This window comes from Cloeon dipterum, chromosome 1, assembly GCF_949628265.1.
Source record: "Cloeon dipterum chromosome 1, ieCloDipt1.1, whole genome shotgun sequence".
Lineage (NCBI taxonomy): Eukaryota > Metazoa > Arthropoda > Insecta > Ephemeroptera > Baetidae > Cloeon > Cloeon dipterum.
The window spans coordinates 32,299,620-32,842,157 of NC_088786.1; the positions used below are offsets into that span (position 1 = coordinate 32,299,620).

At 41.0% G+C, this 542,538-nt stretch overlaps 71 protein-coding genes, 4 long non-coding RNA genes and 2 other non-coding genes across 130 annotated transcripts; 38 read left to right on the forward strand and 39 right to left on the reverse strand.

Annotated features, from left to right (window-relative positions):
* The first annotated feature begins 202 nt into the window (after positions 1–202).
* Positions 203–3,177, forward strand: Karl (lipocalin/cytosolic fatty acid-binding protein Karl). Its single transcript, XM_065497410.1, has 4 exons — positions 203–263; positions 1,392–1,757; positions 2,418–2,652; positions 2,706–3,177. The coding sequence occupies exons 2-4, from the start codon at positions 1,572–1,574 to the stop codon at positions 3,008–3,010; spliced, it is 726 nt and encodes a 241-aa protein (XP_065353482.1). The 5' UTR covers positions 203–263; positions 1,392–1,571; the 3' UTR covers positions 3,011–3,177.
* A 191-nt stretch (positions 3,178–3,368) lies between these two features.
* On the reverse strand, positions 3,369–12,680 carry chico. 3 transcript variants are annotated; one of them, XM_065497400.1, is made up of 15 exons: positions 12,472–12,680; positions 10,597–10,738; positions 10,424–10,533; positions 10,115–10,317; positions 9,900–10,057; positions 9,518–9,818; positions 9,219–9,329; positions 7,630–7,940; positions 7,093–7,404; positions 6,944–7,028; positions 6,522–6,725; positions 6,310–6,413; positions 5,442–6,053; positions 4,556–5,284; positions 3,369–4,373 (listed from the first exon to the last, which is right to left on the reverse strand). In XM_065497400.1, the coding sequence occupies exons 2-15, from the start codon at positions 10,678–10,680 to the stop codon at positions 3,831–3,833; spliced, it is 3,867 nt and encodes a 1,288-aa protein (XP_065353472.1). In that variant the 5' UTR covers positions 10,681–10,738; positions 12,472–12,680; the 3' UTR covers positions 3,369–3,830. The 3 variants fall into 3 exon arrangements, with proteins under 3 accessions (XP_065353472.1, XP_065353473.1, XP_065353475.1); XM_065497401.1 differs by lacking the exon at positions 12,472–12,680 and adding an exon at positions 11,376–11,497; XM_065497403.1 differs by lacking the exon at positions 9,219–9,329.
* Positions 12,681–15,195: 2,515 nt separating this feature from the next.
* On the forward strand, positions 15,196–18,515 carry LOC135948232 (uncharacterized). The gene is made up of 3 exons (XM_065497411.1): positions 15,196–15,352; positions 16,137–16,515; positions 16,572–18,515. The coding sequence occupies exons 1-3, from the start codon at positions 15,348–15,350 to the stop codon at positions 16,905–16,907; spliced, it is 720 nt and encodes a 239-aa protein (XP_065353483.1). The 5' UTR covers positions 15,196–15,347; the 3' UTR covers positions 16,908–18,515.
* Positions 17,126–31,325, reverse strand: hts (adducin 1-like protein hts). Of its 6 annotated transcripts, XM_065497404.1 has the most exons (17): positions 31,178–31,325; positions 24,055–24,210; positions 23,521–23,790; positions 23,274–23,457; positions 22,645–23,000; positions 22,402–22,584; positions 22,212–22,348; positions 21,979–22,093; positions 21,571–21,594; positions 21,067–21,180; positions 20,206–20,298; positions 19,939–20,143; positions 19,763–19,882; positions 19,563–19,634; positions 19,159–19,257; positions 18,926–18,975; positions 17,126–18,869 (listed from the first exon to the last, which is right to left on the reverse strand). In XM_065497404.1, the coding sequence occupies exons 2-17, from the start codon at positions 24,196–24,198 to the stop codon at positions 18,744–18,746; spliced, it is 2,292 nt and encodes a 763-aa protein (XP_065353476.1). In that variant the 5' UTR covers positions 24,199–24,210; positions 31,178–31,325; the 3' UTR covers positions 17,126–18,743. The 6 variants fall into 6 exon arrangements, with proteins under 6 accessions (XP_065353476.1, XP_065353477.1, XP_065353478.1 ...); XM_065497405.1 differs by lacking the exon at positions 21,571–21,594; XM_065497406.1 differs by lacking the exon at positions 19,563–19,634.
* Positions 31,326–32,637: 1,312 nt separating this feature from the next.
* Positions 32,638–37,252, reverse strand: LOC135948531 (uncharacterized). The gene is made up of 11 exons (XM_065497845.1): positions 36,895–37,252; positions 36,768–36,830; positions 36,618–36,704; positions 36,206–36,381; positions 36,028–36,136; positions 35,775–35,863; positions 35,652–35,718; positions 35,505–35,588; positions 35,089–35,358; positions 34,717–35,031; positions 32,638–33,486 (listed from the first exon to the last, which is right to left on the reverse strand). The coding sequence occupies exons 1-11, from the start codon at positions 37,022–37,024 to the stop codon at positions 33,374–33,376; spliced, it is 1,503 nt and encodes a 500-aa protein (XP_065353917.1). The 5' UTR covers positions 37,025–37,252; the 3' UTR covers positions 32,638–33,373.
* Positions 37,253–37,398: 146 nt separating this feature from the next.
* Positions 37,399–46,538, reverse strand: LOC135940504 (calcineurin-binding protein cabin-1-like). The gene is made up of 19 exons (XM_065485432.1): positions 46,356–46,538; positions 46,074–46,157; positions 45,867–45,980; positions 45,582–45,809; positions 45,318–45,526; positions 45,049–45,262; positions 44,894–44,996; positions 44,669–44,843; positions 44,276–44,618; positions 43,430–43,903; positions 42,639–43,113; positions 41,895–42,552; positions 41,281–41,797; positions 40,596–40,959; positions 40,239–40,456; positions 40,020–40,183; positions 39,731–39,962; positions 39,491–39,673; positions 37,399–38,625 (listed from the first exon to the last, which is right to left on the reverse strand). Exons 1-19 carry the CDS (start codon positions 46,521–46,523, stop codon positions 37,492–37,494), a joined length of 6,057 nt encoding a protein of 2,018 aa, XP_065341504.1. The 5' UTR covers positions 46,524–46,538; the 3' UTR covers positions 37,399–37,491.
* Positions 46,539–46,845: 307 nt separating this feature from the next.
* Positions 46,846–50,502, reverse strand: LOC135947843 (FHF complex subunit HOOK interacting protein 2A-like). The gene is made up of 12 exons (XM_065496807.1): positions 50,267–50,502; positions 50,063–50,203; positions 49,866–50,004; positions 49,718–49,812; positions 49,399–49,659; positions 49,157–49,344; positions 49,015–49,102; positions 48,689–48,830; positions 48,341–48,640; positions 48,142–48,284; positions 47,443–47,918; positions 46,846–47,338 (listed from the first exon to the last, which is right to left on the reverse strand). Exons 1-12 carry the CDS (start codon positions 50,309–50,311, stop codon positions 47,233–47,235), a joined length of 2,124 nt encoding a protein of 707 aa, XP_065352879.1. The 5' UTR covers positions 50,312–50,502; the 3' UTR covers positions 46,846–47,232.
* A 1,609-nt stretch (positions 50,503–52,111) lies between these two features.
* LOC135941426 (cuticle protein 19-like) lies at positions 52,112–53,827 on the reverse strand. Its single transcript, XM_065486946.1, has 3 exons — positions 53,710–53,827; positions 52,650–52,946; positions 52,112–52,401 (listed from the first exon to the last, which is right to left on the reverse strand). Exons 1-3 carry the CDS (start codon positions 53,719–53,721, stop codon positions 52,168–52,170), a joined length of 543 nt encoding a protein of 180 aa, XP_065343018.1. The 5' UTR covers positions 53,722–53,827; the 3' UTR covers positions 52,112–52,167.
* Positions 53,828–54,926: 1,099 nt separating this feature from the next.
* On the forward strand, positions 54,927–58,710 carry LOC135947342 (acyloxyacyl hydrolase-like). Its single transcript, XM_065496134.1, has 9 exons — positions 54,927–55,209; positions 55,282–55,438; positions 55,494–55,632; positions 55,684–55,821; positions 55,884–56,276; positions 56,801–56,994; positions 57,806–58,097; positions 58,193–58,366; positions 58,424–58,710. Exons 1-9 carry the CDS (start codon positions 55,110–55,112, stop codon positions 58,550–58,552), a joined length of 1,716 nt encoding a protein of 571 aa, XP_065352206.1. The 5' UTR covers positions 54,927–55,109; the 3' UTR covers positions 58,553–58,710.
* On the reverse strand, positions 58,694–60,109 carry LOC135947376 (cytochrome c oxidase subunit 4 isoform 1, mitochondrial). Of its 2 annotated transcripts, none has more exons than XM_065496213.1 (3): positions 60,036–60,109; positions 59,182–59,570; positions 58,694–59,083 (listed from the first exon to the last, which is right to left on the reverse strand). In XM_065496213.1, the coding sequence occupies exons 2-3, from the start codon at positions 59,564–59,566 to the stop codon at positions 58,950–58,952; spliced, it is 519 nt and encodes a 172-aa protein (XP_065352285.1). In that variant the 5' UTR covers positions 59,567–59,570; positions 60,036–60,109; the 3' UTR covers positions 58,694–58,949. The 2 variants fall into 2 exon arrangements, with proteins under 2 accessions (XP_065352285.1, XP_065352294.1); XM_065496222.1 differs by having other exon boundaries at positions 59,979–60,047.
* Positions 60,110–60,815: 706 nt separating this feature from the next.
* On the forward strand, positions 60,816–68,452 carry LOC135947334 (E3 ubiquitin-protein ligase COP1-like). 2 transcript variants are annotated; one of them, XM_065496121.1, is made up of 10 exons: positions 60,816–60,986; positions 61,157–61,272; positions 65,990–66,147; positions 66,629–66,900; positions 66,955–67,138; positions 67,192–67,338; positions 67,398–67,589; positions 67,650–67,799; positions 68,031–68,107; positions 68,163–68,452. In XM_065496121.1, the coding sequence occupies exons 1-10, from the start codon at positions 60,891–60,893 to the stop codon at positions 68,310–68,312; spliced, it is 1,542 nt and encodes a 513-aa protein (XP_065352193.1). In that variant the 5' UTR covers positions 60,816–60,890; the 3' UTR covers positions 68,313–68,452. The 2 variants fall into 2 exon arrangements, with proteins under 2 accessions (XP_065352193.1, XP_065352182.1); XM_065496110.1 differs by lacking the exons at positions 65,990–66,147; positions 66,629–66,900; positions 66,955–67,138; ... (3 more) ...; positions 68,031–68,107; positions 68,163–68,452 and adding exons at positions 61,539–61,859; positions 62,310–62,853; positions 63,479–63,927; positions 64,062–65,909 and having other exon boundaries at positions 60,963–60,986.
* Positions 68,325–72,869, reverse strand: Pi4KIIalpha (phosphatidylinositol 4-kinase II alpha). Of its 2 annotated transcripts, none has more exons than XM_065496155.1 (8): positions 72,383–72,869; positions 71,822–71,940; positions 71,566–71,766; positions 71,097–71,228; positions 70,787–71,035; positions 70,190–70,411; positions 69,986–70,125; positions 68,325–69,335 (listed from the first exon to the last, which is right to left on the reverse strand). In XM_065496155.1, the coding sequence occupies exons 1-8, from the start codon at positions 72,714–72,716 to the stop codon at positions 69,236–69,238; spliced, it is 1,497 nt and encodes a 498-aa protein (XP_065352227.1). In that variant the 5' UTR covers positions 72,717–72,869; the 3' UTR covers positions 68,325–69,235. The 2 variants fall into 2 exon arrangements, with proteins under 2 accessions (XP_065352227.1, XP_065352218.1); XM_065496146.1 differs by having other exon boundaries at positions 70,190–70,414.
* A 34-nt stretch (positions 72,870–72,903) lies between these two features.
* On the forward strand, positions 72,904–74,091 carry LOC135947416 (uncharacterized). Its single transcript, XM_065496281.1, has 4 exons — positions 72,904–73,046; positions 73,103–73,184; positions 73,244–73,436; positions 73,492–74,091. The coding sequence occupies exons 1-4, from the start codon at positions 73,029–73,031 to the stop codon at positions 73,664–73,666; spliced, it is 468 nt and encodes a 155-aa protein (XP_065352353.1). The 5' UTR covers positions 72,904–73,028; the 3' UTR covers positions 73,667–74,091.
* On the reverse strand, positions 73,729–85,245 carry BNIP3 (BCL2 interacting protein 3). Of its 2 annotated transcripts, none has more exons than XM_065496181.1 (6): positions 85,084–85,245; positions 76,042–76,261; positions 75,901–75,982; positions 75,244–75,314; positions 75,028–75,183; positions 73,729–74,969 (listed from the first exon to the last, which is right to left on the reverse strand). In XM_065496181.1, exons 1-6 carry the CDS (start codon positions 85,127–85,129, stop codon positions 74,900–74,902), a joined length of 645 nt encoding a protein of 214 aa, XP_065352253.1. In that variant the 5' UTR covers positions 85,130–85,245; the 3' UTR covers positions 73,729–74,899. The 2 variants fall into 2 exon arrangements, with proteins under 2 accessions (XP_065352253.1, XP_065352242.1); XM_065496170.1 differs by having other exon boundaries at positions 76,042–76,273.
* Positions 85,246–85,420: 175 nt separating this feature from the next.
* On the forward strand, positions 85,421–87,719 carry Paip2 (polyA-binding protein interacting protein 2). Of its 5 annotated transcripts, none has more exons than XM_065496243.1 (5): positions 85,421–85,581; positions 86,023–86,200; positions 86,261–86,367; positions 86,426–86,495; positions 86,561–87,719. In XM_065496243.1, the coding sequence occupies exons 2-5, from the start codon at positions 86,027–86,029 to the stop codon at positions 86,633–86,635; spliced, it is 426 nt and encodes a 141-aa protein (XP_065352315.1). In that variant the 5' UTR covers positions 85,421–85,581; positions 86,023–86,026; the 3' UTR covers positions 86,636–87,719. The 5 variants fall into 5 exon arrangements, with proteins under 5 accessions (XP_065352315.1, XP_065352307.1, XP_065352323.1 ...); XM_065496235.1 differs by having other exon boundaries at positions 85,445–85,548; XM_065496251.1 differs by having other exon boundaries at positions 85,471–85,581; positions 86,026–86,200.
* Positions 87,720–88,227: 508 nt separating this feature from the next.
* mRpL49 (mitochondrial ribosomal protein L49) lies at positions 88,228–88,995 on the reverse strand. 2 transcript variants are annotated; one of them, XM_065496192.1, is made up of 2 exons: positions 88,880–88,995; positions 88,228–88,820 (listed from the first exon to the last, which is right to left on the reverse strand). In XM_065496192.1, the coding sequence occupies exon 2, from the start codon at positions 88,812–88,814 to the stop codon at positions 88,287–88,289; it is 528 nt and encodes a 175-aa protein (XP_065352264.1). In that variant the 5' UTR covers positions 88,815–88,820; positions 88,880–88,995; the 3' UTR covers positions 88,228–88,286. The 2 variants fall into 2 exon arrangements, with proteins under 2 accessions (XP_065352264.1, XP_065352273.1); XM_065496201.1 differs by having other exon boundaries at positions 88,228–88,835; positions 88,880–88,940.
* Positions 88,996–89,213: 218 nt separating this feature from the next.
* On the forward strand, positions 89,214–90,208 carry EMC6 (ER membrane protein complex subunit 6). Of its 3 annotated transcripts, none has more exons than XM_065476650.1 (5): positions 89,214–89,324; positions 89,385–89,477; positions 89,533–89,693; positions 89,858–89,970; positions 90,036–90,208. In XM_065476650.1, the coding sequence occupies exons 2-5, from the start codon at positions 89,399–89,401 to the stop codon at positions 90,064–90,066; spliced, it is 384 nt and encodes a 127-aa protein (XP_065332722.1). In that variant the 5' UTR covers positions 89,214–89,324; positions 89,385–89,398; the 3' UTR covers positions 90,067–90,208. The 3 variants fall into 3 exon arrangements, with proteins under 3 accessions (XP_065332722.1, XP_065332723.1, XP_065332721.1); XM_065476651.1 differs by having other exon boundaries at positions 89,229–89,319; positions 89,379–89,477; XM_065476649.1 differs by having other exon boundaries at positions 89,231–89,324; positions 89,379–89,477.
* Positions 90,205–97,663, reverse strand: slmb (beta-transducin repeat containing E3 ubiquitin protein ligase slmb). Of its 2 annotated transcripts, none has more exons than XM_065476646.1 (11): positions 97,474–97,663; positions 94,063–94,288; positions 93,760–93,946; positions 93,609–93,702; positions 93,372–93,542; positions 92,850–93,041; positions 92,651–92,794; positions 92,363–92,592; positions 91,678–91,756; positions 91,446–91,611; positions 90,205–91,220 (listed from the first exon to the last, which is right to left on the reverse strand). In XM_065476646.1, exons 1-11 carry the CDS (start codon positions 97,519–97,521, stop codon positions 91,210–91,212), a joined length of 1,548 nt encoding a protein of 515 aa, XP_065332718.1. In that variant the 5' UTR covers positions 97,522–97,663; the 3' UTR covers positions 90,205–91,209. The 2 variants fall into 2 exon arrangements, with proteins under 2 accessions (XP_065332718.1, XP_065332717.1); XM_065476645.1 differs by having other exon boundaries at positions 91,446–91,614; positions 97,474–97,662.
* Positions 97,664–98,136: 473 nt separating this feature from the next.
* Positions 98,137–98,286, forward strand: LOC135934897 (small nucleolar RNA SNORA53). Its single transcript, XR_010574156.1, has one exon. It is a non-coding gene; the product is annotated as a small nucleolar RNA SNORA53 (small nucleolar RNA).
* Positions 98,287–98,841: 555 nt separating this feature from the next.
* Positions 98,842–99,942, reverse strand: LOC135934710 (mpv17-like protein 2). The gene is made up of 2 exons (XM_065476647.1): positions 99,641–99,942; positions 98,842–99,579 (listed from the first exon to the last, which is right to left on the reverse strand). Exons 1-2 carry the CDS (start codon positions 99,712–99,714, stop codon positions 99,054–99,056), a joined length of 600 nt encoding a protein of 199 aa, XP_065332719.1. The 5' UTR covers positions 99,715–99,942; the 3' UTR covers positions 98,842–99,053.
* A 424-nt stretch (positions 99,943–100,366) lies between these two features.
* Nmdar1 (NMDA receptor 1) lies at positions 100,367–108,705 on the reverse strand. 2 transcript variants are annotated; one of them, XM_065476643.1, is made up of 17 exons: positions 108,479–108,705; positions 108,086–108,208; positions 107,896–108,024; positions 107,649–107,843; positions 107,497–107,597; positions 107,280–107,456; positions 107,118–107,231; positions 106,912–107,059; positions 106,755–106,856; positions 106,586–106,703; positions 106,390–106,527; positions 106,065–106,335; positions 105,708–105,978; positions 105,497–105,654; positions 105,264–105,436; positions 104,449–104,702; positions 100,367–101,114 (listed from the first exon to the last, which is right to left on the reverse strand). In XM_065476643.1, exons 1-17 carry the CDS (start codon positions 108,650–108,652, stop codon positions 100,908–100,910), a joined length of 2,853 nt encoding a protein of 950 aa, XP_065332715.1. In that variant the 5' UTR covers positions 108,653–108,705; the 3' UTR covers positions 100,367–100,907. The 2 variants fall into 2 exon arrangements, with proteins under 2 accessions (XP_065332715.1, XP_065332716.1); XM_065476644.1 differs by having other exon boundaries at positions 107,280–107,453; positions 108,479–108,704.
* Positions 108,706–110,447: 1,742 nt separating this feature from the next.
* On the reverse strand, positions 110,448–111,589 carry LOC135947778 (uncharacterized). The gene is made up of 7 exons (XM_065496714.1): positions 111,478–111,589; positions 111,198–111,426; positions 111,111–111,148; positions 110,968–111,003; positions 110,716–110,910; positions 110,639–110,657; positions 110,448–110,578 (listed from the first exon to the last, which is right to left on the reverse strand). Exons 2-7 carry the CDS (start codon positions 111,265–111,267, stop codon positions 110,505–110,507), a joined length of 432 nt encoding a protein of 143 aa, XP_065352786.1. The 5' UTR covers positions 111,268–111,426; positions 111,478–111,589; the 3' UTR covers positions 110,448–110,504.
* Positions 111,590–113,292: 1,703 nt separating this feature from the next.
* LOC135947882 (uncharacterized) lies at positions 113,293–114,579 on the reverse strand. The gene is made up of 10 exons (XM_065496859.1): positions 114,491–114,579; positions 114,407–114,440; positions 114,313–114,353; positions 114,112–114,184; positions 114,024–114,058; positions 113,930–113,965; positions 113,764–113,878; positions 113,599–113,702; positions 113,479–113,503; positions 113,293–113,420 (listed from the first exon to the last, which is right to left on the reverse strand). The coding sequence occupies exons 1-10, from the start codon at positions 114,551–114,553 to the stop codon at positions 113,353–113,355; spliced, it is 594 nt and encodes a 197-aa protein (XP_065352931.1). The 5' UTR covers positions 114,554–114,579; the 3' UTR covers positions 113,293–113,352.
* Positions 114,580–114,740: 161 nt separating this feature from the next.
* LOC135934129 (uncharacterized) lies at positions 114,741–117,495 on the reverse strand. The gene is made up of 9 exons (XM_065475663.1): positions 117,374–117,495; positions 117,272–117,319; positions 117,146–117,218; positions 117,060–117,091; positions 116,971–117,006; positions 116,789–116,915; positions 116,620–116,736; positions 115,891–116,561; positions 114,741–115,509 (listed from the first exon to the last, which is right to left on the reverse strand). The coding sequence occupies exons 1-9, from the start codon at positions 117,428–117,430 to the stop codon at positions 115,051–115,053; spliced, it is 1,620 nt and encodes a 539-aa protein (XP_065331735.1). The 5' UTR covers positions 117,431–117,495; the 3' UTR covers positions 114,741–115,050.
* A 211-nt stretch (positions 117,496–117,706) lies between these two features.
* Positions 117,707–118,959, reverse strand: LOC135944682 (trypsin-7-like). Its single transcript, XM_065491799.1, has 5 exons — positions 118,878–118,959; positions 118,636–118,825; positions 118,154–118,409; positions 117,944–118,093; positions 117,707–117,893 (listed from the first exon to the last, which is right to left on the reverse strand). Exons 1-5 carry the CDS (start codon positions 118,906–118,908, stop codon positions 117,744–117,746), a joined length of 777 nt encoding a protein of 258 aa, XP_065347871.1. The 5' UTR covers positions 118,909–118,959; the 3' UTR covers positions 117,707–117,743.
* Positions 118,960–119,144: 185 nt separating this feature from the next.
* On the reverse strand, positions 119,145–120,756 carry LOC135947969 (trypsin-7-like). Of its 2 annotated transcripts, XM_065496987.1 has the most exons (5): positions 120,601–120,756; positions 120,371–120,548; positions 119,898–120,156; positions 119,682–119,831; positions 119,145–119,520 (listed from the first exon to the last, which is right to left on the reverse strand). In XM_065496987.1, exons 1-5 carry the CDS (start codon positions 120,674–120,676, stop codon positions 119,374–119,376), a joined length of 810 nt encoding a protein of 269 aa, XP_065353059.1. In that variant the 5' UTR covers positions 120,677–120,756; the 3' UTR covers positions 119,145–119,373. The 2 variants fall into 2 exon arrangements, with proteins under 2 accessions (XP_065353059.1, XP_065353058.1); XM_065496986.1 differs by having other exon boundaries at positions 120,371–120,755.
* Positions 120,757–121,349: 593 nt separating this feature from the next.
* Positions 121,350–121,477, forward strand: LOC135934895 (U11 spliceosomal RNA). Its single transcript, XR_010574155.1, has one exon. It is a non-coding gene; the product is annotated as a U11 spliceosomal RNA (small nuclear RNA).
* Positions 121,478–122,127: 650 nt separating this feature from the next.
* LOC135946410 (uncharacterized) lies at positions 122,128–123,712 on the forward strand. The gene is made up of 5 exons (XR_010575511.1): positions 122,128–122,290; positions 122,415–122,538; positions 122,670–123,260; positions 123,318–123,441; positions 123,500–123,712. It is a non-coding gene; the product is annotated as an uncharacterized LOC135946410 (long non-coding RNA).
* Positions 123,713–124,063: 351 nt separating this feature from the next.
* Positions 124,064–125,447, forward strand: Prosalpha4 (proteasome alpha4 subunit). Its single transcript, XM_065497187.1, has 5 exons — positions 124,064–124,235; positions 124,366–124,492; positions 124,553–124,800; positions 125,039–125,221; positions 125,278–125,447. Exons 1-5 carry the CDS (start codon positions 124,131–124,133, stop codon positions 125,365–125,367), a joined length of 753 nt encoding a protein of 250 aa, XP_065353259.1. The 5' UTR covers positions 124,064–124,130; the 3' UTR covers positions 125,368–125,447.
* A 40-nt stretch (positions 125,448–125,487) lies between these two features.
* Positions 125,488–127,321, reverse strand: LOC135948107 (uncharacterized). 3 transcript variants are annotated; one of them, XM_065497183.1, is made up of 5 exons: positions 127,185–127,321; positions 125,991–126,661; positions 125,796–125,943; positions 125,659–125,746; positions 125,488–125,602 (listed from the first exon to the last, which is right to left on the reverse strand). In XM_065497183.1, the coding sequence occupies exons 2-5, from the start codon at positions 126,639–126,641 to the stop codon at positions 125,521–125,523; spliced, it is 969 nt and encodes a 322-aa protein (XP_065353255.1). In that variant the 5' UTR covers positions 126,642–126,661; positions 127,185–127,321; the 3' UTR covers positions 125,488–125,520. The 3 variants fall into 3 exon arrangements, with proteins under 3 accessions (XP_065353255.1, XP_065353257.1, XP_065353258.1); XM_065497185.1 differs by lacking the exon at positions 127,185–127,321 and having other exon boundaries at positions 125,991–126,682; XM_065497186.1 differs by lacking the exon at positions 125,659–125,746 and having other exon boundaries at positions 125,491–125,602.
* Positions 127,322–127,514: 193 nt separating this feature from the next.
* On the forward strand, positions 127,515–135,070 carry LOC135935287 (nascent polypeptide-associated complex subunit alpha, muscle-specific form). 4 transcript variants are annotated; one of them, XM_065477520.1, is made up of 8 exons: positions 127,515–128,288; positions 128,642–128,759; positions 129,001–129,295; positions 129,791–130,028; positions 130,086–130,323; positions 130,772–131,028; positions 131,080–131,440; positions 132,064–135,070. In XM_065477520.1, exons 1-8 carry the CDS (start codon positions 127,734–127,736, stop codon positions 132,189–132,191), a joined length of 2,190 nt encoding a protein of 729 aa, XP_065333592.1. In that variant the 5' UTR covers positions 127,515–127,733; the 3' UTR covers positions 132,192–135,070. The 4 variants fall into 4 exon arrangements, with proteins under 4 accessions (XP_065333592.1, XP_065333602.1, XP_065333609.1 ...); XM_065477530.1 differs by having other exon boundaries at positions 131,089–131,440; XM_065477537.1 differs by having other exon boundaries at positions 131,092–131,440.
* A 2,046-nt stretch (positions 135,071–137,116) lies between these two features.
* Positions 137,117–145,477, forward strand: Ras64B (ras-like protein 2). The gene is made up of 4 exons (XM_065475463.1): positions 137,117–137,482; positions 144,176–144,263; positions 144,323–144,534; positions 144,797–145,477. Exons 1-4 carry the CDS (start codon positions 137,393–137,395, stop codon positions 144,989–144,991), a joined length of 585 nt encoding a protein of 194 aa, XP_065331535.1. The 5' UTR covers positions 137,117–137,392; the 3' UTR covers positions 144,992–145,477.
* A 48-nt stretch (positions 145,478–145,525) lies between these two features.
* On the reverse strand, positions 145,526–180,056 carry LOC135933975 (A-kinase anchor protein 200-like). 4 transcript variants are annotated; one of them, XM_065475461.1, is made up of 8 exons: positions 179,780–180,056; positions 162,588–162,848; positions 159,614–159,850; positions 150,959–151,036; positions 150,703–150,771; positions 149,374–149,688; positions 148,947–149,129; positions 145,526–147,175 (listed from the first exon to the last, which is right to left on the reverse strand). In XM_065475461.1, exons 2-8 carry the CDS (start codon positions 162,777–162,779, stop codon positions 147,110–147,112), a joined length of 1,140 nt encoding a protein of 379 aa, XP_065331533.1. In that variant the 5' UTR covers positions 162,780–162,848; positions 179,780–180,056; the 3' UTR covers positions 145,526–147,109. The 4 variants fall into 4 exon arrangements, with proteins under 4 accessions (XP_065331533.1, XP_065331534.1, XP_065331530.1 ...); XM_065475462.1 differs by having other exon boundaries at positions 145,526–147,185; positions 149,374–149,682; positions 179,780–180,054; XM_065475458.1 differs by having other exon boundaries at positions 145,526–147,185; positions 179,780–180,054.
* Positions 180,057–180,258: 202 nt separating this feature from the next.
* On the reverse strand, positions 180,259–183,134 carry LOC135933974 (sphingosine-1-phosphate phosphatase 2-like). 2 transcript variants are annotated; one of them, XM_065475457.1, is made up of 9 exons: positions 182,931–183,134; positions 182,836–182,869; positions 182,681–182,765; positions 182,211–182,592; positions 181,884–182,047; positions 181,738–181,827; positions 181,515–181,687; positions 181,328–181,460; positions 180,259–181,272 (listed from the first exon to the last, which is right to left on the reverse strand). In XM_065475457.1, exons 4-9 carry the CDS (start codon positions 182,581–182,583, stop codon positions 180,994–180,996), a joined length of 1,212 nt encoding a protein of 403 aa, XP_065331529.1. In that variant the 5' UTR covers positions 182,584–182,592; positions 182,681–182,765; positions 182,836–182,869; positions 182,931–183,134; the 3' UTR covers positions 180,259–180,993. The 2 variants fall into 2 exon arrangements, with proteins under 2 accessions (XP_065331529.1, XP_065331528.1); XM_065475456.1 differs by having other exon boundaries at positions 182,681–182,779.
* A 907-nt stretch (positions 183,135–184,041) lies between these two features.
* LOC135948162 (uncharacterized) lies at positions 184,042–195,156 on the forward strand. Of its 4 annotated transcripts, XM_065497282.1 has the most exons (16): positions 184,043–184,315; positions 185,148–185,382; positions 185,443–185,614; positions 187,108–187,637; positions 188,340–188,768; positions 188,864–189,005; positions 189,079–189,251; positions 189,942–190,054; positions 190,106–190,166; positions 190,224–190,408; positions 190,464–190,596; positions 191,129–191,350; positions 191,509–191,826; positions 192,972–193,062; positions 193,513–194,487; positions 194,947–195,156. In XM_065497282.1, exons 2-15 carry the CDS (start codon positions 185,173–185,175, stop codon positions 193,836–193,838), a joined length of 3,105 nt encoding a protein of 1,034 aa, XP_065353354.1. In that variant the 5' UTR covers positions 184,043–184,315; positions 185,148–185,172; the 3' UTR covers positions 193,839–194,487; positions 194,947–195,156. The 4 variants fall into 4 exon arrangements, with proteins under 4 accessions (XP_065353352.1, XP_065353354.1, XP_065353355.1 ...); XM_065497280.1 differs by having other exon boundaries at positions 184,042–184,315; positions 189,942–190,166; XM_065497283.1 differs by having other exon boundaries at positions 184,047–184,315; positions 188,340–188,468; positions 189,942–190,166.
* A 699-nt stretch (positions 195,157–195,855) lies between these two features.
* Positions 195,856–206,447, forward strand: Ndg (Nidogen). Of its 2 annotated transcripts, XM_065484993.1 has the most exons (20): positions 195,856–196,158; positions 197,126–197,262; positions 197,884–198,025; positions 198,077–198,282; positions 198,338–198,432; positions 198,492–198,635; positions 199,363–199,596; positions 199,649–199,849; positions 199,904–200,122; positions 200,177–200,270; positions 200,758–200,927; positions 201,527–201,961; positions 202,017–202,154; positions 202,259–202,387; positions 202,444–202,572; positions 202,932–203,060; positions 203,118–203,332; positions 203,641–203,929; positions 204,304–204,661; positions 205,597–206,447. In XM_065484993.1, exons 1-20 carry the CDS (start codon positions 195,871–195,873, stop codon positions 206,075–206,077), a joined length of 4,233 nt encoding a protein of 1,410 aa, XP_065341065.1. In that variant the 5' UTR covers positions 195,856–195,870; the 3' UTR covers positions 206,078–206,447. The 2 variants fall into 2 exon arrangements, with proteins under 2 accessions (XP_065341065.1, XP_065341073.1); XM_065485001.1 differs by lacking the exon at positions 202,017–202,154.
* Positions 206,448–206,847: 400 nt separating this feature from the next.
* LOC135941644 (glycoprotein-N-acetylgalactosamine 3-beta-galactosyltransferase 1-like) lies at positions 206,848–209,339 on the forward strand. The gene is made up of 8 exons (XM_065487239.1): positions 206,848–206,927; positions 206,987–207,116; positions 207,168–207,277; positions 207,332–207,799; positions 207,850–207,989; positions 208,046–208,156; positions 208,416–208,570; positions 208,627–209,339. Exons 4-8 carry the CDS (start codon positions 207,717–207,719, stop codon positions 208,792–208,794), a joined length of 657 nt encoding a protein of 218 aa, XP_065343311.1. The 5' UTR covers positions 206,848–206,927; positions 206,987–207,116; positions 207,168–207,277; positions 207,332–207,716; the 3' UTR covers positions 208,795–209,339.
* An 881-nt stretch (positions 209,340–210,220) lies between these two features.
* On the forward strand, positions 210,221–211,121 carry LOC135947901 (glycoprotein-N-acetylgalactosamine 3-beta-galactosyltransferase 1-like). The gene is made up of 3 exons (XM_065496884.1): positions 210,221–210,350; positions 210,416–210,526; positions 210,952–211,121. Exons 1-3 carry the CDS (start codon positions 210,221–210,223, stop codon positions 211,119–211,121), a joined length of 411 nt encoding a protein of 136 aa, XP_065352956.1.
* A 389-nt stretch (positions 211,122–211,510) lies between these two features.
* Positions 211,511–214,196, forward strand: LOC135948423 (uncharacterized). Its single transcript, XR_010575817.1, has 4 exons — positions 211,511–211,918; positions 212,006–212,181; positions 213,114–213,447; positions 213,866–214,196. It is a non-coding gene; the product is annotated as an uncharacterized LOC135948423 (long non-coding RNA).
* A 1,304-nt stretch (positions 214,197–215,500) lies between these two features.
* On the reverse strand, positions 215,501–249,088 carry Rab3GAP1 (RAB3 GTPase activating protein subunit 1). Its single transcript, XM_065476769.1, has 16 exons — positions 248,717–249,088; positions 248,326–248,629; positions 248,132–248,268; positions 247,851–248,073; positions 247,553–247,788; positions 247,305–247,498; positions 247,187–247,249; positions 246,901–247,076; positions 218,983–219,037; positions 217,879–217,957; positions 217,622–217,818; positions 217,429–217,566; positions 216,436–216,630; positions 216,176–216,370; positions 215,904–216,116; positions 215,501–215,843 (listed from the first exon to the last, which is right to left on the reverse strand). Exons 1-16 carry the CDS (start codon positions 248,919–248,921, stop codon positions 215,634–215,636), a joined length of 2,820 nt encoding a protein of 939 aa, XP_065332841.1. The 5' UTR covers positions 248,922–249,088; the 3' UTR covers positions 215,501–215,633.
* On the forward strand, positions 231,427–246,878 carry haf (leucine-rich repeat and fibronectin type-III domain-containing protein hattifattener). Of its 4 annotated transcripts, XM_065476771.1 has the most exons (13): positions 231,427–231,691; positions 239,688–240,071; positions 240,843–241,184; positions 242,147–242,311; positions 242,771–243,086; positions 243,149–243,606; positions 243,660–243,839; positions 243,897–244,212; positions 244,619–244,762; positions 244,920–245,057; positions 245,397–245,489; positions 245,574–245,605; positions 246,002–246,190. In XM_065476771.1, the coding sequence occupies exons 2-13, from the start codon at positions 239,688–239,690 to the stop codon at positions 246,035–246,037; spliced, it is 2,604 nt and encodes an 867-aa protein (XP_065332843.1). In that variant the 5' UTR covers positions 231,427–231,691; the 3' UTR covers positions 246,038–246,190. The 4 variants fall into 4 exon arrangements, with proteins under 4 accessions (XP_065332843.1, XP_065332844.1, XP_065332845.1 ...); XM_065476772.1 differs by lacking the exon at positions 244,920–245,057; XM_065476770.1 differs by lacking the exon at positions 245,574–245,605 and having other exon boundaries at positions 231,428–231,691; positions 246,002–246,878.
* Positions 249,089–249,307: 219 nt separating the features above from the next.
* LOC135942441 (folate receptor beta-like) lies at positions 249,308–250,794 on the forward strand. The gene is made up of 5 exons (XM_065488563.1): positions 249,308–249,453; positions 249,765–249,929; positions 249,993–250,178; positions 250,239–250,457; positions 250,507–250,794. Exons 2-5 carry the CDS (start codon positions 249,777–249,779, stop codon positions 250,696–250,698), a joined length of 750 nt encoding a protein of 249 aa, XP_065344635.1. The 5' UTR covers positions 249,308–249,453; positions 249,765–249,776; the 3' UTR covers positions 250,699–250,794.
* RpL11 (ribosomal protein L11) lies at positions 250,781–252,427 on the reverse strand. The gene is made up of 5 exons (XM_065488574.1): positions 252,377–252,427; positions 251,810–252,000; positions 251,560–251,719; positions 250,932–251,174; positions 250,781–250,871 (listed from the first exon to the last, which is right to left on the reverse strand). Exons 1-5 carry the CDS (start codon positions 252,380–252,382, stop codon positions 250,836–250,838), a joined length of 636 nt encoding a protein of 211 aa, XP_065344646.1. The 5' UTR covers positions 252,383–252,427; the 3' UTR covers positions 250,781–250,835.
* Positions 252,428–252,955: 528 nt separating this feature from the next.
* LOC135942432 (nuclear pore complex protein DDB_G0274915-like) lies at positions 252,956–255,936 on the forward strand. The gene is made up of 6 exons (XM_065488553.1): positions 252,956–253,347; positions 253,480–253,582; positions 253,641–253,812; positions 253,868–253,945; positions 254,001–254,084; positions 254,135–255,936. Exons 1-6 carry the CDS (start codon positions 253,269–253,271, stop codon positions 255,416–255,418), a joined length of 1,800 nt encoding a protein of 599 aa, XP_065344625.1. The 5' UTR covers positions 252,956–253,268; the 3' UTR covers positions 255,419–255,936.
* A 728-nt stretch (positions 255,937–256,664) lies between these two features.
* Positions 256,665–275,323, reverse strand: Pino (Pinocchio). 2 transcript variants are annotated; one of them, XM_065481484.1, is made up of 6 exons: positions 275,012–275,323; positions 259,677–259,852; positions 259,095–259,143; positions 258,760–258,843; positions 258,292–258,421; positions 256,665–257,689 (listed from the first exon to the last, which is right to left on the reverse strand). In XM_065481484.1, the coding sequence occupies exons 2-6, from the start codon at positions 259,843–259,845 to the stop codon at positions 257,525–257,527; spliced, it is 597 nt and encodes a 198-aa protein (XP_065337556.1). In that variant the 5' UTR covers positions 259,846–259,852; positions 275,012–275,323; the 3' UTR covers positions 256,665–257,524. The 2 variants fall into 2 exon arrangements, with proteins under 2 accessions (XP_065337556.1, XP_065337565.1); XM_065481493.1 differs by lacking the exon at positions 275,012–275,323 and adding an exon at positions 266,487–266,631.
* Positions 275,324–276,907: 1,584 nt separating this feature from the next.
* viaf (viral IAP-associated factor) lies at positions 276,908–278,247 on the reverse strand. The gene is made up of 5 exons (XM_065496578.1): positions 278,104–278,247; positions 277,747–277,882; positions 277,466–277,694; positions 277,204–277,412; positions 276,908–277,148 (listed from the first exon to the last, which is right to left on the reverse strand). The coding sequence occupies exons 1-5, from the start codon at positions 278,107–278,109 to the stop codon at positions 277,015–277,017; spliced, it is 714 nt and encodes a 237-aa protein (XP_065352650.1). The 5' UTR covers positions 278,110–278,247; the 3' UTR covers positions 276,908–277,014.
* Positions 278,248–278,347: 100 nt separating this feature from the next.
* On the forward strand, positions 278,348–279,406 carry Rpb10 (DNA-directed RNA polymerases I, II, and III subunit Rpb10). Its single transcript, XM_065496580.1, has 3 exons — positions 278,348–278,478; positions 278,980–279,084; positions 279,141–279,406. Exons 2-3 carry the CDS (start codon positions 278,990–278,992, stop codon positions 279,250–279,252), a joined length of 207 nt encoding a protein of 68 aa, XP_065352652.1. The 5' UTR covers positions 278,348–278,478; positions 278,980–278,989; the 3' UTR covers positions 279,253–279,406.
* Positions 279,407–279,447: 41 nt separating this feature from the next.
* On the reverse strand, positions 279,448–301,682 carry LOC135947687 (uncharacterized). Its single transcript, XM_065496579.1, has 2 exons — positions 301,273–301,682; positions 279,448–280,180 (listed from the first exon to the last, which is right to left on the reverse strand). Exons 1-2 carry the CDS (start codon positions 301,582–301,584, stop codon positions 280,010–280,012), a joined length of 483 nt encoding a protein of 160 aa, XP_065352651.1. The 5' UTR covers positions 301,585–301,682; the 3' UTR covers positions 279,448–280,009.
* Positions 301,683–303,068: 1,386 nt separating this feature from the next.
* On the reverse strand, positions 303,069–305,426 carry LOC135948045 (sphingomyelin phosphodiesterase-like). The gene is made up of 10 exons (XM_065497105.1): positions 305,297–305,426; positions 305,082–305,246; positions 304,847–305,020; positions 304,560–304,787; positions 304,328–304,500; positions 304,080–304,274; positions 303,851–304,021; positions 303,534–303,726; positions 303,286–303,479; positions 303,069–303,231 (listed from the first exon to the last, which is right to left on the reverse strand). Exons 1-10 carry the CDS (start codon positions 305,366–305,368, stop codon positions 303,108–303,110), a joined length of 1,689 nt encoding a protein of 562 aa, XP_065353177.1. The 5' UTR covers positions 305,369–305,426; the 3' UTR covers positions 303,069–303,107.
* A 29-nt stretch (positions 305,427–305,455) lies between these two features.
* On the reverse strand, positions 305,456–308,792 carry Nmd3 (60S ribosomal export protein NMD3). The gene is made up of 9 exons (XM_065497106.1): positions 308,625–308,792; positions 308,432–308,566; positions 307,784–308,178; positions 307,579–307,729; positions 306,846–306,988; positions 306,644–306,792; positions 306,467–306,582; positions 305,795–305,965; positions 305,456–305,740 (listed from the first exon to the last, which is right to left on the reverse strand). Exons 1-9 carry the CDS (start codon positions 308,672–308,674, stop codon positions 305,524–305,526), a joined length of 1,527 nt encoding a protein of 508 aa, XP_065353178.1. The 5' UTR covers positions 308,675–308,792; the 3' UTR covers positions 305,456–305,523.
* A 2,082-nt stretch (positions 308,793–310,874) lies between these two features.
* Positions 310,875–320,037, forward strand: dmrt93B (doublesex-Mab related 93B). Its single transcript, XM_065496952.1, has 3 exons — positions 310,875–311,154; positions 316,491–316,686; positions 319,547–320,037. The coding sequence occupies exons 1-3, from the start codon at positions 310,996–310,998 to the stop codon at positions 320,035–320,037; spliced, it is 846 nt and encodes a 281-aa protein (XP_065353024.1). The 5' UTR covers positions 310,875–310,995.
* An 8,186-nt stretch (positions 320,038–328,223) lies between these two features.
* LOC135942708 (putative serine protease K12H4.7) lies at positions 328,224–330,746 on the forward strand. Its single transcript, XM_065488985.1, has 8 exons — positions 328,224–328,384; positions 328,438–328,622; positions 328,677–328,906; positions 328,970–329,111; positions 329,200–329,468; positions 329,841–329,970; positions 330,359–330,528; positions 330,582–330,746. The coding sequence occupies exons 1-8, from the start codon at positions 328,262–328,264 to the stop codon at positions 330,701–330,703; spliced, it is 1,371 nt and encodes a 456-aa protein (XP_065345057.1). The 5' UTR covers positions 328,224–328,261; the 3' UTR covers positions 330,704–330,746.
* Positions 330,747–336,856: 6,110 nt separating this feature from the next.
* Positions 336,857–346,047, forward strand: Nup205 (nuclear pore complex protein Nup205). The gene is made up of 29 exons (XM_065484797.1): positions 336,857–337,107; positions 337,170–337,338; positions 337,390–337,813; positions 337,892–337,995; positions 338,271–338,569; positions 338,630–338,731; positions 338,862–339,044; positions 339,101–339,291; positions 339,345–339,484; positions 339,539–339,777; positions 340,289–340,501; positions 340,557–340,742; positions 340,791–341,050; positions 341,279–341,628; positions 341,800–342,039; positions 342,092–342,271; positions 342,427–342,542; positions 342,595–342,738; positions 342,797–342,979; positions 343,241–343,490; positions 343,542–343,703; positions 343,864–344,021; positions 344,081–344,488; positions 344,586–344,836; positions 345,076–345,242; positions 345,301–345,443; positions 345,507–345,690; positions 345,743–345,858; positions 345,915–346,047. The coding sequence occupies exons 1-29, from the start codon at positions 336,925–336,927 to the stop codon at positions 345,993–345,995; spliced, it is 5,826 nt and encodes a 1,941-aa protein (XP_065340869.1). The 5' UTR covers positions 336,857–336,924; the 3' UTR covers positions 345,996–346,047.
* A 424-nt stretch (positions 346,048–346,471) lies between these two features.
* LOC135934127 (putative serine protease K12H4.7) lies at positions 346,472–348,398 on the forward strand. The gene is made up of 8 exons (XM_065475660.1): positions 346,472–346,626; positions 346,680–346,864; positions 346,915–347,144; positions 347,312–347,453; positions 347,503–347,771; positions 347,827–347,956; positions 348,022–348,191; positions 348,249–348,398. The coding sequence occupies exons 1-8, from the start codon at positions 346,507–346,509 to the stop codon at positions 348,365–348,367; spliced, it is 1,365 nt and encodes a 454-aa protein (XP_065331732.1). The 5' UTR covers positions 346,472–346,506; the 3' UTR covers positions 348,368–348,398.
* Positions 348,399–348,721: 323 nt separating this feature from the next.
* On the forward strand, positions 348,722–351,536 carry LOC135948158 (polyserase-2-like). Its single transcript, XM_065497276.1, has 14 exons — positions 348,722–348,814; positions 349,112–349,265; positions 349,323–349,500; positions 349,653–349,816; positions 349,883–349,990; positions 350,044–350,201; positions 350,261–350,420; positions 350,477–350,562; positions 350,612–350,806; positions 350,867–350,902; positions 350,950–351,079; positions 351,144–351,241; positions 351,303–351,318; positions 351,373–351,536. Exons 1-14 carry the CDS (start codon positions 348,770–348,772, stop codon positions 351,468–351,470), a joined length of 1,626 nt encoding a protein of 541 aa, XP_065353348.1. The 5' UTR covers positions 348,722–348,769; the 3' UTR covers positions 351,471–351,536.
* Positions 351,537–352,921: 1,385 nt separating this feature from the next.
* Positions 352,922–354,241, forward strand: LOC135934033 (hepatic lectin-like). 2 transcript variants are annotated; one of them, XM_065475540.1, is made up of 8 exons: positions 352,922–353,089; positions 353,147–353,166; positions 353,235–353,411; positions 353,465–353,498; positions 353,558–353,582; positions 353,639–353,700; positions 353,757–353,856; positions 353,911–354,241. In XM_065475540.1, the coding sequence occupies exons 1-8, from the start codon at positions 352,955–352,957 to the stop codon at positions 354,156–354,158; spliced, it is 801 nt and encodes a 266-aa protein (XP_065331612.1). In that variant the 5' UTR covers positions 352,922–352,954; the 3' UTR covers positions 354,159–354,241. The 2 variants fall into 2 exon arrangements, with proteins under 2 accessions (XP_065331612.1, XP_065331613.1); XM_065475541.1 differs by having other exon boundaries at positions 353,642–353,700.
* A 14-nt stretch (positions 354,242–354,255) lies between these two features.
* On the reverse strand, positions 354,256–356,875 carry LOC135934032 (uncharacterized). The gene is made up of 3 exons (XM_065475539.1): positions 356,598–356,875; positions 355,437–355,977; positions 354,256–354,762 (listed from the first exon to the last, which is right to left on the reverse strand). The coding sequence occupies exons 1-3, from the start codon at positions 356,867–356,869 to the stop codon at positions 354,334–354,336; spliced, it is 1,242 nt and encodes a 413-aa protein (XP_065331611.1). The 5' UTR covers positions 356,870–356,875; the 3' UTR covers positions 354,256–354,333.
* Positions 356,876–361,175: 4,300 nt separating this feature from the next.
* Positions 361,176–362,617, forward strand: LOC135948051 (uncharacterized). Its single transcript, XM_065497114.1, has 8 exons — positions 361,176–361,476; positions 361,536–361,564; positions 361,618–361,794; positions 361,856–361,889; positions 361,956–361,974; positions 362,037–362,113; positions 362,163–362,262; positions 362,316–362,617. The coding sequence occupies exons 1-8, from the start codon at positions 361,378–361,380 to the stop codon at positions 362,585–362,587; spliced, it is 807 nt and encodes a 268-aa protein (XP_065353186.1). The 5' UTR covers positions 361,176–361,377; the 3' UTR covers positions 362,588–362,617.
* Positions 362,618–363,381: 764 nt separating this feature from the next.
* Positions 363,382–364,690, forward strand: LOC135948276 (CD209 antigen-like protein E). Its single transcript, XM_065497484.1, has 8 exons — positions 363,382–363,557; positions 363,617–363,636; positions 363,694–363,870; positions 363,936–363,969; positions 364,021–364,045; positions 364,108–364,169; positions 364,233–364,332; positions 364,385–364,690. Exons 1-8 carry the CDS (start codon positions 363,420–363,422, stop codon positions 364,639–364,641), a joined length of 813 nt encoding a protein of 270 aa, XP_065353556.1. The 5' UTR covers positions 363,382–363,419; the 3' UTR covers positions 364,642–364,690.
* A 3,197-nt stretch (positions 364,691–367,887) lies between these two features.
* On the reverse strand, positions 367,888–368,360 carry LOC135947893 (uncharacterized). Its single transcript, XR_010575735.1, has 3 exons — positions 368,247–368,360; positions 368,112–368,140; positions 367,888–368,050 (listed from the first exon to the last, which is right to left on the reverse strand). It is a non-coding gene; the product is annotated as an uncharacterized LOC135947893 (long non-coding RNA).
* A 6,291-nt stretch (positions 368,361–374,651) lies between these two features.
* Positions 374,652–385,154, reverse strand: brun (trafficking protein particle complex subunit brun). The gene is made up of 17 exons (XM_065480429.1): positions 385,021–385,154; positions 384,712–384,965; positions 384,337–384,625; positions 382,450–382,732; positions 382,259–382,389; positions 382,136–382,205; positions 380,606–381,042; positions 379,049–379,322; positions 378,840–378,994; positions 378,695–378,780; positions 378,321–378,635; positions 377,847–377,938; positions 377,570–377,790; positions 377,265–377,517; positions 377,048–377,204; positions 376,266–376,673; positions 374,652–375,132 (listed from the first exon to the last, which is right to left on the reverse strand). Exons 1-17 carry the CDS (start codon positions 385,139–385,141, stop codon positions 374,968–374,970), a joined length of 3,711 nt encoding a protein of 1,236 aa, XP_065336501.1. The 5' UTR covers positions 385,142–385,154; the 3' UTR covers positions 374,652–374,967.
* A 223-nt stretch (positions 385,155–385,377) lies between these two features.
* LOC135937291 (MIT domain-containing protein 1-like) lies at positions 385,378–387,237 on the forward strand. Of its 2 annotated transcripts, none has more exons than XM_065480439.1 (5): positions 385,378–385,487; positions 385,622–385,779; positions 385,853–386,041; positions 386,382–386,553; positions 386,607–387,237. In XM_065480439.1, the coding sequence occupies exons 4-5, from the start codon at positions 386,418–386,420 to the stop codon at positions 387,179–387,181; spliced, it is 711 nt and encodes a 236-aa protein (XP_065336511.1). In that variant the 5' UTR covers positions 385,378–385,487; positions 385,622–385,779; positions 385,853–386,041; positions 386,382–386,417; the 3' UTR covers positions 387,182–387,237. The 2 variants fall into 2 exon arrangements, with proteins under 2 accessions (XP_065336511.1, XP_065336518.1); XM_065480446.1 differs by having other exon boundaries at positions 385,906–386,041.
* Positions 387,238–387,345: 108 nt separating this feature from the next.
* On the reverse strand, positions 387,346–393,575 carry fwd (phosphatidylinositol 4-kinase beta fwd). Of its 2 annotated transcripts, none has more exons than XM_065479596.1 (15): positions 393,282–393,575; positions 392,685–392,827; positions 392,352–392,502; positions 391,790–391,951; positions 391,326–391,527; positions 391,148–391,265; positions 391,002–391,096; positions 390,771–390,938; positions 390,573–390,706; positions 389,557–390,042; positions 388,700–388,881; positions 388,447–388,641; positions 388,178–388,396; positions 387,866–388,119; positions 387,346–387,667 (listed from the first exon to the last, which is right to left on the reverse strand). In XM_065479596.1, exons 2-15 carry the CDS (start codon positions 392,825–392,827, stop codon positions 387,483–387,485), a joined length of 2,694 nt encoding a protein of 897 aa, XP_065335668.1. In that variant the 5' UTR covers positions 393,282–393,575; the 3' UTR covers positions 387,346–387,482. The 2 variants fall into 2 exon arrangements, with proteins under 2 accessions (XP_065335668.1, XP_065335659.1); XM_065479587.1 differs by having other exon boundaries at positions 391,790–391,954; positions 393,282–393,574.
* Positions 393,576–394,152: 577 nt separating this feature from the next.
* stck (LIM zinc finger domain containing stck) lies at positions 394,153–397,756 on the reverse strand. Of its 2 annotated transcripts, none has more exons than XM_065479613.1 (7): positions 397,617–397,756; positions 396,573–396,686; positions 396,396–396,508; positions 396,150–396,342; positions 395,840–395,981; positions 395,668–395,784; positions 394,153–394,902 (listed from the first exon to the last, which is right to left on the reverse strand). In XM_065479613.1, the coding sequence occupies exons 1-7, from the start codon at positions 397,622–397,624 to the stop codon at positions 394,573–394,575; spliced, it is 1,017 nt and encodes a 338-aa protein (XP_065335685.1). In that variant the 5' UTR covers positions 397,625–397,756; the 3' UTR covers positions 394,153–394,572. The 2 variants fall into 2 exon arrangements, with proteins under 2 accessions (XP_065335685.1, XP_065335677.1); XM_065479605.1 differs by lacking the exon at positions 397,617–397,756 and adding an exon at positions 396,755–397,562.
* A 271-nt stretch (positions 397,757–398,027) lies between these two features.
* LOC135947787 (uncharacterized) lies at positions 398,028–403,348 on the forward strand. Of its 3 annotated transcripts, XR_010575719.1 has the most exons (7): positions 398,028–398,388; positions 398,447–398,502; positions 399,586–399,833; positions 400,081–401,150; positions 401,204–401,473; positions 401,531–401,683; positions 401,742–403,348. It is a non-coding gene; the product is annotated as an uncharacterized LOC135947787 (long non-coding RNA). The 3 variants fall into 3 exon arrangements; XR_010575717.1 differs by having other exon boundaries at positions 401,531–403,348; XR_010575718.1 differs by having other exon boundaries at positions 399,586–399,779; positions 401,531–403,348.
* On the reverse strand, positions 402,824–416,679 carry sim (single-minded). Of its 2 annotated transcripts, XM_065496723.1 has the most exons (10): positions 416,498–416,679; positions 412,785–412,867; positions 410,526–410,615; positions 409,887–410,013; positions 409,668–409,753; positions 407,233–407,432; positions 406,842–406,948; positions 405,129–405,276; positions 404,480–404,897; positions 402,824–404,219 (listed from the first exon to the last, which is right to left on the reverse strand). In XM_065496723.1, exons 1-10 carry the CDS (start codon positions 416,670–416,672, stop codon positions 403,866–403,868), a joined length of 1,788 nt encoding a protein of 595 aa, XP_065352795.1. In that variant the 5' UTR covers positions 416,673–416,679; the 3' UTR covers positions 402,824–403,865. The 2 variants fall into 2 exon arrangements, with proteins under 2 accessions (XP_065352795.1, XP_065352797.1); XM_065496725.1 differs by lacking the exon at positions 412,785–412,867 and having other exon boundaries at positions 416,498–416,613.
* Positions 416,680–428,088: 11,409 nt separating this feature from the next.
* On the forward strand, positions 428,089–431,647 carry Fdx2 (Ferredoxin 2). Its single transcript, XM_065487311.1, has 4 exons — positions 428,089–428,403; positions 428,461–428,573; positions 430,467–430,596; positions 430,657–431,647. The coding sequence occupies exons 1-4, from the start codon at positions 428,264–428,266 to the stop codon at positions 430,745–430,747; spliced, it is 474 nt and encodes a 157-aa protein (XP_065343383.1). The 5' UTR covers positions 428,089–428,263; the 3' UTR covers positions 430,748–431,647.
* LOC135941669 (uncharacterized) lies at positions 431,401–432,722 on the reverse strand. Its single transcript, XM_065487298.1, has 7 exons — positions 432,633–432,722; positions 432,446–432,581; positions 432,222–432,337; positions 432,043–432,155; positions 431,915–431,983; positions 431,676–431,854; positions 431,401–431,622 (listed from the first exon to the last, which is right to left on the reverse strand). The coding sequence occupies exons 3-7, from the start codon at positions 432,246–432,248 to the stop codon at positions 431,477–431,479; spliced, it is 534 nt and encodes a 177-aa protein (XP_065343370.1). The 5' UTR covers positions 432,249–432,337; positions 432,446–432,581; positions 432,633–432,722; the 3' UTR covers positions 431,401–431,476.
* Positions 432,723–432,847: 125 nt separating this feature from the next.
* Positions 432,848–436,255, forward strand: Zw10 (Zeste-white 10). The gene is made up of 9 exons (XM_065487285.1): positions 432,848–433,005; positions 433,079–433,142; positions 433,213–433,316; positions 433,383–434,080; positions 434,263–434,536; positions 434,590–434,738; positions 434,839–435,103; positions 435,214–435,692; positions 435,816–436,255. Exons 3-9 carry the CDS (start codon positions 433,283–433,285, stop codon positions 436,029–436,031), a joined length of 2,115 nt encoding a protein of 704 aa, XP_065343357.1. The 5' UTR covers positions 432,848–433,005; positions 433,079–433,142; positions 433,213–433,282; the 3' UTR covers positions 436,032–436,255.
* Positions 436,256–436,490: 235 nt separating this feature from the next.
* On the forward strand, positions 436,491–437,742 carry Blos3 (Biogenesis of lysosome-related organelles complex 1, subunit 3). The gene is made up of 3 exons (XM_065497828.1): positions 436,491–436,700; positions 436,762–437,014; positions 437,244–437,742. Exons 1-3 carry the CDS (start codon positions 436,623–436,625, stop codon positions 437,483–437,485), a joined length of 573 nt encoding a protein of 190 aa, XP_065353900.1. The 5' UTR covers positions 436,491–436,622; the 3' UTR covers positions 437,486–437,742.
* Positions 437,743–438,144: 402 nt separating this feature from the next.
* Positions 438,145–440,167, forward strand: Sbp2 (SECIS-binding protein 2). The gene is made up of 7 exons (XM_065496916.1): positions 438,145–438,288; positions 438,353–438,648; positions 438,707–439,147; positions 439,199–439,390; positions 439,453–439,667; positions 439,721–439,875; positions 439,930–440,167. Exons 1-7 carry the CDS (start codon positions 438,286–438,288, stop codon positions 440,161–440,163), a joined length of 1,536 nt encoding a protein of 511 aa, XP_065352988.1. The 5' UTR covers positions 438,145–438,285; the 3' UTR covers positions 440,164–440,167.
* A 13-nt stretch (positions 440,168–440,180) lies between these two features.
* Positions 440,181–446,608, reverse strand: LOC135947908 (PWWP domain-containing protein 2B-like). 2 transcript variants are annotated; one of them, XM_065496895.1, is made up of 7 exons: positions 446,397–446,607; positions 444,973–445,299; positions 444,609–444,816; positions 444,200–444,541; positions 443,052–443,465; positions 441,434–441,568; positions 440,181–441,240 (listed from the first exon to the last, which is right to left on the reverse strand). In XM_065496895.1, the coding sequence occupies exons 1-7, from the start codon at positions 446,546–446,548 to the stop codon at positions 441,082–441,084; spliced, it is 1,737 nt and encodes a 578-aa protein (XP_065352967.1). In that variant the 5' UTR covers positions 446,549–446,607; the 3' UTR covers positions 440,181–441,081. The 2 variants fall into 2 exon arrangements, with proteins under 2 accessions (XP_065352967.1, XP_065352977.1); XM_065496905.1 differs by lacking the exons at positions 440,181–441,240; positions 441,434–441,568 and adding an exon at positions 441,585–442,861 and having other exon boundaries at positions 446,397–446,608.
* A 116-nt stretch (positions 446,609–446,724) lies between these two features.
* On the forward strand, positions 446,725–448,471 carry Sfxn2 (sideroflexin 2). Its single transcript, XM_065496940.1, has 8 exons — positions 446,725–447,025; positions 447,089–447,259; positions 447,322–447,520; positions 447,576–447,701; positions 447,761–447,827; positions 447,881–447,980; positions 448,038–448,085; positions 448,141–448,471. The coding sequence occupies exons 1-8, from the start codon at positions 446,868–446,870 to the stop codon at positions 448,250–448,252; spliced, it is 981 nt and encodes a 326-aa protein (XP_065353012.1). The 5' UTR covers positions 446,725–446,867; the 3' UTR covers positions 448,253–448,471.
* Positions 448,472–448,476: 5 nt separating this feature from the next.
* LOC135947927 (peroxisomal membrane protein PEX13-like) lies at positions 448,477–451,970 on the reverse strand. Its single transcript, XM_065496928.1, has 7 exons — positions 451,702–451,970; positions 451,460–451,614; positions 451,132–451,336; positions 450,727–450,974; positions 450,456–450,671; positions 449,462–449,722; positions 448,477–448,766 (listed from the first exon to the last, which is right to left on the reverse strand). Exons 1-7 carry the CDS (start codon positions 451,797–451,799, stop codon positions 448,579–448,581), a joined length of 1,371 nt encoding a protein of 456 aa, XP_065353000.1. The 5' UTR covers positions 451,800–451,970; the 3' UTR covers positions 448,477–448,578.
* Positions 451,971–455,138: 3,168 nt separating this feature from the next.
* Positions 455,139–493,677, reverse strand: Cbp53E (Calbindin 53E). 3 transcript variants are annotated; one of them, XM_065493275.1, is made up of 13 exons: positions 493,574–493,677; positions 470,219–470,379; positions 469,958–470,043; positions 461,296–461,385; positions 459,647–459,733; positions 458,996–459,052; positions 457,225–457,308; positions 456,849–456,904; positions 456,247–456,292; positions 455,821–455,832; positions 455,484–455,540; positions 455,353–455,424; positions 455,139–455,299 (listed from the first exon to the last, which is right to left on the reverse strand). In XM_065493275.1, the coding sequence occupies exons 2-13, from the start codon at positions 470,367–470,369 to the stop codon at positions 455,153–455,155; spliced, it is 945 nt and encodes a 314-aa protein (XP_065349347.1). In that variant the 5' UTR covers positions 470,370–470,379; positions 493,574–493,677; the 3' UTR covers positions 455,139–455,152. The 3 variants fall into 3 exon arrangements, with proteins under 3 accessions (XP_065349347.1, XP_065349365.1, XP_065349356.1); XM_065493293.1 differs by lacking the exon at positions 455,821–455,832; XM_065493284.1 differs by lacking the exon at positions 455,821–455,832 and having other exon boundaries at positions 456,238–456,292.
* A 19,351-nt stretch (positions 493,678–513,028) lies between these two features.
* LOC135934185 (transforming growth factor beta receptor type 3-like) lies at positions 513,029–531,790 on the reverse strand. 2 transcript variants are annotated; one of them, XM_065475754.1, is made up of 16 exons: positions 531,571–531,790; positions 523,692–523,776; positions 523,272–523,481; positions 522,940–523,214; positions 521,453–521,805; positions 521,008–521,200; positions 520,757–520,943; positions 520,563–520,697; positions 520,109–520,346; positions 519,919–520,057; positions 519,198–519,369; positions 518,964–519,142; positions 518,811–518,909; positions 518,593–518,743; positions 518,140–518,364; positions 513,029–517,781 (listed from the first exon to the last, which is right to left on the reverse strand). In XM_065475754.1, exons 3-16 carry the CDS (start codon positions 523,432–523,434, stop codon positions 517,660–517,662), a joined length of 2,631 nt encoding a protein of 876 aa, XP_065331826.1. In that variant the 5' UTR covers positions 523,435–523,481; positions 523,692–523,776; positions 531,571–531,790; the 3' UTR covers positions 513,029–517,659. The 2 variants fall into 2 exon arrangements, with proteins under 2 accessions (XP_065331826.1, XP_065331815.1); XM_065475743.1 differs by having other exon boundaries at positions 520,563–520,700.
* A 3,751-nt stretch (positions 531,791–535,541) lies between these two features.
* On the forward strand, positions 535,542–540,950 carry Axs (Abnormal X segregation). 5 transcript variants are annotated; one of them, XM_065497021.1, is made up of 14 exons: positions 535,542–535,674; positions 537,608–537,852; positions 537,916–537,999; positions 538,052–538,181; positions 538,233–538,349; positions 538,409–538,593; positions 538,652–538,813; positions 538,906–539,016; positions 539,081–539,213; positions 539,273–539,403; positions 539,476–539,676; positions 539,881–540,141; positions 540,195–540,386; positions 540,631–540,950. In XM_065497021.1, exons 1-14 carry the CDS (start codon positions 535,668–535,670, stop codon positions 540,883–540,885), a joined length of 2,214 nt encoding a protein of 737 aa, XP_065353093.1. In that variant the 5' UTR covers positions 535,542–535,667; the 3' UTR covers positions 540,886–540,950. The 5 variants fall into 5 exon arrangements, with proteins under 5 accessions (XP_065353093.1, XP_065353090.1, XP_065353094.1 ...); XM_065497018.1 differs by lacking the exon at positions 535,542–535,674 and adding an exon at positions 535,927–536,062; XM_065497022.1 differs by lacking the exon at positions 535,542–535,674 and adding an exon at positions 535,927–536,062 and having other exon boundaries at positions 539,476–539,589.
* Positions 540,951–542,538: the final 1,588 nt, after the last annotated feature.

Below are 542,538 nucleotides of genomic sequence, written 5' to 3' on the forward strand. Positions count from 1 at the left end.
ATGGATCTAGCCTCCGTTTGGATCTTTAAATTTGATAATTTCTTGCTTGACGGGATTTTATTTATTTTTTAAAGTCTTTTGGCATTTTAAGTTCTTGAAATGCAAGAATTTCGTTCTTACATGAAAAATAAATTAATGCTATTTGAGATATTTGAAGTATCTCATGCCAAGCGGTATGTATGATGTAGCCTGCCGTCCTAAAACCCGGTTGAGTTAGTATTAGGTACAAGCGTTCACGGAGATGCATATGTTCTCCAAATAAGGTGGGTGCATTTTTTACATTTTTTATAGCGAGTCTTGCTGACAAATTCTCCAAAGTTAGCAGTTTCATGATCTTTTTAAAATTGCCTTGCAATTGTAATTACAAGAGCTCCTCAATTTTATATAACAGTTGTCTATATGTGCAATTTTATCGCCAATTAGGATAACCATTAGACAAGAGTGCGTTATTAGCCACCGCCGTTCATTTAAAATTACGGGTACCTCCACTGCGGTTTCAGATTCCAACCTGCTTAACGTAAAATAAACTTCATTTTATGTGGAGAAAATAAAAATGGTTTAAAGCCAATCGCGATTAAAATGACAGGAAATGTTTGAAAATTCTTAAAAAATTGTTATTTTAATTTCTCACTGCCTTTAAAGAGAATATTTCAGATCATTCATCGATTCGTCTCGTCAAAGATAGTCCACATACCAAATTTCACAATAATTATTGGACAAAATGTAGCAATTTAAAAAAATATCATGGTAGATTTGCGTTCAGAGCTGAGCCATGGTTCCGAAAAACCCAGTTTTTTTACATTTTGCCCCCACCTGGGTTATTGGGGGGTAATATGTTTTCTTGGGGGTTTCCTGGGTTTTTTCAGTTTTGCTATTTACTGCATTTTTTAAGAAACAAAGAAATTTATTCCCCATACCCCAGGGCTTGCCAATTTTTCAATGCGCAAAAATGCGCAGCATTAATTTTTTAGCGTTAAAAAAGGCAATTTTTTATTTTTGACACTGAAAATATTGGAGCTTGGGTAAAATAGTGGGTTTATTAGGGGTTTTTTAACCTGGTTAAAACAGAAAAACCCGGGTGTGGAAAATTCATAACCCTAAGCTCATTGTCAGCACATATTTGGTGCTAGATATAAACTTTTCATGGCTCATTTCCTTCAAATTTCATGAAAGTCAACAGGTCTGATGAATTTCGGAAGGTATTCGGGGTTTCCTTTTGAGCTTTACCAAGGCAAAAAAAAACAACCTTAAAAAGTGAATGCTGCAACTTGTGCATCTTGCCTGCTCTACAGGTCACATAACACATCCCTTTAATTACGTCTCTCCCCTCTTAACCTGCCCGTATACAAGCATTTTATTGTTACTCAATTAACTCCGATTGGCAATTCTAGAGAGGCTCAATCTGTTCTGCTGCTACTAGGCGGACGGCGCGGCTGAAAGACGGCGATAAGAGCAGCAGCAGGAAATTTGTATGCAACCGACGCAGCCCTTCGCAGTGGGTGGATCTTTATCTCTACAATTCTCGCTGCTCTCTCACACAGCAAAGTACGTGCTCTGCGGCCGGCGGCGACATGCAGTTTGCATCAGTCGCGACAAGAAGCATGTGGCACCTGCTTGTGACGGTGGCCGCTTTGGCCGTCGGGGCCGCCGTCCCGGCTGGAGCGGCCAGCAGCATGACCAACGCGCGAAAGCCCAGCTTGGTCGACGAAACGCTCTGCCCCAAGGTCAAGCCAATGCGGCACTTTGACCTCTCGCAAGTACTACACTGTTTTTCTGTTTCAACAATTTGAGAAATCAATTTTTCCACGAAATATTTCAGCTGGGTGTGAGGCAGGACAATATTAGAAGAAGAAATTTCATTTTAATGATATATTGCGCGGTTCTAACAGATTTAGAGAGTGCCTATTGCTTAACAACTTTACAATTATTGTAAAGCACTTTAAAAATTTGTAATAGATATTTCACGCCATCCCCGTTTTGGTAGCAACCAGTGAATTCTTTTGTAACCTGTCCTAATGTGAGCCATGTCGTACAGTGGTGGAAATATTTCGGACCTCACAATGGAATGAAAACTAGCTTCAAAATTCGATTTTAAATTATTTCCCGTGTTAGCCTTCTTGGTTCCATAACTCGCAAACTCGGACGAAACTAAATTTTTCCCCTAGGATGAATAATTATTTCTGAACTTGTTGCAAGAGATTTTAACAAAATTCGCCAAAAACAAACACGTCGAATCCTTTTTTTCTTAAAGCTTGTCCATCTTAAGGAAATCCTTTTAAAACTTATTGTGAGCCATTTGATAAAATTCATTTCATTAAAATGTTTTAAAAAATGTGAGTTTAGGACCGATTGTTCAAAATTGTACAATTTTATATATATTTTTATATTATGATTACAATTCGAGAACTCTTTTCTAGATTGAGGGCTCGTGGGTTTTCCAACAATACTTCGCGAGCTCTGAGGAAGCTCTGGCGTACCGGTGCATGCGCGGCGAAATGAACGTCGATTCGACCGCGGCAGGAATACTTATCACCATGACCTTCCGCTACGGTTACATCGACGACCCTGACGACGACGTAATCACAGGCAACATGACGTGGGTCATTCCCGACCTAAACCATCCTGCCCACTGGGAACACGCGGAACAGCCATGTATGTCGAGCATAATTCCCTTCCAGGACGCATTTTAAATTTTATTAATTCAGATGAGGGTGTGTACAACACCTACGTGCTGGACACGGACTACAAGGAGTGGTTGCTGCTGCTGCACTGCGCCGAGAAGAAGCAGACACCGCGTTACCTCTCCTCCATCATCATGTCCAGGAGTCCGGAGCCGCTGGGACCGGCGGTGCTGTCCTACCTCAGGGACAAGCTGGTCAGATACGACGTACCCTTAGAGTTTGTGTTTCCTGTAGAGCAGGAGGACTGCAGCCCCAAAGAGGCGACGGCCGGTGGAGGCCTAGTGTTTGGGCACAATTTGTACAGAATAACGGGAAGGAAGCGGTTTTAAAGAAACGCTTGGCCTGCGCAAACGTCGAAATGCATGCCATAAATTGACCGGACAGTCTCATTTTTCGGCTTGCGCGGGCCATTTTTAGTGAGCATCTTTTTTTAAGTTACTTGTGTACAGTTTCATGATGTTTTATTTGAAATATATCGCATCATCATCTCACACAATTTAACAAGTGTGATTCATCAATATTATTTACTCTTATACATATTTACAAAAAAAAAGAGAAAGAAAAAACAGCGACGAGAGAACGCGTCCTCCGTGTAAGTTTGTGTATAAATGTCTTTTTTTGGGGGGGGGAGGCGAAAGGGATGAGGAAGGAGGACAAAAAACAGAGGGTAAAGGGAAAGGGCAAGGAAACAAAGTTACCTCGGAATGAGGTTTGTTACAAAAAAGTTTCGAGCGCGAGAAACATTCAATTTAGAGTACACGAAGGGACTTCTCCGCGGGCTGCTCCGACTCTGGCTTCAGACGCGTCCTCATTGGCCGTGAGAAAGAGCTCAACTTCAGCTGCCGTTGCTAGTGGTATTATCCTACGTCTGCCAAGGCAAGCAATGAGGACGCGTGCGTTTCGAATTTTCGTTCCGAGCGGAGGAAAAACTGCGTGATTTCTAAGCCTGCATAAAAGCGCGGGATGCACAGACGGACAGATAGAGAGACAAATAGATAAAGAGTAACGCACGTAATCAACAGGTAAAACGAACGAACGGAGTGTAAAAAGCAGCTGGAATACTGCGCAAGCGTCCGAAACGACTGAGGAGACGAAAACTAAAAAAAGACAGAAGTAGCGTGTAAAAGTGACTTAGTAGAGAGCTGCTCGTTATTGCACTTTGCTCTTCTTGGCAGCTGCGTGCTGCTGTGGCTGCTTTTTCTTGCACTGCTGCTGCTGCTGCTGGGTGCGTTCGAAGTCGATCTGCGCGTACTGCGTGGGCGTCACGGTGGCCGAGGACGTCAGCACCGTGGCGGCCGACGACGAGCCCGCCGAGCAGACGGTGGTAGCGTCCGACTCGCCCGAGCTGTCCGACGAGAGGTTTCTGAGGAAGGGCGGCTGCTCCTCGGCACTCTCCTGAGACTCAAGGGATGCGTAGTTGAGCTCGGGCTGTTTGCCCGGTGGCTTCAGCGGCCGCGGCGACGTGGCAGCCCCCTTACTCGTCTCGAGCAACTCCTTGGCCACCACGGGGCTGTGCGCCGTCAGGGTGCTCGGCGGGTTGTTTAGGTGCAGGGACACGTCTGTGGTGAGAAGCATGGGCGGCTTGATAGCCGGCGTCATCACCACGTAGTCGTCCTTTGACAGCACCGCATAGTCGCCGTCGTCAGGCCTGCTAAGGGTCGTCACAGGGTGGACGCTCAACGTCTCTCCCTTCTGCAAAAACGATCAACACCAATTACTCTTTATTCTTGACCATTTTCATGCATTTTTCCATAATATAATTTTCAAGAAAATTATAAAATCTTTTTTCCCCATCAGACGCATGTGGGCTTTCATTAAATCAGAAGAAAATGCGCAATGAACAATTTCTATCTAAGACTCAAATCACTACTTACTTTAACAGGCTCCGAAGAAAGTCTCTTGACAGTTGGATCAGGAGATTTGGCGGCGTCCTTTACGTCCCTCAGCCTCAGAGTCTCCAAGGGCGTTCTCGAATGCTCCTCAGTGCGGTGGTGGTAGTGGTTGGGCGTTGAGGGCTCAAATAGAACAGGACTGTTTGTGCCATCACCTGGCATCATCAGAGCGTAGTCCGTGTCGAGTTCGGACGGCCCGAGAGATGGCATGGCCTGCATGATTTCCAGCGCCGATGGCACGGGTTTGAGCACAGACGACGGCTCCAGCTGGCCCGCTGGCGACATCTCCATCAGGGCGTAGTCTTCAGCCGCGGCGAGGGGGGCCTTGGCGGCCAGCGGCGAGGGCTTGGGCTCGGCTGCCGCCGCTGGAGGTTTCGCCTTGGGTTTGGCCGTCATCAGGGCGTAGTTGCCCTCGCCGTAGTTGTCGTCCTTGGTCAGCACCGATTCGGACTGCGCCTTGCGAGGCAGCACCACCTCATCACGTTTCGACGCTGGCTGCATCGGCACGTAGTCCGACTCGGAGGCAGAGTTGCGTGGCCGCAGCTGCTCGACCGGCGGCCGCTGCACGGTGCCTACGCGTCGCTCTATCACAGAAGGCTCCTCAATGTTCAGCTTGGCAAACTGCTCCTCAGGCACCAAAGTCTTGGACGGCGTCGACGGGCTGAACAAAAACACGCCCACCGGTGTCGTTGCCTCTGATTGCCTTTTTGCCTAGAAATCAAAATTTGTTCAGTATTTTGAATCAACTTCAAATTAAACTATCTTAACTCTTTTGAAGATTCAGATCTTTGATTAAAGCTAGTCTTACAGTGAGCCATTCATGGATCATAACAACGGGCTTAGTGAAAAGTTTCATGACAGACGATACCTTTTTCGCCCTTTTCCTTAGCGATGAGAATGGCGATGAAGAAGTGGATGGCTCTGGCGCCACCACAGCCTTGGGCGGTGTGCTGCTCGATAGTTTTCGGGACAAAAATCCCGACAGCCAGACCGGACTGGTAGAGGACTTGGTCTGCCCACCGATATTGATGGGCTGACTGCGTTTGCCGTCGACGCGCATCTCCACGTAAGAGTCCTCCGCGGTGTCGCTCTTGGAAAAGTCCAGCATGCTGAAATTGTCGTCGTCGTCGTGGCGGCGCAGCTGCTGCTGTTGCTGCTGCGTCTGCTGCTGGATTGTCTGAAGACGCCGAGGCACGCTACTTGTGGGCACCACGCAACCCGAGCCGGACCACGAGCTGGACAAGTAGGGCGGGGCGGTGTTCTTTCTGTTGCGCGAAGGGCTCCGGTGAGTCTGGGTCTTCGCACTCACCGGCCGCGTTTCAGTCCGAGGAATGGCCGTGGCCGCCGAACGCGTCACCTCTGGCCGTGAGCCAAGCGAGTAGGCACGCGTCGGCCGCAGCTGAGATGCTTCTAGGCTGGGCTGCAGGGACACGGAGGTGTGGTCCTCCTCATCCTCAGAGGGCACAAAGTAAGAACTCACCTAACAAGCAAAGACATACCATTTAGTGAGTTTGTCAAATCTCATTAAGGGTGTGGCCTCCATTTGAATAAAAAATTTTAAATTCTTAACTCTTACCCTGGCAATTTTCTTGCCGATAATATCTTAGGATTATGAAAATTCTGAACATAAAAAAGCTGTGCTCTCTTTAAATTTATTATTACATTGCGCTCATTTGGTGTAACAAAGTAAATTTGTTAATCTGAAGTTCCCAAAACCCAAAAAAATCGATCTATACCTTTTCAAGGTGAAACTCTGATGAGTAAGGATGGCTGAAATCTCCAGTGTTAGTCATTGAGTGAGTTCCTGACGTCAACGAGCAGCTGCTTCCTCCGATTGAGCCTGAAAGAGCAAAAATTCATCAAGACAACAGCAGATTGCCTTGCACTAAAGCCCAAAGAACTGAAAGAAGCCACAATGAAGCAAAATACCGGCTGCTGAGCAACAAACCTTTGCTGTGGTCGAGGTCCACGTAAGACTCTTGGCGGTGCTGCAGGGACATGGGAAGCATGGGCACATAGCCTAGGGGCGTGTCCTCAGCCATGCTGGACGCGCGACTGTGGTTGGCCGAGGAGATGCTGCCAGCGCCCGAAGACACGTACATGCCGAGGGAAAAAGAGGAGGCTTGTGGCGCCTGAGGAGTTATGTCCGCCCCTAGCAAACGCAAACTCTTAGCTTTTCCAGGGTGCCATGAAATCACATGCTTACAGGCCCATAGTAACAATCCTTTATTTGAAAATATAAAATAATAATATTTTTACAACCGCTTTACTTTGTCCCATAAATATTACCTATTAAAAAATGATTCGTTTTAATTTTTATCCTGTAATGGAAACGACATGCATCCATAAAACAAAAACCATAATTCTTACCTGGACTCATGACCATGTAGCCACCAGTGGTTTCCAATGGAGACGAGCTGCTCGGACTGTTGATGCTCATGTCCATGTAGCAGCCCTGACGAGAAACAAGAACAAGAGCAAAGTAAGCACCAAAAAAGAAGCCAAAATGTTGAAACAACCTCTGAAGGAGAACCGGCAGTCTTGGAAGTATCATATTTGTTGTTGTTATTGTTATTATTGTTGTTGTTGTTCATGGAGGAGACCAAGGGCAGGTTGAGTCTGGTCTGGCGCTCCATCGGCACGTACTCCTGCAGTTCCTCCTCGTGCGGACTCCACGGCATGTAGTCGGTGAGGCTCTCCTCCGCGATCGGACACGCCACAGACGACTCGTCTGGCGAGAGTAGGCTCTTGTACCGGCCGTTATCCAGGGCCGAGTAACGGGACGAGGGCGGCGTAAATCCACCCGCGCTATCACTAAAACTACTGCGCCCCTGCAATGCCGAAAACGTTTCATTTAGCATTTAAATCAATTTCTCAAATTGAAATAATTATTTATAATATTTGAAAAAAAACATTACTTCTCTGTAAGTTACTCAAAGGACCGCCTAGAGTCCTTTATAATTCGGACAATAGTGAGTGCCGGCTACACACATCACTGTCCAGCTGATAAAAATTTGCAGTCTGGACAAAAGCATGTCCCAACGCAAACCACTCACATGTTGGCGCGAGTGGTCAGCTGGCCAGGGGATGCTGCCGTCGATTTCATCGATGGACAACGAGCTGCCGGCACTGTCCGAGCGGTCGGTCGAGTGTTCGGCAGAAGTGGGGCTGACGGGGGAGCAGTCGATGGGGGGAGAAGGCTTGGCGTACATCGAGGCTGGCCGCTGGCCGGACATGACGTGTCCAAGCACACGCGTGTGGTGGTGCGGGGCACTGGAGGCAGGAACATAACTTTCGCTGGTAGTGCGTGTGCGCGGCGCGCATGGCAGAGAGTCGCACCGCTCGCGACTTCCGCTCGTTTCTGTACCTGAGGAAAATTCGGCGTATTTAGCGTTTCGTTAACTCAAATAAGACACCAAGGAGAGATGAGTTGCGGTAGAAAAAGACTAGATTGCTACTGATAGGTCACATCACGTGCCAATTGAGATGCTTCGACTCGTGAGGAATTTTTGAATGTCGAGCGAAATAATCAAAAACGAAAATAACCAAGCAGCAAAGGAATAAGCTTGACATGATTTAGTTCTATTGGCAAGGGATCCTTGGGTACGTTCCGCTCTAGCATGCAAATTTTTAGCCTAAAAGATGCAGACTTTTATGTTAATAAGAAAAAAATGATTAATAAAAATTTCCAATCTAGCATCAATTTTGAGTCAGGAAACCGGACATGGTTTCGCGCGTTAGGATATTCCCCTGATAAATTTATGAAAATAAGGGACCATTTTTAATCAAATCATAAAAACTTGGAATGCACTTTTTTACGAATTGATCGATATTAATTTTTTCAATATCTGAAAAAATCTTAGATTCCAACGATTTTTTGAGACCAAATGACTTTTAGCCTCCTATTAACTCAAGAAAAATTTAATTTATATTAGGTATTTAAATATTAAAAATTAAATATATCAATACATAGCAAATTTTACTTAATTGAAGTATATGTTCCGATTATTAGTAAAATTAAAAAAAAATCCCTAAAAAAGTCACCTAAAAGGCAAAAATCTGAGAAAGTCAAACATGATCTATCAATCGATTCGTCTCATAAGGGGGAGTCCATATAAAAAAAATCATCGCCATTGAGCAAAATTGTATATTGAAATTGATTGCGAAGTTTTTCCTAAAACATTAGTTCAGTCTGTAACTAAAAAAACGCTAGATTGAAAACTTTGGACTGGTGTTCCATAAAATTGAACGCAATTGAAGAAAAAACGTCATGTTCGAGCGGAACGTACCCAGGGTTTCCTTGTGATCAAAGTTTAAGCTTTCGATTTGAAAGGCGGAAATGTGAAATTATTTACAGAGGTTAGATAACAATTTTGATATGGATATTCGATAGTTACGCAATGCTGTCGGCAAAATAAATATGTACACCAAAAGAGCGCAATTAGTTCTGCGCATAAGCTGAGTTCAAGTAGTAGTGTTGTGGAAAAATACTAAATAATAATAATGAAAAAAATAAATAGCTGTTCCACAATATTTGTCACGAGCCGAATGGGTGCGGTTGGATATTCAGTGCAGGGTGCATTTTAGCATCGAAACGGGTAAAAATCGTTCCATGCGACACATTAGCAGGAGCAAAGGTCCTTACCAATATTTGTGTCTGTGGTAGCTGGGCTGGCAGTGTGTGAAGAAGAGAGCAAGGAAGTAGAGTTGGTGCTGGGTGTGGCTGCTCCCAGGTAGCCCAGCGAGGTCACCGAGTCTGTTGCACACAGACGGAAAACGATATTTACAAACCGTCACCAGGGAGCAGATGCCTTTGCATCTTTCCACATATTCAAGAGAATCAATTGGTGCAAGAAAAAAGATTTGGCTCAGAGGTCCGGAAAATACGCAGATAAATATATATACACAGAGCTGGGGAAATAAAAGAGATGAGTCTGAACATACCGTTGGCGTGGATTATCCTCCTCTGCTGCACGAGGATGGGCTTGGAGGATTCGGTGGCCGAACTCGATCTGTTTCGGGGCCTAGGGCCCAGCGAGTCCTGCTCGGGTTCGGCACTAGGAGGCGTGGCGCCCAGGGTCTTGTTTCCCTTGCTCATGGCACCTATGATGGCGCTATGCATGTGCTGGGCAATGTGGTTGTCCTCGGTCACCATCCAAAGTTCGCCGGCGCCGGTGACGCTCATGCGGCCCACTTCCATGTAGAAAAATCGTTCACTAGCCCCACACCGTCTTATACTACCCAGCTGAAACGTAACATTCGACTAAGTACTTCACGGAGCTCGTCACGACCGGCACGGGGAGAAAAAAAATTAGAAGGTACTTACAGGGAAATCGTAAAAATTCCGCTCCTCTTCAGCTCCATCCTTGCAATTCATTTTGAGTAGACTGAGAGACTTTGCCGTGAGGCACACGCGGTATGGCCCTAGAATTTCGTAATTGGCGCCGAGCCCTTTCTCCTGCATTTTGACTTCCCACACAAACTCTGTGCACGAAAAAAGTTTAGCCATAGCACGCAGCTAGATATAAGCGCGGCACAAACCAAAGGTGGGTTTGGGCACGACCCCAGGAACAGCGGAGCCACCATTCTGCAGTTCCAAGAGCTTGTTGAGCCAATCGTCAGCCTCTTCGGCTGTATCAAGGACGATGCAAAAACTGTCGTCCTTGGTGTACAATGCCAGGCAATGTTTCACCCTAGTGTCCGATCGCTTGTTGATGTTGAAGCACTTTTTCAAAGTTATGCTTCTGCAATGATTACGATTTAAGATACTTCAAGTAATTTCATAATAAGCAAAAATGAGCATCAGTCACTTACGATTTAACGTTTTAAATTAATTAAATTATTCCTAACCTTTTGGGCAATGCTCCGGCCTTGAACTTCTTTTCAGAGTCGTAGTACTCCAGCCTGGCTGGAAATTTGGCACTCTCTTTTCGAAGCAAAAAGTATTTCTTCTTCATAGTCTTTAACAAGAGAGAAAGGGCAGGTTGAGCATTTTGATTGCACCTCAACGCGAAACTTGTTACCTTTAGTTTTTTGAGGTAGCCAATACGAACAATGTCGTCGGTGGTGGAGGAGGAAGGACTCGCGTCCTCCACACGGGCTGCCATTTTTTTTCAACAGAGGGTCACTTGCGCGCGCGACAACTCACACCGCTTTTTTGCCTCCCTGAAATCAAAGTTTTATGCTTGAGGAATCTAAAGAGTGTGAAGAGCACTTTGGTGGAACGTTGACAAAAACAGGTTAAACAGAAACATGCGAATTGACAACAACTGAGATGAACGTAAAAGTTTTTTCACGCCAGTATCTTACATTTCACCCCTCATTGTAAATGTTAATTGAAATAGATTCGATTTCAATATCGTAGACGACACCATTTGGGTGTTGTGATTTTCCTGCGTATCGCTGAAACACGATCGTGGCAAAATATGCGCAGAAAGAGTCCTGCAATTTATCCACGTCACTGACACGCACATTGCCAAGGGTAGTGCGCAGCAAGTTGCAGACAACACAATTTGGCACATTTAATAGGAAAATTCCCAAAAACGACAGTTCTAATTACCGAGCAAGAATTTAATTTTAGTCTCAAAATTAAACCACGAATTTAATGTAAGTTGCGCAAAAAATCAATACTTTGTTCTCCGTCGATCACGAATATGAAAACCTGGAAAGACCCTAAAAGGCATGAATTGAAGCCACATCAGAAAACTGCGCGTAACTTTGCTGCAGGTTGAAGAGCGTCCCGAAATAGCCTGATTGTGAGTCTGAAAGCTCACTTGGCCTATTCATCCCCTGATTCAATTACGTTTTTCTTTTTGCGCGTTCCGAATCATCTTGTGTAAGTCTGGTGACGCATTTGCGGAGGCAGGAAGCGCCGGAGAAAGGTCACACGTCTATTCTGGAGCCGCAAAACGCACACACTGACAGAAAGCAGCGTGGGCGAGAGGAAAAGCCACGGATGCGGTGAAAAATTAGCTAGGTTGGAGATCGGCAAAAAAGCTCTTTCCGCGACACGAACGGATGGACGCCAGGCACTTTACTCACTCGCACTAAACAACGATTCATAAATGATGAATGAATGAGCGAGAGAGACAGTCGTAGTGTGTGTATGTGAGTGTGTGTGTGTGTCAGAGAGAGAGAGAGGCTCCCTTCCCTTCCTCCTTCATCCGAGCACCAAAACATTCGCGCATTTCATGCGTAGTAAGCCGACTGCGTGTCATTCGCGGGCTAAAGTGATGAAAACCCGATCGCAAGGGGTCGGATCGGCCGAAAAGGGCTAAGTTCCCGCCCGAGTGGGGTGTGAGGACGGGAGTCGATGGGACGGGTGACCGAAACCAAGACACGTGCCTGCCCTTTGCACTGCGGTGGCAAGTTTCGAAGGTGCAAAATAAACACGGCAGGAGCGAGATTGCCGAATTGGGGCACCGAAATGCACATTAGCCGCCGCGGAACGCGTGATTTTGGGCCGAAAGGGTTGAGTAGGAGACCAAACAGACGGGACCGGGTACCGCCCCCGAGACTGCCACCCCCGCGGGAACCACCCACTGGTGGAGGCGTGATGTTGGGCCAGCCGAGCCCCACGAGAGGGACGGTCCCCCTCGTTCGGTCCTCCGCCCGGATTCGAGCCGACCAACGCGACCGGTTGGGGTCGGTGTCCGCACTCGGCCTCCGAAGGCCACACAGCGGCAAAACAAACACGCGCAACTAACAACACGCCGCTCTCTCGGCCGCTTGACGCGCCGAAATGGCACCGAAATGAGTTCTACGACGTGCTATCACTAGCCAGACTGACGATGCTTCACGACGGGACGGCCGACGCGGCGTACCGACGGCCGAATGAGCCGAAAAGCGAAACTACGCACTAAGCTGGGGGCTGGTTAGTGGGTCGGAGTGTGTCGCACCTTCACATCGCGCTGCGTCGCCGTCGGCAGACTAGTCGCTTCTCCCGCTGCGCCGAGGCACTCGCCAACACATCGCCGTCGGCCGCCTGCCGACCAAACACGCGTGCAATCGGCTCGAATTGTGTGTGTCAGTGCGTGTGCACACACAAGAGCAGCAACATTGTCGCCTTCAGTTCAGCGGCGGCATCTACCACTGCAGTAAGACAGCGCTGCAAACGCTCAGATCAATCGCACCCGCCACGCCCTCTGCCTCGTGCGGCTGATGCGCGCCGCGGCCATCGTGGCCCGTATGCTCCGCGCCGCCAACATTCTGCCTGGTTCCGCCCGCAGGTGAACGACGCAGGCGCCTCGCCAAACAGCTCGAGGCGCTCGAGCGTCACGACCGCAGAGCAGACCGGAACCGGCCGACGTGCTCCTTCCGCCGGATCGTGCGCGCAATATTCAAAAATTGTATTCATTCACCGCGATTCGTGTACCGGTTCGTGTCGGTCAATGAGAGAGCACCGGATTGCAGTATTTGAAGCAACAATAATTTATTTCGTTCAATTTTGTTCTTTTCAATGCTTGCCCATTGCAAATTATTACGGATTGTTGCAAAAGTAAAGAAAAAGAAAATTATAACTCAAAATAAAAATAATAAACGATTCCAACCTAAAAAGCCTAAAAAGGTTAAAAATAATTAATACCTTTGGTGTCCTCTGTGTGTAGCCTTCTTTAAATTTAAAGGTTTTTTTATTTTATATACCCTAGGTATTTTCTCTTAATTCTCACACCGTCATTATATATTTTTCCTTCTTTCCTTGTTTGTTTCTTGGTTCAAACCAATTCAATTAAAATATTATATAATTATCTTGCACTGATATTTTTACTGTCGAGATTCAAAAATGATCAATGACTGATTTGCCAAATTAAAAACCTTTTTTAGTTTGGAATTTTTTGTTAAAACTTTTTTCTGTGGTTCGACAAAATTCCATCTGCGTCTTTCTTAGACGTTAGGAAAAAAGTTTTGAATCAAATCTTTTAAAAGTGATTTTAGGAAATATACGACTCAATTAGCTCTACAAGAAATAAAAATACAAAATATAATACGTAAAATATTTTATTTTAAATTTTGAACAGTTAAATTTTAAAAATATTTGTATCCGTTTTAAAACGTTACCAGCAAAAACGAATTCCTCTCTCTGTTATGACATTTTTTCAATATTTTAGTTTTCTTACGTATGCAATGTGCACAGCAAGAATGTGAAGCAGGTTGCATAAAATTCTGACAGATGGTGATATAGAAAAAAATTAAATAGAGAGCATTATAAAATCGATAAAATCAATAATTTATATCCCCAGTTTTAAATGATGCTTGTCAGATTGACAGCTTAAAAATTAATCCTTGTAAGTTATACTTTTTTATGATTTTCAACTTCGGCACCACTACAAAATTTAACACTGTATTGAGCAAAAAATTTCAAAGCGTTTCTCTTTAAAATATTAAAATGTTAAAACATAAAAAATAAATATTATGGAATCTAACAAATTAAATAAAAATCATTCTTGAGGCATTACTTTTTAAAAAAAATGGAGGGGCCGAAACGGCAAGCTGTGCAGAACGAAAACGTATGTGGGATTTATTTTTTCTTTCCTACATTTCCCTCTAGCCTTCTATCAATATTCAGCTCCAAGCGTAGAAAGTAAATTAAAATATATATTTTGGTCAATGTTTTTACTTTAGTGACTTTTGACCTTGGAGGTCCGATATAGATCTCCAAAATCATACATTGAATTTGTGCTTAACTCTCCGTCAACTCAAACACTTTTTACTGCATATATCAATTTTTCGCAATCAAAGCCAAACATGCACTTTCAACGCGCAACACTTCATCACAAAGTTATTAAATATCGCATATCCTGAAATCTGTTTTATTCAATAAAATACAGCAAAAAGAAGTCGTGTCTTTTTTTAAAGGTGTGGTCGTCGCGTTTAGCGATTTGAATTTGATTGTTTGAAACAAAAACGAGGAGTGCGTCTGCATTCATCGGACAGAAAAAAAGGACAATACGTGTATATAATGCCACTGCTCTTGACTTTGATTTCTCCTGCTGGCCTTACAATCGCGCTCGCTAACTGTATTTCGGCGCTCATTAAAGAGTCCAAGACGGCGCGCCGTGAATGCCAATTAGCCCCTGCGAAAGAGTGAATAGCAAATAAGAACAAGAGCAGATCAGGCGCTCACGTGCGCACCTCTATCGCACGGCCTTTTTCCGCAAAATCCCCGACACACTTACCAACAAAAAATAAACATATCGACCGCTGAAGAGCTGAGAAATGCAGGAACAGAGCCAGATTGCGAAAATATGGCGAACAAACGGCGCCAACTAACGTTGTTGCATTTTAATGTGACAGTGAATCTGTATGCTTTTTGCTACTCCCAGCCAGTTCCATATTTTTAAAAAGCGCGTGTTTAGTGAAATGGTTTTTATATTTAAAAAAATTCACTAACGACGCGTTCGATTCGAGGGCAATGTGACACTTCCGTTTGGAACATTTAGTATTCCAAATGAAGACCGGCGCGCAATTCATGCTATAAAAATGCACTGTATTGTTTTAAATTAAACAGCAACAACTGCTATATTATAACGTTTGGAGTTCGAATTAGAATAAATTATCATATGGTTGTGCCAGTTGAAATAATGTGGCATAAACGATCCGGATTAACAAGACAAAAGAAATTTCCGCGTGTGCCAAACACAATAATTGAACGCACCTTCGAGTTCCCCTCCAATTCTTGCTCGTCCCAAAGTGCGTGCCAGTGCCAATATAGCACTCTGCGATTCGCTTGACATTCCTCGTCTGTCACTCCAGGCAACAACACTATCAGTTTGCTATGCGGTAAGTGCCCGTACTAACATTCAATAATTATATATTTGCTAAAAAATATAATTATTATTTGCCAAAGAAGGCAAAATAACATCTTCAGCTTGAAAGCGAAATTTTCAACATTTATTTAAACTTGCAAGAGAGATATTAAATGGTAATCAACTATGCATTCAGTTCTAATAATTTAATATTTTTAATACGTAAAATACTCTAGTTTAATTGATTTATTAGTTTGTTTGTCCTACTAGTCATATAGCTGAGAATAAAATAAAATAGTGAAGTGACTTAAAAATCTTAAAAATTAATCGGTTAGGGAAGAATAAGCTGCAGACACTCTAGCATTTCTATAAAAACGATTTGTATTTAATGTCACCTCACGCTGTGCTGAGCCCTCAATTAATTTGCTTTCTAACATTTAATTTTTTAGATATTTGCTGGCTTTATCTTTATCCTGCTCTAGCCTACCTTTTTTAGTTTTTGACATGCAATCCAAAAATTTTTTTTTAAACAATTCTAAAATATCTAAAAAATCTCTTTCTCCGAGGATTCTGTGAGCCGGTCATGGCTACATACATATAAATGTTCTGAATTTTACACCCTCATTTCAATATTTTGAGCAGAATGACCTAGATAAATCATTTTAATTGAAATGAAAGTAGGCAACCTGTGCGTTACACATGCCACGAACTTTGCCTAAGCAAGTTGAGCGTAATTTTGAAAATCAGTTTAATTTACTTTTTCAAATATACCAAACAAAGATGCTCTTTTTAACTAACCCCGAATTAATTTCACACAGGTGGTGGCCAGCAGCCTTGTTGGCCCTTGCGGCGGCCGCGAGCTGCGCTGAAGACGTCGAAATTATCGAGGCGCAGCACCGGGAGTCGTCGCCGCGCGATTCTTACCTCGAAGCCTACCAGCAATCGCAAGGCGGCGGCCAACCGTCGCACCTGCCCCAAACGGACGGGGGCTTCCATGTGTACGGGGCCCCCGTGCCCCAATACGGTCCCGCGAAGGAGGAAATGTCGCTCTACGGCCCCCCATCGCCCCAGTACGGAGCTCCTCCCCTGAAACAGGTCAAGGAGCCCAACATGTACTACGGGGTGCCCCACTTTCACCACCACTACACGGTGTCGGAACCGCCGCCACCGGCGGAACTCATGGAACAACAGAGCGAGGTATGTTATTCACTTTTCAGGGGAAAATCTTGTATTTAATGTGGAAAATCCGACAGGGTCACGGCGGATTCGAGTTGAGCACCGTCCTCAAATTTTTGGCCAAGCTTTTCGTACTGAAGCTGCTGGTTAAGAAGATCTACCTGATCATGACCCTGCTGTGGCTGCCCAAGGTGAAACTGCTGGAGTGGCTGGTCAAGAAGAAGAAGACCAAGCCCGCCATCAACAAGCCAGACAAACCGGGCAAACCACCTCACAGCGACGAAGTCGACGACATTGAGGATGAGGACGACGACGACGTCATGAGCTTCTTCCGCAGCAGTTCCAGAGGACTCAACGACCTTGAACACCGGGTGACCACGGCCATCCACAAGCAGGCTCAAGACAACAATTGAACGACGGGAAATCGAGTTTGTGGCACAAATTTAGATTTGGGGAGTAGATTAGTCGGCAGCTAAAAAGGTGTGAGACATTTTTAGGTCACAAGTACACGGGAAGGGTTTTTGGAAAAGTGCCATCGAGTGAGTAACTGGAATTAACAATTAACTTATTTATTTTAGGATAGGAATCTTTGAATTGTATGACGTATTTATTTTTGAAATAAAACAGCAGATTGTTCGCTTGTAAGATGTTATAATTTTCCTTGCTACAATTTTACAGCTGATTCACAAGCACTTACACAATAAAAGTTAATTAGATAATAACTGCGTGTCTCTAGGATAAAAAACTTAGAGCTTTAAATTGCTGACAGGAGAGCTTTTGAGAGAAAAATTGAAGAGCATGAATGGCTACAGTCTAGTAATCTTTAAAAATCATGGTGCAGCAGCGGTAATTCTTGTTTTTCATCATCATCATTCATTTAAATATAATTATTTAATTTATTCTTATATGTCTTCTACAAACTACATGTGTGTGTGTGTGTTGTGTTTGTGTAATTAGAGTTGTTTCACCTCATCAATCATTATAGCGCGCGCGCGTAATTCTTCAAAAAATACACGAGATGACCTCCGCGAAAATCATCACATTCCAAAATACATGAAGTGCTACCACAAGCAGACCATGATAGGCACACAGAGGGGCTCTTACACAATAATTTAATAACCGCGACGAAAACAATCAATATAATCACTAATCATAATAGTAATAGTGCTCTTTCCTTATTTATCCTTCTTCTCATCAATGTTACGCGTCACGACCAATATAATGTAAAAAATCTCTGGACACCGTTTCAGTGTAAAAAATATTCAATAAACAAGGTTTGAGTCGGGAATGGGAAAAGGGGCGACGGGAAATGTGGTAGGGGAGGGTCGAGAGGGTAAAACACACTAGAAATGCAGCGCGGCGTCCACGAGACGGGCCCTCGGATTAATAATATCACTTCAAACGTAATTATTGTTAAAAGCTAACAATCTGGCCGATGGAGCGGCCGGTCGGCCCCACCCTCGGCCTCTGCTGGGTGCAGGGGTTGATCGACGCACCGATTGGCAGCAGAGGGGTGGGGGTAGCACGTAGCAGCCGCACACCAGCAGCAGCAGCAGCACCAGCGAGTGGTTTTTTTGTATTATATATTTTTGTTGTCATCCAAAGCAAGTGTTCGTTATTTTCTTTCCGCGCAGTGGCCTCGTACATCAAAGGAAAATCAATCAATTGTGCAGCCGACGGAGAAATGGGTGGATGAAAGAAAGAAAATGCACTTCTTGTGGTGCAGAACAGAGATAAAGCAGAGTCCGAGTGGGCGGTCCTCCGGTGTGTAGGCGTGTCCATGGCAGACAGCTGTGCACCTTGTCCGGTTCAATGACCTAATCAGCTAGCTGCCTCCGCGGATTACATTTCTCTCTTTCTCTACAGTTCCTTATCATTATAGTCAAAATTTTTTGCTCCATTCATTTGTTACACGTTCAAAAAATAGATAATAATCATTTAGCACTGAGGTTTGTCTAGAGATTAATACAGGCTCCAATTTAAAATCACGTACCTCATTAAAATGTTGAATTAAAAAAAAACAGGAGCACAAATAATTAACTGACTTTTTGTCCCCAGGCATTCAATAGCACGACATGCGCCGTTAGCGCAATAAATAATTTAGTCAGCAACCGCGGCGAAATTTTGACTGCTTTTGAGAGGAAAGAAATAATGAGAATGTTCATGCACAGTGTGATGCTGACTGATTATGGTCAGAAACCAAATGCTGTAGAGTTGCAAAATGAACGACGATCTCTGCTCCTTCTAGCTTACTCTGCCGACTTTTCGACCTTCTTTTTCTGCTTCTTTTTAAGGAAGGATGGAGTGCGCAAACCCTTCTTCTTTTTCTTGTCCTTCTTTGGCGACTCTTCCGACATATCCTTGGTCGGAGAGCCCTGCAATCGAAAAGTAAATTAAAAACACGCTCAACAAAATAACTAGAAACACTAACCTCTGAGAATGTAGACTGGTTGGCGTCGTCCCCGTTAACTGTGTTCTCTCCTGGAATAAAAATGTTTCCGATCAATTTCTGCTCGAAATTAAAGTCACCAAACACCAAAAGACGTGCCACAATAAGAGCCAACCCGAAGAGAGTTAAAAGCTGAGCGTGGGGACCAACGACGCGGGTCGTTTTCTCGTTTTTTCGAGGGGCGGGACGAGGAAGGCGTTCGGTAGTAGAAGTACCTTGCAGGGAAAATCGTGCAGACAGGGATCTAGTGACATTTCGAAGAATGGGCATCGTCTGCCGCTTGGTCAGCACCAGCACGGCGCCAGCCGTGTCTCCTACGACACACATATTAACATGCACATGCAGGTATTTAAATGCAACGATTCATGCGAAACAATGTGGACCGACGCCATTTGGACCAAAATTATATAGCAATTTTAATTGAATTAGATGCCAAACAAAAGCTACCTCATTAAAATTAAAAGCTACCTCATCTAGCACAAACATTCAATTTTGCAATAGTTGTAAAACAAAAAAAAACGAACAGATTCGCTTTCCAACCTGTGTCCAAATGGGGCGCCACAAAAATAATTCGTGCAAAAAAAGCATGCCAGCCGAAGCACAACTGCTGTCTACTAACCATCACTCAACACCACCTCCGCCTTGGAAGCGCGTGGCACCTGCTTTGTCTCGATCCTCAGCACCTGGTGGCCTGTGTACCGCCCAGAGAAAGTGTTAGAAAACCGCTTGTGTGTGACCAAAACCGAGTGATTAAAAAAATGTGTTTTCACCCCCCAAAATCCTTGAAACCCTGAAATGCGAGGAGGGGAAGAGGCTTACCGTCACGACTCTCTTCCTCTGTCTCCGAGGCTGGAGACAGAGGTGATGTTGGTGAGCGGAGTCGGCGGCCTTTCGAGTCCAGAGCGGACAAAGGCTCACTTTCCGAGGCATCTTCATCACCTGCAACAATCATTCAGTCAGCACGACGGCCCCTTCCTCGAGAGGTTAACACTTACAGGACTCTCCCCGCTGTTTCCTTTCCACGTCTCTCTTGTACTTCTCGATCTCCGCGTCCGAAATCTGGTCAAACGGATTCTTGGCGTACGGAGTCTTGTACACCATGGCGTTGTGCTGGAAGCCGCGCTGGATGATGCCTTTGGAGGCAGCACCCACCAGGATCACCTGGTCATTGTTGGTGGTCTGCGCAGCAGCGTTTGCCTCCTGCACAGCACGAAGCGTTAGTCGACGTTCAAACAAATAAATAAAAAATAAGCGGCATTTACCTGCAACTTCTTCGCCTCCTCCCAGGAAACGCCTTCCAAAATGTGCGACTGAGGGCCTGCGGAGATTTTGTCAGCTCTCCTGTTGTCTTTAATCTGTGCAGACAGCTTTGGTCAGTCAAGTGCGCTCACGCTCATTGGTTGGTTGTAATTCACTAGACTTTTGCGCGAGTAGATTGAAAGCAACCCCTCCCAATTTTATTAGATAGAGAGCATTGAATTCTATTTCTATTATAGTCTGGCAATCAATATCTGGTGTCTGTTGATTCAACGGAATATTATTGAGTGCCGCCCAATCTAGGTCTGTGGGTGCCAATTCGATTGGGACGCTTTGCATGCCACACATATCATCACGTGCGATTGGCCTAACTTTGGCTCCGTGGCAGATAACCCACAAAGATCGCAATTAGCATTCATAAAAGGCTGTTGGCACGCAGCCAGCCGGTTGGCCACCGCGCGCGACGGGCGTGACATCACAATCTGCCTGAGTGTGTCGTCTCTCATGTACACCCCGCAATATGTATTATCTCAATTAGCCATCTAAACTGCATTTTCTGCCAGTCTCACGCCACATCCAACATTTTCATCGTTGTAAGTCTCAATTTGCTTCACGGCAAGAGCCATAATTTGGTTGCGAATTTGCTGTGGTTCTTTTTGTTTATATTCTAATTTAAATTAATTAACACGAATTATCCTAGATTTTTGCACAGCTACTACACACCAGTCTCATTTTAGCATAATTTTGAATCGTATCTCATTCTCTCAAGCTTCCTCATAATTCCCTTTCAATTCCTTCGCAAAACTCGCCAGAATGAACGACCAACCAACCAACCGTTTCCGCCACCAGAGGATGCCATGACTCACCTGCTGTTGAAGCTTCTTGAACTCCTTGGGATTTGTATTCTTGGGCACAAACTGGAGCGCACAGTCGATTCTCACGGGCGTGCTTGTATGAGTCGGCGAGTTTTCAGCCACCCACTACAAAAGACAAAACCAGCATTAGGTGAAGTGAGACCTTCGAGTCTGTCATTCTAAAACATCAAACTAACTAGAGTTTTAGTGGCCGATGAACACGCCTGTTTCTTTATTTTTTTTCAAAAAAGTTTAAAAAGTTTGGAGACGCGAAGGTCGGACAACACTTAACGCAGTGGTTTTGTCTCGGCTGAGTAAAAAACAGGCAGTGCTTTTCAGCGACACGAAATAAGAGAAATGAAACACAGAAGGAACACAGCAGGAGACACTGTTATAGTCAAGTGGTTGAAATGCAAAAGTGGAAAGAATGCCAAAAGAAGACAAAACATTTCCCGCCATTCCGAAGGGTTATTAATCAAAAAACGAAAAATATCACGCTTTTCGGTCGGGCTTTACCTCCTCATTGCTCACATCCACCCACTAAAAACAAAAAAAGAAACCAAAATCAAACACTAAACTAGGGGGCTACAGAACACAAAATGGATTATGTCAAGTCCACACTTTTTGGTTGTAGGTAATGGTTGAAATGCATGGCTTTGTCTTTTTATTGTTTATTCTCTGTTGGAGTAGTAGCACGAGTGTAGGGCAGCAGTTAATCCAATAAAAATTAAAAATCCATCTAGCTCAATCGTGAATCAAAATAAATGCGCATTCAAAAATCCAGTTAAATATCTTTATGTATATTTTTATATGTGTAGGTAGAGAGTTGTTATATTATTGATAGGTTTGAATGCTTTCTAAGCCAAAATTGAGTTTGTCTGGCAGACAGCAGCTCTACTTCTGCTCAAACTTGATGACCTCTACCTTGGTGATTTTCTTGGGATCGGGAGTGCCCGTCTCCAGGATCTCCACCTTCTGGTACACATTGGGTGAGTTGAGCCACCTGGTGCGGTCGTTGCCCTTGCCAGAACGCCGGTACCTTCAATGCAGAATTATTTGAACTATGGTTAAAAGGTCGCGGAAAGTTTTCAGGTACATTTAATACAAAATTAGATTAGGAAATAAGAGTCGAGTAACAATATATTCGATGCACTCACCCTTGGCGGTACAATTCCTCCTCTTCGAGCAGGAATCCAAGTGAAGAAACGGCGGGCGGAACTTCAATATCATTTCTTGGTCGGGGTGGCTCATTCTTGATCAAAGGTTGGCGGTACAAGTAGCCAGTGCGGAAGCCCTGGGAAAAAACTAAATTAGACCAGACAGACATGCCAGCCACGAGGAGCTTACGGAATTGTCTAGCATCCGCATGAGGGCTTCAAACTCGATGTCGCCGATCTTGAGCCTCCTCTCTCTCTTTCCAGCACCGTCCTGTTGCTTGGCCTCAGCACCGTGAGCAGCATCGTACAGTTGTTTGCGAGACTCCTCGCTCAGGAGGGCCAGGTTTTCGATGCCGGCAGGCATCAGCTTCAGCTGCAAGAAGTCAGGACTTAGTAAATGGAGTTACAGGACAGGGAGAAAGGTGTAGCTTACCTGCGTTTCGCAAGCGAGCACCGTGTTGTAGACGTTGTAGAAGGCTTCCTCGATGGACTCGCCGCAGCAAATGGCGCCGTGGTTGTTGAGGAACATGACTTTGTTGATGGGGCCAAGGTTGCGGGCGATTTTGTCGCGCTCTTCCGCCTCGACGAGTCCGCCGATGTAGGGGTGCTGGCTCACCTCGCCGATCACCACTGACTCCTGGCACAAGGGCAACAGGCCACACTTGAGGCAGGAGACGGCCAGCACTGCTGGCGTGTGCACATGGATCACGCACTTGATGTCTGGACGCGCCGCGTGAATCGCAGAGTGCAGCAAGAAACCGGACACGTTCACGCCGAAATTGGTCGTGCCTGCAAGAGGATATTCATTAAATTTAACATAGCTGATGAAAGAGTTTGCATAAACCCGCATTTTTCAGTGAAGAACCCTACTGCATAGCGAAATTAAATAGGTTTATTTCATTTTTTTTTCTTAAAATATGCTTTTGATAAGAGGGTTCTTAAATTTTGATGTTGGATTACCAAAATACAATCGATATGAAAATAATTTGTTGTTAAAATTTAAAAGATTTGTTTATTCACTCTGTCTTTTTTGAGGCAAATAATGTTAGAATTAAACCTCACCAGACTCAATGACGACGCCCTGCATGTCAACCTTGATGAGGCTGGAGGCGGTGACCTCGTGGAAGAGGAGGCCATGCGCGTTGACCAGGAAGAGTTCCTGGTCCTGGTTGAGTCTGGCGGTGATGTGTCCGCTGATGCCCTGCGTCCAGCCGTACAGGTCGAGCAATCGATGAACAGCTGCCACCTGGAGTGTGAAAGTGAAAGGTGATGACGCACTGAGGCTCACGTCATTTGTGCATATTTATACCTTGCATCTGAGGAGCTTTTCGCCTTTGGCATAGGCCATACACTCTACGCCGCGGATGTCGTTGATGGGGAGGACGCACTGTCGAGGTCCGGCTCCCAACCCGCGCCCTCCTGACGCCCCGATGATGTCCGAGATCTGCTGCATGAGGCCGCCGGTGCCGCCTCCGCCGTCCCGCATCTGCACCTCGATGATGCGCTCCAGCTCCTCGCGGAAGAGACGCGAATTCATTATGGCCTCGACGCGCTTCCGACGCTCCATCTCCTTCATGTCCTGGAAAATGACGCAATGAATCGTGTCATCAAAGGCAGCTGTCAAAGGTCAAATTGATAAAACGGCATTCCAGATTTTTACAACCAGGTCTGAGAGTCTATTTCAAGGCTGTGAAATGCAATTATTACTATTTTCCAAGTTCAACTGAATTCCCAACGGTGCGAACTCAGCAACGTCGCGCATAAGCACATTATTTGATACAGAATTTTTGCGACTTCCAACCCACTTTTCAGCTAAAAAACTGAATAATGCAAAAAATCTCACAGCGTCAATGTCGGCCGGCCTAATCTTGGCCTTGTCATCCTCTTCTTCAGCAATGCCGTTGGTGTGCTCATTAGTGGTAGTGGTGGTGACCACGGTGGTCGTCACCACCTGCTGGTGCGACTCGGACTGGCTCGTGTCCGCCATCTCTCAGCTAGCCTGTGAAAAAAATAGCACCAAATATGAGTAAACACAAAAGGGCGAGCTGCGATTTACAAGCCTAATAATAAAAAGCAGGTTCTAGAAGTGAAATTAAAATAATATTACTCTCATCAAACACACAGGGTTGAGAAACGCGCAGCATGAATCACTGCACGCGTTCGCCTTTGTTTTAAGCGTACCAGGGAGAAACAAAGCACGGAATTCGAGTATAGGGGGGTTTGATTTTCTGTATGTCGCATGAGCGCGCGTCCACAGTCAATGCCTTTACAATTAAGCGGGCGGTACGCGTTGGATAAGAAGGGGGCAAGCGGAAAAAACTCGCGGGGCTTCTGGCTGCTGCAGTTCAAATCGCGCTCGAGCGCAATGTTTTCCTCAATAAAATAAATAAATTCGTATTTTATGGCAGCCAGACCAGAAGTGGCCCTTTATTGCCCTTGAGTAGGTGCAGCGAGGAATTAGGAAAGCCAGAGGGCATAACAGTGTGTTGCAATCAAAGCGTAGAGCCGCGCCGAAGGGGCTGCCGGAGACACACGAAAGGTGCTTTCAGCTGCCGCGTGTATTATTTCACGTTGCTGGCACCCACCCAAAAATGGGAAGATGCAGGAATGATCAAAATGCTGACCCCCGATGGCTGGCTCGTGTAGGAAAGCGAAAGCCGCTCTTGGCCAAGCTTCTGGATTCCTCACTTTTCTTTAAACATGTCTAGATGGCTCTTACAGAGCGCGAGCAACCTGGAGCCTGAGTTCAGAGAGCGGTAAAATTGCCAAATACGTCCTCGCTAAATTATAGGTTCTAGTTCTAATTAAAATTGAACCAGAATATTGACACGATTTAAATGCTATATAACCAAGGTTCATCAAGAGAGAAAAAGAGCAGGGTATTGTAAAAAAACTTGCTAACTCTATTTGTTCTCCGCGTGGCAATCGAGTGCTGAGCTCGCTTCTTATCATCAGTTTCTCGCGGCCTTCGCATATAGTGCGATCATCGTTAACATTGTTATTTGTATTTTGCGGCGAGGCGTGGCCTGCCGGCTCTTCTCGTGCCTTCGCTCTGACCGTCGCGTTCATCAGCAACGGTGCGCGCTGAAAACACTTTCATTCAAAAGCAGCGCCGGCACAAGATAATTTATGTCAACAAATTATATTGTTTTTCTTTGGCATGTTACGAAGTAAAAACAACTATAATCTCTTTCCGACAAAATAAAACAGGAAAAAATCAAGTTTTTTTAACGGTAACAAATTATGTTAATAAACAAGCAGTGACTAATTTAACGCTGTTTCCATTGAAAATTGAGTTTGATGGGCATACAAAGTATTTCATGCTGACAGGTGTCTTTCAATCTCGGATGCGTTGAGAGCGAGAAAAAAATAAATGCATTTTCATCGTCGTCGTAGTAAAACGGACTTCACGCTCCAAATAACCTTTTGAATGATTTCCGCTGGCCGTCGCTCGGCCGAAGTTGCGCGCGTTCCTCATTTTCAAGCGGTCTATGAGAGCGGGCTCAGGCCGCTTAGCGCGAAAACAGAAACCGCAAAAGTCAACCTTTTGCACAATCCAGCGTTCTCTTATAGCCGCGTTTTGGCACTAGCGTTCGCTGGCTCGACGACATCGCACTATTTAATCACGTCTAATTCGAGTTTGCTGTTCTCACACAGCTGGGATTCAAGCAAAATAAAAACACTATCTCCATGGTGCCGTGGTTTGGGAGAAAATAGCTTAATCCGTGGAACGAGCAAATTTTTCCATGAACGAAATGCACGAAGTTCATTTTGAAGAGCAAAATAAAAAAATATGTAACGCATGTCGTCATTTGGATAAATAAAGCGAGTACAAAAAGAGTTGAGAGTACGATTAACCTCATTTTTTTACAATTATCAGCAAGAGTTTACACAAGTTATCTCTTCCACTCTGACAACCTAAGCTAAATTAATAAAAAATTAGTATTGGTATTGCCTAATGGCGAGCATTGCAACGATAAACTGGAAAAAATAGCCGTGGAGCTGCATAAACGGTAATCATAATTCGTTATCTCACCTTACTCTTTCGCTGTTCAACGCACAAATAGAGTATAACTGATCACGAAACTCGCTACAAACTGATGGAATAGTTTAAAGACAATCTAGCAAGAGAGTTTTTCCTTCAGTCATAAAAGCCAATAAGCTTACGTTATATCATTATTATTTACCCTTTGTTTCCCAGATGAAGTCAACGCCCGAATAATGTAGAATTTGGCTTCGCAGTTTAGGCACTAAAGTGGCGACTTAAGGATTTGGGCCAGTAGCAGTCGTAGCATCGCCAAATCGAGCGAAAACAAAGGTGCGCGCGCGATTGCGTCTTGTTTGCCCGCAGCTAATCAAGAGGAACGCAAGAGTTTCTTTTGCTGCTGCTTATGTCACTGTTATTTTCGCCTTCGCCTGCATTCCGCGATCAAAGCAGCAAGCAGCGCTAGCGCTAGACCTTCGCATTTGAACGTCTCCAAGTTTATTTTGATACGGGACACCTCTCACGAGCGCCTTGTCACAATAATGGTAATTCAAAGCCGAAATTGATCTTCCCCTCGATTGCGTTTCTCGCTGCGGACGACACTATACATTTGTACTTGATGGAGATAAAGATTGTTGAGCCAAACACGGAAAATTGAGCTCGAATTTCGAATAACTGACACGTCTTTGTCATATCATGCGTGAGACTAAACCTCAGTTTGTGGGTCTAGTTGAGAGATAAAAGGCACAGCACGTTCCAATTATAAAAATACATAGGATAAAAAAGCAGCGAGCCAAGACCCCTCATAATCATGTACACTGTCGATGATGATAGCATCATTTAGTAATTCCTTTCCTGGAATTAGAGTTTGATAATATCTAAAAGCATTCAGAGACTAGAGGAGATTATGTTCAACGATTGATAATGACGAAAATGATAAATTTATAGTTTTTCATACTTCCTGAAATTTAGGTTCAATTTCAGATCAATTTCTTCCATTAATTTTGTTTCCAGTAGTCTAAAATTGCAAACTAATTCCGAAACTTTGTAAAAATATATTTCAATTGTGCCAAAACGTCAATGACCGCACCAGACTGATGCGAATTTTCACCCTTTCCGCTTTTTGGCAGACACGCTAGGCGGGCGGCTGTCCCACTTTCCACGTCCGCGTGTCTGTTGCTCGCCCGCACCTCACTCCTCTTTTCTTTCTTTCCCTTCCTGGCTGTGAATTTTCCAGCCGCTGCGTCAGCCGGGTATTGATTGTCTTCTTGCTCGCTCGTGGGTCGCGGGCGGGCGAGCGGGCACGGCTCGTGGGGCAGCCACAGCCAGACGGCGGCCGAGGCGAGGGGCATGCAGCGGCAGCGGCAGCAGGAAGGGAGGGAGGGAGGGAAGCGAGCGAGCGAGTGAGTCTCCAGCTAGCTGCATTCGCCTTGCGTGGCAACCGCATCGATCAGCGGCAGTTGCGCACTCCAGCCGATTGAACCGAACGGCTGGCTAGCTCGGGCCTGCCGATGCCGAGTGCCAACCCTTCCGCCCAGCTAGACTCGTGGCAGTGCAATTATAGGCAATGGCACGTGCTCGTTTTAAAATGAATGAACCGACAAGGAAAAGGAAAATAATCAACGCCAGTCATTAATTATGACTGATATGCTTTTTTGCAGGCGTTAAAGAGGAAAACCCTGGAAAATCCTTGGTACCACTGCATAAAATTGTTCAAAGGGATTCAGGAAAAGCCAAAATCGTAAATCTTTTTGTAAAAAATCAGCAAAGTTAGTGGTCCCTACTTGAAATAATATTTTATTGTACAACAACGAGTTTCCCTAAAGAGCGTCATGCACTGTTGGATAGATCTTGACGAGAGGAATCGCAATCTGCCAAAAAATTATGGTCGAGTGCTAAAAATTTGCAAAATTGAAAAGAGGATCTTGTTGTGCATCGTAGAACAAATCTATCGCCTGCTTATTGTAGCCATAAATTCCAATGATTTTCAATTTTTGCCCTGTATCAATCAATTTAATAGCTGGAAAGGACTTGTGAACTAATTTTTAGAGGCTAAACAAGCTGAAAAAGCTTAAAATTTAGAGGTGAAAAAAATATTTCTGAGCTTTTTCAGCAAATCGCAGTTTTACATTTATGAATTTCACTCCAACCAAATGCAGATTGAGATTGATTAAAAGCTAAACTATCATTAAACAAATAAATGATAAAAAAATATCAGCGTGAATTTAATGACGAGATCTGAGTATGGGCTGGAGTGCTTTCAAAGCTGCAGATTAGCATGATATGACGGCATCAACAACTGTTGAACCCGATGAAAAGTTAATGCACTGCCGTGGACACATCGTACACGCTGGATTTGCAGGTTTCGAGTGACGCGTGCAGCGGGCTTGCTAGAGGCGGCTCGCGCGGCCGGCTCGTGTAATGTAGCTAACTGTAATTATGCAACACGAATTCTGAGAATCGTGCTGAAAATCGAAACCGCCGGCGAGACGGCTGACTTGTTTTCACAGGAAAAAACGACCATTTGCTGCGACTTGGCCTCAATGGAAAAGCTTTGACTACGACAATAATTGAGTTCCAACTCTTGGAAGGAAAACTACCTGAGAATTTCTGTGCACAATTAATTGTGTAAAAAAACGACTCTATTATTGTGGCCGAAAATCGATCTGAGCGTGACTGAAGGCGTGTGAGAACGAGGGAAGGCTTATTCTGTGAACATGAGGACACTTTGCTCGTCGGCTCTTTACGCAAGCAAAGCAACGGCCGCGAACGAGAGACAAAAAAACAGGCAGGGAGGAGGAAGAGGAGACGCAATTCCTGGCGCCGTTCGTCTCCATAACGCGCCATTCATGCCAAAATGAGAAGTTTCCGCGAGCCTATCAGCCTAAGGCAACGTGTGAGAAACCTCTTTCTACTAAACCAAAGCTTGTAGCTTACAAATTTCAATTTTCATAGACGTGATGTCAATATTGTCAATTCTGATAAACCAGCACGGTAGTTGCCTCGGCTATTCACGGGTTTATTCTCGGAAATTTTGAAAGGGACAAAGTGGTGAATATTCAATATAAAATTTCCACGATTTTATGATTTTACGACTGGATTTAATGAGCAACACATATGGAGAGCGGACAACTTTCATCTCTCGCGAAGAGAGAAGGTTCACACGCGAGAGTTGGCTAAAAGTAAGTGACATTTGCACTTGTCGTCCTGCTCCTCTGGGCGCAATTGGCTAATTACACTCCTTTTAGAGGCGCACTTGTTGGAGCAAAGTGGTTGGACAATCAACGAGTGTCTCACGGACTGCATTCCCAGCTGGAAATGATTCGCTCACTTTTTGCGCGTGACGTCACCCCCGCGCGCCGCACACGTCCCAAAATAAATATCAATCAGTAAAAAGCACACGTCGTCCACTTTAAATCTCTCGGCGCGTCTTGCCGTTTTTTAAAAAGCAAACATGCCCATCGCGGGACCAAAAAATAATGCAACAACCGGTTTTTGCGGCTCGCGAATTTCACAGAAGGAATCTCAAACGCGAATCAGCGCTAAAATTACATTCATCATTCCTGTACAGCCGCGGCAATTAAACAAATTTCAAGTAGGCAGCGAAAAAGGAGTTGAGAGATTTGGTTTCGAGTGCCTGTGCGGCTCTGCTGCTGTTCTGATTTCGCAAAAGAGCGATAATGCACGGTGGAGGGTTCTGTTTTGCTAGCGCTCGACACGACAGCCAGCTGATCTCCAAATAATCCGCCGATTGCGCCGCGCCGCGCCACTCAGCCTGCTCACCACAAACCACTTTTTCGCCTTTGTCGCGCCCTCGCGGACACTTCTTTTTGTTCGACATAAAATCCCTTCTGGTCCTTTGTCAATCTGAATCAAGACCAATCAAGCTCAGCACTCCAGCATCAAAATCATTCACTAATCACATTTAGAGGCCTACGCTAACATTTATTTCCTCCTCCAAAAATCAATTAATCGCATTATATTATTTCATAAGTCTTGGACTAATTTTTTATTTCCGCCTTCTCCACATGGTCGTCGTTAATTTTATGGAAAAAATTACGTTTTTGAAGAACACGTGCTGTAAGGAATCTAGAAGCAGATCCAAGGTTTAAAAACAAGATCAAATTCGTGCTGACGCAGACATCGCCCCGAACTGATAATTCCGAATCGAACCGAAAAACGCCCTTTCTCCATTCCTGGCGTCTTATCAAAATTTATTGAGCTGCAGTAAACAAACACGGTCCCAATCAAACAAACCCCGGAAAAAACCACCCAATTCGTTGTTGACACGGCAAGTCTGGTTCTAGAGCTACGCCCGCCGCAGTTGCGGTTGCACCGGGCGCAAAAAACCAATGTCCGTAACCGTGTGGGCACCAATTGGAAAAAAGGCAAATTATCCGAATTAAAAACGTCTGACCGCAAGAAAGGAGTGGTCGCAACAATCGAAATAAAACCTGGGGGTCGAGGGTCACGGCAACCTGTCCCGACCTGCGGAGCGCCCTTTCCGGTCGGACACGGGCGGATTCGCGAGGCAGCTTTAGCAACACACGCCGTCCGCGTTTGGCTTCCTTTCCTTCACGGGCGACGGGCCGGGTCAAAATCCGGGACGGCCCCGAGTCCCGCGTTTCGGCCCAACAAGCAACAACGCCGAATTCGCCGAGCAGATTTATTTTGGGCGATGAGTCAGTTGTCAGTTGGTCGGACGCCCTCGGGGCACGGGCCCCGCCCCGTGTGTGTCGCGGTCGGCGAGCGGCCCTCCGAGGGCCGTCCGGACCCTGCTGAGAGCAGGGCGTGGTCCCGGGCGCCCTGTGACCTTTGGGCCGCGCCCGCCGACCCGTGAGAGAGTCGAAAAGCGACGGCGGACACACCCCTTTTAATGCCGGGGCCGAAGGGGGACCTCGCGTTCGGGCCCGAAGGGTTTCGCGCCGCCTGCCTGATCTACCGGGGTCCAGGGGGCCAAGGGAGCGGCTTGAACACTTACCGGTGCGAAAAATGCGAGCGATTGCGCTGGTCAAACTTGGGTTCATCAACTGTCAGTGCAAACACGCCAGAGGCCGCACAATCACTAATGGCCGCCGATACTCCGAGACACACACTGAGCTTAACCTTGGTCCGCACAGGAAGCGCATCCAGCGGCCATCTTTCAGTTTGAAATATGAGCGCCAACTCGGCGAGGAATTTCAGATCTTTAGATATAGATAAAGCAGAGAGCTATAAACTAAACAATAATTTATTGGCTGTTTTTTGCAGCGAGCATGAGTGACATAAATTATGACATCATGTTCGGCTAATTTTTAATGAATTTCAAATTCTAAAATATCGTTAAAAATCGGACACTCTCATCTCGAATTTTAATCCGATTAACAAATTGAAACAAAAATTGATGAGTCCAATTTTTGCGACCATATCAATAAATATTTGGCTTCGATCGAAGTAACCGATTATGACATAATTGTGCACAATTTTTAGACGAAATATAGTGGTATATTATGTATGTATCTATTATCACGTCATAGTTTTTACTGTTTGAATTTGATATTGGAGGTAATGTCTTTAAATAATAATAAAGGCTATAGACCCTAATATTCAAATTCCCAATTATGCACACTTAAATGATAAATATTAAATTCATATTCTCATATTTCACATTAGGTGTACTTTTTCGACTTTTTTTAAGTTTAAAGTATGTACAAAATTAAAATGAGTCGTGAAAATCTTTGAGGAAATGTCACGGTCATTTCAATGCGGCATGAAAACAAGGATTCTTCAAGGAGAATTAATAGTGCCAATATTTCAACAAAAATAAGCATCTTCTTTACTCTGCAAAATTCTATGAGAAAAGCGAGAAAGGTCTCCGAATCAAAATTTAGCGCCTTCCACAATGGCGGCTGCAATCTCATCTCCTAGTGAAAACTCTACCCCCTTCTCCCCTTTAAACCCGCCCGCCTCATTGTTGCGGATTGCGGATCCCTCCGCTGAATGGGACTGCCACCCCCGCCCAGCTGAAGTGATTTGGTTGTTTCTCATTTTCCTTGCCACTCTGGACTGAGGTCCGAACTGTTTGTAACTTAATGGCTTAATTTGGCTGATTCGTGCCGATGGCATGACTTCCACGAAAGTGGCAGCAGACAAGCGGGCTGACGGCACGTCACTTCCGCCAGCTAACTACCATTATTTTGTGGTTACGAACTGACTCTGTGTGCATGTGTAATCGGTTTTTCGCCGGCTTAACCGCACAATTGTATTTATAGAACTTTTGATGATAATTTTTTATCTATTTAAAATTTCGAAAATTTTATGGCAACAAAACAACATAATAATAATATGAAATTGTAATTTTTTATAAATATTTAATTAGTGAAGCTCTCAATGATTTAAAAATTGTATGATATAAGAAATATAGAGTTGAATTTCTCATGAGGTATTAAAAATGTTTTTAGATAAAATAATTACTAAACTGGAGATTTATTTTATTTTATTGGCTTTTATTGTTTTTCAACATTGTTTAAAAGCAAGCTGCTGTGCCTTTGGAAGGCTTATGCGTATAGAGGAAAAATTACTAAAAGTAAAAACCCTTAAAAAGCATAAAAATAATACAAAATATTTTACTTCATGCAGTCTTAAACCAACACAATAATCATTTGGTTTTAAAAGTAAAATATTAAAAAAATGATTATGAAGTTCATAATAAATATTGTGATAAATTGTCATTTCGACAACTTGAGCAAAAGGTTGATTAGTATTGAGCTTTTTTTCAAAAAATATTAATGCTTTTAGTTATCTAATTAGTAATACACCGTACGTACTTATTGGTCATTTGTGCTCCACAATACATTGCACTATGTATATAGTGCCACAAAAATTATGGCAATCATGGCTACAAATTACAAATGTTCCTGAACAAAGCGTAACACTAAGTGTGCCTTTGTGTGCTTTCACTGTTTTGTCTTAACATGTGAGCATTAAAAACGAATTTATCTGCTATCATTTGATTCCGTGTAGAATGACTCGTTGCTGTTGAAACTTTTGGCATTTAAGACGGCATTCAGATAATTATATACTAACAACTATTATATATTATATGGCAATTCCAACTGATGAAAAGCGCTGCAGTACTATAGAGTCACTTTTTGCCCAGTGTGATCACAAAAGAAAATTGCTCTGGCGGTCCAGTATCTCACGAGCACAGCTGTTGCGAGTATCTGAGGCACATTCCAAGGTTGTCCTCAGGGTTTTCCTCTCTAATGCCAGGGCCAAAGTGTACGGCGATGTTGAAAGGAAGGGTGCTACCTGAAAACATTATCAATGTGCGCCATTTGTACCAATTTTAACATTAATTGGTGAAGTTGGATCAATTTCAATATTTTTCGGTTCCAATCAAAACATATTTTTAGCGCTATGTCGAGCTTGTTGCGTGAATAAGTCAATAGGCTCTTTAAAGTGGAATGATACAGGCCAACAATTGATCGATAAACAATTTGTTCAACAATTTGCAATAGTAAAAAAGCACCTTTCTACAGTAAAAATTCAGATTTTGCCAATTTTCTCCAAAATTTACAGTGCTTGAACATATTTTCTTGGCATATTCCGATTCGTCTCGTCGAGATCTGTCCAACGGTGTATGCCACTTATTGGGGAAACTCTTGATTTTGAAATTAAATCGGATTTCGAGTAAGGAGACAGCCATTACCATTTGAGAAGCACGCTAACTTTCCAGCCAATTTTCTCAAAAAATTACAGCGCTCCTTAGGTCAATTTAGGTTTTAACTGAATCCTAAGAGACGAGTTTATGTATTGGCAACAAGCATTTTCCAGGCTTTTCCAGTATCATTCCTCTTTAAATCTTAGGATTCAACGTTTTAGTTTTTTTTAGTGAAATTATTGAAGCCATGTAATTCAACGAGTTAAACGATATTCCTGAGATATTTTTTATAATGTATTAAATATATATGCGAGTTATACAGCTCCAACGGATAAATTCGTAATGGATTTAAGATGGGAAATATTTCTTAACCGAAATGTGAGGCTAGTTTTCATTCAATTGTGATGATATTTTATTGGCAGACTCTATGCTTGACAAGACGGTGGGTCAATTCTGACTTTTTCCTGCAAATTCACTAGATTTTGGACTTTTGCCAGGAAATCGGCTAATGGCTCATTAACGGTTTTCAAACTTTCTGAGCTTACTGCCAGGTCGTGTATATCTATATCTTAATAAAATTTCAATTCCCTAAGTATTTTTGTTTTCCGAATCGGCAGAAATAAGCCAACGAACAGAATTTCTGCTAAATTGAGCTAAATCTGTATTTTTCAACCGATTATAAATTTAAAGTTTTAAAAAATCGCTAAAACCGGCAAATCAAAAAAATTCCACCACCGTACGTGATCCACATAAGGAAAGGCTACAAACGAATTCAGTATTCAGTGGTTTCACCAAAAATTAAAACGTCAAACCCAAGATTTTCCCTTTTAGTCAAAAAATTATAGTTACGATAAAAATAAAACGGTAAATTTGCTCACTTTCAATCCTGCACGCTGAAGTTCCAGGTATTGCTCCTTCAACCGAACAGAAAGAGTTTCCGCAGTGCAGAAGGTCGCAAATACCTGGTCCCCTGGGACTTTCAGGGATCAGGTCCTCGGAGTCACAGGGCATAACAATTCTGTCATCGCAATCTTGCGGACGAAGCTGCCGCTTTTCTCTGAATGACCGGAGAAAGGAAAAAATGCTGAAGCCGCCGCCCGTGTCGTCACCTGACCCTTCCAACGCGTCATCAGCGGCCGCGGGGTCGTCAGCGGCCGCCGGATCGTCAGCAGCCACAGCAGGGTCATCAGCAGCTGAAAATGATAACTTCCCTCAAACCTGATTGGTAGGAAAAGGAGATCCTCAAATACCTTCTAAAGGTGCGGTAAGAGGACCAGCAGCGCCCTGGCCAGGGAATCCGCCTCCTGGAAAGCCACCGGTTCCACCTACTCCGGGGAAGCCACCCGTTCCTCCAGGAAATCCACCGGTTCCCCCAGGAAATCCTCCCGTTCCTCCAGGAAAACCGCCTCCTGGGCCGAAATTTCCTCCCTGACCGAAACTTCCCCCATTATTGGGAGTCAAGCGGGGACCAATTTTAAACGAATTCTGGTCGCAAGGCTCGTACATGATGGAACACATATCTATACACAAAGGGAAAATAATTCGTAAAAACCTTATCGTAACTCATCTAATAAAAGTGCATTATGCGCTGACAAACTAAATTTTTAAACATTTAAATAATAAATTGCTAAAATATTTATTATAGAATTAATACTACAAAACTTACTATCTCCTTGTTTGATGCAAATATTGTAATCTTGGTCTGCTAAGTGGCGGCCATTGTCGGCAAAATTCATGGTTTGTAGCACGCCTGTAAATTTCAGGATTTTTATTTTTTTATTTAATATACTTAGCAAATTATTTTCTCTCATACCTGCTGTATCAGTGAAATATTGCAGACAGCCAGCTGGTGCGCGATTTTGAAATTCTATTTGGGTGATCTGTCGGTAAAAAGAAAATCAGATTTACCGACCCAAAATTAAAATTAACATTTTACCCTGATATCCCAAAAGCGGCTGATGTGATCCCTGGCCAGCTTAATTGTCAAATCAATGTCCTCGTCCATATCCTCAACGTCAAAGTAAACTACAAAATATATATAATTAAATTAGCTTACGGTAATTCCACTGATTGGTCAAGAAGTGATTTTGTCTTCGAGCGACGCGTGTGAGTCACCATTCAAGTTAAAGCTTTCAATGAACTGGAGCAGCGCCATAATAAATAATCAGCATTGTAAAAAAATCACTCACAATGCTGCCCTGTATTGTGGCCGCACAGTTTCAGCTGCCGGGAATTTCTGTTTCCTTTAAGCAAGAACTGGTCTTGCTCACACACGCCAGTCCGACGGTTCGGTTGACCCTACACGTATCATAAAATCAGAACAAATTAATTGAATATGTGACTGAAAACCAGAGGAGAATCGCGTACCAAAGTGAAATGAACCATGTCCAGCCTGATTTGGCTTATATCTGTAGAGGCCTTGCTGATCTTCAAGTGGCACTCCTCGTTGGACTCGCGTGCTCCTGGATGCAAAGGAGCAGGGTAGCCGGGATTGGTGAAGTATCCCATTCGCCCCGCGATCTTCCCGCCGCAAGATGTTTCGTCTGAATTATTTAATGTGATATAAATAAGTACCATCTACAAATCTTACTTATAAATCATTCAACGCTTTTCCAAATTAAATTAAATTTTTTGAACCTGGGGGTTTTGATAAATTCATTTTGATAGCTTTCGCGCATTATTTTGATGGGTATAGTGATTGATTAATATATTAATACATCGAAATAAGTTAAAGGTTCTCTCTTTTAAATATTATATAGACATAAAATGATATACTCACAAACGCAGCAGACTCCAAATCCAAAGGCGCACTCTCCTTTGGGTGTCCCCTCCAAAAGACGGCATTCATATGGATTTTGACAGATTCCTAGATAAAAATTAATAGCATATATATTACGATCAATACATTTTTTGAACAGCGCAAAGTAACCTTTTCTTCTGCCATCATCAGCCGCGCAATCGAGTGTTCCAGAAAATGGTAAGAAATTTAAAACTGTAAAAATACAATAAAATTGAGCAACGTGAGAGCGCGAACTGGGTCAGTGGTAAATTTTTACCTCGCGGATCCCTACTGCTCGCGTTATGTGCCGGGTCGGAAAAACTGCTGGCGACCAGAGGAGTGGCGGCCGCCGAGGCGATCAGCAGCAGCAGCAGCCCGATCAAGATGCTGCCAGTCCGCGTGCCCATCGTATTCTGGCATCCTCGCTCGTTCACGTGTGCGGTTCCGCGAGAATCGCTCGGCAAATGTACTGTTATTTGACACACCGTAATCGCTAACGTGTTTCGTCATTTGGTTCAGTGTGTAAATAGTTATATACACAAAATAAGATTGAGCTATTGGGCTGGAGTTAACGCGCAAAAAAATTCGGAAAGACCTAGAATGGCTAGAATTTGAGGCCCCATAGAAATGTTACGGTATTTTAATTTAGAATTGCGCGTGGTCGTTTCTAATCGTTGGTGATTAGAAAATTGTAATGAATTAGGGATGAAAGGGATCTTTTTTAATAAAATTTATGGTTTTTACCGTTGTTACCAAAAACCTAACGATTTTTTTTATTACAAACATTACATCATCACATTTTGAACACACGATAAGGACTAGGAAATTATAGATTGTACTTGTTTGATAATATCCTAGATGGGTTGTCGTTGGGTCAGTCAAGAATGATGATGTCATCTGAGAGCTTCCGCTTCTGCTGCTCTTTCGGCGGCTGCGGAGACGGTTTTGGGGGTTTAGGCGGTTGACTGGGCCCCGCGGGCGTCACCGAAATCGAGCTGGGCAAGTTGAACTGCTGATGCTGCTTGGTGTGCTGGATCACTGACGGCGATACTGAGATGTCGCTCGGGAAGCGGAAGTCCTTGCCGCCCGAGCTGAAGACAGTGGGCGCTCTGGAGGCCATGTGGGCTGGTTGGGGTCTGGGCAGCGTGGACTTCTGGGGCATCGGGGCCGCCAAAGGCCGGCCGAGCATCGAGGAGCCCATCATCTGCTTCTTTGGGGGCAAGTGCCGCTGCAGATTGGCCTTTGGTTGCCATGGTTGCGAGACTGGCGGCGACGGTCTGGGAGTGTATCCTTTTGGCGCTGGCGGCGGGTTGCTCCTGATCAGTTCGGCCGGAGAGGAGGGCAGCCGCGGCTTCACCAGGGATATCGGCGAGTTTTGCCCTGTATTGACTGAAGGGATTTTGGTCAGGGTCACCGGCATGTCCATTTTGGGCTTCTTGGGCATCATGGACGACATGCTTGGTTTCGGGGTGATGGCGGAGGCCACAATGCCCGGGGGCAGATTGGGCAGAGGAGACTGTTTCCTGGGAGATTGCTGCATCCTGCTGGCCGTCTCCAGCATCTTCCTGCTCTGCTCCAAAAGTTTCTTCACAGTCTTCTGGGTGTTGTGCTTCGGAAGTGGCGGCGGTTTCGGTCTCTCAGGAGTCACTGGAGTAACAGAAAGGCTCGGCCTGCACTTGGTTATTTTGTGCATGGAACGGTTCTGCGCCATTGAGGTCGACGTCGAAGGAGCAGTAGGCAAGGAGGCTGTGGCCGCAGCGGCCGACACTAAATTCTGCATTCCAGGGACTTGCGAAAACGCAGCCGAATATCCCTGCATCATCTTGAGCATAAACTCGTTCTGCAAGTAGTTCAGAGAGGCCGGGTCCAGCTGGTTATAGGGGAACAAGTTGGAGTATGGGTTGGACTTCGCCCTACCGCGACCAGCAGGAGTTGAGCCAGGAGGTCGGCTCAGGGGTGGCCGGCCTCGACGGGATGTTCCAGGCATTGATGGCAGTTTTCGAGCGGGCTGTGGATGCAAGAATTGAGAATAGAGTTTAATAAAACCCGCGATTTTATTCCGATAAATGCAGTGCCCGGTTTTTTTCATTTGTTACCAACATTTTGTAGACAACTTTTGTACTTCATAAGGAAACAACTCTTACTGGCCGAAATATAAAGTAAATTTTGCATCAGAAAAGTAGAATTTCATGAGAAGAAAAAGACCAATGAAACATTTATATCTAGCACCACAGGTGAGCTATAAAGGCAAACCTTTCACTATGGGAATTTCCATGTTAATTTTTTCAAAATAGGCAATTTTTGTCCAATCATTGAAATTTGGTATGCTTTGACGAGATCAATCAAACGCTCTGTAATTTCAAAAAATTGTATCACGCAAGAAATTGGTAAGAAAAAACCAGTAAATAAAAAATTATCACACAATATTTATATTTAAAACAAAGGGTTTTGGAATGGAAAGCAGGAACATAAAAGACTAGGAAGGAATTGTGTGAGATGCAAGAACTATTCAGGCACTCACAACTTCTAAATAATCCTAGCTTATTGTTTAATTTTGTCATAAATTGACTACAAACATGGTGAATTTTCCAGAACTTACCACAGAAGAGATTCTCAAGCAACACAAGCCAAGCAAGGCATTACAAAATAAAATAAATTTTCTGGCACTGCTGTAAACTAAAAAACAAATTGAGAAATTCATTTCAACGCTGGAGAAAATTTGAGTTACTCTAAATATTTTGTTTCTCACTTGGATTGTGTTGCTTGAGAGCTAGAAAGTGCTAGTGAATTCAAAATTATTTTGATAAGAATGACAGGGAATTGATAATTTTCTTAACTATCGTAACGAATTGCAGAATTGATTTAAGGTATACCTGAGGCATTGCAATTGAAGTTGCTGCTGTCGCTGGAGTTGTATTTGTATCAGAAACAGATGCACTGGAATTTGAAGCAGCCACTGACGATACTTCTGCTGCTCTTGCCGCTAACTTAGCACGCGCCAGTTCTTGTTGTGCAAATTTGGTGGCCGAGTCGACTGTAGTGGCTTTACCATCAATCTATTGAACAAAAGTTGATGAATTAACATTCTTTGTATTGATTTTCCCAACACCAACCTTTCCAAGAAGATGCAGGGAGTAAGCATCGCATAGAAGTTTGCCAAACGACTGTGGTGGCTCCTTGGTTAGCTGGGTTCTTTGGACCTTCTGCATCAGTTTGTAGATATCAACAATGAGCGAGGGCATTTCCTCAGGTTTGCTGTCCTTCATGATTTGCCTGATCACTTGAACGGCCAGCAGCAGCGCCTGCTCACATAAGTCTTTCCTCTCATTGTCCCGCAGGTATTTCCTACAAATAAAGTTCTCTAATCAGCAACAGTCAAATCACTGAGACAATTAAACCGACTTGTCAGGGTCAGGAGTTCTTTTAAGCATCAGACTCATGTCCACGAGCATTTTGTATTCCTTGATCTCTTTTACAAGCTCCATGGACAAAACCATCGAGCGATACATGTGAGAGGCAAAGCAGCCAGGCCTGTCAATTTCGTTGACAGGAATTCTCCACACACCCTGAAGGCAAGGTAATTTAATAAAAACAAAGTGGAAGACAAAAATGCATTCTCACGTTAAAAAAGTTGCTGGGTTTTCTGTCCTGGAAGAGGCCGTGAAGTTTGGTATTGGTGTGAGGTCCGAGAAGAAAGCTTTTGCACTTCTCTGTATTCTTTCTAAGTTTAGACTTAAAGAAGTAGTGGGCCAATCGGTACGTTGACTTGTAGTGCTCTGGGAACCGTACGGCACAATCTTCTAGGGCCTCCAGGCACATGTCAGCTAGCTCAGCGTGGTCTACAAATTTTAGCTCATCAGTGACAATTCGTGAATAATATGACGCAAATTCTTAAAATATTAATTGGTGAATAAAAAGCAGACAATCTACTGCATAGTAAAGACCCTGAAAAATATCCTCAGGCAATAGTACTGGTACCTTTCTTAGGGTCAAACGGCTCTTCCACAACTTTCGGAGGGGGCACATCTTTATCTTCCTTTCCATCGTCGCTGCTGGAGCTGCTGCTGTCGTCACTGGAGGAGGACGAACTAGATGTTGATGTAGAGGTAGTTGTTGTAGTGGTGGTTGTGGTACTCTCCTGGGAAACCCTCCTTGCAGGCTCATCGTCGGTGTTTGCTGGCTGGGCTTGCTCGACTGTGCTTATGACTGTGCTCTCGTCATTCTTCGCCTTTTTCACAGGATCATCATTCTCAGATTCCAATTTCCTCTTTAGAGCAGACGCTGACTCCCCGCCATCAGAGCTAAAGGGACCTCTTTTCTGCTCAAGCAGGATTTGTCTGATCTGGAATTTGATTTAGTTGATGAAATTTTGCGTAATTAAATTAATTAACAAAAATAAATACACGCAGGTAATTTTATAAAATTCAAATTATCGAATCGCTCATCACTGCTGGGATTTTTTCAGGATGGCTGGCGCTATTAGTGAAATTTTGAGAAAGATAAAACATTTTGATTATGTTTAAAAAACATTTTATATTTCATCTCATATTTTCCCTTAAGTATCAGCACAGAGCTGAGCCATTTGATAGTTTAAATTTGAACAATGATTTTACTGTCAGTTTAAATATATTGGAAAACACGTCAAACATAACAAAATAGTTACCTGTTTCTCGTCTGGCAGTGTTTTTCCTTCATATGTCTCAAGGTGTTTGAGGAGGCAAGTGTGAATGCGGTAGCGGATCTCGAGAGCCTCGATGCTCAGTTCGGAGGGAGTAGTGTAGCTGATCTTGGCGGGGAAGGCAGAACAGTGTTCTGCAAGGAGGTGTGCAGACCGTCTGTACTGCATCAGCGCCTGCCAGGGTTCATTGTGGCGCTTCTCGCTGACCTTGCCCAACATGTAGTGGTGCAGCCAGCGCTCGTCCTGGTCGTTTTCGGAGCCCTGCGTCCAGGAAGCTAAAGCCTTGCGGAAGCAAGACTCGGCTTTATCCAGCGTGGATCCCTTTTTAGCCTCCAGCACTTCAAACTGCTCTATGCTCAGGGTGTCGGTGGCTTGCTTCAGAAGACGCGAGCAGAAGGAGTGGACCATGTAAACGAAGGATCCGTACTCTATACAGATCACGGTGTGACTGCCCGCAGACAACACCATCGTTTGCTCAAAACAATTCTCCGCTTTTTCAGCCCTGAAATTCATTGAAACAAATTAATATTAGGAAACAAATAAAAAATAACTTGAATAAAACTGTGAGCAAATATTGCGGGAAAGGAAAATTTCCGTACCTGCTGATGAAATCAGTCTCGTTGATTGAATTGCAGGAGTTGAGCTGAGTCTCAAGGTGGCTGCCTCTGGCCAGGGCCATTCCCGCCCATGTGTCAAGCCTATGGGGGTTGTAGCAAAGGTCCAACATGTAGTACTTGACCGCCTTGGGAAGTTCATTGTTCTTAAAGTAGTAATCTGCCAGCAAGTAATGGATGTCCTTCAGTGCTTCAGGCAGAGGCTCGTGCTCTATCTTAGGGAACTTGTCCAGTTTGCCCTCAACAAACAGGCGCAGGTTCTCGAGAGTCTTCTGTGGATTGCACGCTGAAGGCACAAGTGAAATGATTTTCTTGAACAAGACTTCGGCATCGGCGCTGATTGAGCTGCCGCGGTACGCGTCAAATTCAGGCAACTCGTCTGGCCGGTAAAACTCGAAAAGCAACTGAGCCCTTTCAAAGGTTAATTCTATATGGGGAACTGAATGCTCTTGAAGGGCGGACCGTCCTTTGGGCTTTTTGTTGGCTGCTGGATACTCATAGAGACAGTAGAACATTTGCTCAATGTACGGAGACAGTTTTGAGCGGAACGGGGCAAACTCTTCGCTGCGAAGCTTTGGGACGATTTGCTCAAGCGCAAATAGCAAGAGCGAGCCATCGTCTGCGCAACACCAAGAACGCCGACCTAAAAAAGATTAAAACATTGACATCGTTTCACTGATTTAAATTGTTGTTAAAAATATGAAAAGTTTTAATTAAAAAGTTGCTTACCAAGGTGTTCGTGGGCAACAAAGACAACAGAGAGTGAGGCTGGTATTTCATTTACTTCCTCATCCTCTGCAAGAACCTGCAACTCAGCTTTGGACCAATTTTTCTCTTCGTGTACCAGAATTTGCTGCAGCAGAATCCAAGGGTCAACGCTCTCGATGGGCATGACCATATCTGAAGTCTCAAGCTGCGCACACACGATCTGGCAGAGGTCCTGGAAAAGCCTAGAGAGTCTGCCGCTGGGCAAACTGCCGATGGTGGCCTCTAAGCCATACTCCTCGAGACAGTATGCCAGGGTAGCGAGCAGTTTTTCTATACAGGTGGCCCACTGAGGTTGTTGATTGTTCAGGTAGTGGCTCACTGACTCGTGTAGGGCAGCTTCGCCCCACAAGAAACTCCGACCAGGCTCTTCTAATCGAACCAACGCGTCAGCAAGCATTTCCAGCTGCAGGTAGCGCAACTCAAACTGGCTTTGCATCTGTTTAAATAAAGCGGGTAAATTTTTAAAAGAGATAAATTCAACCTGTTAAAAATTATTCTAATGGTCTAGTCTTCATTCCAAGATTTTGTATACCTTGGGTGATCTAGTTTATTACGCGCCATAGAAATAGTTTCTATAATTTAATATGACAATGATTTAACAATTAAAATTCATATTCTCATGAAGGGCGTCAGTTAGAGCCGGAATATACCAAGAAAAAATAAATTCTAATCTTTTAAACAACGAGGACAAGTGCAATCATTTGCCTTTCCCTAAAACGTAAAAACTTTCGATAGAAAACTTAATGGATTACCTGAAAGCTGCCCTCAAGCAGCTCTGCCAGTTGATTCCACTGCTCCAGTCGCCAGAGCTGTTCCGCGCCAGCTAAGCTCTCACTGCATTCAAGCGAAGAGAGCAGGTGTTCCGCCTCCTCCTTGTTGATGCTGCCTTTACAGTTGACCACGCAGAGGCCCTCAGGGAAAGCTTCCAGCTGCTCAATGACTGCACGCAGGGAGCTGCACGCCCACTCGGTGCTCTTCTGAAGCATGGCCACTTGCGCTCGAGCCCAGTTCGCTCTGAGAGCCTCTTCAGGGGTCCAGCACGTCATGAGCTGCACCTGGGCGACATCCTCAAGCAAAATTAGCGGAGGAGATTGTCCTTTCTGGCGGCGCAGTCTGTCAGAGAGCAGTTCCGAGTGGAGGAAGGAGAGCCGAGCGTCAGCTTCGATCTCTTCGTCACTCAGTTCTCGTGCCAAGGGACTGGCATGCACAAGGGATTTCCTCATGATCTGCAAGTTTTTTTTAATTATTTTATTCATTTTTTTAACAAAATGTAATTGTATATTGTTTTAAATAAATTATTAATCTTAATATTTAAATTTCCTGCATTTTAACCGTTTAAATCTATTGAAAGAAGAGTGTATTTCCTAAACAAGAATATTTTAAAAACAAGAAAACCGGTATTGTATTGCAATTCCTATTTTTTTTTCAATACAAAAAACGAAATCGTTTTCGTCTTTATATTTTGTAAACTAGCTTATTTACCAAAGTTTTATATTTTTTTAATAAAAGACCAAAAAAGGAATCTACAATTGCAAATTTTTGTTCTAACTATTTCATTTAAGACATTTTGACAACAGCCAAGACGCAAATTCTCTCACCTGGTAGCATTCAATCCAAGTTGTGACCAGTTTATGGGGCCAGGTGAGTATGCTCTTTGCAGACAGCGTTTTGACCAAGTCTGTGACCAAATTGTAAATGCCCCAGTTGCTTTTGTGTTCTTCGATGAATTCAGAAATTTCCTGCTTTTCTTTCTCTGTGCCGAAATACTCCTCTTTTGCAATATTCTCAGCGATGCAGGCTGCAGTGTTTGCAGAGGGTCTTCTGGTGGACACCTTGGACGGAGTCTGATGCTTTTCCTCGTAGATTTTAAACATGTCCATGGTATCCATCGAGTTTTCATCCAGTGCCGAGCGTGGCGCGCCTTCCTTCAGGCAGTCAGGACTGAAAACCGGTGTTTTAATTTGGAAACAAACAAAAATGAGAGAAATTACAGCAGAGACATAGGAATGAGTCTCTTGAGGGATTCGGCTAGAGGTGTATCATCATCCTTTCTGGTGGTTGTGCGTACTCTGGCCGACCTCCTTTGACCTCCCAGCACCCAATTTTCCAAAAACAGTCTCTTTTGGTTTTTCTTGCTTCCACTGGAGACCAATTCTTCTGCATCGTCTTCACAATTTAAATTTAGTGTCGAGTAACATTAGATAATTCATTCCCACCTTGCTTTTTGTCATCAACCTCCATGTCCTCTTCCTCATCATCAAAATTGAAGCTCTCGTCAATCTCCTCGATCTTCTCAAAATCCACCATTTGGCTTGAGCTCTGTTTACATCAGTTTTAAAAAAAAGTTCCAATGATTATAGTTCTCGAGTACCGCATCAACTCCCTCAGCATTTATGTACTTGTAAAGCCGGAGAATCTCCTCCCCCAGGCTGAGCCAGGTCAAGGAACTTATTGGCTTTGTCAGTCCAATTGGGCCTCTTTCTTTGATCTTCCCAGATTCACTCCACCTTTTCCTCATCTCAATAGCTTCATCCAAGATTTCCTTAGTCACATCCTCATTAGCCTGTCCCTCCATGGACAACGTCCTTAAATTTAAAATTATGAACACCCAAACTAATGTGAAAATGCAATAATGCTCACAGATTGGGGAAGTATTCTTTATAGTGCTGGGCTAGGGAAGGCGTTTCCTTCAGCATGGCGTCCCGCAGCACCAGGCACTTTGTGTAGTCAGAATCTTTCTGCAACCCTTTTGCCACAAAGCTAAGGCATGTCAAATAGCCATTTGTGGCATAAAGGACTGTGATCAGCCTGTCCAAACATAGCCAGTGATTTGGACTACATTGCAGACCCTAAAATCCAACGATGAGAAACAAGAAAAACATAAAACTAAATTGGGTATCATACCTCGTGAAAAGAGACAGCTGCCAAGTCAAATCTGTTCAACTGCTCTGCAAGACAGCCAACCTTGTACAGGAGAGAGACATCAGTGTCGTCGAGCTGGACAGCCTGGAGGTAATAATCCAGGGCTTCACTTTTGTTTTCAGCCTTCAGTTCGAGATTGGCTAAATTTTTTAAGCAAGCATATTTGAGGGCAAGAAGTGGTTGGTATTGTTTGATGGATGACTTTTCCACCTGAAAGCAATTAAAAAAAATTAAAAAATCTTTTAAACGCTTTAAAATGTCAAATACCTCTTGCAAGAGATTGGTGCTTAGCAACTCTCTCAAGATATCTGCAGATTTGTTAACTTCCCCCTGCCTCTGCAGCTCAAGCGCCTCCTTGTATTGTGACACCGCTTGGTCCTCCTGAAAATATGAAAATATTTTAATTTTATGAGCTAGTGGTCGTTACCAAAAATGGATCTGGGACTGAATACGACGTGCAGTTAAAAAATGTACCTGTGCTTCTCTGGTTACTTGCTGGACTTCCTCCTCGTCACTTTCCTCGGAGGACTCTTCATTTAGGGCCACAATTTTGAACATCTGTTAAGGAAAAATATTAGATTACTTACACAAGTCAAACACACACATGGTATGTAACACTTTTTTAGCTATCATACAAAAAGTTTAATATATGTAATGTATTTTTTCGCTGTGTAGTCTCAAAATAAAAAAGCACATAATCGTGTAATTATTTAGATAATGCGGTTTGAAATAAGGTAAAATATACAATATGCTTACGATTATTTTAGTATTAACTTGGGTCCAGAATTTTAATTGTAATGCAGTCTTTTTCAGAGAATGTTTGCTGATACAGGATTTCGTGTTGTTGTTTACAATGTTCACGATCACGAGCCGGCAGCTGAAGCAATGATTCAACCAATAGGATTCGAGTGCGGAGACCAGCATTGGTTCTACCAGGTCACGTGGTCCGTTTCTTGCTGAATGACCGCGAAGTACTACATAGTTTCTTCATAATTATTATCTTGGGCGACGAATTCGAATGTAGCGCGCGCTCTTTTGAAGAAAAAAATTAGAATGTAGGTCAATTCAGATTGTTAAATTACTAAATATTAGAAAAGAGAAAAAATTTAGTAACGCTAATAACAGATGAAAAAAAGTGTAAATATTTAACCATGCTTTTAATTTATCTGGATTATATCTAATATATTTATTATTATCCTAGAGTTTTTTGTGTTTGTAAAGTAAAATTTTATAAACAAAATTATAATTATACTAGACTCTCATTCGTTTTATTCAGACTAGACAAGTGACTTTTCATACATGAAAAAGAAATCAAATGGTTTGGAACACACAAGTTGGTTTGTGAATCAACAAAACACACAAATTAACTAAGTGAAAAAAAGATACATTCCTATTTTTAGATCCATAAGTGAGTTACAAATTAAAGCTCGCGTTGACATAAAAACACTTCTTGACTTTGCACATTTAATTATATATTGTAGCTTTTCCCATCCTTTACAGTAATTTGATGCTTTGTGGTATGTCTTTTCAAGACTAGAGATGGTGCGTAGCAGATATTGTTGTTTCTGTGTTTTGTGCTTTTTACACTTCAGGGTAATTTGCCAGGTCACTAAAATTATAGAAATAAAACCAGCTACACTGGAGAATGAAGGTGGTATTTGACAAAGGTAATGGCTGAAAGCTCCTTGCAGAATTCTTCCAGGACGACTATGCTTTCCAATAGACTTTCTTGCTCATTTCTGTGGAAAAAATCGCATATTAAAGTTGATTGAAAAATCACAAGAGACCTAAATTATTAATTAATCAAAAATGGGTGCTAAATTCCTCAGAAAAAGCCACTTACGTTAATGGAGGCTGGTTGGGATTATCTTCACTGAGGCTTGGATCTCCAAGCAGCTTGTTTCTGGTGGACCTGAGCCTCTTCTGCAAGTTGGATACGCTTGGCGCCTCCTTGGCCAGTCTGAGCGCCAGTCTGCGCAAGGAGACGGCCAGACCGATGCCTGAGATGAGCTGCTCTGGGCTCTGGTTCGTGGGCGATACCTGTCCAGGCGAGAGCAACAGCTCGTAGAGACCTGCGTGAGGCAGAATGGCCAGTCGGGAGAGCAGGGAGGTCAGCTGCAGGTTCAGCTCGTACTCCTGCTCAGGGAATGTTTCGATACGGTGGAACAGAGTTTTCAGCACCGGTGGCACGCCGTCAGTGTGTTCGTCTTCAGGGCGAGAGTCACTGCTGTTGCCATCCTCCTCGGCAGCCACCACTTCCAACGGCCAGCCCAGACAGAGACATTTCTTCCACATTGCTTGGTACTGCCTCTGAGCGTCCTGCATTAATTTATTTTTATTTTTAAATAACTAATTATACAACTCGGAAATCAATGATGATGAAGTCTTGTTAGTCATTTACCACTAAAGACATAATTAGATTTAAAAATTGTTTTCAAAGCCAATTATTTACAAATAATGCTTAACTGAACCGCAATATTCATTATTGAAGAGTATTCTCGTAAAAAAATGATTAAAAATTTTAATGCCGCAATTAACGTACCTGAAGATAAGTCTCATATCCCGCTTCTGTTTCTCCAGTCCTCAAAAACGGTGGCAGAAGTTGAAGGAATCCTTCCAGAGTTGCTTGTACATTTTTTGGAGCAAATGTGAGGCTTGGCTGGTATTTACCTTCAAGGCTAACTTCTGTAAACATTAAATTCAGTACCTAATCTGGACATTTGACCTCTTCCTCTTCTTACCAAGCTCACTGGAAATATGCGCAGTGACCTTAAGAGGCGCAAAGTGCGAAAAAATAAGCGATTGCAGTGCAGGCTCAAAGGTTTCATCGACCATGACCTCCATCAGCCTCATCGTCTCCACCGCCAGGTCGCCGTGGGCAACCTCAAGCAGTCTAAGGATCGAGTCCCGCACGGAGGTATCAAGCACCGAGTGGGTCGTCACCCCCGCTATCCAGTGGCTCAGTCCTGTCCTCAACAACGGCGCTTTGCACTCCCTCAGCAACTTGCCCACATGGACAAGCGTGATCACCGAGTCCTGCACTGTATTTCACGTAAGTTTGCGAGAGTGGAATTAAAAGATATCTTTACATTGCTTTGGGTCTTCCTCTTCTGGATTGCTCGCGAGCTCGGCACCCGCGCAAATTCTGGTTTGCAACTGGCGCACAAGAAAGTGATCCTGGATGTTGCTCACCAGCGATCGACCAATTTCAGGCCGAGAATCCCCAACCATCTAATTGTACAAATAATTAATTGTTTAATGAATTCCACTATAGCGTGTAATCTCAAGAGTTTCCTTGACAATAGAAATTAATTTTAAGCGTAATCTGCATCAAATGTGAAGAACATCGGCAAAAATGTAAATGAGGATATCTATTACAGCATTTCTAGAATTGCTAGACGCTAATTAAAAATACCTTATCACAGAAATTCCACCAGGAAAGGTAAGCAGCGAGTTGCCTGCAGCCTGGGTAAGGTTCCCTCACATCCAAAGGGTTGTCCATCCTACGAATATTGAAAATTTAGGTCAAGCCAAAAAGTAGCCCCTCTAATGCCTACCCCCAAGAAGCGTGCATGTCCTCCAGTTCCGAGGGCTCAATGGAAGGTGGTACCTCGCAATGTAGCATGGCCAACCGAAGGGCGACAGTCTCAGCAAGAGTGGACTCTTCGGCTATCAAATGGGCGGTACTTGCGATGTTGGTCAGCACAAGCAGAGATTCACAGGTTTTGACCCTTAGCCGCCCATCCTGAAAAAATTAACCAGATTAATTTGAGCACCAATAAACCTATTTGAAACTCACAGCGCTGTCAATGAATTTTAGTAGCGCCTCGATAATCAAATTCTCATTACGACGCGAATCTTCGTGGATTGGGCTTGGTGTGGACTCTTGGGAAGAGGATGCAGACGTAGCGGGCGACCCAGGCACCGAGGTTGGCGCTTTGCAGAACAGACTGGCTAGATCTGGTTTCTGACCAATTACGGCTGCCAGAACGCACAGAAGTCGCACCTCCTGAGCTTCTGTGGGAGAGGCGGCAGTTTGGCCACACATTTTTACTATTTTCTGAAATATAATTGACTCGCTGCTGATTTAGGACATGGTAATCTTGATATTTCACTACCTGAATCGGCTCGTGGAGGGCAGGTTGACTTAGCAGCTGAGTGTAAGCCAGGGAGGTGAGCCGAGAGAAGAAAACCAAACCCAAATGTCTCATTCCTGATTTAAAAAAAAGAGTAAAACAGTTGTATTCAGTATTATATATTCCAGACCTGAAGGCGTGTCTGCCACTGTGAGCGAGGCGAGAAGATCGGGCACCCTGTGTTGAATCAGGTATTCTAAGCAAGGTCCAGAGTGCACCTCTGACCCTTCTTTGTACCTCCTCGACTCATCTTGCTCCTCTTGCAGAGCCTGATATCATGGTAATTAATAATACATTCTAAACAAGACAAAGACAAGAGCAAAATACCGTCAGCATTTGTTCCAGGTGAATAGGCAGGTGCGTCGACTCAATGGGCACGTTCAGTTCGTCGTCCTTGGTGTCATAGAAGCGCATCACCTGTTTCCAGTGGTAAATGAAATCCTGAAGCAACGGCACCGGCGGGGCAATCTGCGATCAAGCGATGGGAAATTTAGAGTGAGAAAATGAAAATGAAAAGTGGTAGGCGCCAACCGTATCCACGGCCGTCTGAAGGGCTGCCGAAATTCGACCCAGCATCGTTCCTTCTTGATTCGGCGTCGCTTTCGTGGTTTTAAATTCGTAATAATGTACTTGAACTAATGAAGTCGAGGGTTGTCACGCCTGACCGTGCGGTAGGATCCGATTTTCCATCACTTTTCCAAGCCCAAGCGCTTTGCCACCGTAGAGATTGTTTATATTGCCAGCTGGTTCAGCAACTACTGCGACGGCGGCGTCGATTGGTCAGAACATTACCACGTGAGATATTTCGCAACCATGCGCGCGAGGGGAATTTTATTTTTAGTCACAAGAAGCACACGCAAACGCTGATGACACTCCAGGTGCAAAAGGAAAACAATAATTATATAGATATGTGTACGTAAACACAGAAGTAGCATCAAACTCAGAATTTTTAATTATGTAAGTGCTTTAGAAAATTTGGCGAAAAACCCAAAAATCTTTTGGTGCAGTTCCTGATGTAATTTTTTAATTTCCTGCAATATTTTGCTCATTTTTCAGCATTAGTGTGCTAATTTTTGCATTTTCCTGCAATGTTTTGCACGCTTAATTTTGCATTTTCCTGCATTAGTTTGCTCATTATTCCATTTTCCTGCTATATTTTGCTCATTGTTGTATTTTACAGATTTATTTCTTTGCATTTTCTTGCAAAGATGGATTTTGGGGTGCAGCGACGAAACCGCTTGTCCAAAAGGGTTTTATCACCCAAAAAAAAACAGTTTCTGAACGACACGCGGTTGGAATTTCGATCCCACCCCAACCAAACTTTTCGGGGTGTTCAGTTCTTCTTGAATTTGCCTCTCCATTTATATGTATGATAACCCCATAATTTAACTTACATGCAGAGTCAGCGGGCCTAAATGAGATAAATAAAAGAGCTTTTTAATGTCCAAAAATATAAAATCACACCAAGAACTTAACCGGCAATTTCTTTAATGGAAGGAGTAAAAATGGATCATTAATATCTGGTTTTCTGTTTTGACCTCCATAACAATAAAATTTAAGTAGCCCAGCTCGATAATTAATGCTGACAGTATATTTACTTTTTACTCATTTTCTTAAAATATCTGTAGATTGAGGCGGGTCAAAAGGAATAAAAGGGCTGACCGAGTTGCGCGAGTATTATACTGTTTCTCACGCGTTTTTCTGGACGGCAGTCGCTGCTTCTCATGCAGCCTCTACTCAAATGTAACTGCATAAGCGCAGCCACCCTGCTTTGTGCTTCCGTTGAGTCTTGAGTCATCCCGTGAATTTTCTAGGCCCGAATCAGCTTTTAGTAACTCCACGAAAACGCCAAAACGAATTTGAGGTTTGCCGTCACAGCAGTCACCAGGACGATTCCTGTATCGAGAGCTGCGACGAGCGAGCACTTTACACCGATATGCTTTTCTCGCTCTCTGCTATATTTATGTATTCACTGTAAGTATACAGCCTACTTTACTTATATCACCTTTGAAGCGTAGCATGTGCTTTTAAAATGAATGAATATACATACATAAACTTCAAATCAGACCGGTTAGCTATTGCAAACACACCTAACAAATTCTTTCTGCGACCTCTTTACCCAACCCAACTATCCAAAGCGAGAGTGGGTCTGCAGGCACGAATTGGGGCAAATAAAGCCAGAGAGGTTCATGACAAATATATATTGACTTTAAAATTTTGCTTCATCAATTTAAAAAAATGATGATATTCTAGAAGACTCATGACATATCTGAAAAATGCATAAAACATGTATTTCACCGTCTTAGTGGTGACGGCAGTTTCTGCCAGTTTTCTGCAACGAATCTCAGCTCCAGAAAAATAATAATTCATGATAAATTAAGGGATAAGAATGTGTATTTTTATTGTTCCCAAAAAGAGGGCAATAAGAGCATTTACTGGGCGTAGATTACAGGAGAGGAATGGACGTTCTTCCCAATTTTCTTGACGACAGCGTTGAAGCCGTTGACAGCGTCAGCCGTGTAGCTGACCACTCGGATCGAACCATCGGGCTCCACAAGGCTGTACTCGCCCTTGACCACGTCTCCGTCACGAGTTTCCCACTGGCTCTTCTGGTCACCAGTGTGAGGGTCATTCACGCCGTAGCCGAAACTGTACTTGGGGTAGGTCTAATCGAACAGAATAAAATTTCACATATATTTTTTTATCGAGCAAAATGAATATTAATATTGTTTAATTTTAAGTCTATATAGTAGGAATTATATTTCATGTTTTTATTCATTTACTGTATAAAAATGCTATTAAAAAAAATTTGATTCTAAAGTTGAGCCAAGACATTTTTAATATTTGGAACTAAAAAATTTATATTCTTATCTTAACTTTCCATTGTCAGAATTAAAATAAATAGTTAACTCACATAGTAATCGATGGGTTGATGAGGGACCTGATGGACTGCCGTTTGGACAGGGTAGGTGAGGGTGGCAGCAGTGTGCAGAGGAGCGGCCACTTCATGCTGGTGCTGGTTGTGAGCGATCAGAACTGGCGACTGGACCAGAGGCTGGTGCGTCAGGTACTGGTGGTGGGGGTTGTAGAGCCTTGCGTTCAAGTTGACCGCTCCCAGCTGGTTGTAGGCCAGGTTAGCAGAAGGGTAGTGGAAGCCAGAAGGCGCGGCACCAGCTCGGCTCAGAGCCACTAACCCGAAAATCAGGAAAACCTGCGTGCATTTTTAGTAAATTTTATCTTTGTAAATAATTAAAAACTAAATACAAAAAATTAAAATATTCTTGCCCCATTATCACAAAAGGGCGGTTCATTAACCAGGACTAATTGTAAGCTGTTGTCAGTCATAAAAAGTCCATTATCGCATTGATTTTCCTATTTACTCTATCGCAAGTCTACAGTTGAAGACACCGGTAAAAATTATGTTTTTCAAATTCTCAATATATTTTAGTAACGCTAAAAGTTCATCATACACAACTGGATGATCTAATTTTGGCCTAAGATAACATCCCACTGCATGAAAATATATTAAAAATTAATGATTACAATTTTTCCATAGAATGATAATTAAAAATTTTCCCCAATTCATTATTGAAATAATACCCCCATTGGACGGGGAATATGCGTTTTTAGAACCAAGTTTTGGCTTGCGTAGTGACCTGGAATTGAAAACTATCGTAACAAAAATGTTTCAACTACGATAGTTGGATCAAAGATAAGTTTATGATTAAAACTGAAGGAATTTTCCAGGCCTCCACAATTCTGTAAAACACGTTTAATTAGATTATTGGAAATATCAGCAATACTTGAACAAATAGTGAATTTCAAGAACATGCAACTCTCTTTAAAAACTTATAGCTGAGTTAAGTCCCCCTTTCTTTAAAATAGTCCAAAGACTTTTTAAAAATCTTATATAATTATTAAAAAAAATCCATTATTAGTGAAGCAACTGAAAAAAAACTAGTTGTAATATTTACCTTGAACGCCATGGTCTTTCTTTAACAGGTGCCGGGGACGGAATGAGTTGATTGATTCCAACTTCTTGCTATTTATATCAACGCCAGCACAGACATTCAAATTTACACAGGTGGACAAAATAATTAGAAGGTGGGGCAGCTGCCTCTGCATGCTCGTCTGCAAAATTGTTGCTCAAAAATGACGAGCAAGGTCAGCAGCGATTACTTTTTTCGCTTTGATGCGAGTATTCAGGTGGCATACCATCACTTTTGTCCGGAAATTATCGAAACAAAGAGTGTGTCGTGTTACTGCAATGAGCAGCAAAGGCATCCTGCTGAGTGACAACGTTGTATGCATTTCTCTTTAGTCCTTAATGAAAACACGATTCAAGTGTCCACTCAAAAGTTGCATCACATCCGAGCATTCGCTAAATAATATATTTGAACTTTGTTCCACCCAAAAGCTATGCAAATTTGTAATATTTCTGGTTCATTTCATAAATTATATTTAGTCCAGCGCAGCAATTTCATAATAAAAATTAATCATTGGTTAACATAATTATTTATGCTATCTGCAAAACGTGTGGGTTTGGTAAAATAAATCCTACTTGCCTGCTGAGACGAATATTTAATTACTGGCGGTGAGATAGGTTGATGAAAAAATCAGAATCTGCGAGAAAAAGTTGTTTATTATATTATCAACAAAATGAGCTAAATATTAATATCAACAATATTTTATTTTATTGATTTTATTAAACTTTATATTCTATAGTTTCTGTCAAACAAGAGAGCAAACACACACGTAGCATAAATGCATAATTTACATAATTTAATCAAAATACTTAGTTTGACATGCACTTAAAACCAGCGGAAAATACCAAAAATTACGATATGCAAGAAGTGTTCAGAGTATTTTCTTCGTTCGCACACTGTAAAGCAATTAAAATGCTTGATTCACTGAACCAATTCACAACAATTTCCACTTCACTTTCGACAATTAAGCGAATTTTTAAAAAAAAATGAGAAAATAAAATAATTTCATCAGTTATAAACATTATCCTGATTAAACTACCATTAACCTGGTGAGCATTTTTTCTAAAAATAAATAATTGATAGGATTATTGTGTATATTGAGAAATTTCTTTATACAAATAAGCGATAATTTTCCCCTCGCGCGCCGCTCTGTTTGAATGCGATTGACAGACCAATCACCGATCGAATTCGCTCCACAAGACATCACTTGATCACCTTGTAAACAAGATTCAGAGTGCTCGTAATTCGCGGAAGAAAGACCATCTCCTGTCTTGCTCTTAGGATGTCGAATCTGTCGATTTGCGTGTGATTTTTGTTATGTAACGACTACAAAAGACGTACTTGTTCCAGTCTGCCCATAATTTAGAAGTGCGGCCCGAGCATAAAACATGTTGCCAAAGTGTGTTTTTGCTTTCTTTTTTATCTTTTGCCTCGTTAATTTCAACATTTCTGATGGACGCGGAATCAACGGAGGCATGGATTGCGCTGGTATGTATTTTATATTTTTTGCAATTTGGTTCAGCGTTGTGCAAATTTTAATACACGTTTGAATATTTTCAGTTTGCACCGTGGTGCTCGGCCTTTCAATCCAGGTCGCCCAAATCCATAACGACACAATCGTCGGTGCCTCCACAAAATTGTGTTCATTTTTACCCTCAGCAGCCGCATCTACTTGCAGGAAAATTGTGAAAACTCTGGAACCCGCCCTCCTCAGCGAGTATAATATAAGATTCATTTAAATATTTAGAAATAATTAAATTAAAAAATTATAGCGAGCTTTACGAACTTATCACTCCAGACGTCGTCTGCTATGGAATTGGCCTTTGTTACAAAACTCCAGGGGAAAATTACTGCCACCTTTTCCCAAAACCTAAGATGACTGGATTCCACCACGCAGTGACCAAAGTTAAGGTAAAGGATAAAATAGAAAATTTAAATTTTGTAGAATAATATTCCTCGCAGAAAAATTTAGGAGGCAACCTGAGATGGAACTTATGCTCTCTGCCTGGAATTAGGGATATCTGTGAAGACATAAATCGCAGTTTGGAAAGAATCGAGCCCGCTGTAGACGTCGATAAAGACTGGTTCAGTACTGTCCAGGTGACGCAATACATTTTCTTTGCGTCCCTACCAACCCAGATATTTAACGTCCCAATTTTTAGTCTGCCAGAGGCTCGTTCTGGCGTGGCAAAGACTGCGATGACGCCGACGCAGTGGCCTACCCTGGCCGACAGGCCGTGCTCGGTGACGCCTTCTCCGACTCGAACTGCAACGGAATCCACGGCATCGACCCCGCAACTGCGTCAGCCTGGGAGACCCAGTTGTGCTCTGGATCTGTCGGCAAAGGCCTAATTTACATGGGTGACTCAGTTGGCGCGCACTTCCACTTTCCGGAGAGGTGGATGGATCCTCTGCAGGTGGCGCAGATCGACCCTTGGGACATTCCCACTAGTCTGCTGCAGAACGTCACCCAGTGGATTTTAAACGAGGGGGACTGGCCTCAACTGGGCTTTGCCACCGGCTACCTGAACAACACACAGTCTAGTCTCATTCAGGTGAATTTTTGTGCTAATTTATATTAATGCTGGGAATAATTATGCTGGGAATGGATTTGCCAGGGAATGGGCGCTGGTTGCCAATGCGATATGCTGGGAAAAGGCGCTGCCACAGCGATTTGCTCGTTGGTGAAATTTAGTGACAGCTTGAAAAGTAGCATAAGCAGGGCAATGAGAAAGTGTCAATTAAAAAGGTTTTAAAATTAAAGGAAAAAATAGTCCTGGTGCATTCAGTGAGTTTTACCGTTTCCACTAGATTATTTCTTTAAAATAACCTGTAATCACAAACACCTTTATCTTTATTTTTTGTTTAATGTACTGGATGAACATTAAGAGCTTGAAGATACTGCCATATATATCTCTTTTAGTGCTACATACTTTTTAATAAAATCACGACAGCCTATGACAATAATACGATATTTCTTCCTATTGCGTGTATCCCATTTGATCCATTTCAAATCATTTTTTTTTAATTTTTATGATTTGCACGTTTCTAGACCAATAGATTAAATTTGTTTATTCAGGGTCCTGTGGACTCGATTTACCTGCGGATGCTGGCCATGAACAGGTGCAACCATCGAGATTTTCAAAATTTGTCTCGGAACGGTGCAGCCACAAACACAGTTCTCGCCTACATGCAGAGCGTAGCTAGGAATGCAACCAAAGACAGACCGGCCCTTTTCATCTACGGCCTCTACGGCAACGATGTTTGCAATAAGTAAGTATGACAAGTCTATCCAATTTGTCTCGTGGGAGGGTTCCTGATCTCGCAGTCAGAATTTGCTAATTTTGCAATGCGCTAAAATGCACACAGCCCGGAAATCTGTAATTTTGCGCTTTTAACCATGACCACAGAAAACTAAATTTAATTTTTTCCAGTCAAGTTTGGGATGAGGCTGGTCGTAAATTGCCGTATTTTAAAAATTGATTTCCAGGGATTTTCAACTTTAAAGTAAATTTTCTCTAAAAAAAAAACATCAACAATATTTTAACGCGTTGTTGCCATGTAATTAGGCTATTTTGTACTTTCCGAAATTTAATGCAGTAGGGTTTGCAAGATTTGTTGGAAAAATTCGACCTGATTTTAGAGCCCTACGAAGTTGGTCACCAAGGCTGATTTCTTTGGCGTCAAATGCAGAAAATTTCAAACATTTTTGACACCATTATAATCAATTATAATCTACCTCATATCCAGGCAAAAGCTATTATTCTTTGAATAAAATGCCCTTTCAAAAAACCGCAAACATAGGAGTACCTGTAAATTCCTGTAAATTTAGGTATTTTTGCCCAATATTTTTAAAGGTTCTACATAAACCCCTCAAGCAAATTTCGTCCAAACCCGAGGACTCATATCAATAGGGCGTTGACAGTATTTATTTCAAACCCTACTGATTGACCCTTTTCTGCTAGAAACCCTAAATTTCAAAAAATACTATAGTTTTTGCTCTATGCAATTACTCTCTCTTATGTGCAATTTTACAACTCGATTTTCGTGCAACACTAATTCCTAATTTAATTTCGCGGTCCAGCTATAAAGACACAATTAGCAACATGACGACGCCGGAAGAGCTGCGGAAGAACGTGATGGCGGTGCTCGAATTCATGGACACGGTACTTCCGGAGGGAAGCCACGCGCTGATCGTTGGCCTGGTTGACGCTTCATTCATCTACCCCGCCATGCGCGACCTAGTTCACCCCTTGGGCAGGCTGCACAACGACATCACCTACGGCGATCTTTACGAGTGGTTCTCCTGTATGCAGATTGGACCGTGCAATGGCTGGATGACCGCTAACGAAACGCTCAGAGCCATCACTTCTAAGGTATAACGGCGTTCAATACCAGGGAGGGATTTGTGTCTTCTTGTTCTAACAAGCTATTTTGGATTTGTGAAATAAATTAATTACTTCTCAATTAGGCATCAAAGCGGCTGTCAGCTGAATTGAAAAAGATAACCGCGACACAGACGTTCAATAACTTCAAACTTCACTACCTGGACAACCCATTGGGGGAAGTGATGGACGAGTGGGTGAAACAGGGACACAAAGTCGCTGAACTAGTCGACCCAATTGACAGCCTCCACCCCAGTCAAGTACCGATTGCCCACTGCCCTTTATTTTCTCATCCTGTATTTTCCTTTTATTTTCAGATGGCTCAAGCTCTGATAACAGAAGTTGCTTGGAGAAACATCAAGAAACAGTTCCCCTACATTTTGGGCGAGGAGAACCCCAATAATGATAAAATTATAGAACTGTTCGGTGACCAAGGCGGCCATTAATTTTAATTTCATTCCTGCGATGCCAAATAATATGTTATTGACAGTGCTTCAGAAACATTTCTTATGATAACAATGCCAAAGAAGCAGTGATATTAATGTTAAATTACTAACTGACGAGGCGCTGAAATAAAAAGCGAAATATTAACCTCTGTTTTAAATTAGTTATTTTTATTAGAATGTAGTAGCATCTACACGCACCTCATTCTTTATATACACAACAACTTTTTTCTCAACAAAGGGCGAAAGTAATGCGTCGTAGCCGAAATTTTGGGTGACAAGAGCGAGAACTTAGAACGGAATTGTTGAAAGAACCATGTAGGCACCTGAGCCGATAGCTGTTTACTGGGTGCTAAAATTTGGACTAATACGAAGTAGGCGAGCCAAGATTGAGCACAGCTTACTTCCACCTGTTGTTTTCGTAATCGTACTTGGATGTGAGACCTTCGATGGGGTCAACTCTGATGTCGATCATACGTTGCAGCTGTGCCTGAACCCTCTCTTCACTGAAGGTTTCGGGCAGAGGCTTGTAAACTACGGCACAATAATGTTTGTCGTTATTAATTCAGTTTAAAAAAATATTATTTCACTAACTTGTAAAATTAAAAGATAACAAATTTAATAATGCTCACCAAAGGTCTTCATGGCCATGTATATCCAGAGGGAGAGCGACGAGATCATTAAGGTCAGGCCGACGACGCTCTTCCACTGTCCGGTGGGGGCCTTCATTTCTGAGAAGGTCTGGCAGAAGCTCGCCCTGTAAAGAGCTTTCTTCTCCTCAAGGCTCAGCTTTTTCCAGTCACCCTTTTCCTTCTCTCTCAAAGCCAGGATGTCGGGGGTGTTCTCCAGGAAACGGACAGCCGGCATGGGGAAGTCGACGCGGTCAGCGTAGTTGTGCTGGCCGTTGAAGCCGTAGCCAACCACCTCGCGGGCCCCGGTCTTGGACACGCTCGAGCTCATGCATTTCTGCAGCTTCTGCGCCTGGCGCGACGTCAAACTCAGAAGTCGGCTGGCCATTTTCCTGCAAAATTAATTGTCTGTAAAATATTCTGACTTTGGCGCAAAGGATTCAGAAAATAAAGTTGACAGACTTAAAAATCAATGAAATAGGGGCATCCATATGCACAACATACAGACACAATTATTGAACCCCTAAGTTTTAAAAGCTATCTATCAGTTCTGGAAATACTACTTGGATCTAAGCCTTTAAAATAAATAGACGGAGGTTTTAGTTGAGAATTTAAATCTTCAAGAAGAAAGGAGGGTTACTTGCAAGTAGTTTTAGCACTTTTGAACAATACAAGCGAGTGCCGGCTGACTGAAGTGGAACATAAAATTGCCATTTCTCGAAAACAACAGTTAAAAATGATCCAGTTAACCTTCAGGATTGCTCAACATTTTGTTCAAAAGTTCAAATACTAAAGCTTACTCTTAATTTAGTTCTGCTTGTCAAGAAATTAGGAAAAATTTGGTGTTTCTTACTGACCTTCAGCTGCTATCGGTCCAAGATGGCGAAGGATCGGAAAAAAGCGGCTAGAGTCAACTGTGTGAAAAAGGGAATTATTTTGTTTAACGTCATAAAATGTGACTTTATAAATAGGAACGAAAAATTCAAATATTGTTTATCCTATTAAAATCTTGCAAAATATTTAAACTTATAATTTGTAATTGCGTACGGTTGAAGATGAGATTTACAGTAAATTTTGCGGGAAATTCAAAGCTCGTTTACAAGTTTGTCCTTGGCTTGGAATACGTGCTTGAGGTGGGATTGTGAGTGGCGATCGCAATCCAGGGCCAGGAGAAAGGGAACGATGGAAAAAGCTATGACGTGCAAGGCATTGATTTTGCTGACTCAATAAATCTTGATATACCATTTTATTCCGACTCTGAAATAAATTTCCATTGGTTTCAATTAAAAATATTTATTATTTATTAGGTTAAGTTGATTTTAAAAATTTCATATAATCGTACGCTGCTATAGTACACAACGAATTGTTTTTAAAACACGATTCCAATTTTTTTAATAATTTCAAATTATTTAAAATTTCAGTTTTCCACCTCAAAATAAAATAGCATGATAAAATCAATCAAATGCCTCTTTTAAATAAATTTATTACGGTGATTTTGTATGGATAAAACAGTCATGAAAATAAAAAAATGCTACGAATTTGCGGAATCTGCTATGATTTTGCTTGTTCTCATTCCCCATCACCCCGCCCACATTGATTGGACAACCCTCCGAACGGTGTGCGTACGAGCGCCTGTCAAGTTGTGGGGAGCAAAACAAAAGACTGGCGTTTTCACGACCGACGACCTGCTGGTCGTATGTTGATATTTTGTGATGGCCCAGAATTTGTTGGTTTTGCGTCGTTCAGCTCGAGTTTTCGGCGTCACCGTTACTAGGTCGTTCGGCGTGTCTTCTCAGCTACAAAACAAGGTGCGACTTGCTAGAATTTTGGTCTGCCTGAGCCGAAAATCGGCGCCGAACGGGCAGCCCAGCTGGGCGCATCATCCATTTGCTGGCCAACCGAGCTGCCCTTGCGGACAGTCGAGGGCGGCTCCTTGTTTCCATGTCTGATATCTTGATTGAAATTTTGTGTTTTGCAGACTGGCTTGGTATTGGGCGCGTACGTCGAGGACAAGAGTGGCCAGGCACTCCTCACACCTGCCGGACAGAAATTCGATCAATCGGTTAATGGACAATTGAGCAGCTTGATCCAGAGGTTTGTCTCTTTAACCCTTCATCATAGTCGCGATTTTTTATGAGAACTGGGCAACCACACAACTGTTTTATTATTTCCTCTGAGTTTTATTTCGGTTTTATTCAAATAGTTTACAAACCAAAATAGTTTTAATCAAAACGTCAGACTGAGTTGCTTTCCATTTTTATTTGCGCGGCTGTCGTCGAAGCAATCAATCGAACTGCCACGTGAACCGTTGATTTTGCGTCAATTTGCGGATTTCTCTCACCGGTCTGTGATTGTTTCAGACGCGCGTAAAAATGGAGGGCCGCTCGTCGACGCCGAATCCGTCGTCGGTGGAAAAGTCGCCGGCGCTGAGCCGGGCCGGCTCGTCCTCGTCGTTGCGGTCGCGCGCGGGCAAACGGCAGCACGGCGGCAGCTCGTCACTCAACGGCAGCCAGGGCAACCTGACTGCCGCCGAACTCATGTGCCCCGTGTGCTTCGAGCTGATCCAGGAGGCCCACATCACGCGGTGCGGCCACACCTTTTGCTACAGGTGCATAGCAAAGAGTCTCGAAACCTGTGGCCGCTGCCCAAAGTGCAGCTTCGTCGTTGGCGGAATCGATCAGGTAATTTATATTTTAATTTTTAAAAACGATAATGGGGAATGTTTAAATATTTTTGTATATTCCTGGTGTCTCAGTTTGATTTTCAATAATGGTGTTTTATTTTATCAGCAAAATCCCTGATTTTAACGTCACAGGCTTTTTAAAACCTTTTTTAATTAACTATAGTCTATTGCTACAATCTTAATAGTATTTAAATTGCAAAATTTTTAGTTCAGGGACTGCTCGGAATTTCTCAGAGATTTTATTTATTTAATTTCTTTTATCAATGTTCGTTTGGAACCCTAGGAAAAAATAATTGCTTTATTTTTGCTTTTTGAAGAATTAGAATGATCAAAAGTAGGTTGTTCGCCCTGAGGTGAAACCTTTTTATATTTAGCTCGTAAATAATTATTGTTATTACAAATTTAAAGAATTTCCCTGATGAACGCTCTAATCAATTTTCCCCTTCAGGTTTTCCCCAATTTCCTGCTCAATGACCTGGTTGCCAAACACAAAGTCTCGGTGGCAGCGGCGCAAGCGTCGGCGAGCGTGGGCGCCGACGAAACGGCGCTGAAAGAGTTTGTGACCACTGAGTCGCACCGGATGACCCTGCCAGACGTGAACGCAGTGCTAGAGCTGCTGAACCACCGGAAGCAGCTACTCGAGGCCGAGTCGTGCGCCGCGCAAAACAAACTGCTCAACGAGTTTCTGCACAATCTGCTGCAGCAGAAGGAAGAGCAGCTGGTGCGACTGGCCAAAGAGGTGTCACTTATCAAGAAAGACATTGGTGAGGTCGAAGTCATCCTCAAGGACGTGGAGGAGCAGGCGGGCAAGCTGCCGAGGATGGACTCGGAAGACGAGTCGGAGAGCCAGCCGCTGCCCAAACTCGAGTGTCCCACGCTCACTGCCAGGCGGAGGCGGATGCACGCGCACTTTGACGATTTTGTCCAGTGCTACTTCACGTCGAGGGCGAAGGAACTGATGTTCGGCGACGACGACACTACCAAGGGTTCAGGTGAGACAAAATCCGATTATATTTGTAGACACCGCAAAACTTGGCATTTAAACGGTCCTTTCTAACAAGGAAACTTTAAGGATTCGACATTTTAGTTTTTGCAAAAGCATTTAATTAGTTAGCGTTTGCTGATGTGAACGACGCACAGTGGGGAAATTATTTCGGTTGGACGATTTTAGCGATATTTTTAGATTTTAAGAACGCATGATCTAAATTTTCTTTGAAGGATTTGTTCCAGGCTTTGTAAGTGTTTACTAACCGAAGAGCACTAAATTACTAAAAATCTTCTGAAAGCTGATCAATTTTTCCGCACATTCCAACATTTTTTTAAAACCATTCTTCCATTTTCGAAATAATTAAAAATGGAAACTTTGAATTAAATTAATTAGATCAAATTAATTAAATTCTTTATATTTTTTAGTGCCGCCGTCCAACAACATGACACATTATTTCACGAATTCAATAATTTCGCCAATAACTAAAAGTTGAATGCTAAGAGTTTCCTTGTAACAAAAATTAATACGTACAGCAAAAAGAAGGCATTTTTCTCCTGTGTCGTAAAGTTCTATATTACATCAAGAAATGTATTTTTTTTATCATTAAAAAAATATTCATCTGCTTGTAGGCTTGGACATGTTCAGAGAAAATCTAGTAAAATTCTCGCGGTACAACTCGTTGCGGCCGCTGGCCTCTCTGAACTACTCAACGGGTCTGTACAACAACTCAACCATCGTCTCGAGCATCGAGTTCGACAAGGATGACGAGTTGTTCGCCATTGCTGGCGTTACGAAGAGGATCAAGGTGTTCGACTACGGCTCTGTGATCCGAGACGTCGTCGACATGCACTACCCCTGCATCGAAATGGTGTCCACGTCGAAAATCAGCTGCGTGTCGTGGAACGCGTATCACAAAAGCATGCTCGCCAGCTCCGACTACGAAGGCACCGTGACGGTCTGGGACGCCTGCACGGGCAAGAAGACCCTGGCCTTCCAGGAGCATGAGAAGCGCTGCTGGTCGGTCGACTTCAACCACGTCGACACTAGGCTGATTGCTTCAGGCTCTGATGATGCCAAGGTGCGTAGATGGGATGAATTAATTCAAACGGAAACCTTTTCCTTAGAAATTTCGGTTTAGGTCTAGCAATTTTTACCCAGTGCTGATTAAACTATTACTAAATTATCCTATTAACTAATGAAGTTTTCTCGCAGGTCAAATTGTGGTCGGTGAACCTGGAGCGGTCGATATCGTCCCTGGAGGCGAAGGCAAACGTGTGCTGCGTCAAGTTCAACCCTCGTTCGTCGTGCCACCTGGCGTTCGGCTCGGCCGACCACTGCGTGCACTATTACGACCTTCGCTCGCCTAAAGAGCCTCTGGCGCTATTCAAAGGCCACCGGAAGGCCGTGTCCTACGTCAAGTTCCTGTCCAACGAGGAGATCGTGTCCGCCTCGACGGACAGCCAGCTGAAGATGTGGTCAATCACGAAGCCGCACTGCCTGCGCTCCTTCACCGGCCACATCAACGAGAAGAACTTCGTAGGGCTGGCCACGGACGGCGACTACGTGGCGTGCGGCTCGGAGAACAACGCCCTCTTCGTCTACTACAAGGGCCTGAGCAAGCAGCTGTTCAACTTCAAGTTCGACGCCGGCCACGGCATCCTGGACAAGGAGCGCAAGGAGGAGGACGCTGGCGACTTTGTGTCCGCCGTCTGCTGGAAACGCAGCTCCAACGTCGTCGTCGCCGCTAACAGCCAGGGCATCATCAAGATCCTAGAACTCGTGTAAACTCCTCCTGGGTCTGACAAAAATATCAAGAGAGTGTGTTCCTGTGAAGCAATAGCCAATCAGATGACGCCAAACGGGGCGCTTTTGCCGTTCGACCCGGCCGAGGGGATGGCTGCTAAGTTTACTTTCTGTTGGCTGTGGCTGAACTAAGGTGTTGGCTTTTGTTACCACATTGCTGGTGGGACGAGATGAAGGTGACGGCTGACGTTCGCAGAAAATCGCTCTGCAATTTGTTATTTGGACTAATTTTTCAAGCTTGTTGAAAGTTGTGATGAGCGGCTTAAAAGTTTATCCTCAGTTTGGAATATTTTTAGATTTTTTACGTTTTTGTTTTCGTCTCTATTTTGATACTGACTCATAAATACTCATCTAAACTGCACACAAACTAAACGGCCTCGCAAATGTGCGCGCACAAAAGTACTTACTAGTTCAAGGGTTGAAGACAAACTAAATAAAACCCAGCGAACCCCGGGCCTAAAGCAGCAAGCTAAATTCCTCGGTTGCTTTCAATTATATTTATTCACAGCATTGCGGGAACGAATGAACAATGAACCTCTTCTCTATCTTTAAAACTCGATTTGCAAATGTAGTTTGTGGCTGTACTAATGTACTAGCGGCTTTGTAGCTCTTTTTCGCAGCTTCGCAATTTTGCTAGCCTTTGAAATGTATTGCGGGTTGAGATTTCTGTCCATAAAGTTTCGCTTTCTGCGACCCCCTTAGGCGTTAGTAAAGGCTCGCAGGTGTGCTCCTCCCCTGCTTACGCCTCCCCTAACTACTTACAAAACCGTTCAAGAAGCTCAATCACCAATTTTTCCGTAGTGTTGTAGGATACAATTCCCTGTGTAATCGACATGCGAACCTTGTCACCCACCCAATCGTTGCAAAACATATTCTAATGTCCGTCTGTCGTCCATTCAAGACTTACCTTGTTTTAGCGTTATTTTAAACTTGAATCAAGTTTTCCCTATACGACAACAACAACCATTGTTTCTGTTTTAAAAAATGTTGGTATGCATGCGTGTAAAAAATAGTTGTTGGTGGAAATAATAAAAAGACGCGAATATATTATTTGTGATGCGAAAACTTTGATAAATGTATCAAGTAATGTAAAGCATGAGAATGTGTGGCTATTGCACACTATTCCATCTTTGATGTGCCAATATTTCAAAATTAGATGAAGTATAAAATGGACACGATCAAACATACCACAAAGTTTCTGTGTTATTTGATGTAAAACTCAGTTCAAGACATGCAATAAAAAAAGGTTAAAACGAACATTCAGTTGTGTTTTTGCCCTTAAAATTAACTCTCCGTCCGCTTGGTTAAATTGTGTTCTAATTTTCTTGAATTTTCAGCTCTGGCAGTGCCATCAAAAAGGGCAAGAGTCGAGTGTTTTTCGGCCTCCCTGGATACACGGCAGTCGCAGTCACCGGACTCGGCAAGAAAGGACTCGGCTACAATGAGCAGGAAGACATCAACGAGGGTCTTGAGGCGGTCAGGGCGGCGGCGTCTGGTAATTAAATGATTTGAAAATTTATTAGTCTTAGCAGCAAAAATTTGTAAGAGATCTAGGCTCAAATTATAAAATTGGTTACTCTCAGTGTAAAAATAATTTTAAAATCGACATCCTGATGCTCAATTACCCTCATGCTCGCTTTTTTCGTGAAAAAACAACGTTTACCAAAAACTTAACCTACGAAATATGGGGCTGAAATTAACTCGTAAATTTGGAGGGAGAAATTTAATTAGTTTAAATTAATATAATTAGTGTTTTGTTGAGCAAAAAGGGTATTAGTGAAAAAACTGCGAAAGTACAGAGGTTTTATTTTACAAATTACCCATCAAATTTTTTGATATTTTTAGCCCTCTTAGTTTGGGCTAAATTTTCAGCAAAAAAGAGTTTTTTTTCAGTAAAGACATAGTCGACTATTTTGCCAAAAAAAGTCTAAAAATCAAAGCCCTATTTATTTATGCCTGACAACTTGTGTTGATAGCTGGATGCAGGTCTCTGCAGGAATTGGAGGTCGCCAAAATCCAAGTGGACAGTTTAGGCGATGCCGAGGCAGCAGCCGAAGGTGCCACTTTGGGCGTGTGGAAGTTCCAGGGGCCGAAAAGCAAAAAGGCCAAGTCCACGCCAGCACTGGAGCTGTACGGGGAGTCGGCTGACCTTTGGAACTCTGGCGTCTCCAAGGGCGAGGCGCAGAACTTTGCGAGAAGGCTAATGGACACTGCAGCAAATTTAATGACTCCCACCATTTTCGCTGATGTAATTTTTTACTATAGTTTATTCCTGAAAAATTAAAGGTTTTTTCCAAATCAGGAAGTTGGTGCAGCACTATCAAATTTGGGTGTGAAGGTCGATATTTATGATCAAAAGTGGGCTGAAGAAAAGAAAATGAGTTCTTTCCTGAGCGTGTCCAGAGGCTCTGACGAGCCGCCCCGATTTTTGGAACTGAACTACCTGGGAGCTGGGAAATCCGACAGCAAACCCGTAGTTTTAGTTGGTGAGTAGTTAAAGAGATGTAAAGTTTATTTTCACTAATCGCGGGGTCTTCAGGCAAAGGTGTAACCTTTGACACTGGCGGAATCAGCTTGAAACCCGCTTCGAAAATGGACGAGATGCGAGCTGACATGGGCGGAGCGGCTTGCGTCGTCGCCACCATCAAGGCAGCAGCCACCCTCAAGATCCCGATAAATGTTCGAGGTGAGAATTTATAGAATTTCTGGCATTTGGTCAATTTTACACTTGAAACTCAAATCCAGGATTGATTCCTCTGTGTGAAAACATGCCAAGTGGCAGGGCCACCAAGCCAGGCGACGTGGTGACCGCGATGAACGGCAAAACCATCCAAATCGACAACACGGACGCCGAGGGCAGACTGATTTTGGCGGACGCTTTGTGCCTTGCTTCCCAAAGTCCCAACAGAGTGATCGTTGACATGGCCACACTGACAGGTGATTTCGATTGAGCAGCTTTAAAGGATAACAGACTTAATTTTTATTTGCTAAATATAGGGGCAATGGTTGTGTGCTTGGGCAACGCGGCTGCAGGTGTTTTCTCCAATTCCACTCCAATGTGGGAAGAGCTGCGCAAAGCTGGCTGCCACGCTGGCGACAGGGTCTGGCGCTTCCCTCTGTGGAATTTCTACAGCAAACAGTTGAATGGTATGTGAAGCTGAATCAATTATTAATTTAAATCGAAAAGAATTGTCTTGTTGATTTAGATAGAAAGAATAGAATGTACAAACGTTTATATGACCCGAATAACATTCAAAGAAATCGGGATGGAAAGAAAAATTTTAAATTTGCAAACAATATCAAATCTCTCGTGGAAACACCCCTATTCCAAATTAATGTACTTGAAATCCGTTCAATAACTGAAATTAATTTGGTTAGAAATTCCTGGAGCTGACCTGAACAACATCGGAAAAGGACCTGGAGGTGGTTCTTGCACTGCCGCGGCTTTCCTCAAGGTAAAGTTTAACATTGCTTCTGACTTGAGACACTATATCGAGCATCTCTTGACAGGAATTTGTGGGTAACTCCACCTGGATGCACGTGGACATCGCCAGCGTCATGACGTCATCAGGCTCCGAGGTGCCATACCTGAGCAAAGGAATGGCGGGACGCCCAGTCAGGACTATGGTCCAGTTTTTGTCGCAACTGAGCAAGAAATAATGGAAGTCTGCATTTGGATAAATCTGATTTTATGTTTATTTAGACTTGCACAAACTCAGCATTTACCATAATGTACAGGTGCAGATAGTTTTCACAGTCATTTTGCCAATATTACAAATTAAACTTTGATTTTCAGGAAATCTCCTTTTCATTTTCACAGTATTTGAAACTTTGACCGCGCTTGGAACTCTCTCTGCTTGATATTTTAGCTTAGAAAATTGATTCAGCAAGCAGGCTAGATATTTACAAAATAAAAGCTAAAATGCATACAAATTATGAATTATATCACATGATAACTTGACATTAATCAGGTGGAGGTATCATATAATGTATAAACTTGCTCAGCAGTACAGTGCATGTAGTAGTTAAAATTGATTGGTTTGCTGGTGGGCCGAGTTGGTAATAATTATTATCTGTTCTACTTGTCATCAAAGTCTAACTACAATTCATTGATTAATTAACATTAGTTGAGCTCAATTGGTGGTGCCGAAGAATGATTTTTGACGTCGCTTTCGCACGAGAGTGAATTTTGAATTTCCGTCAGTCCAAATTGACAGTAAGTTTCTACTCCTTGACTGAAACTGGAACATTGAATGTTGGGCTGACTAGCAGTATTTTTAGGGCTCATGTACCATCAAAGGAGAGAAGATTTGCCATGCAGGTACCTCCTCTTACCAAAATAAGCAAAAGCGTTGGGAACACAAAGCAGCATCAGCGTCAAGAGAGCTGGATTGCGTCAGCTGGACAATGATCACAGTCTTTTGTGTGACGGAACACAAAAACTCGGATAGATAACGTGACAAGTCGTTCACGATGGAAACAAACGAATCATCACAAAACTGAAGCTTAACACAAAATATTATTTACAACGATGGCAGATTGAAAGATAAGCTCTGTCCGTTCTGATATCGTTCAAGCGGTGGTTAGCACCAAGAGAAGATCGGATTTCGCTTCTGGAATTTCTGGGTGAACTGGTTGCTGAAGTCTCGGAAACGCGAGGTTGTTCCAACATGCCCATTGGACCTGAAAATCATGAAAATCAAAAAATTTGTTCATAATGACCTACTGCTGCTACACATTAAAAAAATAGTCGAAAAGGATGTCTTCTAATTTCTAATATAAATTGTTGTGAAATTTAGATAATCAACTATTTTTTTCTTTATAGTGAGACCATCAAATGAGCACGAATCATGCAAATTTATGCCATTGGGCCCATTGGTCATACAATCCGTCTAAAAAGGACGACTATTTTCTGAAAAAACCTCGTTTTCACAGCCCTATTAATGAATAAATGAAAAACTAACAAGTCAAATCCTTTTCCAGTCAGCTAAAGAAATTAAGTGCTCCTAGCTAAAACCATTAATGAGTTTAAAAAACTCATTGCAGCAATGGCTCAACCGAATAAGATTACGTTTCAAGAAGTTGTTGAAAAAAGATTATAAAGCGACTGGTCATGTACCGTGTAAACAAAATTGGGAATGGATAATACATAAATATATATGTTTGTCAGTTGTCAAGACAAATGAAGAGGAAAACAATGTAAAGAAATATAATTTCACAATGGATAATTATGTACTTCACCAAAATAAAACTTATAGAACAGGAAATTCCTTGTAAATCTGTTATGATTTAACGGATAAACAATAAAAAATTAATAAAACAAGCAGCTGTACCTTTCCACAATGACTGCGGGCATTTGAACCAGCTGCACAGGACTCTTTCCGTCTTTCAAAGCTTGCGTCAGGTTAAGGATCTGTCCTCGCATCACTGACATCTGCCGCTCGAACAGGTGCCGATCGAAACCTTTATCTTGCTGCGAGTCAAAAACAAAACAAAAAACTATTCAAGATAGTGATTTGGGAATCAAGATGTTGCACCTTCAGTAGTTGATAGAGGTCGGCACAGAGGTCTTCGACAAAATCAGGATCCGAGAGCTGGGGGAGGACGAGTTCGCGCGTTTCGGCGCTGAAGGGCACTTTTGCCTGGGGCAACCACGCCCAGTGGTACGGGTAGGCACGCCACGAGTCGGGATGCTTGAACGGGAAAGCCAGCCCGTTGTCGATGGCCGCGATAATGATTTGCTGACTGCCTGACCAAGACTGCTGGAAAAGAGGACATGAGACTTAGTTGTTTTTTCGTTTCTTTTATTCTTGGCATGATGTGTTAGACATGAATTAAAAATTCCAATTTTATCTGCAAGGTAATTATTTCTGTTAAAAAAATAATTTCATGTTAAGATTAATTTGGAAAAGAGTTTCCTCAAAGTGTAAAATTTGAAAATTTCTAACTTACAATTACGTTAGCATTGAAAACAATTATTACATAAAAATCTAGGCAGCGTTGGCAATAATTATTATTGAGAACTTCCACGAAGTCACCGTATTATACAAGGGGAGCAAACTTGATTAGACGTGATAGCCGCAATATGTGATATGGCGCTAATAATGACAGACAACATTGATAAGGGTTATCACCGTCGTTTCCTGCAGCTCGCCAGGTTGGGGCGGCGCGGTGCCGTTTTTGGCCGTTGGCGAGTTGTAACGAATGAGCCAGTTGTCGTTGCCACGGTCCGTGTTGCGGATGATGTAGTCGAGCACCACAAGACGCTCGAACTGCAGCTGGAATTTGCGTTGCACGTCCACGTTTGGTGGCTCGCTCTCGAAGCGCCGCAGCCAGTAGTCGGCGTCCTTGTAACTGTCCACAAACAGCTGGAAGGAACCCACCTGCAGAAGAAAATAATACAAAATTATGAAAAATAATCACGATTGAAAATGTCACGCAAACCTTAGGACGAAGGCCGATGCGGTGAAAGTGGCGACCCACGTTCGGAAAGCGCTTGTCGATGTTTCGCTTCAGTTTCGCTTTTTGCCGGTCGATACGGGAATAATTGAAAGTTTCACTGACCAGTCTCACCACCTAAAAAGATTTTATTCTAGAATTAATCGATTTTTATTTAAACTGCGCACAAAATGATATTTAGGGTCAACACAAGGTCATAGGTTAAATTATTTAATTAGAAAAACTGAGTGTTAGTCACTCTTTGCTCGGTTAAATATAATTTTTTAATTAGATATAAGTTTGCTCAAAAATAAGCAAATAATTGAAAAAATAGTTTTGAAACTGATAGGAACATGAGAAAAACAACAGTGCCGTTAAAAATACGTGATACAAGGGATACAAATATTTATGACAGCCGGTGCTTCACAGGAAAACATGTTCATACAGCACAATTTTGTGTACAATTAAAATTTACCTTTGTGGTTGGCACAATGTTTAGGCCGAGTTTGGTGTCAACCAGGCTGGCCCCAGCTTCGGACAAGTAGCCCTGGTTGGGGATAAGACACGAGCGGCCGAAGCAGCACGGACAACACAGTTTGTGCATCCATTTGGTCCACTTGGGGTTCAGCCTGCCGTACGGTTCTTCGTCCTTCGGCTTGAACACTCCAATGGTTTTCTGAAATTTCCCGCACTGTTGACGACCGAGCAGTCGATTTCTACCTTACACTCACCCCTTCAATGTTTTTGACAAAGTAGCTTCCACTCGAGCCCTGGTAGATGCGTTCGGGGAGGATGCCCCGCTCGATGGCACTTTCTGCATTTTTCAACAAGTCCGTAAAATGCGGGTCCTCTGTAACAGGGAACAGGGAACGACGCCTGATTAAAATGCAAGTGGGTCAGACGTGCGTGATTGGTATTGATTGCACTTTCATCGGATTTGCAAGAATGGCAATCGATTGATTTTTTTTAACTTTCTAAGACAAAAATTTTAAAGCCAATAGAGGTTGACAAGGCCAGGCTGCTTAAGTGCTTGAAAGTCAAGGTTGTCGTGTTCAATGAGCCGAAAAAACGGAATTATGTCGTCGGTCTGCCTTAACATGTTGCATGTGGGTGAAGAAATCAACCTTAATTAAGACCACTACAACCATAACATGCACACGGTCACGGCGGGACTGCAGCCCTCTTTGTCGAGAGAGTGTGTATTAATTTGTGCAATGCAAGAAGGTACGGCCCTGAGTCCGCGTGACTTTTCCCTGACCACAGTTGCGTCATTAGATACATAAATTTAATACCAGGGAAATGGTTGAAGGTGATGTCGGACTCGGTGCGTCCGAGGAGGGGTTGCGACTCCCTGGTGTGTCTCGAGGGCGAGTCCATGGTCGGGGGCCCGATGGTAGGGGTGAAAGCGACGCTGGGCACCCCTGCTACTGCCGCCCCTTCGGCCTCCTCGTCGACCGAGCTCGAGGAGGAGAGCAGTCGTCTGCCCGAAATGGTGGCTGCGTCGTCCTCGACGACTGAGTCGGCCCGGCCAGGGCTGTTGTTGCTGCTGGTGGCGCGTCCCGAGGGAAGAGCTTCTGCTGCTGGCGGAGGGTCTTCGACGGGCGAGTGCCGCCCCTCACCGATCATTCAGCGCCCCTCCTCGTGTCTGCTCGGCCCGACAGTGACCTCGGCAGGCCTCGCGTGTCCCTTTGTTTGGTGATGCGGGCTTTTTTGCGACGTAATTCGGCCAACACGATTTATCTCTGTTGAACTACTTCACCTGCCTTTGACTTTACAACACAACTGCCAGCCATCACGTGAATCATATGGACTGAGGGCGGGGGCAGGGTGGGGGAAGCCAGGCGGGATGATTGCCGGGGAACTGTAGACTGGAGTGGAAAGCGCGCCAAATTTGAATCTGTGTTTATATCCTGATTGTGAGGTTTTCAGGAAAGTGACATGGAGTGTCATCCTGTGGTAGGGAATAATTCGAACGTCTTATAAAATTTTTATTTAACATTTTCCATTTATAGAGACTGGAATTGAGCCGCTATGGCTGCAGCAGTTCGAGAAAAATTGATCAAGCTTTCCGGCTCTTTTTGTATCTCTGCGAAGGTCCTTCGTCCTAACACTGACGTCAAAGTTCGCACTAATCAGGAGATTTTTTTCTTCAGAGCTGAGAGTTTGGGATATTTCGCACGACTACTCTCCTGATACAGATCTTATCTACATCCGGGCCAAGTTGCAGAAAGACGCAGACTTTGACGTTTTCGTCCCTCTGGACATGAACAGTGATGTCACTCCTCAAGGCCTGTGCGCTTTGCAGAGTGAACTCGGGGTAGAGTCGGATCATAAGCCACTCAAGAGGTATAAAAAAGCAACTTTTCAATCAAATTGAGATTTAAAAAATTATTCCTTTCAGCATCAAGTTGGCCTTTGTTGGTTCAGACAATTCAGTCATAATTTATGACATGATCCAGGGCGTCGCACCTTTCGTCTCTCGGCAGAAGAAAAAGATTGATGCCGAGTGTGCGTTAGCGCCTGCTGTGTGGCAATACGTGAAGGATAACAACGAGGACTTGGTAGGTCGGGATTGATTGCAATAGACTGAATGATCATTATGTGATGGATGATGGAACTTGACAGAAACAACTGCAAGTTTGCATTTTGTACTTTTTTATTACTGCATTATTCATCAAATATTGTTAACATTATGTTCAAGCTTAAACAGTGATAAGACATCGTGGATGATAGTGTCAGCAAAACATAAATATAAAAATCTAAGAATTAAGTCAAAAAGTGTGTGCACTTGACATTAAACCTAAAGGGTGACTAAGAGTTGTTAATCACTACCGATAATTCTTACAGAAAAGTTGCGGTTTAAACTTAGAAGAATCGGGTTGTTGTGATCTCTCAAAACTAAAAACAATACAAATCCCCATTACTTAATAGCATTTTCGGCTTCCAAGTTTAGAGCGCTACAAAGCAAAGCCGCGTAAAAAGCAGAGTCGATTATATAAAACCGCAATTGGAATGTTCTTAGTTGCTACAATTCGACATTGATCTTTCTGTCCTAACACCTAATTTTCATGATGAAAAGTTAGCAAAGTTGAGGAGTTACATTTGATATAGGTCAATCGCGTTGTAAGTTTTGATCAAATGGTAAATGGGGAATTTGCTGATAAAAATTTGCTTCATTTCTCGACAAATGTGGTAGTTTAAGTAAATATTTGAAAAAAGGGTCAGTCTGTAAAAATTCGGCTGCTTCTTTTGTCTCATCCCTTGACAACAGAATTGCGTTGAACTGATCGACTTGTACATTTCGGATTTCGGATCACAATTTTACCAAAATTTGACAAATGAGTATTTTGTCACGCGCGAATAGAAATTACGGCTAGGAGAGAGGGGTCAACACTTACATCTATAAAACTGATTTGCCAATTGATGAGGCACAACTACTCATTTTATAGTAAAGATTTGATAAATGTAAATATAAAGCGTTGGGGGAAAGGACCGAGGGTTAGGAAATTGTAATACAAAAGCGACTGCACGCTAGAGTTGTATCAAAATAGCAAAAATTACTAAGAATTTTCCTCGACTAATTCAGTGAAAAAATAATCGAGCAGTTTGATTTCTCTCTCTTTCTTTCTAAGTGATTGCGGCAATAAATTCAATAAATTAATACAAACCCTAATTAGCGAATTATATACGGTTGTAGTATATAGCAGTTTACAGTACTAGTTGGAGGATCCCTTTTCGCCAGAGATGTCCGAGGTCACAGAAGGATGAGAGCTCTTTGAACGAGGTCAAAGTGTGCGGCGATTGGTAAACTAATCAACCGACAGTGGCAAAATCGTCAATCCTCCCTCGATGGCAGGAGCTCTTTTGCAAATCCAGACACTGCAAATGAAAATAATCGTGATGTGACACTGTGCAAACTGCGACATGACGATCTTACCCAATGCCTGTGCCCAGGAGGAATGAGATGACGTTAGTCAGAACCAAAGTGTACAGCACTTCCCTCGAGAACAGTGAGGTTTTTCCCACTTTTGCGTGTCTAATGCTGTATGAACGGCGTCCCAGGGGAGGCGACGGATGTTTGAATTTCCATTCCCTATTAACAAATCAAAATCGGATTAATTTATTTATCAATTTAACCGTAATCCTTGCTTACTTGGGGGGTACTTGGTCTGGTCTGCTGCTCCAGTCCCAAACCCAATCTGTGCTCTTTGCCTCCTCTAGTTCCTGAAAATAATAATAAAACAACACTGTAATTGAATCTCATAAATTTTCGGAGCTTTGTAACAGAAAACAAGGCAATTTTCATGGAAAACGTTTTGAACTAATTGATATCTTAATTTTTTTCAGCAAAATTTGGAATTAAATTGTAAAGACAATATTTAATTAGTTAATATGGAAATAGCAGGAAATATTACCAGCTATAAAAGTTGTAAAATAGCCCTTGAGCAAGAAACTTTAGATTTTTTCATGGATATCGCGGGTAAATTATAAATCGATATTTTAATATTTTTTAGAACCCATCCCGTGGGCAATGAGCTCACCGGGTCCCAATAACAAAACCAAGTGGCCGCAAATAAGCTTGGGCCCAAAGTGGCCATCTATTCGCCTCCCCACACCGAGCTGTTTAAATTTAAACGCCAGATATTTGTCCCAAAACCCGTAGGAAAGGTTCGAAAACAGCTCGTGGTGAGTCGGCGCCCATTGAGCTTTATTCGCGTCACTTAACTAACCACCTTTAAGATAAATTCTCTGTTGGCAGCTTTGAATGCCAATAATAAAAATTAGTAAAAAAACTCGCATAATTACAAACCTGGTTAATGTAGTATCTGCTGTGAAGCTGGTCCTCGTCGCTGGAGAGCTCGTTGTTGGGGCTGTTGGGCGGCGACTTGGGGCTGCAACAGGGCAAGAAGCGTGAGTCCTGCGCTGATACAGCGCTCTCGACCCGACTCACCTTCCCCTAGGAGATCCTTTTCTCGACGATGCGATGGACACCCTGGCCGAGCTCTGGTTACTCTCGCGCTGCGCCTCGCGCAGCAGACGCAGGTACTCGGCGTCGGCACAAAGGGGCGAGGGCGCCATCAGGGGCGTCGGCGTTCCGCGTTCGCCGATGGCCGGCAGCTGTTGCGGCACCATGCTCGAGCTGCTCATTTCGTCCAGCTGCACCCACGATTCTGAAACACCAGCTATTTACGATTAGGATAATACCGCTGCTAAAATAAAGTTTTTAAAAATGTCAGAATGGGAAAATTTAAATTTTAAGCCACAATTTTGGACATTTGCATGAACCTGGATAGTTCTTTCTCACCGTCAAAATATCCGGTCCATCAATTTAATTGTAATTTTTTGGGAGTTTTTATTCTAAATATTACCTTTCTATTTGAAAAAAAATCTCGCTAAGTAAAACCGGTAAAACCACTTAAAATTTTATTAGCCCAGGATTTTTGCAAGCAGATAGAGTATCAAGAAATAGCCGCAAGGCCGTTTTTAAATTTAAATAATTTAAAGGCCAAACAAAAGATATTTTTTTTTAATTCTTGTTCTACGACAGAAACGAATCCAATTGAATATTTATTTAACTTTTACAAGGACATATGCAAATTGTTCAAATGAAACAATTCTATAGGCCGTTTAGAAATCGCTATGTGTTCCCCATTTAAGAAAAAGACAAGGCGAACAATGTGCGTTCCAAAGATAATCACTTTATTCTTAATAAAAGCCATTCTTCTGTCGTCGTGCGCAACTAGAGAGATCAATATATTACATTGTGTCGCAAAAACGAACACTTGGCGCTCTGTCGGCTGCATGAATATATCATTAGAGTCGTTTCCCAAGCGGTGCAACGCAAACAGAAATGTTGCCCCAGTCCCAGTAGCGCGGCTGGAGTCGCCTTTCACGCGGCGCGAAGCGAAAACGCAAATAAAAAAAGGCTAAAAATGAAAGAGGATAAGGGTTCTTTCATCTTGGCACAGTCTAATTGGAATTTATGGTGCACCACGGCTGTTGGCGGTCGTCGACTCATGGTGTGCTTTTTTACGCGGCGAGAATCGCGAACGTTGCACCGCGGCTGTTGCGAGGGGCGACTGCTTGCGTAGATAAGGCAAAAAAAGAAAAGAAAAACGTAGCTTCCGACCCGCACTTGTCTTGGCACAGACGGGCGACAGACGGTTTTATTTGTTTGTCCGAATGAAATTGATTTTTAGATAATCAAGGCAACGCGGGCAAGGGCCACGAAAATAGAATCAAATAGGCCTTGTTTTGATGTTTTCATATCTTAAAGATTTCGTGGCAAACTCTGCCACCGCATAAATTTAATTTTTGCCCCTGTTTTTTATTTGTTCAAAAATATTATCGGTCTCTTTTAAAAACCATAACAGGAGAGTAGATAAAAATATTAAAAATGGAGCACTAGAAAAGATAAAAACTAGTTTAAACCGATCTAAAAGTATTAAATTTTAATTTCGTTTTTCATATAGCAGCCGTGGAGTTCATGTTTCTCGTTTAGCGAGCCTCTTATGCATCTGGACTGCAAGACGATACTGAGAAGGGCGTCGAGTTGCAGCCGCGAAGCAGATTCAATTGAAGAAAAAAGAAAAACAAAGTGAATAACACCTTCCTTGCGACACGTACGAGCTTATTACTTATGCAGGGATAAAAAGCTCGTCATCGCGATTGCTCATTCGCATTTGGCCAAGTACGAGTGAGTGCGCACGCAAGCACAATCTAGATTTCGCAATTATAAAAAGGACGGATCTTCCTACCGACGAGAGGACGAAAAAGACAAATTGTGTGTTGAAGCTTATTCTCCCTAAATTGGAACCAAACAAACACAGACGCTTGCGAGCGTCGTTAAACATTGCGCTGAGTTGGCAAATTGTTCGAGACAAACAGAAAATGAAGAAGATTGTCAAGCGCAATAATTGGCGATCCCGTCACCGTTTAGCCTATAGCAAGGTAAACAAACAAATGCGGAAGACAAGAGAACAAGCATTTCTTCTGTAAAGGCGGTTTCGCGGCGGCGGCGGCGGCACTCGCTCGACCTTGGTTAACGCCGGGAGTCGAAGCAGCGCGCAATTCGCGTCCTTGGCCTTGCCGCAAGGGTGATTGGTCGAAGGGTGGCGTTTTACGCATTTCGGAGGCGCGTTGGACGCCTGCCAGGGTACGGACAAGCATGCACCGAGCTCGTGCACTTGCACCCGCGTAACAAATTGTCGATAGGCTGGCATCTCAAGTGCACGTTGATTCAAGAAATGTTAACGAGGGTTGGATACAAAAGCGAGAGTCATGCCAGCGGCACTATTTTTCGAGCTTTGATGACTCGTAATTGATAACCTTTGCCACATTGTTGGCAGGTCAAATTCTTGGGAGAGGATGAGGGCTGTTTGGCACCGGTTTTCGGCTTTGTGCGGGGGAATTTCGAATTCCTCGTTTTTCCTAATAAAATTTCAGTTTAAATTATTCTGGCTTGGTTAAGTTAAAAATTAAATCCAAAACAACCTTGGGATTAAATTGTGCAAGATGTTTTACATTGTTTCAGAATTAGATTGTTTTTTTGTTTAAGGTGACGAGATAAAAATCAATTAAAGACTGTCCATCATGGAAAGTATGAAAGTAAAACAATAGGCACTCTTAAAATGTTGTATGTCAGTCATGTTTAAAAAGGACCAGGAACTTAGGAACGGAAAACATTTATTATTAGGTTCCAGATAAATTAAAAAAACTGTTCGTTAACTAATTTCCATAAATTTAATATATTACGAAAATGACTAAGCGTATTGGGCCTTTGTTAGAACGAATACCCTGTTTTATAGATCTAATAATCGTTTCTAATGGTCTTGCGTGCTGTTGACGCAGCAGGTATTTCCAGCTAAATTTAGCACGCTTCTCACTGATTTGCACGTTTTGCGCCACACTGCTGCTTGACGGCAACGAACTCGGCGAATTAATCAGAATCGAGTAGATTTGATAACAATAGCATGAGCGCTGTGATAACAAGTGACAGTTCAGACGTACTGAGTCACGCAAACAACAACGAAAAAATCGTCAAAACAATCTAGAAGGGCATAACACGCCCGAGAGTTTCGAGCAAATAATCGATTGAGCAGGGAATTTCGCACTGGGATGCACACCAAGTGCTAATGCGCAATTGCTTTGCAGTCTGCACCCACGAACTCGGAGAGTGTCCCGCACAGACACGGTCTGCACAGCAAACGAAGTATATGTGTCCGTTGCCAAAGTGACCCGCGGGTAAAAGTTTCACGTTACACCCCTCAAAGTTCGCTCTTGGACGCGCATCCACCCAAGAATTTGGCACCGATCGTCGTCGGACGAACGACATGCCGGTTTTATTTCTGTGTTGTACAAGTGCATGAATTAATTTCGCTCGCGGTTTCCGCTAAACGGCGCTTCGGGCAAAGAGAGGCTAATTGCACGGAACGCGACGTTTTAATTTTAAACACGTAGCCGCAACAATGTTTCCGTCATCTAAAGCTTCCGCTTTGCAAACGAAAACAGAATCGAGAAAATTCCACTCAAGATCTGATTGAGTTGACATCTGCGCTCGCTCGCTCACCTAATTAAATAGCAGCAGGGAGCAAAGTGCTGTTTGCAGCTGCCCTAGGCTGCTGACACTCGCTCGTGTGCCAGTGCACCTTTCTAAGGCGCCGAATGCTTGTGCGTTGCGCGCTATTTGCTTGCTTATTTTCACGGCGAGTAGGTTGATGACCGCCCCAGTGAAATTTTCTGCGCGCCAAAGGTGCGACGCAGTAATTTTTACCTCTAAAATAACAAACATGACCTATTAACCAGTCGCTTCCTGATTTGTGTATTTTTGGTGTTACCACGAGAGATTTGATATATTATAAGCTTGCAATTTTGACATTCTTACTAAAGCACCATCCTGCTTTTTGGCATTTTTATGAGTTATCGAAATAACCAAGTTTTCCAGATAAATTTATTGCACCTTTTCCTGTAAATTGCATGAAATCGTTATAATTGGGCCTCTCGGCGTTCACAAAAATGAGAATATCTTTAGTTCTAATGATGTTAGAACATAAAACTTGGTGTAAAAAGATACCCAATTAGGCAGCAATAAATTTTAAAATATTTTTACTTCATTTTTTTGGAATTTTCCAAATTTGAATAAATTTTGAGTTTATTTTTCATCAACAAAATTTTCTTTATATGGTCTAGAAGATTTCAGGATGCTGAAACTAGCCGTTTTTGAAAAACAGAGGGTCAAATGTTGAAAAAAAAGGCGTTTTTGATTTCGGGGGTAAAGTGATTAAATAAAAATTGCACATCTGTTTGATTTTTACCCTCGGAACATATACTTGGTGTTACCCCTGACGTCAGATAAGACGATTTCTTAGGTAGAAACCTAAATAGGTGAAAAATCGAACCCTGGCGTCAGGGTAGCCCATATTAGTATGTATTTCCGGTGTCTTTAACTTTAACGGGCTCTGGTTTTTTCTTCATCTACAAGATCTGCAAACCGTTGGAATTATAAGAACTTTCAGAATTCAGAATAAGTGTGACCCATTAGAAGCCATCAGGGTTGCCAGGAACGAGATTATGGGCATTTCCTGAGCACGCTGAAGGCGTGGAAACACATTCTGCATTGTTTACCATGGCTGTGTTCGCTTCGTGTGAGACAAATATGGGCGTAATTGATTCTCATGATATTTAAATTTGTATGACATAATAACGACTATTCGTCGGATTAAAAAATTATTGAATGAGGCTCAAGCCGTTTTAAAAAATGCCGGATAAAGAATCTTAAAAATTAATAAACAAATTTATGAAAAAAAATCATTTGCAAGAATAAACAAATTAAGACCTTGAATTGGAAAATTTTGTTGTCTAAGCTTAAAATGCAAAATTCCCTTGAGGGTTAAATTTGAATTTTATCATTAATTTATCATTCCTAAAAATAAAGTAAGCAATGCAAAAGAGCTTTCGAAATAGCAGAAGTTAAAATAAAAATCAAGTTAATTTAGCGCAAAACCCGATCGCCAGCGGACTGCTGCGCAGCACCTTCCATGTTTACAAACAGAAAGACACCCTGTAGGCTGGATGGCGGCCTTGGGGCCGGCTCGTCAGGTGATAAGACCGGCGACAACAATGTCAGAGACGTGCGTCGCCGCCGAGTGCCCACGCCACGTACGGAGGCTACGGCGCCGCGTACATGGAAGAACGCTACAAAAATAGCGTCTATTTATGGTTTATGGGAAGAGCGGCTGTCCGCTTGGCAACAAATAATGATGATGTGCTCAATGTGCCACGACTCCAGCGGCGGCGTAGAAATGAGTAGTATGTGCATTCGAGCTGAATTTCGTTCTTGCGAGAGACCCATTGATATTCGACAGACGTGGGAACGGCTCGCGCCACATGTGCACATATGACCGAATAAGGCTCAGCTTTTGCTTCTCGGAACTCGTCTTAAGGGGCAAGCCTGGAACTTCGGAAATCTTGTGCCTCTCAACACTGATTCTGTTTTTTGAATATACAAAAATGTGTAGGAAAAATAAATATTTTTATTTAAATTTAAACAAGACAAATTTGCAAATATTAAAACATTATTTTCAACAATCCAGAAATTTCATCCTCTTACATAATCGCAGCCTCTTATCTCCGTCCTTTCAATATGTAATTCAAACGCATTTTATCAGCAGAAAATAAATAATTATCTCGAGAGCTAAACAATGACGCAGGACGCGCTGCGAGTGCGCGGATTCCCCCCAACGATTCGCGTGCATTTGGAAGCGTGCAGCTGTGAATTAAATGAAGCCCACGGACGGACGGATGGACGGACGCCTCGATTTCGAGCCAGGTGCCAATGATTTTGTGCGGCGTAAAATAAAAGCGGTGACGCCGCGCAAAGAACACGTCACCCTCCCTGTCAGCGCGAGTCTTCCGATTTCTCTGGCGCAGTTTCTTGACTCGCGCCACTTCGCCTCCAATCAATAGCTATATGTATCGCTTCGCAATTAAAGAGTTGCGTTACTTTCTTTGCTGCCACGGTCAGTTTTATGCATAGGAAAGAATGGAAGACTTGCTTTGAAGAGGAGCAGCACTGAAAAATTCTGAAAAAAATATACCTGTGCCTCAAATGAACTCTGACTATTAGGAATAAGCAATAATTTTTCCAGGTTGCTGTTTAAATTTACTGAGAAAAACAGTTCCGCTGATTGAAAATCATTAAGGGAAATTTGCCTTATAATTCGCACACCGTTGAATAGATCAAAATCAAGCAAAAAATCATTGACAAACCGATTTATTTTTCAAGAAATTTGATAAAATCTAAAAATTTCCGATATGATAATTTGCTAACCGCAGTCAACATTTCAAATTTAATTAAATTGTCCACTTAAAACAAATATATTTTTGCCGCAAGAAGCTAACATACGCTGGATTTACCGAATGGAAAAGAGTAGGCGGGTATTTCTCTAAAGAGATTCCGATGACTCACTAGAACAAAAACAAGCAACAGTGTAATTTAGATTTTGATAAAAACTGCAAGCTAGTTTTAGTTTTTCGCAACAGATAAATCAATGTTTTTACGATGTTAATCTTGTCTGTGTGTTAACTGTTTAATTTTTTTAATCGTGAGAGTTGGTAATCTCCAGCGTTGAAACACCTGATGCAACATTTAGATACAAAGCTTTTAACGGGCTTTTTCCACGCCTAGCAATAAAGCAATTTTTAAACATTGGCCTTTCGCCCAGAGTTAATTTAGTTGATGTATCTGCTCGGTGTCACTGAAATTCCTCATGAATCCTTTTTATTTGCGCAGAGTGAGTAATATGAAGCTCGTTCAAAATAATGACTTGGCGGTGCTAATGAACTTGGCCTCACGTCGCTTTGTTTTTGTTTGTGAGACTCGCGGCAGGAGGAAAAGTGCTGCGCGTTTCGAGTACAAGATGCGAGATAGATAACGTGTAATGAATCACGACTTGACTCGTTCCAGCTATCACTCACCCATATATGAATTGCAATTATGCAGATCTCGGTTTGTTTTCTCTCTGAGTGTAGCAACAAGCATCTCGGCAACTAGTGCACACGGGGTTTTACTCAAATTAGAGCGCTTTTCACTTCCTGCTAATTAACGATAAATAATTCAAGCATATTCATTAAGTTGCAATATTTTTTGATACGTAACTTATTAAAGTGGATCGATACAGGGCGACAGTTCAAACAATTATTTGTTCTACAATACGCAGCAGTAAAAAAAGACCTTGCTACAGTAAAAAAAAGACCTTGCTTCAGTAAAAATTCAAATTTTCTCCAAAATTTGCAGCGCTTGGATCGCATTTTCTTGGCAGATTTCGATTCCTCTCGTCGAGATCTGTCCAACAGTGTTTGCAACCTTTTAGGGAAACTCTTTGATGTGAAATAAAATTTAAGATTTCGAGTAAGGAGACAGTCCTCACCATTTGAAAAGCATGCTAACTTAGCAGCCACTTTAAAAAAATAAGATCTACTTAAGTCAATTTTGGCTTCAACTGAATCCTAAGGGATGAGTTCATGTATTGGCAACAAGCATTTTCCAGGCTTTTGCAGTATCAATCATCTTTAATTTGAATTCAATCCAATGAATATGAAGTTGCCAACAATTACCTGGTAGCATTTCAGCTTTTTTAACTTACCACCAATAATTCGAAATTTAAAAAAGGTTGTTGCCATTTGGAGGAATGATTTTGCAGTTTGGAACTTCCCGAAAATTGAGTATTTTGCGGAATTTACTGTTCATCCTTTTTTCACTTCATATAAAACAGATAATTCATTGCTGACGGAACAATAAGCAGCAATGTTTGAATTCAGACAGTAAAAACAAACGCACATAATTATTTTCAAATGCTGTGTAAAGCAAAATTGTTATATTGCTTATTTGTTTTGATGAAAATTTGCTTATTGTGATAAAATCTAATCAATCACTGACGTTAGAAGGGATTTTCTGTGAGTTGTGATTTTTTTACGATTTAAAACATAGAAACAAACGGCACAATTTCAAGATTTCATAACAGAGTCACACCCAAGCGCTTGATTTGCATTAGGTTTTGGCCTGGCTGGCACGTATTCCAGCTGGTGCCACCCACACGGTGGACCAGAAAATGAATGCACGCATCCGTCGTCGAGCGCCCCATCGTATTTGAGAGTAGTTCATTCCTGCTAAAAGCAACACGAACGGATCACGTGCAGCCAATCGGCCCAATTCAAGGCCGTGTACGAGCAATTTTATGTTTTAATACTTGCGGAAACGTTTTTTATTCTCACGAGTATGAAACTCTGTGAAGAGAAGGCAAACGCTGGCGGTATCGATAGACGAAATAATTTAATCCGATCGAAATGCTGAGGATTCGATTCATTGTTTCAGAGTGTTGCCAACGAAAGAGGAAAATAAATAATGCGTTTATCAAGTTGTTATCTCAGCAGGGTGTGAAAGAAAGCGCGTTAAATGGTAGCAGATATTGAAAGCCCCTTTTGTCTCCTATTGTCAGTCTTGACCAATTTGGCCTCAATTAAGCGAATCACAATAAAATAATAATTCAAGATTAGCTATCACATTATATTTGTAAATCAAAAATTTTAATATTATTTTATTCATTTTTTTCATAAAAAAATTGAAATCCCAATTTTATCAAATTGTTTGTAGACCGCCTCGAGACTACAGCGTTGAATTACGCCCAATCTAAATAATCCATAGAACTTCCTCCACAAGCCTTTCACTTTTCAGCGAGAAACCCTACAACCGAGCCCAAAAATAACGCAAAGAGCCAATTTTCTCTCTAAAAGTGGTCAAGACATGGGGAGAAAGTTAACAAGATAGAGTGCGCGGACCGAAATTTCCGCAGAAGCCCGATCAATTTTAAGGCACTTTAGGCGCGCAGCGTAACAACAAGTGAGCGAATGCGACGCAATGTAAACAATGGCGTTTTGACAGCTCGCAAGTTTCGTGTTTTCGCGTCTGGGCAACGGATTCGAGCGGGCCACTTACCTCCGAGGATGTCAACCAGCTTGCCGGGCGGTGTCGAAGTCATCATGTCCCGCGGAATGGACGCTGTGCAGAGAAAACGGGCGACTTTTCCGCCTTTACAACTCGGACCTCTCTGCACTCTGCGTTCAGATGTGGCTGCGGCCTTTTTGTTGTGACTGCCGTCGAGATCGTCAACAAAGTCACGTCACCTGCGCCAACCAATCACAGCGCGTCTAAAATCAAGTCTCAGTTAAACACTCGCAATTAAATTGAATTTGCTGATTTATTCGGAAAAATACGATAAAATAGTATTTTTATTAAAATCCTACGTCATTTCAGTGATTAAATGATTTTTTAAACCCTTTATTTGGCTGATTTCCGGAATTTAGTTGCGTCTATGATTCGCGCTTGCGCACTATCGCAACAGCTGATTCAGTTCTGCCAGTTTGATCTGTTTTTCCGAAGGTTTTGCGAATTTGCGTCCAGGTACTTGCGATAGTTGCTACTGAAATTTGCTTCGTAAGTTTCCTCGATGGTTTTCCTTTGCTCGGGTATCTTTTGCAACGCCTGACACCGCGATTCAAATTTTATTTTCCTAATTTTCGCGAGTGCAATGAGTCGGCCTTGTAAAACGATCGTGTTTTGCAACTTGTTTGTTTGTCATTTAATCCTTCTAGCGAATGTGCTTGATTAGACACGTATTTCCCATGCTATCTCGCGTTTGTCATTACAAACTATTTTGCCAAACATTGGGCATTTTCAAGCAATTTTATTTTGCAATATACAGCGCGCGAAACATGCAAGGCCCTCGAATTTGAAGGTCACAACTTGAGTTTTATAGATACAATAAGTGAAAGTCCGCGTCAGTGGTATTATTCATATTATTTATGATATCATATCCTGCTTTATGTTGATACGTGTTTCTAAAAATTGTATGTTTCAAGCTCATTATTTTTGCAGAAGAATGCTCACGAAAGTACCGTCGTCGGACGAAGACTTCTTCACCCACGAATACTTCATCTCCTCGTACATGTCAGATTCAGGGTCGTCTGACGATTTCTCGCTCGACTCGCCAGCCTTCGATGGTGACTTCTCTGAATATATGTGGATGGAAAATGAGGAAGAGTTTGAGAAAGAGGTAATGGCTAGAATCCACACAACAAATCTTTATTAATACATACAAATAAACCCCTTTCAGGTTATGCAGAAGCTTGAAGAAGAGGAGTTGACTGAGCAGTGTTTGGAAGCAATGCTTGAGGACGAGCGAGAAATCAGAAACATCAGGAATGCCTTGGAGTCTTGCGTGTAGGTTAAATTCCCCCAAAAATGAAATTTAATATTACATAAACCTTTTCCCCCATAGATCTGTTCCTGCAGCTCTTCCGCAGCAACTGCAGTCTACTCGAGTGTCAGATCCTCATCTTGTCAGCAAGGTTGCTTAACCCTGTAATGGTAATGAAGCGCCTTTGTTCTAATCTTGTGGAATTTTGCATTGCAGAGTTCTTTGAATCCGGACGCGGCCGAGTTTGTTCCGACACAAACGTCATCTTCAAAAAAGAGTCCCACGACCTAATATTCCTAGGCTAAGTAATAAATCTAAGACAAAATTTCCTTTCTAACTCGATGGTTACTAAAACCAAAAAAACTGGACTAACGTAATTGCTATGCATAATCCGCTACCATTTAAAGTTTTGAAGCTGCTGTATGACAGTCGAGGTTTATCAAATAATCTCAACCACTCTGAGTGAACCAAAGAAAGCTCCAAGGTCCTAAATTGCGTACGAAGGAGAGCGGGAATGAGGCCATAATTATAGCGCTAATGTTTGTTGCAAATCAATTGATGGTTGTGCTTTTTCTAACCTAATCAAATGATGATAATATGTATACTTTCCTTGTACTTAATACGCCCCAATTGGCCCTTCATGCGCTGGTGCATCTCTTTCTAAGATACAAATAATACGAATCGAGAGAATATTGAATTTCTGTGATGCGCGAGAGTGAATTTACATTTCCATTATTTTATTTGGAAATCAATTGAACTTGTTAGTCTTGTACAAAATGATGAGACAAACAAACAACATGGTTTTTCTGTTGTTTTTACCTTAGATTAAACAAGTGTACAAATTCCTTTAATGTGATTCTGACCAATAATCTCAGTTGCATAATTATGATAATTAATTCATGATCTGAACAGTTAAGACAAGTAGTATCTTTTTTTATATTAAATGCAGAGCAAATGATATTATATTATAATCCTAAGTCTTCAGCCATTTCTTTGGTCTGGCTAATTTCGGTTTGCACCGTGTACCACAAACCGCAATGCACACTCACAGAAACATAATTTTTGGCACAGCAATTTATTGTCGCTTTCATTAACAGCTTTGAAGTATAAAATATATATTAATTAGTTTGTTAGGTGTTAAGTACCTGTCGATGTCTTGATATATTGGAAAGGTCCAACGGATGGGAAGTTAAATTTGATGTGTAATAATTTCTTGCTGTGGAAAGTGAGAAAAGGAGGATAGTAGTTGTAAGCAGACTCTCTTTGTTAAAGTCGGGAGAGAAAAATATTGAAAATACCAAAAAATGTGATCGTAACTGTAACTATTTTCGTTTAACTGCTGTAGACCAAGACATTAAAAAAGTATAAATTTTCACCAAGCGGTGTTTTGTTGGAATGTACCCAAATGCAGTGTTGAGATACCAATGCTCGAAATTAAAATGTCGCTAAAATAGCATGAAAATCACTTGATTCCAAGATCATTTTTTGTTCAGGTTTGCCACAGCGCTTAATTTTTGTACCAAAATGATCGCCCTTGATGATTTAAAAAAGACAATTGAGCTCAACGCGCTGGATGAGCCAACAATCTCCAGTAATGGGCGTCAGGTTCCTTATTAGAGTTAAAAAGCTGTGCGTGTTTTTCCTAGGTTCTATTTTACGAGGAACTGAAATTCCGAAATTTTCCTGGAAGTGGACAAAAGAAATCTTTAATTACCCATAGTCTCGGTTTCTGCCGAACATGGAAAATAAATTAATAGCTTAATTAATCATCAGTTAAAAAAATATCTGATTCCTCATGAGAGGCCTTCAAACAGAAGCCGAAACTGTGGTTGAGCAATAAAAATTATGACGTTTGTTCGCTTTGAGGAAATTATCCATCTATACAGTTGTTTCAGCAGCACATTTTATTAACCACTCAACACTAATTACACTAAACCTCCAACTAGAATCCTTTTTCATCGTAAAACTCCATCACAACATTGTAGACGTCACCTGTAATCACAAGCTTTCCGTACATTTCGTTAACGTGAATTCCATGCTTCAAGCCGAGCCGTTCTTCGATGCGTTTGCTCAGGTCCTCTTTCAGCCTCCAAATGTCACCGGTGATGAACTTGATGATAGTGAACTTCTGGAAACCCCTCTCTTTGATCTTCAGATAAACGGAGGGCTGGTGGTTGCGGGAACGCCCGATGAAGTATGGTTCGTTCAGGGATTTTGCGTAGGTCGGTCTCCAGCCACTGGGCAGGGTTGTTTCTGTGGATGAACGTGGTGCAGGCACAGTTTTCATAGGAAGCAGCCGCTCCACGAAGCGCCATTCTGCAGGGTCACGCGACACTTCAACGTCAGGGTACTTTTTGAGAGGATCCACCACTGTACTGCCCAAATAACTCGAGTTTCTGGCAGGCTGCACGCTTAAAGCCGATCGTCTTGCGGCGTACGCTAGAGTTCTGCCCAGAACTTGTAATGACATTTTTATCTGCAATTTAAACAACTTGAATCATTACAGACACAAATCTCATGAAATCTATTACATACATCTTAAACTATCCGGTAATAACAGAGTTTGTGTTGTTGTTTTATTTTTCTGTCTTCTGGTGCGAAAATAATCTTTCAATGAAATGAAACGGCACGCCCATTTCTTTGCTTTTGACCGCAGCTGTTTTGTTTTTAGTTTTCAGTCTCACCAACAGTATCAATATCAAAACGGTGAATTTTTTCACTAAATATTTTAAATATGACTGTAATGTAATGATTTATCTTTAGAACTATTTAAATTTAAAAATTAAAGGTAATCCAAATTCTTAAAATTAGTTTTAGGAGCGAAAAACTTAAAAACCAATTTAATGTTTTGAATTAAACTGTTGGCAATACTTACTGATCTTTTGCCACGCCCACCGTCACTTAACAAATTTACCAACTAAAATTATGAAAGCAGAAGAATAACAAGAAAAACTTCCGTTGAATTACAATTTGCAGTACGGTACCGCTATTTTATTAATCAATCCTTCCTTAATCTTTCACAGCGTATTTTAAGTTCCAGATTCTTCAAATAAAATGTCACGAACAGCGAGGAACATGGGAGCAATGACTACCACGGGAGGCAGGGTAAAAACAAAGTTGACCAAGTCTGGAGGTTTGTATTGTAATTACATACCCTTTTCTCGTGGTTTACAATCATTTTTGTTTAGACATGATTGCGTACAGTGAAGGCGCAGTCAGAAATAACCACGCCGTCGTTGAGTATTGTCGGACGTCAATGAGTGCTCTGTCTGGCGGTACTGCTGGAATTTTGGGTCTCACTGGCTTCTACGGATTCGGATTCTACGTATTTGCCGTCGTCGGACTATGGGTAATTTTCAAATTATTATGGATGGGTCTTAGGTAGGCTTGTCACCTTAATTTTGAGCTGGAACAATGAGTGAGGGGACACTTGAGGTGATACGTAAGCCATCTCAGACTCGCCCTACGAAAAAGAATCCATAATTTAATAAGATGATGTTTTCCCCTATTTAGGCTCTCTTGCTTTTGAAGGCAGGCAGTCAATGGAAGAAATATTTTGTAAATCGGAGAAGTCTTTTGACAAGTGGATTCATTGGTGGCCTCTTCACATACATCCTCTTTTGGACGTAAGTCTTATTAATATTCTTATCAATTTTGCATTGGACATTTTATCCTTGACCATGTTTTTCAGATTTTTGTACGGAATGGTTCATGTTTACTAGATTACGAAGTCACCACCAGGATTGAATATCATCTATTCCACGTCTTCATTATTTATCGTTACGTTATTTGTCATTCCTGTTATTACCCAAATTGTTGTGCCTACAATGCCAATGAGGGCAAATTAAATTCCAACAGGATTAATTTAAACTTTTTTTATTCTATAACTTTTCAAGTCACATGCTGTCCAATGTTCAGATATCAGACAGTGAGTCTTTTTGCGGAGTAATATTCATCAATTTAAGGTTTGCTTCATCGTATTTGCCGTATTTGTCCAGAAAAAAAAATTGGTGGACAATTTCCATCTTCAATGCACAAGGGTCTGAACACAGAATACAATGATTGGGTTACACTTTTCACAAGAGGGAACATGAAAAAAAGCTCATTAAATGTCCTACTAACATGCTCCCAACAATTTTATGTACAAACAACTGTCTCATTTACCGGCTACCTTTGCAGATGCAGAAATAACAATTTTAATCTATCAAAAACAAATCTTTGCAATTATGTATTAAATAAACAAGTAAGTTTAATCTGCGAAGATGGTACTTTTTAAGCACAGAGTATTTTTGCCAAATGAAAATTGCTAGTTCTTTTGATTACTGGTGTCTATGTACAAACAACAAACAGAGCGTTACGGCCGAGCGAGCGCAGGTATTCCTCATTATCTTACACGTATTTTGGCAGAATAAAAAATCAATCAGGTTACATCACAATTATTAGGGAAACATCGATAGCAAGCTGCGAAATGAAAAATTGCACTTGACTTGTGCCCAACACAACGTTCGTACAAATTATTCTCATAATATTAAAAAGTTACAACAGCACACTTTCCAGTAGAGTTTGAGATCTTAAGCCCAAAAGCATAAATCGATAGTCACACGTTTTGTTTCGTTCAGCACAGATTTTCCTCTCGAAATGTTCTCTCACTCTCGGTGTATAATGATTTATAAAGTATCCTTGGAATGTGTTGTCTGCAAAAATGCACAAAGGGCCACACTTGGTTCCACTGCTCAGGGTCTACACGGGCAATTAAAATGAATTCCTTCAAGACTGTAGGAGCCACACACACACACACTGATGAATAATAGGACGTTTGCGCTTCTGGGCGTATCACAGGACCGCTGCTTTCAGTCAATTGGTCCTCAATCAAACGCTGAAAGCAGATAAAAACAAACAAATAGAAGCAAAGCCGTACTGAAAGCGTGCAGGATTTGGAAAAAATCAAATTATTTTGTCAGGCAAGCGGGTTTGAAGCTTCTCTATCTCTACTATGTATTTCATGTCGAGAATATTCTGATTATGTTTTTTCTTTCCCATCTTCCAAGTTAAAAGAACTGCTTGAATTTTGCCCTCGAGTGGCCTGGAGAAGAGTACGCACGTGAGGGGCTGCGGTTGTTGTTTGAGGAAGCGCTGGACGGTAGTTGCGCAGTGCCTTCGGGCGGAGCGCTGGAGTTGAGAAAGTCCCAGATAAGGATGGTGTCGTCATGAGAGCTGCTCACGATTTGGAACTCGTCAAACTGCAGCCGGAATACACGACCCGTGTGCTCCTGAAACAAGTACGAACCCACTATCAATAATCCGAAGTGGGAGACCAAAAACTTGACACTGACCACAAGAGTACGCAGGCACAGGGTGCTGGCTGGCGATCTCGGGTCCAGGGCGGCTACCAAGTCCCAAACTTTGATTTTGCTGAAATGCAGAAAGGCAAATTAGTGATTGTGCATAATTTTTATGATTTACAATAGTAATCGTTGACAGAATAAACGGTCACATTAATTAAAAATGTACTGTTTAATATTAAATTTAAATTATAATGTAAATAGATGGCATTTGAAGGAGCGAAATTATTTTAATTTCATAATTTTTGGAGCAGCATTAATTTAATTAGTCGTTTCAATGATATAGAGTCGCCAACAACATAAAATGTCCTTAAAAAACCTAACTTTTTAAACTGTCAAAAATTACTAAATGATTTAAGAGTCACAAAAAAGTTTTACAACTTTAAAACAAAATAATCTTTCAATTTTTAAAATACTTGGCTCTTAAATCCGTAGAACTTTGTGAATGAGTCAGGCTGGTTCACACCAAAGCAGGGTTTAAAGGTTCAATGAGATCATAATTTGACAACACGTTAAATCATTTTAAATATTAAGGGCAAAATCCAACCATGTACACAGCATTATCTAATTAAATATTTTAACACCTAAATGTGAATTCTTTAATGATTGTATGAGCATCTTGTATCTTTATGTTTTGATTCTTACATTTTGAGCTATGAAAAAAATAGGTGCGTACCCGTCGTAGGCGCCACTGACGATTCTCTTGTTGTCAAAGCGGATGCACCTGACCAACTCTTCATGTCCTTCCAACACGCGCAAACAAGCACCGCACTCAATGTCCCAGAGCCGGATGGTGTTGTCCGAGCTGCCGCTGACCACCAGTCGATCTCTGTATTGGAGACAAGCGATTCCCCTCTTGTGACCATTCAACGTACGAACGAATTCGCAAGAGGAAGTGCTCCACACCTGTGAGAACAGACGCAAAGTGAATTCCTCGCTTCTGCTAGTCAACTAAGACGCGCACCTTGATGGTCCTGTCTCCACTGGCGGAAACGATGTATTTCTCGTCAAAGTCGACAACGTTAACCGCGGCTCTGTGCCCGACCAGCACCCGTCTCATCGTGATTTCCGTAGGAGTAGTCATGTCCCACACGGCAATGGAGCGGTCCTAAGAGAGGGGATTTTTTTTAAAACATCAATTGATGGGCAGGTGCGATTTTTACTTTTGAGCAGGTGACCATCATGCCGTTGTTGAAGCGCAGGTGGAGGACGGCCTCGCAATGGTGGATGAGCGTGTTGACCATTTCGCCAGTGACCACGTCCCACACCCGAACGGTAGAGTCGCTCGAGCCTGAGATTATCACCTTGTCATCGTACTGCAGGCACAACACTGAGCCCGTGTGACCAGTCAGCACCTAAAAATTGGAAAGTTGGTAATTTGTTTAGTTTCGTCCGAGCCACCATAATGAAATTTCGCTGACACAATCAACATGCATTTTGTTTACCCATTAATATTTACAGCAAAATTATGAAATGAGATTAATTTTTATCTTGATGATAAACACTTGTGATAACGCCAGAAAAGAGCAGCGTAAATTTGGTGCTTCACTAGCCAAGCATTAAGCTCAGTACCAGCAGTGAAAACAAATTGATTATGTGCATACAAAGCTTGATGCAACGGAGAAGTTTGACACAGATTCTAAACAAGATGATTCCACACACAATTATCAATGGAGAAAACTGACCTTGACACAGTTGAGGTTGCTCCTGTCCCACACCTTGATGGTGTTGTCTCTGAGACCTGAGACGATTTTCTGGTCATCGTACTGAAGACAGTAGACGCCCTTAGAGTTTTCAGATCTGCAGTTGATACGTTGCAAGTTGTGTCGGCCCATCCGCCAGTTGTTTTCTATGCTCTGCGGGGGTGTAAAAATTAACAAAGGTTAATATCGGGTCTGCGGAGAAAAATATTTCATCTTTGCCTCAATATCTTGAATAATTTTTGGGTAGTGCGATCTGTAGAAAGAATGGACTCTGTTTGTTTCGCCAGGCTTTGGTTTGAATAAATATTGTATCCTAGAATTAAGAAAAATGTGAACACCACGGGGAGAAGACTTTGAAGTGGTTAGTTACCATCCTCTTCGCTCCGCCAGCCCTCTCCACAGCAGGTCAGTGCGTACTTTTCGTTCAATCAACTTCTTCCAGAGCATGCCTTCGGATATCACTCGGTACCACTCTTTGCACACCAGTTCGGCCGAACAAAGCGACTCGGCGTCCAGGTATGAAAGGATGTTCTCTGCTACGTGGTCCAGACCTTTTTCTAAAAATTTCAAAGCAATCAATATAACACCTCCTCAACAAAACTTGAAAATTTTTGGTAAATATTATTTAATTTTAAAAATGTTGTCTTTTGTTGAAATAATTTGAAACTCGTACTTGGAAGCAGCGAGACAAAATCTCTCTGGAGCATTGGCTTGAGGAACGTATTGATGTGGCCGTGTTGGTAGTGGCACATGCGGGCCAGCAGGTGCTCGACGAACTCTATCTGGTCCTGTTCGCCCCATCCCTCGAACTGGCGCAGGCACAGCTCCCGTTGTGACAGGTAGTGCACCGAGTGCTCCCGTTTCCGCACGGAGCCGTCGCACAGGATCGTCATTGGGTGCTGCGAAACACGAAACAAAATTATAAATCGCGTGCTCCAGACAGCCTCGGCAAAAGTGTTATGATTCCGAATGCGGCTCGCGTGCCAACTATTGAAGAGGTAGGGCGCGTCGAAGGCAAGAGTGCTACTACCGACCGCAAAATTGCCTCTAATTCTTTCAATCCGATTTGTAAGAATCAGTGAGCCGTTTCGTTTAATCTATCTAGAAATCAACCTAAAAATGGGCCCTATCAAAATACACACTTTAATTCACATCGATGGCAGTTGAAGGTAATTATACCAATTGTTTATGCGACGTCACGTTTTCAATCTCATTGGAACGATTTACATGTATTATTTTTTAGCTGCATTTATTTTTACGACATCCTTCATAGGCACCTACGAGTTAAAATTCAAATAGCATTATTTGTATATTAGATTCTAAAGTATACATCTGTTTCCTAGAGACGATTTTCACGATAAAATTTGAAACGTGAGATATTTTCAGACCGCTTTATCTATTTCAAATCAAAATTAGTGACGCAATCCGAATTTCCCCATTGAAGCCTTGTGCGCCTATGTAGGCAAGAGGCGGAAACATTCCAAGAAGAAAGTGCCACTGGACAAGAAAGGAAGCATTTCGACTCCAATATACGAAATCTCATTTTGAAACAAAAGGCACGAGCGGCGCTTTCGTTTGAGTGGGCCTCGTTGTTGCGGTGCGGACGGACGAGCAGACACCAAATTACAGATGCGCGTCTCGTGCCGGCCAAACAATTGTTGTTTGCAACACAGGCCTCGGCCAGGCCGGCCAGTCACGTCTCCTAACGCCGAATGGCGAGGCAATAAGTGCGAAATTCGCTAAGACGCACTCGGCCGAAGCACAGCGTTAATGCCGCCTTTCCGCTCGACAAGAGTGGACAAAAACAAAGCAGTAACGTTTCCCGAAAAATGAAATAGATGTCCATGACAGATGGGCTTGGAAGGAGAGACAATTTATCATCTGCTGCGGCAACAAATAGGAATGCGACTCAAATCAACTTTCGAGAGATAGAGATTGGAAATGGAGAAACATTCCTCTAGCCATTAGTCAAAAACCGAGTAGATAAAACTTAAAGAGGATTTAAACACGAAATCACTTCATATCACAACTGCGAGGGGCTAACAGGGAAAGAACACTGTTTATTATAGGATCTTTAAATCATTTTTTATTAATTACCACGAAGGAAAATAGAATAGTGTTACCGTGTTTCTTCCTTATTGTTATGCAATTTTCCAGGTAATTGAATAAAGCCGCAATAAACCTAGATCTCACAATCAGGACGCTCGCTTTGACACGTTTTCCATTTCAACCAGCACGCTCAGGATCAGTGGGCGGTAAACCAGGGCAGTTTCACCAGAAATTCGCGAATCTATTCGAGTGTGTGTATGCAAAAACTGAAGCCGGAGAGTGCTTTCGTTTTCCTGCCGACGTGCCGACAAAGGCTGGGTCATCTCTCGTGATGACGTCAGCCGCGAAATAAAGAAAGAAAGAAAGCAGCCAGCTAGAGCTGCTGTTCCCTGGCGGCGCTTCTTCTACCTGAACCTGGCTGGTTGGCTGACTGACTGACGAGAGCACATAACGGCAGAGGTCTGCTGCTGCAGCCACAGCCGCTTCTTCCGCGTGCAGCACGTGTGCAATCGGACGAATAATTTCACGAGAGAACATCGCATTGCGCCATTGTTGAAATTGCTACACTCCACAAGTCCACACTTTTTTAGCCTTGCGAAAATTTATTAGCTGGTTTTGAGGTTACTTTGCAGAAACAGGAAAAACAATTAAAGCAATATTCAATCGGCTTAAGTAATGAAATGAGCCACAAAGCTGATTTTAATTGGTTTTTTGTTAATGCTTGACAACCATTACGATTTAATTGCAAAGTGCAGCAAGTTCAACATTTTTTTGTTATCAAACAAGATTAAAAGTTAATAAAAGCATAATTTATAGAAGCAGATAAACAGACCAGTTTTAAGTCTAAGACGAAAACGTCATTAAATTTTTAAAACTTGCCAAACCTTGGCAAAGTAGTACCCATCGCTGGATTAATGTCTATAATTAATTAAGCCAGCAAAAAGTACTTCCAGTTGAAATTTAAAAAAGCATCTTGCTCTGTTTTTAAAGAGCTATTTATATTTCTACACATGATGTTGTCCCAAGCCTCATGAATAATTATAGTTAGGGATGCAACCAGGGCAACCAGCAAATGAATCTAGTTGTACAGGACATTTCTGTAGAAATGTGGAAAAATAAACAGCTCGCTACACAGCGAGGAAGCTGCTATTAATTTCTCCTGTAAAATAAAACAACCTAGAGTGCATCTACATAAATTATGCCTTCATAGGCATCTATGAACAAGAAACGTTATGCAAATTAAAACCACAATCGAACAAAAAATCACGTCCAAATGTGCCGAGTGAGTAGTGAGTGTTATTGAGACTGCAGTGACAATGAGGGACCCCCTTGATGGTGTCGGACCCCCTGCAGCCAAGTTTAGCAGACACAAGACGTTTTTAGGACAAATAAAATATTCCACTTTTGCACAACAAAATCCAAACCTCTAACTTTGCAAAATATTGTTTAAAACTCGCGATTTTTTTAGTACATATGAGAAGTTAATTCTTTTACACTAACACAGCAGTCACACCATGCCCTTGAATATCATTCAGAAAAGGATGCGAAAATAATTTTGGTTGCTCTCCAACAAAGCTCAAACCAGTCTGTTTCCGAGCAAGTGGAGGATTAAAAAAATAATGACGCTTTGTCAAGCGGGCCGCCTTTTCTAGGAAAACAATACTGTGACGTGAGAGCAAATTTGAGTTGAGCCGGTGGAAAATACCGCCCTTGGCCCCAAAACAAATTCACTAGCCAGTAATAAGCACGTACATACCTCGCTTATCGTAATAATAAAAATAAAATGCGCTGCGAGGTCACGACGACGGCTTACGGCGGCTTGCGCGAAGTCCACTAAAGGCACTTCGGGGCCCCTCCCTTCCAAAAAACCCGGCCAGTCGGAGCCTCAGGGTGAACCAACAACCGGATCGGACCTGAAACTCCGCCAGGCCGACGCGGAAGGCCGAATTTCGGGCTGATTTCGGGGGCAAAATGGCGGCTGGGTTTGTGTTTCACGCGAAGGGCTCTGTTGGGACGGCCCTTGGCCACAACTCACCTGCGGAGACGTCGGCGTGCAGTCGTCGGCGATCTTGTCCGTCTCCATTGTGCAAGGGGTGCGGCCAAAAATCCCGTTCAGTCGGACGCTTGCAATCCGTCAGTCAAAAAGAGTTGTCAGTGCTGTGTGAGCGAAGTCTTGTTTCGTCGCCGTATGTCTCTCTGACGTCATTGACCTCGTCCAGCTCTCTTCTCGTTCCTCGGCTCCCCCACCATCCGATTGCAATTTTAGCAGAACACGGCAAGATCAGACTAATATGCGCCATCTCTTTGTATATAAGTAAACTATTGGTTGTTTCGACCAATCAGATGCTGGTTTTCAAAATTATTTGCACCAATCGCACTGCTTGAAATGAAGTTGTCCACCATTAAGTAAATTTTGCAACTTCCGGCCCGAGAATTGAAGTAGGCAGCACCACGCTCAAATAATTCTCGACAAAATGCAGGCCGCTACCAGGGTTTTGAGCTCCAGGACCTGCTCCGTATTGCAGCGCAGGACCTTCAGGAACAGCAATGTTATTTCCGGACCCCCCGCAGTCCGCATTCCATTCCCCGTAAGTTTTCTTCTTCTGCACAATGCACGCACATGGTCGATTCGAACCATGACCTACCTATCTTTGGAAAATGGTTACCGTTTTTCCATTACGTTTAAATGAATAATAAATGCACGCTCCTTAGATCCACCGTTAGGTTTGTGTAAAAGCAAACTGCCATTGACGGTGAATGAGTCATAAGTGTGCTAGATCAATATACCTCTGCAGTGGCCATGCTGCTGGACATCACTGTCCAGTGATTGGGTCGTTGCAAGGACAATTAAAAATAAAATATAAATTATATTTTTTCACCCAGAGTTAACGGCAAAGGAAAGCGCTAATTTTTTATAACTGATTTCAGGAAAAGGTAGCTCACGGCCTGACCATCACCTGTGGTCTCCTGGCCACACCAGCCTACATCCTTGGAAACCTGAAGAATTACTCCAGCAAGTAGACTTCAAGCTGGATGCTTACTGAATCTCTTAGTCATGCTGCCTACTCGACTGATTTTCCTTTAATTTAATAATCCACTAAAGATGCCGTAGCGATTGTTGAGACTTACATACTCTTTTTCCTCTAGTCAACCAATGATTAAATATTTTTTTTAAATTGGCCAGTTCCATGAATACGCTGTGTTAAATTGACGACATCTTGACTGAAGCGAGTCTAGACTGTTTGGAAAAGGCTGCAAACTTGGCCTGTGATAATATAGTTACTTCCTTGTAACCTTTATTTGTTAGTAAATGAAATAATATCGTTGCTCATACAAACGTTTATAATTTATACAACCTCCTCAATAAATTCAATATAGGGGAAGCTGCATTTAAACCCTAGTGTTTCAATTTTCAAATTTATTGACAGTGACCAGCAGTGTCTAACACAAGGCTGGACTTAAAAAATTTAAGACCACCTTAGCCTTTACATTGTATTCGCCTGAGATGATGAGTGCATCACATAATTTAAAAATAAAATATGCAACTTTGCACGGCAAAGCCAGACTAATGTCCGTTAATCACAGTTTGGGTCAGAGGTGATTGCTTGCTTTTCGTCAGCTGTCCTCGTCTTCGTCGTCGTCATCTAAGGGCACCTCGTGCTTAATGTACGACGTGTAGACGTCATAACCGAGCGAGATGGTGTTATCGTACAAAACCCTGTAGCGCGTTGGCAGCCAGTAGAAGTTGATGACCTGCGCCGGCGGCCATATCATCCACTCAGCCGCGTACAGCATCCAACCCTTCTGCACGATCTCTTTCTTCACCTTGGCTGGCTTGGTGTGCTCCAAGACGCCGAGGGTAATAAAGAAAGCCGATATGCAGATGGGCGAAAACAAAATCTGGTCCACCACCACCTTCTGCACGACCCTCCTGAGGGTTCGCCCGGGCATTCTGTGGTCCAGGAATTGGTACCAAAAATGACAGATGACGCCGATGGGCAGGCCGGTAAGGGCCATGTTGCGCGTCCGCACGGGGTCCCACCGCTCCTGCTTCTTCTGCAGCACCTCATAGTTCTGCTGGAGGACGTCGCCGACTCCTGAAAGACCCAACGAAATGGTCGCGTTCGTAACCAGCAGATACCTTAAAGGTTGACAGGAATTCGTAAGCATGGGAAAATATATTTCCAATTAAAATGGCTCACTTTCGAAAGGCTATTCTGCCGAACTGTCGGCATCTCCGGACGAACTCTGTCCGAAACAGAGCTGCAGACTGCATGGCGCGACTGGCACGATTGAACGCCAGCACGCAAGAATTTAGACGCGAACGGCCGAAATAATGTGGCGGCCGACCTTCACGCGGCGAAAACGGATTAGGCCAGCATCGATTCGAGGCAAGATGTCGACATGTTTCGGTAAAATTCGCAACCGAAAGAGTTGAAAAATGCGATGTCCTTCAATCCATGGTGGCCATGTTTGTTTTCTTTTTGTCTCAAGGTGACAGGTAGCGCCACACGTGGGGAAAATGCGCGCGAAAGAGCACGCTCAAGCTGAAAGCTGAACAATGCCTCGCGAATAAGCGATAAATTGAACATTTAGGAAAAAGGTGAATTTGTAAAGTGAAACCCTAAAAACTTAAAAGGGCAATGATGTCAAAAAATTCATCGTGGAGAAGCTTTTTTGAAATTTGTTTTGCAGTTTTTATCGGTTTATTGATCTACAAAAGTCGATATAAAATATACGTTAAAAATATTCACTACTATTAACTGGCATAACGTATGAGAATTTTGAAATTTGATAAGATATCCTCAGCCTACGCAAAATGATCTTGATCTTGGCTCCTGCCTTATACGGACTAGAGAGCCAACCTCATTTCTCTTGTACAACTTAAGTGATGCGTTCTCAATAAATTTGGTTGAATAACTTGCTCGTTCGGTTTTTCATTCATTTTTATTTTTTAACATCAATAACGAACTCATTTTGAAACTCCTCCGCAGATTCTCCAGCTTTCAGCAATAAAAAGCGCATATATTTTTCAATAACTACACTTAGTTTTTTCTCTCTCTTTTCTCCCTGCTATTTATACTTCATGCATATTATATTAATGCCCGTTTTAGATAACATTCAACAATATCTTTTTTATATCCAGCATTTAGTTTTGTTTCATAAACTTTGAAACGCCCGTCTTTTGAATTACATTGATTTAAATATAGATTATGACACTCATTTATTATTTTACCGTTTTAAACTTGAGAGGGAATCAAAAAGAAACTTCGCTTTGGGCCAAAAAACTGCAGGAGTGCGTGTATGTTTGCGTGTGTCATCAACTTCAGAATAAAAACCAGTTCAAAAAATATGTCAATATGTCAATTATTTATCCCCGTGTTTGTGCGAGTAGGCCTGTCTCGTGTGTGCGAATTGCAGAATTGTAGAGTATTCGGAACGAATCGCAGGAGGGTGCTGAATGAGGGGTTAGTAAGGAACGGAGCTCTCGGGGTCGATGACCTCCTCGTCGGCGCTGCTGTTGCGGTGGCCGCGGAGGCGGAGGGGCGACGAGAGGGGCGACGGCCAGCCGGAGCCGCCGGCGGCCAGGTACTGGAGGCCCTCGACGGACAGCCGCTCGACGCCGTTGGGGCCGTACTTGCGCCGCTCGGCCGTCGCGCGCAGCGTCTTCCGCTTCTGCGAACACACAGGGGTGCGCACCCTCTCACTCATTTCGATAGCGTCCATCTCGCACGCATGCAGAATAATAACAACACCAAGAGATACTTTTCGAACAGGGTGTGTGGAACCAAAATAGCAGGGTTTCAGAGCGAGACTTGCGGGAAATCAACAGATAAAGGAAAAGAACGCAAAAAGTTTGGTTTGCCAACTGTCGATTTATTATAATTATAAGCCAACAGACACAACTGATTGCGGAAATAATTATTTGTGGATTATTAATATGTAGGGCTGTGAATTTTAGATGGATTTTATTGGAAAATATTCAACTGTATTTTTATACCGTTTTCCCGCTCAAATTAGACGGTTTGTGGGCCGATTTAAACGCGTTTTCGAGACATCGTTTCAGTCCAATGAGCAAATGATTATACGGTTATTAAAATTACGGGTTTGTCCCAATTTAAGGAGCACAATACTAAATTCACAAATTTTAAAGAGGTACAGAAATAAAAATTTTGATTGGTCCATATATTTCCGTCTAAACTGTAAAATAGTATAAAAAAACAAAGGGCGATTATTTTCTTTCTCTTTTGAGAATGAATCAAAACATTTTTTAATCATACTTGAGCACTAATTTGGTTTTATAATAAATTTTTTTCCATTATTGCACCAAAACGAACAAGAAGTGATTTTTCCATGTTGCAAAGATCTGTGAAAAGATTTGAAATTGATCTCAATGTTTCTTAAAATTAACCAAAACGAGGACAAAGTTTTGTATTTTTTTAACAGGTTTAAAATTTCAACAAATCTATACTTTCCCAAGCGTAAAATTTTTTAAAATAGACTGAAAAACTGATGAAAAATAATTGAACTTACAATCCCGCTAAAAAAATCAATGCGGGAGAGGGAAAAAGTGCACGTTTCCTTAGTTTTAAAACAATTTCGGACTGATTTGAGACGCATTTTAGACGCCTTTTAGTCGGATTAGGCAGTTTCAGACGGGTTCAAAATAATTTTTAAATAATAAAATGGCTTTAAATTGCATTATTTGTGCTCATTTATTGGTTCCGCAACGATTGAAAGCTCAGAAAAAATCGTCTATCGTCTAAATTTCACAGCCCTATTAAATATGTGTATGAATTACACGGCGTGTGTGTGCCTTGCGGCTCGCTTTTACATTTATTCTGGTAAAATATTTTATCTTTTTTATTTGGAATAGTGGAATCCGACTGATCTACTCACAGCGAGTTTTTTTTATTAATTTTAAAACAGTTTTTATGCGTGCTGATATACGACGGTTTCTTGCAGGTATTTTCAACCTGTTTGGATTTAAGCGGCAGCTATTATAGTGGCACCGGTGGATTTAGAAATCGAGAGATTTATACACTTTTTAAATTAGAATTCACACCAATCGCGAAAGCCCCTAGTGTACGAAGCCGCGAACTGCACCACTGTATATTTTCGAATTTATGGTAAGACTAAATTTTGCTGCTGTGCATTCAGCCCTTTAAACGCTCTCTTTTTATCTCCAAAAAGACTAAAATATAGGCAAAGCTAAAGAAACGGGAAAAAAACCTTTGCTGACATTTATTCCACGGCAATTGGTTGCACCGATATGTTTTTCAGTATATTAAAAGAAATCATTTCGAGAACAGAATACGCATCAGCAGGATTGAGTCTTAAATCGCAGGGGAAGTTCATTAAAATAGAAAGCAACCGCTGGCACCATTTATTGGTGGCTTCGAACACTAGGGAATTAAATAAACAGATTATTTAAGCGTCAAACTCGCACCCGGTGCTGACACTCAATAGCAGCGACTTTTTATCTTAAAACGAACGTTTATATTCCTACGTTAAGTTGCAGGAAACGTGGCCTCGGATTCCACTGGATGCAACAGAGAACGGAATAATTATAATTTTATTTATGTAAATTGGTTCTTAACACTCTTCGTCTCAAAATACTCCGTCACTGCCTGCATTTGTGTATTTTTATAACAGTTCTTTTTTCGGTTTGAAAGACGTACGCGCGCTTAATATGCCCTCCGCAGATTTCAGCAGGCTCCCAACTCTCTTTCTATAAAAAGTTATTGTCCACTACGCTAACTTTATTGTTCTGGTTGGAGTTTTTCGCCAATTTGAGCAATCGTTTTGGTAATCCTTCAGAGTTAAGATTTGGTATTTCAATATGGAGGGACCTTGCGTTCAACTACTTTTGTTTTAAATCACTATGTTTATCTTTTCCTCTTTTTTTTTCTTTAATATTTTCACAAGCCATTATGCTGATGAATGAGAGTGTCCTGCCAAAATTTCAAAATTTCCTTGTTCCTAAATACTGGTGTTTGTTTGATGCGGTTAAAATTGGTGCAAAAAGCAGAAAGTATGAGCGGAATATGCCTCAAGAAGCGGAAAGACGGAAGAAAGTTGAAATTAGAACAAAGCATGCGGATGTACATGCAAAGCAGCATTCCATAAAATTGAAGCACATCAATGCGATATCGCATAATAATTGTAACACAGCACCTACGCGCGTTAATTTCTAGCACTAAAGCGTTTACACGTTTATCTTTATCGTATTTAGTTAAAAGCTGTTTATGCACACTTAATTTTATGCGGATTGTACTCCAAGAAAAATGTAATTGGTTCCAAGAAAGAAAAATGTTTTTTCAACAGCAAATGAACGGAAAGGATGAGACTAAATAATGACAACGCGAGGCAACTCTTAGGATGTTGGTTAGCGGTGAATTAATTAAATTAGCGCATTTATTTAATTAAATTATTAGATTTTTGATTAATTTTTTTCTGGAAAGTGCAAGAAATTTTCGGTCTATATGAGATTAAATCTGCTTTTGGAACATAAAATTTACTGCGAGCCCAAAGCGAACCATTAAAAGAAAATTTTGGTGTTTTCCTAGACGTCAAAAATTACCCATTCACCGAATTGAAACAAATTTAAAGCTCAGTAAATCAAAAAATTTAACCATATAAATTTCAAAAAGCTACACAAAATTCCTGATATGAATTTTTTCTTGTCAAAAAATCGTAAGAGTTCCCTTTTAAGAAATATTTAAGTTTTGAACCTTTAAACAAAATTTAAAAATATTTGCAATTTACAGCGAAAAACCAAAATGGTGATCGTCTCATCCACAGAAAAAATGCCATGCGTTTATTTATGATCTAAATGTTAGTGAGAGCCATTGATATTTAGCGTGTATAGTTTTTAGTTTTATGAATCCCGGTGGAAAGGAGCTGCGTATACTTGATGTGCAGTTTCGAACGGAATAATTATATCAGAGTTAAGGAATCAGTATTTGCTGAGGATGTGCGCGCGAATGAGCCTTCGCCGGTGCTTTACCTCAATCACGCCGCGCCACTTGTCGGCCGCGTGGCGCGCCAGCTCCATGCGTTTCTGCTTGCGAATCTGATGCTTCTTGTAGGCCATCTCGATGACAATCAGGGCCACCCCGCCGATGATGCCAGCCCCCACCAGGATGAACACGCCCGCCATGTTTTTCAGCCCGAGGGTGTTCGGCGTTTTCTCGTCCCCTTCGCAATGCTGCGTGTTGCCCAGAAATATCCATTTGTTGTCCAACGACTCCATAAAGCCACCTGAAATACAAATTTTGTTAAAGTTTGAATAAAATACACTGAAACCGGCGTTGAGAAAAATAATTTATATTGTTCGAAAAATTTAAAAAATATTTTTTTCGTATTTTTTGTAACGTTTCTCCAATGATTTACTAACTAATTCCCTAATGGTCGCAATCATTCATTCACGAACAGGTTTTTCCTTGATTTTTTAATATTATTTTGCTTCGGAAAACTCAGGGTTCTTTTTTTTCTTCTCAGGGTGAACTTAAAAACTCTGTTAGATCTTACCATTTTCTTAGAGAAAAAACAGTGCAGTTTCGATTATTATAGAATTTATTGTCAAGCAAACTTTATATTAATTGACCGCTGAATGTCACCAAACGATTTTTTTTAAATTAAAACTGAAAATATTAACTCTCCTAATTAATAAAATTAGCAAAAATATTTTGCCACGCCCAGGAAACGAAAGGATTCAAAGTAATTGTGCTAGCAAACTGCTATTTCATCTGAATTAAAATTAATAATTTTCCATCAGTCAAGGAAGAAATTTAAATATCACTACAGAAATGGAGAACTCACTTTCATGGGCGTCCAGTATGTGCAGAGTAATAGAGTCAGTCCACGCTGACCCTTTCTGCAGGCCAATGCCGTACCCTGAGCGACCGAAAAGCTCTCCAGCGGTCACGAGCTCGCAGTCCTGGGCAGCCTCAAACTCGAGCCTCGAGCTGTCCCATATGAAAGCCATCAACTTCCTACAGAGCAACACCGTTTTTAAAAATAGGACCGAATTAAAAATTTAACCCTTCGCGCACCTGTCTTTCACGTCCTTGATGGCTTGCTCGGCGGTGTCGTAGTTGTTGGCCTCCATCGAGCGGTACATGTTGGACAACTCGACCTGCCGCCTGAAGTACATGTCCACGGCCGATCCTTTCACGGTGGCGCACGTCAGGTTCTCCATGGTGTTCCTCAGCTGAAAGCGAACAGCAGTTAATGTCTCAGTCGAAACCCTGACGCGGGTCTTACCCTGGCGTCGTTGATGCCTGTTAGCTTGGTCTTGGGCCGCTCGAGCACGAGGAAGGCGGCCAGGTTGGCGGTGTACGAGGCGACGATGATCATGGCGAAGCCGGCCCACACCATGCCCAGCACGCGCGCCGAGAAGCTGCGCGGCGTTCCCTCGCCGATGCCGCTGTTGAGCAGCACACCCCACGCGAACCAGATGGCACTCGACAGGTTCAAAGCGTCTTCCTCCGTCCCGTCTGAGTTGGCCAGCTTGAAGCGGCCAAACGGAGAAAATCTAAATAAGAAAAATTTGTATACATAAAAATTATTTTACAAAGATCTAATTAGAAAATAGGAGAATTTTTGCTATGTGAATTTCACCTGTCGAGGAGGTAGAGGACAAGGGCGACGACGTGCACGGACACCATGACCAGTATCCAGAGGGTGTTGCTGAAGGGCTGCAAGAACGACACGAGGGTCGAGCTGCGGGATGGCTTTTTCTCCAGGATCGTGATTCCTTGGTACTTGAACGGCTTGCTGAACTCGATGTACTCGGCGCGCTCCGGATTGATGGTCAGAGGGGCGACTATCATGTCCGCGCGGTCGTTGACCACCTCACCGATCAGTCCGGTCCACTCTTTTTTCCCTCCGACTGCAAGACGTCAGCGTTAAAAATCATGGAGAGACCAGAGATATATTTCATTACTTGAGTTATTTCTAACGATGTGGGAACCGAATTGGCCGTCGGGTGAGAGAGCCAGGTTGAAGGTGAAATTTATTTTCGAGGACAAGTGCAGCAGCAGGTCGATGCAGTAGCCTTTGCAGCAGAACATCCGTTCTGGATCTAGAATTGGCGAAAATCAGGTGTTTTTTTGGTGATAAATAGAGCTGAAATAACCAACCGTGCTCATTGGTGGTGTTAAACAGAGGACATCTCACTTCATCCGGCAGACAATCAGGAGTGTCTAAGTTGGTGAGCTCGCGAACGTACACGAACGGCTTCTCTTCGATGGTGAGCACCTGCAATTTAACAAAATTTAATATATTGTTAAATTATTTCTCCTGCCTGACCTTCAGGTGCGTGGGAAGGATGTAACCCTTTGGCTTCGTTCTTGATCGCCCTGGCCACACAACCTTTCTCTCGTTCAATCGCAAAGACATTCGGTCCAAGTCCTTTTAATGATTAAATTAATTTATAAATAAAAAAATTAAATTTCATTGTGCCTACCCGATGGAAAAAGTATCTGCCGACCGAGACCTGCTTCTGGTCTTCTTGAACGTTGATTATATCGTACTCGGCAAACATCCTATCACCATTATCATCAAAAGCCACTTTCCCAGTCGCGCCTTTAAACAGCACTTGCCGCCGGATGTAGCTGAAAAGTAGCATAATAATTCACTCTGCTCTCGAGCTTGAAATTGCATCGCGCTTACTCAAAGAGGGTTTTCCCGGTCTCCCAAATGGTGGCAGAGTCGTCGCAATTTGCCGGCGCCTCTGTGATGTTGACAGTCTTGTTCATTTCTTTGATCGCCGACGCCAGGACGTAGCTAAAGAATTAATAAAAAATTGTTCTTTAAAAAACAAATATGTCTTACATGCTGTCCTGGATGTGGTCAAACTCGCTGGTGGCGTTGATCAAGCGCAGGGCAAGCGCCCCCTCAGGCACATTTTTTGCCATCAGGGCCTGCTCCGTTAGAATCCAAACGTGCCCGTCTTCCGTCATGTTTTTGGATGCCGCCTCCCGGAAAATAACCTCAGCGTCCTCATGCCTACTGAATAAATTAATAATAATGTTGAAAAACGGAATTTTACCCTGAATACAGAAGATAGACCCTGGCTTGGGTGCCCTTGAGCTCGTTCAGTTGGTCTGCAAAGCTGTCCAGGCCTGGTTCAAACTCGATGACCAACTCAACCTTTGTGCAGAATTTTAAGTAAAATTTGGACGTGAACTGTCTAAAACTCACATTGACCCTGACTTCGACATCGTCCTCGGAAGACTGTGAGGCGGTCTGGAAGCGGCCCAAAAGGGCGCGGCCGTCGGTGTCCGAGCTGTGGATGAAGATGACCTTGATGAACGCGTAGTGGTTCAGCAGCTCGACCCAAACGTCGGCCTGGTGCGAGTACGGCGGCACGGTGCGCAGAAACGACACGTGGATGTTCTGCACGATATTAATTATTTCCAATTTGTTTTTTTTTATAATTTTTATTTACCTTGTCGGAAAAGGCCGAATCGCGGCTAGAAATGCCAATGACAGGAATGTGATAGAAGCCGCTGGTGTAGGACACCGCCGCTGGCGAAAGGTCGCCGATTAAAGGGTGTGACACGATTACAGCATACACCTTTAAATATTTTTATTTTTTAGTTCCAAGAGAAGAGTTTTCATGATTACTATCGGAATACCCGCTTGGAGATGAGATTTTTGCAAACGTTGAGCGCGGTGCGGATTGGATTCTGGTCCATTTGAATCGCTTCGGCTCTGTACGTGTTGCCTCGCTGCACATACTCGTTGTTGAAGTTCAAATGCTGGAAATAAATTTCTCTTTAATTTTGTTACAAGAACTGGCATTCATATGAGGAGCGATTTGCTTGGCTACACTTCAAGGCGGAGAAAAAGAAAACAAGGCTAGCTGTAGAGGCGCATCAAGTGATGCGAGACCAGAGCAAAGAGATCATTGGAATCAGATAGAACAAGCAACTCTCTACCTGCTGATCGCTTCAAAGGCCGTGCCAAACAAAAATAAAACTAACCAAGCAAAGAAAATAAAAAAAAATTAAAATAATAAAAAAACTGACCGCGATGATCTTCTCGAAATGCGCGGCGCTCTCGTTGCCGCTGAGCACGCCGCCGATGTTGAAGAGGCTTGGGTTCTTGGTGTTCTGGTTGAACGGCCGTCGATCGGGGCTCGCCGCCAGGGCCCCCGCCAGGGGTCCCAGCAGGCCCAGCAGCCAGCACAGCCGACGCAGCATCTCGCCGTCCTCGCCGCGCGCTGACCGACTGAGCACCTCGGCCTGCGCTGCGAGATCAATAGGCCGCCGCCCTGTGCAGCATCCCTCGCGCAAGCGCCCCCTGCCCGCACCCCCGTCGTGGTTACCTCACGGACGACCTTCCCAAATCCAATTTGTTTGTTTTTGCTCGGCGGCTGTGGCGGCGGCGGCCCAAAACGAAATCAACAACGCCTGCAGGTTGAGACGCACGCAACCCGCTCGGTACCGAGGTGGCGCGGGTTGCATATTGTGTCATTTCAGCCTTTTTATTGTTAATTGTTAATTGTAAATAAATGCCTTAACAGATTTTATATATATTATAAATATTGTTGGTTATGGCTAATAATCAACAATAAAATCGATAATATCTCACAATAATTATCACTCCCTTGTCAGTTTATCTCAATTAAAAAAGATACTCGTACTATACTAAGGGATGCTACTCAATGCAACGCAGACCATTTGAGAAATCATCAAAAACAAACGTTGAGCAAATTTTTCAAAAACGTTTTAAGCGATTGCCAAAATGTCCTAGAAAAAACACAAAACATTCAACAATTCTCTTTTGTATTAGCTCACGTATTTTTTTTTAAATTCCGTGTTATAACTCATGCAACGATTTATACTATTTGAGAAATTGTTAGAATTGAACGCCACGCGTTTTTGTCCGATGCAAGCTGCCAGCTTAAAACCTGGCTGAGTTAGTGTTGGAGATTGACGCGACAGAGATGTTCGCTCTCCGTGAGGTGAGGGACTCGTTGCACTAAAGGCTAGCTGACGAGGGTTTAATACCCGAAACGGCTGTCCTAGTCACGGGTGTTTGGCGACAATGAATGTTTTGTGTTTTTTCTAGGACATTTTGGCAATCGCTTAAAATGTTTTTGAAAAATTCGCTTAACGTTTGTTTTTGATGATTTCTCAAATGGTCTGCGTTGCATTGAGTAGCATCCCTTAGTATAGTACGAGTATCTTTTTTAATTGAGATAAATATTTTTGTTTGCACATGATTACCGTCGAATAATTTTTATCATTGGAATCACATGAACAAAGCCAAGAATTACAAGTCGATAATGAAATTGAGATTTCAAATTTTTCAATAGTTTTTACTGGAAGGATAATTTGAAATTGTTTTTACTTTATAATATTTAAAAATAAAGATTTCATGCCATTAAGAACTGAAAAACTTAAATGCTGATCTACCACAGTCATTATGAATTAAAAAGAAAGAGAAAAATCAACTCTAATGCCACTGCTTTTTAAAATAAATTGTAAATGGATGATATTATATTTTAATTTAATTTTTCAAACCCTCTGTATTGATTGGCGCAAAATATTATCTTTATAGAGGTTCAAATTGAGAAAAACGTTGAAGACCCAAAAATCGTGGGGGTTCCCTACTGGTTTTTACACAAAAAACTATGATTTGATGTATTTTTGCGCATTGCAACATTTGCGTCGCAGATCCAAAAGAGTAGTTCCGACAAACTTTAAACACGCCCAGAAGCAGATCATTTGTCCTTCAGTTAGCCTTGACCACATCTGATTTTTCCAGTAAAACAAGAACCCTCTTTTTGTAAATAGTTAAAATGTACTTTTAAATCTCAGCAAATATTCAATTTCCTGTACATACACATCTTTGCATTTTTTTCTGAGCTAAGGGTGCTACCCAAACATACATACATATATATATATATATATATAAAATATAAAATATATATATATATATATATATATATATATATATATATATTTATGCAAAAAAGGAAGACCAGGAAAATAGAATGCATTTTTTTATTCCGATTAAAAATCAGTTTCCAACAATTATAGTTCTTCCTTATTCCGTCAATCCGAACAATGATTTAAAATCACACGACTTCAAGGTTGTCAGGTCGTTCTTGCAAGTGTTGCCTGAAATGTAAAAAAGGAATTTATACAAATTTCTACGTAATTAAAAATTAAAGAACAAACTCAGATTGGTTGGCAGGGACTGGAAAATCAAATTTATTAAAATTTTCGTTTCGGAAATCTAATAGCCGCGCTCTTACTGGCAAATTCACGTTGACGCAGGCGGTAAAGAACGTGGCAGCCATGGTTGACAAGGTTTGATTTGAGGTCGAGCCGCCAATCAGGGACATTTGTTCGGTGCAATTGGCCGTGGCCGCCTGCACTGCGGTTTTCAAATTTTCAGGGGCACTTTGCAGGAAAGCGTTGCTTGCTTGAACACGGCCATCGCTCGAGAGCTTTACGTTTTTATTAATTTTAAAAGTAATAAAAATTATCTGTAATTATAGTCATACCAAATCGAAGTTCTTCAACATGCTTTCATTCAATTTCTAAACAGACTCGTGTGATTTATTTTAATTTTGAAACAAAAATGTAGCTAGTATTTAGAATCTTAATTTTTAATTATGAATGAATTTAAAAAAGTTAATCGACTTACCAAAAATTTGTTATTGACATTGCTGGAAGCATTTTGCGCTTCATTTAAAGATTAGTTAAAAACTTTTTGTAATAATTAATTCTTTACCGAGTGCTCTGACGTCTCTTACAAAATTCGATGGGATGCTTTTGACGCTTGAAATCGTGGAGAAATTCATCTTTTTAGCCGCATTGAAGACGTTCTTGAACAGTTGGGATGCACTTGTTTGCACCTTTTTCAGAGTGTTGGTGGCGTTTGACACCACGGAGCTTGTGAACGAAGTTGCTCTAGATGCGCTTCTCGAGGCTATCTGAGGCACAAAGCAGCTCGCTAGACTCTGTATCGATTAAATTAATTAGAAAGAAGGATAACAGCTTGAATGCCCCACCTTAAGCAGATCCGGGCTGCATTGCGATTGCGAGGCGTCTTGCGCCTCTGCGTTTACAATTAAAATTTATTTTATGAATTATGATAAATATAAATTCAAACCTGAAGAAGAGATCTGAAATATTGTGTGAATATTAGGAAGGAGAAGAATAATTAGTTCATATTGTTTCTTACGTAAACTGCTGCTACGAGCAGCAGGATTGCACCAGGACCAGCACGCAGTAATCTCATCTCGATTCGCAACTATGGTCTCTAGCCTTGCGTTCCGCGCATTTATAATGGCCAGCGAGCGCTACAGAGAAAATTACGTGGAAATGTGGTTGAAAAATGATGTAAACCGGAAGCTGATGGCACATGTTGCTCTTGGCGCAAGAGCGAAGGGTGTTATTAGACTGGAAAGTAATTTTGTTCTTGCTCAGGGAAAAAATAAATGCGTTTTTAATTCAAACATTAAAAACTCGTACATTCATGAAGCAATTCGTCCTGGTCCCGGCAAAATTGCGTAACTTTCAATAACCAAACGTGCGTTCTTCGGGAGCAAATTTTTCTCCCTGGGAGTCCCGCTCCCGAAAAAATGTTTCCTGTTACCGGAATTTCCTGGTGCCCTTACAAAATATTTTTCCCGGGAATTCCCGCTCCCGACTCTTATTTCCCGATTCTTCCCGCTCCCGATTTCCCGCCAAAAATTTTAAAATCGAAAGTAGACACCATGTGCGTTGATAACTTTTAATTCTTAGCTCGCATATTTACAAATATAAACTTACTATGCTCTTTTATTTTTCCGCGTTGAAGTTATAAATTATACTTTTCTTTGATAAAAAAAATCCACGGAGGCAATTTTTACTGGGCCATGTTAAATACTAAGTTTTAAATAAAATTCAATTTTTTGTAGATGCAGAGATTACTAAAACAACCTAAAAAACTTCATTTTATTTAGATCAAGAACTTTTCTCCCGACTTTTTTAAGTTGCGAGAATCATATCACACGTCAATGAAAGAAAATTCTGTAACATTTTTAGTTGTTGTGAATGTGAATGATAAAAAAGAAATATTGCAGCTTGAACTCCGCAAATTGAAATTAGGACAGTTAATAAAGTTATCAAACCGTGAGAAATATCTAATATACAAAACATTCCTAACAATTTTTTTAATCATTCTAGGAAAATTAAAAGCGAGTTGTGAATATGAATTTTGACTAGGTTCCCGGGAATTCCCGCTCCCGGCAAAACTTTCCTGCTCCCGTCCCGACCGTGGCTCCCGCTTAAAAATTTGGGTCCTGGCGCCGGGAATTCCCGGGAGATTCCGGGAGTCCTGAGACATTTCCGTCCCTGCGAACGCACTAAACCAAACGCGAATTTCCTTATTGCAAGAAAAGGTCAACAATCAATTTGACAATGAAATTTTGGGTGTTTGTTGAACGTTGCGCAATTTAGCCGGGACCAGGACGAATTAATGTTCTTAAGTAGAATTTATAAGCATATTTATATGGTCTTGACAAAATTAAATTGGCTTTTTTATTATTTTTTCATACAATTATACACAACAAAAGTTCCTAACAATTGAATAAAAAGTGCAAGTGACAAGCCACTTTGAAAATCTCATTTTTTAAGTGAAAAGTAGAAATTGTGTGCCGCAAATTGACAAAATAGCTGAAAATTGCACAGCATCAACATCCAATTTACTCTTTACCAGGTAAATTGCTCAATTTTTATGAATTACGCTTGGAGCGCGAGCTAATCAGAACTGAATTCAACGCCACGCATTTTAACGGACAATGCCAAGGTTTAACAGTATGACGAAATAACAAGCGAGAGTATAAGCATTGAATGAAACTGTGTGTGTTTATTTTCTGGCAAACATTTTTTTGTCGGTCTCGCTAGTTGAGCAAAAGGTTGAGCGGCGTCAACGTTTTCAACCTGGCGAAGTTTTCAGCACATTTCGGATCTGCCAAACATTTTTTTGTGATTAAAAATAAATTCCTGTGGAGAAATGAATCAAATACCTTTTCCAGAGATATTGCAAGTTTGCTGAAATTCACAAGAAATATCGAAATTAAGGAGCGAAATGAATTTAGTGCAAAATTTGTATGCCAAAAACTTTAAATTTATTTAAATGTACTCACAATTACGAACTGCTGTCTGATGCACACCCAGGCAAGCAAACCCTTTGGGTTACAGACGCTGACACCCGGTGGAGCTTGTGGAATCGGAATCGAATTGTTGAAATCTTAAACAGTTGCACAAAGAAATACTGTAATAATTCCTACGAATAATTTAGAGGCAAATACTTTCCACGTAGGAAGCGCAATAACTCGTTGCGTTGTCAGCCGCAGCGCTCAAAGACTTGGCTGCACCCTTGAATCTAGTTGCCAGAAACGTGTAATTCATGGTGGTTCCATTGAGCTAATGAATTTAGTTTTAAAAAATCCGTGGATGATAAATTAAATTAATTACATATGACATATATTTCATCGCACAGTCGAACCGACACTGCAAAAAATTCACATCATTTCCGTAATCGATATTCCTATACATTAAATAATAATACCATGCGTTTGAAAATCACACCCGACGAAGAATTGGCTAGGGCACGAAAACAATTTTTAGTTAATCTGCTGGAAAAAAAATGTGAATACCTTTCATTGTGCAGTTATCGTACGCCTGACGGTTTACCAAGCCTGGCCAGGGGCATGAGCACTCGCGTAAATTCTGCCGATTTATTGAAATAAAAAAAATTATTTACTAAAAAAATGAACTCATATCTTTTTCAAAATTTAATATTTTGAAATTTGCGAGTGGAAAAAATGAACTCAGAAAAAAGTTAATAGATAAATTACCCTGAGTAGGGCAGGTCCGTTCATGTTCCTTGGTAGGAGCGCTGCAAAGAGTTTAAATGAGAGTCTCGTTCAGATTTCTTCAGACTTTACGTACTTGCGTTAGTTCCGTTTACTGTTTGGGCTGCTGACTGGAAATACAAATATTTTGGCAGGGTAAAAAAAGAGCTAGAAAGTTCACCTGGTTCGCAAGGTACACCAGTACGAAGAGGATAACAATGGAGTAGCTTCTTCCGGGCTTCATGGTCGTGCTATAAGTGAGCGAATTTGCAGGGCTGCTCCGCTTTAAATCACGCGGGCGCCAATTTAAAGCCATGACTTGCCGAAATGCCCCGCAAAACTGACAAACCAACCAACAAAACGTTATGCATTTTGAAAAAGAAAATTGTTGTCTTTTTTATACAAAATTATTAAAACCAAATATGTTTGATTTCGCAAATTCCATTTTATTAATATAATAAATATACACGGTCTGCATATACTCAGGGAAAAGCAAACAGATTTTATGTAAATTTAAAAGGTTAATTAGTATAATAATGATTAAATTTTGCTTACAATGTGAAAATTGAGCAAGATTAAAAATATAATCCACGTTAAACATGTCTCTCAATGTAATTATAATTATGCACTGTAGCCTAAACATCTGATACCGTCTCCAATATTAAATTTAATTTTTTACCCTGTTAACACACAGCTTGGAGCTACAATTTTTAATAGTACATATCAGGAAAATTTTCAAATTCACTTTCCAGTGAGTTTGAGGTTGCTGAACTGCTTCGTGATCTCGTCAAGCCGTTCCTTGAGGTTCTGCTGAATGTTCAGCGCGAGCATTTTGGCGCTGCCGGTCGACTCGTCCTTGAGCTTCTGCAGACTCTTCAGCCCGTCGGTCAGCTGCGTGCTGAGGCTGGAGCTGGCGTCGATCAACTTCTGCGAGCTCTCCTGCCGCAGCTCCTCGAAGTTTTTCTTGACGTTGGACACGCTGGCCGAGACGTCGTCGCCGATCTTCTGCAGCTGCCCGATGCTCTCGAGGCCGAGCGACGCGATGCCGCTCTGCGCCGAGTTCACCCCCTCCCTGATCGTGTTGCCGGCGTCTTTGAGGCCGGTGCCCACGGCCGAGCCCAGGCCAACGGCCCCGGACGCCACGTCGATCGCAACTTTGGACACGTCTGAGCGGATCGTCTCACCCACGTCGGTTAAACCCTTTCAAACGATTAAAATAAATTCGAATTTTGTTGTTTTTAAATGAGAATGGTTTCATTTCATAAATTAATTTTAGGAGGAGGTTATCGTTGTTTTAAGAAATATTTTGTAGGGCAGGATAGATTTTTGTATAAAATATTTTGAATTGAAATTTTTAGGTCTTTCCAAAATAAAAAATTATTATTGGGCTTTTTCCATTTCTAGGTGACAAAAAGTTGGAGTTGATTATCAACCCTCTATAGGGATAGCTTTTAGGCTTAAATAAGCTTAAGCCGAAATTAGCGCCCTGGTATCGATTCCCATGTTTTTACCCCATTTTAGAACCTCAAATCTGAGGTTATATTTAATTTATCTTGAGTTTTTACTCCATTATTTTCAAACCTTTTGGATGTTGGTGGCAACCCTGAGTAGTTGGTCACGGACTGCGCCCACCTCGAGCACCAGCCTGCCGCTCAGCCCCTCGGCAAGGTTGAGGCTGTCGAAGGAGCCAAGGTCCGCGCGGATTTTGGCCAGCCTTGGCGCGACCTGCAGCACTTCCGGCCGCTCCTGTCCCAGCACCTCCACGTCCTCGGCGATCGTGTCGAGCTCGCGGCGCACCTGGCTGGCCAGGTCCTTGCGTGCCTGGGGAGTCTTCAGGGACTCGATGTCGCGGATGTGGCGCTGCACCGTCTCCAGCGAGCGGCCCATCTCTTCGATCTGCGGCACTTCGCCTGATTTCTCTTTGCCGGCTGGTTTTTCAGTGGTGGCACTCGTAGTTTTTGCTGTTGATTCTGTTGTTGCTGCTGCTTTTTCGGTTGTTGTGCTCGTCAGTTTGGTTGTTGATGCTATTTCGGTTGTTGTGCTTGTCAGTTTGGTTGTTGATGCTATTTCGGTTGTTGTGCTTGTCAATTTAGTTCTTTCTGCTTTATTTTCGCCTGAGTTTCTTTTGTTTGTGCCCGTCTTAGCTATCGCTTCGTCCGATATCACAGTTGGGTCGGTTTTTTTCGGGACCAATTCGAAAGGGTCGCATTTGTCTTTGATCAAGCTCAGCCGAAGTGCGCAGGAATTTGAGTCTTTTATAAAACAGATTTTTAATTTTAAAATAAATTTAAAACGCATCAATAAAATTACCAGTTTTTGGCCTGGCCAAGCGTGGGCAGTTTCCCAGCAAGTATCTTCGCACGCACAAAGCAAAAAGTGCAGGGAGAAGTCTGCAACCATTGCGCTGACCAGTTTGGATAGACGTATCTAATAATTTGAAATTAATTTTTGTCTCAGTTGGGTTGCGATTGTTTTCAACCCATGACCAATCTGTGGTGGCAAAGCACGACTGCCTCTTGCACCACTGGCTGCCAAATTTTTTCCGACAGTACTCTGTAAAATCTGTCGATCACGAAATCACGGTTGAGGGAGCCGTTTGGAAAAAGCTATATTATTGGACGAAAAGATAACAGCAAGATTTTGAAGATCCCTTGAACTCACATAGTTTTTGTTTTTGAAAACGCAGTCAAAGAGGCACTGAAATAGAAATAACGTAAAATAATAATTTTTGGTCTTTTTACTCGTCGTACAAATGGATCAGTTTCTAGAATTCCTTGGTTTTCTGCAATTTTTTGTCATTGAAATATTTACAGGAATTATATAATGGCATTCAAACCGTTTTTGATGCACGTTTTCAATGAGTACAGGGGCAGGATTGTCGGCAGGCTGCAGCAAGACGCGAGTTCAGGCTACATTAAAACATCAATCAATCACGTGACGAAACACATTTTAACTTTTATACGTCATAGAGCTCCATGCTGCACGCTTTCGGATTAACCTGGGCCCTGGCCTGTTATTTAATTTTTACTTCACACCCTTTGCCTTTTAAAATATCTCTGCTTACCTCTCCTAAAAGTAAAGCAAATAATATGCATACGGGGGAAAATGTAGCAGCAGCCATCGGTAAACGTGTGCACGCATGGACTAACAAAATAGTGTGCTGCGAGAACCATATGCAGCGCGCTTCCCCGCGCCGACCTCGTTCGAAGGACGTCAGCTTCATAAAATTGGTTCACCGGGGGACAGAGGAAGTAGAGCAAAGACAATAAAAATGCGAAAAAATGTTATCAGTGGCTGGCATTTTCAAAAATCTAACAGAATATTGAAATGTCTGACAAAAATTTCAAAAATTACATATAATTTTTTTGATATTTTTTTATTTTAATAAGCCTCAGAGTTTGTTGCTGCATCAATCGTTTATTTGTATCAAGAAGTTACACGCCAGTGTTTTCCCTGATCCAGTCGCGGTAAGAAGCGACCCTGGTGTAGACGCCAGGGAAGCCTTCAGCAGCGCAACCGTTCGCGGACCAGGACACCAAGCCCACCAGCAGGCCATCGACAAACAGGGGGCCGCCGGAGTCACCCTTAAAAAGTTTTATGAGTCGAACATCATCTAATCAGAAACAGTTCTTACGGAGCAAATGCCCTTGCCGCCTTCTGGCACGTCAGCGCAAATCTGCTCGGTGGTCACGTTGACATCGGGGGTGTAAATATTGAAGCAGTCCTGATAGTCCCTTACAACCTGGTCGACCTCCAGCAGGGAAGGGCTGACGGGGCCGTTCGTCTGCATATTAACTTTTAAATTTAAAATCGGTTCAAATCAAGTTATTAAATTAATAATTACATCGACGAATCCCCATCCGATGACAACGGCTGGGCTGCCGGCCGGCGTTTCGACGTCCTGCTCAGGCAGCACGGCTGGCTGAGCCGTCTCGCTGAATTCGAAAGGTGGAGTGACCTCGATGACCGCGATGTCCTCGCTGGTGAAGTCGCTGAAGTTAAAGCCGGCGTGCTGGATGAACCTGACCACTTCGTGCGAGGTGCCGTTGGTGATCAAGTGGTTCGAGTTGGCGTGGATTTCTAGCCAACCAGGCAACATCCTAGAAATTTGTTCAATCCATATGTTTGAAATATCAGGTGGCAAAAAATAAATCTTGATGCTAGAGGATTATCTTGAATTGGACTTTTGTAATTTTTATCGCTAATTTTCCAGACTTTGGTAAAATCTTATCTGCATTTTTTTGGGTTTTCCGCTGATCAAAAATTTAGTCATGTCTGCAGCGAATTAGGGAGTTTTAAATACAAAAATATTTAGGAGAATTTTACAATTCAACACAGTGGCCGGCGGTGAGGACCCAGTTTTCGCTGATGATGCTGGCGCCGCACGAGTGGCTGCCCAGCGCCCTGAGGGACACCTGCGAAGGGTACTCGGCAGGGTCGGCGGGGCTCCCACCCACGATGCGGCCGTTTCCGTAGGCCGTGCGGGACGAGGCCACGACCGCAGCGGCCAAACAGGCTGCAAGGGGAATTATTTGATCGGTCCTCGGTTTGCTATTAAATTATTTTACCCAAAAGTGCCACGCGAAGAAATCTTGCCATCTTTCCTTGAAATACGGGAGACTCCAAGTGATTTAGTGCCCCGCTTTTAATTGCTTTATCTTAATTGATAAGTGTGGCAGGTGCAGATTATTAAGAATGGACATTGTGATTTGAGATAAGATTTGGAAATATATAGGTGATGACTTTTTGCATTGAATGATTAATTAGATCAATATTAATTGGAAGCATTTTATCTTTAATAATCAAACGATTAAAGTATATTGATCATTATTTCTTTATTAGAGCTGTACAGAGACATTTTAATTAGCGTCCCATATAAAGTGGGGATTTTTCCAATATAAAATTAAGACACAATTTTAATCTCAAAAATCGCTTGTGAGTTCTGCGCGGTCACATCGTTCGATCGCGAGATAAGATGTGAAGCAGCGCACGCGGCGTTCTTGTGCATTTTGTTTCGGTCATTGTTCAATTGCTCTGCAGATAAGTTCAGAGCAAAATGCAGTCTCAAATGCCTGTATTGTCCCTGATCCAATCACGAAACGAGGACACTCGCGTGTACACGCTGGGGTAATCGTCTTCGCACTCGTTGGCCGACCAAGAAACTATTCCCACCACTTTGCCGCCGACGAACAAAGGCCCGCCTGAGTCTCCCTGGAAAGGAAAGAGTGAAATCAATTTACAAACGCAACACGAGGAAAAACTTTTAATAAATGAAGCAAGATAAAAATTGACCGATAGTTTGGTTGTTTCCTTTAAAATTATTTGTCTGGTATAACAGCTTATCACATTTAATCATTTTAATTTTTACGTACAGTGCAAATTCTATTCGCCTCCTCCAGGCTCTCAGCGCAAAACTGGGCTTCAGTCAGCGTCACTTCGGGATGAAATATTTCAAAGCACTCTTCGCGACTGCCCACTTGCTGCTGCCCTCGGATCAACAGCGGGCTCATCAGGCCTTTTTCCTGGACGAAATAAAATAAAAATAATAATTGGCAGGAGTTATCGGCGGCGACGTGTTGCTCACTGACAAGAAAGCCCCAGCCGGCGGTGGTCGCGTCCTCGTCCGCCGCCAACTCCTCGTCCTGCTCAGGCAGCAGCGCGGCTTGTGCGGTCGCGCCGAACACGAACGGCGGATTCACCTGCACCAGACCGATGTCCTCGCTCGTCAGGTCCTGCAGCACAAAGCCAGGGTGCCGCCGAACCCTGACCACGCTGTGCATCGTGCCGTTGCTGTCGGTCAGACTGTTGGAGTTGGCCCGCACTTTCAGAACGACACTTGGCAAAAGGCTGGAAATTAATTATTTCAATTTAATATGTTGATAAGTATTTTAAGATGAGAATTTTTTTCATATTTATGCAGAGTAATCTTTCAAAAATTAATATCAGGCTAAAAATATGAGAAAATTAAACTTCAAGCTATATATTTTTATCTTTAATGTAGCTTGGCTTACTTTGAATATTTGAGTATTTAATATATACACAAAAATAAGTTGGCACTAACACGTCAATGCAGTGGGCGGCAGTCAAAATCCATTGTTCCCCGATAATGGTGGCGCCGCACGAGTGGACGCCAAGGAAATGAATCGACACTTGCGAAGGAAAATCACCTAGTTGTGTCGAATTCTGTGGCATTGGTGCGTAATCATAGTAAATTAGGCGCAACAGCCACGCCACGGAACCTTGAATTAAAGAAATATGCAATGTTTTAGTGAAAATATGCAATGGACGAACCGAATATGGAGAACATGTGAGCGCGTGATGTTGCATGTGATGAAGGCTTTTGAGGCGGCAGACTCAATTTTGGCATTTATTTGATCGTCCAGTTTTGATAAGATATACGACTGAAATCTTTAGACCGCATTAAAGGTTTAATTTAGTGTACTTTTGTTTGTGAGTACGTTCATCCCCTCCAGTATATATATAAGAAGATAATTGTATATTTGCAGAGTATCCTTCAGAACAAGTGATTACTATATCGCTTCTTGACCGAATTCGCAACGAGTCGTGCCTGCCAGCCATTTGCCCTAATCTCAGCTGTGTGTGTAATCAATTTTTTAAGTCCGATCCCTCCGCCAGATCAAACACTCGTGAGATATTGAAAAAGAAGAAATCCTTTTAACCCATAAGTGCGATAAAATCGTGCCTAAAGCAAAGATCCAGCCAGCATCTCCCGTGCCCCCCTTTTGTTCTACTCATTTCGCGCGCTGGAATTTACAGCTTCCAATTTCATACGCTAGAGGGCATTCCAAATATTCTTATAAAATTGCTACAATTTTAATTAATATTAATCACTTCACGGTTTCTTTAATTCATTTTCAGTTAGCTTAACAAAAAGGAAAACACACTTATTTTACTTTCAGTCAAAGATTTGGAAATTTTTGAAATTTTAGGTTAAATTTTGATTTACAAATTTATCAAGCGCGACGTTAATTCTACAAGACTGTTTTTATAGATAATTGTTGGCACCCACCAACATGTTCGAAAAGGGTGTTTGCCGCTTACATGGCACATTGGCCAAATTGGTCAGTGGGGTATGGCAATCAAGACATACCGAACATGTAATTTTTGACCACAGGGGCTGTTGGTAGCCAAGTGCTCCGACGCCTCTCCCAATAAATGAAAATAAATTAGTAGAAGGAACGTACTCGTGTGGCGTATGTATTGTTTAATCATTAATTATACTGATGATTGCGAAGAATTCAAGACATGAAAGATGCATTAAAAACTAATAAGTTATCACGTGGAGTTAAAACAATGACACACAGTTCTTCATTTCCGGAAATTAAATAAAATAATGTTATAGTTTGAATTTCACTCCCAGCTGAAATTCCTGAAATTGCTTTCATCGTGTGGTTAAAACGAAATATTATTCACGTGTTTACCAGGTCATTTAACCAAGCACTTCCTTTCAGATTAAAAAGTTTGCATAATTGCTGGTAAAATTTTAGTTTGAACAGACGACTGGACGATTTAGTAGTAATACTAGTATGTGAATATTATTGAAATTACCAATGGTTGTGGTGAATTCAAGACTTGAAAGGTGCAAGTAGTTATGCTAATCAACCGTCAATCGGAGTTAAAGCTTCATTTCCGGGAACTAATATGATATGACGTGAAATAATATTAATTCCAGCTAAGATAAAATTCCTAAAATTGTTTTCGTCGTGGTCAGAATTAAATATTATTCACGTGTTTACCAGGTCATTTCCCGCGTCAGCCATGCACTTCCTTTCAGATTAAAAAGTTTATACAATTGCTGGAATTATCCAAGCAAACTTTTAGTTTGAACAGACGACTGGACGAAAATATGAAACGCACCGTTGGGTCTTGTGTTCTGTTGCTTCTGATAATAGCGAAACTCAATGCTCAAACTACCAGCCCTTCATCTAAGGTATCAAAGCAGGAGGTGAAAGATGCGTTGGTGAGATCATATATTCTATTTTTTAATTTGATACCGTAAATCATAAAAATCAATCTGCATAAACATTGATTTTTATATCAGTTTTTCCTCGTCGTGACATTATGTTCTCTGTGAGTGCATGTAGGCAGTTTATACACGCGATCGTGGCCTCTTAAAAATAATTGATGACGATTGCTACTGTTGCAAAACACTTAAGTGCATGATGGGAGAGGAAAAAGAATGCGACTACGTCGGTGATACTATAAAAGGTACGAAAATATAAGGTTCATAAGATGAATGAAAAAAAAGGAGTAAATTATGAGATTTTAATTACTGATGAAGTGAAAAATTTAATAATTCCAACAGAGATCGTCATAATATATCTTTTTCGTTTTCATAGGTATTGCTCAGCTTATGTTGAAAAATGATTGCCCGATGTGCCAGGGTAAAGAAAAGGATATTTTCAATATCGTGAAGCGATATATGAGCCAGCAATTTCCCATTGAATGGGCGAAAATTTTGAAATTGTATGGTTGATTATAAATGAAATGAATAATCTTGATGTTCAAATTGCGTGCCCAACATGCATCAAATATACAGAAATAGTTTAATCAATTTCTCAGGAATATGTGATGCTTGAATCGATTAATTGTTGAATAAATTATGATATAAAATTCATCAATAATTTTTAGCTACTATAATTTTAATTGGAAACACATGCATATTTATTCTGTGTCAACAACCACAAACCACGACATATATTATATTATCAGCACATCATATCCTTTCGTAACAGATAATGCCGCCAGTTTAGAAGGGAAAGCCAATTTAGTAGAAATACTGTGAAAGGGCTTAAATCAAAATGAAGTACCTACTTTTTGTCACTGTTGTTTCGGTTCTTTTCGGTTGCTGTTTAAATTTTGAAGAAGCTGCAACTGATTCGGAAAAAGTAGTCCAAACGGTAACCAAGGAGATGGTGAAGATATCATTAGTAAGTAAATTTAAAACAACCTTCTTCATTACACACAGTTTGATGCTTGTTCGACAGGCGAAACACACACGCGATTCTGCGCTTTTAAGGCTTGTGGATGACGACTGCTTTCTTTGCAAACAACTCAAATGCATCACTCTTGAAGAGCCTTGCACTCATTTTCTTGGACAAACATTTAAAAGTATGATAGATTACAACCTTATCAAATGGAGTAATATTCTGTTTATCCTTATTAAAAGGTGTTGCCCCATTGGTTTTGAAAAATAATTGCAAAAATTGCTCACCGACCGAACAAGACCTCGTGCGGATCACAACTTTATACATCAGTCAACGTTTTCCTAGTGAATGGAAAAAAATCTTGAAGCTGTATACTTAGGAATAGTGTTGGTAATTAATTTGTCAACGCTTATTGTCTTAAAACGTCAATACAGAGCAGAATTTAATAATAAATAAGACAAATACTGAAGAAACGATTATTTTCTGACCACATGACAGTTGACAATTCCCTCGTTTCCAAACATTTTTGTTTTTAATCACACAGAAACTCCACACTTTGTACTATCATGCTATCATGTGCTATTCGTAAAATGGCTTCGTCATTTTAGAACAAAGATACTGAAAAATAAAAGTTGAGAGAGCGAACTTTATAGTGAACAGTGAATACACAGTTCAGCAGCATCATTAAGCTACAAGGCACATTTTACAGTTTACAGACGGATCAGTTCCCCTCGCGCCACTGAGAATAAAATCTGGCAGCGCTTCAGTCGGAGCGCCAGTGGTGCCACCTTTTAAACCAAAAACAACAACATAACATACCAACATCACTTGCGGAGTTTGCTGATTCACGGGAAGAGAAGCGTATAATTTGAGATGAGTTCTTCACGTTACGACCGTGCTGTGACTGTATTTTCGCCTGATGGCCACCTTCTTCAGGTCGAATACGCACAAGAGGCCGTCAGAAAGGGCTCGACGGCGGTAAGTTTGCGAAAAAACCCGTAAGAGAGAAGAGAGTCGCCGCCGCTCTGTGCCGGCGTCCGCTCTTGCCTTGTCATCGCGTCTAGACTGAATTTTAAGATTTTAACCCGCATTATTTGGTTCTCTCCAGGTTGGTGTTCGCGGCAAGGACGTAGTAGTGCTCGGCGTGGAGAAAAAGTCTGTGGCGAAACTGCAGGAAGAGCGGACCGTCCGAAAGGTCTGCCTTCTGGATGACCACATCGTGATGGCTTTTGCTGGTGTGTATAATTTAAACAAGAATAATTATTGTTTCAAATAATATAATGTTTCTCCTTAAGGTCTGACTGCTGACGCGAGAGTTTTGATCAACCGCGCCCAGATCGAATGCCAGTCTCACAAGCTGACCGTCGAGGACCCTGCCACCTTGGAGTACATCACAAGGTACATCGCCGAACTCAAACAGGCGTACACACAGAGCAACGGCCGCAGGCCCTTCGGTATTTCATGCCTGCTTGGCGGATTTGACCCTGACGGCACCCCTCGTCTTTACCAGACTGAGCCCTCTGGCATCTACTACGAGTGGAAGGTAAAAACGATTTATTCCATTTAATAATTAATAAATAAAAATTATTTTTGAGCAATATGAACCATTTCAAACGTGATAATTAAACTGGAAAAAAACAATTAGGTTTTGAGATAAATTTAAATTAAAATCCGTTGAAAAAAAAGTTCGCTTTAATGTTTTTTTGCATTGATATTAATTTGTTGAATGTAATAAATAGGTATTTTAAGTGCTCCCTGATGAACAATTTAAAAATTTCTAGGCAAACGCAACTGGTCACAGCGCCAAGACGGTTTTGGAATTTTTAGAAAAATATTACACTCCAGAAGAAGTGTCTTCAGAGCGAGGAGCTGTTAAACTGGCCATCCGAGCCCTTCTAGAGGTTGTCCAGTCTGGTCTGAAGAACCTGGAAGTGGCCGTGATGCGTAAAGACGCTCTGCTAGAGGTTTGCTTTCAGCCATTATTTTTTATTTGTTTATTAATGAAGTTTATACAATTTAGATGTTGGATGCTGAGAAAATCAGTCAGTACGTTACTGAAATCGAGAAGGAAAAGGAAGAGGAAGCTGAGAAGAAGAAGCAGAAGAAGTAAAGGGAGGGCTATTAATTATCTCGCACGCAAGGCTTTGTAATATGTTAATTAATTAAACAGTTTTCATTTCATTCGAATAACATATTTAAATTTTTAAATTTAAAGTCATAACAGTTCCATAAACTTTTTAAATGTCAAACATAACTTGTCCAGTCAGAGCATTTCCACAATCTCTGACAAACTGATGTTGTGTTCTAAGGGCACCGCATCAAAGCTTAGTTCCAAGTAGTGGTTCCTGAAAATAGCCTAAATACATTGGAATTTAATTCCCAAACTAAAAAAATTCATTACCAAGGGGAAGCGATGAACGCGTTTGGGTTGAATTGTAAATACACAGGTGAAGGGGGGCAGTTTCCATTTAGCATCACCCTTTGAGGGTCTGCCATTCAATTAAATATATATTAACTAGCATTAAAATGAGAGTTTACCCCTTCTTGGTGGAAATGGGAACTTGACAGGCTTGTTTGAAACATCCAGATTGAAGGAACTCTCACTGCTTTGACTGCTGCTGGTGAGGCCTGTGGGTAACTGCAAAACTTTCATCACGTTGTCCTGCAGCACGCTTTTAAAATTTTCCTGCAAGGCTTAAATTAATGAAAAGTTCTACCATTATTTCATTTTACCCTTGCTTCTTCAACAAAAGAGGTGGTGGCTGTGTTTATTTGCTGCCTCAGTTGTGCAGGGTTTGCAGACGAAGTTTGTGGTGGCCAATTTTCGTACTTGCTTGAGTTGTGGGAGCTCGAGACTCTCATGTTTTCACTCTGCTCGCTGGAGGAGGAACTTGCTGCGTCCAGAAGGGCTGCCACGCTTCTCATCTTGGTCGCATTGCGGGCTGGCTGAGCCCTGGTTTTCACAGGCACGTTGCTGATGTCGCCAAGCACGGTTCGATGGCATTCATAGGCCGCGCGCCTCTTTTCCTTCTTGCCGCGTCTGCTTGTGCTGCCGGGAGGAGCAATCCTCCTTGTAAGTTTGGACAGCAGCTCAAATTGGCCCCTTCTGAAGTAAGGACTCGAGTAAATGATGTACTGGTCCATTCGGCTGTGCTGCAGCTGCTTGAAACCATACACGTTGAACTGCTTCGTGATGCTCAGCAGCTTTTTTGTTTTGAACTTGTTTGGCTGGCCCAGGCATTTTTTCATGAACAATTTCTTCTCCATGACGACGTCCTTGCCGTTCGGTGACCACTCGAGTCCATTTTTCTCCGAGCTGTGGATGAGCTTCCACAGCTTGTAGGGAAAGGTGCGATTCGGCATCTCATCATTTTGGTCAGACATTTATTTCCAGTCACCTTCAACTACAAAAACAAAAATAACATCAATTAAAATGCGTATTAACTTTAATATTCAATCTCAAAAAATTAAAAGCGGTCAACGAAAATCTATATGGGGTATGGGGTAAAAGAATTTCAAAAATTTAAATAAATGAAGTTTCCATTCGCTTTTGATTGGAATTCAAATTTGACACGCACGAACCCAGCAACTAAAATTATAAAATATTAAATTTTAGGATTTTTCCACGTCATGTCATATTATATATAATACATATATGTAACGTGTTAGCTATGCACCGATTTTTGTAATTCGATAATTGATCATTTCCGAAAATAATGTTTTTGATCATTTTCAAAATGTTGCCCATCTCCGTTAAAGATGTATACACATAATTCGTGTTTATAAATAAAATGTATATTCTGCATGCGCTTGCACAATGCACTAAAATCGTTAAAATAAAAAAAAACGATAATCAAACAGTTTAAAAAAAGAGTATAAAAAGGTTTAAAAATGTAAATTAATATGTAAGTAATTCGTTGCAATAACCTGAGAAGTCCACAGTCTAATAGTCCGCCCTGTCCACGAAGCACAGAGATCACGAAAACGAATGACGAATGTCGCGAATTTCCTTTCCCGCCAAGCCTAAAGTTTCCTCCGTTGCGATCTCCTTACTCCTGTCATTTTTCTTAACTACCACAAGTTAGGGTGTGTGGTGAGGAGTTGTACGTGAGATAATGGTAGAGCATCCTCGTTGCCATGGCAACGTGATTCAAAGGATTGGCGCCATATCCCGAGCAAAGATGGCAACCGCTGGTGGACTGGACGAACAAAACGCGATCGATTTTTTACCATCGCACACACACACTAGCAGCAGCACAGCAGCAGCAGCGACGAAGCAAGCAAAGCACGGGGTCGCTGGCTGCAACAGAACAGCAGCACGTAAAGACGGACATAGGGAGAAAGAGTGCAGTTCCACTGTTCTGGAGGCGGCCGAGCTGGTGGCCGCCGATCTGGGGTGGATGTCTCGCTCGTAGATCGTGACCGCTGCCCGCAAGTTCGCCGCGCTGAGACTGAGCACCCGATGTCTGGCAGATAATGGTGTTTAAGGAAGAGGTTGTGACGTTGTTTAAGGAGTACAGCAGCTATAAGCGAGTGGACCTGATGTGCACCCTGTTGAACATGTGCCTGCCCTTCGAGCTGCGCTTCCTGGGCACTTGTCTCGAAGAACTGGGAAAGCGGGACCACTCGCAGCTGAGGGAATCGGAGGCGCGCGCTAACAACCAGGCAGACCTGGCCGACGCTACCTGCGTCGCTGACAAGCACACCAGACGCATCCTCACCGTGTACCTGTCGCTGCTGCACTCGACCAACCAGGCGTGCTCGAATGTGGTCTTCAAGACGCTGGCCGCGCTCGCCGACCACGACTTCCACGAGCTCGTGCAGCTGCTGCGCAACGCCGACGACCTGCCTGAGGACAACACCCTCGAGGAGCTGCTTCTCCTCTACACCATGGCCCACAACCACCCTGCCTTCAGCTTCGAGCAGAAGACCCTCCTCGGCGAAGTGCTGCTCCGGCTGCAGAAGGAGGAGGCCAAGGTGGCCTTCCCACAGCACAAGCAGCCAGCCTTTTGCCTCAAGACTGGAATGCCTGTACGTCTTGGGTCCTCCGGCCCACGGCCCGCAATGTGATTTGGCCATTTCTTTTGTTTTACGTAGAAACTCTTGAAAAATTCAGCCTGTTTACAAATTCCTTTCTTCTGAGGAATTCAAAGAATCGAAGCAATTTAAATCCCAGCCTTGCACATTATGATCGCATCTCACCACCCAAAGAAAATAATCAGTGTACCGGTACTTGGAAATTCCCTCGCCATTGTGATGTCCGCAGGGGAAAAATAAAACAAATTTTTCGTATCTCGGTTGATAAGAGAATCGCCAAATCACTGCCCTTGTTAACATGTTTGGCATTCTGTCATGGGCCTCGTTAATTTTTACCTTTTTTCCAGTCCATGTACATGCCTTGCACACCATGCACCATAACTCCAGATGGCACCGGAGCTGTTGCCCAGCACTTTTCTGTGCCAGGAAAATCCTACCTGCTCCCAGCAACAGCTGTCGCCACAGGTTTGATTTCTGCATCTGCATGACTTAATTGAATAGAAAAAATCAACTCGATGACAGTTGGAATTACCAAAAATCATTGGTAACAGTAAATAGTATGAATGCAAAACCTTAATCCCATAAAAATTAATTAATTGCTGGCAATTATCACTGAACATCAAGTTTTTCAGTTCAGAATGTTCCCCGCCCCTTTATTCCCTAAAACCAACATCTTTTTTGAACGCGACAAAATCCTTTTTCGCAGGTGACGTGAGCAAAGGACTGCAAGAGATGACAGGACCATACATTCTGACCACTTCGATGTTCTGCAGCATGCCGCCGCCGAACATGGTTTCCCCCGTGCCTCCCCTCGCCGGCGCCCCCTCCGAGTTCGCCGTCTGCCAATCGGCGCCCTTTGGACTGCCGGCCATGTCCCAGCCGCCTTGTCCGCCGCCAGACCTAGTCACGGCCACAGTCAACTCCTCTTACCCAGTCAATGAAACCCTCTCTCCCTATGCTTCACCAAGTGCAAGTCCGACACGATCTCCCGACGCCAGCAGGTCAGTGGATTTTGCTGAATTGGTGGCGTTTTCATGTTTCCCATATGATGACTAATGCGTCCGAGGCGTCCTAAATTTTATTGAGGATGAATGACCTATCTGATGATAGGGTTGCGCTTAAGAGATTTAAGAAACTCGCTGATATTTAACACATTTTTTTAAAGCACTGAATTTTTCAATTTATATTTTGTCTGATTTTCATCGAAAACGATGAAAAATTGAATGGAATTGTGAACCAGTTGCCATACGTGAGCTTCTCTCTTAACAAGGAAACCCCAAGGTCCGACCGCCCCTAACACCAGTCATAAATTTTACATTTTTTTACTAGGCCTTACATTTAAAATTAAGAATTTTCAGGGAGCAGCAATTTCACGGTAAATAAGTTTTAATAAATTTCTAAATGAGCTAAAATATTGCGCAGCTTTTAAACTTTGTCAAATCCATTCGCATTAAAAAATTGCCTCCAGATTAAAAACCGAAATTACTTTGTCGCAGGTCTGAATCGCCAGTATGGAACACAAACGCTGGCCAGCCAACGACCAACTACAAAAACTGCTACACTTCCCCCAATCACAATGAAACCAGCAGCTCAAGCAGTACCTGCAGCGGAGGCAGCACTGGGGGCGGCACCTTCCGCAGCAACCGCTCCGTCAACCACCCCCGCAATAAACAAAGTTTACCTAACGGCCAAAAGGCTGGCGACGACTCGATTCACAACATGAAAATCGAGCCAGTGAGTTGAAACCCTTGCATATTGAATCATTCGATAAAAAAACTCTAACCGACGCAGCTGCGGATACCTGGCGAGGAGAACCTACCGGACATGATGTCTGGCATGGCCCTCGGGACCGTCAACGGGGTTGCAGACCCCGGTCGAGGGCAGCGGGTGCACTCAGATGACAAGCGGCTGTGGTCCTCACCAGGGGCGCCTCTAGTCCCGCACACTGGCTCTGCCGGCAGCAGTCAATCTGGGACTCCAAGTCCCCCAGGAACGCCTCCGCAGGAGGAACAGTGGGATAGTAGCAACTGTAAGTATTTTATTGGATGCGAAATTCAATGATTTTTCGCAGCCCCTTTATTTTTCTTTTTGATTGTTGTGTAATACAAAACAATTTTAAGTGAAGAATGCAAGCTGTCGCAAATTGAAGATAAGCAGATAAGAAGGAAATATTAAACTAGTCGTGTCAATCAAATTACCAGTGTTGATGGGCTTAATTACAACTATGATTTATTTGTTTTTCGCGATAATATTTATTTAGAGCTCATTAGTTTTCAATTGTCACAAATTGAGCTGGTCTTTAAGATAACACACTTTTTTGCTGGATGCTTTTCTTGCCTGACATGATGAAATGGTCTCAAAGGCATTGGGCTCTGAAAATAATTGAGGACGGACCATTCTGATCAATTGCTTGCGTCCAAAAGCCTCTTCAATTCTTGTCAACTTTTTTTTCTAAAATGTGTTTTTGTTGCACGCAGACAAAGAAGAGGCGCCCAGCGTGGCGCGATGGGAGAAGGGTCCAAGGGGCGGGGCCGGCATGGCGAACCCGGCGGCGAGGTACAATGCGCACCCGCGGGGTCCGCCGATGCGGAGGAACGTGCACATGGAGCAGAAGGTGCCGGACGCGCGACGGCAGGCGGCCGCCGCTGCGCAGCCGCCGCTCGTGCACTCGTCGTACATTCTGCCGGCCGCGATGCAGCACGTCCAGGGCAACACCACTGCCGCCTACTACCCTGTAAATATCGTGAGCAGCTTGATGAGCCGGCCGAGAAATTCTGACCGCAAGCTCTTTCAGCAGAGTCCCTTCTTCTTTCCGCTGATGACCGGCCCGGCAGGGTCAGGACCAGCCAGCTACCCTTCGTTCACGCCAAACGGCAACCTCCCCCCGCCGCCCCAGCCCGACTACATGCCGATGCAGCCCGCCTCGCAGAAGTCGCCCCCACCCTTCAACACCGTGCAGCAGCAGCAGCAGCAGCAGTCACAGTCGTATCTTCCTGCCAAACACAACTCGGCGCACTATGTCCACTCGGGCCTCTACCACCCGATGGGTTCGTCCAGTCACAAGAACTCGTGTTTCAACTGTGGCGCCATCGGCCACAGGGGAACCGACTGCTCAGACCCCACCATGCAGGACTTCCAGAATAAGGGTGAGATTTTCTCTTGTGTAAATTAAAAATTGTTTTAGTTTTTATTTCTCAATGATAAAAAACGGCGCTTTGCAGTCGGTTCAGAAATTCTCAAAACATTATCTCAAATTTAGATCATTTCCTGCAAAAGTTCAAAAAATTATGGACTTCTCCAAAACGTAAAAGATGACTGATTGATCGATTCGTCTTATCAAGAAGAGTCTTCCATTAAAATTTGACGATTGAATGAAAACTGGCTTTAAAATTTGACTTTGAATGATTTCCTTTGTTAAATCCTGCAAGGATTTTAACCTTCTTAGCTCCGTTACTCGCTAACTGCATCAAATCATAAATTTTGTCCCGCAGATATAACTTGTCAAATACAAAACGAATTAATTTATGCCAGCAACACCTAAAACGCCAAATCCTAAGAGTTTCCCTGTGTGAGTTAAAGATATAAATGAAAAATTATTTTGTACGTTCTCATACTAAACAGCAAAAAATATTCTTGTTTTATTTTTTGTTAGATCAGAGACTTGCAAGTCTGTTCCCCTCTATAGGCAGTGTAGAGGACTTTTTATCTTTTACACGCGGTAGCGTTTTTCGCACTCCTCTAACATTTTGTCGGTTCGTTTTGATTTCAGGCATGTACCACTTAGACTACTCTAGTCCGCAGTCGTCGGACGCGAGTGTCGCGCCGGCCGTTGTGATCGTAGGCGGCGGTGGGAGCGGCAGCGCGCCGCCGTCTGCTGCGCCCAGTCTGGAGAAGTGACAAAAGGGTTTGCCTCCGTTGCTGCCGCTGCCCAGCAGTCCCCCAGTGGGGCGGCACCGGCACCAAAGGTCGCTAGTCCCGTGGCCGCGGCGGCACCACCCGCGAACAAACAACAACCATTACGCCAACAACAACGTCATCAACAACAACTACCATCACAACCAGAGCAGCAGCAGCAGCAGCAGCAACTCGTCCCAGCAGCAGCAGCAGCAGCAGCCGGTCACATTCCTGCTGGTGTGGCCGCAGCAACAAAGCCAGTCCTGTTCGTCCTCGAGCCACCACGGTGGCAACCGCCAACGCAGCCATAGACTCCACTGACCGCCCCCTGTTCCCCCAACTGACCACTCTCCCCTCTTGGAGTCGTTACTCGCGCGTTTGATTCTAATCACTCTATGTTAATCTTTATTACAAAGAGGCGTCTCGAGGCCAGGTTGCTTTACTTTTATAAAGTCGCGGACGGAAATTCTTTTTTCGCTATTTCCTATGCAGCATCTCCCGTTCCCGATGCTGATTGGTTGAATGAGGCAGAATAATTCGCGTATTGTTGCATCTGGAGATTGGAAAGTTTAAATTCAATTTGATAAATATATATTTCTGAATTTGCGAAAAACTGGACAGATTACATTCAGCAGTTTTAGCGTTTATTTATCTAAAAAATCTAGAGTTGTGAATTGCTGAATTGGTATAAATTTGATTAATATTATTAGGTGTTGATCGCATTTTACGAAGGTGGAAAAAATTCTTTTGAGCTTGAATTCAGTCGGCGAATTGCGCTACGACCTGCGTTCTCTTTTAACAGCTGGATAATTAAAGATAAAAGTCGTGCTAAACCGGATGAAAAATCAAAACTAAATCAGTTTGGATGCATAACGCTTACGCGAAGCAATTTCCATAATTTGCTGGCCAGACTCGAGGCTGCCTCGGTTGAAGAACGTTAAAACTAGGTGTTCCTACTACTTAATGGCGTCAGTCACTGTGTGCTCTTTCAACTGTGGCTTACAAGAAGGGTTGTACACGCGACGGCGATTCAAGGGGTGTCGTGGCTTGAATCGGCGTTACTCGCGCGTGCACATCCATCAATCAATCACTCGAGAGGATTTTTACACACGTTACCCATCCAGTTGACTATTCCAAAGATATTAGCTCTATCTATAATTTGGGTTTTAGTACTTAGACGACTTGAATTTTAGTTGATAAGCTGTGTCTGTCTGTCTCTGTCCACCACCAGGGCCTGCGAATTCCTTCTCTGGCCTTGCGAACGCAGCATAGGTAAACAAAACATGAAAATGGGGAGTTTGTTTTTCTCAGACTTGATTGTGATGTTCACTCAGTATACCGGATTGCTCCATATTTTGCTCATGAATGTGGGTCGATGACTTTTCTGTCCCTATTAGGCCTCTCACCAGTAGAAAACAGATTGAAAAATTGTTGTTAAAAATGTTGTATTGCAGATCCGTCTTCGGATCGGATTTCTCGCCATCGGAACTTGTTGTGAAGTTTGACACATGTTTTAAAACGAGTTATGATGATCTGAGAAGGATTTTAAGTGAGTTCCTCTGTCGTTATACATTATTGCCATTGTGTGTTTTAGACAAGAACGTGGTCTGATGTAAATCGAGAGAAATTAAGAAACCCCCAATCGGCTTACTGCAAACTCATATCACTCTGCTTCATTCTTTACAACAACAACTACTGATTTAACAATGCCCCAACCTGATAAGCTTGAGCACAAATCTATCTACGCGCCTTTGGTTTAACAAGGCGACTTACCGCTGTAATTTATACACACCTAATTTATTTAGACACGAGAGAGATGCATTACACGTACGAAATTTCACATAAGACTAATGTTAATTTGTAGCACACACACACATACACATTTAATGTAAACTCTTAAGTTTCTAGTTCAAGTGCATGCCATTGCCAGCGTCGCGCGGCGCTCTCGTATTTTTACTTTAGCAGAGCGGCGGCTGCGCTTAAAGAAAAGTTTCCTCTCACAAACAATACACTTGCTGTAGAACGTTGTGCCATTTTAAATGATTTACCATTTGCAAGCAACAAATCTAGTGAACGTTTATGTTATATTAATTAGCTAATTTAAAGTTAGGTTAACGTGTAACTTCGCGGGGGGATCCATTCGTCGTCGTACAATTTTTCTGACACATTTCCTATGAATGGGTGAGCTGTTAACGTTTCGTGGCGCCACATCAAGATACTCCATGGAGGATAAACCTAAAAATTTGTTGATTTTTGGCTGTGTAAAGAGGCGAAATTGAGAATTGCACACACCTGATCCAAACCAAACCAAACAAACAAAGTAAGTTTTCGTGAGAAGACGCAAAGTGAGTGTGTAAATTCTGCTGTACATTCAATGGACCCACGGAAAGTGATAATAATTTGTGTTCTTCAGTCAGAAACACGCGAAATTGTTTAGAGTGAGAGAAAGAGAGTCAGTCCCTTATAGCTTGGCAAGAGATATCATCATTTTGTTATACTGAAAATGAAAAAAAAACTTTAATACCTTTAATACGGTACGAGTGTGTGTATATCAGATAATGCGCTTCACTGCTGTTTCGTCTTGATTAGGTCCGGGAACGGCGGGCGAGCGACGAGCGTAGCATTAATGATAGTCAAGCTCACCCGTACTATTTGTGATTTGTGTATAAAAGAAACAACAACTGAGCTGAGATTGAGATTTTATATTTTAAAACATTGAGCTGTTTGTTACATTCTCGTATGTACACGCCATCTGCATAAGGCCAGAAAATAATTAATTATAACTGATGGAATGCAAATTATATATATTATATATATTCTCAAAAGTCGCCAGGGAACGCAGCTAGCGGAGCCGAAAGCAACTGGTGTCGCGCTTGTCAGCCGCAAAATATATAAATATATATCAATTTATCGACCCTTTAAACTAGCATTAATTCGGATTTGACGCTGCTGTTGGTTGCCCACCGGTTGCTTTCCGCCCCGTACGAACTACAAAAGAGTGAGGAAAGAGAAAAAAGCAAACCAACTCGACAAACATCAAGGCGTTGTAGTAAACGCGCGGAATCTAATGAAACAATAACGATTACTGATAATAAATGAAACTAAGTTTAAGTCGAATCCACCATTTACAAAGGGTAAGGAAGAGAATATTCAGATCGTTTAGCTTTAATGAAAATGGTAAAAATGTTCTTTGTAAAATTCTCGTGGAATTTTTGTGTCTTTCAATTGACCACACAAACAAACAAACACACTCACGAACACAGACTCACACTTAACAAACACTACTTGAGACAAAACTGCTAAATTTGTAAGTAATCATTAAGGAAAGTGAAGAAAAAAAATGCATCAAACAACGTAGTGACAAGTTCCACGTGCGTCCGCCACCGACGAGTCCGTTTGTGCCGGACGATCTCTCCGTTATCAGAAACTGCTCGCCAGACGCGCGCGCGCGCGTGTGTGTGTTTAACATGGGGTTGACCGGTGCGATCGCGATAAAAAAAATCACCACTCACACACACCCCTACTGGATTAAATATATTTGTAACAATGCAGACAACAAAAACGTTATCATGATACAAGTGATAAAATTTGGATTAATTCACTATTGCAATTTTAAATGCTAATAATTATTATGATGTAATTATTTAAAAAAATAAAAAACTCTAAAAAATGTGTTCAAAAATGAATAAATTTTCGTATTTTATTGTTGGACTTCACCAAAAACTAATTAAAAAATCACTGACACTAAATTATCAGCAGCTTACACTGCGTGGCATGATGTTTTTTAGAGGTAAAAGCCGTAAAAGCGATCTTTTGGGACGAAATAGCCTCATTTTTACTGCATAAAATTGCATGCCATTTAATTTTTACCTCCCAAAATCTCACTTATAGCAATAGCCATCAATCCATCCGTTAATTAAAATTTTTTTTATTAAAAACTACACAGCGATTGTTTATTTTTTGTTTTTTAAATTACTTTGAAATGTAGGGCGTTTTTAGGAAATATTGCAAAATCTGTTAAGTATTATTGACTTGAATTGGTTTTCTTTGAAGCAAAACAAAATCATCCTTCTAAATAAATTTAATTTATAATTATTTTTAGGGAAAAAACAGCTTGTTATATATATTATTTTTCAATAATTTTTCGTTAGTTGAGGGTTTTATTGAATTGTAAAGCCTCAAATACAAATTTTAAACCAAGGGTTAATATAATTGGCACGTTTTAAAAGCTTTTATTGCACACCATTTCACATTATTTCAATAAGTTGTTCAGTTAGATGAGAGGGTTTTGCAGAGGTCCCCCCCCCTCCAGTTGCACCTTCCAATTGAATTTTTGCAAAGAAATGGTTTTCGAAGGGAAACGGACACGAAAAACAAAGATTTGGTAGCGATGAGCGCGTCAATATCAGGGCAGATTTTCTCGGAAAACATCAACATATCACTTTTATAAATATTTCACAAAATATTAATAGGTTTGAGCTGATTTTGAGGGAAACTTTATGTTTTAATGGACATTTTTTTAAATTTAAATCTTTTGAGTAAACATATTGAAGCAAAAATTTGAACCTTTGATCACACATTCAACATAATTCTACACGTCATATAGTTTTCTCTGCGCCCATTCATAAATCACATTATCTAATTTGGTCTGATTCGAACTTTAAACTTAAATTTTCGCTATCGTATTTATATCAGATAAACCGCATCATCGCTTTTGTCCCAAGATTCGCAGTGCAAGTTCGTGTGGCGGTCGGTGACGGCAGCACCGATTTGGGCTCGCTCCTCTCCTGTCCTGTCGCCCTCGAGCCTCGTCGATGAGCGATGTTCGAGATGAGAGCGGAAGCTGGGGGGAGGGGATCGCGAGCGAAAGGCAGAGGGGGGAACGAATGCGCACAGCCGACCCAAGCACCAGCACTACCATCAGCGAGCGAAGATAGAGACACTGAGACCGAGAGTTCAGTAAAGATCGGCTGTTTTTGTCTGCCAAACGCGAAATTCCCGAGTTTGCGAGAGAAGAAGACCAGGGATGATCGGCGGCAGGTGAAGCAGTTCTTCAGGTTGTTCGAACGAGCGTGGAACGTGCGATTCGGCCTGGACTGAATTCTGATTTCGAGTGCGGACAGCGTGCGGCCAGGTGCTGCGTCGGGCTTGTTTATGTGTCCCACCTGACTGTCGACTTTGTGGTGTTTGCAAGGACTGCCAGCATGTCCAACAGACAGGCCCAGACGTACAAAGTGGTGGTGGTCGGCGGCGGCGGCGTCGGCAAATCGGCCATCACCATCCAGTTCATACAGGTGAGACACAAATTTGATTAAATAAATAAACATCTGCAAAATTTGTTTGGCAGGAAGCCGGCTTTTTAACAAAATTTTCAGTTGGATAGTGCCCATTAAAATATATTAAACCCGGTCTGATTCCAGAAATAATTAATTTGTATTAATCGATTGATTTTGAGGAGCGCAGTGCAATAATTTAATTGGATTATGCCAGGTGCCGCGTGTCAATATAATTATCTTCGATTCGCGGCTGCATCGGAGGAATGCTGCCGTGTTGGGCGGCGAAGGTTGCTTATTTTCTCTAAATATTTACAATCAGGCGAGCTGCTCCGAATATGGAAGTGCGAGAGCGAGCCAGCGAATGAGCCGAGTGACTGAGGTCAACCAACGAAGCGATTATTGTGTCTGAAAACGGGAATTAGCCTCAACCGATTTGCTGCTCTCGCCACGCGCAGCCTTGTTGCATTCTAATAACTCACAAAGAACAGAGTCACAGGGCAAAGCGAAGCGACACAACTCAAGGCAAGGCACCGCACAATGAGTGACGAACGTCCCCTTTTTCTTGGAAACACGCGTTTCTTTTTATTCAATTTTTTCCTCTTGACTTAATAAGAGAAAAAAAGATACATAATTATGGTGGAAAAATCTTGCTAAAAATTTGCAGTGTTAAAAACCGTTTTTATTCACCAATTTCTTGCATTTTTCATGTTTGAACCTTAGTTTTCAATAATTTTCTTATTATTAGCTCATGGCCTTGACTTGAAAAAATTTAAAGATAAATTTTTGGAAAAATTGTGGCAACAAATAGCAATTTAAAAGAAAAAAATAGACAGTAGAGAAAATATTGACCTTTCCGACCGCAAATTTTAGATTTCTGGCATTTCTTGCGCAAGAAATTGGAAAAAATTCACCAGTTACATAAACCCTAAGTGTTCGAAGCCGCTAACAGATGGCGCCACCGTAGACTTTCGATTTTAAGGCACTTCCGCTGCGATTTCAAACTCAATCTAGCTACTGTTTATTCTTCAATTAATTTGCTATTTTTTGACGTGCTGAAAACCAAAATCGGTTCAGCCAATCGCCGTAGAATCGTGAAAAACTATTTTTTGAAATAAAAAAATCTTTTCCAACGTTTCTACGGTGAATGGCTGAACCGATTTTGGTTTTCAGCACGTCAAATAAAAACAAATTAATTAAAAAAAAGCAAAATAGCTAGATTGAGTCTGAAATCGCAGCGGAAATGCCTTAAAACCGTTTAAAACAAAATTTTTAAGAAAGTCTGTGGTTGCGCCATCTGTTGGTGGCTTCAATAACTAAGGGTTTATGCAACTGGTCAATTGAGTGGTGAAAAAAAACCCTGTGAAAGATGTATGATTAAAAATTTACTCTCACAAACTCTCTCAAGTGAAATTTAAAATTATTAAATAATTTTTAATAAATTAAATGTGTCAAACTGAATTAATTTTAAGGGAATTTTGGCGTCGAGACCGTGGGTGAATTATTATTGTGTGTGTCGGTCGGCTGCGCGCGATTAACAAAGATCGTTAGCTGGCAATTCGGGCGCAGCCAGGCGCTCCGGTCCGGACACAAAAGGTCGATTAATTTCAATTTGACGCCAGGTCCATCCATTATTGTTGGCGGTGTCTCGCTCTCGCGTTGACAAATAGCGATCTGCTCGGCTCAGACGACGGATGCGACCGCTTTTCTTTCGCCTTTTTGCGCGTGCACGTCATCGCGAGCATTCCGTTGCGGCACATTCTCCATTCCAATTGCATCTTTCGCTCGCTGTTCCGCGGCCGACCGACCGGCCGGCGGAGAAACAAGAAATTAGGCTGCCCGAGAGAGCGTGTGTGTTTGAGAGAGAAAGACGGCGTCTGCGTCTGGACCTTTTCCAACGCACAACTCATTCAGAAATAATAAATAAAGCGAGCGAGTGAGCGAGCGAGCGAACGGCGGTGTGCTCTCGGACATCGTTGCAAATTGGCCAACGGCCCGCACGCGCCTCATTAGCCCAAAGCTCACACGGCTTGCGTAATTTTCGCTGCAACGAAATTATTCTCTGTACAATTCACCACAGATGTAATCGGTTGTTGCAGCTCTATGTTCTTGAAAATGCGAAAAACAGGCCACGCAAATTAAGCTTCAGGCTGAAATACGCACTCTTGTCTTCGGGCAGTGTTGCGAATCTTAGAATTTCGCACGAGTAGTGGAGCTTAAATAATTGATGGGGCGAAACACGAAACACAAGACCTCAAAAACGTCCTAATCAAAGTCTGACGCAAACCTGTTTGCGAATTTGTTCCAAACTAAAACTGGTTGACTCCTGATACTTTGTAAATTTACAAGAACCGGTTGATTTATCGAACATGAACGATAATTTGTGTTGTGCCTCTTTCTAAGAAATTTAATTGATTCGCAATTGCTTATTTCTTGCACAAAAATAGTAAGATACTATTTGTGCCTACATTTGATTCTATTTGCTTTGCAATGGCGAATCGATTAGGATTAAGACAGATTGCGAAAGCTTTCCGACTCGCTACTTGCTGCTTTGCACCTTTCCAATAAGCTTAAATGAATTACACGGGATGCATGTCTAGCATTTCAATAAAAGACCCTTATTTTCTTGAGTTTTTTGCCATCAGGAGGTCGCCCAACTCAAAAAAGTAGAACCGATCACAACATTAAAATGGAGAAATAAACGGGTTCTAACAGTGCTTAAAAATTCGGGTTTTTGCAGCCCTGCACAGCACTCCAATTGACTCCCCTCTTTTATTTTTAAGTCAGAAAAAACCAGTGTTCTCAAGCTAAGACCCTGTCCAGGAGGACAAAGCCGAAATACCAAAAGGGACTGATCAAATTTTTTTCTTGAAGGATACCGTAAATAATGCGGAAGCCGTCGTTTTTTATTTTATTTTATTTTTCCAAAAGGCTATTTATTTGGTTGGGTAATTTTTCTGTGGGTAAAATGTAATATTGGTCGTCTTGGAATGCTTTAACAATCACGAATTAAGCAACTTTAAGCTATGTTAAGCGCATTTCAAAAATACAACTTCACATCCATAAAAATACGTAGTCAGTTTCAGATCAGATTTCCCAAGATAAAAGTTGTATGCCCCTAACATGAATTCGTTAAAGAAACGATGCTGGAAATAGTCGGCGTTGTTTCGAAAGCACCGGGTGTCTAAATTTCGTAAATTTCACAAACAAAATCACCTGTTTACGACTTGCGTGAAATAATAAAAACTTTAGCGCAATGTAATTTTGACAAAGATAATTGTTACGACATCACAGATATTCAAAAGACTTTGATCTCGGTTTTAATCTCCTTTTAGTATCAATTCGATTAGGACGAAGCAAATTTTCCTTGTCTGGGCTCGCACTGATCATTCAGAAAAACCTTTTAAAGGGTACTGAACTTTGCAACCTTCGTCGCTCCGAAAACAGCAGTGCAATTATTTTATTATCCTTGCGTTCTCTGCATTACAAAGAGAAGCGAGCGTAAATATAGCAATGACGGCGACTTCGCTTCTGGCAATATATCAGACAAAGGGCTGCGGCGAGGGGCGCGAGGCCATTGCCAGGGCCAGGCGGCCAAGGTGGCTGGTCGGCCGGCCGGCCGCGTGGCCCACTTGGCGCTCGCTCCTTACATGGCCTTGCGCGTCGGCCGCCTGCAAAGTGTGACGTCACTCGAGGCACCCACCGCACACGTCACACACTCGCTTATTTGCTTCCAACAAGCGGCCCGAAAATAGGTTTCTTCCAAGCGCACCGCCTTTGTTTTGAAACAAAACTGGGCTCCATCCTGGCACAACATCATAAAAACACATTCAATGAATGCAACTTCAAGAAGTGCAAAAACTCAAACTGACAATTTGATCAAATAAATTGTTGATAGTAATCAAAAAATAAAATTTATTTCAATTGTTGTCCACTTCAGAAATCAGAAACCTGTCATTTTTTACTCTAATTGAAATAATTTTTACTTATGTAACAATTTAAAAGATAAGTCATGTTTTTCTACTTCATTTTACAGCCAACTTTGCTTCGCAACATATTTTAAACACCTAAAAAACTTGATAAATATGTTAAAATACATTTTTTCTGTAATGTTTTTAATTTTGAATTATTTCTAGATTTAATTTTTACTCATGGTTTCGGTATTGGCCCTCGAAGAAAGGTGTGATCGACCGCGAGGCACGCGAAAAACTCTTTCTTTGTCGTTGTCGGACGGCCTATATAAAAATAGCCTCCTTGTTGATTTGGCGGCTGCATCTGCGGCACGCGCGCGGTTGCATCTCTGCGACCACTTGAGCCTTATCAAAATTCCAGCGCTTTATCACACGCACGCGGCGATGCGACGTCACGACGTCACCCGTCACCCGCCAGCAACGAGAGCGCGGTTTTGCGTTTGCGGCCGCCACTAATTTCCCTCCAATCCCTTTTCTGCGAACACCGTGTGCGCCGCGAGATTTTCCCTCCGATTACGGCGAAAACGATGTGACGAGATTGCTCAAGCTCAACCGGCTGCGTTTGTTTGCATGTTTGAGATGGAGAGTATTTAAACGCTCTTTTCGTGAGTCAGAGACAACTGTTGCACTTTTTCGGCGGAAATAAAATTACAGAAATGTTCAAGGCCAAGCGCGGATTGTTTAAAAATAAATAAAAGGACTCCAGATTTTTTAACTGTGTCTAAGGCTTTGACATTTTAGTTTTTGGCGAAACCGTTGAACTCGTGTAGCCTTCGGATATCAGGGTTGCATTTGCTTACCACCCGGTTTTTTTCACCACTGGTTTTTACCACTCAATTGTTACCAATTTCTTGCGCAAGAATTGCAAGAATTGATTTTTTTCTCCTGTAAAAATTTAAAGTTTGCGGTCGGAGTAGTCAAAATTTCCTCTGCTGTGCAGATATTTTCATTTAAATTGCCATTTTCCTACCTGAATTTCTCAAAAAATGTATCTGACTAATAATTAGAAAATAAATTAAAAATATGGTGAAAACATTGCCTGCAAGAAACTGGTAAAAATTGACAAAAAAGTTTTTTTCTACTCACTGCCTTTTTTTGTAAAATGCGGTTATTTTGCAACCCTGTCGGAAATTGTTCTATTCGATTTTTGACCTAATTCCTGTCTTTAGAACCAATAAATTGTCTTTTGAATAATATTTTGACACCAACATCCTTGTCACTCGAATGATTTTCTCTCGTTCGGTCTATATTTAAACTGCGTGACCCCCGAATTCGAGAAGAAACGCCTAGAACAAAAGCCAATTCGACAGCTGTCAACCTTGGGGCAGATGGCACGCCTGACGAAAGAAATTTCGGTGTCGTTTTCGAAAACGGCCAGCGCGTCCGTTTCTAGCGATTGTCGCCTCCGCTCATTAGCAGGCGCGAATTCGATTTCCATAAGTTTATTTGGCCATGTGGAAAAGGGCGTCGCTGTCCGTGCTCCGTGCTGGCTGGCGAGACGAACGGATCGCGTCGACGGAGGAAGCACTCTTGTGAAAGCGAAATGAGCTGTCCGTCGTCATAATGCTCTTTTATTGCGCGTGGGAGTCCTCCGAACCGAACGGCTGGAAAAAATAAAATAAAATCAGCAGACGGGCTCGGCGCCACGCCGCGGAGCGGCGAAAAAATCGTGTTCTGCCCACGCGGAATAATTCACTTGGCGTGTGTGTGCGTGCGTGTGTGTGTACTCCTCCCTTCAACCGCGCTTTCCGCATTTTTGCGCCACTTGCGAGCCGCCGAAGGACGCCAGCAAGGAAAATTAACGACGCCATAATTATTTAAGTGACAACTGGCAATTAGTTTTTAGATTAAGTTGTCCATTAAGTCGTCACTGCTGTGGAATTTGAAAGTGGGCATAGCGACGCCGTAATTTTAAATTTAAAATAAAATCAGAACTTTATTGTCAGCTGCGAAATTTCCTGAGCAAGAAAACATTTAGTAAAAATCATGGTTATTTTCCCTAAACAATGCCAGACAATATTTTCAATCGGTAAAAGGTCCAGAGAAGGTTAAAAATTCCAGGAAAAATATAGTCAGGAAAGTCACAAGTTTAAATAAATAAAAAGCTGACCTATTTTTTTAAATTAAGACGAAAATATCACGGTTTTGGAGGACAAAATTGGCATGAGGGGAAGTAAACTCAACGAAATCTTTCATTACTAAAAGTATTTCGTTAAAATTTCAATTTTTTCGGGATAATTTGGGAAAACTAAGAGACCTCCGCATCTCATTTCCCCCTGGTGCAATTTGAGCAATGACGAGCCCAATCAAACTAACGCTAAAATTGATGTTTTAAGGACACCACTGTTAATTAGTTCGATTAATTAAAATTTTGGAAATCAACCCGGAAATTTTGTAATTTTTAAAATGTGATTTAATGTTATCCCACGCCATTGTGAGCTCGTGTGTAAGTTTCAGAATGATATTTTTGTTTTCAAGAAATGACGCTTTAAAACTCGAAAAATCACGATTTTTGTCTACAAATTTTGTCAACTCCGAATCTCAGGTGTTGTACTTGTCTCAACCTCCCTCGACCAGTTGAAAGATTTAGGGATGCTTAATCTCTACCCCCAAATTGATAAATTGTTACAACCCCTGCATTTGATTCAACTATATAGTAATAGCAAAGTTGCTTGTCCTCCAACCTGTGACATTTTGTCAAAAATATTTTCAACCCTTTAAAAAATGTTCCGTTTTGTTTCAGAGTTATTTCGTGACTGACTACGACCCCACCATTGAAGACTCGTACGTGAAGCAGTGCGTGATAGACGACGTGCCCGCCAAACTAGACAGTGAGTGGATTTTAATAAAAGCAGAGTTTTCTTTTTACTCAGAAATTGTGATTTTACAGTTCTGGATACGGCCGGCCAGGAGGAGTTCTCGGCCATGCGCGAGCAGTACATGCGGTCCGGCGAGGGCTTCCTGCTCGTGTTCGCCGTCAACGACCGCAACAGCTTCGACGAAATCTACAAGTTCCACCGGCAGATCCTCAGGGTCAAAGACAGGGACGAGTTCCCCATGCTGCTGGTCGGTAACAAGGCCGACCTGGACCGACAGAGAGTCGTGAGTGCCCTTTGATTAAAATGATTTAAAGGCTCTGAGGCAAAAGATTAAATTTTTGTGCAATTTAAATATTCAGTTTTAAATTAAACCACCCAGTTTTTCATTTTTTTTTTATCAATTTTATGATTACAATTTGCTTGAAGTGCGTTATTTAAGAAAAAAATCCTCTCCTGACATTTTGAATTAAAAAATCTTGGATCCGTAATTAATTATAGATTTTTTAATAGTGTAATTTTCTAATATTTTGTCCGATTTTGCTCAGATTTCGCAGAGTGACGCGGCAGCGCTGTCCCGCCAGCTGAAGATCCCATACATCGAGTGCAGCGCCAAGCTGCGGATGAACGTGGACCAGTCGTTCTACGAGCTGGTGCGTCTCGTGCGCAAATTCCAAGAGTCGGAGCGACCGCCGGTGAAGCAGACGTCGCGGCAGCGCAAGGGCCGCTGCGTCATCGTGTAGACCGACGAGCCAGTCGGCCGTCCGTCCGTCAAAGTGCCTCTAACACAGACTAACTGAACAGTCGCCCCTCAAGTGCTACACGCTCCCCCAAATTCTGATCGGAAATTGAAAGAAAAAGTGCCTCTCTCGATTTGTGATAGAACGTCTGCAGCAGGTGCAATAATAATTATATTTTGTATTCCTTTCCGCTTATCGTGTCAAATATATTATATTATCAATTTTGACGTAAACAAACTGCACTAATCGAAACGACTCAGAGTTTCCTACTGAAATGCCTTGAAACTGCCTTTTTTTTTGATAATGGACTCAGCTGCTCATCGGCAGTGCTAACCGACTTCCGTTTTGCTGCATTGCAAAGGTGTCCTTGCGTTTGATTCATTTGCAGCGCAGATTTTTAGTCAAATTAACTATCAAAAGTTTTTTGTTAAGTCTAAATTGAAAGAAAATCTAATAAAAACTAAAAGATGCTCTAAAATAAAATAAAAATGTTTCGTCTTTTATTTTAGGATTACGCACGGAATGAAAGAAGCGGAATTGATTTGAACAAAGATTTTATTATCATTATCAATTGATCAGTTTTGTTGCTATACTGACAAAAGGCAGGATACACACTTTGTAATTAAGAAGCACCAACCTAGTACTAATATTTGCTTATTTACTCCAACTTAAAATAAATGCATGAACGGATTGTATTTTTTCGAAATATTACGCTGGCGGAGAGAGATAGAGAAGCGGGACTCGATCGACATTATAGTGACTGCTGGCGTCAAAGAAGGGCTTTAAAAAAATAGACAGCAGATGGGGGAACTTAGATGTGCAACTGCTTCTTTACATACAATCAATAGGGTAGCAATAGTAATTACATTCACATCTAAAACACTTAATTGCGAGACAGAGAGAAATAACTGCAATCAATCGATTTTCCTTTTCCATTTTTTTTTGTGAAGTTTTGAATTGCTTTCATTTAATCTAAATGATCACAGCAACTGTTCTCGTTCCATTCCAATCTCCAATCCTAGGATAATTTTTCTCCTCCAGTGATAAAAAAAGCAACCGTCCGTCCCCGAGCCGCGCCGAGACACACTCGTGTGATCGTTGTTTTTCCAGGATACAAATGTATATTCACAAACGGATTGATTCTCTCGCCTGCCACTTTGCACAGACTCAACGTAACTTGTCTTCCATCAAAATCGAACAACTGAGCTGCCGGCATGTTCAGTATTTTTGTGTAAAAATTTAGAAAAGTGACGTCAAAATCGTATTACAAATCGTTTTATTTTCTTCCTTAAAACTTGTGTTGATTATTATGCTTGTGTGTGTGTAATATTGATATAGAAAATGGTCTAGCTATGATTCTCACCTACCACGATAGTAATTATCAGCTACTTATTCAATACACATTTCTGTATTTTCCTCAGTTTCGGATAAATATTAACAAATTGTCCCGAGTCTGACCAATTTTAATTTTTGTTCATTCACCAATACAAAATGCATACAAAAAATATTATTTTGCATCAAAGGAGGCGGTCGGTGGAGGAACCGGAGTTGAGTCGGTTTCGAGACCGAATGCCCCCTTTCAACTTGCTCGTCCAATTAAAATTATCTAGAGTTTATTGACAAAGCACTTAAGTTTATTATTCAGAAGTGAAATTTATACAACTTTTGGCGCAAGGAATTTCAACAAAACGTGTGGAAAAGGAAAAGAACAAATAATATAATAGTGTATTGCCAGTCCAGTAACGACGGGGGTCCACGCTGAAGACACTTGCTAATTTCGAAATGCGCCCGAGCCTGCTTGCCGCAGCCAAACGAATTTCTTCCCAGCGGCAAATCCCCCATTGAAAGGCGCGGAGAGACAAATTCTACGGCGACGTAATACAAAAATTTCTAGGCAACTTCTGCTTACAATTTAAAAAAAATTGATGTTGGAGATTTCGTGGCCCCCGTGTATGTGTGTGTGTGTTTGCAAAAGATTTAATATAAGCTGACGACGAACAGGCACAAAATTAAAATTAAGAATGTGATCATTTTTCTTCTTTTCTCTTCTTCGATTTATATTATTCAAAGTCCGATATGAGGGTTCACTCGGGAGCAAAGGGTTCCCTCGAGGCGGCGCGCTTATTTCTTATTCTTCCGCTTTTTCTTTTGCTTGTTGCTTGTCTGCTTCTGGGGCGTCTCCTCCGTCTTTTTGCACCTGCAAGATGAAACAGATAATTCCAGAATTGACAGTGCGATCGGCGAATAAGAACCCGGCTTGGTCGTGCAAGCACTCAGCAGGCTTTTTGTCCTGAGCGGACGGCGGAGTGGACGCTGGCGTTTGACTCTAGAAATTGTTTAACCACGGTCACGTTAAAAGAAGCGAGCGAGCTTACGAACGAAAGAAACACGACAAAAATGAGTGGTGCTGCCTGCTTTTGGCGTGAAGATGATTCAAGCAACGTTTAGTTTACTTTTAAGCCAGTGACACAATCACACGGAAAGCTTTAATAACATTAATTGCTCGTCCCGAGAGAAAAAATGCAGCTGAACAAACGTTTTGCGTATAAAGCAAATGAACACATAAATTAAACGGAAATTTGAAGCAGTTTAAATGAAATATATATCAGTGCCTGCGTTGAGCAAAAAATTGTTATAAATGGAGAAATTGCAGAACAGAACAATAGTAGGAATAATTGTTTTTTCACGAGTAACATGTTCTGATGCTTGCAAGGATATCCTGGATACGTTCGGCTCCGAATTGCAATTTTTTTCTCTAATGTGTTGAACTTTGTGATGTTTAAATGGACCAACAGTCCAAAGATTTCAATTTAGCATTGTATTTGAGCTATGGAATGGACAAATTTATCAAGAAATACTCTAGAATCAATTTTAAAATCTAGTTTTTGTTCGTCTCCTCAAAGAGACGAATCGTTTGATTTAACTTTTTAAAATTCTCAGAGATTATTTAAATTTAATAACAATCAATACAAATGATGAAATTAGCGATTTTTTATTTTATGTAATTTTTAATACTTCACCATTTATTAAAATTCCCATTAAGTTTTATTTTTCAATATTTCGATTTGGTGAATAGCTAAAAACAGTTGCCTGGACTCAACCGTGAAAATTCAGGATTTTGTCAGAAATTAAAAAATTTAATTCGATCAAATTGTTTTGTCAGGAGTAGAATGCATCCCGAGTTTAATCATGATTGTTAGAAAAATGTTCCATTTTATAAATTTAACATGGGAAACTAGTGTCCGGCTTTGTCACTCAGTAATGATGCTAGATTGAAATTGTTTATTGGTATTTTTTTTCTCATTTCGTGAAGTTTGAGGCGAAAAAATTGCAAGTTAGAGCGAAACTTACCCCTTGTTAGTTTTGACAAAGTAGCAAATTCACTAAATTTGTGGTTTTCCACACAAAAATTATTATTAGGAGCCTTTCAGAAATAAAATTGATAGGAGATTAAAAATTGGAAATATTTAACAATTGATTTTAATGCGTTAAAAAGCCAGTTTTCCTTTAATCGTGATATTTTAATTAGGACTCTGATGTAAATTTTTTTAAAAGTACTTTAGATCGCCAAAAATGTCAATTTTAAAATTTAACTCCACTATGATAGGCAATGAACATTCAGTGTGCTACTTGTCAAAACGTGTAATCAATCCTTGTCAGTCTGTGCTCGAAGTGTCAATCTTGACCTTCGAATGTAGCAAAAAGGTTTTGGCACATATAAAGGTGATCTTATTCTTGGACACAGAGAAACGCACAAAAATGAATTATTTACGCGGCAGGGGGTGGGTGGTGAAATGCCTCGACTGAGTAGGAAAATGCCATTTTTGTTAATGAAACAGTAACTGTCAACCCATGCAAGTCTATGTACACACACTGGACACGCCGGGGGTTACAAGAGATGTGCAAGCGCAAGAGGAAGCGTCCAACTCCACTGAGGGGTCAGCGGCGGCGTGCTCACCTGTTCGCTGTCAGCTGCCTTGGCCTCGGCCTCCGGAGCCGCCTCCTCGCTCTTCTCTTCGCTCTCCTCCTTGGCGGGGGTGACCGCCTCCTCCTCCACCTTGGCCTCTGGCTCAGGCTCGGTGACGGCGGCGGCGGCGGCGACGACAGCAGCAACGGGCTCTTCCACAGGCTCAGGCACAGCCTGTAAAAAGCGGTGGAAGTTAATGCCTGATGTTTGCAATTTTAAACGTTGTAACCTCATAAAGAGTACTTTTTAAGACAAATTAGGCTAATTATTAGGTTATCAGCCATTTATTTAATATTTTATTTGAATTTTTTTCGGTAAATTTTCGTAGTTGCAAGGATGGAGCAAATCAGACACAATTGTTCCTCGAAGGTGCTTATCTTTATTTCAGTTCAGGGCGGCTAGGCTAGTTTTTTCCTACCTCTGGCTCGACAGGAGCGACCTCAGGCGCGGCGGGCTCCTCTTCCTTCACCTCCTCGACTGGTTCGGGCTCCTTGGCGGGCTCAGCGACTGGCTCAGGCGCCTCTTCGACAACGGGGGCGGGCGTCGACTCGACCTCAGCCTCCTTGACTTCCACTACGGGCGCCTCCTCCACTTTCTCTTCCGCCTTTTCGGCGACGGCGGCAACGACGGCGACGGGGGTGGCGGGCTGCACGGTCACGGCTGGCACGGCCAGTTCGTCGGCCGGGGGAGGGGTGGTTGGCAGAGGCGGCGGCACTTCCTCGCTCGACTTCTCCTGCGAAAATTTGGCACAGTCAGCAACTATCTCCTTATTTTCCTCATCCAAAATATTGATTTTTTTTTAATTATTACAAGGGTTGAAATTTTATTAAATGTCTTTCTTTCGTTCTCGAAAGGAGGGAAATTTACAAAGAAACTTTTCTTCTAAACTCTTTAAGCTTTACAGTACATGTCTGATGCTAAAAATACTTGTAATTTTGGTTGGTATGCGGGGTTTCCTAGTTTGCTGAAGTTCCAAGACTTAAATTTCGATTAAAAGGAAGCTAATATTCTATCCCGTTCGCGCGGGAGGTTGTGGAACGACCATGGTTGGGCATGGGTGTTAAGCGTTTTTTTGCGGATCCGGTTTTTGCGTTTTTTTACAGCTAGTTTCTCACGCATTTTTGGTGCTCATGAAAAATTACATTTAAAATGTTTAAAAACCCACGACTCATATGAGTCAACAAAAACCAAAAACCCATTCTCTCTCCACTACACAACCATGAGGTGCAAAAAACCGCCAATTTTTTTAAGTTTAAAAATTTTAGTGATTTTTTTAGCAAGATTAGAATATAAGCAAGCAGAAAATTTGATTCGTGTCACTTGTCACTTCCTATTTAAAACATTTTTTTCGCTTTATTTATTTTTTATTTTTTCCGCCTCACATTAAATTTGCTGGGAACTTAGCCAGACGCGTAGCAAAAAGTTCCTACCCGACGGGCACCAAATCGAATCGCCAAATTCGATCTGCGGACTAAAAGCAAAAACCACTGCACTGCAAGTTAGGGGAACACCCCGGGAGATACCCGCAACCCTGGGAATGACGTCTAAACCGATTAAAAACGATTTTTTAATTAATAGAGAAAAATTCCTTGGTGCATTTTAAAATAAATTAAATTTCCCCTTCTGGCCGTTAAAGCAAATAGAAAATTTCGACCTCCATTTATGGCAATTTAAACTTCTGCCAGCGAAATTCATAAATTAAAATTATTAATTGAATTTTGGTGCGTGAGACGCGGTAGAAACGCACCTCTGTCTTTTCAGCCTCCTTGGTCTCCTCAGGCTTCTTCTCGGCGTCGGCGGGAGCGTCGGCAGCATCCTGCAAAATTTGCGTGTTATTAGCCGTAACGAGATCTGCGCGGTGGTGCGGGTTGCACTCGCTTTCTGGCCGCAAAGACCAATCATGTGACGGGCGAGGGAGCGGCCGTGACAACCGGTGTCGAGTGTCGCAAGCCAAGAGGGTTCTCCTCGCGCGCCCGGTCACAAGACGCGACGCATACACTCACCTGCTTGGGGGCCTCCTCCTTGACGTCCCCGGCGGCGGCGGCGGCGTCGACGGCGGCCGCCGTCTCCTCCTGGGTTGCCTGCAACAACGAGCACATTTTGTCATGCGTCTGCATTCCATTTGCGGACAACAATCGCGGCTCCGATCACTTGTTTTGTATGCTAATTAGCCCACCGATTCGGGATTTCGCGCACGTCATTTTTCGGTGGGCCGACTCGAGGCGAATAAATAAGCGGATAGGTCGAGAAAGTTGCGAGGAAATAAATAAATTATTTGTGAGGCACAGCAATAAATAGGGGTTGGAAAAGTCTGGCCGTTCGCCAAGACGGACGCAACAAGCAAAGCGAGCGTAACAGTCGAACCTGTTGAACAACTTCGTCGGACATAGTGTTTGTCGTCGGTTGGCGGGGCGGACGAGAGAGAGAGAGCAGGCGAGGGATGAGCACCGAAAACCAAACAAGTGCACACTGAACACACACGACGACTAGTCACTGCGGCGGACACAAAGAAAGAAGAGCGAATTGAGTAGGCAAGAGCGGCGAGTGCCTTTTATACGCGCGCACATCCCTCCAAGTCTTGCCGTTTCTAATTAAGCGAAATGGCAGGAGGAAGGGGGGGCGCCCGTTTTATTATTTGTTTCTCCATACATGCATATGCGGCTGGCTCATTTTTTCTTTATTGATACGCAGCACTGTGCGAATCGCGTGTGTGAGAAAGGGAGGCGCGCGGGCGCGTGCGACTTTGTTGACGCGCGGATCAAAATACCTGCGTCGCGCGAGGGGATTTGATTTGTGCCCACGGACAACGCCCCGGTTCATTCACGCACGCTGGGAAAATGCGTCGACGTGTCTTACCAAAAATAAAATGAAATAAAATTGTTAAAAATTAATGAACCTTGACAGACAAAAATGCAACGGACACGCTTGTCACTATGAAATCCGTAAAAAATGGCCCATCTTTTCTTGTAAGATGCTACTAACAAAAATTAATAATATTTGTATTTCCTCTGGACTTAACACGCAATTTTTTTTAAACTGAGTAAGGCATATAATTATATATTGTGTTCATCTTCTGTATTTTTCCTACCCCTCGTGTGGCATTTGATTTTGCCATTCTTTGGGGTTTGTCCGACCCCTACGCTGGCCAATTGAGAGAATTCGGCCTACCAGCAGCATCAACTTCCCGAACAACGGCCCACTCACTTGAAAGCGCGTCATGTGACGTGATTAATTAATCATGGCAGGCGGCGTCAAGGGAACGCGGGCGAAACTTTGTGTCACTTTGTCTTCATTCATAGAGCGCTGACCACGTGCGCCGAATATTATGCTGTAAACGCACACTGACGGCGTGGCTCAGACAGACATAGACAAGAAGCGCGGCCGTTGTGTTGCGCAGCAGTAATTGGGCTGCTGGAAGTGGACCGATTCTTGTACTCGGAATAAAGACTGCCTTTGAACTGCACGCCCATTAACAAAAAACACCAAGCAGCACTAAACTTGCGAAATATCTTTTGCTGCAAAAAGCGTGCTCGGGACTATTAAGCTCAAGTGCCAATTACCACGATGAACGTTCCTGTTAAATTTATCATTAAAACTACTGCGATCTTTTTCCTCGAAAAACAGTTCAATCAAATCACGATCTCATTGTCTTTGTCAGGGTGCAATTTCAGCCGGCATATGTAGCAATGCAATCGATTTCCGCGTGTCTCTCGCACGCGTTTCGCACTCAGAGGAGTTCGCGCATTCCAGGCTGGCAGCGGTGCAACAATTTCGTTGAACGACACCTGACGCACTCACAACCCGATACACTTCTTGCGAGTGTTCATCGCGCGCGCGCGCCTCCTCCGGGGGATACCGTTTCTCCAAATGCCAGGGGCTTGGATTTCGCTTTTATCTTTGACCCTGCTCATCAGCTGTGGTGACGCGGCGACCGATCCGTTTTCAGACGCACAGAAACCCCAGCCGTGCCTAGCGCGAGGGCAGGGTAATTTAAACGCGCGCATCTACTCGATATAAGCGCCGTCACCGCTCTCGTGATTGCAAACTGCGTTGCTTTCGTGAACGATGCACTTCTCGCCGGCAGGCTCCACTGGTAAACCGCATTTCCAAGTCGATTCAGGGGTGTCGTTGTGGTTTTCAACAACTGCGATCGTTTTGAAATTTATTTAAATTGCTCAATCTCATTTTTATTAGATGAAGAGCCAATGCTTCTTAGTTTAAATTTTTTAATATTTTTTAGTAAGATAAGAATATAAGCAAGCAAGAAATTTGATTCGTGTCACTTATCACTTCCTATTTTAAACATTTTTTTCGCTTTATTTATTTTTAATCTTTTCCGCCTCACATTTGGCGGGAACTAAGCCAGACGCGTAGCAAAAAGTTCCCACCCGACGGGCATCAAATCGAATCGCCGAATTCGATCTGTGGACAAAACGCACTGACTGGCTGGCGTGCCAGGCAAAGCTGGGAAAAGTCGCGGTTGGCGCACAACGCCGGCCTGATCGGGTTTCGCGCGCGACAAAGGTCATACGGCTGGAATCAGAGTCGGCCCGCCAAGGAGTCGAGGGCCAAGATGCTGCAGAGGAGGAGGAATTCGCCGGCAGAATGCGAAACCGCGCGTCACTCACTCGTCTCGCCGCAAACGCACCGCTCGTGTCGCGTTGCTTCGCCTCTTTTTTATACCGCATCGATGTTGTTTTGCCACGCAGAGTGTCACTTGCACTCCACTTCCATTACATTGCAGAATTTTGCTTACATTGTAATCTCTCACTCTAATGATTTATTTTATAGATTAATTGCCAGTTATTACAAACCATAAATATAATCAATAGGCATTTCGTTAGAATATTTAATTAACACGAGTGATTTATTAGCGATGGCAACGCGAAGCCTTTGAGGCTGTGGAACAATAACTGTTTCGCCAAAGCTCTGGGGCCCGTCCGGAGATCCCCAGCAGCATGTGTGCGGTATTTGTTTGGGCCAAATCCCGGGGGATTGCGAAGAGTGGCGCCGGCGCAACTTCAAAGCGCCTCTCATGTGAGCCGGGATTTTGCGAGCGTGACGCGATCGCTGCAGCCTGCAGCACGTGACGCACGGTGCGCCAATTTATTATGCAACCTGAGGCACATGACTGATTTGTTTTCGCGCGCGCAGCAAAGACGCAGAGCAGAGTCTCTCATTAAAACGAGGCGATTAGCCGCGATGAAAACAAAAACACCTCTCGTCAGGCTCGGCATAGGTAATTGATGATGCCCGCTGATAGCGAAGAGGACGAGCTCGAACTGCGCGTCTGCAATTGAAGGGTGCTGTGCATTTAATTTGACACGAGCAAGACGCGGAGAGGCTGCAGCTCTCCTGGATTGCCCAACGCCGGACACGAAGAGACGCCGATCTGGCGCCTGGCTCACGAGCGTATGTGCTCAAGTTCCAAAACGTTTCGTAAACTCGAAGACACGGAAACCTGAGATGAGTGTAATTGCAAAAAAAGAAATATATCAAATTATCCGTAGACGAGTTCAAGAACAACAGCAAATCGAATTTCTGCATCACGTATTTTCAAAGGGAAAATAATTTGTATATGAAAGAGAAGTAAGAAAGAACTCTTTTTATTTCAAAACAAGGAGAATACCGTCAGAGGAATACACCGTCGAAGAGGTCTCATCAAGAGATATGCAATGGTGAACCGCAGTGGAATTAAAAGAAAATCGGAAACTTGGTTGTGGTACATTCCCTTACTGAAGCCAACAATGCAAACAATTTTTTATTGCTGTCCAGATTGGTGAGTACACACATTTCTTTAAAGCAGATAATTTTGTTGCTGTCAACTAATTCAGACTTGCTTGAAAAATAAATCAAATTTCAGCCAAGGGTCGACTTTCACGCAGCGTATCAGCTTTGGCTCTTCATTTCATCTTCATCAGTTCGTTGGTCTCGCTCGTGCACAGCGAGGATTAAAAGCAAGGTGTTGGCACGAGAAGATTATTTGCTCGCACGATCTCATTTCTGATACACAACCCGCAGTTTCCGTCCGTTTTTGCCGCTGCGAGCCGAGTAAAAAAACAAAAACAAGACTCGTGCTCCCTGCAGCGAAAAATCGCGCGGCGCGTGAAGATATTTCGCGATCGTGCATATAGCTGCGTCCATCTTGGCCGAGGGATTATGGTGTGCGCGAAGAGAGATACACACGTTCATCCGATTCTCTGCTTACAAGCCGGCGCGGTGTTGTGTTTCGCGCTCTTTTAGCAACTCTATCCTCCTTCTTTTGCTCTCTGGCTGGCTGCGTCGCAATTATTTCCTCGGCAAACACGCGCTCTCCCACTCGCTTCAAACACGCACAATTGGAAATATGTATATTCAATCCCGTGGAAAATATTATGACTTTTAAATGTTTCCCCATTTTGAAACTGAAAATTGAGTGGCACTTCCTTATTCTTCGCCTTGTTCAGAAGAACTCAATTGCTTTTCAAATTCCAAGTACGCGTCTCCTCATTACGTTAGGCTAGAGCTGACATTTCAATTAAAGTCAAGAGCGCCTGCAAGGCAAGCAACCGGCGCGACTCGGCTGCTGCGACAGTTCGTTTTCGCCCGCGACTCGAGATGATGAGGATCACTCGCACGCACACTTGGCAATTCCTCTGCGCGAGACAGCGACAATTTAGCGCCAGACGATTGGATAATTGCGATTGTCTGGCGACATGACTGATTCATTCACGGTCAAGCGAGGGAGATGCGCCCGTTTGGTCAGCTCCTAACTCTTTAAGGTCCAAAAAGAAGTCTCATATACAAGTCCATATTTGGCAAAGTGGACACGTGATTGCGAAACACGTTTGCCGAGACGCCGCTAGATTCCGCTCGAGTAATAAAATTTTGGACGGTACAAGAATGTGCGTAATTACAAGAAGAGGTCGCGGCCGGCCTGGTTTCGAGAAGATAAAGAGAGGCATTTCCGCCCGATGCACCGGACAGAAATTAAAATCGGCCAAGGCGGAGTGCTGACAATCGCGCCTCATTCTCCTCCGCGAACTGCGCGCAATTTTTTTGCACCAACGCCAGATGCCGCTTGGCCCGAATTATTGCCAATGCCGCACCGAATTATGCTCAAGTGAGATTTATGCCTTTAGCACCAATTGCGCGGCAGCAGCGAATCATGAAAAAAAAGTGAAGGCCGATTTCCTCAATGGCCGTGTTATGACAAAGAACAGCGAGCATTAAGCTGTCGTCGCTGTTCAAATGATAAAAAGCAGAGCCATGTAAGTGCGATTTATCGCCTTCTGCAAACAAGTGTCGAGAATTTAAACACAGCTCCGTTGGAAAATTGGGTCAGGTTTTCTTCTATATTGTCTTTTTAAATACAAAACATTTACTCTTCTTGCAAAATATTTTTAAAAGTCTCGAGCTCATGAATAATTCATCTCTGTTAAACATTTTTCAGCAGCTGAGACCAAATCCTCAACCGTGCTCATCCCGATTTGGCCATTCTCGGCTCTCAACGCGGAGCAATTAACCAAGCGCCAAGGTCGGCGGCGGCGGCGCTCTAAGGTGAATCGTCCTCAAATTCCAGCTGCAAATGCTAATTGCGTGCGAGATTCGATGCTGTCTGCCCGTCTGCACGTACGACTACGCACTCACTCAGTCAGTCAGCTCAGAGTCGCGGCTCGGCTCGAGTCAGCATCATACAATGTGAACACCATGTGCACGTTTGCCGCCCGCAGCTGTTCGCCCAGGGTTTCCGTTGACGCCGTCGCTTTATTAAAATAACAACGTCAGCAGCGCAGCCAGCCAACTCGAGCAGATATACATTCACAAAACAAAAAGCAACGCCTTATTACTATTATTACTCGCGGGGTAATCATACGGGCCGCGCCATTGTCGGGCAAACATGCGTGTAATTATCACTCGGGATTTTTTTCTCTCACTATCACGGCTTAAGTGAGTGGAGTGGAGGAATTTCTCGTTTGTAGGAATGATGAGACACGGCTAGGGGCGATTTTTTGTTATTAATTGTAGTAATTAGAGATGCCGCAATCAAACCGAAATATGGAATCCAGAAATGCTACTTTTCCAATACTCCCTTTTGAGAAGTTCAGTTAATTAAAATCTGAGCTTTTCCTCGAACAATCAGAAAGCGAGGCCGAGCAACTCGTCGTCTTCTTTCTCACACCAATTTCTCGGCGGCCTTCCAAACCTTGGACTCGCGTAATTCAGGCACCTTCAGATACAAATTCCCTTTCTCAGGCGTTTCAGGTTACGAAACGCGGATTAGTTAAATATTTCTCTTTTCCCTGCCGGCGGCACCTCACTCAAATATGGAATAATAAATAATCTCCGCGCTCATCCCCCAGGCGCGTCAGGTGACACGGCGGGGGATGATCTAGTGTGACAGGTCGGCCTCCCTTGCTTACCGGTACAAAGAAGGATTTTTCGGGTACGCGGGGAGCAGAGCAGCAGGAATGCGTCTCTGCTCGCCTGTCTAATTCTAATTGGATGCTCCTGAAGCGAATAACACGGAAAGGCATTTAAGCATTCAAGTGGTGCTTTTTCAATTTCGGATCCACTGATTAATCGCTATTTATACACTTATGGCACTTCAAAATGCCACTTCCTGCATATCCACCGTCTGATCAAAAATAGATCCGTGGTGGGTATACGCTCTGTGGCACTTGGAATCTTGAGCACTCGCCTGATGAATTATCACTAATGAAGGAATCCGACAAGAGGGGAAAAGTGCAGCTTCTAAAACAGCTTTTTGATTGAAAATTGTGACGCTTATTTCGTCGTTCAAATTAAAGCCAGCCTCTCCTTAAGCTGCAGATCGTTTCCAAGAGCCAATTTATCCGGCTTTGATCACGCGCGGCATTCGTTGCGTTCGCCGAATTCCACTTGCGCTCTGTTCTTCAAAGAAAAAATCTGGAGTCGGTTCAACCTACCTCAAGGTTGTTCGGATTTATGGTAATGCATCTTGAAAGAGGCAGCAGGTAAAATGCTCGTGTCGCTTGGTCGCGTCCTCTCAAATCATCCCTTGGAGCCCACTCGTGATAAGAAATATATTACGAAGAAGAGACAGCGTCTGATTCTCCGGCTCGTTCAATTTCTATCTGCGTCGCCAGCAATAAAGGCTTGCGTCGTAAAAGCTGCACAGACAGTCCGTCGGATAACCGTGGGCGCGCAATAACATTAATCGGGGAAGCCCGGTGAGTTCGCAAACATTGTTTCCCCCTCATTTGGCAAAATCCGTTTCCGGAAGAGTTCACACGTAATTGGATCGAAAAAGAGAGAAAAAAGGTCTGCCCAACATGAAATCCGATATACCAATAGGACAACATTTTTATTTTCCGAGACAAGGCACTTAAGAAGCGTGCATTACTCCAAAAAGAGTAGAGGGACGGTTTTTCTCCACTCCTTCTCAAAAAGGCTGGTTTCATCAAGAAAGAGCTCTTATGTAATGCAACGGAGCGTCATTTGGCTGCGACCCGTCCTTCCTTTCGTGTTTTCATTCAGCGGAAAGGTTCAAAGCGTGTTCGCTCGCCAACCGCAGCCGCAACAGCGGCAAACATTTAGGGTTACCACACGTTTATTATAAATCCATTAGCCAATTTAATAATATCTTGAAATAATTTTGAATATTCTAGTTTCGTTGAAAATTAAATGGATATATATCAACACATTAACGGGGCTCGAAATATGAATTTACTCCACCCATCCTTCCGAAAAACATCCGTTGCATAAATATTCGGCCTCTGAAGCGGTTTCTATTTGACGAAGATTTATGCATTGGTGAATAAAAATCAACAGAAAAGAGCAACGATCCGGGGGGAAAACCGCAGAGGAAAAAAAACGGTTGTCCGGGTGTCGTGGCATCCCTGGCGGGCGTGCAAAAGTGGCAGTCGCTCTCTCGCTCGCGTCGGGATGCAAACGGGTGCGCGCGCGAATGTGGAGTAGCGAGGGTTGCATACGCGCGCGCGGCTGGTCGGCCCTACTAGCCCACTCGGCGGCGGGTGCGAGAGAGTGCATCTCGCCGTCTGGCTGGCAGCGGGCGTGGGGAGCGCCGAGGGTGGCTTTTCGTGCACCCGCCCGATCAATAGAGTCAGACAGAAAAGGGGGCCTCGGCCGGGAGGCGGTTGCCATGGCGACCCGCAACGCCGCACACATCCACCCCTGCACGCCTCGTGCGCTCGCCGGCCGGCCGGCGTGCTTTTCCGCGTGTTCTGAATTATTCGCAGGTGCATTTACACGTCCTTGCAATAAATAATGTAAAGCGAAGTGCGTGGTTTGCGCCTCCTCCGCAGAAAAAAGTAAACAGCAGATTAATTTTCGTTTCAGCGTGCTTTGATTACTGTTTAAAATTACTTTAAGTAGTTATGCTGTTTTACAAAAAATGTGGTCCCACGGCTGGAAATTGTTGCATAATTAAACAAGCAATTTAATTTCGCTCCCCTCGCCACTTCCGATCGGATCATTTCAAATCCTTTCCAGTCTATTTGCCGCCGCGCAGCACGACTTCTTCATTTAACAATTCCCAACTCGCTGTCGAGGTGGGTGGGGGTGAATTTCATTAAGCGCTGATCCGAACAAATGTCCTTTTCTTTCGCGAACGCAATAAAGTGGTCGGAGCTTTCTTTCGCCGTCAGCGAGCGCAGAATGGGAATTTTTCAACTCACCTCCTTCTCTTTCTTGGCGACGGCCTTTTTGTCCTTGCGCGAGAAGCTGATGGAGCGGAAGCTGAACTTCTTCTTCTTCTTCTTAGGCTTATCGGGGCTGGACGAGGAGGCCTCTTCCTCCTTGGTGCCGTTCTGCTTCTCCACTGGAACGGCCTCTCCACCCTCGGCCGGGGCGACGACGTCCTCCTCGGCCTTGGCCACTGGAGCCACACCCTTCTCTACATCGCCATTCTCTTTCTGCAAAACAAATACAAAAAATGGAACATTAAAACACTTGATCAGCGTTTAAAAAGGCCGTTAGTATTATGACAACTTCGGTTCGTTCATCAACTGCTGCCGAGAGAATTTTACATGAGCGACACTTGAAATGAGTGCTCTAGAGAGATAAAAAAATTAATGTATCCCCTGACAGAATCGAGTTTAATCTGTGCTAACTTCACGGGTCATAAAGCAGTTGAGCTACAATAAAAGTGTTAAAACGATGAGTCATCAGGCTGGGCGGGCTGCCACCCCTTTTTGCCCGCCCGCCACAAAGGCGGCCGAAAACAAAGGGTTGCAAAGGTGTCGTCGAAAACGAGTGAATATTTCGTCTGCTCTCTGGGGGTTGCATTATTTCTCTTTGCCTGCGCGATAATCGCCGGCGGGCGGGCGACAATGAGTGCGCAAATAAAACCCGTCAGATGCTCTTGTCACCTCGTGCAGCATAATAATATCGATCTGATTGCAACACATTGGCCAACTAACTGACAGCGACCCTTGCGTGTGAACCGACCGCTTCATCAAAACTGCAGAGGCGGAAATGAAATGAGAAAAAGTGAGTCAGACTTGTTGGGAGAGCAGCAATTTCCCTACTCGCAATTTGGCTTTAATTTTGAAACAGGCCAGACATAAATAGACGCGGGCCATAAAAAGTCAAAAGTAACTTTAGGGCTTATAAAAAGTGTGCGCGTGTGAAGGGAACGGAGCAAAATTTCATCACAATCCCTCCTCGCGACGAACCGAGTCAGTTTGGCTGTTTTAAATTGTGTTTTTTTTGTGTGTGTATGAAAATAATTGTTTTTATAATTCGAGATAAAAAGCATGAAATAAAGCGACTTTATCTTTAGCGGCTTTGAAGAGCAGCCGGCTGCTGTCAGGCCGAATCTGAGGGTGTTTCTCGCGTCGGCAGAGCTAGCAATAAAGGTGATTTACGAAATTTCGCCAGGCCACCCGAGTGTGGGCACTGCCATTACGCTCACAAAGGGCGAGTGCGAGGCTCGAGCGCAGAACAAACAGAGAGCAGAGGCGGCCGCGGTAGTTGCAAATTGTTTTGTGCGGAGATATGCAAATTTCCTCGCTCCGGTGCACCCTCGACGCCAACAAACTCGCACTGCTGCACCAACCAGCTTGATAAATATTTGCCAGGACTCTCAATTGCGATTCTAGAGAGATAAAAAGTCGGATAATTAACAGCCTGGCGCAACTTTCGGGCAATTTGACTCTCAACAAGCGGCGCCAAATTGAATAAAAGCCGGTTCGTGTCGCGTAATCTAATTTTTCATTCGGCCAGATTGCTCGGCGGGCGAGCGGGCGGGCGGGCGGCAGAGTCGACGTGTCACTGAAAATTAAGCCACCGCCGCTGCCTGGCTGGCCGGCCGGCCGGCAAACGCAATTACTCGCGGCCGGAGCGGCCAACCAGCCGCCGGCACGTTTCAGATAAAAAGCAAAACACGGAGAGTGCTGCTATCACCCGGCCCCGGCACTTCTGTACCGTGAATTTCAATCAAGTCATTTGCTCGTCGCCGACAATGACAAGCCACGTGTGCAAATGCCCGCTGAGCAGACATCTCGTCAACTTATTCACTCCGAAATCGAGCGGGCCTCGTTGTTCCTGCTGCAAAGCTCATAGGAGCATGTTGTCATTGACGCGGCGTCAATTTCAATCGGGCCCGTGACTCGACGTTCGCTCCGGGTCCAATCAATCATGCGCACCGCGCGCGATTGCCGCAATTCGGATTCAATATTTTTTTTATTGTTTCACGCGGCAGCTAAACGATTTTGCTTGTTCGCTTTCCGGGGCGGTGATCTCATTATTCTCCAGTCGCATTTCCCACAGCGGTTTCGCGGATTGTCTGTCGCCCGCGATTACCATTGCCCATTGCGAGTGGTGACTAATAAAGAACCGGACAAAAAACCTGTCCCGTGCAGGCTAAAAATATCAAAAATACGCATGAGCATATACACAAGCCGACCGGTTCTCGTCGAGCGTGCAAGTGGAGGTGCGTGGTGGGAAAAGTTTTCTCATTTCGCGAGGCATGATCAAACCCATTCGCCGTACGAGCCAAGCGCCGAGACCAAAGTTCGGCGATAACGACTTCCAGTTTGGTTATTTAAAGGGCATAGAAGGAGAAAAGGCTGCGAGTAATTTACAAATTGCTGATGACGTAGAGTTGAAACAAAGTTTGATGCAAAAATAGCAAATTTCGATCCAACCATTTTTTTTCATTTTTAGATGTTAACAAAAGGAAAATAAATAATGATGGAGTGTGATATTTATCCAAATAATTTTACTATCAAAATAAGTAAGGTAATGAAGGGGATAACATATCAATTAAATTGATCAATCATTGGTTTCTATTGCAATTTCGGACTGCTGGTCATCATACAAGTGGATAAATCCATTATTAAAATATTTCAAGTTGACTTAATATTTTTACTAAAAGAAAACGCACACATGTTGCAAAAATAAATTTTAGCTGCTGAAAGAAAATTTATTTTGACGCAGCTGTTTAGGATTTCAACCATGACGTCAGAACAATGGCATTCTATCACCGCAGCAACTGTTATATACTTAGAGCTCAATTAAATTATGTATCCCGTCGGTATCAACATTAAACGATTAAAATGGCATGATTTCCTGCGAGCCTCAATTTTTGATCGCACGTGCTCGGCGAGAAAAGCAAGCGCAGAACGAGAGGACAAAATATATACTGACCGGTTCCTCGGCGTGTCCGTTGTGGGGCGTGGTGCCGTTCGGCGCTTTGTTCTCGTCGTTGTCGATGATCTTCTCGACCTTTCCGACCAGCTCGGTGCCATCGTCGGCCACCTTGCCGTTCTCGACGGCCACCTCACCCTTCTTTGGCGTGGCTGTGATGTCCACGGACCGTTTGCTCTGTCCCATACCCATGGTTGATGCTGCTGCTACTCGTTCACACGAATCTCAAGTAGGAATCTCTGTCTGGCGACCACGCTCGCTCTGCAACACAACAAAAAGAAAATTGGTTAATCGACCAACAATAAGATGAGCGGATGCGTCAACAAGGCGGGTGGAAAGAGCCCATGTAAGACGATCGTCGCAACTGACGAGAGACTTTATACATATTTCTATCGCGGCAGTTCGATTTCGAATCTATGCAACCTGTGCAGCACATGTGTGCAGAAATAGCCTAACCGCTTTATTGATCTGTAGCCTGATCAGTAAAAAAAATATTAAATACACCTGTTACCAAAGTTTTTCAAAGAATAGAAAGACGTCCGACTTTAGTGCAACTACTTAAAAAAAATTAATGACCAAGAAGAAGATAAATAGAACAAACTTTTCCTCGTTGTTGGTCAAATGTTAGATTTATTCATTTCCGGGATGAATAAATAATCTTGGATATAAATAAAACCGACATAAAACCAACTAGATGAGTCACTTTAATTTTATCCTCAGTATCATTCTTGAGTTAAAATACGTCATTAGAATTAATATATAAAAGTACCAAAATTAAAAAAAATTGCTGACCCACAAAGCAAGCTGATTATCAAAGGTCGAAAAATAAACCAGCACTGTTGTGCCCCGACACAATTTATCGCATTTTATCGTATGTCGTATGCTTCCCCCATTTCATTCCGCGTTGAGCTCGCTCGCCAAGACTTTTATTTGAAAAAGCAGGTGTTTTTTTCTAGTTGCAACACGCCTGGGTCGGATTACAGCGGAGGAAAATGCGCTCATAGCCGAGGGACAAAAATATTGAGCAGGCGTTAGTACTAAGGAAATTCACGATAGGCGCGTTGGATAATGTCGGCGAGACGGCGATCATTATAGATAGTTGTCTAGTCAAGTGGCAAGATGGCGCGGTCGATTGCAAAGGCAATAATAATAGTTCTTTGTTTCTTCGATTGTACATAGAAGAAGTGCAGAAATATTGGTCGAGGGCGTCGCCGCCGCTGTTTGCTTTTCGCCCCGAATGCATCAGAAAAAACAATCCTTTTTCCGCCGCTGTCGGCACGTCTTTGTGTTTTTATTGAGAGTGCAGGCACACCCTGCAGCGCGCGCTCTAGCCCGCCGACCGGAAATTTGTCAAGATTTTGTGTGCAATTCATTTGTTCGCCGAAGAACAATAAAATAATTACCGGCGCGGACAATTGTGCGTAATTGCGACGCGGAGAAGAGAGGGGGAGCCGGCCGGTGACGGAGAGTGCATTTATTTGAGTGTTGTTTACAGTTAGGCTGCGAGAAGCGAAGCGCGGGAAGACCGATTTGGAGCAACTCCTATGCACATTTCTTCCCATTCGTGGAATGCATTCAAACAAGAGTTTCGTGCAAAAATATTAATATTGATAAAAATTATGTATATTCTGTTTCCAGAATGCTTTTAAGACAATGGGATCAGAACTCATTTACATTTTAACCTCGTTCTTATCGTGAAATGACGTTTTGATCCTTTGCAGGTGCCCGTTTCATTTTGTGTGATTTAATTTTATCTCTATTTGGCATTAATAATTTAATTAGAAATTCGATTGCTGAATATAAAAAATATTTGTGAAAAAGAATCGCTTTCCTCGCCTTTAGCGTCTTTTGAAAAAAACTTTCGCCGAAACGAAAAGCTGCAGCGAAATGGAAGCCATAAATCGCGGCTGCAATTTCCGCCTGCCGCGCTCGTTAAAATGCAAATTTCGAGCGCCGCACGCCGTTTTTCCTTTTTAACGCACGCACATTTTCGCCAGCACAAACGGGGAAAAGTAGTCTGCGATTGGCATTCGTGAGTCCGTTCGGGTGCGATACGCATCGCCTCACGTTGGCTGAACGCGCTGGAATGTCCAGCCACCGACCTTTTGACACTTGTCGCGCCGACACCGATATCATCGATCAAAACCATTTGAGGAATGCCTAACTGTTCCCATTTTATTGGCATTCTCGCGACACCCGATTAAAATTATTGCTCGCGGAGGGGACTTTCAATGACCCTAGGCAAATGAGACCGTTTCTAAAGATCCAACTCGAGCCAAAGTCATTCAAGTTGTAATTGTTTGTTATAGTTCGAAGAAAATTCCACATTCATGTCGCTCGAGCTATAATTCATATTTTTTCATTTCTAATAAAAAATTAAAATGATCTTTACGTCTCATACCAGCAGATCTCGATCCCCAACACATTTGACCGCTTCTCATTTTCACTTTCCAGCTGATTCAGCGTAAACCTCACAAATTATTATTTTCGGGTGCCGACGTAATTGAGCCCGAGGAGTGGCAGACGACGGATCGTCGTTAAAATCGACGCGCTTTTTGTGCTTGGAAAGCAGCAGTGACCTTCTAAAACTGAAATCGAGCCGAGTCTTTCGAAAGTAGCAACCGCAGCATTTGATATTCCACAGTCAAGAAGGCCCAAAAAAACTTGCTGCTCACCATTTCGATTTTTCCACACCATCAGCTCGGTGGACAAAGTGGCGCCAATTCCCATTGAATGGCTAAATAATATTGCCTTGATCAAATATTTCTCACCGCAAATTTATTCAAACTCGCGTGGCAGTAAAACAAGTTTTTTTTACTTTGTTTTCTGCGCTTAAACGCTTCAATATGTCAAGTGAACGCGATTGAAGAATAATAATTATTGTGTTCTTGGCAGACGGACATTTCTCGACTTGGCATTCTTGGCGCGCATCAGTTGCGAAAACGGCCCGTGGCGCTCGTCGGCCCGTCCGTCCATTCGCCTAATGAAATCTTCATTTCTTTTTTTTCAGGAGGCCTAAGGAGTTACACAGTTGTCGGCTTGATGCTGCTCTGCCAGCCGCGAGCACCACGTGACGTGTTTGTTTATTTGCTCATTTTTAAAGGGCTATCCATCCGACTAACGAATAGAGCAAGCAGCCGAATTCCGACGCCCATTGAGAAATCAACCTGTGCCTTGTCGAGAGGGAAAGCAAGTGCACACACATGGAATCAAATAATCTTTCAGCAATATTTGGTAAAAAAAAATATTTCCCATGATGAGTAAGTTGTCTGTGCTTCAGCTGAAATTCGAGCTTTTTCAAGTTTGCAATAATTTAGGCGTTAGAAAACCTGTTTGAGTGCACGTTCAATGACTTTTCACCGACTTTCCGGCTGATTAGCCCTCGTTCTTTTTACAGTGGGGCGACGGCCCTGGGTTTGGCCTACTGGAGGCTGATTTTCCAGCGGTTGGCTCGTCCGCCGCTTCTTGTGTTTCACGTGTGTCGTTTTCTAGTACACCGGGGCGGGTGCATCGCATGTTGCCCGGCTGCATTCTTACTTTTTACGACGGACACACGTTGCTGCGGCTTATTACCGGCTGCCGGTGCCGCCATGTTTATTATGAAAGTGGCGCCGCGCCCAACCGACCGGTGAAAAATCGGGCCCAGCAAAACAAACCTGCCTACTTTCCAACGCAAACCACAAAATTTCGTGCAGAGAGAGAAATGGAGAAAATCAAATACAAAATAGCTCCCGTCGAGGAATTTGTTGGGAAGAGGGAGAAAGAAAGGGCAAACAAACGCGGTGCACATGTCACGTTTCGGTGGCTGGCTGGCTGCTGGGCTACGCTCCTTTGTTTCATCAGCAGCGGCGGAGGAGGAATGGAGCAGGCAAATCGGCTCTCCAAAGATTTATTGCCGCTCAGTAAACAAATCAATCGCGGGCTTGTGTTACAAAACGGGCGTCCAACTTGTCAGCATTTTGAACAGGAGGAAGTCGTGATACGTAAGTCCCGGCTCCGACTCTGAAAACGAACAAACCATGGGAGGTTCGACTCGAAATGTCAGAAAACATAATTACAAATAATAGTCGACGGCGCGGGGAACGCGAAAGTAACCGTAAAAGAGAGGCTAGATGAGCTTTAATTGTCCAACTCTCGCTCGCTGCAGGACCTGCTTCTGTTTAACAATTTACGGCGATGCGTTTTGACGTTGATTCCTGTTTTCAAAACAAAAGTGTCGCGCGCAGCTCGTATTCATGATTTCGAGTGCGAGTGCACGAGCGAGTCGAGTAATGGGACCATAAAAGTGTGATTAATTCTTGGAAATCGAAGCTGCGTCGAGCGTGACAGGAAGCTGAAAAAGTTCATGCAGCGGCTTTTCCAGTTCAAAATTCGTTTCGATGCTAACGGCTCTCGGAGCGAGCGGCCGAGCTGAAAGCAAAAACACAAATTGTAATCTGCTAGCTACTTGGCGGTGCCGGCGACCAGCCAGTTAAAGAACAACTCGTTCGCTCTCATTATGACATCAATCACTCGGCAAATCAGCCATAAATTATTCCGATCCCCTCTCCATCGGCGAATAAACGTTTGGTTAACTCTGTTGCTGGTCACGACAGAAGAGCGAGACTTGAATACTAGCTGAAGGGCTTAACAGCTCATTTGGCACACTAATTAATTTTTACGATGATTCCCATTTTCAACGCATACACACTTAAATTCTAAAACATTTTAAATATTTATTATTTCCAAACGGTTTTTTCAAGCGTCTGTTGATCGCCTTTCCGCGTGTCCGTGTTTATTTACATATTCGTAAACGAGTGACCAGTGAAGGAGAAATGGAGCCGCGTGGGGCTTCGGAGAGGGCATCGGCGCTGTGAAAAGTGCAAGCTGAGAGTGACACCTCCTTCATCTCATCTCGTTCTCGCGCCTGTTCGCCACACTGGCTGCGTGTGTTCAGTGCGGTTGATACCAATCTCTGCAGCAGACGGCAACGAAGCTCGCGTCTCTGCTTATCATCATCTAAATTGAGCCTCCCTGGGCAGCGCGATCGCACCTCGCAGGCTAAAAGCGGCCACTCTCCAAACAAACACCACTTTCAGCGGTTGCAACCAACGTCCCATTTGTTGACCGAGGCGTTCGGAAAAATAAATAACGAGAAAAACGAGGAAAATAAAACGTTATCTTTGTTTGCCTGCGGCATCGGCGGTGACAGATTCAAAATTCCTCTTTTCTAATGATAAAATATATCTGTGCCAGACTTGAGTTGATAAGCATCTCTGGTAATCTTTTAATTTCCACGGGTGACGCCCAAAGCTAGAGATATGAACGCCCGCAAGCCACTGTTGTCATTGTATGAATATCTGCAAGCTGCACATGCACTCGAAAACCCGTTTTGCGTCGCTTTGAAGAGCGAAAATGACGTTTCCGCCAAGGTCGCAAGAAGTGCTTTCCTTTTGTCGTCCAACTCGCAGCACATTTTACAGTCTAATTGCCTTTTTGTTTAGTTTGTTGTTGCACACGTTGTGTGTAGTTAGTTGCCAGGTGAAACGACAAAGAAGCTCCCTCGCTCAGAGCAGAGAGGACCGGCGCGGAAAATGTCGGCGTTAACCAGAGCGTAAAGACATCGGCAGTTTTATTTACTGGCCCATGCTTTAATTCACTTCAACAAAACAAGTAATTTTTATCTATAACTGGCGAATTGACAAACGTATTTTAATTTTTCCCTTTAGTGCTGTTTGAATCTACAAAACAATTAAAAAAAACTCCAATAAGAGAATAAATCCATAATTTAGAATGCTTGAAAGAGCTGTTGAACGTCTCTCGCGTAGACCGTTGGCTGCGGCGGCGAAAGAGCGAAAAATGCTGTTTGCATGAGTCACTGTTGGCTGCTGCTGCTGCTGTGGTACAAAGGGCCCCGTGGTCGGTCGGCCGATTCTTGCTGCCCAGCAGGCCGGCCGGCATAATCATCATCAGTTGAGAGCGGGGGCATTAATCTCGCGTGCACCGAGCCGCCAACGAGGGCAGCAGCCAGGACGGCAAAACAAATTTCACGCGCGCGAAAAAACCGGCGTGCAGATTGAAAACTCCGTCATGTGTTGCGAGCGAGCGAGCGAGCTAGCGAAGGAAAGAACCAAGAAAGTGACGCTTGTTTATTTATTTTCACGCCGTCGATTCTGCACACATCGCTAGCGGCGCTCAAGCGAGCCCAATTGGTTTAATTTGCACGTTAATGGCGCTTTTTCGCCGAATGCGCGTCTCCAGTTTAATCGAGGATGTCGAGAAATCGGATTTTTAGTTTATTCAAAGTTACGTGGAAATCTCAAGCACACCCATTTAATTTTTCTACGTTAATGCAAGCGCATGTCATTGTTTCAATTGCGGCTGCTGGCTAAGTTGACAACCTCGTGACTTTGAGATTTGGAAAAGATACAAAGCGGACCTTGAGTGCGAAAATTCCCACGTGCAGTTGCATGAACGTCGCGGCGAATGGCAGTTGGTTGGTTCGTTCGTTGCTGGGCTCGCTAACTACCCTGGGCTCTTTTCTCCTTCTCCGCCAGAGTGCCCTGGCTGGCTACAAGGTCGAAATCGCGCGCGTCGATGGGAGAGGTAAGAGGCAGGCAAGCTAGAAAACGCGCTGCTCGCTGTGATCAACGCGCGGCCACGGCCGAAATCGTTGGTCGGCGCTGGGACCCGGCAGCCCGCTTCTCTTGTCGCAAAGCACAGCACAGGCAGGTGCTCCGCTCCTTTTCACTTTGCACGCGCTGCCGGGAATTTCGGAAAGAAGCAGAATCAAATGATTTTAGTTCGAGCGGAGATTCAGCCTTGGTCTATCTCCGTTTCCCCGATGTTTAGCACGAATCCCGACTGTTAACCGCGTGAGCTCGCTATTACCATTATTGTTTTATGGGGCTGCGCTCTAGGCACGAGAATTTCCTCACGTGTGCGTGAATTATCTGCCGTTTGTTTTCATCCGCTGTCTATGAAATGCGCAGCAGGCCAGCAGAGGATAGGAAATATCTGCGGCGAGTACTTTTCAACGATTTACAGCATAAATACAAAAACAAGAAACGACATTGGAAGAACTATTTATTTTTGTTTGTAGAGGCTGGCAGTGTTGGCCGATAATTGAAGGGAAGCTGATAAAAGAATTTCCGTTTTAATATAAAGAGCGACGAATTATTTTTTCCGTGTTCAGTCGCTTAAGACTTAAGAGACCAGGTTTATTTACATTTTTATCGAGTGCCTCCTTGTGATCCTTTGATGATGCTCACGCCAATCAAGTGGTACTTTTCCACCACCCGAGCTGGCTGATTCCTCGTTTGTTTGCCGAGATAAGAAGCAACTTATGTATGTGTGTGAGTGAGTGAGAGAGAGAATTGGAATCGAACGGTAGCGGGAGGGAAGACACGAGCAAGCAAGCAACAATCGCGTTCGTTGTTCCTATATGGAGGACGCGGGGCAAATTGTGCATTAAGAGTCACGCCGACCGATATATCACGGCAAAATATAAACACACTCACACACAATGCACCTATCAAAGCACAATAAAAACTAAACAAAACACGTAACCGTCGCGTTCTCGGAAACAAACTGGGTTTCGCGCGAAGCACGGAGCTTTCAGTAAAAAATTGAGAAAATAAGTTCCTCCTTGAAGCGGCCTTGGGTGCCGAGCTGCGAGCTGGTCAGCGCGCGACTTGTTTTTAATGCTGGACATTTGCACACAAAACGGGCACCCGTGAGATAAATCAAGATTTTCGCCGGCCCTCTCAGCATGTTGAGACGCAAATTTATAGCGCCTGGCTGGAGGCTCGGCGTAAAGTAAACTCGCCTTGTTTAAAGCACTCTCTGCGGCTCCACTCGCTCGCTCGCGGAATAATTGCAAAAACAACAGCTTCCTGTTCCCTTCCGCCTGGCCGGCCGGCTCGTCGTGTGCTATTCCTCCCTCCCCCGCCCGACTCGACGCCGGTGCGTTCGTGATTATCCACCATCAAAGGGGTAATTATTAAAGGTCCGCCCGCGCGCGCAGCCTTCTAACCCAGAGAAGCCGCAGAGAGAATTGGCCAGCCGGCGCGAATTTCCACCGAGGGTTTATTATTTTCAGAGGAAGGATGTGCGCTCTATTGCGCGCCGCGTCCAAAGTGCTGCCTGCGCGATGACTCTCTGGAAATGTTTGGAGGAGTCTCGAACCCAAATCAAACAGTGGAGGGTGTGCGTCGAGATGGGAGATACTCCCTGACCTTTAATCCGCCAGAATCACACACAATGGACCACCTCAACGAGCCTTCGTTTCCGATTTGTGTTTCTCAACAGACAAAAGGGCTAGCGTGCATAACAATGTTTGTAATCCGACTCCGTTCTGGCTCGCTGTGCCGTGAGAAACTTGGTCTTTTGAAGCCAACTTTGTAATGACTCCATTAAGAGAATATGCTATTGCGTCAATATGATACCGAGATCTTTTAGCAAAGATGTTCTTTAGCCAAGTTCCGGCTGCTATCCGTTCTATTACAGTTCAAGTCAGTTGGTACACGCCCAAACAAAATCACTTTCTGAAAGCAAGCTGCACACGTGAATTTTTCCAGCTGCACAAAATGATTATACAACTGGCATCCGATAAATTCCCATTAAGCCACGGAATAAACGAGAAAAATTCCCAGAGTACTTACTAATATATGAGTAAAAGTCAACACTAGAGTAATTCAAAGCAGAACTCACCTGAAACAAATCAAGAAAAGCTTTATGAGTTAAGTTTGTAAAGATTAATGGCAAAAATTAGCAATGACGTAATGCAGCAAATATAAAGCAGCTATAATTAAGAGCAAGATGTTGACGCACTTGCAGCTCATGAGCTCCGCTTCGTGATATTAAATTTGAGATAATTTTCCAATTATCTCAGTGCTGTTAATTAGGTCATCGAACGATACGCGAGAATTTCTTAGAGCGGATTATGCAGCGCGCGGGGCGGAGAAGTTTGTTTTTCATCTCGCGCTGTTCGCATAGCAGAGAGTTAACTTGCGGCTCATGTAAATCCAGACGATCGGTGAAAATAATAGCAGTTGCTGAAATTCAGTGCGGAGAATAAAGCCGCAAAGAGCGCGATGGCGGCAGCGGCGGCGGCAGTGGCCACGGGATAAAAAGCGAACCTGGCAAACAGGGTTTGAATCCCGTCAAGGGCATTCGAGTTCACTCTCCTCTCCTCTCTTTACTCACTCACTCGCGAGCCACATCACACACACACACATACACAAAAGCTTCTGCTGCCTCGAGTTTTATTTTTTATCGGCAGGCAGGCGGGCAAGCAGGCAAAAAACGGCTCACGGGGATAAAATGTGAGAAAATCGAGTGCAACGCTGACTAATAATCACACACTGGCGGTTATTTAGTTTGTTACAAGAATCTCGTGCTCTGCTCCGCTCCGCTCCGCTCCGCGAGTGCAGTGCAGAGAAAGGGACGCTGGTGAATGCATTCGACGCTGCTTATCAGATGCCAGATAAAAATACTCGACGAGGAAGTTTTCAAAACGGCACACTTGGTGGGGGATAAAACGGTAATTGGCCAAAAAGCAGCTGCCGTGATTTTCCATCAGACAGATTTTATTTTTAGGGGTGCGATAAATCATAATTCGATCGGTGTGAAGTTTTGGATGAAAGCAAGCCATTCGTATTTAGATCATTTTCAAAGAACGTCTGGAAAAAAGAGTTGCCGAGCGAAGAATCGTGAGCAATTGAGACGAGGAAAAAATGAAACAAGAGCCCTTGTTGAGCGCGCAAATCTGATGCTCGGGCGTTCGATCCTCTCTCTTTCTGCTAGCAGCAGCAATTAGACGGAAAAAGCGCGCGAGCTGCCGCGAAAGGGCGGCCTTGAGTGGCCTGTTGCCGAAATTAGTTCCAGCCGCCACCATTATTTTGATTGCAATTGCAAAAAGCGAGCGAGAGAACGTCTCTCGTTCGCTCCAGCCGCGTCTGTCCCTTCCTCCGTGTACGTATCTTGCGCCGCATCACGATGCATCATCGCAGCCGCAGCAGAGCTGCTACGGCGATGCCACATCTGCGAAACGACGTGCGCGGGGGAGGAAATGCTGGGCAGATGTGCACATGAGAGAGAGAGAAAGAGTAGCAGTCGGTGCAGAGCCAAACCACCCCCCGCGGACCAGAGCGGTAGGAGTGCAACGCGCCTACAATGCCACACGCACGAAACAGCCTTTTTGCTGGAAATTTCTGACGGATCGAACGAATTGGAAATTTCACACATCGCTTTGAGTGTGTTTAGAAAGCAGACCCTCTCTACAGAGCGACTCTATTCTTTTTTTAAAACTGAACAAAAATAAAAGGTTGGGGGTGGAGGGCTAAGAATCGAAACTTTGAGGGACCCTGTTTATGAAAGAAACTGACTTCCTGCTCTCAAAAAACTTCATCCTTTATTCCTCCGTCATAAAAGAACCCTATTTCATGGGGAAAACATGACTGACCCCAACTTTAGAGGACGTTATCATAAAAAAAATCTGGACAGTAATTTTCAACTTAAAAGAGACTGGCTGTTTTTTAAAATGATTTCCGTTTATCTGGAAATGAGCCAGTTATCCCTGGAAAGCTGCTTTTCGCGAACGAACAGAGCAAATTCCCGCTCTTGCGAGTGGAATATTAATAGCCCCATAATGAGGATCAGCAGGGATTTGAATTAATTTTCGCGGGCTTAGTATAGAAGCAGAGCACGTGGCCCCGTGTTCCCTCCATCCCACCCTCTCGCTTTCACTCTCCCGTAATAAATGTAACATTACTGCCGTTCGCCTTTCAACTTTTATTTTTCAGCATACAAAACGATGCGCAGGGAAAACACATAAAAACGGTGATTCGGAAAGCAACGAAAATAGCCGACGGACCGAAAGGACGCATTCTGAAAGATCTATTCAAGTCATCAAGGTTTCCAGTCAGCTGCAATGCGCCACAGAAAATTGGACTCTGTTTAAAAAAGCCAATTTAATCTCGCCTCAAGCGAGATTTGTGCTTTTCTTGGAACGATAAGCAATTAGCACGAGGAAAAAAATTAAATTAATTTCACAATCGCATTTGTACAGCGTAAAATCAACTAATTTTTTTGTCTACAAAGTGAAGCTATAATTAAATCATAAGGCGTTCCCATAGGGTCTATATGCTGACGAGCTGTAAATTTTTCAACAAAAATTATGCAGCAGCTTGTGTCGCGTGCACGCGTGTGATAAGCCAGCCGAGGGCGAGGGGGGCGAATTAAAACGTCACGGAAGGGGGTTGCAAGTGGAGAGTAATTAATAAGAGGCCGATAACATTACACTGGCGACTCACCAGGGCTTTATACACTGCTCTTCGGAGAAATATAGTGACAATCGGGCGTCGTTATCAGTCACAAAGTTCAAGCCCCAACAATAATCGTGTGTGTGTTGTTGGAGAGCGCGCGCACTCGGCAGGAAGCTGGCCGCCAGATACTGAATCGTTCCTGCAGCCTGACGTGCGTCGCATTTTAACGGATATGTTTGGTCAAACGCGTTGACGACAATGCAAGTGCACCGCGGCCACAAGAAAGACGCGCGGAAAAATCACCAGATTCGCGCGATTAAGATCCACACCCGTTTCAAGGAGTGGTCAAGCCGACAATCTAGCCCAGAATAGAATTGATGTCAGATTTCAACATTTCTTGAGGACTTCTTTAGAATTGTACGTACAAGCGGAAACAAGGAAAAAGATTTTTAATCGAAATGATAAACGCTCTTGATAGTGGCTCAATTTGCGGTATCTGCACGAGTGCGCAACACACGCTGCTTCCTCCGATTCAAAAACGCTGATGAATGCAAAAATTTGCAAGCTTGACTTTATCTCATTTTGAGGTTAACGATATTTGGGTGTGGTTGGAAGGAGTTAATTTGTGCCGCTTCACCTGATTGTGAGCTCGTCGTCTCTGAATGAGCGAAATTCAACCCCGGTCTGCGAGACTCGCAATTCGGCGATCGGGAAAAAAAGAGCGCAGGTGCTGAGTAGCCCCGGCCGGACCGGTTCGGCGGCAATTTTCCTGCGCCGCGAAACCCCACACCGTCCTCAGCACAGAGAGGCACAGGGCGTCGCACTATGCAAATACGTGCACCACTTCCGCGTGCGTTTCTTTCGCCAGCTTGCGTGTGCGGCCACGTGTTCGGCCGACATCTGGAAACGCACGACCCCTGCCATTGCAGTGCAGACGAGGGTGGGTGCGTCGTGTCAGCCGAGCGGGCCGCGTTTACGTGGGAGGGCTACCAAATTGGCCTGAGAACACGTCGTAAAAATCAAAACACGCGGCCGGCACACATTTCACGGCAATTTCCTCACCCCCGGTCTGCCGCAGCTTCTCAAGATTAGATTTACGATCGGCCGACGGATGAGGTTCCTCCCTACGAGATTTGCACTTAATTACCGGCCATTAGTGCGGCTGCTTTCTTTCTCAGTCGAATGTCGAATTGAATGAAAATTTCAATTCTGACAGGGGGATGGGCGTTTCGTTTGAGTGATGGCCGTCGCCAGCCACAATGCTCAAATGACAATTACTATTATTGGCAAATTGGCCGCGTCGCGCCGGCTTCAATCTCGTTAGCCTCGCGCCAAACAATAGAGCAGCCAAGGAGAGGAACGAGCAAGCGAGCGGCGGCCAATTTATTTTCCGTCCGTCCAGGGCGCCGATTGAATTTAAATTTGGACAAGTCGCGAGAGTGATTTGTACTTGCTTGACATCAGGATTTCCGCCACACGTCGCATTGTAACCTCAGAGTGCGTTGAAAAATCACGAGAGAAGGAAATTGGGCAGCGATGCTGACTGCAGATAATAAGCAGCAGCACGCGTGCCTCGTGCATATTCATTTTCTGCCGAATCCGATCTCTCGCGTCGATAAACCGCCTTTTAAACGTTGCGCTCACGATTAAACCAGCCTTTTACAGGCTCAATTCTAATTCAATTGAAAGAGGAAAAAATAAACGAGCGAGGTGTGCCGGCAGAGATGCAAAATAAATAAACTTTCTCTGCGGGTTTCTTCATTAATTCCCAACGGCTAATTAGTCGCTTCTTCTACTCCGTGATAGCGAAACATTTTTTTGTTTATCGATCGGAAAGTGCGAGAGAGTTTATTCATCCCAATTTCACCTTTGGTCAGCGGCAGGCGTCGTCGTCCGCCGAAAAACTCCACACCTATGTGCGCTCGTTTCCTATTCAAATATCGACACTTCCTCTACCGCTCGCCGTTCAGCATGCTAATTCCAAATTTCTTCCACTCCGCCTGGCAAAGCGCCCGCTTCCCTAATGACCATCGCGTATCAAAATTTAAATCACACTCGAGGTCTGCCGTCGGCGCATTGTTTGTTTGCCTTGCCGTTGGGAAAACAAGCAACAATCGCAATAAAAAAGTTAACTGCGAAAAAAATGGCGCGCCGTGACCAGCAGAGCGGCTAATTTCATGTACAGGGGGAAAATCCATTTCGACCACGGCAAAGAGGGAGGAAGCGTGGGTGTGTGCGGAGGAAAGAAGACGTTCCTTGTTTGGCGCTCGCCGGCCACTCCTCTTTCGCACCGCAAATTGAAGGAAATTACCCGGCCAGCATCTTGTGAGATCATTTTATCAAAATGATTTAGGAGGAAGCGCGTGAAACGTGACCAATTTTAGCTTCGTTGCGCTTTGCGCCTTCCGCTCTCACGCACCCTGTACTTAAAAACTTCAAACGCATTGTGTTTGCGCAAATATTTTTATTTTTAAATTTCCAAGTGGTTTTGGGTTGATCGTTAAAAATAAAAATAAATGGGGAGAGCGCAAGAAGCGTTTGCATTATTCATTAATCTCGTCTTGAAGCCAAGTGAATCACCAATCGATTGCTCTCGAAGGAGCAAGAGTGTATGATTTGTTTCGAGGCGTGAAGCCGCTTGCAAACTGTCAATTTCACGCTTTGGAAATGCGTGGGCATGGGCACAGCACACCAGGCAAATAGTAAATAAATAAATAAATTGCGGCCACTTCTAAGAACGGCAGTAAACGCCATTGCAGGCAGACAGGGAGCTACCGAGCTACAGGCACATGTGTGTGTGTGCTTGCTTGGGTCGTGAGAAGCACGAGAAAAAGTCAACCCTGGCTGCTTGAGCAACTGCGGCTGCTCATCGGGAATGTGATAAACAGAGAAAAAGTCAGTCGGCTGGCTGGCTGACACGCATACATTTCCTTTTGGGGGTGAGCCCGACGGCAAGGTGACGAAAGACTGCGCTGGAAGAATGCCCTGATCAGCAACAAAGACTTTATTTAAAATAGTAATGCGCACATTGCAGAATGAGCAGCGAATGACCGTGGAACAAAAGAGACACTGACGAAACGCTGGCCTTCTTGGGACAGGTAAAAAAATAAAAAAAAAACAGTGAGCGAGGGTGGTGCAACGACGCTTCGGCCTGAAGGGGAAAACACCTGAAAATATATACGTAACACAGCTCGCAACTTACTAAAAAAAGTGTGTTTTCGGATACTCCATCTTGTTGTTTTAAATCGTTGTGAAAAATATTTGAAATGTCCGAATATTGCTAGATTCGACAAATGATAACACACATGACATGTGTTGTCATATGTTTGACTTTGATTTATGGTCAATATTAATTTTGTAGCTACTGGCTGTACAAACTAGGAAAATATTACTCATGTCACCTAGAAATTTAATTGATTGAAAATCTTACAGAATTATGCTTCTTGCATTGTTTGTTGTTATCAGTAAAATAAGTTAAAACATGTTTTACTTATCACTCTTTCTTGTTAGAACATTTAAAAATCAACACCAAGATGTGGAATTAGCTCTCTTACATAAGTTTCCTCGTGAAAGAGAGAAAAAAATGTAAGCTACAGTGTCAAGTCTCGTTTTTCCTTTTATGTGAGGCTCGGTACAAATGTTTCACACCTCAAGCGAGCGAGCATTTTTCTGACAAGACGTTCCACTTGGGTGGTTGTGACAGCGGGCAGCTGCTTTTCTCAATCGAACCAAAGTGAGGCCCACACCACACCACACCACACCAATCAGGCCAACTAAGTGTGATCGCTCCGTGAACGTCACCCTTTACATTATGACAAATTGTAATGTGGAATGTGGCTGAGTCAATTATTAACATTATTGTTTTCTCTCTGTTATTCACGCTCGTGTCGGCATTCCGAGAGAGCGAGCGAGAGGCGAGCATGATTAACGAATGAGTAAGCAAGCAAGAGGCAGCGTAAAAGGTCACAACGGCTTACCTCCAAGATAAGCCGCGGCTCCAGCTGACTAGGATGGATGAGTGGGAACGAGAGCGAGCAAAGTTTCCGGCTGGCTCTGACTCAATGGGTGGCGGTTGCGGGACGCCACTTAATTGCCACTGTGATTCAGCCGAGGAATTTTATCGGGAGCAGCGAAAACGACTCACCTCGCAATATTACAGATTAGAAAGGTCCACTCGGCGTGTAATGGGCGCTCGCTCAAGACTGAGTTGACCGAGCGCGGTAATTGCCTCTTAAAGCTGTGTTACTCGAGACGCAAACAAAGCAGAAAAACACGCTTGATGAGCGAAAAATTCTCAGATTAGTTACAACGTGCTGCCTTTCAAGCTATTTATTCACCGCTCTCTGCTCATCTTTTTGTTGCAACGGGGCAAAAATTATGAAAATAATAAAAAAATCCTGTTTGCCACTGCTTATCAAAATATTTTCATCACTTTTACGCAATTCTTGCTATTATTTTCCGTTTCGTGTTGTATTCAAAGGCAGCGTTTGGGAAATACCATAATAAATTATCCCCCTCATAGAGTGGTAAATTCCGTCAGTAGAATTATACCGGAAATTAAAAATATTTACATATGTTCATGTGTCGTCCGCTTACAGTTAAATAATTTTGTCTACTCTTTAATACTTACCAGGCAAATTACTCTGGCGCATACGAAAATATACGGTTCAAGGGTAATAAATCCCATCTCTAGATTTCGAGAGTAATAAAATTAGTTAAAATATAAATAGGTTTAGCACTGTAAAAGGAGAAAAATTTATTCCGCGTGAGCGAGTTTGTTTTATTCTCACAACACAGACGAGTTTATATGATAAGAAGTGTCTATTCCGAAACAGAAAATAGAAAATATTTTCCGATTACCACAACCAACATTAAATATTATGCAAGCGGAGCAAGAGCTATTATCAAAGCAAGAACTATTTTTAAGTTGATCGAGTAATATTTATGCCAGTTATGTTGTGAAATCGTGATTGTTTGCCGGCTGCTACATAAAACCCAAAAACGGCATCGAAATTTTCAAGATGAGGAAAATTATTTCAAAAAATTAGGCAACTCTGACGAAATTCCCATTCTTTCTTTCACTCTTTCTCAATCCACTCCATTCAAGATCAGAAAAAAATTGAAAGCATTCGGGAATTCGTTCTCAGGTAGCTTCCTCGTTGGAAGTGTCTGCTCGGAATTCGCGCGAGGCAAAAGGCAGAGTGTGTCTGTCGCCTCCTCCATTTTTATTTCGAGAGGAATGCTGGAGGGCCACGCAGGTTGAATGACTGAGTCGACCGTGGTCGCCGCTGCCGCCGCCGCCGGACGACTCGTTCCTTCTTCCTTGCAGGCAAACCTGCTGAATTTTTTTCCGCCTCATCTCATGCTGGCGAGAAACAGAGCAGATGGCTCAGCTTTCGACCAAAGCGCACGCTTGCTCGAAATTCGTTCGGCGGACGGAAATTCGGCGCGTCAATCTTGATTTCGGCTATTTGCACAAACCGGTTCCCACAGCGTTAGTGTAAAAATTAGCACGGACTGCTCGGATATTACGGGGCCGTGGGAGCTTTTTAACATATTTGCCAAGAATTATCGCAGCATCGCCAGGGAACAAAGCTGATGGTTGCAAAATCATCCGGACTGAAAAAAAATTTGAATTCCAAGTGCGCTCATAACCACAACTACAAACAGTCGCAAGTGCGACATTTTTCTTTAAAATTCCCCTGAGTTGAAATTGAGATGTTTTCGACAGAGCAAAGCGTTAAGTTTGGGTTGGCCGGCGACTTGCACGATGGGTTCAGGTGTCTGTACATTCACGGCCTCGCCGAATTTCAAGGCTGGCCTGTCTACCGGCGCTCAAGCACCATCCGCTTGCGCCAGACAGACGGATGTGCCGAATTCGACACCGCAACTGACGCGATTTCGGCGTGAAACAATTGTTGACAAAAAAAAGGGAATCATACTCACTGTTAATGCGTAGCTCGGTGGTTGTCTGTTTGTGCTGTTATTGGCGGAGGTCAGGACGGGTCTGCAGCATCCAGCAGACGTATCCTTGCTCGAAAACGGCGAATACCGATCACCACTGACTCAACCTCAACAATCACCACACTCGGCGGCTCGAGTTCTGTTACCAAATTCGAGCAATTGGCTTGGCAAGCAGTGCTTTGGTTTCGTAGATCGCGCGTCCACTCGCGTGCAGCACACCGGCTTTCTGATCGTTTTCACGATGGCAAACGAATGCTATGCTTGCTCCCCGCAGGCTGCCTGCGCCGCGCGCCTCCTAGCTGCTTTCCTATTGGCCGCTGCAAATGCGCACTCCCATGCTTGACGCTTGCGCGGACTACCAACCTGACGGTGCTAGATGACAGCAGGGTGTGGCACTAGGCAAATATTTTTACCTCTATCTTGATTTAGGCATAATGAAGTTTAATTCTTATACAAATATATTGGTTATGAAATTGTCGTTTTTATTAGTTCAAGAGCAAAACAAGCAAAATGTCCAAATCTTTGCCACTTCTTCATCGAGGGTTGGTTCGACTGCTCTCGGACTCTGAATTTAAATTTTTAGGGGGGAATTAGGAGATGCTCCGACAGGCATGAACAAACGCGAGGGGTTGATCCATGCAATGACTCAGAGGGAATTAAAATGATGGATCGCAAAGCAAATGCTGGGGGTGCCTTTGGGGTGGGCACGCACACGCATTGTATCAAAGCAGATGAAAGGGGCCAATTTACTGTTTGCTTAACTCTTATATACACTCAAAATGAAATTATAAAGCATCACAGGGTTATATCCAAAAAAGCTACAGAGCGCCAGACAGCTAATGCGTTTAAACAACTGTTCTAAATAAAAATTTCATTATCTTATTTCGTTCTTTTATATATATTCACGGTCATGGTTCAAATCCGTGACATTCTGATTATGTGGTTTCAGCTCAAGAGATAAAGAGTTTCCTGTTCAGAGAATTGCTGCAGTAGATAATGCTCTGGCTTAATAGAGCCAAGCAAGAAGAATTATCTAGACAATTCTAGCTGCATTAAATACAAAATTTGAACTTCAGAATCACCATTTTAATGAGATTCACAAAACAGAACCGTCCACCCCGTCCTTTGTGCACTAACAAACAACCATAATATATTTAATAAACGCAAATTACTTTAAACGTGTTTTTGGACAGGAGCTAAATTTCTGTGTAGAACGACGGTCTCTCAATACCAATGAGTCGGAAAGTGTTTGGCTGGAGCCATATGGTGTTGATGCCAATGGCAAAGTAGGTAATAAACTTGTAGGTCAACTCGACAATGGTTTGCCGCTGGTTGGCCACGTCCCTTTGCTTCATGGAGTCGCGGTCCAGCTGCAGCACAGCGCACATTGTAATGTACGAGGACCACCTGAAGATGGCCCTGGTGGCAATTGTGCAGCAAAAGCCAATCACAGTTCTCAGCAAGAGAAGCCCAAACTGGAGAGTTTAAGTTTGATTAAGGCAATTATTATTGCTTGACATCTATTTGTACCATTTGATATGAAGGCCAAATGATGGTGTAAGGCGGCTGCAGCAGAGATTCTTGCATGAAACCCATTTTGTAATTCAGCCAGGAAGCCAGTTGGATGCCGGAGCTCACTCCGATGATGACAGTAGTGTCACCCCTGCGACAGGAAATAGTGTTAAAAATCAGAAAAATTTAACAAAGGCGGGCGGACCTAGTGGGCGTCCACTTATCACTCTTTGGGGCAAGTATGACGAGAAACACTGCAGCTAAAAAAATAATGTACGGAGACCAGTCCGAAGTCAAGATCCACGGATCCAAAGCGTCTTCCAGAGGAATGATAGGGATCATCAGCAGGGTGACGAGCACCAGTCCACCAATCACGTCCTTTGAGTAAGTTGTTCATTTTCAATAAAAGCACTCTCTGTTAAACTCACTGATATGGAATGCATTCCAAGATACAGTCTGCTAACACAGACGACGGCACACCAAGTGATGGCAAACATCAGTCCAATGGTAAAATTATACTGGAATAACAAAAAATATTTGGTAGATTAAATTTGACACTAGCTTGAAGACAAACCTGGTAACGATTGACTGTGTAAAAGAGGATTGAGAACGGGATGGCCACTCCAACCATGGCATGTGTTGAAGGCATCCCATACTCCAGAGACCATTTCTTTTGGACTCTAATGGCTGGTGGACACGCTGGACGGGGCCATCTCACAATGTCTTTGATACCTTGTCCTACATCAAACATAAATAATTACTCAGATGCAAATTTGTTTTGGAGGCACACGAAATAATGACCGAATAAGCATTGCACAGCGGAGAGTGGATTTTTCCTCAAATTATAAATTTAAGGTTTCTATATTTTTAATAAAGAAATATAATAAAACATGAAACTCACCTATGTACATAACAATGGCCCAGACCATTACAAATCTGCGTCCAACCGCCCCGTCCACATTCCAAAACCAAAATGGAATGAAGCAGGCGTAAAATATTTCATCTCCGAGTATCGTGCCGAATGTGAAGAGGTAATACCAGAACTTATTGGTCACTACAAAGTCTTTAGTATCCGCTTCGGAGTCAGACGATGGCAAACTTGCCGGCTCGTTATCATCCGACTCTGATTTTGACTTGCGGCGCCGCAAGTTGAGGATTTGCCGTTTTTCTTTGACTCCATTGCTCTTTAGCTGTGTTTTTCGGTAAACTCCAAAGAAATTCTGGATGCGAAGAACCAGGTGAGGGTCGTTTAAGGACTCGATCCAAGCCCACATATTCAGAATCTGTAAAGGCGGTTTCATTTTAGACTGATCTGCCGACTGCAGGTGAGAAACAAAAACACTGATGCTACTTTATGTAAGTGATACGTACCCAGGTTTCAAGCACGAGTGAATCACTAAATGCGTAAGCCTAGCAGATCATATTGTTATCTCTTTTTTATCAGTCTTCCTGTAATCTGCCGATCAGAATCTAAATTAGTATGGTGTTATTATGTATTTAAACGTCTCCAAACAAAGAATTCGCACCACTCCGAACGCCTTGGTGTCGTTATCAGCAGCTCTAAGAAAGAGATTCACCACGAGTCAGATTGCCATAGCTTTCCCTATTAATCAAAATTTACCTGGCCACTTTCTGCAAGTCAGTAAAGCCGGGAATCGGTTATCAGTTGACGGAGAAATGAAAAATAATATTGCTCAACATACCGCTCGTGGAACCACCCCCGACCAGCTGCTGCGGCTCGGTTTGCCTGGCGCATGAGGATGAGGTGAGGAAAATCATGCTGGAGGATACTCAAGCGCCGCGTATTAGATAAACTCTAAACTATTTTTGTCTTTTTTGTCGCCTGGCGCAACAGCTTTAGCATTTTGAAGCCAAAATTCTTATTATTTGGCCTTTGGTTGTTTGGTTCAGCTGGGCCTATGCTAATAAGCGAAAAGCATGAGTGAACAAGAAGAGCGAGAATTCCGACATTTACTGCGATAGATTTCTCCAGTTTAAAAGTCGGATAATGTTATTGGATTATTTTTAAATAAACCAGAACTTTCAATTGATGTACAGTTTACACAATAAAAAGATAAAATGGAAAAATTCAAAATATGCTTTTGCGTATCTATTTTTAAGAAACTATATTACACTAACATGATTATTCCCGTTTTTTTGACCATGCGATTGAAGCATGGAATTATAACACACTATTTTAAATCTCGTGGCGATGTGGCGAGATTGCTGCCGCTAGTCGCTAGTCGCATCGCTGAAATAAAATTTCAAGCATGCTTTTAACAGAAAAGCCTTTGTCTCAGGAAAGGAATCCGATTATGAGAGATTTTCTAGAGCAAATATTAAGGCCGAGAGCTGACAATAAATAGAAAACAATAAAATGATGAGTGAGCACGCTAAATGCCAGCATACTGCTGACAAGTTTCCATAAAAAATTCCAAAAATTCATATATTGTACAGTGAAATAATTTTGTGGCTTAAGTTCGTATCCACCAAGTGATGGATTGCTGATAAAATACATATTAATAAATATAATAGCGTTTTATTTTTAATTATTCTACGGAAAAAAATTATTTATCAAGGGCCGCAGAGCGCGTCATTAAATCAGTTGAATTATGTCCCCTTCCCTTTGTCTTTGCATAACCGCAGCTCAAGAAAATTCTTGTAAGCAAAGCGCAACTGGTGGGCAAAGTTGAGGGAAAAATATAAATTCTCCTCTCTCCTATCCTATAGGAGAGAGGACTCATGTTACATGATCATTCTTTCACTTTTGCTTTTGATATTCTGATTCAAAATTCTCTATTCAGCCTTAAATGCAATTTTCATTGCTTATTCGCTTATTGTTAGTCTGTCTCTTCAAGTCTTCAGCTCAGCGGGTCGTCATTATTCTTTTTCGCGAACTCAGCATTTCTGCTGGCGTGCAGGCGCAGGCTCGGGCCTGTTTTGTTAACTCGGATTTCGCCTCCATTCCATGAGTTCAAAGATTTTGTTCTGAACTGCGTAACAAAGGTAAGAAATGCAATAATAGCAGTCATACTCTTTAGCTAATATATATGAAGTTTGATATAAATGAAATCAGCCTCGAGTGGTCGCCTATTCCAAAATTTAATAGGAAGTTATGGATGTATGTATTTGTTATATTTTAATGTAAAAATTTTCAACCTGCCTCATGCAAAACACAATGCATAACACTTTCTTCTTATGTACCTATGTATGAAATGTATCTACATCGCGGTCGTTTGAGTCAGTAATGTATTGTACTATTCTGTTCTACACAATACCCATTAACTAATACAAATGAGCAGTAGAAAATAATTAATCCATGCATAAATACATATACTTTATGGAAAAGTTACAGTTAAAGTAGGGGTGGCGAAAACTGTAACTCTGCGGCGAAAACTGTAATTTTTCCATATGTAATGTACGTATTGGAGCATGCTTATAATGCATTGTCCGTTTCTCTGGCTTCAGGTTCTTGTTTTCCCATTTTATAGAATGTTTGCAGCATGTACAAAATACATACATACATACATAGTTGCTTTGGATTCACAACTCATGCCCTAAATGATACTTAAATAAATTTAACAGTGTTGTATTCATCCACTAAATCTTTATGCTAAAATCTAACTTACATATGTAGTTCAATTGAAACTGCGGTTTATGATGATTATGGAATGCATAATATCTATGTATTACTTCCCCATGTTGTTGCACTTTTGGGCAGTCTCAACCGTGATTTTGCTTTGTACTAACTAAATTAATGTTATTTAATGCGTTCTAACTTGTTCGCGCAGTGGAAAAGGTGACAGAACAAGTCTAGAAAATATTTTATTTTTTGCAGCACGTCTACATTTAAAAAAACGAAAATGGGCGGTGAGGACAAGAGAGCTGAATTTGAGCTTCTGAAGAAGCACCTGAAGAGTATAGTTGTTATGTCAAAGAGAGTGCTCACCCCAGGAGGCCTGGCACATGAATACCAAGATCAAATTGGCAAGCCGATGGACTTTGGTAAATTTGGTGTATACTCAATGGTCAACTTGTTGAAGCTGATGCCAGACACATTCATCTTGGTGCAAGTATTAATGAATCAATTTGAAAACATAATTATACTCATTCAATTTAATTTATGAATTAAGGCTGAATCGCAAGGTCGAAGTATATTGACTGTCCAGTTGAAGGACTTCAGTAAAGTGGGCCACATCCACGAAATGGTTGTCAATCAGCGCTGCAACAAAGTGTTTGGTATGGTCAAGACAAACTGGAACACGTATGCTCCCAACAATCATACAGCCAATAGACCAACACAAGGCAAGAAAACATATCATTAAATATTTCTTTTGAAATAAACTTAGATATTTGACAATTTTTCAAAAAGATATCAATAATTTTACTGGTGTGATCTTAAGTACTAACTTGAAATAACAGTAATTCATTAAATTTATTAATAATAATTTACTGGACACCAGCAACGTGCGACTAAATAACAATTTTGTTTCCAATATTAATTTGAGAAATATTTTTATAAACGAAGGAAGTTACTTCTAAACTTGCGCGGAAATTAATTCAGGATGGACAGCTATTATATTGCAATTTATAATTGTGTTAACAATTAGGTTGGTGGTTAATATCATACAATTTTTTGACATAAATCGGTTTTTTTATTGTAATTAATGGCCGCTTGAAATAGGTTGCTTTATAATCGCTGTTAAGTTTTCGTATTTACTAATGTGTTGAATCAGTAATTCAAACTGGAGCTGTTTTTTACTCTCTTAAACCTCTGCTCAGCACATCCCGTGGGATATGAGCTCTCCAAGTCCCAATTTCACCTCTGAGCAGATAACATTGGGTCCGAAGTGGCCGCAAAAGAGCTTGGGCTCTATGTGGCCATATTTTCGCTTCCATTCACTGGGGTGTTTTATTGAAACACCAGACTTTTTTTGTCTTAAAGCCGCTGGATCAGTGCGAAAACCAGCCTGCTTAGCTATTTGAGCATTTCTAGTCCCTTAATTAATCACCTTTTACCACCTCTGACAATGGACAGCCAGTATCCCCGAACTGCTCATATATCTCCCATTGCTTTGAATCTCTTAAGACTGAGAAAATGCCTTGAAAATGCGAGCCAACAGCGCGCTGGTTCTTTAAATATTTAATTTCATTACTTCCCAAATTAGCCATTTATTGTTAATTTAACTGGCTTAAAACCAGCTTTGCCAAGTCTGCTTTTTCGGAATACTGGCCATTAGTGAAAATTCTGAATGGAAAAACAAAATAAAATTGCATGTTTTTTGTGTTGTACAAGATTTCTAATCGAAAATGGTATAAAGGTCACACTTGGAAAACGCGTCAAAAGATCAGTTTTTGGGCACTGTCTTCCCATTTCACGTAGTAAATATTCGGGCAATCCAATTTTTTTTACATTTGATAAATATTGACTATTTTGGGGCAAAACCAGGCGCACCGAATTGTTTTTCGGAGGGTAAGTATTCTGCTGATGAGGCATGCGGAGCAGTAACAGCCGCTGTGCAGTACAAGTGCGTGATTTAATGTTTTCCCATAATATTCAATATTAACTGGCCAACATGAATTAGAATCCGAGCAGTGTTGAGCCATTTGTAAATTTTAAATATTATAGTTTTACTTTTTAAAGCAACAGAAATTTATCAGATTACCTCTTAACGCTTGTACTAAAACATATCTGAAGAATTCTAGATAAAAATTAAGTAGCTTCAGGCGTTTTCCTAGAAAAAAATTATCCTTACAGCGAATATGCATTTTATGAAATTATCCAACTGCCCACACAGACCAGGACTACACACCTCGTAGAAGCCCAGACCGCTACTACCGCCCAAGGAGGCCAAGGAGCTCCAGTCCTGCGCCCCGACGTCGAAGTCACAGCCCTGAGCAGCAACGCCACCGTCGGTCTAGGTCACCCTCACGCAGCAAGTCTCGACCACGCCGGAGGTCGCGCAGTAGGAGACGCTCTCCCTCGCGACACAGGTCGGGCAGCAGGAAGCACCGACGCTCATCCACTTCTTCAGATTCCACCCATTCCTCGCACTCTACCACAACTTCTGAAGAGCGCCATAAATCATCTTCTAAGTTAAAGAAAAAAGTGGAAGAGCCGCCGCAAAACACCAACAACGCAACGAGCGGCGAGGAATGGGCTCCCACTTTAGAGAGCACAAGTGATGAGTCGCCAGTAAGGACTCAGCCGTCAGTAACCAGCAATCTGGAAATGTCAAAAATCACACAGTTGACCAGAGTCTTGATGGCAATAAATCTTCCTTTTGCGCCCAAAGGAAAGCAAGCCTCAGCTGAATCGGACCCAAAGGTTTTTAATTAATTATTATGAGTTTTTTCATGGGAACTATGCTTGTGAATAGCATTATAATTTTTTCGAAATTGCTAAAATAAATCTATCGAGTACTTAAAACTGGCGAGGGTGAAGAAATGGTCTGCAAGAAAACGCTAATAATCTAAAAAGTGTTTGGATTTGAATTTAAAATTTATTGGACCTACTTTATAGAAACCTTTATTTTATCATATCACATCTCCATATTTATTATAATATATGGGTGTCCCATTTTTTGGCTGTTAAATTGAATCATATATATACATACGCCTTTTAAAATGCGCTTTATTCTTATTCTTTGCAAAACTATTGCCCTTAACATAAGTAAACTGTAAAATTGCTTTACTACAGAGAGAGAGAGAGAGAGTACATTTTAAACCTTGAGTAAATTTGCCGATATGATTTTTGCACAATTTTTATTTTCACGTGTGATGTTGGGTTAGTTGAGAGGTTTCTGCTACCATAATTTCAGGCCAAAATATTTTATGTTATGTTCAAGCAGGTTAAAGTGCTTGCCCACTTTCTGGCACATTTTGAAAGATTTGATTTTAGAAAATCAATGATACATCAACAACTTATTCAGTTATGAATTAAAATATAGTTATTTAACATAGTGCCAGTGCCTAAAAAATAATGTAGAATAATTCTCGGAATTTTTAATCAAATTAAATAACATTTCAGGCAGCAAATATCTCTGAGAGAGGTACAAAGAGGTCAATGGACACAATCCCATTAGAAGGGAACGCGGCAACAACAACTGCTGCTGCTACTACCAGAGGAGATGAAATCGTTAACCCACCTGCAAAGAAGGTTGGAGAAGAGACCATCTCATCTTCTACATCCGCTAGCATTCCCCCCCTGAACCCTGCGAAACAAAACTTTGGCTCATTTTACCAACAAACAAATTATGTCAGTCAGTCTGTTCGTGATGATAACGACTCTTTGGATAGCATGTCTATCTCGACATTCTGCAGCCAAGAGCCGCGGCGTCCGCTGAACGCGCCGGTGCATGGCGCCACTCTGCCCAGTTATGTGCTGAGAAACCTGACTCGTTTGATACAGAAGTACCCAAAAGGAATTGAGGCTTCTCAGCTCTGCAATATGTACAAAGTAGGTTTATTTTCCTCTCTGCATGAATGTAAAATGAGCCAAAGTTAATTGCTGCTTTATTTTGATTTTCAGAATTAATTTTTTTCCCTTTCCAGACCTGCTATGACCAAGTTTTGAGAGTGCAAGACTATGGGTTTAACACCCCTGAGGAAATGGTCACCGCCATGCCTGGTCAATTCATCATGAGCGGCACAAACAACAACATCATGGTATCCTGCCCTGCTGGTGCCCCATCAGGTAAGAAGTGTTAAATGTGCGCAATTTTTGCACATATATTAAGATGTATGGCATTGGTGTGTTACTATTGCAGTCGCAACAGTCCCTAAAGCAACAGTTCAAACAGAAGTTGCCGCAGCCCCAAGAGCAGCAGTTCCTTCTGATCCACGCCGGCTTCTACCTCTGGACTTAAAAATGAGGATTAGAGAAATTTCTTCATCTTTCAAAAATGGCGCTACACCTGAAGCTATTGATCAGCGATATAAGGTATACTGGCGACTATTGCTTCCAAGGAAACCGATGTATTGTAACATCATGAGTTAAGAGATATCACTAGTGGATCATTTTTTATTCTTCTGAGTTTGTGAGTTATGGCGGGGCCCCAAAGGTTACAAATCACTTCTAAATTGAATGTGAAGCCAATTTTCATTCGCTATATTTTATAGGTAGATTCTACTTAACAAAAAAAAAAAAAAAAAAAATCAATCGGTGCGGGTCACTTTCACCTGTCCAGTTCAGTCCTTTATATTATTTAGACTACATCCGGGAAAATGACCAATGGCTCTGTAAAGGTTGGAGATAATTCATAATTTTTTTGTGTGACTGGGAGGTCATGTAGCTTTATTTTTCACGAAGATAAAATTAATAATTCCTGGGAGGCGAAAAAATGGCCACATTGGGCCCAAGCTCCATGTTATCCGCTTGGCGGTGTTATTGGGACCAGGTGAGCTCATAGCCCGACGGGACGTGCTGAGCAGAGGCTAAAAATAGTGTATGCTTCAATTAATTTTGAATTTGTCAAATTCTTAAAATCCAATCGTTGAATCGTAAATTCACACCACCAGGCATCATATAAGAAAGGTTACATGAATTCAAATGATTTCTTAAACTTTGAAATGTTATAAAAAATCAAGTTTGTCAATTAATGTCTTGTTAATTCTCATCTACTTGGAGCAGGCGCTTTACAACACTGGCCTTGATCCTGCTAGATACGGCTTCAACACTCTCAAGGAAATGCTTCAAAATATCGATGGGATTAAAGTGGAGACTTTGGGAGTTATGACTAGGGTGATGCCAAACATCAGGACCACAGCCCCCAATTTGATAGAGACCACTAGGGCGATGCCAAACATCAGGACCACAGCCCCCAATTTGATAGAGACCATTACTATAAACGATGAGGTGGAACCTCTAATAATTTTTCCTTTGATTTTAATATTTTCATTGATATTTTGCTAGTTCTTCATAGACAAGCATGATAGATTTGTCCGCGTCGGTTACGTCCTAGATGCGATGCCCAACAAGTTCACCCCGTCTCAGCCTAATATGTCTGTTGTTGTGTGTGAAGTCTACTCTCCCGCCCGCTTCTACATCCAATACCAAAAATTCCAGACCAAAATTGATATTTTGATGGAGGAGCTAAGGTACTCGCGTAAATTTGCAGTACATTTTTAATTTCTCATGGTAAGCTGCCTCCAGGAAATGCTACAGTGGCAATGTCAATGACTTTCGTCTGGCCAGAATGGAAGAGGGAGTGTATGTGGCAACACAATATATGCAAAAGTGGCACCGTGGTGTGATTAGCAAAGTTCTAAGCCACACTACAGCTATGGTATGGTTGTATATTTTAAATTAGTGTGTGCTCTTTGTTTTCAAGTAAAGTCTTATGATTGAGACCTACAAAAGAGAAAAATTCTTGGGACTTTCACTTCTTGGGAAATCACTCCTAAAACATGCTTATCAAAGAAAATGTTAATTGTTCTTGGCACTTTCTAAAAGAGTTAAAAGTCTTTTGAGAAGATCTTAGCATTTGCCAAAAATCAGTAATTTTGTAACTATTTTAACTGCTTAGCATATAATTTAAAATTTAAATACTCAACAACATGAACTTTCACCAGCTTTCATTATTTAAGTTTTAAGTTAGACCTGGAAATTTTTTGTCATGAAACTGCCATAATTATTTTTTCAGTCTTTTAAATATTCTCACCTCATTTTGTCTCTTCAATTATAGTGTTTAAAATTAAAAGCCATATTTTAACTGGAAACTATGGATTTTTTAATTTCCCTTCCTTGTAAGCTTCAAGAATCATATGAATTGAGGAGCGCCATCAAGGTATACCGATTATTAATTAATTTTGACATAGGTTTCCTATGTGGACTTTGGAACCGACGAAGAAAAGAACATCACTGACCTTTACTACTTGCTGGACAAGCCTGCGCTTAAAGTGCACATGATGTCTGCAGTAGCAGAGCTTAACAACGTGAAGCCTTTAGGACCTGAGGGTTGGACCACCACCGCTAGAGAGAGATTTTCTGAGCTTGTGGGTTCCAACTCCTTGGTTGCCAAATACAGGTCTGGAGGAACGGTGAGCATACTAAAATTATTTTATTGATATGTTTTCACACTTCAAGCTCGCCTATTAACTGTCCACAGTGCAGTTTAGATGTTTGAACATATTTTATGAATAAGTAACAACAAATAAAATTAATAATTTAATAATATGTTTAATTTTGATTCTTTAAGATGCAAGGCCAAACTTTGAAGCTTAGCCTGTCCCAAGTAGACATCACGACGCAGCGCATAGTGCTTGATGTGGCCGAGCACTTGATTAACGAGGAGCACGCCACTTACATCGAACCCATGGCCAGCACTAGAGTTGAGCTTGTACCTCCAGAGACCAGGGCGCACAACGCTGAGCCTTCCACGCCCAGCTTCCAGCAATCGAGTGTGCACGGCCGCTTTTCTAATGTCGACCTGACACCTTCTATGGAAGAGATGCATGCCCAACAGCAGGCTGTTGCCTTCACGGCCGAAGTTGGCATGGTGACCAGCATTTTGCAGGTATGGAGATATTCAAATTAAAATATATTTGAGATCGGATGCGAGTTTTAAATCGAGGTAGAACAATAAACAAAACAACGACGTACTTGGATTGTTTCTGATGGTCAATATGCTTAAGAATTGACCCCAAAATCGCCATGTTGTATGGTCTGGTCATGTATGTCTCGCAAAACCTAATTAACCTTGAAGTCCCCTTAGGGATGGGGTGGGTTCTAAACCCTTAAAATAAATGACCATATATTATATGTTAATCATATATACGACTGAAGACCACTACTTGCATTTTAGAGGTCTCACAATCAGCCAGCCGCCTAATTGTGGGATATGGTAAACCGTCGTAAATTTTGCCAAGCTTTTCCAGCTGCTGGTAAAAAAACTCGAAAAAAATTTAGAGATGTCCGCCTCTTTTGGCAAAACTTTACTTTTAAATTATATCTGCCGCCAAAAATTCGGTTGCAGTCAGCCGTGCTTAAAATCACGCGGCTAATGTTGAATGAATTTTACGTTTGTACACTTTGAACGTAACTATCTAGATAAAGAGGAAAATTCTCACCATTTTCATATGTTATTCCCCTTTTAGTGAAGAACATTTTGGCTACTTTAAAATTTTTATCCCTTTCAAAATGGAAGAATTTTGCTATATTTTCGAACTAAATATGTTACAGACCTACCTTGTTGGTCATTCATTGGGAATATTTTTAGCATGAATTGAGAATTGAAGACAATTTTAAAACTAATATTCCTCGACGATAAGAACACAATACATGTAAACTTGGTTGGGAAAAATCTCAATGTGAAAATTTGGCTAACTTAGAGCACCTGATAAATAGGCAATTCTTGGTTTCCTTCTGAAGTTTTTTTGCCATGGATATATATGCTCAAGGACAATACTCACACCAAATTTCCATACGTGTCAATAGTGGTATCCACATAGTTTAGGTAATGCCTGTTAAAAAATATTTTTTATAGATTGCTATATTGTTTATAGAATTAATTTATTGAGGTTTTGCATTGATTTTTAGCTAATGGAATATTTCTAATTTCCAAGGTTTTAACACTGTAATAATAAGGAATAAATAATAATGTCTTTTAGTCAAGTCTGTGTTGGTTAATTATTAATTTAATTTATGATTTGTTTTTTCTAGGACATCAATCGGAAATTGTCAACCAAGTATGGTGAGCGCGTGGTTGTGGAGGCACTTGAAAAAGTTAGGCTTAAGCCATTCGCTGACACTGGTAAGAATAGCATAATATACATATCATTTCCCCACATTCCTGCCAATTTTAAATATAGGTTTTCCTTTTTAATTTTTTTAAAAACTTTTGACAACAATGATTTTCAAAAATAAAATTATAAAGGGAATTAAATCGGTATTCAGAAAGGATTAAGGTTGAAGTAAATATAAAAGTAAGATACCTTTTCAATTTGTCTCAACAGGAAACTATATTAAAAATTTTAGACAATTTAAATGAGGTCAGTGTAACCTAATTCACATAGCGATTGACTGCACAAAAACTCGATATATTATGTACTTTCCTAAACTTTGGATCTTTTGCAAGACGTATGTGGGTAAATCGCCACAGATCCAAACATAGCCTTTTATTATGGGTTAAGAAATCCTTATCTAAGAGGGTAGCAATTTAACTGCTCCAATTTGTAACAATAAAACCCCCCTATTTTTTCAGATGTAACCACTCTGAGCCACATGAGCAACATGCTGTGGAGCAGCTTGTTTCCACCGCTCGCGCCTCTCGCAGCCGGTGGCCAAAACCTGCTGGACCTAAATAGCCGCTTGCCCTCCACCAGAGGCACCACAGTGGCTGCTGCCCCGATGATGCCAATGATGCCTTCCATGGTGCCAAACATGCAGCCCACAGCGGCTCGTGCCAACCTGGCAGCTCACCACCCACAGTTGGCGTCGATGATCACCCCCCAGGGCATCAGACCACCCATGGAACGCAAGCCCACTATCATGGACTTGGTGAAGGCGGAATGTGGTAATAGGCAATAGCACACCCTTCTATATTAAATACATTATTAAGTAATTTTCAACATATCTAGAGTTAAAATATTAAAACCATATATTTTAAGTGCAAAATGTTCAAGATAATATAAGCAATGAAATTTAATTTTTTCAGTGATGGGTGTTAAAAAATAAATTTGCAAAAACTCTTGCATGAGATGTAGTCTTTTATTTAATTTGAAACTTATTTTGCTCGGGACAAATTCATAAATCAGCTAGCTAGCTTTCTCTTCCCTCTGCACTTTTTGCTATCTGCAGCCAACTCCCAATTTCTTTGGCGCACAATGAACTTCTGTTATGATCCAATGGGGAACAACCACAAAGTGTTTTGATTATTGTCACGCCAGAGGAGCACAAGCGAATAAAAAACAAAATTGCCGCTTTCTCTCAATTGAGCGGTGTGCGTTAAACGCTTGAGCCACAGCGTGTCTCTCAGGGATCGCTCCAGCTTTGTTCCCTCTCCATGCCAAACGCATATAAAAGGCGAGCACACGAGCCAAATGCAGCTAATTTTGATCTCGCGGTGCAATCATGAAGTTCCTAGCCGCGTTTGCCTTCGTCCTAGCCACTTTGTGCATCAGCCTCGGATGGGGCATGCCCGCACAAGACTTACAAACTGCTGCTTCAGGACACCACTGTGAGTATTAAAATGTTACAATGTGCTAATTTTAGATTTTAGACTTTTTTAGGGTCCATCGCTTTGAATACGAATTTTAATCTTGAAAATGAATCCAGGCAATTAAAAGTAGCAAAGCACTTTCCTAAAATATTAGGTTTTTTCTTCATTGCTAGTTTCATGCAGTGGAATTATTGGCTCTATTCCTCAATCTTCGTTAAAACTTTTTCATTAAATCCATTTAGCGCCTCATATAATCTTACAGATTAAATTTAAAACAATTTAAGGTGCAGTAGATTTCAGGCAAAGTTAATTTAATTCTTGGTTTGCCGTTGCTATTATTTAATAAATTTGTTTAGCCGATTTTGCAGCACATTTAATTCTTCATTAATCGATGAATTGTACAAATTTATAAAACTGGCCTTTTATTTTTCTTTTTAAATGACGTACAACAATCATAAACGATATTTTTTGTTTTAGCTCATGGACATGTGCAAATCAAGGTTTACCGCGGTCCTGACTCTGGTCATGGCAATGAGAAGGATGGACACCACGCACCCTTTGGATACTGGGTTAAGCAGCCTGCTGATGACGAGCACCACCACTGATCTGTTCAGCTCCAATAATTAATTCTATTTTTTGTAATTTTCAAAGATTATTTTTGCAAATAAATTGTTTTCCTGAAATTGATATTGCGTATATTTTATTTTGAAAAGAAAGAACAAGCACTTCCCAAAATATATCTAAGCAACAACTAATATGAAAATATATTACATATATGCTAATGATCTATGATTTTAATTTAAAAAGTTATCTTCGAAGGCTAATATTTTGAAAAATTCCTGGAGGTGTTGGTTCCTTTGATTTTCCCCATTTTAACTGTTCTCTTGGAAAGTTTTTGAATTTTGCCTTGGGACCAATAGAAGGAAAAAGATATCTTTATTGAAAAAATCCCATAGTGGAAATTTTCCATTTGTACGGCCAGGAAGTGATACTTTTTACAAATTTTGCGAGGAAATCAGTTAGAGCACTAGATTGTATTGCAATTGATCTCCATTCAAAATTTTCAAATTTCACTTCCTGCCGTAAAAGCAGATGGAAATATTCCAATTTTTAACTAATATTTATATACAGATTTTAATTTTAAAGTCAATTGGCAGGTATAAGGATATGAAAAAATTTGAATTAATTTTAAAAACAGTTTTCTAGGGTTTGCACCAAATATACGGACCAAAATATTCCATTATCGGCTTCTTTCAAATTGCAATTATGAATAAAAAACTTTCGACTCCGGGAAATAAAAGTTGGCGACGTGCTAAAAGCTGCAGAGAGAAATTAATCTGGAGCCATGCAGCGTAGCACAAACTGTGAGTCGTGGATAAATTCGTGTCCTCGACCGCCGCGATGGCCTCCGAACTTTGCGCCCTTGGCAGAGGGCAGCAGCTCCGAGTGCCTGGCTGGCTGTGTGTCGCGGCCGGCGTGCCTCCAGAGGAGATGCAGCCACCCCCGAGCACACTCGTCTGTCTGCTGCTGCTGGCGGGCGCCGCCGTCGCGGTGCCACGCGAGCGGCTCTTTCCCTTCGGGCGCCAGTACGGCGACTCGCTGCTCACGCCCGACGACGAGGGCTCCAGCCCCGAAATCGAACTCGCCGTCCCTGTCAAGTTCTACGACGAAGAGTACAGCACCATTTATGTGAGTCTCCTTTTTTTTGGTTATTTAATGCCGCGCATTGCTATACATCATAAAGGCAGAGTGTGCCTTTTAAAAACGATACGGCATTTTTCTATTTCGGTGCACATGCATCTCTCGCTCTGAATATAGAATCGGCACCCCTGTGAGCCGCGCTCTCGGTTATAATCCCTGCATCATTCAGGCCAGGGGTTGAAGGTGCGCGTTATTTTAAGCCTCTCGCCGCTTTGAGCAGACATGCTCTCCTGACGACCCTCTATATTACAAGGCGCAGCTGACTATTATGTATTTCTTTTACTCTGTGAAAAGCAGTGATTATCCACTGGCGGTTGACCTCACTCTGTGTACCCTCGATTCCTCCACAGGGGTTCAAAGCCGCGACCTTTGTTAGACTTACTTCCTTTCCTCGTTCTATTCAAAGCCTCGCGCGACGGCCCCCCAATAAACAAACAACTAGATTGGGAAAAGTATTCTCCAGGTCAAAGGGCAAACCATTCTGGCAATTGCGCTAAGTAATTGTTATTGCTTTTCGCTGCACATATATTCGAGGCCGGTCTGGTTTGAAAATGAGAGAATAGGACGCAGCAGTCGAGAAAATCTTTCTGCTTTCGAATACAATTTTTTATAAACAATAAATCTTTGCTATTTATAATTGTCTTTGAACGTTATCCAAGAACAAAGATAATATTTTCTCACGGCAGCAAATAATATTATCCTATTGTGATTTAATGCTGTGTCTGCAAAGAAACCTCTAGCATTTTTTCGTGAACTTGAAATATTTCGCTGTGTGTGACACTTTCAAATTCAATCTGACGTTATCACGGCAGCTAGATATTGGTGCATAGTCGGGTCACGAAAGGTTATCTGTGACTGAGCATTCAAAGGCCGAACGGACTCGCTTTGATTCAGTTTATTTTACTCCAAATTTTAAATCAATATTATGTATCGAAATTCGTGCCTCAACTTTTAGGTTAGCATCAACGGATTGGTTTCCTTCCTGACTGAGATTCCAGCCTTCTACAACATGCCTTTTCCTCTTGAATACCCGGTGATCGCGCCTCTCTACACGGACGTCGACACCAGAAGAGGCGGATCTATTTTTTACAGGTTAATCTCGCAATGAAACCCTGCGGATCCGACCGTCCCTAACAAAATATTTCTTTTACACAAAAGCTGTGCAATTTTAGCATGGACCAGTCAAAATCTAGCGAATTACTTTTCAGTAACAAACTGGACATTGTTTGTAAAAAAATTTAAAAGCCTTTAATTGGTTTTTTCAATCACGATGGTTTTTATATACATTGAGATTCTTATTTATGAGACAAAGCGAATGGTGGGAGCCATTTAAAATTTACTGAAAAACCATAAATAAATTTAACGTTTAGGTTTAGTTTTTGTCAGATGGTGCAATAAGCCTTAATTCATACAAAAACTGCAAGCAGACGAGATTTTTTAGCCTAAATTAAAAATATCTATCAAATTTGCAAAAAAATCGAGAAATAGTCAAAATTTAAAAAGTTAAACATCGATCAATTTGTCTGAATACCAAAAAATTTCATATTTTTTCCAAACATTTAAATGGAAATCGCCATAAAACGCCATTTCATTGGTAATTTTCTTCTAATTTTATAAAATTATATTTGTCTGATGCAATAAAATTTTAATTTCGGTCGGTATTCAGGGTTTCGCTGTCGGTAAAAATGTTTGCATCTCGCAATCGGATTTCAGGGAGACGAACGATTCCACCCTCCTGACGAGGGCGTCCGAGACCATCGGCTACAGCTTCTCCAACGGCAGGGGCTTCCAGGCCACGAGCCTTTTCATCGCGTCGTGGATCGACGTCGGCTACTTCGAGGAAGGCTCCGATAAGGCGCGCTCCGTCCCGTCGTAAATGCCAAATTTAACTTTTTCCCAATTACAGGCCAACACATTCCAAACGGTGATCGCCAGTGACAGTGCCACGTCCTACGTGTTCCTCCTTTACGCCGACCAGGGCGTCCAGTGGATCCAGGGCAAGGGCAAAGGCTCCAGGGCGGACGCCAGGGCGCAGGCTGGGCTGATGGCGCACGACGGACGCCTCACGTCCCTCAGAGGCTCTGGCACCGACCAGGTCAAGAATCTGGACAAGTGCGTCGCTCGTTTAAAATTTAAATTTCATCAATAAAACAATTATTTTAATTAGATGGACGAATGCCGATGAACCAGGCATGTGGATTTTCTTCACTGGCCCTTTGAACGAGGGAGAAAACGTTCAGCAGCCAGACATCCCAGTTTCTTGTAAAACTTTCATGCATAATTTGCGAGAGCAAGAAGTTTTAACGCTGATATTTTTAAAGTTGTACCTCAGGGAGGAGCTGCCACTTGCTCTTTTGGCGCCAGCGAGTGTCACAGCAAGGCCGAGTGCGTCAACTATCCCGACGGCTTCTGCTGCCTCTGCCAGGATGGCTACTACGGAAACGGCAAAAACTGCTTGCAGGATGGTACTAGAAATTTACTGAACTTAATACTACCAAAAATTGGATCGTAATTAATCATTATTTGATATTTTTATAATGAATTGGAATTTAGTTTGAATTTTGCGCGTAAAATGATTTCATGTACGAAAAAAGAACAGAAGAAAATTTTAAAATCGTTATTTTATGCCTAGGAATCCCTGGATATATTCCGCTCTTACTTTTTACCTCAAATGTGTTCACTGAAGTTATGTTTACATGGACCACCAGTCCATTGTTTCAATCTAGTTTTGTTATTTAGCTACGGACAGGACAATTTTTTAGGGAAAACTTTGAAATCATTTTAAGAATACGATTTTGGCGCAACCGTTATGAATTGTGGAATCTCCTTGACGAGACAAATCGATTGGTGGTCGGATATTTACCATGGAGGTGATATCCGGCGTCTATGGGATATTATAGTTAATTAATAATTTAAAATTTTGAGAGCTGATAGAATTTGCTATTGTCCATATTACGACTTTTTTGTTTATTTGAGTATTAAATTACATAATTTTAACTCTTGATTTAATATTTAACAAAATTTTGAATTATTTTACAAATTTTTTTCTATACCTTTTCTTGCCATTTTCTTCTAATTTCATGATAAGTTGACAAGTTTGAGGTAAAAAATTCACATGCTAGAGAGGAACGTAAGAAACGTACTCAGGGTTCCCTTCTACAATATTGTAATCGAGGAAATAAAATTTTGCAGATATTCCGCTGAGGGTGAATGGAAAAGTGTCTGGCACCTTGAACGGCATCAGGCTGGATCAACTTGATTTGCAGTGCTACATTGTGACGTCGGACACGAGGGCGTACACAGCGATTTCCAAAGTGCCGAACGAGCTGGGCTTCGACATGCAGAGTCTCAACGTTATCGGCACCTCGCTCGCCTGGTTGTTTGCCAAGCCTACCAAGAGTGCCAAGAATGGATTCGAGCTCACAGGTTGAATTAAATACAAACGCGAATTCACAAATCTAACAGGGAGAATTTTCAGGCGGCGTTTACAACCACACGTCGTCAATTTACTTTAGCAGCACTGGCGACAGAGTGACTGTCGTCCAGAGATTCCTGGGGATGGACGTTTTTGACCAGCTGAAGACTGAAATTTTTGTTACTGGAAGCATGCCGAGTATCGCCGCGAATAACCGCATTGAAAGCGATGATTTTGACGAAATATACACCAGAACTGGGCCAGGTGAGTGCGAATTATTTACAAATAGCAATGATAGTTTAACACAAATGTTTTTAGGTGTGGTCAAGGCTCATCATAACAGAGAAATAAAAATCGGGGGCAGCGACAATATACTGTCTTTCACGGTCGACCAGACCATTGAGTACCAAGAGTGCGCCGCCCAAGAGTCAGACGTCACCACGCTGAGGCTCAAGTTGGAGAGGAACTATATTTTGTACGAGGAAAGGGAGCAAATCGTACGATACGCAACAAATAGTAAAATAGGTCCCCTCGGAGGTAAAATTTGGTGAAATCGCGTTTAGAATTAAATTGATTCGAGGTGTGCTGCAGACGATGATCCGTGCAGGGAAAACAAGTTGAACTGTGGAGAGCACAGCACCTGCTTGGTCGAGAATGATGAAGCCAAATGCGTTTGTGAGAAAGGGTTAGTAAATTATAATTCATTGGACTAGAATGAGCGAGAATTTTAACTTATATAATGTTTTAATTATATAATAACTAAATTTAGACGGTAAACATATACAATCTTTTTAAATGGCTATATAAGTTCTAAATGCATAAATCTGATATCATCCTATGCTACGCATTTTTTCAAAAGGCCCAAAATAGATATGTATTTTGAACAGTGTATCATTTGTAAAAATTGCGGTCAACTTGATGAGTTTTAATTGAGCTCTTTGTCCGGTAACCTTATGACGAGTTCAGAGGTCTTATTCTTTTTATGAAAAAATGAACAACAACTGTTACACATTAAGATATCCCTATATTCATTAATATTTAAGCAATTATGCTAAAATTCAGGAGAAATGACTTGCAGGTAGGCAACCTGCGTGATTTGGATGTCAAGGAAATGCCTAACTCTTGAACTCGTGATAATCTTGCAATATATAACTCCAAAAAAATTGATTCAGGTACCAATTTTTGTACGACGATGGGACAAACGCGCCGCACTGCGTGGACGTGAACGAGTGCATCACCGGCCAACACCGCTGCAGTCAGGAGGCAATTTGTCTCAACGAACCTGGCACCTACCGCTGCCAGTGCAAATCTGGATTCAGGGGAGATGGTCACATTTGCGAAAGTGAGTTTTAATTTAGTTCAGCTTAAAGTAACCAAAAATTTTGGTTCTCATTACGGGAATTTAATGCACCAAATTAAAAGAATATCTTCATAAAAATTAATTTTCAGAGCTGTTTTTAAAGTGCATAAAATGTTTTTTATTCATATAATGATTTTTTGAGGGTCAGAACTAAAAGCCCGTGAGATTCCTCACAAGTACACCAAGTTTCAAAGCGGCAATCGTAGTATCAAGTTTAAAAACCGGCCGTGCATGACACTTTTAAATTAAAAATGTGCCTTACGTTAGTAAAACCAAATTTTCAAGTCCAATTTTCTTAAACACTCCTCAGATAACCAAATTGAATCAATTTACGTCAATTGCAACCTTCCTGAGTGTCCAAACACGAAAAATTGTCCAAATAATCATTGATTTTGCTGGTGCGCAGTTTAAATTTGAAGTCAAAGTAATAATATAAATCATCTCGTAAATTTTTAAAATACAAACGGTTAAAAATACTTTCTAAATTTTGACATTCAATGTGCCCGAAGGGCCAAGCTTACCAAAAATTTGATGTCTCGTGTTCCCTTTATTAACATTGATTTGAATTTTCTGTCGGCTAGGACTGCCGACTTGCAGAGAGGCGCAGTGCCACCCTGACGCAGAGTGCCTAGAGAAGCCGTCGGGCGTGCCCGAGTGCCGTTGCAGACACGGGTTCAGGGGCAACGGTCTGCAGTGCGAGCCCGAGTACACAGGCGAGTCGTGCAACGTGGCGCACAACTGCTCGCCGTACGGCGTGTGCAAGTTCCTGGCGCAAAGCAACACGTTCAAGTGCTTCTGCGCGCCTGGCTACCAGGGCGACGGCTACAGCTGCGAGGCCGCCACGGCCTACAGGTACCTCGACCCTTCGGCGCCGAGCCCTGAGTGCAGCCAGGACGAGTGCCACTGCTCCGGCGGCTACGTCTACGCCAGGGAGCTGCACCGCTGCCTCGTCGAGACCACGCACTCCACCCACCAGGAGGAACAGGAAAATATCGAGGAAGAGAGCGAGCAGGAACGTGAGTCGCCTTTTTGGTGCATTTTAGCAGGCTGATCGATCCATGTTTCGTCTAGTCCTAAGTAGACCGCTAGTCGAGTGTTTTCAAGGTCATTGCTTCTGCCCTCCGCGCTACGAATTAAGGGACAAAAAGTGCAGGCCGATCCCTGGAGCGTTGGATCCAGGTGTCAAACCTTCAGGCAGCACCCTTCAAAGTACCATTTTAGAGTTTAAAAAAATGTTCACCGCAGCAGACATCTAAAATTTGAAATGAGATCATTCAGCAAATGTTAAAATTGATATTATTCTCTTTATCCAGAGTCTTGCGACAAGAACAACTACATTTGTCACGCACAGGCTCGGTGCGTGTACAACCGCGCCACCAGAAAGCACGAGTGCCAGTGCAACGCAGGTTTCGAAGGCGATGGAGTTGAGTGCTCCGAAATCGGTAGGAATAAAAATGAAATATTGTGAGAAAATTAAAAAAAACGTTGTTTAATCCAGAGTATTCGTGCAATGAGCTGGACATTTGCCACGCGAACGCCACGTGCCAGTACAACGACAGAATTGGCAAGTACTTGTGCTCGTGCAACAAAGGATTCGAAGGCGATGGATCATTCTGCGTCTCTAAAGGTACAGTTATTTTCACTTTTCTTTGAGTTGTCCTAACTAGGTCACTCAACCCATGGCACTAACTAATATTCCAATTTTACCCGTTCGCGCGGACAATAATGGAATGAAACACCTGCATAAACGATTTAGGATGATATAAAAATCCAAAATTAAAAAATATTTTGTTGGGCGTGAATTTTCTTTCCAAAATTTCTGTCCCATTAACTAAGGAATATTTCACCATTTTGTTATTTATTAACTTTGCACGCTGATAAAATAAAACCGTTCATCAGGAATTTTTTTTATTTTGCACCCAGGAAAGGAATAAAGGTTTCATAGGATTATTAGCTGTTTTAAGTTCCCAAGGAATTAATTTGCAGGTGAATGCGAGGGGCACTCTGACTGCGGACAAAACGCCCAGTGCATTTTCGACACAAACACCAGGATGTACAAATGCATGTGCAACGTGGGTTTCAGGGGCGACGGCCGCTTTTGTGAAGACGACAAAGGTGCGAGTGAAACATTTTCAGCCGTCCCGACCAGCAATCGAAATGATAAAATTTCAGAGGCGACCTGCCGGCAATGCCACGAGAATGCTGAGTGTAACTTCCTGCGCGACCTGAACCAATACAGGTGCGAGTGCTTGCCAGGCTACCAGGGCGATGGCAGGCACAGGTGCGAGAAGGTCAAGACTGGCTGCGACGTGCTCTACGATTGCGGCAGAAATGCCGAGTGTCAGTATAACCCATACGAGAGCAACCACAAGTGCGTGTGCAAAAATGTGAGTTTTTTATCCAGCACCAAAGTAATATTGTACTCTGATGAAATGTTTAGGAAAATAGCAGACAATTTTTTAATCCTGCAAAATGAGGTTTAATCTGAAAATTGCATGTTTTAACCCAAGGTATTTTTTATTTAAAATTTAAAGTAGACAAATTTACGTGGAAAAGTTAAAATTTAAAGCAGAAAAATTGCATAGACTATGTGACATTTGTGCGATAGTAAATTCTTAATTAATTAATTTTCGTTGAAATTCGTTATTTTTCTGCTTTTCATCATGTAATATATTTTTGTACTCGTATTTTGAAGGGATTCTCCGGTGATGGTTACTGGTGCGTGCCACAAATCACTTGCGACCAGGACCAGACGATTTGCAACGACGACGCCAAGTGCGTGGCGGATACGTTGACGCGACAGTACGTGTGTCGATGCAACGACGGCTTCACTGGTGACGGCTTCTCCTGCAAGCCGAGCAAAACGCACGAGGGCAACTTCTTGCTTGTCAACCAGGGCATGGCCACCTTGCGCATCCCCTTCAAACCCACGCACAACAACAAGGGCAGGATCATCCAGATACATTATTTCCAAACTGCAGTCGGTGAGTCGAAAAATTCAACTTAGAAGAAATTTACAAAATTTAATTAAGAATTGAATGTGAAATAAACTCAACTAAAATTTAGTGTAAAAATTGCCGCTAGTAATGTAACAAATTAGTACTTTGAAAAATGAGAAATCAATCTTAGATAAATTTTAAAATTAATTTAAATATACTAAAAAAATTATAAATTTTATCATTTCTCACAGTAGTTTGTGTTACATGCACTTCCCGAAAATGTACGAATAAATTTCAAATGTTAATAAGAATGAAAGGGAAAAGATTGTTTTCCTTTTAATCATCGTAAAGAGTGTAAATGTGTTTAACTCTGTCAAAAATTGCAAATGCACCTTTAATTATTAATATTTTGCCCACAGGTATCGATATTGACTGCCACGAGGGCAGAGTGTTCTGGAGCGACATCAATGGCAAGGCGATTCGCAGTGCCGACTACAACGGCGTCAACAGCAGCCGCTTCCTGGGCGCCGAAATCGAGTCTCCTGAGGGCATCGCCGTCGACTACGTGTCAAGGAACATTTTCTGGACTGACTCGGCGCTGAACCACATCGCGGTCGCCAGCCTCGACGACACGGACAAGCGCAAGATCCTGATCAACGAGGGCCTGATCAATCCGAGGGGCATCGCTGTCTACCCGTCCTTTGGCAAGCTCTTCTGGAGTGACTGGAACAGGATGAGCCCCAAAATCGAGATGGCGAACATGGACGGTACCGACAGGTGAGATTTTAAATTGCATTTTTTAATCACATCGCTGATTTTTCTAGTCGATTCTTGTGCAAGAAAAAAAATAATTTGATATCGATTTTAATTTCTAACTTTTTAAAACACTTTTGGAATTTAAGGCGTTTTTTTTCAACATAAATAGTAATTTTCAGGCATGTTATGAAGTTTGATTTATCGGGCCACTGAATGTTTTTGGAAATCAATTCCAGACAAGTCTGAGTGTAAAATATTATCATAATAAACATCCTCATGTTCGATTACCCTTTGACAAAAATTCAATGATTTTCTAAAAATTCATCCCCAACGAGTTACGAGGGAAAAATTAGGAGTGAAAACGGTTTTAGCTTATGTTTTTTAGGTATTGGGTTAAAACTGTGCAAAATAAGAGGTTATGTCCATTTTTTTGTGGCAAAAATCCACGTTTTTAATCATTCAAAAAATAATTCTAAAAAATTGTATCCGAGCATCACTGCTCCAATTTCTGGATCTGTTTTTCTCACTTAGTTGGCTACGTTTAGAGCAAAGAATATCACCATTCCAGGTGGGACCGTTTTCAAATTTGAATTTGAATATCCCGGAGTCACCGGGAACTGACCTTGACCTGTGACCTCAGGAATGAACTCTTAAGTGTAATTAAAAGTCCTTCATCGAGATGAGTTCTACGGTTTTTGGTTTGAGGCAGTAGCATCAATTGGGACGAAGTTGTCAAAAGCCGTGACTCTTTTAAAAAACCACCCTGAAGTAGAGGTTTGAACCTTACAAGGGTGGGCTAAATGCACGCGGAAAATCAGGTAAATCTGCTGACCCCTGCCAAGCGATAGAGGAAAAATATTGACGCGGTAGCAAATAATAAAAATTATTAATAGAAAAGAATGTGATTATTTTTTTAACTGACAAAATTCATGTAACCAATGTTATTAACTCTGCAGGTCTGTTTTCGTGAGGGACAACATCCGGCTGCCGAACTCGCTGATCGTGGACGCGGAGCGGGACGAATTGTGCTGGGCGGACGCGGGCACCAAGAACATCGAGTGCATGGGCGTGCGGAACGGGTACCGGCGGACGATCGTGTCCGAGTGCGAGTACCCGTTCAGCGTGGCCATGTCGAGCAGCCACTACTACTGGACCGACTGGGAGACCAAGAAGGTGGAGGCGGCGCTGCGGCCCAGCGGCCAGCGGGTGGCGGCGCTCGACGTGCCGCTCGGCAGCAGCGGCCACCTGTTCGGCGCCGTCGTCGTGCCCGACACGTGTCCCGTCTACTACACGACGTGCCAGTCGCCGGACGCGTGTCCCGAGAACTACATCTGCCTGCCCAACGGCCGCAACGGACGCAGCTGCATCTGCCCGGAGCAGTCTGACGGCAGTGAGGACGGCGACGACGCCCCGAGAGAGTGCAACGACCTTATCTGAGCGCCTTTTCACCTTCTCGAGGATCGCGGATGCTTTATAAATAGTAACTTAAGGATTTTAACTAGAATTTTATAGCCTCTAGTTTTTCTTCCGTTTGTAAATCTGGCAGTTCCTTCGGTAGGTCTCGCATTTTTTTCACAACCGCATTTTCTACTCCATTTAGTTATTTTATTGCCTATTTTTATGTGCTATATTTTTAAATAAAAAAAGCCTACTGTCACAATTTTAGCTCTTAAAATCTTCCTTTTTACAATAAAATTTTCAACAAATTTTGAATCTGATCTTTTAAGTTACAGCAATCCTCCAATGATGTCGGATATATTATGTGAATGAATCCCTGATGAATTTAAATAAACTAATACCGTTTAAATTGCTTTTAATTAATTATGTGGAACCTCTGGGAGCAATAAAGGTCAAGCTGAGAAAAGAATCTTTCAATATACGCTATGTAAATTTAAACTAAAGAGTTGCATCTTTTCATGGAAATTATAATCCATTATTTATTAGCAATATTCAAACGAACTATAAAATGGAGGTGTGAATTTCGACTGAATTTGTTATATACAAACATAATATCGGTAACATTTTTGTCCACGTCTTAAGAAGAAATTAAAAGTGCCTCGTTAAATACACCTTGGGTGTGTTTTATTGCTCGTTCAGGGACATAAAAAAGATAAAATGACCTCCTTTTTCTGACGATTACTGAGCCGCAGTTCGTGAAAAAACTTGACATTTTATCAGCTCGTTTTCGTTTACGGTTCTCCCCAACATTTTACTACTCGCTATAGAGTGGCGGAAATGACGTCCTCCCGCAAAGGACACTCGCAGAGAAATGGTCTCCGTAAAAAAGGTGAAGCTTTAAAACCCACCTTTGGTTAAAATTGATTTAATATAAATTACGGATTCCAGGATGCAAACACTCGGCAAAATATAGACGCAGGAAGGCCAGGAAGATGAAATTATTATTAGCAGTTCACATTTTAATCTTTTTGGCCAGCTTTACATTCGGATGCGTTTTCTTGACTATTTTTTGCGGCTGGTGAGTTCATTTAGTAAACTTAATACAAGAGATAACTTTGAAAATATTCAGGAACTTAAAAAATGCTGAGAATTTTAAGCCCATTGACGAGGTCTTGTTGGCGAAGCTCATGCACAGATCGATAGACCTGAAAGCAACGGTTATTGAGAGACTCCACTTTGGTAGTGCTCTTTTATTAACTAAATTTAATTTTAAATCATTATGTTTAATTTAAGAATATCAAACGAAGCGGTCCAAGGCAATCGCGCAGAAGATACGGATTCTGTGCTGGGTGTGCACTTGGAAAGGACACCACCAGCGAAAGGCGGTGCACATCAAATCGACCTGGGGACGTAGGTGCGACAAGCTGCTCTTCGTCAGCGAATTCCCAGGCAAGTTATCTCTATACTGTCTCTCTTTTAACATGGAAAAAATATTTTAAAGAAAAACAAAATTAATATCAAGATGGGTTGTTGAAATTAAAACATAAAAAATCCAAAAATCCGGCCCTTCTATAATAATGAGACTCACGAAAATTTTTCTTGGCCTGAATTTGCATCCACAGACAAGGATTTGCCAACCGTGGCAGTTGACGCGCAAGCATCCAAATTGGGGCTGGCGATGAAAACATTTCACGCATTCAAATATATCTACAAGCACCACTTCGGAAAATACGACTGGTTTTTAAAAGCTGACGACGACACGTAAAATTGTCCCCCGCGAAAATTTGCAGTCATGAAAGTCTCCAGCACAGGTACATCGTGATGGAGAACCTGAAGAAAATGCTGGCGGCGCACAGTTCCGAGGAGCCGCGGTATTTCGGGCTTCACATGAAACAAAACGACGAACGCATGGACGCAAATCTGGCCCCCGACGGATACATGACTGGCGCAGGTAAGCAAACATTGATTGAATCAAATTAATGCCATTATTTTCTGTTGCAAATCAAGCTTACGTGCTGAGCAGCGAGTCTTTGAAGCGGCTGGCAACGCATGCGTTTAGAGGCGAAACTCCGAACTGCTCTCTCGTGACCAACGAGACTGGAGAGGATTTGCTCATGGGTTTGTCTTTGAAATTTAGATTTGAAGAAAATAATTGCAAACGAAACTCAATTGAATAATCAATTGACAATCAAAAGAAATATAATTTTTTCTAAAAACCATTTAAAATGCAATAAAAATGGAAAAGCGGATATTACTCGTTAAAAAAGTAATCGTTTTTGTAAAACAATGACATTTTCCACGAGGAATGAACTGCCTTCAATATGCATTTAAAATTTATGTCTTATCTTCAACTTTCCAATTTGTCCTGTGCTTGCAGCTCAGTGCTTGCATCAAGTCGGGGTCAAGCCAGCCGACACGAGGGACTCGGAGGGAAATAACCAATTTTCCCACTTTGACGTTGAAACTATGGTGAATGGAAATTTGTCCGAGGAGTATTGGTACTGGCGCCATGTTGTCTGGCCTCAACCAGAAGTACGATTAGAATAATTCATCCACTCGTAATAGCAACAAGAGTTTTAAACTTCCAGGGAAATCAGCAGACGAAAGTGCCAATTTCTTTTCACTACATGGCCCCGCATAAATTTTATTTCATGGAAAGCCTTATTTACAACACAAAGATTGTGGGAGTGAAAAATCTGCAAATGTTTGAGCGAGAGAATTACAATGTTTCATTGTCCCCCATCGCAAGAACTTAAATACCAAAATCAGGCAAAGTTTGATTGAATAAAAGAAAAGGATTTTCTAATTCACCGATAAATAGCACGCTGTAATTATTTACGAGCAACATACTAAGCATTTTGAATGCGTTTAAATCCGGACGGCAGTGAGGACGGCGACGACGCCCCGAGAGAGTGCAACGACCTCATCTGAGCGCCTTTTCATCTTCTCGAGGATCGCGGATGCTTTATAAATAGTAACTTAAGGATTTTAACTAGAATTGTATAGCCTCTAGTTTTTCTTCCGTTTGTAAATCTGGCAGTTCCTTCGGTAGGTCTCGCATTTTTTTCACAACCGCATTTTCTACTCCATTTAGTTATTTTATTGCCTATTTTTATGTGCCATATTTTTAAATATAAAAAGACCACTGTCACAATTTTAGCTCTTAAAATCTTCCTTTTTACAATAAAATTTTCAACAAATTTTGAATCTGGTCTTTTAAGTTACAGCAATCCTCCAATGATGTCGGATATATTACGTGAATGAATCCCTGATGAATTTAAATAAACTAATACCGTTTAAATTGCTTTTAATTAATTATGTGGAACCTCTGGGAGCAATAAAGGTCAAGCTGAGAAAATAATCTTTCAATATACGCTATGCAAATTTAAACAATAGAGTTGCATCTATTCATGGAAATTATATAATCCATATTTATTAGCAATATTCAAACGAACTAAAAAAATGGAGTTATGAATTTCGACTGGATTTGTTATATATAAACATAATACATATTTCGGTAAACATTTTTGTCCACGTCTCAAGAAGAAATTAAAAGTGCCTCGTAAAATACACCATGGGCGTGTTCTATTGCTCGTTCAGGGACTTAAACAAAGATAAAATGACCACCTTTTTCTGACGATTACTGAGCCGCAGTTCGTGAAAAAACTTGACATTTTATCAGCTCGTTTTCGTTTACGGTTCTCCCCAACATTTTACTACTCGCTATTGGAAAGGGGACCACCAGCAAAAGGCGTTGCACGTTAAATCGACCTGGGGACGAAGGTGCGACAAGCTGCTCTTCGTCAGCGAATTCCCAGGCAAGTTAGTCTTTTTTAACATGAAAAAAGTTTTTTTTTGAAGCAAAAAAAATAAATATTATTATTAAGATATTAGGAAAATAAAAAAATAAAAAAATCCTGGCCCTTAATAATGAGACTCTCGATTTCGGTCAAATTTTTCTTGGCCTGAATTTGCATCCACAGACAAGGATTTGCCAACCGTAGTAGTGGACGCGCATGCATCCAAATTGGGGCTGGCGATGAAAACATTTCACGCATTCAAATATATCTACAAGCACTACTTCGGAAAATACGACTGGTTTTTAAAAGCTGACGACGACACGTAAAATTGCCCTCCGCGAAAATTTGCAGTCATGAAAGTCTCCAGCACAGGTACATCGTGATGGAGAACCTGAAGAAAATGCTGGCGGCGCACAGTTCCGAGGAGCCGCGGTATTTCGGGCTTCACATGACAGTAAAGGACAAACGCATAGACGCAAATTTGGCTCCCGACGGATACATGAGTGGCGCAGGTAAGCAAAAATTGATTGAATCAAATTAATTAATTAATTTTCGTAATTTTCTATTGCAATTCAAGGTTACGTGCTGAGCAGCGAGTCTTTGAAGCGGCTGGCAACGCATGTGTTCAGAGGCGAAACTCCAAACTGCTCTCTTCATGCCAACCTGACTGCAGAGGATGTGCTCATGGGTTTGTCTTTAAAATTTAGATTTGAAGAAATGATTGCAAACGAAATCCAATTGAATAATTTGACAGTCAATAGAAATTTAATCATCTCTAAAAACCATTTAAAATGCAATAAAAATGGAAAAACGGATATTACACTCGTTAAAAAAGTCATCGTTTTTATCTTAATGCTTACTCATTTCGGCTGTCAACTGTTGACCTATTAAACGGAAAAAGATCATACAGTAAAATTTACACAGATTTTATAACTTTAAATTTACACAATAAAATATACCGGGAAAACTTTCAACAATAAACTATCCATTTCATGTCAGCCGAAACTAGTATAATATATATAGTCATAAAAAACAAAGACATTTTCCATAAGGAATGAACTGCCATTTACGCATTTAAAATCTTCAACTTTCCAATTTGTCCTGTGCTTGCAGCTCATTGCTTGCATCAAGTTGGAGTCAAGCCAGCCGACACGAGGGACTCGGAGGGAAATATCCGATTTTCCCACTTTGACGTTGAAACTATGGCGAATGGAAATTTGTCCAAGGAGTTTTGGTACTTGCGCTTTATTGTCTGGCCTCAACCAGAAGTACGATTAGAATAATTCATCCACTCGTATAGCAATAAGAGTTTTAAATTTCCAGGGAAATCAGCAGACGAAAGTGCCAATTTGTTTTCATCACATGGCCCCGCATAAATTTTATTTCACGGAAAGCCTTATTTACAACACAAAGATTGTGGGAGTGAAAAATCTGCAAATGATTGAGCGAGAGAATTAACAATGTTTTCATTGTCCCCCATCGCAAGAACTTAAACACCAAAATCAGGCAAAGTTTGTTTGAATAAAAGAAAAAGATTTTCTAATTCACCAATAATTTTTTAATATCAAACATTTTATATAATATCGCACTTTACATTCCGAACGCCTTCGATAATAATTATTATTGTCCTTTGTTGGCTGGGGGGGGGGTGGTGTTGCTGGTCGCTTGTCACCCTCGTGCTGTTCGCGCCGTTCGCTGAAACACGACACCGAGGGAGATTAACCCTGAAATGAACCAATAGCTGGCCCTGCAGCCTAAGGAGAATAGATCTTCTCTCCTCGCTGCATCTTGCTTTGTAAATGAGGGAGGAGCGTTTAGACGTGAGCTGAGTAGAAGCTAGATGAAGTACTTCGTGGGCCAATAGCAAGCTAAGAACCTTAGCTCCTTTCCTCACGCACGCTGCTGGGGTGCATCAAGTAGTGCATCGTGCACGTGCATTTGCATCAGCGTCACAGCGTCATTCCAAGCAGTTAAGCCCGCGCGGATTGTGACGTTTTTGAGGTTTGACTGAGTGATATCAAGTGATATCTCTCAACAAAACTATCCACAATCAACGATTACATTCATACTGTATAGAACTGTACGTATAATAGATTTATAACGTGTGCCGTATCTATTTTTTCTCCGAATTTGTGCATTTGTCAATTACCACGGAAAATGTTCACAGACTTCCAAAATGGTCAGCTCGCAGAGGAAAACCAAAGTAGACGCCGCCAGCACCAGTGGCTTAAGGACAATAAGCAGAAAAACAAATAATACAAAGACACAAAAAATAGTCACTACTGTCATCACTAGCCAACCGCGTTTTACGGCATTTCCACCCAGAAGACCAACAACTAGAAGGTGAATATTGCTTCCCTTATTGTTTCCATAGTTATTGGCATTTTTGTATGTGTATGTACTAGCTCATAATACATATCTGTGCGAAACAAATCATTTATCTATTTCAAATAAAATACAATACAGTTTATTAAATCATTGATTAATTACGGAGGCTAATGAAAATGCTTTTTCTGACCTTTTTGCCATTATTTTGGTTTTGTTTCGTTTCTGTCGTCTACTTCGGACAAATGCAAATAACAACCTAACTTTTTATCAATGAATATAAAAGCACGATGATTTTAGTTATTCCTGGTCGTTAAATTAACTCTCATTTTAAGCATCTTGCTTATTTTAAACATACACCAGCGGAAGCCACGTGTGCGATAAAATTAGTTTCCATTACGCAGATCCAAGATGGAGTCTGAATGTGGGATGCAAAAAGCTCTCTTTGGATCGCCGTAAGAGTGTCAAGAGTTTGTTTTTACGATTCAAAAGAAACAATTAGTTCAAGTAATGCAAATTATGCCACAATATTAACGAAAACTTGATTCTTTTCGCGCATTTTCACGTGGCCGATTTTTCGCGCCATACTAAACCGGACGCCATTTCTGCGCGTCGCATGAATTTGGACCCCGCTAACATACAAGATATCAATTTTCCTTGATCTTGCTGCTTTTTTGTAATGGACCGCCATTTTCTATTTTCATAAGTAAGAATAAATTTTTTTGTTTGTAAATATTTTAGTTAGTTTGTTGTTTTTCTGTTTAAATTGGAGTAGTATGATTTGTTTAGCTTCTGGTCCTATCAAAATTGGGAAAATTAGACTTAAATTATGTTCAAACTTTATTTCAAATTCCATTTTCCGACAGTATCAGGCTTCATCTGAAATACATTCCAATACGCGGTGTCTTTCCAACTGATTTCTCTTTTGTAAAACAATTTCCTCCTTTCAGTGTTGCCCGCCAGGAAGAAATTGCGGCCCCGGAAGTAATTGCTACCCCGGAAATAATTGCAACCCCGGAAGAAATTTCAACCATGGAAAAAATTGCGGCCCCGGAAGAAAAAATTGCGTGTGCTTACAAGCCGCGAATCAAGCGCATAGCCTTCGTACGCTTGACCAGTGAGGAACACGCCCTGGTCGTTAATGCAGTGGCCACGCTGAAGGCCTGCAGCCTTTCTACTGGCCCTGACAGGGCCAAAGCTACCCATTGCGTACTGGGCACTGCCGCGGGCAGCTATGCTTTAAATATACTCCCTAACTACTGCAAGATGGTCTCCGTAAATTGGGTGCGTTGTCATTTTGGTTCTTGAATAATTGTTATTTGGTTGTTGCTGTCCAATTCAATCATGTATTTAGCCCAGGGTTCCGGTAAAATCCGTTGGGCTGGGTTAAACTGGTCAAAACTAGTTATAATCTGTTTGGCCCCAAAACGGCTTTGTTTTTTGGTTTCGTCATAGTTGCCAGAAAATTTCGAACCGCTGTAATTTTTGAAATTTTTAATGTTTTATGCTATGTAAAGAAAAACCCAAAACAAACACGGGTTTTGCTATCTGGCTTAAGCCGGGTCTATAAATCTCAGAACCCTGTATCTGGTATACTGCTGTGGCTGAGGATTGAATTTGTAACATTTTGATTTTCTTGTTTTATCAAACTTTTCTAGTACTTGATGTTAATTTATATATGTTTCTATTTTAATGTTTACAGATAGAAGAATCCATAAAAAACGGTGCGTGGCTGCCTGTCACTCCGCAGTTTGCTCCCGAAGACTTTGATATTATAAATAGGTTAAGTGATGTGTGGCAGCGCTGCGCAATAGCATCCCGGTGCAAGAACATGAAAATGGCTTCCTTGAAAGACATGACACACACGACCTTCAGGAAATGTTTCAAAGAACGCTGCCAGCCTTTGTCTTGCTTTAACAACCCCAGTAAATGTGTCAAACTCCCTCAGAAGAAATAGTTGGCTCCTCCACTTGTTCAGTTTACCGATACCTGTTTTCAAAAAGAACTACTTAAAAATTAAAAAAAAAAAATAAAACTACGAAAACTTGCGTGTTTATTTAAAACCAATCGATTTAAGTTAAATTAAGTATAAAATGTTTATGAAGCAGTGGATTTGGAGATACTGACTTGTTGCACTTGAAAGTTGTTTGTCTGTGGAACACTTCTGGTTAAAAATTAGACATTCATAAAATGAATTGACGATTAAGTCGATCAACAACTGATGCAAAAAATCTGTATACGTAAAACCTTTCGTTGATGGATACAGTGAATTTTCGAGCATTGCATGTTGTGATCCTGGTGGCAAATCCATAAATATCAGGTTGAATACAATTTTTCGTTGGATTTCTATCGTTGGTGGACGATCCATCACCTCTTGTGGAGCCCTAGGTTCAGATGTACACATGAAAAAGTATAGTCCCTGTAACACTCGCATTCCAACACCTAATTAGGCGCTTGAACGGAGAACTCACCCTTGTGCTGTATCAGAAGATTTGTTATAAGAAGATCTGGTGTTTTGCAAATAATTTACTGAAGCGAGAATCCAATTAATGCAACCTATTTTCGAAGTCATCGGACTAAGCTTGAGGGCTCCCTTTTCACGGGAATATTTATACTATATTTCTTGAGGGCTGATTAGAAAAACGAGGTTAAAGTTTTCCATTTATCTACGAGACTTCAAATTTGCCTTGAAGAATACGAATTTTGATGAGTGTCTGTTGTGACACTCTGGCCTTAGAGGCGCCATGACCAGGCGCCCGTATCAAGAACCAATTATTTTACAGAATTGGCATTTTGAAAGCGTGAGACAAGCAATATTTAAGGTTAATGTAGTTTTCGCGCCCTCGGTGCACGAATTGTCAGAACTAAAAATCAACCACTGGCTGACGCGTACAAAACTGGCAGCCAAATAAATGCACCCTCTGCCCGAGTAGTACGTTTTTGGGGTCTTAACGAAGACAGGGTTGATGCCTTTGGCTTATAAGTAACTAATCAAGGAGGCTGCATTTGGGCTTTCTCACAGATGGTTTTCCGACCTCTGCCGAGCAGCAACTTTGTGTACGCGCCAGCCAGCCATACGTTTCACTTATGTTTCAATAAACCACGTCATTAATCATTTTTACAAATTTAAACCGAAGTTTAACTTTTCCATTTGATAAATACTGAGAATTCAAAGACAATAACGTAATTAATAAAAAGGAGATTATGTAGCCGGTCAGTTTGCAATTTTCATAGAAACTGGACTATTTATTTGAGTTTAGAGGTTTACTGAGAATATTTGGTCGCAAGTTTGATCGAATAAAAGAAAAAGATTTTCTAATTCACTCATAATTTTTTTGATATCAAACAAATATATATATTTGTATCATCACAGCATATTTTAACAGACGAAAATTTATGTTTGTAAGCCTATGGGTACATTAATAAACTGTTGGAATCGTAAAGAGCAAATAATAATTTTCGTGTGAGCCTTAGAAGAAAACTGTATCGTGGGAAAATGCACCAGATAACCTGAAGGAGTGGTCGTTGATGACCGCGTACAGCCGCTGCGGCGAAGGGGTGGAGGAGGGTGAAGGCACGCAAGCTTTCACGCGCAGCAGAAACTCCCGTTCGCTTGGCGCAGGGAACGCATGCGAGTGGTTCACCTTTTCTTCGCCCCCGTCCGGAATCAAGTGGGCCGCCTTAGTAAATAAATAAACGGATTTTAAATGGAATATGTTCACGAGACTTATAATTCCTACCTTTTGCGCTTGGAGGAACATGTTCCTGATTTTCAGCCCAAAAACGCCGTCTGGTCCGTCAGGCACCTCCACCTGCTTGTGCTGCAGCAGGTCACAGAGGAAAGTGCCCAGCAACTCATCCTTCTCGGCAAAGCTTTCGTCCGCGAACTTCTCCTGCAGCGACTTGAGCTGCGCGATTTTCGTTTCTTCGGCGCCAATCAGATCTACAAAACGCTGGAAAAGATGAACAAATAAATTAGCGGTGCTTTTTTAATAATCGTAACTTTACGCACAGAGTATTCTTTGTGCTTGGGCGTGAGTCCCATGGTGAGGCGGCCAGCCTTTTCCTGAAGAGAGTTGAAGACAGACAAAGGCGTCAGGTCCTCCAACCATTCCTCGCCCAGACGGTTGATGGCGGCGTGCAGCAGGGCGGGCAGCAACATCGAAAGGGCGTCGGCCGGCTTGTGGTTCTCGAAGAATGACAGCACCTGAGTTGGGTGAATCAGCACATTTATTTGGTTTTTAAAAAATTAAATAATGCCAGCCAACGGACCTTTTCGGCTTCTTTGGTGTCGTCGAAGAGTCTCTTCTGCCTGCTAGCCGGCACCGGTTTGGCGGCCGACCACAGCTCTTGCCACGTGTTGCCTTCGATCAGCATGCGCGGACTGAGTTTGTTCTCCTCCTCGATCCAGTCTCTGGGTGAGTACCAGCGGACAAAGTCTCCCAGACACGAGCCAGGGTTTGCAGCCTGGGATCAAATTAATTGTGAGTAACAGAGCAAAACTGATGAATTAACAGAAAAAAGAAAGGAGGTAACGTGCAAAACATTTTATGATACTGAAACTGACGTAATCTCGCGGATATTAAAGTTTGAGAAAAAAATAAATTAATTAAATACCACGTTCTTGTGCTTTGTAACAGCTGTTTTCACACAATTTACTAGCTGGTTTTTCCGAAAAGGGTATTTCTTTTCCGAAAAATAGTTAAAAGATATTTTGTCCTCGACTAATTACAAAACAAAAGCTCTATCAAATGGGGAACAAATCTTTCCAAGTTGACCACGATGTAAATTTTTATTCCTCTATTTCTAGACACGAAAATGACTCGTTTAGACCATTGAAAAATAGGGATTTAAATTGTAAGTGAGACTTTTTACGAGTAATTTTAAATTCCTAATCAGCTACTTTAGAAATGTGCAAGATATAAAAAAAATCCAGAGTTAAAAAAGCTATCAGAAAATCGAATTACATCTGTGGTCACTATTTCTGAACTTTGAATTGATTTAAAAATTAAAACCTAGTGTAACATGAAAAAGTCAGTTTAAAATATCCTGGAGCGTCATTTTAGCTGTTTTGATGTTATTTACATTTTCAGGTTTCTTATGTAGAACACAGGATGCTAAAAGAGTTAAAATTTCCCTATGATTTTTGTTTTAAAATTTTTAATTTCCCCTCTACAAAATTCACTCACATCCCAAGTTGACTTTAATTTCATTTTTTTTTTAAATTGTTCAATTAAAAAATCCATTCAGTCGACATAAACTGACCTTAAACGATTCCATATCGGACAAGAGGAGCGGACTCATGATTTGAGCGCGCAGTTCTGATCCCTGAAGATCATCGCCCAGCATCATCAGGATCTCCGCATCCTCGTGCCGCTGGTCTTCCGTTTTCGGCGGCGGTTCCTTTTCAAACACGAATCGTCACGCTCCAAGAGGCAGAATTTTATTATCTGCTCACCTGGGTGATGGGAATGTAGAGAGGTTCGTTGGTCTCGATGAGCATCAGGGACGTGTCCTTGCTCAGCCGGCCCTCGGGCTTGTCCCACAGCGAGTGCTGGTGCTTCTTGCGTCGCGGCTCTTGCTCCATTTCGTTGTCGCACTCGAAGAACTCGTCGTCCTCCTCCTCGCTCGAATCATCGGCCACCTCCTGGAACTCTAACACAAGGACAAATTTTATCAGACGCGTTCTTGCTGGATTTGTTTCCACGCCCTTACCGCTGTCCGAATGGTCGTCCTTGTGCGCGCGGGCCCGCCGCTCCCTCTCCTGGCGCCGCTCGATGCAGTAGTTGAGCATCTGAAAAATTATTATTAGACCGTGCGGTTATTCGGAAGAGCAACCGGTGCAGCTGCTATGCCGAGCCAGTTGCATACTTCGGGCTTTATGTGGTTTCTAGTCAAGCAGCAAATCCACATCAGACAATTATTGACACAGCTATATCTAGGGAAGATCGTGACGAGTCAAACAGTATTCGATTTTTCTAAGTCTGATGGGTTAGAAGCTAAGATTTGGGGAAAACGTGTTTTCTTTTGGGGATACTGGCATAATAAAAAAAATTGTTTGACAACTAAAGCTCGGGTTCCAATTTCAGAGTCACATTTTTTACAAAAACTGCATACAACTTGACTCGTATATTCACGTCCCATGATGTACTGAAAACATTTTAGGGGGGAAACCCCAAATTCTGTTGCGTAGTGAGGTGTAAACACAGAAAATTGTAATATTTTACACGTTTTTAGGGTGCAAAAAGGGGGAAATTATGGCACCATTAAACTAATTCGGCTATCTAGGGGAGGTCGATAACAGTCTAGCGATGCTCAGTTTTAGAAAATCTGTCAGTAAGAGCTGTGATGGGCGTTTAAACATTTTTTAAACCCCGAAAAAGCATTAATTTTGAAGTGTTTAAAAAATGAAAATTAAAGTAAAACATATTTTTGCTCATCTTCTATAATTTTTTGTGTTCTAAAAGATGTCAATAATCCGTATTAAATACATTAATGTCAATATATCAATTTTAAAATTTGGAAATTCGATGTTAGCGACCTTACTTTTGATCTACAGCTTTGGGGTCAGTATGAAAATTGTTTAATTTGACGATAGTTCAACGGTGTCCGAATATTTTTTCTACGACCAAATTGAACCGATTTGGAGTTAATTCAAAATTTTCAAAACCCGCAAAAGTGAGAGAGTTGAAAAAAATTTAGAAATAAAAAATAATTGGCAAAATAAGGCCTAGTTTCGGTAAAAATGTTCGTCACATATTCTGAATTAAGGGCCAAGAGAAGCCAGTTTTTTCCCAAACTGTCCTAACGCAATCATACCTGCAACTTCTGATAAAGGAGACAGGATCTGAGGTCTGGACAGCCGGCAGCCAGTCTGGAACAGGACCGAAATAAAGCAACAATTAGCACCTGTAAACGATATAAACAGTTCAATATTCATTCGCGTCTTGCTTTAAACGCGAGACGAGCATCTGCAGCAGCGGAAATTATTCAAGTGCGCAAAGCGATTATTATGCAAGTGCCTGATAAAATTACGGTACATACTCAACGCGCGCAGCAGCATCGTCTTAACGAGCGAAATTAAACAAGTTACTTAATATTAACACACTAGCCGTTTGACCTTCATTATCGTTCTTTTTCAGCTCTGATTCAGTTTTTCCTCATTTTCGCTCCGGCGAGTGTGCTGCAAATCATGTCTCATGGAAGAAATTCATATCTTCCTGTCTGCACCGACTCGAAACACGCGTAAACAACAACTTCCTGGTTGCGTCAAAAATTTCACTAAAAAAATAGAATGAAATTTGCATTTAAATTGCTGTTGAAAGTTCTTATAGCGATTTCAAATTTTGAAGTTTTATCAAAATCAGCTCTTAGGCGTCAAGAGTTCATTTTTCTCTTAGAATTAAAGAGGAATGATACTGCAAAAGCCTGGAAAATGCTTGTTGCCAGTGCATAAACTCGTCCCTTAGGATTCAGTTAAAGCCTAAATTGACCTAACAATAAGAAGCACTGTAGTTTTTCGAGAAAATTGGCTGGAAAGTTAGCGTGCTTTTCAAATGGTAATGGCTGTCTCCTTACTTGAAATCCGATTTAATTTCAAAACCAAGAGTTTCCCAATAAGTGACATACACCGTTGGACAGATCTCGACGAGAGGAATCGGAATATGCCAAGAAAATATGTTCAAGCACTGTAAATTTTGGAGAAAATCGGAAAAATTTGAATTTTTACTGTAGGAAGGTCTTTTTTATTATTGCAAATTGTTGAACATATTGTTAATCGATCAATTGTTTATGGCATCTAACAATTTAAATAATTTACAATTGTTGCCCAGTATCATTCCACTTTAAGTTTTTTTTATTTAAATTGTTGGCTGTCCCACCAAATACATACTTGAGATCTACAATTCAAATAAATGTATGTTTGTGTTTAGGAAAAATCCGCTAAAATCAGTATTTTGCAGGATAAAAATGCGGGCTTTTGCGAACCCTACTAGACGTATATTTGAAAATCTAACAAATAAAATATCAACAAAAAATCTCTTATTTACGAGCAAATTACTAAACATTTTGAATGCGTTTAGAGCCGATTGCCCGATTGGGCACCGTGTAATTAAGAAAAAAAACCTGGGATTTTTAAGCCCTTGCTGCTGGAGAAAGGCTTCCATGCAATTTCTCTCCGTAGATTTTTCCTGACCACTTTGCTTTCAAGACTGATTTCCTTGCGTTTAGCCTTTGAATCAATTAGAGGAGACGTACTTACGCGAGGCTAAATTGCACGTTAGGCGCGTGTTGGATCAGTCGTGGTGGACAAAGAGCGCTTTCAAATAGAGAGCGAGTGCGTCGGCAAATGACAGCTCCAAAATAACAACAACTTTCCAGCAGTCTGATTATTTGGCCATTGAAGGCAGCAGCACCCAGCTGCGTGTGCATTAGCGATCGAAAGCGTGCATTATCATCGCCGTCCATTCATATATTGATGCACACATCCCAACCTTTGCTTTCAAATTCTGCTCCGGAGCTTTTTGAAGTAGCGGCGAGGCGCGTGGGAGGAGTGTGCATTCAGGGTTTAGCGCAGATCAGCGCGCGATTACGAGAAATCGAAAGTCGGTGGCTCGGAAAAAGTGGAGCCAAACAGATTAGGCTGCTTCCTCTTTCTGGTCCACTTCAAAAGAGGAATTTTTCATTTCTGCCCGACGCTAACGCCGTATCAAAATCAGATTTTTATTCTCATCGTGGCCAGTTTTTTGCTCTAGGCGAACTCTCTTTGTTCTCCAGACATGGAAGGATTCGATCGATGTGCTCATGAAGTAGAAACACTACCTTGCTTGCAATTTTTCAATGAAATTCTTCTGTAGGAATTTAGAAAACAATTTTTTTAAATTTTTATTCGGACAAAGGCAAAGTCTTGTTGGTCCCGAGCCTTTTTTAGTGAAGAGCAGAATCAGTGCCTAAATTTTTAATGTGGTTTTATTTATTTTTCAATCTTTATAAATTAAAAAAGGTGAAAGTCATGTGTATTTTTTAAATGTCATTCTTTCTTTCCTCTCCGGTCCCAGTTGTAAATGAAAAATTACATTAAAATTTGCAAAGTTATAATTAATTGTAGAGTTCATCCCAAGAAATTAAATTTGGTCTCATCATCAGGCATTCAAAATTTAAGTAGGAATTATTATTCCCCTGAAACAATAGGCTGTGGGAGCAATACGCCCAAGGTGCCGCTGTTACGTTGTAAGAAATTAAAACGCAAGATGCAAAGCATAAGGCTACACGTTGTTTCGCCATTTTACATTATGCACTGTTCATGTAAATTAAAACATTAATAATTTTTATTGATGCAATTAACCTGCACCTGAGATCATTAAAAAATAATTCTCCCTCGTTCTTAACTATTGAGCATTTTGAAGGGACAAAGAAATTGTTTTTTTTCCAAACACAAGCAACTATAAAAGAGAATTTTACGGTTTGAAATTTCACATATTTTTGAAGTTCTTGTTGCAAAGATCATATCGGCTGTCGCAAAGGAGCAATTTTCCCAACTAATTGCGCGGAAACGTGGTCAATCCCGCTGACAAGCATACCTGTGAGAAAAGCACCAGATTTCGTCCGTGCAGCTGCGCAATTTCAGCGGACAATTGATCGTTTTTTGTTTGGTTTCGGCAGCCTTGAAGCAGCTCTGAAATTCGCCTCGCGCGATTTTCCGTCGGTGCACATGAAAAGTGGCTGAACCCTTTGTGTGTGAAGAGATCGGATGAGGCGGAGGCAAAAAAAAACAACACAAGTGCTCGAGTAACACAAATACTAATTACGCTGGCCGCCATAAAATATCAGCTGCGAGTTTATGACTCGTGCATTTTTTTCTGATCTGTTTGTGGCCATTTTCTAGGTTAATTAAAAATAAATTCAAGAAAGTGTGGCGCAATGAATGTACGTAGCGGAGGCAATTAAAAGTAAATTTCTGCACAAAAAGTGTGAGAAAGAAAACAAGTCGGATGAATTTATATAAGAGTGTGTGTTGTTTGCTTGTTGATCCAATGCGGGTTAGTAATGCTGAAAACGCGGTGAGCGCTAACGGTAGAGCCGGAATTCCGAGTGTATCAAGCGAGAACAGCTAATGCTATTATTGTCAGCTTTGGGAATTTCGCAATATTCGCACATTCTTCTCGCGGCGAAATGTGTAAAAGGTAATTTAGACTCGTTCCTAGAACCATAATGTCTTGCTCTAGGGCGAATTCGTTCAGTTTAGATGCTACCAGATTAGAATTAATCTATATTTTATTTTAACGCCTGCTGACGACATAACAGTAACAAAAAATCAATATCATGGCCAATTTGAATAGTTATAGGGCTATGAAATTTAAACAATCGATTTTTTTCTGAGCTTCCAATCTTTGTGGGAACATTAAATGAGCACAAATCATGCAATTTTAAACCAGTTAAATAGCGGTCTCAGCGGCACAATGCCAAGCCGGCGGCGACAAATATTTAAAAATAAAATTTGATATTGCTTCAGGGCCTGAAGGGTCGGAGGTCATTTTTTTAAGGAACTTTTTGATATTTTCGACTTTCGACCGGCGGCTGATGGTGGCTATCTGAGCCCTTTACATTTAAACCAAACTACAAATCGACTAAAATCATCCGTAACTGCCAAAACCATCTATACCGAGCCTGAAAACGGACTAAAACCAACTAAATCAGCCAAAAATCTATGCTTGGCGTTTATAAATCTCTCTCACAGTCTCATTTTAGTGGATTTTTTGGCAGGAAAATTATATTTATTTTGGTCAGTTTTTAGTCAAAACAGAATCAGGAGAGCATCCCAAAAACTTCTGGAAACTTAAATTTTCATTGTCTCAAACAAAATGATTTATGAAATAACACTAGAGAACTGCAGAACTAATGGTAATTGTTAAAACTTGACGAAATGTCTTGATATCTGCCGTGAAAAGAAGTAAAAACGCCGAATAGCCAAATCGGAGTTTTCCATTCTAGCTTAATCATGTTTTGCTTCATGCTCTTAGCAAACACAACGACAATAACCAAAAACGGTCGCTTTCTGACGCGAACAATCCAGATAATTTTCAATTGCAACGCACCATTACCATTTTATGGATCATGCTTTGAGGCGATTCCGGATTTATCGTTTCGGTTTTGAAAACATAACAGTTAATTTTGCGTCTGATTTGAGCAAACAAACTCGTTTCTGCAAACAGCCTCGACGGAGCACGTTCATGACCAAGATAGCTGCCGAATAAATATTTAAGTGCAATTAAAAGGCAGCCGAGCGGCACCGCGAGCGGCGGCGAAACGCAAGGCCTGCGCGCGCGCGTTTATTCATTAAAATCAGCATTATTTTCAAATGCAGTGCACTAACGGCGTACCCTGGTTGCGAGTGAAAACAAATCGCAGCGCTGGTCAACCGCACACCTGACTCAGGATGCAAGTGTGACCCCTAGGCGTGTGACCCTGCGACCTGGGCCGGGGTCAGCAGGCGCAAAAGTGCGATGGAAAGCGCGCATTTGACACCGTTCGCCGCCATTCAGGTCACCGCGGCCGTCGCGGGGTGCTCCATTGTCGTGTGTTTCATTGCAAATGCCGATATCGTGTCCGTTTGCGTCTTTGCCAAAGCACGCGCGGCGGGTGGACGCAGGAATTTAATTGTTTTACTTTTCGAACACTCCACGCACGTGCCGATGATCTGACCCGAAATGGTTTCGGGGACTTTCGCTCAGGCGGATGGAAAATTTTACACATTCCAAAGTTGAACAAATTTGACTTCAGCCCACTAAAACAATAATGCGTTCTGTCAGGGTCTTACCTGACGATCTCACGATCAATATTAATCATCAGGTAAAAACCTATAAAAATTGGCAATTTTGCTATGAAGTTTATTTGAAAAAAAAAACACCATATTTTATCGAAGAAACCACTCGAGGAATGTTCTATGGTGGCCACCCATAGTTCAATTGTTAAATTAAAAACAGGACCATTGTGTTTTCCTGCTTGAATAGTTCCGTCTCACATCATCTATCCAAAGCAATGTTCATTGTCTGACCAATCAACCAGTGTATTTTTTTATTTTTCACCGTGAAATAGGGATTCAATCAAATGTTAAGCTGATACTATAATTAGTCGTAATATAAATTGCCGTTCTTGACAACGAGGAAACATAAAGTCCGGTTTAAAGTGGAATGATACTGGGCAACAATTGAAAATTATTTGAATTGCCATAAACAATTGATCGATAAACAATTTGTTCAACAATTTGCAATAGTAAAAAACGGCCCTTTCTACGATAAAAATTCAAATTTTGCCAATTTTCTCCAAAATTTACAGGGCTTGAACATATTTTCTTGGCATATTTCGATTCCTCTCGTCGAGACCTGTCCAACGGTGTATGCCACTTATTGGGAAACTCTTGGTTTTGAAATGCAATCGTATTTTGAAATACAATCGTATTTCAAGTAAGGAGACAGCCATTACCATTTGAAAAGCACGCTAACTTTCCAGCCAATTTTCTCGAAAAACTACAGTGCTTCTTAGGTCAATTTAGGCTTTAACTGAATCCTAAGGGACGAGTTTATGCATTGGCAACAAGCATTTTCCAGTATCATTCCTCTTTTTAAACATTTTTTAATTTTAAGATCATTAAAAAATGCATTGCATACGCATAACACTCAGCCAATTTTTATTGATTTCCTTGAAGGGAAAATTTTAATTCAACCAATTAAGCAGAGTGGTTTTCTTTTAAAACACTTAATATCCATTTAAAGGAAGCAACAAAAAAAAATTCAATCATCCATAGAAACTTTCAAAAAGAAGGAGAGTGACGAGAAAATGATTTTTTTATGAATCCTACTGACATAAACTTTTTTATAAACTATAGCAGTTGTTGAGCACTTCTGAAAGGGTGACACGAGAAAGAACTTTTTACCAGAATAAATTTTACATCTCGTGGGTGTGACATTCTTGCTGTCTGACCATTTTTAAAAGGTTCGCCTCAACAAAAAGAGCATGAATTTTTGTATAGCCTAGCCACCCACACAGAGAATAAAATTTCTTGAGCAACATTCTAGAAGACGATGGTTCAAGAGGTGAAATCTCGCTTTGCAATTCGTCTGGCCATTAACGCTGCGACCGCTCTGGTTTCTCCTTTGTCTTTGTTTAGTGCTGGCTTTAAATTGGAAAAATGACAAGCAGTTTGAGCCACGCATTGGACTACTTGTGTGCGTTGTTCAGTGAATGAAAAAGGTTTCACCTCATCAGTTGCAAAAAAAAACACGCAGCTAATAGTTTTTGGTTGACCAAACTAAAAAGATTGTGTCATCGTTTTCCGATATGTTGCGGTGAGACAAGTAGCTCGCATTCAATCTCATTTCTGCAGCGCGTTTTTGCTAGACTCCCACCAACTGTTATCGTATACTCAAGAATATCGATACAGTTAGGAACTTCAAAACTTAATATACTAACTAACTTGAAGATATCAATCGTGACGATTCCATTTTTAGAAAAATGGGATGGGAAATATCGAAGAAAAATCCCCAGGAAATTTTTAAATGGTTGTAAATCATTGTAGTGAAATAACTCTCTGTTGAAGTAAGTCAATTATTATCGAAGTTAAATTAAGAAGCAAATAAATTTCAAAGCTAAAATAAAATAAGAGATCTAATTTCAGAGAAAGGATTTTTTTAAAAGTGGAAAACATGAAAGATCGCCTTACACAAAACAGGAAGTAAAGTTTTCCACGTTCCCTCCACAAAATTTATCTTTCTCGAAAATTAAGGAAAATTCTCATGTCAGGAGGAAAGAAAGTTATTTATTCCGGCGGCGTGTGCTCGGGTCTGAGGTCAAAACTCACGCCTGGCCCATTATGCTCGGCCAAATACGTGCCGTCGATCACAATCGAAGCAGTAAAATCAGTCCGCGGCGCTGAATCATTTTTCTTGCTAGCATGCAGGCGTTAGCTGTCCACTTTGCAATTGGTTTCATTCGCCTTCCTCCGCCTCGAGGCCCGACAGTCGAATTCCATCCGTCTTGTTACGAAAATTGGATTTATAAATTGCTTTGTGTAATGAGAAGGCATGAGCATAAATATCTTTCTTGCGGATAATTTCGGCCAGCATCGATTTGCGTAATTCTTTTGCCAAACAATGCGGCTGCTCTGCATCACGAAATGTCCGTGGTTCCATTTGATTTCGATCGGAATTCGATGCAATTCGGCTTATAATTAGGGATTCACTTGATCTAGTGCAGAAGAAAAGGCTGTTGAGCAATGCTTCTCAACCTCTACATAGCAACATAGAATAATTTTGTTTTGAGCTGTTCAAATTTAAATTAGCTCATCGCTCTCTGATACAATGGTTTGGTTTTCTTTTTTCAGCATTTAAAAAATTATAATAAAATACGATTGGCGCAGTGAGAAAAACGATTGTTTGGAAGAAGTAATTAGTGAACAAAGAAAACGTCTAGTTAAGTTATACACTTTCCTTGAGGACCCACGAATGGAGAGCAAAATAAATAGCCAATGTTGTTAACCAACTTAAGTAATTGGCGCTCTTGAAATGCTTGGGAAAGGAAATGCTGTTGCACAGTCGCGTCGTTAGTTTATATATTTGTGGTGAACATTCCATTTGTAATGGACCGCGAGCGAGCAAATTATTAACACATCGCGCAATTTTTCTGTTCAACTTTTTTCTGCCGGTACAAAATCCATCAGTTGGCAAATTCGGATAGAAAGTTGTCCAGATTGCTGTATTAATTTCGGCGCGTGATGGGAAAATTCGCCGCTTCCTCTTGGATTTGCATAAAAGATGCAGACGCGACGCGTTTAATTATCGATTGCTGCGGAGCGTACGTTTTCCTGATGAATTATGAATGTTACACAATTGGCAGGTCGTGATCCGCGAACTGTCTTTCACAGCTCCTGCCTCCGTTCTTCATATCGCGAGCGCCGATCACTTTTTGTACTTTTTCACCTGAGCGTGCTTTTCATACCCGAGATGTTCACGCACACTTCCTTGCGGTGGATCTACCGTTAATGACGAATGGTGAGCACACCCAAAAATTGCGGAAAACATGAAATAACACGGACAAAAAGCACTCGTTTTGCGCTGGATGATCTCGTAATTTTTTACACTAATTTAGCGCGGCGGCTTCTTTGCCAGGATCCAAAACCGAAAGTGCATTTCTGGCAAATTGTGATATAATAATTATAATGCTGTCACTGAATCGCTCATTAATGAATTCTCTGCCGCGGAACTAGCGGATTCCGCGGTAGTTAATTATTAAACTTAACTGTAATTGAAACACGGGCATAATTAATTTTTAGAATAAAAATTCATTTGGAGCTAAGAATATCGACGTCGACATGTGTTCTGCTGCGGAGGTGACCCAATAAAGTCGCAGGAAAACAAGTGAGAGATGCGTTTCCTACATTCATCCGCCAGCAGCCAATGACCAGTCGCGGGAGACAATGCTGTGTACAAAACAAGTACAAACATATCCGCATCTTTAATTGCGGCTGCCTCAGCCTCCGTCGGTGTAAAGAGTTCATAAGAGAAAATTCGCACGTTGATAACTTTTAATACAGCATCAGTTTCTATATTTTATTATTTCACTGATCACCAATCAAATGAAACTAAATATGCAACCATCTCGTTATTGGTTTTCATTTGATATGCATATAGCCTGGCATGATGTAAACTGTAAATCAAGTTCAATGACCAAAATTTTATATTCGATAATGGTGGCTTTGAAATTGCAATAGCTAAATATTCCAATTTTATTCAATGTATATGAAATTTGGTTCTTAGACTTTATATTTTAATGAAGAGGAATCAAGTGATGGGTCACTTTTGACGTTCAGATTTTTTTTCAAAATATATATGCCTATTTTATAAAATTTTATCTAAAAGCAAAGAACCAGTCATATTTTTATTTACAGGCTATGAAATATTTTATACTTACTAAAATTTGGACTGGCTAAATATTATTTTTTTAATGTTATCTTATCTTAGTGACAAATACTGGAGCTACAGGTTTAATTGATTTAAATTTATGTGTCGATCAGTCGAAAAAAAACTTGGAAATCACTATTTCCTCCACAGGTCCCCTATAATACTAGATAAAAAATATTCATATCATGGAATTCTGATGGAAAAAATTCCTTTAAATTTCGGAGAGCGTGTGAGCGGCTTCCCTGCTAGCTTACATAGTTGAAAAGTTCAGAAACGCAATAGATTTAGCATTTAATTGTTAATGATAATTTCTAAAATGTAGCATCCTTGAAAGTGTTTTTCATGACAATGTCTGAATGTTTATTTCTGCCTTAGCTTTCGTGCTCAGGGATATTATGTATATGACACAATTTTAAAACTCTCTTTTAGAGGTGCACGGGATTTTGAATAGAAAATTATTCGAGTCGTGGTGTCACGGCCGCAAATAAATTAAAAGAACGCGAGGAAGTCGCGGTGGCGATGGTTCTTTGGATCCGCTGTGCGCCTGGAATAGACAATGAGCGGAGATCTTCTTCCAAAAGCCGAGAGTGATTCACGCTCGCCTCGCTGCATTTTCATTAACGACAACAAAAAGCCATTGTCGTCCGCGAAGGCCACGCGCATACACAATTTTTTTTTCTCCCGCGTGCTGCAAATCGGCTCAGATTTTGCTGCTTTTCTCGGCATTATGCGTCGGTTTTCGTTTTGTGGGGAAAATAATTTACGTGGAAACCGGTATAGGGTATCGAGTTGCGGGCTCGAAAGTGCGGATGCTCATCCTGCCGCGTGTTCAAGTGCTCTTGGAGTACATGTTTATGAGTCACAGTAATTGAGATGAAGATGATGCAAAAGTTAAACGTTTTCAATTAGCCGATCGACTTCGCAGTCGTAAAAATTACAAATAATCTCAGTGAGAGTGATTGCAAGAAATTTTCCATTTGTTTGTTAAATTGGACTTTCAAAGCCAACTAGCTAACTAAGCAGCTAGAAATCAATATAGGAGTTATATTGTAAGTCTATAATTTAGTTTTTAACGTTTTGATGATTTTTTATAATATTTTTGTTCTGAATGTGGGAAGGTAAGGAATTGCCCTGTTGCCCCTTGATACAAACCAAGTTAATAAATAATAAATATTTAATTTATTCAATGACAAAAGAAAAATAAATAAAGCTTTCCTCGTGCACCAAAAATGTGATATCGTCAATCCTGCCCATAAGGCTTTTTTAAAAATAAAGAAAAGCTCAACTGTTGTGGTTCCCAGATTTATTACATTTTTATTTCCATTATCAGGCAGTAAAAATTAAAAAAAATTACCCACCTCCTATTATCCTCCTGAATAAAAGCTTGGAAATAACTCTGTTTAGAAATTTCCTATCCAAACAAAGAAAAAGTTTTGCGGTTGGAAGTTACAAAGAAACGAGCCCATAAAAACAGTAGAAAGGCGACTTAAAAAAAATCTGGACCATCCTCGGATGCTTTGTTTGCTATAAAGATGAGATGAGAGCCATTTGAAAATTACCATAGAGCAGAAGGCAAGCACCCTGGGCCGCTTTCAGATGCGCTGGTCATTAGATTATTTTCCTCTGCTCGAAGCAGGCCAGGTATCAAGATGTTCGTGATTAATCTAAGCGGCGAATGCATTTTGCATTTTTCATCCTCGATCGGTTGGGAGAAATTGCTGCGCTACGTGAAATTGCTAATCACGGAGGTGCGTCCAGCAAAATAAGATTTTCATCCATGCAGCTGGACTTTCTTGATTCGTTTCCTCGGCCGGCAAGTCGAGCGGAAAGATCATACTTCTTCATTTGCCTACGAACGGTTCCTGCGTGCATCCAAACGCGGAGTTTTTTTTTATCTAATCAAACTAAATGTGGACTGGATGGATGAAAGTCGTGATCGTAATAAACCATATACGTATATATTCTTGATTTCTTTGTGCGCTCGGAATTTCTCCTTCAGATTTCGAGCAGATGAATTCATACTTATCCAAGCCGAAATGCGTCAATTTCTCCTTTCTTTTGCCGTTCAAGAGAAAAAAACAACACACTTATTGTTACAGGAGGTTAAAGAAAAAATATTTTAAACAGCTAAATAACTTTGGGAATGCAATTGGAGTTTTGCAAATCTCTGCATGAAGCGGAGAGCTCGTACTTTGCGTGCGTGGAGAGGCCACATTGTAATTATGTTCATGTAAATCGCGCACCTTTATGGCCTGCTCATGACTTTTCCACTCCGAATGCGCAAGGAGCAGCACATTTCGCCGGAGAAACTTTTAATTTTTCACGGCTTGCAAAACACAGAGCCGCGCTGCTTTTATTGCCTCTTTTCTTATTAAATCTTGCCCTCTCGCCACAATAGCGTGCGGTAATAGTATGCGCGCGGTGTTAAAAATCGTTCAGCGCGTCTTGTGCAAGGCGAAAGTGAACACATTAGAGTATATAAACAGTCAGAAAAAGAGCTGTTTGTTTGGCTAGCTGTTTTTCTACGCCTCCTGATCGCTTATTCATTTTCTCTATTCACTAAAAAATGAGTTACATTGCGAGGAGCAACGACTGCCGCTTGTCGCACGGAAAATACAAATGAAAAGTCACGCTGACGGCTGCCTCCGCGCGACAGAGACACAAAAAGACGAGTTTGCCGTGAAAAGAAAGATGTAACGCGTGTGCATCCTTTTGTGCTGAGGAATTATGCGATACATTTTTCTGTTCTGCATCACATAGCAACGACCTGTATTCGTGAAGCAAAAATGACTTTTTAAATCACCAAAATTTGCCACGAGTTGACTCGCTTATGAGACTTTAATGAAAACCTGTTTCATCTGTCTAGCTAATTAGAAGCGAAATTCTTGGATTTGCTCCTCTTTCCTATTTTAGAAATATTCATACAACTACCACTACTAAACATTTAGTACATCACTAAGACCAAATATTAAATCTTCTGGTTTCTCAACTAATTAAAAGGGCTCCAAATTTCTTTGATGTTAAGTGTATTTTCCTTCGAGTGCATCCAGGAATTCTTGAGTGATGCAGCGATCGCTATTGTCTCACAATCAGAGTAATGGAAAGAGAGAGAGAAAGAGGTAATTGGGAGGAAGAAGAGGAAGAAATCGTGTCCTCGAGCGGCGAACGCATACGGCGGCTCAGAGGAAGGCAGACACGAAGGAAAAGAAAGAACCTCCCCTCCGGTGAGTGACCTGAGTTTTTACGCCTGAATCAGAGGAAGGAGGGGAGGGGCGGCAGGTGCCTCACCGCTGCTGCAACGGAGAACCGTCAACATCCCAGGCTTGCAGTCAGTCGGTGCCTTCAGAGTCGCAAGTCGGCGCGGGAGTGAGTTTTGCGAGTCACTCAGCAGCGTTGTGGACACTTTTTACGCGTCCTCGGCATTGGCATGGATTGACGGTGCTCTACGTCCGGCCACCCACGCGAAAAGACATTTTCCGGCTGAGTGAGATGATGGGCAGGCGATAAACCGACACCTAGGGTTCTCTGCGGTTGCTGCTTTTCTTGGATAATTTGCGTCAAAGGACACCACAAAGGTGAGCACGAGCAGTCAACGCACAGTGTTATTAAACTTGTGTTTACTCTGATGGATCAAATGTTTAGCTTGTACTGAAAAATCGCAGGAGGAATGAAGATAAAAATATACCATAATTATAGAAAATTTGAAACTAGTATGTGCACAAAATTATTTTGCTTTGTAAATTTAATAAATTAAAAATTTTGTGTGAGAAAAGAGCTCCGTATAGACCTTCAAAAGCGTGTCTAAAGAGATGAAAGAAGCGCTCATTAATTTAACTGGTTGTGTCGGTCATTATTTATGAGATGCGATAGAGACGCATCAACTTCCTATCCCAAGTAAACTAATGTTTCACGGTCCACTTAATTACAGTTGACCGTCAGAGTACTTTCAAAGTGTAAAAATACAACACAATTCTCCATAATTATCTCAGTTATGGAATTAAAAAGCGTGTCGATTGTTCGATATTTTGTCCCATCCTGTGTCTTGATGTCCGACTCTTATCACTCCGGCCGAGTGCGATTTTACTTTCAAGGGACAAGGTTACTCACCTCGGCGCCGCGTAACGTGATAACCAACCATTCCAATGTGTGGAGGAAGTGTTGCCCTTTTTAATTAAGACCTGGGCGGAATGATCGGAACGAGGCATTGGCCGGCGTACGTAATTATATGGCCTGGCTGCGTGCGCTTTGCAGAAGATGGGCAGTGTCGGTGGCTGAAGGGGATTTTGTTTGGTTTCGAGAGAAAAAGAGAAGCATCGCAAATCCACTCACACTTGACGGTGCCGTCCAAGGTCTTTCGCAGTTCGTGTGAAAAAGCTACCCGCAGTGTGTGCATTCGCTATGCATTCTATGCTGATCCATCATGCATAATTTTAAAGCAGTATAGCAACTTGTGCCTCGGAAATTTATGCTTCTAATCAACGGTGACCTTAAGAGCAGACTAAAATGGAAATATGAAAATGGGCACCAAAAGATGAATGGAGAGAGAGAGAGGAGCTTAAAGCTGTTTTGTTTAAATATCTTCCGGGACTGAAGCAAAATTGTTCTCAGTCATCTGATTTAATTATCATCTTGTTTAAGTAGTTTTCCCTCTTTTCTGCATGCCGGAACACGAAATATTTAACTTAAAAGATGGATAAAAAATTATTACTGCAAATTATTCTTACTGAATTCATGAAATTTAACCACAGCACAGATTTCAAAATAGAGTCCTACTTAATAAATGACCATAGGAATCGCTTAAAAGGCCACCAGATGAATATTCAGCAATTTATACGACCGGCCATAATAAATTTAATTGAGTTTCGTTGCCTAAACCAGAGGCTAACGTTATTTTCCCTTATGCTCGAACGCCGCACTGATTATTTTACACAATCCTGATTTTTATTGCTTAATTCAAGTACCGTTCTGACTCGGCGGCTCGGAGAGAGACAGATTTCGACCGCCGCAATGGAAAAATCTCCAGCATTCACGCACGAACGTATAGAGTGAGTGGATCCAATGCCAGAAAGCTTGTGGGAAAAAGTTGTCTTTTGATTAAAATCAATCTTTATAGCGAAATTTTGAAGTATTTGAGCAAATTCAAAACTATATTAGTTCATTTTTATTCCGATTTCATTGAAAGCAAGTATTTTTGGCATTTTTAGTTTGAAAAACATTCATATCTTTTCCAAGAACAATAAAAGAACACCTTAGCTCCAAGAATGTTGACAAAATCTGAGCAAACACTCGAGGGGGGAACACAAGAGCCGTGTCGTAAAATTTCAACCAGTCATCCTTCTTTTCAGTGATGAAAAACGCACGAACCGAGTCATTTTCGCACACTCTCCTGTTGCGATTTGTAAATTTTTTAAAAGGAACATTGCGCTCGTACGCGTGCGGCGCAATTAAAGGGTCTTTGTGGTGCAATTAACGATCACCGCTGATAAGGTCGATCATCTGTCTGCGTGCGATTTTACTCACAACAAAACGGGCGCTTTATGCATGGATAAAGAGTGGCATGTGCGCGCGAGTTTATGTAACGGGATTGCCACTCTGCCGCAGCAACGGCGTGCTCCGTCGATTATTGAATAATAAATTATCAAACTGGGAATTTAAGCATTCTTTCGGCTGGACCTGATCGGATTGCAAATTAATGCACACGGCGACAGCCAAATAAAAAAAAAATAACGTGGCATAAATCCAGCAAAGAGGCGGCAAAAGAAACTGACGCGAAAAGAGCGCCGAGCACTTGGTGAAGCACGTCGACCCAGTAAAACTAATTGCTGCAACTAGCTTGGAAAACAGAAGCTAATAATTCCATTCGGATTCTCGTGCACGACATGAGTTCAAGGAGATCAAAGACGCTCGCGCATAGTTTTTAACATAAATAACGTTTTACTGCCAAATTGAAAGTGCAATAACACGCAATTTTTTTTCTTTCTCATGTAGATCCTTTGATACTTTTTGGGTAAATTTGGTTAAATATTAATTAATTCTAAAACATGCAAATAGGCGAATCATAAAACAATAATTTCCTTGCATTAATTATCATAAATAGAACCAAATTCGTTCTAATAACCCAAAAACAAATTTTCTCTTAGTAACTTTGAAGAAAGATTACATCCAAGCAGATTTTCCAGCCATTTTCACACTTTCGATCGGATCGGATCTCTTCGAATTTGGCACGGCGTCTGAATGTGCTCTGAGTCGAGTCACCACACCTTTGCTCCGCCATTGAACTTGACTGCTCGGCTGAGCGAGAATAATCCCAGAGCGAGCTGCTGCTGCGCTTCTCAGCTCTCTCACGAAAATGCATCGATTGTTACGCAAACTGGGTTGCGTTTTCACAGCAGACTAATTGCGCTGAACGAACCAACTGATGGTCCAATGTAACGGCCGTCAATGGGAGCTGCTGCTGCTGCGGCTGCTGCAATCACCCACGCCACATGCGACACGCGGCGGAATGCTCCGCGATATTTACCGTTCAGATTTTATTTGTATTCGAGCGTGATGCATATTGTTTTTCTCTCTGTCTGCACGTGAGTCTATTTATGATCCAAAAGTTTCAATCGCCAAGGCACGAATGTGGAACAAAGGTATTGGCAGCGTTCGCACGTCGGCAGTAAAATCTGTGCAAATAAACGCCTGAATTTCCCTTTGGTTCACGACCTAATCGTACTTTCCCCTCGCGAAAATCGCAATAATTTTATCCTCCCCTCGTCAGGTGGTCGCCAATTATGTTTACTGCTCGTAAGTAGCCTGTCGTAAAGTGCGAACTGCACGTCATTGACTTTACGACAGGCCAAATCAGGCTGTGGCCCGGCAAAACTTGCATGAGTTTTATTGATCTGCTTTTGTTGCATCAGCGGAAACGGGCGATCGACATGTCTGATTTGCAATTTCCTGCCGAACTGGACCCAAAGAAAGTGCGATTGCACGTCTTGCTAAAGGGATATACGCAATTATTGTGTTGTGCCACTGTAGAAAATGTTCAAAGAGATTTCTCTCGTTTGAATGTGATTTTCTTAGTTTTAATTTAAGGGGTAGTTATAAATTTAAACCAAATAAATATCGATCACTAGGCTATTTGCTGTGAAAGAACGATATTTATAATTCATCGGCAAAAAACCGTGAAGACACCACGTCTCGAACTCCCCTCCAATATTTTAGCTGCTACAAATGAGCACATCACGTCTATGAGCAGCAAGTTAAGTGGATAAATCACGCAGGTAATACGTGATACGTGAGATATCTGGGTATATAACAGTTTTAATTAGTTTTCTGTTAACACGTTCTGCGCTGATTGCTTAAATTTATTTAATCGGCAAACCACGCGAGCAGGCAAAGCACCTGGGAGGTTGAAAGGCGCTGATTTCCATTCTTGTGCTGGGTTGGGTCTGATTGAAAACTACAAAAAGCTTTGGTTTTGCGGAGAGAAGAATTAGCTTGTCAAGACTGACGAGCAGTGCAGAGCAGTACACCGCAAGTGGAGCGAACAGGAGAGGAAGAAGGCGATAAACAACTGGTCTCCTCGCGTGCACTGGTCACTTTGATTTTATTGGGTCGATCTGGTCGGATGGACGCCGAGAAAACGAGTTTCATTCAATTACTTTGGTGCTAAAAACACAGGGCGCAGGTTGGATTTTCGGAATGAGAGCGCAGATTTAAATTCATTTCAAGGGCAACTGCTCTCGGAGCAGAAGGATTCTCAATTTTCCAAGTGTAATTTCCTCTTTACGCTTGGCCTGCTCGGAAACTTCCCACACTCGTGATGCACCCTCTCGCGACACTGCTGTGCAATTTATTCAAAATGGGTTTGCATGTCACGAGTGGCTGCTTGGCAAGCGAGTAAAAAATGCGCAGAGCCAAACTCGATGTAGCCAGCGCAAACACACAAATTGGCATTTAAAAGCACAAAAACAGCGATGGGAAAATTCCCCAGCGAGCGAGTGTTTGTTGATTGTCCGCACGAGATATATTGCGCGCGACTTGCTCCTTCTGCCTTAGTTACCTACAGAAGGAAATAAAAAAGAAGAACACGAAGGGGTCCATTGTTTCGGCCTAGCCATATCTCCGGGGAAAAAACAAACAAAAAGCAAATGGCCAAGCGCCAGGGGAACGGTTAGAAACCGCTTCTCGCTTCTAAAATTTGACAGAACTGTGACGGGAATGCGAGCACGTTTTTGTGGGAAATTTGGCACTTCGTCTATTCTAGTCTTCCCTAATTTCATCTCCTAACTGTTACGAAACTGCAAATTGCATATGTTTAACTGAGGTTCACGTTAGTTCTATTTTAAGTGCCTAGATTCTTAATGGTGGAGCAGACCGGTTACAAACCTTTTAAATGATAACATTAAAAGCCTTCTTTCGTCAAATTTATCAGTAATTTTTGTTGAACCAAAAGCAAATTAAATCCTCCATCTGCAATTAATCCTTCAAACAAATTTCCAGACGAGCTAACTAAGAAGTTGCAATAATTTCCATTTCATCATCATCATCATCGAACTCACGTCAGTTTCGCACGCAAATGACGGGGAGAACTTCCCACCAGGTCATTCAATTATCAAGAGCGCTTGCAAAATCCGGCTCACGTGGGAGAACTGATTGCTAATTTCGCTTTATCCTTTGTGTGACACCGGTGCCGATCAAGGCTGTTTGCCAGATAATTAGCGAATTTGCGATGAGGAGGAAGGAAAAGACGTGAGCGTAGACAAGTTTGGCCCAAGAGATGCTCGGCGCGGTGGCGGCGGCGGCCAACTCGGCGTGCGGTCCCGTTACGAATCAACGACCTACCCGCCCAGTCACTCGCTGCTCTCGTAGTTCCACACTTGAGAGTGTGTATGAATTACACATGCATTCGCCATCCGCGGGTCGTCCGTCTACGCGTCTATCGAGTTACGCACCACGATGCATTCCTCGCGCGCGTGCCAAGCCATTTGAGAAATAATTTCAGTGCCAATAAGGCTGTCGGATTAATTGGGTCGCAGCCGGGGGATCGGGTGCTTTTTTCTTTTTATTGTTGGCGCCGATGCGGGTGATTGGAATCTCAATTGAAGATGCGAAGCTGCTTGCGCGCTGAATACACCTTTGTGTGTGCGTCATGAATATAGGCCAGCGTGTTTTCCGATGAATCCGCTTTCATATGCCGCCGTTCAGTTGCGCCTTATGTAACTGGCCGTGCGGTGAACGCAAATGGACCAGGAAAAGAATTGAGTCGAGAATCAGGACAAGCATGTGCATACACGTTTTTCTAAAAATAAAATCACAAATAATTATCCAAAGCCGGTATTCGGTTTTTAAAGTGGTTCAAAAGGTAATATTCATCAATATTTCATTTACACGAAACTTTTGTAAAAATATAACCTGTAGTATATTGGAAAATTCAAACAATTTATCTTGAAAAAGAGTTTATTTGTTATGTTTGTTTTAATTATTGTAAAGATACATAATTAATTTGCTCGGGAAAAAATAAATTTAAAGTCAGCCGCGCCTAACATTCCACAAAGCTATTCATCCTTTACATATTTTTCTTGCTGTAAATAATTCCTCGGATCACACGTTCAGTGAATCTAGCATTGTTTCCGCGCCTACTCCTCCTCTTTAAATTTGCATAATTCACCAAGAAATAAGCACTTTTATAAAAAAATTCATGTTTGGACGAAGCGAACGAAAACACAATTATGCCGGTGCACCCATCGAAAGTGTGGCTAATTGCTGGGTTAAGTGTCACAAAATGTGGGTGCGGGTTCGTTGCTGAAAAGTAAAAAGCGATTGAACTCGTCTTTCGTCTCTCGATTTCTGCGTGTTCAGAACAAAAAGCCGTGTGAGTAACGGGAGTGACGGGTCCAGCGCGACAGCAGGCAAAATTAATAAGCGCAGAAGTAGTAGAAGAAGAAGAAGAGGTAAAGTCACTTCCTCGCTTTCCTGAGCGGCAGGCAGAAAACCAGACTGGACTTTTACTCGAGCGGCCGCAGATATTATAGCGGTGCATCTCGTAATTTGTTTCAAGAGCTGGATTTAAATAATCGGTGCCAGCGGCACGCCTAATTAGCAAGTGCCTATCTCGGGCTGAGTGCAAAATTCGGTTTTTCGCGAGCAGAATTATAAAAAAATGAGAAAGTTGATTAATTGGTGTTCCTCAGCAGAAGTAAAAGGGCGTCGCGGTTCGTGTCACAGAAAATGTGGATTTTTGGAATGTGCGCTGACTTTTGAACAACTTTTACTCTAGCGGTGATAACGTTTCGGATTGACAGCCAAAATAAATTGACGAGCGTTCCCCTATCATCAATCTAACGGCGAATTTTGCCAAATTAATGACCGATGCAAATGTGCTGAGCGAACACTTTAAACGATGCCGTCATCGCACGCGCTAACAAGTCCTTCTCCTCTTCGCATCTCCATTTTTCCTAATTAAAACCGAATCTGAGGAAACACGCGTGGCGATAGGAATGCAACCGCAGAGATAGCACGACAACAAACATGCAGTAATTTTCGCCAGATGGCAAAACTAACACATACTCCGGCGCGGCTGCAACAATGAATAATTCGCATGGTGTATACACAATGCCGAGTACCGAATTAAAAATGCGTGCCAACAAAGCCGAATTCACATGTCATCGTATCACCTGTGGCATCTTTCTGCCGCGTCGACAACGGTACCCACAAATCTCGACTTATCCCTGGCGCGATATATATTATATAGCTGTTTTGATGCTAACAGTAACTTAATTTCAAAGCACCATATCTCGCACGCGCGTTGAGCGAAATTCACGCCATATCTCGCTCTTCCTTCAAATTGGCTGCTAATAAAACCCGCATCAATTACACACACTCAGCGACGCACAGAAACTGGGTTAGACGCGATACGCTTGCTTTTTTTCTGATTCTTCCATTGCGCGCAAGTGTAGCACACATCCTCTTCAAAACTTATTCAAGCCCATCCGGTTTGATTTGATGTGTCACTACGAGCAGACCAATTTCGTTGAATTTTCGACCGGAAAAAATGCACGAGGGGTAGTAATTAAAGCAAACAGTGAAACGGGAGATAAATTAAGGCTGTACACGTGTTTCTAAATTCCCTCGTGAAAAATATTGCCTGGATAACTAACCAATGGACCAAGATACATCCTTGCTAAAAAATTAAAATTGATTTTAATTTTTAACGTATCTATTTGGATGAAGAAAACAGAAATCATTTTGAAAAACGTTCTGAATGAAAGAAATGTATTGAAACTGTGCCTTCTGAGAGCACGCAATATAATTTAAACCCAGATTTTGGATGCGCAAAATGGGGAAATTAAACACGTGAAAAAATTTAACTAAATGATTATCTAAATGTCTTCCCTAATATTTATCTATTGTTTGAGATAAGCAATGAGTGCAATCAATTGTTTCAGGCTTCAAAGCCTTGTGAATCAGAACTGCGAGAAAACTTCCTCTTCAATTCCGAATATTCCGATCAAAAACCACCTAAATAAGAGCCATTTTTTAATATTCAAGTTAATTAATCCACAATGTCTTTTCTTTTTCCAGATGACTGCGTTGCGTTGGCTATGCGTGAGCGTGGCGTTGGTGGCGTGTGTCAGTGCGCAGCTATGCCCGTGGCAGAACGACCACCCAGAGCTGTCGTCGGCGTGCTTGTGCGCGACCAACCTGGCCAGGGAGGTGTCCATCCAGTGCGACCTGGTGGACTGGCCGCTGCTGCTGGGGGCCCTGAAGAGGCACCTGCCACCTGGGCCGGGCCCCGTGGTTGACCTGCTCTACGTCAGCAACAGCACCGTCCGCTCGCTGCCCGCCGACGTGCTGGCCGGCGTCCGACGCGTGCGCAGCCTCCAGATGTCGGGCTGCAAGATCGAGAAGATCGAGACCGGGGCCTTCAGGGGGCACGAGGGTTCGCTCAAGAACCTCAATTTGCAGGTATTCTTTCCCAGGATGACGAGCGTTACGAAACCGAAAAAATGCCTAGTTGATTCGTCCGAGCCGAACAATAAAAGAAAGTTTTCCCACCTTTTATCTCGGCGATCACATAAATGCCAGGTTGCCGCCCTTGCACTATTTTGAGCTGCTCCTAATAAGAAAGCGATTTCTGACAAAGATCATCGAGTTACGCGCATAATCAAGAGCCGAAAGAGAAATACCAGAACACTTGTCACGTTCACGCTGCAGTTATTATCGTGTTACGCGCCTTCGAACAACATGACCAAAACAATGCAAAATTAGAGCAACTTGCTTAATTTTCGCTCTCTGCGCTGATGGAATAGCACGATCCACGCGCGGATAATTACTTTTGAGCGAAAATTAACTTGTGACCCAACACTTTAATGATATGTAATGATACACATAACACTCTCGCGTTCCAGTTCACTGTGTTTCACCAGTCTCTCGCAACAAAAATGGACTGGTCATGCACATCTGTCGATTTGAAAATTGTTCCTTGAACAATCGTATTGTTTTCCTTATCAATTGCACCTTTTCTTGTCCGATTCATTTCTCACGTGACAAGACCAATTTTATTGTTCTGAATCACGCAATGCCTTCATAATCCTGGCAAAGCAAAAGCAATTTCCGATCAAATTAAAGTCTATTTGATCACGAATGGCATCGGGACGTGGCCACGATCAACCTAATACCTTTCCCCGTGTCTGGACGCCTGCTTTAATCGTTTTCGTGGCAATTCTCGTGTTTCAGGACAACCTGCTCGACTCGGTGCCGGTGGCAGCGCTGCGCCCCCTGCGCAACCTAACCCTTCTGGACCTGTCGCGAAACAAGTTGAATCGCGTGGCCCAGGACTCTTTCAGCTCTCTCGGTTCCTTGGCCACCCTGAAGCTGGCCGACAACGAACTCACCCTGGAGCCAGGTGCATTCCACGGGTTGGAGGGCTCCCTGAGAAATCTCAACCTGAAAGGCACCAGGCAGAAGAGGTTACCTGAGGCGGTCAGGGGGCTCAGGGCCCTCGCTTTCCTCGACCTGGCGCAGAACGGACTGAGGGAACTGCCCTCGTCAGGTGCCGCCGCAGGAAGAAACCTTCAGGTATGCTTTATAGCACATTTTTATTGTAAATATTTATCCGGTTTTCTAAATGATACCGCTGTTCCTCCTAGAAATATAATTAAAACGGAAAAACTATAATGCGAGGTCAATTTTCTTGTCAAAGAATAGTTTTGTTAAACACGGAAAAGATTTAAAGATTTAGGTTGTAAAACTAACACATCCTTCATCAGCCGTGTGAACTTGCTGACTGAACGCAGCGGACTCTTTGTCTTTTCTTCCGACTGGCGTGCGAATGAGAAAACAATTACTATAAGATCAGATCTTGATCCGCTTTGGCCATTCATTCGATTTGTTATTATGCCTTCCGTCGGTCGTAAATCATGCGCGGGCGAATAATGGGAAAGGACTGACACGCGACGTGACGGAAGAAAGTGCTCGCTCGCACTTTTACTCACATCACACGGCTTAATATTGGAAAAATTACGAACGCTGCGCATTATAAATTAATCGCTGGACATGTATAGGAGGCCCACTTTTACCTCGCACCCGCTTTACTCGCAACAATAGACGCGCGGCAAAAAGATGCTGATGCGGCGATGAAAGTCCCTTTGCGTACAAATAATCTCTATCAACACACGTCGGTTCGGTCGGTCGGCTGAACAAACAGCCATTATTTATCATTTTGGATCGAGATCGTGACCAATCGTTATGCCCGTTTTTGTGGGTGAATGTGGATCAACCATAAGAAAGCGACGTGTGATTGCACGGCCAAAATGATATTATTATTACTTTCGGTTTTATGCTCAGAATTTCACGTCACAATCGAAGCGATCACCCATTTCCGATGAAAGTTCTTCTACTTTTGCCAGAAAGTGAAATTCTGCAAATTTTAGGACGAATAATGAAGTTCTAAAACAAGAAGATCATATAAAGCCGATGTTTTACTGGACATAATTTGCAAACAATTAGCGACTCATAATTTGTGCTTGAATTAATTACAGGGTCTGGACTCCCTGACGGCCATCAACCTGGAACGCAACCTGATCCAGAGCGTGGCGCCTGATGCGTTTGCTGGGGTCGCCGACACTCTGAGCTCGTTATCCCTGCTGAACAACTTGCTCACTGACTTCCCAACGCCAGCAGTCTCCACCCTGAAGGAGCTCAGAGTGAGTTTTGCTGTTTTACTACTTGCTGCTTTCCACCTGTCTCGTACGAAACGAGCGTTTCAAACGTGCCGAGAGAAAGAAAGCACGTACCGCCAAATTTCTTGCTGAACACGCGGTAAAATTGTAATTTTTGCGCTACGTCTGCGGCAAATCTTTCAATAAAAAGTGAAAACACGATCAGCGGGCACGACTGAACGACGGGTAAACGTGACCTCTGCTGCACAATTCGACGGAAGCTATCATTAACACGGCGAGCTGCGCGCACCATTTAATTCAGTTTGCGGCGCGCCGAAATACGCGTTTGCGGAGAGAGTAATTGGCAGCCAGTTTCAATTGAGCAGAAGAACATCACGCCTAAACCGGAAGACAATGTCTGGGCTTCTTTTAATGGAACGAAAAAAGTCTAAAAAACGTTTCCGTTGATATTGGTTGCGTCATTTCTGTTAATTACACTTTCAGGTTCTCGACATCGGGTTCAACCTGATCACCTCCCTCCCGACGGACGCCTTCAACGGCACACCGTCGCTGACCCTCCTGGCTCTTGACGGCAACCCCCTGGCGTCCGTAGCCGAGTCCTCGCTGGTCCGCCTCAACACGACGTTGAGGGGCCTCAGCATCGGAGGACGCTTCCTAAAATGCGACTGCAAGCTAAAGTGGCTCGCCAACTGGCTCAAAAATGGAGAGCTGCAAGTGACCAGTCGAGAGAGGGCACCGCAGTTCTGCGGAGAGCCACCCAGACTCCGCGACAGAACGTTCGCTGCGATCCAACCTGAAGGTATATTTTTTCCAACTCTAGAATAATGAGGCGAAATAATTAACTTGGTAAATTAATTTCAGAGCTTTCCTGCGAAGCAACTAACGAAGTTGAGGACGCATCCTCGGCCATCATCGAAAACGCCATCCCTGTTCTGGCCGTGGCGGCGCCTTCTTCGACGACAAGCACCACCACATCAACCACAACAGAGGCAACAACGACTCCTTCAACAACTCCATCGACGACCACCACCACTACAACAACAACCACTCCAGCTCCAGTGAGGAGCACAACAACGAGCGCAACGACGACCACAACCACGACAACAACGAGGCCAATCACAACAACCACTACACAAAGGACGAGGTTAACGGGCTCAGCCAACGTGATCGTGTCAAAACCACCCCTGACCACTGCTGTCCCAACTCCAAGAATCGTCTCTACTACCGCTCCTAGGGCACAAATCCCAATAGTCAAGCAGAAGCCAGCTCTGATTCTGGGTGGCACCCACAGGCACGGAATGGAAGACGACGATGATGAGGTTTTGGCATAATTAATTAAAAGGAGATATGAATATTAATTTCGAATCATCAGGTTATCGTGAAATCGGCCAATCGCGTGGACAACTCGGTCGTCATCAACTGGGACTCGCGAGCAACTAACATTCTTGGCTTCAGGGTGGTTTACAGGCTCTTTGGCGACAGGAGCTTCAAGCAGGGACCACCCCTGGACGCCTCAGAACGCGAATTCAAAATCAAGAACGTTCCTCCTCAGGTAAGACCGCATTAAAATAAATAAAATTATCATTATCCTAAACGCGGTGAGTTTTAGGAGTGTTTGGTCGTGTGCGTGGTATCTCTAGAGGAGGTTCGTGCCAGTCCAGACACTGTTCCTCCACGTCAGTGCCGCGAAATCCGCACCGAGCAGAAATACGCCGGCGCCTCCACAGGCAACATGGACCGCGTGACGGTCGCTGCCAGTGCTGCCGTCTGCGGCGTCGTCCTCCTGGCCGTGCTTGCGCTGCTCGTGGTGAGCAGACGGAGGGCGCAAAAGCTGCGACGGGCCCTCACCAGGCAGCAACAGGTCGTGCCCCCTTCCATTCCGCACGGACTCTGCCCTCACAAGGCAGCAAACTTGCTCATGTCAGGTACGTTACGTGTTCTGTGCTTCTTTGTGTGTCAATAACGCTCATTTACTGTATAGCTTTTTCCAAAAAAAAAGAAGGAACCATAATCATAAGAGAATTTTAATTTTTCGTGTGAAAGTAGCAAAAGTAGTGTATAAAAATATAGTTGGACCTAGCATATTATATAAAAATTTACTATCATAGTATACGGAAAAATACATCAGCTCTCATCAAAGCAAAATTAATTTCTATTATACGATTCGTTGATCATTTAATGCATGGTTCTCATTTCTCATTCCTAAATACCCATCAAGTCCGCTTTGACCATCAATTTACCTTGTTTCTAACAATCAGAACAGCCTAGCTCCTGAGCTGTGTGTAAAATGTGCTGTAAAAAGGCTGTTACCATTTGTGTGTACCTCAACAGGAACTTTGTCTGGTGCGCCTCCGTCGATCAGCGGCTTCAGGTCGCACCAGCCGAGCACCCTGGCCAGGGACTGGGAGGTCGGTTCCATGTATAGTGCCAGGAGCATTCCTCGCCCGAGGGTGCTGGCCACTCCCTCGCACCACGGTAAGTACCTGACTCGGTGTAAATACCCTGACTAACCCTTGCACATTGTATGTAGTCAAGATCGACTTACATTTGTTTTTACCTCTTTGTGTGTTTGCTTAATTTCGTGATCGAGCACTGCCCGAATTAATGCCGTGTGTTATGCACCTGTGCACAGGATCGGTAATGGGTTGTGAAGCAGGCGTGCACGGAGCCTCTGTATCGCGCTCCATTGCCGACGGACAGTCGCAGAGATCCTTCTCAGGACTCTCAGCGGCTAAATTCTTGAGCTCGGCCGGCGCCATGTCTCGCGCAGGTAATCAGCACCAATTAACGGCTAATTTGCCTAATTTGCAAGTCGTGAAAAGCAATTTAATCACGCACCTCGTTGTTTTCTTAAAAGCAGTGCACTAACTGTTCAAGTTATCTGTGAAACTGTAATTCTTCAATTAAATTCACGGAATTATTTGTTTCGAAACTGCACGAATTGTGTTTGTTTTAAAAATCTTAACAATTACTGTAAGTCATTTTGTGTGCTAAAATTTGTGTTGTGCACTTATTAACTCTCACAGTAATTAGTGTAGATTTTAGTTTAATTAATGTTGCAAATCATGGCTCACTTTCCGGATTTTAATAGGGGTTGTTTAATTTTCAGATTTGAGACAGTCAAGGCAGTCCCTTGCGGCCCCCTCAGAGAGAATGTCTCGAGTTGGTTCGCCCCAAAGACGACCTCCTAGCGCTCAACAAGGTAAATAAATTTAAATTAGAAACGATAATCAAATTTACAGCTGTACAAAGCATATAGGATTAAATATATTCTCAAATTTTACAGCCATCTATATGAGCTTTTTGGATCCAAGATGGGTAATTTGAGAAAAATTCGTGTGCGCATGTGAATTGTACCGTAACATTCACTATTTTTGTGTGTTGCACTTTTGTAAATTACTTAAAAGAGCCTTGCAACCAAAATACAACAATTATTTGTATTAAGAAGAACCACATGCACGTTCAACACCAGTTAATGAAATTTGAAATCGTCCTTATTTGCATGATAAATGTGATTATTTAATGGACAAATTTTATCAAAAAAAAAACCTTTTACATTATCCCAAGCTGCCTGCTATAAGAAACAAAATTGTAATTAAGTTGTGCGCCGATGGTGTCCAATAAATGAATAATAATGGTCAAATTTTTAAACGTGACTAATAGACAATTTTAATATAAGTATCGGGGAGTAACAGATTTAATTAATACCCGCAGGCACACGGACACGTTCCCGGAGTCGTGAGAGCTTGAGCTACATCGAGCAGACGATGGAGGGCAGCCGACCTGCGAGCAGGTGCTCGTCTGCCCTTCACCGCCACCACCACACGCACCTACGCGCCGGCACCAACACCTCAGGCTACGACACCTCGGACAACTGGACCGACCACGACATGGACATCTACATGGCCAGAAACCCGACCAGGGGCAGCAGGAACAGTCTGGTCAGGCTGTGAGGTCGAATCCGCGGACACGGATTATTGTGCGCAGACATGGCCGATCGGGGCGCTTAAAGAAGGGAGTGGAGAAGGGAGTCGGGCCTGGACTGCAGTGGCTCCCTTCTTCACTCTCTAGTCGAGCACCGGCTCCACTTGAAGGCCGGAAGCTGACGATATAGCTTAAGGCTCCACTTACGAAAATTTTACACGAGCAGACAACACGACTTGGTGGAGGTGACAAGACGACATTTTTTAACGTTGTGGTTTTTGCAATCAAAATTTTGACGTCGCTACGAATTATGTGACTTAAAAGTGCCACCGACGTACTTCAGACGTGGATCGACGGGTTGCAACTTTTCTCTAGAGTGTTCATACGAAAGGACTCGGGAGGCGCCGATAGTATTTCCAAGTGCTCAATCATGAAGTACTCTTGATATATTTTTGAAATAACACTGATCTATTTAAGTAAGGCTCAATTATAATTTTACGCGCATCATCTATCAGTTGTAGGTTTATCTCTCTCGTCTGTAAGCCTATGATAATTGAAAGCCTGTCCATGTACATAAATAATTTTTGTTCCCGAGAAAACGATTCCTTAGCATTGTAGAGTAAACCCTTTTCATAAATCAAATAAACACGATTGTATTTAAACCCAAGCGGGCCTTTGATTGTACTCACCCTGGAATGGTAATGCCGTGGTCCCACCTGTACCTCATTTCCTGGCACACCTCATGCCAAAGATGGGCTGCGGAGCGCAGACCGCCGTGAGAGGCGTCAGCCACAAGAGCAGTCACGATCGCAAGGCGCCAAACAAGGCTGTCCAGGGGACAAGATTTAAATTGCACGTGCCCTTTCTGGAACAGTTATCAGCGAATTTAATATATAGATGATGCAATCAATGTGATGAAACTAAGAGAAAAATGGAATCAATGCATAAATTTAAAGTTGAATACGGCGAACAAACCTCTTTGAAACTGGTGATTTTAGGAGCTTCATCTTTCTCAAAAGTGTCCGGATAGGGGTTGACCTGAAAAATTATAAATGAAATATAGTTAAAACGTAATTTTATCTCCAAATAATACCGGTCCATTAGAGTCAGCATCAGGAAAGAGATAGTAGAGAATGGTCATAAGCATTTGGTGCGGAATCGGGCCAGAAGAATTGTGTCCTTGCGAACTAGAGCTGCTGCCAGACTTGAAGCTGCTTGGCACCAACTTGGACCAGCTAGAAACCTTTGGTTCTGTCAGCGCATTCAGGGAATCCACATACGAAACGCCTGTTGATTTTAAATTTATTAATTTCAAAGCTGTTCCAGACTAAAATTCCTCACAGTTGTCTGGGCTGAATGAAACGAGATCCCCTAAAAGCTGCCTCATAGTGGCGCTGGAGACGCACAAATTCAGAAGCCTTCCGAGAGACTTAGCGAGCAAGCCTGGCGCCGGGTCCGCCATGTGCGCCTCCAGGGTCCATCGTGACGCGAGACCTGGCGCCAGGTCAGAGTAACCATCATGGTCGACGAGCACACCTTCGGGCAGGGAGCGCCATTGGGCCAGCAGATGAATTTCCCTAAAAAATGTTGATGTGTAACTTGCAATTCAAACATGGCAAATTAAGAAAGAAAAAAATACCTCAAAGGATCGGCTTCTGCTCCAAAAGGCAGTTTGCCTATGTGCTCCACACCGACTTGGCCGTGCAGCAGCTCAAAGTCAGGAGGTGACTGCATCCACTCGTTCATTGGCCAGTCTTTGAGCACAAAGTGAATTCTAGCCGAAATTTCAATCGGGGTAGCCATTGAGTGTGCCGGAGATTGACTAATCGCAGCAAGCTTGCCTTTCAAGATGTCAAGCAAACCTTGGGAATGAAAAACAAAGTAAATAAGTCCCTCAATTAAGATTTTGGCAGATCAAACCTGTGAGATATTTGCAATGCTTGGGAGCCTGTCGCAGGTGAACCATGGTGAAGTTTGTTTGCATGCCTGGACCCTGCCAGGTGCCCAGGAAGTACTGCTGATGAGGCTGATGCACTTGCACAAATATTGGAATGGGACTGAAATAAATATTCTGGTAAAATACAGATCCTCGCACGCACGATATTGTTTCTTACCACTTGGAGTTGCTGATGGCAATTTTGGCTGAGCTCAGGAGTAATTTGGCTTTGGACTCGGAGACGATGGACGCATAGCTCTGGGCAGGAGTAAGCAGCAAAAATCTGCTTACCCCATACCACTGCTCGATGGAGTGGACTCCTGTTATTCCCTTCTCTGCGTCATCGTCTAAAATGTCACTCTCAATGAGCTCCTGGCCCCACAACCTGCTTTCGTCCTTCTCTTCGGGCGGAGGAGTGGCTTCATTGCCATCCTCAGGATCAGGTAGGTTGCGGTAAAAGTAACGAAGTACGAAGTCTGTGTCTAGAAGTTATTAATTTTTAGAATCTTTATTTGACGTATGGAATAATATTAGTTAAAAACAGGGGTATCTATGTAGAGAAATAATACCAGAAAATTGTAGGTTATGCTCCAAAAATTCTAGTTTTCCAGCGACCTTGAAAGTTGATTTCCTGAATTTTACGTTGTCTGAAATTTTCAGCTGGGGCAACTTCCAATCGTAAATTGATTCTTCGATTCGAGCAATGAAAATTTCCCACTGCGAGGCAGTGGTGAAATCGTCGTGCCAATTTCCCTGCTGGTCGTCCACGTCCATGATTCTTCAGTGCGCCTTTCCTTTGCCAACAGTGGTGATTTAGGTGTTTTTCCACTGTCTCCTCCAGCTGTCAAACAGACTGACACGCTGAGAAAAGCGAGAAATTCTACTAATACTAAACTTCAGCTGCTAGCAAGGATTTGTTTACATCAAATTGTGCTCTCACATCTGACCATCTGACACGCCACGCCCCTGTTGCTGTACAAAACTTCAAATATTTTGAGCGCCAAAATTATTAGGTCCAATTAAGACTGGAGATCTCTGATCTCTGGGGCTGCAATAAAATAGTTTAGAGATCAGGAGATTTTTTATTATTTGAATTTTATTTACTTATATAAAATTGAAAATAAATAATCATGAACTGCGTAGTGTTATTTTTATCTATCATTGAGAAAAAAGCTGACGCGAAGTAGGAGTGGCTTATGTATTACAATTTTCGTCTTTGTGCCCGCGGTGGTTGGTGTTGGTGGGCACGACCGCATGGATTGCAGCAGGAGTTGTTTTTATTAGCTGGCATGAGGAGAAGCATCAGGTAAATTTCTGTGACAACTGCTGGCGTCAGCGCGTTATAATATCATAATACTGCATGCACTTATTGCAAAATTTCATAATACATATTCATCTTCGTATCACGTTACCAAAAGGGTCGTGAAAGGATTTTCCCTCGTACTTAAAAATATTTTTTAATGAGCGTAGGGTTAATAAAGGTTAAATAATGATAACTTGTTAAGATAAAAAGGAAGTGAGTTTTTGAACTTGACCCCCAAGCCCTCAAGAATAAAAGAGTTGTTAGAGCAGTGGAATAAATTTGTTCGACAAAATTTGACTCAGTCTTGCTTTCAGTGTTTCAGTAAGATGCTGCTGGTAACTCTCCTGATCGCTGTAGTTTTGCGAGGAAGTCAGGGCCATGAGAGCCATGAACAAATTACAGAACGACTCCTGAACAGATGCGTGGACAGCGTCAACCACAAACCTGCGCCTGGCGTTGAAGAGTTTTTAAAAAACCAGGTACATATATTTAAATTCTTTCTTTGGATTGAAAGAGATTGTAATTTAACTACTTTAATTTAGTGCGAGCCATGGAGAAATCGGTCCTGCTGCTCGCACCTAGTGCAGGACAAACTGCACGAATTGCAGCTGTACAACTTTGATTTTGAGCATTGCTCGCAAAAACTCTCTCCAAGGTGCAAAAAGCATTTCGTGCAAGACCTCTGCTTTTACGAGTGCTCACCCAACGTCGGGCCTTGGATCGTCTCAGTAAGCTGCATTTTCAATTAAAATTTACGAGAAGAAAATTAATTCAAATTTTCTTTGCAGGTGAAGATGAAAATCCGCAAGGAACGTTTCTACCAAGTTCCCCTATGCCAGAGCGACTGTGATTCCTGGTTCGAAGCTTGCCAAGATGATCTAACTTGCATCAGGAATTGGATCAGGGAGTTTGACTGGAAGTCTGGCAAAAATTACTGCCCAGCTACTTCCACAGGCTGCAAGAAATTCAGGAACATCTGGGAGAAGGCCAGCGACTTTTGTGAAGAGGTATTTGGTTCTTAGAAGCGTAGGGGCATTGCTGATTGTAATTTCTCAGGTTTGGGACCATTCCTGGAAGGTTGTCCCTGATTCGGAGAACTGCATGAGGCTGTGGTTTAATGGCAACCTGGGCAACCCTAACGACCATGTGGCCAAGCTCAAGGTTCTCGAAATGATCAACTCTGCTCATTCAACGAAGACATACTTTACAACGGCAGCTATTTTGACCACGTTGTTAACTATTTTCTGATGAAGAAACTCGGCTGTAGCATTGTTAGCGCTTAGATCTGAAGAGGTTCACAGTTATAGAACTGAATGTTATAAGAATAAAGTTTATTTTCCAAGATTTCTGTTTTTTTATTGAACTTATTTTGAAATACAGGGAAATTACTTGCCCTTGCCTGGGAGGATGATGCCATCGTACTGAAAAGAGAAAATACATTTTAGCGCGATTTCTAGATAATTTAATTCGCAGCCTGTTACCTTAGTTTGGAACCACTTCATGGCGTCCTCCTTGGTCAACCTGTGCTGGAAGCCAACTTGTCCCTGCTTACGTCTGCGGTACCTCACGTTGAATCCAGGTCGTCCAAGGACAACGTAGAAGTCCAGGCCGTAAATGCCTATTGAAGGGTCGTACTTGATTCCCAAGTCAATGTGTTCTTGGATGCCGAATCCAAAGTTTCCAGTGTGTGAGAAGTTGTCTCGCCTCAACTCGTATTCTCGCACCTGAGAGCGATTTTAAAATTAACCATCAGTCACGCTTACTTTGATGCAAATCACAGGAAGCGAATTAGCTTCATTTAATCATATTTAGTGTTCCTTCCGCTCAGTAATTTGACTAGTAGAATTGGTAGGCAAAGGTTGCAATACAGGAGGATTACTTTAGCACAGGTCTGGGTGGATAGCTCAAAAAGAACAACCACTTAGTATCGAACTCTGTGCAGTGAAATTCAATAATTATTTTTATGGAAAAATTCCTTTCCGCCAAGACCTTTACTTATCGCCACCCAAACTTCTTGCAAGAACTGGCGATAAGTGTAATCCAATGGAAACTAATTTTTCCATAGTTAAGATTAAATTTTAATTTAGTGCTAGGTATGATGCTGCTTACCTTAAGACCTCGCTCAAGGATTTCCTCAGCCTTGGCGCCTCTGACAGTGCAGTGCACAGCGATCTTTTCGTTACGCCTGATGCCGAATGACCTGACAGTGTACCTAGCCTTTGAGAAGACGGGTTGCTGACCAGTCAGCTGCTCCAACACCTTGGCGGCACTAAACAAGAACACGCCATCAGTATTTAATTAAATATTAACTAAATTGGGAGACTGAAATTATTATTTATTGAATTAGGAAAAATCTTACCGAGTCAGCCTGTCACCGCTCTCGCCGACGCAAATGTTAAGGCAGAGTTTGCGGATCCTGACTTCACGCATGACATTCTTGGTCTTGTCCTTGGGCTCAGGCTTGGGCTTGCGGACGCGCAACTTCTTGGGCCCCGCAGCCACCTTAGGAGGGGCAGCACCCTTCTTGGTTTTCACTGCTGCAGCTTTATCCTGTAAACCGGCCCACACGTTATTCAACATGGTTGTAACCAAAACAAATCGGAAAATACGTTGAAAATTTGGCATTCACTTAATTTTCGCACATAGAACAAATAATAGTGAATATATCACTTTGGAGACACAAAATTGAGTCAAAAACTAGAATTTAAAGCACGGCTTCACGTGTCAACAAGCATTGGATCATGTGGTGCAAAGCATTTTTGGGGAGAGTGTTTTTGTTGCAAGTTCCAGCCTGGTCGGTAAATTATATTTAAAATTGATCCAGCAAAATCATCTATTATTTTTCAAGACATCCGGGACGCAATTCCCGATGCCTACATATACAGATGATACAGGATTTTCAAATGTATGAAATAAACCAACTCACCGCCATGGTTGCAGATCCGTCTGAGAAAATTGTTTCGTTTTGTTGATAGCTGATTGGACTAGACATGGCCAAATAAAAATCGATATTTAACATCGATATTTTTCTGACGATATTTATCGATGTTTTTTGTGGCTTAACATAGGTTATGGGGCGGATCACGGCAACGCAACCTTGAGAACAAATGGCAACGCTGGGCATAAGGCAGGCATTGTACAGTGTTTCAAGGTCGAGCTTAAAAACGGTGCCGTGATCCGCCCCTATATAGGACGATATTTTAACATCGATATTTTTTCAGACGATATATATCGATTTATATCGATAGTCAAAAACATTTGGTGATGTCTAGATTGGACCTCAGCTTTGCCACCACCACTCCACCTATCTATCTAAGAAGGAAACAGTCGAAATGCACAAACGCACACTTCGTTGCGCATATCTGTCGCAGACCGACTGCGCAGCTTAAGCGAGAACTCACCCAGCTGACTGAGCACAACCAATTTTGGCGCAAATCTTGAGAAGTGGGCGTGTCTGTTGTACTACTCAACAGCAACAGTGTGCAACCAGTTCACAATCAGTCCTCGGCCAGACATCTGTAAGCCTGCATAGTGTCTTTTTAAATTGTGTGTTGCTCTGGCCGTTGATGATGCGATGAACTGACTTGTTCCGAAAATACAATACGCTGTTGTTGAAGTCTACAGCAATCGACCGACACTGTTAATTCGAGATTCTTTCTCCTTGTAGGTTCAGCCAAGCCAAGTCACGAATTCCTCATAGCGATTTTTTTTATGTTAGGAATTCTTAAAATTCTCTAAAAATACGTTCATGCCACATTTTTTTAATTGCTGCGTGTAGCCATAGCCGTCTTGAAATACGTAATACATAATCATTAGAAATGGCCATTTGTAAATATTTCTTACAAGGGCGTTGTGTTTATGGAGCCCAATGCAGGAACGAGCACTCTTACAGCTCAGGTATGTAATTAAATTTTGAGCGCACTTATCATTAGTCATGAATGCCAATTATTTTTATTGTTTGAGGCCCTTTTATAGACTTGTCAAAATGTATGATCTACTACTTATCGAAAATTCCAATTCTGATTGCAGAAAACAGACATCCAAATGTCTTTGCAAATCCTCAGAAGGCTGTGTCATTTGGCGGTGGCACTTCGGGATCTGCAACCTCTCCCATTAATTATGGGACTCTAAAGTAATGCCAAGTTTCCTAACGCTGTCGGAAAATTGCAGTTTATAAAATTCGTTTTTAGGAGAACCTGTGATGAGGAAGTGAGACTGACACAAGGTGGAAAGCAATGGCCTTTTTCCTGCTTTTGCCCGCTGAAAGAGGCAGGAAACATTCCAGAGCTTGACGATTTATCTCCGGAAGAGTTGAGGTTTGACGCGTACACAGCACAAAATCAAAACAACTTTGATGCATATGTATGTTAATCTAATTAGTCTTTAATTATAAATTGTAATAATTTGCTTTTTATAGAAAAACAAATTCGAACAGCTGAAAAAGGAATATGAAGACAAGAAAAGTCGCCTTATGAACCTTGACGTCAAAGGATTGGTATTTTTGAATATTTAATTGTGTTGATTGGTCATAATTCGCATTAAATTCGCAGCAAAATTTGCTGTCACGCCAATCTTACGGTGGAGCGCAATCTGTGTTTGGCTCATCAAATCCACAAACTCCAAACCCTTTCCAGGTATTATTCAAAATTTATTTTTTTTCTTTTGCTCATGTTATTTTCCTCAGTCTACTGGCAGCGTGTTTGGCTCCAACGCCAACCAGTCCCCAAAGCCGTTTGCTCAGACAAGCCTCTTTGGTCAGGCAACCACTCCTCAAAAGAGCATCTTCGGCGGCAGCTCCCTTGCGACCAATCCGCCATCGGGCCTCTTCGCCTCGGCCACGACCACGGCCCAACCGGTTTTCGGTCAAACCGCACCTCTTTTTGCTCAGAAAAGCTCATTTGGCCAGAGCTCTAATCTTTTTGGACAGCAGTCCACAAGTTTGTTTAGTCAGGCGCAGGGGACGAGCTCCGTGTTCGGCCAAAGCGCGCAGCCGAGTTTGTTTGGCCAGAGCACGTTCGGACAACAGCAGCCAGCCCAGACAAGCAGTCTCTTCGGCCAAAGCGCGACTTTCAGTCAGCAGCCCAGCGCCCCTCAACCCACCTCGTTCGGCCAAAGCAATCTTTTTAGCCAGACCACGCAGCCAGCCAGCGTTTTCGGACAAAGCGCTCCTTTCTCTCAGCCGGCAGCCACCACCGCGCAGAGCTCAAACATTTTCGGCCAAAGTACTAACAGCATTTTCGGCCAGGCGAACACTGCTACCTCCACGAGCACCGGCAGTCTCTTTGGTCAGAGCCCGGCCTTCAGCCAGCAAACAAATCTGTTCGGCCAAACGGCGCCCAGCGTGTTCGGCCAGCCCGCCCAGCAACCGCAACAGCAACAACAGCCTGCGGGCCAGAGTCTATTCGGCCAGACGGCGGCCAGTTCGTTCGGCCAGAAGTCCATTTTCGGGCAAAGTCCCGCACAGCCGCCAGCTGCGACGAGCCTCTTTGGCCAGGCCGCAGCCACTCCCGCCGAAAGCGCCACGCCCGCGTTCGGCAGCCAGGCCCCAGCCGCCCCCGCGTTCGGCCAGACTCCGGGCCCGTTCTCGTCGCCGTTCACCCCTGCGAAGCCCCCATCGGGCCTGTTCGCCGCAGCCGCTGCCAATTCGCCCGCGTTCGCGCCCACCAGCACTGCCAGCGCCTCCCCGTTCGGCAACGTGCCCGCTTTCGGAGCTCAGCCGACCCCGCAGCAGCCCCAAGCTGCCCCTCTGTTCGAATCGAAGCCGTTCGCTCCCGCGCAGGAAGCGAGCGTGTTTGCTCAGACGCCGGTAAAACTGAGTCCGTTTGGTCCTGCGGCGGCTGTGCCTGCTGGCAACCACTACTCGCCGCTTGAAGCGCTTACCAATGAGCAAATTGAACAGTTCAACAACTCCGAGTTCAAGCTTGGCTCAATCCCTACCATGCCGCCCGCAAGGCAAATGTGCTGTTGATGATGATGCACACGAACCCCTCCGCTTTCTATTCTTTATTGCAACTAACAATCGTGTTTGCTTTAAATATCGGTTAGTGAGACAGCGGTTGTAAATAATGAATTCGTTTGGTACCTGACTGCCTAATGGCTTTATATGTTATGATAAGTCGGTTTGCCATTCACTGACTCAAATGTTCTTGTCCTACATAAATCTAGCACTGTCCTTTTAGGGGCAAGCTGACCATGTATTAAATTTAGGTGTCCTGATTATAAATTCAGCTGTGCTTCATTAAATCCTTTAAAATAATCAGTCTCTCATAGCAAAGCACTAACAATACGCTGTTGATTAAGAACAGCAATGACTTGTACATAATTATTCACTCTATGTCATTAGGCCTATAATGTGCTTTACTTTAAATTTAGGGCGTTAAACACACTGGCAGCCGAAAGCGTCACATGTTTAATTTCGATATAAATGAGTAAGGAAAAGAAATCAGATTTTAATGGAGCGAAATAAATAAACAAAATGCAAGCAATTTCATATTTATTTTTTTACATTTTTACCCCTTAATGATATTCATATCTTCAAGAAAAGATGATTTCCATAAATATATTAGCAAAGGTTAAATTTCATAATGACAATAGTTGAAATTGAAAATTTATATATAACACAATATCAAATAATGCTAGATTTGATAGAGGAAATTTAATGAGTTTAATTTTAAAAAATAACATTTTTAAATAATTTTCACAAGTCTTTTTAAAAATAGCATATTTTCATTGCTTGGCAATTACTTACTGTCAGCAATTTCACTATCATCTATCTTTAATGTTAATTTTGAACGATAATCAGGAAAAAACAGAAAATTTAATTAAGGAAATATAATTTTTTTTACAAAAATGGGATAAAATATAATATTAATAATTTTAATCCTTTCAATCTTAAATCAGTGTTGTATTTTGAACTCGTTATTCCAGTAATCGCTTTTCGACAAACTTAGTTTGTTTCTGCTGAAGTTATTTAAATCTTTAAAAATTTTATTAAATATCTTTTAATGGATTATAACCATTAGAAAAGAGTTCCAATCACAATTAAAAAATCGGGTAATTCATTCAGTTCTTCCGAGCGTGTAATTAACTAGGAAACTTCCTACATTATGATTCAAACAATTTTCGTTTTTTTCGAGCCAAACAATAATTTTATATTAAATCTGTAGAATTGTGATTGTTTAAGGGTAAAAATGTTGAAGTAAAACCTTGAGCAATAGTTTATCATTATCTAGATATATCTTTATTCAATCATTTTATGTATAATAAATCATCTTTCTTCGTATTATAATCTTTGACACAAGTGAATTCAATACCAGTTTGATTTTCAGTAACGACATATTATAGTAGGTGAAAGGTGAAGGATGTTAAATCTCTTGGCTTATATGGATATAAACGTCTTTTCTAGGATCAGGCGTTTCAGTATACAATTTCGTAGTTATCAAAAGATACACAAAACTAAGATTTGAGCAGAATATCCTGGCAAATCTGTGCATTCAAACGAAGTTGTTCTTCGCACCCGCAATTGCTGCCAAAGTGAGAGATGGTTTGTTATCTCATGATGCATGCAACAATCTGACTTTTCCCCTAATCTTATCCAGTCTCAAGCAAAGTATTTTAGGGCCGCACGTTCCAGCCCACGCGCAAGTCAGATCTCTCACGGTTCCAGCTAGCATTCTTAAACATGTGTGCTCACAGACGCTCGAGACAAAAATCTGCTTCACTAAAAGCGAACAGACACCACAATAATAACAATTATTGGTCCCCACGAAGGATACTATTTTTTGCCTGATGTCAAACCTTTGCCCTCATTTTGGCTGAGAAACTAATGATAAGAAATTCCGAAATGGGCAAAAGGCTCCCAAATTTTTCTTTTCAAACGAAAACCATACACTTTAAAAGTCAAAAGGAACTGATGAACATGTGCATTGAGCGCACAATATGTTTCATAATTTTCTTCCTTCGCTTCTTTAATTCTAACGGTTAAATGTACACATGTCGTTCTTGCGCGAGTAAGTAACTGCGCGTGTCACTCTGCAAGTAGTAGTCATTTGGGCACTATTCACGGCTGCCATGGTCACGAGGACGTCTTCTTCTCTGACATCGGCTTGTTGTCCGAAATGGTCAGGTCCACGATCGAACGCAGGATGATGCGGGGCTGCGTATTCGCGTCTTGCGAGCTCTGGTTGTTGTTGTTGTAGCTACACACTCCCTCCCAGCGAGCCTTGCCAGACGCGTGACTCTGTAACAAGACAGCATTTTCGGTCACAATAATACAAGCGAAGCAAGAAATGAGGCAAATAATGAAAGTTTTGCTGCTGCTGGACTTTGAAATGAAGGGCGTAAAAGCGATGAAAGAGCAAAGGGATTTTCTGACGAGGAAATCCCCAGTCTTTCCGCTCCTAACATCTATTTTTTCATTAAGCTTGTACACATTAGTGACGTTAACATGAGTCACCAGCGCAGATTGGCGCCAGACTACCTAGCATTGCTTTCAAGTTACGGACTGGAAATATTAAAAATCCAATATTTGTACAATTACGATGAATTTTAGCATGTATATTCTCCATGATGGGATCATTAAAATTTTAATGTTCTGAATAACCACTTAAATTTTTGAAATTAAAATCATGAAAAAACAAGAAAACTGGTCAATTATCTAATTTGCTCCATAATTTTGTATTATAAAATAAAACTTTAAAAGAACCCACAACAAACCCTTCATTTTGTAAGTAAAAAATAGCCGGTCAATCGATTTTTCGAATCAATTGTTGACCAGATAGAGCCACGATTCTTATTCATTTGTACTAAGTTTTTTTCATTTGAAATTTTTCTCTAACTCACCGAGGCAAAATCTCTTGTCCAGGTGGCTTCACAGTTTCCATCGCAGTTTGGGCAAGGCCTCTCCATGGAGTAGCCTCCGCACTCAGGGCAGTCAAGTGACACATGCTCCTCCACCCAGCTCACACCACACCTGCAATATTAAAAAAATGTATTTAGTATTTTCAACAATTCCGAATTCCGCATTATTAAATACTGCGGCATTAGTGAGCGGCGGTGTGAATGTCTCGACTCGATTAGCGGTACAAACGGAACGAAAGCAAAAATTCCAGCAATGCAACAGGTGATTGATGTCACCCTGATTTACAGTTGCTGAGAAGTCATGTGATTGAGTGCATTGGTCACTTTCCGATTTCGAAGCTCGCTCGAGCCGGGCCTGGGCGCGGCGCTTCTTGGCCTTCTCGCACGCGCCGCGCTCAAAAATGCCAGCAATACCGACTCGGGGGAATGCATATTGATTGGGGCACTCACGTGAAGCACGAGCTGAGGTGCGAGCGGAGTGATTCGATGCTCAGGTAGGCCAAATCGCCATCGAACGAAGCGCAACTGCTACCACTGCAAATAGTAAAACACCACCTTTAAACTTGCGGAAAAGAAATCAGAAAAACGAGGGCAGATTTTATTTTTTATTTTTTAATATTAAACAGAAATTATTGCGGTTACTTCCGAGTAATTAAAGTCGGACAAGCTGAATGAATGATACTTGTGAAACCTGAACCTGTATTCCCCCAGAATGAAACGTGTACTTGAGAGAATCATGAAAGTGTGAACTGTGTGAGGGATCCACCCAAATCGCGGCGCCTTACCTGCAGCGACGTTCACGGGTGGTTGGCAGCTCCAAGGTTACCAGACTCGCTGCAAATTGCGGAATAATTAGAAAAGAAGTGCTGGTGAGGAATGAAGAAAAATTATCTCGGCTAAATAATAGTCCAGTTTGCGTGAGTTGGACGTTCAAATTATTTTCCTGTTTCTTTAGCTTGAGGTTAAAAACAGACGAGGAATGTGAAACATAACAAGCCAATTTTACAAACAAAATATTGCAGCTAGTGTAGATTTCCGATGAAAAAAAATATTATTGTTTTCGTTGGGATTTTGACCTTGTACAAACTTTGCGTGAATTTGAAAATTAACGTTTTATTCATTCTCTTCTTAATGATTACTTTGAAATAAATTGAATATGATTGTCATATCAAAATAATTGTGTTAATGACTTTTCTGACGAGTGCTAGTTTTCAAATTCATGTTTTTGTTGTAATTCAAAATTTATCTCCCATTAGATTTAATGGAAATCGAATAGATTTAACGAATGACCCAAACCCAAATTCAATTTTTTTATTCTACGTTTCAATCTTTGCTCTAAAACCTACTAGAATCTCAATAAAAATTACCCGAGGATCCGTAACTGCTGCTTCGGCTGCCTCTTCGCAGTCCCATGCCGAGCAGGGCCGGACTGGAGGATCTGCAGTTTTCGTTGGTGCCAAAGTCAGGGTCGTCGAGGTCGAAGTTGATGTTGTCCTCGTACTCGGTGAGGGCGACGGCTGGTCCGCGAAGCATCATTGCGCGTCTGCGAACAGCAATGAAGTGGCGTGTGAAAAACGGGGCAAAATGCGCATGCAGCCGAGACCGGAAGGGCAAAACCACACCAGGAAACTTTTCGGGGAATTTCGCTGAGCGACCAATGAACGCGAGCAGTCTCGCTCGTTCGAATCAAAACAAGAGCATGTTTTTGTCTGCAATCAGTCAAGGCCACGTGATAACAACGTGTTTCGGTTTTCCTCGTTTTGATTCATTCGATCAATCAATCAAAATTTCGAAAATGCGTTAATTCATTTTAGCCAGCGTTTTCTGTCGTAAGTTCAACCCATAGGGACCAACCGAGCGGCGGAAATAAAGCTGAATTTTGGCCGCGGTTCAAAACTGCGAGGGCAGGAATTCCGCGGCGAGACGGCGGCACGAGACAATCAATTTCGGTGCAACCCGTAATCTTAGCTCGGCTCCCCGGCCACGGGGGCACAAAACATCGTCTGCGAATGTTGGCTCGCTCGCGGTGCAGCTCGAAAGTGCATCGGACCGATGCGCTCGCCCAAAATAAACGAAAGAAATTCCTAGGTGGTTCAACCAGAACCGGAGTTTTGTTTGCATGTAGGACATCAAAAATTGAATCAGTCGTTGAGCTTGAGATTAGAAAAGTATAACGGGGAAGTCTTGCGGAGAAAACCCAACGGAATCGCTCTTATCAGTTCAACTCGACGCATTTATCCATATTATCAATTAATCCGTCTTTTTCCTGGTGAGGAAACAGCACACAGTTCTTAACAACCAGGCCAAGTTCAACTGGATGAAAAAACATCCCAAACGCAGCGATTTGGATATATTCACTCGTCGCCGGTGGGTGTTTCGCTTTCCGGTTTATTGACAAACAAACGATTGAGTGACTCAATTCTTTGGACCCAGGCCGCACACGTGCAAGCCGCGTGAGCCAGAGGCCGAAGCTTAATCATCTTCTGTTCTAATTCGAGTTGGATGCTGCTGGAGAAGAAAAGCCGACAACACGCAGCGGCGCGTTGTGCTCAAAAAGTAAATAAATGCAAGACATAAATCAGCGCGAGCAACCTTGATCTATTTTACCGGCGCGACAACTAGAGTGAGGTGAGGTGACAACTTGAGCAAAGTGTCGTGTGCATGTGCACTGCAATTTTTCAAAATACTCCGTAACAATGAAGACACCCAGGGTGGTCTTTCAAAGTTTAAAAAAAGTATCATTATATTACGGTGGCAGTCCTGGGCATTTTAGATAATTGTACTGATTTAACGGTTAGATGTTCAGGAAATTGCAATGCTCTTCGCTCATCATAGGAGATTTATCTTTACAGTTACTAAAGACACAACACTCATGAAGAAAATTCCGATCTACTGACGTCCAACTCCAACTGGAATAAATCCTTCATTTCGTTTGATTTTGCCCATTTTCCCGTATTTTTTCAACTGGATCCAAACAGCAGTTGTAGCGGCGATTTTATTGTTAATAAATATTTCATTAGCTCTGGAATCTTAAGGCCGTCTCGTGGTCTCCGCGTTTTATTGTCCACGGCGGGGCTGCCGTTTTAATTGCGCCGCCTCGAAGGCTCTTTATAGCAATTGGAAGCGAATTCACTCAGTGCCGGACCTAATAAAAAGCGGCGCCTGCATGCCAACACAGGAGTTGAAATAATTGCGACATGCTCCGCGCCGCTTTCTTTTGCCTGCCATTGGCGCCATCGATCGCAAATGCGGGAAAAGATTTTTATTCTTGGTCCACTCATTCATTCACGCCTGACTGCGAGAATGCCTTGTCTTGTTTCTCTCGAAGAAGGGAGAAAGTTGTGTTGCACGGAGGAAAATATGAGTAATGGTCGCTGATAAGGAGATCTCGCTCGTGGTGACATAATCCACATGAGCGAACGTATTCAAATCACACATTCGAATGGAAACGAAGGTGGTCGACTAACCTCCCAGCCTGGTCTCGTTTTTCTTGTGGCAGTTAAAAATTCCTACACTAAAAGATCAATGTCATTCTACATTTTGTTACGTTTGTGTTCGAGCCACTTGAAAAACATAATAATCTGATGATGTTCTGTTCTAAGCTTCTACTATATTATCCGATTTTCCATTTCGAAACGAGGAACCTCGCTGTCAGAAATATATCTGTTCAATCTCTTTGACTAGTTTCGAGTCGAACCACGCCTGTTGATTTAAATACACTTTTTGACAACAAGAGCAAGTCCGGTTTTTAGACTGCCAAATTATTATTTTTCAAGATTGCTAATTGCAGTTTCCGGGATGGAACCGCAATTCCGTCAGCCAACACGCATTCCAATTTGGGCCAAAGCGAAGGTTCCTTGAGAAAATTCGCGAGATAATTGCATCAGCCGTGGACTTCAAAATTAAGGTCAACGGCGAAAGTTCACGTTTCTCACGCGGTTGCATAAGCCGTTTAGTGCGCAGTTGACTGCACCTGAAAGAATCAACTAATCCGATGGTTTGTGATCACGAATTAAATATTGTGTTTCGAAGAGTGATTATGAAAAGCAAAAGGAGACAAAGCGAGAGAGAGAGTTCATTGACGCCGAAAGATCTAGAGTTTGTGGTGTTCAGTTAGTAGGTTGTGTTGTCGTGGTCAGGTGAGGTAATGCCTGCCTCGCCTGCCAGCCAGGTGAAAATATTTCTTTCACTCCCAAGTGCGACACGAGATGCAGAAATACAAATAATAAACAAACAAACAAACACAGCGACAGTAGTCGTGTATGGCGATTAAATAGCATGCAAATGAAAAGTGCAGGCGAGCTAAATAGGCTGCAATAATTTCCTCAGCATTCTCTTAACACGCTTATCTCTATCGCTGAAGGCATGCGTGGATATAATAAAATGTCTGTTTGCGCAAATATTCTGGACGTGGTTTCTTCCATCTTAATTAATTGATAACGTTAGAGGAATTCAAAAATACTTCTCTAGAAAACCAGGCTCTTAAGGGAGTTTGTTGAATGGAAATAATTTTAGTAGCATAAAAGGAACTAGCGCGGATTGTGCACTTCCTAATTGTAAGCGATCACATCTGTTTATCAGCCTTCGGACTTGTTTTTCGTCTTTCAAGCGAACATAATCATTTTTGAGGCGGCCCATAAATTTAAACTGCTGGTCAGTCCTTGAGATGCGAAAAATCGTTTTTTTTTCATATTGCGGCTGACGCACTTACAAAGTTATACAGGTGCGCTTCATCTTTTTGTCCGATAGAAATAAAATTGTTAACGCCGCGTCACGCTCAACCGTCACTCGCGCGGTGCGCAGAAATCACAAGATCCGGCTCAGAATTGAAGATCATACTTTTTGCGTGCTGGAAACTCAAAGAGTGCATTCCTCCCCACCGGTAACTTGCAAATTTGCATCGCGTGTGCGATAATCCATGCTGACAACAGATTTGTATTGGCTGTGCAATTACCTACTGGAATCCAGCCAATCCTTTTACTTTCCGCTCGGATCTGCTCTTTTGCCAACTATGCCTTATTTAACATTCACGTGATTGTCAGAGTGAGATTCTGAGAAGGTTGCTCGGTTCAAATGTGGGACGAGCAACGCATGGGGAAATATTATTGATTAACGCAAAGCTGACTTTTCATGCTATGCTTTAGAGAATAAACTGGTTCTACTAGAAATTGTAGCTGCAGGAAAATTGAGCCGAAATACTTGGGGAATACCTCTCAATGAATTTTAATGAGGGCAAATGTATTGATGTAAACATACACATGACACACATCCTAGACCACCCCGATGGGACAAGAGCTTGCAGTATTTTCGTAATTCCAACAATGGGGTCGGTATTGTTGCGAATTAAAGTGATGCCGTGGAGGATTCAGTGAAAATAGAACTGCTGGCAAGCCTGAACAAGGCCCAATGGTTTATATTTTACCTTAAATTTGCTATGGTTTATAACCTGGATGTCTTGACCATTTGCTTTCTAGACCCAAGTGATATTCGTGTTTTTCTCGCACCTGCCGGCAGGTGTATAATTGACATTTAGCCGACCTTAAAACTCATTCATTTCACGGTGACGGCATTAGCGGCAGGGCCCAAATATCACCAATTATCACCGCTAGTAAGCAGATCTTGCCCAATTAGAGCGGCAAGTGGGCCCGTCCAGCGGTTGAAGCGACAAACAGCGACGCCGATTGGCGCTCGACGGGTGGAGTGACCACATGTGACAGCCACCGAGCCACGCAGAACTTTGCCCCGCGCACTTATGCAATCCATTCATTTCTCGCGCTAGGCTCGTGGAGAAGATGCAAAGAATGAATCTGCGAGCGAAGCAGATTGTTTTTTTCCGATATTTGTGTCCACCGCTTTCCGCCAAGCGTGAATTACATGTGACCAGCGTTTCCCGACTGCGTGTCGACCGATGACTTGCATGTTGTTGTCTCCTGGTGTGCATGTGATTACGGATTTAAGTAGGGGAAGTGCAGTTTATCGTTTATCAGCATCGCCAGATACCAATTTATTTTTATCTCGACTATCTTGAGTCAGCACTAAACTTAGAAAACGTAACAGCGCAAAAATGTCACTCCATTCTCGCACCTAGAACACACAATAACATAAACAAAGGAACGGGAAGCCAAGGCTTTGAAGTTGTCACGCATTTCCAACAGTGCACTTTATCTGTAGGATGCCCAGCAAACAAACTACTTCCACTTTCAAGGCACCAAAGGATAGAAACCACCCCAGGATAGAAAGAAATTCAAAGACGAATTTAAAATCTTGATGAGTGCAGCTGTGGTAAAATTGAGTAGCGGTTTCACAAGAAAAGTGCTCGGCGTGGTGCAAGATGTGCAGTATTATATGGCGGTGAGCAATTTCGCTAGCCTCAGCATTGCACCACGCAGCAGCTTTTTCTTCTCTCTCCTCGACTTTTGTATTCACACGCGCGTTGAAATTTTAAGCGGCCACCGGAGCCTGACTCAATTTTCTTTTGCAACTTGTGCGGTTTTCCAGTGGAGCACAGGCGCCGGACGGTTCTTTGGCAAAAACCGCTGCTGCCGGCGTCTACCGTTTGATCAGTGCAAACGAAATCGGATACATTTTGCGTTGCTCATAACAGAATAGCAGATTAGGCGAGGCATAATTGGCCTTTTTGTCAGTGGAAAAAAGCTTTCACAACGTCTAATAACGTTCCTTTGTAACTGAAAGTGAAGGGCTTGAAAAAGTTTGAATTTGGGCCGCAGTGAGTGGCGTGCAAACTGGTGCAGTTTAAACTTCCTGATCAAATAGGTTCCATGGGAATGACCAGGCAAGGCAAACGAAAGCAAAATCGCATTACCATATGAGCATGCATGATTAATCAGCTTTAAGAATGTCAAAACGAATTTCGGGTGGCATACCATTACACAGCGAAATATTGTCACTCGATTAACAATTCAATCCTGCCATGAGAGCATGAGAGATTGTAAATGCAAATTAATTCTTTAGCTCCTGCTTTGCGTATATAAGAGCTATAAATGGAATATTAGCAGCAGTTAGTTGTCAGTTGAAATAAAACATATTAAAACTACGTGTAAAACACGAGTTCTCGTCTGTCAACCTGAATATTTCCTACGCTATCTAACTATTACAAAACATCGAGATCCGATAATGGTGATATAGCAGCAATCTGACTACGTCGTGGTGAGTTGTATTACACCACAAACAATGAACGACGTCACAAAAAAAGATATTTTAGTATAAAACCATCGCCCCCCGAAACGACAGGCTAATGGAGTTGAAATACCCCACAGAATGCAAGGATGTAGTGGAATTTTCCAGGGAATCGAGCGAAGTCTACCTTACAAGGCTTTGATTAATTGAAACCCAAAAAAAAAACGCTGGAGCATTGTTTGCTGTTTTTTTTTGTGGCATTGTGCTGGAGATTATCCTCTCGGCTCAATGACGTAGCTGGCGGAATGCGGCGTCAAATGAATGAGGAAAACTCGGCGTTGATTGTGAATAAGAGGCGGCGCCAACGCTTTTTGCAACTCTCTAGTGCCAGCGAAAACAAACATTGCGCCGCACGGCACGCGTGATGCGTTTCTCCGCGTTTCGCGTCATTCCGAATATCATGCAACAAAAGCTGGAAAGTAGGGGACAAGATATGACAATCTTTTTGTCCATTAGGGGTGCTCTAAATTCAGGTCGGTGGGTCGTAAACTACTTCACACTTTATACAGTCGGTAAATTTTCAAACGTCTTGTCACTTATAAAAAATAACATGGTTTAAAGTGAAGTAGGCAGGCAGGGTAAAAAATCGTTTGATCCGTTTTAAGTAGGGGGCAAAGTAAGTTAAGATTGCGGGTGGATTCCCAGTCAAGTTGAATTGCTTGCTTATCGTTTTATCTGGTTCATTGAACATTGTCAGCATTGCGCGCATGATGCGTGTGACGTGCGGTTTTTTGTAACTAGGCATTGCATAACGAGGCAAATCCTATTGTCTTTCACGGCGAATTACGAAAGCGTGGAAAAGCACAGGAAACCACATTCCAAGGAGTATGAAATACACGACTGACAACGAGCGAGTTGTCTCGTTGTCTCGACCGGAACGAAATTTCTGACTGAAATTTGAGAAATTCCGAAATTGCGCAATGAACTGCGAGTAAACAACAATATCATTGAGCTTTAGAAAGTTTGCTTTAACTACTCACTCGTTGTGTTTGTGTGTGTGTGTTGAGAAGAAGTTGTGCGAGTGTGGGGATGGGACGGCAGCTGAGGCGGGCGAGTGCAGCCTGAGCTCTCCAAACGCCAACTGAGGCGGCCGCGACGAGCGAGTGAGCGAGCGAGCGAGCCGCGTTCGCTTTGCCTGCGCCCGCCGCCTGCCTCCGTCCCTCTACCAGTCGCTCACTTACCTTCTCAAGGTTAGCTGACGAGCAGGTAGCTATCGCGGATATTGGCATCTCTGATTGCCACTGGCGCCTTTGTTTTTTCTCAGCTAATTTGCATCCCGGATGAGACCAATTACACGATTTAGTGTTTCCCCAAACGCAACAAAGATGCTAATGAACTCTCTAGAATTTCGGGCTTTCTTTTCGTGAGTTAGCTGATGCGAAAATATTTAAATGAGGAAGGACGCGTGTTACAACAAAAATATGAAACATTATATTAGAGATTCGGTGTTTCCTCTTTGGTGTTTTGGCAGGATGAATGAGGGGTTGTTTTGTATGTTGAACAAGTTAATTTACAAATGGTTATTCGTGCCCAGAGGGCAACAACACTGGCCTACTTCCGGCTCTGGGCGGTGGCGGACGCGACGCCTGTAGTGTGCAAATAAACCACCTGCTGACTAATTGGGCATAATTCGAGTGCAACAAAAAGTGACTGCACGAAAATATAAACAACGATTGATGTGACTAATGAAAATACTTATTATCGGTTAATCAGATAACAATAAAGCTCGTTACTTTGTAAAATTATCGTTAAGGACACCTTGCAGACTTTCGAAGAGTAAACAGGTTTTTATTTTTTTCTAATCGCACCGATAAGGGACCGAAATTGAAGTACCACTTTTTATTCAGCTGCGCGCCAATTTAATCTCCCAAGCGGCTGGAGAGGAACGTGTTTGTAGTGGATGCGAAAAACGAAAGAGACGCAAGGCCAAGTTCAAGTGCACCCAACGAAATTGCTCTCACTGTGTCGTCAAGAGGCCAAATTAGCTGCGTTTCGAGCGCTCAAAAAAGTATCTGCAACTCACTCGGGTCGTGGTCGAGGCTGGAAATTGCAGCTTTTGTTGCCATGTCACCTCATGCACGTCTTGACCGCTAAACTTGCTAATGACTGACTTTGTACACATCAGCACAAATGAAAATCGTGTCCAACGGGACAGCAATGAACTTTGAGAAGGAGAGAACACGCCATCAAGGGTTTATGATTGTTGTTGACAGGCGCAGCAACAAATCCGAACTTTCATTTCTGTCGCAGGGCATTGACTTTTTATTTCTGACGTTACACTGGACTGGAACAAAATGCTTCAGTTTTCAATCTTCGAGAGGGGAGCATACACATGTCACAACAATTAATTTAAAATCATCGCCTTTGCATCTTGCTGAGGAGAGTTTTTAGTCTCTCAGTCGGAGAGGAATATTCTGAAAAAGTTTTAATCGATTAAGCCAACAATGATGCAACTTTGGTTCCAATATTTTCTTGAAAAATTAGCACGCCATTGTCGACATGAAGTTAAGTGATAATATAATTATGCGGCCGATCCCCTGTGGGTTCGGTCATTTAGCTTCTCCAGCAAATTATGACTTCACTCTTCTATGCAAATCATTTCCAGGAAAACGCCAAATTCGTCTGTTTAAGACCCATCAAATTTTTGGCAGCTTCAATTGGAGCCACGCCTAGGTGGGATCCGCCGCACGCAGGTCGCGGAAGATGTGAAAATGAAATCACGTGGAGTTGTGCGTCGGCCTTGGAATTGGCAATCAAGCGAGGCCGCCACCGATCCGATTGGATTCGCGAACGCATATATTATATGCATCGAGGTGCATGGTGTTGAGTTCAGACTGGCGCCGAACACACACACACACACACTGACCTCAGGTAATGCACTGGCTGCTGGACGTGAAATGTGTCACTTCGCACGGCACAACTGACTGAGTGAAACTCAACGCCGCTCGCGTATTCCATAACTGCTGCTCGACGCAAAAAAAGAGTCAAACAAACCGAGCGACCTGGCAGCAGCCGCAGTCTCAGTCTGTATTTATTTATTTCTTTCTTTTACTCCAACTCGGCGGTTTCACGTGATGTGCTTGCGATCTGATTTCGCGTCTCCCTGCTCGGGTTTAATCTCGTTTGCGAAAAGCCATCCATCCATCCATCCCTCTCGGCTTTGCGGGCGGTATGCCATCCAGCCAACCAGAAGAATTTGATTATCTCTTCTGCGAGACGCATTCTCGACTCACTCGAAAGAGAAGAAGTATGTGCACGCAAGAGTGGGAGGCGCTGATTCAGCTCGGAAAATGAAATTGCTTTTTTCATTAGGGGCGTGGAAAATACTGTCGGCATTATCTAAATAGTTGTTATCTCAAAAAATCCGCCTAGTACCGGCACCTTCCCTCTCTTTCTACAGTTTTGTGGAAAGTATCACGTGATATGAGCACATGACAAAATTATCTCGAACGAGTCAGTGACTCTTTCTCGAATAATCTTCGAACGTATTCTTTGGCAAACAACATATTATAAAAAAGGAGCAAACTCGGTTATTTGAGAAGCCTGTTCTCTTAATTAGAGTCGATTCGAACCAATTGAGCAACATTTTCAAGCACAAAGCTCCTCTAAATTAAAACTGCGGTGGTTTTCAGCTCTGAACTTGAACAGGAGCCAAATTACCGAACGGCAATGGAAGCCACTGTCGCGTGAAAACAATGAAAGTGTCGAAAAGTTTGGCTTTTCAGTGTCATTATTTAGTAAGCACGCGGGCGGGTGGGCAACCTTAGCAAAGCATAATCAAAGGACGCGAGCAGGCAGATACCGTGTTCGCCGTACACGTGTAAATCAGGCAGAAGGCAAATTTGCGCACCAAATATACATATATACGCTGCTGGTGAGATACAGTGCTGGGGTTTCTCGCGTTCGCAGAAGAAGCGTTTCGGGCCAAACCAATCCGAGTGGACAGCCGCAGCTAATGAAAGTAGCGTCTCATTCAAAAGGTCGCGACGCGTCTTGCATACAAACTGACGTTGAAAGTAACTGCTCGAACTGATTTTTAATCACAAAGTGGATCACAGTATGTTAGTTGCTTAAGACTGAAATTTTATTTGCTTGCATAATAAAAGCTCTAATTTAAACTTAAGATTGTTTAACATGCGAAAAATCACTTCAGAAGGAGCTGTTTTGGATCTCGAGGGAGAAGAAAGTTGTTAAGTGGCCGTTCAAAGCAGAGTAATTAAAATCTGCTGGAAATAAAGACCCTTTAACTTAACTGGAGCATTGCCCCAATCTTACCGTAACAAAAATAAAAACATAAACAATGACTTTCCAATTCAGAACTGAATCCTTGGGTCCCGAGCGCCGTCCCCTGCAGTTCTTTATCTCCGTTAATTTGATTATTCTCTTTCTGCTGAATTTCAGGCACGATGCGGTATTCTCTGTTGCTCCACGCCAATTAATCCTTTTGTCTCAATTTCTCATTATAGCGCACAAAGTGGAGGCTCGGCTCTCTTCCGCCACACACCGATTGAATGCAAACAGCCAAAGCAATAAATGATAATTACGTTCGGCTGGACAATCGATTGTGTCGCACCGCTCCCACGATAATTGCTTGTTAATGCCGCCACATCCTCTAGCCGCGTGTCAATAGCCGTTGGCCTAGATATAAGTATACGCTTTTGCTATTCTCGCTCGCTTGCTCGTTGTGCCATCCGTCGTGCGTTTTTCCATTCTGTTTCGCCGCGAAATGCACACACCATCTCTGTTGGATCAGCAGCTTTTGCGTCAACACGAAGCGAGCCCTCCATGCTGCAACCGCGACAAGTTTAACGCGAGCAAACCTCATTACGGCCACCCTGGGTCTCGCGTTTACGCACTGGACATCCAACTGTATTATGCAAATATGTCGCAACTGGCGCCATTAAATGATGTACTTGGCCTTCATTTGTATCGAAGCTGAATAATGTGGTTCCTGCTGTTCTCGAAAATTTACAGCACACTTGAAACTCGCGTTTCCTGAATTGTTGTTTAGAATTTGAGGCGATTTGTGGTTAAATCTGAAAACGTCTTGAACAAATTCCTAGAAAATTGATGTTCCTCTAGTTTGTTACATTCCGCAATGAGCGTGACAGGCCAAAATTACCGCGGGATCAAGTCTTCCCGTCGCTTACAGGGAAAATCATCCGCACTTCGCGTGATGTAGCGTCCGCGTGCAGCTCGCTAAAAATACAGGCGGCCACGCAAACAGTGGCGATAATTTCTGCCGGTCCGAATGCCAGAAACGAAACATTAGCGGCGGCCGTGACTCGCCATTGTTTTCATATTTTTTTTTTCCGGCGGAGGCGGGCGGCGACGACTCTCAAATTAGTCACGCGAAAAACAAGGCTCGTCTGTGACTGGCGTCGGATTTGTCTGCGATCGACTTGAGTGAAACGACGCCGTGGACACATTTGGCTATTTCGGTCCAAAACGGGGCCGATCTGCGAGCTGAATACCAATTGCGGAACTTTTGGCACCCCTGTGTTGCTTCCCATGTATTGTGCCGTCTGCCGCGTCGCTTGCTTGGCTATAGATGTACATTTTTCTTCCCTGCATTGCGCCACCGCCCCAGTCTGCGATTATTTTGTGACAACGACCTGCCAGATAAAAAAAAATCCAGTACAAGCAGCTCTGGACACTTATAAAGATATCATTAACCCTATTTATAATTCATTAAACGTATCTGAATAAAAAAAAATCGATTTCTGCGGTACCGGAAGTCTGGCAGTTATATTGGTAACGGAAATCCATTAAAAACGGACGACAAAAACCGAATGTAGGCTGCCGACTCGAGCTTTTCTCCTTATTTCTGGTCATTACACTTTTTGTATGTACGTATTCGAGCGTATATATTGTTGCGATTTACTTCGGCCCCTTCCCTCCTCAAGGCAATTTAATCGCGGTTTCGCGGAGAAATACGTCCATGCAGTCGTTGCACCTGATGCGAGGTGTATGTATTTACATGCATGTACAAAGTACATAATACGCACGCTTACTGACGTCAATGTGACGCTCGCATTCACGCGGTGCGGAGACCGACTTGAGATTTCTAAAGCCATCAGTGGAAGGAGGAAACGAAATTACAGCTATTTCAGCAGTCGAATTGCGGCAAACCGGCATTTGGAAAAAGAAAAGCACTACTATTGTGCATTTCGCCAAGCCAATTTCTCCGGATTTCCAGACCAGCAGCCAGAAGGCCTAAAAATCATTTTTAGAACAAAATCTCACCTTTTGAGCGTTTCAGGTACATTCGGTAGGCAGTCCATTCGTCGGCGTTGTTTGCAAACAAATGCGAGAGCGTGCATAAAGCGCGACCAATTAGTGCCGCAGCCAATCCCCCTATTCGCACATCCTTGAACTCGAGATTATTAATTTTTCCTCTCACCGCCCAGCACCACGGGCCAACAATGATGCCGAGCAAAGCAAAATGAATGCAAAATCCTTCCTGCTCTCTCGCGCCCGTGAATTTGGACCAGCCCTGAGTCTTCGACAGCTCATTTGAATTAATTAGCCGCCCGCCCGCCCGTGACACCGATTTCCTGTTTTAATTTATTGTCTTGTATAAAAATACACCACGCGGTTCGAATTTTTCGCCTTCCGCCTGAAATTGGCTGTCGCAACCGGTTTATTAGGGGATTAAAAGGTTGTGAGCATCAATATTAAAGCCATAATTGGATTATTTAATGGGTTTTAAACGATGGACATAGCCTTGAGCAGAAATTTCTCCAATCCAGCTCAAGCTTGTTGAAATCAATCCATTAAATGAAGAGGGCTTTTATTTCAAATGATTGAAGCTTTCAAAATCAACAAATATAGTCATTTCCTACAAAAACAAAGGCTAATATTTACAGAAGAAAAACAAATAACATCAATATTTTATTTTATGAGTTTGTTTTAAGTTTACAAAGTTATTAAGATCTCAATAGTCGCAGTGTTTAAGGTTTAAGTAATAATGATTTCATTGAAGAAGCTATAACATTGCAAATTTATCATTGAAAAACTGGCAATTATCCTTGGCGGCTCGGCTGATGCACTACTTTTGACACGTTCATTGGAACTGGTGACTTGGCAAAACGATTGTCACCAGCAATAAACGCGACCTGCGAACTGGGTACGCTTACATAATCTGGAATTTCCCCGACGACGAGAAGAAAGGAGGAAGGTTGGAGATAAACCAAACCGCTTAGGTCGACTTTTATTCGCACTACTGTTGACGTTAGTTTTTGCAACATTTGGACAACAGGAAAATCAACATTGACTGTGATTGGTGGGCTAAAACATCACGGCGCAATTCGCAGAGGAAAACATTTTTGAGTCCTGGCACACGTAGTCCAATGAGCAAATATTTTAACTCTTCAGAGAGTTTGTGAAGGTAATTAACTCAAATAGAAAGTACAAATAGTGGATATAGAAAATGCAGAAAACCTTCTCGGCGAAAAATTGGTTCGCTATTTTTCCCTTGAGCCTGACAAGTAATTCACCGCGACAAGGAGTTAGTGTAAAAATAAAGTTTTCGTGCTTTTTACATGCAAAACCGGTCGGAGGTCGGCAAAACAGATGTCAGCCTTCAAATTACTGCAAAAAATACTTCTTTCTTTATCAAAAAACGCGATGTTTCTCTTATCAAAGAGTAACGAGCGCCGCCCGCTGTTGCCACGCACAAACAAAATTGCACTTCAATAAAAGAGTCAAAGTTTAATCGGTAAAAGTGTCTTCTTGTTTTCGCGATAACAAGGCCTACCTCAAAGACTTCCACTCTTATCTCTATTATATTATGAGAACTGACGTTGAATTACCAAAGCGCATTAACAATTTCGCCCTTTTTCACGGCGAAAAACATGTTTTTGCGTCCACTACTCCGACATGATAGAGGTGTTTCGAGTGTGTTTGTACTTATTAAGTGTCGCACTCGAGTCGTGTTTGAAGAGAAGGTCAAACTAGGACAATCGCTTGCTTCTGTTCGGCTCGATTGCAACGCTCGCATGTTCCGTCTAATCAACCAGAAAACACAAACAAGAACAGTATACAGTCGTGAAATTCCTCCCTGCAGCCTGAATGTGAATTCGCCTATCTAGAATGCGGCCTAAAGCCTAAAAATTCAGGATATTGACTGTCGACAAGCAACAACCGTGTGCGCCCCAACTTTCGAGCGGTATAATTTTACATATATGGCAAATCACTCACATTCTATTCCACTCAAAGGCATTTCCCCGATTTCAAAAATTTTGAATTAATTCTAATTGGAGCAAAGCGGAGAGTTGGAATAATATAAATAAATTCAAACCACCAGAAGACTGATTTTTTTTTATTTACATATATCCTGAAAAATATAAAAAATACGAACAAACGGAAATGTTTCAGCCTTAAACCTTCAATTTCTTATAACTAATGCAGTTGCTTAATGGAGTTACTAATTCAAGCCTAAACGGTTTGGCAATAATTACGTGAGGAAACAAAAAGACACAGATTGCGAAAGCAGTCTCGATCGAGGGCCACTGCGTATGTGTTTGAAACTGAAAAATCACTGTGTGCCCTGATTTGCTTCCACGAATGGCAGACAAGGGCAGGAGACAGCATACAGCATGTACGAGTCTTTTGACCCTTGGCTGAGCCCGAGAGAACGGCCAAACAATGACTGACTGATGTCATTCAATCATCTCGCAAAGCGAATAATGAGTGTGCCAACAAACGCTCTGTGAGAAACCAAAACTTCCTCGTCAGCCTGTCGAAGGATACGCGCTGCTTTTTGCCCAGCGCACCTTCAAAGCGTGATATCATTGCTATTAAGTGCCCATCATCAACACAAACGTGGTCTTGATCTTTCCAGCTTTTGTTTAATTGACTTTGACTTTGTTGTCTGTGAGAAGGATTGTTTAACAACCATCAGCAAGAATTTCCATCCTTAAAAATCCATTATAGTCCAAACAATGTAATAATGATGTTTTAACTGAATGGTCCATTCAAACTGCGCGCATGCACTCCTCTCATGAGTGTGGATTTTCCCGGCAAAATCGATTTTGGAGCTGTCGCAAGAGATGTTGGGCGTGACCTTGACCTTCACCGTTGAACCCCCATGAGCCCAAAGCCCGAAAAAACGCCACCAAAGAAAACTGAATGCGACACTGCCTGATGCATTGTTTGAAAAATGCACTTATGCACCGAGACGGGGGCGTGGTCCCGGGTGCAGCATTCCGGTTGAGTGCAGCGAGGAAAGGGTTAATGACCTCGCAACCCCGAGACGCAAAACAAAGCATTATTTCTCAGTCTACGAACCGGCGCTGGCCAAATCTTGAATGAAACCACATTTTGAAGAGGGAAATTTAACGCCTCGTGTAATTAGAAACCAAAATCGAGCTGATAATTAAAAGTTTTACTGAAAAAACAGCCCAAGGAAAATGCTCCCGCCAAATCTGACGACCACGATAACGTGCGCATTCACTGAACACACAAGGGGTTGCATTATCATTAAAACAGTCAAAACACTTACCCTTCGATTCTGGTGTTTATCTCGATGTCAAGGACGCAGACTGAAGGTCCGCTCGGTTCAATTAAACGGGCCTCGTCCTCTAATCACGTGCGTTGTGTGCACCAGTGCAATCTTCAGCGCGCGCAGGACTTCGCTTACAAACGTATGCAGTCCTGGCTCAAAATTCGCTTGACTTGAATTGCTGCTGTTGAGGGCGAGACACGACTTTTCATGTGACGTTGTCAGTTAGAAATTCAACCTGTCGCGGCGACAATGCAGGAGCCAAATCGGATCACAATAAAAACGGCGCCGGCGTCTACGATTTAGAATCGAGGTATTTAAGTCGAGGTTGGTTGGCGGGAGGGGAGGGCGGGTCGCAGACGTCTGCGTTTTTTTCTCTTTGCCTAGGCATTCTGATCGATTTACTTGTCATCAGAGCCCTCTGTTGCATTTTTAAAGAAGTTTTTCAGTGCTCCATAGGTGATTTTGTGTGTTTGGCGCGATTCTGCGAACAATATTTAAGTGGAATGATACTGGGCAACAATTGAAAATTATTTAAATTGTTGGATGCCTTAAACAATTGACCGGTAAATAATTTGTTCAACAATTTGCAATAATAAAAAAGGACTTTCCTACAGTAAAAATTCAAATTTTGCCGATTTTCTCCAAAATTAACAATGCTTGAACATATTTTCTTGGCATATTTCGGTGTCTCTCGTCGAGATCTGTCCAACGGTGTATGCCACTTATTGGGGAAACTCTTGGTTTTGAAATTAAATCGGATTTCAAGTAAGGAGACAGCCATTACCATTTGAAAAGCACGGTAACTTTCCAGCCAATTTTCTCAGAAAATTACAGCGCTTCTTAGGTCAATTTAGGCTCTAACTGAATCCTAAGGGACGAGTTTATGCACTGCAACAAGCATTTTCCAGGCTTTTTCAGTATCATTCCTTTTTAAGCTCTTGACTCGACTCTTCCCTCATGCAAAAAATGTTGTTTCCTGTTTTCTCTCGAATTGATATCGATGATTGAAAAAAAACTTCTCATTGTCATCTTGTGTTTGGCTCAAAATAATATAATAAAATGACTGTATTAGGTACAAGTTGGTGGGTTTTTCCTGCTGGTTTATAGCTCAAAAACCGGTGGTGCATTTTTACGCAATGCCAAATTGGGCAAATTGACAAACTCTAAATTATTTTACTACTATTTTTAAACTTGATATCAAGCTGAAATTGATGGCTTTCATCTCTATTTGAATATCGCACTTAATCTGCAATAGAACGTTCGTTGGCGACGCATTTTACAAATTGATTGAGTTTGTGTTCAACAGCGATGAGTCGATGACCAAGAAGTGTCCAGCAGCTCTGACACATTCCAAAGCTGCTATATAGGACAGTTCTGCTTATTCATTCCTGTCAGGGTCTGACGAAGTTGCCTTTTTTAAGTGATCTGTTGAAAAACAACCTAACATTTTGTTACTCAGATTATCAAAGACAGCTCCACAGACTCGTCGGTAAATAATAAAGCTTTGGATTTAAATATTCCCACACGACGCCACGCAGAGCAAGAAGTAGTCTCAAGTTGTACGCACATATTTATAGTACCTGCAATTCGTGGTTCTTCCCAACTGTTCAGTTCCTTGAATAATAATCTAAGTTTAATTAGATTTCAACGAGTTTTTTCTTTTTCAATGGTGTTTTTAAAATAAAAAATACTGCTAAATTAGAAATAAGACAATTATACCAAATTTGTGTAATATCCGGTTTCTATTTTAGTTCCGTTTATTCTTATAAAAAAGCACTTAACACTCGTAAGTTAGTTTCTTTGTATTGCAAACCTGTCATAACCATCACAAATAAAATCTGAACTTAACTTGCTTTGATTTTCCATGTGAATATTTTCAATGCAAAGACAAGGTTTGCTTTCCAGATAAATTTTTATCAGAAAAACCATTCAACAGAATATAAATAAATACAGTGAAAATGAGTTAAAAAATGACAAGAGAGAAACAATACTGTTTGTACTCAGTAATCGTCGTCGTCACTGTCATCGCGGCCACCCCGCAACTGTGACATGAGCACATCCTTGATTTTCGGCTTGGGGTCCTTCTCAATTTTTGAAGGCACAGCTCCTGCCTCTTTCAGCATCCACTCCAGCTCTGCTCAATTAATTAGATGAATTTTATCAAAGGCAGAAAAGGTTGCTACTGTTACCATCAACGGTGAGCTTCATCCCTCTGAGCTCAATAGGCCCGATAAATTGCTTCTTCAGGTCACCCTCAAAGTATACAAAAATAGTTGGAAGATTCATGTCGGGGTAGTTCGGGATGCAGGTCGACGAAATAGACCGCAGGAATTTGGTCGTGGGGAATTTAGCTGCCAGTTGGTTCAGGTGCTGATTGACCAAGGTACACAGCGGAATTCTGAATTGTTCAAGGTACTTTATTTGTTTTTACACATGCACTAGATTGTATACCCTTGTTTGTAGAGGTGGAGCACAACCCAAATGCCTTCGCCAGCCTTGTTCACCTGTTGCACGTAGTCTTCAGCTCGAATGTCAGTGACGTCCCCGTACCTGGACTTCTGGGTCAGCTCCTTGATTTCAGCGATTCGTTTCTGTCTGTATGCGAGGATGATAGCTTCGTCCTCGTCATCCTCCAGTTCGTCCAGCTCGTCCAACGTCAGTGCGTTCATGTTTTGCGCGACTATATCATTTTATGTGGATAAAAATGGTACTCTCGCATATTTTGTTACTACCATTTCCGGTTTTCTCTGCAACAGCTTGCTCCAAAATATCCACAATTTGATCTTCCGTCACCTCTTTCTCTTTCTTTGGAGGGATAATTCCTTTGGCTCGTAAAACATCATTCCATTCAGTGTCTTCATTTGGGTTCTGCGATCATAACATAAAATGCATAAAATTTAATTAATAGCTCACTATGCCGATAACGATAAAGTCAGTCTTTTGTGCCAGAAAAATATGCTATATTTTAAAAAATGAGTAAGTCAATCAACAATTCACGCATGACTCATTTCAGTACACGTTTCGCTTGATAATATGCACACCATTGAGAAACAGTCTGCGGTTTTACACAAAGACAGAACCCAATTTACCTGCATTTTTGCGCTAAACTCTGAAAAATATACTGATTTAAACTTAAAAATCACTTGAAATATTGCTGGCTTGTCTTAAAATAGCGACGGAAGATCCATAAAAAGGGCGAAAACAATTTTCCTGTTGTGAAATTCGAATCTGAATTCGTGATGGGTAACGCCTACATTTCTTAGACATGCGCACGCTGCACCAGCGCGGCGCACATTGATGACGCCAGATGACGCTGATCGATGATTTGTTTACAAATTCAGTGGCTTCAGCGCAACGCGCATCCATTCTCCAACGAGTGAATCTGAATTGGGCCGACTAAGCACATTTTCTGGAGTTTTTCGACCGAACAAGGCCGAATTAGACTGCTTAGATTGATTAATCTTGTGAGTAAATTATAAACTGGCGTGTTAAATATGATAAACGAGTTTAATAATGCTAACTTTGAACTTTGAAGTTGTCATTTTTCGTGATTGCACGTTGCGTCGCACATCGCACAATCAGAGAACAGAAAATTCCAGTTCGTTTCACTTTTAATTATTAACATCATTATGGTGAAAAATATTTGCAGTGACCTTAGCAATTGTTAAAGTAATGGTTGGAGGTTACGACAGACACAGTTGTTAGTTTTGGCGATTTTCAGAAATATGGAAAAGCTACAGTTTTCGCCACCCCTACTTTAACATGGGATTCTCATAAGAACTGGCGAGGTGTTTAACCCGGCAGAAACTGTAACTTTACCATATGTATCAAATTTGGTGCGAATATCATACTTATGCGTCTTTTTTTATGGGCGAATAATGGCAGTTGATTAAGTTCTATAAACATTAACTCTAGTTGAGGATTGTAACAAGACGTTAATTTTGATTTTCCTTTTTCTGTTGCAGAATCTTCAAAATGATTATTCCAGTTAGATGCTTCACTTGCGGCAAAGTAATTGGAAATAAATGGGAGAACTACCTTGGACTCCTTCAAGCAGAGTACACAGAAGGGTTTGTAGTTCCTCAACGTGACTGGTGCTTGATTTTAATAATTAAATTTCCTACAGTGATGCGTTGGACTCTTTGAAATTGAAGAGGTACTGCTGTCGAAGGATGCTCCTGGCCCACGTTGACTTGATCGAGAAGCTTCTGAATTATGCTCCACTTGAAAAATCGTAAACTCTAATTCTTCTTCTTCAATTTGTCTGGCATTTTCTCTGTCATAAAAACAACGCTACGAAAGCTAGCAAATTTTGAAGACAGCTTAAATTCTAATTTTAGTGTAATTTCATTAAGGAAGGAAATAAATCATGTGAATATTTGGTGGAAATAACTTTTTCATTCGAAATATTGTCCTCGGCAATGAAAATTCGGTTGTACATGTACGAATATTGATTTTATTCACGGTCTATACACACTTAATGATCTTATAATACAGTAATGCTAAGTTATACAATACAAATTAAATGGAAGCAGCACGAGTGAGTGCAGTAATAATAATTAGTCTATAGTGGGTACTTGATGCTCTTCAGGGGAAACAATTTCAGAAAGAGATCAAATCATTTCTAGGGAAAAATGATGTTTGATTCTGAAACCAATCATGGTCTGAATTTAAATAAATAAGAGACAATTTCACTTGAATGTACAAACTCCCATAGACACCAATGGACCAATTACAATCACAAATAAAATCTCACACGACTTAACTCGGACGACTCCTCAAAAATTTAGAAAACAATTTTGGGCTTTTCAATCATGATGCACACCCGGCAAACCTCAAAATAAATATAACCAGGTTGAACGAAAAAATAACGAAAATTTGCGCTACTGTGAGAATTACAAAACGAAGGTAAAATTGGCTGTCCTTGCACACGTCCCGCAACAACAACAACAACTGTGTCCGCGTCCGACGGCCGAGGAGAGAGTTGGGCCGGCGTCAGGCGGAGCTGCAGGACTGCTGGTCGTCGTTGGAGGTCTCGGAGGGGGGCCGCGAGGGGGGCAACTCATCTGCGTCCTCCTGCAGAATCATGGCGCGGAACTCCTGTATGCTCTGGTTCAGGGAGCACAGCTGCGAGAGCAGCGACACGTCCAATTGTCTCAGGCCAGCCTGCAACAAGAGCGGAACCATATCAGTCAGCAGTCTCGCTTTTTAATGCGCTGCGCAGAAAGATTTGCATTTCAAATTCGCTCGGCACGAGAGAAGTGACTCATCCTGCGGGCGCTGATTTGTAAAAAGAAAGAAAGAAAGTGTAGATCAAAATAAAGCGAGCAGAGAAAAGGCTGTTTCGCTTATTTATTTTCCACCCACGTCGTGGAGCGTATGGAATTTCGCGCCGTGCCAGACAGCACAGTTATCTCCGCTTTGGTTTTTAAGTGGCTGAGGCGAAAGGGGCATTGTTGCGCGTTATTTGGCGAGGAAACAGATTGCAAATTAGACTGATATTCCGCACAAAGGATTGAATGAAAAAGGTCATTAACGTGCGGAATGAAAGAATGACGCCGTAAATCAGATAAAGTTAAGTATGTCTTTTTTAAAAAAATGATTGTTCAAATAAGGATTCTACTTATTCTAGGATAATAAAAAAAATATTTAATAAACTCAAAGCTATAAAGGCTTTATTATGTGGAATTTTTTTAGCGACATTTTATTTATTTCAAATTCTTTTCGAGGCCAAGAACCACGAAAACAGGATTTTAAGATTTTGCCAAATTTAGCGAAAAATTAAAAGGCTTTTAGTCTATGAATTTTTTGATTTCTAAAGTCGCAATCTACCCAACGACGTGAGAAATATGAGGTAAATTTCCTTGGGAGAAAATCATGCTTATCATTAGGAAGACAGTCATAGCGTTGAAAAATTTAAACGCAAAACGTGGGAATATTAAGCTTGTCACCAATTTTTAGAGAGATCGAACCCCAAGTAAAGTTAAAAAGATTTTTTTCACAATTGTTCCGTACAGCTTTACTTTAATTAACGAGGTGAAATATTTTTTGTTGAAATTTTTTTGATTATTTTTGCAAGAGCATCAAGAGCAGAGTTAGCTTTGATCTAAATAATGCGGGTGATTTAATGAATTGTATCATTCTAGGTGGGCCTCAAAAACGAATTATTTGAACTTCGCACTCACTAATAAAAATGGAGCATCGTTTTTTATTGTGAAATCCCAACAGATTTTTGTTTGCATCATTTATCCCACATGGTATTTTGTTTGCTCTCTAGGATACATATAATTAATTTGACAGATTCCTATTATAAATTCTTTTTCCTTTGAATTTATTGTGCAGAAATGTTACTCTGCATAATTTGATATTCCAATTTTTTTCAAGTGGTTCCTCTCCAAATTGCAACAGTGACCCTGCCTGCTTTTTGCTTTTAAGCCAGTCATATTAGGTGAGAATAAGACGCGTCTGTGCGTGGGAACAGTACGCACGCATTGCAATTCAAAAGATGAATACTAATCAAAAATTATCAAGAGGCGCTTGATGCTGCGGTCAAGGAAAAGCACGAATGCTTTTGTGTATTCAATTTGGCCTTCTGCCCAGCAGCTCTTGAGCATTTTCACAGGCTTCTCTTTCTCTCTCGAACAATTTTGCGCAGCACACTCCCTTCAAATTAAGATTCTGTAACAACTTCATTATATATCGCGACTCGCGCGACGATGAAGGCAAGAGGATGCAGCCGGCGCGGGTTTTACTTTTTGCGTAACGCTCAGTGGGCACGTCCTTATGCATTCCCTTTCGGAGCCTTCGTATTATATTCTTTTAATTGTATGACACGCCTTGATGATGTATTCCACCTTGTATTAAATTATCAACGAAAGCGAGAGTTGCGCACACGTTCGTTTTTAGCCAGATCGAATAAAATCAAGTTCCAATAATGTGAGTGTCCGCCTGCTGTCGGTCTTAAAAGTACAAAGACCTCATTCGCCATGCCGGACCAACTTTTAAATTGCGACACTCACACTCAGTCATGTCTGCTCTACCACGCGATTGCGTCTCGGTAATTAATTCAACACATTTCTGTAAAGTAAATTTGATACATTTTAAAGCTGCCCACATATCTAAATTAAACGAAAGTGTAAATGACCCAAAAAACTATGAAATAGCGGATTATGTGGTTGCTCAATAGTTGCTACAAAGAAAAATGAATAAAATTAAATCAAGAGTGAGATTTGACAAAAATATTTTAAATATAATTAATTAGTTTTTCTCATTTTGTTTTAGTTTTATGGTATTTCTGACAGATTTTAGGGGAAAGAAAGGGCAAAAATTTTGATGGCAAACTTTATCACCGATTTGTGGCAGTTGTTTTTACTGATTTGGAAATATTTCATATCTTTTAACAAAAACTGTTAAACTTCTGTTGTAAAGTGTATATATTTATAGCGCAATTTTGTGTAGCGATATAAAGCAATTTTATTTTGTTTATTACATTGCAAAAATTAATTTTAAATGTAATTAAACACTTTTTATAGATCAGACAAATATAAATTGTAGTGGTTTCAACTGCAATTGCGTAATTTTGTCCAACAAAGGCGGTAGTTATTGTGATCAAATCCCCCATGCTGTATAATTCCAAACATTAACACTGAAATTCCTATATAGTTAAGCGGTTCCCAGCTGAGTTTTGGTTGCAATCCAACTGGCCGCGCGTTTGCTCATCATATGCTGTGGTTATTTCGAGTTACACACGATTGCAAATTCACTCACGCTAATTAACTTTAAGAACACCGCAGAAGCAGCCTTGGCCAGGGACTCGAGTTATTTGTCACTGTCCGCGCCCACTGTGCGAATTCACCACTTTTTAACTTATTAAGCAACTCGCAAAACTCGTCCAAATTGCGCAACATTCGCAAAGGGAAATGAGCAGCAACAAGTTCGCACACATCAATTTGCGCGGCGACAAAAGAGTTGAAACACAACTAGTACAACCTGTTCTTTCCGCATTGCATAAATGCTGGAAAAAGAAATTTACTTTTATAACAATTAAATGTACTGTGAAATTAAATCGCACTTTATACTTCAAGAGAGACTGCCAAATTTTTTTTCCATTGAAGTGCAATGAAGAGTGTTATTGGAGAAACTTTATTTATTTTTTCTCAAAGCTGAAATCACCAATGCATCAAGGATTAGAAACGGACAGTCATTTTATTTAACAAATTAAACCTCTGTTCTGCAGTATAATGACAATAACCGCCAATTTTCTTTCTTCACATCTCTTTTTGCAGAGTAAAAGTGAGGCTATATGATTACAAAATATTCAACACATATTATGAGCACTGGCAAACGTCTCCTGCTTTCCCTATCAAAATGAAAATGAGCTGACTTGCTGAATTGAACATTGCAAATTAAATAATAATGACCGCGTGTTCTCCGCTCGCTGTATGCAAAAATGAAATCACGATTAGCTCATTAAAACACATACGCAAAGTCCGCATTCTCATATACGCATTCTTCATTTGCACACAGAGCCTATAATTTGAGCCCATTAATATATTATGTTTTCCATAAAGTTTTAGTATGCGTATATATACACACAAAGCGGACAATTAAGGAGAAATGGAGTCTGTAAAAGGCTAGCGAGACGCATTATGTTTAATTCTTTTATGCCTGTCCAGACACCAGGCGTGAGACGTGAGTGCGACAATTACAAGCACGCGACCATTCAATAACAACACCTCAGTTTGTTTTATTTTATAAAAATAATATCGAACTGATTGTGCTGCGCACGAGCGCTTTCCATTTTGATTGATATCCTGTCGATGGAAAGCGAGCTAGCGTATTAATTGCAAACAGAAGCGCTTTGCTATTAGATTACCCAGATTAATAAGTAATAAACTAATTGTAAAAGTAAGTCGACGAGCAGAAGTGCACCGGTTTCTTGAGCATAGCGACACTTTCTTCTCTCTCTCTGCTCTCGTCGTCAGCACGGCGAGGCAGCGAAATTCAAAAATAAAACCAGGCCGTCTAAGTATGCGTATAATGTCGCTCTTACACAGCTCTCCAAGGTGAATGAAATTGCCCTGAGCAGCCATCCAGGAATGGCAGTCAGCGCTCACTCTCAGCTCATGCACTTTATCTCTAGCGCGCGGGAGTATTTTTCGTTTTTTAATTTATTACTGCTCTCACTCACCGTGCTGATTAATATTTCATTTCGGCCCAGCCGAATAATAATTGCTCCGCGCGTTAAATCTTTAGAATTTAGAGCAACCTGATATATTCTTTTGGTAATTAATCTAAGTTTTAAATAATGCAGGAGCCCTTCCGCATGCACTAATAAAAATTGCTGGTCACTCGAGCCTCAAGCCAAGGTTGATTTTAACAATTAAAAAGCTCCATTAAATAAATTATTCAAGATGGTCTGTATAATTTCTAGAAAAATTTAAAGGAGGGGAGGGGAAAATGTATGAAGGACAAGAAAAATATTCACAAATGGTAATAATAATAGACTACAATGAAACTTGAAAACCCAGAGACGAGTCTGCTCTGCTGTTAAAATTAATTTGAAAATGTCAAATCTATTTACACTTGACCATAATTGTGTTTGTCCTCCCCTGTCTTCAACCCTATGACAACTATTCCATTACTTCTTAAGTTAACCCCCTCCTTCCCCAATTTTTTTAAGTAATCAAACAATCTCGTATGATCCTCCTTACCAAATTTCACTTCAGAAACAACATAGAAACAAAATGTGAAGATTCACAGACTTGGAAATTGAGAAATACATTGATTAAAACTCAAAAAGGTAAAATTGTTTCTTGAAAGCAATCTTTCACGGTCATTAAATCAACGAAGTTTAAAAGCTTTTTATAACTGTCGTAATTTTTTAAGTGGACGTCATGTGGACGCTACCAAGGAACTGTTATTGCTGAAATTTGGCTGCGGGACGTCGTGCTGCGCCGCCGATGCAGCGCGGAAAAGACAAAACCGATAAAAATCGAGCGTTGAAATCGCTAAACGCAAAGGCGATCCACATCTTTTGTTCTGCTCTGAGCGATACCTCACGCGGGCCAATTTATTTTTTGCGCCGCGTCGGTGGGCGACTAGATTTTGCAACGAAACCGACTTTTCTGATCAGAGTAAAAAAAAAAAATGATAATAACCCACGTTGGCCTGATAAAACCGTACTTGACGAGAGCTGTTGAAAGGGAAAGCACTCGCGATATTGCACGCTATTATCTGAGCGCGCGTGTTATGATCGTCGGAATTGGTCCAGTTCCAAGGCAAAAGCAATTAATTTCTCGAACAATATCCGCTGCAATCACGCGTGGAATTCACGGTGCGTTTTCGATTTCTGTGGCATCGTGTTATTGTTATTACTCCTTTTTTTCTTGAACCTCTGCGTCACTGGGTCCCAATAACACAGCCGAGCGGATAACATGGAACAAGTGGCCGCAGAGGAGCTTGGGCCCAATGTGGCCATCTTTTCGCCACCCCGCACAAAGGTCTTTGATTGAAACGTCAAAAATTTGTCCCTAAATAAAGCCGCTGGAAAGGTGCGAAAACCAGAAAGTGGCGAGTCGGCGCTGGTACGCTATTTGAGCATTTCGATACAATTAACTAACCACCTTTTGTCATCTCTGACACTTGAAAGAAATATTAGTTCCCAGAAATGCTCAATTATCTCACATTTCCTTGCTGGTGTGAAAAATTCTGCAATTTCTTGTGAATTTCTGAATACATACGTCAGCCTTTTTTTAATTCTCTTCCTCTTTTTTAAAATAATTCATGGGAATTTTCGACCAAATATTAGAACCTTTGGTCGCCTCCGCAGTAAAGCAAGACTGACAATCGTTTTGATCTTTGTGGTCAGTGGCCACGACTTGCTCGAATAATGGAGCGATGATGTAACGTGTCAGAAACGCGCACCGCGCATCAAGTGATCAAATCCGAAAAGCGAGTCAACGACTTATCCATCTCCCGTCAGCCCCATTTTAAAGTGGTAAATATGACTCGGAGATTTCACTGTGCAGACAATTCCAGGTCGTGATTTACGGCTATAGACCAAAGTGCCGTCGGATCTCTGAGCTTCAATTTGATTCAAGCAAAAAGCGCCCGCGTGAGAGCGTTAGCTAATCAAAATTAAAGAGCCCCTCGCGTTGTAGCTGTACTTGGGTACACGCGTCGTACATTTTGGTTGTGGTTAACTCGACGGGTTTCTCACATAAATTATCCCACAGATTCCTTAATGCAACTCGTGATTGCGCGCAGTGCAATTTGTTTTAGCGTGTACTGTGATTGTGAGTTGGGCAATGACGATGCGAGTGCTCCACATAGTTAGGCTCGATGAGAGAGAGAGAAACGCAAATTAACACAAAAAAACATTCGTACGCCAAAATTAATTTGTGGGAAACGAAAACGTGATATTAACTGTAACATTTCAAGGTTGAAATAAATTAATGAATCACAATTTTAACAAGTTAAACATTTCTAAATAAGCTTATTGGGATATGTTTCCAATTACCTTAATGAAAAAATGGATTTATTACTCTCGATTTTTAACTGGGATGTGTACAAAATTGAAGGGGAAAATATCTCACACTGTCCAGCGGCTGTTTCGGCCCCTTTAGATCATTAACAGTAATAGTTTCTAGAGAAAATCAACTGCAGAGAATTTCTGAATCGCTGACCATTAAATTCATTGTGATTGCAATCTTTGCTGAAAGTTTAACGCATTTAAAAAATGCGGGGACGATACTCCGTGAAACGCTTAACTTAAAGGCCCCTTAATTGTGAACTATTATTTGCATATTTGAAAAATGCAACCACTCGAGGTTGTTTTCATGTTCAATATAATTAAAACCAGGCTTCATCCTCGTTGTCAAAAGAAATTCGTCGTTTTTATTCCTCGACCAGTTTCGGCGTCATCAAATACGCCCTAATCATGAGTTTCAATTACAATCATATACGAGGTTTTTAGGAATAAAACGACGAATTTTTTTTGACAAAGAAGATGAAGCCTGGTTTTAATTATATTGAACATGTTATTTGCATTTTGAAGTTTTTACTCTAAAATCTATCCCAAAAATAGTTTTGTCGAAAAAGTTCATTATTTTTTCTTTATAAAAAGAGGTGCTTTTGAAAAGACCACGAAAACCCAGAAGGAAAATTTTCAAATATCGAAATGAAGCCTGCCACACTGGTGCCCGATCAAATGGAATTTTGTGGCAAATATTCCCATTTAGTTTTAAGGCAAATCTAATTTTATCAGGGCGAATTTTTATTTCAATCTCCTGTACTACAGCGTGTAGCAACAAAAAATCAATCTTATTCGAGTTCCCAAGAATTTAATAATTTATAAATTCCCGAACAAAAGAGACATAAATTAAATGGAAAAACCGACATGGCTAGATTAATCCTCCCACATTGGATCTACTTTCTTTCTCACGCACAACAGTCGGCCGGCTGAGCTACTGCGTCGAGAATCAAACGCATGAATCAATTTCTCACTCGGCCATTCAGATTGTTTGCATTGTTTGTTCCCCGCGAAGCGAATCGAATGGTCGCTTTTCATAGAAGCATTATTTGCATGGCACCGCTTCCTCGCTCTTCTAGTTTCTTTATGTTCGCAAGCCGCTGGAGCTGCATGAAAAATCTGCTTTTGATTCGAATCAGCGGCCTGTCTGAATTATGCATGGGAACCCTTGCCGCCTCGCCGAGAATTGAATCGAAACGGAAAAGTCCGCTTCCTGATGCGTGTTCCACATCTCCACTTTTTATTTCTGCTCGGGTGCCAAGTTGAGAAGGCTCGATATATGATGTGTGTGCGCAATCCACTTTTTTCCTATACACGTCGCGGCTTTCTCGCCAAATCCCAGCGCAGGTGCACGCGCGCGCGGGCGATTTTTTTCTTCTTTTATTGCCAGTGTTAACACGGCGGCGGTGACGGCGAAGAGGAGGAAAAGCGTTGGTGCGACCTTTCAGGATTATTTGATCAAAATGCGCAGCACGGGTGCCCGTTTTAATAATAGCCGAGCGTGGGCGAGCGGAGATGGTGCGTCCGAGATATGATGGCAAACAAAGTGCCGCCGGCGAAATGAAAAAGGAGCAGATTCGAGGCGATCGACTATTGTTTGCCTTTGTCTTAACCCACATCGCCTATGAATTATATGCGAATCTTGCGTTTCAGAACAAAATGTTTCGGCAACAAAAGACGTGCGAACAAAAGGGGCAAAAAAATAAGTGATTCACAGGCACATTTTGTTGGCAGCGGCCGCGAGAGCACTGCTCCTTTGTCCACCGATTGGCTCGCGCGCAAAAATTGGCTCCGAGGCTCGGTTTGTCCGCAAAGGTGAGAGGTTGTTGCTCTCCTATCCGCTTGCTCTTGCGTGAATCAAACTGCTCCTGAATGCCAATGCTACATGTGCGTGGTGTTGGACACGGGAGCAAAATAAATCTTGATTCCTCCTGAAGGCGAACAGAGTTATTGCCACCTTCAGACATGCCCTTTATTCCAATTTTACACGTGAAGAATATTAAAATCATAAAATATGCATATTTAATATTCCTGAGTGCTGTAAGTAAAATTTTATCTGTTATTTTCCAAATGACAGATAATTACGCAATTGGCCCGTTCAAAATTGCTGTAAATATCAGCATTATTTCCTCGCGTGAACTCTCTGTTATCGATCCATTTTCCATTATATCCATACTGCGCCCGAGAGCATTTCACAGATGAAAGGCGGCAAAAGGATTATGCAAATATAAATAAGCGGCTATAAAATGTGCACTCGTAGAGAACGGTCTGCGATCGCAGTATTTGCCGACAAACGCGAACGAGTGACCAAAGGCTAAAATATCTGAGAGACGGAAATGCTGCCTGACCCAAAAGCGTGTGGAGCGGGCCCCAACGAGAGCTAGAATAAATCAGCTGCAACCCACGCAAGCAAAAGAAGCGAAGCCAATTTCCCTCAATAGACCGGTGTGTGCTTGTGTTCCGGATTTGAATATTCGCAAGCGAGGCGAGGAAAGCAAAAAGGAAAAAAGAATGTCACCCACATCGCCGAGTGCCAAACCTCTCGACGCGAGTTGGCATCAATCAGAAGGGCGGTGAAATACGTTCACTTAACGCATTCAGTTCAGCATCATTTATTTTACTTCAACAGGAAATATAAAATAATCTAGCGTGTAGTTATACAGAGTTTATGGTTACACGTGAGCTGGTTGATCAATGTTTACATGATGAAGGCATTTGATTTTTAATCGGTCGCTGCTCCTGTGAAATTACAACTCATCATTCTTGGAAATTGCCTTCTCAGCGTTTAAGTTTCTTGTACGGTTCCTGGTCTCCAACCTTTAATTGATTTCTGGTCCATTGAATTTATTAAAAATATAAAATCGTAATGAATTGGTTACTAAAATATATTTACTTATTGAGTGGTAATTCTTCTCTTCCAGAATTACTCCTCATTTTTACAATTATATATTTCTCTTCCAATTTTCTTTTTGATTACAAATTCCTATTCAGTTTTTTTTTTCGTTTTGGGACAATCCCTTTTTCACACACGCATCCCCATTTCCTATCGCATGCTGGGTGCCGATTTGCAAGGCCTGCTGGGTGTTGATGATTTGTTATGCACCGTCGAGCAGAAAAGCATCCAGGCGCGACTGTGTGCGCGTAGAGAGAAGAAAAAAGCACACAAATAAACGCTGACAGGACGAGTTCTCGCTTCCTTCCAAGTGTATAATTAAAAATGCAAGCAAGCACCGCCTAATGATCCAATTTCGGCCGATCGACCCATGCGAGAGATGCTGGGAGCGTGACCTAGAAAAGCGCGAGGAGACGGTGAAATACGCGTGCATACTCAATTCGCACGGTTATGGGCGCAATCACGCGAGCAAGCAATATCAAAAAGATAAAATATAAATATTCCCGTGCATTTCGTGTGTGTTGTGATCTGAGGGAACTGGTTTGCGATGATGGATGGAAGAAAATTTGGAGCTCCACATCCGTGACTCCCTTTGGATTTGGGATCGGATTAAAGAATCAAATCTCCGTGGAGAATGCTTCGTTTGTTTTGGGAATGTGGGGCATTACAGAAGGAAGGAAATTTGTAACTACAAATAATCAGATTGTTTGTTTACTTTCAACTTCTTCGAGTTCTATTTTTTGTGATTATATCTCTGATTTAATTTTGAATATTTAAAATGAGGAGAAATAAAATTTAATTTCTGATCATTACGAGAGAAATCTATAAATCGTTTGTAAAACATTTTAAATTGGATGTTGAAATTTTTGTTAATAGAGGCACGCTATAAACACAAAGAAATTCCTTGGAAATTTGTTAGTTGAGGGAGGAAGTGTAAAACAATTTTTAAGGTGATTTTCAAACATTCAGGGCTATGGCTACGATGCTATTAGCGTTAGAAAAATGAATTTATTCCTTCCAGATGAAGGGTGGAGGTGGAATGAAAGGGAGTTAACCACCCTGAAACCTTTTGGGGAGTTAAACGGTTTGCAGTTTTTGCATTTCTGACCAGCATTAGCCGAGATCTCGCCAGCTCTTGATATTTTGATCTTAGACCTGAAGCCAAGTTTAGACCTTAAATCTGGATTATCTCAAAAACAACAATATTTCAGGTAAAATTGAATATTAGTTTGCCTAATTATTTGTATTCACTCAAAAATTATACAAAAATCTTCATTTTCGAAATTTTATTTGAGACTCAAAATTTAAAATTAGTGACCTTGACCTAGAAAAATATTTTCTTCTCAATAGCCGCTAGGAATAAAATTTTATTTATAAACACGTTTGATTCTACATGATATCTGCTATAGATTAAGAGATGTGTTTGATTGTTATTTAAAAATCCCTAAAATCCGGGAGCTCAAAATTTGGCTTGAAAATTTTATTGAATATTCTTTAGGATAAAAATACCACCAACACATATGTGAAAATTCAAGACGTTGAAATGACTGGAAAATTTAATTTGAAATATTTCCGAGACAATCTCAAAATGTTTAAAATTCAATTTCTCTGCTAAGAGTGAACCGACATGAAAAGCTCATTCATCCGACATTAGAGAGCAGCAAACCTTTGCAAATCACATCGGAGCGATTCCCACACAATCCAAATGCAAATCTCTCATTAGCCTAATGACGCAAGGAAGAGGCGTACATATACGTTTCTCATCGCAGGTCCAGTTAAGTAATCAAAAGAGCGTGTTGAGCAGCGCTCTCGATTTTTTTTTCTTGTTTGGTGTGAACGTAACTGGAGTATAAAAAGCCTAATTATGCGCGTTGAGGAAAAAACATCGTGGGAACGCACCGCTCGCGATTATTTAACCTGGGAGTCCAAACGAGCTGGTCGATCTCGTTCGGCAATCACTGCGCGGACGCATCAGGAATTTTGCACGGCACACATCTGCCGAGCAGAACGAAATTAATTCTATAACAGCACGCGGAAAAGGAGCAGCTTTTGGCGATCCGCGACGCCAGCGTTGGCCAATTCGGTCCAAACACACACACACACTCACGCGAGAGAGCGGTCGATGGGGGAGTACGACGCAATCAAAGGAGTAATTAACAGCGCGTGTTTTCGTCATTACATGGTTTACATGATTAATCGGTGGCATAGTACATATATGACATATGAACGAGAAAGGGGCCGACGCAATTAATTCTCTACTGAATCACATGGCAAATTACACACAACATTCAGTACTATTTTTAAACAATGCCAAATTAAAAATATTGCATTGCTAAACAATCACGAAATTTACAAAATTTAGCGAAATATAGAAAATTACCTGAGGCCAAGAATTCACGAAAGAAAAATATATTCAATTCGGTTAATTAATTTTCATTTTCTAAGTTTAAATTGATTAAAACGTCACCATTTTTTCCATTAAAAATGAAAACACAGAGAAAGTAAGCCCCGAATAAGACAAAAGTATTTAAAATGTATACATGAATCATAAAAATCTATCAAAACATTAGCAAAAAATATTCCACCCAGACTGACAATGAGTTGCTAGCCTATATACCAATCTTACATTTATATTTTTAGCTTGGATGGTGTGTTTTAAATCAGTAAAAGTTTCCAAATTATTTTGTGAGAGTTAGTTTCATTGTCAATTAAAGCCAATTTCTCGCTGATTCGTTTAAATGAGTCGGGGACGCAGTTTCACGATTCACGAGGAAGCCGCTGATTCGGTTTCCAATTACTCGTTATGAGCAACGAACGCAGACAAGGAATCCAACGAGATCGACTTTCCAGATAATTTGCTTGTCACTCGAATTTTCTGTCCTCTCTGCACGCGCAATTTTCGACCGCTGCTTTTGGAAAGCAAGAAATACTTGCGGTGACATCTCGTTGGCTGTCACTGTCACCGTGCTGAAAGTTTTTCAGTTATGAGTCACCGCAGCGCAGCGAGCTGAAAATTTTAACTGTTTTCTTCACTTCACTTCTCCGTTGACACCGTCTTGTTTTGTAATAAAAGAGGTTTGAATTAAAATCGTCTTAACCCACTTGCTCGATTAATTCTAACCTGCACTTCATCAACAGTGAAAAAACCTCCAATTGATTAGGAAACCAAACTCGTCGGGCAGCAGGAATGTCTGGGAGCAATAATTATCAGCAATTTGCTGATCCCATTTCCGGCAGCTCGGGGCTAATTATTGTCGCGCGCAAATAGTCACGTCCCAAATAACTCTTATTTAATTATCTCAAATAAATATGCTCTTTGCTTTGTGCAGGGAAATAAATAACAAGCGTGCAGTTTATGCACAGTAAACGCGTCCACGGGGGCCAATTTGAATATATATTTATCTGTTTAAGTGCGTGCATGCGAGTGGAAATTCCGGTTTTTAATTTGCCGCAGATTCAGGCCCGGCAGTGATCTTCTTCTCGCCGCGCGCTAGTTTTGGGAACTGGCTGGCCTGGAATTGGCGCAAAAAGCGGCCTCTCTCTCGCGCGCACAATTAGCGGCCACCGACGAGCCCGCAACGCAACACGCTTCGCCGCAAACGCTGATAAACGTAATTGCCGTGTGTGTATAATCGCGGCTTCCAATTATTCCGCACACATTGAGGCAGTTTTCCGATTCATTTGGCGTCGTTAACTAGAACAAAAGAGATAAAAACTACGGCGGTGTGGTGTTGAAAATTAATTAATGGCAAATAGAGTTAATTTAACCCTTTTGTATACAATTCAATTTAGTTCAAACCAAACAATTTTAGCTTTCGTTTTTAAAGTAAATAATTTTACAATGGCTACTCAGGTTGGAAAAATAGTTGGAGGTCAAAGTGGAATTGCTGAGAAGTTTATTTCACGTCCTTTCCAGAACAGCGCCTGTTTTTTTTTTTTTGCTACTCGTAGGCCTTATCACCAGTACTCTAAACTCAAAGCAAACATTCAGAGCTATGGAACTATGAATCACCAGTCATTTCAACTTGAAACGATCGACTGAGCACAATCAAAATTAGATAAGGAGGCGACAAAACCTTGTGACACCTTGCATCCAGCGACAAACAAAACTTCACTTACTCAAAATTCCGTTTTGTAATTGAGCTCTTTCAAATACTGAAATTCTGACACATCTATAGAAAGGAAAATCCGGTGAAGGACTCCCCTGCTGCCCAACTAAGAGGATTTTGTGACAGAAGGTGCTGTGAAATATTTTTCTATTTGAGGATTTATAACAATAAACAGAAAAATTAAAAAAAAATAGTAAAATCCTTTTAGTTTTTTATATTTTATTTTGTTTCACTGATCTTAATCCATCCGGTTCACGCATGAAGGCCGCCACTAGAGTCTCCGCGCAATGATAGTTTGAGTATGTAACTTAAAATAATAAAAATGACAAATAATAACCATCCTATTGGAAAGTTTTATAAAAAAAATGACGATAACGAGTCATTGCCCACCGCGACAGTGGAAAAATTTACATTTGATATTTACGGATCTGCCACCGGGGGACAAATTCGAGTAGTGATTCTGAACCCTGACCTTCCCCGAGATTCTGGTATCGGCCATAATTAGGAAGGATTCAAGCCCCCAACAGTGCGGTGACGGCGCAGTGGTTTGTTTCATTTGCATATTTTGTTTTAAATTTTAAATGAAATATAAAATCAATTCGTGATTTCTTTGATCTAGTTTCTAGTTCCTCAACTTTTCTGAAAAAACCTTTATTCAGGTCAATTTAATAATATTATTGTGCGTAACACAATATTATATAATTCAAAATCATCGGTTTTCCACGCTCGTGATATTGAGTGAAGTCACAAGCAATATTATATTTGCAATCGGCGTTTTAAATCAGCAGTTAAATGTGTCACACAAGCAGAGAACCCAAGGTTCGGTGTCCAGCGAGGTTGAAAATCTGATCTGATCCGTCGATTACGTGTCACCGCCTTCGAGACACGTTTCACGCGTCAGGCGGACGGCGAGAAATTCAATATTGTCCTCTCAAGTCACAGTCAGCTTCGCGGCTTTTGAGGCTGAGACAAATAAAAAGCGACTTGAAGGATGAATCGATAGATATACGAGAGGCCTTTGTTTCACGCCACGTTTTTATTTTGTCTCGTGCCTACAGACGGAATTCTCTGTTTGCAAATAACACACACACACACATACAATGCAATTGTAGAGCTGTTGAACACGTAAGAAAGAAACGAAACGGACTCGCTTATTCGATTACAATAAGTCAGCATTTCCACGGCTTCACGCCATCCGGCATGCAGACACAACCACCCAAGAGTTTGTCCTTTTAACCTATGCGTATACCTCTTTGTCCGTGCGGAAAATTTGAAAGTAGGAAAACACCCACACTCTAAAAGTCTCGGATAGTAAAATAAAAATCTTTTGATGTGCGTGGAACCAGGTGTTTAGGAGAAGCTGCCAGGTGTCGGAAGGAACGCCCTGCAGATGAAGCGACTCTTAATCCGATGGAAATGAGTCCCAAACACGCGCTCAAATTGCTTTAGGGAATGCTCACGCACGGCTCTTGCGTAATTCATAATTTTGACATTGTAATAAAAAATGCTGTCCGTTCCACCAGGTTGCTCTTATTCAAAAAAATTTCCCTTTAACCATGAAAATAAATAAGCAAATCAAGTCATGACCTCGCCACCGCGTAAAATTTGCATTCTCGCGGATGCGTTGTGAGAGGAAGGAGAAAGAAGAAAGGCGTCTGTCTCATTTGCACCCGAGAAGAGAGCGAAATGCGCGAGGATGATATGTGCACATATACTTTAATAAACATAAGTGAGAAAGGCCAGCCCGATGGGTCTCTCTCTCTCTCTCTCTCTCTCTCTCTCTCATTAAAACGACGAGGAGAGACGCGAGATGCTGCCGCACTAACGGTGCTTTTATTTTCTCGCGATAAGTCGCACGACTCGCTCGCTCTTACTCGCTCACTATACCGCAGATGATATGAATTATTTAAACCCGGCAGCAGCTCTCGAAGCTTTTCACTCCCACACTCACTCCATCGGTGCTTGTTACTATTATTATTTTTGTTGTTGTTACATGCTGGCCGGCATTACGTATAGGAAAGGTCAAGGCCAACCCCGAGGAGCAAACAAACATTAAATTCAAAGCGTACACTTAATTGACAAATAGGAAGATTAATTAAAGTAAAAAATATATTTTTCCTTTACTTGAAATACGCTCTATAAATTGGGAAAGAGGTTGATGCCGTTTGAGATGAAATCGGTTCTAAAGTTTGCATGCTAATTAAACGGTGAGCACTGTTTCCCTATTGAAAATCTGGATTTTCCGCACACCGTTTGTTAGATTGCGACGAGAAGAGATTGATTGCTTAATCTTTCGAGTAAATCTGAAATTTAACTGTTATACTCGGTCCTGATTTCATTACTGCTCATTGTAGAAAAACTGCTGCTAAATCCCACAAACTACTTCTTACTTGCTAAAGCCAACAAGGCAAAACACTCTTAATAGATGGCCTGTAAAGCTCAAGTTTTAAATTTGCATCATTTAAGAAAATTGTTTATAAAAAAATTGCCACTGACGAGCATTTAGCAGGTACTAAGCGTACAATAGTTTTGATTTTTACATATTTTTCTGAGGCTCGCGCAAGAACAAAAACACTTAAGTATGACCAAGTATCCGATGCCTTGTGGTTCGTGCGGGAAAACGTTTTTGATAGCATTTATTGTTAGACATGTACACCTCATTCAATGCTGGACTGTTAGCAAAAAACTTTTCCGCAAAGAGCCATTAGGTGCTGAGAGGTCAGAGAATTCCAACAGTAAAAACAAGCTGGCGATGATGACAAAACACAATATTCACCCGTCGGTGCAATCTTCTTCTTCTTCTTCTCGTTCATTCGCTAATGTCTGTCTCTCATTCACATGCATAACTGTTTAATGAATTACGCGCGCGATGAAATCTGAGGCGAAAGAGCAGTAAATTTGCTTAGCAAAAGATCCCGCATCACGCGAGCTGCTTGTTAAGCAATTAGCTAAGATGAAATCTAAAAAAATGGAAGGAACACCTGCGCTCTGAGAGCAGCCGGAAAAGCTTTTCAATTACCCGAACGGGTTTTAATTGTCAAGCAATCCGAAAATAGAATAGTGCGCCGATGATGCAATCTCTGCGGGTGCTACTTTTGGATTTGAGAGAAAATCCAATTTAGTCTTGGCCCCTTCGAAAGGGCACGCCAGCTCCTGCTCAGTTGATTAGTTAACTGAACGAAAATGGAATCTAATTACCGCGGCGAGGCTAGAAATAGAACACCAAATAATCCTCTCTCGTATTCTCTGTTTTGCTTCCGAAAAAGCTCACTTTTATGGCTTCGGCATTGTCAGACACGCGTTCGTTCCCTTGTTTGTGTATCTATATCAGATCTGTCCAAACAATCGGTCGCGTGTGCTTTGCGGATATTAGGGGAATATGCGCCGCGGCAACTCAAACGACCAGACAGAGCTACGTGTTGACTGATGGCGTGTGTTTGGTGTGTCGTGCGAGTTATTAAAGCCTGAATAGCTGCCCACCGTGATGGTAGCCGTTTTGTCGAATTGTTAAGAGCAAAAATATGAAAAATGTGTATGTTTTGCAATTAATTTAATTTGAGCCAGTTTTTTTTAGTATTTATTTGCCTATAAGAATACAAATTTAAATTTTTTTGGTAATTTTTCATTAATTAAATTATTAATATTTTTAATTTTACTTTCAAAACTAATAATATAAGGATTTTTCATAATAATTGTCTGATTTAAAACATAATAAAATACTGCATTTGATCAACACGTTAAAAATAAATTTTTTGCTTGTTTCTTAACTGAATGAGAGTAATAAATTAATTTTGTACGCAATGACTATTGGTTAAACTCTTAGTGACGTGGATATTTAATAACCTATACCAATGACTTTTCATTAAAAATTTGATTCCCTGAATATTTTAGTCTCACGAAATATTGGACGTTATTAAAACAATTTTGTGCCAACAGTATGGACAGCTCGTTTCTGTGTGTGCCTGAATGAATTTGCATCGCGGTCGGTGCACTTGTGGGGCCTCGTCGGCCAGTGGTAATCGCGTTAGAGGCGCGGAAAGCCGCCCGGAGCGCGCGTCACTCTTGGATGCGTGTCCGCCCCCGCGGCGGCGTGCGTTGCCTGCTTTTTTTCTTTCCTTTATCTGCGTGGAGGAGCGAGTTGTTGCGTCGTTCCGCTCTGGGTCACTTGTCCAGCCGGTTAGAAAAAGGCTGCAACTCGGTGCGGCTGCGCTCAATAGAACAATTAACCGTAATCTTTGGCTTTTTGTTCCTCGCGGCCTGGCGCAGTAGCAGCAGTCTGTTGCGTTGAGATGACTCCGCCGCGAAATGATTCAGCAGCCGCGACGAGTCGTTAAACTCGTGTGTTTTGCCGTGCGACCGTCAAGAATATCACGCAATACTCGCGTAATTAATGTATTGCGTACAGTTCAGAAATACAGATTGAGATGTTCTGCTTGTAACTGAAAATTTATTTCCAGGTCTGTTATAGAAAAATGCTTTATTTGCGTGTCACTCGATTATTGAATTTTTAAATTTTGGGAATAAATCACTTAAAGAGGAATGATACTGCGAAAGCCAGGAAAATGCTTGTTGCCAATGCATAAACTCATCCCTTAGGATTCAGTTAAAGCCTAAATTGACCTACGAAGCACTGTAATTTTTTAAAAAAATTGGCTGGAAAGTTAGCGTGCTTTTCAAATGGTAATGGCTGTCTCCTTACTTGAAATCCGATTTTATTTCAAAATCAAGAGTTTCCCCAATAAGTGGCATACACCGTTGGACAGATCTCGACGAGAGGAATCGGAATATGCCAAGAAAATATGTTCAAGCACTGTAAATTTTGCAGAAAATTGGCAAAATTTGAATATTTACTGTAGGAAGGTCCTTCTTTATTATTGCAAATTGTTGAAAAAATTGTTTATCGATCGATTGTTTATGGCATCAAGTAATTCAAATAATTTTCAATTGTTGCCATTAGGATTTCTTTCTTTTATTCTGCTTACAATCGGATTGTTTCTGCTTTGTGGAGCTCATGTTCTTTTAGCTCGATCCGTGTAAACAGTTTCTAGCAATGAATTGTTTACTATAATGAACAATTAACTAATTATACAGTTGTTTGGCTCGCATGGGTTGATGCCAGAAAAAAACGAAAATAACTTTCCAGCTTCCCCTAAGTGTCAAAAGTCGAGGAGAGTATTTTTAATAACACTTCCTCAAAACCAATCAATTACGATATGCTTGAAATGACAGCGTGGACAAAACTCTCAACTTTCCCTTTTCCACAATTTTTTGCATGTGCGCTGGACCTGCATCTCATTCCGTTCGCTCGGGGCGAGCAGTTTATTCAGAAGCGGTTTATTGCGGAATTGCGCACCCTCGTATGTGCACTTTGAAAACCGCAGGCATAATATTGCTTGGCCATTTTCTGTCTAATTGCATGTCAATTTCTCCTCTCGACCGATTCTGCGTTTATAATTTAGTGGGTGTGCTCCTACAGGCGGTGAGTCACCCACCACTATACCTCTGCACGCGCATCTCGCGCGCATGAGATCATGATGATTGAAATTTTCTCTCTCGCTCCTCAACACTGCATCTAACGTGTCACTCGCGCTGTGATATTGTAAGTCAGACACGCCATGACACGAGTGAATAAATATAATACGTGTTCGAGTGGTCGCTTGCTTCGAGCAGGGGAGAGGTTAAAAATTCGCCAGAGAGGATTTCAGTGCAGCTTTCTCCGAAAAATTATCAAATCCATACAAGGAAAATTAAAGCTGAAAAATATTCTTGTAAGTTTCCTATTGATTTGTTGATTAATAATGTTTTATTGCTTAAGTTCTTTAAAAAAATGTGAGGGCAGATTAAATCATTGGGAGATGCAAGTTGTCTTTCGTTTCTGGTTTTTTCATTTCGTGTCTGTTCAGAAATTAGTGCAGGCGAACGTTTATTAATTAAAATTAATTAATTTGCGCGTTGAGTAGGGCCATTCGTTAGTTTTAAATATAATAAATTACCAGCGTGTGCATTTCTTTCTTTTTCTGTTTATTTATAAGTATGAACAGATTGAAAAATGTTGAGAAAAAATTAAATCAGACATCAGGCAGGAAAACAACCTCGAGCGGTCGCCTATTTCAAAATTAGATTGAAAAATAGAATTTAAAAATATCCACGTTAGTTGCTTTATTAGCTTTTCATGTTTTCGCATCAAATGTTTGTTTGTTTGATAAATAAAATTGCCCCTGAGATTTCCTGGTTTCGCATTTCAATTCATTCGAATCGTTTGAATAAGACAAACCACTTGCCTGCAATGGTAATGCAGCTGGAGAGGAGAGGCGCGCATCAAGAAATGATGAGCACTTACTTTTCTTCGCAGGTATAGAAGGAGAAATTTAGAAATTACTCTCATTGTCCGGTGTAGAAAATCAATGATGCTCTTATGCTTGTGTGCAGCGCAAGCATTTCTTATACTGATCCTCTCCTCTCGCGAGACGACGAGGGCAAAAAATTCGGTCCGCGTCCTCCGGCCGAGGGAGCGAAAGAATAAAAAGCAGCCGTGCATTGTGCGCGCCGCGGAAGAAAGTTTTTGTCATCTCGGCTCGTGTGTCGCGCCATGTGCCCCATGTACCGATTGCACGAGACGAGAATTCCACCATAGAGAGAGAAGGAGGCGAATGAAAGTAAGTAGTGTCCCTCAGATCAATGGGAGAACGAAGTGAATTGCAAATCTTCATCCGCGTAACCCGAGCCCTGACGCAGACGTAATCGAACCTTCGGAATTCACAAAATCTTTTTCCTTCCTCTTGCGTTATTCAATCGCCAGAGACGAGAGGCTTCAGGGAAACTGCGGAGTGTATTTCGCGATGCCAGCAAGAAGCGCAACGATAACAACGTTGAAAAATAGAGTCATTTGACAAGGATACTCTCGCTAAATTGCATGGCACTGAAAAATGGTTAAAGTGCTGAAGCGAAAAGCAAGGCGAGTGCTCTGATGTAAAGACTAAAGACCCTGTCAGCTTTTAATCCACGTTTATAAAAAATGACATTTATAAAATTTAAAAATTAAAGTCGATAATTTCTGCAAAAAAAGGTAAAGCACTGAAAATTAGGAAAGAGCAGGTTGTTGTTTAAATTTCTGAGTAAATCGGCTGAAATGCTAATCAAGCAGCGAACACTGTCTCCTTATTAAAAATCATGATTAATTTCCCTAGAGGGTAAATTTACCCCATAATTCGCATACCGATGGATAGATCGCAACGAGAGGAATTAAATTATTAAACTATTCCATTTTAATATTAAACATTGTTGAGATAATTAATCAAACTTAAAATTTGGTCGTCGCTCTTAAAAATTTATTCAAATTATTTTATGATAGCTGTCGCCTTCCATCGATTCCCTTTTAAAATTTTAAAAATAAATATTAATGACAATTTTAATTTTTAATGTATTTTAGCAACACTAAACTAAACTTTTTATGTTTTGTATTGTTGTTCCATTTTTATTGTTAAAATTAGTGCTAAAAATACATTTATTGGCAACATTAAAAATAAATTGCTTTAAACAATGCTCAAATAAAGAAATTGTTTTTTTTCTTACGTAATTTTGATACCAGTTTAAAATAAAAATTTTAATCTTTAAAAAATAATCAAGGACTAAAGCCAATAAACCTCACTGTCAAAACACCACGCAGACAATTTAACAATAAAAAAATAGAACAAAACGAGTAAAAAAAACTTTTGATATTTACCATTTCCTGCCTGAGGATGGCAAGCTGGAGGTCGAGGGTGGAGGTCGGGGGTGGACGGGGGGCGGGCCTGCGGCCGGTGTTGACGACGCAGAGGCTCTTGGGCAGGGGCGGGAGGCCGTCGGCGGCGACGGGCACGACGACCGGCGGCGGCTCCTGGCCGACGGTGATCTCGCAGCGCGACAGACTGACCGGCTGACCCTCGCGCAACTCCACCCAGTGTGACACCCTGGGGGCGGCCGGCGGGGGCGGCGCCTGCCGACGCACCTTGCTGGGCCGCGGCGGCACTGGCGGTGCGCACCGGCCGCGGGTCATCTCGAGCTCAAGAATTTTGGCTGCCGCGCACGCACTCCGTCCCGTCGGGACCGCAAAGCTACACTGACTCTCTCGCCGTGACTGCGGCTCTGAGCGAGTGAGTGAGGCTGAGAGCGCGAGGCGAGAGAGGCGCGCGCCGCCACCGCGTGCGACCTACCAGTGCACCTTGGCTCCACTTCTAGCAGAAGTGATAGTACTTAATTAACTCTCTTAGATCTGCTATTACAGATAAATTTACTTCCCAAAACTTCATTTTAAGATTTGATATTAATTTAAAAAACACGAACCACTTTCATAATAATTTAAATATCTTATATTTGTTAAGATTATGCTGAAATTGATGACATTAATTACCTTGCTTGAGCTTGACTAAATTTACTTCCATACTTTAACTTATGAAAGCTCTGGCGTCTAGTTAATTTAAACAAATTGTCAGTTAAAATTGGAATATAATCTTCAAAAGGAAAGCCCCGTGAATCTCTTAATTTAATAAAAAAGTACAATTTTTAAAAACATTAAAATATTTGAATTTTATTGCAAAATTTTAAATTGTGCATGGATAATTTTGTAATTTCAGGCATAACAGTTGCACACACAGAAGTTAAAATTTGCATTTTTTTTTAAAATAAGGTACTGCTGAATAAAATTTAAATATCAGCAGTAAAATGCCTTTGATATTTAAGACACACATGAAATTTACCAGAAAAAATCCGTGCATTCGTACGCTTTCAAAGATTTCGTTAACGTTTTGGATTAAAAAAATTGATAAAATGTTTCTAGCTTGCCAAATCTTTTTAATGTGTATTTCCCATTTTTTGGAAGTGATCTCATCCAGCAGGCTAATTTTAGGTCACGTGGTCAGCCATCAGTCGCCGTGATGACTAAGCTGCTACAGCCACGCTATAGCCACCGGTAAAAAATCGATAAATGCTTTGGGCCGTTAAGCACCATCAAGCTTCTGTTTTAAAATTTTATCAGCCGCCCCGAGCAAAGGTTCGGCTGAAGCTGGTTCAGCCAGCCGCCGCTTTTTAAATGACGCAACTGAGACATCGATGGTTCTACTTCTATGAATTCACCAAACTGATACAATTTTTTGTCTGGTGATCGTTCAGCTGTTAATTTCCACGTCTGCTTTAATATCGTTTTTGAACGAGTTTAGTTAATAATCCATAAGCTATTTACATTTAGGTATATTATGTAGAACTTCAAGATATATTATACTCAATAATGTAATTCAACGATGTTTATATTAAAAAGACTTATTATACTCCTAGCTCAACAATAATTTCAAGATGCAAACACCTCAAACTTAAAGGAAAGTGTAGCTCGTTAGCTCTTTGGGTAGGCAAGCCCGCTGAATTTGCGAGCCGCGCAGGGTGCATAAAAGCTGCTTTATTGGAAAAAAGAGACAAGACGTAACTGTGGTGTGTTTATTATAAATTTTGAATTATTTTAGAAAAAATATTAGCCGTGAGAAATATCAATTATAATTATCATTGCTCATTTATTGATTGAATTTTAATTTAAAAAGGCAGCCTGCTGCAGTCATCTGTGTTCACGGTTTTAACGATGTTGCAGACAATTTTCTGCAGACAAGCTTGGTCACAGCCTTTCTCAAGGGAGGGGTCGCCAGTTTTCACGTAGTATCTACACAAATTTAAAATTAACTGTAACCCCGATACTTATAATTAATTCCCATACCTGTAATATTGCTCTTGGAGGCTGACGTCCTGCGCCATTCTGATGGCAAGAGCGTCCAAATCCTGAGGCAGCAAAGAATTGACTCCGTAAGCTTCTTTGAAGCTGTACAAAATTTGCCAGTTGGGACTAACATCAGGCCCAGCCAGGTTGGCCTCGGTCAAATTGTAGAACCAGGTGGTGTGGTCCAGAATTTGCTATATTTAATATTTAAATTCATTTCACCAAAATGAATATAGTTAAAAACACACATAAGAAGCTCCGTCATAGGGACCATCAACCTGGTAAATCCTGTAGTTGGAATTGTAGTTTTTGTAAGCGGTGGCACTACCTCCTGTGAAGGACAAGGTGGTGGCCCTCGAGGGCTCATCCAGGTCATAGTAGATGCTGAAGTGGTCGTTGTGAGTGTGACCGTGGAACTGCGCCTTCACCGTATTCTGGAATCTATACGAGTCCATCAAAAAAGGTTAAAAATAATTTAATCATCATGAGCGCGAATTCATCGCACTTTGAGGCCTTATGCAATAGGTTACGCTTAAATATTATATCAAATAATGATTAAAAATACCTATCAATGATTCTCCTGTACTCTCTGTGGCAAACGTCCCAGGCGGTGCTGCTTCCAGGTGGAATGTGTGCCATGATGTGCACCTTTTGCGCCGCTTGCTCAGACAGCAAAAGCTCCTGGGCGAGCCAAGCCCACTGGCCTGCAGGGTCAACGTTGTCGTAGGCCAGCCACCTGAGAAGAATTAAAATAATTATTCACGTGTAATAAAATTTTATTAGCAATCCCCGACCAATTATTGGTGTAGCAAAAATTGTTGTTCAGGGCGATAACCTTCAATCCAGGATTGATTTCATAAGCGTAAAAACCGCCTCTGAGGATGGAGTCGGCCGTACCTGGAAGCCACTGGCCCCAAAAGTCTGCAGCCAGTTGGAACAGCCACTCGTTTTTGAGGTTTGTAGGAACGTTCCATTCAGAAGGAGGCACCCTGTTTTAAAAAACCTCTAAAATTCACCACTAAAAATTCATATTAAAAAATACCGATTCGCTGGAACGGATTCGTGGTTGCCGAAAATGGGCAGGATGGGCACGTTGGGGAACGCCTGTCTCAGCATGTTCATCACCAGGGTGAAGTGGTCGGTGTTGAGCTCGGCGGTTCTCTCCCAGTTGGCGTGATCCATGACGTCCCCCGTGAACATGACGTAGGCGACATTCTAACAATTTAAATCAGCTGCTGATTTAAAAATTCAAACTAATGTCAAAATTTTTATACTGGGTGGTTTTGAGCGGCCTGGTCGAGAAGGTTTTGCAAGGCGTGGACGGGCATGTCGCAGCCGCGGTAGTCGCCCCAGTAGCCAGCGGCGGCCGAGGAATTTGGTGCCGCACCCTGGCTGGCCCTGCAGCAAGAGTAAAAGCCGCAGAGGGCATTGTTGCCTGGAGTATAGGTCGGGTCAATGTGGATGTCGGTAATTTGCAGCACCTCCATTGTCGGCTGGCCATCCTGAGTTTAAAAATTACATATAAATAATAATGTCACCAAGGGGAAATTTTGGATCTCACTATAGGCAGCTGCGGTATTTCTGGAGTCGGTTTTGGGCCCACAAAGTCGAGGTTGAGCGACCAATCGTAGCTGGGATCGGTGTTGGGGCAAAGGTCGTTGAAGAAGCACATCGCCTCCGCAGTTACAGGGGCGGCCGTGCCCAATTTCTCTCCAACCACGTAAATAATAATATCCTGTTAAAGATTTCAGAATCATTCCAAGGAAATTCATTACTTTCAATTATGTGCCACAAACCACATTCCTTTCCGCTAGTCCCTCACTTGCTGAAAGTGGTTGTTGAAAAAAATTGACGGAAATGTCTACATATTTGGCGACAACCTCCTCCCTCGTGGCCCCAGCAACGATCAAGTCCAGCAGCCCATGCATTTGGGCTTGACAATCGGTGCAAAAATCTTTTGGCTACGAATTATTAAAATACATACAAAATCAAGATTTAATTCAGAGTTTACCCCATCTTGCAGTCCACTTGAAGACGCAAAGAGCACAATGAAAAGTGCAGCAAACCTGATAAGATTCATCATGCACCAGATGGAAATGATAATTAAACTGAGCAAGCCCCGTTTTAAATAGGTCTGGACGTGTCTGGTGATTTAATCTCAAACAATCTATCAGATAATGATTTCAGCTTTATTGTTCACGTGCATCTGATAACAATACAATAAGGGTTACAAAAAATTTAATCATCCATATCATCCTCGTCTCCAACATCTGCCATTTCAGCGTCATCCAAAACAAGATCTTCCAGCATTTCCTGCAGAGAAATTGTAGGCCGCTCGTCATCTTCATCCTCGCCTTCCTCCACAGGCGGAAGAACGTCTTTCCTGCGATAAATATTGACGTTCTGCCTGTACTGCGGGTCACTCTCCAGGTCGTCCAAGAAATCGCCATAGTCCCTGAGGAGACAAATAATTAACAAATCATTTCTATCATGCGAGGAAGAAGCTTACGTGTTGGTCGATTTGACGTCGTCGTGCAAATGTCGGAGCCTCCACGCGCGCTGGTGTTTGCGGGCAGTCCTGTCTCCGTAGTACTTGTAAACCAAGACAACATCAGGCACCTTATCCTCTTTCAATTTGTCGAAATTAGGGTCGTTCACGTTGCTATCGGCCAAGCAGTATCTGTAAAGACAAATTTAGCAATGCGTAAAAAAATTGTTAGCTAAGGCTGCGAATATTAAGGTTATTTTTTCCGCAACACTGAATACTTGTTGACTTTATTGGTGCAAAATTGACGGATTTAAACGGTTTTAAACAATTAACTTTAGCTAAATTTTAGATAGAAATAGCGTTTCTCCAAACAAATTTTAAAGTTTTATTGAAAATTTCAGTTAATATGTCACTTCCTAAGTAGTGTTACACCTAATGCACAAACCTTTAAAAACAAATTGAAATTTATTAAATTTTATCCAAACCACAATTGTCACAAAGAAAACTTGTGCGTGAAATTTCATCTCTTAACTAATGAATTAAACGCCAGTTTAAATCAAAATTATGAGAATTGTAAATTTTTTTTCTTGCATGCGATCGAGACAGACAACACACGAGTAGTTTTTAATCTTAGCCAAGAGCAAAATTTTGACAAAATTTTAAATGAAACAAGCAATAGAGCAAAAGACTCACCCCATAACTGTGTCACCAGGGTTCAAAATTTTGCCCAGGTGAGTCTTTGTGTGGATCAGGTTGTTGTTGATGCCCAGCTCGGAACTGCGGACAACCCAAACGTCGGCAAGCGTATGCTGGAAAAAAAAGTTAAATTGCTAATTCAGAACAAAATCGGCAATTTAATTTGGAAGCCACCTTATTGGAAATCGGTCCCTGGCCAGGGAAAGCCTGAGACTGTGAGAAGATGGGTTCGCATTCCATCACCGTGTACTGCACCAGCTGCTTTGGATTTGCAATCGCGTCGAAAGGAGTTCTCCAAAATACGTTTCCAGAAACCTCAGCAACTGAATAGAAATTATGAAGAGAATTTTGAGTGATTTGGATGAAGGTTGCTCACCTTGCGCAGTGCACGGATCAATTAAATGAACCGCATTGGTCACCCTGGCTACCAGGCACAGTTGACTGATGCCTGCCAGCTGGTGTGACAGTTTTTTTGGAAGGCAAATCAAACTGTCCTTGGAAAGAGGCACTATCTCCACGCTACAATCATAGAAATATGGGTTTAAGGAGAAAATAATTATTTAAAAAATTCTGCATGTAGTACAAGGTTTGCAAAACCCGCATTTTCTAAACAAAAACTTTTTGCGGTTTATCTGTCATTTCTGTAAAATAACATGCATTTAAAGAGATTTTAAATATCAAATTCTGGATGGCTAAAAAATTAATTAAAAAAAAACAATCCTAGTGCCAATGACTTGAAAAATAAGTTTTTTTTATTGTCTGAATTTCTCTCGTGCACTTTAAGAGATGAACTTTTTGGGAGTAAAAATTCAGGGAAACCGCAATTGTGTGGAATTTCCTGGCTGGTTTATAGCGCGAAAAATCAAAGGTGTATTTTAGTGCATTGAAAAATTGGCAAACCCTTTTATAATATTTAACAATTAATTGTTTGATGGCAATTTAAATTTCTTATCATCAAGTAGATGGCATAATATACTTCTGATTTTAAGTTCAGACAGCAGACAGTTTTTGATCTGTGCCCAGTTATGCAACGCAGATGATATTGCCCAAAAATTATCATTTCTTTTCAAGATTAAACTATTCGCGGAAAAAAGAGATTAAAAGGACACCTGTAGGTCATCTTGTAATTGTAAGTGTTGCTGTGCACATCATGCGAAATGAGCTTCTTCGAGCTAGTGGTTTTAACCGGCAACACAGCCTGCAAAAAGTCGACCATTTTTCTGGCATGCGCCTCGGATGCGTAGAAGAAATCGATCCCCTCTGTAAATGAAAATTGATACTTTGAAATAATATGAAATTAACTCCAACACGCACCATGAATAGGTTTGATGCTGAGGGTGTTTTCATGGGCCTTGTGTTTCAAAATCAGCTGTTCCAAGTAGTAGAAGGTTTTCTTGTTCTGACACCGCTGCCTGACTTGCACCTTGCACTTCCAGTAATCCTTGGCCTCCGTGCGGTGGCAGTCCTCACACATTTGGTTGGCGATCGTGAACTCAACGATGAAGGCCTGCTCCAGGAAAAGATTGGTCATCGCCTCGGCCTGCACGGTCAGCTTGACCTTGAGCCGCTTTGAATGCGGCTCGGTCCACACGAAGCTGGCGTCTATCAGCTTCACCCTGCTCAACCCCTTCAGCTTGGACAGGCACAGACCCAGCAGCTCCCTCGACTCCAGCACGCAGCTCACCCACTCGGATGGAGGCTTCAAATACCTGAGGACAAAAATTAATTTATATTATTGATCTCCAATCAACTGTTAGATATTTTATTAATGTTATTTAAATTTCAAAAAACAGGTTCTTATTAGCTTTTGGATCTGAAAGTTGTCAACAAATTATGGAAAAACGATTAGATAACAACTAACTGATTAAAAGAAAAGGACGATTTTAGACAGGAGATATATCTGTATGACAATGAATGCAATTAATTATGAACCTCATAATAAATTAACAGTCAAGAACTTGCCTGTCACATCCTCTGCAGAATTGAATGGTGGCTTGCTTAGGGATGTCCTCAGTGATGTCCACTGTTGTCCTGAGACAGCTGACGCACATGCTAACAGAGTTTGGTTCGATCGCAACCCCACACTCGCAGCAAAGGCTGAAAGACAATAATAACGGATGATGCAGTCCATTAAAATGTTTTTCTTTGTGCATACATTTTGCCCACAGCTTGCGGATCGCTGGTCATATCGCTCATGTACTCCATGGTGAATATTTAAATAGGTAAATTATGCGCACAGTTTGCGAAATCACACACCCGATGTTCAGGAAAAAGATTGCAAACAGTCGGGACTAAAATCCCGTTTCACGTGGTTGCGTTTATTGTTGATTTTTAGCATTGAGTGTCACACCCACCAGACCAGGCTATGCTGTGCTGCCATCTATTTTCATTTCCTTCTCTTGGCGCGAGGGGAAAATACGTAATCAGTTCGTTTAACATCTATGCTATCTGATTGTGAGCCCCTTTAGTCCAAACACAGCCGCCTTTTTCAATCATTAATTACTGTCAGCAATTAAAATTACTTCAGATATCAATTTAGGAAATGAAATGTTATTATTCCCTATTAAGGTTTGTGTGATAGTTGGTTAAACCCAGTTTGAAAAAATGTTGTGCTTGAACTGCTTGAATAAAAACAAACATCATTATTAATTGAGCTCTTTGCCTAGTCAGTAAAAAATCAGCCGTATCAGCTTAATAAGTTGTTCCAAAATAAAATTAAAACTTTTACAATGCGGCATACTATTGGAAACAAGTGACAACATTTTTGTGAAAGAAAGTAATCAATGAATATGAATTAAAATATTTAAACATATAGCTAGATGTTTGAATAAAATATTAATTTGGCCTCCGTATTGTTTTGAGATAGAATATGTACATTAAGATAAGGGAATGATTCAATACAGATTTAAAAATAGCTTGTTGCTGACTTTGGCTTAACCAGGGATGCCCTTTACTAGTATACCTATCGTGAAAAACTGCCGCATAAAAAAGGCTTATCTATCTACTAATTCAAATAAACATCAAACGTATCAAACTGAATTAACATTTTAGCTTACAGAGATAAGTTTGTAATTGAATTATGACTAAATTTAAAGTCATAATTATGTGTTTCCACGAGAGTTGACAAATTATTATGAGAGCTGCAATTTTTTAAAAAAATTTTAAGCTCTATCATGAATTTAGGTATGATCGTTATGGTGGTATTAAGATGTAGAAAAACTAAGTTAGCTGGTATAATTGAATGAAGTTTCTCTAGTAAATCTGGAGAAACGGGCCCCTTAGTGCTCTCAAAAATGAATATATCTCAAGTCCCAATGATGCTAAAACATTAAACTTTTAACTAGAAGATACCCATTTAGACAGTCTACAACTTTTAAATTCAAACCATATTTTTATTGAATTTTTATGAATTTCGTTAATTTTTTACTTTTAATTTTATTTGAAGTATGGAATGTAATGTTGCCCTTAAGTGTGTTCAACATGCCTAGAAAATTTCAGAATGGTGAAACTAGCCAGGGTTGCATCTGCTTACCACCCGGTTTTCTTCACCACTCTTTAAACGGTTTTTACCACTCAATTTTTACCGATTTCTTGCGCGAGAATTGCAAGAAATAAAATTATTCCATTTTTCTTCTGAGAAAATCTAAAATTTCGGTCGGAGTGGTCAAAATTTCCTCCACAGTGCAGATATTTTCTTTTAAATTGCCATTTTGCTGCGTCAATTTCTCCAAAAAATTTTCTAGTCGAGTTTATAACCTAATAATTATAAAATTATTGAAAAATAAGGTGAAAAACATTGCCTGCAAGAAATTGGTATCAATTGAAAAAAAAACGTTTTTAACCACACCACTGCATCTTTTTTTTTAAATGCGGGCTTTTTGCAACTCTGAAACTAGCAGTTTTTGAGACAAAAGGGTGTTTTTGAGTTAGGGTGTAAAAATAAAATAAATATTGTAACACGAGCTGTTGATTTTTACCTTCGGAACATGCGCTTTGTCTCACCCACTAGAACAATTAACATTCAATTCCACATTTTTGGCCACTTTTCCGATAATTGTGGTCTTTGTATTGGTTCGATCTGCAAGGTCTAAACTGTCGGAGCTTTCAGAGCTTTTAAGAACTTTCAGAATATTGTGCAATCCGACCATTTAGACAACTTCAATGTTGTCAGGAACGAGATTATGAGCATAAAAATGTATAATTTATAATAATTTATAATTTTGTAACTCTTCATTTTATAAATTCCAAAATTTAGTATTACACAAAATGAATTGCTAAAGAGGCGCAAAATAAATCAAAACTCGGCGGAGAATCATTCTCAATGTTTCAAATCAACGCTTACCGTGAAAAGTCAAGTCTGCGCATCGCTTCTGTAATTTTAGTCGAGAGTCGAGCCCACCCCTTCCCGCCCTTAGGGGCGCGGAAGCGCATGCACTCTCAAAAGGACTGCCCCGCCATGGCGGAGATGAAGATGAATGAACGTATCCGCAGAAGCTGCATTTGGAGTATTGTGAGAACCTTCTGGGATGAGCGGCGAAGCGGCCAGACGGCCAAAGTGCGCCAGATGCAGGAACCACGGCATGATTTCTTGGCTCAAGGGCCACAAGCGACACTGCAAGTACAAGGACTGTGCCTGCGTCAAGTGCAACCTCATCGCCGAGCGCCAAAGGGTCATGGCTGCACAGGTCAGTCCGCAGCCCTTCGATTCGCTGCGATCAGAGTTGACTAATAACTTCCAAATCAAATAACTGCATGACAGGAAATCTTTACTGTTTATTATAAATCATAAAGTTTGGGAATCAATTAAGGAATTGCATTCTAAAATGCCGATAATAAGAGGTAATCCCTAGCAGAAAAGTAGATTTCATAACGTTTAATTGGGATTTTTTTGTGAAAACTTGTTTTGAAATAATGTTTTACTGTGTGATTGACTAAATTTATTTCACACTCCGCACTCATGAAATATCTGAGTGAATTATTGGGATATAGCAAAAATATTTAGTTCCTCTTTCGTCTTTGTGTGAAAATTTTGTAATCAGCATGTTTTTGGGTATCATTTTAACGATTGAAGCGCTGGCAATCTATCTGCTGCGACGTATCTACTGTCTTTTGTTAATTATAAATTATAATTTATATACTGTTTATTGCTCATGTTGAATAATGGCATGCCAAAATGATTGAAATTCATGAACAAAGGCAAAAAATGACAAGCAGTATCTGAACGAACGCTCGAAGCAAAAAATTGATTCGTCGTTGTCACAATGCCGTCAGCGTTTGTGAAAATAAATACCAATCCCAAAAAAGCATGTTTTTTATTAAGAAAGCCTCAGTCCTCTGTGAAAATAGGATTGAGTTGCAAAAAATTTAATTGAAAATCATAGGTTCCAGCACTCACGGCAGTATGTCACATAATATTTCATGCTCATGATTGATGCAGAATTAAGTATCGGTTTGCATCCAATTGTTTTCCACGTCCAACACTGTTTTACGACTAAAATACTGGGATCTTTTATGCGGTCTCGCATATATGGAGAATGTGTGTTTTTTTTTTAATTTTCACTCGCAGTAAACCCATCCTATCTTATGAATGAATTTATTATTAAACGCATATATGCGTGCGACACTAATCCTATATACAAACAATTCTTACAAGTCTTTGCTGCTTTTCTTAAACTAATTCTTTTTACTACACATTTCAAAATATGATTTTTTTCACACTGTTCCCCACAAAATCTACATTTACAAATCTCCTGAGGTTCATAATGGTACATCTGAGTTGAACAGAACAAATAGTGATATCCATGGCATGCAAATCGAGTAAATACATGTCTATCTACAAAATTCGGCACCCTCCAATTCCCATTCAACATTGTTTGAGTTTCATAAAATGCATCACAAATCAATAAGCGTCTATTTATAATCTCTATGTTAACAAACTTCTTATAATTATCAGTTTCAGGGAGATCATATTTCATTTTTAGATCTGTAGCAAAAAAGTTTAAATCTTTGGCCACTAGTTCATAAACGTAACGCGATCTATTGTATTTAGAGATCCCCAGCACTTTCTTTAGGTATCGGGTTTTGACTCCTATCTTATTAATTTTTTTTTTTATAAATTCTTGAACTATCTTTTTCTATGGATTACCTCATAATAATTTTAATCTACTTTCACCTGAAGCTTCTGAGATGACTTACTTTATATATTTTGTTATAAATCTATGGCATTCTCCTGCTTGCTTTTTAACAAATGATATATCAATTTCTTTATTCATTTTGAATTCAGTAGATATCACTCTTAAATAACAAATAAGTAAATAGTTTTCTTAATGTCCTTGATTATTGTAGACACTCTGTCTGTAAAAACACTGTCCCAATTTTAAGCTTGCACGTGTGCATGTGTTACAATAGCTCTGAGTCATTGTGTTTTACAAATTTAACCGAACAAAAGAAAAATCCAAGCAGGGAATTAGCGCAATTTCGTTTCAAATTTAAATTTAGCTTATTTAAAAACGTAAAATTCAAATAATTTTGTGCTTATCAATTTGAGAATTTCTGGATATTTAAGTGAATCAAACAGCATTATTAATCATGCATCTACTTATTTTGCTTTATCTTGCATTTCGAATCATGAATACAAAATTATTGTTATCGGACTAAAAACAAAATATTTGTACTAATGCGTTGTTCAAATTGAAACGCTTCAAGTAAAACAAATTAAACTAAAATTAGCTAGCTGTTCTTTTAACTCTCATGCTAACCAACTGATCATAATACATTAACAAAAATTCAAATTAATCAAAACAAAACAATAACAAAATGTAGGATATTCCACTTTTTCAAGATTAATTTCCAAGAATTTTTTTATAGATAGCGCAGAGAAAAATAGATTTGATTCCTCTTGATTGTGGTTTTGCATGCCATGACTATCCAGGGTAGTATTTATATTAATGTAAAACAGTGGTAAAGAGCTGCTGTAATTGAGATTTGGCTGCTCTTACACGCGCAGAGGCCAATAATCATTATTTCGATTTCCAAAAAAGATAAGCCAATTAAGAAAAAAAGCTACACTAATTTATAAATAAATTACGCTTGCTCAACTGGGAAAGAGACAATCCTAAACATTAAAAACAAATTGAGGAAAATTCATGTGATAATGGAACTGGAAATTTCCTATTTGCTTAGACTATCAAGAGTTTAATCGTCATTCTGTGGCGGTGAGTCGTACGGACACCATAAAAACTATCAAATTTAAAAGTTATTGCTCGTTTCTCAATGGTTAAAATAAATTTCATGGTTTTGTGCCATTGAAATCCTCTTGATTGAACAACACTAGAATGTGCACGAAATTTCTAATTCCCCTAACATATAATTTACTGGTGATATTAAAATTTTCTTGATCTTTGAAAGTAGCTTAATATTAGAAAGAAATGTAGCGAAACACGCACACTCGCTTGCGACACAAACATAACGAAATGTTTACACTAGTATATGTTTCTTCTATTTATTGTTATTAATATTTTGTTGTTTGAGAATCATTTGTAAATGCGCGGACAGAAACGGAGAAGCTTCGATTTTTGTACCGCTGTGTAATACAAATAAAGGAAATTAAATTAAATTAAAAATAAATTTTGTGATTAGTTGAGTTGTTGCAAGAGAGAGAATTATTATCACAGTAGATATAAGTTGCGGGGTGGTCTCTCGTTATTTTCAGTTTCTCTTTCACAGATAAGATACACATATATAAATTTTGTTGACTTTGAAAAACTTTCCGTATCCAAATATTTTGATTCTCAAACTTGTCTCATGGCATTATATAATAAATGTGGGATCTTTTAAAGTCAGTGTTTTTAGCGGGTTTTTTCATAACAAGAAAGGGGAGTAAATCACAATAGTAAAAAAGGAAACGTTTTTGACAATGGACTAACAGGGTTGACTGGACCACACGAGACGTTTGTGTTGCACATTTTACTTCCTAGATTTTTGGGAGAAGGCAGAGAATAAATCAATGTTTCGGGCCGACCTCCCAAGAGAGGGAGGATGTTTTCATTCGCCTCTCGCCTGAAGCAATAATTCTGCTGCTTCCAGTGGACGCCAAGTCAAACAAAGAAATCTCACACTCGTCCTAAGGGAGTCAATCTAACTTAATTTGCAATCCTCCGCTCCTCTCCGCCAACGCTAATGTATTGACCGCTACACTCCTCACTCTTGCCAAGTCAAAGCTACACCAAGACGAACTTGCTAAATTTACTATAGCGATGCAAAAGTTAATTATATAATCGACCGAGGATACAGCCAACCCAAACAAACCAAAATATTACCAATATTTAAATCTTTGCTCTCACATTCGTTCTGAATGTGTGCTGGCTACATTTTTATCGAGTTGATTGTCAGAAATTTTTAAATGGAAAAAATAATTTTATGAAAATATTAAAAATTACTCACAATTGACCAGTTGCATAAACCCTTAGTTATTGAAGCCGCCAACAGATGGCTCAACCACAGACTTTCTTAAAAATTTTGTTTTAAGCGGTTTTAAGGCATATTCGCTGCGATTTCAGACTCAATCTAACTATTTTGCTTTTTTTTAAATTAATTTGCTAATTTTTGACGTGCTGAAAACCAAAATCGGTTCAGCCATTCGCCGTAGAAACGTTGGAAAAGATTTTTTTATTTCAAAAAATAGTTTTTCACGATTCTACGGCGATTGGCTGAACCGATTTTGGTTTTCAGCACGTCAAAAATTAGCAAATTAATTGAAGAATGCACAGTAGCTAGATTAAGTCTGAAATCGCAGCGGAAGGGCCTTAAAAGCGAAAGTCTACGGTGGCGCCATCTGTTGGCGGCTTGGAACACTTAGGGTTTATGCAACTGGTGAATTGCACAGTTTATTACAATCTGTGTAAATTGAATGTATGAAATATCCATGAAATGGGACTACAATGAACAGGCAAAGTAAATGAAAACTTTGTACACGATTTTTCTCTTTCCATGAACGAATAATCAACAAAATTTTCAATTCCTTATATTAAATTTCATAGAAACTTAGACTAAAAGAAATAGCCATTGAAGTAGCCCTCTTTCGAACCACTTGGCTTCGGATTATTGGATTTCGACTGTCGATGTGGGTGTTCCTTGGCGGTTAATTCGATAAGTAGTCGTCTATATGCATGTTTGTAGTATGTGCGTAATGAGGGGTGAGAGGCTGACGCAGATGTTGTTTGTCCTACGAATGTGTGTAGCTACGACTACATACATTTGCGGTGGAAACACGCACGCTCGCACGCACAAGCCGCAAATGAAACACGAGATTCTTCTCTTCTCAGACCGCTAATGGAAAGCGAGAGCCCCCGCAGCTCTGGTTTCTTACGCACTGCGCACGCTGTGTCAATATCTGACTGATACCATTCGCATCTCGCACACACACACCCACGCAGTTGGACTGCGTGTGTGTACTTTTCTATTAGCATTAGCTCTAATGAGCGGACATGCAAACATCAATGCACAATCGTTGCCAATCAACCTTGACTAATTTTCAATTTCATTCATTTTTTTCCCTAAAAATGAATGAAATCTTTATAAAAGCCCGTTGGCTCAAATTGTTAAGGCATTTTCTCAGCTCCTCACAATCAGTGAGCCTTTAATTAATAATGAAATGTACAGATTAATTTATCGTACCTTCAATTATACTGAGCTAGAGGTCGGGATCGGAATGTCAAAGCAACGGGAGATCATTGAGCATTTTGGGGATCTAATACTGCCCAATGTCAAGAGATAGCAAAAAGGTGGGTTTTTTAGTAACTTGAAATGCTCAAATAATAGCTCAATGAACTGAGAGGTGCACTCAAAGAGTAAAAATATAATTGAGGAGTTTTTTTCCGTTTTTTTTTATCAATTTCAAAGGTTGTTTTTGAAACATGCAATTCTATTGTAACCTCTCAGTAAAATTATTACATCACCGAGAAAAAAGGACAGTGCAGAGGATTAGAAATGTTTTCGATGAATGTAATTTTCGTGTTCGCAGGTTGCATTGAAAAGACAGCAGGCGGCGGAGGATGCAATTGCATTGGGTCTGCGGGCGATGGCTACTGGACAGCAATTTGGGTTTCTACCACCAGGACCAGTTTTTGCAGGCGTGGACGATGCTGCTGAGGAAACAACAAAGAAAAGTGAAGAGAGTGCTCCAGAAGAATTAGCTTCAATCACGACACAAAGTCAAGGTACGAACCAAAATTTATCTGAACAGTTTGATTTGTTTATGAGGATCTTATCGCACGAAGATTTCACAATTTAGAGATCACATTTTTTTACTGATTAGAATCGCATCAATTTATTTATCAACTTAATAAAATAATAACTAACAAAGATAATTTCACCAGCCCGTTGGCTCGCATTGTTCAGGCATTCTCAGGATCGAGCGTCAAAGCAGTGGGAGATTTGAGCTGTTAGGTGATCGAATACTCATGGGTCAGAGATGGTTAATTTAGTGAATCGAAATACTCAAATTGCTGACTCACCACTTGCTGGTTTTCGCACCTTTCCAGTGAATTGAGGGACAAATGTCTGGCGTTTCAATCAAAGACCTCGGTGCGGAGAGGCAAAATGATGGCCACATTGGGCCCAAGCTCCTCTGCGGCCACTCAGGTCAATGTTGTTGAGCTCAGCGGTGTTATTGGGACCTGGTGAGCTCATAGCCCACGGGATGTGCTGAGCAGAGGTTAAAAAAATACTTTTCTCAATTAGAAAAATGATATTTAATCTCAAAATGATGCGGGCATTACGGGAGCAGACAACAATAACAGCATTACGTTATGTCTACTATCAAAGGCAAACAAAATCAAGAAATTTGTGGTTCAAAATTATAAATTATTGATAAAGAAAAGATAGTAACTTTCGGTTTTCAATCGTGCCGCATTTATAGCTGCATAAAAATTAACCAGCTAGAAACTCGTGTCGTGAAAATTAGGTGTTCCATCCATTCTGCTCTTTGTGCACCGGAAGGAGTCATGCTAGGGCAAAAAACATTAATCATTTTTTATAGCTGGTCAGGTGACACGTTGAGGAATGTTTTCTGCCGGTCGGTGAGAGAATGTAAGGGAGGTGGAAAAGATCTGACGGTAATTTAGACCATTATTTCGCAAAAGTGTCTGTTCATTTTATGGTCCAGAGAATATCTGCCACCAGCTTGCCCTCATTTATGGCTCTAGGTATTCTAAAGAATTTGACAAAATGAAACAATATTTTATCATAAAGAGTTCCCATTCTACCCTCTCATTTTCTCCTATAAATTATAGCTCCTAAGCCGGGCGGTAAATATGTTTTTAGTCAAACAATATCTCAATAGCTCAACAAGAAAAAATTTTCCGGCATGGGTCACTGCACTTTATAACTTTCCCTATTCTAAAAGCTATTTTGCTTTTATGACTTTCCTTTTGTTAAGCCAGTGGAGTAAAATTTATCCATCTATATGACAGTTTTACACGCAGCGCTTCCCAGTTTGTTCTTTGGCTGGAAATTACGATTTCATTCAAAGAGATCCAAATTTCAACAAAATAGAAATAAAAGGGAAATTTCCTCAAGCCAAACCCCATTTAGTAATCTTTAAATAAAAGAGTTATCAAGCAGCTGCATAAGATTATCTAGAAAAAGAGAAAAATTGAAAACAGTCTTTATCCTGATTTAAAGAGTTTACTTTTTACTTTTTATTATTTTCCCCGACTCTGTGTAAATGATTTTTATTGGCTTTATTTCACACTCTGTCAGCACACCAAATTTGTTACCAATAACGCATTCATTTTTTCTCGAATGTGATTTTGTTCGAGAAAGATCACCCTTTTGGATAGTTTGAAAATAATTTATGGTGTGGCAGTTCCCGCCACTTACTGGCGCGAGTAAATTGATTGTTTACAACAAAAAAATCTATCACAATGAATATCTTACCCCTAGACTCTACTTAACCCGATCGTGACCCACAATGGCTTAGTTGCCCCTCATTTTTATGATTTCTATACATGAAAATGCACCACCGTAAATAGGTTGATGGGGCAAGGAAATAATACATTAATCAAATTTTCTTCTCGTTAGTCAACTTAAATTGTAAGACGATTTATTTTATTTTAAATGCTTTTCAGCTATTTAGACTGAATTTAACCAGACTTTTTATGTGGGAGTCAAAAAACAGGGCGCTTAAACATATTAAAGAATAATTCTTAAAGACAACAATGTTTTAAGACCCCCTGAGTTGCATGATTGACGCCATTTTTCAGTAAAAAATTGATTATATTGTTGAAAATCTGTTATTTTTTGTTTTCCGACAACCGAGCTAAAAAATGAAACACAATAGAAAGAGGGATGATACTGGAAAAGCCTGGAAAATGCTTGTTGCCAATGCATAAACTCGTCCCTTAGGATTCAGTTAAAGCCTAAATTGACCTAAGGAGCGCTGTAATTTTTTGAGAAAATTGGCTGGAAAGTTAGCGTGCTTTTCAAATGGCAATGGCTGTCTCCTTACTTGAAATCCGATTTAATTTCAAAACCAAGAGTTTCCCCAATAAGTGGCATACGCCGTTGGATAGATCTCGACCAGAGGAATCGGAATCTGCCAAGAAAATATTATGTTCGAGCATTACATTTTGGAGAAAATTGGCAAAATTTGAATTTGTATTGTAGGAAGATCATTTTTTTACTATTGCAAATTGTTGAACAAATTGTTTATCGGTCAATTGTTTATGTCATCCAACAATTCAAATAATTTTCAATTGTTGCCCAGTGTCATTCCACTTTAAAAAACACTCAATTTCATGAGAAAACTGATCAAGTATTCGAAAGCTTTTTTAAAATCAATGAGAGTGAAACCTTGTTTACAATTTTCCTTTAAAGAAAGAACAATGCTGCGTATTTTCTTTTCCCACTGTGCCTGTACATATAATTTTTGGTTTTGTATTCAATACTTTGACGAAATTTTACGGGTCAAAGGACAACATTGGCATGAGTTCAATCAAACTCAATGCAAATCCATTTTTATAATTTTTTGTGAATATTTAGCCACGTTGTGAAATAAAAATTAATTTGATTGCGCAGAAACCAATTCCGACGGCGAGGATGCCTCGGAGGCGGCGGCAGCGGCGCCGGTGCAGGACGAGCTGCGGCTGTCGTCGCTGGAGACGCTCTCGCGGGTTTTTCCTCACAAGAAACGGGCCGTGCTGGAGCTGGTGCTGCGTCGTTGCGGCCATGATCTACTCAGGGCAATAAAGCACTTCGTCCGCCGCTCGGAAGGCGCCCCTTCGACCGATCCGCCACCCATGCCAAGTCCAGCCGCGGCAAGCAGCGCGTTCAGCCCTCCGGCGCCCGAGTCACCACCGGTCGCCCACCAGAACCTGCCGTTCCTGGCGCCGCCGCCGCCGCCACTCATGTTCGGCGAACACAACTTCTTGGCGCCGCTGCCGCAGCTGCTGCTGCCACCAGCCTACAGGACTTCCCTCGGCTGCTACCTGCCCGGCTGCATCGAGTGCGCCAGGACGCAGGCCACGCAGCATCACCTCCTCGGCGTCAAGGTTCATCAGGAGCCCTGAGAGATAGAAATCATTCTGCTGTCTGTGTGTGAATGTTTTTTATTTGCGAAAATGTACATTTTGTTATTTATAATTTATTGAAATGTGTAGCGGTTCAAATAAAAGAATACACGTACAAAGCAGAGTTTGAATAATTAATCTATTTGCTATATTTATTACAATTTCTCAAAGTTATACTAGATCGTAATAATCCCCGAAAAAACCAAATAAAAGGTTGAGAAAATTTGGGAGAACAGCAATTTCTCATATTAAATTGATGATTTTATTAATAGCAAATCACTTGATTTATATGATTGGTAATTCATGATAGAACTTTCAAAAACAATTATAAAGCATGAAGTAGAAAAGGCAGCTTTAAAATACTTTTAATAAACATGGAATATTAAAAGAGTTGGTTTTTAACTAAATGTGAAATTCAAAAGTTCGACTATTAATTCAAAAGCTTCCAATCGTTGCGGAGCAATCAAACGAGCTTGAATCGTTAGATCCTAAGTCATTAGAACCTTAAAATCCCCCAAAACTGTAAAATCCGACTAAAAAACGTTTAAAAACAGCCTATAGAAAACTTTTAAAGCCGTCTAATTCGGTTAATTGCCCAGGGAACTATGCATCAACATGATTGGATCAGAAAATTTGTCTCACAATTTAGATTTTTGAGGGATTTTTTGGCCCGAAATTAATTTTTATCATTTTACTAGAAAAAAATCATATTTTCCCTCGTAAAAACCGTAAAAACTGGTGTTTAATAAAACAAAAAATAAAAGAGCACACTTATTTTTGTGTTGCTAATTTGCAGTTTGAAAGAAGAATAAAACTAATCAATTTCAACTCATTTGAGTTTGAAGGCTAGAAATATGTATTTTGCACCAGAAAACAGTCTAAAATGGTCGGATATTTTGAGAAAAAACGTCTAAATTACACAACCCTAAACTAGAGCACTGTGCGGTGTAAATTTTCATTACCATGGTAACCGCATTTTTTTGAATCAAAAACCGCAACCGCACCACAACCGCATCGGTCTTGACGAAAACCGCAGTTGCGGTAACCGCAAAATTACCGCAAAACCGCAATTTATTTAATGTATTAGAACAAAATAGTTTTGTTTTGGCAAGGCTTTAAATTTCATTATTTCTGCGTGCAACTCCAAATCTCGGGTTTTAACCATCATAATTGCAAAAACTTTTCACCATTAGACTCTCGTCTTGACCTCCCCTGAGCAGCTGAAGGGTTTAGGTGTTCTTAACCTCCACCCCTATACTTCAAACCCATCGAAAATGAATAACATTTTATAGCTCTGGGTAATTTTATTAATTTACATTTTATTAAAAAATATTTTTTTAGTTTTGGTTGAATGGACGGGGAGGTAATTCAGTAGGAATATAGGATGATTTTAAATGTTTTGAAGCCAAGTCCATGCAAATGGTAGCATGTTAATTTTTTATTAAAATTGTAGCAATGGGGTTGAAAGGGGAAGAGGGTAAGCTCCCCCTAAACACTTTGCCTGTTTAGTGGAGGTCAAGACGAGTCTATCGGTGGGAAATTTTTGCAATTCTGATGGTTTGAACCTGAGATTTGGAGGTTCATAGAACCCAAAAATTGGAAAATGTCATTTATATTAATTTATGAAATAATTATCAAGATATACTAAAAATAACGCCATTCTGAAAAATTTGGCCTCGTTTTTTTATTGCGGGCACACATTTAAGTGGCTCTTGATCCGATCAACTTGTCCACTAAAAGATGCCAATAATTATATTGAATTTATGATGCATCAATAACGTTGTAGTAGTTGTTTGTCTTGATAATAGATTTAACACGTAATTTATTGAAAGGAGATTTTTTAAAATGTTTGTATTATTATAAAATGCCTATTTCCAGGTATTACAACAGCGTTATACACATCTATTGTTCTATCTTCCTTGAAGACATTTGGACCATGTTTTACAGCGTTCCCTTGAAAATTGATATTGTTTTTAATGATTTTAATTCTAATTTTATAATTTGCTTCCTGGAAAATGCAAAAAAAATCGCGGTATTTAATCCGACTTCTTAAAAAATGCTGCATTTTTGCGCATTTCAAACTTGGCGAACCCTGACTTAATACTAATACATTTAAAAAATAGTCGCATGTAATTTTTAAAATGGTAAATTTTGATTCTTAAGATTTGCGGTTTTTTGCGGTTCCACCGCAACCGCAAAACCAAAACCGCAACCGCACCGCAACCGCAAAATTATAGCCGCATCTGCGGTTGTGGTGTGCGGTTTGCGGTTTTTTTGTACCACAACCGCAACCGCACAGTGCTCTACCCTAAACATATTAATAGTTTGATTTTATCAGTTGAGATATTCTTTTTTACGAAATTTCAACATTTCCAAACCTAAGAAAAAGAGAGAGCAGCTAATAATTTGTCAACATATGCAAAGGTAACAAACAAACTCGCCGAAAGTGATGAAAAGCTGATTTTCTTTGTCGTGTGTTCTATATTCATCGATCGGACAGCACGCAGAGAGAAAGCGTTGGCGGCGGCTTTGCAATAAAGAATAACAGATGAGAGTTTGGTCTGATCGTCGTCACACGATTGTGTTTATGCGATTGCGGCGAAGCAGAATCAATCTAAGGTAACGTGATCTGCACAGCGGAGCTGCTTCTGTTTATCTTGTCACATTTAAACGGATTGCCGAGGCTGACGTTGCTCCTGAGGGATTGCTTTCCAAACAGTCGAGCCAATGAATGCGTCGCTGGCGGGTGGGTGGGCCCTTTGTTTGCGCACAGATAGAGAGTGAGCCAGAAGAGAGAGAGAGAGAGAATGCCTTCGTAACCAGATTAGCCCATCTCGCCTGCTTGTGAGCGGAATTTCATATCAATTCAGACGAGAAATGTGGTGCAACCCCCACAATCCGTTCGTCTATAGGAGAGATTAAATAAAAAGAAAACAAGGCCTTGAATTATAATTCTTTTCAAAAACTTGTAACCTTTTAAAGAATTTTGGTTGCAACATTTATTAAGAAATCCATGCTTGTTTTGTTTTGTTTTGTCAGAAATAATAAAAATAAATAAAAGAGTCCTTCAAAACAATTTTTGTGACATCAACTTTTCACAGGTGAATTACCTCATTGCCTTGTATTTTCAAAGGTCAACGGCATTTCAAACTATAAAAAACGTATTTTTTATGTGCTTTCAATTTGGATTGGGAACGTTAAATGAATACGAATATAGTCAAAGCCAATACAAAACTACTATTAAAATGCTTATTAACTTGATATTTTACACTTGATTTAACATGTTTAAGTATGAAAAAATCTCCTGTTTGCAAAAATACAAATATTAAAAACCCCTCAAGGTAAACTAAAAATGACCTGCAATATCGAAAAGGAAAAACCTAGCAATCGCCACTAAAGAACGCTAAATTTAGCTAAGGTTTCCTGAGCAAAAAAAGACACCCCCGGAGACTTCATGAGATGTATAGATAGTCTATTCCAACCCCTAAAAGACGTAAATATATATTTTCAATCTGTATGCATAGTCAATTGCGTGAAATCAAATTGAAAATTACCCGATTATTTTCATTGCCTATAAAAACCACGTTTTTTGAGCTTTCACTGTAAAAATATCTCGAAAAGGACAAATTTTATCCGCCAAAATCGTACTATGGACGTTATGTATATAAATTTTGGAACATTTTTTATGCGCACTAAGGCGAACAATTTTGGGCCTTCGATATTTGGTGGCAATTTTAAGAATTTAGCTTTGACCCGTGACTATGACTGTATATTAGTTGCTAAATTGTTTTTTAAACGGAGTTGAGATTGTTCTTTTTGCACTTTTAAAAGCCGAGATTGCCGAATTCAATTTAGATGGTGTTTTTTGATAACCCGTAATTGTAAAAGAGGCGATTTCTGAATGAAATACTCACCTTCCTAAAGGCAGTTTACATGTATACCAAGTGTAATTTAAATCGATAAAACTCTTACCAATTTTGTGTAAAACGGAAAGTAGAAATGGAAAATTAAACAGTGATATGTTTGAATTAGATTACAAACGATTGAACAACAAAACCTCTTCAACTGGCAATTAACTAAGTACTTGAAAATAGGTGATTATTTTTCCTTATATATTTCACAGGCAAGTGAAAATTCATCTTTTTATCTCTCGCTTTTCAAAAATCTCCAGCTGAAAGATGAAATATCAACCGCCTTTGTTTTCGTCGGCGCGCGTGATTGATCGGCTGGCTGTGTGCGCGTCGCAATATTTATTTACAGTATCAGTCATTATGGAAACTGAAGACAAGTAGCCGTTAAGCCGGGCCATCCATTATCTCGATTTGACACTGCAAATTGCTCTTTGCAGCAAAAAATATCGGATTACACTCCGCAGTCCGTAATTTTCGTTCCTCTTTAAAGAAAAGCGACGCTAATTTCTCCTCTACATCGATTCGATTCTTTCGAATAATTCGAAGACATTTCTCTCGCATCAAAGAAGCAGCGCAAACGAAAACAAACTAACTGGCCGCTTGGCACACAGTTTGAGAGAGTGATCAAAGGGCAGCGCAGTATATTAGGACGTCTAAATGGAAGATGTGCGCTTTTAACATATGTCAAGCGGCAGCCTTAGACTGTTTACACCTTGTAAATATTTCAAATCGTGATGAGCCGCCGTGTAAACAATTCAAAAGTGATATTAATACAAACACAACCGGACCGGAAAATCATTGAGCGTTGCCACATTTTTCCTGTTTCTTCAATTAGATATTTATATTCGATTAAAAACGAAATGTGTACACCAGCAGGATTAAATTTATACAGAAATCGACGGAGTAAATTGAGACAGAATTTAATTGAATTCATTTGTTTTTAGCTTTTTTCTGGCTCAAATATGCTACTAATGAGATTGGACTTAAAAATGAGTCCCCAAACTATTTTATCTTGTATTATTTGCTCTTCTTTTGTATATTTAAATATTTTTGCATCACAGCTCTTGAGACTCATTAGAATTAATTTTGAAACAGTTTAAAAAATTATTTCCAAGTGATTAAAATATTTCTGCTTAAACATAAGCTCAAAATGAGTGTTGAATGGAATTATTTGATAAATTTTAATAAACTGAATAGCTCAGCTCCATTGAAAAAAATAATTTACAATTGTTAGCTATATTAGTGAAATTTATCGGACCGAGAGAAATAAACATTCTTTAATCCATAATAGAACAGGATTAAATGGTATCAATGAAAAATAATTATCGAGAAGTACTATCTTTTATATGCGGGTTCATTTGATAGCATTAATGAACGTCAATATCTGATAAAAATAACAATCAAAATTTTTACCTGCCAACGAAATAATTTTTAAATGAAATCTTTTGCAATCAAAAAATCCAGAGGCCGTAAAAATAACATTCTGAAAACTAATCTTACCTTACGAAAAATAAATTGTAAAACGTGTATTTATTTCCAAGAAAAGCCGCCGTGTTAATAGTAGAATGAGCTATGTTATAGGTCAAACACCTTTATAAGAAAGTTGGGAAATTGTGGGACGCATGTGATTTGTACAAAGTGAACACAATGTCTAACGACCCATAAATCTCCCTGCATTATGGGGGTGTTGTTGAACTCTACTCTTTCACCTTTTTTCCCCTTGGAAAGCAATCCTTTATGCTCAGGATTTGAGATTTCCAGCACAAATATTTTTTTTTTAAAAAAATGCATCTGTTTTTCTACATAATTCATTTTTGTTTTTTGGCGGCAGCTTCTCAGCAACAACACTAGAAGACAAAATTTGGGCTGATCCGTAGTTAATATGAATATGAAAACAGAACGCGGGGTTTTGATTAGGTAATAACAAAGGAATCCACGTCGATTGCTCAACCGCGGGAAAAGCGGGAGACAGAGAGGGTGAGAGCCGACTGTAGATGTTTGGCTTGGCAGCGTTGTATTATTAAGTTACACTCGCTTCCCGTGGAGCGAAAGAGAGGCTAAAGAAAAACACACAGCATCTCCTGCTGCATGAGGAGAAAGGCCCGGCAGCGGCGGCCAAACTCGAACGCTGGCTAGTTTTTACTTACAACAAACTAACTGTTTCATTAAGCAAAGCGCGTCTAGCAAATACAACATGCGGGAGGTAACAAATAATAATACCCTGCCTTCTCGCTGCGAATATTTCCCAGCGGGAAAATTGTCATCGTCACGTACCACTCAGCTGCAAATTGAGAGAAATCTATATGTGACCCTTGACATCTACACTCGGGTCGTGGAACGTCCAGAAACGTTGTTTAATATAGTATCGCTTTGGCAAGCATGAATGAAATTTTTAAATATTTTATCTTTATCGCAGCGGTGTGTAGTTGATTCCGTTGTAAGGTCAATAGTTCTTAGTGCGGTAATAAAAAATGGGGTTCGTTCCCTTTGAAAATGATCTCGAAACGCAGAGAGGCACGCTTTTACCTCGTCTGCCTGCAGCCGGAGACTATCGTAAAATCGGGAAACCTGCGCGGGAGTCCGGTAAATATATTTAAAATTGTAAACATATTAATTATTAAATCTTTAAAAAACTAAAAATTTAATAATCAAAACTTATTATTTATCTTATTTGTTTTTATATTCGTTTATTATTTTTATAAAGAAACCAAAATTAAATCTTTTCAATCTTATCTAATCTGGCCAAATATCTGTGTGTGAAGCAAAGCTTTCGTTGTGTTTCAAGCGAGACTGAAACAGGCCTCTGCACAGTTGCTGGTTTCCCGGCACCACCACCGCTCTATTTACATGCTTCGCGTTTTGATTGACGGGTGCATTAGCGAGAAAGAACAAACGCCTTGGTGGTCCATATGTCATGGATCATGCCTTTTTATTACTGAGCCAGCGCGATGTGGATGGAGTAACACTGCGAAAGGGGATGCTAATTATACACGTGTGCGTCCAGCCTCACGGAAGGAGCTGTGTGTGTGAGGCAGTCGGCGAATCTTCAGACTTTATATATGAGCGGGCGGAGAGATACTCGAATTACTTACTCATCGCCTCGTGACACGAATTGAATGAGATTTTTATCACGCAACTGTTGTTTATTGAAGGTTTGTTTGATAAAAGAAATAAGTCATGGGACAATAAATCACATGATATTAATTCCGTCACCTCTGAATTCACGTTTGACATAGCTTACGGGGACGACTAGATTTTGTATTTGTTATTTTTTATATAGACACTGAATAGTGGATTGTGTAAAATTTTATAAGATGGTAATATAATATATATGTGTACACATAATTCCTTGAAGTAAGTGGGAGGTTTGGATTATAAACTATAAAGTGCAGGAGAAACATTGTTTATGAATTACAAAGGTCGTCGAACTACAATACACAGAGCTCAACGAACTCTGACACCTGAATTGGTTTGTTTCGCAATGCAATAAATGACACTGGTACAGGCTTAACAGCCTTGATCTTGACATTGACCATCAAAGCTCTCTAAAAGGACTATATTATCACGTCGTTTAAACGTCGATATATTTTGTTGTTAAATATTCCATTGTCTGAAAACAATTTTTCCAAACAACTGCGAGACCTTTTGCAGTGCAGAATCTCAGTGATGTTTAGGAGCTTTAGGAATCTGGGGGATTTATTAAATACACCCTGGCTGTTAGAAATAGATTTTGTCAAAAAGGAAAAATGAACTCGGATGCCAACACGAGTGTAAGCATGAACATATAGATGACAAAAAATTCACAAATTCTGGTGAATATATGCAAACTATGATCCTCGCCTTTTTACCAAATGAACAAAATTAATAATTTCTGCTTTAAACCACCAATGTTGAAGTCTGATCTTCACCAAATTAATGGGTGCCAAATATGACCTGATTTGGATTTTGTATACGGCTTAATTAGATCCTTTTGATGCTATTCTCAGATAAAAGCCATCCTTTAAAATGCCCAATTAAAAACCCATGACTACGTGCTTTTGGACCACAAACTTCCAGGCCTAAATGATTTCACAGACGTGATAACAATAATAATGGACTGAAAAAAATAAACAAACTTAGCTGCGATTAGTGATAGCAAAATAATCAAAAAGTATAAATGATAGGAAAATTGAGGCCGGCTGTCAGATGAAACCGATCCAGCAATGAATAAGGTGATTATCAATTTCTTAAATAATATTAAAAGGCATTTTATTTTTATTTCAAAGCTGCTGCTTCTCGTCCTTCTCGCAGCCCCTGCGTGGGGGTTTCTGCATATGCCAATGATCCACCCGAGATTGAGTCTTGGACCGGCCAAAATTGAAACGGATGCGTCTGAATTCCAGTTCCAACAGCTTGTTGACCATTTCCGGCCGTTGGACACTCGAACCTTTTCCCAGGTAAACCTTTCTGCATTGCTCGTCATGTTATTAATTTAATTTTTACTTGTTAGAGATATTTCAAGAGGATGGATAATTATGTGTCCGGCGGTCCCGTCTTCCTGTTCCTCGGCGGGGAGTGGGACGCAACAGGAGGTTTTATTTCGAACACGTCTTTTGTCGGACAAATGGCTGACCGGCTGGGAGGCGCCGTCTTCGAACTCGAGCATCGCTACTACGGCATTAGCCAGCCAATCGGGTAATTAAATAAAATTGCCAAAATTGCAGTTTAGAGTAAAATTTTTCTCCACAGTGATCTTGAGACAGAGAGTCTAGAGTATCTGAGCATCGATCAGGCGCTGGCCGACGCTGCCAACTTCGCCCAGCAAATTTCTCAAGAAAACGGATTCACCGGGCCGTGGATTATTTGTGGCACTTCCTACTCGGGAATGCTTGCAGGATTCGCCCGGCAGAAGTACTCGCACATTTTCCACGCCGCCTACTCTTCCAGTGGCCAGCAAGAGGCCAAAGTCGACTTTTTTGGTAAGACAATTAAGGATAAAAAAATTTATGGCTAGAAATTCTCTTTTTCATTTGGCAATCCAGAGTATCATGAGATGACAGGCATCGGTTTGGGCAAAATAGACCCACTTTGTCCTGGATACCTTTCTGCAGCAATGGACGAAATGGTTGCTCGTATCACAAGTGATAATCCAGATGACGTTCAGTTTGTCGCTGATTCTTTCAAGTAAGTGTAATAAATTATTTTTTATTGAGAAGGCATTCATTGAATTTTTTTAAATACAAACATGAAAACATTTTAATTGAAAATTTAGCCTGTGCCAAGAATCGGATCTGAGAAACCCGAATGACGCGATGTACCTGTATGCATTAGTCGCAAACCTTTTCGGCTCCGTCGTCCAATTCGCATTTCCTGGCTCGATTTCCACCGAGTGCCAACTTCTGATAGACGGCCCTGGCACCCCTTTGGTCAACCTTGCCGAGGTTATCAAACAAACCTACCCAGTTGCCTGCCTCCCAGTTCACTACGACGATAACATGGAGTTCTATCGCAATTCCACTGAGGTCGCGCCAGGAAACAATTGTAATTAATTTCATTTATTTAATTTCCATTCACATATTTATACACTACACATTCGTATGACGTAAAAAAACATTGAGCGACCCAATACAATCACCTAAAAGAAACAAAAGTTAAAGTGCACATTCAAAATTAAAAAAAAAAAACACTCACGCAATCAAAGATACACTTTTGTGTTAATTTTGGCAATTTTAAAATGGAGTGTAAAATTGAGACTTTCACGAACAAAATAATTCTCACCATGAGATCGTCGAAATATTGGATCTCATGGTAAGATTTATTCTTTTATATGTGGCTCCTCATCATTGGGTCAGCCTTGAAATGTGAATTAGGAAGCAGCTGATTTTCTATTAATTAATCATGAATTTTCCGCAGATCGTCAGTATATTTATCAGACGTGTTTAGAGATGGGCTGGTTTTTCACTTTGTCGGGAAATTCTCCATTTGGAAACGTCGTGCCAGCAGAATACTTCATCAGAAGCTGTGCTGATGTCTTTGGTGAAAGGTAAAAATGTTTGCGCAACAAACTATTTCAAAGCAATGGATTTTCAAGGCAATTTCAAACTGAAAAATGGTTATTACGCAAAAATAATTCTTGTTTAACGAAAGTTTAAAATATCTTTCAGTAGGAATTTTTCTTATTTCCTAAAATAAATATAGGATATTTAAAATCTGTCAATACAATCAACTGTAACACGTAAATACGAAACTATTTTCTAAGTAATATTACACTTTATGTATTTACTTGAGCCAAACCCTTTTTGCTTTCGTCAATATTTGTTGGTATAACATGTTACTTCACCACAAAAGAAAAATGTATATCGACCTCATTGTAAAAAAACTTCGTTTTCTTTTAAATGGATTAAATAATTAATTTTAACTCTCTTTTGCAGCTTTAACCAAGAATTGTTAGAAGCTGGAGTTGCTCGAACCAACTTGGAGTTCGGAGGCAAAGCCCCTGAGGTCACCAGGGCGATTTTCACGCACGGAACTTTTGACGGTTGGAGCAAAGTAGCTGCAGAAACGGACATCAACCCGGAAGCGCCGGTCATCATGATTCAAGGTTTATAAAGGATAATCTGATTTTAAGGTTTAAATCCTGAATTCTTCCCTCAGATGTAGGTCACGCTGCCGATCTGATATTTTTTGATAGCGACCCGCCGCAGTTAATTGAAGCAAGACAGCGAGTTGAGGCACAGATTACAACATGGATTAACCAATTTAACCAAAAGGCTTAATTTTCAATAATTGTCAAATGCAAAAATAAAAAGTATTCAGTCACTTTTGGTATTTATATTCAATAACACAACTAATAAAATACAAAAATTCTCTACTCTGGCAACAGAATTTAATTTCTTTTGATGAAAAAAATAGATTTCTAATTTCTGAGAAGAATAATCATTATAGATGTTCTAAACGCCATGTGTACACTTTTAACTCTTTCCCACATTTGGATTTGGGAGATCTGCTTTCAGCAGTCCGACTCGCAATTAGCTCCTTTGTTCCTTTTGAGCAATGCATTTCACGGGACGAATACCAGGCGTTACAAAAGACTAGGAATTGGGGTGCAGTAACATGAAGGAGGTCTTCTGGATTAGAGGCGTCCTCCAATAAATCAGGATGTTATTCGTTTGCAATGCTATTGACACACGAGTTATCACCTATCTTGGGAAATCTATAAACTAATAAAAATAAAGCAACAAACAGTATACTCATTTTAAACTTTTATGATATGTTTTATGCATTCTGTGCTAAATTATTTATATCTCTTACATTGATTTTAATTCGGTTTTCTTTTGTCTGAGTAAGGTGGACTCAAAATATCATTAAATGAGACTTTTCAATCCGACATTGGTCCATTTGCAATTTTGCTTTTCCTTTTAACATCAGAAGTTTCTAAAGTAAGCTCGTCCGCCTTTAATTTGGATCGCAAAGACAGACGGAAAAAGGGTTTGGCTCTAGTAAGTTTTGTTGACGACGCGAGTGTCTGGGATGCTGGAGTGCAAGTGGAGAGTGAAACGATGGAGATATCGGCAACGAGCTTGACGTCAAAGTTAACCAGGTTGCATACTTATTAAATTTAATTCTGCTTTGCGTGTTGATTGGTTTCATGGACAACACAAATAATTATAAATCAATTAGAGGTTTCCGTCACGTGTTATTTTGGGGTGGCGGGGCTGGCTGAACCTGCTTATGTCGGGAATTTTACCCGACGGCAGCTGGTGCGGCTGAAAATTTCCAAAAGTTGTATATTGCCTAATCGAGTTGCCCTAAATTAAGAAACGAATTTTTCTTTAGCACAACGTACCTTTCAAATTTTCTGACATTTTGAACTGTGGCTGACGTGGTACAGTTTAACCAAAGTCACGCAGCTGGTGACCAAAAATTATACAGTATGACTTAGACGTTAACTGACGAGACCTGACGAGACCTGACGAGACGAAAACGATTTCATCATCAACACCCAATAGCAAGCGAAGAAAAAGTCTAGTAGGGAAGAGGGGGAATAACGCTCACTCAGTTCGTACCCTGAGGGTTGGAAGGTAGTAGCGATAGAAGTGTTCAGTGTGTCAGCGAAGCATGTTATAGCTGACAATGAGTGAGCGCACGCAATTATTAAAGGACATGAGTTCCCTGAGAGGACCATCGATGATTGGTTCAGGTTAGTTTTTAATTAATATTTATTTGATGCCATGAAATATTAGGTTCAAATTCAAAGAAATATCTAATTAATGACGAGGATTGATATACAGCAAAAGCATGGAAAACCCTTGACCACTTGAGCACTGTACATTTTTGAGAAAAGTGGGGGTTAAGAACTACCCTCTTGAACTCCCTACTTGAAATCTGATTTAATTTCAAAACATATATAGAGTTTCTCCAAAAAGTATCAGATACTGTTGATTAGATCTTGACGAGAGATATCGAAATCTGCCATGAAAATATGGTTAACCACTGGAAATTTTGGAGAACATGGTGACTCTTTGCTGTACGGTCGTAACTTGGCTTTTGGTTGAGATAAATTGAACTAATTACATCTAAAATTTAGTTCATGACACGCTAAAGCTATTTGATCATTGACGAACTGGAAATTAGAACTTGATTGTAAGTTAACAAATCACCAAGCACATTTCAAACGACAAAGATTTGTCAAAGTTTGAAATTGTTAATATGCTCACCATTTTGTGGAAAAAAGCACATCACAAAATTGTAATACGGTTTGTTTTCTTTTTCAAGATAATCGGACTAAAATTTGAATAAACCTGCACATGAGGTACCCTAAAATTTACTTAATTTTACAAAGATTTTGAGCAGATTTGAGGTTGGCATGGTTAATCATGATTATGTAAGGTTTTTGGAGAGGTTGCAGTTGGGGGTGGGATTCAACGCCTATCTCCGGGGGTGGCTCTTTGGGCTTAATTTCTATTTCGATTCATGTTTTTGTGCAATAATGAATTAAAATCTGGATTTATTTTTGCGGTAAGCATCGTTTATTACCGAAGCAATAATTGTACTCCTATTTCAGTACTTTTGGGAACCCCAAATAAATTGAATGATTAATTATGAAAATTTGGCGTCAAAGTATGCACTTTTGAAAGTTCGAACTGGTTGTTGCGTTAACCGTCAAGCGAAATGATAATATATCGCTGCTTGGTCACTTTCACGAGGGTTGATTAAACTCTCTCTCTCTGTCGGGGTGTCCCGTGGCGAGACTCCCACAGCGACATTGATTCCTTCAAAGTACATTTTTTTGCATTGTTCACTTTAGAAAGTATTTCATGAAATTGAGTTTATTGACCGTGAAATTTAACAGCAAGTTTATTTCTATGAGGTGTATTGAATAAATCAGGACCAAGAAAACGTAAAGTTTCAGGTTTTGCCAAATTCTCGTAAATATAAATGGTTTGTCGGAGATTTTTGATACCTCTCATCGCGATCTGCCTAATGGTGCGCGAGTTATTAGGAAAATATCTCTTCCGGCGAAATAAATCAAGATTTCCAAAAAGAGGCAGTGCTCGCTGCTTGAATAGCAATCAAACTTTTGAGCCGATTTTCCCAAATATTTAAACGGGAACCTGGGAAATTATTATAGCTAAAACTTCTTAGTTTTCAGAAAGTATTGTGCGGGAACCGCTACAGTATTTTAATTAAAATAATTGAAAATTGATTTCACTAACTTTCTGTTAAATGCGCACTTTGACCCAATGACCATGAAAACCAGTACAATACACACATTGAAAACAAAAAAACTAATATTAACAAAGCAAACACCAGCCCTCTATTGGCTTAACAGATAAATATTCTTCTAAATAAATTTCTGCTACTGTTTTCTTTACTGACTCAATGACCATGGAAATCGGTAAAATACACTCGTTGAAAACAAATAAACCAACTAATATTAACAAAGCAAATATCAGCCCTCTATTGACTTAACAGATAAATATTACTCTAAATAAATTCCTATTACTGTTTTCTTTATTTACTAGTTACACACCTCCCCACGAAATCCTTTTTGGAGAGCCAAAACACTAACTACGTGTGTTTCTATAAATTTCAGCTGTCTGCTTACAAAGTGTTCAGTTTTTAACTCACTCCAGCGTCAGAAAGTGTCCAACCATGACTATCCTGCTGGCGTGTCCGTGCAGCCAAACACCGGAAATTGATCTCAAGTATTTAGTGAAGAAGAAATTCGGCGAAGATATTTTGATTTGCAATGGCAATGAACAGAAACTGGAGAATCAAGGCTACCTCGGAGTGGTTTTGCGAGTAACGTACCATGTTGTTGCGTCTCAGCATCCAGTCTCGTTCATCGTTAAAAAACCAATGGCTGGTGAACTAGAAGCAAATGCTGCAGAGCGAGAATGGTAAGTTTGTTTTGTTGTGATTATTTTAAGGAGCATTGCTAATTTTACCGATTTTCGGCCCCCAATATACTTTTAACATGTTTATATTTCTTCAAAATTCTATGATTTTTCAAAATTCCACATCGTCGGGGAAAATGGCCTGATTTTTAAAACCCAATCATTTTCGAAAAAATTAAGTTAAAAATCTTCCTATATCTGGGAAAATTGTGCTTAAAAACTTTTGGCTGAGATGCACTAGGAAAATAACGTGCAGTGTAAAGTGTAAAGCCACGACATGTGCGAAAGTTTACATTTTTTTCAGGAAAAATTATTAATAATGAAAATTTATAAAGTACTGGAAATTTTTGAAACTTTTTCATTGATTTTTTCGGAAAAGATGGGGATGCTAGTAAATTTTTTAACGCATAAAAAACTATCAGCTTTTAGAATCTGTGCTTTTTCTCTCTCCGGCCTATTCCTGCTAATCTACGAAATATATAACTAAAAATATCTTAATTCAAATTCAATTCTTTTTGACAGCATTTACTTCGAGGAACTGAAGCCTGAACTTGAAAACGCCATACCAGATTTGCCAATCGTCCAAATGCATGATATTCACACAGAAAATCCGAGAACTAGAGCAATCATTTTAGAGGACCTCTGTGCGGCTGGTTTTGAGACCTCGAGTTCACATGGCACCGTGATCAAGGAGAAGAAGCTGTCCATGCCCGTCGCTCTTTGCGTCGTCGAAAGCCTTGCCAAAATTCACGCAGCGTCCGTAGCTAGCAAAATGAATGCACGCACGGATTTGCCCAAAATCGATTGGAGGAAGACCAAAGAACATTTTAAGGATCGAATTCACACGAGTGCGAAATATATAATTTCGCCCCTAATGGAAAACGTCCTGAGCGATAGAAATGAAATCGAAAAACTCTCCAGTTTCATCAATTCTGAACAATTTGTTGAGAAACTTGTACCGCTTATGGAGGGTGATGGTGATGAAAATGGACTAAAGGTGCTTCTCCATGCTGACTGTCACTTATTAAACATGTTTTTTAAGCATGGTAGCGAAAAAACTGAGATGCGCTTCATTGACTGTCAGGTAATCATAATCTATTTATTAATTATAGAGAGTAGAATCTTTGTCAAAGCCCGTGATTATTGCTGAAATATGAATTTTAAACTTGCTCAACTCAGTTAAGAGTAAGATTTTTAATGTGACATGTATTACAGATTTTATCATTTAACAAAAATATTTCAGTAAAAATTAAAAAATCACTTATGTATGAACATTTTTATGTTCCAGACCTACTATGTCGGCCCAGCTTACATAGATTTAATGTATTTCATGTACACAAGTGCGACCCAGGACTTCAGAGCCAAGAACGAAAAGGATCTCGTGCGGAAATACGTGGAAGCTTTTAATGTTTGCTGCGATGATCTCAAAATTGATTTTGACGGTTTTTGGAATAGCTACAACAGAGCTCGCCACTATGGTGTGCTTGTCGCAATAGGCTTTCGCGCTTTCCAGCTATTGCCGGAATCCCAATGCAACGAAACTGATGTACAAAGAGCTAACGATGCATTTAGTTCTGACCCAATTTTCCAGAAAGAGTTTAAGGATCTCATCGAGCACATAAGGGAAGTTTTCACAGACATAGTTGAATCATCTCAAAGGAAGGTCTTTTACGGTTAATTGTGAACGTTTTGTGGTCGTCAATTTAATTTTCACTCATGGACCAATTTTGAACTCTGCCTTTTAGATTTTAATTATTTATGAGTATTTATTTTATTATTTAATACTATGTACTTAACGTAACCTTAACTCTGCGAAAAAGGAGAATAATATTAATTGATTAAATAGTTTTTAAGTAATATTAATAATAAAGTAGATGCCCTCAATGCCATAAGAAGCGATGGATATCGCACTTTCTATATAATCTGTTCCAACAAATGTTTTGACCTAGAGGCCTGTGACAATTGTGCATATATTGTAAGCATGTATACCACCTATTAGACTGAGACAAAAACCAATGACTTTTTCCAAAGCCGCCGCCAAAAAAGTTGTGATTTTCAAGGTTTGTATACTATTAGTTGTATTGGCGTTTAATAAATAATTAAATAAATAAATCAATCAATAAGTTAATTTTATGTTCGTTTTCCACAGCTACCCAATTAAGTTGATAATTTTCACTGCCAAAAAATAAGAGAAATTTAAATTGGTTTTCATTTATTTATCATTAAAATTAAGAAAAAAACTACTTCAAGTGACTATTCTAATTGTAGAGGAAATCAAATTATTTGTACATATATCGACTTTAAGTTAAACGTGATTAATTATTTGGAAAAGTGGCCAAAAATAACAATATTATAAAAGTGGTATATTGCACGAGGTTATAGTTTCTTCGGTTTCTTCCTGCACGCGAGCCCGCGTTATTTTTGTTCCATTCTGCTGGCGGTTGCAGCGCCACTGAAGGGAGCAGGCGTGTACTCTAACTAATAGTAAGAGCGGCTTTAAGAAAAACAAACAGCTGCACTTGTTGTGTGTTTGCGTTAAACTTGCCGGCATTAGAATTTAGACAACCTGAATCGATTGTGTGGGGCGAATTTCAGCCATGGTTGTGATGGACCCGACGAGCCGGGTGCCGGGGCCCACAGAGGACTTGTGGACGCCGTACAAGGAGCTGCACAACACAATCGCCAAGTATTTGGCCTCGCCGGGCGACTACCCGTCCGTCATTCTCGAGGAAAATCTCAAAAACTTTAAACAAACATTTCTAAATCTCTTGAAAAACTCGGTGAGTGCGAATTAGTCGGCTGTTTATGAATAGTTTTATTTATTGTGCTGTATTTCAATAAGGCTCCTGACTCGAAAAGCCGGCAAGAGTTGATGAAATGCGTGCAGGAGAACACCAGTTTGCCTCACCGACAGACCCTGCATGTGTCCAGGGAGCTCATGGAGGAGACCATCATTCTCTCAGACATGTTCGGCATCAACGAATACGTCGCTCTAGACCTGCTGGGAGTTGGTACGTTAATAGAGATTTGGTGATTAACATAAATTGCAATTATTATCGCAGCCGAGATGCAAATGCAGCACTTCCCGGACCTGACGAGGGGTCTGGTGGCCGTCATGCTGTACTACGACGGGCGGAAGGCGGTGTGCGACTCGCTGTGGTTGTTGGCGCAGGCCCGAAGGGGCATCAGCTGGGACTTTGCCAGTGGCTGCGACAGCCGACTCATCGCGGCCTACATGGATCAGTTGGTGTCCAACAACCTGATCACCACCATCCTGGACCTGCTGAACCAGATTGATGTGAACCGCGAGATGGAAAAGCTGCAGAAGAATCGAGGGCTCGGTGGACCCAAGCACCAGCGCCTTGTGCACGAGCTCATCCTCGGCATCAGGCAGTCGCTGGCCAACGTTGTCTTCTGCCTCGCAGCTCAGGCCGGTTTGCCGCAAGCGGCGCTCCTCCCCCTCAACAAGCACATTTCAGAAATCAAGTGAGACTTGCTTAGATGTCTTAATTTATCAAAATGCCCAAGATCCAGAAACACGAACATAATTTTTTAATTTTCAAGGATTGAAGACGGAGCTGTGATTGACGATGTCAGTTTGACTCTTGTGATGGCCCAGCTGTATGCCTTGGACGTCAGCGTTTTGCAGAAAAAAGAGGAGCACGATGGTACAAAAAATAACTTAAATATAATTGCTTAATGGATTGAACTATTTTTTTAAAATCAAATTCGGCTTGTCTACAGAAAATTCCTACTCGCTATACACTGAGGAAGCTTTATTGAATTGATTTTATTAATGATTGTAATTAAATTTATCTATTTATCATCCATTCATGACTATCAATGGTTTGCTTCATTTCTAAACCTCGCCCAAACATTTGATCCAATTCAACCCTTACAAAATTACATGAACTGTATGGAAAGACTTCTGGATTACTTACAGAACTGGTGCAGCGGCTGCCATTGGTGTCGGAGCACAGTCTGATCCAGAGTCTGATGAAGGACCTGTCTCCGATGACGACAACCACGTGGAATTGCAGCGACCTGCAGAGACTGGCGCAATTGGCATGGGGCCTGTCTCTGTGCGCACTAAGAAACACGCCCGCCGCCATCAGGAACAAGCTGAACCTGCGGGGAGAGGAGGATGATGAGCTGCTGATCAATAGTGCGCTTGACGCTGACAGCACTGTCTTCAAATTCCTGAACACCAAAATGCTGCCCAGCCCTGCGTTTGCCAAAGACGTCTGTTGATTCAATTTGCTCTCAGTGGCGGTGTGTTGTTTACAAAGTTGATGTTGACAGGATTTTTACGTCTGCCGAATGCATACCTTGTTCACGGACTTCCTCATTCTGCTCCCGATGAAGGTGAAGGAAATGCGCAACCAAGCTGACGAGAACGCTAAGGTTTGTTTATATAAATATGAATTATTTTAAAACCATAAAACCTTATTCTGATGTTCAATTTTTAAAGATATCAAAAATACTAATTTTATGTCGTTTTCATTTTCAACAAAGTTGCTTGTTTATTTCTCAGGTCATCAATGTTTTCTTCCAACAAGGATTGAATCCACCGAAAAACCAGAACAATCACTTCGAGAACCTCCTGCTCTGCATGGCCATGGTTTATGACAGCGACAAACGTGGTCTCGGACGCGAGTATTGGGGGTTGCCACCCTCTGATGGTCACATGGTTTTGTCCAGAACGCCAGTTTCTCAGGTAAGGTGGAAATAAATTGCCTCTGGTAGTTGGAACTGATGTATTATGGCCCGCAGAACATTCTGAGCAAATTCGCCAACTTGACAAAAGATTATCTACCCTCCCTGCTCTACGTGCCGTACCTCAAGTTTCTGACGTCGCTAGCCAAGGAGCCGCAAGGCGTTCAGCATGTGTTCCAGCTTCTCAACACCACCAACGACAGCAAGTGCACCATTTCCTGGACTCACTTTTACCGAGCAATGCACAAGTAAAACATCTGGATTTAAATCTCTAGGAGATAACCATTCTTTTTATATGTAGGTACGCTAGCAACCTGAGCCAGGATACGCAAGTTTTGGCCACAGACTCTGTTTACAGACCGCGAGGAATGCCGAGGGGCATAAACCCGCAAGAGTTGCTTGGTCTGCACAGCGTGTTGACCTTGATCAAGACAGTTGCAGGTAATATTCCGAGCATTTTAGTAATTCTAAAATCAATTTCATTTACCTCAACAGAAAACGATCCAGTGGGCAGACAAAGCTTGGCCCAGAATCCCAGCTGGTCTCCTGTGCAGACTTTCCTGGCGCTGGTACGTTGTGCCGTGCCTGTCCCTCTCAAGGCCGACATCCTTCTCACCCTGTCCGCGTTTGCCAAGTCTACCGAGGTGGCCACTGAAATCTGGCAGCAGATCGAGGCAGCAAATATAATCTGTACTGTGGCCTCAACCAGCAGCTACCAACCCAAAGGCCTCCAGGTTTGTCTAGAATTTCACAATTTTTATTTGCAACCAGGCAGTAAACATGGGTTATTCTGTTATGAAAGATGAGCTTATCGTGCATCATATCAAATAAATCCAGATAAAGTACAACATGAGTTTTTACCTGTGTAGGAGTAGGTGTCGGATGGTTGAAACTTGATATGTTACATAACTACCTCTTAACTCTATTTCACAAAATCACTAAGGGGTCTTGAAATATGGGGTTGGAACTTCCTGTCACAATTTATTTGGATTATATTTATTGCTGTGTATTAATAATCGGGATAATCTTCACTCTCAGAATTTAAAGTATATTACTTTAATTAAATAATTAGAAAAGTAATTTGTCACTTAGTTAGAATAATTTAATTAAAGTTAATTTAGAAAGAGTAAATCGCAATCATGGAATTTACTTGGCAAACGTTTGGAAATTTCTAGTACCAAGTATTGGGGAGAATTACCACATCTGCGAACTAGAACCAACTGAATTATTTTCTTGCCTTTGCAGACGGAACTGGAAGAGGTTGAGACCCGCAATGAGGAATACCCTCTTTCCAGGGCCGCGATGGTCCTGTTCAACTCTCTGGTGCAGGGCGTCGAGCTGCCGCTACTCCTTGGAATGGGCAAGAGGCCGCCAGGACTCTCGCCTTACATGTTCTTTGCCCTTGACTGCGTCTTTCTGCCGTTTTTGCACCGAACCTACAGAAAACCAGAGGAAAAGGTTCGCAGAGGATTTTTACATGTTCATATCCAACTTAATTTACTCCTACCCACAGTGGCAAGTGGCAGAGAGTAGCCTGAGACTGCTGCACTCGCTGCTCTCGCAGTATGAACCGAGTGTGCAGGACATTGCTGGAAGGAAGGTGGAAATAACTCCAGGACAAATGCCCACAGACGTCGCTCCCCACCCTGGATTCAACATTCTCGTCTCCCTGAACTCGCCTTCACCACTACTAAAATTGGTATTATTCGCTTTAGTATTTCCAACTCCTTTTTAACTGCTGTTCTAGGTGCTGCAAATTCTGGACGAGGCGTGTCTGCATTTGGACAAGTTCACCGACTTCCCTGGAAAGAGAGAACTTGAGATTAGCGCCCATATTTGTCTGTCCCTGCTGCACCTGGCCCTGGCAAAGCTGCCTAAGCTAACAAAGGTGTTTTCAAATGCAACCACCACTAAGCAAGTCGTTCAGACCATTGTCGGACTCGACAAGCTCATCTTCAACATCAATCCGCGAACTGGACATCAGGACCATCCCATTAATATCATCAAGTAAGATTTTTCCAGCACTGTTTAATTTAAATCAGATATAACTTTCTTTGCTGTTGATTTTTAAAATGTAGCCTTAAATTCTATATCAATGCAAAATTTGAAGGCCATTTTAAAAATATAAAATATTTTAAAATCATTGTATTATATTATATATAATTCTTTCCTTTTCTCAAAGCAGAGAATACACTTTTAGAAAGTTTCTCAAATAAACTTGATAATTGTTTCCAGGTTCATGTCATATGCTCAGTGGCTGCCCGGACACGCGTCCCTGGCTATTAGGTTCCTGACACTGCTGGCGTCCAACGCAAGCAGCCATCACAAGCTGCTTCAAGTTGTGGCTTTCTCCATCCAATCAAAGCCGTCAAAGCACGCTTTCGTGGACATACTCGACTTTGCAAACTCCTTTGAGGATCCTTATGAACCAGAGAAGGATGGCGCCGCGCTTTCCCTGCAGCTGAAAGAGGAGGTTCTCGATTTCCTGGCGCAGAGCCTTCTCTTCCCCGCCCCGACAGTGGCCCACCTGCTGTTGGGCTACGAGATCAAGAGGGAGATGAGGCACACTGTGCTCCAGCATCCAGGTTAGAAATCTGCCTTACTTTCTCTAAAATGATAAGGAAAAACTGATAATAGAATAAATAAAATAAACAGGTAGGGAATTAAAATTTAAAAAATTTATTTTGGATATTGATGAGTGAATATTCTATCATATATCTAAAATTCGTCAAATTTTCCTCTCTTGTTAAAAATAGGAGTGCTGAGCTTTCCAAGATCCTGTTTGCACTCGATTATTCAATTGCTGGACACCTTGGCTAACGTTCACGGCGCTTACCAGAAGCCCGGCCGTATCCACGAGCGGTGCTATGCCATCCTGCACACCTTGTGTTCCAACCCTGAGAGCGCCAGGCCCACCTTGAAATATCTGAGACTCTGCAACGACTTCCTCTCTCGGCATGTTATCAAAATCCGCAACGCCATCATCGCAAAGACTTGTGAGTGAGCGCCGTCAAATTCGAGACGTGGTTTTAACTTTGGCAATTTCAGCGTTTGGTCTTCACTGCGCCTCCTGGCTGCTCAGATGCATTGCCGTTGACCTGAAACTGAGCTTCTGTGAAAAACAGAAATCGTCTATTCAGGGTCTGTTGAGAGCACTCTTGTCCATGCCAGCTGACGATCTTATGAAGTCTGTGGACACCACTCATCTCAGCTACAGTGGCTACCATGGTAGGTCAAACTCTTTATAAATTTATATGCTAGGAATTTGAATAAAAATAAGGCAAAGTAATAGTTCATCAATATTAAAATAATTAATTTCTTTTGTTTGGACCTGAAAATGGAATTTTATAATACCATATGGGAAACGTTTATAAATCGTACAGAAAAGCAACGCCACGGATCTGAATTGATGGCCATGATTCTGCAAGACATTGACTTCACCATGCAGGAAGTGGAGGCACTGCCATGGAGGTTTTTCGACCACTCTCAGATTGAATTGGTAAAGAGATTAATACCTATATTGAAATGAAAATTAATCTCCCTCTAAAAAGGCATTGAAAAAGTGTGAGTTCCCTGCTGGAAGCCCGTCTGAGGGTCTGGTTGACATTTCCAAGTTAAGTTTACTGTTCCGAATCGAACTCAGCAAGTCAAATGCCTACGCTGGTCAGAGAGACCTTGTCAATGCCGAACTCAAGGTTAGTGTTGATGTTTAACAATGATTTATTTTATTATAATTTATTTATAAAATTTCAGGAGGTTTTGAGCTATGCTGCAAGAGTAAATCACGCCCGGTCACTCACTCTGGGTGGTATTAAGATTGCGGGTGCCTGGAGACATGTCGTTGGAGTCCTCTTCAACGTCATTCCTCTCGAGTTCATGCCTGTTGGCCAGCGACACCGCCTCCTGCTCGCCATTATCAAGCTTCTCTTGAACAAGGTACAATTTAAAATTGAGGTATTCTTAAAATTATTTTAAAGCATTAAAAATTACATTTACCTTTTATAAATTGATAGCCTTTATTTCCTTTCATGACACCACGTTCAAAAGCGTTGGCCTTTTTCTTCAAGCATGCGTTTAATTCAACTGATATGCAATGGAGAGATAAGAAATGAGCACCTCTTGAATGCAATAAATTTTTCTTTTCCTGTTTGAGACCATGATTGAACAAAATCTAATCTGTGTTACCTCCTCCCTCAGATCCAGATCGCAGGAGACACCCTTTCTCCGGAAATCGCCTCGCTGAGCTCTTCAGCGCTGCTTCTCCTCTTGGCCAGCCTCCGCCAGTGTCACCTGGTGGTGCTGGAGGCCCGTGAGAGAGCCGTCGACCCCAACCAGCAGCTGCTTGACAGCTCAGGCAACGTCATTGCTGATCCCTTCCTGCTGACCATCGACACACCAACCGTTGGTGCCATCCTTTCTGGCATCGCCCATTGGCTCAACCAACCAAGTAAATTAAATCTGAAATTATAAATGACAGTTTCTAATCCGTTGGCGTTAGTTTGCAACGTGCAGCTCCTGAGGGCCAATTTGTACGGATCGCTGCTAGTTTTCCTGCATTTGTCCTGCTTTGACGCCACTGCGGAGGAGTTGCGGGAACTCGGCCAAGGTCTTGGAGGGTCGTCGCTCTACTTCCGACGCCTGGCTCAAAACCCAATTGCATGTGAGTGTTAATTTCTGTTATTGGCAATTATACATTGTTCCACAGTTAGATCAGATTTAAGAGCAAATTCTCACAAAATCATCTCCTTTCGCTATATCATATCCTTGAAAATTTGTAATTGTGCATAGGTCAGAATTTTACGGAAATAAACCATTTTTAGCCAATCTGAATGCCATCACCACGCTGAACCAGCGCCGCATGGCTGCCTTGGAGGCTCTTTCCAAGCTGAATGAAAACTGGATAAGCAGCATATTCGTGGACGCAACCCGCGGCCATGAAGTGTGCCGCATGCTGGCCCTATCCATGATCGCGGCTCTGGTACCTAAAAATTTAAAATCATGAATCACCTCCTCTAATCCCAATTTTTCTAAACGCAGTTCCGGCTGAGTCCGCAGGCGAGTTGGACGTCCCTGATGATAAACAAAGGCTACCTGCAGTCACTGATCGAGTCGATCGTGATGAGCGACCAGGAGCTGCTGGAAATGCTGCGCCCGTCCCCAAGCAACCTGAAACCCCTCTACGTGTACGAGGCCAAGATGGCCCTGCTGTGCCGGCTGGTGCAGGAGCGGCCTGAGGCCGAGGCGTGTCTCCGTCTTGGCCTACTCTCGGCCCTGAGCGAGTTGTCTGCCCTTGACTGTCGACCCTTCAACGAGGACGCTGGGCTCCACGACACTGGCGTCCCTGGCACGCTGGCCAGGTACCACCAGATTCTCATGCCGGCACTCAAATTGTGCTCCTCCATCCTCAACACCATGGGCAGCAACAACATTTCCTGCGTCCATGAGGCAAGTCAAGGGACTTTTTAATTATTACTGCTCAAAAATTATTTTAAAGCATTTGACGATTTTTATTTTAAATGCACATTATTGACTGCTACCACAGGTGTCTACATTCTTGATTAACCACGCAGACGTTTTTCAACTGATTTTGCGAAGTGGCTCGCCAAATCTGCCACTGGATGCCCTGCAGGAGCTGAGCTTGGTGGTGCACCTGCTTTCAATCTGCGCCAGCCCCTCCAACAGCAACATCAACCGGTCTCCTTTAGCAAATCTGAGCATGCAGCGCCTCCGGCAGTTTACCATTTCACTGCTTCCCAAGTTCTACGTCAGCCAACAACTCGCTCTCCAACTCAGGTAAATTTTTGTTAATTTTGATGTCAAATTTCTCGTAAACCAAGAAAAAAATCGGAAGATTCGTAAAATCTCTTATTTATATCGCCAATATTTTTTTACTTCCTCCCTGATTGAATTCCTGTTCAGACTGAAGAGCGTCACGACAGATTTTTTATAGTTTTCAGCCTGTTGAATTATTTATTCTGCTCAATTTATCGATAAATTAAAAACACTGTTCCACAATAATTTTTCTTTTGCAGAACTGATGACCCGCAGAAGGAGGAGGAAGACAAGCGCTACCTGCTGGTGTTGCAAACTGCCATCCACCTGTTGACCTTCGCCCGGCACATAGCCGTCGAGCAAAGGCCCATGACGGTGTTGCAGCCCATTTTCAAACCATCCGTCAGTGACTCTGGCAACCACAACAGTACGCTTTGAAAACTAAAATCGCAAACTCTGTATCAAGAAGTATTTTATTTCTACAGGCACCGCGCACCTCCAACCGCCAGACCTGGGACTGCTGCTGAACCAGGTTAACGAACTCTCCCTGCTGGTCAGCAAGGCCAAGAAGCAGATCGACCTCGAGGTCACTAGACTCAACTCCATGTCAATGTCGCTGCAGAACCAAGTGAGCTTTATAACCCTGAGAAAGTATAAATAAGAAATTAAAAAAATAATTTTCCTTCGCCAGGCCAACATGACGATGTCAGAACCGTTCCTGCAATCGCGCCAGTTGGTCGAGGACAGAGTGGCGCGGCGGAGAACGGAAGTGAAGGCGCTGTGCCTGCTCACGGAAGAATGCCTGCACCTGCTTTGGGCCCACCTCGACCTCTACCTGAGACGCAACCTGCCGCGCCCTGGCCACCCTCTAAATGGTAGGTTTAACGTGCGATCTTAATTAATTCCATCTAACCGGAACCCTTTTAGAATCACTTCTGGAGCCAGGTTTTGTGCCAACGGCCCAAGATTTGAGCGTGCTGAAGCAAGGAGTCATCATTGGACTGAGTGACAGAGTCGAGGCACAAATTTCCGACGCAACTAAGGTGAATTTGAAAAAGATTATATATTTGGAATTGATAACTAATGTTGCTGATTTTAGGACCAAGCAGAGGGAAGCAAAGATTTTATTAGGATGTTGCTCAGGAGGATCAAGCGGCTCGTTCAGTTTGCCCCTGTTTGATTTGATCATGTTCATTGAATATTTTTCAATAAATTAGTTTCAATTTTCTAAACTAGACAATTGTTTATTTTAACACAATTTACTACCACAAACCTGGAAGATCTAATAAAGTTAAGCTTTGTATTTAAAGGAGCCTAGTGCGTCAAATTAAATTTAGGTTTGGAATTTGGAATATTTTAGAAATCTTGATTAAGTGTCTTCATGAGTAATACCCAATTGAATCATGTACACAACATGAACCTCAATTAACCGATAACTTGTGACTCATTTTAGTAATCTGGGTCTTGGAAAGAGTTATGCTAATGTGATAAGATCAACAAAATCCAACCATTGTTTTCACAACAGTATATAAACCAGGAAAAGCTCATTAGTGATTCACTGGCAAGCTTTTCGGCTATGACTAAGGTAACTATGCAAAGTTTCACTAACTTTCTTGTTAAATAATTTTTTTCTTAAAAATTAACAGAAAATGTTATTGCTCCTTTTCCTCGCGGTTCCCGCTTATGGGTTTATGGGAGGTTTCGCACATCCCAAACTTCCGACTACTTTGAAATCAACTGATGCAGTTGAAGATAGGATCAAGCAATTGATTGACCATGACCGGCCGCTGGACACAAGAACCTTCAGCCAAGTGAGCTTTCTTTAAAGTCCGTGCGTGTGAGTCGAGTTAAAATTTTTTAACAGAGATACTACAAGCGGATCGGAAGCATCAGATTAGGCGGGCCGATATTCCTGTTCCTCGGCGGAGAGGCCGAATCCTGGGGAGGCTACGTGTCTAATGAATCTTTCATCGGGCAAATGACTGATAGGATGAATGGCGCTGCTTTCGAGCTCGAGCATCGCTACTATGGAATCAGTCAGCCGTTTGAGTACGCTTCTTGAATTGTTTTTTTTTAAATCTCATTGAAACAAAATTCAGCACCCTGGAAACCCAAAATTTGCAATATTTGAGTATTGACCAAGCGCTGGCCGACGCTGCTTATTTTGCCCAGCAAATGGTTCAGATTTACGGTTTCTCGGGTCCGTGGATCGTATGCGGCTTCTCATACTCGGGGATGCTGGCTGGGTTCGCGAGGCAGAAATATCCGCACATTTTCCACGCCGCTTACTCTTCTAGCGGCCAGCAAGAGGCCAAAATTGATTTCTTTGGTAAATATATAAAATTACAAAAACTGAAATCGGTTTTGAACATTTCCCTTCATTTTGAAAAATAAATAAATTGGTAGATTATTAAAAAATCAAACCTAAAAGGACAGTTTTAAACGTATGTAGCTGTTAAATATATTTTTAAATTTCTCTTCAAATGTGTTATATAGAATATCATGAGATGACGGGTATCGGGTTAGGGAAGGTGAATCCACTGTGTCCAGGATATCTTTCGGCTGCAATGGACGAAATGGTTGCGCGAGTCACCAGTCAAAACCAGGCGGACGTGCAATTCGTTGCTCAAGCTTTCAAGTAAAAATAATGATTTTTCCTACATACTTCGTCTAAAATAAATTTTTAGTTTGTGTCCCGAGTCAAATCTCAAGATTGCCAACGATGCGATGGGTTTGTACTCACTGGTGGCGAACGTTTACGGGTGGGTGGTGCAGTTCGCGCTCCCAGGAATGATTGCCACCGAGTGCGAGCTCCTGATCGACGGTCCCGGCACTCCGCTGCTCAACCTGGCGGAGGTCGTCAACCAGGCATTCCCGTCAGGATGTCTCGACGTGCACTACGACGGAATTGTCGAATTCTATAAAAACAGCACGCAAATCGAGCCTGGAAATAACTGTGAGCAGGGAAAGAATTTATTGTGATTTTTTGGACTCATATTTATTTTTTAAAGACCGCCAGCACTTGTACCAAACGTGCCTTGAACTGGGGTGGTATTTCACCCTGTCGGGAAATACACCGTTTGGAAATGTAGTTCCTGTCGAGTATTACATCAACATGTGCGCCGACGTTTTCGGCGAGCTGTGCGTGAAATTATAACAATTATTCGCCATTCGCGAATATAATTTATTTCTGGTGTGTGAGACAGGTTTACTCAGGAGCTCCAGGAGACTGGAGTGGCCCGAACCAACCTGGAGTTTGGCGGCAAAACACCTGACGTGACCAGGACGATTTTCACTCACGGCACCTTTGACGGTTGGAGCAAAGTGGCAGCGGAGACGGATATAAATCCGGACGCGCCTGTCATCGTGATTCAAGGTTAAGTTGGAAATTAATTTCGATGAAATTATCTAATATTTTGTGCCATTTTTGTAGATGTCGGCCATGCTGCCGACGTGTTTTTCTCTGCAAACGAGCCACCGCAACTGATTGAAGCTAGACAGCAAGTCGAGGCGCAGCTCTCGGAGTGGATTTTGCTGCATGACAAAAATTAATTATTTTAATGTATGAGCATGAACTAGTCAATAAAAATAGTACACACTAATATTTAATTGTATTAAAACCTCTGAAGATCCTTTAAATATTATATTGAACACGGGATTTCTCGAAATTGCGTGTAACTGGAATTCTTTACAATATGTTATCATTAAAAAGCCAAAGTAGGACATGTAAAAACGTACATGAAGAAATCTGGACGTGAAATAATTACAGAGAACAGCATTATTTGCTCATGCATATTGATATCAATGTCTGCACTCCAAATTACATACCCGTTTGTTCTTTTTATCACTTTCCTTTCATGGAAACCGCGGGGAGGCCATTAATTTTGGTCGGTATATATATACATCCACGAAGGGAAATAGAAAATGAAAAGGTGTCAATTCAGCTGACAAACGATGTACTTGTCCCGCTTGACAACTGCGATACTACTTCAAATCTTGGTAATGTGGTTTTATAATATATAAAATTTCTAACCTCTCGATCATTGATTTTAAAAATATACCACCAAACGGTATAAATTTGCAGCTCTCAAATAAATTAAAATTTGCGTTTTTCATGGGTATACACATTAGTCAAACATAATTTTTTTTTTGCTATACGGGAATTCACAACACGTCATGAGAACACTATAAATTAAAAGTAAAACATAATTAAGAAATCAAACGATTTATACATATCTATACACGTTTGCTGATTGTGCTCGCTTCATTTAAGATTTGAAATTGATAATTTTGCAGCTAGCAGGTGCAACAAACGCGGTCAAATGGGATTCAGAAAAGGTTAAAGAGGCGTCGGTGACCTTTCCAAATGTCCAGGAAAACACTGAGACCACTGGAAACGAGGAGGACTTAGCCCCGGGCGCCGACGAACCGGGCGCCGAGCTAAAACAGCGTACGTATTTTTGTCAATGGCCCCTCTCGATGGAAAATTAATCTAGAATTCGAGCAGCCAAGGAAGCAGGGAGGTGGTCCAGGAAATTGCTCAATGGAAAACTGAGCGGCGGGCCCGAGGTGATGCGCGGCCAGTTTCCGTGGCAAGCGTCTCTCGTCGTGGACCAAGTGCTCTTTTGCAGCGGCTCGCTCGTCCTGAAAAACTGGGTCCTCACCGCTGCTCACTGCGTCTCAAAGTAAATGTCTGTTTGACAATCCTGTAGGCTGTCCTATATATTATTCTCTAAGCATTGGATTTATCTTAATATAAGGCAACATTTCAAATCTTGACAAAATTAACCCATAGTTTTATAGACGAATCCATTGTTTTAAGTTAAATTTCTCTCAGTGCAAGTGCTGTTACGGTTAACTTGGGCTCCTTTACCAAGGACGATCTTCGTTCTGCCACAATACAAGCAGCAAGAATATTAGTTCACGAGAATTTCGGTCCTGAGAGTCTGCATAACAATTTGGCACTTCTGCAGATGTCGAGCGAAGCTAAACTGATGCCAGGTACGCTCTCAAGATATATCTATAGAGTGGTAGAATTAAAAAAAAAAATAATAATAAATGTCGCAGGTTTCATTGAGCTTGTGAAATTGCCGCTGGCGACAGAAGCAAACAAAACGTTGGAAGGGCTGATGGTTGTAAGTAGCGGTTTGACGAAAGCAGAAACAAGCGACAAAAGTAGGTACAATAATTACGAATTATGCAGTAATAAAAAATTGGCATGCGTCCAGAAAATAAAGCAGTCCTGAAGTTGGACTTCCCGGCTCAGAAAGTTATTTCGAACACCGCGTGTCAAAGCTTTTACGGCAGTGGAATTATTAGTGCAGGGATTTTATGCACGAATTTCACAGACAGTGGAACAATAACCAAGAAATCCAACTGTCTAAAGGTATAATATTAATTGTGATAATTTTTTAAATAATCGAAAAAAATTGATGCGTGAATCAGGGATTATCTGGCGGATCGTTGGTATTTCAAGACAAGAGCAACACTTGGGTGCAAATCGGAATCGTTTCGTTCACCTCTTCTGAGGGTTGCTCGCAAGGTCCGACAGGACACGTCAGGGTTGCCTCGCATTTAGGGTGGATTTCATCCCGAATTGAAAATGGTTTATTTATATTTTATATTTTGGTTTATTTATTAATTACAATTTATAAACTGCAGGAACTAGTGCCTTACTGTCCGCAGAAAATCCATCAAAAAAGCCGAATCGCATTGATAAAAACACCTGTCGATCTTCAAACTTCCAGGTTTTTAAAATATATTTATGATTATATAATCTCACCCGAAATATCACAGAAATTGCATGAATGCTGTGAAAATCCGCCTGCTGACTTGGTCCCGTTTAATCCAAAGGAGAAAATTTGCTCGAACAACAAGCAGAAAATGTCGATATTTAATGAATACATTTTGAACAAAGGGCAGCATTCAAACGTTAACTTCACGGTGTTCTTCTATGACATTCAAACTCAGGACCTGTTGAGACATCAGGCGGTAATAAAATTGCACCAATAAAAACTTTTTTATAATTAAGAGTCTCATTTTATGCTGCAGTGTTTTGTGAACTGCATTTTTTCCGCGAGAGGAGCAGTACGTAACACTTAAAATAAAAAATATTGTTAATAAAATCTAAGCAGATTACAGATGAAGTACAAGGTGTCATCAATTCTGAAGCAGTTGTTCGTCTTTTGAAAGAAAACCAAAAGGATGAAGCGTGGGGCACGAAAGTAGAGACTTCCTTCCGTGCGTGCGAAAATTTGCTGCTTGGTATACAAAAAAACTGTATAAGAAAAGGCTTCAAGGAAAATAGTTGTTTCTCCAACGATGATAGACTATCAGTTTCAACTGCCCTTTGTCGAATCTTACGGAAAATGGTGCAACGTGACTGCAGCCGCCCTGGTCCAGTGCACTCAATTCCAACTCATTCAGGTTTGGCAGAGCAATGCGTGCATTACTTAATTTACTTAAAACTTTCCTTTTCATTTTGCAGCTGTGTGAAAAACAAAGTAAGCACGTATATAGATTGTATATTTGATCCTAAATTATTTTTTAAAATTCAGAATCTACCGGTTCCTGCAATAGTAAGCGGAATGCGTTCAATGCCTGCGCTGGGACAGCGTTCAGAGGTCAATTATTGACGGAGCAAACAATGAAATAACGCACAATCCCAAAAGCTTCAGAATTGTACATTGAAACCATTAAATAATCTTTGCAACAAAAAACACTCATGAAATTGGTTTTAATTTTTACCGCAACCATGGCAATAAAATGTTATTACATATTTATGTTATTTAATATACAAGTGTATCGCATTATGCACGTAGTGTCAAGAACAGTTAATTAAAGAGGAATGATACTGGAAAAGCCTGGAAAACGCTTGTTGCCAATGCATAAACTCATCCCTTAGGATTCAGTTAAAGCCTAAATTGACCTATAAGGAGCGCTGTATTTTTTTGAGAAAATTGACTGGAAAGTTACCGTGCTTTTCGAATGGTAATGGCTGTCTCCTTACTTGAAATCCGATTTAATTTCAAAACCAAGAGTTTCCCCAATAAGTGGCATACACCGTTGGACAGATCTAGACGAGAGGAATCGGAATATGCCAAGAAAATATGTTCGAGCAGTGTAAATTTTGGAGAAATTTGACAAAATTTGAATTCCCATTGTAGGAGTCTTTTTTTATTGTGGCAAATTGTTGAACAAATTGTTTATCGGTCAATTGTTTAAGGCATCCAACAATTAAAATAATTTTCAATTGTTGCCCAGTATCATTCCACTTTAAGCAAAACTGTATAAATTAAAAAAAAATATCAAATCAGAATTTAACTGCTATACGAAACTATCACGTAACAAAATAGGTAGTGAACATTTATGCTATTAAACTTGTCCATGCAAAAAAAAATATTTTCTAAAACTAAATCTCAAGATGGAGAGCGATAAATGCTATTTTCTCAAGATTGTACGACCAGAAAATTGAAACACGATGTGAAAAATTCATTTGGAACGTACAACCTTGGGAAAATAAGCTTATAATTATTCTAAATTCCTTTCCTAAAAAATTGGAATTTGACCATAAATTCAACATGTAATAGTTGCTAAAAGTATGGGCCCATTTCGGCTTTAGTCTCCAATGAGTAACGTCTTAACATGTTGTATGTCAGGAGTGGTGCCCTTTCTCACTTTTCTACTATTCATTGATATTCATTTTATTTTTATAAGTGAGAATAAACATCAAATAATAACACAAAAATATTTAAAGGGCAATTTGTATAAATTTAACTTGTAATGTTTAACAATTTTAGAGGTGCGTTAATAGTAAAATTTTCTAATCAGTAAAAATAGCCTATTTGATGCAGTTTTTTTCTATTTATTTTTCATTCCAAACATTGAATATCCACAGTGGAAAATAATACAGTTCTTCATTTAATTAAAAGTAAAATGGTTTCCACCGCTTCACATTTTCTGTGCAATTTCCCTCTCTTTACAACATTATTCAATGTCAGAAATTCCCTTATTCTGATAAAGAGGTTCACCATTCATCATCCTTATATTTTAATTGCAGTGGGGGCAAAGTATATAAGTAGTTCGCCACGCTTATTTTACTTTATTCCATTCCAATCCCACTCTCGAGCGACAAGCACAATGAAAAGCCTCAGCGGAGCATTTTTCCTTTTCGTCGGGGCAACTTTCCTGTTTGCCCCTTTTTGCGATGCCGGCCACGCTATCTTGCACGAACTGGAGCGGCAGCAGAGAAGCACCATTGAATACAGCTGCGATGTACTGTACACTACTTAAATTAAATTCCTAATTTTTCTAACAATTCTTTTAATTTAGGACCAAGCCTACTACGACCAGTGAGGCCTCAATTCGTTCCAGTCTAAACGAGCTTAACATTTATTATTTTGTCACGTTCGTTAAATAGGTTTGCAAGCAGTAAGCAGGCGTTGTGCGACGAATCCTTGGAAAACGCGATCACCGAGCTTCGGGCATCAAAGAGTCAATGCCTGGAGAAATTGCAAAAATTAGTGGAGCAACAGCAGGAGAAACTGGCGATCTGCTCTCAGGCTCGCAGCACTAACGCAGCTAGTTGCAGTGCAAAGTATAACGTAATTTGTTATTTCAACTCTTCTTCCAATTTTCTGGTAATTTTAGATTAGCAGCCCTTTCTTCGCAGATCGGTCAATGTGTAAGTGTTTGTATTTTTTTAACTGCACATTTATGTATTTAAATGAACTTTTGTTTTAGCAAGCTAAATGCTCAGCCGCAACTGGTTTGTAGTTAAATTGTCACTTTTAACACTTCATAATTGCATCATTCAATTTTCAGTAGCTTTGAAATTGGTAAAATTATCAACTGGCTCGTACTACATCAGCCCTTCAAGTGAACAGGTGCGCTCTGCTTACTATAAATTAAATTAGAAGACAATTTATTAAACCTCTTCTAGAAAAATTGGCACATGGCCGACAAATTCTGCAAGTCTAACGGCTTGGAGCTGGCCAGTGTCGAGACCATCAAGGAAAACGACGCCCTGGTTGCGGCGTTTGGTAAAATATTAAAGTATTTTAAACAGACACATTGTTCTAATTCAAAAAATTCAGGGCCAAGCACCGACCGATTTTGGATTTCAGGCACCGACCTCGGCAGCGAGAAAAAATTCTACTGGAGCGGCGTAGGAAAGACGATGGAAACGTTTTGGTATTTTGAGGATGGCCAGCCGGACAACGCTAATAACAATGAAAACTGTGTTCAATACGTTAAGGAAACGAACAAACCTACCTACAAGTGGAACGACGAAAACTGTAACACGCCATTCCGATTTGTTTGCGAGCTAGAAGCTACAAAATGAGAAAATAATTAGCAGAGAGTTAATCCTTTTATCGACCAGATAAATATATGATTCTGCATTAATAAATGATTGGAAACAATTAATGTTTTTTTATTTTTTGTGGCATAATACATGGACTAAAAAGTTAACTTCCCATCTTAAGTTAAATACCAAAAGCATATTTGCATATTTTTATTCATTTCTGGAATACAAAATCACGCAGCACGTCCATGGCATGCGCAATCAAGGTTCGAAACTCCTCCCTGAATTCTGGATCATTTTCAAGAGCAAGCATTGCCGGCTGTACCATTGCACCATCGAATTGATTCATGGCGGCAAATGCCTCTTCAGTGAGTTCTCCCTTATCGGTGGCCGGTTGGAACTCAGTTATAAACTGAAGAGGACGTATGCCCATGGCCATGACCACGCCAAAGTAACGAGTCCTCTCGTAAATGCGCCAAAATTGGTCAAAGTCGAGCAAATCTGGCGTGATGCACGCTGCAGCATTGAAAGCTTCAACGTACGCTCGGACGACGTCTTTTTCGTGTTTGTCTCTGAAGGCCTGGTTGGCGCTGGTGTACATCAAGTAGATTAGATCGTTGCAAGCCGGGCCATAACGAAAGATCTGAAATTCCCATAAAGAGTATTTTGTTAGGAAAATGTAGGAATATATGTGTTTACTCTCGCTATCGACTCGAAGAAAAGAAATACAATTCAGATATATCAATATAAGTTTGAATGTTCTAAGCATAAAAAATACTTAATATCATCTAATTTAAAGAATTAAATTAATTAAAAAATTAAATTGCAACCCTGCAGCTTAGTGGTGTTTATGTTTTGAAGCAAAATGAAAATCATAAATAAATTGATTTGATTACGAATTTTATCTATTTTAATTTTTTTATCAGTAAGAGTTTTGTTCTAATTAATTAAATGAACAATATTGATACAAGATTATTTTGTGAAGAGACACAGCTTTTCAAGCAGATTTGAAAGCTGCTGGTGAGCTATACAATATTCAGTTTTTAGAATTACATAAAGCTAGTAAAAAAGACGTTGAAATAATTAGTCTCCCCAGCAGTTTGAATTTTTGTATACGACTGTCGAATTTGTTGAATATGATTTAAACCCTATTTTTCAAAAACATAAGTGAATCCTGAAAATTCAACTGAATTTATAAGAAAAGCGCTCGAAAAAAATAGAAAAGAAGGAACCATTTAAATAAGCCTCAACCTCGTCATTACACTGGAAAAAATATTTTAAAATTTCCAACCCTTCTTCTGCTCTTTTGATTTATACCTGAAAATCGATGAAACACATATCGACTGCATTTCCCTTTTTGTCCAGCTTGAACATCATATTGTTAATGTGACAATCGCCATGAAGAAGAACATTCGGCGGGCGAGACTCGTCGTACGCCATGTACTCGATGAAATCATCAAGAAGCTTTGGTTTGGCCATGAACTCGGCGTATTTTTCCAGCGAGCGATGTTCGGGAAAGAGCTTCTTCATCATGGGAATGATCGTCTGGATGCCGCGGCCAATTAGCATTTTGAAAATCTCGGAGCTGGCCATGTCGAGCGGAGGGATGACCTCATCCCAGTTGACCCCGAGCGAGGCGGCGTGGATTTTGGCCAGCTTCCGCACGCACATCCTCGCGATCGGGAAGGTGAGTTTGTTGCCTCTGCCCATGTCCTGCATCGTCTTGCACAGCGTCTGGAAGCCCCGCTCGCACAGGTCCTCCATGATGATTGCATTTTCGTGCGCCACCAGCGTGCGTACGATCGGCAGCTGAGGACATTTTTCCTGCAGTTTCGGCACTGCAATGTTGAAATAAGCTCTGTTGGGGTGAGAGGAATAGGTCAAATTACGTATTTCGAACCTTTTTAATGAATGGGCGGAAATAGAGACGAGCAAAAAGCAAAAATATTTTTTTTATCTGAAATGACAAAAATTTGTTATTAAAATGATTGAAATTTATTAATTATTAAAACAAGGTCTAGTTAAAGGACTCACAACTGAGAAGAGCCGAGGTAAAATATATAAAAACCTTTAAAATATCTCGGTCCAACCCAATTAAATTAAATAAAAAATACTTTGCAAAAGAATTTTGTCATATTATGAACTATACCAAAAATTGCAGGAAAATTGAGGCGTTGAATAATTAATTTATTTTTAATTGCTTTAGTTCTAACATGGTAATAATGGAGAAATTTGAAGTAAAACGTTTGGTTCATTGGAAATAATTATGTAATCATTGTAAACTTCACATAGATGCGTATTTAATCCAAGAGTTGAACCCTAGGGTGTTTATCTTTATTACTTTGTTAAAATCACTTTCACCACCCAAAATAAAGAGGGTTAAAAAAACAGCCATCTTTACTTAGTGAAATATGACCTTTCAAACCACTGATGAAAACAATTAAAATATATTTTTTTGCCTAATTTCAACACACTCACCCCTCTCGCTGAATGATGTTTCCCATGCTGTTGATCATGGCAGCGTGCACTTCGAGGGCAGGAGGGCGCTTCACCATTAGGTTGACCTCGGTGACCTCGCCAAGAGCGGTTTTTACCTTGATCTTGGCCCTGAGCATCAGTGAGGCGAAGCCCTGCACCGTCTCGGTGCCGAGGTTGATGCTCCAGTCCAGAATTGAGCAACCACTGCCGTGCGACGCGATGACCGCTGCCAAAAGATCCCCATAATGCACCAGGCTCTTGTCCTTAGACATCTTTTACGCCTTCTACTGCTCCGGCTTAGTTTTGCTTCTGTCACTTTTTTATCGTGCTTGTTATCACTTTGATTGTTCGAAGATAATCATTTGCATTATCGCTAAAATTTGGTTATGTTAAGTGTTCTTATTCTATCCTTATCAAATCAAAATATAATTCGTTACGCGTCCGGAAAAAAAGTAAATATGCATTGTGCGTCAGCGAACAAATGGTACATATGCATTCTGCGTCAGCGAACAAAAGGTAAACCTGCACCTTTCACGATTTTACAGGAGGAGGTTTTATTTGTTTGCTGACATTACCTAAAACTAACCGGTTTAACGACTCCAGACATTAAATTTGAGACTGAATGCCGCTCATTTCAAAAAATGATTCGACTTGATACATGCAACAGAAACGGAGAAATGGCACATTTCTCTGCCAGCATGCACGAGAGCCAGCAAATCAATCGATCAAATTTCAAAATTAAAATAGAAAGCGAAGCTGATAAACCGATTTCCACGACACAGAACTAATGCCAACCGATTTAACTACATAATACGACCGGTATTTAATGAATTAAAAAACCAATATAAGAAAGAAATCTGTCGATTTTTGACTTGAGCAAAAAATACGAGACTCTGGAACGCGTCTTTTTTCGTCTCTTAAATTAAAATAGCGATTGCAATTTGAGGTTGCGGCATCTGTTGACAATAAATTATCAAAAATAAATTGCAAAGTTTTCGTGCATTATCCATGAAGCACTCTGATAAATTGTGTCGCAACTAACCTCTTTTATCAAATAAAACGCATCACCAAATCTCGGGTTTGAGCCATCAGAATTGCAAAAATTGAACACCGTTTGGCTCGTCTCAACCTCCCCTAGACAGCCAACGGGTTTTGGGGGTGGTCACCTACCCCACCAACCCCAATTTCTGCTTTTTTTCTACCTCTGGAACTTTGTGCCACCCGAATCTCGGGTTTTAGTGGTCCTATTTACAAAAAATACGTACTGTTTGACTAGTCTTTGAATGAACTAAGTAACTGAATTGGTTTGAAGAGGGCAATTACTCGTCAACGTCGTTCCAAGGTGTTGAAACGGACAAAAAATGCTAAATTTCCCGTTATTGAGGGGGTTAAAAGGGGGTTGGGGGTTGGTTGGTCCCATACCCCTTTATTGCACTTGGGTACGTCAAGACGAGTCTAACGGTATGCGGTTTTTCAAAATCAGATGATTAGAAGTCGAGATTTGGGCGATCATCGAGCATATTATTGCATCGCGTCTTGATAAAAAAAAGCTTTGTGCACCCGAATCTCGGGTTGTGGTGGTCCTATTTACGAAAAATATGTACCGTTTGACTAGTTTTTAAGTGAACTAAGTAACTGAATGGGTTTAAAGAGGGCAATTACTCGTCAACGTCGTGCCAATGTGTTGAAACAGACGAAAAAATGCTAAATTTCCCGTTATTGAGGGGGTTAAATGGGGGTTGGGGGTTAGTGGGTCTCGTACCCCTTTAGTGCACTTTGGGACGTCGAGACGAGTCTAACGGTATGCGGTTTTTCAAAATCAGATGATTAGAAGTCGAGATTTAGTCGATCATCGTTTTTTAACAACCTCGAAAAACAAGGTTTTTCAAAATTTCCATTTTTTTTAATAAAACGAAGAAAAACTCCAATCCAAATTTTAATGTTTTTAACTAAACTTTCTGTACTCTACAAAATGGCTATGGAAAAAATAAAAAATTTCAGTATATTCAATTTCAAATTCGAGTTTTAAATAAAAAATCAATTTTATGACCTTGACCTTTGACCTACCACTTTGAGGTCAATATAAAAGTTGTTTGCCATGTTGAGACGAGTTAAACGGTTTTTTAATTTTTGTTCTAGAACCATCCTGAGCAAAGTTACAAAGTACTCAAAATTCCCAGATTTTGACTTTCGAACGCCCGCAAAACCCGCAAAAATTAGAAATTCGGAGTTTTTTCAACTATTTTCTCGGTCAATTAAGGCAAAGTTTGCGCAAAAAAATTTTCTTCAAAGTCCATTGATCCCTGGACAAAAATTTGTTGATTTTCACCTTTTTCACAGATTTTTGCAAATGACATCTTTTGTCAGGCTATAAGCTAAATTTAAATTTTCCTTTATTTGCATATAGATGTCACTAGTGATGAAAAAATGAGTCACCCCATGTATTTTGACCCGAATTTTTCATTGGTGGAATAAAATCGTTTTGCGTCAAAAGTGCATATTTACCATTTTCACGATTTACCTTTTGACAGATGTACCATTTGTCCGCTGACGCACAATGCATATTTACTTTTTTTCCGGACGCGTAACGAATTGAAATTTCGTTATTTCTTAACCGTTTAAATAGAGTTAGAAATTTCTTTTTTTTTTTCAGCTGATGCCAATCCTTCCTCGAATTTCACTGCAATCGGCCTTGTTTAATTGTTTTAAAAATGACAAAATAATACTTCAATTAATTTGTTTCTTCTCTTTTTTAATTCCTTAAAACGCTGGAGTCCCAACTTAACCTTCCTCTCGAAGAATAAGTAAAAAAAATACGCAAGAAGTATCAGAATCAGAATAATATGTATTTTTCATCGCACGATTGAATTTTCCTTGCGATGTTTTGTTTGTTACATAAGAGAAGATTAATATTTCAATTATTTAATCGTTATAATTATGATTATAAAATACTTTGTAAAATAGAGTCAACGAGAGAATGATTTATAAAGGATAATATAGAAATACAGATTAGGATCCAGCAGTCCTGTAATCGTTAAGCGGTGGCTGGCAGCATTCACAAAATTTCTCTCAGGACGAGCTTATTTTTATTGATCACTATGGCTAACGCGTAAATGTGCAAAACGAGTTTTGAGTTTTTTTAACGTTTTTCTCGACCTCGACTGTGAACATATGCAACCTGCTCGGAAGGAATGCTTTGCGGCACAGTCTCTATCACATGGAGAAGGCGCTCACAAAATACGCTGATTTTGTCTCATTTCTTTAATAACAATGGAGGTCTCAGCCAGTAAGCGCCGCGCCAGTAAGAAAATTTTGCAGAATCAAAAAATGTCTTTCAGCCCTTTTTAAAAAGTGGAATGATACTGGGCAACAATTGAAAATTATGGATGCCTTAAACAATTGACCGATAAACAATTTGTTCAACAATTGGCAATAATAAAAAATGACCTTCCTACAATAAAAATTCCAATTTTTCCAATTTTCTCCAAAATTTACACTGCTCGAACATATTTTCTTGGCATATTCCGATTCCTCTCGACGAGATCTGTCCAACGGTGTATGCCACTTATTGGGGAAACTCTTGGTTTTGAAATTAAATCGGATTTCAAGTAAGGAGACAGCCATTGCCATTTCAAAAGCACGCTAACTTTCCAGCCAATTTTCTCAAAAAATTACAGCGCTCCTTAGGTCAATTTAGGCATTAACTGAATCCTAAGGGATGAGTTTATGCATTGGCAACAAGCATTTTCCAGGCTTTTCCAGTATCATTCCTCTTTTAAGCACTATTAAACTTCACGTTTAAAATATTGTCAACCGCGCCAGCCGCCAGTCGCCGCGGCTAAGCCGGTTCGCCAGCCGCCGATTTAAATCTTCGCAGCTGAGACCTCTAATAACAACTAAAATTTTCATTATTCTTATTTGAATACCTTTATAAAATTGTGGGCGTCCCGCCACGCACGAATACTCGTGATTGTGTATTTATTTCTCGCACGTATCGCCAGATGTCATTTTATTTCTTTGTGATAAGCACTTTCCTTTACCCTGTGTAATAATCCTTGTACCGCTCAACCTCGCTCGCACACAGTCATGTCAATTTGCCTGTGTCACGTCAGGGTCACCAAATGTGGGGTAGTTGAGCCGAAATAGAGATAAAGACACGTCTTAATTCCTTTCGTCTGTCATTTATTGATGAGTGTAGCAATTTTGTGGAGTAATTTGGACCCGTGTGTGTTCGAGTCGATAGCTTTTAAAATTCATCAGCAATATATAGCTCTATAATACGCGCACGACTTCATTTCCCGACCGGAGAGCGAGTAGGTGACATGACCATTGCGTGCGGAGGTTGATATCGGTCAGTGAAAGGTGGAAGGTTGAAAGGTTGAGAAGCGCTTATTATTATCATACAGTAATATCGACATCTATAGGAGCGAGATTAATACAAATAATGTGCGGGAACCACCACAAAGTTATCCAAGTTGACATTCTTAGTACAATCATAATAACACATTTAAATCGGATTTGACGGGATGAAGAATATTTTACAAAACAACTGCAGAAATACACGTTAGTTAAAATCTAAGCATTTTTTCCCTGCATTAAAATTAATTTTTACATTTTATGCAAGCTCTGAACAGAAGGAGGGCACAAGGTTTTTTGAATTTTAAAAGACATACGTGTCCGTCTTCGAGGGGACAGTTGTTATCGGTTTTTGTCGAAGGGGAAGTGCATAAAAGAGCCGCAATCAAGATAGCGAGTTCACTAACGAATCAAAGGCAGGACGATGTTGCACCTGAGCAAAAGTGTTTTCATAGTCGCTCTAGCGTGCGTCTTGCCCGTCAGAAGTTGGGAACCAAGGAGACACGTCGCCAAAGCCGGCGGGGTAAAGCCAAACATTTTATTGTGTTAATAAAAAAATTCAATTTGATATTTCATATGTAGTTCTGTCCATCTGCTGTCTCGTTCAGGGCGTCAGTATTTTATTTAATTTTAATTAAATTCTGCGACTGCTATATTTGAACAGGTACGCCAAGCAGGACCTCGAGTACTGCTACGAAAAGTTGAATTTCCAAAAGGAACTGGCGCAAGGACAATCGACAGCATGCGAAGAAACCATTGCTAATCTCACACAAGCTTTGACCGATCAGGCGCAGAACTGCAGAATTATGGTTTTAAATGCAGTTGAAAGTGGCAATCTCTTGTAAGCATTATAAAAGCATATATATGCAAATAATAAAATGGCTAAACGATTTACCGTGCAGAACATCCAAGTTGACCGAGGAGCTGGGGAAATGCGTAAGCTGATGATGTTTCTTTCAGTTTTTTTGGTTCAAACTAGTCATATTTCTTTCATGCTCGAAGATAGATGCAAACTATCCAGGTAAAGTGAAAACTATAAAATTAAACGACTCATATTTTTTACAAATATTGCGTACATGGAAGAACTTGTTAGCATCGAAAAGAGTGATCTAATACAATATTCAACCGGCACTTACTACATAAGCAAATCATTCGAGAAGGTCTTATCTTTAAATAGTTCAAAACGATTTCTAACAAAATAAAATGCAGACAAATTGGTACATGGCAAACCTGTTCTGCAAAAACAACGGCATGGAGCTGGCGAGCGTTGAAACCAAGGAGGAAAGCGATTTTCTAATATCGGCGTTTGGTGGGTTTTGCACGTTTTTTGTATGTCAGAAATAAATAATATGTATAAAAAAGGTTCGACCTCGGACAAATTTTGGCTTTCGGGCAACGACTTGGGCAGCGAGAATTATTTCTACTGGATCGGCGTCGGGAAATTGATAGACCCCTTCTGGTATTTTGAGCAGGGCCAACCGGACAACGGTAATAACAATGAAAACTGCGTCCAATACTTTGTCCATCCGAATATTAATGGCGCAACTTACAAGTGGAACGACGCAAACTGCGGTGAAGATGAGAGATTCGTGTGTGAGCTTGAGTCTACTAAGAGATATGTTGGTGTTTTCTAATAAAAATGGCTGCATAATTTCTGATGTTCTATCAAATGAGGTTTATTATTTCTGCATTTGGAAAGATGTATTCCTAAAAACACACACACAATTGACAATTTTATTGGTCGATTTACCCAATGGAACAACACAGGTTAGGTACAAAACACAACATTATTGAAAAAGAATCACATTTTTGTAAAATCGCGATTATCTAATAAATTTTTTTCAGATCATTTTTTAGAGTATTCAATTGGAAAACTGCAAAAAAGCGTAGTTTTCGTGTCGAAAAAGTCTGCGGTTGCTGTTAGTCACGTAAAACAAAAACTTTTGCGCGTCCAAAATATGTATTTCACTAAAAGACTTGAAGAATAAGTTCCAAATTTTGTTTTTCCATAGTTTAAATTTCTGCTTCGAGTTTGCTTAAGATAGTCTTTTCCTTCTACAATAAAAATATACATATTTTATTTCTCTGAATATCACGCTCTCTGGGCACAAAACAAAACATTGTTGAGACAGCAAATAAGAATCACGAATCAAAGTTATGGTTCCTCCAAACCAAGTAAGGACGAAAATGGGATGAAAATCATGTTAGCCTTCAAAAAGGATAATAATTACAGTATCCGAGGGTAATCATGCATACAACTGAAAGAAAATGATTCAGGAAATGGAAAACAGAGCCAGCAAAATTTTTGATGAGGAAAAAAATCCAACCTGAAGCAAAGAAATTGTTTCTAGAAAGCCCCGAGACAGGAAAGTGTTTTAGACCAGAGTGGGGACGATTTTTACACCAGTTTCGAGCAGTCGGTCTTCTTGTTTCCATTCCAATCACGGTCGCGAGTGGAAAAGCACGATGAAAAGCCTGTGCGGAGCCTTTTTCCTTTTCGTCGGGGCAAGCTTCGCGTTTGCTCCTTTTTGCGAGGCCAGCAGCCACGTTATTTTGCACGGACTGGAGCGGCAGCAGAGAAGCAGCATTACCTACAGTTGTGATGTATTTAACACGGCTTTAAATGAAAATCTTTACCAAACAATTTTTTTCTTTTAATTCAGGACCAAGCCTATTACGATGAGTAAGATATCGAATTTTTGGGAAAGATAAATTTATTTGAATAGCTTTTGGTAAGCAGACTTGCCAGATCGAGACAAGCGGCATGCAACGCAACCTTGGCGAACGAAACGGCCCTGCCCCTGCAGACGAAGAATGAATGTTTGCAGAACAAGCAGGAATTATCGGAATTACAAAGGGCGAACCTAGAAACGTGCTCGCTGGCCCGCAGCGAGCAAGCTATCAACTGCAGCAGAGAGTAAAATTACCAATCGATCAATACGCCACCCTTCTCTATACATTTTGTGTATTGCAAATTTTTAGTCTGGGGGCTTTATCTTTGCAGATCAGTGAATGCGTACGTTTGTGTACCTGTAAATTATTCGTTAATTGAACTATTTGTTTGCAGAAAGCTTATTGCCCAGTTGCACCCAGTTAGTATGAAAAATTTCGCTTGAATCGCTTCTTTTGAAACGGTAAAAATATATCTTTTAAGCTGCTTTGAGCTTGACTGTTTTGTCAACGGGCTCATACTATATCAGCTCTGCTAGTGAACTGGTACGTTGCACACTCAGAACGACACAAAGCCAGTTAAAATATGAATTTTGTTTGAATATTTAGAAGAGCTGGTTCATGGCCGACAAGTTCTGCAAGTCCAACGGTCTGGAGCTGGCCAGCGTCGAGACCATTGAGGAAAGCGATGCCCTGATTGCGGCGTTCGGTTTGCTATCGCGATAAATATTTCGTTTAAATTCCCAGAACTCGTTCTGCAGGGTCAAGCTCGGACAGATTTTGGCTCTCGGGCACCGACTTAGGCAGCGAGGGTGTTTTCTACTGGAGCGGCGTCGGGCAATTCATAGACGCTTTCTGGTATTTCGAGGACGGCCAACCGGACAACGCTAATGGCAATGAAAACTGCGTCCAATACTTTGTCCATCCGGATTTTAGTGACGCAACTTACAAGTGGAACGACCACGAATGCAATGCGCCATTTAGATTTGTTTGCGAGCTAGAATCTACAAAATTATAAAAAAATAAAACGCATTATCCGACTCCTGGATAGGTTTGAAACTTATTAAGTTTGTTCTTTCACTTTGTAGGTTATGAAACACTAAACTTAAAAATATAAAAAAACTGAGACTTTTGAAAAAGGCTGAAAAAATTTAACATTTTGCCTCTTCCATATCGTTTGATGATCTTAATTCACCAACCGTAGAGCGTATTTAAAAAATAAAATTGATCCCGTGGCATCACTTAAAAACGATGAATTGATGTAAATAAATCAAAGGCAATGAGAACATAGTTTTATTTTATTATATAGATGTCCGCATCCTTTTTACTGTGGATTTTGATTCCTTCACTGAGTGAGGCCCATGTTTTTTGTTTGCTATATGTTATTGGGACACGAGTTTCGCTCGCTATATCAAGGGGCACCCATCTGAAAGAGGTGAACCGATAAAAAACCTCGTTCGGAAAAACTTTCAAATAACAATGTTATGACGCAGTTGTTTCCCAGAAACTATAAAAATTAACTACACATTTCAGTTGTGCATAAAAATGTGTTTGTGTGTGCGTGATTCGAAAAATTGAAAAGTTCATGTGCATTGATAGCACAAATTTAATAGCGTTCCCTGGCTTCTTTTTTCTCTTGTTCTTAATAATACCATTTTTTCTCGGCGCGACAAACTGAAGGGAAAAATAACAAGAACAGAATTATGTGCCGGGTTTGGCAAAACCAATCAATTGTTTGTGCGGAATGCAAATGCAGAGATTGCAAAACAGCGCAGTATGTTGGAATTGCCGTACAACCAGGCATGGAACCATTGAAAATTTAGGTACGGGGGAGGGTACACCGTTGTGTTGGTAAATTAAAAATTAGTTAATTGGCTAGAGAAATGCATGAAACCATATATCATATTGACTACAGTTATTTTTCTGGAATATATTAAGGGTATTTTAATGTTGAGCACGTACTGAATCCGTAGTGTGAAACAGTACGAGTTTAACTTATTCCTCCATGTGCGGCCACTCCAGAGTTTTTCTTCGACGATAACAGATATTTAAAATTGAAAAAAGCTTTACTTTTGGACCAATTAATTTTTTATTCGATACCTCGCCTTGTTGTTAGAGACCGAATTCCCTTTAAAATTGACGTATTTTCAAATATTTGCGCGGCCGTATACAATTTTATTGCATTGCGTAGAAATGGGCACGTGTAAGTGTGAAACCAATTTCTTATATTTGCGATAATTTTTAAGGAAATACGTTAAAAAACTTTATCTTCCTGTCTCTTTATCAATTATACTCCCCCACACAATGCATATTGACGTGGTTTTTCTTTCCAGGAAGTAAACATTTTAGTAAACTTAACATGCGTCAGTCGCAGACATGCGTGAATATTTATGAGTGAAAGGGAAAAAATGTGAAAAACTTCATGTCTATATCGCAGCAGAGAAGATAGATAGTTTCCAAGCGTTGTTAACATGACACAAATATGTATTAATTGAGCATTGCAATAAGTTTCAAGAGACTTCACTTTACGTTATTAACTAAAATTTAAAGGAAAATTGTAGAAAATATAATTTATGTGTGAAGATTTAAATCTGAAATAAAACGAAATAAGCACCTATTTTTCTTGTTCAAGATTTCATCTATACCATTGTCGACTTGTTAGAAAAACAAACTACTGCAGCGTATTTAAACTGAGGATTTTTTTGCTTTTTACCCATGTCCGAGGACCGGGAGGGAAGGGCGCGCACTATGCAAACCCAATAACACCGCGAACGGATAACATGGGGATTTTCTCTTTTCTTGTCATACCCATCCTGTTAAATAGCTGCGTCATGAAGAAGAAGAGCTTCATATTGGAATAATTCTTTATATTATATTTGTATCGGTACAACAGCGTGGTCCTGCTTTTTGTTGGAAGCCAACAATTGTCGGCGGTTTGAATTATTGTGATTTTGCATTATTGTTTAACAGCAGAAAGTCGTCCGTCAGCCACACACGGTGCTGACGTGAATCGTTTAATTGTGCAGAACCCGATTCAAAGGGGTGAGTCCAACCGTCAGTTAGCAAAGAATTTGTAACTTATTATTGTTAAACAATTTCAGTTATGGTATTTGATTAAGTATCCGATCGGATTTCCAACTGTAAACCAATACATCAACCGAATTCGTCAATCTGAATTCATCGGTCTTCATCATTTCATTCCCCTTCAATCTCCCAAAGATTTAATTTGTTTCTCTGTTATAAGAGAAAAATTCCTAGAAAGCATGAAAACCTTAGTAAAAATATAGAAAACCACAAAAAATATGAGCCTTAATACTCAGCACCAGCAAGGTTCGAATTAATTATAAAGCCAATCAAAAACCATTTGAATTAATTAATTTTATTTACTCTCCCTTCCAATACAGATTGAAAACTTTGAAATATTTTTCAGCGAGAAGGAATCGAAACAAATTAATTGATTTCTCAATTTGTTACGGGAGTTCGCACACAAATCTTTCTATTTCATTTTTGCAGTTGGCGTCGTTCCATTTGTAAGTTGCGCCAGAAAATGTCGGATGGACAAAGAACTGGATGCAGTCTTCACTGCCACCACCGTTGTCCGGCTGTCCCGTTTCAAAGAACGTTACACCAAAGGGCTTGCCTGTCGCCGCCCAGTAGAATTCACTCTCTGATCCTTGGTCAGTGCCTGAAATCCAATATTTGTCGTTGCCCGAGCCTATGGTACAACCAAAGAATTTGTGCTGATTATATAGGTTCAATTTTGGCTGTTAAACAATTTTACCAAAATAACTAATAAGTGCACTGTTTTCTGCTCCGGTTTCCACGCTAGCGAGTTCCCAACCGTTGATCTTGCAGAACAAGTCCGCCATGTACCAATTCAACTGCATATTATATATTTTGTCAAAACAGTTTTAAATTATTTGTTGTGCTTCAATTACTTTCTTCGTCGGAGGGCTGACGTAGTATCTGCCGGTGGACAGGTACACTATGTCTCCCTCAGTGAAAGACACCAATTCTGTGCAATTAATTTCAGTTTTAGAAAAGCGTTCAGTGAAATAAACTAAATTAAAGCACTAACTGAGCGGTCGTGGACAAGATAAAAGCTGTAAGATTGACTTTCAGCAATGGTAAAAAAAGACAAAATGTATAATCATTACGCAATTCAGCAAAGCTATTGTCTGCAATCGAGTACTTCGGGAGAGGCAAAACATTTTGAGCGTTTTTGAAACAGTGAAAGTTCAAAAGCATACTTTGTTTGGCAGAGCGTTTTTTCTACATCGCGCTGAGTATAACACGTGGACAAACTGTCAGCATTGATCGATGCTGATAGCATGGTTTGGAAATCGCATTCCAACGTTTCCGCTTCGAGCTTGCTTAACTCGGAGCTAATTCTTTGATCGCAAAAGTCCTTATGCAGTTTTGTATAGCTGAAACGCGTAAAAACGTATTAACTAAAAAAAATAGTTCGATTTATACTCTGCTTATTACTCGGTGAAGTAGACGGGCTTGGTCGCACACTGAAAGGAATTTTTTGAATGAATTTGTTTTAAGATTTTCAACTGTTTTTCTTGAAATGAAATTACACCAATTTATTTTAAGCATTAAGCAGAGGGTCTAACGTACCGTACAACCAGAATTTTGAGATGCCACGACGCAGATGAGAGTAGTCAGTAAAAAGGGAACGATGAAAAGTCGCATAGTAGCCATCATGTTTGTGCTTCTGCCTGGTGAATATTTTGAGTGGCACTTATGTCTGCACAAATTTCAAAGTGCTATCAGTTTTCTCCCCACCAGCGTCAACTCTCGGAAGTTCTCCAATAGCACAGTATTTTAGCATATATCTAAATAATTGTAGAAAATATTTGATTTGATAAGTAATTCATAAGTATAAGCATATAATTATTCATAAAATAGTCTCATACCAGGCCAGAGTAGAAACATTTGTTATTCCCCATTAAAAAGTTGATATGTATAATTTAAATTAAATTTCCGCTCTTGTAGTATTAGTAAAGTGACAAATAATGATATATAGTGTTCGATAAACGAAACTTAAAAGATAGTAATAATGAATAATTTGATATCTCGGTGTCATTCACTTTCATCACAGGAATACTCTCATAAACATTTCTCGTTTTGAGAAGAGATCGCACAGATCACAACAGAACAAAAAATTTCTCTTAGTATTTTCGTTATTTGACCGTCAAGAGATCAAGTAAAATTTTATAATGAACAAGTGTTTATAAAAAATATTCTCCTGCAGATATAATATGAAAATTTATTACGTAGATTGAGTGCGTCTGGTTTTTGCTATACTCTTACGACCCCTGCACGGGGTAGGTAGTGTTCAATTGAAAAACCACCAACCTCACGCAGTAAAAGACTTAAAATATGAAGTTTCAAATTTTGAATTACACGTTGTTTTAATTTATGCTTCCAGATAGCCTTTATTTCCTTGTATAATCTAACAAATATATATATTTGTTAGATTATAGTATATATACTATTATATATTATATCTTTGAATATCACGCTCTCTGGGCATTGTTTAAACAGCAAAACAGCTATCAAGAATTAAAGTAGTATGTCCAGGAATGATACTGCAAAAGACTGGAAAATGCTTGTTGCTAATGCATACACTCGTCCCTTAGGATTCAGTTAAAGCCTAAATTGACCTAAGGAGTGCTGTAATTTTTTGAGAAAATTGGCTGGAAAGTTAGCGTGCTTTTCAAATGGTAATGGCTGTCTCCTTACTTGAAATCCGATTTAATTTCAAAACCAAGAGTTTCCCCAATAAGTGGCATACACCGTTGGACAGGTCTCTACGAGAAGAATCGAAATCCTGCCAAGAAAATATGTTCAAGCACTGTAAATTTTGAAGAAAATTGGCAAAACTTCAATTTTTATTGTAGGAAGGTCCGTTTTTTATTATTGCAAATTGTTAATCGATCAATTGTTTATGGCATCCAACAGTTTTAATAATTTTCAATTGTTGCCCAGTATCATTCCATATCATTTCATAAGCAGCATGCGTCTAGTTGGGTGACCGCTTGGAAAGCCTCCGTGCCGACTTCAGTGGGCTGGGTCCCTGTGCGGCCCATGTTATCCGTTCGCGGTGTTATTGAGACCCGGGTTTCAGCATTCGTATGCGACCACAGTGCGCGCCCTTCTCGGTCCGCGGACAGGGGTAAAAAGAGCAAAAAAAGTAAGGACGACAATGGGATGAAAATCATGTCGCCCATCTAAAAGAATAGTATAATTAAAGTATCCTTGGAGGGTAATGTGCATGCATGAAACTGAAGAGAAAATATCGCAATAAATAATCGAAATAAAGAGGTAGACAAATTTTTGATGAGGGAAAAATCAAACTGATCGTAAAGTGCCGAAGCAAACAATAATCTTAAAATGTAATACAGGAAAAGATGCCTAAAACAAGGAAATTGTTTCTAGAAAGCCGAGAGTTGGGACGATTTTTACCAGTTTCGTGCAGTCGCGGTCTTCTTGTTTCCATTCCAATCACGCTCGCGAGTGAAAAAGCACGATGAAAAGCCTGTTCCTTTTCGTCGGGGCAAATTTCGAGTTTGCTCCTTTTGCGAGGCCAGCCACGTTATTTTGCACGGACTGGAGCGGCAGCGGAGAAGCAGCACTGCCTACAGTTGTGATGTATTGAACACAGCTTTAAATGAAAAACACTTAACAAAATAATAATTTATATTTTAATATAGGACCAAGCCTTAGCGAGCGAATTGGCGCTGCTCCTGCAGAGACGAAGAATCAATGTTTGCAGAACAAGCAGGAACAATCGGAAATACAAAAGGGGAACTTAGCAGGTTCCAATACTTTGTCCATCCGACTATTACTGCCGCAACTTACAAATGGAACGACTTCGACTGCAATTCAGAATCTAGATTTGTTTGCGAGCTAGAATCTACAAAATTATAAGAAATAAAACGCATTATCCGACTCCTGGATAGTTTTGTAACTTATTAAGTTTGTTATTTAACTTTGCAGGTTATGAAACACTAAACAGTTGACTTAAAAATTAAATAAAATAATTCATACTTTAGAAAAAGGCTATCAGAACTTTAACTTTAGCCTCTTCCATATCGGTTTATGATCTCAACTCACCAACCGCTGAGTGTTTTTAAAACAAAATTGATCACGTCGTGGCGTCACTTTGAAAATAGAAATAAATCAAAGGCAATGATTACAAAGTTAGTTCTATTTTATAGAGGTCCGTGTTCTATGGATTTTGATTCCTCCACTGAGGCCAATGTTTTTAGTTCGCTTTTTGTTATTGGGAACGCGAGTTTCACTCGCTATCAAGGGGCGAAAAGAGGTGAACCTATCTGAGAAAAGGAAGTGTCCGTCAGGAAAAATGTTGAAATAAAACAATTTTCTGACTCAGTTGTTTCCCTTATACTATAAGTGAATTACACATTTCAGTTGTTCATTAAAATGTGTGTGATAAAGGAAAATGGTAAAAGTTAATGCACATTGTTATTAACATAAATAGCGCTCCCTGGCTTTGATTTTTCTCTGGTTCTTATAACAGTTTGAAAAATCACCTTTTCTCTTATAACGTTGTATTTGTTGGCTAAAGACTGGATTTGAACCGTATAAATTACTGAAAGAAAAGGGATCATTTTTATTTTTTTGTAATATATAGAGCGAGGCGCGCGGCAAACCGAAGTTTGTGCGTAATGCAAATGCAGAGATAGTAAACAGAGGTATGTTGGAATTGCCGTAAAAACAGGCAAAGAACCATTGAAAATTTAGGTACGGGGAAGGTACACCGTTGTTTTAGTTCGTAAATTGAAAAATTAGTTAATTGGCTAGTGACTGGATTTGACACGAAAATTATTCAAAGATTTATTTAAATTTTTTTAATACTATGAAATAGTAACAATCAATAAGACACAAGACCCTGAAATTCATCATGCTATATAAATGAGATGCATAAACCATATTTTTTGAAAATTGTTGATGGTGTCGCAGAATCAGAGGTTATTGTCCAGTCGAATGGCGTGCGTCAAGGGGGCTGCCTATCTCCTTTCCTTTTTAATATCTCAATTAATGATATTAATGAAGTTATTAAACACATTCCTGGCTTGAAAGCTATTCTATTTGCGGACGACATTGTACTAACGAGTGAGTTCTTGAGTGATTTGAATATTGCAATTGTCGCCTTAAAGGAATATTTGTTAAGTAGGAGCCTTCAGCTTAATATTGAAAAGTGTAAAGTGATGAAATTCAGGAATTCTGGGCGGGGCAGGTATGCGAAAACTGATAAAATTGAATTAGATGGTTTAAATGTTGAATTTGTGTCTGAATTCTCATACTTAGGTGTTGTGTTCCAAACCTCGGGCACGTCCTTTTCGAGACATGTAGAAAAAAGAGTGCGAGCAGCTTTAATGGCTACTTATAGCATTAAAAATTTAAACAGGCTTTCTATCAATACTGCGGTTAAACTCTTCGACCTTAAAATCTCGCCAACAGCCTCATATGGAATTGAAATTATCTGGCCACATCTAACTAACATGGATTTTGTAAATCTAGAAAGAGTGAAAACTCGCTATTTTAAAAAAGTGCTTGGAATTTCTAAGTATAATAGATCTCGTTATGTTTATGAATTGATTGCGAAAGACTCCAATTTATATGTAACTGACTTAAAGGTTAGATTTAATCTACCAGAGACTGATGTGTATATAAAGTTCTGTGAAGAAAAGAAAACAAATAGACTGTTAATTTGTTCTGAGTTTTTTGAGACTGAAACTATGATTAATGACAACTGGCGTGGCCCTGATTTTCCTGATAGACATATTTTTGCAAGATTTGCTTGTCATGGATATCACTATATTTTCTGTAATAATGCAACGTTTCACTATGAGCCTAATTATGATTGTAGATGTAAGTTCTGTGGCGAGACTTGTGAAAAATATCATATCCAAAAGTGTACAGCAAGAAAACTTACTTTGAGAGAAGCAGCGAAAATGTGTAAAAATTGATTAACCTTTAGATGTAGAGTGTTGCACGCATATTTTGCGTTTAATAAACCATTAATAAACCATATTTTATTTACTAAAACTATTTTTATCTGGAATTTATTAAGAAGTGTATTAATGTTGTACACGCAGTAAATGCGTAGTGTGAAACAATACGAGTTTAATTTATTCCTCCTTGCGTGGCCACTCCAGATTTTTTCTTCAACGATAGCAGATATTTAAAATTAAAAAAGCAATATTTTCGGACCAATCAATTATTGTTACTCGATTCCTCGCCTTGTTGTTATAGACCTAATTCCCTTTAAAATTGACATAGTTTCAAATATTTCCGCGGCCGTACACAATTTTATTGTAATGCGTAGAAATGCCGCACGTGTACATGTGAAACCATTTTCTTATATTGTGATAATTTTTAAGGAAATACGTCAAACGAAAATTTTCCTTGTAAAACACCTTTATCAATTGTACCCCTCAGTACATTGACATATTTATGACTATCAGCAGGAACTTAACATTTACGAAAACTTCACATGCGTCAGTCGCAGGCGTGCGTGAACATTTTTTAGTGGTAGGAAAAAAATGTTAAAAAACTCCTTCATACCCAGCAGCAGATAACATAGATAGTTTCCAAGCATCGTTAACATGACAATAAAATTCATATTATAGAAATTTTCAAACGTTTTCAAGAGACTTCACTTACATTAGAAATTGAAAGAAAATTATATATATTATATGTGTGAAAGTTTAAATCTGATATGAAAATAAATATGCTCTTATAATTCTTGTTCAAGATTTCAATTGAAACGCAAGACATTTCTCCTTATACCCGCTGGGAAGGTGTAAAGAGTCCACCCCATTTACTAAGAATATATCTTCGTCACGAATAAACAAGATCATCACATCATTAGCCTATAAGTTTCCACATTCCCTGCCAGGCATTCCCTGAAAGGTGCAAATTTGCTCGTTGAAATGTCATCCCTCGCCCTTTTCCCATTCCAATTTACGTGAGAAATAGATAGTTTTGCGTACAGCGTGAATATGAAAATTTTCACTGCATATAGTGTTTAAATTTTAAAGAGGTCACACACGCCAGATCAAAAATTGATTGTTCCCTGTCGTGTTGTATTTATTTTACCAAGAACGATGATAATTTGAAGAAACTTGGAAAATTCTAGATAGATATGTCGGCCGCATATGATGATAGGTGAGATAACAAGAAAAAATAAAAAGGAAAAACGTGTTTTCGATAACTATATAGCGGAAGAAAAGATAGCTATATAGTTTCCGCGTGTCGTTAACAAACAGTTATATTAAAATTTCGCTCAGGAGACTTCACCACCATTATTTGAATTTGAAACAAAATAACAGTCAAAAACATTTTTTTAGAAGCCTCAAATTTCTAATATAATACTAAACAAACGAATAAAATATTAACTGTTATATTTCATGGAAAATTCCTTAGTCCCGAAATCCAGATGGCCGACACAATTTTACTCTGATAGCATATATAGCCGAAAAAATACTTAGTTTTGCAGAAGACCGAAAACATTTTGGAACCAATTTTCACAATGCCGCGACGAACGATGATTTTTTAAGACCAAAAACTCAATTCATGCTGTTGAAGATTATTTACTAAAATATGCATCAGGTGAGCTGATTGTAGTCCACGCACGGAAAGTGTTGAAAATTATTTTGCGTGGCACTTAGGCACCTTTCATGCTTCCTCATATATCAAAGGGATATCAGTTCTTTAGTTTTTCCCCTCCTCTATCAACGCTCGTTAGTTGTCCAATATCACAATTTTTCAACACATTTTATTATAATTTATTAACTGTCATTTGATGTGTAAATTATGAGAGGATGCTCAAGAATGTAAAATTTAATTTACTAAAATAATTTCATATCAAACCAAGGTCAAAGCCTCTGTTCTTTCCTTCAGTGTGAATAATCATTTTAATTAAATGCATTGTTCTCTGATAGCCTTACATGTTGAGACAACAAGTTGGGTAATTAATAAAACGAAACATTTAGCATGAATAATTTGATATCTCGATAACATTGTTTCTTTATTGATGCATTGCTTGGAACTGCTGGAGAGTGGCTATTTACAGACAGGACCTCTGCGTGGATAATGAGAATAATATACAGCGAGCCATAACAATAATCATGAATAGTATAGTACTGATAAGATAACAAAAAATATCACTGGACCCGCCGCGTGTGTCGTCGGCAGCCCCTTTCGGGAGGATTTGGATGGCACAGGGCTGACTGACAGGCTTGGTCGGCAGGAAGGACTTCGACAGCGGGACAAAATTTCCCATTTTAATCAATCCGCGTATTCATTAGTCACCCTCGAGCACGCAGAACTGCGGAATAGGGCTCAATTTCCACATGCTGGTCGTGGCGCTCGCGCCGCCCAAACGGCAGCATTGGATGTCTACTTTGAAGAGGCCGGGGGTGAAGAAGACCAGCGAACACGAATGCTCCGCAGGCTCCTCTTTCGAAAGCTGAAGGTCATTAATTAGAATTAGTTCAAACAAAATAAATATTTCCACACAAAAATATAAATTATAATTAAAATATTTTATCTTATTTTTGCGGCAATAATAAACAAGGGAATCAATATGAAAGTTTTTCTACTCTACAGTAGTTGGATTGAAGATGGAGAGCCCAGAACAAAAAAATTAAATTATTATATGAAATGTAAAATAGAGCAAAAACCTGTGAAATATTGCATCGCGCCTCGATAAAGAAACTTTGTGCACCCAAATCTCGGGTTGTGGGGGTCCTATTTACAAAACATACGTGCTGTTTGAATTGTCTTGAGGTGAACTAAGTAATAAAATTAGTCTGAAGAAGACAATTTCTCGTCAAGGGGTTGAAACGGACGAAAAAATGCTAAATTTCACGTTATTGAGGGGGTTAAAAGGGTTGGTTGGTCTCGTACCCCTTTAGTGCACTTGGGGACGTTGAGACGAGAACTAACGGTATATGTGTTTTTTTTTTTAAATCGGATGATTAGAAGCCGAGATTCGGTCGATCATCGTTTTTCACCAACCTCGAAAAACAAGGGGTTTCAAAGTTTTCATTTTTTATTAAAAAAATGAGAATAAACACCATTCCAAATTTTTACATTTTTAACTCAATTTTTTGTGCTCTACAAAATGGCTAAGAAAAAAATAAAAAATTTCAATACATTCATTTTCAAATTTGAGTTTAAAAAAAATAGTTTTTATGACCTTGACATTTTTTTACTATCCACTTTGAGGTCAAATAAAAGTTGTTTGCCTTGTTGAAACGAGTTAAAAGGTTTTTTAATTTTTGTTCTAAGACCACCCTGAGCAAAGTTACGAAGTACTCAAAATTCCCAGGTTTTTTACCTTTGAACGCTTCCAAAACTCGCAAAAATTAGAAAGTCGGAGTTGTCTCTACTGTTTTGTGGGTTAATTAGGGCAAAAAATTTCTTCAAAATCCATCTACCCGTGGACAAAAATTTGTTGCTTTCACAGATTTTAGCTCAAACATAAAAAATTGACCTAACTATCAATTTGTCTCATCATCTCGTCAAAATCTGAGTACCCATGCCAACAGGGCGACTACAATGTTTATTTCAAACCAAGAGCAATCAATCGAGACTGACCTTGCCAAGCAGGATGGTGCTGGCGCCAGCGATGGCCACCCTCGTGTCAAGCCGGTAGTTGCGGGTGCCGTTCTGGTAGTCCTGGTAGATGGAGATGCTGAGCGTGACGTTGTCGAGCGGGAAGGGCAGCTGGTTGGTCAGCCGCACGAGCACCTGCAGCGGCCGACCAGCCGTGCACGTGAACTCCTCCTCGCAGCTGAGCGCCGTGCCATCAACGCTGAGCACCCAGTCAAGCGGCGACGCCTTTATCGTGTCCAGCATCGAATCGGACAGTTGGATGCCCTGAAGCCGCAGTTGGCCTTTGCGTCCGTCCGCCAGGCTCCACCGCAGCTGCGCGTTCTCCGACACGTGTTTGCTGCACACTGAACGTACAGCCGCCGTCACGTCTTCCGCCTCGCGTGCGTACAACTGGAAAAAATAAAAAAAGGATCTTGGTAAATTTTTGACAGCGAGAAAATTTTAGCGCACAAGGAAACTCAAAATCCAACGTTTCAGATTATTGCGAAATTATATAAATCGCGTATCGAGGTAAGAGATACCCAGGGGAAATTTGGGTAAAAAAGTGAAATGAATTGTTTGTCAACATGTTAAACCTAAAACATCAAATCCTAAAAGAGTTTTGTTGTTAGGAATTGATTCGCTAAGGCGTTGATAATTATTTAATCTAAAAGCCCAATTTTTTAGTGTTAAAACCGGCAATTATGGAGAAATAAAATGAAATGAAAGTTAAAAATACTCCTGAAAAGGAAATGGAAAAACCTAATGTGTAACAATTGGTTTACCTCCGACAAGAGTTCAAGCGGACACTTGGGAAGAGGCACTGGAACTCTGCAGAATTCATCACCCTCGACAATAATACTCTTGCCCACCGCGTAACAAAGTTCGGCTTCTTCGTGCGTTTGGTTCAACACGTCCAGGACCAAATAGAAATTAGAAGGCCTGCGAAAATTCATTCCAAGATTATATAAGCAAAGATACACGCCTCGTCTGGAAACTCACGTTTCAGCTGCGAGCACGTCCCACTTGACGATTTGCAGCGACGGCTGCACCACGATCTGCAGAGCCAGTTCGGCCGACCTGCAGTAGCCGGCGTCAAAACCCGGTCCTCCTGAGTAGCGGATGCGAAAGCTGCCTTCCAGCGTGATTGGCCTGGCCGGCGCTGGCTTTGCCGGAAACTCCAAAGAAGCTTTTGACGAATTGATCGAGTGGTTTAGAGAGCTTGAAGCAGCGGTCGACGCCAGGGAATTGGAGTCTGCAGAGAGAGGATTCCGTTAGTTTAAGTCTAAAGGAGAAATTAAGAATACCTTCTACAGGAGCTGCGAAAAACGAAGCCTTGCCGTAAATGTGCACAGAAAACTTGACTTGTTTGCCAATCTCAATAGGCAGTAAAATCTCCAAAGGTTTGTTCTCCCAGGTGCCGAACACCTCCCTCTCCATAACCGAGGTCATCTTGGTCCACGGCTGGACGCTCAACATGGTGACATTCATGTTAGAAATGTTGCTTAGAGTTACCACAACTTCTTCCCTGTTGGTCAATAATTAATTATGGGTGGCTCTTTTGTAACTTTAATCCCAGCTTACGTTTCACCGGCGTAAACAGACAGGATGCCAGATGTGGCTGCATCTTGGATATGAATTGAATTATTGACCATTTTTGGCAAAGTCGTAGTTATCTGAAAAAAATAGAGCATTAAGTCCACAATAAAGGAATTACTTTTCTGTTTTAATGATTCAGGATTATTCTATTTTCAAATTTCAAAAGAATTATTCATATGGTAATCTCCTCTAACTGTTCGGGGAAATTCCCATGACTGTTCAGGTGATTCCTGATTTTGTTGGTTGATTTAAAATTTTGCTTGGGCAAGTTCTGATTATTATTTGGGCTGATTTCTGTATTTGGGGAAATTTGGACCAGTTACGGCGACCCCATAGTCAAATGAAAATAACTTTTTTTAAACATTGCAATTCGAACTGACTAAATTACGTGATTCCATCTTTTAAATAGAGCAAATAAGTTTGCTTGGTACTAGCTAACGAGAATGAACATGGTTATACCTGTAATTGAGGCATTGCGGGCACAACCTCAATTGTGAACTGGCTTGAGGGGGAAAGGTGCGCCAGGTCGCTGAGGAAACAGTTAGACTTGACCCCAAGAACGTGTGTCGAATATCCGATTATGTTGAGGGTGCCGGCAGCTCTTGGAACGCCGGTGAAGATGGAATGTAGAACGTTACTCTCTACAGACGCGATGGACGAGGTGGCCGACGCAGCCGAGTTGGACGCCAAGGACACGGTCTCAGGGTTCGGCAGCGGCGGCAGCACCAGGGTGGACGGACTACTCTCAAACACTGTTCCGTCTGTTAGCAATTTCTGGAGTGGAGAAATGCATTTAGATGGAGATATTATTAGAAGAAGAGGTTGCGCCTTACCGCGTCAACTACTCTAAGCTCTATTGGCAGTTGGTTTTCTAAGGTTACTTGTACATCGCAAAAATCTCCCTCAACCCAAAGGAAATCTGGAATAGAATTTGAATTGATTAATGAGGCTTTTATAATAAGATGCAACTTGAATTACCTAGTTTAGTCTGGCCATTAATTGAGTTAGCCTCTTTGCTCCTGTCAAGGGAGCCGAATTTGAGCGGAGTGAAAAGGAACGGACCAGTCTCGACTTTGGCTATTTGGATTTTCTGAGGTCTCATGCAGGCGATCAGCGGACTCGGCGTGAACTTGCTGCAGACAAATCAGAAAATATAAGACGCTCTTCTTTGCGAGAAAAGATCATACCTGACAAGAGGTAAATTGATCAGATTGGCGGGAGGCAGGATGAGACCCGTTTCTGGAAGGACGAGCGGCACCGGCGCGCCCTCCTCTTGACTGGCAGCTGCCTGAAGCTGCAGAGCGACGTCCTTCCTCTCCTGCATGCTCATGTGGGGCCACATGGCGTGCAGGAGGAAAGTCAGGTGGCGCACGGCCACCTGGTTGGCGCCCATCCGCTTGGAGGCGGCCACCAGCTCGTGCAGCAGTTGAATCTGCAGCGCCGGCCAACCCTTGTGGATCACTGCACAGGCAAAAGGTTAGACAGGGAAAGTGAAAAAAGGTTGTACTGACATTGCATGGATATGAAAGTTATGAAAAACTGTGCCATTTCCTCCTATATTTTAGAATGAAATTTGCTTTAAAGTGGAAATAATTTATCTGAATTCATACCAATCCAAGAAACATGCAGTCAGAACTTAAGACATCTGCTTGAAAGAGTTAAAAGTTTGAATGAAAGTTGTTTAAGAACACACAGTAATAGATTGATCGGGATCTGAATTTTTGTCGGGGTTTTCGGAAAATCATCAATTATTCTTAGATTGTTATTTTCCGTGCAGATATGACGGTTTTAGACGATTTTTTATTAGAAAAATCCTACGTTTTTTATACAAATTTTAGCATGTTAATCTTTTTTAAGGAGAATTGCAACAAATGCACAAACTTAAGAAAATACGTATACTAGAGTTATTTATAGTTTCCTCCTAGATTAAAAATTGAAAAATAGACATAGTACGATTTTCCTTTTCTTCAGAGTACGAATTTATTGCCTTTTTAATCGTAAGGCGGTTAAAATCATGGAAGTATCATATTTTGGCTTTTAAATACTTTTTGCTTTGCCACCAAACAAACAAGACGTGAATTTGCCCATTTTAAGACTATTTAAAAGGAATTAAAACCAAATTATTTAAATGAAACTTGTCTAAATAGATTTAAATATATTTTAACCAAAACAAGGACATTTTGTGTCTGTTTTTCAACAAGTCTAAATAGCAAAAAACCTACGAATGTGGAAAACTGATAAAAAAATTAGGGAGATAAAAAATTCAAATACAAACGAAACGTAAAAATATGTTACCGCGTGAGTAAAATATGCATGGAATTTTATCTACCTTAGACAGTATTAGACTGTTTTTAGTCGCTTCAAGATAGTTACGTTAGTTTTAGACAGTAGTAAAGTTCAAGGGCTTAAAATTGAAAAAAATGTGTTTATTTAAAGGTCTTTGAACGATTGGAAGGTCAGAAAAAAATCGGCTGTCTAAATTTCACAGAATAACCTTCAACATCAAGCTAGAGAGGATGTTTTGCAGTATTATCTCAACTATGATAGTGGGACACTATGTCATAAACTATTAAATTTCCAGCTTAAAAATTTGTTATCACTTTTTGATTTTTACCATGACTTAAAAGAGTGCGATTTACCGCAATTTTTAATGTTAAATGAGCATTCCGACCCCCAAGACCTTCATCCAAGCTATTTTCACTGTTAGGAAATAACTGGATTTGTCTTAGAGTATTTTACATTACCTGTGATCATCTCTTTTGGATCCAGGGAGAGCTTAAGGCCGGGCAGGGCCTGCACGAGAAGCTGGTAGCACTGCGCCCAGTCGGGATTCTCGTTTTGGGCGGACACGTGACGCATGCCAGCCAGTCTTTTGAAGAAGGAGGCTTTCCTGTGGAACCTGAGCGACTGGTACAGCTCGGCGATGGCCAAGAAGCGCTCGATTTTGTGCTCCTCGGTTAGGTTGAGGTTGATCAGCAGCACATTCTGCAGGAAACTGGATGCCTGCAGCTTTTTGTTCTGCATCAGGGCGACCCTGGCTGCCTTGAAGCACGCCTCCGTCTCCATCACGGCAGCGTTCAGGTATTTGCTGTAGTGCGTGATCGCCTCTCTGTACCGCTTGCAGATTTCTTCCTGAGACAGGCAGTGTTGCAACTCCACTGCACTCAGGTTTTTCAACGAACTGGAGAATCAGACGGGATTCGAAAATTAAAAATGTTTGAAAATTTGGATGTTATGTGGTTGTAATGAGTATGTGGAGCTTCGTCGAATGCACAGAGTATTTGTCTGTCGCCACCTGAACGAGGAATATTTGTGAATTTTCTATGTGTCAGAGCATTCCGTATTTGTGCATTATTTGCTCAGCCTGGCAGAAAGATAGCGAACACTTTTTGTGATAGTGATAGGTGGTTTGGCCACAATGGGTTACCCCATAAATGTTATTTCGCGCGGTTGTTGCGGATTTCAGCGATTTTGGTCATTTTTCAAGTCGCCGCTACATCATTAGATTTTGAGTAACCAATTGAATTTGATGTTTACTCTGACATTTTGTCGAAATTTAAACAAACTTTAATAGTTCCTCCCACCAACTAAGGTTGATTTTATGCTCCATAAATCACGATTTTAATACTAGTTTGCAATAATAGCGACCCAAAACATTTAAACACGATTAAACAAATTATGGAAAACACTTGATGGTTGACTCTTTAGTGAATTTTTATAATTGCACAAATATCCTCTTCCTGACACTCCTATTGATAAAAATTTGTTGAAAATATTTCATTTAAAAAGCAAACTATTGAGCCAAATTTAATACGCTTGCATTGACAAATAAGAACTGGTGACCGTCAATTAGTAAATATAAATTTGTTTACATGAGGTTACAACCTTCTGATATTTAAAGTAAATCATTTCCATTTTGAACAATTCTCTCCATTGTAAATGTAAATTAGATACGTAGTTCGTGAGAATATTGTATCATTGTTACTGTTTTTTTCTGATCACGAAATTTATTTCAAATAGATACTTAGTCAGACAATAATTTATAAATTTGTTTCTCAAAAATAAATTTATGTAAAGATGAGATGTGTTTAATTTAACAAATTAATAAATAAGAAAAAATATACTATCCAAAATACCAAATTTTACGATTGCGAAATCGTTTCCACGTAAAATCAAGTTGCTACCTCACAAAAACCAATTTTCGCCCGCATTAAATCTTTGATCTAAATGGGATAATTTCCTCATGCTTAAAAAATTCAAAATAGACGACTCACCCCTTGTGATGCGTCAAGCCATCGGGTCCTAAGAGGGCAACTGAAGCTGCACACAACCCTTCATAAGCGCCTTTTATTTGGAAAACATTAATCCTGAACGTCATGATATCAAATCCTTCTTACTTCCAAGCCAGAGCCAGTCATTGGCACCTTTGAGCACATCAATGGCCGCAGAGTAGTGAGCGGAGGCCTCTGTCGGCAGCCCGGCCTGCAGGGTGAGGTCTGCCAGGTGTTTCGTGCCCCGACCAACACTTCTGTTAAATCAGGATTCGATGAATAAAAAAACCACAATCACTGCTTCCACAAAAACATACTTTCGTTTGTTTGAGCGAGATTCCAAGTCGAGCCCGATGATGTCCTTCTTCTCAAAGGGCGCCAGCAGCAGGGTCACTTTGTCCAGTTTCTCCCTGCTGCGCTCCAGCCTCTTGTGCTCCAGCACCCAGAACAGCGACGAGACAAACTCTCTGATGTCGCTGTCCAGGAGGCACGGTTCACTGTCGGAGACGACCCGAACAGCCGCATCCTCGTCCACGTAATAAAGGGCGCGCGCTTTGAAGTTGGAAGGAATGCTCAGCGAGATAGGAATGGCCTCGGCAACTGTAAACCGTCCGTAAAACTGTCATTGTAGGATGGGAAATAATGATAATAAAAATTTGAGTCAAGGTTGGCATGCCATTGTAACGGACAAGGCTTGAGTTTTCTTTTCTCCATATTGGAAAGATTTGTAAATTATTTAAAATACTCTAGATTGGCAACAATTTATTTGCTGGATTTTTACTCCAAAGAAATAGAAAGTGACAAATTAGTCTGAAAACAGCAAAAAACCGTTTTTAAATGTGAAAAGATAAGAGTCACGCAACCCAACTTAAAATAATGACTTAAATAATAACTTAATAATTCCACAAGCGATTAAATTTCCAGTCGTGAAACATAATTAAGTACTTTTCCTTGACATTTGAGCCGATTTAACGTTTTTTTTATTGTCTTGAGACAATATTTAGACGCATTGAGACCGTTTTTGCAGTTTAATATAGATACATATTAAATGGCTTTTAATTTCATGATTGGTGCTCATTTTATGGTCCCACAACGATTGGAAACTAAAATAAATAAATAAATAAATAAAAGACCATCTGTGTTTCACAGCACTAAAAATAGTTTCCCTAAAATTGAAAAAATAATCTTTATTGTTTTGCACTGTGGACTGAAATCGCTGAAGACAGGGTAGCATTAGCTAACCACCGTTTTTTCTCAACCGGTTTTAACCGTTTACTTTTTATCCAATTCCTTGCGTAAAAATGCAAGAGTTCTCAAGTAGAGGTCTCAGCCACGAGATTTAAGGCGGCGGCTGGCGGGACCAGCTTAGCCAACTTTTTTGCCCATTTTCACTGGCAGCTGGCGCGGCTGACAATATTTTAAACTTTAAGTTTGATAGTGCTTAAATTAACGGCTCAAAGGGTCTGAGGACATTTTTTCTCTTGCACTTTTTAATTTTTTACCCTTTTTCACCGGCGACTGGCGTTACTGGCGCATCTTAGCAAGATTCACGGCGGCTGGCGGCTGCCTGCGTGACCCGAAATTTGCCGGCTAGCGCGGCGCAGCACGGCTGGCTGAGACCTCTAAATTTAAGTAATATTCCGCTCTTAACCATTCACGCGGGAGGTTGTGCAATGTTGAATAGACTGATTTAGAATGATTTTGAAAGGAAAGAGATGTTTATACCAATGGACAAAATTCTCTGCTTATAGAAGGAATTTTAAGGTCTTCAATTTTGAAATTTCACTTTCTAACCATACAAGCAGAAAAATTTCCTCCTCCTTTTAACATATATCTTAAAAAAACATTTAAAAATTCCTACTTTGTTGAATTATAAATTAATAATATTCTATCCTCACTTTCACTTATGAGAATTGTTTGATTTTCCTTAGGTTAACAATAAGTCGAATTTATAGGAATATAATTACCAAATATATTGCAAAATTGCGTGCAAGAATAATGCCTTCACAATCTTAAAAAAAAAACTAGTCCACTGCCATTTATTATAAGATTTGCGCTTTTTTGCAACCATGACTGAAAAAATCCTTTGCTGCCTGACAACAAAACCAAATGAGGCAGTCAAATAAAATTTCAAAACAAATCAATGCCTCCCCTGCTTTCCATATTAACTCAACAATTTAAACAATTAATGAGTTGAAACTCACCACTGATGTCCTCAAAGGGAGGCGTTGGCGACGCAGGAGAGGTGAGTGTGCTGTCAGCGACGGAAGTCGCATCTGAGCAAGTGTCCTCAACCGAGGAGTGGTTGGTAGAAGTGGGAACTGAGCTGTCACTGCTGTGGGAAAAATCCTCAGGTGACAGGTATGGCGACTCTGAGTAAGGGGAGCTGGCCGTTGAGCGGAGGTTGATCGAAGGGCTGCGTTGCAGGTGACCCTCTTGGTTTAGTCCAAGCACCAGACACCGCGAGTCGAAAAGCGTTGATGAGTACTTGACCTGGACAGAACATGAATTTATTCAGCTCATTGAACTTTAATTAAATGCAAATACTATGCCAATTTCAATTTCTGTCCAACAATTACCTTGAGAGATTCGTGCTGTCTGCAAATCTCGTTGAGCTCAGCCTGGCTGGTGACATTGGACACTGTCAGCAGCCCTAGTAGCTTGCGGTGCGTTTGGAAGTCGCCCCAATCATTCTGCGACGGCTCGTACTCGTTGACCAGCCGCACGTAGACTGGACGCTCCCGCCCGGACGAGTCGGACAGCTTGAGCCCATGCACCGCCTTCTGCACCTGGTCGGCCAGCCGCGCAAAGGTGCTGCTCTTCAGCGATTTACCTGCGAAAAGTCGGTTAAATATCACCCTGGGGCGTATTTCAGAGAAATTGTCTACCGATCGGCTTGAGCAGGACGAGCAGAGTGCGGTGGACGTCCAGGGTCTGGTGGTAGTCCGGCTTGTTCATCGTGGTGTCCAGCTCAGGCGCGGAAAGCAAGGCGGTCACCGCGGCCCTCATCGCGGCCCCGAACAGGCCCCCTGCAAGAAGCGCAAAGGCTAAGAAAAGGGGCCCTTCATGGCCAGCAGCTGCAGCGCGCTACGGCCCAGCTGCGTCACGACCGATTAGTATTCACTCAGATGGGAGTGTTCGCTGCCGCTTCGTTTTTAAGGCACGCCAGGAATGTATCTATGCTTACCATTTTGTTTGCTGAGCACGCATTAACGGTTCAGGGAGAAGGGAGTGTCAAATAAAGAAGAAGACACCAGCTAGCACGGATGGACCACATAACAGCCTAACAGATGATCAAAAGGATTATGATCAGCGGTGTGGGATGCGGAGTTGAAAACTTTGCCAGATACCTTAAGTGAGGAAAACCTTATTCGATGGAATTTGATTTAAATGGTGAGCTTAATAAAATTTATTGGGTAAATTCGGTAAATTATAAAATTTTGATGTTTTATCTGCTTGAAAATTTAAAACTTTTTGAAATGATTTAAGGTATCGACGAAACGCACAAACCCACAATACCATTCACTTGACCCGTGCGCAACGGCAACACAACACTGCTGCAGAGCAGCTAGTTTTTTCTTCGTTTCTTCGTTGCATAACGTCCATGAATGCGTTTATTGGAACGAATCGACGTGTTGAATACATAAGTAAGGATGTGTGCTCCAGAATTGAAAAAAATGCTAATAATTATTATGTAATATTGATTTTATTACTTTGCAGATAATCAACGTGATAAAAAAATGGAATCGTAGTCATTCTTGTTTTCATGGCAGCTTCAGCTGCAGTGTCAGCTGTCAGCTCTTTTACCAAAGGCAGCGCGATGCGCATTCTGTTGGATTTTAGTCGCGTGCAATGAATGTGAGACGGGCGAGCGACTGACCCCAATGGTTGTGTGTTATGCTGAGTGAGGTAACTTTTTTATCACAGCACGCTTATTACCGAGAATCGCAGTGTTAATCATTTTATAAAAACATAATCGCAAGTGGGTGTCAAGTATGTATATTAATAACAATTATCTTATAATGAAAAATATAAAACTACTTTTGGGATTTTTTTGAATCATTAAGTCAGAATAACAAATATGTTGGTAGTATTATTTACTCATCTTTGATTCCATTTGTGCCATTTAAATATTTATACGGTTCAGATATTTTTAAAATTTTATTTAATTTTTGCATCAAACCAATAAAATTAATGTTTTTTCTTCTATGTAATAAAAAATTTATATTTACTTAATTCCTGATTACAGTGATTCACGCCAAAAAGACTATAGACTGAAGCAAGCATGACTGCTGAGGCTAATGAAAAAGCTGCAATAGCGCTTCTAACGCGTGCTGTGACCTTAGACCATGCATGCCGTTTCACGGAATCGTTTAATTGCTACACGGAAGGCACCCAACTGCTAATGGAAGCCATAAAAGGTGGATTTTCCTTGCTTGCTAAATGCAAAAATTAAATCAATTGTGCGAGATAGGAATGACCGACCGAGCGAAAATTGATGGTTTCCGCGCCAAGGCCAACACTTACCTGACTCGTGCAGAACAAATCAAAGTGCACATAGCGACAGAGAAGCAAAAGGGCAGATACACGGAGCACCTGGACATCCAGCAGGATGCCACCGGCTTTAGCTACAATTCGGTGCTGGGCCGTTTCCTTGGCGCCGACGTTGCGTGGGCGCACGTCGAGGACCCGTACATAAAAAAACACCACCAGTGCATGAACTTCCTACGTCTGTGCGAGTTGTTGGTGCTCAAGTGCACGCAGCTGAAAGAAATCCGGCTGGTCACGACCGCGGGCGACGAAGAGCGAACGCGAAAGTTAACTGACCTGACGAACAACCTCAAATCCCGCGGCGTGACCCTGAGTGTGACATTTTCAACCACTCTGCACGATAGGCAGATAAGACTGAGCAACGGTTGGGTCGTGAAAATCGGCCGGGGGTTGGACTATTTTAAAGGGCCTGAGGGGCAAATGAGCCTAGGCTACTTTGACCTTGATCTCAGGCCCTGTCTGCAAACAACCGTCGACATTTTCTACGATAAAAAGTAGCCAACGCAATTTTTACGAAAACGTGCCGAAAATAAAAGTTGTTTTTTGACTTGAAATACCCATTTCATAGTTTCTTCAGCGATTTTTGCCAAAAAATTTCAATAAAAAATTAATTTAGAATATTCCACTCTTACCAAGAGGAAACAAATCAAACAAGGAGAGCATTTCTTTGCAAAACAGAGACGTTCGATAAAAAAGTTTTTATTGATAAAACAGATAGCAGAGAGATGAGGAGAGATCAAGCCAATCAATCGTAGTAATGAGTCCCTTGGACGGAATGCTTTGGTGCGGCAGATAGCTGTTAGAGGATGCCGTTGGTGATGTACTGGTAGCGATCGTACAAGTTGGTGCTCAGCGAGTCAAGGCTGTTGCACACCATCTTGTCCACCAGCCGCTCCAGTTTCTCCTCCGTCAAGGTCAGGTGGAAGCGGTTCTTCAGCGCCTGTACAGTCGCCGCCCCTGACTTGAAGCAAGGAAGTTGTGATCCTGGAAAAATCAATCCAATTTTAGAACGAGGGGCAGTTAAAGAGTGTCAGCTTGAAATATATTTAATTGACATAAAGAATATAATTAGAATTTTGCAGGTAGTTTAGTTTCAGTATTTGGGACTTATTAGAATGCATTCTTAATAATAGCTACCATAAAACATGCGGTAAAAGCCACAAAAAAACTAAAATATCCTACCTGATCGCATTATTTCCACTAAAATGAGCAGGTTGTCCATGTGCTTCCTGGCTGCCAGCAATCCTTGCAAAATGAGCAGTTTGAAGTAGCGGAACATGTCCGACTCCTCGCCGCCCATCACGTCCACAAACTCTTGGGTCAGTTTGAAAGGCGAAGTCTCGAACCCCAGGTTTCTTGGCGACGTAGAAAGTATGAAACCAAAGTCGATGTGTATCAGATGACCCTTGTCATCCAAAAGTATATTTCCATTATGCCTGCGGGAGCGGAGCAACGAATTAATCCATTTTCTAATGGCAAGGAGATGTCGCGTACCTATCCTTAACTTGTAACAAATAACAGACAACACAGTACGCAGCGCAGGAAGCGACGAAATTCTGCTGCGCCTCGAGAAACTCCTCAGAGTTGGGAGGGCCGAAATTCGCATGGAAGTACTCAAGAAGGGACATTTGGTGCTGCTTCTTGATCTGGTGAAGAGACACGGAGTTCAACACCGGCTCGATGAAGCCGCTGTCCGCAGACAAACAAACGATCCTGCAAAAATAGTGTGAGAATATTTCTACAGGAGGCAAACGCAGCAATACTTGTAGGGTCGCAGACGCAGAGCCAGCTTTTCGTCCTTCCACGTATTCTGCAGCATTTCCAGCATCTGGGCGGCCAGCATTTCCTGCCGCAAGTCATCACCACATTTAATTATCACAGACAGCAGCCTCCAGTTGGCCAGCCGGCCATAAGGAGAGCTGTCCCTAATTCGCTGCACTTTGTCCATCCAGGGCTCACTGAAAAACATGATAGCCAAATTATAATAATTTCTATGAGGTGTTCACTTCGTCAAACCTCAAAACGTTTGCTGATGGGTCCTCAGGATCTCTTCTCCTGGCGAGTGTGCGTGGATCACTGAACGCCGAGGAGAGGCGTCGTCGAATGTCTCCAGCCGCCACCATCATGTCCCGCGAGTCGCTACTCTCCAGGGATATTTGACTGATCGTGTCCCGGTCTGTCTTCATCTTATTTACATACTGAAATACAGATCCAAACATAAAAATTCAACCATTCATGTGTAAACGGTCATATGATTGCTTATAGAATAACATTTTGGCAATAGTTTACAATTTTGCGTTTTAAAATTATGTAAAAAATACTTCAGCTTTAAACACTACGAAGCAAAGGCGTAATATATTAAGAAATATCTTGAATTTTATTTTACAATTTTTTCACTTCTAAGCAATCATTGTGAAATTTTAATTTCACCCCATTTACGGTTTTCTCCTTTTTTTCATTAAAAATAAACATCTTAGGAAGCTTAGTAATAATACAAAGCTTACGCTTTAAACATTTTTTCCGTTATATGATTTTAATATTACAATTATTCCAGCCAAGAAATCTAGAGATGGATTCAATCAAACATTCAATAATTTCCTGCCCATGCTATCTTAGAAAATATCTTATTTAATCTTGAGATTTTATTTTCCCATTCTAAAAAATATTTAAAATATGGCTTTTCTCCGTCAGTTCTTCTCATAATTCCAAATTTCATAATTTATTTAGCTAAACAACAAATAAATAAAAATCCAGGACTAATTTCCAACAAAGGTAGCTGAATATTGATATACAAAAATCTTTATAAAATTGAATTTATAAAACAAAAATTATGATCGATTTGAACGAAATATTTAAAATGATCGAGTTTCTACCTGCTGAGAGATTTCGTCATCCTCCTGAGTCCAGCAGTCGTCGTTGTCGTAGGGATACAGCATGCCCATTGAGTTAGAGTGCAGCATGGTGGCCAGGTTCTGGCTGGTATTGGACGGCGACGGCCGCTCATTGGTGAGCAGGTTCTCCTCACTCTTAGTGCTCCTCAGCGCATTGAGCATCTTCTGCGGCACCGGTGACGTCTCGATGTTGTCCACCTCGAGCACCTCCACGTACAAGATGAACGGCGCCTTGTCCTTGCTGTTGAGCACGGCTGAGAAGGCGGTCGAGATGTGCAGCACGTGGTGCGGGATGCTGCTCGAGTGGATCGGCAACCACACCCTCGCCGGCAGGTTCAGGTTGATCTGGTCGATTTCGGCCCGCAGCCGGATCGCCTGCGCCTCCTTGCCGCCGCTCACTTCCGGAAGCAGGTGGCCGATGGCCAGCAGCTTGTCCACAAACTGCACCTCACCTTCTAAACGTGGCGCCTGAAATTTCAAATTCATCGTTTGTACAGATGGTGTTTACTGAAAATGGAGAATTTTACAAGGTAGAATTATATCACAAAGAAATTTCTAACAAGGACACCCCGCGGTCAGTCCACCCTAAGCAAATATTTTTATTTTGCAGCAAACGTGTACACTTTTGTGATGTTAAAATGAACTATCAGCTAAAATAATTGCTTTTGAGTTATTTCTCCGCTACCACGACAAATTGAAACTTGTGTGGCTGTTGGAAGAAATTAACACATCAAATTTCCAGAACGATAAATATAAATAATATAATTTACGTATAATATAAATAAATATAAATTTAACAATAAAGGAACAAATAGATAAATAAATATAAATCGATTTATGTCTACCAGGCACAAAATTGTGTATATCAAGTCTCTGCAGTTGTTGAAAACTAGTGTTGTCAAAATCTCAGTGATCAGCTCGGACTTGCACATATGTTTCTAAATTTAAATATTTATAAGTATTGAGCGGAAAAAATTCAACTAGGTTAAAGCACTTACACTGCAAATACAACTAGTTTGGCGACCCTTAAGGTTGTTGACCATTCCCCTGTGGGTGTTGAAGCAGGTACAACCAGTGTTGAAGGCGCGCCCACTTCGCAGGTCGCCAAGGCACGTCGAGCTATTCTCTGCAGCTGGTGAATCACAAGATTTATCGAGCGTGCGGCCTATCAAATCGTCAATAAAATTCGCACTCACCTTCAGCAGATGCCTGTCCTACAATTAGAGCGCTGGCGTCAGACTGGGAACGTTGGTGAGCCTTTTTATTGGGCGACGGAGCGGTGAGCGGATGTTTTACGACCTCGCGATCGTGGAAGCTTCTTGGACGCAGTTTGTCGGAGAGAATCAGCGTTTTGAGTTTCGTGCCTGCAAAATTGTGACGACCGTGTTAGTTGGGGGGTGGCGAGTGGAGCACATCACTTCACTAACCGTCACTTTTCTTTTTGCTTGTCAAGTGCGCGTCCGACGAGTAAGACTTGAGGAGCCATACAACTTGCAGTGAAAACTCAGCACTTTTGATACATCTGGAAATGCACGCGTCATTGCGGCAGGAACTCTATTAATAGGGCTAGTACCTTTGCTTGAGATAAGGAAAGATGAGAGTGGCCAGTTCAGGGATGTGTATGTACATGCTAATCAGCTGGGGCAGATAGAAGTCCACCTCTTGCTCGGGAAATGTGAATAACTTGTTGGCTGCGGACAAATAAACAGGCACTGATCAGTCGGGGAAGCGGTGGCTAGATGCCAACCGACCTATATAAGTCTGAACACCAATTTCCTTGGTGGTGAACAGGTAGCTGATGGCCAGCGGGGCCTGAAACATGCTGCTCTCCATGAATCGCAGCAGGTTGTCCTTCTTAGGAACACAATTTTCTTTGGCCGCAGGTTCTGCCGCCGCAGTCTCAACAGTCTGTTTGATGACTACTTCTTTTGGCTGCTCCTCTTCAGGCTCAGACTAAACAATTAACAGAGGGCCGCGTTATTCTCAGCGCGGCAATTACCACGCACGCACGCAAACAGCGGAAACTACTATCCACTAACATAAACAGGGGGCAATTAAATAAACAGATGGCCAAAATATAGAGCAAGGTTTAAACTGCCGATTAACACTAATCTGTATCGCACTCGTCTGAATTTTTAATGCTAAAACTCAACTACGCGTCAGCAAATTGAATGGTAATAAAAAAAATCTACATTAAGCGTATGAGGTTTCCGACCTTGACCTCCTCAGTGGCGATGGTTTCCTCGCTGCCTTTGGGCCGAGTCTCGGCGCTTGAGTCGGACCCGCAAATTCCAGAGTCGTCCGAGCCGAGACTAGTGATGTCCTCCTTTAACTTGCTGCTTTTGGCGATGGGCAGCAGCTTCGCCTTGCTGCACTGCTGCTGTTCACGACAAACACAGTAGTAAATAAAAAAATAAAGAAGTTTCCAGCTTGGGCAAAGTGAAGACTTTAAAACGCCACTCTGCGCGATTGGTCTAGAAAAAATCTCGCAACAAGTGCTGACATGAGAGGGAAACGCCATCAATCAATTTATATATTCGAGAGGGCAACTGCGGGCGTGATAAAAATGGACGCTGACATGGTGGTCTTTTCATAGATGATTTCACGCACTTGGAATTGGAAGTCTAGTTAAGCTTTAATATTAAATAATAATGATTTTATTTGACTTAATATCTCTACAATTTCTGCGAAATTAATAATATTTTGAAAAAAAACTCAATTACAAATGTTGTTTTTGACTTAAATCTGAAAAACAGACAATTTTCAGGTTGTCCTACCTCAGGGCTGGGAGTGACATCGACCTCAGGAATTCTGTGCAAGTCAAGGTCGAGACTGCGGTGTCTGTGGTGCTGCGTGGTGGCGGCCAGAGCGGCCACAGTTGTCCCGGCCGTAACCTGGGCCACCGGTGGAAGCGTGATTTTCATAGGCCTGGTGACAAATCATAAAACCACGTTTTTCTCAAATAACTGAGTCAGCGGAAACTGGAGTATGAGAACTTGGCCAGCAATAAGATAATATGACAGGATTTTCCTCCTCCATAGCAGATTTTAAATTGATGCACAATAAAGATAAAAAGAGAACGGGGTGAGATAAACAAAGTCAGTCTGTACCGAAAGTCAAGACTAAGATTGCGCTGATGCGAGTTTGGGCCGCGTCTCGTTGGACATGTCCTGCCGTGAACGTTTGGGAGGGCGTCAGACGCAGGACCCTGCTCGCAGGACGCCACGATAGGCGGATTTCCTTCGCTGCTCATCTGAAACATAAGCGAGCAAGACGTTGTCATTGTGTAACTTTTACTAACTGGAATTTCAACAGTATTAGTTAAGATAAATTAGGAAGAGCTTTCGAGGAAAGGATAATATGATTTTGAAGTTACGTAGATATTTACAAATCTCATGCTTTTAAAATTGTTCGAATGTCAATCACCTCAGACACCAAGATAAAAACGATTAAAATTAAAATCTAGTCAAAACAGAGCACAAAGTGATATCAAGTAGGGGCAACTAAACGTTGCAAACATTGCAAATCAAAGGAAAACAGATGTGTTATGTTGTGGTGGGGTCCTTCGCAAAGTTCCCTCCGCGGACAGCGGGGAAAGTTGCGGAAATTTTCTTAATAGAGCGCATGAAAGGAATAATGCGATTGCGAAAACGAGTGCAAATTTTTGCACGAAGAGCGCGCGGAAGGAGTGAAAGTAAAAGTCTCACCACAATTAAACTGACGGCGACTCAAGGACGAGGTGTGAATCGCCAGCAAATGACAAGAGCCAGAAGTCCATTACGGTGCACTGGGGGCGGACAGCGCCCCGGGGCGCACTGGAGGCGCTTTCTCAGCGCGAGTGGACGCTGCAACGCTACGCGGACGTCGATCGTCCTCTACGGAAGCTGACAGGTCGGCAGACTCATGGGAATCGGGCCGAAATCACGGCGAGCTGGCTGCGACTCGTCGAGCCAGTTCAGCCATGATATGTTATGCACACGCAGTTGAGCCAACGTGATGGTGCGTCAGGGCGGCAACGTGGGTGTGGTGCCGTCACGAGAGGGGGGCCGGGGAGTCCGTGCGAAGAGATGCGACTCCGGGTGGTGGGGGCAACCCGCGGAAATGGATGTGTGCCAGTGTCGCACGCATTAAAATTGCGAGTCCTGATCGGACTCATTAATGAGGGTGTAACAAAGGCTATCAATTTAAATGGTTACGCTTTATCTTGTAAACATTGAACGAATCAATCTTTGATAAGTGTTTACAAAGGAGAGAAGACAATTAGGTTTTTAAACTTGGCGCTTCTATCCAAATAGAAGGATTCGCTTCTTGGGCAGATTTAAACCAGAAGCAAAGTGCCTGGCCCTGCCCGCCCCCATTAGTCCTAATTAGATCCGTCAGTCTACCCCTGCACGCGGCCTCCCTTGTCTGTTGGGCCCGTCTTTCACGCTTTGTTAGATTGGAAAGGCACGATAGAAGAATGTATGGCTGCAATAAAGCGTAGGAATAGATACCACTCCCAGATATCCAGTGGAGATAGAATCAATGAATCATAGGGGATCGATTTGATATTTTTTTGTAAAAGGCAAAATGCAATGATAGCGTTTATAAGGCAGTTTATTTCATTAGGAAGTAAAAATACACAGTTTTAGCAATTAAATTGAGATTATACCAATAATTAATAGTTATTTGTTCAAAAATAAGATATTAGGACAAGTTCAACGCCTTAAAATAATAATTGTGACTTAATAAATTTGTGCTAGAATGATTGCACCTTTGTTAAGTATTGAAGAATTGATGATTCTAAAATTAAACATTATTCTCTAACAGTGGGGTTTTCCCACATCTATGGCAGTTATATTCAAAATAATACATTATATTTCATCAAAAGGCATTATGATTCAATCACCAGTAGTTACAGGAAATATCCTATCCAGGCACTATCATCAAGAGACATTCCAGCTTAATTTTTTGTTAAACTAACGAAGCATATTTTTCAAATTCATGATTTTCGCGCTCTTATTTGGCGGGCAGCTCGTGGGCCTTTCGCAGGCGGCGCCTCAGCTCTGAGGGGAAGTGCTCATAGCACCTCTTGCACACCGGCTTGAGGTCCACCTCGAAGAACTTGGTCTTCTGGTTCATCTTCTGGTCGCACACCGAGCATGCGAAGTGGTGCACGCACCAGGCCTTGTTCAGCGCGGTGAACACGTCACCACCAATGACCTGGTTGCACACAAAGCACAGATTGCCAAAGAGCTGGTGGTAGTGCGTCTCGCAGTACGCCAAGCCCTTTTTCTCGTAGTGACGGTGGCCCAAGAAGGGCTTCTCGCACTTGGCGCACACAAAGTGCTACAACAAAAGTCATAATAATTAATACTAGCATTGCAACTCTAGATTAAGAATTGTGTTAAAAAGATTATCTCCATTAAAATGACAAACAAGACTAAGGATGCAACGTTGAAGTTTTAAGCGAAATCATTGCATTTGTGAAACTTTTCTTGCTGTGATGGAAAATTTTCAATTTGACGATTTTATCAATTTTCGGAGATTTAAGAAAATGTCCCAGATAAATGAAATTTATATATAAATACAGATTTTACTCAACTTAGCTGAATTTGGGTTATAAATACGTTCAATGTGACAAATCAATCCGCAGGTCGTTTTTGACGTTCCAGAGAAAAATGGCCACAAGGTTTTGTCCCTGGTTTTGCAAGTTTTATAAAGAGCAAAAAACAAAAATAGTCTTAAATCTGATGAAATATCCTATTTGTACATTCAGATTGAAACTTTTTAGCACGATTTTGTATTCAGATTAAAAAACGTCAGTTGAAAATGTAAAAATAAAGTGGAAATATTTTTTTCTTAGTGGATAAAATAAGGCTACATGACAGGAAACAGTATCAACAACGGAAAAAATAGAGATACATAAAATATATATTGCAAATAATAGACACAAAGGTTTCAAAATTTGTTATATTTACAGCCATGTTGGAAAGCATGCGGAAAATCCGTCAATCCAAGCATTAAATAGCTAGCAGGTGCGTAATAAAATAACAAATTTGTGTCAACCGTGTAATGGCTTGTTTACAAAACACACGAAAATAAATAACTTACCTCAACGTGCCAGTGCTTGCCTAGGGCAGTGACAACGCGCTCTTCGATGGGGCGACGGCAGGCGCCGCAAATCGGGATTCCCATCTTGTCGTGGCAACGCAAGCAGTACAGCTCGTTCTGTTCCAATCAAAATTTAGAAGTTTGCATTGCGGACTACTTGAAGAAAACTAACCAGATCATTAGCTGAGTAGCCAGGACGATTGCGCACCTCACGGGCGTTGGAATCGAGTTCCGTGCCACATGCGGTGCAGTTGAAGTGGTACGGATGGTAAACTTCGCCACGGAAACGCAAGGGCTTGCCGTCCACCAAGCCACTGTAATAAGAAATTTTTAGGTCATTATCAGGAGTTTTGCAATCAATTTTTACGAGTCAGTCTCACAATATCTGAATTTCAACTTAAAATGATTTTAAGCCTTAGTTTGTAAAATTATTGGAACCATTCTGATCCGAATTCAAGCCAGGATTAGTCCTCTATACTTACTGGCACTTGTGGCAGACGTATCTACCAGTGCCAGCCGCCTTGGCCTTGGTATTGCATTCGTGGCAGAGGGCACGATTCTGGTGCCTGATGAAGCCCAGGTCAGCCAGCTCCTTGTCGCACATGTCGCACCGGAAGCACTTGGCATGCCAGTTGGCATTCATGGCCTTGATCACGCGGCCAATCACGAATTCGCCTGCAGAAAAGACAATTAGGCAATCTGATAAAATCTCTGAATAAATATCTAACCGCAACGGCCGCAGCAAGGCGCGAAGAGGACCTGGAAGTCATGCTCGCAGTACTTGCGGCCCTCAAACTCGTAGAAAATGCCCTCAGGGAAGGGTCTGAAGCACTGGGCGCACCTATTGGGTCAAATTGTTGTGTTAATAAAAAGTTTTGCGTTAAATCATCGTGGGGAAAACTCACACAAAGCACTGAGGGTGCCAAAGTTCACCGTTTGAGTTGACAATCTTCTCGTGCGGTTCAAACTCCTCGTTGCAGCGAGAGCAGAACATGGCTCCCAAGGGCGACATTGTGACACTGCAACAAGGTAAAAGGAGTAAGCAATATTGTCTTGCCAGCGAACAAAATTTGGCAAAATCGTCAACTTTTTGGCCTGCCTCCGCCTCGTGTAGAGGCTGCTCTGTTCGAGACTCTGCAAAACTGGTTTTTCCATGTTGCACCGCTAGTGTCTGCATCTGCAGAGGCACTGTGGAAGAATGCTGCGCTGACGAGATACGGCATGTCAAACACCGTGTTCAATTTTTAATATATAAATATGAGATAAGGTGTGTGCTTGAGATAACAGAAAATTGCTTACTTAGAAAATATTAGAGCGATTCTTCATACAGATATGAATGAATCAAAAATAAATAGAGTAGTTAAAATGAGATATGTTTATTTGAATTTTTGTGTGAGTCAAGAGGAAGTTTAAATTATCTGATATTTAATTGAATGATAATTGTATGCATATTGAACGAACACGCCCAGTTGTAAAAAATAATATATTTATTTATATTTTTCCTGCTCGAGCGCAAAACTTGAAAATTGGATTTCACCATCATTTTTATTTAAACTTATTATTTAAAGAACACGAGTCATTTGTTTGAAAGGTTGAACTTTTGATATAAAATGTTGGATATTTGTTTTCAGCTGCGACAGCATCTTTAAAGGCCATTCATGGCGAATCGAAAGCCTTAAATCCTTGGCCGTCGCATCTGACATTTTAAGCCTCGACCCTATCGACCCACCGCTGAGCCAGCTTCTGCTCCTTATTCCAAAAGATCGCCTTATCATAGAAATATTGATAAACACAAGTTCAAACATCCGGAGATTGATAAATCAATCTAAATGGAGCCAGTCGAGGAAAACAACACACTGCGGCTGCTCTGGCGGAAAAATCACTGTCTCGCGAGCAGAAGTGGCACAAAAGGGTGCGAAAGCACAAGACAGAATGAAAAATACACTCACCCTGGCATTTGTGGCGAAAATTGGCTGCTAATCTGCGTGAAAAAAGCGCAAAATGTTAATTTCGCGAGTCAGGTCGAGAGAATAGTGGGTTTTGCTTACCGTGGTCGCTCTTTCCGTCGGTGTGGTATAGCCACGCCTTCGTCGGTGACGTCACTGCTCATTCGAGTGCTGTTCTGTCTGCTGCCTGTGCTTGATGCCAAATTTAGAAGTTGCTGCTGGCTTGACTTTTGGGGTCACTCGCTGCTCACAACCCACACTCTGCGCATGCGTTTCGATTGTCCACCCCACCAACTTAGTTTTAGTTTGGAATGGAAGCGCGGTAAGCGAGTAGCGACTTGCGACTGCTTGCGACTCTTGCGAGAACATAAGGTAAACTTGAAATATGTATCATATGTACATAATCACCTTTTCTATGTGACGGTTTGGCCGGTGTTCAGTGCGTGCACTCGGCACTCACTCAGCTCACTGCACTGCAGTGTTGTTAAATTTACCTCTTGCCTCAAGCCACGAAGCCACCCCTGCCAGTCAGCCACGCATTACGCATTATTTTTTCATGAATAATAATATGTAATTGTTTGTTCTTACATATTCGTGCAAGGAGTACCTACATAGGGTGAAAGGACTAGGAGCCGACTAGGAGGGTTTTGAAGTGGTAGCCAGGCATCGGCTAATCTGGTCCAGGCCTTCCAGGGTCTCTCAGGCTAGGTTCATCGAGTTGAATTTCCTGAATATTCTGGTTTTTGATGTTGACATTGAGCTGGACAATTTTTAGGTATGTATGCATTAAAAAGGAATTTTAGCAATCAACAAACTAAATTTTCTGTCTTTAGAATTGAGGAAAAAAACGGAAAACCTGGTTGAAACGACGTACATAAATATTTATGTGGTATGTAAACAACACATTATTATTACATATGTATATGATAAAATGGAAAAATTACAGTTTTCGCCGCATACATACAGATTTTGCCACCCCTACTTTTATATGGGATTCTTATATAAGAACTGTCGAGATGTGAAACCGTATAACCCGAAGAAACTGTAACTTTACCATATTATATATATCAAATCATAATATTATAATTCAAATCTAGCTGAGAAATTTATTAGTAAATGATCTAATTTATCGCCACCTATAGAGTGGAAGTATTCTGCATTTCAAAAAAAATTGTAACGCTTTTTGGTACACCTGGTGACTGAATAATCATTGCATATTATCTACATTACGCATTAATATCACAAATTTTCAAATTTAAACACTGCTTATATCTTTTTGAGAATAATTACGTACTTTATAGAATTGTATTACTGTTTAGAAAAGTATTAATTTAATGTAAATATACTTTTTTCGATTTTTTCTGATTAGTAGATCTCCCCATACTTTCAAATGAAATTTAAAACTGTTACAGTAAGTTAAAAAACGAAGCCTAAATAACATAAAACTATTTAAGGATGTGGAATTTTGTCAAAGATTAAAATAATATTGAGGTGTTAATCAAATCATAATGCCAATATTTAAGATCATTTTAAAAAAGGCTAATTTTATTTACATCTTTTGAACTTCATATTTAAGTCAATAATTTCTTCGAAGAAGAGAACAATGACAACATACACATAGTAAATCCACTGGCCATACTCCAGAGTTGCATTTATTAGCTTATCACTGTTTTTATCACTCAATTTTTACCAATTTCTTGCGCAAGAATTTGAAAGTAATAATTTTTTTCTGTGAAAATCTAAAATTTGTTTCCGAAGTGGTCAAAATTCCCTCCACTGTGCAGATATCTTCTTTTAAATTGCCATTTTGCTGCTAAAATTTATCCATAAATTTATCGCTGAATATTTTTCAAGTCGAGATATTAACTAATAAATAATTATTGAAAATATTGCCTGCAAGAAACTGGTAAAAATTAAAAAAACCTTTTACCACTGCATACTGGATTTCTTTAAAACGCGTTTTTTTTTGCAGCCCTACCATACTATCCGCTGGGAGGCGCATTGCCACTGACTCGCCACTTGCTGGTTTTCACACCTAGCCAGCGGCTTGTGGAACAAATATCTGGCATTAAAATTGAAGACCTGAATTGACACGTTTGTCCTCCGCAGCTCGTCTGCGACCACCCAGGCCCCGTGTTATCCGCTAGGCAGTGTAATTGGGACCAGGTGAACGCATAGCTACAGAGAGGATGTGCTGACAATGAGCAGAAGTTAACAAAGGTGCAAACAACAACATAAGTAGTGATATATCAGTCAGCCACATCACTATACGAGTGCTCTGTAGTCATAATAATCTAATTAGGTATTTTTTGCTATCAAGCGGCAAGCAGTCCGAACTTGATCGATCATATATTCTTTAAAGCTCTTATTCACTAGCGTTTCAATGTGAGCAATCTTTGTTGGAAAGAGTATCACTTTAATGAGGCACGTGCAGCGGCAGTACTAACCAAATGTCATCGTGTTTCAGACATCACTCACACTCCTTGAAATTGGAACTGAGGTCTTCTGGGTTCCAGAACGATAGACTTCAAGCGCGGGGCTTCTTTCGCAACGAGTTGGAGGACTTCAATTAGCAGCTTATCAATAATGTTGTTGCACCCTTCCGTGCACACTGCAAGAAAATATTGTGTTCCTAAGTCAATTGAATAACAAAAGGGAGTGTATAAATTTTTGTTTTAACTTGACCGCAGTTTGCACATGTTGTCTATGGTGTGCTGTAAAATTGCGCATATAGCTCTAGAAAATATTATACAATAAGTTTTAACTGTCAAATTGATTGTTGCCCTTGTCTTGCAACATTACATTGAAATTTGAGTTTGTTTGTTGAGATATATGTGCAGTTTTTGACGATGAGCAGTTCTGCGATATTAGGAGTTGTTGATTGGACGGTATTTTTTTAGTGTTGAAATTTTTAGGGTACACTTGATATGTGCTTATTTTTTAATAAAGTAATTTTTCAATAGATGAAATTGCAAATTTGAAGCTCGGGAATTGGGGTGTTCCCTATTTTTTTTCGTAATGTCCGAGCTTCCAATTTGGAATTTCACCATCTAACAAGAAGTACACTTTTAATTAAGCAAATCATGTGTCACCTAAATATTTTGACGCTAAAAGTAATTGTCCAGTTGACCCCCAATACCTTCGGAGAACTGCTCGCATAATATATAATAAAGGTAAAGTAAATACAAACCTTCAAGAGCTTCCAACGTTGGCACGACCTGAGGCAGTTGGAAGAATACGTGGGCGTTTAACATGCTCCACCGTGTCAGACTCAAAAGCTTCACCCTAATTTTTTTCAGATTTGGAGCTGCCCGAAGCAAGTAAAGCTCTTCCTGAGTGCGTCGTGCCATTGACAATTGGGTTTCAACCTCCTCGATGCTAGGGGGAAGTGACACTAGCAGTCTCTCATTCACACCGACTTTTTTCAAGTTCGGACAATGATCAAAAACCCTTTGAAGTTGGCAAGGAAGAGAGAAGAGGCTACTGGTGAACAGTTCCTCCAGCTTTGGCCCGTAAACCTGGAGCATGCCGACGAGGGTATTCTCACTACATTTTCCCGCTAGCTTTAATCTTTTAATGTTTGTCAGCAGTTGAAGAGGTTTCCATCGTTCTTCGTCCAGGTTTAGCTGCACTTCGAGGCTAGTGGCATGATGACTGTGCCACTGCGCTTGCTCCGTGTTTATAGGTTGAAGAAGAACTAGAATCTCTAACCTGCTGCTCTCTCGTGGAAAGTTGACAGTTCTGTCGCCCAGAGAGTGGCATAGCGTGCGATGATGCAACCAGGTGGATTCTTGCCTCCGTCCCACTACTTTCAATCTTGGAAAATTATGCAACAAGATACACTCCAGGTCATTTTGATGGTCAGTCGAGATGTGTCTAAGAGCTGTATGCTTAACGATGAATTTGAACTCTTCTAGGTAAGCAAGTCCAGCGACACAGTTTTTAATGTTTTCTGCACCGACGGACGAGTATATATTCACATCCAAGCTGCGAAGCTGCTCGAAGTTCATGCACATCATCCGAAACTCTACTTCGCTGAGCACAAAATCTTCCATTTTGAGGTGCCTCAGGTTTGAAAAAGACAGGATTTGATTGAAAATTTCAGCCGGCAGTGTTGTCCATGTGCAGCAACCGTGAACACTTAGCGACTCGAGCGAATTCCTGCTGCTGGAGCTGAGTCTCTCTAGAATATGGCGCGTGGCTTTCTTCTCGAACACAGCAGATCTCTCTTGAAGCCTTATACGGAACGATTTGGTCCAGTCAAAGTTAAAATTATCGACGAAATTGGAAACAAGTGCCAACAAGACGTCCATGAGAACCGTGGGTTGGATAGGCTGTTGGTTCGGTTGCTCATTAGCAATCCAAAGCGCTATCAAGAGATCTTGCCGCATGTCATGTGGCATTCTCTCGAGTTGACTTACCCAAATTGTAAGTGCTGGGTGTAAAATATTCAGCATACGAATTGCTTGAACTGCCGTCGCCACACACATGCTCTGCAGGCTTGAAACTTCCCTGGTTGCCGACATAGTGCGGTGGAAATTTGGGGGTGAAGAAGCGCTTGAGTCTTATTCTAGACCACGTGGATGATCGTCACTTGCTCACGCTTACATGTGAGCAAACTGCCTGCTTGTCCCTCTTTTTCTCTTCAAACTTGAATAGACGTTTAAGTATCTCAGGTTTAAGAACCAGGTGAGCAAATTTAAATCGTGAATTATGTTGTGTTCACTTAAGAATGTAGAAATTGAGATTGTCCACACTAACTGAAATGGTGGCCTCTTCTCGCGTGCGTCTGTTAAAGTATCTTCCCTTAGCTTCACCAGCGGTGTGTAGGGGAGGTTTTATAGCGCCCTGAACTGAAGCGCTCGTTAGTCCAGCGGCCGAGACTTGAATTAAAAAAAATCTTGACTATATTCAGGCTTTAAAATTTGAAGTTAAATAATAAATATTATAGTTAGGCTTTTTTCTCCTAAACAGAAACACGCCATTCTAAATCTTATCTATTTTTTGCGTTATGAAAGAATGATATATTATATTTTGTGCAACTTTCATACTAATAAAAACACTATTGGATTAGTTATAATTATCAACACATTCAGCATAAAGGCATATTTTATTTATGGAAAATTTTTCCGTCTGGGTTTAACGTTGCTTCAATTTTCAGTCATATATATTATAAGAGGTGTATCTTGTTTCCCCAGAAAAAAGCGAAGTTTTCTAGTTTTCTACTATGGATTTTATTTTACTGATTTTGCTTATAGTAAAACATTGACATTTATAAATAGAGCAGTTCCCAGGAATATTTGGAGGTCGATTTAACGGGATAATTCGGCGTTAACATTTTTAGGTAACACTTGTATTTGCTGTATACTTGTTAACAGATGGAGATGGATTTTTCATATTATCTCAAAACATCCCCGAAAATCAAAATTCGTGAATGTAAAGTGGACTGCGTTTAAAGGTTTAAACTTGGAATTCCACCATCCAATAGCAAGTTATTTAAGCAAATATAAGAGTCAACTAAAAATTGGAACGCCAAAAAATGTCCAATCGACCTCGAACTGCTGAATGACAATTTACAATACATACAAAATAGCTGATGAAATTATTATACATTAATTACATGATGATCCGCTCCATTCCTTTCATTATAAATAAATCGTTTTCAGTCTCAAATTCCAACTTTATGAAAAATGCGATTCTTTGTAAAAAATGGTATTAAATAATTAAGTTCATTACACAGTCGTAGTTTCGCCAATGATATCTCTAGAACCCACATCTTACATCATTTTATCATACATTTCTCCTGAATATCAGTTGATACGTATCTCATGTTTTAGTGGTAATGATATTGATAAAATCCTCTGAAGGAATTTCAAATTCTTTGTAAAATTGAACGTTTATGAAACAATAATTTAAATAATATTAAATAAATTTACTTAAAACATTAAATATGGGTATTATTTAAAATGTCCTTGTTTCTTCCTCGGAGAAATCGTTTTCCCTGAATTAAATGTATATTATACAATCTTTAATATTGTTCAGGGAACTCCTTTAACCAGACTTGGTCCATCAATTGTGTCATTTAAATTATGTATTCGTGAACTTGACCGCTCTAGGGACAGATTTGAAGACAAAGCGTCCAGCAATAATTGAAATGCGAAAGTTACCTGGGAAATATAAAGCAATTTTTACAGATCGAACTAACCGACCAAAAAATTAAAATTAAAATATGCTTAGTTCTATTCGGCTTTATCAATGCACGTAATGGTCGGAAATGAAGTGCTGCTGCTGCTGCTGCTGTTGTTGCTGCTGCTGCGGCGGTGGCGGTGGTGGCGTCTCCACGATTACGCTGGTGTAGCCTGGCAGGTCAGGGCATTCGGGGGCCTTCTTGGGCTGGTTGGTGTACATGAGAGTCTCTTTCATGCAGGGCGAGATAAGTTCAGGAGGTGGCAGGTAGGCGTCCATGTGGAAGAACTCGTGCTGCTTGCTGTGGTGGTGGTGGTGTTTGTGGCCTCCACCGTCCACCTCCGAGTCAGACGTGCTGCACGGACTAGAGCTTGTGCTCGGTGAGTTGTGGATGAAGGTCTGCGTTTCGTAGGGTGCCATCTAAGGAGGAAATAAATTATTTATGTTAATATAAAATGAAAGTGTAAAATATCTGGATTTCTAATCATTTCAAGGAACGAGAAAAGCTTAAATTCACCCAAAATTTATAGCAAAGCTAAGTTTCTAGGAATTTCCCGTTTTTAAGACTTTAAAGCTTGCTTAAATATTATTAAAAGATGCCAGGAATAAATAGTTTGTATTATAGACAAGCAATTGATGGCGAGTTGAATAATCTGACTTTCTCCAGAGTGAAAAATTACCTCATATGGTGTTTGGTGAACGTGGTGAGGGTGCTGGTGGTGCTGCTGCTGCGGCTGCGAGTGCTGTTGTGCAAAGTCATACGAGCCGATGAAGGCTGACTCGTCAGAGCTGTAAGAGTTGAAAGGCGCGGCGCTGGCTGCGAACTCGTGGTAAGTGGCACCGCTTGAGTCACTGAATTCGTCTTCAATGAGGCTGCCCATGACCAACGGCGGCGCCGGCGGAGCGGCCACGGGAACGCGCACCTTGTGCTGGCCGTTTGAGGTGCGGCGGCCGCGCGGCAGCGAAGCCTCACTGCTTTGCCGACTGTCCAGCAGATCCTCTTTGGAAGCCACGCCGACGCCGCCTACTGCCACAAGGCTTCCGTTCTGGCCCGTCTGCTGCTCTGCGTTCAGCAACATCTCGCGCACCTCGAAATTACTGCCGGGCCAAAGATATGATTAGCATATTAATCAAGAATTAAATTCACAAGGGTTTTCAGTCATTTTAGAGTAAATAACAAGGGAATTCTCTGGGTTTATTCAACTCAAAGAAAAGCATCGTTTCCCTCTATAATGTGATCACCGGTCCAAAGCATTATTTTTTAAGTTACGGACTGGAGGTTTTTAGAACCTGGCTTTTAGTCAATTTTAATTGGTTTCAAAAATTTACCTTAAGACGTAGTTAACGCTGACAATGCAGTGGGGCCGCGATGAACGTGAGTTGTGCACGATAGTAGCGTAGCTCTGCATCCAAACCCATCCTCCGTTTTTCGCCATAAAACGGAAGTACTTGGTGGTAACTTGTCCTTTGAACAGCACTAACAAAGAGATAAACACAAATTTTTAAACAAAAGTTAAAACAAAGAAAATATTTTTCATTTGACAGCCAGTTATGAAAGGATGATACAAATTAAGATTTCAACTGCCAGAATTGATTTAGTTTATTGCTATTAAATATAATTTTTAAACTCTGATTTAATGCACAACTATTTTTAAGATATCTTCATATCTGGCTGTGTACAACAATGTAAAATTCCATCTCTTTAGTTTAAAAACATCATACTAGTTCTGCAAATCATGCTCAATAATTTTCCTCTCCTCAACGTGCAAAAAAACGAGAGCGCAATTTAAATTGAAATGTTAGATGTGTACCGAAGGAGAGATCCTTTCGCGCTTTGCCCTAGACTTTAAGCGCCCTCAAGCGGTGGAAACTGCTTTCATTTATCCAACCGGTATCCCGCTGTAAAAACCGGCTAATCGCCAAAAGAGAGCGTTAGGAACGGAGGAGGAACTTACTTTTCCCCACATCGCATTTTCACCATATCCCTAGGACAAAAATTAACAAAATTATAGATGAATTTTCCGTTATTTTAGCACCCAAAATTTTTAAGTATATTGGTTGCTGCATTTTTTGTGTCCAACATAAAATTATGAAATAAATAAATATGATATTAAAGTTTTCATGTATATCAAGTGAAATTCTGAGCGCCTTATTCATATTGCTGAGGGAAGAGTTTTGAAAAATAAAAATGCCACCCAGGGCGTATGATATAAATGGAAAGTTAGTCAGCAAGCGCGTAACAGGAGAAGCTGTGTACAAACACTCGCAGAAAAGGAGAAGCAGCAGTCGCGAGCGTACTCAGTTTTACTGCTACTCTTACAATTACGCAGCTTATCCGCAGCAGCCACACAACGAAAGCAGAACAGCAAAGAAAGCGAGGGTTTAAAAAACGTGCGTGATACGTGATACTCGTTAAAAATTGAGAATGAACAAGATTTTCACATGTCTTGAAATCCACAACCTATATTTTTTATTTTGTTTTTAAATGCATTTTTATCATTTTACGCTATAATCCTTTAAATACCGGAAACAATCTTCTTAAAAGTGAAAATTAAATATGATTTTTTAAAGTAACAAATGAATAATTAATAAATTTTTGAATTCAACTTTCATTTGGACTAATTAATTGGAATTTAAATGGACTAACCTATAAATAAATTTGCCAACTTTGAGATAATATGAAACAGCAATCATAGCGCAGTAACAAAAATGTTCATTGATTTGTGCTGCTACAGCGCGCGTGAAATTATCGATTGCCGACAAGCTGGCGTGCGAACAAATAAGGCACCGCAGCAAACAAAAGTAATTGAGAGTGGGATTATTCCGGCGCTGTGCAAACAGCCAAATCTCTTTCAGCAGCCCTATATGATCTCCGATTGCGCGACGGAAAGCAAATTGTTGCCGCAGCGGGGGCTGCACTTGCAGCTAAAGTGGATTGAATTACGTGAAAAAGGAGCAGCCGCGCGTACAGCGAGTCACACAGCGAACGTGAAAACGACAAATAATACTGGATGTGTAAAAAATAGGTATAGAGTCACTTACGAGTATTATGGGAAAACCGCATGTGCATAACATCGCAGCAGTGAATGTAGTGGTAGAGAGTTTTCTCAATCAAGTCTTGTGGCTCGTACCCTGTGAGTTGGGACACCCTGAAAAGAAATTCAATAATAAATATTTTAAAATAGTAATTTTATTAACACGCATTTTTTGTGAGAATAAATAGAACATTTTTAATGTTTTTTTAAGATTTTAAGTATAGCGCGTGAAAAATTTTGTTTAATGTTCACCTGGAATATGTGCAATTATAGAAATATTTATTTTGCAAATAAATATTCAATTCGAAATAATGAGATAATTTGCTGAAATGTGACCTTCAGTGGTCATCAGTTATAGTTGTTACTTGGCTGCTTGATGAATTTATAATTTAATTTACCTGGCGTCGAGAAAGATGAGCTTGAGGTCAAGGCTAGCCCGGAACATGAACATGTTTGAGTGCATTTTGATTTCGGTGATGGCGCTGGGTGGCAGTGAGTGTCCAACAGCCACAATCCCGACGTTTTGAAAGCATCCTTCATACGGAGGGACGTCCGTGGTGAAATGTTTTATTTTCAGATAGCCGGAACAGTGAATGACCTAAAACAACAATTAAAATTTGCTTTTTGCTGGCACAATTTTGATTTTCCTAATCCTGCATGAAAATTTAATTTTAACGCGCGGCAATCGTCTTATCTCTACATCAGCTGTTGTTAGTAATAATTTTTTCCTTCAGCCCCGCATCACAGAAAAGCTCATTTTGGTTTGCCCTACTCTGAGACGCACGCCTTATATACTGTAGACGCGTGTTGGTATCAAGCAACAGCGTCATTTTTCATAAATAACTAATTTTAGTAATCGTGGCACAGCATAAACATGTTTTGAAGTAATATTATGGGGGGTGTTAAAAGTTGCCGCTTCGGTATACCTGTGGGACGTTGTGTTTGCGAGCGGGCCACAATGAGGTATCACTTCTTTACAATAATTGTAAGCTTGTAAATGCGTGAGAACAAATCACGGTCGCAGATTTTCTGTCGCTCTCATGAAAAATGACAGCGAACTTTTGACAATCTCCCATTTGTAGGTGCCGTGGAAAAGGGCACGGAAAACATGCATGAAACGCCTCAAATGTGAATCTTTTATTGCGAACATATATATAGCAAAGTGTTCCGAAAATTCCGGCTTTTTGACCAGGCTTTCAACCGGTTTTTAGCCGGCTAAAATTGGCTGAACTTACTATAGGGAAGTAACAAAATAAAATAATTCAAGAATAAAAAAAAAACAGCTCCACCTTGAATTTTAAACTTTTAGGGCTCTAATTTTTAAATTATAAATTAAACACCAAAATAAAATCTTAAGCTTTTATGTAGTAGACATATTATATTCCAACCACTCTATGTTGGTCTTAACCACCCTGGCCAAAGTTCGGAGCATTGATATCGCACTAAATTTAACACAAAATATTGTATAACTATCTCACTATTTCCGCGAATGGATTAATTAAATTACCAATAATACACACGAACATATAGAGCATTGATAGTAGTACTCTGCTATACATATCTATTAGATAATCGCGATTTTGATAAAATCTTTGCAGAAGAGATTTGAGCTTTTTAGCCCGAACGATTTCTCGAACGTGCTCGCTGACTTGGTGCGGTCATCAAAGGTGTGATAAATAATTACAACACGTCAACTTTCGACCGTTGACCAACAATGGATTTAAATGCACCCCGAAGGGAACTATATGGCACGAAAATCACTCAAATAGGGAATACAGCGCACATGCTAGAGCATAAACGTTCAGGATCAAAAATAAATACCGGCTACGCCACATATACAACGAAAGCCATAAAGACTATTTAATCCCCGTCCGTATTGATCTTATCACGCGTGAAAACGCACCTGTGAGCAAGGTATACCCTGTGACTTCTTCTACTATCAGGCTCACGTACACATCCACCTTTAATCACGAGCATACTGCACCCTTGCCCAAGTAGCAAATTAAAATTATTTATGTTAAATCTGGATAACTGTGGTCGTTTCTTGATATCAACTTGATTATTTGTATATTGGCATCCATCCAGAACAAAATATTTAATTAAACCACCCTTAAAAGACACTCATCCTTAGGAAAAAAAACCCTAGCTCCTTTACTCCTTCTTTTACCATACTTTGGTGTGCATTTTCGAAGAGTGGGAAATCTCTCCTCTCTCTTCGGCTGAATAAATTGGCAATCTATCAAATAGTATTTAAGTAGCAAGATTCAGGAATAACCGACAGTTTGGAGGCTGGAAGCCTGCTTTACTCGATAATTTACACTTTCTTCCGTCATTGCTCATAAATGTTATTGCTGCGACGAAAGCGAATCACTTAAGTCAGACCGAACGGCAGTATAAACATGCTTTTTCTTCAAAGCAATAATATTTTACTACTGCGTCGCGATCAGAGCAAAAAATGTGTCACTCGCGAGGGGCGGACGGAGAGAATAGTGAGGTCAGCGCGGCGAGTCATAAAAATGTTTCCTCGCCGTCCAGAACGGAGCCATACGCATCACATTATTTTTAATGCTGCAGCGAGGCTAAAACTGCCGTGAAAGGACGACTGTATGTATGGATAATTTCATATATTACACTCTTTCAAGCCGGAGAGCTTATTATTTTTAGCACTGAAAGAAGTTAAAAGTTAAGTCTTGCAGGCGCTTGAAACCTTTCAACCAACTCACACTACCCTTCGATAGATTTATTTTACTAAAAATTTGATTTTTATCAATTATCAGGATATCAGGAGACGTAGTGCATGTCAAAATTGATTACCATTAGAAATCAACTTCACCTTGTATCCGCCGGTGGTAAGTCCAGCGTTTCTCTTCGCCAGCACGCATTTCATCCTTATGAAAAACGCCCTCTCTATTTCAAACTCTGCAAATATAAATATTGCAAAAGTTCAAGTCAACTTTTAGTAAAAGAGATGAGATAGAACTAAAGTCTCCTTGGCTGATTTTGGACGTATAACAACATGCCACTACAGAAAATATTAAAAAAAATTACTAACCTTGGCGATTATGAAGATTTGTGGTAAGTGGTGGAGGTGTACCTGGGACAACGCTGAGCACGCTGATCATCTCTTCGTGGTCCCCAGGATGAATGTATTCGTAAATCGAATTCCCAGTCAATTCAACCTGTAATTTTAAGTCAATTAATATTATTAAGTGATTTAAAACAATATATTTGCAATACCGGCGACTTTGCTTAAACGAGCAATTAAAAATGGGCCGAAAATTAACCATCACAACTGTAAAATTTTCCAACAAAATTAATTAGTAAAGCAATGGCGATCAAATGTCGGTTGGAGCAGTGAATTCGAACCCAAGCGGCCTCCCGGCGCACACATACGTCTTTTTTTATTGATGCCTGGGCGTTAGTTTTGATTCAGACAAAAATGGCCACCGCTTGCGGGTTTATTATTACAATAAAAAAGGGGATAGGGCGGAGCCGGTTTGAATAGAGCCAGGTGCACTGCTGTCGCGTTTTTATTGACACCTCTCCTCTCGTCCGCCGCCGCCGTGCGCAGCTGAGAGTAAAAAATAAAAAAAGATCGGCTCCTGAATAAATGCCTCGTCTGCCGCTCAAAAGGTGATCAAATATTTGACTAGAGCGGCGGTATAGATGGAGAACAAAAAGTGGTGTTTACCTGCGACAATCCAAGATGGACTGAGGCCGTCTCTGAGATGTACATGATTTTGCCGTCCGGTGCCACAACAAAGATGAAGCCGTCCAGTGTCTGCGTGCGTGGAAAAAGAGAAAAAGAAATGAGTAAATATCAAAGCCCATGTGATGCCGCGTGTGTGTTTAAAAAGACATTCAAACAAATTTCCTGCAAATATGAATTTATATTAACATGTGCAAGGTGAGCTCTTTTGCAGCCTCATTTCATTGGAAATAAATGGTGCGAATATGTGTCCCAAAACGCAGTATAAAATGTGTTGTGGCGACTATTTAGAGCAGTGGTATAAATTTTAATTAAATTTAATCACGCATGAGATGCAACGAGTTTTTTGCTTACTCTACAAATATTTGATTTTACCTGGATTGAAATTAAATTTAAATTTTGGTTTTCTAGACATAGCGTTGCTTTTTTTACTGAAGAAACCAAAACTGTTAAAGAGTGCAATAAAGATGTTTGTTAAATTTCAGTTCAACATAAAAAAGAACCTCGTTCGGATTCTTCAATCTTAACGAAAGAGAATTCGACGTTCTCTTAATGAACCCACAGAAGAGTTGACTATATAGTTTATTATTGTTAAGCGCCCCTCATAGGGATAATGCAAGGACTTGTTTTCAAGCAGGTTAACTTAGAAAATCTTGCTTCGAATTTTGGCATTTTTAATTTTCTAACCCATTGGATAGCCCGTTAGTTCAAGTCTTATGTACATTGTATCTCTTTAATTTTCAACAATGGCAAAAAGTGAGCACTGTCATCCTGTCAAGGTTAAATAAATAATAGAGATGCACGTGTTCGAGATACAAAAAACTATCAAGCGAGGAGTACAATGAAAGAGTTAAAGTTTCAGGGTTTAAATTCTTACTCTCGGGAGCTTTTATATATAGTTCAATTGAAAATTTCCTTGGAATAAAAGCGGCAGGAAATGCGCGATGTTCTCAATTTGCAAGACTGGGTTGCCTTAAACATAGCCACGCAATGCGTGGATTTAAAAACTTAACAGAAATGGAAAATGAGTCACGAGTAACCAATTTTTACACCTACGTTTTTAATTTGTGCAGAATTTATCGAATTCATGCGCATATTTATTAGATGTAAACAATACACTATTAAACAGTTAACATTTTAAATTTTACAGTCTTGATGATTTACGAATTAAGAAAAAATAAACATCTTTGTGGAATAAATCAATGGGTAATATTGTTTGAAAATTGATTTTTAAACCCAGTTTTGTTAAAAATGATAAATTTTGACGATTATTTATGCCGATATTAGCGATTCAATCGTATTTTATAGCTTTAATTATTAATTGGAATCAAAAACTTATTTTAAAATTAATCGACACTCATGTAAAAAATAGGCAACTTTTCCCACTACAACTATTACTAAATCTATTCACACACAAATTTACTGCTCAAATTATTTTTAATATATTATTTATTAATTGGTTTTACAATGGCTTCTCCCATAGGCAAATTAATAAGAATGGATTCTAATTTGGTTGAAAAATAAAATAATATCACACGCTCTCCTACCGTACAACAGCTGTTTTGGCCTCGTCAGCAGTTATTAATTACCTCCATAACCAAATTCTTAACCACAGCATCAGCTGCAGAGAATTTTGAACCAGCGTTCGTTGAAAACGTCCAACTACACTCACACTCATTTCAGAGCGTAAAATATTTTAAAAACCGTCTTTGATGAAGTTTCTGATCACACCAATCGATTCTTGAGGGTCGAATTAGGATTGGGAAGCGGACCAAAGAGACCAGCGCGATGTGCGTAGCACAAATATATAACTTTTTTACCATTAAAAATATGACCCTATGTGCGAGAACTGCGCATGTGTCAGAGCTGGCACACGCCAACCAGCGACTGACGTGACGCCTCTCCTCGGCCACACCAGCTCTTACGCATGCGCAGTTCTCGCACATAGGGTCATATTTTTAACGGTAAAAAAGTTATATATTTGTGCTACGTACGGCGCGCTGGACTTTTTGGTCGGCAAAAATATCCAATTTACCTAATGCGACCCTTATGAGAATCGATTGGTGTGCTCAGAAACTTCGTTAAAGACGATCTTTAAAATGTTTGGAAAATTTTTCAAAGCGCTGTAAATTACTCAAAATTGACCACCACTAAAACACGCCTCTAACTATTGCAAACACCAAAATTACTAATTAAAACAAAAATTAATAAAATTATCTGAATCAGAAATGCTCATTGCACCTGGAGAAGGTGCGATCCCAGCTCCTTGATGCACTCACGAGGGTTGTTGATGGGCGGTGCCGCACCCCACGCGTCTCCCAGGCCTGTGAACAAGCAGGAAACGAGAGTCATTCCCTGGCAAACTCTCTACATATATATCCAAGTACGGAGGCACCCCTACGCATAGTGTCCCCGCTTGCACAAATAGCGTGCGTACGTGCTGATGCATTGAGCAGCACTTATCTGTGATTGCGCAGCCCCTGGCATTTGAATCGAGAGCGGATTAACACCACTCACGACCAGCCAAGGGAGCAACCACCCCAAAAATAACAACGCACCCACCGATTATGATTATTGTCGCACGCGGCCACGAACATGTGCTCCTTTTAATTTGCCTAATATCCGCCGCACAACGGCCCGCAGCAAATCGTCACGCCGAGAGTGTGATAATCCCAAACGGGGGTTTCACATCAGAGAAATTATTTATTTCATCAGAAAAATGCGGAAGAGAACCAAATTTAAGATAAATTTTAAAATACACACATGCGGACGCACTTACTATAAGGGCAGGCATTAGATGAAAATATTGCGGCACGCGTCGTGTTGGGGGTTGGGGGTTGGGGCAGATCAGGCAGAGGAGTGTGTCACGACAAAAAGCAAGACGGGATCGATACTATAAAAATTTCAAATAACCATATAGAATGTAACATATGTTAACGCTTAATCTGTTGAAAATTTAGTATAAATTTAGAAACAAATCAGTAACAAAATTTTCTAACATTTTTAAAATAAATGAAATGAAATTAGAATTTTATAAAAAGAGTTACAGGTTAGTTACAATCGATTAATGCCAATAAGAGTATTTTTTGAACTCTGCTCAGCACATCCCCTGGGCTATGAGCTCACCGGGTCCCATTAACACGGGGCCCGAGTAGCCGCAGATGGGCTTGGGCCCAATCGCAACCATCTTTTCGCCTCCCCGTACCGAGCTCTTGGATTGAAACGCCAGAAATTCATCCATAAAGCCACCGGAAAGGTACGAAAACTAGCAAGTGGCGAGTCGGCGCCGGTGCGCCTCCCAAAACGTTGACTTTATTAGCACTTCGAGTCATTAAACAACCTTTTGGCATCACTGACATTGAGCTGTATGTAACGAATACCTAAGCGTTCAAATATAATCTACCATATTGCTTTGACAATCCTAACAATACGTATAATAGGAATGCCTTTTAACAATGCGAGCCAAAGGGTTTCTAAAGGCCGGGATCTGAATGGAATACAGGGAATATAGCACGACATTGTCCAGATGCCCAAGAATCATTTGTACAACGCGTTCTAACCGACTGTGTTCTCTTTCGGAGACTTTTATGGTTTTTTCAAAGGTCAGCGCATTTTTGATTCAGATTCCAACACAGCTTAGGAAGTGATAATATATGAATACATTTGAAAAAGAAGTCTTAATCAGATATAAGATTAACCACTTCCACTTGGCCACCTAAACTGGAGCTCTTTTAACAAACCAATCGCCTATAAGGAAAATTGCCGAGAAACCAAAAATAAATCCATTTTTTAATATATACCGAACTTTGGCAGCAACCAAAACAGAATTTAAAAATGCTTCTATAAAGCTTGTTAAGGAAAAGCAATGTGCGTGATATACTACAATGAACAATATTCATTGCCTCGGCGTTTATTTGCACATGAAAAAATATCCGGCATTTACATTAAATATTTATGAAACGCACGTGCACACTCGGCCGTAATTAAAAATGGCAATAAAACTGATTTATTCTTGAGCAAATAATAACTCGAACGAGTGATGCAAGAGAAACACTCAAGGCGTTTTACAATAATTTTCACTTTTCTTGCTCATGAGCCTGCCAATGCTGCTCCGGCCGTCATGTCGAGCTCGAAAAATGAAAATTAACGAGGCGAGCGGTTGGTTGTTTTGAAAAAGAAACGTGCTCTTTTGCCGATTTCCCGCTCGCTCTCACTGCATACGGATGGCGCAAAATGTGTATTAATGCACTGCCGCCACTGCCACACCGATAAGGAACGTTTTTCTAAACACAATAACAGTTGACAGAATCGACGAGTTTAGAAAACGTCTGACAACGAGAGAGAAAACCAGGCAGATTTCGATCTGCGGGAAAGAATCAATTCGAGGGTCGTCTGGCGATCTGCTGCACCTGATACAATTATTCAAACAGCGCAGGGAGGGAACGTCACGCGCGCACGTTGAGCGGGTGCTATGTAACAAGAAAAATAAAGAGCGCACACAGTGCCCGCAGCTCCAAGAAAAGCAGCAATACAATATAGTGATGGGGGCATACTCAAGAAAATGTACAAATGAAATGTGGCTGATCAGTTGGTGTGATTACTTGGACCATTTTACTCTCATTATTCAATCTTTTAAATCTATATATACATAACCACTGCACAAATTGATATGCGTTTCTTCCATCCCCAATTTAAAATGAAAATTTAACGATGAATACAGTGACTGTGTATGATTGAATTTGCTTCAAAAGTTCCGTTTTTTAATCAGGAATTGTTTAAATTGAAAATTCATGTAGCGAGTAAATAAAACTACCGAAAAACCCGCATGCTTTTTTCTGTGTAGTTTTAGATAATTTTAGTAAGATGTTTTGGGTTTTAGGGACTATTTAAAATCCAGGAAAAAAACGGTGGCTTATAAATCTGTTTGATGAGTTTGGCCTTTTGCGGAGCCGGCAATTGCTTTCTCATGATATTGAGTGCAGCAATACGGATATAGGCCAAAACTGACAGAGTTACGAAAAACTCAGATATCAACGAGGATGATCTGATCACGAGGTTTATTGATTTTCATTTTCCTATCAAGAATGCGAGTATCTTCGTGCGTGGAGCTTGTTTTATATTATGTGTTTATGCTTAATCTCAATTAAAAAAATATTAATATTCTAACAATATTTTAAAGAAGTTTTAGAAATACCAGCAATTAGTTGGTAGATATTTTTAATCCAAAGTATAGCGCTGATTTTTTTAAAATTTTAATTTAAATATAAACGTATCGATGTTTTGCCAACGCTCTATAAAAACATACAATTAATTCATAAGTCAACTTTATAAACAGCATGAACGAGTAATAAATAACTTTCACTTGATGCACTATGAGTCATAAAAGCAATGATTTTTGGTTGCATTAATTTTTAAAATTAAAACTCGTCCCAGAAAAAACGTTGTAAGACCGTGCGTTTACCTCTTTCATACACGCGCGCTCCAATTGGTACCCGACTGATATCCTCCCGCATATATAGCTAGAATTTCAATTTAACATCCAGCGCACAATTGTTTTTGTTTTAACGTTATTAGCGATGCAGAAATAAGAGAAGAGGATGCGTCAGCGAAAGATAAGACACGTGCATGCAAGTCTCTCTCGGCAAAATAATAAATGTACATAATACAGGCGTTGCAATCCTGAGTAAATTTTCAATTTCGATAATATGGGGCATTATAAAAATGTAATTTTTCCACTCCCCTGAAAACATTGTTTTTAATTATTACATTCTTAACATGGACTAACCATATAACTGGGACGCGGCTTTGCCTTTTTAACACTTTGCTTCTTCAGCATTCCACTCCTGAAGGGTGCACCCTGATCCCGCAGGTAGCCGCGCTTTTCCCGACCGACGAGACATACCACGCTTTCGCGAGGTGCGTTTATTTATTTTAAGTTGATGTATTGCACTTACCATCGGGGAAAAAATGTCGCATCTTGAGATAGCTGGTGGTGAGTCTGATGATTGATGCCTTATCCAGTTGACTAGTTATTGCGGAGGGCAGCGGTAGAAGTTTGGCCAGCTCCAGAAATTCAGCATTTTCTTTTTCACGTCTGCTCCTGGCTGCATTCTTGCTCTTCTCTTTCATGCTTGACCTATGTACACACGATCGCATACCAACATTTAAAATAATATACAAACGAGCTATAAGAAAGGATTGACAGTACGGAAATAAAAACAACCTGCGATGGTATATGTATGGAAACAAGCGGAAAAATATTTCGAAGGAATTTTTGAGGGACTTTGAATTCAAGAATGTTCAAGTGTTTGTGATGTTCAACTGGCGCATTGAGATGACTTAGGTATGTATGTATTTTAGCCAAATTCCTCACCTGAATATTATTTTTCTTTTGCCGTGAGAACTAAACCAGGGCTGGGCATGGGTATTAAGCGGATTTTTGCGTTTTTTACACCTAGTTTCTCCCGCATTCTTGGTGCTTGTGAAAAATTACATTTAAAATGTTAAAAAAACTCAAAAACCCATGAGTCAACAAAAACAAAAAACCATTCCCTCTACATAGGGCATTTGTTCATTACAAGTATAACCATAAGGTACAAAAAAACCTCATAAAACTGGTAAATACCGAAAAAAACCACAGCACTGCAAGTTTGGGAATCTCCCCGGGAGATACCCAGCCCTGCATGAAACACGTTCTTTACATTACACGTAACTTGGATGAGATTAACCAACGAACAACTAAATGAGGAATATCTAATAACAAAATTAGATAAATATTTGGAACATATTTTCAATGCAAGATAAATAATAAATTAATGTTAAAGACTAAACGGAGAAATTTTTTATTTATTTTCGCGATAAATATCAACTAACCCTTCAGTGTGAAATGAGAGCAGCTTGTTATTTTATACTGCAGGGTGGCATGAACGAGTGGAGGGCGAAATCGTTCGTGAAGATGAGAGTTTCCGCCAGCATCTTTTGTGGCTCGGCCCGAGAGAACAAAAGAAAATTGTGTTTCATCAGCATGAAATTCCGTCCTTTAATGATCAGCAATATTTATAAGCTGAGACCCATCGGAACTGAGAGAGTACTTCTTCATAATTTAATAATAAATGAGAGGCTGTTTCTTATAACCAAGCAGCAATAATTAATTATTCTCCAGTTTGTTTACGCATTTTTCATTCTTAACCGGTCCGGGCAACATTCACAGCTTCTCGCGCGAACTGGTTAAAATGGAAAATTATCCTTCATTTAATTTTTACTTCATTGGGGTGTTTTTAAAAAAAATCCCGAACTGGAAATACGTTTTTTTATTAATAAATTGAGGTCTCAGAAGCGTAACAGTATGCAGCGGCTGGCTGAATCGGCTACAGCCGTAAATTTTTCGCCTAAGAGGCTGAGCAGTTTTTCTTGCAGCTAAAGGCGCGGCTGATAAATTGCTAAAAAGCATGTTTTGATAAGTGTTAAACGGTGGCCAATATTTTTCCCCAGTCTATTTAATTTTTAGCGACTTTTTGGCCAGCTGGCCGAGATCTCTACTTAAAACTATAAAGCTGGACCAAATAAATAAATTAATATTTAAAAAAAGCAGCCCTTTTATAGGATTTTGAATTTCAGTTTCCCACAGGAACCTGCTCTTTTATTCTCGCCTTGGCCGCTCTGCATGTATAATGAACACAAAAGCAAGGCGGGCTTTTTGCAGTTTGCAATAATAATTGTCTCTCGACGGGGGTTGCGGAGGAGGAGAAAGGGTGCGGCGCGCGCGATTGATTTTGTCGTGGCCGGCGGCGGCGGCAGGGGTGCGCGCGCGCGCGCTCGCGCGAGTGCAGTGATATTTCCAGTGGCGCGCAGTGAGTTTTGCTGCTTAATGAGGCAAATAAGTATTCCGTCCTTCCTGGGAATGTGCGGCGTGTTTAACAAGCGTATAACAAGGCCTGTCATCTCGTCTCACCAGGGGTTGCTTTTAACTAGCGCGGGAGTGAGCGAGTGCAGGGTGGAAGCGACGAGGGTGCTTGATGCTGAATTTGCACCAGACAACATATTCTGCCCATTAACTGCGCACTTCATTGCACATCCGCAGGCAACACACAAACTCTTCATGCTGTGCATGGGATCACTCCACGGGAATTTAATGCCGCGTAATTTAATCCAGATTTTCCAATTGCCGGGCTCAAATTCAATTTCAAATAAAGCCATTTCACTTATGATTTTCTCTTATAGACTTCTATTTTTGTTGAACCGTCGGCACATATTTTATTTTAAAATCAAATCCTGTTTTTGTTTGTTAGGAGGAAGGATATTTAAATCGCGTTAGGGGAGGATGAGTGAGGTTCCAAGAGATAAATTTATTTTAATTTTAATTCTCCCTTTGATTGTGCAATGAGACCGTGTGTCAAAATCCTCGATGTAGTTAATTCTGCAGTTGTCTTTTTAGTAGTTATTAATTATTACTGTTATTATCAAACGGAAACGTGCGAGATAATCTTTTCCTCAATTGTTATCTTTGAAGTCCTCTCATCCCATAGTAAACCCACACATTTTAGCATGATTTATTTTAACCAAATTAAAAAAGTTTGGCTCTCTGCACTGTAAAGTGAAATATCGGAGCGCATTTTTGGCCGAATTCCTCTTCAGGAATTTATTCAAAGTTTATGTGTCTACGCAAAGCGGATGGCGTGCGATCCCGTCGATTATTTTGGGCTTCTCATTACTCGCTTTTACAAAAATAAAAATTAATTAATCATTTTACACGGCTACGTGTTTCCCAATTTTGCATTTGCACACCAATTTACAGTTAATTGTAACAGCACTCTAGAACGAAAGCTTGATATTTGTGCGAAAACCCCGTTTCATCGCCAGTTGTTATGTCACTTGAAGTTTTGTGACCGAGTGCGTGGATAAAGCCAAAATACACATGCTGAACACCTACTTCGTGAGCATGATCCCAAAGCCGTTTCCTTTGCAGCTGACTCGCACTTAATCTCTCTGCATGGAATTGTGCAGGGAAGCTGCGTGTGCGACTCTTGGAGTGACAGAGTGTAGATAAACAAATATCCACGTGCATATGCAGCGCCAAGGAGAAAAGTTACTCCCAAAGAAGGGTCACAACAAGAATGAGTACTCGGGATTCTTGTGTGGGGTGAAAGGTACGCAAGCTTCCAATTCCTAAAATAGGCTCTATATGGGAGCAAATCTAAAGGACACTTCTTTGATAGCGAGAAACAAAAATGTATGAGTGTTGCGTGGTGTAAAATGATGTGTTTGTGATTGCAAGCGATGAAATCTTTAGAAAATAATCATCGCTAAAAGTTTTGAACATCCCAAACACTTTTTGCTGGTGTATTATACAATTTTATGTTATAAAAACATTTTCTTGGACATTCCGCATGCACTGCATATTTAGACAAAATATGCCTCTCCCGTCATACCGATATATGAATTTTCATCAAGATCTATTCTCTTTATTTCAACAAAAACTATAATGCAAAGGACTGGAACATTAAAATGAATCTCTGCTCAACACGTCCCGTGGGCTATGCACTCCCTGAGTCGCAATAACCAATAACACGGAGCCCAGATTAGAGCGTTCGTCGGGAGAGCAAAAAACTGCTCCCGCTCCTGTCTTGTCCTGCATTATTACTCCCGGTTTTGACCCGCCTCCTAAGATTTAAGGATTACTTGGTCCCGGTCTTGTCGCGTTTCTCAATTAAATGGATGCAGGTGCACTCCCAGAGACTCACGGTCTTTTAAAATGGCATTAATTAAATAGGGCGAATATGGTCAATACATTTTTTAAACAAAAAATAGCGCGTCTGGGCAAGTTTCTATGTATAGGTTATGCAGCTTTTGTTTTGCATGCTTGCCGCGCATGTTTAATAGTTATATTGTTTTAATTTTCAATTCACTACTCCTTGAATGACAATATGGGTACATGTAGCAAGCAGAGCATTAAACTAACATTTCAAAAGCCAGAAGATTATTAAGATAAAATGTCCTTTTTTCCATATATTATAAACAAACTTGATATGGACTGATAAATTTGTCCCTCCAGCGCTTTGTGGAACAAAAACGCATGTAAGCTCTCCATACATCGTGTGGTAAATTATTTCTTTTTGTTTTCGTGGCGAGAAAACATTATGGCATAATAATATGGATATAATAATTTAAATGAACATAAAATTAAAACGAAAAACTGTCAAAAATGTCGATTTTAGAGCTCTCCTATCAGTCCCGATTGTGTTTATTGACTTTACACTTCCAAGTACTTTCCTGTCCCGCTCTCGGGCAACGAAGGAGGGTCCCTCGGTAACCGGGAGGGACGGGAAACTCCAGGAGCCCCGCTAGCTCCTGATCCCGATGAACGCTCTAGCCCAAATGGCCGCAGAGGGGCTGGGGCCCAATCGTGACCATCTTTTCACCTCCCAGCACCAACGCCTATTAGTGAAACGCCAGAAAATTTCCCTAAAGTCGTTGAAAAGGTGGGAAAACCAGCAAAGTTGCGAGTTGGCGCCGGTGCGCCTCCCAGCTCGTTGAGCATTTTGAGTCAATTATATATAAGATAATTATTAATGCTGAAGAAAGAAATCGCATATATATTTTCAACGGTTTTATCAATTAAAATAACTTTGCTAAGTATTAATATTGTTGCAACAGCTGAACTGATGATAAAATTGCGTTCTTTAGTCAGCAATCCCGTATGAGATTTTCTAATGACTGTTTAAGTTATACCACCAAGAGGGTCAATTTTTTTAAAATTCGAAGTTTTTGCAAAGTCAAGGTGTGAAAGGTGTTCAGGTTTAAGAAGATGATAGTTAAATAGAAAATAAAGCTATCTTACGAGGCTTAATCCTATGGCGCAGCAGCTGTGGCAGAGCGAACTCAACTCGGCGACCAGCAGAAGGTGTGTGTGAGGTTCGAGCTGTGGCGGAGATCAAGCAAAAAAGCGAGGAGTGTGCGGATGCGGAGGCAGCGCTTTTTGAAACCCCGCCTCTTGCTGAATGGCACATGGCACTCTCACTCTCACGTACAGGGAAGGTAATCGATCGCTGACAGTAGGAATTGCTCTGAAAATATATTGTGGGAAATGTTTTGAATTTAAAGCTGTCAACTGGCTAGACGAGGAAACGGAAATTTGAACTCCGCATGGGGTTTAGTGCAAATAAGAAATTTTGTTTATTTGAAACTTAATTGAGATTAGGAAAAAATGCAGCGAAGTTAGCACTTAAATGAAACGACCCTTCTGTGCACTATTTGAATGCTTTTTAACTGGCGGACAAAGTTTTGAGAAATGATCACAACCATCCAAGTTAGTCCAAATATTTATATGTTTGCAAAAGTGCAAACTGCTTCCATTGCAAGGTCAAAGCAACGACCATGAGCGGAAATATTTTTGATCAACTTTTAAAAACAAACAAAGCAATTATTAAGGTTTTAGATTTTGACCAACAATTAATTTATAGAAGCTGCATGACATCATTAAAATTTCATTAAGTTTGAAGTTTCACAACATTTTTGTTTTTCAAAAGAAACCTAACGAAGTATTTTTCTAGAAAATGAAACAATGTAACTCCTCAGAAATGTTCCTTGAAGCTTAAAAACTATCTTAGAAGCCTATACTAGAGTAGAGCAATAAAGATGACATTTTTGGTAATCTTTTGAGGAAAATATCAAGAACTTCAACTTTTATCATTAATATTTTTATATTGTTTTCGGGCATTACAAGTATAACTAAATAATAATTGCGTTTTAATCCCGTCTTTTCATTTTATAGTGCGCAACTAACAAACAAACTCTTAGGGTTTGACGCTTAAGTTTTAGACGCAAGGTTGCAAATAACCCGCATTTTTTGCAGTGGTAAAAAGCCATTTTTTTATTTTAACAATTTTCTTGCAGCCAAAATGTTTGCAAGTCAGTTTTTAATAATTTTCTAATTACTAGCCCATGACCTCAACTCGAAAAATTGTTGCCTTTGGAGAAAATGAGGCAGCTAAAATGGAAATTTAAAAGAATAAATCTGCTCAGTAGCAGGATATTTTGACCAATCCAACTGCAAATTTTAGATTTACACAGGGAAAAAATGGAATAAATTCATTTCGTGCTTGTCAAGAAATTTGTAAAAATTGAGTGGTAAAAACCAAAGGTGAAAAAACCGGGTGGTTAAGCAAATGCAACCTGGCTTAGACAAAATCATTGAATAAGTGTAGCCTGGCCTTTCCCGATGTGAAAGGGAGAGCTACATATTCGGAAGTTTAATCTCATGAGTCCTTTCCCCAGTTGTTAGTGGACGGAAGGAAGTATGAAAACCATTAAGACACCTTGATGGTCGTTATAATCAGTCAGCGCCACACACGGTACGGAGCAGAAAACCCATCCGCGACTCCGCCTTCGAGCTGAGCCATTGGAGCATCTGTCGCGCCAATTGCTAGTGCTCTGCGCGACCCCTCTGTTGCCTGCGTTGCCCCTGGTGATATTGAGGTCGGGCTCTGATCGATCCACCAGGCACATCTCTGCAAAAAAAAAATAAATTTTCATGAATTATCAATCTGATTAAAATACTAATGGACAAAAGCTAAAATGGATTAATTAGTTAGAGAAATATGTAAAAGTATCATAAATTGTTAAAACAAAATTGTGAAATTAAAAAAGGTTAGACATCTCTTGAATAAGAAATTCCAATCAAGGATATTAAAAGACACAAGATTATTTTTATAGATGAAAACGGCGCGAATTAAAAAATGAATCGACATGGTCATGATATGCCCCGTATTGAAAGAACTCGCAAAGTCATTGTATTCTAACAATGAGAGAAAGTGGCGTGGTGCGCAAAATTTCGTCACGTGCTCTGCTCTTATTTCTCCGAGTTTTGTTGAAGTTAACAAAAGACTCGAGGTTGAGGAGGACCGACCAACTTGCTGTCCAGCTCGAGATTGTGCGGAATATAATTTTAATCTGTTTCATTTTTCCCTTTGATTGGACACCTCTTAATATTGTTGTATTCAAGAGGGAAGATACATATTATGCAGAAAGCAGATTTTTTTTGTCTTTCTTATTGCTGTCTTCCTATTTGAAAAAATCTTGTTATGGAGTATAGTCTGTCACAAGCACCACACCGTTGATTATAAATAATGGCAAGAAAAACGATCAATACATTTTCATAATTTTAATTAAGAACTGTTTAAATTTGCATTAAATAAGTTTTCTATATGATTTAAATTTAACTTTTGCGTCAAGATAATTAAAAATGTATGCGAGGAAAGTCTAAGAAACCCAAGAAGTGTCGTGACATACTCTTCAGCCTGATCTACCCCAACGCGTGAACGCGCGCCAGCAGACCGTCAGTGATTAACTATTAAAACTATATACACCCGTTTGCTGGCACGCGTTGGGGCAGATCAGGCCGAAGAGTCACGACGTCACGACACTGAGCAACAAGAAGTATAACTGACAAAATATAATTCATTTGAAACTGATTAAGTCAGTTTTTCGCCCTCGTAAAATGTTACTTAATTTTTATCCATTAATTAGACAATTAGATTGAGTTTGTTTCATTATCATAATCATAGGGCGAGATTTTCAGTGAAATATACCTTGGATTTGAATTCTGTGGCACCTAATTCGGAGGATTCGCACTTGATCGTTCGGCTCTCTTGAGCTCTCTGATTTGCCGACCTGCGCACACGCGGCAGGTATACGCGCATATATAGACTATGCAACCTGCACGGCGGATTACCTTTGCTCCGCCCTCGTCGCTGCAGCAGGTGTAAAACTAAATTGCCCTGCAGCGGTCGAGCAGACATGTGTGCATCGCTTCATTTTATATTTCTTGTATTTATCGAGCAAATTGTTTTGTTAATTTCCAGTCGTTGATGCACACTCGTGAGCAAGGCCGTCTTGAGCGCGTGTGTTTAACACAAATTATTTATTATAAATTATTGTTGGTTACCAATGTTATATTTCTTTACTATAGTTATGAAAGATTTAATCTTGCAATATGTACAGTTCAAAGTTATTTTTATAAAATGTTAATATATTTCACAGTTCAATCTACCTGTCTATACAATAAATCTCTTCCCCGCTCAAGGAAATTGTTGGGAAGTTTTGAATTTCAGGCAGCACAATAACCTTTTAACACCCACACGCACATAAAATTCAAGGCACCCTAAAGGGGTAACGATACTTCTGAATAGGACATTCTTCGATTTTTTGTTAATAGGATTATATTTTAGGGCATTTTATAGACCAATTTAGGACGTTATTTTGAGGAAATTGTTTTATTTTGGTCCAACCTGAGCTAATTTTTCACTCAAAACCTCTCAAACGAATTTTGCTGTGGGAAAAAAATGCAGAGAAGCTGCTTTAAACGACTGTGAAATCTTCATTATTTGTTTTCCACCAGAGACAGGAAAGACAAAGGCGGTTTGCACACCCGTGTAGGGGGTGGTTGTTTTGCATGCCTGGTTTGACCCGCCGACAGTGTGGGAATAAGCGGCTCACTTGTCACCCTCTCTCTCTCACTCGCGCGCGCGGCTCAACTTTTGCGCTCGCTCGCAACAGGAGGCCGCCTCCCAGTAACGCCGGCACGCGCCCTGCAAAAACAATGAGGAATGCGCGTGCGATTTGTTATTGCACTTCTATTGTCTGTGTGGGATGATCCGCTCATTACGCCGTGTCCTCCGCCTCCTAGCAGAGCGAGCAGAGGAGCAGACAAAACGACCCGTCGCATTTGACGCTGATTTTTTACGACGGCTATTGAATTGCGTGTATATATATTATTATTTGTAAAGAAAAGGGAAATTTTTGCTCTCATGATATCTGTAAAAATATAAAGTTCTTTTCCTACCATTTCAGTGATAATTCAATTTGTTATAGAAGAACCCCTCCACGAGTGTTTGATGAATTTTTCGGCAAATCATTCTCATCAATTTGTCAAAAGTAAGTAAGTTTTAATACACCTTCCTCGCTCTCTTTTTAAAATTAACGCTATTTCCCCGCAGTTTGAGGTTTGAGGGGTTTCTCTGCCTGCTTTGTGGCTTTGTGTATTATGTTCTACTAAAAAACTGTATATCATCACGTCAACGTGTATTAGAAGATTTCCCATTTGTATTTCAAATCATTACACTTTTTTTCTTTGAGTGGCAATTTGTCAGGGTTCCGAAAAAACCCGGGTTTTTTATATTTTGCCCGACCCACCTGGGTTTTATTGGGGGGTAATATGGGTTTTTTTGGGGTTTTTTGGGTTTTTCTGGGTTTTTTCAAATTTGCTATTCACGGCATTTTTTCAAGAAACGAAGAAATTTAATCCTCATGGCCCAGGACTTGCGAATTTTTCAATGTGCAAAAATGCAGTATTACCTTTTCAGCGTTAAAAAAACAGCCAAAAAACAATTTTTTTTATTTCCCAGCATTTTTTTATTTTTGATACTAAAAATATTGGAGGCTTGGGCAAAATAGTGGTTATTGGGTTTTTTAGCCTGGTTAAACCCGATAAAACCCGGGTGGGTTTTATCCGGGTGGGGAAAATTCGGAACCCTGCAATTTGTCAACTTAAAACCATTTTGTGGATGCCCAAAACATATGCCTTCCTCGCAATAAATAACTCACGGTAGTACAAAATATTTTATTATAAAGAATAGGGCTTTTTACAGACCAATATAAACACAATATTCTACAATTTGGGTACTTGTTGAGCTATGCAAATTTTACCGTGACCAGGTCGAATTGAGGAGAATCGCGCTGGCTCAAAGGATGAGGTGGCACCTGGCACTGGCTGGCCTCCTTGGGGACCGGGGACCGACCTCGGGCGATGAAGAGAAATGACAAATTGAAGGGGTTTGCGCGGTAACCGAGATTGAGATAATCATGAGAAAAAGATTGATTGATTTTGCCAAATTTCTAGTAAATTTAAACGGTTTTTGTCATTAAATTTTTTCACTTGATTTCAACCCCTCTCGTCGCGATCTATCCAACGGTGTGCGAGTTTTGAAAATTCCCTAAATTGTGAGAAACATGGTTTTACAAAAGGGAGACAATGATTTCGGCTTGATTACATTGGAGCCGATTTTTCTCAAAATTTAAACGGCAGCCTGGGAAAAGTGGAAAATGTTTAGCTTTTTCCCCATTTTTTAGATTATATATTTTAAAGTTAAAGGATTTTTCAAATTTTCTGTTACGCTAACTTAAAAAAACAGGTCAATATCGTTTGTGAAGCCGAAGCCCACGATATATGAATTTACTTATGTTTAAATCGGTTTGATGCTGCTTAAATTCATTTACCCGCTCTGTGCATCCCTAAAAAGTGTTCTTAAAATATTTGAAAATGAATAGAAATACAAAGATTTTTAGCAAAAATTTGAATTTGAAAAAAGGCTAATAGATTAATTAAATTAGTGCGTGTTTTCAATTAATATCAGCTGACTATGGTGATGAATCAGTTTGTTAGCGTGCAGCGCGTCAGGTACTTTTTGTGACTTCGTTTTGGTATATGAACGGGATTTTGGCATAATACTGCTGCGGTGGCCACTTAATGAATTTATAATTTAATGACGCTTATTGAGGCACCACCATAATTTTCTACGATTCTAAAATACGTTGCTTATAGATTCAAATTTTGGTTTATTACGGATCAGCAGGGCAACTGTGCCCCATACGTACGTATAACAATTTTAAGTCAACAACAAATTATAAAACAAAATACATACATAGTTATCATATTTATGTATCGCTATGGCACAACTATGACTTAAATGTGTGTTAATCGTGTTACACTAACAATAAGTAAGTGTTATGAAGTGTACGTTATGTTACGTAAAATTATCAATGAACATTATGATGTCAACAATTCTGAATTACATAATGTTAAATGTACTCTGGCTGCAATTTACATTCAAAAGAAATTTGTTCCACTCGTAAATTTAATGTGATGGGATTTCTCTGAACCGAAATCATACCGCATTGTCTCTGACACAGAAACGCACGCATTATTACATATTGTGTTCTCAGCATGCTTTTACGACTTTTCTTGGATGCACGCATTCATGTGCAGACAACTAATAAACACACGACATCGTCGCACTTCAGAATATATTTCAAGTTTTCAGTTTTCAGATTGAATAAATTGTTTTAAAACGAAGCTCATTCATTGACTCACCTCACCAGGGTTGAATGGCGAAGTATCTAGGTTGAAAATTAAGTGCCATCATTATACATTCCAGACCTGACATACACTCAACCCATTCAGATCCAGCAAAGTTACTAGTGATGAGAGGCGTCAGAGATGAAAAAAAGCCATCAGCTGGCTGCAAGCAGTGCAATGCAAGCCAGTCAAGTACCTCAATACACTGCAGTTCGATTCCACTCTTTTCCTAACACCCAGCCACAGCCAGTATGACTTTGACTTGACCGTCGATCAATGAAAACCGGTTAGCACCGAGTAAATTTCATTTGCCGCTTCGTCCCACATGACCCGCTGAATAAACATTGAACAAGTAGTGGAGTAGGAGCCTTGCCTACTTTCCCCTGCCAGCGGCCGCCTTCTTCTTGGCGATGAATGACAATCTAGATTAACACCACTTGCACTTTATTGTCAATTTGCCTTTTCGCACCGCAAGAAGCAAGAACTCTCCCTCTCCGCCCGTCAGACAGGCAAGCGTGCCGTCCGCAAGTTGTTATCTGAACGCTTATCAGCAGTGAGTGAACTCGCGAGTCAGTGCTCTCGACCCGCGATGGCTCTCTTCGTCAAGTCCCTCTGCAGGGCCGCCGTCCGGCCTCAGCTGGCCGCCCTGCTGCGAAGCACGTCCTCTACTCCGCCGCCGGCTTGCAGGTTCCTGAGCACTTCGGCACGGCTAATGTCGCAGGAGGAGACGTGGGTTTTAATTTTTATCTTTTGAAAATAATGCACTCGGTTCTCTTTTTGCTGCAGAATCTCCGTGACCTTCATCAGGGCCGATGGCAAGAAGATCAGTGCCAAGGGCAAGGAAGGTGACTCTCTTCTGGACGTGGTCGTCAATAAAGAAGTCGACCTCGATGGTTTCGGTACGTGTGCAGTTCGTTCACCTCGTTTTGGGCTTTTGTAATGCAATTTTTTGCAAATTAGTCGCTGCTCTGACGACCAAAGTGATTTTTTTAAGCTAAGGGGGCAACGACCCTGAATAATCTTGAGTTCCGGCTCTCTTAATCATGAGAGGATTTTCTTGTTTTCTTGACAGAGAAGTGTTTTAAAATATTTCATACAGAAATCCTTTTGAAATCTCATCATGATATCTTTCAAGGCCGACATATGCTCACATATTACAGCTAAAGCCCAGTAATGTGAGTAAATTGAGTTTTGCTGATGGAGTTTGGTCTGCACAGATTTATTTTGGAATTTGGTGAATTCAACATTTGCCTATTCTTGCCTTTCTGCAATTTTAATTTTAACGCAATTAGGAACACCCCAAATCCGATTACGGTCATTATTTCTGCTAGAGGGGTTTGATTTTCAGACCATCAGAGACTGTTCGCAGATGATTGTGATGTTTTGTTTGAAAAGCAATCGCATGCTGCCCAATAAACCCATCATTTCAAGGCCAACACTAAAAGATAAAAACATGAGTATCATCTCTTGATGAAGCAATTTCACTGCAAGTTTTCTTGTTCTTTTACATCGGCGTCACTCTATATCCAACAAACCTTTTCTCGCTGCAATATAAATTGTCTTAATAATCTTTGGCTGATTGCGAGGGGAAAGACACGTAATTGATGATTTGTTATTGCTTAAATACGTTCTCTGATCAATATTTCCTATTACTAACGTTAGCTTGTCTAGTTGTAATGCAAAAAAATGCCGTGCCCATCGTTTGAATTTATAAACTGAGATAGTTGTACACGCGGAAAGCACGATGTGAAGTGTCAATTTTCACTACATGCCGTTTAAACAACAACAATTTGTAAGTTGGTTGTTGGCCACTGTCCTATTTGTTCACAGCTAATCGTGCAAGGTGTCTCAGCTACATACAACGATCAAAAATAATGTTTGCATCACTCTTTCAACTCATAATAGTACAACTACCATAGATTAGGCTCTATTTATGTTGGAAAAGAGGAGTGATAGGAAGAAAAAAATAGAAATAATGGAAATGTCCTGAGCTGGCAAACAGGTTAAAAAGCTACATTTCGTCATTACGAAAAAAAACAAATACTTTTGTAGTTAATTGTTTTTATAATTACGATGGTTATGGCAGGACTGGGATATTTAGACGGTCAACTAATTTTTTCTGAGCCTTCAATTGTTGCGGGCACGTTAAATGAGCATGAATCATGCAATTTTAAGCCATTAAATCCTGACTTATATCGTCCATAACTGCCAATACGGTCTAATAGCTTCTAAAAGACTTCTTAATGCAGTCTAAAACTATCTAAATTGACCATATACCAAGGAAAAGTGTGATTGTAAGCTTCGCGCTTGGAAATTTTGAGCGGAATTTCAAGTGTATAAAAATTTTCTCTCTTAGTCTGTCAAAAATTTTGACAGTAAACACTTTAATTCTTGGGCCAGTACGATAATGTTTTAAAAATAACTTCTGAATTATCAGCCCTCAAACCTTCTATTTTATACAGAACAATTCCCATGTGTCGAAAAAAAACCTGTTCTAAATTCACAGCCCTAATTACAAGCAAGAGAGACCGGAAATTCATCCAGATTAGTAAAAAATTTGCATTTTGCTGAGGTCAGTCGTTAAAAAAATTAAAAACAAAAAATATTTTTAATAATCATTAATGACTTGTTCGTCTCTTTAAAAAATAGTCATGAGAGCCCAACCTAAATTTCAAAATAATCAAACTGAAATCTTTTATTTTAGATCAATTTTGATACCAAAATTGGGGGACCCTATTTGCGCTAGATCTGCATTTATGATTGTTCTGCCTTACCATTATTTTAAATTTCAGGTGCTTGTGAAGGAACCTTAACCTGCTCAACGTGCCACGTGATTTTGAGCAAAGAAGTGTACGAGAGTTTAGCACGTCCAACCGACGAAGAGCTTGACATGCTTGACCTGGCGTTTGACCTCACCGACACGTAAACCCATTAAAACATAGAAAAATAGTTTCTTAATTGACTGTTTTTTTTCCTTTTCAGGTCAAGACTTGGTTGCCAAATTACGCTTACTAAAGAACTCGATGGACTGGAAGTGAAAGTACCAGCCTCTGTGAATGACGCAAGACAGTGATTTTTTGCTACCGTGTTATTAAGATTGTTGTTCAGCTGCATTTTAAACAGCAAACAGTTTTAAGCAATACGTCCAGTTTGAGTTTCATGTGAACAGTTTACCTGATGTAGTTTTGTCAAAGATGTGCTTGGCTAAACTGTCAAATTACAAATCCCGAGCAAAGACAGTCAAGTGGTTGCTAAAGAGAGTGGGATGTATCTATTCTAAAGTTCAAGTAATGCTAGATGCGTTACGCGTGAATGTTTGCATATTTGAGTTTAAATGTTATGATATTTTCACTCACTCTCGTTTAAATTTGGCTGTTTCCGCGGCTGGCTCGTGGTGGCAAGCTACTTTACCCATTTTTCTATTGTCTGCTCCCAATCTCTTTTTATGATTATAGATCCCAACTTATGCTAGTTACTAAAGCACAATGAAGTAAGTTGTGGCCTTACTCAGGATTGAACTGAATAGCTTGACATGAAAGCTGGACAAATTTGCTGTTTTTAGAAATATATATATTATGTTTACTTGAAACACAAACCCATCCTGTTCTTTTGATATGAAATGCTGCTTCCTTGTTGATTATTCCTTAGAAAGCATTCACCAAGCACAATACTACTTGTACATCTTACAAGCAGTCAATATTTTCACATAAAAATATACTATTTCAATTGAAAAATATAATTTTTTAATTTTATACAGAGTTCCACTGATTTCACTTTAAGTAACAGCCATAAAAGTTATTCATTAAAATTCCTGTGTTGGATGGAAGCCTCTGTGCACAGCGGAATTTGCAACCAATTCGGTCACAGCCTCTTCCATCTTTTTCCCAGCATCTTTTTCGATGTTCATAAACTGTCCAAATATATATTTAACCTTGAGCGGATCGATAACTGTTAATAAATTAAGTTAATGTTAGCGCAGTATTTAACTAAAAAGATTTCACCTTGAGCATCCTGTAAAATGTTTTCTGCTTGCTTGTCTCGAAACTCGACTAGAGTCATTCCTGTGCACTCCACATTTTTCTCCAGTTTGATTGCTTTTTCAGTAAGATCTTCCAATAATTTGTTCAAATCAGACTCTGGGTCTTCCAGGTCCAGGCTCTCTTTAATCTGGCACTCCAGTCTGAAAATGCAGGAAATTATAGCTTATTGGTGTTTGACTGAAAACTCTGGACGTTATTACTTATCACGCACAGTCTCATTTCCCTTCACAGTCGCAATGGACATATTGCACAGCAAATCATCCACCATCCTGCAATGCAAGACCTCACAGTCATAATTCGGAAGGTTTATTACTCTTTCCTAAAATACCTATTGATTAGGTCAGTTGACAATTTAACATCATATTTCTGAGTGGTGCTCGAAACTGAAAATACTTGTTCTGGGGCTTTTCCTGGCAGAGACCCCTTCCCATCAGCTGAAGTCTAAATAACGCAATAATTAGTATAAATTTAAATCATTTTTTACACCAATAATATAACGAAATTTACCATGCTTTGCGTGTTGTCATCAGCCATATCTTCAGCCTTCTCACGATCAATAGTTTCTTCAGAAGCCAGATTATGATATTGGATGACAGTTTGAGTCTCAAGAAGTTTGTTTTCTTCTGCCAGAAAAATTAATATGTTAGTAAAATAATAATATAAAGCACAATTTTTCAAGAAAATGCATTACAAAATGGATTAAATGATTCCGAAAAGGTCTCTGTTGGTACCTGTCAACCACCTGTTACTTCACTAATCGTGTGCTATTTGTAGATATTACTATTTCTGAAGATGAACACGATCGAAGAAGTTTTATCCATTTGTCACATTTTTATACCCTCCAAACCGTTTTCTTGCCGTGGCTGTCTAATTATGAACAATTAAATTGCTAAATTTTTCAGCCTTATGTATTGAAACCAGATTAGAGCCGACACTTCTTGATTTTTAAAGTAAAACTTTCGTTCTTGATTATCTTTGTTGTGATTTTGGCTTTGCTCTTTGCATCTGCATGCAGCTCAAGTGCTGAGTGGGCGTGGTCGCTGTCTCAAAGGGGGCTTGGCCGTGGCAACGAGATTGTTAAAATCGGTTTTTGCGAAGTTATTTGTCAACAACAACTGGAACTGAGGCCAAGTTGGAAGTCTCAAGTCGCGACCGCGGCAAAATCAACAGAAAACATCTGATCAGGGAGTGCTAACAACGCGCTAACTTCTCTTGCCACACGGGCAACGAGCATAGAACGAATCCTGTGACCTTCCATGAACTTTGACTCGTCTTAAGCCTGTTATGTTATGTAAGATACATTTATTTGCAACTCAAAGATCTTATCATAATTTCTGACCGCCTGTTTGTGTATGTATTTCCAGCATCTTCCCACACGTCAGAAGTTACGACTTTCGCTTGCCAAACTCTAGAACAAAGTTCTCCTAGGTATCTACGCATGAAATATTATTTTTACAAGTGAAGTTTGACAGTATTTTTTATCTCTGATTATGTACAGGTGTATTTTTGATCTCCTTATTGAGCCATCATCTAATTTTTGAAGCATCCACAAAAAACAGACCAGTGCCATGTCGATCGTTGCTGAAATTTTATCTTCAAGAGGTATAGAGATTTAATTTTTAGCCAATACTTTATTATAATTTATCTGATGGCGTTTTCAATCATCAGGAAAATTAGAGTTTGATGATGTCAGTGCTAAGCTGTTGGCTGTGCAAGATGCGGTGGACGCTTCCGTGGAGCAAGCCAAGTCGTTTTTGTCCAGCAAGCAAAAGCAGTTCCGCCTCCAGCAGGAAAAAAACAGTCGAACTCTGCTTGATCTTCAAAAATTGTCCAAAACTATGGAAAGCTTGAAGGTTCGAATCGAGACCCAGACCAAGGCTGACATTCAGAACACTAGCAGAGAGCTGAAAACGTTGTCAGATGGGCTGAGGAAGGCCAGTTTCAAGGCAAACTGCATGGTAGAGCTGCAGGAGCTGGAGCAGAGTCTGAAGAATGTGCAGCATCTGTCAAAGTCGCAATCGTTCTACTCAGCTGCTGAAATCAGCATGAAGATGTTGCAAGTGGCCAAGGTGCAGAAAGAGATTGAACCAGAGGTGATGAAGGCTGTGAAGACCGAGGCCATCATCGCGCACCAGCAGCTACTCCATGAACTGGACAGCGTCTGGAAAGAGTCACTGGTCTGCCAGCATGACGAGGACGGCCTGATTCTGGTCAAGGTGGTGCCGCAGCCTCTGCCTGAGTTGGTCTCCGCCTTGCAACTCACCGGCAACCTCTACAATTTGCAAACTTTCGCCAACAGGCTGATCGACTTGCCTATCAGTGCTGCCATGAAGAAGACGATTAATTATGAAGTCGAACAAGGGCAGGTACAAAAGCAGCATTGATTTATGGTTTTTAATTAAACCCTTCCCAAAAGCATATAAAATTCCCTGTCTGACCATAATTCATACCAATTAATTTTACTAAAATAAAGTTCTTAATAAAATAATAGGAAATTTTTGATCAGAAATCAGCAATAATTGATACAAAATTTTTACTCCTCGTGCAGGTGACTATGACAGTCGAAAACGACAACCTGCCAGCCGTGGTTGACGTGTTAGATCGCCTAGCCATGATTTTTGAAGTGCTCAATGTTCCCATTAACAAAGAAGAGGAATCTCTGCTCAAACCCCTGGGCGCCGAAATCAGCGATCAATTTTGCAGCATGTTCATAGAGGAGGTTCTCCGTAAATCTGTTCCTGCCACCGCTGAAGAGAGGACCAACTTTGTGCTGCACGTTAGTCAAAAAATCGAGGACATGCACAGTTTCCTGCTGTCGGCTGGTGCGAGCGTCTTGTTTGATTTTATTTATGATATTCTAACTGTTGGTTTGCAGGCTTCCTTAACGAGAGTCAAAAGGCCATTATGGATTACGTGCAGAACATCGATTTGCATTTCATTAATAAATCGTGCGAGCGGTACTTGAATAAGACAAGAGAGATTATCTACAAAGATTTGCACAATACCTTTGAGTTAGCTGTTGAGGTTTGTAATAACTCATGAAACTTTTTTATGTTCTGAAAATTTCTATTGAACCAAATTAAAGAAACGTTTTGTATTTTCAATTTTTTTTTAACTTAAACAGGAGAGCAAAGCGCCTGAGGTAGTTGATGAGGACCAATCGTTTAGTAGTTTGAGCAGTAACACCACAAAATTCCCTAAATGTGCTATCAGCATGTCGGCAAGGGAGTTGCTGGAGCTGGTGCAAGAGATTCTCAACGAATCCTCTGCCAGCAGCGGAATGAAAGCTGAGCGTCTTTACCTCACAGCTAGAAACGCGCTGGAAATGTACTGCAATCTGGCGCCCATCCACCACAAGAAATACCTCGACAGCCTTCCTCAGCAAGCAGGTAAATTGGAAATCTTGTTAAAAGTATATTTTTAAGTAAAAAATTTACTCAATGAGAAAATAGAATTGGGAAACCAAATGCTGATTTAAGTCAATTCTTGTGGTTTACAGCCATTTTTCACAACAACTGCATGTACCTGGCGCACCAGCTGATTTTACTGGGTCCGCACTTCAGCACCATTCTCTCTCGAACGTTGCAACTCCAATCCATCACCTTCTTCGACATCGTCGTCAAACTGCGTAAGACGGCATGCCAGGTGTTCCTCGCACAGATGCAGGCGCAGAAGAAGCAGCTGGTGGAGCTGTTGCGAGAGTCAGAGATCACGCAAATCGGCGAAAGCGACAATCTACCCGTGAAGACCGAGAAGTGCGTCCGACAGTGCCTGCGGCAAATGGAGGTGCTCCAACACGTCTGCCAGCCTGTGCTGCCGGAAGAGATCTACAACAAGGCTGTCGGAGCACTGATCAATAGTCTTGTCGAGGAGATGATCGTTCGCGTTTGTTCGGTTGAGGATATTCCAGCCAACGCCGCCTCGGACCTTGTCATGGTCTGCAGTCTCGTCATTGACAAAGCCCCTCGAATGCTCACTGTGAGTTAAACTGTGCTCCTTAATTTGCAGTACTGCAAAAGTAGCTAAAATACCATTTAATTATGAATAAAAATTTTAAAAAAACTTAAAAATCAATTTCCTTTTTTTTTTGTTTTGTTTCAGGACTGTAACAAAATCCACCAATATGTGAAACGATGGAGAGCTTTCGAAGAGTTGTTGCATGTGCTGGGAGGGAATCTGGCGACGATCGAGGCGCGGTGGGCGCACAAAAACGGGCCGCTGGCGCAGGAGTTTTCGGCAGGACAAGTCAAGCAGCTCATTAAGGCACTATTCCAGAACACAGCTAGGCGAGCGGCAGTGCTAGCCAACATTGAGTGATGAGTTTTTGTGAGTGGGCCAGGTAATCATCACACTATTTGTTCTAAAATCATTTTGGATATCTAAGTACAAAATGATGGTGCGGATTTGGTGTCTCTGGAACTGAAATGCAAGGAGGATTTAAATTTGTTATCATGCATTTTCACACTGCAAAATATTTTGTAAAAAAACATTCTTAAAAATAAATCTGCCTCAGGAAAAAACTGGGATCTATCTGCATACAACGATTTGTGTTTTTCATTTTGCTCTCTAAAAAGATTTATTTAAATTAATTGAAGACATTACCTTGGTTATTTTGACAAATAATATTTCTTATTAATTAAATCTTAGTACAAATTTACTCCTCTGTTAGGGTAGTAGAAGTTTGAATTTTTTGAAATGCGCGCTTCTTTGATATAAAAACCGGTTTTGCTACGGCCCAGCTTTTCTCATTGGCTCTTATTGAGCTGTCAAGATCATATGGTTCGCGACAATACAAACGACAAGGAGCAAAAATAATTAGTAGTCTCTGCTTTTGAGAGATCTAGAGATTTTTCCACTGACTGAATAGAGCTTGAGATTTTGTGTTATTGAAAAGTTAGCCAGGTAAAGATGACTTCAACTTTTGGTGAAGCCCCTGAGACGGAAAGTGAAGAAGAAATTGACACGGAAAACCCACAAAGTGATAAGGTCTGCTCTCATATATTCGGTATAATATTTTGACAGTTTTAATTCAAGCAACACACTCTAGGTTAAGACTAAGAAGAAAAAAATGCATGAGTTAGTGATGCCGGTGACAGCGAGTCCATCCTCAGGTCGGATCGTGGCTGGCGAGGCCCCTGAGTCGGACGACGAAATTGAGGAGGTGGCTAGTATCTCCAGTGCAGCCAGTGTCTCCTCTTTGGCTTCGGCAACAAGTTTATCCAATCTTCAGCAGCAGGTCACTGACGGAAAGAAGCAGAAGGAAGAGGTCAAATACAAAAGCTTGCTTCACAAGAAACTCAGTAAGGAAATTAAAACTGTCGTATTTTCTAGCTCATTTTGAAAATTTTTTTTACCGCTCTCATCCCTATTAAATTTTATCGATGAAGCATAAATCCCATAAATGAAAATTTCTCATTTAGTGATGTATAATCATTTGCAAAATTTAATTGCATAACAATACCATTTATAAATAAATCAAAAATAAAATGTCCTCTCTAATAAGTGTAAAATTTGGTGATTTCTTTCCAGGAGCGAAAAATTCTCAAATGTGGCGTGGAATCAACGACCTTGCCCATCTCAACATCAACCAGGCAGCGCGAGACCTAAACTTTGCGGACCAGCAGCTGCTGAAGTCGCAAGGCGTTTTGCAGGACACGTCGGCGCAGCTTAGGATCCTCGGCTCGAACCTGACACAGCTGAACGAGCTTCTAAACCTCATCACGGCCTCGCCCTTTCTGCCCAACGTGCAAATTCCTGAGCAGAACGAGTAGAGCGCTCTCTAGTCAATGAGATGGGATCATACTCATATTGTTTAATCTAATGCGGTTAATACGTTTGAATTATTCATTCCGAATTGGCTGATAAATGTTTTTGGAACTGAAGCAACGGACCTATGTGCATTTTTACATTGCATATTTTTGCTACATATATGCGTATTATTTCTTTGATATTTTAAGGAGATGTTATAGCTACATTGATGTGTTATTTTTTGCGATTAATAAAAGCCCTGCGTTGATTGGCTACTAAATTTGTCAATTTTAATTACATGAACGCCCAGAGGATTTTTACTTTTTATTTGACTGTTCAAATTGATTTTATGGTGGATTGAAATTCTAGAGATTTAGAGTATATTACTACAACGGTCAATTTTTATTCCAAAAGGTATTGGAAATAAGGTTCTTGTAGCAGGATCAAAATTAATATAATTTTAGTGATTTCTATTTAAAATAATGGAAAAAAGAAAATAAGTGTTTTTTAAATTCATTAAAAATTGATTTTTTTTAAAAAATTAGCTTCCCAAAAGGCGTCAGACTGCTGCGCCCAGCATTATTTTTACGCTTTAAACTGATTATGAGTGAGATCATATGTACCGATACCCCCACCACTGCTGGCGCTGGCTGACAGCTGCTGACCGCAGCTGACAGTGATATCAAAACAAACTCACGTTTGCACTCTCGTTTGCACCAAGACAAGAAGGACTATAAGAGTTTACTTGTAAAATAGAGTTTCACACGTTCACGTCTCCAATGTTTTTGGTTTCTCTACGAAATATCATTATTTTTTGATCAGAATGGTTAGTCAGGTGTTTGATTTTAAGCAAATTTCACCATCTCTTAATAATTATGTAATTTCTGCAGCAGCCGCCGGGAGAGAGCACTTCTTCCTCTAAAGAGTGGCCCGCTTTGGGACAACCAAAGAAGAGGAAGGGTCACACGCCCAAGGCAACCTCGTTTGCTGCAGCCTTGAAGGCCAAGGAGCTTGAAGAAGGTGGAGGACAGCAGACTGTCACCGATGTCCAAACCTCGGAAAGAGCCCCAGCCATATCCTGGGAAGAAAGAAAGGCCGCGGTGCGTGCAGCGAAGCTTGCGAACAAGGAGGAAAGACGTCTTAGACGCGAGGAAAACGTCAGGAGACAGTTACAGGCACCGACAGGGTATGATAGTTACTCAAAATTTAGACTATGACTTTTTAAAATTGATAATTTTTAAAAGATACCGAGTGCAGATGATTTCAAGTGTTCCCGGCGTGAACCCGACTGTGTTAGGAAAAGGGGGAAAAGGCACCACTTTCCAAAACGCTGAATTGTCGTTTCCAGAGCTAGGAGCTAGAAATGTAGCGAAAAGAATTCAGGAACCCATTAATGTCAGTCACACCGGTCCACCAGAAACCGTTAAGCCGGAAAGTGCAACTCCGTCAAGAAAGAAAAAGCCGGATAAACATTTGGTTGTGACTTTGGAGCATCTCATTAAAAGCAGACCAAAGAAAATAGTGGCGGTCAAGAAGAGGAAGATCAAGCTCAAGACTGTCTTCCAAGAACAGCTGTCAGGGAATCCACTGGACAGTTCCAAGCCAGTGAGACACAGAGGCAAAGTCAGAGAGGTACCCAGGGCAAAGCGGAAGTCGTCTCTCAAAAACGCTATTTTAGCCTACAGGTTAACCCCTTTTTTATATTCATATAACTCTCGTTGACTTTATTTTTACAGGAAATTAAAACAGCTTCAACGAGAAGGAACTGAAAAGTTGCAATCAAAAGAAAAATTTGCTGACGCAGAGAGTGAGGATCCAGCCTTGGACACAATTAGCGAAGTTCAAATTGAATCTGCTCCTGTCTGTGAGCCAGATTTTTGTCAGCCAATATCATTCAAAGATATCTTCCACTCCAGAAAGTTTAGAGAGTATATATAAATAATCATAGTTACAACCGTGAATTAATCTTGCTTGTCTTAACATTTGACAGTTACTGTGATAATATGTTGGGGAAGGATTTGGAGGACAGCGTTGAGACACTTTTGAAAGCTCTTGCGCAGATGCAGGACAAGTCGTATCAGAAGGACCCACAAAAATACAAAAAGAGGATTTTGTCTGGGCTACATGAGACCAAAAAGGCCATCAGTATCAGAAAGGCGAAATTAGTCATTATTGCTCCAGACCTGGAAAAATGTCCTCAGCCAGGTTAGCCATAATTCATTCGTGCGAGTAAAAAAAATTCACCGTTAAATTTGCAGGCGGATTGGACTCGAAAATTGCAGAAATAATTTCGCTGGCTAAGGAGACCTCGACGCCCTACCTGTTTTCTATTGGGAGGAGGAAACTGGGGAAGATTTTATATAAAAAAGTTCCAGTTAGTTGCGCAGCTATAACAAATCCCGAGGGGGCAGAGGTAAGAGCCAATTAATTAATTATATGATTGCGATTCACTACTGACCAAACTTAGGAATTGCTGAAAACGGCTCTCGCGTTGATGCACATCAAGAAATCAGAGTATGCAGCAGCCAATGTGCAGGAGCCGTTGTTGAACAATCTCAACTGCGAGGAAAAACAGTCAGACGTAAATAGACTTGTTGTTTCTTCTCTTCTCAACGCCCTGGAACAATCGCTGCAAGCACCAAAGACGTCCGAGTTCCTGCGTGTCATCGACGCTATTCACGCGAATGAAGAGAGTGATTGAATGAAAGTCTGTTGGTCTTAAGAATGGCAATAGTATATTTAATTTTTCCGACAGTAATGGCCATAAGACGTATTCACATTAATCTTGATGATTTTGTTGATGTACAAAAATTGAGGTGTCCGTATAAATTCAGATGCAACCGGATGGCTGGCAGAAAAAAGCCAATTTGAATGATCACGCAAGCATTCATCGGTCCCGACTGGTGCGGACCAGACTGCTTGAATTTGTGGCAGTGGTTATTTCCCTAAAAGCGACACTTAAATCTCATGCCGAATTTCAAAATAAAAATCTTCTCACATCGACCAAGCAGTATTTACAAACGAAAGTGATGAAATAAGGAATATACCATACAAGTGGAGGAATGTTTATAATTACAAAATTCCATGTCGAGCATTCTGTGGGGAATCACAGTCAATCAAATGTATATCGTATGCAAATGCCTGTTTGTTACTATAAATCAATAGCATATCGACCGAGATTTCATTAAAGTGCGTTGGATGAATCCCAGTTGGCAGTTTAGTATCAGTGATTACCCGTTTTAATCAATTTTCGCTTCAATCTACACAGAGGTCCTTTAAATAGCCTTAAAACGTGCGCACGTCGCGCAGCTCATTCCAAACTGTTTGTCACTGAAACAGTTATAGGCATTAAAAATATCAAACCAGGGCAAGATTCCGAGTAAGTTCGTATCTTCCTTGCGGACAAAATATTTTTTAATAATTATATCAAGTCCCTGGTTTTCTCACTGTTGCAGAAAGCAATAAAACATAAAAATAAAAACTGAAAATTAAAAAGACAGCTAGGAGGGGTCCCAGCAATAATAGTAGGAACACTCGGCACTAAAATGCCGATTCGTAGCAATATAAACTTGGTAAAACTTTCAAGTAAATGACATAGCGTTGAAAACTTTTCCCTTGATTAAGACAGAACGTTGACTTCCCTGGGCGAGCTGGTCACCGGGAGAATCTGAGAGGGCGAGGCGCTTGGAACAGGCAGCGCGGCCAGTTGCTCCGCTTCATTGGTTGCTTGGCGGATCGCCTCTTTGTACGGGCCGCGCTTCTTTTTGTTGTAGCGAACCTAAAATATTCCAGATGCAAAATATTAAAGTAGATAAAAGATGGAATGTTGCAACAAATTGCTTGAGAAAATAAGTTATCATTTACGTTTTCTTTAGGAAAATCAAGTTTAGTGTCTTTAATTTGACAACAGAATAGACTTCAATAATTGTTGCTGGTAGTGAATTTTACTAACAACTACAAACAATTGATACCTTAAACGATTCAATGAAAGGGTTGAGTTGATCACATGGCATCTTTGAAGAAGTGTGCGAGCCGTACCAAGAGACGTGCGCGTGCGAAGACAGGCACACACCATCCTCCTTCCTTGATATAGAAATACTAATCACCTAAACAACATGAAAAGGCAGCGAAATTAGCAAATAAATATTATTTAATTCCCGCAGAGGTGCAACTAATAATTAAACAGTTGGATGTTTGGTGGGAATATAACAAGAATTAATACAGACTAAACAATTAATTTAGAGCGTCCTTGCTTCTTAAAATTTGTAGATGGATGAGCGCCGATCCATAAAAATAAATTTAATTCACAAATTGCGAAAACCCTTATGTTTGAAGCCGCCATCAGATGGCAAACCGAAAACTTGCGAATGGAAGGCATTTCCCTTGCGAATTAGGACTCAATCCTGCTTCTGTGCATTCAGCCAGAAACGAAAATCGGCGTGAATAACGTGAAAAACGATATTTTATAACACAAAAATCTTTCCCGACGTTTTTGTGGCGATTGACTGTACTGATGTTTGTTTTCAGCACGTCAAAAGTAATCATTTAAAGGACTGAATTAACAGCAGCAGGATAAAGTCCTAAATCGCAATGGTGTGTATTAAAATCGCATGTACACGGTGGCGCCATTTGTTGGAAAATATTACGATTCAACGTTTGACATTTTAACGATTACTGCAATTTAGAAAAATTTACTGATCACATTTTTATAATGGGATTTGAATAAATTTTTACATTTCTCCACAACTGAATGAAAACTTACAATACAAAGCTTTTGTTAGCTCCATCAGCTAATTCACTTGGGAATTTATAGCATTGTTACCAATTACACGCTGAATTGTTTAAATCCAAACTTTTCAAATGGATATCGTAGATTACATCAAGGAAACGTCGTAATAGAATCCGATCCATTAATTTTATGGTCAAAATTAAGCATTTTCCTAGAATGCGAAAAAACTGTTAACTGTCAATATTTTAAAGTAATTTTAAATGCGTGAAAATTAAAAATAGAAAAAAATCATATTGGCGAATTTAATAAAAATTGGCTTTACAATGGCCACAAGTAATGGAAGGATAAAATTTTTTAACATATCTATTTTTCCCTTCTAGAAATTTTACATGATGTTAAGAGTAATTTTCCCCCCTTGAAAATAGGTCAAATAAGAAAGGATGGATTTTGTGCGTAATTAAAGAGGGAATTATTATCACAGGGAGATAAGAGTTGTGGGGTTGTCTTTCGTTACTCGTTTTCTCTTTTCGTTTGCGCTCAGGGATGAGTGCGGGCAATCGTTTTTTTTTAATGATCGGTTATTCAAAGTTCTCTGCAGCTAATACTGTGGTATGAAATTTTATTTGGAAGTTAGGTACTGCTGATGAGGCCTGCAGGGCTGAAACAGCTGCTGTAAAAAGCAAGAGCGTGTGGCATTCATTATATTTCTTTACAATTTTCTCTATCTCAAAGCCTTCTATTCCTTACTGTTCATTTGTGAGAGTAGCCATCGTAAAACCAATTTTTTATTATTATTATTTTGATACTTCTCATTGGGTGCACTATCGACTGAACAGTTTAGAAGAGACAAGTGGACTGACCTTGCCCGGCCACCATGGGAAGCCGTGAATTTTTCCCCAGACGACGTCGCCGACGTTCATCCTCCTGCCCTCGGCCGTGACGCACGACTGGACGGAGAGGGTGACCATCTGCTCAGGCTCGTGCGACTCTGGCGCCGGCGGCTCGGCTGCCAGGTCAGTCTCGGGGAAGTTGGGAACGTCTTCGCTGCCGTCTGGACTGGGCGAGGTGCTGCTCGAGGGTGTTGGGTCATCCTGGTCGCGCCGCATGTACGCGGTCGCGTTCAGTCTTTTCAGGCTGATGGAGAGGCGCTGCTTCAGACATTGCTCCTTGATCTCCTCGTCCGTCTGGGACACATTCCACTGTTCGTCGTCGTGCTCGTCTCTGTGCCGGCTCTTCTTGTGCTTCTTCAGGTGCTTGTGCTTGTGCCTCCGACCCTGAGTAAAGCAATCAGCCTCTTAAGTTTTCAAACAAAATCTGCAAATGGTAAAACCTGCATGCAAAGCGTAAGCCAATGGTCCAAAAAGTGCAGTTTGTTTTCCTCACCTTACCTATTTTTCCGGTCTCTGAGGAAGCAAAGTGCAAGGGTGCTGATGCAGTAGGCACGTGAAGCGATTGATAAATAATTATGGTTACCATTCCCGTAAGAGTCCAAACAAGAGAATTGGCTGTTTTCTCCGTTAAAAAGTGTTTGCATTTTTAGGAGCATTCTCAATCCTCTACCACAAACAGTACGTCCCAAATCACACCCAGCGAACTGATCAGAAACGACACACAATCCAAGCAGGAGCAAAGCGACACTCAACAGATAAAAAATTAAGCAATGATAAATGAGGCGAAATAAAAATCAAATTAGTAAGGTGGCGGTGAAAGGGGCTTTTATATTCATCTTTCAAGATACAAGATAACATCTCTGATATTTAATATAATTATGCAATATTTCAAGTTTAGGCTTTTTGATTATTTGGAATTGTATTCCCATTAATACTTGAATCACTTTAACAGATGATTTTCATATCAAAATAATATGTGCTTAATCATTTAAATATTACTTTCAACTGAAAGGGCGGTATGGTGATGGTGATTTATGAAAATTAATAGTAAGTCAGTGCAACCAAAAGAAGAGCATATTAACTCAAGCCAAGAGTCTCTTTCGAAGACGAGACTTTACCTCGCCAAAATTGGGTGGAACTTCCCAATCAAACTTTCTCTTCTTTGCCTTCTTCATGGCCTTCTTGGCAGCCCGTTCGGACTCGTTCTCAGAGTTCTCGACACTGTCAAAGCTCTGGACCTTGGAGGGTATTTTCATCACAGTGCGCTGCCCGCCGAAGGATATTTTTATCACCGGGGTGGTTGTCCTGGGCGACTCTAGGCTGTCCACTAATTTGGACCGCTTGTGTCCTTCCTCTAAAATGCTCTCGTCCCAGAGGTCTTCCATGGACCCAACACTCCGTTTCTTGCGCAACACCATTTTATCACTTTCTTCGATGGCTAAAGGATCTTTGACATCCTCCTTTGAGAGAAAACATGACGGTCAGGTCAACGGTGTCAAGATAAAAAATAAATAAATAAAACAATACCTCTGAATCTCTCGTCGGGCTGATCCAGTAGTTTCCGACAATTTTTATTTTCCCTGCCTTCTTGCCATCTTCTGTGGAGGAATTACTGCAGCTGTCATTTTCTGGGGTTGGGCCGTTCAGAAGAACAAACTCGGGCTCTTTGAACGTGGCGCCCCGTTGATCCTCCTCGGCAGTGTTTCTTAAGCTTCTTCTAGTTGTTCTTGAATTACTAAATAGCGGAAAATGTAGTCAAATTACGAGAAAAAGGAGATGTAAGAAAACATTTCACATATTTTCCTGTAATGACTCTAACGACTTAAAATAAAATTTCTGTATCAAATTTTAAAATATTTCAACTCCATTCATCAGCAATTTGATTACGCACCTGGTCGGAGGTTCAGTTATTACGGGCATAGGTTTGGCGGGGTCTGCAGGGTTGCAGGTGCTTTTGCAATTGGCACAGAGGACTTTGCGCGGCCGCAGCCTGACGGTTAACTTTTTGTTTGGCTGGCGCTGCTTGTTGCCTTGGCCCTTCAGCGATTTGAAGTTTAAGGGAGGGTGCAGCTCACCGTTGTTCTGGAAGTAGGTGTGTCGGTGGACCACGTTGTTGACATGAGCTGCCTCCGCGCCTTCGCCTTCCAGGCTGACGACTGGAGGCGGCGGGGGCGGTGTTAGGAAGTCCTTTGGCGCTGTTATGCCGCACGGAAATTGCCTAAAATAAAATTAAACGGAATTGCAAGCTGTAACTTAGTAGATTCCACCTGTTTTTTTTAAATATCCGCTCCCATTGATTTAATTTAAGGAAATAATCGATTGTAAATTAATTCTACCCATAAAATAATAACTATAAAAATTATATTTTATCTTGGGCTATGAGGAAAAAAGGCATCCAAGCTACGCTCAATTTTATACCTAAAAATGGATCAACTGTAGGCACCTAAATTTAGTGCAAATAGGAAGATAACCCTGCGGTCACTATTCTTGCACCTAGTTCGATAATGGTCTGGAGATAAAATTTTGCATCATTTATTAATTATAGAATTTAATGAGAATTCGGTGCATCTGCCACCACCTTCAGCCCCTATCCGCACCTGAGTGCCACCCTTTAATAAAAGGATCTTGTATAGCAAAAAATGCGAACACTCGCGTTAAAAAAGAAAATGCAGTTTTATGCCTTGATTTTAATTTTGAATAATTAATATTTAATCATTTAATTTCAACATCCAGCATGATAGTACCACCAAGAGTTTATTTCATAAAATAAAAATAGGCATCAAGGTCTGGTGAGGTTGCACAAAGCCCCGCATTGTGCCTTTCCCACAATATACAATGCTATGTGAATACATAGAGGGCAAAATTGAAGCTGCATGCCCCGGTCGTTGCACTTCTAACAAAAATTTCTCAGAACTGGCAGAAGCAATTTTTAATTAGCCTATGTCATTAAAAAATAAGCCTAAACGCCGAAGTGAATCGGCCAATGAGTTCCAAATCTGAACCCTCAAAAGCGCGAGAAAAAGCGTTTATTAGCAAGAGGTCGTCGGAGCCGAGAGCAAATAACATGGCAGCTTATGGCGACTTGGGAGCCTGGCTTTAGAGGCCAAAAAGTCACAGGAGCTATTTTGGCCGCTATTGCACCTACGAAGCTGAAAAATGTCTCGTTCACTAGAGAATTTTGTCCATAATCTTTTGATACGCAGAAACTGACCCTGTCGACGCGTAGGGGTGAGAAATCGACGGCAACAGGCAATCGCATTCTGGGCGCAAAACTAGGGACGAGTGCTTAATTTCATGCATGGAATTTCCACTTACCTCTTGGTAGAGTCAAGCAGAGCCCCCTGATAAACTTTGCCCTGGTATCTAAAGGACACGACGAGAACATCATTAACAGCGTCTTCTACCTGCACAGCTATTTCTGAATTTTTTAAATTTCCTATCGAATCGCCTTCTATGACGTCCGCCATATTGGTAGAGTATTCTCACAGACAGAGTTGTAGGCCCTCAGCGAGCATTCCACTGATAACGGAGTGCCCTCAGCGATCATGTTGATTTTTCAGCCAATGAACACACTTCATCTGGAGCGCTAAATTCTAATGAACCAATAGGAATAATGAATGTGAAAGATTTCGGGAGTAGCTTCAGCTGCGGCTAACACTGTCAAAAATTAACTTTAATTACGGTCTCTGCGGTCTTCGCGACCGACATCGACTAATTTACTGACTCGACGTTAGCTGTTAAAGGTACATATTCGCCAGGAGAAAGTATAAATTATTTTTTTCTAAAATGACCATCGGAGCTCGAATGGACTTGGACAAGCCGCTTTTTGACCAAACCTCATTCATCGGGCGTCTGAAGCACTTTTTCTGGGTGACAGATCCCCGTACGTGCGTGTGTTCAGAGGAATCTTTGGACAACGCCAAGAATTTAATAGTCTCTTACAGGTTCGATTTTGCTTAATTTTTTGTTACTGGTTTATGACAAAATCTCTTTTTACAACTTTGCAGGAAGGGAAATGAGCCTGAAGGAACGACCCAGGAACAAATTATTTTTGCGCGAAAACTGTATGAGAGTGCATTTCACCCAGACACAGGTGACAAGCAAAATGTTTTCGGACGGATGTCATTCCAGGTGCCAGGTGGCATGGCCATCACAGGGTTTATGCTTCAATTCTACCGGTAAATAAAAAAATAATCTTACTTCATACACGACTAAAGCTTCTTTAACTTAATTTAAACAGGACTGTTCCTGCTGTTGTATTTTGGCAGTGGGTGAATCAGAGCTTCAACGCACTCGTAAATTACACAAACAGAAATGCGAAATCTCCGTTGACAACCACTCAATTAGGTGTTGCCTATGTTTCTGCGACCACTTCAGCTCTGGTAACCGCGATCGGTTTTCGCTCATTCTTGGAAAAACGGGCTGGAACCTTGCTGCAGGTACTCAATTTGTTGGGTCCACGAAGAATGAGTGCAAATTTCAGTTTTGTTCCAGCGATACGTCCCGTTCGCAGCAGTTGCTGCCGCCAACTGCGTCAATATTCCGCTAATGCGCCAGAATGAGCTAGTCGACGGAGTTGACATTTACGATGAGAATGGGAATCTTGTTGGCCAGTCAAGGGTATAATTATTTTTCATTAAACAGCAAAGAGCGGTGGAGTAAAATAAAAATATGCTCAGGTTGCTGCAGCGAAAGGAATATCTCAGGTTGTCTTTTCAAGGATTGCAATGGCGGCACCAGGGATGAGTAAGTCGCGCCAAATAATAATTAACATAATTTGATCCATATATTATTTCCAGCCATCCTGCCAATTGTGATGGAGAGGCTGGAGAAGCGCGCCTGGATGCAAAGGATAACTGTGCTTCATGCTCCTCTGCAGGTCTTGCTGGTGGGATGTTTGTAAGCTCTTCTAACTGTTGTTTTTCGTCAATTGCTTATGGTTTGTTTTTCTTGCAGCTTAACGTTCATGGTGCCAACAGCGTGTGCCCTGTTCCCTCAAAGATGGTAAGGGATTTATCACTTTCTCGTGTAATGACTAATACAGAAATTTGGTCCCTAGTTCTATTAAAACATCAACAATTGAGCGATTTGAGTCTGACAGCTTCAAGAAGATTCAGCTAAACTGCAATGGACAGACTCCCAGTGTTGTTTATTTCAATAAGGGTCTCTAAAATGCAATTAACTCAAAAGGATGGTAACCTCAAACGATGTAATCTCTACCTCTGTTCCTATTGTTTTGCACCCTTTGGATTAATGTAGGCTAATTTTGTTATCCTGTTTTGAGATAATAACGTGATACGTGTCTAGCGATAAACTGCACAAAAGCGACAATAAATAAATTGGGTAAAATGCTTTATCCGCAAAGTTGTGGGTGTTAGAGATAAATTAAACAGTGTTTGCTTCCATATAAAACCTTAGATATAATCAACTTAAAAAATTCAATGAGCACAGGAATGATACTAACGAAATGAATTAATAACAGCCAATGCAAAAATAACTAGACCGTAACGCTCTCTTCTGGCATATTTATCACTTCAGGTTCTGAAGTGTCTGACAGCTCATTCTGCTCTTCTATCAGTTTCTCCACAGGGCTGAAGTTAGGAGCTGACGAGGTTGAAGGCTGTGGTTCTTCTTTGATAACTGGCATTTCGCCCGTACTGGCTTGTGCGCTCGGCTTTTTGGCTTCTGAAACGTAAATAAGCTCTACTAATTAATAATTTTGAGAAACGGGTTTATTGCTAGATTGGCAGGTGTACGAAACTCAACTGCGCTTCAAATATGAAGAGGTGACAACAGCTTGATAAACAATATTCATGAATTTAAATGTAAATTAGCTTCAGTATGTTATGCATGAAGTGCACTAAAATGGTTTAGTCAGTATGAATAAGACACCAGAGCAGCTTGGAGGAGGTAGTGCAAGCGTGGGCAGCACCAGACTGCTCGGCAACCGCTTATTCTATCTGGAATTCACAATGCAAAAAAGAGCCTCTGCATCTTTTTTTTCAGGCAAATCCACGCTATCCACCTTCATTGTGACCGGTGCTTACTTTCTTATCATTTTGCTTGCCTCAGGGAATAACGAATTGAACCCTGGTACTGACGGCGCGCTTCAGGAAAATTGCTGGAAACGCAACTGACTGCGAAACTGAATGTCGCCAACGAACACATCAGCAATTAGGGTAAAAAGGCACTCTGTACCTTAGTTCAACGCAAACTTAAAAAAATAAATAAAAGAACAGTAGTAGATACTGAACCAATGTCTGACCTCTCTTTTAACAATTATGTTCATATTTGCATTTATATTTTATGGATATGGCAAATTATGGGACAAAACATCCCTGCAGAACATTTGAAACTAATATCAGACACAAAATACTCACTGCAATAAAGGGTTTTGAAGTGATTAGATGGAACAAGTCCAATGGGGCTCGGCCCGTTGATGACGCCCCCAGACGCCTCTCCAATTTTTCTGCCAATTAGCCAGCCGTCAGCGTGGTACGGCTGCTTGTCCTGTGGAGCCATGGCGATCACATCTCCGACGTTGAAGCTCAACTCATCGGCACCAGCGGCGTGGTAACTGTAAGTGGCCTTGCCAATCATGCACGGGGCTTTGCCCTGCATCCACGGCTCATTAGAGCCCCCTGAAAGGAGACCATCATTAATTGCTGTGTTTTCAGTTCTATAGATGGCAATATGCTAAATGGATTGCTCAAGTTTTAATAAGGTGAAATTAAATTTTGGCATTATTTGAAAGCAGGATTTATAAAATTCCGCATTTTACACAACACTATTGCAAAGGAAAATTGCAATATTTTGGATCACAAATGTTGCGCAACCGAAAAAATTGGGGAAAATCACACCTCTCAATCGTCTTTCCATATTTCTTATATGTTTTCTAGGCAGAGGACTCTGAGAAATAGAGGTAATCGGTGACCAAAACAGGGGTCAGAATAATTCTACTCAATCGCTGCCTGTGGGTGATTGTCAGTAGTTAAAATTTCATGACCAGCTTACTTCTCAATCAGTCCATGCAAATTACATCTTTTTAAATGTAAAACGCATTTTTGAGGAGTCACCGATACATGCGAGGTGCCTCAAATTTGTGATATTTCGATTATTTGAAAAAAACCAATGTTAATAGCACCAAATTCTCAAAATATTAATCAATATTAATTTAAATATGATTTTTTGACGCAAAATAAATGACATTTTGGCGCTTAAAAACAGCAGCACATATTAGAGTCTTGCAAAATTGGAAAACTCTGCTTCAAAGCATAGATAAATAATAGATTTTGATTTAGGATCAACACAAGAGAAGTATTTTGATAATCTTCCCACAAATTTCACGCATAGTTTTAATAAAACGTTTCTTACCTGGTGCATTTTCCGCATCTGGAATGTTGCTGAGTACTGACCGCACCAGCTTCCAAATGAGGTAGGGTCCACCCATCACAAGACTCATGAACATCACGATAGGCCAGGCGGAGCTCTTTCTCGCTTCCTGGTCAGCAGTTGCGCCAATTGCGGCCAGACCAGAGTCAACCTTGGCCTCAGCCCAAATTTTTTCAGACCCTCCAGCCTTTCTCAGTCCTAGACACAAAATTATTATAATGATTTTTGTTTAACTGAAATAAAAAACTCTAACCTAGCAACTCTAGAAGTTTGTGGTAGGCCCAACGCACTGCCCTGAAGATGGTAAGAGCCGAGAAGACCTGAGCCAGCATGCCTCGCATGCGGCCAAAATTGTCGGCGACGCCAAGCACAGCCCGGAAAGAGCTGTGAATTGCGTAGAATGTCGACTCGAGCATCATGCTGACAGAGCCAAAGGCGTGCACCATCGATTCCAGGGATTCAAAGGCAGGTCTCGAATTCTCTTCAGCCATTCTGATAAAGCTACAAAAAAAATTAAAAAACATACATAAACAAAATTAACTAAATAACTTTATTGATTTTTTTAACTTTGCTCTCAGAGCTTGAAGACTATTATGCAGTTTTTAAAAACTATTAATACCTTTTTTATTAGCATGACATTTTTATTTCTAATTTATACCCGCTGTCAGCTGCCTGCTGGCCATAAGGCATTTGTCCATAAGGCGAGTAGTTTGCTCTGCCGTAGCCCATCATTCCATAACTAGAATAGGGAGAGCCGTACGAGCTGTAGCCTCCCATCCCTAGAGAGCTGTAACCACCATAGCCGCCTCCATATCCATAGGAAGACCTCATTCCATAAGGCGAGTATGTAGGACTGTTGTACCCTTGATAAGAAAAATCAAAGCTTAATAACTTTCTACACGCCGTTGAACAATTATATAATTTGGCTGCCATTGGCACTTAAGTGTGAATCCTTTCTACGGATTTATGTGCTGTGAGTTTCTTACCATATGAGTTCATTCCATAGGACTGTCCGAGAGTTCCTGCAGGCAGAGTGGATCCTGGTGGCCTTGGGGGAGCTCTCGGAATACTTGTTTGTGGGGTGGAATTGTTGGAGGTGAACATTGTTTTATCACTGGCGTACGTCGATCGAGGAAAGACACTGCAGAGTCATCACAAGTCAGTAAAAAAATGATTGTTCGAAATTGATGTGCCTCGAGGGCAGGGAGACAAAGAGTTAGTATTGTACCTGGAAGTCTGCGGAGACGAGAATGACGAGGTATTTTGCTGCTGCTGCAGCCGAAAGTTGTTTCTCGACGCCTCCCACGGTTTCGGCGGCGCCGACATGATCGTTCAGTTGCTTTTTCAGGTCGGAGGAGAAGTGTTCAAATTGTTGCTGCCATCGGTGCGAAGCAATCTCGCTGAAATTATTTAGATTTCGGCCTTGGTGCCGAAGTTCATCTGCGCTTTCTCCCAGAAAAACAAAACTGATTTGATCGAATTGCTCCGCCTACTAAAAAGGCACTGCAACCAACGTGAACGTGACGCTCGTTAAGTTGGCAGTGCGGCGCGAAAGTAATGGCAAAACGCTTTCTTTTTCTGACCAACAGGCTACTAAGAGGGGGAATGGGGGGTTATTAAAGTGGAATGATACTGGGCAACAATATTGAAAATTATTTAAATTGTTGGATGCCTTAAACAATTGACCGATAAACAATTTGTTCAACAATTTGCAATAATAAAAAAAGACGTTCCTACAGTAAAAATTCAAATTTTGCCAATATTCTCCAAAATTTACAGTGCTCGAACATATTTTCTTGGCATATTCCGATTCCTCTCGTCGAGATCTGTCCAACGGTGTATGCCACTTATTGGGGAAACTCTTGCTTTTGAAATTAAATCGGATTTCAAGTTAGGAGACAGCCATTACCATTTGAAAAGCACGGTAACTTTCAAGCCAATTTTCTCAAAAAAATACAGCGCTCCTTAGGTCAATTTAGACTTTAACTGAATCCTAAGGGATGAGTTTATGCAATAGCAACAAGCATTTTCCAGGCTTTTCCAGCATCATTCCTATTTAAAGTTAATAAATTAATTATTAGACCATGCAAATTTTTGAACCACTGGTACAAAAGGGAAATTGAAGATGTCAAAATAATTTTACAAGTTCTAGGGTATATTTATATGTAGCATTATCATAATAATGATTGACTGATTGTGAGCGTAAAAGCAATTTTATCTTACATTGGTCGCTCTGCATCAATAAACAAAAAAGCGAATTTCGTAGTTCAAATTAATGAACTGAATTCTGAATTCTTCCACTAGTTGGTTTACAAGACGAAAAAGTTTCAGCTGTTAAAGACCATAATTATATAGGATGATGGAATTGATGGATGATCGATTAAACTAATATAAGGAGTTGAGGATAAAAACAAACTCTAAATAATATTTATGAATATTTTATTGCGTTCCTATATGTAGTAGCAACAAATAATGCACAACGAAAATATCACAAAAATCTTTTTTCTTCTGTGTGTTTAGTAAACACCAAAAAAATGCACACATATGGCATGTAATTTATAATATATCTTTTATTAACAACTTTGTTATTGATATTTTTCCATACATATCATATAATATATCTCGAAATGTTCATAATTAACAAACCAATATCATGTCTCAAACTTTATTGTAATTTTCTATTTGTTTTGGGCTATATGATTTTAAATATTCTGCGCGTGTGTATGTTTCCATAATACATATTATTTTCTTTTTAATACAATGCACGGTTTTAAACGCAAAAACAATGGAGGAAGGTAAACAATACAAAGCTCGCTTTTTACGTCTCAGCTGATATTCATATTTCATCATGGGTGTCGAGTATGGTGTGTGTGTGTGTGTGTGTGTGTGTGTGTGTGTGAGTGTGTAGTCAAAAATGGCAATGTAACATGCAGTCATGCAACTTCCAGCAATTTTTGATTAGCTCAGAGCCCGAATGGAGTTGTCTCATTATATAATCAGTTGCATTTTCAGCTATTATCAATTTTTCAGCGCTCTTATCGTTTCTCGCAATCGATATTATTTACGGAGGGTCAGATTGGTACAAAAACGTGTGCGTGTTGCCTGTGTGAGTCGCCTTTTAAAAATGTATTAAGTAGTCTACCTCTGAATTGGCCGACGACGTTTTCTCTGGTGCGTTTATCAGCAATTATTTGGTGTTGCCATTTTCCTTATTGCAATATTAAAACCAAAGATGTTGAAAATAAAACGAGACCGAAAGAAAGATACACACTTCGTACAGGCAAAATTGGAGATTTGAAATTGTTAGTTTAGTCGAGATGGTTATAAGCACTATACATTTGAGATTGGTTAATACTCGTCTTGATTTAATTTTGTAGCATGCAGGTAGCAATTCTTTTGAATAAAACGCCGCTGAGATGGCGGGGTTGTGAAAAAATTTGGCATTTTTCGAAATGAAGATTGACTTGGAAGCCTTAAAAAATTTACACACATCACGCGAGGGTGAAGAAACCTTTTTTACTAGTCTATAATGCTAATTCTCTCGATATTTTCTTTACTATTAGCACCATTGAAATCAAGTTTATGCGCGAATATTATCAAACTTACTTTGCGTTCAGGATTCAAAGAATTCAATTTTCATTAGCGCGTCTCACTGCTCTCAAGACTGATGGCATTTTTTGATGCATCAGTTGGCAGGACTTGAAGGCTGGCGGACACGCTCAAGGAAAATAGAATTGATTTGAACTCTGCGCTTCCCAATTTTATTCTCAGCGCAACTCGTATTACCAGAGAAAATCACACAGAATTGATGACGAAGAGAAATGTATCTACGTGTACCTTTTTCACTCATGAGTTTAATATAACATGCAAGGTGAGCTATTTATATTATTTAATTTTTGAGTAGGTGCGTAAAAAGCTTAAATTTCGAACATTTATTAAGAGTTGAAAGTCGTTTCGTTTAATTTCATAGTATTTAGGGGTCACTCAATGTATTATTTAAAAGGAATTCTCATTTTCTGGTAATTGCAATTTACATTTCACATGAAAGCTCTGCTGGTTGTAGAAATCTTTGCTTAACAAACGGCCAATAAGACGCACATATTAAGAAAGACCTAGGCTGAATTGCGAACCAAGCCAAAAGAAGGCAAAAAACTATATGCATTAAACAGTGAAAATTTGAGCGATAAGTGCACATCACTGCTTCAAAGTTTATTGAAACCTGGCCTTCCATAATTGGAAGCCGCTTTCCCGTTTAAAATCGAATTTTAAAAATTAATTCCAAGGTTTTCATGGTAGGCTCTCGTCTCAATTTTGTGCAAGAGACTCGTCAAATTCAGCAATAATAGGTTGTCAGCCTACCACCCTGATATGGTGATTTCTGCGTAAAATGCTCTCCACAATGCAGATTTTTTTGTCGATTCGGAGTGACAGAGATAAAACACATCGCCGTTCAATATATATGTACAATCAAGTGGCAGCTTATAGTGGGTGTGTGAGGTTGTATTAGCCTAAAACTCGCGCCAAAGAGGGGTATTTTTTTATAATATCGAAAGATTTCGTTTGAGTAAATATATATAGAAGAGGGCTACATGGCTACGCAACATATTTTCATCACATTAGAGGATTAAATACCTTAGACGCTCAACTCAAACTCAATTTTTCATATTTCTTTCTCGAATTTACGCCGACTCTTCGTCTAAACTGGTCTTGGACAGTGCCAACAGGATCATGGTGAGCTCCTTCTTGCTGATCTTGCCGTCCTGGTTATAGTCGCAACCCCTGAGGATCGTCTCCTCAAACTCCTGCAGGTCCACGGCGTCGTAGTCCTGTGAAAACAATTAGATACTACTTGGGAGACGAACAGTATTGAGAAAATTACCTTTTTCACGAGCTCGAGCAGGTCTTTGAGGAATCCACGCAGCTCCTCGTTCTCTATGGAACCATTGTTGTCCTGCAAATGGAAATAAACGGCTGTTTAACGGCTCGCGTCGCCATTATGCAAATCAATACCCTGTCGTAAAGGGCGAAGACTCTCTCGATGTCCTCCTTGGTGAGTTTGGTCGCGCCCTGCAAATGGAAAAAGAAATTTGTTTCCGCGCACGGCGTCACAATAAAGCGAGAAAAAGATCGGCTATTATTTTTTAGAATGATGTAGATCGTAAAAAATCTATTCGCATGCTTCGTTCGGGTGAAACTAAATCGATTCTAAAAGTACGCACGAAACCATATAATATATTTATATAGTATTTGAGATACAAGCAAAGTAATAAAACATGTGCTTTATTTAAATCGAGTTTTAGGGATGCACTGCAAAAACGAGTAGAAATTTAGCCGGGTGACAACTTACGCTGATTCCTTCCTATGGAATCGCATCAGGGACCAGCACACAACATTGAAAGGAGCAAGGGAAGAGACAGAAAAAGGAGAAATGAACACACGCGGTAGTAGAAAAAGTGGTGAAGAGAAGCGCACACAGGGCGTGAAATTCCCACGAGGAACACATATCAAGGGAGCTCACAGTGAGGTTAGATTGATTCTTTATACCTCTTTTTTGGATATATTAGGGTTTTAGAGAGATGTATTAAAGAAGCTGTGCGAATATGGTAGAGAGAAAATTGTGCTTTTAGAAGGAGAAATGAGAGCGGGCCGCAGTTTTATTTTTATCCCACACGGTTTAAAGGGCGGTGCAGAGCAGAGAAACACTATTTGAATTGTAGATTTGACGCCGACACTGACACACCAGTCACGAGACTGCAGCGCGCACCTCGCTTACCTTGAAGATCGACCTGCACAAGAAGTTCTCCCTCACGGGAAGCAACCTGCCGGAAAACATTTTATTTATTTAAATGTATGCTGGACGTTAGAGACGAGGTAATGTATTTTAATAAATAAAGGAGACCGAGAAAAATTTCTTTCATGGTCGAGAGATGATACCAACATTTTATTTGGTAATTATTCCTGTGTCGTTTATGCCGGAAACAGAAAGTTGATTCATTTGAAGGCATGCAACCGGTATGTTTTGCAGGCGAAGCGGATTGCATAGCTACGAAATCTACAGGAGCTCTACTTTAAAGAGGATTGATAACTGGGAAACAATTGAAAATTAATCCTGCAACGGTTTGCTCCGAGCTTTTAAAGTCTTTAATGGTTTTTATGATAGAGTAAAACTTTAAACATACTCTGAAAGCTGATAAAATTTCCTTAATTTTTTGTTGATAAAGTTTTATTGCATCATTTTATGTTAAAAGTAAACGTTAGTTGAAAATGCGAAGCTCCGACTTATCTAAAATATTAAATGAATAAAAATTGAGCATCACTCTTTTCACAGTAAAAAGTGCTTACAGGTCTGGGAAAGGAGTAAAGAAAAAAACCTACTTAGCCATTTCCGAGAGCTGCAAACGGCCGTCTTTATTAGCGTCGAACACTTGGAGCTGCAACAAAGAGCGTGCGAATGTAATATTATTACCTCTCGGAGAGACGCACACATAATAAAGCAGCGCGCGTTATCAAAAACCAAATATCGCGAGGGATTTAATTCAGGTAGGGTGGTAAATTGGATCTCGTGAGAGCGCGTCTCGCGAGCCTTTTCTCACTGGCTCTCATTGGTGAAGCATAGGGGCAGGAAGAGCTTTTCTTTCGTTCGTGCACGCGGCGGGTGGGTCTGGCAATAAATCGTGCTCGCTTTTTCGCCACCTTTTGGCGCCGATCAATAGGGCGTGCGAGGGCGCCAAGGGCGGCAATGGGCACTCACCATGGTGTCGGTGTACTCAATCAGTTTATCTTCGGACACGTCGTTGATCTTCTTCGCCTCCCTCAACAAGTCACGCAGGAAGTTCTGAAAACCAACAAATCACTTCAGCTTTTGGCGCCTCCGAAAGCACCGGTAATTAGAAAACGCTCCTTGACTTTGCAATGAAAGGGTAAAACGGTTCCTGAAAGACAAACTTGGTGACTTTTGCCTTCCTCCAAAGTATAGGCTCGTCAGGTTTTTGTAGTGAGATATATTTTTGTTATATTTTTACAATTTAAATACTTTAGAATCAACAAATTGATAGTGGTCACCTAGCTCCTAGATATTTGTAAAAAATAAATTTAAAAAGGACAAAACTAGTGTGAGAAATAAGACGGAATATTTGGAAAAATTATCAAATCGAAATGTCGGGTTCTAGTCATCAGAGTTACAAAAACTGCACAACGTTACACTCGTCCATGGGGTGCTTTTATAATTGTATAAAAATTGTGGAATTTTTCAGTTAACTTCTTGATTATGCAGGATTTTTCATTAAGATTTTTCAAAACTACCGCATTCTATTAAAAATTCAATTTTCCTGTAGCCTTAGAAATGATTCCCAGGAAGAGCGTGCTGAAAATGTCATTTCTTTTAATATGAAAAATAATCTGAATTTAATCTCCATCAGTCAAATGTGCTGAGTAAGACGTAGGACTGGAGTTTGCCGAGTCAGAGTTCAACAATAAGCTCTTCTTCTTCTGAATTGCCCTCTGCTATTCTTTTTTATTTGTCTGCATTGTGAATGTACATCATCGCCATGCTCTTTCGAGATCTACATGACGAAATTAGATCAGACAAGACGCAGAGCCGAGATCAAACAGGCGAAATCTGCCACCGCCCCGAATAATGCCCTTCCCTTGGGGCTTGGCAGACGGAAAGGGACGTTGCGTCGACACGACAAGATCGATATTCCATTACGCGAGGCCAAATTAAATTCTTCTGGCCGCTCTTTTGATGTCAACTCGCGGCCAAGTCGTCAAGAGGGGGCAGATGACCTGCTGCTGCTGTTGGGCCGGGTCAAGAGGCCGCTTTCCGCCCACTCGACACGCTCGTTCAAGGGGACACTACTCGAGCCTTGTTAGTTTTGTCGACGGACAGCTGGATACATAATATAAATGTCCGCGAAATTGTGCAGTGTTTGCTTTTCTAGCTAATTAGAACAACGAGCACGTTCCAATCCGATTTTTGTCAGGGTGTGGCAAAAGGCCGGGCGAAAAATTGACAAAAAGCCTGTCTAGTGGTTTTTTCGGATAATTCGAGAAAGCCCCCTTTTCAACCATTGAATTTAAATGTGATTAAAAATAAGAGATTGAGAATACTAATTAAATTGCCGAACTTTTTCCTCGTCAGATTTCAAAATGTATTCTGTGAAAAATAAGCATCTTTTGGCGCTTACATAAAGGATGCAAAAAATCGTTCTTGGGTGTCAAATTACTAATGACGAACGAAAGAATTTAAACTTGTTAACGTGTTTTTCACCTGGGAAAGAAATAAAAATTAAAGGCTTTCAGATTTTACCTTAGCTACTATTTTAGATGAATCCATCATTTAAAAATATCATTTCATAAATTCGCAAAATTTTGGTAATGTGATCAGAATATGAGTCAAAATTGCAGAACATTCCCAACGTCTAGAAAAAAACGGAACATTTCTTGCTGTTTCTACGGAAAAACCAGAAAGAAGGAAAAAACTGAAAACCCTAATTTTTATTCAATGAATAGGATTTTGGTACCTTGAGCTCGTCAGCCTCAATGAATCCGCTGCCGTCCGTGTCGTACTCGCGCCAGATCTGCGGAAGAAGAGAATTATTATTCATTAAAGCGCGCGTCCGGTTCCTGCAAGAGAACTAACTGTATATATTCATACTTCAAAGAACGCTCCTTCCAACCCAATTTCCAGAGCAAACTTGCTGACAATCTCTCTTTCTCGTAATAATTAGTTTTCGCTCGAGTCAAAGAGAATTCAAATATGCTTCAAGCAAAAGGCGCGCTCGAGGCGACGCAAATTGATTTCAGATTCGCCAGCAAAAACTTATGCACGATCAGGCCTGACTTTGCGAAAATTCGAGGCCTCACAGATGTTCTTATATATTTAGCTGAATTTGCGGCCCAGGATTTGATCATGCGGCACATTTTTTGCATCAGAAAAAGGACCGAATTTTCCTTTTTTGCCGAACAGGACTTGCGAAACGCATTTTAATGAGCGATCAATTATGGCGGCGTGCCGGCGCCCATTCAAAGGCCTTAATTAAACCGTCGGCTTTTGCAAACACGTCAAAAGAGCTGAAATGAGTGTCGGCAGCTGCAAATGCCAGCCATTTCTTTCACATTTTTTTCCTCCTTATCAAGCGACCTTGCTGATGAAAAGCGACATTTTTGCTCACCTTCATGAACTCGACGCTCGACTCGAGTGGGTTGTCAAAGCGGAAGAGCAGCAGGAAGTTCTCCTCCATGGGCAGCAGCTGCGCCAACTGCGAAAAGGCGCATTTTCGAACTTGATGAAATACATTTTGAGGTGGTGGCACGTATATTTTTAAATAAATAAAAAAAACTACAAAAAATTCCGTCACGGAAAAAACTTAATCTAAAAGTAGAAAATACCCTGTCAGTAAGTTGATCAATTTCTTTATCTGGCTGTCTTTTTATTAAAAACATCACTTGGACTGTGATGTTATCCAGTCCATACCTCTCAAGCAATAACTCTGACTATTTTTGCTTAAGTTCAAGTTAATGTTCAATTTTTGGAGAGTATAAAAAGGGTTTGAGAATTGAGATGCATGAAAATATGTAAATATATCTCAGTTTAATTCAAAATAGCATAAGTTTTATCTATTATGAATTGCTGTAAATGTGTAAACATTTTTAATAAATAAAAATTTAAAATTTAATACTAAAATTTGCACAGAAAAACATCGTTGTAACTCTTTCAACTCATCACAAACGTTTGTAGTTCAAGTTAAACTGTTTAAATATTTTTAAATAAAATGAAATCAATTATTCAGCTCCAGTTTGATTTTAGAAACAGAACCCCGGTGAAAATGACGAATACATATATATTCATTCTGTGTATTGATTTACCATCCTCGTGGAATATGACATGATTTGCGGATTTTCACGGCTGCAATTCAGATTCCGCCAGCAGCGCCGCAGTCCATAATGTGATAGGCAAGGAATAATCTGCGGCAGATTACACCCCTGTCGTAAATCGCGGCAGGTGCGGAGTGCAAAGCCGTGCCGCGTGCCAAACGCACAACAAGCCGATTTTACGACTGCCAGAGTGAATTCGCCGCCAACATATTTATTTAGTCGCGCACACAGCACAGATTATTCCACGCTGGGGAAATCTGCGGGCGATGTGTCACGCGCGCTTTATTGTTCGGTCGGCACTTGAAAAGGCGCCGCTGATAAAATAAAAATAAATATATAGTTGCGAATCGGAGGGAAATTGCCAGCGATGCATAATTTCACGCGTTTGCTTTCGGCTCGTAGGCAGCAGAAGAGGGAAAGAGATTCGTGATTCTGTCGGTCGGAGTGAGTGACGCGCGGCAAATAATGGAATGAAACATTGTTCCCGAAAGACAATGACGTCGCTAATGTTTGCCTTGTTAATAATTGTGTAAGGCGAGCACTTCATTTATTCAGCGCCAACAGTCGGCTCGATCGATTCGTACAAACATTATTAAATGTATCACGACTGAATACATGAAACCCGGAAAAGCAGCTCTGGCAAACAATGCAGAGAAATGAAATAAGCACGAAACATCGCTCGAAGCAAATAAATTCGCCGACGTTATTGTAAATATTGCAGAACTTGGCGTGTTTGAAGAACAATTTTATTACAAAATAATATTCACAAGACAGGAGGGAAAATATATTTTGGTGAGACTCAAACCGATGACAGCTTTTGTTTGTCGAGGACGAAAAGACATTTCCTTCCCTTGGGCCAAATCATGACGGATTTCTTGTCAATTTCTTTTACCGAGCAGTGCAGAGAGCACTTTTTATTTGTTTTATTGTTGGTAGCTAGACTTACCTCTCTGATGTCGATTTTTCCATCTTGGTTATCGTCATAGGCCTCGAGAAAACACTGCTTCAACTCGGCAAGCACGGCATCTGATACTGCCTGAAACGCAAGAAAATTTTATTACCAAAATGTGCCGCAATGCTATATGAACATTTTATTATTGGTAAAAAGATCAGAGAGCGAATTTCAATCCCTTGACGACAGTTTTATTATTATTTTATTGAAAGTTTCACGTGCACGGAAAGGTGATGAGGATGGAGGCCCATTTTTGCACTTAAAATATCAGTTTAGTTGCTAACCACAGTGAGTTGTTTCGTTCATATACCTATAAAAACTTATTTTACATGCTTTTTTATTTAATTTGATGTTTTGGCGAGCTCAGGATCACGAAAATTATAAAAACAGTATTATTTTAACACTGGTTTCGCAATGGATGGAAATTATTCTCAATTATCTTTATACAGGGAATTTTCACTGTCTTTTCAGCCTTTTGAATTCGTTAACCCAAACGACTTGTGAAATTAGACTTCTACTTTTTCTACCCCTAAGTTTTCATTAACAATAAATAGTTAACTTGCGAATTAAAATTATACCTAAAAGCAGCGGGAGCCAGTTGTGCGATAAAATTGGTTCCCACTGCGCAGATCCAAGATGGTGTCTGAATGTGGGAAACAAAAAGCTCTCTTTGGATTCCCGTACGAGTGTCAAGATTTTGTTTTTTCGATCCAAAAGACACAATTAGTTCAAGTAATTCAAATTATGTCACAATATTGACGAAAACTTGTTCTTTTCGCGCATTTTCACGGGACCGTTTTTTCGCGCCACACTCCACCGGACGCCATATCTGCGCGTCGCACGAATCTGGTCCCCGCTGCCAATCAGTGGCCTGTAGAGGAATTTGAATCACCAGCCGTTGAAAACGATCGACTGCACTAATTATAAAAGAGAGAGCGTGACAAAATACCGTGAAACCCCTCGAGTCACCCTCACTGTGACAGAAAAAAATACAAACCCAAATTTGAAGGGATATCAAGGAGTGCATTCTGCCTCTTGTATATTCATGAAAATCATGAAGTACCAGATAAACCTAACTGTTTTGAATTTTATTGCTTAATAGAGAGAGATACACGCGAATGTCAGCTCAATTCCGACGCTGGTTATATAGTAATTGCTGCGGAAACTCGGTGCGACGGCGGCGAAATTGAACTCTTTCGTCATTTGGTTCGAATCGCCACGGCCACGTTCACGTCTGACGCCGATGGCAGTACCGGCGCTGTATGTGTATATTGCGAACGGAGCAACGGCGCACACACGCCCTTTTGCAGTTTGTTTCTCGCACGTGAGCCGAATTGGCAGAGTTATTTGCGCGGCAAGCTTCCGCCCCAGCCGTACGTCGCGTCCGCAAAATCTATTATTACCGCTTCCGCACGACGGTGCACAAAAGTTCGCTCTTGACTGCGTTCGCCACGATTGACGATTATTACAGCTCGCAATTCTCCGAGTTAATTGCCATAGTTAGCTGAGCCAAACCATTAACATGGATTGCAGGTTTTTTTGCTGTTGAGAGAACAATAACTAAATTTCTGGTGCACTAAGAGAAAATAGGGTTGTATGTAAAGGGAAAATTTATTATTAATGAAGATATATCGGGGGAAAATTTATTCATTTAAGTAAATACGGGAAGACACTGACGTTCGACGGGTTTGAATATGTCGCGTTGAATTTTTTAGTTAAACAGTTCCTTTCGTACGCAAAATAAACAGCGCACAGAGGTTGAAAGGTTGTTTTGTTTGAACTGCGTATTGGGGTCGTCAGAGAAATCTTTTCCTTTCTGTTGTTTTCGCGGAACACGCATTGCTTTGTCTGGCAAAAAAGCCAAAAACTGCCGGCAGGTTAAGCAAACACACAAGCCGACTAGATATTTGCATTTTCATTAAACGAAATCAGACGTTGAGTGGAAAGCTTTTCATTTCTAAACATACTTTGCATATAGAGGCGAACAAACAAAATGTGCGTGTTCCCGTTCTGCACGAGAATTAATGACAACAAGAGAGCGAGCATTTGTGATTGCGGCACGCGCGTTCGGCTGCTGCCTTTAGAATTCTAAGAGCTTCTCAATTCTCAACATCAAAGGCCGAAATCGCGTTATAACACACCATATTTATTGAGAAGGCTTCTAGCGTGTTGAATATTAATATATCGATTCTATATCTAACCTTGATTCTATAAAAATATCTTCAGAATGAAACAACGCAAAGTTTTAAATATTTTTTTGTAATGTTTCTCCTCAAGAAGCATTGGTTGAGTGAATTTAATCAATATTTTATTGCGATTTTACAGTTTGATATTTTTGTTTTAAATTTCCTCACCTAGAAAACATTACTTTTTACTCTGCACCTCGGGTACTTTATTTTGAATGAAAATAAACAACTAAATAAAAGTACAATTTTTTCTATAGTTTTAAATTCAATTTTTTTAAAACGATGACGCACAAATTAATCAGAAATATTGGGTAGAGAGAAACCAACCGAAAAAATATCAAAAATTTGTCTGTCTGTATATCTCGATAAAATATTATTCATTTCAATTTCCTAGCATCTTTGGGTCACACTCTAATATCCCGTTTGTATCGCAATCAGGCCTCATTATCATTTGCAATTAACTTGTCAGCAGCCGAGTGCGAATCGAGTCGAGCCTGGTGGCTGGTGGCGCACAAACAAGCCGTGTTTGCGCCGCAGGGTCGCATGAATTTGCAGCTATATTGCCTCGAAAATTATTACTGAGCGCGCGAGTTGGTTTAGCACACAACACAGAAGGTTGGGTAAACACACCACGGCAAAGCCAATTTGTTTCGGCAACGGTGTGGATAGGAGCGAGGAAGAAGCCTCGAATTTAGACCAAATCCGCGCGCATCTCGAGCTAATGGTGTCGCCTAGCATTGTGCGCACTATTCGCTATCTTTCTTTCCAGCTTAATTTGAATGCAAATCCTTGTGATTTTTGCATAATCTATGTGGCTCAACTCTCGATTTGTGCCGAGTTTTTAGCTCTTAATTTAATGGGGTTTTTCTTAAAGTAAATTTCAAGCAGTCAAGTAGGAAGTTAAAGATGAAAAATAGTTTTAGATATTAATAACAGGATGACTTTGGAGGGAATATAAATTAGATTTAATAAGGTTTGAAAAATTAAATTTGGAATGATTTTTTGGTATGTTGTTAGGGTGTGGAAATAACCAAGTTTGCAGAAAAGTTTAATGAAGTTTATTCGGAAAATCAGGTTGAAATATGGAGACGCATAAATGAGAAAAACAAGAATTCTTAATGATGATATGAAATACTAAATTTTGCACCGAGTTAAACAGCTTACAACTTTTAAATTTAAACCACATTTTTCTTCTTTGAGAAACTTTTGAGCTAAGAACTTTATTCTTGAATAGCACCAACAAACACATTTTTTTCTCTTTTAGTCTAAGATAAAATGTTGCTCTTAGTATGCGTAACAAGACGTCGTTCCTGTGAGTTTTCGAGATACGGAGGGTCAAAGGTTAAAAAGTTGGTATTTTATAGTTTAAGTGAATAGTGAGAAAATCATAATTGCACAATTTTGATCTTCGGAACGTGCTACAGGGTTAGTCCTTAAGTTAAGAGAAAAGACCATCAGAACAAGCGTCAGGGTAGTCCTCGCGAGTGATCGATTTCGTTCAATTCGCATGAGCGGCCTCATTACCGACGCCTGACGAGCTCTGTATTGATTTGATCTGTAACATCTTCACACCGTTCAAATGGCCCAGTCGTGAGCCATCATGGCGTTGAAAAAAAGCTCTTATATTTGCCCCAAATATCGTTCCTGAGCACCTTCGTCTAAAATAAATCATATTTGGACAGTGGATCTCGATTTATCATAATTTTATGCTTGTGAAATTGTGATTTATTTGCAAGAAGAATGAAAGGTAAAAATGATCTAAAACTGTCCAAATAGGCTTGCAAACCATCTTCAAAGAGCTTTCGAAAACGCGTCTAAAATTACCAACCAGGCAAGATATTATAGAATCATGAAATATCGACAGTTCTGAAAAGAAAAGTTTCGGTTTTGCCTTCCCGAATCCCGAATCGTGTTTTGTATCTTTCGTGGGTTGACGGGGTATCGTCACTGGTGGCGAATTTGAAATTCCGTCCGCATCTTCGAATTTCGGCTAACAAACAGCGAGCGAGGGTTGCGAGCGAAGCAAAGTGCTGCGCGGCGCTGTAATAAACGTCATCCGAGGCGCGGCTCACTGTCTCGTGCAGACGGTTGGCGGCGCACAAACCGCAGCTCGTATGTGTTTCCGAGCGACGGCGCGTGCAGCAGCGGATCCGTTTTGTCACTTGGCAGCGCCGCCGAGCCAAATAATCCGCCCGGCAAGCAAAATTTATTCAGACACTTGCGGCGGCTGCAAAACGCGTGCGACAAAAGCCTCTTTGCAGTGCTCCTTGCATTCTCTTTTTCATTCATTTCAACCGCATCGCTCGGCGAAAATGTCGCCTTTAAAAGAACCTGAGAGAGACGAGGATCGGGGAAGCTCGAAAAGTGGGAAAGTGTTGTGCTGTGTTCAAAGTTGAGAGCCAGCCGGTGCTGTGCCCCATTTATTAGATGAACGCACGCCGAATGAACGCACAATGAGGGGTGTAGCGACGCTCCTGAATCTTTAGTGTCTTTAGGTCCTCTTGCAGGTCACAGCTTGAACTTTAGTTTTCTGAGTTGTTTATCTCTTCGTGGCATTTCGTCAAAGAGAGACTATTTTAATTTGCACTGCAAGTAACATTTTAAAATTAAAAAATATATTTATTAACAAGAGTGTCTCCTGAATGTTTTTCTGTAAAGAAAAGCCTCCTTTCCAAATTAGGCAGTGATATGTCCGGCTTAAAAAACTGTTTTTTTAAATAATGCAATGTGAAAAGCAATTTGTACAAAAAAGTATGCGTTTTCCTGGCTCATAATAATTTTGGCAACCTATTTTTCTACATACTATTTATTTCAATTTCCGCAAGTAAACTTTTAACTAGCGAAGCAATGTTAAAGATAACCATAGACTGAAGAAAGTTTCGAGCAATGTGCTCGCCAATTAGCATAATGCACAAAGGAACGCGTTCACACCTCGCGCAGTCGATGCCCACAAGCGTCGAGTTACCTGTTGGCTGTTTTGCACTACAATTGGCAGCCGAGTGAACTGCTCCTCGCTTCATTTCCATTGAGATGCACGACTTGCTCCGCGCAGAGTCTGGCATGTTCACTACTCTGAACCCAGTCGAGCAAATTGCGACGAGGCATCAACGATTCCACGGGCATCCGTCGAACTTTGATTAGCTCTCTTGTTTGACACGGTCGCGAGGAAGATTCAAATTTGAGTCACTCACAGGCAGTCCTTCCAAATTTCTGCTTACATTCCCTAATGTATACCATGGGGTTTAATTAAAAAAGAATAAATGGTATTCTAACTAAAAATTAAATTAAATCCTCAGATTTATCGAATCCACTTTGCGTAGAGATTTATAGGAAAAGTCCTGGGTAAGAGACAGTTTTGGTTTCTGTCCTCGACGAATTTTCGTATGAGGTCGTCAAATATGAAAATAATTTTAAAATGTTATCCCCAACAACAGACGAACACATGAAAATTTCAAAAAAATTAACTGTTGTTCGTGCAAAATGGAATTTTCAATTCTTTCCAATATTTTGACCGCAAAATTTCGGCTTCTAACCGTCAGAAGTGTGAAAACCGCACACTATTCAGCTCATCTGGACCTCCCCTGTTGCACAGAAGGATTTAGGGGGTGGGCACTGGCAGATTTAGTCAATAAGAATAGCAGTGCGGATTTGGCGCGTTGCTCTGCACAGTATTTTCATCGCCTCGCCCGTTGCTTGCCAAATTGACTTGTAATGGCTTCACGTATATAAACGCCGATCGTTCTTACTCTCTCTCGCTCGCTCGCTCGCTCGCTCGTTCTCTGCGCTGATTCAATTACCACCCGCGCATACAAACGTTCACAAACAGGCGGGAAGACGAATTTCTCCAAATTAACTCTCGTTCTTGCTGCAGATGAAGAGAGGCAGTTTCAATAAACACGCTTGCAGCAGCCGCATAATTATATTTTCGCCAGCTGCAAAAACAACCGTGCATATTTTCATCGTCAGCCAGCTCTGTGAGTTTAATCCCGACTGGTGTAATTGCCGAGCAGAGAGGGAAGCAGTGCGCACTACGCTCGTAATTGCGCAAACACGAGAACGTAATTACTGCGAGTTTTGCCTTCCTCCCACGCGTCACAATGCGAAATCGCGCTTGATTCGAGCTGACGTGCGGTTTGCGCTTCCACGCCACCTGATCAGAGCATTTCATTGATTCTGAATTCATTACCGACGTTCGGTCAACACTGAATCAGCGCGAAATCCATCGCGTGGAACGACCTGACGGCGATATTGCTATATATTTCATGAAGATTTTTTTCCTCGTGCGGCAACTGATGCCACGATATTGATTTTTACCAATGAGCTGCCGTAATATTTTATTCAGAGAGGCACTCACTCATATCGTTGCTTACTTTTCATTTCAATCAATTATAAGCTGCTTCAAACTAATCAAATTATAAACTATACATTATTTCAGTTGTTTAAACAACGATATTCCAAGTTTTAGCCCCGCTGATTACAAATTTAAAGCACGAACTAGGAACAGGATGAGCCAATTGCGATTCTAGCTGAGCAAACGCAAGCTGCGGTCTCATCTAATTGCTCCTCGGGGCAAGAGAGTGTTCCACTTTGTTATTCAAAATATGCAAACGCCAATCCCGCGAGGCAGCGACGCATTTTCATTAGCGGCCTGCGTGATTCGGAAGCAATTAGCGTGCGCGTTAAAGGCGAAAGCTGCGCAAGCACGTGACAATCTTGATAATCCGCCTCCACCGCACACTTGACTCTTATATGACGCTGAAATGCTCCACTCGTGCACCAAGCAGGCGAACAGATTTCCGCAAGGAATTAGTGAACTCGTTTACAAACGCTCAGCGCAGACCGCGGAAATGTCCTGAGCAAAACATTCCAACTTGATTGCCAAAAGGGTTTTAACAACGCCTACCTTGGTCTTACTTGGAATGATTAATTTCAAATACACATTCTTTAGCGAGAAAGTCCCAAATACTGAATTTAAAAAAAACAACGGTAATTTTGCTGATTCAATTTATAAATTTTCCATTTAGTTTCGAGAACCAGCAATGAATTTAATTACTTTGTACATGATTAAGTGCAATATTTTTTAATTAAAAACTTTTTAGGCATTCGTTATTCTGTTGCAAAATTTAAAAACGGAACTAATTATTCTAATAAACAAATCTGAATATCTCGTAAACTCGCATTTCAATAATAACTTATAAATAAAGGATCTACAATTATTACAGGTTTTTACCTTCATTGTTGCAACACTCCATCATAAAATTCATTTAAAGAGGAATGATACTGGAAAAGCCTGGAAAAATGCTTGTTGCCAATGCATAAACTCATCCCTTAGGATTCAGTTAAAGCCTAAATTGACCTAAGAAGCGCTGTAATTTTTTGAGAAAATTGGCTGGAAAGTTAGCGTGCTTTTCGAATGGTAATGGCTGTCTCCTTTCTTGAAATCCGATTTAATTTCAAAACCAAGAGTTTCCCCAATAAGTGGCATACACCGTTGAACAGATCTCGACGAGAGGAATCGAAATATGCCAAGAAAATATGTTCAAGCACCGTAAATTTTGGAGAAAATTACCAAAATTTGAATTTATATTGTAGGAAGGTCATTTTTTATTATTGCAAATTGTTGAACAAATTTTTTATCGGTCAATTGTTTAAGGCATCCAACAATTTAAATAATTTTCAATTGTTGCCCAGTATCATTCCACTTTAAAGCATCCTGGAAATGTAAAATAAATTTAAAAAATTGATTTTAAATGAGTTAATTTTTTTTCAATGATTTGTTCTGTATTGTGTATCTTTACAACAATTAGCTGTAGAGGAAAAGCTGCCAGAAGTCCTGCAGACCAGATGCTGCTCTTAAATTATTTCCTGACTTTTTGTTGCATGAAAAAGATTTTAAAATTGGAGAAATTCCCAGAATGAAAGTGGGGATTTTCGAAATCGAGTTTCCCACGAAAAAATCGATAAATTTAATGGTGCACTGACAACCGCAATAGTTTGACCCACGCACGAGTGGGAGTGGTAATCCTGATCCTCACTGTCAGCCTACTGCTTGCGAAAGCAGGCCCCCAGATGTGCGTAGCGTACCAGTTGCTTGAGCATCGGAGCTGGGTCTTTTTGTGCACGTTCATCTGCTGGTGGCTCAACCCGGCAGCCCAGAGCGATATCCCGTCTCTTTCCGTGTGTGTGCCTTGGCTTGCCGCGCACATCTCCTGACCGCAAATGTGCGTATTTGCGCTCGCGAAATTCCAGCAGCACGAGGGGCTAATCGGCACTACTTGTGGACGGATTGCCGGCCAAATCCTCGAGGCACGTGCACACATCCACATTGCGTCGAAACTCTCTCGTTACATCTGATTGCAGCCGACGTGAAAGTTCTCTCTCTTTGAAATGAATGAAATCAACTCTAGTGCCTTTCGCTCGAGCCAAATTAGCTGATATTTTGCCAGAAGAGGGTTGAATTTGCGACTTACCTCAGGACCGACATCAGATGAATTCGCGCTCGAAACGAACTCTTTCAGAAAGCCGTCGAGCTCGGTGCCCTCAATGTATCCGTTTCCTGGAACAAATTCGAGTTCAAAAGCTAATGTGAAGTAAACGCGAGTTTGTTTTACATTTTTCGGCGCACGAAAGTTTTCTCAGTAGCCTTTCGTCGGGGAAAAAAGATTCATGCGAAAGAATAACAGGCTGTCGGGTTTCGCCGGCTGGGAAAACAGAACCCGTTGAGTACGCACCGTCCTTGTCGTAGTGGCTCCACACGTCCATGAACTGGTTGGCCGACAGCTTTTTCAGGTCGCGCGTCTCGGGATCGCGGAATTGGCGCATGAAGTTGGTCGCCTTCTCCAAATTCAGCTTCTTGCGGGCCGCGGCTTCTGCAGTGCTCATCGTGGAGGACCTGCGGCACAATCAATATTCGTGTCAAGGTATGAATTGCTTAAATCGTTAAATACATATCGGCAGTCGCGCCGAAACTAGGCAACGCTCTTGTTTCTCGAGCCAGGCGCATTGTATATATACCCGTGCTCGCAGGCACCAAACTTTGGGTTCGGGCGTAACATAACTTTTCGTTAGAAATGATCGAATGAAATGTTGGAAAGGCCCCTGAAGTGATAATTTTGAATTTTAATATTCCATTTAATCGTTGTTTTAAATTGTGAAACAATTGTACAGAAGGGCTTCCTGGCAAGAGAAATGCAAATTACCGAAAACGTAAAGAAGAAATAATCTTCTTTTTAAAGGAATAAAATATTTTTTAAGTCAAGCAATTTACGGTGCTCTTTCGGTCGATCAACATAAATTTATTGTTGCAATTAAAAAATGGTTTTACAGTGTGCACTCTGTCTTTTTAATATCTAATGATATGCAATTAACACTTCAGACTGTCTTTGGACATTTGCTGACACTCAAGCTTGGTTTCATTTTATACAAAAAAACTTGAACGTCATTCAAATTTTGATCTCAGACACTGGCTGAAGAAATCAGAGTTTAAACACGGTGATGATTAATTTCAAGTTTAATTTTATCTTAAAAGAAGCCGTGCAGGAAAAATTTGAGAATCTTCACTTGACGTTGAATTAAAACTAGTTAAAAAATTTCAAGCCTATTCAAATACAATCAATCAACAAAATTTATGCAAAATCTGCTCCTGGTTTTCATCCAGATTGTTTCAATCAAATTTTAATCAATCACAATCCGAAATAACGCGGCCTTGTTGCAAATTAATGTTTTACAAGTTTTCCCAATCCCCTCTCTGTTTGCTGCTGGAATTTATGAATTCATTCAACGCTTTTTCACATCGAGTTTGATGGGCGCGTTTTGGGCTCTGGCAATCATCCGTGTGTGCGTGTTTTTTTTTGTCCCTGTAAAACACGATTGCCGGGTGCTTTGTGCGCGCTGCAAAATGTTTAATATTCCGATACACCAATGGCACGGCGCGGATAATCCATTACTGATTTTCAATTTGCGGCGCGCATCACTCATCGCTGCCGCCGCCATCAAAGGCGACTTTGGTTGCAATGCCGCAATGCAAAAAAAAATGCCTCCATGCGCCACTCCCTGGCCGCAGAAGCACGCAAATTAAGTCTCGAGGGAGGAGAAGACGTGCGCGGCTGGCGCAAAGGTTTTGCCAGCTGAGTATACTCTGGCTCTTCCATTAATCATTCTCGCGTGCTGTGCTCCTTGAGATCAACAGTCGCCAGAGCGAACGAACAAACAAACAGCACCGTGAGGAATTAATTAATGCCGTCGTATGTACAATGGCATGCCCCCAGAAGGATAAGACAACTCAAGCCGAGAAGCATCATGCAAAGCCTTAATTGTAATCTGGTCTGCAATTACAAGTTCGTTTCGGTTGAGGAATTACTTATAAGCGTTTCCTCTTTGTTAACCTCAATGCCACAACTATCCGGATGTCTTGATGCAATTGTTTTCTTCTTTTTGCAAATTACAGGTTGTGAAATTATTTTTAGATGCATAAAAATGGCTACAAATATGGTAAAAAAACTAAATTTCTTTTAAAAATTGACAATCGGTGAAGTTTTCCTAACTAGGGTTGCGAGAGTCATTTTTTTCTGAGGTTTCAATCCTCATAAAATGATAAAACACGTAAATTTGTCTAAAACTATGAGTAAAAAACGTATGAAACCACCATGAAAAAGTTTAAAAATAAAGTCTGCAATAAAAATTCACAGCCCTAATCATAAGTACTGTATCTTGTCGAGGGAACTTGACTTGTGAGAGTTGCTCGTAATTAAGGAACCCGGACTGGTAGTAATTTTTATATCAATTAAACACAGAGAATTTAACGTGAAATCTCCTATTTTAGTGATGGATTGAAACTGCATTTCTAGAGTAATGGAAACAGATCATCAAAGAGTTAAAAGTTAAAAATACAGAATTTACGAAAACAACGTTCATTGAGTATTCTGTTTGTGAATATTGACCATTTATTGAAATAATATAAATGTATATGTTTTTCCTCTAATTTAATAATACTTAATAATTACAAATGAAATCAAATTAATCGTTCTAATAATTCAATAATTTTGGGTCTTTGTTTATTCTATACTATGTAATTGTATTTTCAAAATGAAAAATTATTCAAAACATACATATTAATAATGTTTTGACCGTGCCCAAGGTAACAAAAATAGTGACACCGGTTCTTGTCCAATTTCCATAAATTTAAGCAATAAATTTGGTGATGTAGTTTGGGTTGCTTAATGTGTTCAAATCTGCTTCCATTTTTCTTTTTTCCACGATCAAAATCGAAATCCGCTCGGTACAGCAGCGGCTGTTTTTCCAAGCGGGGCATCAAAGTTTTTGCCTGTTGGGCCCCGAGGGCGCGAGTAAATTCGCGCCCGCACTCTAGGTGCTCCACTTGCAGTAATGAAGCTTTTGTGCTCTGCTGGGTGAAAAACGAGCCGCTCGCCCGAAACCGACGGAGCAAAACAAGCGGACAAGGACGAGCCGCCCCCGGACAACCGGCGATTGGGGTAGCTTGATTAAAGCGGCGGCGCGCAGAGGAATAAAGATAAGAGGCATAAATCCATTATTTGCCGTGCGCGCATCGGGGGGCAGCAATAAAAACAGTTTTATTTGCTCCTTCCTCGGCTACCACTCTTCTTTATTCCGCGTAATAAAAGTGGTTCGTGCGTTGCGGATCCGCCAGCAAGGGCGGCAGCAGCGAAAATTCCGCCGAATTCGCTACGCGGCGAAATTATCACGCGCTCTCGGCTTTATTAAAAGTTTTAATAAGTTCGCACGCATTCCGACCACTGTTTCAGCGGCGAGAGGAATTCCAGAAAGAGCGGAAACTCACACACGCAGAGCACAGTGAGAATGGGCAACAATAAACATTTGCAAATGAGAGCGCAAATAACCCTGCTCCGGGAAAGGCTGCGGCAACTTCTGGGCTCGACTAACGTTAATTGCAACAGTGAAGTTGCGCACGGCTTCGAAACTTTTCATATGATTCGATTCCCCATGCTGTATTAAGGATTTTTTTCTAGTAAAGAGGCGTAACTTTTAGGCTTCAGAGACTTTCATATAAATTTAAAGAAGGTTGTGGAATTAGAAATGGCTGAAACATGTGCTTGCTTGAGATTTTCATTCAATTTGTTCTTTAAGTGAACATATAAACTGCAAATTTAAAAAAATATTCTCTACCTTTACCTCTGAAAATATGGAAAGGGCTGTTTCAATTTCTGAGAAATTCAGCTGCAAAGTTTGCATGCTAATCAAGCGGCGATAACTATCTCCTTAGTGAAAATAATGATTTATTTCGCTAGAAGGAGAATTTCCTAACCTCATAGTTCGCAAACCTTTGGATAGATAGCGACGAGAGGAATCGAAATCAAGCGAAGGATCATTGAAACCCCGTTTGATTTTTTGAGAAATTTTGCTAAATCTGATATTGAAATGTTACTCGGTCCTTATTTCACTATTGTACATTTTAGAGAAAACCGATTGCTAAAAACCACAAACAAATAGACTCCATGAACCACTTCGCTGAGGCAGCGGCTTTTGCCAGTATCTGCGCGTGGCAGCGAGCGGCAAAAGCCTGGCAACGAAAATGCCAGGGCGGTAAATACCAGTATCTGCATTTCGTTGCCAAACACGATTTCGCTCGAAATCGTTTTTGTTCGGGATGACCGACGTCCTGACAAAATTTTACATCATTACAAACATAGGAAGCCATCTTTTGGGTGAATAGAATAACCAGAACAATAATACAGCCAACTAGTAACTCATGCCCAGGCGCGCATGATGTTACTTTTGCAACTCTAAATCTCGAGTTCTAAACATCAGAATAGCGAAAATTACCCACCGTTGGACTCGTCTCGATCTCCCCTGACCAGCTAAAGGGTTTGCGGGTGCTTACCCTCCACCCCTAAGTTGCTATACGTCAACCCCCTTAAAAAAAGAAAAACATTTTAAAGCTCTCGGATTTTGTATTTAATGTGCTTTTTTTAATTATTTGGTCTGTTTCGGTTTGAAAGAAGGGATGGGGTGTTAGTTTAGAAGGAGTTTTAGACAATTTGAAATATATTTTTAAGGCCAGAGGATGCATGCTAAAAATTTTATTATCGAAATAGTATCAATATGGGGATGAAGGGGGATGGGGGTAAGCACCCTTAAACCCTTTAGCTGGTCAGGGGAGGTCAAGACAAGTCTAACGGTGGGTAGTTTTTAAGATTCTGATGGTTAGAACCCGAGATTTGGAGATGCAAAGAAAACAAAAAGTCGAAAAGTGTCATATGACTGTGTATTAGGTTGACCCCGAAATTTAATAAATAAAATGAATGAAATAATAAATATCCATAAAAATATATTAAACTTTCCATAAAAATTGAATAGCATGTCTGTAAAACATTATTATCACGTGGAAACCAAGTGGCAACGATAAATGCCCCCGACATTGCCTTGTTCGAGCAAGTGAATCCTGCAGATAAGGCATATTGATGATCGGTAAAGCATATGAAAATAACCGGATGATAGTGCAGATACAAAATATCGACAAATTTCCATTCTATCTGTTGCTGTGTTGTGGTAAACCGGTTTTTTGATGCTCCTGAAAAAATTGGAAACACGCAGATACTGGTATTTACCGCCCTGGCATTTTCGTTGCCAGGCTTTTGCCGCTCGCTGCCACGCGCAGATACTGGCAAAAGCCGCTGCCTCAGCGACTTGCTATAGCCAACAATGCAAAATGCTTATAAATGTTGTCCTGTAAAGCTCTAATTTTGCGCAACTTTCAACAACCAAACGCGAATTTTCTTGTTGCAAGAAAAGGTCAACAATCAATTCGACAATGAAAATTTGGCTGTTTGTTGAACGTTGCGCAATTTTACCGGGACCAGGATGACTAAATCTTTAATTAATTTAATTCAAAGAGGAATGATTCTGCGAGAACCCCAGAAAAATGCTGATGCACGAATGAATGCTCAATGATTGACTGAGTGTCAAAATTTATCTAATTGTGTGCTTTTCAAAAGGCAGAACTGTTTCCCTACTGGAAAATTTCTTTATTTTCCCGTCACTAGAAATACACAGAATTAGATAGATCTCGTCAAGAGAGGAATCAAAATCAACCATGAAATGTCCGAGAAAATTGGCCAAATATAAATTTTTCTGCAGATATTTTCTGGTTCAAACAATCAACTTTAAGTAACGCTTACAATTAGTTACGAAGCTAACAAATAAATTTCAACAATTATTTAACAGTATCAATTTACGTAAATATTTTCAAGGAAATGTATTGAACGTTGATTGTGAGATCCAATTAAAAGTTTACTCAATACCTTTGTCAATAGGGATGACAAAGTGTTATTTATAAGTCGAATTAAAGACACCCTCCGCGCCTTGCTCTCGCCTTTAATTCCCAAGAAAGACGTTCTCCCGCGCGCGCACGAGAGCATCCGGATTAAATTCTCATGGTGGTAGTAGAGAGAGGTAGTGTGACGGGTCCACACTCGTCCCTCTACAAGAGCCAAGTTTGCACGCATGAATAAGTGAAGCAGACGACGCCACTTTTCACACAAAGCCGGCGCGTTTCACAAATGCAAAGAAGATCTAAATATTTGATCGAGCCGCCAGTTCCAATTTGAATACGTCTTCCTCCGACTTACACGCGACGAAAGCCATCGATATATGCAAACAATCGTCTTTTTTTACGAATGGGCGCAGATAAGGCGCTCTTTCCATCCACCAACATTTGCAGCAGTCGAACGGGAGTGGCTACGAAATGCGTGTGACCCGTTTGGGGTTGGTGAATTGCGATTTGCGATAGCTTCTGCAGCTGGCTTTCTTTGAAAAATTTCGATATTTGTCCATTTGTGGCCCTCTCGGCGTACTTGGTTTTTATTCACTGGCCTGCTCTCTCCACTTTTGGCACAAACTCAGGAGAAAGAGAGCTGCTTATTTACCATCTCTCTTAACGTGCTGGCGCTGCTCGCAGATGAAATCTATGGCACCCTCCCAAATGATCTCCTGCAGCCCCGGGGGCGAAAGTGAGAGCTAGATAAATTCCATAAATTCGAGCAAAAAAGCAGCCTGGATCATGTGCATATATACCCGACGGAACGAAAGTGAAGTTGCACCCGGAGCGGATATTCGCCAAGATGGCGTGATTTATTAGATTTGCGGAAATTGGGCACACCCGACGGGGCAATCGAATTTTAAAGGCGTCAGTGTGTGTTTAGTATGACGTGCTAAAAGCAATTGCTGTCGAAAATCTAGAACGGAAACGAAAGCGCCCATACGTGCTACGGTCTCATTGATTGTCGGCCGTTTGATTCTTTTTCATATCCGCCGCCGCGTGCCCGCTAGCCCGGCAATAAAATCAAAGTGTAATATTCATATCACATTCTATTTCAGTCGACGAGCAGGCTTCATGTTAGTACTCGTGCGATTTCATCTGCAGCAGATCCCGAGGCGACTGCGGAAAATCACACACAAACACACACAGATCAGCAGCGGCCACCTGCTAGCAGCCGCGCGGAAAAAAAACCAGGGGCTCTCAGCTAGATTGCCGATTTTGCAGCAGTCAACTCCAAAACGAGACTGCACAGCAACAATGATTGAGGGCTGTAACTGGGTTAAACGTAAACGTGGCGTGCGACTGGCATGTGAATGTAACTTTAGATTGAAAACACTTCAGGTGCTCAAGACTATTGAAGAAAAAGCAGCTTACTTCAAGGAGTAAGATTTTACTTTTCTTGCTAGATTATATTATTCAATATTCAAACTCAGCTTTTATGGTCTAGACTGAACTTTAAATGAAATTGAAAAAGTGATTTATTTTGTTGAACATGTATCTTCATTAATATATGGTCTCTTTTATAAGCGCTTCATAGAAAAGTGTCTAAATTATTATTTTATGCCTTTTGAAACATCGCGTGCTGCACGTGTGCCTTTCTCGCTTGCCATATTATTAGCTGAACATAAATATTAAATCAAGAAATTACAGGGAAGTATCATGGAGATAAATTGCATTGCTTAATTTGTGAGTTGCATCGTCGTGTCCTACTTTAGTATTGATTTTCTTTATTTATTGTTCAAATATAATTGATTTAAATAAAACAAAACTGTGACTTTTGTCATACTAGATAATTTTGTGCTAAATTCGTCCTTTGCGTACAAATAAGATCAATAAATTAAAAAAAGGTACAAAAGCGTTCGGTCCTAATTTAAAATGTAAAAAGATTAAATGTTGCTTTTGGCTAGCTCAGTGTCAAGAGAGGCGATAATTTATGAAAATATATGTCCACTTTATTGGCTTAGATTAAAGCCATAATATATGCTGTTGATTTGGTTAATTAGGTAGCTTGATATTTCGCTAGTAAGTGTGGAAGTCTCAGCTTTTAAGGCCAGTTTTAGTAATACCGAATTCGGAAAAATCTCCAACCAAATCTTAAGTGCGTATCAAGAACTGTTAAATAAAAAAATTATCATACATACTTATTATTGTTTATTTAGCATTTAATTGATGTTCGAGGCAGAGAAACAAAATACGCTTCATATTTGCGACACTTCAAACGAGTGAGCTCGCTATGCGAGCAACAAGCTTCTAATTTTCCAGGACTAGTTCACGAATGAATTATTCATCGGTAGAAAAAAAGTGCAACAAACTGCTCACGGAAGCAGGCAGGCCGCGAAAGGCGAGGCAACGGAGCTGCGAAGGCATGGATAATAAATGCCGCCGGCGCCGTCACTTTCGCCAAAAGAAACCTTTATTCACGGGAGAACAAAGGCGGCCAAATGGGAAGTTGAGCCACCGCAAAAGAAAAGCCAATTCCTTTGCCGGGATTGCCATGATTGGACTACAGGTCGCGCGCTCGGCAAAAATGCAATTAATTCTGAGGGGAAAAAACGCACGCAAGCCGCGCTGATATGGAAAGAATAAAAAAGCCTAGTCGGTTTTTGCATGCGACACACTATCGTGACGCGGGCCAAATCCTCTTTTGCTCTTGTCGTCCCGCAGGCGGATTATCTCCTGCCGCGGGGAAATTACGACCACTTGTTTCCCGGCAGGGGCCCTTTTTCCCGCGGTCAGATTAATTGTCCGATTGTAGCCTAAATTTTGCATCTCCCGGCCAACTACGGCTCTGCTTCTTTGCCCTTGTTAAGTGGTTGACAGAAATTTAAATATTGCATCAATTAACTTTCAAAAGGGTTGGGATACTTCTTCTTTACTTTAATATTTCTATGACAACCTATTTATGATTGTCAAAAATAAAAAAATTCGCTTATATGCTCACCAATATTAAGTAAGAATTCAGCAGCTTAGAAATTTTATTGAAATACATACTAATGAGATAATAATTCGAAGCCTAAGGAGGGAAAAGTGAAAAGCTCCCTTTTAATTTTATATTGCTAGATCTTCTTTGAATGGTTGCCAAAGTTCTGGCGTAGAACAAGTTAACAACATCTCGACTTGTGCAAATTACTAAACCATAGTGCAACACCCGGGCAAAAAACATCACTTCAAACGAGGCCTCATTACGACCGCGTCTCCACTCTTGAAGTAATAACGCTTTTCGTCTGTAGCCGACAGTGGAAAGTTTCACGAATGATTTGCCAGGCGGCAACTTTGCCTTTTCAAGAGGCAGCGCCCGTCTCCCATTGCGAATTGAGAATAGTGCTGATGCTGATGACGGTTTTCTCTCTCGCTCTCCCAGTCAAACGCACACACCTCGTCTATTTGCTCTATGTATGACATGGACGTCGACAAAAGCCTTTTGCTTCCTTCTTTCCTTCGCCGTGCGGATTTTTGGCTGAGCCGATGGCTTTTCGCAGAAGCCGAGCACGCACACGGGACACGCGTTTACGAGTCTCCGAACACCAATCAATACCGAAATCTGCTTCCTCGCCGTGTGGTGTAACGGGCCCCTTTGTTTATCCCGAATTGAAAATAGGGCTTGCTGCATTTTTTATGGATTCCTAAACGTCTCATCGGCACTAGGGGTCCAGATTGAACAGATTGCACTCGTTGATATGGATCAGCAGGAGTAATAAAACAGAGCATAGTTGAAATCAGAGAGTTTGCCGATAATTGCACAGCATGACGTTAGATACGGATTAAACAAATTTTGATCTGTTGTGATTCACAGCGAAAGCAAAGCGAATTTTAGCAGAAGGCTGTTGGGAGTGAGCAGCTTTAAACCCTTTAATGCACTAAAAGAGATCAAGATTAGCCTATGTAATGGCGTGTTTTTTGCATATCTGATTGTTAGAGGTCGAATTTAATCCATTGTAAAAAAATGTATGTGTTATATGTGCGTTTCAAAGTTGTCTTTCTTGTAAACGAGGCACTCCATTCTGGACTTTTCACATAACTTGTGTTTTTGGAATACTTTTGGTGGTGTTTCCCAGGGCTTTGAAGTGTGCTGGGTTTAAAGTAGAATGATACTGGGCAACAATTGAAAATTATTTGAATTGTTGGATGCCATAAACAATTGATCGATTAACAATTTGTTCGACAATTTGCAATAATCAAAAACGACCCATTCCTACAATAAAAATTAAAACTTTACCAATTTTATCCAAAATTTACAGTGCTTGAACCTATTTTCTTGGCAGATTTCGATTCATCTCGTCGAGATCTGTTCAACGGTGTATGCCACTTATTAGGGAAACTCTTGGTTTTGAAATTAAATCGGATTTCAAGTAAGGAGACAGCCATTACCATTCGAAAAGCACGGCAACTTTCCAGCCAATTTTCTCGAAAAATTACAGCGCTCCTTAGGTCAATTTAGGCTTTAACTGAATCCTAATGGACGAGTTTATGCATTGGCAACAAGCATTTTCCAGGCTTTTGCAGTATCATTCCTCTTTAAACTTCATTCATTCAATCAGAATCGGCGAGAGGAATCCAGAATACTTCTTATTTTTAAATCGCTCCAGATAAAATCATTTAAAACCCACCGAAACCAAAATTTAGACATTTTTACAGGATTCATTTAGTTTCTGGTGTAAATTTCATCAATTTTGTTAGACTTGAGACCAAATCGTCATGTGAACCGTGCTTTTCACTCTTTGAAGTACTCTCATTTCTGTAAGACCAAATAATAAGGATCATTATATTACCTTTTTTCTTATTTCTTGCGTTCAAAGGACGCCATTGTGATTGCTAACTACCCTTCTTATTGTTAGAATAACGTTCCACGGCTGTGGTTTCACTGACTTTTGAGTTGATCCCAGCGGCAGCATCTTGACATTGTTGGTGACTTACAGTTCTGGATGTCGCGGCGGCCCGTTCAGCAGAATAGCGCGCGTAAAAGTATAATGAGAGTCAATTTGCCGGCTGCTCTCTCAGCTTTTATGGCGCAATTATGCGCCCGGCTCGTGCTCGCGCGCTGTATTGGATATATCGCCGCGATGATTTACGAAAGTGCGCGCGAGAGCAGCAAATTTCGCCCGACAACGTTTCGTTTAATGACGCTACAGAACGTGACCCTACATGCCAACGGCCGCGTGAAAAATGGCGCCAATCATCACGCTTAATTGGACTTTTACTCTGCTGATTTCGTTATTTATGGCCGCGCGGCATCTGTTATCCCCATGAATCTTTTGCTGGTTCAGTGAAATGCTGCGCTAATTGGGCCTTTAATTTTGATTCTCTTATTGTTGGCTGATTTGAGCAATGATCCGTTCCCGAATTTCTAAATTTAGGAGGTTGAAAGAGGGTGGTGGTGAGCGACACCCTAAAAACCCTTCAGTGCATCTGTGGAGGTCAAGACGCGTCGAATGGTCTTTGGTTTGTATTTCTAAATTTTCTACCCATTCAAATAATTGGTTTGCAAAATTTCTTAGGTTAATTTTAAAAATAGGTCAATTAACAAACGCCTGGAACATCTTTTGAGAACGATTTTTGATCTTTTTCTAACTCTGAAAGTCATGAAAAACATCTGATTTTCCAGAATCTTGTCCCATGAAAATTAGAGCAGGTTTGGCTGAGAGGAATATAAAACTCACCTAAAAAAATTGGTCCACCCTTTTTTTTAACACAGGAGAATTCGTCTCACAAATTCTTCTGGGCTAGACTAATAGCTTGCATAAATTCTGTCCATTTTTTGCTCGAAGAGAGCTGAATCCATCCTGCCACCCGTGGCTTTCGCTCAAAAAGAATGTCTCGAAGAGACGGCTTCGGCATGCTGAATAAAATATGCCCCGCTCTCGCAACGATAAATTTGGACGACCGCGCGAGGACAAAATAATGGGATCGGGGAATACGCCCGCTCGGCACTCTTTCCTAAAGGCGCAATTTGTTTGCTTGCTACTCGCAATAAAACAGCCGCAAGCTTCAGCTCCGCTGTGCGTTGCAATAATAACAAACACCTGAGCGAGAGAATCTGCGCGTCAAAAGATATTTCGCCAGATTCGCGCCTCCAGCAGCGTTTCATCTTTGCGCTTCGTCAGCGGCGGCTTTTGTTTTGTTCAAAGCACGAGAGCGAATCATTTGCCGCGTAAACTTGAGAGAAAATCGATCAGACACTGAATTTTTATCAGCCGCTTTCGACATTAAAACACGTCAGGGCTGATATTTCGTCGTTAAAGTGGCAAAAGTGCTCATTAAAAAGGCGAATTTGGCTCGTACCGCGACGTGCGGAGCTTTTTTACTTGCTCTGTGTGCGTGCGGAGGAGCAAGAGGAAAGAGAGAGAGGGAACATCAATATTTCATGCTTCGACCCTCTCTTTCTCATTTGAATTTCCAACCGATCGCGCTCCAAAGTGGGACCCATAAAGGCCATGAATGTATGCGCCTTAATTCGAGCCGCCATCCAACCAAACTCTACCAACGTGACCGGTGAATGTATATTTATTGCCGCGCCTCTTCTTGTTCTTTCCGAAGCCGATTCCGGGATAAATTATTCATAAATCATGGAGTGGATGAGCGCAACAGACGGTTATTGAAACGGGGATGCACGTAGAAATTGATTGAATCCTGATCGAAATCGGCATGCTCGTTAGAAAGCAACAGAGCGGTCCATTGGCATCGATCTGCTCGAAATGGAGCGGCCAATTCCGATGCAAATTTCGCTCTGTTTCGAATTGGATCGCAGACGCGCGACAAGAGCAAATTCCGCTCGTAAATAACAAGCTCATTTTGGCGAAAAAATTCTGCGTCACACGCGCATACAAAACACGGCCGAGCTGGAGTGTCAATAATGTGGCTTTTGCCTCCCCTCCGTTCATTTTGCAGCGGCGTGAGTGCAAAAAAAACGGGAAAAAGACCTCAACCAGCGTTTTCACCGCTCAAACGTCGGTGGCCTGTACACACATTCTGCATCAAAACACTCCCTAGCTTGCAATCTGCCTCGTTTTGAATTTGCACTACTTGTTTACTCCTCCGGCAGTAAATTAAAAGAGGTTTTACAGCTTGTCGTAAAAAGGTTTAGTTATTGTTTCGGCTCGGCTGCGCAGACAAATTGAGTGTAAAATGCGGCTTGCTGAGAAATGCGATTTAATGAGCTGAAATTGTTGTCTGCCTCGCTGAACGCAATATTATCGTGGCAACTGGAAGTGGATTTCCAGGTGCAAATGTTCTAGCTTCAAGTTAATGTTCGTTTTTTTTAGTTTCGAAACGAATTTATTGCTCGGAACTAACCGAATCGCTTTGAAAATACTTTTTGCTCCATTTGTTTTTGAGCATGAAAGCCCCAGAGTTTACTCTCAAACAACGTAACCCATATTAAACCATGAATAAATTAAAACACTGGCTCTAATCTGCGTGAATTTATAACCAGTTTGGGAGGCTAAAAGTAAACTTTGAAGAGCATAATAAAGTACTTCATCCGCTAAAATCGAAATCCATTTGAACAGATATAATAAAAAATCACATGCTGTTCTAATCGATCAACTCAATTCATAGTTAAAAACAATATAAATGGAAACAATCACTAGCCCCAAATTCTATCTTTAAACTTAAAGCTATTCCGAAATGATTGAAATCATGAAAAAAATAAAATTTAACTGTAACGTGTGAATCTAAAAAGGCAGCCTGATCAAAAACATTTTATTGCAAATTTTTGCATCAATTTTCATACATTAAAAGCATTAAAAGTTAATTAATTAATTACATACACATCAATTTAATTAATTCGAATCGTTTGAATCATTCGATTTCCATTTTATGTCAATTGTAAAGCTTTAATTAATTAATTTCGATTTGGCTGGGGAACAAAGAGCCGACTGCCGCCTCAAAATAAACAAAACGTGTGTGTTTGGACATTAATAATAAACGTTAATTGACTGTTTAATGACAGCCGCAAATGTGTTGTTTGCAATTTCCCGTTTTTACCGCTCCAATGGTGGTTCAATTAGACGAACAGGAGCAGTCATGCGAGCAGCGTAATGGACTGGCTGATTGACACCGCGGACTTGCTAATTGCAGCGCGGCATCAAAACGTAGGCAGGCAGCGCGCACGTCTCGCGAGACCGACCGGTTGCATAAGTCGGCTTTAATGCTCTGGCGTTGTGGCAATTAATGCGATTTAAAATCAGCAGACAAAGTCGGCTCGACCGTCAGCCGTGCAATCAGACAAGTTTCGCTCTGAAAACAGTTTCAGAACAAACACAAACAAGAGGGGTGCACCGAGGCTTCATTAGACAACTTTTTCTAGCCGAGAGCTTGATTTCGCGGTCGAAATGTTAGGGAGAAAGGGAGCGAGAGAAAGCAACCACGCGGAAGAAAAACTCTTCGTTGATTAAATTTAAAAGCGAGGAATGTAATCTGCATTTTTGCTCCAGCCGTTCTCTGAAGAAAGAAAAATGGCGTCGCAAATAATTATGTCGTGCCGCTCTCTGTGTGGCAGCAATAAACAGCGGAAAAGCTGCTCAGTTGTTTCAATTAGAACAAGGCATGGCCTCTCCTAATTATTTGCAATTGCAACTATTTGCATTTGCGGTCGCTTCGCTGATGGCAAGCCGTTCGAGGCCCCGGGGATGGCCAGTTATGCAACAAGCAAACGTTGCTCCATCGCCATGGTTACCGCGCGGCTGCACAAAGACTAAAAATATGAACCAGCTCTCTCTATCCCTCGCGGGTTGGCTGGTAATACTGATATCGGCAAAAGTGGTGCGATGAACGCAATTGGCTCAAGGGGAAGTGATCCATTTTTTCGGCTGATTGAAAAAAAATCTTCTCCTGCAGACCAGACACTATGTGCTCTTTTTGGGAAAATATTTTTTTATTTATTTTAAAAATACAGTGTTGTCATATTTCAACAAAAAGTTTTTTCTGTTTTATTAGTCAGTTGAGTGCTTGAATTTTGAAATAAACCCTTTGAAGCAAAAGCAAATAAAATGTTGTTGGAATCATGCCAAAAGTACAGTTTTTTTAGCTAGCTTTTTAATCAAGGACAACATACAAACTCTGGTTTTTCAGCTGATTTTCTGATCGGATAAACGCAAAAATAGAGGAATGTCATTTTCTATCAAATTTACCAAGTTTTATGTATTGTTACAGCTTTAATCTATTTTTTATTTAAAATAATGTTCATTTCAGGACAATTTTTTGTAAGCTAAATTATGTGGAACCGTTTAAAGACCACATTACTTTTTGTTTGAACAAAAACGAGTATTTCTTTTTCCAAGCCGGTTCGAGCTTCTTAATAGCTATCAAAAATTGCGTTTAAGATGCACACTATGTGATTAGATTTTCAGACAGTAAGTATTTTTATACAAACAAGTTTTATTTTCAAGAAAATTGTCATTCTAAGTCAAATTAGATAACGAAGAAATTATTTTTTGTCCAGCAAAACTGATTCAAACGGTTTTCAGTGTGGTTCAATCCGTGATTATTAGATGTTCCCGCAACGATTGGAAAAAGCTCAGAATAATATTCGATCTTAAACATTTTTCAGACGCTTAAAATGATTGACTAAAAATATAATAGGTTCAATTAAAAAATTAATGTAACTAAATATATTTTTACACTTCCTTTCATCACAGGCGTGTGGTTCATTTGCACTGGAACGTAGTTATAGTGACACCCTGGGAATCAGTTAACCAACTTATCCGTAGCGAACGCGTGGCGGAAACTGTTTTGTATTCACCCGACCCGCATGTGAGCTGGAAATTCGGAGTGGAAAGTTTGAACAGTTACGGAACACGGCACCTCTTTCCAAACTGATGTTGATGCCGCTTTTTATCTCTGCGGAAAAGCACCCGCCACGGGCCTGAAATGGTTTCTCATTGTCGCTCAATAACAACAAAAACACAGACGCTTTTGTTCAGCTGATACGATCAGAGCGCGGTGCAAGTTTCCAGTCACAAACTTGTATAATCACAAAACACGGCCAGGTGAGCTTCGATTTTTTTTTCGAAAACAAGCGGAAAAATTAATATTTTGCTTGTAGACAAGACCATCGTTAGCGAGCGCATTTTCACAAGCCAGTAATGAGCGGGCAGGTGGAAAAACATTTTGTCAGTTTTTTCAGCTGACTGACAATGAGGCCGGCGTTGCGCTGATAATCTACACTAACGAGCTGCCGAGAATTCTCTCTCTCTCTCTCTCTCTCTCTCTCTCTCTCTCTCTCTCTCTCTCTCTCTCTCTCGCCTTTGTGACGAATTATGAAAAGGGTGGCAAAATAAAAGAATATTTTCGAGCGTGTGTGTGCCGTTCGTCGAGTTTGCTCAAGAGACACGACACTCTCGAGCAGGGCGCGCGCGGCAAGTGCCTCGTTCGCTCTCTGGCCGACGCATTCTTACGGCTGGATTAATATTCTTTATGAATCATAATCTCTCCCTGGCGGAGCCGTTAAACGGATTAGAATTTTGCGAAACAAACGCGAGAGCGCGGTGGTATAATTAGAGCAAGGCAGAGCCGAGGCGCCATTTGTTCGCAGCCTGCCCGCTTTGTCTTCTCCCTCTTTTGGGGATTGCACTGCACAGGACGCCAGAAATATTATAATTCCTTTCTCAACGGGCGGCAACGTGCGCGCCGGTCTTACGCAAAATGAATACATTTCGGGTGAAAGCAAAAGGGTATTAAAGCCGACAGTGCAATGGGACGGTGCAAATTATTTTTAAATAATTACGTACTAAATTGTGGTGGAAATACATTTTGCTGTTCCATTTGGAAAATCAAATATTTAAAATTATGCAGCAATATTCAAGAGGGTATGTCCTTTCTTTGAAATTCAAAGTAAACAATTTTGTAAATTAGTTATGTTGCGGTTTGAAATTTATCTTTTGATAATTTTTTCATTTTCTTCAATCTCTTTCATATTTTCCTTGGATTTTTTAGATAGACTACATTGGATAGTTTTTATAAAAAATTTCGTTTTTAAATTAAAGCTGCCCCGGGAAACTGGGAAAGTCATTTTTACCTTTATTTGAAATTCTCTACTAGAAAATGGGAAAGTGCTAAACTTTTCTAGGTTGCCGTTTACATTTTCAATTGTAAACGACAGCTGTGAGCAACGTCTCCCCAATGAAAATCAAGAATTATTTCACCAGAAAGGAAATTTACCTGATACAACGAGTGGAATCGAAATCAAGCTAAAAAACGTTTAGTTTTTCGAGATATTTAGCAAAAACGGATATTTAACTGTTACTCGGTTCTGATTTCATCAGTGCACATTATAGAAAACTCAACAAAAAAGTTACTCAATTAGCTATAGTCAATGACGCAAAATGTTCTTAATGTTTGGCCTCTTATGATCTACTTAAACATGTATAATAATTAGTTTCTCCATGGAAAATTTCTGCAAGCTGAGTTGCGAAACTTGCTGGAGATGGAGACGTGCACAGAGCGTGTCTTGCAAATTCCCTTGAGCTAAAGAAAACAGTGTCAATCTTGAAACATTAATGAGTGCATGTTGTTTTTGAAAATTTACTGCAAGTTTTAAACCAGTTCTGCTTAAATTCCCGACAGTTTTAGCTTGTATATGCAGTTTGTTTTCTTGATGAATTTCCCGCAGTCATTCCCTCTTTCTCCCCTCGGAAGCAACAAGACGTAATTCTTAACTCCTTTGTTACGCCGGCACCCAGTTGGTGACCCAGTTTTTGCTGAGAGCCGACACACACACACACACACACACACACACACCTAGGGGCCGCGTGCGAAATTGAGAAAGTTGCATGAGCTCGTTTCTTCTCTGCTCCATCTCGAGTGAAAAACAAACTGCGCTGCGCGCGGCATTCGCGCAAAATGGGCTCGTTTTCGGGCCCATTGTTTCGCTCGCGCATCGCATCTTTTTGCCACTCGGCCGGTTGCTCCTCGCGGGTGGCCTCCACCCCTGAGGGGGTTGCTGCGCCGCCGGCACGCACACACCAACACGCACGCACTCATGTTTGTTGGCCACAACACTTGCGCTCGACTGGCCCTAATTTCGTGTTGTCTGTTTGGAAAACGGGGCCTCGGCAAAGTGAAATGGGCTGCCGCGCGCGGGAAAATTTCATGTATAATTGATATCTGGATGGGAACGCTTGATTATTTAAATGGAAAGTGTGTAATGCGTGATGCGGGCTGGCCTGAATTCTAAAAATCGGCGGAACAGTTTTTCCCCGACTATGTTGTTAGTTGTTTATTCATTTTCCCCCCTATAGTGTTTAATATTTATAGCCAACTGCATGAAACTCGTTATTTTCCAAGAAAAGTGCTTCTACATTTGTCAGGAAAATCAATTATCCCTTTTTTATAAACTGTTTTGTAAAGATTGCATGGAAAACAAAAATTCAGCCATACATGATTCCATGATATATTTTTTTTATTTTTTTTAGAGAGACACGCACCTTGTAATTTATTTTATTATTTCAATTTAAGGAAAATTTCCCTCAAACTGTTGGATAGATGCGGACGATAGCAAATCACAGCTAAATTTTGTGAAATCTTTGTGCAGAAATACTTTCAATTATTTATTTAATAAAATTTCCCGACGGATCACCGAAATATTTAAGAAAAATGGTTGCAAAGTCAGTCAGTTTTTTAATAGTAAGCTTGGTTTTCCCTTTAGATAATAAATATTGTTCATAACATGGAAATTTTACTTGTTATGTCAATTACCATTCGAAAAATTCAAAATCAGCAATTAAAACTTACCAAGTGTTGCTAATTTTCTTGAAAATTGGAAAAAAATATTAATTTTTATTGCTATAAAGTCATGTTTGAATTTTATTAAACTTGATTGAGTCCAATTTTTCAACAATCCACTCAAACTACCGCTTCCTGGCGGCTTATTCATAATAAATTTTTGCCCCAATCGATCAAATTCGACGAGCATTTAATTATACCACATTCAGCTCTTAGAATTTCTTGGGAGGTCTTGGTTTTTTTCAGCTTTTAATGAAATAGTTTTAAATATGCAAAACCAGAGACTAAGTTAAGGCAAAAGCCATCAGCGAAGAAAAAAACGGGCAAAAAAAGTTAGCCAAACCTTTTGAAAAGCTGGCGTGGCGAACGTCGCCGCGCCGTGTTCAGGCACTCAAACCTAATTTGCATTTTCGGGGGGTTGTGAGTATGACGGCCTAAGTTTCTCCCCAGCGGGCGTGATATACAGCCCTTTTGGGCGGGCCAAATAATTCATGAACGCGCGCGGCGAACCTCTCCTGACGAGGATTCCGCAGAAATGATACCGTGTTTGCCATGCCGAGTGGGTGAGAGAGCGAGAGAGCAGCAGGTGAAATACATACTATTTCGAGGCATCATTAGGCTTCTCGCTTTGTCGTGCCAAATCGAATTACGCCACTCGGTTTGTAATGGATCATCGAATGAGATCGGCCAGCCGCCACCATTACTCAACCTGTCGACGCGTCTATCACTTCAACTGCTGCTCTCGGTGATGAATCGATGCGCCAAAGGGAATTCGTTATGTTATTTCCAATAATTGTCACAGCTTTCGTCAACCACAATTATGGGCTAAAATTGGTTTAAATTTTCATTTGATTAATCGGTTATTTTGTTTATTTTGTGATGCTTCTTAAATTCATAACCGCATCATGGGACGACAGGTCAAGTCAAACGGTATGCGGTGTTTTTCTAAAAATTTTAGGAGGTGAGAAGTTAGAGCTGAGATTTGCAGTTATTATTAATCATGAATGGTTTGCCATCCAAATATCTTACTGAGGGAGGAGTATCTCATGAAATTGAACCGAAATTGGTTTAGGGGAGATCAACGTTCAAATTCGTTGTGCACAGAGAAAAAATTGTATTTTTCAAGGATGCAAAAAGAGGGTTGAATAGGTAAAACATTTAAAAAAAGGGAAGGTCAAAAAGAGTCTAACGGTGTTCAAAGTTTGAAAATCTGAAACTTAGAAACTGAGATTCGGAAGTAATAACTCATAAAACGTTTGAAATAAAAACGAAAAAGCCCTGTTTTGCTGTTCAATTTATTTAAATTATAAATTTAAAAATATCAAAACCCATTTCCAGATTTTTACGCTTCTTGTTAAAGTTATTGCGATATTAATAAAATTAGAAATAACAAAAACTTAAAATGAGTACTTTCATTTGAAGTTAAATACAAAATGTGAATATTTACCACTTTTATTTTAACAGAGAAAAGTCACTCCGCTTAAAAAGAGGAGTTAAACGGTGTCCAAATGTTTGATCTACTGCCAGCCATTTTGCTTTTTACTTTTCAGAATTTTTTTCCTCCACCGCACAGGTATATGGTTTTAAATTGTTAAAAACCATTAAAAAATCTAGTAGAAATATTAATTAGATCAATAAATTTGTATGTATCTGGTGTAGGAAAGAAATAAGTATGAAGCGCCCGTAAAAATTCGTGAACAAGTCATTTATATGCATATATATCTCCTCCATTTATCTTTCGGTACTCTATACTAAGTACACGAATATATTGTCATACAGACTAGTAATAGACTTTCGTCGCCCCTTTTAAAAGAAGCCCTGTTGTATTACTGCTGCTGGTGCTGGCGTATATAGTTATGGTAATCGCAATTGTCAGTCATGTCGTGCATCCTGTCCGTGGCCGCGCGCACACACACATACTCCATCAGATTCACTTTGTCGCGCGCGCGGGCAGGAAGCCTTAGATTCGGAAAGTTGTTTCCTACTCCAAATCTGGCTGCCATGTGAGAAACGAGCACGCAGAGAGCGAAAAAAAGTGTCTTTTCCTTTCGGCTGCACCACTTGATCGATTAGATGCGACCTTTCAAACCAACAATTCCATACGCATCGCCGTGATTTAATCTGCTCTGTTGCCATGGCGAGGCGCCGCGGATTAATAATTCACGTTCCATGCCTCCAGATCGTCAGAGAAATATATAAATAAATATGTATATAATGCTTTTCTCTGCTATCGATTATCGACGGGCAGCGTGCAATCGCTTCGATCGCGATTCAATGCACAGGAGCAACTCGAACGGAATCACGGCGAGCTTTTACTTTCGGCCGGCCGCTCTAGCCGGTTAAAAGGATTCTGCTCAATGGACTCGGTGAGTGTCTAAGTCTGCAGTTTTCATTGTCTTAGTGAATATATCTCTCGATGTGCTGTCAGTTGACCTAATATAATAATGAGTTCGGAGCAAGGACTAGGTAATATTGGTTTCGATTAGATTGTGGCTTCTCAACCTTATTTTTAAATGTGCATTGGTTGCAAATATACAGAATATAAATTTGAACTGTGAGGTATAATGCGTGCAAAAATCATTTTAAAACACAAAATTTAAAAAGGAATCTCCCTTAATGTTTTTGAGAAAAATTGAATAATCTTAAAATAGATATTTAGCTAAAAAGATGCTGAAACGATGAAATGCAAAATTAATCTCTCACCGCGCTGTGCCGTGTATGAAAACGAATATTTTTTCTCACAAGACTATGACAAAGTCTTGTTTTTCAGTACATTAATTGCGTTAAAAATGGTTTAATTTAGTTTCAGCTTTATTTTATTGTTTTAATAAAATTTTTTTGCAATCGCTACAGTTTAAACAAACAATTTCACTAGTATTCATAAGGGATACTGTGACATCAGACTGTTTTTGATTGATGGTTAACTCTATTAGGACTTATTTTGGAGCAAAGATGATTAAGATAGATTGAGGAAATACACAGGAAATGTTTAAAAGTTTTATTATTTACCTCAGCAAAAATTATCAGGAACTATGTTACTATGTTCTTATTTTTCTGGGCTTCATGTTTATGAGAGGCACTGACAAATTCAATTTTACTCATGACACCGGGGGAATTTTAGTTGCAATGATTCGATAAACTGATTAATTTTAAGTGCTCTCGGGTCAATATTCAACTAATTCGCAAAATTAGAAGAGAAATTGCAAAAATTGTGTCCCCAACTTTTCCTTACAGAATAGATTGTTAAATATGTCGGACAATAACATACGTTTTAAACATTTTTAGCTTGGAAAATCGACCTGAATATATATTTAGGCATAAAAATTCAAACTGTTAATTCCACCTTGGTTAAACGGCTCCAAAAACGAAGTGAAAAGGGATGTTTTCCAAGTATTATGGCCGTATTTTGTATTTAAAGTTAGTCAAAAAGTTGCCATATTTAATTTAAAAATCTCATTTTTTCTTTTTGCACCGCAATTTGCTCTTTTTGCAAAGGTGGAACAAGAACAATCGTGAATTTTTAATTACCAGCTGCTCTAGCATGTTGGTGGAAGAACGAACAAAGCAGAGCAAATTTCAAGCAGCAAGTAAATTCTTTGTTAGCTGCATCGAATCTTGAGGCGCAAGAGGCTAGACAATGACAGCTGCAAAGGCTTGTTTACTCGGCCAGCAGAGAAAAAGAATAACGAGGCAAATCTCGTCATTCGTTCTATGGCTTACACGAAGCATAGGGCGCTGCATGGCGTTCCGCAATTTCGCCATCAGCCAAACAAGCGGCGGAACTGCATTTCGGGGGCGAACATAAATCCGATTTTGGCGCGGGCGGCTGCCGGGGTGATGTATCAAATGGAATAAATAGATTCGCGTGACTTCTGCCGCTGGGCCCCATTTTTTCCGCTCTTGGCGAATTTCGCTCGGCGCCATAAATCTCTGGCGCGCGCGGCAACTTTTTTAATTAGGCCCGTTTCTCTTGCAGCATCGCAGGATTTAATATGTGTAGTGCAGCTGATTAATTCATTAGGCACAGTTGGATTTAATGAGCCGCCGCCACTGCCGCCGCCGCTGCAGGCTGGGCGATATTTCCGCGCTTTATTGAAAGAAAAGCATTTTCTGCTCCTGCCGAGACAACATTGTATATAGCCCGTGTTGCCCTTTCCTTAATTGAAGGTCATATTCGCTTGAAATATCTCAATTTGCAGCGAGCGAGCAAAGCAATCTGGACGAGAAAAAGGCTCCGTCGTCTTCAGCGGTAATTGTTCGGCATTGTGCCTCGGCACAGTCGCCGCGCTGATGATGACTTTTTCGCTCAAATTCTTCTCCTTGGCTCAAAAACTCTGCTCCCAACGTAGCCAAGCGAAAATTGTGTTAACTCGCTGTATTTAGAGAAAACACGGAGCCTTCGCGAAACACAAAAAACGTCTTAGTGAGCGTAGCTAACAATCCAAACTTCATCACCGTTGAAATAATACAAGGGGAGCAGTTGCAACTTAAAATTTATTTATCAGATAATTCCCCCCCTGAAAATTATGTTTGCAAAAGAAAAGTTGGTTCTAAATGGAAATTAGCCAGCGAAATTCGTTCAAAACTTGCTTTTCATTTTTTTTAGCTTAATTTTACAGGAAAAGGACAAACTGTGAAAATCAAGACTTCATCTACGTTGATTGAGTTATTCGACCACTTTCGGCTTCCCAAGAGCAACCTTAAGATTTTATACTCTTAAAATCAATAAGGACAAAGTCTTTGTGTTTCCTTTTCCTGTGAAGAATTAATGCTCCAATCCTATTACTTCATTTTCAAAATATATTTTTTTATTCGATAGAAATCATGATTCTTAGCAATTCAAACAAGGCTTTCTGCCTTGAATATTTATTTTTCAATTGATTAAAATAAATTTAAAATGAAATAAATTCAATCCGCGGTGCTTCATTATAGACCTTGAAGTGAAAAACAGAAGAATCATTGCAACAGTTTCTGTTTCTCTCGTTGCAGCAGAATTAAATAGTTACCCTCTGAACCGGAAGCACCCTTATATTTCAAACTCGAGTCTTACCTGGTGGCTGGAAAAGCTCAAGAAAGTGGAAGTGGCACGGGTTGCGTGGCGGATGGCGGTAGAATGAGTGAGCGGCAGCCGCCGGCCCGCCACACTCTCTCACCCGCCGCCAGCCCTACTCATGCGCATTCTCACCGACGCACCTTATTCCCAGCTAGAACAACCACCGATTACCGTCCGAGCAAGGGTGCATGCGGACAGGTGCTACAGACAAAAAATGCGGTAAATCTTTATCTCACAGAAGCAGGAGTTAATATTCTTTTATAAAAAACGTTCTATATATGAATTATAATTTATTTATTTTTTTATCTGCAAAGCATTTTCTTGGGATGAAAATGATTTGTTTTAATTCAGCCCCAGTACCATTGATGTCTAATAATAGAGTATTTTAAACCCCCTGAGGTTTGATGTCAATTTAACCTGGTTTTGACTCTTCGTTTGCTAATTTTCGTTGGAATAAAAAATGGGGATCAACTCAATTCCTGCAAAACAAAATCCATAAACACATCAGGAGACTCTGGATCACCAGCTGTTGAAAACAACCAACTGCATATATAAAAAGGGAGCATATATAGTGACAAAAAATCTTGTGGAACCGCGTAGGGGTCTAATTTCTCCTACAAAAACGAACGAGCCCAAAATTCCGTCCTTATCTGGAGCAATTTCTAAAAGTGAAATTCTGCATGCACGAAAAAAGTAGAAGGGAAATTTCTACTCACCTTTTTATGAAGGCTACTACCGCTCCCCATTCAAAAAGGATTGCCTGAAACTTTATTTTGAAATAGGGGGAAAAAAGCTCAATTGCTCTTCTCAGCGTGATTTTACTGCCCGATTGGGTAAATTTATTTAATAAAATTTCCATCTCGCTAAAGAGGGTTTTTATTAAATTTTTCTTCGGCCGTAACAACTTTTTTCTGGGGACCTTAATCATGGTCTCGATTGTAGTGGTTCAAAGTCGCCAGGATGAATTTGGGGCAGCGAAGTGGCGTGTGTCTCATTGCCCGGAGACGCCGAAATTGAGCGACTAAATCACTGCTTTCCGGCCAACTTGGTTGCAAACTTTTTCAGCCGCTCTCGTGAATTAGGCACGTACATTTGGAAAGCAGGCAATTTCACTCGCGCACTGCCTTTCTCGGGTTTAGCCTGCCGCTCTCGGTTGATGGCACAACTTTGGCCGACACTCGAGTCGCAGGGTCGGGACCCGCCTGAACTTTGCCGACTCGCCCACAATGTGTCTGCGAGTAAAATTCGGATAGCGTACTCGCGTGCCGCGACTTTCCACCACTTTTCCGCATCCACGTGCCCGCGCGCAGATAAAAGTTTGGCAAGCCGATTTATTGTTTAGTTTGTTCGAGTTCGCGGCATCGCGCTATTATTAATAAACTTTGCTGCTAACGTCCTAATTGAAATTCTGCCGCTCGGCGCGTGCACACAAACCCGAGAGTCGAACACCACACAGCAGCGAGCGAGCGCGCGCGCCTCGAATCCATTTGTATGCGAATCACTTTGCCAGCAGCGCGATGTAATCAAAGCCCACCGGCAGCTTTCATGTTTGTGGTTCGTGTGGTAAATTATGTGCACGTGATTAATGCAATGAACGCTATTTTTTGACGCCGTGATTGTTTGCTATACAAAGGATTTTAATTAAAATTATCAAAATCGTGTTAAGTCGTTTAACACTGAAATTTAATAATGCCTTTGCCCCTCCCCGACGGATAGAGCTCATTTACTGAACTCTTTATTAGTGGAGAAATGCTGTGTTCAAACGCTTTTTAATATTTAACAGAAATAATAATAAATTATGCTAAACTTATCTCGAGATCAAAATTTTAAAATATGAACGAATGAATTTATTATTAAACGCATATGCGTGCGACACTAATCCTACAATCAATTCTTACAAATCTTTGCTGCTTCTCTTCAACTAATTATTTTTGTTAAACATTTCAAAATATGATACTTTTCACACTGTTCACCACAAAATCTACATTTACAAATATCCTGGGGTTCATAATGACGCATCTGAGTTGAACAGAACAAATAGTGATATCCATGGCATGCAAATCGAGTAAATACATGTCTATCCTCAAAATTTGGCACCCTCCAATGCTATGCAAAATTTTAAAATATAGTCTGTAATTAATTTGGTGCGAGATCTAGCAAGCTGAACGAAATTTACGGCAAAAATTAGTCTTCGCAAGTACTGGTCAAAATTTTTGCTGTTTATATTTAAAATATTGGGCCGAGAACAACCGAACTAACACCAAATTCCCCTAAGTCGAGGTCAAAGTTAACTACTGTCAAATTTATATGGTTTAAAAATCAACTAATCAAATCAGTTGTTGACACAAAAACTGTGTTTAATGATCTATTGTAATTGATTTTTTTCTAGAACCTCTGGTCATCCCTTCTCGTGGGCTATTAGCCCCTTCTTAAGCCTTATTTTCGTTCCATCGATTGAAAAGCCAAATATTTTTCCTGAGAGCTTGCTTGAAAGGTGGCAAACCAGCAGTTGACGAGTCGGCGCCGGTGTGCCTCCCAGTCTTGCTGAGAAGTTTGGAGTAAAATAGCCGCTATTAACAACTATACCATTTGCCATATCTGACAGTGGGCAGCCAGCAGGAAGAGATATCCCATACTCTCGCATATCTCGCACCACTGTGACACAATAGGAATACCTCAACGATGCGAGCCAAAGAGTTGGTCAATTAAATACAATAATTAATATTTGGAAATTAGCTCAGGATTTTAAAATTTTAAAAATGAGCTCAAAAGTATCATCCCATGACATGTGAGCTCGTGTTCAAATTTAAGAGTGCTAAATAATGTTTTTAAATTGTACTTGGAAACTGGAAAAAACACGAAATAAACAACTTTTTGTATTCTCCAAATCTCGGGCTCTAACCACCAGAATTGCAAAAAAATTAACACCGTTAGATTCATCTCGATCTCCCCTGACTTTTGGGGGCTTACTTCCACCCCTTTCATCCCCTGCTACAATTTAATAGGAAAAATGTAATACATGCTTCTTCAAGAGGTTTGAAAATATTTTAAATTATCCAAAAACTCGCTCTACATTCGCATTCTATGCCTCATTTTCACTTCCGTTGAATTTGCTAATTTTGTCATCCACTCGTGACATTTCATCTGATCGATATTTCTTTATCAATAAAAAAAATGCCATAAACGATTTTAAGAAATTTTCATTTAATATATTCATGGCTTATCAGCGCTTTAAAGCTTCTGAAGTTTGCCCCACCATCGCAATGATGGCAAATGAAAATTAGAAGGGAGCATTTTTATAGACAGACAAATGTTCACACTTTCAATATGTATTAAATTTGTAAAAGTGATTTGTTTATTCGATGACACACATTTTCTCAAAAAATAATAAGACCTAGTCTCGTATTGACAAACTCAATTTTTGACTTTTCAATTGAATACTTTCGTAATATAAAAATCTCTGATAAAAATTGGTATTTTCAACTAATAAATTTTTAAAATTTTAGGAGCAGCAAAGTTTTTCACGAAAGTTTTCCCCGAACAGAACAAAAGAGCCGGCTCGCTTAAGTTTCTAAAGTGAGAGGGGACATGGAAAAAATTAGAGCGGCACATAACTTGGACTCAGCATTAACGCACCGCACTCTGCTGTTGTTGTGGCAGCACAAAAACAAACGTCGCGTGAAGCAGGCCAAAAATGCTCTCCGGAAAAGTCATAAAAGAGAGCGAAATGCATTTGATAATACGTGTAAACAGCAAAGTTTGGAACGAGGCTCGGGGCTTGAGGGGAGCAAAAAGGGCACTCCGCCGCGTTCTCTCGCCTTTTGCGCTGCCGGAGCTCCTGACTCACAGGCAAGGCACGCACCTCCGCTGCCCTTATCGCCTGCGGAATTATGCACGTAGTCACCCCCCGTGTAACGGCCTCCCTCCGCCGTGACCCCGGTTCGCCGGCCAAGTGACCTCCGGGCAAATTAAATGCACCCGCAACTTGCCTTTTGCCCGCACTATATGTAACTGCTGAGCCGCTTTGCATGATGCGATTAGATCGGGGGGATAAATTATTTGCACCTGCTGAACCATTCTCTTCTGACTAGTAGAGTTGATAAACTTCTTGCAAGTTGCGGTCATGACATTTTTCACGCTAAGATTAGAGCTTTTCTTGCGGACTATGCAAAATAGGATTGTTTATATGAAAGACCTGAAAGAGAATTTTAAGTACATCATTGACCTAAATTCATTCACTGGATAGTAATTTAAATTTTTAACCAGAGCTATATGCATACCTCAGATTCAAGGGTGGGAAAACATTGGAAACCACAGCAGAACGCTAATTTTAGCAAGAGTTTACTACGGCCCAAAAATCACCTCCGGAAACTTCCTTTGAGGGGTGCAGGATAATCAATTCCATCCCTCATACAGTTATTAATAATTTTTGTTAAAATATTAGGTAAAATGGTTCGATCTACTCAAAATTTTTAAAATTACCCTGTGTTTCAATGCACAAAACAACATACTTTTAAACTTGCTACAATTTTTCTATCGACATAATCACTCTTTTATTTAATCAACGAAATCCACCGCGTCCCCGTTTCATCTATGGCCATCCACAATCGCAGGTCATTGCTGTGCCGTATCCCTGAGTGCTGCTAAGCTAAGAGAGAAATCACAAAGCAGGGCTGTAAACTGGTTAAACCTTTGAAATTTTAATGAAAGCTGACGGTTGGCCGCCTTCACTTAAGTGGACCGACAGACAACTTGTCGACTTGCTGATCACCCAATTTAATTTTTCCACCCCACGGGGCGCGAGTGCCTCGCAGTCTTGTTTTCAATTATAGAATCAGTGGAATTTGAATCTTTTTTTCACTGTTTAAACATTTAAGATTATAAATAAAGCTGTCAAGTCAAATTGAGTTTTATCCCTGATGAATTCAAATTATTTTTATTGGATTCGTTGAAGTTTTATTTTAAATCGAGTGATTACAAATTTTAATGGTTGAAAAATCCAATTTTTAGACAATCTTAAAATCAACTGAAAAGCAAACCCATTTTGCATGATATTAATGTGTTTTCAATGTCAGAAGCATTTCTAGATGATTTTATTGAGGCTCAACAGTCTTAAAAATTAATACCTCTGTGGGATTCAGGATTCAAGCCAAGGGAAATGGAAAGACTTCGGGTCCTTTGTATCACATTTAATCCAGATTTAATACCCGGAAAAGTCTTCTGGTCTAATAATTACAAATCTGTATTCGCTTCCCGCATGAGCGGCTCCTGGCCAGGGAGCGTGAGGGTATCATGACCGGTTGCGAGTGAGGGTGAGCGGTCAGCAATGAGAATTATACAGGGTAAAAGAGAATAGCTTATCATACAGTAAAAGCGACATCTAAAGGTTCAGATTAGTACAAACTAGTTAACGTCAAATGTGCGGGAGCCGCTACACCTCTTCAGACGTGCAGAAATTCGATCGTCCTTATAACAGCCTTAAACTCCCCCAACTCCATTAATGACGCTTGATAAGGAAAAATTGTAAAAAAAATATGAAACGTTCGATTTAATCATGATTGCGACACATTGCCATCGTCAGGCTTCATCAGCCAACACGCTGCACTTGACTGCGATCCTTTTCTCATCTGCCTTTTCCCGGGTCAGGAAAGAACGCGGGCGGCGGCTTCCTGCTGCATATACACGTCGCCGAGATGAGACGAGATAAACGCGCAGAGGCGGGTGAGCATTCATCCCCATTATGCGCATCTATCCTTGTTCGTCGCAAATGTAGGTCGAGCAGGAATAAATGCGTTTACGGTGTATGCCCGCCACACCCTGCACTTTATGTGCTTGCCCTCCAGCCTCCCGAATGTGTTGCGTTATGTACCAGGTGCTCGTATACATGCCGCCGAGCACAGAGAGCAAGAAGCATTAAATGCTAAATGCTGCTTCAATGCGTTCCGCTTGCAATATAACTGACAGTTCGCAATTATTGTAAATTGCATGCCATTCATTTGGAGCTGCGGTTGCAGAAACATTATAAATAATTGTGAGTATTTATATGTTTTTGTGTATAGAATTAAAATTAGTTTCTGTGGATTGCTTCTGATTTTTAAAAGGCGCTAAAAGGAAATGAAAATCAGTGGATTTTTTCATTAAATGAAAATTTTCTGCATTAATTTGCTGATTTTCTTAAAGCTAGAGATGAGTTGATTTATTTACTTGTTTGATTTTGAATATATTTTTTACAACTCGTGGAGAGAAGAAATAAGAAATACATCGCAAGTTGTGCAAGGATTGTTTTGGTTGTTTTGAGAAACAAGGAAAATGATTTATGAAACGCAGCGGGGACCAGATTCGTGCGACGCGCAGATATGGCGTCCGGTGGAGTGTGGCGCGAAAAAACAATGACGTGAAAATGCGTGAAAAAAACAAGTTTTCGTCAATATTGTGGCATAATTTGCATTACTTGAACTAATTGTTTCTTTTGGATCGTAAAAACAAACTCTTGACACTTGTAGGGCAATCCAAAGAGAGCTTTTTGTTTCCCACATTCAGACGCCATCTTGGATCTGCGCAGTGGCAACCAATTTTATCGCACATCTGGCCCCCGCTGATGAAACGTTCTTAACTTTTCAAGTATTACAAATCCTTTTGGCTCTTGAAGCGTACAGCCCAAAACCTTTTGAAATAAACTATATGAATAAATAAATTTCTCAGCTATTAGTAATCCGGCTGTCCCTTTCACTGGAGTATCTTCTCCATCACAATCCTCGGATAATTCTCCACAAATTCCACGCCTGCGGTCCTTTTCTATCCGTGTTGCAAGCACAGCAACAGGCTGACTGCACACACACATAACAAACAACTACTCATGTGAGACGCGACGCGCAGTTACATCCAATTTCGGCATTAGTGCGTTGTTGTTTTTGCAGTTGTGTGTTATTGGTGTTGTAATTTGAAGCAACACACGTACGACGTTGTTAAGACTCCAAACCAACCAAGTGAATGCGTCCAGCTAGTGTCTCATAACCTTCTTACCAGAGTTATGAGGTGAACAAATATTAGCCAAGACGAGCGCATTTTTATGTGTTCCTGCTGCATAATTATTATTTCTAGCTACGTTACACATGAGCTCTAATAATCTATAAAGTAACATTTTTTTTGACCTCGTTTCATTGATTTTATTTTTCTCTAGAGGAATTTAAATAGCATTCCTAACCTAATTTTATTTTCCTGGACATTGCTTACATGAAAACACGAATCAACCAAGGAAATACTAGGTGACTTGAGGAATGTTATTCACAGCGTCAGTGTGCAGCTGCAGCACGAGAACGATGGTACTGCTTCCGCATAGTCAGAGGAATTCAATTGCAATAGAATCATAGACGTGAGCAGGCTGGCCGCATCCCTTTATTGCATGAATTCCGTGACTGGAATCCGCGCATCCCTTAATAAACAGTTCTTACCACTCACGCTCCGCAATGCAAATCAATTTAAACACATTTTACTGTATGAGCATCCCTTTGACCTATTTATTTATGAAACGGAATTTCTAGGAACACGGTTAAAAAAAACTTGACACAAAGGGATTCATTTTAACATTGCTCATTTACATCCACAGAGGAATTTATATGTTGTTTATTTTCTTTTTAATTCCTTTCAGAGTAATTTTTTCTTTTAATGAAAAGCAGAGTATTATGAGCAAGGGTCCTGCCAGAGGTTATAAGAGGGAAACTTGAGTACCTTTCCCATTCAGGAATGCCGGTCTCGTTCTCGAGCTAATTTTCTTTCCTGCAAGCTCCGCGATTTCAGCTCTTTTATTAATTCAAGGCAGAAGGAGTGCGACGACGCCAATTTCCACCAGCAAAGTTGAGAGCAGAAGAGGAGCACCAAGGAAGGGCTGCCCTGTAGTGTTGAGCCAAATTGCATTTGCTTCAATTAGTTCAGCGGAGAGGAGCGAGAGTTTTTGCGGCAAACTCGAAGCTCAAGTTGGCAATATTGCTTGAGAGTGAAACCAAGAGCGTGATCAATCAGGAAAAGAGGATCTCTTTACTAATCTTAAAATGTTTGTGCTTTATATATATTTTTTTAATCGTCAAATTAAAATACACTCACATTGTTGAGCGTGCGAATGTTTGGGCCTGATTTGATTTTCTTTATGCATTTCAATGACGAGATGGGACGCGGAGTTTTCGCGAATTGTTCGCTCGAAAGAGACGAAATAATAAAAAGCACCATTTAATAGAACATTAAATTTCCAATTTATTCCCATTTTATTTGCATTCAAGAGCTCAAAGACAGGACGCATATAGTTGGATCGCAGGATTCGCATGTGAATAGCAAATATCGGAAATTATCATTCTGGGAAACTAAATGTAGGTCGAGCGGAGCTTTGTGCTCACTCATAAATGATTCTAATTAGCCGCTCATCGAGCAGCTCATTTGCAACGCAATTGTTCGCTCGGGTTGTTGGAAAATTATTATAGACACAGAGTGCGCGGAAACTGCAGCGAGTTGATATAAATCAGCGCTACCGTGGAAATAAATGGCGATGAGAAGAGCCAGCAAAGGTGATACGAAGCGATATTTTTTGCGCCGGGAATGAGTTGAGACTGAGACGCCTCTCTTCAGGATATTGCCTTTTGTGTTGATTGCCTCTTCAGATATTATGTTTGAATAGTTTGCTCTTGAGCTGTGTGCACCAGAAATGATACCTCTCCTGTTCTAACTTGAGCAGGAAGGAAGAGCTCTTGATTAATGTTGCAGTGCTGTAAATCTTCCAGAGGGATGAAAAGAAACAATCAACTGGGACACCTCTCTAGATGTGCTCTTTTAATTAGTTTCAATCAAGGATTTATTGTGCACCACAGACGTGCCAGTACTACGTTACTGCTGCTGCTTCTCAATAACAACTCTTACATTTTATCATGTACGTAATGTTTTTTCACATTTTTTGCAACAAAACTTTCTAAAAATACAGTGTTGTTGTGAAATTTTCAAATAGTACAATAAATCAAAGTGTTAAGGAAATATTAAAATAGTACACAGAATGATAATCATGACATGCATATTTTGTAAACATGTACAATTTTATCAAGAGGTTGAGTTCAGAGTTATTTTATTAAACGCGACCAGTTTAAATTTTACAGGCTGAAAAGGAAAAATAACTGCCGCGGAATAGAGCAGTCCCCTACACTATTGGAATACCTGTATTCATATATTTTTCAGTTTATTTCGTCGTGTGGAGCCAGCTGTGGCATACTCATGAAATAGATGCCTTGTTAGGCTTATTTAATTTATTATTAACAATTTTTTTTGTCAATCACATTGATTTGTATTTTTTTCATGAGATGGAGCGGACTGAATTCGCCAGAACTCAGTAAGTTCAATTAAACAAATATAGCTCTGAAATCAATGAGGATGAAGTCTTGTTAATCCTTTATCTCTCAAGAATGCAACAAAGTTCGAGTGAAAATTTGTGCTCAAGGACTAAACATCAGAAATAAAAAATCAGATTCTTTGGTGTACAACTGAAAATTAAAAATGGCTAAAAAAGTGTTTTGAAATCAGAATGAGTGGCAAACGGGAATAAATTAATTTAAACGTTTTCTTGCATTCTCACTAGAGCACTGTGCGGTGTCAATTTTCATTACCATGGTAACCGCATTTTTTTAAATCAAAAACCACAACCGCATCGGTCTTGACCAAAACCGTAGTTGCGGTAGCCGCAAAATTACCGCAAAACCGCAATTTATTTAATGTTTCAGAACAAAATAGTTTTCTTTTGGCAAGGCTTAAATTTAATTATTTCTGCGTGCAACTCCATATCACGGGTTTTAACCATCATAATAGCAAAAAATTTTCACCGTTAGACTCGTCTTGACCTCCCCTGAGCAGCTGAAGGGTTTAGGGGTTCTTACCCTCCACCCCTATACTTTAAACCCTTCGGAAATGAACAACATTTTATAGCTCTGGATAATTTTATTAATTTACATTTTGTTAAAAAACATTTTTTTTAGTTTTGGTTGAATGGGCGGGGTGGTAATTCAGTAGGAATTTAGGATGATTTTAAATGTTTTGAAGCCAAGTCGATGCAAATGGAAGCAGGTACATAATTATTTTTATTAAAATTGAAGCAATGGGGTTGAAAGGGGATGAGGGTAAGCTCCCCATAAACACTTGGGCTGTTAGTGGAGGTCAAGGCGAGTCTAACGGTAGGAAATTTTTGCAATTCTGATTGTTGGAACCTGAGATTTGGAGGTTCAAAGAACCCAAAAAGTGGAAAAATGTCATTTATATTAAGTTATGAAATAACTATCAAGATATCCTAAAAATTACGCCATTCTGAAAAATTTGGCCAGGTTTTTAATTGCGGGCACACATTTAAGTGGCTCTTGATCCGATTAACTTGTTCACTAAAAGAAGCCCATTTATTCCATTTATGATGCATCGATAACGTTGTAGTAGTTGATTGGCTTGATATTAGATTTAACACTTAATTTATTCAAAGAAAGGAGATTTTTTTAAATTTTTGGTATATTATAAAAAGTGCCGTGCCCATTCCCAGAAATTACAACAACGTTATACATATACCCGTCCCGCGCGACGCCCTACCCGTCCCGCGTAACGCCCTACCCGTTACGCGTAACGCCCTCCCCGTTATGCGTAACGCACTCCCCGTTATGCGTAACGCCCTCCCCGTTATGCGTAACGGCCTACCCGTTATGCGTAACGCCCTACCCGTTACGCGTAACGGCCTTCCCGTTACGCGTAACGCCCTACCCGTTACGCGTAACGCCCTACCCGTTACGCGTAACGCCCTCCCCGTTACGCGTAACGCCCTACCCGTTACGCGTAACGCCCTACCCGTTACGCGTAACGCCCTCCCCGTTACGCGTAACGCCCTCCCCGTTACGCGTAACGCCCTACCCGTTACGCGTAACGCCCTACCCGTTACGCGTAACGCCCTACCCGTTACGCGTAACGCCCTACCCGTTACGCGTAACGCCCTACCCGTTACGCGTAACGCCCTCCCCGTTACGCGTAACGCCCTCCCCGTTACGCGTAACGCCCTACCCGTTACGCGTAACGCCCTACCCGTTACGCGTAACGCCCTCCCCGTTACGCGTAACGCCCTCCCCGTTACGCGTAACGCCCTCCCCGTTACGCGTAACGCCCTACCCGTTACGCGTAACGGAATTTATGTCGTAGGGAAATGTGTTAGAGTTTCAAAGATTTTCCTCATTTTTTTTCAATTCAGAATCCTCTGCAATAAATTATATGATAAGTATGATTATGGATTTTGTCTTCCAAGTAAAGCGCACTGCTGATGAGGCATGATATGCAAAAACAGCTGCTGACTAGTAATTCTCGTCTAAAATTGTTTTTCATCCAATATTTATCTTATTCTGTCTGTGATGCTGTCCATTTATAGTATTATATGAAATTAGTTTTAATTTCTGGTAGTTTGAAAAATATTATATATTTTTTGGATATATTTCAAGCTTCAATTAGTTAGAATCCCTTTGTTAATTAATTAATGACGGGAAACGAGGCAAAATTGCTTTTGTGAATCTTCATCCCTTTCACAACCAAAGCGACTGAGTCTTCCTTTCACTCGAGTGACATTTGATTGTCCCTGGTATGAGCTCAAATTACGGCGTGGAGGCGGCGGGAAAGCAATTTGCGTCTCCCAGGCATCTCATTTGTTGTTATTTGCGTCTGGCAGGTGAAAATTCGGCTGCGAGGTCCGCCCACGCGACCCGGTCGGCCGGGCTATGCAACCCGCGCGGCAGCCGCGACGGGCGGGACGCGGGACACTCTTTTTGCCGATTTCTAAACGCAACCAGTTACCGCACGTGCGCGTGGCCGCCGGAAAAAAGGACGTTTATTATGCGAGACTATAATAATTCTTGCCCGCCTACCTGTCACGCCGAAATTGCTGCTGCCGCCGCTCGCATTTTTGCCGGCAATTTCGCCAAACGCACGCCACTCGGCCAAGTCTGCTTTTTTCGGGGGAAATGCGGCTACTTTTGCTTATGAGACTGGAGCAGAGGCGGGGATGAAACCAAAGCTGAAAATTTAAGTGCCTGTTTCCTCTTTTTAAGCTTATCAAGCAGCTCTGCGGTCGCTTTAAAAACGGGAGTTAAAGAGGAACCAAAATTTTGTATAGGGAGAAAGAAAGCTATCAATTAGCAGAGTTTTTTTACGGTCAATTATTTCTTTGAACCTTAATTTGATGTTTAAATACCCTAATCATAAACCTTAATCTTAATGACGATTAAAATCGGATTGGAGAGTTAAAAACGTTTGAACCGTCTATGCAACTCCCTCAATCTGTTAAAAGGCAAAACATGGATCCTGTCTCAAATCTTCAATTAAAAAAACCTATAATCGTTTCAAATTCTAATTTTCCTGAAATCGTTTCCTTTCCCTACCTCATTAACCTGACTAATCTTTAAAAATTTAAGCCCTTTTAATTTTACAATAATTGATTCAACATTTTTTTGGAGAAAAAATATTTTTACTCCATGTAAAAGTTTTAGCAAAGACTCTGTTGACCTATACATCACGTAATCTATAAAAAAATCCCTGCCCTGATAGTAAAATAAAATAATCAATGGCTAAATTATTAAATATTTTGGTAACTGTAAAACAAAAATATTTTTGGAACTATTGAAAATTCAACTCTTTTGAGTAGCTGCTTTCTCCCTGAAACTGTCATCCACCTCCACTTTTGGCTTCAGGGGGTGGAGGGTGGCCCGCAACCGGGTTTGATTCTGGTCGATAAGGGCAGGTAGACTGGAGGCTGCGAGAGTGCGTCTCACGCGCACCAGGACAGACTTTTCATTCATTCCCTTTCACGAATTCGCTGCGACAAAGGCTTGAAAAAGCGGGATTTTGTACAAAGCCGCTCGGGCGGTAGGTGAATCGCTTTCAAACGTGTGTCGCGGGGTAGAAAAGCCAACGATTTCAGCGAAATTTCCACATCAAAGTGCTGCCATTTAATTAAAACATCCTGGTTTTATAAATGGCAGACGCGGAATTTAATGCCCAAGCGGCGAAAACAAGCCTTTTAAACGTCCAATAATATGAGAGCTAGACCAGTTTGTGTGTTTTAAAAATGCAAAAAATATAATACAAACGATTATTTAATTTTTTCTCTGTCCATTGCGTGTGATCCACACTGGTTGAGCATCATTTTCTTTTTGTTTAGACACAGCATGGAAACGCTTTGAAATTGCGCAGTTTGTTTAGCCTCCTTTGTTGATCCACATTATCAGCAAACCAGTGTTGCAAGCGAGGGTTAATTAAGGCCCTTTGAGGCGGCCGCAGGGCCAACTAATTGCTAATTGCATCCGCCACCGAGTCGCGTGACCCGTGTACTCTGCAGGATGAAAAATAGTAAACGTTCTCCTCTCATGAGCCTTTAGGCGTGGCCACGAAACTTGTTGATGCACTTGCACCCACTCAATCCCTAAATTACATTCTGCGCTGGGGCAAATCGGATTGTGCGAAGAAAAGTGTTGTTTTATATAAGTTAATTTCGCTAAAAGGAAAAATACTGGAATTTAATCTTTATAAAATGTATCTACGTTGTTGGCAAGTCTATGAGGGGCTTCGAATCTTCACAAATAATTTCTTAAAACAGTTACAGAAAATTAAAAATAGTTGTTCCTTTAGTTGGGTATTCAGTTAAGTTTGAAAAAAATTAAATTCTTTTACTTTTATGTATAGAAAATAAATTTTAACGTTATGTGCATGCAGACAAAAATGCAATTTAACAAATTTCAGCGACCAAGCCATATAGAAATACATTTTTCTTGGTGATTTTGAAACTATTACCTTTCTGGTCCTTCTAGAGAAACAAGAGGAAAAGGAGAGAGAAGTTAATTAAATTTCAGGTCTTGCCAAACGGCCTTTAAAAGTAATATTTGCGGGCCTAATTGAATTTTCTTGGCAGCTGGTTCTCGACACGTTACCGCTCGTCAGCGCCCAGTCATTTGGTTCATGCACTCTAATTCTCATCAGAGCAGATTTTACGATTGCGCCTTTTGCAAATAATTGCTCTCGCTGGACTGGACGAATTTTTGACGCCACAACGCAGAGACAAAAGCGACGGCTTTACGAGGCAAACAAGCAAATTTTATTGCACCCCAGTCCTTCCTTCGCATGTGGTGTCGCGGCACTAAAGACTCGGCTTTATGACGCGCAAAGAATTAAAAGACGACTTTCGGGCTCATTACGTGCGGCCGGCGACGGAAATTTCGCTCAAAACTGAATTTGCGTGGAAAGTGGAGCAGACTGTGCGTGAGGGCAGACAATGCACGGGCTCCAAACGTGGTCAACCAAGGGTTTAAGTAGGCAAGACGAGGTTTTTATCGACTTTTCTAGAAAGATAAATGTTGGATTCAAATGCATCATGTACCTTATTATATTATGTTAAACTGTTTTGTTCGTTTTTTAGAGCCTCTGCTCAGCACTTTCTATATAGTAGAGCGCATTTTTTGCGCAAAGTTTTGACACTGCTTATATTGCCCTATAAATTCACTGTAATTGTGATAAATCGCTGTGGCAGAGACCAAGCCCAGTATCTTTTCGGATTGTACCAAAATTTGCATGTTGCAAAAATCGCTCAACAAAATTTATGCAAAAATCGAAAAATAGTATAGTGCTTTTGTTGGAATTACGATTTAAAGATGAATAATACTGGAAAAGCCTGGAAAATGCTTGTTGCCAATGCATAAACTCGTCCCTTAGGATTCAGTTATAGCCTAAATTGACCTGAGAAGCGCTGTAATTTTTTGAGAAAATTGCCCGGAAAGTTAGCGTGCTTTTCAAATGGTAATGGCTGTCTCCTTACTTGAAATCCGATTTAATTTCAAAACCAAGAGTTTCCCCAATAAGTGGCATACACCGTTGGACAGATCTCGACGAGAGGAATCGGAATATGCCAAGATAATATGTTCAAGCACTCTATATTTTGGAGAAAATTGGCAAAATTTGAATTTTTATTGTAGGAAGGTCCTTTTTTATTATTGCACATTGTCGAACAAATTGTTTATCGCTCAATTGTTTAAGGCATCCAACAATTTAAATAATTTTCAATTGTTACCCAGTATCATTCCACTTTAATTTGATATTATCCCCTTTTAGGCTTAACAGCAAGAAAAGAAATATGAATGAATTTTAGATTTGCCTTCCACTCGATTCGGATGGTTATCTGATGTAAGAAAACGATGAAAACTGTTGATATTACTACCCTAGAGGGTAAGATACGGTGAAATTAAGTCCAGGATCAAGTTTCTCATGGCGAAAAACATGTGAAACGACACCAAGGACTCTGAGTTCTGACATATTTAAATTAACTTGAAAATTTATGCAACTTGACACTGCATATTTCAAACCTATAAATATTAAATACTTTGAAAATGCTTATGATAAGAAAGAATTCCAGCAAACTAATACACTATATTCTTACTAAATTTCGCTACTCCTATCATATATTACTTCAACGCGCATCCTGTCACAACGCAAGGCCTTTTGCGATATACGCACATGCCGCGGAGCCACTATTCATAGGCAAATCTAATTAAGTCTAACCACGTCTGGAAGACGAGCATGTTTACTCGCCTAAGGTGAGTCTCGCCGGGGTCTTACTGGAAAATACAATTTAAAAGGGAGAAAGCGTGCGCGGCTGCAGCTGATAAACGAGCAGAAAATAGGCCTTCTCATCACGCACAACCGACTTTTTCATCGCCGCACGTTATTATTTTCCAGCGTCAAAGAAAGAAAGAAAGAAAGCCCAAGAGTCTTGTTTCCGCGTCGCCCCATCTTTTTTGTTTTGACGTCTCACTCTCCTAAATTTGACGTATTAGCAGGGGAGTTTCCTTTTTTATTTTTATTTCCGCACGAACAGCAAAGCTCATTCTGCAATTAACCGCAGCCAGCAGTTTTGGTCGAGATTCACTTCGCAGTAGCGCAGTGATTGTCCACTGGAAAGCGAGGTGGCTTTGTGTTTTTAAGCGAACCGGAGCTGGCTTGCGCGGGACAGCAGAAGCTGCACTGGAGCTTGGCTGATATCCTCTCGCTCGCGTCTTCCGCCCCCGCAATGCGGCACACACACCCCTCACTCGCCCCTCGCAGCATCCCTGCGAGCGCACCACCGAGCGAGAGAGCAGGCCAACTCCCGGTTTTGCTATTTTGACAAGCAACCGCGGCACCAGTCAATGCTTTCATTTCAGACTGGAATTTTAAAAAAAATCAGCTTCTGCAATATTAAAAAATATTTATTTCAGACAAAATTAATTTAATTTAAAAAGGGGAAATAAAGGTCATTTAGGTTAGGGTATGGAGGGGAAGTAAAAAGTATAAAATAATGTAATGTAATCTTGATTATAAAAAATCCATTTTTTTAAATAAATTCCAACCATTTAAGGAAATTTAAACAAATAAATCATTTACTTACCTGAGCCTATAATAGCTAAAGTAATCCCAGTGCTCTGCTCCTTTGTTTCGCCGTACAGAGAAGAATAAAGAGGACATTGGTGTGGGAAATAGGTGGCATGTATTAAACCACAGGCATTTATCGCACTTTCTCCACTGGCGCTAAGTAAGCCGCTTTATTAACTTGGCTCTGCACGCGCGCACCGCCCTTGCTCTCGCCAGCTGCAGCCGAATTTTGTACGAGCCACGCCATCAAAATAATTAACGTCGTCCTCGCTAAAATTTGATGACGTTTAATAAACCGACACCAGCGAAAGTTTGCTAATTATATTGAGCAGGTTCCGCTGAAAAATTGCTTGCATCGTTAAAAGTGGTGTTTTTCGCACCTCTGCACCTTATTAAAAATAAAAATAAACACCTGCAGGTTTTGCAAGATATGCTAATGTTCCAAAAATTATTTCCACTTATATCAGATAAAAACAGTCGCACAACGCAATCGATATACAGATCGGAAAAAAAATATCAAGGAAACTTCGTTAGTGACAGGACATTTCAAGTATTGGATCAACTGATACATTTTACTCGGAGATTTTGATGGAAAAGCGCAGTTGCGAATGGAACGCTTGTTCCCTGGAGTGCGACAAACGTGCAAGTGAAACTGCTGCGCCGACAGCCGACTCTCCTGGGATCTTCGCCGTGTCAGTTTCGGTTTTGGCTCTTCCTGGTGAAAACCTGAGCGTTGCATGAAAGTCGAGAATAGAAATTAATTAACCCGTAAATTCGCAAGTTGGATAAATTTTCAATTCTGGCACATATTGGGGATTCTCTGATTAATCTTTTTGCGGGTCCACCTTCCCAAAGGGTTTCGATACAATTCGTTAATGATGCTTTATGATCCCACGTATTAAAGCTGCAATTTGGGAGCCGTTCGAGCCCAAATTACATCGGATTTATGGTTTCGGAAGCCCTGGGAAACAATGGCGCGTGAAATTACACGTTATTGGCCTCATTGCGCCGTTTCGTGGCAGGACGCCAAGGGAGCAGAGCCCCATAATATTATATTCGGGTGGACGTCGCTTTGAAGTCGCGGAAAATCGACTGCCCCGCCCGTCGTCGGCGAATGCAAGAAAGCCGACTACAGCTGCCGCTCCAAGTATGCAGAGTGGAATAAAGGAGCGACAATATTGACACACCTGCTTGTGTTGCCCAGTTTTTGCCGTCGCTTTCGTTGACGTGCGCCCAGACAGTTTATTTTCGTTTGAAGTTCCAACATGAACGCTTCGCTTTTATAACCTTTTTTTGCTTTGTTCAACGTGCGAGGAAAAATTGAGAGAGTCTTTTTATATATGCCATCTTTATGAACAAAAATGAAGTTATCACTCACCAGGGAATTTTCGTGTTAATTTTCAATTTTCTAAACTGAATTCTCAAAGGGGAAAACATTTAGAGATTTTATGGCTCTGTGTAATAAAATTCTTTTTTAATAGGGCTGTACTCACGTTCACATTAATTTTCTTCCTAGATTTTCCGTGATGGGGTGACATCAGTCTTTTGTCCTAGAAAGGTGTTTAGGAACATACTCGGAATTTCTCCAAACGATCCAGAAACTGTCAGAATGACTGGACTGTCATGTCCTGCACTTGGTGTTTCGAAACAAGGACAATTTTGATTGACGAAAGGGCTAGTATAACTATCAAGCAGTGTCAGAAGAAACTCTTCTTTGAATTTGAAACTTGTGCAGCAACGAAGTAATTCATCCATTAATGAAAATGTACAACAAACGCTTTGTCATATGTTCAATAAGTGGAAAAAGGACTTTGCAAGAGGACAAAAGTGTAAAATCAATCCTGACCAACCAGCTAAAGGGCGAATTTTCTAAGATCGGTGATTTAACCTTTTTTGCCAGGTCCATTGCTAAAAAAATTCCTTTTATTGGACAATGTCCGGATCGTTTGGACTTTGGACAAATTCCTTTCGGTCAAAGTACTTGCGTCCTTAGTGATATCAGATGCAGAATTTAAATCCTTTGAGATAGCTGAAAAAGATGGAAAATTTTCCAGGAGGAGATTAAAATAATCATTGCTAGAAAAAAGGTTGAAATTTATTTAGAATGCTGAGGTTGATTTTACTCACGTGTCATGTTTGTAGAGGGTTGCAATAAATAAAACCAGGGTTTGTAAGAGTTACTGTGAAATTACTGTTGACACTTTATTTTTGTATGGTACACATAAATGTATGCTTTTGTAACATGAGTTCAATTCTCAAGGAAACAACAGCAGATCAAATTTGTGTTCTTTCTAAAATACCGTAATCGTTCGGCTTTTCGGAGCACACACATTTTTGATGTTCTTCGCCACCGTGCGCGCGCTGTCGATCTCAAATAAAACCAGAAAAAAGTGGGTCAGTAATTGGCTACAAAAGAAGACAACTCTTTTGGGGGATAGATTTATCATTTTTGGTTTCATTGTGTCTCGCTGCCTGATTTTGGTATTATACAATCATCGCTATTTTTTCTCAAACGGTGCTTTCTGCTTTGCTTACACGATACATACGGATCAACCGAGCGTGAATCAACGGCCTTTGTGGAGCGACAAAGTGATTAAAAAAGCGCACACGGCAAGAAATTATTTTTTCAATGAGAATTTTGCTCCACGCGGCAGCGCTGAGGCCACGACAACTGTACAAATAAATAATGCGTAACAACGGGAGTCGAGTTTTCGTGGCCGAGGCGCCGATGATTGCAAGGCGTCGTCGACTCACGCCCGGTCTGCTTACTTCCTATTAATTTGCATGCAATATCCAGTTACAGTCACTATTAACGCTGATTAAAACTCGCTCGCGAGGGTGATTCTGTAGATACACCTGCACGCAGATTTAAAACACCAATGGAACATGCTACAGAGTCTGATTGAGAGTTGTGGCCGAACCAAAGTCAATTGATTGACGCGCCAATTCGGAATTGTCGCAACAGTTAAAATTTCGGATTGGAACAAATACGCGTTGCTTTTTCGTGTTTAAATATATATTTATATTATAATGCGTATAGTACGATTTTCTCGTCAGATTCCCAAGCGCCACGAAACTGGTATATTTTCAGTGCCATCATTTATACGCTGCGAAGGCGCAGATTAAGCTCCCTAGGATCCATCGCCGCCGCACACCGCGCAAATGAACAAGCCAATCACCAACCATTCCCATTCCGTACCTACCATCCGTTCCCCCTTTCGTTAAAATACTTTTTGGCAGCACGCACCTGATATTAATTTTATTAATCAGTATTTATGATAGATCTCACTCTCGGTATCTGTGTATTATCCTCATAAGATCGTCTCAATTGAAAAATCAACGAAGTATATTTATGTACACCCTCGGGAGGGAGGGGGGAGGGTGCGCCGCGGGCCGAGAGTCGCCGCCGCCGGGCCGGGGAAAAACACGAAAGATTTTGGCACTACTGGCGCTATTCGGACGAAACGTTGGAAAACAAAAAGGGCGGCTCGGCGCCGCGCCCCTTCCGCTTACGCGGCGCACGCTTGCAATTACGAAAATTCTCAGTTCACAAACACACGACGAAACAATGGAACGACGGGAAAAAACGACATCGACACCGTCATTCATTGTTGCAATTCCGCCACTTGGGACGTTGCTTTTTCCTGCTTAAATATCAGCATCGACACGTGGTTATTAAAATTGCTGCGTGACACAACGACACGCATCGTATTATTGTGATTATATATTTATAATATATATGTAGTGATCTGCATGTTTTGGTGGTCGAAACGGAATGCAAAGTGGATTGGAGCTGCAGATTTTCGCTGCTCAGTACTTTATTTTTTATGTTTTCGATCGGTTTGTGTGTGTGTGTGTTGTTCGGCACGCGCGCGTCTTCATTTTCGCAGAATTACGGTAAATGCACCCGTCTCGCATTCGCGCGATCTCTTCAGTCTTTTAATCTCGGAAATGAAAATAAAAATCCCCGCAAGCACTCTTTTGCCGAGTTCCGCGCTGCGTCTCGAAAATTTGTTGCAGACCGCGGAATTCGCTGGCATTCGCTCGCAAAATTGCCTCGTTCACGCACTCACGCAGAAATGACACTGACTTGGGATCCTGTCTGGATTTCAGCTTGCGATTTGTTTGCTTTTGCGTCTGGAGAGGAGTTTTAAAACTTGCTTTTCCGTACGAAATCGATTGGAAAAAGATGAATTTAAAAATATATATCGTAATACTTCTTAAACGTTAAATACACGTAGATTTAGTCTTAGCCTAAAAAGGTAAATTTTCACTAGAACGTACATATACAAAGTGGAACGAGCCGAATTCCATAGCCATAAAAATATGAAAACCATCACAACAATTTTAAATTTTAGAAATGCCATTTTTACAAAGGAGTGGCTAAAATTTTCAAAAATGTGTTCGAAAACTTGGGTAAGAAAAACAATGTTCAAAATAGATCTGCCCGCAGTAAATTTTTGTTTTCGCCAAAACACCAAGAATAACAAGCTCGATTAGCTAACTAATTTTTTTCTTTCTAAAATCGAATAATTTGCCGGCTAACATTTCCGTAAAATTATTTAAACTATATATACCATACGATATTCTCTTGCCAGCGAGAAATAATGTTAAATTTTATAAATTTAGAGTTTCAGTTTCATTTATACAAATTAAAAGTGCGTGGCCCAATACTACCACAACAAATCGCGGAAATAAAGTGTGTGTATGCTTATTAAAAATATAATTAGTTTGGTATAGAGCCCCTCCTTGGCTTGAATTGCAGTGCAAACTACCAGTTACATGAACTCGCTAACACCGCCATAGATCACGATCAATTATTCACGCCTAATGATTCACATGCATGCACACTGGTTATTAATAGTATATTCCACGCAACGCAATTCCTCTCTAATGCGTGCCAGCTTCAATCTCTTCTATTTTATTTCTTCGAAATTTGCCTCGCTGTTTCATCGTCTTCGCCGAATTATGACGATTGTTTCTTTGATTAAAACGTACATGCAGCAATTTTTTCTATTCATGAAGAATATAGTGTACACCCTCTAGAATTAGAGCATTGATATTGTATAGTTTCCGCGTGGAATGAAAAGGTCTAAATTCCATTGTGTAATAATTGCTGGCTGCCCAAGCAGCGTTGCGTTCGCGACAAACCCTTTCCTCTTTTAAATACGTCTAGACTTAGAACAGACGGAAATCAAAAGAACGCGTCATCTAACAAGCTAAGAGCTAAAGTAAAACTAAATCAATACAAACTACGCTTTTTACAAGACCCTGAGTTCTTTGTTGAGAAGCAATCTTACTTTTATGTAACCTTAAAAAACTAAAAGTGTCGAAAATTGAAAATAATTTAATTGTAAAATCAATCGAGCCCCGCGCGCGTGACACTTACAATGGCGGGGCCTGTTTCTCCTTCTTAAGTAGCTAAGTAGCTAAGGTATAGCAAATTAAGTTACTTCACTCCGGCAAGTAACAGGTATAACGCGACTCAAACTTCGTTTCTCCGTGTCCCACATTATTTTTCATTTGAGTAAAGAGTTCTTTTTTACTTCAATATAGGTTCCAACAAGTTTAGAAAAATCTTCATATGTCAAGGGCTATATGTATGCAATGTGTGTGTTTGTGTGTGTCTTTATAGAGCGTTACCGGGTGCAGAAAAGTAAAATCAGCGCAGAGATATAAGTAAAAATTGTAGTCGCCACTCGGTCTGCAGTCGCGATTACGCCTCGGCGACCGGACGCTTTTGGACGAAAAGTGAGTTACAACTTAAGTCGTGTTTCTGTGTTCGTGCCTAGCAGAATAATAATTCATTCCTTTGCGTAATAGTTCACCAGGTACGTCGTTTGTTTTTCCTACAGTAAAAAAATGGAGAAATGCACTGTTATTCGTTATCTGAAGGTATCCCTATTTATCCTCCGTAAATATTATTACTATTATTGATGTTTAGGGCTACGCAGCTTGTTTCTTTCAAACTGGAATTTTTAAAAGGCGCTGTGATGTGAATGTGAAATTCAAGACAGCCGGTTGCGTTATGGTTCATTAATTTGAATTCTAGGTGTGTGTTTGACAGTGTTTTAAATGGTTCAAAAATGCAAATGTCAAAATCATGACCACGTTTGTCAGTCAAAACTATCGTCAATACGCTGCTGAGATGATTTTGGGGGTCTGTTAAGAAAGATTGCAGATTTGAAGATTAAGTAGAGCGATACAAACACAAAATTTCATGTCACAAGCACAAGGTTGGTCCAAATTGATCGTTCGCAGAATTCAAAATTGTATATTTTAAACAATCAAAATTGGTTTCACTTTGACCTGTAAATCTAATTGAAAATTATAAAAATCGAACTCTACATTAATAAAATATACTACCCGACAAGCAATTTAGTATGAGTGAAAGTACTTGCACCGCTCTGCTTAACGATGAGAAAAACATTGGAACGGACAGGAAAAAAATACTGAATTGCGGCACAGAGTGTTCACGTTCAACAGAAATGCGACCGTAAATATATAAAAATTGATCAGTGTACAAAACCATCAAGCATGGTAAATCACTGCTCACAATTGTACACCGTAGTAAAATATAAATTAATAATGTATCTTGTGGTATCCTCATACATGTATCAGTCTATTTTGTATTTTTCTTCAGTAATGAAAATTCTCGTCATCTCTTGTTTGTTTGTTTGTTTGTTTGTTTGTTGTGAGCCTTTAACAATATAATCTATATGTTTTATTTTTCACTGCGGGTGTTTAGTTGTTTCCATTTCCTTTCTATAATTATTTCGCTTTTAAAAACTGTTTTGCAAGAGTGACAGAAGTATAGTAAGAGAGAAAGAGGTTAATATCTGCGAGTTTGTGGCACCGTCTTGTTTTTAAAAAATTTGTGAATGTTATTTTGCGTCGGTTCGTTCGCGGCCAGCCAAGTGTTTGTCGTTTTTTTTTTCGAACAGCGACTAGCAAGGCTCTGGCTGCCGCACGACGTTCTGTAAATAGTATAAGTAGTACTTAGTAGTGTATTATACACGCGGTTAGAAACCATCTTGAGCAAATGTGGATCAAAAACAGAGGTAATTTAACTACTCTCTCTTCAATGTCGCATTGAAAAAACACCGTGTGATCAGTGTGAAACGGATGATGAGTAAAACTCTATAAACTAACATTAAATAGGAAAAAGGCAATAATTAACGTGGAGGAATGTGCATCCGAATCACGCGCAGAAACAGCAGTGAATGGAGTAATAAAAAAACTCGTATAAAACATTATACTCAATCGTAAATGCATTCAGTGATAAGACTTGACAAGTCCTGAAAATATAAGAGGTAGAACGAAGGAATATTATTATTATATCGAGGAAATAATAATCGCGGCTCATCTTAACTGTTCCGAAAACTATAAATAATTTAAAAATATTATGGCAGTTGGACAATGCAAAGAGGTGCGGGGCCCCGAATAAGGCTGCCGCTTTCAATAAATCGGTGTTGAAACCTATACGCTCCTTAGTAGTATTTGTGTATTTACTCTTTAGGATTTAGCCATGTTTGAGCTGCCCCAAGTGCAAGCAATATTCCGCCGTCGGAAGTCTTAAAATTACTCGGTGAGCTCTCGAGGTAGTTTGAATAAATACGTAGTATTACTTTTTCGCGGGAAATACTTTAGATGGCTGCACTGCTTGCCTGCTGGCCGTTGACCCCGAGGGCCGGCGACGGCCGCTGGTGTTGGTGACTTGTCTGCAGGGACGGCTGGTGAAGCGCCTTTCGCCCTTGGCGATAAGGATCTGCAAATTGCGAGCGAAAATTTAGCCAAATTTATCTCAAACTGGCTGCAATGATCAATTTTAGTTTTTCTTTAGAGGTCTCAGCCGCGTAATTTAAAGCGGCGGGTGGATGAACCGGCTTCAGCCAAATTTTGGATCGGCAATTGAACATTTTTTCCGATTTTTGTCGATTATTTGACTGGCGGCAGAACATGTGACCCAAAATTTGGCGTCTGAGACCCTCAATTTTTTCTATTGCTTTATTTAGTATTTCTTAAACTAAAGGAAACGCCAGTTTCCTTTAATATTGCAAGCTGACTTTTCCGTTGAGACAAATTACATTAATCTACTGTTTGCCGAGAAAAAATTTATTAATTACCAGTTTTAACGTGGACGAACCACATGGCACCAGTAACCACGACGCCAATCATGAATGCAACCAAGGCGATGACGGCAGCCATCTCAGTTGAAACATTTCCTGGGTTTACTGAGGCTGTTCTTGTCTCAGGCACAGGTGTGTGTTGAACACTGGGAGGATTAGTCGCTATTCCGTGCAAAGTCAAACCTGGCAAATTCACTGGAGCCAATGGAGGGATTCCAGAATCTGAAATAAACATTCAAATCCAATCATTGCGCTAAAATAGACCAATTTTACAAATGGCTCTAGCAAAAAGGGAACATTCGAAGAGAAATTAACTAATTTTCGGCCTTTTTAAGCCAGCGAAACTAAATCTAAAATAATTTTTCTCCCTGCTATTTCTTTTTCCAACAAGAGGACTTCATTAAAATTGAAAAGAATAAAGAAAGGTGTCCTTGATGGTACCCAACATACCAATAGGCAATTTTGCTTGAGGCGGCGACGAGGCCTTTGGCTTCCTGGGTGCAATTTTGAATGGGCCTTTCGTGACAACTTCCTGCGCCGTGGGTGAGAAATAGTTGAACCCAGTGTTAATGTTAACACAGTTTTGGGTTAGGTCTTCACACTGCAACATTAAAATAAGTGTCACTCCTGTTAACGAAAATAAATTAATAATTTCAAAGAAAACTTACACTGACAATGCTGCCTATCTTGGTTCCAACCCTTCCAGCGCACATTCCAAGAGCGCAGTGCAGGTACAAGTTGTTAAACTCAGCATACAACTTGTGCACCTATAGAGACAAAACGGCAAAATTCGAAATGGAACCTAGCCAGTAGTTAATTACCAGAAAGCTGAAACCGCCATGCGTGTTCAAAGATCTTTCACTGCCGTAATCTTCCAGCTGTACCGAATGCTCAGCGGCACAAGCCCTTTTGATCAGGACGACGCGTGCGGCTCGCCTCGTCTTGTAATTGGAACTGTTTGAGATCCAGCAAGAGTCCGATACCAGTTGGATGCCGTGAACTAAACCATTTCAAGCTTGGAATTGATAATTTTGAATTTATTTCCATCAACTCACAGCTGTCAAGCCACGTCCGCACGTACAAGGTGTCGTTGATGGAGACGAATGCTGGTCCAGGTTCGAACAGCAGCTGCTCAGAGTGATCTCGGTCTTTGTACACGTCCATCGTGTACAGGCTGAGCCCGCTGCTGGTCTTGCTTGGACTTTGTTGTCTCTCAGATATGTCGTCCTATAGAGATGTCAATTTTTTTTATAAATTGTGAGTGAATATTTGACGAGATCAATTTTCTTCACGATGATTTACCAAGAGCAAACAACTTAGAAGAAATGATTACTTTGACTTTTGAGGCTTTAAAAAAATTGAGAACTGCAATTACTTCCTTTTTCAATGATTAGTGATTAAAATTGGTTGTAATTGCGGCTCAGTGCGCGGTTAATGATTAATTTTTTTTTCAGTATTTTACAAGTTTTTTGGTTGCCATTTATTGCGTCATATTTTATTTTAGATTGAAAAGTATGGTTCTCATTGAAATTAGATTAATATTTCGATTGCTCACTCAATGTGTACATTGTTGTGTATTTTATTATTCATGATTTGAATGTTTAGGTAAAATATTGCGATCCAAAAAGCAAAGGCAAAAAATCATAAGCAGCAACTGCAAAAAATGAGTCACAGACTTTTGTGCGTTTCATGTTAAATTTCCAATTCCATTTTTCAAACTTTAAATTATATAATATTAAAAGGATGGAGAAAATGTACGCAAGAAAATTCACATACCTCAAAATCATCTTCGCCACCATAGATAACAACAGCATTTCCTGGGAAATTGCTTTGCAAGTACTTGCAAACAACCGGTACCGTGTTTTCGTCAACCTCCTCGTTTTGGGTGTTGTCGAATTTCACGTGGACGTGATTCCTGAGGGTTGATTTAAATTTTACACCCCTTTTTGTTTAATAAAGCACTTACGAATAAACCATTATTTTCTCTTTCTCGACGTCCCTCAAGGTGTTGCAAGAACTGACGCGAGTGCTGAGCCAAACGTGAGTCGTGTTGGATTGTGACGTGCAGGTTGGGTTGTTGAGGGTAATCGACCTGACACCTAGTTTCGAAGACAGGGATTTGGGAAAGCTAATATTGATCCAGCCAGGGTCGCAAACCACTGTCATCTCTTTCCGTAAGTCATTTAACAGGACTTGGTGTTTCTCTGCAAATCGATCGAGAAGATTTAACAACCATGAAAATGTCACAACAAAGTGTATAAGGAAATAATAATATGCAAATTCTAAAAAAGCTGAAAGACAACATAAAGTGGCTGGTGTGACTCAGTCATTTTGTGACTAATTGCTACACTCTAAAGCTTTTTTTTTGTAATTTTATCTTAATAATATCATCCCTTATTTTTATGGTTAAAATTTGGTACCTTCACTTTTCACACTGCTGACGGCCGTGGCTTTTAAAGCGCCGTGCTGAATTGCCAGATGCTGATGATGCTTTAGTGAGCTCGGATCACTAACCTTTTCTTCTCCAGCCATATCACCACTGAGTTGCTCATCTTCTACTGAAAAATACGAGTTGGTCAGTTCTCCGTAGCTAGTGAGTGAGGCCAGTGTGCACCTTTATCTTTGGTATCAGCAACGATCACATCAAAGCCGTTGGCCTTCTCAGCTCTGGCGTACAAAACCAGCGGTCCGTAGTTGGTGGCCGAGAGAAGCAGCGAGTTCATCCTGTCCGGCAGCTCGGTGTTGCGCACTTCAAAGCTCTGCCTGTCTTCCATGTCCGAATTTTCAACTTGTTGGTCACTCTGAGGTTTCACGAATTAATCGTTTAAATTATTTAGAAGGGCGGAAAGCTAAAAAAAGACTTACTATCACAATTATTTTTCCATCGATCCCGTGCGAAATCAGTTGCCACTTGGTTGGTTTGTGCGCCTTCAATAAAATGGTGATGTTTCTGCGCACGGGTCTGCGTTTCTCGCCACGCAGGATCACCTGCACGGGAGGAGCAGAATCCGAGTGGCGGATCATGTCGCGGTGGGATATCTCAAAAACGTATACATCGCTGGAAAATAAGATGACATAATAAAATTTACAGAATTTTGACCATGGCTTCCCAGTAAATTTTTTATCTTTGGCCTATTTTATAGATTGCTGTAAAAATTAAATTTTTAACAATTCCGAAATTTGAAAATAAATTGTTCGGAATTAATTCAGAAAAATTGAAATTACGAGGAAAGGCATATTAAATATTTAAATTTAATTTTAATGAAAAGGAAAGAAATTTTACAATTAATTGAGAATTCACAAAGCTCACCACTCGTTCGAGCCGGCAAGGGCCGCATTGAAGCAACCCTCCGCCTGCTGGCGCAGGACGGCGCTGGCCGAAGCAACCGGGCTCATTTTGGTGCTGTTGGTGTCGCACTCGGAGCTCTGTTCGCGGACGCCAAAGCCGACTATCAGCTCGATTCGATTGGCGCCGCGCATCTCCGTGAAGGAGGTGATAGCGCCCCAACTCTTCTTCGCGAACCGCACCAAAGCCTTCTTGTTCTGCCATTCCCTGTAGGCCATACGCAAGTTCAGGCTGCTCTCCGCCTCGCTGCCCTTGCTCACGACCACCATGATCGGCGGACCTCCGGACAACCCTTGTCCGCGGATGCGCCACAGAACCTGTTCGGAAAATCAAAAAGGGTTAACTGAAGAAGGTTGAAAAAGAATATGTTCAGGATGAGTTGATTATTAACCTTTTTTCTTTTAACACACGATTGAAAAATAATTTTTATTTAAATGAAATATAATTCACCATTATTGGTTTAAGAACGTCACTGTTAATAGGTCTGTTCAATTTAGACGTTCACAATTTTTGAAAAGCAGTTAAAATTTTGTTAATTCTGTTGCGTTTCAAACGCGTTCATTAAAATTTTTAAATAAAATCAATTTCTCGAAACTTCAAGAGGATCATCCATTTTCATATTATGCTAGTGGCAAAAATAAAAACTTATTTCAACAATTTATTTGATTAATTGTTTGATGTATTGAAACATTTTTTACCACAAAAACATACAAATAATATTCTCTTTCTTCTAAATGCTATTTCAAACATTTGATTTGATCGTCAAGTAATGTTTGAGATTATTTACTAATGTTTATATTTTCAAACGTAAATTCAAAATATGACATTTCGAGCAAAAATATTGGTATTTTTAAGTAGATTGGAAAATAGGGAATTAAACTGAATTTTTCAAACATGACATTATATTAGGAAAATTATTTTTGCTTAAAAACTAATTAAAAACGTTCAAAATTATTTTACTCTCCCATGAGAAATGGATACACAGAAAAATAGTCAATTATCTATTTCACAACCCGTATTATAAACTTCAATTATAGCAAGTTGTCCACAAAACCTTAAAAATATTTATTCTTTAAAACTATTTTAAGTTTCTATTAACCCCAAAAAGTTATATTTAGCACAAGTTGATTTATGAATATTATTCCACTATTCGAAACAATGCCCCCTTTGACGGCCTCATATTCTTAAAATTGTCAACACTATAGCTTCGTTCAAAAACTTGCGACAAACTGGCGTGAAAACCAGTCAAACCGGCCCGCAGATCAGGTTTCCTTGAACCCTTGTAAAAACCGAACCACCTGCTTTTGCGTCCGTTAATAATGTATACAGCTGTTCGTTCAATTAACTTTTCTCGGCCGTGATTGATCGGTCAGGTTAGAAGGAAACAATTTATTTGCGTCAATCACTCCGATTCACCGTTGAATTTGTTTTGCTAAAAAAAGACGGCTTACCGGTTGGTCAGAGTTGAGAATGAGTGCGAGGGGGTTGGCCGACACGTTGTGGTTGGTCGCGTCTAACTCGAGGTCGATGGGAATGTGATCTGCCTTTGGTGGGCGCGGAAGCTGCGTCCCCTTGCCCAGCAGGGCGCGGATGACGTGCACTTCTGTGCCGTTTTCGCTCAGCTGTCCGTGGCTGGAGCAGCCGGGGGAGTTTCGCGGTTGGCTAAGCCAGGGGGACACGAGCCCCTGCTCCAGAACGCGGACGACACACAGTTCCGGCGTGTTGTCTGCAAGAATGACAAAATTAGTTTTGAATTTGAGGGTGGGAAAATAAAAATTATTACCCGGGGTCCGGGCGGAGGCGATATTCGAAAGGAGGACGAGGACGAGGGAAGCCAAAATCGCATTCATCAGGGTCGGGCCAATTCGCGAAACTTTTTGGTTCGTCTTCAAACGACTCGAAAAGGGGAAGAGGGAAGTAGTGGTCAGCTGCATGGCTGGGGCCATCGGATCCCAGCCACATTCGGCAAACCTAGCTGGGGTCAGAGGACGATCTGCAAAACAAAATTAATACACAGGCTGTCAACGAAACAGGATTTTCGAGTGCGTGATAAGTAAATTTTCGTGCTCGCGGGGGACTGGCAAATAAATATTTTTTTTTCGCGTCAAGATTGAGGCGAATGAATGAGTGGAAGAATTGCGAGTGGGGACAGCTAGACTTGGCATGTCGCTGCGTGGAATAAATAAATAAATATTCATCTCACCTTATTCACATTATACTTGCAGAGGAAAGTTTATCGGCGGTGGTCGGTATGGCAGGCTTGTAGTTTACCTCGATCTCTTCGACTCCTGCGAACAGGCCGCAACAACAATGAAAAATATGTGTGACACACCACACGGAATAAATTTAAATTGCACGCACGCTCTTTTGAATAAATTTACGCGCCAACGAGGGGGAGCCGGAGTCATTATTATTAGCTTTTTTCACGTGCGCTGCCCATCGCTTTTTCCATTGCCAGCAGAAAAAAAAATATTTCGCCAGAGCGTTACCCTCAAACATTGTATTTTTACGCCTCAAAAAATCTGCTCGTGTTTTATTGTCTCGTCCACAGAACGGTAATGAAGTAAGCTTTTTCCAACTAACGAATTAAATCATTATTTGGATAACAAAAAATGGATGATTTGAGAGAATCCGTGGGACATCAAAGCGCTCAATATTGCGTCATGTTCGCTGATAGCAAAGGTTAAAATTGTTTTCCTTTCGTTGCATCACGCAAGTGCTTTCATCTCGTAAAGTAAATAACAGTGGTAGTTAGAAGTGACAAAAGGTCAACGAAATAGATTAGACTAGATAAACTGCCGCGAGGTTCCTACGAAATTTAATTTCCCAATCAATAGAAATGATGTGAAATCCACAATAAAAATAAAGTAAACGTATTTTATTGAACGTATCACCTCAAAATTAAATTATTACTAACGAATATTGAGTTTCCGAGTTTGTTTTCTTCCATCTTTTCTTTTCATAATGGAGGGGGACCACGGAGATAACATTGCACACCCGGTTTTATAGTGTTGAATAAATTAGATTTAATAGACAGATCGATAACCGGCGAAAATCAATTTGACGTTTATTGCGTCTAATAAAAGGTTCTCCCACACTTTTTTTACGCTGCATGAAAAAAGGGTCGGTAATTTTATTGTTCTTAACACGCATAATAGACATGCATGGACAAAATTTAACGCTCGCGTGGGCGATCGCGAACAACCTGATATGCAAAGTAAGCGGGATCCAAGCCAAATTGTTTGTAAATAATTTTAGCATGAAATTAAATAATAAAAACCGCAGTCAGGATTTAATGACTATTCAACCGTCAAAGATTCCATAATTTCGCACCACTGCAAAAATCACCTGACTCTGTTCTTTGATTTGTTGGATTTTTCCATAAATAATCTTACTTTCCACAATACAAAGTTGAAAACTTAAATTTTTTTCAATTGATATTGTAAATCAGACCATCATTTAAATAAACGTTAAAAATTAATTACGCGTTTAATTTAAAAACAATTTTGAGCAGTGTAATTTTAAATTTTAATTAACAAAGTTATTTGCTGAGTTTGCGGATAGCGAGATAAACAAAATTAATATTCCGTGAAGCAGGAAGTGAGAAGTGAGTGCGTATCAGCGGGTAATAAGCCCCCCAAAAGCATACGTGCCGACACTTCAATTAGCATAAAATTGTCGTTTTTCCCGAACATATCGATTGCAGCGTCCCTCTAAACAAGCAAATTTGCACTCACGTAAGGGCAGACGGCGTTTCGTTCGGTGGAAAAAGTGGCCGATCGCAATCGGCGTGTCGCGAGAGTGTATTTATTTTCAAGCCGGCCGGCCGCGTCATGTGTTTGTTCGTTCGTTCGTTCGTTGGTTACTCTCTCGCCACGGCAAATAAATCGACGGCACACAAACAAGCCTGCCTACCTCAACCTGCAAACACGCAGGTGAAAATAATTGCGTGTGCATGCCGTAATGACTGTTGTGCGAGTTTTTTCCTCGTTGCTTTCGCGACCGCTTTGGGAGAGCAAGTTTTTCGTCCGCTGCGCCTGCTTTTTTCTTGGAAGCGCCCAACACTAGATTTTTTCTCTCTCTATAGATCTCTCTCGCTCTTTATTTTTTGTTGCTGGAGAGCGCTGAAAGGAAGACAAACTGGATGCCAGGCTGGCCAACACCTGCCAATCACGCATCGGCGAGCCACTTGAATACGTTTCCTTGTCGCTCTTTTCATCTCATCGGCCAAATTTCTGACAGCTTTTTTGCTCCATTAGATATATATATTTCTAGTGCAGGGAAAAAATTTGAAATTAACCTTTCAATTTAACACCTTAGAGATAAGGAAAAACAACATGGAATGCCTTTCCAAGTAGAGGCAATCGTGAGCCTGCAGGGTTAGTTATGATATTTTATTAGGAGAAAATAAAAGAGATCTCTCTCGGCTTTCTCGGAACAATTTAATGAAAGCATCATTGGCAAATATTGAGGAAAATATAGCAATTGTCCGGCATCGAACCCGCAACGGCCGCAGGTATCGAATTACGCCGGAGCCTTGATTTCGTAATGTTGTCATTTTGTGGTCGGCGAAACGGAATAAATTAGTGGAGACGGACGGCGCAGTAAAGCGAATAATAATTTTTTTTCGCTCGTCATCCAATCAGGAGAGGGGCAATCGGCGAATTAAGCGCAGGCCCAATTAAAAAGGTCGATTGGTTAACAAAGAATTAATTTGGTGTCCGGTGACGCGCGGCCCTCGCAGGGCCTCACCAGCTTTTACCCCCGAAATCGCTTCTTGTGCGCGTCAGGTGATGAATGTCGAGGCGTGCATCGCGCGTCGCGTCTAATGGCCTACCGCGATTATTTATGGCGCGCCATTAATCTGACGCTGCGATACCAAATAATGCGCCCAAAACAAAGTCGGCAATTAGGACCCGGTGATTTTTGAGGGAAAAAGTCCCACGGCCGATTAGGAAAAGACTCTTTGCAAACCGCAGAAGGATTGTTATTTATGATCTGACCGCGGCCAAATCGCCCAGATTCTTGCTCTATAATGGTCTTCAATTTAAATTTCCTGTGAGGAATCATTTTGGTCTTTTTACATTCGAATAGGGATTTTCAATTATTTTAAAAATTAAATGAGGCTTGCGTTAATTTTTTTTTGTAAGATCGAGATCATAAAAAAATTATTACGCAATACGAAAAAGATGTTTCAGGGTGTATTATTTATTCACACACTCCCAAATCGAATTTAATCTGAAGCAGCAGGCGTCGCTGTGAGCGAATTGTGTTGTGCGGTGTCGAGCGCGGCGGTGGCGGCGGAAAAAGGTGTGCCTGCCGCGAAGAAGAGCAACAGGAAAAAGCCGAACATGCACATTATACTCGGAGCCGCATGCAGCTTCCACGTATCGTCATTTTCCTCCCTCTCCTTTTGCGCTGCCTTTGTGTGTTCGCTGCTCAACACACGGGCTCACTTAGAAAAATTGCTCTCTCGCAAAAAGCGTCGCCCCGGCGTGACAGATGTTGTTTTCCCGCAATTATTCAGTTTGTGTTCTCGGCGAAATTGAAGCGACAACGAACGACGCGGAAAATACACTCGAAAGGAGGCAAAAAATGCAAATGTCTCGTCATTTATTCGCGCTGCTTCGACTTGAATGGATATTTACGTGTTTCAAATTGCCTGCCAAAAACTTCAAAGGTGAAAAGGCGCCTTTGTTTAGGAGGCAAAACAACATCCTTCTGCGGTCGCGATAAAAAGAACCCGGTGAATAGTTAATTCAGCAAGAGCTAAAATCAATAGCAGCGACGACGTTCGTGCATAATAAAAAAGTGAAACCGCGCCACTTGCCAACGCTTTTCTTTTTCACCGATAATGCAATTATTTGGCTATTGATACTGCTGCCGAAAAAAAGAAAAACTCGGCATTCAAACCCTGCCAATCAGCAATTCCGACTTTCCTCTTTCAATTAGCAAACGAAATTCTTAAGAAAAAGTTAAAAACACGAATTTATTATTATTAAAATAAATGGTCAACAGTTTGTCAGGGCCTCTGTGAGGGGTAAACGTTGAATCCCACTCGGGGAATCTAGAGAATTAAGAAGCTGTAATTGTCCACAACGACGTGACAAAAGAGGAAGTGCAAGCGCGGCGTGGCTGCTGAAGGGGAAAAGCTGAAGGAAACTTAGCCCTTTTGAATTTTCATAAAGCGACAACACACCAGTGTACGAGAGCGAGCGAACACGAGCACTTCAAAGAGTGCGAGAAAGAAAGGAGGATGAAGTGAGCGACTGTTGCGCGTAACCCGCCACCGCCGCGCATTCAAATAGCCGCGGCCAAAGGAGCACTTGCCAACATTCTGCTTGCTTTTCCCCGGTCTTTGGCACCAATTTTCGACAATTCGTTCCAGCCTCAACCAGAGATATAATATTACGAAAGATTTTATCTATACCTCCGGCGAAAAAAGTGTGAATATAAGCGTAAACGGGTTGTTTGATTTACACGCTTTGAATGATGGAGACTCCAAGTGAGCACCGGATGGTGTCAATCATATTTTCGATAAACTCTAATCTAATGGCAAATTGGGTTGAAAGGTTTTGATTTTTTTACTTCGATAAATAATTGGTGATAATCATACGAATATCACTCGTAGCAAAACTCCATTAAATTTGACCGATTCGGATGATTTAAAAGAACATTCACTGTTCTACTGCTTTCGATAACCCTGCTTTCTAAAAATAGCCAGTATTTTAAATCCCCAAAGTGTTTGTTTTATTTAGCCAATAAAATTAGAGGTAGTATAGTATTGCGGCTCAGTGAGACGAGTAATTGCTGTAATAAAGAACCACGCATTTCACACTTTTGAGCAAACATAAAACACCTCTTTGCATTGTTGGTGTTATACTGGTTAGAAAAAATCAATTCCATTTTCTCAAGCATTTTTAGACATTGCCTTTCAAACCTGCTGGCGTTATAAAAAGAGCAAATAATTTATCATTTTAAATTTATTGAAAAGTCCATAAGTTAAATTCTCAATCTTCTCTTTATTTAATCACGCATTTTTCATTTTTTTATTGTTTGTTTTTATGCATTTATTTTGTATCATGATACATTTAAGAAGACTTATAAATCCTGTTGAGCTTTGTAATCAGTCGTTGACCTTAACAGAGCTCGGGAAAAGTTACAGTCTAAGATTCCTAAGTCTATAATCATTTCTTAATCATAATTTGACCCAAAAGCTGACTCATTCCTCCGAGATTATTGGGGGGGGGGGGGGGAGTCTTTACCATCAAAATTGGTTTCAATTATGAGTTAAAAATTATTCAAAAGTATGGCAATCGTAACTCTACAAAACCGTAAGTTATTTTCCATTAATTGATTGAAAGGTAATATTTGAGATGCGCACGTTTTGACGCCTTTTCAATGTAATTTAAACTACTATATATATGTGTTTGATAAATTATTCATTCAGTCATTAGTACATAGAAAATACTCTCAGATAAATTTTGAAAAGTCAATATTCTTAACGGACAAATTAATTTACATTGCAAGTTGTTAGAGCCGTTTTGAAATGAAGTTGTCAAAGGAGGAAAAGTTGATAAGCGGCTGAAAATGCGCTATTATCTTATTCAGAGAGCAAAGCGGTGTTTGTCTGTTTGCGCCGCGCGCGAGTCCGCATTTACACGAGAGCGCGGCAGGCACTTGTTCACTCTTTTCGCTGGCGAAACAGCACAATACACAGCTAAATCAACCTCTCTGGGGCCGCTCGCTCTCGTCTGGCTGGCTGGTATTCATCAGACAAAGTGACAAAAATGAAAAGCAGCCGACTGACTCTTTTTTTTCTTCTTTCACTCGAACAATCAAAATCCTGCTTCAAACGCGCTCGAGAGAGAGAATCCCACGCGCGTGTGCGCACGTGTGACGGGAGACAATCCCCGTATGATAAATGGGTTAATTCAGACGAAATTGTGGCGCGCGAACGCCCAGATTTTGATCTTCACTTTCCCAGATTTCGCGGCAAGGCTGGCCGCGAAGGCGAAAAGCATTGCGCATTGTTCGCCGTTTTTACGACTTGAATTAGCCGTTTATATGCAGCTGCTTTTATGATATTATTTTATGCGGTTTATTTGTTTTTAATATTCGTTCCGAGAAGAGCTGGCAAGTGAGCAGCCACCGTCGATTTGTTTGCCTTGCTTAAAAACTCTTTTAACAAGCACACCAACACGTGGTGCGGTTTGCGTCTCTTCTGCATAGGCGATACTCAGAAAAGGCAAAATAAATCTGTCTTTTTACGACCCACGTTTAATTTTCTGATTGCTAATGCCAACCAGGGAGAACAGTAAATAATTTAGCAAACCAAAACAATGAGACGTAAATCAACACGAAAATTATAACTAATTAGCCAAATAAATGGGTTAAAATGAAATGAAAAATACTAAATTGTAAAATTGTCCTAGAATGCGTGGGTAAAATTATGTCGAGGAAAAAATGTCTCGCCAAGTTTCGCGGCTATTCCAACCCCTCAGGCCTCATTAGCAGAGTACTTTTACCTTTAGAGAAAAAACTACGCCGCAGTTTTTCAATTACTGGTAGTTGAAAACTGCACGCATATAGCTGACGTGAGAACAATCAAAAGGAGGGGAAAGTGACGAAATCGTGTGGAACCACGTCACACAAAAAAATCACTAGCCAAAATACCTAAACTTATTTTTAAAAGATTGGAAAATTTCCTTAACTCTTCAAAGCACTTTTTGTGAAACAGATACTAACAAATACTCAGATTTTTGGCGTTTTAAATCCAGTTTTTATTCATTTTAATCGCATGATTCACGTTGTTCATTAAACCAGGAATTGATATTTCAAAGAAAACACTTCTGAGCTATTTAGAAACACTTAATTATACACCGCTGATTCTCATTTATGAACTAAATTTGCTTTTAAAGGTATCAGCCAGCCGGCTAATTTTGGGTCACCAGCTGCTGGTCAAAAAGTCGAAAATTGCTGGAGAAAAAAGTTGGTATTCGGCCCATTTGTTAAGCACTGTCAAAGTTCACAATTAAAATCATTTTCAGCTGTGCCAGCCGCCGACAAAAATGCTCAGCCGACGAAACTCCCTGATGAGACCTCTATATTTACAATAAATTATTACTGTTTGTGCACATAAAAATCACAATTTTGGTAACAAACAGTGGGAATTTGTTTCAACGCCAAAAAACTCGTTCTTAGCTTCCAGAGCATTTGGACGAATAAAATAGCTCGAGTTTTGTTTAGTGCCAGGAGGGGATGGTGGCATTTTGTTTGTCAGCGTTTTTGCCGAATTGAGAATGGCAAAATATTTGCAGTGGCGCGGCGATTGCGAGAGAGAGTGCGGCGTGAACGGCTGGAAAATGTAATAGAGGTCCAACAATAGAGGCGCGTTCAAAGGCAAGGCAGCTAGGAGGAAGGCGCGGAGTGTATGAAGAAAGAGGCTGCGAGGGCCCCTTGCGCGAACCAGCGAGCGAGCGAGCGAGCAAGCGAGGAAACGTGGCGAATTCCAGCTGCCTGCTCGCTCTAACGCTAATTCGCGGCGAGCGAGCGAGCGAGAGAGCCATTTTCTATGACACGGCAGGCGCGCGCGAGGCCCGCATCCTCGCCAAATTTCGGCCGATAGACGGAGCGACGGAGCCGAATTCGGCGGCGAGTCGAGAGGAGGGAGAGAAGCGGATGGCTGGCTGTTTGTTTTGCTCGCGAGCCGGCCGGCCATGGCAAAACAAAAACATCAATAAAATCGCGTTGCCTGCGATATTCGGAGGGAGCAGCATCTTCTAGGCGGTCGGATTAGCGCGCCTGCCTCTCTCTCTCTCTCTCACTCGCCAAAGGGCCTGAGAATTCGCAACATTGTGATACGCGCGCCGCGAGAGAGATGATTATTTGCCCCTTCTCATCATGCTAATAAATTGAGCTGGCAGCGCAGGTTGGACCTGGCCGCGCGGCGAACGCATTCCGCGGCACGTCGGCCCGGCAGCGGGCCCGCGAGGGCCCCGGCGCGGGCCCCTCGGCGCCGCGGGGCGGGATCGACCCGAAAAGTAGGCGCGGAGAGGCACTGCTTGCCTAAGATCACTCACCATACTGATCCTGCTGGCGCGGCGCGGGCCCCGATCGCGTTCCTGGCGGCCCACTCGCGGCCCACGGTGGCCTCACTCACGCTCTGCCGGCCCTGCGCGCACTCGCGAGCACCCACTCATTACACACTGCTCCTCGAAACGCACCGTGCATGTGATATGACGCAAGTAGAGTTCATCCTTTGACTGCGTTCGCAGGCTCTATCTCTCGCACTCTCCGCTCTCGCCGTTCGCATCACCACGCCGCGGGAGGGGAGAGCAGGGAGGGGGCCGCGGGCTGCTCTGCCTGCTGCCTTGTAGCGCGAGAGGCCCCCGCGCCCCGCGCCGCGCGCTCCTACTCGCGACTCGCGGCGGACACTCGCGCGCTAATCGATCTGCCGCCCGATTATTTCGGGCCAACTGCCTTTTTGGCCGAACGGCAAACTTCCTCTCACAATAACCTCTATTATGATTGACAGCGCAGGTTTCCACGCGGTCGGCGTTCTTGTTTGAAGAATTCGAGTGTGGTCAAAGCGTGATCACTAAACTTGATCACTCATATTTTACTTTTATGTCTTTTGTGATTTAATAGAAATTCCCACATATGTTGATAAATCCATGGGCACCTAGTTTAATTAATTTTTGGAACCAACTCAGACCTAGGTAATTATATCTTTAACAAGTACGTTTATGAGCATTTATGACCACCTGTTTTTATTTAATATTTTATTAATAATAAAATATTGCTTAAAATCACAAAAATTGCAGAACAAAAATAATTAAATATTATGATGCACAGATTTTTAGTAAAAATAAACTTAAAATTGTTTTAATTTTTTAAAATTCATCAATATTTTGATAAAATTATTAATATTAAAAAAATTATTAAAAATTTCTTAAATAAACTGTAAACATTATTACACTTTAATGTTTTTAACAATGTTTTCTAGATTTTTGTGAGATGTTGAATGTTGAAACAGCAAACAATACCTATAGGAATGAAAAACTTATTAAATTAAACACGCTAGTGTGTACAGTAGACACAATAAAAGCAGACGTACACAACCTGATATTTTGTGGCTTCATATTTCATAAAGCGTTACAGTGTATTTTTATCACAGTTCAAAAAATAGTAAAAGGCAAGAGGCATATCACAGTTGATACCAATAGAGGGCCATTCGTCACAGTTGTGTGATGCTGTTTTTTTCAAAAAAATAAGTGAACGCCATGGCAGGCATGTTTGTTTGTGAAAAAGGCCGGCTTCCTGTTCTGGTCAACCATTGCAGGGGTGGCAAAAACTAAAGGGTTTATTTGGGAATTTTTAAAAAGCTGATTCTAAATGAATTTATAATTATAATTTACTGTGTGCTATATTAGAAAGAAGGAGAAATGTATTCAAGATTGTGCTGAAAACCTCCAGAAGTTTCCCCCATATCTCCTATCTCAAAATGTACTTAAATTAACAACATTAATTAGCTGACTAATTGTGTCCTCAATTCATCGATATTACAATTTACAATAAACTCTGACAATAAAGGCAAACCCAATTTCACCCTTATTAGTAATGCACAGCAATAAATATGATTCAAATAAAACTTTACTTCGCGACGCACTTTATGGCCAGCCGTTTAGGCCGGTCCCTGTTCACTCAGTCATTCTTAGCCTATGCCATCAGTTTGGAACAAGACCGAAGAATGAATGAATGAAGCAGGTGCCGTCGGAGTTGAAGCGAGTTGTTGTCCACTCTGTCATTCTGAACATAGGGCTTCGTCCCCGGTCTTGTTGCAAGCTGATGGCCAAGGCTCAGAATGACTGAGTGAACAGAGACCGGCCTAAACGGCTGGCCATAAAGTGCGTCGCGAAGTAGAGTTTTATTTGAATCATATTTATTGCTGTGCATTGCTAATAAGGGTGAAATTGGGTTTGCCTTTATTGTCAGAGTTTATTGTAAATTGTAATATCGATGAATTGAGGACACAATTAGTCTGCTAATTAATGTTGTTAATTTAAGTACATTTTGAGATGGGGGAACCTTCTGGAGGTTTTCAGCGCCATCTTAAGTGGGGGTGAGAAATCACACGAGCACAGGGTGCACTAGCACAAAGTGGGGGAGAGAGTCAGAGCCACCACAATTTCATGAATTTAGACAAAGAGCATGCGTTAAAAAAATTCTGAAATATTAAAAAAGATGAAAATGAGATTAATAATGTAATTCACCAGTTGCATAAACCCTAAGTGTTCGAAGCCGCCAACAGATGGCGCCACCGTAGACTTTCGATTTTAAGGCACTTCCGCTGCGATTTCAGACTCAATCTAGCTACTGTGCATTCTTCAATTAATTTGCTAATTTTTGACGTTCTGAAAACCAAAATCGGTTCAGCCAATCGCCGTAGAATCGTGAAAAAATATTTTTTGAAATAAAAAAAAATTTTCCAACGTTTCTAGCGCGAATGGCTGAACCGATTTTGGTTTTCAGAACGTCAAAAAAAAGAAAATTAATTAAAAAAGCAAAATAGCTAGATTGAGTCTGAAATCGCAGCGGAAATGCCTTAAAACCGCTTAAAACAAAATTTTTAAGAGTGTCTGTGGTTGCACCATCTGTTGGCGGCTTTAATAGCTAAGGGTTTATGCAACTGGTCATAATATAATTTTCCTATCATTTATCTATTTTCAAAACTTTTGATTCTCTTATAATTGTTTTTGCAATAAAGGTAACCTTTCCGCAATTCCAATCTGGATTCGGAGTAGTCTTTTCATAATTTTGAGACCTTGCAAAGTTAAAATTAAAGTATAAAAAAATGAAATTGGAGTTTGAAACTCTGGAACAAAATTTAAAGCAATAATTTGTTATAAGTAATTGAAAGTCGCCTTTATAGCATCCTAAATAAAAACGATTTTAAAACATGGAATATGGTAAATATGATTGGATAATTATTTTACTGTATTTTAACTTTTATCAAGTAAAAGTTGTTGAGAAGTTATTTATTCTATTTTTTTTTTTTGTAATTTAGGCCTCAGAAGCGTCATAATCAACTAAATACTATAAGCGGAAAAGCTCCTGTTGCTGCGCGTCTGTGTGGATACCTTCAGAACTTGGCCGCGACCGCATCGCATATTATTCCTTTTCCTTGTTTGCCAATATCGATGTTTGTTTTCTGTTTCGATGGTGGGCGGCCCACTTTTGGGAGGCACACAGGGGGAAGAGGAGGAGAGAGAGAGTGTGTGTTGTGTGTGTGTATATCTAAGAAATTCTATCAGCCATAGACTCTCATCTCGTGTGTGCGAACATTATTTGGATTATATTCGCCAAGCAGCGCCATCCGAGCAGAGAATAAAAAAAAGAAGGAAAATAAAAGCACGTGCATAGAAATGAAGATTTCCTCTCTCTTCCAGCCGTAGCAGAGCGCAGCTCTTTATTTCATTTCAATCCTTCTTTTCTTTTCATCTCGTTGCTCTCGCGTGCATTGTCTTCCCGAGGTTTGGGGGGAGGAAAGTGCTTTGTCATACTTGGTGCAACCCTCAAGGCCCCTTCAGCACACAAGAGCGCTCTCGAATTTGCAAGAAACACCAGCAACCTCTCTCGTTATCCCGAAATATCAGAACTTCAAAGCCTTCTTCGTTGCAAAATTTAAATTTTTAATAAATCGAATTTTATTGCTGTTAAAATACAGCAATTTTATTTTTTTATGAAATAAAACCTCAGTTTAATATAAATACAGTTTTGTTCTGACGTTATGTAAAGAACGCAAAAATTTTTATACGAGCGCAGTATAAATAGCGAAATTCAAATATTGCCCTTGAGCGCATAATCCATGACGCACCTCTCGAAATTCTCTGCTTGCAAAAATTTCGTTTGCCTGCCGATTTGATCGATATCAGCAAACCCGTTGTGGACTGCCATCTGTCTAGCTTGGCTGAAAACTCGCGGCTTTCGCGCGCTGACAGTTTGAAAGTTTTTCTTCTCTTCGCGGGCGCCGCGAGACTTTATACGCACCGGGGCCTGAAATGGATTTTAACGGGGCTAAAATTAGAGCTCCGCCGCCAGCAGTTGGAGGAGCGAAACTATTCACTCGAGCCATGGTCACCTCGCACCTACTTTGATTTTCAATTAAGTTTCAGGCATGAAAGGTGAGCTGAAATATCAATTTTTTGCATTTTACGCGGAAGTAAGAGTTTTACTTTTTCACGCTTATTTTGAATTATCAAGAAAAGCTTTTTAATTTCCCAAAGTAAAATGTAGATTGTTTTATTTACTCGGTTGAAAGCTTAAATATGGTTTGATATGCTAAAACAAACACCACCAACAATATAAATTATCGTCGCACGGCTCTTCTGCGCAAGCGGCGGTAAAAACATGCGGGAGCAACCAAAGTTCACACTATATATCTCATTCAGTCGCTTTAATGCTTTGAGACGGTGCTTTTGTGGTTTCCTTCTTTCGGCGTACACAAGCGAACACTTGGCAGAAAATTTGAATACACAGCGAAATGACGTGACGAAATGATGCTTATTGAAGGTAAAGTAATTATTTCGGGAAGCGAACCGCGTCACAGAGAAGTTGGCGCTTGTTTTGTCAGGCAGTGAACAAACACCATCGAAATGATTTTAGTCTTTAGTCGGCCGAATAATCTTATCTCTCGCTTGACCAATATGCGACGAAATTATTATGTTTCAATAAACGGCAGTACATCGACAGCCGCCTCTGAGTGCTTTCTTGCCTTTCCTTTAAGGGTCGAGCTTTTCGATCTTTTCAATGGAATTATCTGAAGGTAAATTTAATCTTCTCGGCCGTCTAAAGGAATGTTAATTTTTATTCTATCCCTCCAGCAAACATGTTTTTTCTATTGATTTCGTTATTTGTAAATTCTGTTATTGAGTCCTTTCCCAAATTATTGAAAACGGTTAAGGGAGTAAGAAAACACTGATTAAAAAATTACAGCTGGAAAGTTATGTAATTTAAAAAAAGGGCGATACAAAGATTGAAAAGTTTTATTAAGTAAAATTAACACGCCAAGACTTTTCTTATTTTCACCAATCAAGGATTAAATTTTGTAGTATAGCTTTTTGGTGATTATGATTAGATAGTATATGATTTGTGATAACAAGATATTATTCAATTACGAAGCAACTCGGTAGCATTTTAAATATTAATAACCCAACGATAATTTTATTGATATATTATAGTTATTAAGCTCCGCAACCTCCTAAAAAACCAATAATCACGTAGAAAACCCTGTATTGTTATGGTTTTGAATTGAAGACACGCAACACAATATGCTCAAACGTTTTTAAATATTATGCTCAATTTAAAGCCACATTAAAAGAAACCCAATAATAATGTAACAAAATAACACGATACTCAGAATTTCACTGATGAATCACGCAGAAACTAGAATGCACCCACCATTCCTCTACTTCTGATTTCTAGCAAAATATTCCATAAAAAATTTGTAGTTCAAATGGTCATAAAATTCTTTAGATTAAAACCTAACAATAAATTAATGATTTCAAAATAATAATATCTCTGTTTAAATTAATTGCAGCTTTTTGGCGTCTGATTTATGAAGCTCAAAATGGTTAATTATTTTTGTATTTCAACAGAAAAAATAGCTTGATGTAATCTAGAGAGCTACATTTAAATCCAACCGCAATAAATTGAAAATATTTTGTGGGGACTTCAATTCAAGTGCGAAGCGCTTGTCGATACAATATAATATGTTAAAAAAATAACGTTAGAGGCTCCTGAAGTCACCTCGCTGAGATAACAATTTCGAAAAAATAAAAATAGTCTTTCAAATTCGTTAGTTTATAATTAAAAAACAATATAATTAAACAGAAAACTGTGCTTTTTTTCCTTAAAAAATTGTTCATCCCGTTAACTTGTAAACAATAATGCTAGATAGAATACTTTGGACTGGTGTTCCACGTAAACATCATAAAAGTAAACACGTTGGAGCAAACGAATAAGCAAAAGTCAGAGCAGGACATACTCAGGCTTACCCTTTTGTTAATCACGAATTGATCAAATAACAGGAATATTTGTTTGGATCGAAATTCACAGGGCCTAAAGAGCGAGCTAAGGGTTTGTCGTCGAATCGGCAGAAAAACACCAATGAAAAGGAAGAGCAGTGCGAGCCGGTAGAATGCAGCGTTTTGCCGCCAAAAACGACGTACCTCGTGCTCAGATTCGCTCCCGGGATCGACCCTCAGGCGCTGCAATGGCTCATCAGGAAAATCAAAACGCCCAGAGAAAAGGGTGGAGGCGAACTGCTGCTCAAACGACAGCCTAGCTGTGACGAAAAGAAGGTGCGCCGATAACAAATCGCAATTGTTTTATGTGGAATAATTATATATTATGCCACCTGCTAGGGTGCCGTCCTGCACGTGTCCGCCAGTGCCGAGCGAATTTCAGAGGCGGCTGAACACCTTGATCTCAGGCTTATTGGCCAAAACGTGAGTTTTTTCTGCTTCGAGTGCAAATAAATGTCTTATCTATAGAAAAAAGGAGCCGTTGAGTTCGTCAGAACGAAGGTTCATCGTCCTCCACGAACTGATGCAGGGAATCAGGGCGCTCCCTGAGGACCACCATGTACCTGGATACCCTACGGCGAGGCTTTACAATGGACAGTCAATAGGTTTGTTTAGTGGCAAATATTTCGAAAATAATTTATAAAAAAAATTTGCAGTTGAAGTTTTCCACGATGTGGGGCTTTTAGAAAGCTTCTACCCGTTGCACAATAAAGAAAATTTGCGGCGCCTCAGAAAACTTTGGTATTGCAACTTTTTTCAGCACCAGCCCATAGGTACAAAGAAACTTTAAATTAATTGCTCTAAATATAAATTGAGTTAATCCTACAACCAGATGAAATTCGCGCTTACTTTGGTGATGCAATCGCCATGTACTTCAGCTTCCTTGGCTTTTACACGACTGCACTGCTGTTCCCGATGCTGCTCGGCTTGATTCAGATGTGGTTTTCTGGACCAGACTCATTGCTGCCTGCCTTTTTCACCATTTTGAACTCTTTCTGGGTTATTCTCTTTTTAGTGGTGAGTGGAGCAACATAATTTCAGTTGTAAAATCATCACGAAATTATTTATTGGGCAGCTGTGGAAGCGGCACAGCAACTGTTTGGCGTATTCCTGGAACACGATCAAAATGACCGGACTCGATGATGAGCCACGGGCTAGTTTCCGCGGCGAAATGGGCGAGGACCGCGTGACTGGTAGGATATTGCCTCAGTATCCGAGGTGGAAATCGTTTGTCAAGGTAAATTTAAAAAAAAAGACCAAACAAATTATTGAAATGATGCAAGTTGTCTAATTTATACTAATTATATTTTTTCTCTGGGGCGACGATAGATGTATCTAGTCTCTTGGCCGATTGCATTGGTTTGCGCCTCCATAGCCTTTTACATTATGCTCGCCTCGTTTTGGGCTGAGCAAACAATTTTAGTCTGGGGGACGATGCAGGTATAATTTTATTTGTATGCATGTAAAAGTGCACGAACTTAAACTTGAATCATATATATAACAGGAAGATGGCACTCAAATGAAGCCCGATTACGCGGTGCAAGCTTTGGTTATGATTCCCAGCATTGTGTACACAGCTCTAGTCTTTTTGATGAATTATTACTACAGAAAATTAGCAACTCGACTGACAGAATGGGGTAAATTAAACAAAAGGATTTTATTTGAGCATTATTTTGATAATTTTTGGTCACTGTAGAAAACCACAGGACTCAATCACAGTTCGACCGGCACAGAGTTCTGAAGCTGGTCGTTTTCGAGTTTGTCAACAACTTCATGGCCTTGTTTTATATCGCCTTTGTTTACCAAGACTTAGAAATGCTGCGCTATGTAAGCCTAACATTCTTTCCTTTACACCAATGATGAATTTAATCGTGTTTCTGGTCTTGCATTTTTTTACAGCAAATTGCCCTGATGTTGATCTTGCTGCAATTTTTGAACCACTTCCAAGAGGCCATCATTCCCTATTTCCTGCTCAAGCACGCACGCAAGGTAAAGGAGGCGCATCTCAACGGCGTAATTTTCTTCCTTAGTTTCTTTGTTATAAAGGCAGCCACTCGCAGCCCTAACCAGAGGCTAAGAGCAAAAGTTTTGGTGATAATAGTTGAGTGTCTCGTTAGATCGTTTCCAAATTAATAAATATGTAGTGAGGAATGTAAGCTAAAGAGTTAGGTTTGTGGTAGATCGGATGATTTTGCAGCTTGTGCATTGTTTTGGAAGCATTTTTTAGCATGCTTGTATTCGTAGATTGAATAATTTTTGTTCTTCCTTCTTGTTGAGCTAAAGTTGCTTTTTTAAATTACGTAGTTCAGCAAATTGTTCGGTGGCACAGAAAAGAAGAAGAAGGACCACGACTCGGACGCTTCCTCTTCAGAAGACGATGCGACAAAACCGCTCATTCCTGCCGAGGACCGCACTGGAGCTCGGCTAAGGAGGCGTCAGAACAGTATAAGCCTCGATTCAAAGTCGAGATCAGGGTTCTTCTCCGTGCTTAGTGATATCCCTGAGCTTGACGACGAAACGATTGCACGCCAAACGGTTGATGAAGGCGAAAGAGACGAATACGAGGTGAAATAAATGATTATTAATTAACTCAATTGAATCTAACAAAATGAAATCAGAGCACCTACGATGATTATTTGGAACTGTTCATCCAATTTGGCTACGTGATTCTCTTCTCATCTGTCTACCCAGCTGCCGCCCTTTGCGCGGTGATTAACAACGTGCTTGAAGTCAGGGCAGATGCTTTCAAACTGTGCCGGGTCACTAGACGACCTATTCCAAAAAGGGTCAAAGATGTGGGTGCGTGGCAAGTAAGTGTCGATAGTATTTTTTCTAACTTTTATATGCTACGAAACTTTTTGAAAATTTAATTACGTGTTTTCTAAATATTAATTTTATAAGTTTCTTTGAATTCACTTCAATGAAGAAAAATATAATTATTTAAAAAAGTACCTGTGATCCTTACCAGTTTTAATCTAATTCCGAAGAAATCCAATTCCGTAAAATTTACCCAAATTATTTTAATGGCTCGTGAATTTATCAAATCATTTGCAGCGAGCGTTTGAAGCAGTAGGCGTCATTTCGATTTGCACCAACTGCGCACTGCTATACTTGCTACCAGGTCTCAGGGAGAGCTTGGCCCCTGGGGCCAGCGAACTGAACTGGGCGCTGGCCGCCGGAACCCTGGAGCACGCACTCATCGGACTGGGCCTGCTCTTGTACCTTGCGGTTCCTTCACAGCCGGAATGGGTCAGGGTTGCCCTCGCCAGACACAACTTCCAGTCCACCAGGGCCCTCAAACTCGGCTGATTCAATTGTGATGGACTCTTTATTTAGCTTTAGTGCTCAATTAAATACGTTTTGTGCCAAACTGAGTGATTATTGTTTTACTAATTGTGAGCCAATGAATGATTAAATTAGACTTGATATTTCCATCGCCTTTCCACTATTATTTTATTTATTATTTATGAAAAATTCATTATTTCCCCATTACTATTTTAAAAATCATTTTTAATAGATTTTGCAATCAGAATAAACGTTTTTTCAATCCCACATACAACACAAATTTTGAGGTAAAAGTAAAAAATCGAGGTTTTTCGCTAATAGGGGTACGTAAAAATTCGCGCAGTTGAAGATCGCTACAATTAGGAAGAAAATCTTTTGATTAAAATGATTGATACATTGTCAACCCCTGGTCAAGCCATATATGAATATAGAATCATCGTTCGTACACTTCGAAGTGTCGCCCCAAGTGGCATTAGCGTTGTCCTAAAAATGAGACCTAGCGGGGCACCCAACTATTTTGTCTAGTAAAGATCTCCAATAATCGTTGTAGGCGAAGTAGATCTTACTTAAATGTGGTATTTCGGTCAAAAGTACACAGTACTATTATTTTGAATTATATCCAGAAACTTGAGTGAGCGGCTAAGAGGGCAGTGATAATTATAAATTGCTTAATTAGAATTAAACCTAGCCAGTTTATCTTTTTCTGACATAAAAATTAACTTTCTTCTATTCATAATAAATATATCCTATGTATTTTTGTTCCTTTTAAGCAGCCAGTGGCGTTGACGGCGAGTGTCAGGTCATTGAATTTTTGACCATTCTAAAATGACAAATAATTGTTTCTTGACCCATCAAACAATGGATTAAATCTAACAACAGCAGCATTGTTGTCCAGCCAAAAGTCACACATTGTTGTACGTCATAAAAATGTTCGAGAGAATGCGCAGGTGCCCTGCGTGCGTTCGCGGCGCCGACGCGAGCGGCACCGACAAGAAACGGATAAAGCGGCAGATCAAGGAGTGCGAAAAGACGCGGCGTCGGTTGCAGCGCGACCTGACCCTGGTGCGCAAGCTGCACCGCGAGCATTTGGCCGCGCACCTCCAGGACGGCGGGCGGCAGGGCGAGGCGCTGGAGATCGACCTGCTCAGCCAGATCAGGGCGGCCGAAGTCAAAATCATCGAGTTCCAGAGGCAGGCTCACCGTCTGAAGGAGCAACCCACCCTGACGACGCCGAAAAAGGGCGACAGACCTTTCGAGTCTGGCGATGTTGACGTCCGAGCCCGGCAGGCCCTGGTGATGAAAGAGCTGAGCACCCTTTTCGCCAACAACGTCAGGGAGAAGACGACGACTCAAAAACAGAGAAACAACAAGATTGGCGCATTCAGGGGATACTACCAGACCTTCAAGTTTCTCTAACTTAAGGGATGATTTTTTTATGCATTAAATGGAAAATTTAGAAATTTTAGTTTTCTGTGCTTATTAATGTTGTTAAAAATCAAATAATACTTGATTATTTGTAATTTTTTTCAGTTGAAATCTCAGTTTTATCTCCGTTTGAAGCGATTTGTTTAATTTTCCGTATTTCTAAGGAAATGTCCTGCTCAACTAGTTCCGGCTGCTGATTGCAGCCGTAATTCATGAGGATTTAACTTATCCTCAAGCCCTCAGACTTCCGAC

Coding starts and splice junctions, on each gene's coding strand:
- Karl (XM_065497410.1), top strand. CDS start 1,572: ATGCAGTTTGCATCAGTCGCGACAAGAAGCATGTGGCACCTGCTTGTG. Junction 1,758..2,417: donor GGCACTTTGACCTCTCGCAA/GTACTACACTGT, acceptor ACTCTTTTCTAG/ATTGAGGGCTCGTGGGTTTT. Junction 2,653..2,705: donor GGAACACGCGGAACAGCCAT/GTATGTCGAGCA, acceptor TTATTAATTCAG/ATGAGGGTGTGTACAACACC.
- chico (XM_065497400.1), bottom strand. CDS start 10,680: ATGGCAGCCCGTGTGGAGGACGCGAGTCCTTCCTCCTCCACCACCGAC. Junction 5,285..5,441: donor TAAGGAAAAGGGCGAAAAAG/GTATCGTCTGTC, acceptor TTTGATTTCTAG/GCAAAAAGGCAATCAGAGGC. Junction 4,374..4,555: donor TTTCTTCGGAGCCTGTTAAA/GTAAGTAGTGAT, acceptor TCGTTTTTGCAG/AAGGGAGAGACGTTGAGCGT.
- LOC135948232 (XM_065497411.1), top strand. Junction 16,516..16,571: donor TCATGGAACAACAGAGCGAG/GTATGTTATTCA, acceptor AAAATCCGACAG/GGTCACGGCGGATTCGAGTT.
- hts (XM_065497404.1), bottom strand. CDS start 24,198: ATGGCGGACACGAGCCAGTCCGAGTCGCACCAGCAGGTGGTGACGACC. Junction 22,094..22,211: donor GAGGAATTGTACCGCCAAGG/GTGAGTGCATCG, acceptor TCTGCATTGAAG/GTACCGGCGTTCTGGCAAGG. Junction 19,635..19,762: donor AGAGGAAGAGAGTCGTGACG/GTAAGCCTCTTC, acceptor GGCGGTACACAG/GCCACCAGGTGCTGAGGATC.
- LOC135948531 (XM_065497845.1), bottom strand. CDS start 37,024: ATGGGCACGCGGACTGGCAGCATCTTGATCGGGCTGCTGCTGCTGCTG. Junction 36,831..36,894: donor GAGCAGTAGGGATCCGCGAG/GTAAAAATTTAC, acceptor GTATTTTTACAG/TTTTAAATTTCTTACCATTT. Junction 36,137..36,205: donor ACATGGTTCATTTCACTTTG/GTACGCGATTCT, acceptor TGATACGTGTAG/GGTCAACCGAACCGTCGGAC.
- LOC135940504 (XM_065485432.1), bottom strand. CDS start 46,523: ATGCTGGTCTCCGCACTCGAATCCTATTGGTTGAATCATTGCTTCAGC. Junction 44,844..44,893: donor GGTTGATGACAAAAAGCAAG/GTGGGAATGAAT, acceptor TAAATTGTGAAG/ACGATGCAGAAGAATTGGTC. Junction 39,963..40,019: donor AGAACTCCTGACCCTGACAA/GTCGGTTTAATT, acceptor CTTTATTTGTAG/GAAATACCTGCGGGACAATG.
- LOC135947843 (XM_065496807.1), bottom strand. CDS start 50,311: ATGCTGGGTCGAATTTCGGCAGCCCTTCAGACGGCCGTGGATACG. Junction 50,204..50,266: donor TTCAGACGGCCGTGGATACG/GTTGGCGCCTAC, acceptor GCTTGATCGCAG/ATTGCCCCGCCGGTGCCGTT. Junction 48,285..48,340: donor GCATATTTCCAGTGAGCTTG/GTAAGAAGAGGA, acceptor TAATGTTTACAG/AAGTTAGCCTTGAAGGTAAA.
- LOC135941426 (XM_065486946.1), bottom strand. Junction 52,402..52,649: donor ATCAACCCATCGATTACTAT/GTGAGTTAACTA, acceptor CTGTTCGATTAG/ACCTACCCCAAGTACAGTTT.
- LOC135947342 (XM_065496134.1), top strand. CDS start 55,110: ATGTTGCCAAAGTGTGTTTTTGCTTTCTTTTTTATCTTTTGCCTCGTT. Junction 55,439..55,493: donor GAACCCGCCCTCCTCAGCGA/GTATAATATAAG, acceptor AAAAAATTATAG/CGAGCTTTACGAACTTATCA. Junction 56,277..56,800: donor CACAGTCTAGTCTCATTCAG/GTGAATTTTTGT, acceptor TTGTTTATTCAG/GGTCCTGTGGACTCGATTTA.
- LOC135947376 (XM_065496213.1), bottom strand. CDS start 59,566: ATGGCCAGCCGACTTCTGAGTTTGACGTCGCGCCAGGCGCAGAAGCTG. Junction 59,084..59,181: donor CATGGCCATGAAGACCTTTG/GTGAGCATTATT, acceptor ATTGTGCCGTAG/TTTACAAGCCTCTGCCCGAA.
- LOC135947334 (XM_065496110.1), top strand. CDS start 61,551: ATGGAGGGCCGCTCGTCGACGCCGAATCCGTCGTCGGTGGAAAAGTCG. Junction 61,860..62,309: donor TCGTTGGCGGAATCGATCAG/GTAATTTATATT, acceptor TTTCCCCTTCAG/GTTTTCCCCAATTTCCTGCT. Junction 63,928..64,061: donor CAGGCTCTGATGATGCCAAG/GTGCGTAGATGG, acceptor GTTTTCTCGCAG/GTCAAATTGTGGTCGGTGAA.
- Pi4KIIalpha (XM_065496146.1), bottom strand. CDS start 72,716: ATGATCGGTGAGGGGCGGCACTCGCCCGTCGAAGACCCTCCGCCAGCA. Junction 71,941..72,382: donor CACCTTCAACCATTTCCCTG/GTATTAAATTTA, acceptor TCCCTGTTACAG/AGGACCCGCATTTTACGGAC. Junction 70,415..70,786: donor GCGAGCTGCAGGAAACGACG/GTGATAACCCTT, acceptor CCTCTTTTCCAG/CAGTCTTGGTCAGGCAGTCA.
- LOC135947416 (XM_065496281.1), top strand. Junction 73,185..73,243: donor CTTTTTGTATCTCTGCGAAG/GTCCTTCGTCCT, acceptor TTTTTTCTTCAG/AGCTGAGAGTTTGGGATATT. Junction 73,437..73,491: donor GATCATAAGCCACTCAAGAG/GTATAAAAAAGC, acceptor TATTCCTTTCAG/CATCAAGTTGGCCTTTGTTG.
- BNIP3 (XM_065496170.1), bottom strand. CDS start 85,129: ATGATGACTTCGACACCGCCCGGCAAGCTGGTTGACATCCTCGGAG. Junction 76,274..85,083: donor GCTGGTTGACATCCTCGGAG/GTAAGTGGCCCG, acceptor AATCGTAAATAG/CTGGTGTTTCAGAATCGTGG. Junction 75,184..75,243: donor CCAGACCAAGTACCCCCCAA/GTAAGCAAGGAT, acceptor ATTTGTTAATAG/GGAATGGAAATTCAAACATC.
- Paip2 (XM_065496235.1), top strand. CDS start 85,460: ATGATTCGCGCTTGCGCACTATCGCAACAGCTGATTCAGTTCTGCCAG. Junction 85,549..86,022: donor TTTTGCGAATTTGCGTCCAG/GTACTTGCGATA, acceptor TTATTTTTGCAG/AAGAATGCTCACGAAAGTAC. Junction 86,368..86,425: donor AATGCCTTGGAGTCTTGCGT/GTAGGTTAAATT, acceptor TTTCCCCCATAG/ATCTGTTCCTGCAGCTCTTC.
- mRpL49 (XM_065496192.1), bottom strand. CDS start 88,814: ATGTCATTACAAGTTCTGGGCAGAACTCTAGCGTACGCCGCAAGACGA.
- EMC6 (XM_065476650.1), top strand. CDS start 89,399: ATGTCACGAACAGCGAGGAACATGGGAGCAATGACTACCACGGGAGGC. Junction 89,478..89,532: donor AAAGTTGACCAAGTCTGGAG/GTTTGTATTGTA, acceptor ATTTTTGTTTAG/ACATGATTGCGTACAGTGAA. Junction 89,971..90,035: donor ACATACATCCTCTTTTGGAC/GTAAGTCTTATT, acceptor CATGTTTTTCAG/ATTTTTGTACGGAATGGTTC.
- slmb (XM_065476645.1), bottom strand. CDS start 97,521: ATGGAGACGGACAAGATCGCCGACGACTGCACGCCGACGTCTCCGCAG. Junction 93,543..93,608: donor AAATTATTCAAGATATTGAG/GCAAAGATGAAA, acceptor ACACCCCCGCAG/AGCATAGAAAACAACTGGCG. Junction 91,615..91,677: donor TGTGCCTGCGTACTCTTGTG/GTCAGTGTCAAG, acceptor TACTTGTTTCAG/GAGCACACGGGTCGTGTATT.
- LOC135934710 (XM_065476647.1), bottom strand. CDS start 99,714: ATGCAGTCTGCAGCTCTGTTTCGGACAGAGTTCGTCCGGAGATGCCGA. Junction 99,580..99,640: donor GGCAGAATAGCCTTTCGAAA/GTGAGCCATTTT, acceptor TCAACCTTTAAG/GTATCTGCTGGTTACGAACG.
- Nmdar1 (XM_065476643.1), bottom strand. CDS start 108,652: ATGCTGCGTCGGCTGTGCTGGCTGCTGGGCCTGCTGGGACCCCTGGCG. Junction 105,979..106,064: donor GTCCTCTACCTCCTCGACAG/GTGAAATTCACA, acceptor TTTCTTATTTAG/ATTTTCTCCGTTTGGCCGCT. Junction 101,115..104,448: donor AGTGGCGCGGCGTGATTGAG/GTAAAGCACCGG, acceptor GTGTGTTCGCAG/AAGCGGAAGACGCTGCGCGC.
- LOC135947778 (XM_065496714.1), bottom strand. CDS start 111,267: ATGAATTTCTCCACGATTTCAAGCGTCAAAAGCATCCCATCGAATTTT. Junction 111,149..111,197: donor AAGAGACGTCAGAGCACTCG/GTAAAGAATTAA, acceptor CTTTAAATGAAG/CGCAAAATGCTTCCAGCAAT. Junction 111,004..111,110: donor ATGTCAATAACAAATTTTTG/GTAAGTCGATTA, acceptor GAGTCTGTTTAG/AAATTGAATGAAAGCATGTT.
- LOC135947882 (XM_065496859.1), bottom strand. CDS start 114,553: ATGAAGCCCGGAAGAAGCTACTCCATTGTTATCCTCTTCGTACTGGTG. Junction 113,966..114,023: donor GTGTGATTTTCAAACGCATG/GTATTATTATTT, acceptor AATTTTTTGCAG/TGTCGGTTCGACTGTGCGAT. Junction 113,504..113,598: donor TCAGACAGCAGTTCGTAATT/GTGAGTACATTT, acceptor TGTGAATTTCAG/CAAACTTGCAATATCTCTGG.
- LOC135934129 (XM_065475663.1), bottom strand. CDS start 117,430: ATGGCTGCTGCTACATTTTCCCCCGTATGCATATTATTTGCTTTACTT. Junction 116,916..116,970: donor TTTTCAAAAACAAAAACTAT/GTGAGTTCAAGG, acceptor CCAATAATATAG/CTTTTTCCAAACGGCTCCCT. Junction 116,737..116,788: donor CCACCACAGATTGGTCATGG/GTTGAAAACAAT, acceptor TCAAATTATTAG/ATACGTCTATCCAAACTGGT.
- LOC135944682 (XM_065491799.1), bottom strand. CDS start 118,908: ATGGCAAGATTTCTTCGCGTGGCACTTTTGG. Junction 118,826..118,877: donor TCTTCGCGTGGCACTTTTGG/GTAAAATAATTT, acceptor TTCCCCTTGCAG/CCTGTTTGGCCGCTGCGGTC. Junction 118,410..118,635: donor GCCGGCCACTGTGTTGAATT/GTAAAATTCTCC, acceptor ACAAATTTCTAG/GATGTTGCCTGGTTGGCTAG.
- LOC135947969 (XM_065496986.1), bottom strand. CDS start 120,636: ATGCAACATCACGCGCTCACATGTTCTCCATATTCGGTTCGTCCATTG. Junction 119,832..119,897: donor CCGCCGGCTGGGGCTTTCTT/GTCAGTGAGCAA, acceptor TATTTCGTCCAG/GAAAAAGGCCTGATGAGCCC. Junction 119,521..119,681: donor AGGCGAATAGAATTTGCACT/GTACGTAAAAAT, acceptor TTTCCTTTCCAG/GGAGACTCAGGCGGGCCTTT.
- Prosalpha4 (XM_065497187.1), top strand. CDS start 124,131: ATGAGTTCTTCACGTTACGACCGTGCTGTGACTGTATTTTCGCCTGAT. Junction 124,236..124,365: donor TCAGAAAGGGCTCGACGGCG/GTAAGTTTGCGA, acceptor GGTTCTCTCCAG/GTTGGTGTTCGCGGCAAGGA. Junction 124,493..124,552: donor CATCGTGATGGCTTTTGCTG/GTGTGTATAATT, acceptor TTTCTCCTTAAG/GTCTGACTGCTGACGCGAGA.
- LOC135948107 (XM_065497183.1), bottom strand. CDS start 126,641: ATGTCTGACCAAAATGATGAGATGCCGAATCGCACCTTTCCCTACAAG. Junction 125,944..125,990: donor CTTTTGTTGAAGAAGCAAGG/GTAAAATGAAAT, acceptor TAAGCCTTGCAG/GAAAATTTTAAAAGCGTGCT. Junction 125,603..125,658: donor GCGTTCATCGCTTCCCCTTG/GTAATGAATTTT, acceptor GGCTATTTTCAG/GAACCACTACTTGGAACTAA.
- LOC135935287 (XM_065477513.1), top strand. CDS start 127,734: ATGGTGTTTAAGGAAGAGGTTGTGACGTTGTTTAAGGAGTACAGCAGC. Junction 128,760..129,000: donor AGCAACAGCTGTCGCCACAG/GTTTGATTTCTG, acceptor CCTTTTTCGCAG/GTGACGTGAGCAAAGGACTG. Junction 129,296..129,790: donor CGATCTCCCGACGCCAGCAG/GTCAGTGGATTT, acceptor ACTTTGTCGCAG/GTCTGAATCGCCAGTATGGA.
- Ras64B (XM_065475463.1), top strand. CDS start 137,393: ATGTCCAACAGACAGGCCCAGACGTACAAAGTGGTGGTGGTCGGCGGC. Junction 137,483..144,175: donor TCACCATCCAGTTCATACAG/GTGAGACACAAA, acceptor GTTTTGTTTCAG/AGTTATTTCGTGACTGACTA. Junction 144,535..144,796: donor ACCTGGACCGACAGAGAGTC/GTGAGTGCCCTT, acceptor GATTTTGCTCAG/ATTTCGCAGAGTGACGCGGC.
- LOC135933975 (XM_065475458.1), bottom strand. CDS start 162,779: ATGGGTATGGGACAGAGCAAACGGTCCGTGGACATCACAGCCACGCCA. Junction 159,851..162,587: donor ACGGACACGCCGAGGAACCG/GTCAGTATATAT, acceptor TTTGTTTTGCAG/AAAGAGAATGGCGATGTAGA. Junction 149,130..149,373: donor TCGCTCCTGTCGAGCCAGAG/GTAGGAAAAAAC, acceptor CGCTTTTTACAG/GCTGTGCCTGAGCCTGTGGA.
- LOC135933974 (XM_065475457.1), bottom strand. CDS start 182,583: ATGTGGGCTTGGATCGAGTCCTTAAACGACCCTCACCTGGTTCTTCGC. Junction 181,461..181,514: donor GATAAGTGGACGCCCACTAG/GTCCGCCCGCCT, acceptor TTCCTGTCGCAG/GGGTGACACTACTGTCATCA. Junction 181,273..181,327: donor TTTGGCCTTCATATCAAATG/GTACAAATAGAT, acceptor TAAACTCTCCAG/TTTGGGCTTCTCTTGCTGAG.
- LOC135948162 (XM_065497280.1), top strand. CDS start 185,173: ATGGGCGGTGAGGACAAGAGAGCTGAATTTGAGCTTCTGAAGAAGCAC. Junction 190,167..190,223: donor CCATTACTATAAACGATGAG/GTGGAACCTCTA, acceptor ATATTTTGCTAG/TTCTTCATAGACAAGCATGA. Junction 191,827..192,971: donor TGGTGACCAGCATTTTGCAG/GTATGGAGATAT, acceptor TGTTTTTTCTAG/GACATCAATCGGAAATTGTC.
- Ndg (XM_065484993.1), top strand. CDS start 195,871: ATGGCCTCCGAACTTTGCGCCCTTGGCAGAGGGCAGCAGCTCCGAGTG. Junction 198,026..198,076: donor TCGAGGAAGGCTCCGATAAG/GCGCGCTCCGTC, acceptor TCCCAATTACAG/GCCAACACATTCCAAACGGT. Junction 203,061..203,117: donor CTTTTGTGAAGACGACAAAG/GTGCGAGTGAAA, acceptor ATAAAATTTCAG/AGGCGACCTGCCGGCAATGC.
- LOC135941644 (XM_065487239.1), top strand. CDS start 207,717: ATGAAAACATTTCACGCATTCAAATATATCTACAAGCACCACTTCGGA. Junction 207,800..207,849: donor TTAAAAGCTGACGACGACAC/GTAAAATTGTCC, acceptor TCTCCAGCACAG/GTACATCGTGATGGAGAACC. Junction 208,571..208,626: donor TTGTCTGGCCTCAACCAGAA/GTACGATTAGAA, acceptor TTAAACTTCCAG/GGAAATCAGCAGACGAAAGT.
- LOC135947901 (XM_065496884.1), top strand. CDS start 210,221: ATGGAGAACCTGAAGAAAATGCTGGCGGCGCACAGTTCCGAGGAGCCG. Junction 210,351..210,415: donor CGGATACATGAGTGGCGCAG/GTAAGCAAAAAT, acceptor TTGCAATTCAAG/GTTACGTGCTGAGCAGCGAG. Junction 210,527..210,951: donor TGCAGAGGATGTGCTCATGG/GTTTGTCTTTAA, acceptor CTGTGCTTGCAG/CTCATTGCTTGCATCAAGTT.
- haf (XM_065476770.1), top strand. CDS start 239,688: ATGACTGCGTTGCGTTGGCTATGCGTGAGCGTGGCGTTGGTGGCGTGT. Junction 243,840..243,896: donor TCAAGAACGTTCCTCCTCAG/GTAAGACCGCAT, acceptor GGTGAGTTTTAG/GAGTGTTTGGTCGTGTGCGT. Junction 244,763..244,919: donor GGCCACTCCCTCGCACCACG/GTAAGTACCTGA, acceptor ACCTGTGCACAG/GATCGGTAATGGGTTGTGAA.
- Rab3GAP1 (XM_065476769.1), bottom strand. CDS start 248,921: ATGGACGTGGACGACCAGCAGGGAAATTGGCACGACGATTTCACCACT. Junction 248,630..248,716: donor GCATAACCTACAATTTTCTG/GTATTATTTCTC, acceptor AATAACTTCTAG/ACACAGACTTCGTACTTCGT. Junction 216,631..217,428: donor CCGATATGGAATCGTTTAAG/GTCAGTTTATGT, acceptor ATTTGATCCCAG/GCTGCAAACCCTGGCTCGTG.
- LOC135942441 (XM_065488563.1), top strand. CDS start 249,777: ATGCTGCTGGTAACTCTCCTGATCGCTGTAGTTTTGCGAGGAAGTCAG. Junction 250,179..250,238: donor TCGGGCCTTGGATCGTCTCA/GTAAGCTGCATT, acceptor TTTTCTTTGCAG/GTGAAGATGAAAATCCGCAA. Junction 250,458..250,506: donor CCAGCGACTTTTGTGAAGAG/GTATTTGGTTCT, acceptor GTAATTTCTCAG/GTTTGGGACCATTCCTGGAA.
- RpL11 (XM_065488574.1), bottom strand. Junction 251,720..251,809: donor AGCGGTGACAGGCTGACTCG/GTAAGATTTTTC, acceptor GTTCTTGTTTAG/TGCCGCCAAGGTGTTGGAGC. Junction 251,175..251,559: donor TCCTTGAGCGAGGTCTTAAG/GTAAGCAGCATC, acceptor AATCGCTCTCAG/GTGCGAGAATACGAGTTGAG.
- LOC135942432 (XM_065488553.1), top strand. CDS start 253,269: ATGGCCATTTGTAAATATTTCTTACAAGGGCGTTGTGTTTATGGAGCC. Junction 253,348..253,479: donor CGAGCACTCTTACAGCTCAG/GTATGTAATTAA, acceptor TTCTGATTGCAG/AAAACAGACATCCAAATGTC. Junction 254,085..254,134: donor AAACTCCAAACCCTTTCCAG/GTATTATTCAAA, acceptor TATTTTCCTCAG/TCTACTGGCAGCGTGTTTGG.
- Pino (XM_065481484.1), bottom strand. CDS start 259,845: ATGATGCTTCGCGGACCAGCCGTCGCCCTCACCGAGTACGAGGACAAC. Junction 258,844..259,094: donor ACCCGTGAACGTCGCTGCAG/GTAAGGCGCCGC, acceptor TACTATTTGCAG/TGGTAGCAGTTGCGCTTCGT. Junction 257,690..258,291: donor GGACAAGAGATTTTGCCTCG/GTGAGTTAGAGA, acceptor GTCTTGTTACAG/AGTCACGCGTCTGGCAAGGC.
- viaf (XM_065496578.1), bottom strand. Junction 277,695..277,746: donor TGCAGAGAAAACCGGAAATG/GTAGTAACAAAA, acceptor AAAATGATATAG/TCGCGCAAAACATGAACGCA. Junction 277,149..277,203: donor GATGAAGCTCACCGTTGATG/GTAACAGTAGCA, acceptor TTAATTGAGCAG/AGCTGGAGTGGATGCTGAAA.
- Rpb10 (XM_065496580.1), top strand. CDS start 278,990: ATGATTATTCCAGTTAGATGCTTCACTTGCGGCAAAGTAATTGGAAAT. Junction 279,085..279,140: donor CAAGCAGAGTACACAGAAGG/GTTTGTAGTTCC, acceptor AATTTCCTACAG/TGATGCGTTGGACTCTTTGA.
- LOC135947687 (XM_065496579.1), bottom strand. CDS start 301,584: ATGACCCGCGGCCGGTGCGCACCGCCAGTGCCGCCGCGGCCCAGCAAG. Junction 280,181..301,272: donor CCATCCTCAGGCAGGAAATG/GTAAATATCAAA, acceptor CTCTTGTTGCAG/GCTGGCCTGAGACAATTGGA.
- LOC135948045 (XM_065497105.1), bottom strand. CDS start 305,368: ATGATGAATCTTATCAGGTTTGCTGCACTTTTCATTGTGCTCTTTGCG. Junction 304,788..304,846: donor AAATACCGCAGCTGCCTATA/GTGAGATCCAAA, acceptor TTTTAAACTCAG/GATGGCCAGCCGACAATGGA. Junction 304,275..304,327: donor GAATCCGTTCCAGCGAATCG/GTATTTTTTAAT, acceptor TTTTTAAAACAG/GGTGCCTCCTTCTGAATGGA.
- Nmd3 (XM_065497106.1), bottom strand. CDS start 308,674: ATGGAGTACATGAGCGATATGACCAGCGATCCGCAAGCTGTGGGCAAA. Junction 308,179..308,431: donor TTCTGCAGAGGATGTGACAG/GCAAGTTCTTGA, acceptor TTTTGTCCTCAG/GTATTTGAAGCCTCCATCCG. Junction 306,793..306,845: donor TGATCCGTGCACTGCGCAAG/GTGAGCAACCTT, acceptor ATTTCTATTCAG/TTGCTGAGGTTTCTGGAAAC.
- dmrt93B (XM_065496952.1), top strand. CDS start 310,996: ATGAGCGGCGAAGCGGCCAGACGGCCAAAGTGCGCCAGATGCAGGAAC. Junction 311,155..316,490: donor AAAGGGTCATGGCTGCACAG/GTCAGTCCGCAG, acceptor TCGTGTTCGCAG/GTTGCATTGAAAAGACAGCA. Junction 316,687..319,546: donor AATCACGACACAAAGTCAAG/GTACGAACCAAA, acceptor TTGATTGCGCAG/AAACCAATTCCGACGGCGAG.
- LOC135942708 (XM_065488985.1), top strand. CDS start 328,262: ATGCCAATGATCCACCCGAGATTGAGTCTTGGACCGGCCAAAATTGAA. Junction 328,623..328,676: donor GGCATTAGCCAGCCAATCGG/GTAATTAAATAA, acceptor TTTTCTCCACAG/TGATCTTGAGACAGAGAGTC. Junction 328,907..328,969: donor GGCCAAAGTCGACTTTTTTG/GTAAGACAATTA, acceptor TTGGCAATCCAG/AGTATCATGAGATGACAGGC.
- Nup205 (XM_065484797.1), top strand. CDS start 336,925: ATGGTTGTGATGGACCCGACGAGCCGGGTGCCGGGGCCCACAGAGGAC. Junction 339,485..339,538: donor CTTGATCAAGACAGTTGCAG/GTAATATTCCGA, acceptor TTACCTCAACAG/AAAACGATCCAGTGGGCAGA. Junction 342,980..343,240: donor TCAAGCTTCTCTTGAACAAG/GTACAATTTAAA, acceptor CTCCTCCCTCAG/ATCCAGATCGCAGGAGACAC.
- LOC135934127 (XM_065475660.1), top strand. CDS start 346,507: ATGGGAGGTTTCGCACATCCCAAACTTCCGACTACTTTGAAATCAACT. Junction 346,865..346,914: donor GGAATCAGTCAGCCGTTTGA/GTACGCTTCTTG, acceptor AACAAAATTCAG/CACCCTGGAAACCCAAAATT. Junction 348,192..348,248: donor GCCTGTCATCGTGATTCAAG/GTTAAGTTGGAA, acceptor CCATTTTTGTAG/ATGTCGGCCATGCTGCCGAC.
- LOC135948158 (XM_065497276.1), top strand. CDS start 348,770: ATGTACTTGTCCCGCTTGACAACTGCGATACTACTTCAAATCTTG. Junction 349,817..349,882: donor CGAAGCTAAACTGATGCCAG/GTACGCTCTCAA, acceptor TAAATGTCGCAG/GTTTCATTGAGCTTGTGAAA. Junction 350,563..350,611: donor GTCGATCTTCAAACTTCCAG/GTTTTTAAAATA, acceptor GAAATATCACAG/AAATTGCATGAATGCTGTGA.
- LOC135934033 (XM_065475540.1), top strand. CDS start 352,955: ATGAAAAGCCTCAGCGGAGCATTTTTCCTTTTCGTCGGGGCAACTTTC. Junction 353,499..353,557: donor CTTCGCAGATCGGTCAATGT/GTAAGTGTTTGT, acceptor CTTTTGTTTTAG/CAAGCTAAATGCTCAGCCGC. Junction 353,583..353,638: donor TAAATGCTCAGCCGCAACTG/GTTTGTAGTTAA, acceptor TTCAATTTTCAG/TAGCTTTGAAATTGGTAAAA.
- LOC135934032 (XM_065475539.1), bottom strand. CDS start 356,869: ATGTCTAAGGACAAGAGCCTGGTGCATTATGGGGATCTTTTGGCAGCG. Junction 355,978..356,597: donor AACATCATTCAGCGAGAGGG/GTGAGTGTGTTG, acceptor TCACCCCAACAG/AGCTTATTTCAACATTGCAG. Junction 354,763..355,436: donor TGTGTTTCATCGATTTTCAG/GTATAAATCAAA, acceptor TGGGAATTTCAG/ATCTTTCGTTATGGCCCGGC.
- LOC135948051 (XM_065497114.1), top strand. CDS start 361,378: ATGTTGCACCTGAGCAAAAGTGTTTTCATAGTCGCTCTAGCGTGCGTC. Junction 361,565..361,617: donor TCTGCTGTCTCGTTCAGGGC/GTCAGTATTTTA, acceptor ATATTTGAACAG/GTACGCCAAGCAGGACCTCG. Junction 362,114..362,162: donor TAAGCAAATCATTCGAGAAG/GTCTTATCTTTA, acceptor AATAAAATGCAG/ACAAATTGGTACATGGCAAA.
- LOC135948276 (XM_065497484.1), top strand. CDS start 363,420: ATGAAAAGCCTGTGCGGAGCCTTTTTCCTTTTCGTCGGGGCAAGCTTC. Junction 363,558..363,616: donor GCATTACCTACAGTTGTGAT/GTATTTAACACG, acceptor CTTTTAATTCAG/GACCAAGCCTATTACGATGA. Junction 363,637..363,693: donor GACCAAGCCTATTACGATGA/GTAAGATATCGA, acceptor TTTGGTAAGCAG/ACTTGCCAGATCGAGACAAG.
- brun (XM_065480429.1), bottom strand. CDS start 385,141: ATGAGGGCCGCGGTGACCGCCTTGCTTTCCGCGCCTGAGCTGGACACC. Junction 382,390..382,449: donor TCTCGCTCAAACAAACGAAA/GTATGTTTTTGT, acceptor CTGATTTAACAG/AAGTGTTGGTCGGGGCACGA. Junction 377,205..377,264: donor GACGTGCTCGCAGCTGAAAC/GTGAGTTTCCAG, acceptor GAATTTTCGCAG/GCCTTCTAATTTCTATTTGG.
- LOC135937291 (XM_065480439.1), top strand. CDS start 386,418: ATGACTGCTGAGGCTAATGAAAAAGCTGCAATAGCGCTTCTAACGCGT. Junction 386,554..386,606: donor GCTAATGGAAGCCATAAAAG/GTGGATTTTCCT, acceptor TGTGCGAGATAG/GAATGACCGACCGAGCGAAA.
- fwd (XM_065479587.1), bottom strand. CDS start 392,827: ATGAGCAGCGAAGGAAATCCGCCTATCGTGGCGTCCTGCGAGCAGGGT. Junction 391,266..391,325: donor TGGTGTTCAGACTTATATAG/GTCGGTTGGCAT, acceptor ATTTGTCCGCAG/CCAACAAGTTATTCACATTT. Junction 387,668..387,865: donor AGTGGAAATAATGCGATCAG/GTAGGATATTTT, acceptor TGATTTTTCCAG/GATCACAACTTCCTTGCTTC.
- stck (XM_065479605.1), bottom strand. CDS start 396,822: ATGGAAAAACCAGTTTTGCAGAGTCTCGAACAGAGCAGCCTCTACACG. Junction 395,785..395,839: donor GCTACTCAGCTAATGATCTG/GTTAGTTTTCTT, acceptor TGATTGGAACAG/AACGAGCTGTACTGCTTGCG. Junction 394,903..395,667: donor GCAAGCACTGGCACGTTGAG/GTAAGTTATTTA, acceptor CTTTTGTTGTAG/CACTTTGTGTGCGCCAAGTG.
- sim (XM_065496723.1), bottom strand. CDS start 416,672: ATGAAAGAGAAGAGCAAGAATGCAGCCAGGAGCAGACGTGAAAAAGAA. Junction 407,433..409,667: donor TTACCACCGGCGGATACAAG/GTGAAGTTGATT, acceptor TTGTTGTTTTAG/GTCATTCACTGTTCCGGCTA. Junction 406,949..407,232: donor CTCATCTTTCTCGACGCCAG/GTAAATTAAATT, acceptor ATTTCTTTTCAG/GGTGTCCCAACTCACAGGGT.
- Fdx2 (XM_065487311.1), top strand. CDS start 428,264: ATGGCTCTCTTCGTCAAGTCCCTCTGCAGGGCCGCCGTCCGGCCTCAG. Junction 428,404..428,460: donor CTAATGTCGCAGGAGGAGAC/GTGGGTTTTAAT, acceptor TTTTTGCTGCAG/AATCTCCGTGACCTTCATCA. Junction 430,597..430,656: donor GCGTTTGACCTCACCGACAC/GTAAACCCATTA, acceptor TTTCCTTTTCAG/GTCAAGACTTGGTTGCCAAA.
- LOC135941669 (XM_065487298.1), bottom strand. CDS start 432,248: ATGGCTGATGACAACACGCAAAGCATG. Junction 432,156..432,221: donor ATGACAACACGCAAAGCATG/GTAAATTTCGTT, acceptor TGCGTTATTTAG/ACTTCAGCTGATGGGAAGGG. Junction 431,984..432,042: donor TCAACTGACCTAATCAATAG/GTATTTTAGGAA, acceptor CTTGCATTGCAG/GATGGTGGATGATTTGCTGT.
- Zw10 (XM_065487285.1), top strand. CDS start 433,283: ATGTCGATCGTTGCTGAAATTTTATCTTCAAGAG. Junction 434,537..434,589: donor CAGTTTCCTGCTGTCGGCTG/GTGCGAGCGTCT, acceptor GTTGGTTTGCAG/GCTTCCTTAACGAGAGTCAA. Junction 434,739..434,838: donor CCTTTGAGTTAGCTGTTGAG/GTTTGTAATAAC, acceptor TAACTTAAACAG/GAGAGCAAAGCGCCTGAGGT.
- Blos3 (XM_065497828.1), top strand. CDS start 436,623: ATGACTTCAACTTTTGGTGAAGCCCCTGAGACGGAAAGTGAAGAAGAA. Junction 436,701..436,761: donor AAAACCCACAAAGTGATAAG/GTCTGCTCTCAT, acceptor AACACACTCTAG/GTTAAGACTAAGAAGAAAAA. Junction 437,015..437,243: donor CTTGCTTCACAAGAAACTCA/GTAAGGAAATTA, acceptor ATTTCTTTCCAG/GAGCGAAAAATTCTCAAATG.
- Sbp2 (XM_065496916.1), top strand. Junction 439,668..439,720: donor GGAAAAATGTCCTCAGCCAG/GTTAGCCATAAT, acceptor TTAAATTTGCAG/GCGGATTGGACTCGAAAATT. Junction 439,876..439,929: donor CAAATCCCGAGGGGGCAGAG/GTAAGAGCCAAT, acceptor GACCAAACTTAG/GAATTGCTGAAAACGGCTCT.
- LOC135947908 (XM_065496895.1), bottom strand. CDS start 446,548: ATGGCGGACGTCATAGAAGGCGATTCGATAGGAAATTTAAAAAATTCA. Junction 444,542..444,608: donor GCCCGACGAGAGATTCAGAG/GTATTGTTTTAT, acceptor TTTCTCTCAAAG/GAGGATGTCAAAGATCCTTT. Junction 441,569..443,051: donor TCCCATGGTGGCCGGGCAAG/GTCAGTCCACTT, acceptor CATGTTGTTTAG/GTGATTAGTATTTCTATATC.
- Sfxn2 (XM_065496940.1), top strand. CDS start 446,868: ATGACCATCGGAGCTCGAATGGACTTGGACAAGCCGCTTTTTGACCAA. Junction 447,026..447,088: donor AATTTAATAGTCTCTTACAG/GTTCGATTTTGC, acceptor ACAACTTTGCAG/GAAGGGAAATGAGCCTGAAG. Junction 447,702..447,760: donor ATCTTGTTGGCCAGTCAAGG/GTATAATTATTT, acceptor AAATATGCTCAG/GTTGCTGCAGCGAAAGGAAT.
- LOC135947927 (XM_065496928.1), bottom strand. CDS start 451,799: ATGTCGGCGCCGCCGAAACCGTGGGAGGCGTCGAGAAACAACTTTCGG. Junction 451,615..451,701: donor TCGTCTCCGCAGACTTCCAG/GTACAATACTAA, acceptor ATGACTCTGCAG/TGTCTTTCCTCGATCGACGT. Junction 450,672..450,726: donor CAAACTTCTAGAGTTGCTAG/GTTAGAGTTTTT, acceptor TTTTGTGTCTAG/GACTGAGAAAGGCTGGAGGG.
- Cbp53E (XM_065493275.1), bottom strand. CDS start 470,369: ATGAGCACTGCAGAAGCCGCGGCCCGCAAGAAGCTGAATTTGGAGAAG. Junction 461,386..469,957: donor CATCTGATGTCGGTCCTGAG/GTAAGTCGCAAA, acceptor CTTGCGTTTCAG/GCAGTATCAGATGCCGTGCT. Junction 459,734..461,295: donor GAAAAATCGACATCAGAGAG/GTAAGTCTAGCT, acceptor GCCTTTTCGCAG/TTGGCGCAGCTGCTGCCCAT.
- LOC135934185 (XM_065475743.1), bottom strand. CDS start 523,434: ATGGCCCCAGCCATGCAGCTGACCACTACTTCCCTCTTCCCCTTTTCG. Junction 521,201..521,452: donor CTTGCCGGCTCGAACGAGTG/GTGAGCTTTGTG, acceptor CTTATTTTCCAG/CGATGTATACGTTTTTGAGA. Junction 520,347..520,562: donor CAGCAGTGTGAAAAGTGAAG/GTACCAAATTTT, acceptor ATCGATTTGCAG/AGAAACACCAAGTCCTGTTA.
- Axs (XM_065497018.1), top strand. Junction 537,853..537,915: donor CTAGCTGTGACGAAAAGAAG/GTGCGCCGATAA, acceptor GCCACCTGCTAG/GGTGCCGTCCTGCACGTGTC. Junction 539,214..539,272: donor AACTCGACTGACAGAATGGG/GTAAATTAAACA, acceptor TGGTCACTGTAG/AAAACCACAGGACTCAATCA.